General features: G+C 53.9%; 33 protein-coding genes and 5 long non-coding RNA genes across 104 annotated transcripts; 19 read left to right on the top strand and 19 right to left on the bottom strand.

The window, feature by feature from the left end:
- Positions 1-7,378: 7,378 nt before the first annotated feature.
- Positions 7,379-13,015, bottom strand: LOC138062583 (keratin, type II cytoskeletal 8-like). 2 transcript variants are annotated; one of them, XM_068921380.1, is made up of 9 exons: positions 11,524-13,015; positions 10,202-10,410; positions 9,809-9,869; positions 9,635-9,730; positions 9,239-9,403; positions 8,730-8,855; positions 8,132-8,352; positions 7,802-7,857; positions 7,379-7,690 (listed from the first exon to the last, which is right to left on the bottom strand). In XM_068921380.1, the coding sequence occupies exons 1-9, from the start codon at positions 11,854-11,856 to the stop codon at positions 7,515-7,517; spliced, it is 1,443 nt and encodes a 480-aa protein (XP_068777481.1). In that variant the 5' UTR covers positions 11,857-13,015; the 3' UTR covers positions 7,379-7,514. The 2 variants fall into 2 exon arrangements, with proteins under 2 accessions (XP_068777481.1, XP_068777480.1); XM_068921379.1 differs by having other exon boundaries at positions 7,379-7,857; positions 11,524-12,060.
- Positions 12,079-13,828, bottom strand: LOC104152331 (uncharacterized). Its single transcript, XM_068921121.1, has 3 exons — positions 13,741-13,828; positions 12,140-13,219; positions 12,079-12,092 (listed from the first exon to the last, which is right to left on the bottom strand). The coding sequence occupies exons 2-3, from the start codon at positions 13,185-13,187 to the stop codon at positions 12,079-12,081; spliced, it is 1,062 nt and encodes a 353-aa protein (XP_068777222.1). The 5' UTR covers positions 13,188-13,219; positions 13,741-13,828.
- A 1,381-nt stretch (positions 13,829-15,209) lies between these two features.
- Positions 15,210-19,739, bottom strand: LOC138062584 (uncharacterized). The gene is made up of 4 exons (XR_011136528.1): positions 19,557-19,739; positions 18,906-18,979; positions 18,269-18,394; positions 15,210-16,282 (listed from the first exon to the last, which is right to left on the bottom strand). It is a non-coding gene; the product is annotated as an uncharacterized lncRNA (long non-coding RNA).
- A 1,521-nt stretch (positions 19,740-21,260) lies between these two features.
- KRT18 (keratin 18) lies at positions 21,261-25,496 on the top strand. Its single transcript, XM_009687626.2, has 7 exons — positions 21,261-22,194; positions 23,127-23,209; positions 23,625-23,781; positions 23,871-24,035; positions 24,417-24,542; positions 24,780-25,003; positions 25,254-25,496. The coding sequence occupies exons 1-7, from the start codon at positions 21,754-21,756 to the stop codon at positions 25,366-25,368; spliced, it is 1,311 nt and encodes a 436-aa protein (XP_009685921.2). The 5' UTR covers positions 21,261-21,753; the 3' UTR covers positions 25,369-25,496.
- A 2,182-nt stretch (positions 25,497-27,678) lies between these two features.
- Positions 27,679-48,522, top strand: EIF4B (eukaryotic translation initiation factor 4B). 2 transcript variants are annotated; one of them, XM_068921378.1, is made up of 15 exons: positions 27,679-27,889; positions 36,654-36,791; positions 37,862-38,070; positions 40,637-40,753; positions 41,089-41,143; positions 41,740-41,883; positions 42,603-42,713; positions 43,083-43,262; positions 43,383-43,617; positions 44,019-44,137; positions 44,404-44,617; positions 44,846-44,913; positions 45,445-45,532; positions 45,938-46,010; positions 46,513-48,522. In XM_068921378.1, the coding sequence occupies exons 1-15, from the start codon at positions 27,877-27,879 to the stop codon at positions 46,588-46,590; spliced, it is 1,842 nt and encodes a 613-aa protein (XP_068777479.1). In that variant the 5' UTR covers positions 27,679-27,876; the 3' UTR covers positions 46,591-48,522. The 2 variants fall into 2 exon arrangements, with proteins under 2 accessions (XP_068777479.1, XP_068777478.1); XM_068921377.1 differs by having other exon boundaries at positions 27,781-27,889; positions 46,510-48,522.
- Positions 48,523-51,994: 3,472 nt separating this feature from the next.
- TNS2 (tensin 2) lies at positions 51,995-69,579 on the top strand. Of its 4 annotated transcripts, none has more exons than XM_068921048.1 (27): positions 51,995-52,111; positions 56,313-56,424; positions 56,549-56,586; positions 58,687-58,725; positions 58,850-58,888; positions 59,004-59,053; positions 59,959-60,130; positions 60,233-60,283; positions 60,361-60,483; positions 60,702-60,766; positions 61,643-61,726; positions 61,934-62,046; positions 62,854-62,914; positions 63,026-63,101; positions 63,219-63,348; positions 63,447-63,512; positions 63,613-63,729; positions 63,851-64,720; positions 65,802-66,356; positions 66,437-66,565; positions 67,155-67,247; positions 67,343-67,420; positions 67,654-67,731; positions 68,214-68,382; positions 69,039-69,107; positions 69,199-69,228; positions 69,352-69,579. In XM_068921048.1, exons 1-27 carry the CDS (start codon positions 52,019-52,021, stop codon positions 69,491-69,493), a joined length of 3,642 nt encoding a protein of 1,213 aa, XP_068777149.1. In that variant the 5' UTR covers positions 51,995-52,018; the 3' UTR covers positions 69,494-69,579. The 4 variants fall into 4 exon arrangements, with proteins under 4 accessions (XP_068777149.1, XP_068777151.1, XP_068777150.1 ...); XM_068921050.1 differs by lacking the exon at positions 51,995-52,111 and adding an exon at positions 54,468-54,573; XM_068921049.1 differs by lacking the exon at positions 51,995-52,111 and adding an exon at positions 55,208-55,380.
- Positions 69,580-69,590: 11 nt separating this feature from the next.
- SPRYD3 (SPRY domain containing 3) lies at positions 69,591-82,289 on the bottom strand. Of its 3 annotated transcripts, none has more exons than XM_068921090.1 (11): positions 82,233-82,289; positions 80,300-80,446; positions 79,320-79,395; positions 79,001-79,125; positions 78,597-78,732; positions 78,005-78,193; positions 72,154-72,303; positions 72,000-72,057; positions 71,261-71,380; positions 71,004-71,155; positions 69,591-70,667 (listed from the first exon to the last, which is right to left on the bottom strand). In XM_068921090.1, coding segments are annotated over exons 1-11 (1,290 nt in total). In that variant the 5' UTR covers positions 82,235-82,289; the 3' UTR covers positions 69,591-70,532. The 3 variants fall into 3 exon arrangements, with proteins under 3 accessions (XP_068777191.1, XP_068777190.1, XP_068777192.1); XM_068921089.1 differs by having other exon boundaries at positions 69,592-70,667; positions 70,998-71,155; XM_068921091.1 differs by lacking the exon at positions 82,233-82,289 and adding an exon at positions 82,159-82,196 and having other exon boundaries at positions 69,592-70,667; positions 70,998-71,155.
- Positions 82,290-83,506: 1,217 nt separating this feature from the next.
- On the top strand, positions 83,507-86,716 carry IGFBP6 (insulin like growth factor binding protein 6). The gene is made up of 4 exons (XM_068921097.1): positions 83,507-83,972; positions 85,019-85,146; positions 85,245-85,364; positions 86,003-86,716. Exons 1-4 carry the CDS (start codon positions 83,684-83,686, stop codon positions 86,123-86,125), a joined length of 660 nt encoding a protein of 219 aa, XP_068777198.1. The 5' UTR covers positions 83,507-83,683; the 3' UTR covers positions 86,126-86,716.
- Positions 86,717-87,440: 724 nt separating this feature from the next.
- LOC104152286 (death domain-containing protein CRADD-like) lies at positions 87,441-89,768 on the top strand. Of its 8 annotated transcripts, none has more exons than XM_068921102.1 (3): positions 87,441-87,607; positions 88,887-89,222; positions 89,314-89,768. In XM_068921102.1, exons 1-3 carry the CDS (start codon positions 87,601-87,603, stop codon positions 89,598-89,600), a joined length of 630 nt encoding a protein of 209 aa, XP_068777203.1. In that variant the 5' UTR covers positions 87,441-87,600; the 3' UTR covers positions 89,601-89,768. The 8 variants fall into 8 exon arrangements, with proteins under 8 accessions (XP_068777203.1, XP_068777205.1, XP_068777201.1 ...); XM_068921104.1 differs by having other exon boundaries at positions 87,460-87,544; XM_068921100.1 differs by having other exon boundaries at positions 87,460-87,544; positions 89,293-89,768.
- A 247-nt stretch (positions 89,769-90,015) lies between these two features.
- CSAD (cysteine sulfinic acid decarboxylase) lies at positions 90,016-98,622 on the bottom strand. 8 transcript variants are annotated; one of them, XM_068921071.1, is made up of 17 exons: positions 98,555-98,622; positions 95,939-96,181; positions 95,140-95,318; positions 94,789-94,940; positions 94,165-94,291; positions 93,621-93,711; positions 93,226-93,332; positions 92,916-93,031; positions 92,639-92,718; positions 92,486-92,540; positions 92,262-92,378; positions 92,058-92,122; positions 91,680-91,761; positions 91,332-91,531; positions 91,137-91,188; positions 90,678-90,767; positions 90,016-90,572 (listed from the first exon to the last, which is right to left on the bottom strand). In XM_068921071.1, the coding sequence occupies exons 4-17, from the start codon at positions 94,912-94,914 to the stop codon at positions 90,399-90,401; spliced, it is 1,482 nt and encodes a 493-aa protein (XP_068777172.1). In that variant the 5' UTR covers positions 94,915-94,940; positions 95,140-95,318; positions 95,939-96,181; positions 98,555-98,622; the 3' UTR covers positions 90,016-90,398. The 8 variants fall into 8 exon arrangements, with proteins under 8 accessions (XP_068777172.1, XP_068777176.1, XP_068777168.1 ...); XM_068921075.1 differs by lacking the exon at positions 98,555-98,622 and adding an exon at positions 96,932-97,236 and having other exon boundaries at positions 95,140-95,349; XM_068921067.1 differs by lacking the exon at positions 98,555-98,622 and adding an exon at positions 97,037-97,230.
- On the top strand, positions 97,313-105,540 carry ZNF740 (zinc finger protein 740). 4 transcript variants are annotated; one of them, XM_068921107.1, is made up of 8 exons: positions 97,313-97,441; positions 98,735-98,958; positions 99,683-99,814; positions 99,931-100,017; positions 100,124-100,195; positions 100,374-100,497; positions 100,818-100,936; positions 101,193-105,540. In XM_068921107.1, the coding sequence occupies exons 2-8, from the start codon at positions 98,941-98,943 to the stop codon at positions 101,280-101,282; spliced, it is 642 nt and encodes a 213-aa protein (XP_068777208.1). In that variant the 5' UTR covers positions 97,313-97,441; positions 98,735-98,940; the 3' UTR covers positions 101,283-105,540. The 4 variants fall into 4 exon arrangements, with proteins under 4 accessions (XP_068777208.1, XP_068777209.1, XP_068777210.1 ...); XM_068921108.1 differs by having other exon boundaries at positions 98,735-99,095; XM_068921109.1 differs by lacking the exon at positions 100,124-100,195.
- Positions 105,541-106,799: 1,259 nt separating this feature from the next.
- On the bottom strand, positions 106,800-119,748 carry ITGB7 (integrin subunit beta 7). 2 transcript variants are annotated; one of them, XM_068921056.1, is made up of 15 exons: positions 119,634-119,748; positions 119,465-119,538; positions 116,274-116,466; positions 114,482-114,652; positions 114,128-114,369; positions 113,003-113,161; positions 112,825-112,938; positions 112,656-112,745; positions 112,380-112,520; positions 110,946-111,133; positions 110,143-110,354; positions 109,266-109,488; positions 108,175-108,404; positions 107,194-107,357; positions 106,800-107,077 (listed from the first exon to the last, which is right to left on the bottom strand). In XM_068921056.1, exons 1-15 carry the CDS (start codon positions 119,683-119,685, stop codon positions 107,015-107,017), a joined length of 2,316 nt encoding a protein of 771 aa, XP_068777157.1. In that variant the 5' UTR covers positions 119,686-119,748; the 3' UTR covers positions 106,800-107,014. The 2 variants fall into 2 exon arrangements, with proteins under 2 accessions (XP_068777157.1, XP_068777158.1); XM_068921057.1 differs by having other exon boundaries at positions 112,825-112,920; positions 119,634-119,746.
- A 3,513-nt stretch (positions 119,749-123,261) lies between these two features.
- RARG (retinoic acid receptor gamma) lies at positions 123,262-131,606 on the bottom strand. Of its 2 annotated transcripts, XM_068921078.1 has the most exons (8): positions 131,447-131,606; positions 127,304-127,452; positions 127,084-127,225; positions 126,475-126,632; positions 125,776-125,952; positions 125,495-125,699; positions 125,003-125,161; positions 123,262-124,774 (listed from the first exon to the last, which is right to left on the bottom strand). In XM_068921078.1, the coding sequence occupies exons 1-8, from the start codon at positions 131,589-131,591 to the stop codon at positions 124,599-124,601; spliced, it is 1,311 nt and encodes a 436-aa protein (XP_068777179.1). In that variant the 5' UTR covers positions 131,592-131,606; the 3' UTR covers positions 123,262-124,598. The 2 variants fall into 2 exon arrangements, with proteins under 2 accessions (XP_068777179.1, XP_068777178.1); XM_068921077.1 differs by lacking the exon at positions 131,447-131,606 and having other exon boundaries at positions 127,304-127,880.
- Positions 131,607-142,839: 11,233 nt separating this feature from the next.
- On the top strand, positions 142,840-154,562 carry LOC138062516 (nuclear receptor subfamily 1 group D member 1-like). Its single transcript, XM_068921076.1, has 8 exons — positions 142,840-142,897; positions 147,615-147,893; positions 148,609-148,697; positions 148,819-148,963; positions 149,935-150,251; positions 151,301-151,486; positions 152,431-152,641; positions 152,724-154,562. Exons 1-8 carry the CDS (start codon positions 142,882-142,884, stop codon positions 152,918-152,920), a joined length of 1,440 nt encoding a protein of 479 aa, XP_068777177.1. The 5' UTR covers positions 142,840-142,881; the 3' UTR covers positions 152,921-154,562.
- A 1,086-nt stretch (positions 154,563-155,648) lies between these two features.
- On the top strand, positions 155,649-160,179 carry MFSD5 (major facilitator superfamily domain containing 5). Of its 9 annotated transcripts, none has more exons than XM_068921080.1 (3): positions 155,649-155,791; positions 156,784-156,948; positions 158,272-160,179. In XM_068921080.1, exon 3 carries the CDS (start codon positions 158,325-158,327, stop codon positions 159,681-159,683), a length of 1,359 nt encoding a protein of 452 aa, XP_068777181.1. In that variant the 5' UTR covers positions 155,649-155,791; positions 156,784-156,948; positions 158,272-158,324; the 3' UTR covers positions 159,684-160,179. The 9 variants fall into 9 exon arrangements, with proteins under 9 accessions (XP_068777181.1, XP_068777182.1, XP_068777183.1 ...); XM_068921081.1 differs by having other exon boundaries at positions 155,651-155,778; positions 156,827-156,948; XM_068921082.1 differs by having other exon boundaries at positions 155,668-155,778.
- Positions 160,180-161,398: 1,219 nt separating this feature from the next.
- ESPL1 (extra spindle pole bodies like 1, separase) lies at positions 161,399-174,488 on the top strand. Its single transcript, XM_068921047.1, has 31 exons — positions 161,399-161,486; positions 161,915-162,007; positions 162,174-163,289; positions 163,533-163,637; positions 163,829-163,949; positions 164,258-164,394; positions 164,511-164,704; positions 164,787-165,029; positions 165,264-165,408; positions 165,831-165,975; positions 166,283-166,422; positions 166,551-166,685; positions 166,779-166,898; positions 167,133-167,304; positions 167,566-167,694; positions 167,790-167,946; positions 168,206-168,315; positions 168,756-169,909; positions 170,394-170,799; positions 170,935-171,093; positions 171,371-171,584; positions 171,759-171,943; positions 172,074-172,201; positions 172,284-172,406; positions 172,511-172,666; positions 172,802-172,972; positions 173,047-173,151; positions 173,285-173,397; positions 173,493-173,576; positions 173,692-173,856; positions 174,036-174,488. Exons 2-31 carry the CDS (start codon positions 161,927-161,929, stop codon positions 174,235-174,237), a joined length of 6,615 nt encoding a protein of 2,204 aa, XP_068777148.1. The 5' UTR covers positions 161,399-161,486; positions 161,915-161,926; the 3' UTR covers positions 174,238-174,488.
- Positions 174,489-175,179: 691 nt separating this feature from the next.
- On the top strand, positions 175,180-177,905 carry PFDN5 (prefoldin subunit 5). The gene is made up of 6 exons (XM_068921111.1): positions 175,180-175,353; positions 176,132-176,234; positions 176,674-176,705; positions 177,172-177,246; positions 177,375-177,480; positions 177,577-177,905. The coding sequence occupies exons 1-6, from the start codon at positions 175,282-175,284 to the stop codon at positions 177,654-177,656; spliced, it is 468 nt and encodes a 155-aa protein (XP_068777212.1). The 5' UTR covers positions 175,180-175,281; the 3' UTR covers positions 177,657-177,905.
- A 130-nt stretch (positions 177,906-178,035) lies between these two features.
- LOC138062523 (zinc finger protein 135-like) lies at positions 178,036-200,353 on the bottom strand. Its single transcript, XM_068921120.1, has 10 exons — positions 200,323-200,353; positions 200,098-200,217; positions 199,737-200,009; positions 199,036-199,131; positions 195,849-196,268; positions 186,449-187,054; positions 184,291-184,446; positions 180,732-180,797; positions 179,966-180,067; positions 178,036-179,753 (listed from the first exon to the last, which is right to left on the bottom strand). The coding sequence occupies exons 1-10, from the start codon at positions 200,351-200,353 to the stop codon at positions 178,903-178,905; spliced, it is 2,721 nt and encodes a 906-aa protein (XP_068777221.1). The 3' UTR covers positions 178,036-178,902.
- On the top strand, positions 191,686-198,058 carry LOC104152242 (ankyrin repeat and SOCS box protein 8). Of its 2 annotated transcripts, XM_068921095.1 has the most exons (5): positions 191,686-191,831; positions 193,191-193,350; positions 195,126-195,230; positions 195,853-196,492; positions 197,760-198,058. In XM_068921095.1, exons 1-4 carry the CDS (start codon positions 191,716-191,718, stop codon positions 196,483-196,485), a joined length of 1,014 nt encoding a protein of 337 aa, XP_068777196.1. In that variant the 5' UTR covers positions 191,686-191,715; the 3' UTR covers positions 196,486-196,492; positions 197,760-198,058. The 2 variants fall into 2 exon arrangements, with proteins under 2 accessions (XP_068777196.1, XP_068777197.1); XM_068921096.1 differs by having other exon boundaries at positions 191,748-191,831; positions 195,853-198,058.
- A 2,494-nt stretch (positions 200,354-202,847) lies between the features above and the next one.
- Positions 202,848-211,915, bottom strand: RACGAP1 (Rac GTPase activating protein 1). Of its 6 annotated transcripts, none has more exons than XM_068921062.1 (18): positions 211,775-211,851; positions 210,732-210,820; positions 210,350-210,457; positions 210,048-210,250; positions 209,517-209,653; positions 209,232-209,301; positions 208,964-209,017; positions 208,175-208,252; positions 207,915-208,032; positions 207,586-207,716; positions 206,876-207,040; positions 206,371-206,466; positions 205,933-206,131; positions 205,157-205,262; positions 204,824-204,956; positions 204,550-204,685; positions 204,187-204,295; positions 202,857-203,880 (listed from the first exon to the last, which is right to left on the bottom strand). In XM_068921062.1, the coding sequence occupies exons 4-18, from the start codon at positions 210,159-210,161 to the stop codon at positions 203,805-203,807; spliced, it is 1,722 nt and encodes a 573-aa protein (XP_068777163.1). In that variant the 5' UTR covers positions 210,162-210,250; positions 210,350-210,457; positions 210,732-210,820; positions 211,775-211,851; the 3' UTR covers positions 202,857-203,804. The 6 variants fall into 6 exon arrangements, with proteins under 6 accessions (XP_068777160.1, XP_068777159.1, XP_068777161.1 ...); XM_068921063.1 differs by having other exon boundaries at positions 210,732-210,816; positions 211,775-211,831; XM_068921059.1 differs by lacking the exon at positions 210,350-210,457 and having other exon boundaries at positions 202,848-203,880; positions 211,775-211,868.
- A 6,240-nt stretch (positions 211,916-218,155) lies between these two features.
- Positions 218,156-235,607, top strand: ASIC1 (acid sensing ion channel subunit 1). 3 transcript variants are annotated; one of them, XM_068921053.1, is made up of 12 exons: positions 218,156-218,514; positions 219,172-219,566; positions 220,618-220,813; positions 231,102-231,252; positions 231,621-231,748; positions 231,852-232,002; positions 232,089-232,145; positions 232,545-232,698; positions 232,781-232,872; positions 233,019-233,098; positions 233,221-233,325; positions 233,524-235,607. In XM_068921053.1, exons 2-12 carry the CDS (start codon positions 219,202-219,204, stop codon positions 233,626-233,628), a joined length of 1,584 nt encoding a protein of 527 aa, XP_068777154.1. In that variant the 5' UTR covers positions 218,156-218,514; positions 219,172-219,201; the 3' UTR covers positions 233,629-235,607. The 3 variants fall into 3 exon arrangements, with proteins under 3 accessions (XP_068777154.1, XP_068777156.1, XP_068777153.1); XM_068921055.1 differs by lacking the exon at positions 218,156-218,514 and adding an exon at positions 218,708-218,727; XM_068921052.1 differs by lacking the exons at positions 218,156-218,514; positions 219,172-219,566; positions 220,618-220,813 and adding an exon at positions 228,022-230,410.
- A 102-nt stretch (positions 235,608-235,709) lies between these two features.
- LOC104144035 (uncharacterized) lies at positions 235,710-240,253 on the bottom strand. 2 transcript variants are annotated; one of them, XR_011136512.1, is made up of 3 exons: positions 240,135-240,253; positions 238,708-238,856; positions 235,710-237,193 (listed from the first exon to the last, which is right to left on the bottom strand). It is a non-coding gene; the product is annotated as an uncharacterized lncRNA (long non-coding RNA). The 2 variants fall into 2 exon arrangements; XR_694033.2 differs by lacking the exon at positions 240,135-240,253 and adding an exon at positions 239,223-239,270.
- On the top strand, positions 240,233-246,833 carry SMARCD1 (SWI/SNF related BAF chromatin remodeling complex subunit D1). Of its 2 annotated transcripts, XM_068921065.1 has the most exons (13): positions 240,236-240,418; positions 240,578-240,765; positions 241,623-241,665; positions 241,773-241,895; positions 242,205-242,327; positions 242,471-242,587; positions 242,917-243,018; positions 243,116-243,277; positions 243,392-243,489; positions 243,922-244,057; positions 244,409-244,531; positions 244,772-244,873; positions 245,113-246,833. In XM_068921065.1, the coding sequence occupies exons 1-13, from the start codon at positions 240,251-240,253 to the stop codon at positions 245,164-245,166; spliced, it is 1,539 nt and encodes a 512-aa protein (XP_068777166.1). In that variant the 5' UTR covers positions 240,236-240,250; the 3' UTR covers positions 245,167-246,833. The 2 variants fall into 2 exon arrangements, with proteins under 2 accessions (XP_068777167.1, XP_068777166.1); XM_068921066.1 differs by lacking the exon at positions 242,471-242,587 and having other exon boundaries at positions 240,233-240,418.
- On the bottom strand, positions 244,064-250,607 carry LOC104144033 (uncharacterized). The gene is made up of 3 exons (XR_694030.2): positions 250,037-250,607; positions 247,370-247,525; positions 244,064-244,212 (listed from the first exon to the last, which is right to left on the bottom strand). It is a non-coding gene; the product is annotated as an uncharacterized lncRNA (long non-coding RNA).
- Positions 247,834-253,373, top strand: GPD1 (glycerol-3-phosphate dehydrogenase 1). Of its 2 annotated transcripts, XR_694031.2 has the most exons (9): positions 247,834-247,898; positions 248,072-248,249; positions 248,876-249,016; positions 249,414-249,552; positions 250,614-250,726; positions 251,057-251,290; positions 251,482-251,588; positions 251,794-252,080; positions 252,345-253,373. XR_694031.2 is itself a non-coding variant. In XM_009674821.2 (8 exons), exons 1-8 carry the CDS (start codon positions 247,858-247,860, stop codon positions 251,888-251,890), a joined length of 1,050 nt encoding a protein of 349 aa, XP_009673116.1. In that variant the 5' UTR covers positions 247,834-247,857; the 3' UTR covers positions 251,891-253,373. The 2 variants fall into 2 exon arrangements, 1 of the variants encoding a protein (XP_009673116.1); XM_009674821.2 differs by having other exon boundaries at positions 251,794-253,373.
- A 2,360-nt stretch (positions 253,374-255,733) lies between these two features.
- CERS5 (ceramide synthase 5) lies at positions 255,734-274,462 on the bottom strand. Of its 2 annotated transcripts, none has more exons than XM_068921092.1 (10): positions 274,201-274,462; positions 268,753-268,858; positions 266,447-266,577; positions 265,372-265,429; positions 264,729-264,779; positions 263,935-264,027; positions 262,437-262,565; positions 262,035-262,141; positions 259,983-260,139; positions 255,734-257,079 (listed from the first exon to the last, which is right to left on the bottom strand). In XM_068921092.1, exons 1-10 carry the CDS (start codon positions 274,398-274,400, stop codon positions 256,927-256,929), a joined length of 1,185 nt encoding a protein of 394 aa, XP_068777193.1. In that variant the 5' UTR covers positions 274,401-274,462; the 3' UTR covers positions 255,734-256,926. The 2 variants fall into 2 exon arrangements, with proteins under 2 accessions (XP_068777193.1, XP_068777194.1); XM_068921093.1 differs by lacking the exon at positions 255,734-257,079 and adding an exon at positions 258,851-258,943.
- Positions 274,463-274,636: 174 nt separating this feature from the next.
- Positions 274,637-313,096, top strand: LOC104144031 (uncharacterized). Its single transcript, XR_011136520.1, has 4 exons — positions 274,637-274,884; positions 282,421-282,524; positions 298,771-298,929; positions 312,099-313,096. It is a non-coding gene; the product is annotated as an uncharacterized lncRNA (long non-coding RNA).
- LIMA1 (LIM domain and actin binding 1) lies at positions 276,549-303,536 on the bottom strand. Of its 2 annotated transcripts, XM_068921320.1 has the most exons (11): positions 303,435-303,536; positions 300,225-300,359; positions 297,613-297,658; positions 295,094-295,546; positions 289,574-289,685; positions 287,989-288,131; positions 285,538-285,645; positions 283,195-283,252; positions 282,344-282,459; positions 279,168-279,301; positions 276,549-278,747 (listed from the first exon to the last, which is right to left on the bottom strand). In XM_068921320.1, exons 2-11 carry the CDS (start codon positions 300,341-300,343, stop codon positions 277,745-277,747), a joined length of 2,292 nt encoding a protein of 763 aa, XP_068777421.1. In that variant the 5' UTR covers positions 300,344-300,359; positions 303,435-303,536; the 3' UTR covers positions 276,549-277,744. The 2 variants fall into 2 exon arrangements, with proteins under 2 accessions (XP_068777421.1, XP_068777422.1); XM_068921321.1 differs by lacking the exon at positions 285,538-285,645.
- A 1,859-nt stretch (positions 313,097-314,955) lies between the features above and the next one.
- LARP4 (La ribonucleoprotein 4) lies at positions 314,956-337,682 on the top strand. 4 transcript variants are annotated; one of them, XM_068921275.1, is made up of 16 exons: positions 314,956-315,104; positions 319,853-320,000; positions 321,611-321,769; positions 322,810-322,885; positions 323,446-323,582; positions 324,008-324,111; positions 325,093-325,203; positions 325,620-325,673; positions 326,385-326,594; positions 327,179-327,282; positions 330,900-331,133; positions 331,910-331,958; positions 332,872-333,030; positions 333,626-333,747; positions 334,332-334,500; positions 334,751-337,682. In XM_068921275.1, exons 1-16 carry the CDS (start codon positions 315,087-315,089, stop codon positions 335,084-335,086), a joined length of 2,190 nt encoding a protein of 729 aa, XP_068777376.1. In that variant the 5' UTR covers positions 314,956-315,086; the 3' UTR covers positions 335,087-337,682. The 4 variants fall into 4 exon arrangements, with proteins under 4 accessions (XP_068777376.1, XP_068777377.1, XP_068777378.1 ...); XM_068921276.1 differs by having other exon boundaries at positions 315,007-315,104; positions 319,856-320,000; XM_068921277.1 differs by lacking the exon at positions 314,956-315,104 and adding an exon at positions 315,462-315,601.
- Positions 337,683-339,172: 1,490 nt separating this feature from the next.
- On the bottom strand, positions 339,173-340,191 carry LOC138062552 (uncharacterized). 2 transcript variants are annotated; one of them, XR_011136518.1, is made up of 2 exons: positions 340,036-340,191; positions 339,173-339,478 (listed from the first exon to the last, which is right to left on the bottom strand). It is a non-coding gene; the product is annotated as an uncharacterized lncRNA (long non-coding RNA). The 2 variants fall into 2 exon arrangements; XR_011136517.1 differs by having other exon boundaries at positions 340,040-340,191.
- A 95-nt stretch (positions 340,192-340,286) lies between these two features.
- Positions 340,287-413,262, top strand: DIP2B (disco interacting protein 2 homolog B). Of its 4 annotated transcripts, XM_068921537.1 has the most exons (39): positions 340,311-340,512; positions 368,844-368,932; positions 371,749-371,820; positions 379,629-379,769; positions 381,156-381,281; positions 383,062-383,274; positions 385,648-385,791; positions 386,597-386,716; positions 387,333-387,530; positions 387,780-387,871; positions 388,382-388,492; positions 390,032-390,155; positions 390,683-390,792; positions 391,254-391,356; positions 392,514-392,578; positions 392,921-393,014; positions 393,580-393,699; positions 394,481-394,595; positions 395,248-395,387; positions 395,884-396,020; positions 396,342-396,422; positions 396,897-397,024; positions 397,793-397,907; positions 398,892-399,093; positions 399,673-399,782; positions 399,923-400,003; positions 400,549-400,672; positions 401,646-401,767; positions 402,412-402,523; positions 403,210-403,319; positions 403,988-404,118; positions 404,684-404,852; positions 405,939-406,109; positions 406,652-406,713; positions 406,850-406,907; positions 407,550-407,624; positions 408,224-408,401; positions 408,585-408,708; positions 409,224-413,262. In XM_068921537.1, exons 4-39 carry the CDS (start codon positions 379,667-379,669, stop codon positions 409,474-409,476), a joined length of 4,521 nt encoding a protein of 1,506 aa, XP_068777638.1. In that variant the 5' UTR covers positions 340,311-340,512; positions 368,844-368,932; positions 371,749-371,820; positions 379,629-379,666; the 3' UTR covers positions 409,477-413,262. The 4 variants fall into 4 exon arrangements, with proteins under 4 accessions (XP_068777636.1, XP_068777637.1, XP_068777639.1 ...); XM_068921535.1 differs by lacking the exon at positions 368,844-368,932 and having other exon boundaries at positions 340,287-340,512; XM_068921536.1 differs by lacking the exon at positions 368,844-368,932 and having other exon boundaries at positions 340,290-340,512; positions 388,382-388,474.
- Positions 413,263-415,026: 1,764 nt separating this feature from the next.
- ATF1 (activating transcription factor 1) lies at positions 415,027-430,685 on the top strand. 4 transcript variants are annotated; one of them, XM_068921539.1, is made up of 8 exons: positions 415,027-415,262; positions 420,145-420,261; positions 422,187-422,315; positions 424,397-424,497; positions 426,083-426,213; positions 427,016-427,195; positions 427,301-427,460; positions 427,846-430,685. In XM_068921539.1, the coding sequence occupies exons 1-8, from the start codon at positions 415,059-415,061 to the stop codon at positions 427,988-427,990; spliced, it is 1,167 nt and encodes a 388-aa protein (XP_068777640.1). In that variant the 5' UTR covers positions 415,027-415,058; the 3' UTR covers positions 427,991-430,685. The 4 variants fall into 4 exon arrangements, with proteins under 4 accessions (XP_068777640.1, XP_068777641.1, XP_068777642.1 ...); XM_068921540.1 differs by having other exon boundaries at positions 427,664-428,957; XM_009674814.2 differs by lacking the exon at positions 415,027-415,262 and adding an exon at positions 415,543-415,793.
- Positions 430,686-431,720: 1,035 nt separating this feature from the next.
- Positions 431,721-437,095, bottom strand: TMPRSS12 (transmembrane serine protease 12). Its single transcript, XM_068921542.1, has 5 exons — positions 436,867-437,095; positions 436,178-436,262; positions 434,184-434,455; positions 433,240-433,382; positions 431,721-432,173 (listed from the first exon to the last, which is right to left on the bottom strand). The coding sequence occupies exons 1-5, from the start codon at positions 436,967-436,969 to the stop codon at positions 431,937-431,939; spliced, it is 840 nt and encodes a 279-aa protein (XP_068777643.1). The 5' UTR covers positions 436,970-437,095; the 3' UTR covers positions 431,721-431,936.
- Positions 437,096-438,045: 950 nt separating this feature from the next.
- On the bottom strand, positions 438,046-442,415 carry TMT1A (thiol methyltransferase 1A). The gene is made up of 2 exons (XM_009674812.2): positions 439,422-442,415; positions 438,046-438,500 (listed from the first exon to the last, which is right to left on the bottom strand). Exons 1-2 carry the CDS (start codon positions 439,923-439,925, stop codon positions 438,264-438,266), a joined length of 741 nt encoding a protein of 246 aa, XP_009673107.1. The 5' UTR covers positions 439,926-442,415; the 3' UTR covers positions 438,046-438,263.
- On the bottom strand, positions 441,049-444,943 carry LOC104144026 (thiol S-methyltransferase TMT1A). The gene is made up of 2 exons (XM_009674811.2): positions 444,306-444,943; positions 441,049-442,511 (listed from the first exon to the last, which is right to left on the bottom strand). Exons 1-2 carry the CDS (start codon positions 444,798-444,800, stop codon positions 442,275-442,277), a joined length of 732 nt encoding a protein of 243 aa, XP_009673106.1. The 5' UTR covers positions 444,801-444,943; the 3' UTR covers positions 441,049-442,274.
- A 42-nt stretch (positions 444,944-444,985) lies between these two features.
- On the top strand, positions 444,986-511,526 carry SCN8A (sodium voltage-gated channel alpha subunit 8). 9 transcript variants are annotated; one of them, XM_068921524.1, is made up of 28 exons: positions 444,986-445,064; positions 449,125-449,233; positions 459,995-460,321; positions 467,749-467,868; positions 469,924-470,012; positions 470,229-470,357; positions 472,604-472,695; positions 477,192-477,413; positions 478,199-478,262; positions 478,939-479,080; positions 479,777-479,983; positions 480,519-480,806; positions 481,674-482,033; positions 484,712-484,847; positions 486,864-487,102; positions 487,446-487,619; positions 488,634-488,990; positions 490,129-490,599; positions 491,003-491,120; positions 491,801-491,955; positions 492,909-493,082; positions 498,054-498,176; positions 501,869-502,153; positions 502,562-502,615; positions 503,885-504,022; positions 504,766-504,870; positions 505,694-505,964; positions 506,940-511,526. In XM_068921524.1, exons 3-28 carry the CDS (start codon positions 460,049-460,051, stop codon positions 508,085-508,087), a joined length of 5,934 nt encoding a protein of 1,977 aa, XP_068777625.1. In that variant the 5' UTR covers positions 444,986-445,064; positions 449,125-449,233; positions 459,995-460,048; the 3' UTR covers positions 508,088-511,526. The 9 variants fall into 9 exon arrangements, with proteins under 9 accessions (XP_068777625.1, XP_068777626.1, XP_068777633.1 ...); XM_068921525.1 differs by lacking the exons at positions 444,986-445,064; positions 449,125-449,233; positions 498,054-498,176 and adding an exon at positions 449,516-449,757; XM_068921528.1 differs by lacking the exons at positions 444,986-445,064; positions 449,125-449,233; positions 467,749-467,868; positions 469,924-470,012 and adding an exon at positions 449,602-449,757.
- A 1,795-nt stretch (positions 511,527-513,321) lies between these two features.
- TMDD1 (transmembrane and death domain 1) lies at positions 513,322-514,008 on the bottom strand. Its single transcript, XM_068921118.1, has one exon. It carries the CDS (start codon positions 514,006-514,008, stop codon positions 513,322-513,324), a length of 687 nt encoding a protein of 228 aa, XP_068777219.1.
- Positions 514,009-516,080: 2,072 nt separating this feature from the next.
- Positions 516,081-532,608, bottom strand: FIGNL2 (fidgetin like 2). 2 transcript variants are annotated; one of them, XR_011136559.1, is made up of 3 exons: positions 532,512-532,608; positions 517,628-520,540; positions 517,367-517,573 (listed from the first exon to the last, which is right to left on the bottom strand). XR_011136559.1 is itself a non-coding variant. In XM_068921475.1 (2 exons), exon 2 carries the CDS (start codon positions 520,527-520,529, stop codon positions 518,418-518,420), a length of 2,112 nt encoding a protein of 703 aa, XP_068777576.1. In that variant the 5' UTR covers positions 520,530-520,540; positions 532,512-532,608; the 3' UTR covers positions 516,081-518,417. The 2 variants fall into 2 exon arrangements, 1 of the variants encoding a protein (XP_068777576.1); XM_068921475.1 differs by having other exon boundaries at positions 516,081-520,540.
- Positions 532,609-542,816: the final 10,208 nt, after the last annotated feature.

Here is a 542,816-nt window from a genome sequence, read left to right as displayed (position 1 = left end):
GGGAGGTTCCTCCGAGCAGCGGACACGGGAGCTTTTGCTGCAGCAGCACCGAAACCAAACTCCCTTTGCGCAGCGCCTTCTCCAGCTGCGCAAGCAGGGACGCTAGTATATATGCGGCAATTTTAAAGCTGGAGGGGACACGCTAAATGCCCTTGAGCAGTGAATTGCACATTTAAGTGGCTTTGGGGCAGGCAGGAGAGCTGGGGAGGAGCTGCACAGACACGTGCCGGAGCTGGAAGCAGTCGCCGCGCCGAGCGTCTCCCTCCAGCACTTGCCGCCGTCCCCTGCACTGCTGCAGCAGCTTTGCTCAGGTCCGAGACACTCGTTTTCAGCAAAAATGGTTGGGGGGGGGGGAAGGTTTTAAAGCCTCAAAGAGCCTCACGGAAGTGTAAAAGTGCCTGCAAACATCTGCCTTGCCCAGCATCCCCCCGGGATGCTCCTTGCGGTTCCCAGCCCCGTTTCACTCCCTTTGGCCGAGAAGGGAGGCAGGGAACGGGGCTGCTGCAGGGAAAGGGGCAGCGCAGCCGGTGCTGAGAGTCCGGCCGCATCCCGCGGCTCCAAAAAAAATCAGGATTAAAACACCCGAGCAGCCTCAGTAGCGCTCGTCTGCGCCGTGCGCGGCGCAACATTAACGTAGGGCAGGAGAGGTTGCAAAGCAAGGAGAAACCACCCGAAACGCTGCAGGAAGAGTCGGGCACCAGGGCCGTCACCGTCACGCGCCGGCTCGGAAACCGGCCGGCCCGTTGCCTTCCTGCAGGGCTGCACCAGCCAGCGCACCAAAACTGGTCGATAGGCATCTGGGAAAAGGCATTTTTTAGGTGCCTGGCCGTGAAAATCTGACAGCCACGGAGGAAGAGAAGGGTTTTTTCCCCCTTATATAGCACTCCGCAGCTCAGCAGCTGCAGGGGGGCTAACAGTTTTGGGTTTGCTTTGTTGGAGAAGCAGATTTTCAACAGTCTCTTCCTATCTCATAAGCCCCTGCTGCCCTCCAAACCGGGGCGTGAAAGTTAAAGGTGCTTAAATTGAGGCTTTGGCACGATGCACCCAGAGGGAAAGGAGCGTTTCGGGAAAACAGGGCAAACCGGAAAGCACATCCCCCTCGAGCAAGACGAGAGTCGAGGCCCCACAAAACCCCGAGGGCTCAGTTTGCATTTGGGAGCTTCCGCCGGCTCGACGGAGTTCAAGCAATCGGGCTTTTGGACGGGATAACCCGACGGCGTCAGTCGGTATAGGTCCGGGCTTGAACGCCGCCACGCTGATTTACAGCCTTGCGCGGAGACAAATTGCTTCTCCCTATCCCGGCGCGAGACCTAAAGCAACGCCATCGCGGCCTCCCGGGGCGGAGATGCAACGCGGCCGCCGGTGAATCAGCGGGCAACTCTGGCAAATTTGCCCCATGCCCTGAGCCAGGCCCAGCAGCCGGGGCTGCTTTTGGGAGGGATGAACCCAGAGCCATGCCCGGCCTGCCCAGGGATGGGATGCGGGGGAGGATGAACCCCTGTGCATGGCAATAGGTGCCCCTGCGCTGTCGTGTCCGCGCGTCCCTCGAAAGCACCCTGGGGACACGACTGACGTTGCAAAGACGTCATCGACGGCTGCTGGAGGTGGCAACGCATCTCGCACCCGCGCTCCCTGCGTCCCGAAGGAAGGTGCTGCCTTTTTCTTGCAAAAGTGTGGGGGGATAAAAATCAATTGCCCCCCTTGCTGCTGGCACCCCAGGAATAGCACCCGCGGGGGCAGCTCCCACGCCAGGGACGGGGTTATGCAGCGCACGAGCCCCCTTCCCACCCGCCTTCACCCCAAAACAGGAGGGAGAGACCGCAGTCTGGGTCTGCCCTCCGCCACGCTGCCCAAAATGGGACTAAACGGGCTAAAATAAGCACCGACCGCCCTGGCTGCCGAGTCCCCTTGCTTTGCACCCTCTCTCCCAGATAAATCCGCTCCTGAGCGGCCCCATAAAACAACAACGGCCCCGATGGGACCCAAAAGGGTCCTGGGAAGCCCCAGTTTCGTCCCTGGGGTGGTGCAAACGCTGCGAGGAGGAAGGCACCCGCAGTCATCCACGCGCGCCGTTCCCAGCGTCCCCGGGCAATGCGTAAATCCAGAGCACCCTCTCAGGGCAGAGGTGGGCACGGGACCCTGCCGGGGAGCCCGGACACCCAGTGCAGCCCCCTGCAGCGGGTCACATCCCCGCCCAGGATTTCGTCCCCCCCAGCTCCTTCCCCAGCCTGCGCCGGCCCCGTGCCCCCTCGGATGCTCCCAGCATGGGGGATGCTGTGCACAAAATGCAGCTCCCCCTCCAAAATCTGCTGTGCCCGGGGCCGGCCTCAGCGCTGCAAGGGGTCAGCAGAGGCTGGCAGGAGAGGGGGACGGTTTTCGGTCGGCGCCGCGGGGGCGAGAGGGGCCCCGAGAGGCGGCGAGGGGTGTGCGTGTGAAAATACGAAGAGCCAAGCTTGGGGCGGCTCCTGCCTCGCCGCTAATTACAGGTGAAAACTCCCCGGCAAGCCGGGTCTTGCCGCTGGGCTCGCGCGCCGAAACCGCAGCTCGGCACGCACCGGCACTGGCGCGGGGAGCCCAGCGCGCCGGCCGAGGGCCCCCCCGGTGCAACGCCCCTGCCCCGTGCACGGTGCTGCACACACGCGTGTGCATGGCCCGGCACATGCGTGTGCATGGCCCAGGAGGAGGTAACCCCTCCGGACATGGGATCCAGCCCAAACCCGGGGCGAGCTGCCTCTTGCTGACCCCAGACTGGGGCTAGACAGGGTCAGGGAGGGAGAGAAAAATGGCTCAAATGCAGCAAAAAACCCCAAGGCAGCAAGGTTGCAGCCCACGGGAGCACCCAGATTTTGGGATGCCCAAGGGGATTAAGAAAACCCCCCCGATCCCCCCCCAGGCACTGAACGCCCACTGCAGTTTGCGAGTGGGACCCCGGATGCACTCGGGTGTTGGGCAAGGCTGGTTGGACGACAGGCAACCCCCGGCGCGGCAGTTTTGGGGTGCAAAAAGGGGGGCGTCCAGTCCTGTTGCTGGTGGGGGACCCCAGGGAGGCACCAAGCGCCGCCACTTGCACCCAGCCCCAGCCCACGGCTCAGCCCCAGGCACCCGAGACACCCCAGGACGCCTGGGTCCTTGACCCTGTGCTAGGCTGCTGGGGGGGGGGGGGTTGCAAAGAGGGTCCCCAAATCCCAAGGCCCTGCTCCCACTGTTGCACCCCAGCACCGAGGGACCCAGGCGTCCTGGTTCACACTGCACAGCCACTCCACCCCCCCCAAGTCCAGGATGGGGACACCCCAAAAAGAGCAGGACCCCTCCCCATCACACAGCCTGGGGGAGACCCCCCCACCACCACCGAAAAGCCCAGGCTGCCAGGGCCCCTCCTGCCCACGGAGCCCCAGCACATCCACCCAGTGAGTCACGGGCTCCTCCTGTGAGACGAGCTGGGTCAGGCCTCAGCCTGCCCCGGCACAGCCCAGGAGCGGGCACACCGCCGTCCCCAGGGTCCCGGTGGGAACGGCAGGTCCCGGAACAGAGGGGCGGCAGCAAAAGGGGGTCTCAGCAGCAGGCCGAAGCCACCAGGTTCCCCCCCCCAACCCACCCCGGTCCCAGGGTGGGGTGACACCGAAATCTCTTATCGCAGCCAGGTCCCGGGGTGCCCCCCGGGCGCCACCGCACCCTAGCGCTGCCTCCTGCCCAAAGCCACCCGTGCTCGCCCCGGCGGGCGCCCGCTCTGCCGGGACCGGTCCGGGTGCCGCCCAGCTGTGCCCACGGGAACCGGCTGCGCAGGAGGCAGAGGTGGCTTTTTGGGGTGTCCCTCCCCGGGGGTTATTTTGGGGTGCGGGTGTCAGGGCTGAGCTGGGGCCATGGTTTAAGTTTTCATAGCGACTCTCCAACCACCCAGCGCAGCTTGCAAAGAGCGTCACCCACCCCTCGGTGCTGGTCCGGCAGCGGGGCCAGCATTCAGCCTTCGGCCCCTGCCTCAGTTTCCCCACCATGGGGCAGGAAGGCACTGATTTGTGCCTGTTGCTGAGTTTTACGGCCCAAATCTAGGAGTCCAGCCCCCTATCCCCCTAAATCACCCCCACAGGTGACTCCAGGGACAAATCCCTGCCAGATGCTGCCCCCAGCTCCCCGCAGGGCGGCCGGGGTGTCCCGAGCACTGCAGCCCCGTGCACATGCTCCTCCTTGCGGCAGCTGCCATTAAATCACATCATTAATTAAAAGTGATTGCACATCGCAGATCCCGGTCTGCCCGGGCAGCGCAGGTCCCAGCTGGGATCGGAGCAGGAGGCGAAAGCACCGCCCAGGAGCCAGCCCCGTGCCTCAGTTTCCCCTGCACCGCCACCTTGACTCCATAGATCTCGCTAGCTCCAGCCTCTCTGCCCCGTGCAAACACCAGCCCTCGGCCCCAAAAAGAGATTTCAGAGGTTTCACCTTGCTGCTGCCCCACTGCTCTGTGCAAGCACCGTTTCACCCCATGCCTCCGGCTGGGGGGCACCCAGGGGTCCTGGCTCATTCCCTGTCCCCCACCCCAGCCAGATCCCCCCAGGGCCAAAAAGGGGACGCAGGCAACCAGGGCCCCTAGGAGCCTCCCGATGAGGATAACCCGCACTGCTCCCGCTCCTCTGCTGCCCTCCAGCGTCACCGGGCCCCGAGCAGGCGCAGGAGGCTGGGGGGGGGGAAGGGGGGGAGTTGGGAGCAGGGGAGCCCTGGGAACCGGCCCCGGGGACCAGCACAAGCCCCTGGGCACCAGCCTCACCAGGGCATCTGCTGCCCTGCAGCATCCACAATCCCTTCCCCAAAGCAGCACCAAACCCCAGCAGCACCCCAAAAATAGAGCAAGAGCTGGGTGGCTCCATCCCTCCAGCAGCATCCCTGCATCACCAGGCAGGGGGGGCAAGCGACACATCCCGGGGGTGAAGCCAAGCCCTGAGCTGCTCCATGCACCCAAAAATCCCACACCAGAGAGGGGGGATTGGGGCTATGCTATGGGCTTCCCCCCTCCCCAATGTCTCAGCTGCACCCCCAGCATTTCCCACCCAACGCAAAGCAGGTAAAACCCCCAGCCCGCCACCCGGACCCCGTGTCGGACAGCCCTGACCCGAGCGAGGCCGGTACGGTGAGCTCCACGGAGATGCAGCAGGAGCCGGGATGGGGATCCCGGAGCAGGACCCACAAGCCGGAGATGGGAAGGGGCTGGGAGAAGCCGGGACGGGTTAACACCCACCGGGGGCTCCCGGCAGCTGCTCCCACTCAGCCCCCGGGTGATTGCGACGGGGCTCAGCTGCACCGCGGTACCCGGAGATGCTCAGGCCCCCCCAAGCCGGCCTGTGAGGCGTCCTCGGGCCACCGCAGCTCTCGGGGAACCTCTGGTGGCCACCGAGGCTCCCAAATCCCTCATTAATTTTGCCATGAAAACCCAGGGTCCCGGTGGCCAGGCCGGCGGGGTCGAGGCCTCAAACGGTGGCGGTGGCCCGGCTGGGAGCATCTTCCCTCCTGCACCGGCGACACCGGGCAGCAGGGTCCCGGCGGCTGCTGGGAGCCCCTCAATTAGCTGGGAGCGCTAATTGCAGCCGAGGTTTATGGTGCAAACACCAGGTGTCACCTCCGTACCGGGAATAGGAGCTCGGAGCTGGCTTCATGCCCCAGTCCTGGCCACCCTGCTCCCCGAGTGGCCCCAGCCCCAAATTTGCAGCCGTGCAATTAAAAGCAGCCAGGAAAGGGCCCAGGAGTGCCGGAGGAGCCAAAGGGGCCAGCCGGGCAGCTAATCATTAACCCAAGGGCAAAGTCCCCAGCCGGCCAGGCGCCCGCAGTCCCCGTGCCATCTCCTCCCCGCAGGGCCGGCGGCGGGGGGAACAACCCGCCGCCCCGGTGGGTCTCCGAGCCCGGCTGTGCCCACGTAGGTCCAGCCTGCTTGCACACGCGTGTCTCCGCCACGGACATCTCCGACGTCCCCGGTCAAATCCCCTGACGCCTCGAGCTGCAGCTCTCCGATGGGGCTCCGGGTTGGCAAATCCCGTGAAATTGCGGCTGCTGCAGAGGGATTTTGGGACGCCGCTGGGGAAAGGGAGGTGGCGGTGGCATCCGGGGACGCCTTGGGGGACGTAGGGGCTGGCACGGGGCCGGCGGCCGGCTCACCCCTCGCTTCCGGCCGGGGGGATCGTCGGTCCGGTTTGCTGCTCGGGGTGCAAACGTCCCCCCTTCCCCATCCCCGCTGTGGCACGCCGGTCCGCGGGATGGTCCCCGGTGTCCCCCGGTCCCGCTCCGCCGCCAGCACCTCCCTGCAGGCTTCGGCGTCTCCAGCCTTGGCCGATGCTCCTGCTGCCTGGGGACCCCAAAAGCGCTCCGGCGGGGAAGGGGAAGGAAAGGGGGGGGAAGATGCACCCCCAACCTCACCAGGGGCTCAGCATCTTTATGCAAAATGATGTTTTACGGGGGAGGTCGGACCGCAAAGGGACACCGGCGGGGGATGAAGAGGTTGGGAAGGGAGGACGGGGCAGGAATGGGGTCTCGGGGGGCAGCCTTGGCCAGCGGGGAGACGCAGGACCAGGCTTGGGGGTGGATATCAGGGTTCCTCCCCAGCCTGCCGCTTTTTGGGGCAGGGGGTCTCGTTGCCAGGCTGTCCCCGAGGACACGCGTTTCGTCTGTCCGTCCGTCGCTCCGCCAGTCGTCCCCTCTCCTCCCCAGGCCAACCGGGACCTTTCCGACTGAGCCCTCCCCGTCTGGCAGGGCAGCAAGCGCAGATGCGGTGGTCCCACAGCTTTTTGGCAGCCCCGGGAAAGGCTCCGATTATTTTCCTCCCTCTAAAGGCTCAGGTGGTGCCCCAGGCTCAACCCTCCTAGTAGACACTAGAGAATCCCCAGGAGGCGGCGAGGGGACACGGGTGCCCGAGCTGGCAGTCCCAGGCTTGGTTCACAGAGGGGACAGAGCCCTGGATTTTAGGGAAATACGACAGAATGGGCCCAGCTGCATTTAAAAAACGGTGCTGAACCGAACCGGCCCTTTCGCAGCCCTTTTTGCCCGCGAGGCTTCGGCTGGAAGCTCTGCCCCGGATTCCTTCAGCCCGGTTTTCATTAGAGACTTGTTATCCGTCCCCGCGGCTCGAGCACCCGGCGACGGACCCGACCCGCGTCCCGCCGGCCGCTTTGCCGCCGGTTGGTCCTTTGGCCCCGCGGGGTCCCAGCGAGCGCCGTGGCCCGCAGGACATTTTGGGTGGGGGTGGAGAACACATATATATATGTATTTTTAAAGACTGCATTGGGTGGAAAAGGCAGCCGCGGCGGGACCCATCGGCCACCCGCTTCCGCCGGGTGCTGCGCTCCGCTCCGGATTCGCATCCCGGCCCTTTCGCTCGGCGCAGAGGAGAGGACCGCGGCGGGCAGCCAGGGGACGGAGCGGTTTATTGAGCTGCAGAGACGGAGGGCGAGGAAGGGGCAGCCGGCGGCCCGCGGCGCCCAGGCGAAGGGGCCCAGCGCCGGGCCGGCTGCGGCCGCGCGGGATGGAGCCCGGCCGGGAGCTCAGTTGGGCAGGATGTCCGAGGATTCGGACACCAGCTTGCCGTCCCGAGTCTCGATCTTCTTGATGACGATGGCTCGCGACTTGGAGACGGCGGCGCTCTCCAGGGGCGACGGAGGCACCGAGTAGCCGGTGCTGGAGAAAGAGCTGCTGTAGCCGCCGCCGTAGCTGTAGCCGCCTGCGAGAGGAGGAGAAGAGCCGGCGCTGAGCACCCGCCTCTGCCCCATCCCGAGCCCGGAGGTGTCGGCAGCACCGGGGGCCCAGGCGTCCCCGCCGCCGCCAGCCTTACCCGAATAGCCCGTCGTCTTGGTCTGGATGCTGAGGCTCTGCATGCCGGACTCCAGCCTGCGAGGGACAAGGGACAGGCAGGTTAAAGGACAGGACCGAGGCCATGGTGGAGGGCTGTGAGGTGGCCAGGGCTCCTTGCTGCACGGGTTACACCCTCGGCTTTACGCCCCAGATACCCCCCGATCCCAGTTTTAGGGTCTCCGGGGTGCTGCGTGCCCCATGCAAGTGGACATCCCACCCCCAGGCCAGTGACCCCCCCCCTCCCCAGTCCCTGCTGCCGGCAGCACCCATGAGGGTCCCCCCAACTCGGATGCCACCCTCGGGGTCCCACCTGCTCTCCTCTCCCTCCAGCAGCTTCCTGTAGGTCGCGATCTCGATGTCCAGTGCCAGCTTGACGTTCATGAGCTCCTGGTACTCGCGGAGCTGCCGCGCCATGTCCTGCTTCGCCTTCTGCAGAGCCGCCTCCAGCTCGGCCAGCTTCCCCTTGGCGTCCTTGAGGGCCATCTCGCCCCGCTCCTCCGCCTCCGCGATGGCTGTCTCCAGGCTGGCCCGCTGCAACGCGCCGCCAGGTACGCGGGTCAATCCCCCCGGGAAAGGGGCTGGGGGTCCCCTGCCCCGGGGAGCTGCCAAACCCTCCCTGCGCCCGGGGATGCAGGGACCCCGAGGATGCTGTGCCGGCGGCACGGCGTGGACCTCCCCCCAGCACCCATCCCCTGCTCAGACTGGGGCTTGTTTTGGGGAGATAGGGATGCATCTCCAGGGAGGAGAGCAGGGACCCGTCTTTGCTGCCCTATAGGGGCTGCAAAGGGGCTCGGACACGATCCAAGGTGGTCCGAGCCCGAGGATGCTCCTGGGATGGAGGGGACAGGGGACCGGCGGCAGGAGGGAGGATCAGGCAGCCTGCTGCCCCCGCCGAGAACCTCGCCGACCTGGTTCTTCAGCGCCTCGATCTCCGCCTGGATCCTCTGGATCATCCTGTTGAGCTCGTTGATCTCGGTGCGGGTGTTGCGCAGCTCGTCGCCGTGCTTCCCCGCCGTCGTCTTCAGCTCCTCGTACTGCGCGGACGAAGAAGGCAGCATGGAGACGCGCCGCCCCAGGGGGGCTGTGAAACCCCTTTCTCCATCGGAGCCGGCCCGGTGGCCCCCCGGGGGGACACCAGCGGCTGGACACTCGCACCCCGCTGCTCCGGCCGGGTCGGTTTTAAGCCGGGGTTTAATCACGTGGGGCTGGATTCTCCCAGCCTGGGAGCGGAGCAACCCGCCAGCCCAGGGGCAGGGAGGGTTTTGCAAGGTCGGGCTCAAGGATGCAGACTGCCGGCGAAGGAGGAAGGAGCCGGAGCTCTCATCGCCCGCCTTTTGGCTTGATTTGCGACGAGCTCGTCGAGGCCGGGTCGTTTCCCGGCACGCGGCAGCCCGGCGCGGTTATCGGCCTTATTTACCTTGATCTGGTACATGCTCTCGGCTTCCGCCCGGCTCCGGTTGGCGATCTCCTCGTACTGCGCCTTCACCTCCGCGATGATGCTGTCCAGGTCCAGGCTGCGGTTGTTGTCCATGGAGAGGACGACGGAGGTGTCGGAGATCTGGGACTGCAGCTCGCGGAGCTCCTGCGTGGTGGAGGGAGAAGGGGGGAGCACGGCTGAGCACGGACAGCTCGCCACACGTGTGGGCCCAGCACAGCTTGATGCTGCAGCTCTTAGGGCTTTTTCCTTCTCTGCAAGCACCCGGGAGCCTCCGAACGCCCCAGCCGGGCCCGGGGAGATGCTGCTCGGGCCGCGGCAGGAGGAACGGGGGGGACGGAGGGTCTCCGCGCAGCCCCCCTCTTGGAGGGTCCGTACCTCCTCGTAAAGCTGCCTCAGGAAATTTATTTCGTCCGTCAAACCCTCCAGCCTGGACTCCAGCTCCACCTTGTTCATGTAGGCTTCGTCCACGTCCTGGGGGCGAGAGCGCGGTGGAGCCCGTCAGCCCGCGGCCGCCGCCTCCGGGCCGGTGTCCCCATCCCACCTCCTCACCTTCTTGAGCAGGACGAACTCGTTCTCCTTCTCGGTGCGGTGGTTGATCTCTTCCTCGTACCTGCGGGAGCGGAGCGGGCCGGTGGGTGACGCCGGCTCGCGGGGACCCCGCCGGCCGGGTGTCCTCCCTCCCCTCCCCTCCCCGCCGCGAGAAACCCAAAGCCGCGCTCGGCGGGAGGGAGGCGAGGACAGACGGACGGACGTGTCCAACGCGTCTCCAGCATCCTGGGCCACCTGCCAAGCCCTTGGGGACGAGGAGCACCCGATGCTGCACCCCAAGGTGCGGATGGAGACCCCGAGCGGGTTCAGGCCAGCCGGGAGGTGGCGGGATGGGTGCAAACAGCGGGGTGGGGAGGGACGGGAGATGGACGGGGGCGAGCAAGAGGCCCTCACTTGGCCTTGAACTCCTCCACCAAGCCCTGCATGTTGCCCAGCTCGGCCTCGAGCCGCAGCTTCTCCTGGCCCAGGCCATCGAGCTGCCGCCGCAGCGCGCCGATGTACGCCTCGAAGAGGCCGCCCAGGTTGCCCCGCGTGGTTTTCTGGTTCTGCAGGAGGCTCCACTTGGTCTCCAGCATCTTGTTCTGCTGCTCCAGGAAGCGGACCTGGCGGCGAGCGACGGCTCAGCCTCCGCGGCCACCCCACCACCACCACCACCACCACCACCGAGGGTCCAGGCGCACGGTTCAGCGTCCACCCCGTGGTGCGGACCCCCGGCCCCCAGGGCGGGATGGGGCCAGGAGCCTGGCAAGGTCCTCGGCCGGCCGGCCAGCCCACCCTTCCCCGGGGGTCATGCCCGGAAACGCGCTGCCGAGGGAGGGAAAGCCCAGCTTGGATGGGGGGGGGGGTATCTGCTAATTGAGGTCCTCATTAATTATTTCCTTCGGGGGGGGGTAGGAGGTGGGAGATGGGGGGTCCCCATTTTCCCGTGCCGCGAGGACCGCGCTCCCCACCCACCGTGGGCTCTGCCACCACCTCCCCCATGCACCAGGGGGCCAGCATGTCCCCAAGGCCATCTGGATGTCACCGAGAGGGGGCAGGACATCCCCAAGGGAGCCAAACTGTGCCCAAGAGGGTCAGGATGTCCCCAAGGGGTGCATGATGTCCCCAAAGGGGAGGGGGGAGTGCAGGATGTCCCTGATGGGGCCAGGATGTGTCCAAAGGGCCCAGAAGGTCCTCCAGGGGGTCAGAATGTCCCCAAAGGGGGTCAGGATGTGTACAAAGGGGCCACAATGTCCCCAAGGGGGCCAGGATGTCCCTGATCGGGCCAGGATGTGCCCGAAGGGGCCAAGAGGTCCCCAAAGGGATCAGGATGTCCCCAAGGTGGCCAGAACATCCCTGAATGGGTCAGGAGGTCCCCAAGGGGGTCAGGAGGTCCCTGATGGGGTCAGGAGGTCCCCAAGGGGGTCAAGGATGTCCCCAAGGGGGCCCAGACACCCCCCTTTCCCAGGACAGTATCCAGTAAATCCGTGCACCCCTCCACGTTCACCTTCCCCACCAGGCTTCACCCACCTCCCACCCCGCTGCAGGAGCAGATTTGGGCCGAGCAGGGGCAGAAAAGGGACCAAACTCCAGGCCGGAGGGATTTCTCCCACCGGGGCCGGTCCCCTCGGGCTTGGCCCGGGGCCGGCAGCGCGGAGGAGGTGGCCGGGTGCCACCCCGCGGCACGGCGCCGGGACGAGGCGGCTCTCGCCGCCCCCGGCCGTGCCCGGCCTCACCTTGTCGATGAAGGAAGCGAACTTGTTGTTGAGCGTCTTGATCTGCTCCTTCTCCTCCTTGCGCACCCGCTGGATGTTGGGGTCGATCTCCAGGTTGAGGGGCGTCAGCAGGCTCTGGTTGACGCTCACGGCTGTGATGGAGCCCCCTGCGCCGGGCACCGCTCCCGGACCCCGGTACAAGCTCCCTCCGTAGCGGCTGCCACCATAGGCGCTGAAGGCTGAGGCCGTGCTCATCTTCATGCCGGGGCCGGCGGTGTAGGAGTGGGAGCTGAAGGAGCGCCCGGGCATGGCCGAGGTGCTTCTCACGGTCTTCCTGGTGACGGTGATGGACATGGTGGAGGCAAGAGACGGGGAGGACGGACAGGAGGGTTGCAAGAAGGTTGCAAGACGTGCAAGAAGGTTGCAAGAAGGTTGCAAGAAGGTCGCAGAAGAGGCTGGAGGGTCGCAAGAGGGGCAAGAGGACGGACAGGACAGGCCAGAGGACGGACAGGACGGGCCGGACAAGCAAGCAGGAGCCCCAGGAGGACAGATCCAGGGTGGGGTGTGGCTCCGGGTTTATATGCCGGGAGCTGGGGGAGGAGAGCAGGAAGGGAGGGCCGAGGCCGAGGCCAGGAACGCAGCACCTGCGTCTCCTTAACCCCTTCGGAGCAGCCCGGATCCGCCGGGACGAGCAACGCTCGGCCCTGGGCCCCTCTCGCCTGGCCTTTCGGGGGGTTGTGGGTTTTCCAGCACCGGGGAGAGCAGACGGGCGGGTGGGTTTGGGACACCGAGACCCTCACCCGGGGGATGGTGGGCCGTGCGCTCAGCCGGAAATTCGGCTGCCGATGCCCTTCTCTTCCCACCGCCGCCAGCGCCCCGCGGGCTGGCAGAGCCGGCCAAAAATGCGGCGTGTTTATACAAGGAAGGGGGAAAAGCCGGGACGTAACCTGAGCGGTCGGACCGGGGAGGCTCCGTTGCCCTTCGCTTTTCCCCCTCTGGGCGCTGTGGATTCTCCGGTGTCTAATAAGGGCTGCGCTCGCCCAGGGCTTTCCCACCGGCCGGGCGTTAGCGGCGGCTCCCCGTCTCCGCCGGCCACCGAAAACGCAGGTGACCCGCTGGCCCAGCGGCCGTTTCCCTCCGCTGTGTTTGTTCGAGGGTTGGCGAGAGCTTCGAAAGCGGCCGGGGGCCAAAAGCGCCCGGAGGGTCAATCTCCCAAGGAAACGGGGCTGCGGCGGTCCCGGCCGCGTAGGGACCACGCTCTCGGCCGCTCCCGACGCGCCCGAGCGTCCTGCGAGGACCCTCGGCCCGTGCTGGCGTTGGCGGGGCCGCGGGATGAGGCCGCGCCGCGGCGAGCCCGACTCTTCCCCGCAGGTGCCCGCGGCCTCGGCGGCGGCGAGGGCCACGAGCGCAAGGTGCGGATGGGAGCCGTAAGGAAGGAGGCTCGTCAGGACCGGACTTGCCCTGCGCGAGGAGTGGCGGGCGCCGGGCCGAGACAGCACGCGAGGCGCTCGGCACCTCCAGGCAGGGATTTGTAGGTTTTGTGCTTTTTTTTTTTTTTTTTTCTCCTCCCCGTTTCCTCGAAGCGGCAGCAGCGATAGCTCTGGGTCACCGCCGGGGACTGGGCAGGGAAAGGGCAGAGCTGGGAAGTCCAGTTGGGTCTCTCGCTGACACTGGATGAAATTCATCCCTCCATCTGCTCATCCACCTCCTCACCTCCCTGCATGGGTCCATCCAGCCCTTCACCCATCCATCCGTCTCTGGCCAGACCCATCTCTCCACATCCCTCCTGGACCCTCCTAGATAGGCATCCATCTGTCCATCCATCCCACCATCCCTTTCCAGACCCAGCCATCCACCCATCCTTCTAGATATCCATCCATCCATCCATCCATCCTTGGCCATATCCAGCCATCATCCATCGTGCTAGATATCCATCCATCCATCTGTCCATCCATCCATCCATCCATCTCTGGCCAGACCCATCCATCCATGTACTGTCCTAGATAGATATCCATCTGTCCATCCATCCCTCCATCCATCCCTGGTAGACCCATCCATCCAGCCATCCTTCTGAATATCTGTCCATCCATCCATCTGTCCTTCCCCAGCCAAACCCAGCCATTCACCCATCCTTCTAGACATCTGTCCACCCATTCATCCATCCATCCATCCATCCATCCCTGCACAGATCCACCCACCCATCCCTTCACCCACCTACTCACCCCCGGACAGACCCACCTTTACGGATTTATCCATCCTGCCCTTCTCCACAGCTCCGTCCCTCTGTCCATCCCTCGGTCCCTGTACAGCCACATCCACCTGTCATCCCTCCATCCTCCCCTCATCCCTCCATCCCTCCATCATCCCTCCATCCACCCAGCTCAGCTTGCTGCTGATCCCTGCCTGTCGTCCCGGGGTCGGGGGGCAGAAGGGGGCCACTCCGGCCAGCATGGGGCAAAAAAACAGGGATGGAGGGGAGGAAAGACACATATTTTGCCACCCCCTTCTCCTCCTCCTCCTCCTCCTCCTCCTCCTCCTCCTCCTCGGGGGCTGAAAGCGGCCCGGAGCCAGCACGGGGAGCTGCCTCCCGCGGGAGAACCTCTCCCAGCCTCTCTTATCGCAAAGGAATTTGCAGCCCAGGCAAATACTTTGCTCCCCACCGAGATACCGCTGGCAGGGAGGGAGCGGGGCCCTGGGCGCGTGCCAGCGCCCGGCACGGTGCGGGGCGCGCGGGACCCCCACCCGGCTCGGCCACCGAGGGGTCAGGATTAGAGGCGAGAGCGCCGGACGGGCAGCTCCGGGCAGCCGCTTTGGGTGCCCCCCCCCCCTGCTCCGTTAGTCGCCCTCCTGCTGCTGGGGAAACTGAGGCACGGCGGGACGGCGAGGGAGGATGGACCCAGGCGTCCGGGGGGGGGGGGGGCACCTGCGGGCATGCAAAGCGGGAGCAAAGCTACAGCTCCAGGCTCTCAGCCGGGTGTGAACCCCCCCCTCCGGCCTTCCTCCCCGGCCTCCGGAGGCTGCCGGACGCCTGGGTCCCCCGGCGGCATCGCGGCTCCCCGCCAGGAGCCGCCCGGCCGTAAATCCCCAACCCGCCTCTCGCCTTTATGCGCCGGGCTCCGCTCCACCCCGGGTTGCCCGAGCGACAACGACCGATTGTCCCCGTCACCCGAGCCTCGGCCGAGGGACGGTGCCGGCCGAGGAGCCGCCGGGGTCCCGCCGACCCGTCCCGGCGCCCACCCCAAAACCAACCCCCCCCCGCCACCGCCACCCCGAACCCGGCGTCGCCCCCCTCGGGCGGCTGGGACGAGGACGCGTCTTGGGCCGGATCCAGCCGTTTTCTCCCCGGGGGCCCTTTGTTTGCCCTGGGTTGGGCCCGGCGGTTTCGGAGGCGGGCGACGGCGCGGCAGGGCCACGGGGAAGGCGTTCACGGGCTGGCGCCCGGGCCGCCTTGGCTCCGCGCCGCCGGCTCTCCCGGCCCGGCTGCGGGGGGTCCAGGCGGGTGCCCCGGCGGGCGTGGGTGACACCCTGGGGTGCCAGCCGGTGCTACCGGGCCAGCCCCGGGGCTGGGGCCACGCGGAGACACTCCGAAACCCACCTGCAGCAGCCAAATCCCACCCGGAGCTGGAAAAGTTGGGTTTCCTCAGTTTTCCCCCGGTGCAGGGGGATTGGGGCCGGCATGAAGGGATCGGGGATGGCACCAAGGGGTCGGGGATGGCACCAAGGGGTCAAGGATGGCACCAAGGGGTCGGGGATGGCACCAAGGGATCGGGGAGGCACCAAGGGAGCGAGGATGGCACCAAGGGGTCAGGGATGGCACCAAGGGGTCGGGGACGGCACCAAGGGGTCAAGGATGGCACCAAGGGGTCGGGGATGGCACCAAGGGATCAGGGAGGCACCAAGGGAGCGAGGATGGCACCAAGGGGTCAGGGATGGCACCAAGGGAGCAGGGAGGCACCAAGGGATCAGGGAGGCACCAAGGGATCGGGGAGGCACCAAGGGATCAGGGGTGGCACCAAGGGATCAGGGGTGGCACCAAGGGATCAAGGATGGCACCAAGGGATCAGGGAGGCACCAAGGGTTCAGGGGTGGCACCAAGGGATCGGGGAGGCACCAAGGGATCAGGGAGGCACCAAGGGATCAGGGGTGGCACCAAGGGATCAGGGGTGGCACCAAGGGATCAGGGAGGCACCAGGGGAGCGAGGATGGCACCAAGGGATCAAGGATGGCACCAAGGGATCAGGGAGGCACCAAGGGAGCGAGGATGGCACCAAGGGATCAAGGATGGCACCAAGGGATCAGGGAGGCACCAAGGGATCGGGGAGGCACCAAGGGAGCGAGGAGAGCACAAGAGGATCGGGCAGACACCGAGGCATCAGGAGCTTTTCAGGCAGAGGCAAAAGGCCGAGGTGGCTCCTTGCGCAGGGGGACCAAGCCCCAAAAAGTGACTCTGGCGAGGGGACGGGGCGGGAAAGCTCAGCTCGGTGGAGCTCTGCCGGCCGGATCGCGCCGGGCGGCCGGGCTGCGCTGGCTCCCGCCGCGCTGCCTTTCCCCTCTCCCCACCGCGACGTTGTTTGCAATCTAAACGGCGAGCTGTTTTCGGAAGCGATCTTCTTGCGTTTCATCCCGACGGGAGGGAGGGGAAAGGCAGAGATGGCACCAGCTGCAGGCTTCACCGCTCAGGAATGCAGCTGGACCTCGGGGCCGCCGCGCTTTAACCCTCGGGGAGCCGGTCGGCCGGCAGAGCCCGGGGCCGCGGGAACCGCCGCGCGGCCGCGATGCTCTGCAATAAAAGGAGGAGGGGGATTTCGGTTCCACATTGCTTTTGCAGGGCTTTCCCTTGGGGGGCTGAATGGGGCAGCCGGGTGCATTGAAATAAGGTGTTTCAGGGCTTGGCTGGGGTCTCCTGGGACAGGGGGCCCCAGGCATCTGCTCCGGCCCCTGCAAAGATGGGGGCTGGGGCAGGGGGGAGGCCACCGCAGGGCCTTATCAGTGACAGGTCTTTAATCTCCGGCTTATGGCCCCGCTGGGAGCCCCGGTGGCCTTCGGGAGCCGGGGGCCGGGACGTGCCGGGGGTCAGGGCTGTGTCTGTTTGCAGATCTTCAATCGCCCTACGTCGGGCACGGGGAGGAATGTGCCCGATAAGGGGGCCGGGGTGGTGCAACTTGTGGGGCTGGCAACCCCCGGGGCCGGGATGGCTCCCCCACCGACGTGGTGACGGTGTCGCTCCCGGCCAGGCTCCCCCCGGAGAGGAGCCGAGAGGCTGAAAGGCTCAGGGAGCCCCCGGCACCGTTGGTGCAGCCCCCCACCAAGCCCTGCCACTGGGTATCGCCCCAACGTGGTGCCAACCGGGCGCTAAGGCCAGCGAGGGGGTGTCGGGGCAGCCCTGGGGCCAGACCCTGCTGGGACCCCACGGTTGGCCAGCACCAGGATCCCGGGGTCAGACCCTGCTGGCACCCCACGGTTGGCCAGCACCAGGATCCCGGGGTCAGACCCTGCTGGCACCCCACGGTTGGCCAGCACCAGGATCCCGGGGTCAGACCCTGCTGGCACCCCACGGTTGGCCAGCACCAGGATCCCGGGATCGGACCCTGCTGGCACCCCACGGTTGGCCAGCACCAGGATCCCAGGGGCCGGACCCTGCTGGCACCCCACGGTTGGCCAGCACCAGGATCCCGGGATCGGACCCTGCTGGCACCCCACGGTTGGCCAGCACCAGGATCCCGGGATCGGACCCTGCTGGCACCCCACGGTTGGCCAGCACCAGGATCCCAGGGGCCGGACCCTGCTGGGACCCCACGGTTGGCCAGCACCAGGATCCCAGGGGCCGGACCCTGCTGGCACCCCACGGTTGGCCAGCACCAGGATCCCGGGATCGGACCCTGCTGGCACCCCACGGTTGGCCAGCACCAGGATCCCAGGGGCCGGACCCTGCTGGCACCCCACGGTTGGCCAGCACCAGGATCCCGGGATCGGACCCTGCTGGCACCCCACGGTTGGCCAGCACCAGGATCCCGGGATCGGACCCTGCTGGCACCCCACGGTTGGCCAGCACCAGGATCCCGGGGTCAGACCCTGCTAGCACCCCACGGTTGGCCAGCACCAGGATCCCAGGGGCCGGACCCTGCTGGGACCCCACGGTTGGCCAGCACCAGGATCCCGGGATCGGACCCTGCTGGCACCCCACGGTTGGCCAGCACCAGGATCCCAGGGGCCGGACCCTGCTGGGACCCCACGGTTGGCCAGCACCAGGATCTTGGGATCAGACCCTGCTGGCACCCCACGGTTGGCCAGCACCAGGATCCCGGGATCAGACACTGCTGGCACCCCACGGTTGGCCAGCACCAGGATCCCGGGATCAGACACTGCTGGCACCCCACGGTTGGCCAGCACCAGGATCCCAGGGGCCGGACCCTGCTGGGACCCCACGGTTGGCCAGCACCAGGATCCCGGGATCAGACACTGCTGGCACCCCACGGTTGGCCAGCACCAGGATCCCAGGGTCGGACCCTGCTGGCACCCCACGGTTGGACACTGCTGGGACCCTTGGGTCAAACACCTCCTGGACCTGCGGTTGGCCAACAGCAGGATCCCGGGGTTGGGTGCTGCTGGGACGTCGGGGTCAGACGCTGCTGGGACCCTGGGACCCCAGGGTCAGACCCCCCCGTGCAACTGCAGGGTCAACCACCACCGAGACCGTGGGGCCGGACCCCACCGGACCCCAGGGTCAGACCCCGCCGGGAGCAGGGCCGCAGTTTGCCCTCCGCACCTCCGTTTCATCCGACCTCCCTCTCCTGCCGCCCGGAGCGGAGGCACCGCCGGCGCATTCAAACGACAATCAAACGGCGCAGGTTTGGCAGAGAAACAAACCCGTCAGCCCGGTGGCAGCGTAATCCTGTTTGCGGGGAGGAACGGGGATGGAAAGGCAGCTCCGGCAAGGCAGGTGTGAGGCAGGGCGGGGACGGAGCATAAAGGCAGAAAGGAAAATACAGAAAGGAAAATAAAGAAAAGATGAGGTTGGAGGGGGCTGGCCGGGAGCTACCGTCCCCATGGAGGAAGAGGCCTCGTGCACCAACCTCGTGCAGCCTCTGCACCAACGAGCACGTCGGCCCGTGCACCCTGGGAGAGATTTGTAGGGAAAAAGTTTCTAGGGATAAAATTTCCAGGGATAAAATGATGGATTTTGCTGCAGGGAGGATGCCTGGGGCTCGCACCCCGCGCCGTCCGTCGCCCCCCGTGGTCAGCGTCGCGGTCCCACCTTGCCTTTTGCAGCCGGTCCCCACCGCCGACGGCCTCGGCGCAGGGCGCAGCACGGCCTTGGCGCATGGGAAGGGCCAAGGACACTGCGGCAGGGGACCGCGGGCAGGGCTGGGAACAGCCCTGCACCCAAGTGGGCCATGACTCACCTGTTTATAGCCCGGCCAGAGCAAACACAGCGTGTGCACCCCGGAAATGCATCATCTAAAGACGTTTCGCAGCCCTTCGGTGGAAATTGAGCAGTGAGTTCCCAAGAAACCCGCTTCACCCTCGCACGTCCCCCCGGCCAGGCTCCATCGCTCCCGACCCCATGCATCCACTCGATACCTGTGCGTGCGCCGCCATGTGTGCTGAAGTGCGTGTTCGCGCAAAGGTGCCTGTTGGTGCAAAGGTGCCTGTTCATGCAAATTGTGTTCGTGCAAAGGTGCCTGTTCATGCAAATATGTGTTCATGCAAAGGTGCCTGTTCGTGCAAAGGTGTTCATGCAAATATGTGTTCGTGCAAAGGTGCATGTTCATGCAAAGGTGCCTGTTTGTGCAAATACGTGTTCGTGCAAAGGTGCCCGTTCGTGCAAAGGTGCATGTTCATGCAAATATATGTTCATGCAAAGGTGCATGTTCATGCAACAGTGAGTGTTTCTACAGAGGCACGTATCGATGCAAAAGGTGTACACTTATACAAAGGTGCATGTACAAAGGCGCGTGTTCCCGCAAAGGCGTGTTGGCCTGCATGGAGCGGAGGGATACCCGTTCCCATCTGCGGGGCCCCCAGGATGCCCCAGAGCCTGGAAAAATCTTTACCTCCCTCTCTGACCCCAAGGAGCAGGACGCAGAGACGTGTCCTGCTACGTGATCTGCAATCGGCGGGGGCTGAAGCGCCGGGGGCTGCCCCTGCCAGGACACACAAGCATCTCAGTGCACGCCGGCCGGTCCCTCCAGAGCAAACAAGCCTGATGCTCCCGCAGATAAAAGCTGGAATGTGCCGCGCTTTCGTGCCGCCCGGCGATGCTGCGGCCACCGGAGCTGCCATAAATCACCCCAAAGGGAGATAAGAGCCAGGCCAGGCGTCTCTGGGGGTCTGGGGCCGGCGGCGGCGGGGGGAGCCAGGCACGGAGAGCGGGGGGCCGCCGCCGACCAGGCATGCCTCCCCCAGCCCCCTGCCGCCGTGCCCTCCGCTCCTGCGGGTCGGGAGCCGGGGACGGTCGTGCCTGTCCACGGCGGGGAGGGGACCCCCGGGGTGTCCCCGGGGTGCAGGGTACCAGGCGAGCGGGGCTGGGTCCCGCGCTGAGATTGCGGCTCTCGGGACGGGAGGGTGGATGCCACCGCCCGGCCGCTCCGGTGCTCCCGCCACCTGCGAGCCGGGGTGGGGGGGGAGAAAGGCGACAGGCAGGATTCCTGGGAGCCGGTTCGGCAGGGTGATCCCCCTCCCAGCGCACCTTCCCCCGTGCCGAAAGCGCCCGAGGATCGTCCCGGCGTGGGGACCCGCGTGGCCCCAGGATCTCTGCAGCCCGCCCAGCCCCGGCGGTGAAGCCCCCACCCCAGTTCCTGGGGGTGAATCGTGGGGGCTCCCTGCCACCCCCAAGGTGGAGGGGGTCTCCCATGGGTGGGGGCTGGCTGCGTCAGAAGGGAAATGCGGGGCTGGTGCACGCTGGTGGGGACACCCCGAGCCCCAGGGTCCCCAAAATGGGGCTGAGCCATGCCACTCCCCTGCCCTGGGCCCCCATGGGTGCATGGGGCTGAGCCACCCCATCCCTCTACCCCAGCGCCCCTTGCGCATATGGGGCTGGGCCACCGCAGATCCCCATGTGCGTATGGACATATGGGGCTGAGGTGCCCCGGACCCCCACAGGCATAAGGGGCTGAGCTGCTCTTGGCCCCCATAGGTGCATGGGGCTGAGCCACCTGAGGACCCCAGTGGACGTATGGGGCTGAGCCGCAGCAGACCCCCATGGACGCATGGGGCAGAGCTGCAGCAGACCCCCATGGATGTATGGGGCTGAGCTGCAGCAGACCCCCCATGGACGTATGGGGCAGAGCTGCAGCAGACCCCCATGGACGCATGAGGCAGAGCTGCAGCAGACCCCCATGGACGTATGGGGCAGAGCTGCAGCAGACCCCCATGGACGCATGAGGCAGAGCTGCAGCAGACCCCCATGGACGTATGGGGCAGAGCTGCAGCAGACCCCCATGGACGTATGGGGCTGAGCTGCAGCAGACCCCCATGGACGTATGGGGCTGAGCCGCAGCAGACCCCCATGGATGTATGGGGCTGAGCTGCAGCAGACCCCCATGGACGTATGGGGCAGAGCTGCAGCAGACCCCCATGGACGTATGGGGCTGAGCTGCAGCAGACCCCCCATGGACGTATGGGGCAGAGCTGCAGCAGACCCCCATGGATGTATGGGGCTGAGCTGCAGCAGACCCCCCATGGACGTATGGGGCAGAGCTGCAGCAGACCCCCATGGACGCATGAGGCAGAGCTGCAGCAGACCCCCATGGACGCATGGGGCAGAGCTGCAGCAGACCCCCATGGACGCATGGGGCAGAGCTGCAGCAGACCCCCATGGACGTATGGGGCAGAGCTGCAGCAGACCCCCATGGACGCATGAGGCAGAGCTGCAGCAGACCCCCATGGACGTATGGGGCTGAGCCGCAGCAGACCCCCATGGACGTATGGGGCTGAGCTGCAGCAGACCCCCATGGACATATGGGGCAGAGCCACCCTGGACCCCCCTTGGGTGCAGGGGGCAGAGCCGCCCCGTCCCTCTGCCCAGGGGGCGAGCCGGGGGCCCCTCGAAGCGAACAAAAGCCGCAGGCTGGATCCGGCCCCACCTTCCCAGGCGCGGAGAGGGCCCTGGGCCAGAGGTGGGGCCGCCCGGGCGCCCTCCCCGCCTCTCCCCGCTCCTCCACTATATAGCGCGCCCGCAGCCCGCCCGGGTGTCCGTCCCCCGCGGCTCCGTCTCGTCGTTCCCGCGCTCCTCCGCTCCCGCCCGGCACCATGAGCTACTCCCGCAGCACCGTCTACTCCAGCAGCTACCGGCCCGTCAGCAGCCAGAGCGTGGTCAGCACCCGGCGGTTCGCGCCCGCGAGCAGCGCGGCCAGCGTCTACGCCGGGGCTGGCGGCTCGGGCTCCAGGATCTCCATCTCCAGGACCAGCAGCCTGTCGAGCTCTGGAGGTGGCTACGGAGCCGGGCTGGGTGGCTATGGAGCTAGGATGGGTGGTAGCCTGCTGCTCTCGGGCTCCGGCATGGTGCAGAACGAGAAGGAGACCATGCAGGACCTCAACGACCGCCTGGCCACCTACCTGGACAAGGTGCGGAGCCTGGAGCAGGAGAACCACAAGCTGGAGATCCAGATCCGTGACTTTATGCAGAAGAAGGGCCCCAGCTCCCGCGACTGGAGCCACTATTGGGAGGTCATCGAGGACCTGCGCAACAAGGTGAGGTCCCGCTCGGCGCCCGCCGGCTCTCCGGGCCGCGGGTGATGAGTTGGCGGTAGGTCTCAGCCTTCCCTGCCCCGTTCCCACGCGTGGCCCCGACGCGGGGTGTTTGTACCCCAAAACCGCAGGGGCACGTGGGCACGGCCACCACCAGCCCTGCCTGCCAGGGGTTAAGCATTAACCCAAGCGGCAGCGGGGCAGAGCGATCTTTGAGCCGCGCGGGTGCGCAAGGCCCGGCCAAGGCCCAGCTGCGCAAGGGAGCGGTTCCCCACCAAGGACACCCCGGGAGCTTGTGCCGAGGGGGGTCCGGGCCACGCTCGGAGCTGCACGCGTCCGCGGCGCTTTGCACCGGGAGCAGGCAAAGGGACATGCCCAAGGCCGCGGGGCAAGTCGGCGTCAGAGCTCACCGTAACCTGGGTTTTAGCCCCCCCAAGGGACACTGGTGCACGGGGTGGGTTTAAGACACCCTTCGTTAGCTAAACGAGCCCCTCCGATCCTCCTCCGGTGCCAGGCTCAGGTGTCCCCCCATACCTTCCCCTATGTCCCTTGGCAGCCCCATGTTTTAGACTACGTTTGACCTATCCCACTGGCTCAAGGTCACTCGGGAAGAGCTGAGCCCATCCGGACACCTGGCTGTCCCCGCACACGGCTGTCCCCCCCCGTCCCCCTCCCACCGAGGGAGCCCAGGTGTCCTGGCTGCCCCTCCCACCCGGTGGGGCCCCGGGGTTTTATCACCGCTTTTCCGGGGCGAGGTCCAGCGAATCCGGCGGGCGCCGCGTGCCGTCCCGCCCCGCGCCGTTGCTGTGGGAATTGCACCTGCTCAGGGTGACGTGGCTGGCGGGCGCCCAGCGGCGCCAGGGTGGCCCGGCCGCGCCGCGCCGGGACGGGCCACCGGCGCCCCGTAACCCCCCACCCTGCCCCGTCCTCGGCAGATCTTCGACGCTACGGTGGATAACGCCCGCACCGTGCTGCAGATCGACAACGCTCGCCTGGCCGCCGATGACTTCAGGGTCAAGTGAGAGCAGGACGGGGACGGGGACGGGGTGGGGGACAGGACAGGGATGGGCAATGGGACAGGGATGGGGACAGGGACGGGAACCGGAACAAGGATGGGGCTTGGCAGAAGAATGGAGATGAGGATGGGAGGGGGATGAAGATCAGAATGGGGTGGGGACAAGGACAGGGACAGGGATGGGAATTAGAACAGAGATGGGGATGGTGACGGTGATGGGGACAGGATGGAGATATGGATGGGGACTGATATGGGGATGGTGATGGCAACGGGGACAGGATGGGGACATGGATAAGAAAAGTCATGGAGATGGTGATGGAGATGGGATGGGCTGAGGACGGGGACGGAGACAGCAGCAGGGCAACGTAGGCTGGACAGGGAGGCCACATGAGCGCCCACTCACCACCGTGCCCCCCAGGTACGAGGCCGAGCTGGCCATCCGCCTCTCGGTGGAGAATGACATCGCGGGGCTCCGCAAGGTCATCGACGACACCAACATGGCCCGGCTGCACCTGGAGGGTGAGATCGAGTCCCTCAAGGAGGAGCTCATCTTCATGAAGAAGAACCACGAGGACGTATGTGGGGGGCCAGGGCGGGCGCTAGGGCGGGGGGCTGTGGTTCGGCAGGGACCTGGCCCTCATGCTGGCTGCTCTCTGTCCCCCAGGAGGTGAAGAGCCTGCAGGCGCAGATCTCCGACTCAGCACTCACGGTGGAGGTGGATGCGCCCAAGTCCCAGGACCTGGGCAAGATCATGGCAGAGATCCGGGCGCAGTACGACGCATTGGCCCAGAAGAACCTGGAGGACCTGGAAAAGCAATGGGGCCAGCAGGTGCGTCCAATGCCCCACCATTTCCCCCCAAATTTGCCCCCGGGGATGTTCCTTGGGGGTCTTGGCCTGGTAGAGGGGACATCAGCCCAAGGTGGGGGACAGTCCCCAGTTCAGCGGGGGGATGTTCGCCTAGGGCGTCCCATCCTGACGGTGGGACCGCAATCTGAGGGGGGCGTTTGCCTAGGAGACCCCAAACTGACGTAGGGATGTTCCCCATTGGGACCCCGATGCCACAAGGGGATCTTCCACAAGAGGGTCCTGGTACCACATCGGGGATGATCCCGGGGGGATGCCTCTCCTGCGGGGGATCCCAATCCTCTAGGGATGGCTCTGCTTCGGGTGGTGTCCATGACCCCCCAAGCCTTGTTCCCCCCTGCCCAGATCACCGAGAGCACCATCGAGATCACGCAGAGCAGCAAGGACGTGGACACGGCCCGCAGCACTGTGGTTGACCTCCGCCGCACCGTCCAGACCCTGGAGATCGACCTGGAGTCCCTCCGCAACCAGGTAGGTGGCAGCAGCCCCCCGAAACCACCCCTCTAGGCCCTACAGGGCCTCTGGACCAGCCACCATCTACAGCTGGGGAGGTAAACTCCAGCCGCCACGTGGTGGCAAGAAAAACCTCATCCTGCCCTTTGCCATCCCCAAAAGAGGGACAGAAACTGCAAAAATGAGGTCCCCGTTGCACTGAGAAATGGCACCCGTGGGGGTTCTCCGGCACTCACCCCGGGGGTCTCCTTGCAGAAAGCTGGCTTGGAGGCCAACCTGCTGGAGGTGGAGAACCGCTACGCCATGCAGATGGAGCAGCTCAACGGGCTCATCCTGCGGGTCGAGGCGGAGCTGGCGCAGGTGCGGGGCGAGCTGCAACGCCAGGCCGAGGAGTACCAGGCGCTGCTCAACATCAAGGACAAGCTGGAGGCGGAAATCGCGACCTACCGGCAGCTGCTCGAGGGCGGAGAGGAGTTCAGGTACCAGCGAGCAGGATCCAGCAGGATTTAGCCCCGGGTGCTGGGATGGGGCTGGGCAGCTCTCGGCATGCCCAGGATGCTCCGGCTCCATCACCGCTTGGATCTGGAGTTCCCTGGGGTGGTGGAGAGGAAAGGAGGGACCTTGGGAGGGAGGTTGGGATGTCCAGTGGGTGCAAGCTCACAGAAGCACCCATCTTGGGTGCAGGGAAGGAGGCACCCCGGGGTGACTCGGCCTCTCCTCGCCCTGCAGCCTGCGGGACGCCCTGGAGAAGGAGACCACGTCCACCGTGCAGACGTCCACGCAGAAGATAGTGGATGGCAAGGTGGTGTCGGAGACCAAGGAGGTGAAGGTGCGAACGTACTGAGCAGGCCGGAGCGCGGAGGAGACACACCAGACACCCCGTCCCGCGTGCGGCCGGCGGGGACCCTCCCCGCGACTCCACCGTAACGCCCCCCGGGCTTCACCGTCACGGCAATAAAATGTCATGTTATCCTCGTGTCTCTTTGGACTCGGGATGGGGAGACACAACGTGGGGTTGGGATGGCGTGGAAGAGTCTGCAAAAAAGGGAAACTGAGGCACGGGAGGTTGGCAAGAGACCGGAGTGCCTCTGCGGGCTCACGTGGGTGCGCACGTATGTGTCGGCGTGTGGGCGTGTGCACACGTGTGCACGCACGTTTGGGCATGGGGGAATGGCTGGGACGGGAACACGTCCGTGTCCGTGTTCATGCCCGCGTCCGTGCTCAGGCCGTGCCCGTGCCCCAGCAGGGTGCCGGGACTCTCCAAGGGGGATCCATCCTGCAAAGCGATGCTCTGCGACACCAAACCACCCCGCTCCCGAACGGGCCCCTGGAGCAGAGGGCAGCCAGGCCAGCACCCTCGCGCAGACCCCAGGGCTGTCCCAAAGAGCCCTGGGTGCCCCATAGAGCCCCAAGGTGTCCCAAAGAGCCTTCGGGTGTCCTGCAGAGCCCTGGGGTGCCCCAGAGAGCCCTAGGGTCTCCTGCAGAGCCTCAGGGTGTCCCAGGATGCCCCACAGAGCCCTGGGGTGGCCCTGGGGTGCCCCTGCAGAGCCCCAGGGTGTCCCACAGAGCCCTGGGGTGCACCTGAGAGATCTGGGGTGTCTTGCATAGCCTTGGAGTGTCCCAGAGAGCCCTAGGGTGCCCCATAAAGCCCCAGAGCATCCTGCAGAACCCCAAGATGTCCCAGGAAGCCCCAGGGTGCCCCACAGTGCCTGGGGAGGGGGACATCCCAGAGAGCCCCAGGGTGCCCTGCAGAACCTTGAAAGGTCCCAGAAAGCCCCAGGACGTCCCAAAGAGCCCCAGAGTGTCCTGCAGAGTCCTGGGGTGCTCCAGAGAGCTCTGGGGTGTCCTGCAGAGCCTCAGGGTGTCTCAGCAAGCCCCAGGGTGCCCCGCAGAGCCCTGGGGTGCTCCTGAGAGATCTGGGGTGTCTTGCATAGCCTCAGGGTGTCCCAGAGAGCCCTGACAGGTCCCAGAGAGCCCCAGGGTGCCCCACAGAGCCCCAGGGTGCTCCGTGCCCACCAAGCAGGGAGGCAGCGGGCCGGGGCCAGGGCCCCACAGCAGGGCTGGGGCGAAGCGGGGTGGCCCCATGCCCCAGGCCAACAGGTCGGGGCAGATCTGCAGGCAAAGGCGAAACATCCGAGCCATTTATCCCGTCACCCCCGGGGACCAGCACCAACCCAGGCCGTGCCAGCCCCAGCACACGGCCCCTGGGCACGCGGGGTGCCAAAGAACGGAGTCGGCGTCTCCCACCCTGGGCCAAAGGCGCCTGGGTGCGGAGCAACTTCGCCATCTCGGCTCTGCTGCTGCGCCACGCTACGACAGCGCCGGGGATTCATTCCCAAGCTCCGGTCGCCATCCCGTGGCTGAGCCGTGCTTCCCGTTCCCCTTCCAGCCTATGGATGGCTGGATGGATGCATGGAGAAGGTTGCATTGCTCGCCTACAAGGGTGGAGAGGCATAAAGTGCGGGGGTGCGAGTGGAGGGGTGGGGGAAGATGCATTGCATATGCGCAGGGGATGGGTGTCGGATCTCGCCTCCGAGCGCTGGCGCGGCACGGGAGAAGGCTTGCACGTTGCCCTAGTGCTGGTGGTGCACGGCGGGGGGGGGATTGTGCATTGCACGAGGGACAGCCGTACATAAGGGGGGTTCGTGCACTGTGCAAGGGCTGGCAGTGCATTGGGGAGGTCGTTCATTTCACGAGGGCCAGCAGCGCACGGGAGGGGGATTGCACGTTGCATGAGGGATGGCAGTGCATGGTGGGATGATCGGGTATCATACGAGGCCCAGCAATGCATGGGAAGGGGTTTGATCGTGCATTGCACGAGGGCCAATGGTGCATGGGAAGGGGTGAACGTGCATTGCATGAGGGTCAGGGCTGCCTAGGAGGGATGATGGTGCATTGCACGAGGGTTGGCAGTGCACAGGGAGGGGTGATGGTGCATTGCACGAATGCCAGTGGGTGGACGGCGACGGGGGGAACGGCGCATTGCACGAGGGCTGGCCGTGCCTGGGGGAAGGGCCATGGTACATTGCACGAGGGCCGGCAGTGCACAGGGTGGCGCGATCGTGCACTGCACGAGGGCCCGCGGTGCACGGGGGATGATGGTGCACTGCACGAGGGCCGGCGGGAGCTGCGCCGGGGCGCTGCGGCCAATCGCGGCGCGGGCGGCGACGCCAACCGCAGAATCAGCCGCTCGGCGCCGCCGCCGCCGCCGTTCGCTTGCCCGCCCGCGCGCCTCGCCGAACCCACCCCGCGCCGCGCCGCGCCCCGCCCCCGCCGGGGGGAGGGGGCGGAGTCGCTCGTAATCACGTGACGGCTCCATCCGGGTCCTTTGCCTTCTCTGCCTCTTCCCAACATGGCGGCTTCAGGTGAGCAGTGCGCGGCGGTCGCGGCCGCCCGCCGGGCCTCGCGGCGGAGCGCCGGCGCCGATGGGTTTGTCGCCGCCGCGCCGGGCGCCGCCGCTTCGCGGGAGGCGGGTAGCGGCGGCGGGAGGGGCGGCGGCCAGAGGCGCGGGGAGGGAGGGGGGAAAGGCGGCGGCGGCGGCGGCGGCGGACCGGGCGCTCCCCCTCCCCTCTCCCCCTCCCCCCTCCCCTCTCCCCCCTCCTCTCAGGGACGGCGCGCGCGCGCGGCCCCCCCCCCCACTCCTTTCCCGCGCCCGCGTGCTATTGGTGGGGGGGGGGGCGCGCGCACCCGCCTTGGGGTTGGGGGGGAGGGAGGGTGGTGGCTCGCGCCGCCGCCGGTGATTGACGGCTCGCGGGGCGGGGGGGGGGGAGGGAGGGTGGGGAGGGGAGGAAGGGAGCGAGCGAGCCAGATGGAACCTTCGGCCGCGTCACTGCGCAGGCGCGAGGTTGGCCGGCGGCCGGGGGGGGGGGCAGGGCGGCACCCACGTGGGTGCGCGGCTCGCACGCGGTCGGGCAGGGCCCGGGGCTGCGGGGAGAGGGGCCGGTACCGGGCCCGGCCTCGCCGCCGCTGCCTCCCGCAGGCCTGAGCTGCCCCGAGCCTGCTCTCTTTAGGCTCTGAACCGCGGCCATGCAGCGGGCGGCAGCAAATGGTGGCGGGCGTCGCTCCGCCGGAGCGGCGTACCCTTGAGTCTCCTTGCAGCCTGCCGCCTCTTCGCCGCCCGGTGCTCCCTTGCCCGACGCCGTCCGCAGGGACCGATAGTTGTTTTTCCCTCCATGAGTTAACAGCTGGCGGGAGGCACCGGCCAGAGGGCCGTTGTCTCACCATCCCTGAGGGGCGACAGAATGTGAGCGGACGGGCTGAGGGTGCAGTCTTGGCCCTGGATGGGTCTCTTAACAGCAGTTAAGGTCCTTTAATCTGCCTGATGCTTTCTAGCATGCAGTCAGTACTGAAACATGAGGTGTGGAGCTGAAGTCATTTCATTTGGGGGTTATATGGAGGCTTCATAACCGACCAGCCTAGGTCACCCTATTTAAAAAAAAAAAAAAAAGGGGGAGGGAGGGAAATAGCTTTTCCCCTATTTCTCTGCTTATATCTCTAATCAGTAATAGCAAGAGCCCCAGCTGGGTAGGGACCCCCTTGGTACTAGTTCAGTTGGCTTTGTTCCACATGGCTCCCAGGAGAAGAGGCAGCAGAGCATGCATGCTTTTTGTTGCATTTATTTTTCATAAGATGGTGGTAGTGTAGTGTTTGATGTATATAAGATCAAGGCACCAGTCTAAAGAGGCAGGTTTTCTTTTCCCTTTCCCAAACAGTAATGCTCTCCAAAGTGAGCAATATTTCATCCCTTTCCTTTTTTTGAATAAAATACACACTGCTAAATTCACCCCGTGTTTACTGCAAGAACATTGCTTTCAGTGTAGACTTAAAATATCAGGGGCATGGATTGGAACTGCAGTCCTCCGAAACTGAGACACTCTGTTCAATTTGCAGACGCCATTTGGAGTCCCACCAGCAAAACTGTAAGGTCCTGTATTTCGTAGCAAAGCAGCAGGAGAAGGAAATGCCGAAATTGCTTGCTTTTTTCCCCCCTCTCTGTGGCTTCCCCAACCAGTGTGTTTGTGGCTGACTGAAACCTGGCACCAGAACGTGCATGTGCCTGGCGAGACTCTTACAAGTAAAATAAGGAAAACCTAAACCAGAATAGTGCATTTAAATGTAATAGGAAATGTTGGTTGTAGCTGATCGATCTTCTTTAAATTGCTTATTTGTAACTGCATTAAGTACAGTTCCCTTACAGCCTACTCATTATTTTTGGCTTTGCTTGGGGAATTACTCCTAATGAGCAAGTGTGATGCAGCCTGTTCACTGCTGAAAGGTTTTGGCTTGCAAAGCCGCAGCGATAATAAAATGACCCTTTATGTTTTGAAAGAGAAGTGTTAATCACAAATGCCTTTGCATTCCCCCTTAACTGAGGGTGGACTTGTAGGGAATTGCTCCAATTCCTTATCTGACACCAAACAGACAAGTTTCTAGCCCCACAAGCCTGTCTTCAAATCCAAAACAGAAGCAGCCCTGCATTATCTCAGGGGCTCTGAGCTAGAGCAGAAGTATGGGATTATTTGTCGCAGAAAGCAGCCGGAGAACTCTTTGCAGGATTTCATATGACCCAGTTCCTTAACCAGTAGGTGTCATAAACCTCCTCGCAGCTCTCAGCAGTTGACGGGAAGACCAGTGCCTTGCAGAGGGCTGGTTGCCCTTTGACAGGGTTAAAAGCTAACGAGAAGGGCAGCTTTTGTCCAGGTGGATTTTCCCTGCATTGTTTCCCAGAGCCGTGTGAGGCTTTGACAGATTTAGTGATGCAGAAGCAGCACTGTTATTCTGCAACAGAAGTTGCTTCATACTGTCAGCTCCTGCCTGGGACTTGTCAGCCATTTGATGCAAATTGAGCAAACAGCCAGCTTGCAGGTTTTTGGAAACCAGTGGCTGTTAGTTAGTGGGTCTGTTGCTGTTTAGAAGGCATCACTGACACCGCGGGGGCAGCGGTGGGGAGGGCTGCCTGGCTGTAAAACATACTGTTAGCCTCCTTTCTTTGTGAATGACACTTGTCTCTGGCAGGAGGGCATTTCTGCTTCGTTTTTCCAGGCAGTCACTGCAGTAGGTCGCTGCTGCCGATCTCCCAGCATTTTTATCCACGGCTGACGTCATATTTCCATGAGTTTACCCTTGGCGAATGGAACTTTAACCGTTCAGAGGGCTAACAGGATTGAAATTTGCAGTTCGTATAGCTCCTGGCACATGCATATAGATTAGACCTTAAAGACAAGGTAAAAATCTGCACCAAAACATGGGGGTTCAGCCAACTATGCTGGCAGCTGGCGGTGAAAAGGCAGTGCCCTGGCGCTGTGAAGCTCCCGGGGCTGGATGTTGGGGAAGGACCCTGAAGAGCGCCTGTAGCGCTGCAGCGCTCATGAGCAATCGCCATCGAAATACAGCTGCTAATGCAGCGCTGGGGAGCTTGAAGGTGTCACCCTCTGAGGTCAGACACCTCTCAGCTAGATCTGAACTCTCTTACCACCCTGTGCTATGTTTTACGTAGTCCCCGGGGTACTGGTGTGTCAGGAACTGGTGCTTCCGGGCAAGAGGCATCAATATGGGAAGGGAGCTTTCCATCGAAACAAAGGGATCCAAGGGGCCAAGGTGGGAAGTGGCTGCAAGGCTTGCTTTTGGGGTTTTTTTTTTTTTTTCCCCTCTCTCCTTGGAAATGCAGATTCTAAGGGCTGCACACTAAATATGTGTCTGATAAGTTTTGCCTGTAGCGTCTGCTCTGCGACCCACGTGGAACAGCTCCTGGAAGAGTTTTAGTGCCTCGGGAACCCAGCAAAGCACCTGGTTTCTTCAGGGCCTGGGTCTAGTCGCTCTGTGACTTGCCTTGGTGACCTGCGCGCCGTGGGAGGTTTCCAAGGGGAGTTCAGCTCAGTCTCTCCTCACACAGACACTGCAAAGGGGGTTTTGTTGGGGGTACAGGGTAAATAAGGAGGTGTGAAGGCATTGAGGGATACATCAGCCGTCCTGGAGGCGTGGGCAGCCGATGCTCTGTGGGGTGGCGTGCCTCCCAAATGGCAACCTGCACCTGTCTGAAGCGCAGCTGGCAGGGCTGGAGTTGCATTAAGATTGTGCTTTCTGCACCTGTGTTGTGACTGCACAAAAACTGCTTGTGTTTCCAGGCATTTTTCTCCCTTTAACATAGCCATGAAGTCACAGTGCTGAGTCTGTGATTTCACTACTGTTTCCATGGTAACTGAATGAGGCAGTAAAAAAAAGGAAAACCCCTAGGACTGTGCGACTTAACTACAGGATTTGGGCAGGGGGAGGGATGGGGGGGAGAGGGTAGGACGAGCAGTTAGAGCAAATTCCCCCTTCCTGTGCTCTGGCACTGCCTGTTTCCCATGCAGGCAGCAGAGGAAGGTATGTACGTTTGGAGGAGTTGCTACGTTGAAGCCCCATGCACCGAACGCATCCAGCCCCTTTGCTGCGCTGCCTGTTCACAAGTGCCAGAGCTGGAACAGGGAGGGTTTCTGGGTCACCTCACTACAGTGCTCATTTAGCTGCTTTATTGAGCTCTGCTGCAAATCGTTTCAGTGGAAACAGCCAGGCTTAGGTGTGTTCACACTATGCTTGATGGTGGACGTTGCAGAGGTGCCCCGTGCTTGGATTTGCTTTGCAGAGGTGCTGCTAGCAGTGAGCAAGGCAGCTTTGTGATGCTACTGCTGCTTCTCAGCAAAGGCTCATTCGAGGCGGTGAGAAGTACAGGTGGCACTGGGCTCGCCCTCTGAAGCCGGTCTCCCTCCAGAGCATCTGGGTGGATGTTGAGCTCTGAGATGGAAGTTTCTGCAGTCACATTGAATCCTAAAAGCTGGTTTGTGATGTCTGTGAGAGCAGGAAGTGAAAAGGAAGTGGCCCGAGATGTGGGAAGCAAACCAAGCACTGGAAAAGTATTCTCCAGAGCGTTATCAAGATCTTGCCACCCCAGAGCAAGAGGCTGAATTAAAGAGGGAAAGACGGAAGCCAAGAGCCAGTTCCTTTAACGGTGGCCTGGGTGCATCAAGTGGGTCTGTCCTGGAGCTCTGGTGGGAGCTGGGGACTCAGGGGGGCTCAGGTTTGGCTCTTGCTCTTACCAGACCCTCGCTGAATCAGTGTTCAAATTTCCTTCAGTGGTGAGCTCAGTGGAGACCCGTATCCCAGGGGCGCGACCACCTCTGAATGAGTTTGCCTCGGAAGAAGAGCGCAGTGCAATTCTTGCAGCTCTGAAGGGGTGTAGGGCTACTGTCCCAACACGTGGTCAAAGCCACAAAGGTGACAGCCAGAGGTACTGGTAGGACCCAGGGAGAGCAGATATGCTTTTTTAAATTGCTGTTTGTCATTCCATATTGCTCCATATTCACAACCTTAACATAACCACCACCTGGAACAGAGCTGTAGTCTAGCAATGGGGCCAAGCACAGTTCAAAGACCCAAGCAAATATAAGCTTGTACGATCCTTCCTGGCCCTGTAGGAGCCCCTGGGGCGACGAGTCAAGCTCTGCAGGACTTCTCAGCCTGCGTACCAGGAGTGTGAAGGATGCATCCGAAGACGTGGCCGCTCTTCTGAGAGTTGACCCGTGCTTAGCAGGGTGCTGCGGGAGCTGAGTTGGGACACAGGGTGCCTGAGCTAGGGTGATTTGCATCCTGTTGCCCAGCCTTATCTTTTGTATGCTGTTATCTGTAGGGCCTGGCTACCTGGGGAGGCTGCAGTCTTGTTAACTATGTGATGGATGGAAACACAGGCGTTCGTCTGTTGGGTGATTGATGGGTAGTGGTTAAAAACTGGTATCAGTTCAGTACAACCTGCCACTGGATTTCCCTTCAGCCAGAAGGGAGTGCTAATAGTTTCTCCTTTGACTTGCGTAGTTACAGCGCAGGCAGCTCTGAACAAAAAACCTTCCAGTTTGCTGTTATTTAAGATGAAAGGGAGGTTCATAGTGGGACTAGGTAACAGACCTGGGGCAAAAAAGACCAAACTGCAGGGTAAAAATAAACTTTTAGGCTTAACTGTTCTCTGCCTCTCCTGGGATCTTGATAGCAGATGTTTGAAATGAAGATCTGGGGAGAGCATGTTGGAGAACGTGAGCTCTGCTAGTGTTTCCAGGCAGTGATTTTTCTTGTAAGGTATTTGAGTTGCTCAGGAGGGTGGAATGGCTGCTTCTCTGCAATACCTGGTTGAAATAGCAGGGTAAGGTTTCTTGCTGTGCTAAAACCTGAACTTGAGGACAAAAGGAAATAGAAAAACACAAAATTAGGAAGTCTAAGGGCTAGGAGTCGGGACTGGTGTTGCAAATAGGCAGTCACTGTATACCTGCAGCTTTTCACTGTTTTATTTCCATGCCAAGTTTGTGCAGAAGATACCTGCAGTTATTACACTGATGCTCATGGATAAACTTTTGTGGAAGGACCATTTTAACTGCTGTTCAGAGACCAATCCCTCGCTCTTCCTGCTCTGAGCAAAGCAAATGGCAGGCAAGTGTTGGCTAATTGGAGATGGCAAATGAGTAAAGCCTGTAAAACTCCAAGTCTGTCATTTGTATGTTAAAGGTGCTGTGACATCTTTACCAGTTAATTTTCACGCTCCCCTGCCAGGAGGCTGGTAAGAGATATCTGTGTGACGTCCAAGACTGCCAAAGTTTATTATTTGCTCTTACCAAAGATAAGAGCGTATGTTTTCCAAAGCAATTAGTGGTTTGGGTTGCTTGCATTGTAGTGTCTTTTAAAGTGGCCTGGCGTTTCCTTCTTCCAGAATATGACTGCTGAAATACCCAGTCTGCAGGGTTTTTAAGTAGTATCCAAAGTCACAGCATGCTCCTGAGAAACCTAGGCTAAGGTTACTCTGAGAGCTTCCTTAATTGCCTGAAATCCTCTCCTGGTCTTCCACGCTGAGCCCTAAGGCAATGCTCCAAAATGAAGGCTGCTGCCTGCTTTTCTGAACTGTGTGAAAGTGCAAATGATGCAGTTTTAAAAAAAAAAAAAAAAAAGGGGGGGGGAGGAATTGGCCATGCACAAGGCTCTAGCTTACATGCTGCAGCTAAAAAGCACGATTGTACTGATGGGCCTGTCTTGAGCATGGAGGGGCTGGGGAAGAAAAGGTGACTTTGCTCCTCTCTTGCCCAGGTGATTTCAGGAGATGTCACTGCTGGATACGCAGGGGCGCGACCGGATCTTAGTGGCATGAGGACGTGATTTTGTATCGTTCCTTGTGGCTGTGGCATGCTGCGGTGCAGTCTATCCACAGCCAAAAGCATCTGGTTAGGTAGTGCTTTGCTTTCCTTTTTACGTTGTATTAAATACGCAGACATTGCTGAGGTGTAACATCAGGCTACAATCGTAAAATAGCCTAGACAAACGCAGACTTGAGTTGCTGGGTAATCCTGGACCCTCTGGTAGTTTCTGGAACGTGAGCGTTTGCATGTTCCTTGCAGAAACGTGTTGCTGATGCACTTAATTACCTCTTGTGCGTCTGGGTTTTTGGGTGGCTAAAATGACCCTAGTGCTACATTCCAGTGAGATCCGCTTTGCTTGCGCCTCTGAGGAGGTTTTTTGGTTTTCAGCAGTACCCTCTGCGCTCTGCATGTAAATACCTTTCACAGGTAAATGTGCTTTTGGCCTGTGCTCCAGCTGCATGGGGCCGCAGGGGGGCAGTACTGTTTCCTGTAAGGAAAAACGCTGAATTTTGTAACTGCATCACACCCATCTTCCTAAAAATAGTCTGGATTCTCTAGAGCTGTTCAAAGTTGTTGGAATCCATCGCGACACGTGTCTTCTGTCAGATGGTCGCGAAGCCTTGACAAATAAACACCTACAGAGCCGCAGTCGCTTGCAGTTGCTCCTTGCAGAGCCAAAATATCCCGAATCCCCAGCCTGCAGGAATTGGGAAAGCAGTTCAGCAAAGCAGCTTGCTTTTGATCCATAATGGCTTTCTGCCGTGGAAACAGGGTTTGCTTTTTGGCCTCGGAGAGTTCGTTAAGATGTCGGCTAGGACAGCCAGCCAGCTTTTGGCTCCGGAGCCAGCTCAGTTGGCACTGGCCGTGGGATCGCTGTGCTGTGCTTTGCCGCATCTCTGGTTCTTGCTGCTTGCAGCCTGAGAAGCATTGGTTGAAGCTATCCCTGCAAAGACTGCTCTTCTCTCTTTATCACCTCCTCCCAGAAAATAAGCAGCTGATCGCCATGGGGAGACTTGTGCGTACAGCTGACCGGCAAAGCGTCAGCGTGCTTCGAGTGTCAGGAGCCCCGAGTCTGAGCTTGTCTTGTGCTCAATTGGAAGCTATCGTCCTTTCAAAAACAGGAAACATGCAGGATCAGGTGGCGTTTTCCTGCTGCGCTCACCCATTCACCGAGCGTGGATCGGGTCACCTGTACGTTTATGTCAATGAGTGTGTCGGCCACATGGTGATGGTTCAGGTCCGGTTTGGAGTCCGGAAACTTCTGTGGTGGCAGTGGCTGGTGCTTGGGGCTTTTCTACAGAAGCAGCATTGTATTTAATTTAGCACAGAAAGATTGGGTGGGTAGATGCGTTTGAGCCTAATGCCCTTGTAAGGCCAAGGACTGAGTTCCTGTGAGCATTGTTTTGGGCTGAGGAAAGGAATAAAGGTGAGAGGGCCAGGGAGGAGAGCTGGGGAAGGTCACGGTGTTTGGCAAGGAGCATTCGCCTCCGCTGGAGGATCCTGCTCCGTTTCGGGGTTTTGCAGAACGCGGTGAAGTGAATCTTGTCACGTCCTTGCTGAACGCAGCCAGGCTGAGGCAAAAGCCGGGACTTCCTAATTAATGGTGTGGGAGTGTCAGAAGGTGGGAGGTGAACATCCGACAGGAATTACAGGGGAGGTTCACAGAAACAGCTTTCTAGTCTCAGGGGGCAGGTGGAGTTAGGCTAGTGCTGCTTGACCAAGGGGCAGATTTCGTGGCGCTCTGGGTGTGGCATTGTGCATCCGGCTTTGCGATAAGCTTCCCAGTCTCTTCCCGTCCCTTCTGCTTTTGGGATGTTCTCAGTTCAAGATGACAGGTCGCACCAGAGCAGCTCAAAGCTGTGTCCCCCACCAGCACCCGTAAGCCATTCAGACTAATCCTTGTTCCTTCACCCAAACAGAACTAGGCTGTGCCAGGACATTACTTACTCTGGTCCTTCTCTCTCTCTCTCTCTGACAGCTAAGAAGAAGAACAAGAAGGGCAAGACCCTCACTCTGACGGACTTTCTGGCAGAGGATGGTGGTGGTGGCGGTGGACCTACCTATATTCCCAAACCAGTCAGCTGGGCCGACGAGACAGATGACCTGGAAGGAGATGGTACTGTCATTTCCCAGCTCTCAGGAGTACGCGGCTCCCAAACAGCTCTTTAACTGTAAAACACTGATGAAAAGTCTCTTGGCTTGCAGCATAAAAGGAAGAAGTTCTCCACTTCTGGCTTCCTTGCTGTGTTTGGCAGTGCTATGCGGAGTCAGTTTGCCCACAGATAGATTCTCCCCCTGTCTCTTGTACAGCTGTGGGGGAAGACTGGGTGTGAAGTGTTGGTAACTACACCACTAATGACTTCTGATTTGTCAGTTTGGCATTGATTCAGTTGACCATATCCTTTAACGGTTGATGATCCAAAATAAAACATTGACGCATTATGAAATTTTGCTAGTTGTTTCTTTTCTGGGTAATAATTAAGCTCAGAGAATGAACCAAGTTCTTGCTGTGACTGGGGCTCGCAGTCTAGAGAAGGTGAAGGGGAGGGAGATTTGACCGTGGCCTACAGCACCACACGAGGAACAGAAATTGGATAAAGAGCTTTTTATTAGCGTAACAGCCAAAGATGTAGCACAAACTGGTAGCTGGAAGTGGAGGCTGGGCAAATTCACCCAAGAAGCAAAGCGGAGAAGTTTAATAGTGAGGGTGAAGACCCACTGGAACAGGTCAGCACTTACAGTAGATTTTCCTTCTGAAAACATTAATATCAAGCCATGGTATTTTTCCACAAGACATGCTGTAATTTAAACAAGAATTAATCCTGGGAAGACGCAATGCTTTGCTAAACAGGTCATCAGTCTAAATGAACGTTCTCCCTTGCAGTTTTACTCTGTCTCGGTTTCTCCTTGGTGGCTAGCTCTTGGCTGCGCCTTCCTGTGCCTTTTGTGCAGTTTTCCTCTTGCATGCATTGAGGAAGAGTCACGTTAGCGCATCAAGAACTGTTGCGTTCTCGTTACTGGACTGTCAAACAGTTCAGCCATATCAGATTAACTTCAGGGCTTTAACTCCTTAGTTGTAAAGTAGGTGAGTTGCCGCCGCTTGCGGGGCGATGCGGATGTTGGCATTTACAGTAAGGGGCCTCTGTTTGTGTTTTGTTTGGGTGACTTGCAAAATTTCTCTCTTAGTTTCCACCACTTGGCATAGTAACGATGATGATGTGTACCGGGCCCCTCCGATCGACCGCTCCATCCTGCCCACCGCCCCACGGGCTGCTCGGGAACCCAATATAGACAGAAGCCGCCTCCCAAAGTCACCCCCCTATACCGCCTTTCTGGGAAACCTGCCCTATGACGTGACGGAAGAATCCATCAAGGACTTCTTCAGAGGACTCAATGTGAGTAACAGCTTAGAGCGTGCCTTGAAGAGCTCTCTGCTGGTCTGGGCTGTGTGGCAGGGCGGGGCTGTGGGTGTAACAGTGAGCCGTGGACCATTAATCCCATAATTTGGATGCTGCAATCCCTGTTCCTATCCTGCTGGGTAGGGTAGTGAGGACATACAGGTTTGCAAACTGAATTGTCTTGCCCAACCCAGCTTTAAAGCAAATGTGATGGAGCAGATGTTCCAGAAACGTTCTTGCAGAAGTTTTTGGCTCTCAGCTCCTGTCTGTGCCATGGCTCCTCAGGCTCATTGTGTAATATATGTGTACTGCTCTGCGACGTATTGCTGCGGATCAGCTGAGACTGATCCCAACTCCCGAAAGGCATGTTTGTGTCTGGAGTTGGTTGTGAAGGGTGTTTTCTAGGCCTGCTTTCAGGAGGAATGTTTCCCTGTCGTGGCTCTCAGATTGCTTGGAGCTCCTCTCTCCTCTTCTGGAGGAAGCTCCTTTGCTGGGACATCTCTCTTGCTTCTTTCTTACCTGAAGCAGAAGGGTGAGTTGGCAGCGGAGCTTTTAGTCAGCTTCCTTAAAGGCTGGACTGCAGGGATTGAATCGGTGTAGTCTGGCACCTTCTGTGAGCATGTGCTGGATGTGAGTGAATCTGAAGGAGTTTCCCAGTTGGGGTTCACTCAAGATGCTTCCTGCCCCATGGCTGAGAATAGAAGATGCTCCCAGGGAGACTGGAACTGCCATGAAAATAATTTTTTTTCCCAGCTTTAACAATGTTTGAGCGCTTGGATGATTCAGGAAGGAGATAGGGAGGGTGAAGGAGGGACAGCAAGTAGCAATGAGAAATGGTCACTTCCCTTCCTCTGAAGGTCAGTGTGTGAAATACAGCTCATCACGTCATTGGGTCTCAAACCCAGTGTTACCCGCACGACAGTGTGCTGTGCTGATTGCAGCAGATTGTTCCTCACAGGCCGAGTGACACTGTTTACCTTTATCTTCTATTTTCAGCTTGTTTTTCTAACCTTTTGTGCCTGCTGAGGCAGCATCCACTCCTCCTTAGGAAGTAATAGCATGGGTGAAACTCCTGTATGGGAGCAGGGAGTAGGAGGGAACTGGGAAGCCACAGTCCCAGCCAACTCTAGGCAAATGTTTTCCTCATGCTACATAATTGGGTCAGTGCTACGGAAGAAAGTAAGAGGCGATGTGCAATGGAGCTGGGATGTTGAGGCTGTTCTGCATCTTGCTCGCAGCTGAGCAGTGCCCGGAACAGGGCAGGTGGGTGCCCAGCTGCTGGGGAGGAAGAAGGCATCTTCCTTGTGGAGTCATCTCTGATGACAGCACGCAGCCGTGTTGCCTGCTGGTGTCTGAGGCATCGCTGCTCTGGAGACGGCCACGTGCTGTCCTGCTGAACAGTGACCGACTGGCCTGGTGCTGAGAGTGTCTGGAAGCAGCTAGAGACCTGTTATAATGGTCTGAGCAGTGCAGCCAGACTTCTCTGGCTGCTCGGGTGTTCACCGCAGCGGGAAACGGACTGCCTTACTGCCCTCTCGCAGTCTGAGCCGTCTTGCTGCAGAGACATTATGTGCAGTGGCAGGGGGTTGCAGTGAAAAGATAAGTACAGATTTTTCTCCTGGGCTTTGCTTTCACACTTGCTGAACAGTCATTTGCTCCACATGAGTCACTTTAAGCTGACTACCCAGCCCCTCCTGTCGCTTGTTTGAGCGATGGCTCCTCACTTGTGGCTCATCCGAATGCAATTTGTGCTTCTCCTTTACCACAACAAAATGAGCTCCACAGTCTGCTGCTTCCCAGGCCTCTGAGCAGGAAGTGACCTGGGAGCAACTGCACTTTGGAAACTTAACTCAGATGAGGAAAGACTGTAGAAGGCATTAGTGCAAGAGACATCTGATAGAGCCTGGAAGTGATGCTGAGAGCTTAAAGCACCCAGTACAGTGTGACCAGAGAGGTACATATCCCCCTGCAACATACAACCTCGCCTAGCCTTCTCTTTCCGCCCAGCAAGTTCTCCTTGCAGCTGGGAATAAAAGGGCCGAGGACCTGTATTGTGTGGCATGAAAGGTCTTTGCTGCGCAGCTCAGAAGCTGACTTTAAACAAGAACTTTCTCAGGAGCCTGAAACGAGCTGTGAAAGTGGGCAGGGTGCAAGGGCTTGAGGAGCCCACGTCTGATCAGGTTGAAACACTGTACTGGGGGCGCAGACTAGCTAGATGTACAGTGTGTTAATACTGGCCCTTGAAAATTTGGCTCTCGCGCAGATTTCCAGCAGCTCCAAGCTTGTTGAGGCTGACAGCTAGAAACTTCTTGCCAGTACAGAATTCCTCTCTCCAAACAAATATCAGACAGTAGCCCTTCTAGAGGGACCCTCTTGTGTGTTTGAAGGATGAGTTAATCCTCCCTTTCCCTGCTCATTGTTGAGAGGATTTATTTAATCTATTGATTGTAATGGTATGTGTTATGAGTGGTGTCCAATAACTGTTTCAGTGGACTCAAGAGCATCATATTAACACCAAGGAGGCAGAGTCTAACGAAAACGTTCCTCTTCTATTTGACTGCAGATAAGTGCTGTACGTTTGCCACGGGAGCCTACCAATCCGGAGAGGTTGAAAGGTTTTGGATATGCTGAATTTGAAGACATAGACTCCTTGCTCCAGGCTCTGAGCCTCAATGAAGAGGTGAGTTGAAACCTGATGGAGTAGGACCAGTGTGTGCAAGGCCTGAAATGTCATCCTTTCAGATCAGGCGTGTGGCCCCCAGTGTTGTGTAACCCCGTGTGCTAAAAACGCATTATGAAGTATCCTCTTGTAGAGAGGGTGCTCTCACTGCTTGAGAAAGACTTGACTGGGGAAGAAAGCTTTCTTTAGGGCCATCAAGTCTCCAGGAGAGCCCCCTGTGTTGTAAAAGCTGTCTGCTGTGCGTGCTGTCTGTGTTCAGGCATCATCCCGGTATCATCTGTTCTCACCCCTTGCGTCTTCAGGCTGCAAGGCTGATTTCTCGGTGTTGTTTTCAGTCTCTAGGGAACAGAAGAATACGAGTGGATGTTGCTGATCAAGCTCAGGATAAAGGTGAGTATCATACTAGGTCACGATCTCCTCTTCATATCAGCGGACTCAGTAACCACGTCTTACACTGAATTTTTGAGCAGCCTGACTAAAGGAAGACGAATCACTGTCGTCATGATCAATCTGCCATATGCCCGAGATACGGAGCGCAGGTGGCTAGCTGGCAGCTTTACCTTTCTGACCCAGCAAACGTGCCTATGATTTGCAGTCCTTCAGGCTGATCACTGGGCCTGAACCTTGCTTCAGGCCAGTGCCTGGGCTCAGCTCCTGCCTGCTTTGCTGAAGGGCCCAGCTGGAATGTTTTGCCTGCTGGCACTTATCTCATAATGTTGTTTTGGTCCCTCCCACACCCATGTACTGTCCCTATCTCACTAATTGAATCAGCCAAGGGCTGTTGTCTTTTCAAAGCGTTGGCAGTTCCTACTGATACATCAATAGGAAAGCAAAGTGGTGAATTCCGAGAGCCTGGGTTGTCTTCAGTGTGTTTTAAATTACTGTTTCTTGCCCACGCTGAACTTGAACCGTACTCTCACTCAGTTCATCGGTTACAGCTGCTCTCAACTGCCTGCAAGCTTAAATTTCTTTCCCTTTCCTTGCAGATCGGGACGATCGCTGCTTTGGCAGGGATCGTGATCGTTTCCGTGACTCAGAGAGATTCGAGAGTGACTGGAGGGCCCGTCCTGCCACTACCGATAGTTTTGATGATTACCCACCACGCAGGGGTGACGACAGCTTTGGAGACAGTAAGTTGGCAGAAAGCTGTGCGTTTGTTCTGCTGCTGTCCTAAGACAGTGGTTTTTAACCTGAAGTTCTTTGGCCCATCTTGAGGGGATCTGAAGGATAATGAAGTCAGCTTGTTGCCAGAGAGGAGAGTGGTGTAGGAATGTATATCCCCTTCAGAAAACTCTTAAGGTTTCTGCATCAAAAAGGGGGTTTTGGTCTCTCCTGTCTGGCATCTGATCAGGTCATCCATAATCACAGGCCCTTCCCTCCGCTTCTTCCCTGGCAAGCAGATTTCCTGTGGGATTTGGTGGTTGCTTCCCCTGCATCTGCAGACCAGAGCTTTCTCAGGAGCCGAATCTGCTCTCTCTCTCTCTCTGTATGGCTAGTTCTTCCTCCTTTCCATTGTTTCCCCCTGAAAATCAGCATTATCTTGATGTCCAGGTGTGCTTTATCATGCTCTGTGTGTGATTGGACACTGGCAGAGCCAGCCACTCATAGCTAATTCTCGGGAGAGGGCAGACGGGTCAGTTCTGCTGTCGCCCTTCAGGAGAGGAGTAGTGAGACTTTCTTGCTTTGCCAGGGGTTTGTGACTATTACAGTAGGGAGCACGGGAAAATCCTTGCCAGTATCTGCCACCTGAGCTCTTAGATGGCAGACAACGTTTTTGGACGGTGTGTTAGAAGTGCCAGGTTCTCCAGAGCTGCCTTGCTCATACTGTGCCATCTTCTCCTGCCTCTAGGGTATCGGGATCGCTATGACGATCGGTATCGTGATGGCCCACGGAGGGATATGGACCGTGGCTTCGGGGGCAGGGATCGTTATGATGACCGCAGTAGAGATTATGACCGAGGTAAGGTATTTCAGAAAGACTGCGGAGGAGGAGAGGGTAAGGATGAGCTTCTGCCCACGCAGTTTGAATTCCACTGGTGACACACCAGCTATGCTGACAAGCTGTCCGACATGGCACAGTTCCCTCTCATAACTGGGGGAAGAGGTGTGGAAGATGAACGGTTGCTTTTCCCCTTCAGGCAACTTTAATCTCTGGTGTGCCTAGCCCTGCCCTAGTCCTTATCAGAGCCCAGGTGTGGTCCAGACTTCAAGGCCTTTTTGTGTAGAAGACACTAGCCTGCAGGGAAGGCCTCCTTCTCTGCACCCTAGCCAGCCTCAGGGATAGCACAGCATCAGGAGTAACCGGGCAGGTTTTCCTCTCCTCCTGCAGGCTATGATTCCAGGATAGGCAGTGGCAGGAGGGCCTTTGGCAGTGGATATCGCCGGGATGATGACTACCGAGGTGGCGGCGACCGCTACGAAGACCGCTATGACCGGCGGGATGACCGGATGGACAGGTGGAATTCACGGGATGATTACGGCCGGGATGATTTCCGGCGTGAGGACAGAGGTAACAGCTTTGGGAGGGCAGAGGGAAGGTGAGATCCGGCAGCCCACAGCTCTGCTGAGAGCTGTTTGGGGTGGATTTCGTGCTTGCTCACCCTGATTTCCCTCTCTCCCTCCCTCCCAGGTCCCACTCAGAGACCGAAACTGAACCTGAAGCCTAGGAGTGCACCCAAGGAGGAGGAGACCTCCGTGGCCCCTGCGCCCCAGTCCAGCCGGGCTGCCTCCATCTTCGGGGGAGCCAAGCCTGTGGACACAGCTGCCAGGGAGCGCGAGGTGGAAGAGCGGCTACAGAAGGAGCAAGAGAAGCTGCAACGCCAGCTGGAGGATGATAAGAGGATAGAAAGACGGCCCCGAGAGAGGTGAGCAGGGTTGTGGCAGAGGGAGGCTTTGCCAGGAACGTGCTGACCTGGGGGATGTGGCTGCCCTAAGGTGGGCTGCTGGGCTTAAAAATCTGTCCTGTAGGTAAAAGGAGCCAGCCAGGTACTTCAGATGATGTCCATGGAGTTGGGTGGCCCCTTGGACAGTCTGGGAAGTGAACGGTTGATTCTGCTGTGGGCTTATTTCTGCCTTTCCCCCTTGTGGGGTTTTTTTTTTTCTTTCCTCTCTCTCTTGGGGACGGTGCTGGTAACGTCTCCAAGGGTGCTCTAAACCCACTTGCGAATCCTTTTCCCTGCCTGGGTCCTGTCCACGCGTGTGCTCCTCCCCATGTTGCCCCACAGCTCCCTAGCACACAGTCAGACCTCCTCTCCCTCCGGCGCAGGCATCCCAGCTGGCGAAGCGAAGAGAACCAGGAGCGATCACGGACAGGGAGTGAGTCCTCGCAGACTGGCAACTCTGGTCCCCCCGGCACCTCTGTGGGAACTGGCCCAACGGGCAGAAGTAAGTTGGGAGCACGGTGGCCCCAAGCCCAGCCCTGCCTGTCACATAGCGGCAGCTTATGGCTGAAAGCAGTGTCCGTGGTATTCTAGCTCACAGCACATACTGTAGGTACATAGGTGCTCTTTCCAGCTAATCCTACATTCATACATGTCTCTTGTGGCTAAGTGGGGGACCAGGGATGACTGGGAGCGTTCGTGCATCTATCACAAAGCCTACGCACTGTTCCGGTCCTGCTGCTCTGCTCACTGCCTCCATCTCCCCTGCAGCCACGCGAAGGAGGGAGAGCGAGAAATCTTTGGAGAATGAAACCTTCACTAAAGAGGACGATGCCCCATCTCCCACCTCCAAACCTCGAGAGGAGAAGCAGCCTCTGAAGGTGATGCCTGCACCACCACCGAAGGAGAACGCCTGGGTGAAGCGAAGCAGTAACCCCCCTGGCCGCTCGCAGAGCTCTGATTCGGAGCAGCACTCTCCTACAAGGTGAGCACTAGCTCGGATTGAAGAGACTCTGGAGTGTGTGTCCTAGGCCTTAGCCCTCTAGATCCCCTGTGCCAGGAGGCTGTTAAAGCCACTGCAGTCTCGTCTGTCTTGACGGTGGTTAGTGTTCCTGTTGCCCAGAGATCAAGCCTCCCTTGGCAGCAAATGGCACTCCCTGATATGGGCCATCTCATTCGCTAGGTCTTGATATTTGTGTTCTTTATTTCCCAGTGGCAGCCAAACAGCACCAAGCCTGCACTTGGAGGATGGGGCACCCCCAAAGAATGCTCACAGGAAAGGTAAGACAGGGAGACGGGGTTGATGGCAGTGCTCAGCTGCAGGATGTCACAGCTATAGCAATGCGAGATGCTCCTGGCTCTAGGAGTAGCTGGTACATGACTTGAAGCTCTGTAAGCAAAAGGAGTCTTAAAACTTCATCCAGGGACCAGCTCAGGATTGGTTTCTATCCGTTGAAGTGTGTGGGTAGGATAAGGAAGGCAATTCTAGGGAACTGCGAAATAGGTAGGAACTGCAGAGCTGGCAAAACTGTCCCCTGTGTGGGAAAGGGCACAGACAGCAGACGTTCACCTGGGGGCTTAGGGATGCCAATGCTATCAGGAGCAGAAGTCCAGACCAGGATGCTAGGCCGGAGGCAGGGTGGTGTGCGGGAGGATCAGGTGACGGTGAGGCGGGATGGAGCCGGGTTCCTCTCCCGGCCTCCAGCAGCCCTCAGTTCTCGCGGCTTATGGTGGCACATTTGAGGGCTCTGGGCAGTCAGCGTGGTGGCTTGAGGGGATGATGTGAGACCTCCTGGCTTTTCTCCCTTTCAGGAGACGAGAACAAACCGGACGGTGGGAAGGAAGGTGGTTCGAAAGTCCGAAGCGGGAGCTCCAGCCGTGGCCCAGGAGATTCAGATAGGTAGGTGGCCCTGGGATCTCACTGCAGCATCCACGCAGCCTGACTCCTGAGAGGTCGGCAGGTTAGCCCCGAGTTGGGAAAGCAGGATATCACCAAGCCCAACCCAGCTGAGCTCATCTAGTCATTCAGACAGGTCTGCAGTTAGACTTGCCCTCCCTTCCTTCCCAGGACCACAAACTGCGAGACTCCTCTCCTTTGTGTGCCATGTTTGGGTGCAAATCAGTATTTGATTAAGATCTGGGCTACATAAAAACCCTGTTGATCTACCTGCTGGGAAATGCAAGCTATTTCCTTTTGCCCTCAGCACGGACGCCTTGCACAGGACTGATCCAAGTGCAGCTGTAGCCTGGTAGCAAGCTGACCACCTCCAACAGCACCTCAAACTAACTGGACTCTTTCTTACAGGAAAGAAAGCAGAAAGGATCATGACTCAAGACCTGCATCTGAGCCAAAGAAACTTGATGAGAACCCAGCCTCCGTAAGCATCCCGCCTGCTAGTTGTGGCTTTAAAATGGTGTCAGCAGAGGAGCACTGGGCTTGCCCCTCGGGGCTTAGAATACCTATGTTCAGTTCCCAGCTGTTCCAGAAAGCCCCTCTGTGCAAATTATTGTCCTGCTTGTATCTGGGATCTTTAAATCTGGGGTGGCAGGAGGCATGAAGGGAAACAGGCGGGTGGGAGAGCTGTGGAAATAAGAAGTCTGACCAGACAACAGCACCTCCGATCCCTGTTTCAGTCGTGTGCTGAATTTGCCTGGTGTTCACACAGTACCTGTGCTTGGGCTGAGTCCTGCTCTTGGATCGCCACTGGGGCAAGACGGGTTAGATGGAGACCTGATTCTTTTTTTTTTTTTTCTTCCCACTTGATAGTGAGGCAGGGGTCTGACTGCCCTTTCAGAAAGACTCCACAGAGTAACTGGCTGAATGCTTTGCCTGGTGTCTAACATAATACATGTCTCTCTTGGACCCCTCTCTTTCAGCAGTTCAGCCATGCTAGCAAGTATGCTGCTCTGTCAGTAGATGGCGAAGATGATGGCGAAGATGAAGAATGCGCTGAATAAAATCTCCAGGTCCTGCGCTGTCTCCTAACCAGTTGCCACCCGGGATCATTCAGAGAGTAAAACCAAACCTCTATCCAGACAAGACAGAAATAAAACCTAAAACTCAACATCTCCTGGAGACCTTTCTTAAACTTTTTTTAAAAGAAAAAAACAAAAAACAAACACAAAGTACAAAAAAGGAAACAATCTCTTGCATGCTGCTGCAGCCTTTAAAGTATTGAACTAACTGGAGAAACCTCTGCAAAGAGTAGCGAGAGAAATGCAGGTTTTTCAAAGGAAAAAGAGCCCTGGCTTGTCCCAAAGCCGAGGACTCGGAGCAGCTTCCGGTGTGGCTAGAGCCTAGGTCCTGTCAGATAGTGCGGACGTAGAACGCGGTAGCCAGGGACTCTGGAGAGGTGTGAGCGCTTTGAGCTGTAGGGCAGCTAAGGAAGAACTGGCTTTTCTCCGTCATCTTTTTGCTAGCCTAAAATGGATGAATTCTGCAATGCTACCTTAAATAAAAGATCACCTTGAAGGTAGGGATATGTAGTCTGAGGTTCTTCTAGCTTTCTTTGAGGGGCTGTCACCTCTCCAGTGCAACACTGAGCATTGCCCCGTGCAGCAAGGGAGGTGAGGTCTGTGCGTGGGGAGGGGGGAGTGTTGGACTGTGCACTGGGAAGCCCTCGGGTGCCTCAGCTGGGACTGAGCTCTCACAGTTGTTGGATGCCTCAGCTGGGGCAACCCATCCTGAAAGGAACAGGCCGCTTTTCCCTGGGGTGCGGGAGTGTCCCATACCTTGTTCAGGAATGACCGGAGCACCGCGAGTCCTGTGCAGGCAACCAAGCTGACGGAGGCTCTGCTGGTATTTTGGAGCGTGGACTCGATACCCTTCCTCCGGCTTGGCGAGGAGCAGCGTGGCAGCAGGTGGAAGTGTCAGTTCCTGAAAGGTATCGGCATCCCCGTGGGCACCTTCTCTTCTCCCTCTTTCTTCCTCCTTGCTTATCCTGGGTATGAGGAGGTAGCACAGTGCTCTGGCATTTCACCTCCCCTCACCCAACATCTGCTTTTCCAGTGTCCCTTTCTTTGGACAAGCAGATGCTGGCAGCCCCTTGGCATAAGCAGTGCTCCCCAAGCCCCGAAATGCTTGTAGCGAAGTAGCCTGGAATTGGCATGATCTCAAAACTTGAAATGTTTTAGCAGAATTTGTCACCTTCACCAGATGTCCGAGCTGACAGCCAGGTCAGTGTCTACACGTGACACAGGGCTTGTGCGGGCCACAGGGGGACGTGGGGTCTAAAACGTAGTTGGCAATGTAGATACCTGCATTGTGATGTGGCCAACGCTCACCTGGCTTCCAGAGCATGTGCTCACGAGGCAACTGTCACCCTTTTTTTGGGGAGAGGGGAGGAGGAGAGACCTGCGTGCTTCCTTGCCTCTCTCCCACCAGAGCCACTGGCAGATCTCTTCCTGGTGTCACCTTCGTGCTGCTGAGAGGCTGCAGTGGCTGCTGATTAGTTATTTCAGTGACTTGGAGTTTTTTAGCTAGTTCAAGAAAACGTGACATCAAGGGGACGGCACGTACTGTAGGCAGGATATAGAGACTGTGCTTCAAATTCTGCCCCAAGAGCAGAGCTGGACTCCCACCGCAGTGTTGCTGTAGGTCTCGGTGCCGCAGGGGCTCTACTCAGAGATACTTAGTGCTAAATCACACCGGGGAGGGAGACAGCAGCCTGCTCCCACCCCTCCGCTGTCAGGACAAGTTCACTCATTGCATTTTACACGTTCTGAAGATAACATGTAAAATTTGTACAAAATATCTTCTATGAAAATGATTTGTAATCTGTAGTGGACTTCCTGGGAGATGTCTTTTATTATGTAAACCCCCCCACCTTGATTTGTTTTTGGGTTTTTTTTGTTTGTTTGTTTCCTCCAATAAAACTAATCTTTAAAATACCCTTTAATGCCCAAATCATTTGCAAGTCTCTTGCTCTGGTGCCGCTTGGCAGCGGGCTGGGCCCAAGCTCTCGACTCGCTCCTCTCCCAGAAGCAGAACCTCAGAGCTTCCTTTTAAGTCCCTTTACCCTGTCCTAAAGGAAGGTTCACTGGGCCCTGCAGGTGGCAGGTCCCTTGTCTCTGCCTGTGTCAGCACTGATTTCTTGCTGCCACCAGAGGGTGGCCTTAATCCAGCCTGGCCTGTCCCTAACCCTCCCTCTGCTCCTTGCAGATCCTGCCAGGATCCGGCCGCAGGCCTCTGCCGGTAGCAGCTCCCGGGCTCTGGTTAAGGAAGGCGACTCCGGCAAACCCACCTGGGCCAGAGAAGGGTCTTGGCAGCCAGGTCTGGCATCACGAGCAGCTTTGGTGCAAGCTAAGTAACATCCTTTTCTCCTCCAGGGCTGGTGGTGCCACCTCAGTCCTGGAAGTAATCCTCAACCGAAGGCCTGGATGCGGGACAGGCTCTGCCCTCCTGCCTCCCAAAAGGGATGTTGATCCAAAACATCCCCAAAGCCTTCTGGCAGCAGGCAGGAGAGAAGCGGAGGAGGAACCCAGCAGCCACTGTGTAAGATGCTCTGTGCAGAGAGCCCCAAATGCCAGCTCTGATCTCCTCTCCGTGGCACCGAGCCCGTCATCCTTCAGCAAGCAGCTCCCTGCAGACCGGTGAGATTCGTTAGCAGCTCCTCTGGGCGCGTTTCTGGTCTGTGCTTGCTCCTGCCAGAAATACCCCTGTAGACCGTGGTGTTTCTTCTGCTCCTCCTGGGCTGGGCGAAGATCACAGGCGTCACTGGTCCTCTCCCCTCCCGGGCGCCTGCATCTGCTCCTCTCCGCCAGCCCTGAGCGGGTTGACTTGTCTCCCAGTCAGCTGCTGCCTCTCGCTGCTGTCTCCTCCTCTCTCCGCTGATACGTTCCCACGCTGAGCCCAAACCGCCCCGTCTCCTTGTGAGCTCCACAACGTCCCTATGACCGGTTGGGACTTTGAGCTCTGGAGTGGCCGTGCTAAGCCAGCGCTTGGGTGCAGAGCACCCAGGGGCTCTAGTGCGCGGGGAGACTTGTCTCGCCTGGTTAACGGGCCTGCTTTTAAGCGAATGCTTAATTAACCCTGCTAGTGTGGTCGGCGCTCGCAGGGAGCAGAGGGAAATGAGCTATTTGATGCGATCCTATTTACGAAGGGTGCTCCGTTTAAACCTGCGGTTTAGCTGGTTCCTGACTGTGCTGGCTGCAACTATATAAAGCCGCTCAGTGTCTAGCGCGGGAGGGAGTCGCTCGCGGCAGTTCCTGCGGCGCGACCGCGGAGCCTCCCCCGTGCAGGCTCCCGCCGCTTGTTTGCGTTTCCGTGCGCTAATCGTGCTCTGAAAGGTCCTTCTGGGTGCTGCCGGGACAGGCCCAGGCTTGGGGGCCTCTGCCGGGCTCCTGTCTGCGCCTTCGCCCTGCGGCTGTTTATCTCGAGGCTGCTTGCGCCGGGCCCCGCATCAGCTCCTACCCCCTTGTGCAAACCTCTCCGCCTCCGCTTGGCTGAGCCGCGATCCCAGCAGCTGATCTCATTCCTGGCTCCCTGCTCAAAAACTTGATGGGATTAAGTACCTGTATCCGGCCTCTGTCTGGGCTTCCTATCTATAAGCTGGAGATGATAAGCCTGGGAAGATGGAGGTGGCTCCAGCTACTCCAGCAGTCGCGCTTTCTTGCTCTTTCTTGCTCAGAGCGCAAAACTGCAGCCGGAGCTGGTGTCGGTGCAGGACCTACCCCAGCCGGGCTCTCTGTGTGCTCCCCGGGCTGGAAACCGTCCCTGGGGCCGCTGCCTCCCTCCTTGCGCTGCTGCCCTTGCAGGAGAACACGGCCCGCCTTGTGGGCTCTGTTTCTTTAAAAAAAAAAAAAAAAAAAACCAAAAAAACACACACACCTTGGGCCCGATTTCAGATCGTGTTTTTGCAGAAGAAACCAACACTATCTGGGCCTTCGCGGCGTGTACAATCGAGGCTCTGTGTTCGCTCCTGGGGCTTGGACGGCTGCTGTGATGTTGGGGCCAAGTCTCATTCCAGCCTGCCCCGTTTGCCGTCGGGCTGGCCGGGGGCGGGAGGGCCCCGAACAGGGCTCTCTCTTCATGGGGTAACTCGTCCCGGCTAGCAAGGTAGCGGAGGTGGGGGGAGCGCCGGCGCGGGCTTTTGGGGCCGGGACGGGGTGCACCCGCTGCCTCTCCCGGCCCTGAGCTTTCCGGCCACGGGGGAAGTTTTGCCCGGTGGCCGTAGCGGAGCAGAGCTCCGGGCTCCGCTCCAAGGAGGCTTTGAGGAGCAGGAGAGGTGAACAGCCTTTGGGTTGAGGGTTTGATGAGTGCAAGAGCCACCGAGGAGGAGGAGGAGGGTGCCGAAGCAGGCAGGGAGCTGCCTGCTTCCCCCCCTCCCCATCTCCCTGGCTTTCCAGCTAGGCTGGAAAGACAGACCCGGAGGGCCAAGTCTAACCGAGGCCGGGGTGCAAAGAGGCGCAGGGACGAGAGGGCGAACGGGCTGGCGGTGGCAGAGCTGCAGAGAAGCAGCTTTTCCCAGGCGCGGGGCGAGAGAGGTGTGTGCATCTCTAAAGGCCTTTTTGGTTGGCGTCGGGTGCCCCTGAGAGGTTTGGGGTCACGCGAGTGCCCAGGCACCGGCTCCTCGGCCGAAGCAGCTCGCGGTTGGAAACCTGGAGCAGGTTCTCTCCAGGTAGGAAACTCGGGCCGCGGCACGCCGGGAGGCGACGACGCTGCTCCGAGCCGCCCAGGAGAGGGGTTTGCTGGCAAACCGTCCGCCCCGCGTCTCCGTCCCGCTGGCCACCTCCTTGGGCTTTGCCAGCTGCTCGGAGATGCTCGAGGACGTCAGGGTGCCGGGGAGCATCCCTGCATCTCAGGCTGTCGCTAGCCCCCCGACGAAGGGGAAACCCCCATCCTGCCTGGTGCATCCTCCAGCATCCTCGTTTTGGGGATGTCTTCGGTCAAGGTGCCCATCGCAGCGGGGTGGGGGGGGGACACCCAGGAGCCACCTGAGCCAGGGGACGGGGACCGGGATGCCCTTACTCGGCCACCCGCAAGCAAGCAGCCCCCCGCGGCGCCGGCAGGGCATCTCCCGCCGCGGAAGCACGGCCGAGCCGAAAAGTGTTTCCGATTATCCCCGCTCGGGCTTCCTCCCTCTCCGAAATCCCGGGCTCCGTTGGCCCGGGCTCTGCCCCCCTCCGCGGTGCGGCCCCTGCCGGCCCCAACACCTGCGCCCCGGGGACCGCGGGGCTGGCACCGCTCCGGGTGCCCTGGCAGAGGAAGAAGAGGAGGAGGAGGCCGCCGGAGGAGGTGGAGTTTTTACCGCGGTTTCCAAGATCCTCGAGAAGAAGGAGGCAAAAAAAAAAAAAAAAAAGCGCTCGGAAGGAGGGAAAAGAAGGGGAAAAAATAATAAACTGCAGGAGGCGGCGGCGGCGGTGGCGGCGGCGGCGGGAGGAACCCATGGGCCGGGGAGGAGGCGCCCGGTGCTGGGCACGGCCCTGCTGCGCTCTGCCCGCCGGGCGCCAGGGCGCGGGGACGCGACGGCCGCCCAAGGTGTGTTACCCCGCGGGGCGAGGAGGACCCGAGGGTGCCGGGGCGGGGGGGGGTGCCCCAGCCGCAGCCCCGGGTGGCAGACGAGGCCCGGAGAGCCGGGCCACCCTGGTTCGGCTGGCTGCAGCCCTGAGGCCAGGGGGATGGTCGCCCTCCTGCCGCCAGCCGGAGGAGGGATGTCAGTGGAGGTGAGGGGAGGGGGAAGAGCCGAGCTCTTCCCCCCCCCCTCCACCTCCCAGCTGTGATTTCGGCAAGGCCGATCTCACGGCGAGAGCCGGAACCAGGAAGAGCCGGCCGGGAGCGAGGCTGGCTGCTGCGCAGCTGGGCCGAGGCCCGGACGCCTGGGTCCTCCCGCTTCCTCCCTCCTCGCTTCCCTGCTCCGTGCCTCGGTTTCCCCGGCTCTGTCTGCTCGCGCTGCCTGGCGAGGGGGTGCCGGGCAGCTCCGCAGCCCCCGGCCCCATGCCCAGGGCCACCTCCTCCCCAGGACATGGTGGGGAAAGGGGAAATTCCCCCAGGAAAGCTGAGAGCGGGTGCAGCTATCGCAGCCCTGCGTCCCAAACCCAGGGCCTCCGTCCCACACCCTGTCCCTGCATCCTAAACCCCATCCCTCCACCCCAGCCCTCCGTCCCATATCCTGTTCCTCCATCCCATACCCCAACTGTCCATCCCAAACCCATCCTTCCACCCCCAACCCCATCCCTCCCTCATACCCTGTCCCTGCATCCCAAACCCCATCCCTCCACCCTATCCCTCCATCCCATGTCCTCTTCCTCCATCCCTAACCATCTCCCTTCATCCCATTCCCCATCCTTCCATCCCAAACCTTCCATCCATCCCATCCTTCTATCCCTAACCCCACCCCTCCATCTCATACCCTCTCCCTACATCCTAAACCTCATGCCTCTACTCCATCCCTCCATCCCATACCCTCTCCCCGCATCCCAAACCCCATCCCTCCATCCCATTCCCTCTCCCCACATCCCAAACCCCATCCCTCCATCCCATTCCCTCTCCCCGCATCCCAAACCCCATCCCTCCATCCCATACCCTCTCCCCGCATCCCAAACCCCATCCCTCCATCCCATTCCCTCTCCCCGCATCCTAAACCCCATCCCTCCACTCCATCCCTCCGTCCTGTACCCCATCCCTCGACCCCGTACCCCATCCCGCACCCCATCCCTCCATCCCTCCCTGGGGCGAGGACTCTGCAGGGCAGCCCCAGGGTCCCAGCTGCCCCCACCAGGAGTCTCAGCCCACCCATCACCCCCTGCCACCCCGAGGCGGGACGCCAGGGGGATGGGCTCCGCACCTGGCCCTCCTCTCCCCCAGGGCCGCCCCGCAGGGCACCTAGCCGCGGCTGCGCCTGGCTCCGGGCCCTTCCCCTGCGGCCACCGGAACCCAGCAGTCACCGTCCCCTTCACGCCGCCTGCCCGCCCGCCGGCCCTTACGGGAAGCCCTTCCCCAGCCGCCTCCTTCCTAGAGTCCAGGCGTCCCCGCACATGCGGCTCGTCCCCCCGCAGAGCCTCTTCCCGCCGGGACACCCCGGCGCGGGGCCCGTCCTCCCGCCACCCGCGCGCCGGGCTGAGCCCCAGCAAACTCAGCCCGCTGGTTCCACGGGGTCCGCTGCCAGCTTTGACGGGCACTTGGCGGGGGAACAGGAGGGTCACAGCTCCGGGCGGCACTGCCCGGCCCCGGCCCGGGCGCAGGCTGCCAGGGACGGCGGAGCTATAGGGCCGGCGCCGTACGGCCAGCCGGGAGCGGGTGCTTACTGGGCCAAGTGGGTGAGAAACAGGGCTGTACAGGCCAATGTGGGTCTGTCACTGTGCTATATGGCCCAGGGCCCTAGGGAGCTATATGGTGCCTATAGAGCCCAGGCTGGATGGTGCAGGGCTGTAGGGAGCCCTATGGCACCTATAGAGCCCAAGCTGGATGACTCAGGGCCGTAGGGAGCCCTATGGCACCTATAGAGCCCAGGCTGGATGACTCAGGGCTGTAGGGTGCCATATGGCACCTATAGAGCCCAGGTTGGATGGCGCAGGGCCGTAGGGTGCCATATGGCACCTATAGAGCCCAGGCTGGATGGCGCAGGGCCGTAGGGTGCCATATGGCACCTATAGAGCCCAGGTTGGATGGCGCAGGGCCGTAGGGTGCCGTATGGCACTTATAGAGCCCAGGCTGGATGGCGCAGGCTGGGGGACCCCGTCCCCCTCGCTGGCGGCAGCCCCTCGCCCCCGTCCGTGCCCCCCCTCCGTTAACCCCGTCCTGCCTGGGGCCGCAGGGGTTAACGGGCCGCCGGTGACCCCCGGGGCGGCGGCAGGAGGGGCCGGGAGCGGGAGGGAGGGAAGGAGGGAGGGAGGGAAGGAGGGAGAAGGGGGGAAGGAGGAGGAGGAGGAGGAAGCAGCGGCAGCCTCGCCGCTCGGCGCCCGGCCCGCCGGGCCGCACCGGGGGGTCCCGCTGCCATGAAGGTATGAGCGGGGGCTCCAGGCCAGACGCCTGGGTCCCTCAGCCCCACCGCTGCCCCCGGCTCCCACGGGTGTTTTTGGTGGGGGGGGGGATTCCGAGCCTGGGGAGTGATGGGGATGGGTGGGGAAACTGAGGCACGGGCGGAGGTGGGGGCGGGGGAGGGGGGGAGCGAAGGCTCCCTGGGCGGCCGGCGGCGAAACGGAGGCAGCGGCGCCATCAGTGTCACGACAGCGCGCGGCCTCAGCCGGCCGCCGAGCGGAGCGGGGCGGCGCGGCCTCACCCCCCCCCCCCCCCCCGCCGTGGCGGCCCCCACCGCGGCCTCGGCGCACGGGAAGCGGCTATTGTGTGTGCGGAAACCGGGGCTGGCCCGGCCGCCCGCCCCCGGGGTCGGCCCGCCCGCCCGGGTGCCGCCGCGCTCCGCTCCCGCTCCCGCTCCCGCTCCCGCTCCCGATCCCGCTCCCGATCCCGATCCCGCTCCCGCTCCCGCTCCCGCTCCCGATCCCGCTCCCGATCCCGATCCCGCTCCCGCTCCCGATCCCGATCCCGATCCCGCTCCCGCTCCCGCTCCCGCTCCCGATCCCGATCCCGCTCCCGCTCCCGGTCCCGCTCCCGATCCCGCTCCCGATCCCGCTCCCGCTCCCGATCCCGCTCCCGCTCCCGCTCCCGATCCCGATCCCGATCCCGCTCCCGCTCCCGATCCCGCTCCCGATCCCGGTCCCGGCCCCGGTCCGGTGGCCATGAAGCCCCGGGGCGCGGTGGGGACGCTGCTGCGGGCGCTCGGCCGCCCCGACGGCACCGGCAGCGGCACGGTACGGCACCGGGGGGGATCCCCCCCGGGGGGGGCGGCGGCGGGGGGGGGGGGCCCGCGCGCGCGCTCGCGCCCCGTGACGTAGGGCCCCGTGGGGCGGGGGATCCCCGCGGGGCGGTGACGTAGGGCCGCCTGGGGCGGCGGGGCGGGGGGGGGGGTTCCCCCGGGGTTCCCCTCCCCTCCGGTGTTGCCCGCCTGGGGTGGGGAGCTCCCACCGGCCTCTTTGCGGGGGGGGGGGGAGGAATCTGGGGGGGCCAGCCAGGGGGCGCCCTCTCCCAGCTGCCGCCACAAGCGACACGAGTTGGCTGGGTCTCAACCCGCTCCGTTCTATGCCGGGGGATCCCCCAGCTGCTGGGGGGGGGGTTAAGAGTGTGTGGGGAAGGGGTTGCTTGGGGGGGGGGGTTCATCGTATTGTGTGTGGGTGTGAGTCCCCCCTCTCTTTCCCCAGCCATTTTCCCACGCTCCCCCTTTTCCCATAGGCCCCTTTCCCAGGCCGGGCCGGGCCGTGGGAACCCAGCGGGGCCAAGGCCGGGGGCGGTGGCGGGGAGGGTGGGGGGGCAGCTCATGCCCCTGGGGCCCCGTTTCCTGGGCTGGACCCAGCCCCCCCCCCAGGCCTGCCCCGGCCTCGCTTCCTGCAGCGGGACACGGTGTCCTGGACAGGGGACAGGGCCGGGCCGGGCCAGGCCCCGGGACCCAGGGGACAACACGCATGTCGCGGCGACGACTATTTATAACACCCCCCCCCCCCGCCGCCCCGTCTGCCCCAGGCATGGCCGACCCATCGCCTGCCTCAGTTTCCCTCCGCCGCGTGCAACGCCCGGGCGGAGGCGGGTGGGCTCCGCCGTGGGGGCCCGTGCCCTGGTGGCTCCGGGTGCCCGCGGATGCCACGCACGCCCGCGGGTGCCCCGTGCCCATGGCCGCCCGTCTCCGCAGCCCGGGAAGGCGCCGGAGCCGCACAGCTTCAAGGAGAAGGTGTTCAAGAAGAAGAAGGCGCCGTGCGCCGCTTGCAAGGAGGCCATCGAGGCCCAGGGCTTGGTCTGCAGAGGTGACGCCGTCCCCGCGCGGCCCCGGGCGGGGGTCCCTGGGGAGGGGGTGACTGGCAGCGGCGGGACTGCTTTGCACTGGGAGGGGACGCCGTGACACCCCTTTTGTCCCCCCCTCCCTTGCAGTGTGCAAGATCGCCAGCCACAAGAGATGCGAGGCCAAGGTAGGGGGGCTTGCGGCCGGCTTTGGGGGGGGGCGGTCTTGGTTGCCCCAGGAGGGAGTTTGGTAGCCCAGGGGGTGACCGTGTCCCCTCGCTGTCCCCTCCGGGTCCCACACTGGTTGGGGAGGGGGTGAGCGAGAGGCACCGTCCCGGGGAAGCTCGCAACAGCAGGGTTGTGCATGGGGAGGGGGCACTCGACTCCCCCCCACTTGTGTGTCTCCCCCCCCACCAAGCTGGTCGCGAGCCCCCCGGCGTGGGGGGACACACGCGGCTCCCCCTCTCCCCGGTCCCGCGGCGCTTGTGCAACGTTTGCCTTGGCCGCCGGCCAGCGGCTGCAGCTGGACAAACCGCCGGGGGGGGGACGACGGATGGACGGACATTGGGGGGGGGGGGGGACGACACGGGGGTCAGTGTCCGCCCAGGCAGGGCAGGAGCGAGGGAGTGCGAAGGTCCTGGGATGGAGGAGTGTCCCCTGCCCCCCCCCCTGCTTTTGGTGGGGGGGGGGTGACACTTCTGTCCCCTCCAGCAGGCAAGGGCAGGGGGGGCATTGCCGGACGCCTGGGCTCCCCCAAAGAGCTGCCCCACCTCCGTGCCTCAGTTTCCCCACTGCCTGGCTGCCGGGGGGGGGGGGTTGCCAGCAGGGGAAACTGAGGCAGGCGCGGGTGAAAGGCGCCCTGTGCCACCCGCCCGGCCCCCCGCTATATTTAGCCCTGTCCCCCCCCCCCCCCCCGGCCTCGTCCCGGCTCCCGTCAATCGGTGCCTCTGTCCGGGCCCGGCCCCGGCGCCCGCGCCAACAACAACACCCCCGGGGCGGCCCGCGGGGACAGAGCCCGTCTGTGCGCCCGGCCGGGCGGCAGCGGCGGCGGCGGGGTCCTGCCGGGGGGTCCTGCTCCGCGCCAGGGGGCTGGGCTCTGCCGTGGGGCCGGGGTCCCGCTCCTGCCTCTTGCTCTGGGTATGGGGCTGGGGGGGCTCTCTTTGGGGCTGGGGGACTGCTGTGGGGCTGGGGGGGGGCCTGCTCTGGGGGCCCTCTCTGGGGCTGGGGTCTCGCTATGGGGCTGGGGGCCTGCACTGGGGTCCTGCTCTGGGGCTGGGGTCTCGCTATGGGGTTGGGGGCCTGCTCTGGGGTCCTGCTGTGGGGCTGGGGTCTCGCTATGGGGTTGGGGGCCTGCTCTGGGGTCCTGTTGTGGGGATGGGGGCCAGCTCTGGGGTCCCTCTCTGGGGCTGGGGTCCCTCTTTGGGGCTGGGGGCCTGCACTGGGGTCCCTCTCTGGGGCTAGAGTCTTGCTATGGGGCTGGGGTCATGCTCTGGGGTCCTGTTGTGGGGCTGGGGGTCCCTCTCTGGGGCTGGGGTCCCACTGTGAGGCTACGGTCCCTCTCTGGGGCTGGGGTCTCGCTATGGGGCTGGGGGCCTGCTGTGGGGTCCTGCTGTGGAGCTGGGGTCTCACTATGGGGCTGAGGGCCTGCTGTGGGGTCCCGCTGTGGGGCTGGGGTCTCGCTATGGGGCTGGGGACCTGCTGTGGGGTCCCGCTGTGGGGCTGAGGCCTTGCTATGGGGCTGGGGACCTGCTCTGGGGTCCTGCTGTGGAGCTGGGGTCTTGCTATGGGGCTGGGGACCTGCTGTGGGATCCCACTGTGGAGCTGGGGTCTCGCTATGGGGCTGGGGACCTGCTCTGGTCTCCCACCGTGGGGCTGGGGTCCCACCATAGGATCCCACCATGGGGCTAGTGTCCTGCTGTGGTGCTGGGGTCTCACTATGGGGCTGGGGTCCTACTATGGGGTCCTACTTTGGGGTCCCACTATGGGGCTGAGGTCCTGCTATAGGGCTGGGGGCCTGCTTTGGGGTCCCACTGTGGGGCTGGGGTCTCACTGTGGGGCTGGGGTCCCACTGTAGGGTCCCACCATGGGGCTGGGGTCCTGCTATAGGGCTGGGGTCTTGCTATGGGGCTGGGGTCCCTCTAATGGGTCCCGCTATGGGGCTGGGGTCCCACTATAGGGCTGGGGTCCCACTATGGGGTCCTGCTTCGGGGTCCCACTGTGGTGCTGGGGGGTCCCGCTATGGGGCTGGGGTCCCGCTATGGGGTGACCCCCCCCCCCACTCCGTGCAGGTGGCGTTGCCGTGCCAAGCGCTGCCCCCCCCTGAGCTGGTAAGTGCTGGGGGGGGGGGGTCGGGTGCCCCTCGCGGGGGTCCCCTCGGGGTGGGGACGTCCCCCCCCACGGCGGGGGCCGGGGCCGCCCGCTCCCCCCCCCCACAGCCCTTTCTCCCCCCAGAGGAGGAACACGGCCCCCGTGCGACGCAGCGAGAACCTGGTGGGTGCCCCCCAAGCCACCCGTCCCGTGTCCCCCCCACCCTTAGGGACGGGGACACGGGCCCCCCCCCCTGGGGCTGGGATCCCTGCCGATAACCCCCCCGTCTGCCCCCCAGGGCTCCACCAAGTCCCTCAACTCCACCAGGCAGCGCAGCACCCTGCCCAGGTAGGGTGGCACCGGGGTGGGGGGACCCTGGGGGTTATGGGGTCCTGGGGGGGGGAACAGGCCATACTGGGTGCGAGGGATGCTCCAGTGGGTGCTGCGGCCCCTGGGGTGGGTGCTCTGGTCCCAGGGTGGGTGCAATGCCCCTTGGGGTGGTTGTAATGTGCCCAGGGTGGGTGCTACAGCCCCAGGGTGGGTGCTCTGGTCTCAGGGTGGGTGCTCAGGCCCCAGGGTGGGTGCAAAGCCCCTTGGGGTGGTTACAATGTGCTTGGGCTGGGTGCTACAGCCCCAGGGTGGGTGCTGAGGTCCCAGAGTGGGTGCTCAGGTCCCGGAGTGGGTGCAAAGCCCCTTGGGGTGGGTGCTCTGGTCCCAGGGTGGGTGCTCAGGCCCCAGAGTGGGTGCAATGCCCCTTTGGGTGATTGCAATGTGCTTGGGCTGGGTGCTACAGCCCCAGGGTGGGTGCTGTGGTCCCAGATTGGATGTCATGCCCTGGGGTGGATGCTGCGGTCCCAGAGTGGGTGCTACAGCCCCAGAGTGGGTGCAATGCCCTGGGGTGGGTGCTACGGTCCCAGATTGGATGCCATGCCCTGGGGCGGGTGCTGTGGTCCCAGGGTGGGTGCTGTGGTCCCAGAGTGGGTGCAATGCCCTGGGATGGGTGCTGTGGTCCCAGATTGGATGTCATGCCCTGGGGTGGGTGCTGTGGTCCCAGAGTGGGTGCTCAGGTCCCAGAGTGGGTGCAATGCCCTGGGCTGGGTGCTGCGGTCCCAGATTGGGTGCTCAGGCCCCAGAATGGCTGCAAAGCCCCTCGGGGCGGTTGCAACGCACCCAGACTGGGTGCCATGCCCCTGGGCTGGGTGCTGTGACCCCTGGGGTGGGCGCCGTGACCCAAGGTGCCCCCCCCCCCCCAGGAGCTTCAGCCTGGACCAGGTGATGGAGCGCAAGTTCGACTTCGACCTCACCTACATCACGGAGCGCATCATCTCCGTCTTCTTCCCCGGCGCCCTGGACGAGGGCCGCTACCGCGCGCACCTCCGCGAGGTGGCCCACATGCTCACCTCCAAGCACCAGGACAAGTACACGGTGCGCCGGGTTTTGGGGGGGGGGGGGCCAGGACGCCTGGGCCCCCCAACGCCGGGTGCTCCCAGCCGGGCTGCGGCTCCTACCTGACCGCCTGCCCTGCAGCTCTTCAACCTGTCCGAGAAGCGCCGCGACATCACCCGCCTGAACCCCAAGGTGAGGAGTGGGCAGGGGGGTTTCGGGGAGGGGGGGGGTGCGGGGGGGGGTGCTGACCCCCCACCCCCCCCACCCAGGTCCAGGATTTCGGCTGGCCGGACCTGCACGCGCCGCCGCTGGACAAGCTCTGCTCCATCTGCAAGGCGGTGGAGGGCTGGCTGCGGGCGCACCCCCAGCACGTCGCCGTGCTGCACTGCAAGGTGGGCGCCGGCGGGGGGGGGGGGCGCCGGGGGGGGCGCTGAGCAGCTTGGGGGGGGCTGAGCAGTTTGGGGGGGCACTGAGGGTGCTGGGAGTACTGGGAGGGGTGCTGGGAGACGCTGGGAGGGGGGATGCTGGGGGCACTAGAGGGCATCTAGAGGGGGTAGGAGAGGGATGGGGGGGGCTGATACCCCCCCGTCCCCCCCCCACCCCACCCCAGGGCGGCAAGGGCAAGACGGGTGTCATCGTGGCAGCCTACATGCACTACAGCAAGATTTCGGCCAGGTACGGGGGGCTGGAGGGGGGTACGGGGGGGGGCTTGGAGGGGGTTCAGGGGCAGAGGGGGTATGGGGGGGCTAGGGGGGTACTGGGGGTTTAGGTGGGTATGGGTGGCTGGGGAGTACTGGGGGCTATGGGGTGGCTATAGGGGCAGAGAGGAGTGTGGGATGAGTGGGGGGCTCAGAGGGGGCTATGGGGTGGGTACAGGGGGTGTGGGATGGGTGCGGGGCTCAGAGGGGGCTATGGGGTGGGTACGGGGGGATGAGATGGGTGGGGGGCTCAGAGAGGGCTATGGGGTGGGTACAGGGGGTGTGGGATGGGTGGGGGTTCAGAGGGGGCTATGGGGTGGGTATGGGGGGGTGTGGGATGGGTGGGGGGCTATGGGGTGGGTACAGGGGGTATGGGATGGGTGGGGGTTCAGAGGGGGCTATGGGGTGGGTATGGGGGGTGTGGGATGGGTGGGGGGCTATGGGGTGGGTACAGGGGGTGTGGGATGGGTGGGGGTTCAGAGGGGGCTATGGGGTGGGTACGGGGGTGTGAGATGAGTGGGAGGCTCAGAGGGGGCTATGGGGTGGGTACGGGGGGGATGAGATGGGTGGGGGGCTCAGAGAGGGCTATGGGGTGGGTATGGGGGGTGTGGGATGGGTGGGGGGCTATGGGGTGGGTACAGGGGGTGTGGGATGGGTGGGGGGCTATGGGGTGGGTATGGGGGGTGTGGGATGGGTGGGGGTTCAGAGGGGGCTATGGGGTGGGTATGGGGGATGGCTGGGGGGCTATGGGGTGGGTATAGGAGGCATGGGGGGGTGGGGGACCGGTTTGGGGGCGCAGGGGGGTGGCGGGGGTCCGGTGCCAGGTGCTGGGCCCCCTGACGCCCCCCCCCAGCGCCGACCAGGCCCTGGGCACCCTGACCATGAGGAAGTTCTGCGAGGAGAAGGTGGCCTCGGCCCTGCAGCCCTCGCAGAGGAGGTGGGTGACGGGGGCACCCGCGGGGGGCACCGCCGGGGGGACCCCCCCCATAGGGGATGCAAACAGAGGGTGGGCTGGCGGGGAGCCAGAGGGGTCGGTCCCCGTGTCCCTGCCTGGGCCAGGGTGCTGGGGTCGGGGGTAGGGTGCTATGGGTGCTGAGGTGGTGCTGGGTGCAGGGTGCTCAGCACCCCCCCCGTTGCCCCCCAGGTACATCGACTACTTCAGCGGGCTGCTCTCGGGGAGCATCAAGATGAACAGCAACACCCTGTTCCTGCACCACGTCCTGGTGCCCGCCCTGCCCGGCTTCGAGCCCGGCGCCGGTGAGTGCCCGGCACGGCCTCGCACGGCCTCGCACGGCCTCGCACGGCCGCCCCCGCGCCGGGCCCGGCGGCTCGCCCGCCTCCGCGGCCGGGACGCTGGCGCCAGGCCGCCCGCTTGTGCAAAGATGCTCGTGCGAGGCTGTGCTCAGGGATGCTCGTGCAGCACCACGCTCATGCGAGGCCACCTGCTTGTGCAAGGATGCTCGTGCACTTGTGCAAGGATGTTTGTGCGAGGCTGCGCGCAAGGATGCTCATGCAGCACCATGCTTGTGCGAGGGCATATGGTCTTGCAAGGATGCTTGTGCACTTGTGCAAGGATGCTCACGCAGCACCACACTTGTGCAAGGCCACATGCTCATGCATGGGAGCTCGTGCACATGTGCAAGGATGGTTGTGCAGCACCACGCTCGTGCAAGGCCACACACTCATGCAGGGAGGCTTGTGCACTTGTGCAAGGATGCTCATGCAGCACCACGCTTGTGCGAGGCCACGCACTTGTGCAAGGATGCTCATGCAGCACCATGCTCATACAAGGCTGCCCACTTGTGCAAGGATGCTCGTGCAGCACCACGCTTGTGCAAGGCCATATGCTCGTGCAAGGATGCTCATGCACTTGTGCAAGGATGCTCGTGCGAGGCTGTGCACAAGGATACTGATGCAGCACCACGCTCGTGCGAGGGTGCTCGGCCACACGGCCCTGGCTCTGCGGGAGGGGTCTTGCCTGCGTGCACACCGGGGGTGGAGAGGGCAGATTCGGCCCCCTCCCCTTGTGCAACGCCAACACCGGACCCCCCCCCCCCCCCCCAGGCTACCAGCCCTTCCTGAAGATCTACCAGTCCATGCAGCTCGTCTACACGTCAGGCGTCTAGTGAGTGCAGCCCCACGCACCCAGCCGGGGTTTTTTTTGGGGGGGGGGTGAACCAGTCACTGCGACCCCCCCCCCCAACTTACCCCCCCTCCCAAAACCTTGCACCTGCAGCAGCACCTCCGGCACCAGCACCCAGAGCCTCTGCATCACCCTGGAGCCCGCCCTGCTGCTGAAGGGCGACGTGATGGTGAGCGGCCGGGGGGGCGGCGGGGAGTGGGTGGGTTTTTTTTTTTTGTTGGGGGGGGGGTTGCACACGATGGTGCACCCAGGTGGGTGCTCACCCCCCCCAACCCCCCCCCCCCAGGTGAAATGCTACCACAAGCAGCGCCGCGGCCCCGAACGCGCCGTGGTTTTCCGCGTCCAGTTTCACACCTGCACCGTCCACGGCTCCCGGCTGCGGTTCGGCAAGGACGAGCTCGACGAGGCTTGGCGAGGTTTGGGGGGGGGGATGCAGGGGGTGCATAGGGCCGTGGGTGCCCCCCCCTCCTCGCTGCCCCCCCCCCACCTCCCTGTCCCCCCCGTCCCAATGCAGACGAGCGCTTCCCCTTCGAGGCCAGCGTGGAGTTCGTCTTCTCCTCCGGCCCCGAGAAAATCAAAGGTGAGGGGGGGGGTTGGGGTGGGGGGGGAAGGGGGGAGACCCCCCCCACCCAAAACCGACCACCCAAGGGGGTTCCCCCCCCCCCCGCACCCATCCGCAGGCTGGGACACCCTGCGCAACAGCCCGGCCGTCACCGTCGACTACAGCATCTCGGACCCGGCTGTGCGCTGGGACTCCTACGAGGGCTTCAACGCGCGTCACCAGGACAGCCTGGAAGGTACCGGGGTTTGGGGGGGGGGGGGCGCCCGGACGCCTGGGCCCCTAGGGGTCGGGTTGGGGATGGGGGGGGGGATATGCATTGCAAGCCGGCCGAGGTTTGCAACGCGCCCGCCCCGCAGAGCTGCCGGCGCACACGCGGGGGCCGCTGGACGGCAGCCCCTACGCCCGGGTGCAGAAGAAGCGGGCGCCCAACCCTTGGGGGGCACCCGGCGATGACGTCACCGCCGGCGACGTCACCGGCGACGTCACCGCCGCCGGCCCCCCGACGCCCCCCACCGCCGCCGAACGCCGCGAGCTCGACCGCTTGCTGGGCGGTTTCGGTCTGCGGTTACCCGAAGACGTAAACGAGTCGGAGCCGGAGGGCCGGGATCCGTCGTCCTGCCCGTGTCACCCTGCGGCTCGCCGCTGCCCTTGCCGCTCGGGCTACCGGCCGGCCGGCTCCGCTAGCCCCGAGGAGGGCTCGCGCCGGCGGCGCCGACCCGGCGGCGAAGGCTGCCCCGGCGGCGAGGCCGGAGCCGGGGAGAAGCGGCGGGCGCAGCGCTCGCTCTCCGAAGGTTTCCGCCTGTGCGGCTACGGTCGGCAAGCGGCGGGCTACCAGCCGCCGGGCTACCGGGAGGTGATGGTGCTGGAGGAGCTGGCGCCGCTCTGCCCGTGCCAGGACTGCCGGGGACGCGGGCAGGAGCTGGCCGCCGCCGCCGCCGCCGCCGCTTTCTACGGGCTGCGCTTGGAGCGGCCGGCCGAAGCTTGGGCCGCCGGTAGCCACCCGCCGCCGGCCGCCGGCCCCGGCGAGCCTTTCGAGGCCTTCGCTTGCCCCCGCTGCGGCCGGTCGGGCCCGCCGGCCTCGGGCTGCGCGAGGTTGCCGCCGGCCGCCCGGCCCGGCCCCGCCGACTGCTGGCCCGCCGGCGGCAAGCTGGGCTACGAGGCTCTCGCTTTGGAAGCCCGCGACGGCTACCGCATCCCCGGGCAGCCGGACCCCCACGCGCCCGGCGGTGAGGGGCCCCCCCCCGGCGGCTGCTGGCCGCAAGGCTGCTGGGGGGGGGCTCATGGAGGGGGCTAACAGGGGGCTAGGGGGTGGCTAGTGGCCGTGAAGGGGTTAATGGGGTCTTGGGAGGGGGGTTTAGTGGCCACGGGGGGGCTAATAGGGGGCTAGGGGGTGGCTAGTGGCCGTGAAGGGGTTAATGGGCTCTTGGGAGGGGGGGGTTAGTGGCCACGGAGGGGCTAATAGGGGGCTAGGGGGTGGCTAGTGGCCGTGAAGGGGTTAATGGGGTCTTGGGGGGGGGGGTTTAGTGGCCACGGAGGGGCTAACAGGGGGCTAGGGGGTGGCTAGTGGCCGTGAAGGGGTTAATGGGGTCTTGGGGGGGGGGTTTAGTGGCCACGGAGGGGCTAACAGGGGGCTAGGGGGTGGCTAGTGGCCGTGAAGGGGTTAATGGGGTCTTGGGGGGGGGGTTTAGTGGCCACGGAGGGGCTAACAGGGGGCTAGGGGGTGGCTAGTGGCCGTGAAGGGGTTAATGGGGTCTTGGGGGGGGTTTAGTGGCCACGGAGGGGCTAATGAGGGTCTGGGGTGGGCCACAAAGGGGCTAATGGGGGGTCTTGGGAGGGGGGGAGTAGTGGCCACAAAGGGCTATTGGGAGGGTTTGGGGGAGGGGGGGCTAGTGCCCACAGAGGGGCGAATGGGGGGCCTGGGGGGGGGGGGCTAGTGGCCACAGAGGGCTAGTGGGAGGGTCGGGGGGGGGCTAGTGCCCATGGAGGGACTAATGGGGGGGGGGGCTAGTGGCCACAGAGAGGTTAATGGGGGTCTGAGGGGGGGGCTAGTGGCCATAAAGGGGCTAATGGGGGCCTGGGGGGGAGGGGGTCTAGCAGCCACAGAGGGGCTAATGGGGAGGGGGTCTAATGGCCACAGCAGGGCAGTGGGGAGTCCAGGAGGGGCTAGTGGCCAAAAAGGGCTTCATTGGGGGGGGGAGTCTGGGGGTGGCTAACGAACGGGGTGGGGGGGATGCAGCTAGCGGGGGGGGGCGGCGGGGGGCTAGCGGGGGGCCGGCTGGCACCCTGACCCTCGCTGTGTGCCCGCAGAGCGCAGGAGCCCGGGCGAGGGGGGACCGTGGCGCGGGACCCCCGAAGGCCCCAGCTCGCCGCGCCGGCACCCATGGGACCTGGGGGCTGGCGGGTGCCCCGAGACGCCGGACCCCCCGACCACCCCGCGCCGGGCCGGCCCGGCCCGAGGCCCCATCGAGCCCCCCGTGCCCACCGGCACCAGGAGCCCGGGTCGAGCCACCGGGGGTCCCGGCTCTCCGCTCGGCAGCTCGAGCACCCAAGGGTGCCCCGACGGTGGGGCCTCCCCGGGCTCCCCGACACCCGCTTTCCCGCTGGCCACGGCGTACTACGAGCCGCCCGTAGCCCAGCCGCCCCTGCCCGAGAAGCGGCACCCGCCGGCCCCCGGCGGGCTCTGGGATCCCCCCGCCACCCCCCAGCACGTCTCCTTCGCCCCCGAGCCGAGTCCCACCGGCGGCAGCACCCAAGGGTGCCGGGAGCTGGCGGAGCAACCGCAGCCGGAGGCGCCCGGGACCGTCACGTTTGTGCAGGACACGTCCAAGTTCTGGTACAAACCCGGCCTCTCGCGGGACCAAGGTACGGGGACGGGGACGGGGTGGGTGCTGCTGCCCGGAGGGGCCCAGGCGTCCGGGCTCACGCCGTCCGGCTCCCCGCAGCCATCGCCCTGCTCAAGGCCAAGGAGCCGGGCTCCTTCCTCATCCGCGACAGCAACTCCTTCCAGGGCGCCTACGGGCTGGCGCTCAAGGTGGCCACGCCGCCCCCCAACTGCGTCACCCACAGCAAGGGTACGGGACCCCCCCAGCACCCCTGGGTGCCCCTGGTCCCCCCTCCCCAGCCTTGCACTGCTGCAAGCCCCAGGTACCCCGGTGCCCCGGACCCTCCCCGGGTGCCCCATGTCCCCCAGCATCTCCTTGACCCCCCCCATAACCCAAGTCCTTGGTCACCCCCATGGGTCCCAACACCTTCCTCACCCAGGTGTCCCCAAGCCCCCCCATGTCCCCAGACCCACCCCCCAAGCCAAGGGCATCCTAGTGCCCCCCCGGGCACCCCGTATCCCCCAGCATCTCCCTGAGCCCCCTGGCACCCTCCCCCCAAGCCCTTGGTCACCCCTATAGGTCCTGACACCTCCCACACCCGGGTGTCCCCAAGCCCCCCCACAATGCCCCCAGACCCCCCCCCAGTCTAGGGCATCCCAGTGCCCCCCTGGACACCCCGTGTCCCCCAGCATCTCCCCAAGCCCCCCCAACCCCCCCTCAAGTCCTTGGTCACCCCCCCCCATGGGTCCTGACACCTCCCGCACCCAGGTGTCCGGGGTTTTTTTTTTGGGGGGGGGGGGTCGCTGCTGAGCTCTGTCCCCTTCGTCCCCCCCCCCAGGGGACCCCCAGGAGCAGCTGGTTCGACACTTCCTCATCGAGACGGGGCCACGGGGCGTGAAGATCAAGGGGTGCCAGGACGAGCCCCACTTCGGTGAGGGGGGGGCATGGGGGGCTGGGGGGGGCACCTAGGCTTTGGGGTGCCCCCTGACGGCTCTCCCCCCCAAAAAATATAAACCTCCTCGGCAGGGAGCCTGCCCGCCCTGGTGCTGCAGCACTCCATCACCCCCATCTCGCTGCCCTGCGCCCTCCGCATCCCCAGCAAAGGTAGGTGCTGGGGGGGGGGGTCCACCCCCCCGGCATGGGTGCCCCCCGGCCCCCCAGCACCCTTCGCTCAGGGCACAGGAACCCCCATGCATCCCATCACCCCCCCCAAATCTCCCTCCTTTTGGGGGATTCGCTGCCCCCCCCCACCATGCCCTCCCCAAACCTGGGGGGGGCCCAGGCATCCTGGCGGGGGGGGGGGGCCCAGCCTGTCTCGTTGTCCCCCCCCCTCGCAGACCCGCTGGAGGAGAGCCTGGAGGTGCCGGTGCCCCCCAACATGAGCACGGCCGCTGACCTGCTGCGCCAGGGAGCCGGTGGGTGCTGGGGGGGGGGTACTGGGAGTGGAGGGGGAGAACTGGGATGGGATTACTGGGATGAGGGTATTGGAATGAGGGGTACTGGGATGGGAACACTGGGGGGGATCAGGACTGGGGGTACTGGGATGAGGGGTACTGGGATGGGATTAGTCGGATGAGGGTATTGGGATGGGGGCACTGGGGGGGTATCAGGACAGGGGGTACTGGGATGAGGGGTACTGGGAGGGGGGTACCAGGTGGGGGTACGGGGAGGGGGAATAGCTGGACAGGGGTACCGGGAGGGGGGTATCAGGAGGGCGGTAGTGTCGGGGGTATCAGGACAGGGGGTACTGAGGGATGGGTGTCAGGATGGTGGCACTGGGGTGGGGGTGACGGGCTGAGCCCTGGTGTCACGGGGTGAAGGGGGCCTGTGCCACGGGTTGGGGGCAGCCGGAGGGGGGGACACGCACCCCCCGGTGCCAGCCTGCGCCCGGTGCCAGCCTGCAGCGTGCTGTACCTGAGCTCGGTGGAGACGGAGTCGCTGACGGGGCCCCAGGCTGTAGCCAAGGCCACCGGCACCGTCCTGGCCTCCAGCCCGCGCCCGCCCGCCTGTACCGTCCACTTCAAGGTGTCCGCGCAGGGCATCACCCTCACCGACAGCCAGCGGAAGTGAGTGACATCCCCCCCCCCGTCCCCAAAACCCTGCCCGGCTCCTCCCGCCACCCCCCAGGCATCACCCCGCCGCGGGCACCGGCTCCCTGGGGACCGTCCTTCGGGTACCAACCCCTCAGCCCAGGCATCACCCCTGCTGGGTACCACCCTCCCGCAGTCACCAGCATCACCCCGCCACACACACACACGGGTACCATCGTCCCTGCCTACCATCGTCCTCTAGGCCCCATTCCCCCTACTTCCAGCATCGCCCCCTGGGTACCATCATCCCTGGCTACCATCATCCCTGGGGTACCACCATCCCTTGGGCACTGAACCCCCTCCAATCCACCCCCAGGTACAATCATGCCTACCATCATCCTTTGGGCTCCAACACCCCCCCCCCAACAGCATCACAACCTGGCCCCACCCCCAGTACCATCATCCTCTGGGCCCCGAACGCCCCCCTCCCCACCCAATCCCTGCATCAACCCCTACCCCCAGGTACAGTCATCCCTGGATACCATAATCCTCCAGGTACCCCTCCCCCAGGTACCATCATCCCTGGGTACCACCATGCCCCCCCCCAAACCCCAGCACCACCCCCCAGGTCCTATCACCCCGGGGGGCACCGTCTGCCCCCCGCTCACCCTGTGCCCCCCCCCCCGCCCCAGGCTCTTTTTCCGGCGTCACTACCCCGTCAGCACCGTCACCTACTGCAGCACGGACCCCCAGGACCGCAGGTACCATGGTGGGGGGGGGGCACAGCGCGAGCAGGGGGCATGCGGCTAATCAGCGCCCCGCTAACGACGCTCCGCATCTCTCCGCCGGCAGGTGGGCCAACGCCGACGGCACCACCTCCAAGTAAGTACAGGCGGGGGGGGGAACAGCGGTGGTGCTGGTGGTGGTGGGTGGGGGGGTGTCCCGGTGCCGGGTCCCCGCTGCCATCTGTGTGTCCCCCCTCCCCACCACCACCACCACCGCCAGGATCTTCGGCTTCGTGGCCAAGAAGCCGGGCGGCCCCTGCGAGAACGCCTGCCACCTCTTCGCCGAGCTCGACCCCGAGCAGCCGGCCTCCGCCATCGTCAACTTCATCACCAAGGTCATGCTGGGCACCCACCGCAAGTGAGCGGCCTGGGGGGCGCCCCCCACCCCGGGTGCCGAGCCCCGACACCCCACCGCAGCGCCGAGGGGGCTCCCACCTCGGGGGCGGGGGGGGGGGGGAACGTAGGGCAGCGCGCGGAGGGGGCCAGGATAACGCCGGGGTGGGGGACGCACAAGGCTGCCTGAGCCCCCTGGAGAAGGAGGTGCCCCCCCCCGGCACCCCAATTTGCCCCTTAAGGGGGAGGGCAGCGCCCAGGGCCCGGCCCCCCCCGCCCCAGGCTGGGCATCGCCTCCCAGCCGGGCGCTAATAAAGCAGAGAGTCTCTATTTTTGTCTAAGAAAGGATTTATATGAGCTTTAGTCAGACATCTCTAATATATATATATTATATAGGGGGGGTGGGGGGGCACGGAGCTATATCGCGATGCGAGGGGGGGGACGCGGGACCCCTTGTCTCCTCCTTGTCCGACCATGTGCAAATGCCAACAGAGAAAACAACCGTCTCGGAGCCTCCTTCTTTCAGCGCCTGCCCGGGGGGGGGCCCTGCCGCTCGCTGCCCCCAGCGTGGCCGGGGGGGCCCCCATGCGGGGTCCCCCCCACCCCACGGGGGCAGCAGCTGCTGCCGGGGAGGGGGACGGGGGGCACTGCCCCTTGGGATGGGGTGGGGGGGGCCCAGAGGGGCATTTTACATTCACAAGATGGGGGGGGGGGTAACAGTGACACCATGAATGGGGCCGGGGGGGGGGAATTGGGGCCCTTAACTCTGCTCGTTTGCCCCGAGGTGGGACAGAGTTACGTCCCCCCATACACACGGGGGGACACCGTGGCCTGGGGGGGACCTATACCCTTTCAAGGGGGCACCAGCGGGCAGTGAGGGCCCCCGGGGGGGGAGAGTGGGGCACACACTCCCCCCCCCCCCGCAATAACAGGGGAAAAGGGGGTGCCCCAACACCGGGGGACGCAGGGCAGAGGCATTAAAGTGCAAGGGGTTGGCAGGGGGCACCGGGGGGGGGGCAGGCAGGGCCAAGAGGCGCCCACTTCCCCCCAACCCCGCGGCCCCCTGGCCTAGCCGCTGAGCGGGTGCAAGTCCACCTTGACCTTCTCGCCGCTGCTCAGCATGCCCACGGTGGGGAAGTACCCGCCAGCGGGCACCACCGCGTCCTTCTTGCCGATGATCTTCCCGTTGCGGGTGAAGAACACCTGGGGGAGGGGGGGGAACAGAGTTGGGGCATTTGGGGGTGAATCGGGGCTTCCTGGGCTGCCGCCAGCGCTTGGGAGGTGCCCCCCAAAAGCTTGGGGGTGGGAAAGGGGCAGGGAGCGGTGTCATTAGCCCCCCCAGCCCCGGGCTGCCACGTGCCCCACGGCTGGGGGCGGACGGGAGGAGCCGTGTCCCAGTACCATGCAGGGGACCCCCAAGGCAGGTCATGCGTGGGTGGGGGGAGATGGGGGGGGCCCAATCCTGCCCCCCCCCTCCTCAGGATGAGAATTAGCCCCGCGGTGCTCCCCCCCGGGGCGCAATCAAGCTCTTACCACCACCTTCTTGCCTTCGTGCTCCTGCTCCATGTCCTCGCCGTCGTCTTCCTCCTCCTCTTCCTCCTCCTCCTCCTCCTGGTGCAGGTACATGACGTTCCTGATGCCGCGCGGCTTGGGTTTCACGTCGGCCGTGTCGCAGGTGTCGTCACTGTCACCTGGAGAGGCGGGGGGGACGACGGAGGACGGCTCAGCCGGGAGACCCTCCCGGGGGCAGAGCCGGGGCATCGCCCCTTTCCCGCGGACCCCCCCCCTCCCCGTACCTTCGCTGTCGAGGATGTAGTCGCGGGGGAACATGATGCCGCAGCCCATGATGTCGCCCTTGTAGCAGCGGGGCCCGAAGGGGTCCCCCACGCCGCTGCCGTGGAAGATCTTCCCGTCATCTGGGAGGGGGGAAAAGATGTCATCACGGGGCCGGGATTTGGGGGGTGGGGGGACTCGACACCCACCCAACACCCCCTGCCCAACAAAGCGGGGAGGGCTTTGGCTCCCGGGGACGCGATGCCAAGATGGGCGCAGGGATGAGGCTGGGAGAAGGTTTCCAGGAAGAGGAGGAGGAGGAGGAGGAGGCCGAGGAGGCCGAAGGGCCGAGCTAGGGGAAAGGAAACGTCCCCGGAGGCAGAGCCGGGCGAGCTGGCGGGGAAGGGCAGCGCTGCCCTGGCCCCAAGCGCGGGGCGGGCGCCAGCATCCGGCAGGCTCTGACATTTCGGCCTGGGCGGTGGCGGGTTGGGGGGGGGGGGGGGGGCTACGTTTTGGGAGAGCAAAACCAGAACAACAGAAACAAAACGCCTCCGTGGGCCGCGGCGAGGGCGGCTCCGGGTTGGGAAGGGCCAGCAGCCCGGGCAGGGAGCGAGGGAGGGCCGCCGGGGCTCACAGCAAGGGGGATGGTGGCGAGCGGCCCCCCGGGGACCGGCCGGGGTGACGGGGGGCGATGGGGGGCACTGGGGACGTCCCCCCGCCCCGCAGCACTTGGCCGTCTTCGGGGTTCGTGCCCCTGCTCACCTGCGTGGTAGGCCACCGAGCCCCTGCTCCAGCCGGGGTGCCGGTTTTTTGGGTAGTCCTGGAGCAAAAAGAGAGGAGGAACAGGGTCACGGGCTGGCCGGCCGGCACCCCGGACGCCCGGGTCCCCTCGTGCCCCCTCCCCGCGGCTCCTCACCTTGCGGGCCAGGCCCAGGGCGATGTAGCACTTCTCACCGGGGTCGATGATCTCCACCTCGAAGTAGTGGCTGCGGGTGCTGAGCGGGTGCCGGGCCTGGGCCAGCCCCACGTCGATGATGCTCTTGCCCTTGCCCACGTACTCCAGGAGCTGGCGGAGGCAGCGGAGGGGTGTCAGGGAGGGTACCTGATGGGCGCAACCCCGCTCCGAAACACACGCCCGCAGCCCTGGGGACGTCCTGCACCGGGGGGGAGACGTCAGGCTGCCGGTCCCCAGGGACGGGAGAAGGGAGCCGATCCCAACACGGGGCGCATCCCAGCCGCACCGAGCGGCCGGCCAGGATGGGGACAAGGTGACCAAGGAGCAGCGGGGCACCCGACCGGGGCGAGGGTACCGCGGCCTCCCGTGTCGACGGGGTCGGGAACCTGGTGGGAATTTCCGAGCGGGGTTTTTTGGGAGGCCGGGATGTTTACGAGGTTCGGGGCCGGGCGAATTCACGCGGCGAACCCTGCGTCACGAGGTTTGCTTTGGCCAGCACCCGCATTCCAGCCGGGCCTCGCCGGCAGCAGCTTTTGTTTCCTGCCTCCGCCGGGCCGGGGTTTTCGTCTGGCCCAGCGCAGCTGCGTGGAAAAAACACAGCGAGTCCCCCAAGAGCTGCAAAACGCCCTTCGGATACCCCCCGTCCTCTTCCTCGCCTCCGCTCGTGCCCGTCCTTGCCGATCCCCCCCCCCCCTCCCGAATCAAACAGCCGAGGACTCGGGGCCCGAACGGCGTGAACCCGGCCGGGAGCCTCCGCGCTGATTCAGATTCACACGCACGCCCTCGGCCCGCTCCCACATGTTGAACCAATCCGCCTTGGCTCCGGCGCCGCCACTGCCGCCGCGAGGGTCAGCGGTTTAGCATTTTTCCGTTCGCTCGCCCGCTTCGCCGCGGGCTTCTCAGAACCGGTCGTCCATCCCAAACACCCAAATAAAACCCCGCGCGGCTCCGGAGGAGGCGCCGTGTTTAGACGAGGCCGAGCAATGACCCGATCCGACAAGGGACCGAAAAAAGAAAACGTTCCAAAAAAAACGTTCCCCCGCTGGAGGAAAATGAAAATAATAAGAAAAAAAGTTTTCTTTAAATAAAAATTAAAAAAACAAAAAGAGAGAACTGGACCTTACGTAAAGCTCCGGCGTTAAGAACAGGCGATAACACGAGCGGCCGCGCATCACGCAGGCGCCCGCGGCTCGTTTCCCAAACGGGTACCGACCCCGCAAACGTTCGCAGCCCGCGCGAGGGCCGCTGCCTTTTAACGAGCTGCTGGGCTAACGAGGCGCCGAACGGCAGCCAGGCTGGGGTGCCCCCCACCCCGGGGCCCCTGCGGGCAGCATCGCCCCGGGGAAGGCGGGGGGAGAGGACGGGTGGCCGGGAGCTGATCCGCCGGGTCCTGGGCAGCCCAGAGGCCGCAGCGAGGGGCACGCCGGAGCTGCCCCTCTCCCTGAACCCCAACGGGCCGTTTCCGAGAGGGAGTTTAAGCACATTAACGCGCATAACTCACATTCTTACCCAGACGCTCTCATTTCCTGCCGGTCTGGAGCCGGACGGGTAGCGGGAAGGGAAGGCTTTAGCAAGGCCCAAGAGTTATTGGATGCCGATGCAAAGGGACCCCCAGCAACACGGCCTTCGCCTCCAGGGCGAGGGACGCCGAGCCCGGGGCGTTCAAAGAGGCCGCGGAGCCCCTCGCGTCCCTCCCGCCGTGCCGGGAGGATTAGGGCGGCGCGTCCGGCCCTCCAGGCCTGCGAGGCCGGAGCGGCACGGCACGGGAGAGCCGTACACCTTCCCGGCGCGGGGAGCACAAAGCCCCCGGCGGGTGACGGAGGCCCCGCGCGCGGGAAGGGGGACAGCAGGGCCGCTTGGGTCAACTCCAGCATCACCCCTGTCGCAGCTGGGCGCGACGCCTGTGAAATACGGAGCGAATCCAGCCCCGGAGCAGCCCGGACGGGTCCAAGGGCCGGCCCTGGGCTCCCCCCTGCCCCCAGCTCCTCGCAGAGAGCTGCGCTCCCCCGGGACCCGGCGCTCACCGCGATTCACGAGGGTGACGGCTTCAAGCGGCCGAGGCAGGACACGCTGTCCGAGCCAAGGAAGCCGGGCGCTTTCCTCCCTCGGAGAGGAGCCAGGGACAGAGCGTTCGAGCGGCGCGGGCTCGTTTCCGCGGAGGGGGAGCGAGCTCGAGGGCGCGCGGCCCCCAGGCGGCACGGGCCACGGGGCCCCCAAGAGAGAGCAGAGCCACGACGGAAACGGCGCAGGCGACGCTCAGGCCCTGCCGCACGCCAGGGCTCACGGCCCTGGGAGAAGAGCGAGGAGGAAAGGAGGGAGCATCGGAGCCGGCGGGTTGGGCAAGGGTCCTGCTTTGTCCTGCCTCGGCAGCAATCGGGGACCCCCAGACCGAAGCTGCCTCCTGGCAGCAGGACGTTTGTGCCCTGTGCTATAAAAGGGGGACCCTCAAGATGGTGGGGGGGGAACCGGGGACTCTCGGCTCGGACGAGCTCAGCCTCCCCGGCAGCAGGGCAGGTCTCCGATATCGCCGCTCGACGCCGGGACGCGGCTCCGGCCCGTGGCGGATAACCCCAGCAAAGCCCCGCGGCCGCGCGCTCGGAAAGGCCGGGCTCTGCCGCTTGCCCTCCGCACCGCCCTCGGGAAAGCCGTTCCCACGAGGTGCCCCCGTGCCGGACAGCGGAAGGGAACGGTCCTCACCCCTTCCCCAGCACTCCTTGCTTTAAAAGTGGGGAAACCGAGGCACAGAGCAGGGACACTCAGCACCCAGAGCAGCCTGGGGCGGTGGGGACGCGGACCCAGGCGTCCCCAACGCCGCAAAGCCGGGGGAGAAGGGGAGCAGGGGTGGGGGGACAGGACAAACCGAGGGGTGCCAGCTCCCCGGAAGGCGCGAGCCTCTATTTATAACCCCGTAATGTCAACCCGCGACGCTCCCTCGGTTAGGGCCGGCATCGCTCGACAGCCGCGGGCGGCACGGGAGCCGGGGGGATCGGCGCGGGGAGCCAGAGGAGACGCGAGAGGCTGGGGCCGGGCTCAGCGACGGCCCGGCCCTCCCGCGGCACCCCCGAGCGCTCCTCGCTGCCTTGCCAAGGGCAGCCAGGCCCTCGCCCATCTCTCTCCGGCCCTTCCTCCGCAGCCAGATGTTGTCCGCAGCGAGTGGGGGAGGATGGAAAAGGGCCCTGGGCCCAGGATTGCAGATTCGTCCCAGGCGCGGCGCCGGGATCAAAGAGTTCAGGCCAGGCCGCGGCTCGGCTCGCTGCACACCCTCGCACGGAGCCGGCCCTCGCCGCGAGGCCCCGGCCGCGCTCACAGCTGCAAACTCTTAAGACTTGGAGGGGTTTCGAGGTCGGGGTTTGTTTTTGCAAAAGGCTCAGCAGGCTCGAAGGGGGCTTGTGAAAGGCAGAGCGGGCTTCCCGGAGAGGGGAAGGGGGGCCGCCGAGCCGTCAGCAGCCCTCGGGCAAAGCCTGTGCCTCCTCCGCGCGTCAGGCGCCCGCTGCCCTCCTGCCAAAGCACTCGGGGCTCCCGAGGGACACCGCAACCCGTGGCACGTCTCTGCGCCGCTCTGCCACTAAGCCATGGGGAGGAAGACGAGCGTCTCGGACCGGCGGAGACGAACGGCTCCCACCCCCCTCGGCACCCGCCTCGCGGGCAGCGCCAGGCCCTCATCGGGCAGGGAAAAGAGGAAGCAAGAGGGATGCGATTAGACCCTGACCCATTTTATCCGTAGCTCCCTGGTCCCTCAGGACCCAGGAGCGCTGCTGGGAAAAGGATCCGAGCCCCAGATGACACCGGCCACGGGGCGAGCGAGCAACTCGCCGCTCAGCGGACGCTAGCCCACCTTAAGATCAACCTGCCGCGGCCCCGCAGGGCCGAGCCCACGCCAGGAACGCGCCACAGGTGCCAGGAGGCTCCCAGCACACGTCTGGAGCCTGGCGGGGCGGCCCTGATCCCACAAAGCGCCTACGGACGTTAGCGTGAGCGCAGCCCCAGGGGAGCGGGCCCCCCTCGGGGGTCACGCTGGCCGGAAGGAGCCGTCCCCGGCCACCGCTCGGGGCTCGGTTTCCATCAGGCGCTACGAACACGTCAGCCTTCCCCGCGCGCACGTGCGCGGCCGGATGCCGGGCTCGGCCGAGAGGTGGGAACCAGCTGCTTTCTGTCGTGGGTCCGCACCCTCCCTACGTAACGCGGACGTCATCGCGGCCTCCGGCCCTGCCGAGCTCCGGGGAGGTGACGGGGGCCGCTTCCCCCTTCCTCTGCCCCCACCAGCTCCGCCGGCACGGGGCCGCGACATCGCGGTACCCTGGCCCCCCCCAGCCCCGGGGAAGGGGATCCGAGCTCCCAGCCCAGCGGGGCCAGCTTGTTCGAGGAGTCGCAGCTGGGCTGGCGCTGGGTGGAGCGGGAGAGCGATGCAATTCCTGGAGCCCTTCCGAGCTCTCTTCCTGCTCGGCCCCAGGGACAGGCGGCCCCGGGAAGGCGGCCGAGATGAGCCAGCAGGCTCACGCGCTCCCGGAGCTCCAGTTCAGCCCCGGAGGCAAGAGCAGACAGAAGTTTTGTTGGTCCAAGGGAGGGGCGGGCGGCAGCCGAGGAGTCAGGACTCCTGGGTTCGGCTCCCAGCTCCGGGAGGGGGCAGGAAGCTTTCTAGCTAGCGAGGGAAAACACACCAAGATCTGCAGCAGATAAACAAGCAGCAGGCCCGATCGCTCAGGGCTGCAGACGCTCCGTCCACGGGAAATGACCCATTTTCACAGCTCGGGAGCTCTTCCAAGCAGAGCTGAGCCCAGCAAGGGAAGGCAGAGGAGACGCGTTGCTGCGGGAGGCACGTTTTAGCCCTCTTCCCGGCAGAGTCAGGGGCCACGCGAGGTCTCCGATCCGGCCCCACCGGCCCTCCTCTCCATCCATTTGCCTCGCTTGCTCTTAGGCCCCTGGAAAACACCTTGGCATGCCAGGGAAGGGGAGAGCTGGGTTTTCTGGGCAGCTGGAGCCATCCCAGGGCTTTGATGGGTCTGGGTGAAGGCCAGCACCACCCTGCCCCAAGCAAGGCTGAAAATAAATACACGTGCAAACGTTCGCAGGACCCGAGAGGTCTGGGAGAAACATCACACAAGGCCCTAGATCCTGACCAACCTCAAGTCTGCTGCACACCAAAGCAAGAGCTTTTGACCTGCAGATCCAAGAGGACCTCAAGCAGCAACGGAGCAGCAGCGTCTGCCTTAGCTCAGGCCAGGAAGAGCCGAGGCCCCAGGACTCGGCTCCAACCCAGCGCCTCGCTGAGGATGCTCAAGGCCTGTTCTGTCGCAGGCGTTTCCCCACGCCTCCCCCCGCGGCGCTCTCACCATTTGTTCTTTGCTCCGCTCAATAGCGCGGCGGGACGCTGGGTTTGTGCAGCGACTGGCGCTAGGGGCACTGGGTACCAACAGGGACTTTGGCACGACGGCAATAGGGACAGCAGCAAAACAAGTTACCGCAGCTCGGGGGGAGAGATGACTAGAGACAGATGTGCTCCCCACAGAGCCCAAACGCATTCCAATTTGGGCTCCGACAGCACCACGTAACCCGGCTGCCTCCCAGCCACAGACTCCAGTAAGATTTCTCACCCTCTAGCACCCGAGTGAGTAGGGCCGATCCCTCCTGCTGCCCCCGAGTCCTTCCCAGGGCAGGGGAAGATGTGAACCCCAAGCACACATGGGGGTCAGCGAGCTCCCCGCAAGCTCCTGGCCTTGCACCATCTCCCTCGGCGGTGGCGGGGAAGGCAGAGGGAAAACCATCTCACGCTACCCAAAGGGAAGGCTCCAGCGCCAGAGCCCAGCTCACTCACCGTGCCGCACACCTTCACGTCGTGCAGCCGCCCCCACTCATCCTCGTAGCTGTCCACCATCATGATGCTGTCGTCCTCCTCGGTGCCCAGCTCCGCGTGCAGGTGGAGCCGGACCTCCTCGCCCAGCGAGTGCATGCCCACGGCCGGGAAGAGCCCGTCAGGGGACAGAGGCATTATGGTAGAGCCCACCTGCAGAGGGAAGGCAGGGAGGGAGGGTCTGCACCGCGCAGCCAGCCCGGGCTGCAGGGTATCAGGTCCCGCAGTGCGGAGGCCATTTCAACTTGTTGTTCGCTCCTGGGAGCTCAAAACGTCAACCCTAGACAGCAGGATGGGGTGGAAACCGGGCTGTCTACCCCCTAGTTACTGCAAACAGCTGCCATTCACAAGCCTAGGAACAACAGTGACTGGGGACGGCATAAGGACACCTCCCACTACCTCCGCAGCGCTAACTCGGGTGGCACCGCCACAGCTTCGTCGCCTGCCCCAGTTCAAAACAAACTCCAACCCCAGCAAACTAAAAATGCAGACTATTTTTAGCAGACTAAAAATAAACAGAAGGAAAGGGCCCAGCAAGGAGCCCCGTGGCTCTCACCCTCTTCCCGTTCTTCGTGAAGAAGATCTGGGCCGTCTGCACTTCGAAGGAGACCAGCTCGATGCCACAGCCGATGCGGTCCCCAGAGCTGCACTTGGTGCCGAACTGCCGGCCCTTGGCTCGGCCACTGTAAAGCCTGCGAGGGTCAGAGGAGCAGTATCGCATCGGACTCAGCCCGGCCCAGGGATCGGCAGAGCCCCTCCAGGCACGTGGGGAGATGCTGGGGCACGTTTTCCCTCCCTGTTATTCCCTGATAACGGCAGCAAGAGCAAGGGGCAGACTCAGCCCCCCCCAAATCTTGTTTGTGCCAGCAAGGGGGCTGGCTAGATCTGTTCTCTGTCCCCAGGCCGCCCCAGAGGCCATGGAAAGCCCCAACCTACTCCCCAGCAGCAGCCCCCACTCACTTCCCGTCATCGGCATGGTACGCCACGGAGTCAGGCAGCCAGCCCGGCTGGTGGTCCAGGCTGTAGTACTGAGGCACGAGGCCCACAGCAATGGTCCCACGCACACCACTGTCCACGATGGACACCTGCAAGGCGACACCGAGAAAGCCCTTCGGTCTAGCCGCAACGCGGCAGGCGCTCGGGACCGATCAGTCCCCCATCAGCACCTTCAAGCCTTCAATCACGCAGGAAGTCTAGCAGAGAAACTCCCAGGCAAACACAAGATGTCTCAACACAGGCCAGGTGTTGCAAGGTCACTCCCCAGCGCGAGGTGACTCACCTCGAAGTAGTTGTTGTCTCTAGTCAGGGGCCGCGGAGCAACATAGCAGCCGACTTCGCCCGAGTTCCCATGATAACTGCAGAGGACAAACCGAGGGCGCTGGTCACCCGCTCCGGCTTGGGGACGAGCACTCGCTGCTTTGTGCGGGACGCGAGGGGCCCGCAGGCAGCAGACAAAAGACGCCCACAATCCTCCCATCAGCTCCCGCTTTGCCCCAGCGCCTCCCCAGCCAGCACAGGCAGCTCCTGGGGCTCAGGCTGCCGAAGCGCCTTGCGCCCGCGCGGCTGAGCAGAGACGTGGCAACGGGACAAGCACCTGCTCTGCGAACAGAGCTAGGGAGAGGAGGAAGGAGAAGCCAGGCCCTTCAGCACGCGTTTCGGAGCAGACACCCACATCGCTCTTGCTCCCAGGAGACCCTGTCAACCCTCCCCAGCGTGTTCCCCCAGCATCCACTGCAGAGGAAAGCGTCCCCCCTCCACCGGGTGCTGCAGCTCGACCCGTTCGATCGCCAACCAGGTGCTGGCAGGCCCCAGTCAAGCTAACGAGCTGAGGACTCCACGCTCCGCAGGCACCCATCATCTCTATTTTGCACCCAGGCAGACCACCACCCTCCCCCCTGGAGCCCCAAACCAGGGTACCTGCGAAGCACCCGGCCACAGCCCCCAGGAATAGAAACCCTCTGTCCCACCCTGGGGAGCCTTGACGCCCAGCACTCCGCGCCCGCAGGAAGAGGGGACCCTGCAGGACACACGGGGCCACCTTGGGAGCTCTGCTGACGCAACACCCAGGGGAGATGCCGTTCAGAGGCCAGGAAAGGACAGATCCACCGCAGCAACGGCCAGCAGGAGCTTAGAAACTTCGCTCCATCCCTCTGCGGCAAAGGCAAGGGGAGCCGACAGCCCCAGCGGTCCCACCGCCCTCCACCCAGTTCAGCCGGTCGCGGCTCCAGGCCTGTTGCCAGCACGCCAGCTCCAGGTTACCTGAGCGTGTCGCCATCCACGAGGATGTGTTTGAACCTCTCCTGGTAGCGGACAGCTCGCACCTCTCGGATCTCCCGGATCCGCCGCCTCCAGTTCAGGAACCTGTAGTGCAGGTTTAAGTCATCCATCCCGGTCGTGACAGTAAACCTGCCAGAGAGGGGAAGAGAGGGAGTGAAACCCTCTCGTTTCCAGGCCTTTCCCCTCCACGCCAGGGCATCGTCCTCTCTCCCACCAGCGGTCTCCTCCCTGGGCAGCTCCTCCTGCTCCAGCACCCCTGGGACGGCCCTACCTCCACCCCCCAGCTCGGCCTGCGCCAGCCCGGCCCGTCCCAACCCTCCCTGGGCATCTCCACCCAGCCTGCGCCAACCCCCAGCCCCCCGGCACGGCTCTGCCGGCCGCGTCCAGCACCCCCAGCTCAGCCCTCCCCTGGGGTCTGCATCCCAAGATCAGTGACTGCGCCCCAAAACCAGCGCAGCTCGGCCCCCCGCAGCTCCACACACCTCCCCGGGCGCCCTGCTAACGCTGCCCGGACCCATCGCTCCATCCTTGCGCTCTCCCTTCAGGCGTCACCCGCAACCCCCCTTTCTCCCCGGGTCTGGCCTAGGTGCCCCCCACCCCCGTCTCCCCTTCCACAGGCACCCCGGGGCACCCTCCCACTGCTGCTCAAAGCAGCCCCCATCACCTCCATCCCCCACCCTCCCCAAGCAACCCCCCACAGGCACCCACAGGGGACCCCACATCCCCCCCACCCCCCTGCTGCCCCCCCCCAAGCCCAGGCCTAGGGAGCCCTCGGCCAGACCCCCATAACTGTGCCACTAGCCCCCCCCATAAGCTCCCCTTGCCCAACACCTGGGCTCCCCCATAACCAAGCCCCCCCAGCCCCCTACACTTTGGGGTGACCCTACACCCCCCTACACACGGGATCCCCCATGTCCTCCATACACTTCTTCCCCATAGCCTGCCCCCCAACTCCCCCATACCCAGCTCCCCCATAACCTGCCCTCCTCCAAAACCACTACCCCCATAACCAGGCCCCCAGCTCCCCCATAACTGCCCTCATCCCATAATTGCCCCCCCCATACCCAGGCCCCCAGCCTCCCCATAACTGCCCCCAACCCATAACCAGGCCTAGGGACCCCCTATAACCATCTCTACCCCATAACCACACCCCATAACCAGGCCCCCAGCCCCCCACAACCACCCCCACCCCATAACCGCCCCCCATAACCAGGCCCCCAGCCCCCCACAACCACCCCCACCCCATAACCGCCCCCCATAACCAGGCTCCAGCCCCCCACAACCACCCCCACCCCATAACAGCCCCCCATAACCAGGCCCCCAGCCCCCCACAACCACCCCCACCCCATAACCGCCCCCCATAACCAGGCCCCCAGCCCCCCACAACCACCCCCACCCCATAACCGCCCCCCATAACCAGGCCCCCAGCCCCCCACAACCACCCCCACCCCATAACCGCCCCCCATAACCAGGCCCCCAGCCCCCCACAACCACCCCCACCCCATAACCGCCCCCCATAACCAGGCCCCCAGCCCCCCACAACCACCCCCACCCCATAACCGCCCCCCATAACCAGGCCCCCAGCCCCCCACAACCACCCCCACCCCATAACCGCCCCCCATAACCAGGCTCCAGCCCCCCACAACCACCCCCACCCCATAACCGCCCCCCATAACCAGGCCCCCAGCCCCCCACAACCACCCCCACCCCATAACCACCCCCCATAACCAGGCCCCAGCCCCCCACAACCGCCCCCTCCCCATAACTAGCCCCCGGCCCCCCCATAACCGTCTCCCCGCCGCAGCCACCCCTCACAACCGGGCCCCCGGCCCGGCCCTCACCGGCGCGGCCCCGCCCGCCCCCTCCATGGACGCCCGCGCTCCCGGCCGGCTCCCGGCCCCGCCGCCCCACTCACATCCGGGACCTCGCGCCGCGCTTCCTCCTCCTCCTCCTCCCCTCGCCCCCGCCGCCAGGCTCGACCAATCGCGGCCCGCAGCTCTCCGACTGACGGCCCCCCGCGCCAATCGCGAGCGGGGAGGCGGGGCAAGCCGGGGTGGCTGTGCGGGTGTGGCGGCGGGGAGGGGGCGGGGCCGGGGCGCGGCGGGGCGGGGCGAGGGCGCCCCCTAGGGCGGGGGCGGGGCTGTGCAGGGGCCTGGCGGGGGGGCCGGGGGGCACCGGCGGCACTGGGGCGGTTCCCGGGGAACACTGGGGTGCTGCACTGGGGGAACTGGGAGCATTGCACTGGGGGGAACTGGGGTGCTGCACTGGGGTGTGCACTGGGGTGTGCACTGGGGTGTGCACTGGGGGAACTGGGGTGCTGCACCGGGGTGTGCACTGGGGGATCTGGGAGCATTGCACTGGGGGGAACTGGGGTGTTGCACTGGGGTGTGCACTGGGGGATCTGGGAGCATTGCACTGGGGGGAACTGGGGCGCTGCACTGGGGTGTGCACTGGGGGATCTGGGAGCATTGCACTGGGGGGAACTGGGGCGCTGCACTGGGGTGTGCACTGGGGGATCTGGGAGCATTGCACTGGGGGGAACTGGGGTGCTGCACTGGGGTGTGCACTGGGGGATCTGGGAGCATTGCACTGGGGGGAACTGGGGCGCTGCACTGGGGTGTGCACTGGGGGAACTGGGAGCATTGCACTGGGAGGAACTGGGGTGTGCCCTGGCATGTGCACTGGGGTAACTGGGAGCATTGCACTGGGGGAACTGGGGTGCTGCACTGGGGTGTGCACTGGGGTAACTGGGAGCGTTGCACTGGGGGGAACTGGGGTGCTGCACTGGGGAAACTGGGAGTATTGCACTGGGGACACTGTGCACTGGGAGGAACAGGGAGCATTGCACTGGAGGGAACTGGGAGCATTGCACTGGAGAGACACTGTGCACTGGGAGGAACTGGGAGCATTGCACTGGGAGGAACTGGGGCGTGCACTGGGTCTGGGCTGCATCCGGTGGCAGGGGGATGAGGGTGCGGGGGGTGCGGAGCAGGGGGCTCCGGGGACACCGCGGCCGGGGGGGGGCAGGGAGGCACCGGCCTGGGGGGGGGGGTATGTGGAGCAGGAAGGGGCGCAGCGCTGAGCCCCAGCGCGGGCGGCTCCCCCGGTGTACCGGCGCCCCCCTCCCCCGGTGTACCGGCGCCCCCCCCCCGGACCCCCCCCCGGGCCGGGCGCACCTGGCGGGGCGGCCCGGGGCAGGTCGGGGGCCGGGCGCGGTACTTAAGGCGGCGGCGGGGCCGGGCGCGGGCAGAGCGGGCGGCGGCGGGACCCGGTGCGCTCCTTCCCGGTCCCGGTCCCGGTCCCGGTCCCGGTCCCGGTCCCGGTCCCGGTCCCGGTCCCGGTCCCGGTCCCGGTCCCGGTCCCGCCATGCACGCGGGCTGCTGGCTCGTGTCGGCGCTGCTGCTGGCGCCGGCGCCCTGGGCGGCTGCTGCTGCTGCAGCGGCGGCGGCCGCCGGTGCCGGTACCGGCGGCGGCGAGGCGGCCCGCGGCCCCGGGGAACCGTGCGGCGTTTACACGCCGGGCTGCGCCCGCGGGCTCCGCTGCATCCCCCGCGCCGGCGAGCGCGCCCCGCTGCGCGCCCTGCTCCGCGGCACCGGCGTCTGCCGCGCCCTGGCCGCCCGCGCCCGCCCCGCCGCCGCCACCGACCCCCCCGCAGGTGAGCGCCCCCGGCCCGGGGTACCGGGGAGCTCCGGACCCCCGGGGGAAGGACCGGGTGGGACCCCTCGGAGAGGGACGGGGGAGCCCCGGAGCCCCAGGGACGCACCGGGGGGATCCGTCGGGGGGGGGGCCTCTGACCCCCGGGGAGGCATCGGGGGGAGCCGGGGAGCTCCGGACCCCCGGGGGATGGACCGGGTGGGACCCCTCGGAGAGGGACGGGGGAGCCCCGGACCCCCAGGGACGCACCGGGGGGACCCGTCGGGGGGGGGACGGGGGAGCCTCTGACCCCCGGGGAGACACCGGGGGGAGCCGGGGAGCTCCGGACCCCCGGGGGATGGACCGGGTGGGACCCCTCGGAGAGGGACGGGGGAGCCCCGGACCCCCGGGGAGGCAGCGGGGGGACCCGTCGGGGAGGGATGGGGGCGCCGGGGAGCCCCGGACCCCCAGGGACGCACCGGGGGGATCCGTCGGGGGGGGGACGGGGGAGCCCCGGACCCCCGGGGAGGCAGCGGGGGGACCCGTCGGGGAGGGTTGGGGGCGCCGGGGAGCCCCGGACCCCCGGGGAGGCACCGGGGGGACCCGCCGTCCCCGCGGGGGGGAAGGGACGGCGCGACCCGGGACCCCCGGGCACCGCCACACCCGGGGACCGGGGAGGGGGTCCTGGCTGCGCATTCCGGGGGGGGGGGTGCCCTTATCCCCCCCCCGGGAAGGGACGGGGGGGGGTGGTCCCTGGAGGGAAGTGAGGGGGACTCGGGGGGGGGGCTTTGGGGACCCCCAAATCATTGGGGTCCGGAGAGCGCGGCGGAAGGGGCTGCGCAGTGGGCAGAGGGGGCGGCGTGGCCGTTATCCCCCCCCCCCCCAACGCGCGGCTGCTTTTTGGGGGGGGGGGGCGCGGTGGTGCTCGGCGCTGCGCACGGCGGCTGGCGCTCCCTCGGGTGGCAGCGGGAGGGACTGCAGCTGGGGGGGCACCCCCAAGTCTGGGCCCCCCCCACCCCAAATTAAAGGAGATCAGGGCTGATTTCCTTCTTCCCCCCCCCCCACCAGGGGACAATCCCAAAGAAGGGCGCAAGCTGGCCCCCGCCACGTCGGAGCCGCGGCCACCACCGCCGGTGGCCCCCGGGACGGGCGAGCGGCCCGCGCGCGCTGAGCACGGCCGGCAGGACCTGGAGACGGTGGGTGGCCCGGCTGGGACGGGGACGGGTTGGGGACGGCGGGCGGCCGGTGCCGGACGGCGTGTCCGTGTGGGTGTCCGTGTCCCGCCGCCCCGCAGGCGCCGTGCCGCATGCACCTGGCCGCCGTCACGCGGGAGCTGAAGGCCTCGCTGTACCGGAGCGCCGAGGACATCTTCATCCCCAACTGTGACACCAGGGGCTTCTACCGCCCCAAGCAGGTGGGGGGGGGTCAGGGGGTGCGGCGCTCCGGGACCCCCCCGCCGACAAAGCCTTGGGGTCCCTGTGCTGGGTGTCCCAGCGGGTGGCATCTCCAGTGTCCCCCGTGCCTCAGTTTCCCCTGTGCTGGGTGTCCCAGCGGGTGGCATCTCCAGTGTCCCCCGTGCCTCAGTTTCCCCTGTGGCAGGTGTCCCAGGGGGTGGCATCCCCAGTGCCCCCCCCACCTCGGTGTCCCCCGTGCCTCAGTTTCCCCTGCACCGGGTGTCCCAGGGGGTGGTGTCCCCAATGTCTCCCACCTCAGGGTCCCTGCGCTGGGTGTCGTTCCCCCCCCCCCCCCAACACACACCTGCCTCGAGGTCCCTGCACTGGGTGTCCCAGTGGGTGGCATCCCCAGTGTCCCCCCCCCACCTCGGTGTCCCCTGTGCCTCAGTTTCCCCTGTGCTGCATGTCCCAGCGGGTGGTGTCCCCCATGCCTCAGTTTCCCCTGCACTGGGTGTCCCAGCGGGTGGTGTCCCCAGTGCCCCCCCACCTCGGTGTCCCCCGTGCCTCAGTTTCCCCTGCACTGGGTGTCCCAGCGCCCCCCCCCCGGGGTCTGTGCCCCCGCTCCCCCCGCTGACGGCAGCCCCCCCCCCCCCCGCAGTGCCGGGCCTCCAAGGGGCCGAAGCGCGGGCAGTGCTGGTGCGTGGACAGGACGGGGCACCCGCTGGCGGGCACCGAGGGCCAGGAGGGGGGCACCCGCTGCCCCCCCGGCGGCCCGGCCTGAGGGGCACCCGGGCCGCCGGGCCGCACCGAAATTGGGGACGGTGGAGGGAGGCCACCGCCTGGCCCCCCCCCACACACCAGGGCAGGCCACCGCACGCTGCCCCCATCGAGCCGGACCCGGGGGGGGGTGGCACCCCGAGCCCCCCCTTTCCCTCAACGGGGCTGCCGTGGCCCTCCCCCCCCCGACCCCCATCCGAAATCACGGGGGACACCCCAAAATGAGGGGACGCGGTGGGGCCCGGCCCCCAAAGGAGGTGGGAGCAGGGGTGCCCGGGGGGGTGGCCTGCTGGGGGCCGGGACCCCGAAATACAGCTCGACTTTGGCAACTCGGGGCCGGAAGCATGTGGGGTCGTTCTTAGCCGGGGGCCGCCGGTTCGAGGCTGCTGCCCGCCGGTTTGGGCTGCCCCCCCCCCCCGGCAACTGCCCCCCCTAACTGCCCCCACAGCCTCAAACTGCCCCCCAGAACTGCCCCTGAGCCCCCTAACTGCCCCCCACAGCCCCCCAGAACTGCCCCTGTGCCCTCTAACTGCCCCCACAGCCTCAAAGTGCCCCCCAGAACTGCCCCTGAGCCCCCTAACTGCCCCCCACAGCCCCCCAGAACTGCCCCTGAGCCCCCTAACTGCCCCCACAGCCTCAAACTGACCCCTAGGACTGCCCCTGAGCCCCCTAACTGCCCCCCACAGCCCCCCAGAACTGCCCCTGAGCCCCCTAACTGCCCCCACAGCCTCAAACTGACCCCTAGGACTGCCCCTGAGCCCCCTAACTGCCCCCCACAGCCCCCCAGAACTGCCCCTATGCCCCCTAACTGCCCCCACAGCCTCAAACTGACCCCTAGGACTGCCCCTGAGCCCCCTAACTGCCCCCCACAGCCCCCCAGAACTGCCCCTGTGCCCCCTAACTGCCCCCCACAGGCCCCCAGAACTGCCCCTGAGCCCCCTAACTGCCCCCCACAGCCCCCCAGAACTGCCCCTACACCCCCTGTCCCCACAGCCCCCCAGAACTGCCCCTGCACCCCCTGTCCCCACAGCCCCCCTGAAATGCCCCCACAGCCCCCTAACTGCCCCCACAGCCCCTCAGAACTGCCCCCGAGCCCCCTTGAATCCCCCCCACAGCCCCTGTGCCCCCTAACTGCCCCCCCACAGCTCCTCCCGAAATGCCCCCCCACACACACCCCCCGCAACTGCCCCAGGCGCCTCCCCAAGACCTGTCCCGTACGCCCAGCATCCTGTTCGGCAGACCACGCCCCCTCTCCCCGGCCACACCCCGTAGGCCACGCCCCCACCCCATGCAGGCCACGCCCCCACCCCATGCAGGCCACGCCCCTCCTGTCCCCACCCCGCCCCCCGCCTTTAGAGCAGCGCCCCCGCCCCCCCCCCCACCGGCGCCGTTTCGCGCGCGCGGGAGCGGTAGCGGCGCCGCGGTGAGAGGCCCCCGCGGGCTGGGGACGCGGGGGGGACACCAAGGCGTCTGCGCCCCATGGCAGGTGGGGGGGGGCCGGGGGGATCAGGCCCCATGGTGGGTTGGGGGGCACCAGGAGGGAGCTGGGGGTCCGGGCCCCATAGCGGGGGTCCGGGCCCCATAGCGGGCTGGGGACATGGAGGGGGACACTAAGAGGTCCACGGCCTATGGCAGGTGGGGGGGGGTCCGGGGGGATCAGGCCCCATGGTGGGTTGGGGGGCACCAGGAGGGACCTGGGGGTCCGGGCCCCATAGCGGGCTGGGGACGCGGGGGGGACACCAAGGCGTCTGCGCCCTATGGCAGGTGGGGGGGGACCGGGGGGGATCAGGCCCCATGGTGGGTTGGGGGGCACCAGGAGGGACCTGGGGGTCCGGGCCCCATAGCGGGCTGGGGACGCGGGGGGGACACCAAGGCGTCTGCGCCCTATGGCAGGTGGGGGGGGACCGAGGGGATCAGGCCCCATGGTGGGTTGGGGGGCACCAGGAGGGAGCTGGGGGTCCGGGCCCCATAGCGGGCTGGGGACGCGGGGGGGACACCAAGGCGTCTGCGCCCTATGGCAGGTGGGGGGGGACCGAGGGGATCAGGCCCCATGGTGGGTTGGGGGGCACCAGGAGGGAGCTGGGGGTCCGGGCCCCATAGCGGGCTGGGGACGCGGGGGGGACACCAAGGCGTCTGCGCCCTATGGCAGGTGGGGGGGGGGACCGGGGGGATCAGGCCCCATGGTGGGTTGGGGGGCACCAGGAGGGACCAGGGGGTCCGGGCCCCATAGTGGGCTGGGGACGCGGGGGGGACACCAAGGCGTCTGCGCCCTATGGCAGGTGGGGGGGGGGGGACTGGGGGGAACAGGCCCCATGGTGGGTTGGGGGGCACCAGGAGGGACCTGGGGATCCAGGCCCCATAGCGGGGGTCCGGGCCCCATAGCGGGCTGGGGACATGGAGGGGGACACTAAGAGGTCCACAGCCTATGGCAGGTGGGGGGGGGACCGGGGGGATCAGGCCCCATGGTGGGTTGGGGGGCACCAGGAGGGACCTGGGGGTCCGGGCCCCATAGCGGGCTGGGGACACGGAGGGGGACACTAAGAGGTCCATGCCCCATGGCAGGCGGGGGGGGGGGGACCGGGGGGGATCAGGCCCCATGGCGAGGAGGGCAGGCACCAGAGGGTCCAGGCTGCACAGCTGGCTGGGGTGGGGGGTGGGGGGGAGGACCAGGGGGGTCTGGGCCCCATAGCGAGCTGGGGGGGACCAGGGGCGAGGCCGGGCATGGGGACAGCCACCGAGCCAGGCCACCGCGGACGCCGCTGCAGGGATGGCGGAGGAGGAGCGCGAGACCCTGCTGGCCCTCCAGCTCGCCCTCTCCGAGGAGCAGTTCCAGGCCTTCAAGTACCTCCTGGAGGGGCAGATCCCGCTGAGCAAGCTGCGTCCTGCCACCCGCCCCGACCTCTGCAGCCTCCTGCTCCAGCACTTCCCCGGCCAGGCCCTGCACAAGACCAGTGCCCTCTTCCGCCAGCTCTCCTACCTTGACCTCATCCAACGTTTCCAGCTCCCCGGCTGGGAGGACGTCTCCAGCCCCTCCACATCACCCGGCAGGCTGGAGGACAAGCTGCCGGCGGCCATCATGGCCTCCTCCATCAGGAGCGCTGGTGAGGACGCGGCCGGAGCCGGCGAGGACGCGGGGTGGGCTCTGCCCGCCGAGGCCACGTGTCCTCCCAGCCCCGTGTTTCTGCCCGGCAGGTAAGCAGCGCGTGCTGCTGGAGAGGGAACTCATGCAGGTGGCCCAAAAAATGGGCAGGGAGTGGCAGGAGGTGGGGATCCAGTGCCTGGGCCTGGAGAGGAGCCGCCTGGACCAGATCCGAGAGGACAACCCCAACAGCGCCGTGATGCAGATCTTCGAGATGCTCCGGGAGTGGCGCAGGAGGGAGAAGCAGCACGCCACGGCCCAGCACCTCTACGCCTGCCTGGCCAGGGCCAACATGGACCCCGAGGTGCTCAGCTACCTCCAGAGCATTGGGGGGTTCTAAGGGGCACCGGAGCAGAGCTTGGGGGGAGCTGACCTGCAGTCGGAGGGTCTCGGGGCAAGGCCAAGATCTCACCGAGGCAGTGAGACTTCTGGCCCTGCCCGCCCTCGCCTGGCCTTTCTCATGGCCTTTTTATACTGAAAACAGAGCAGTAAAAGTATATTTGTCCTACCCTTGTAGCCCAGCAAGACATCCTTGGGGTCGGGCCGCAGAGGGGGCTGGGGGACAAGAGGGTACCCAGAGCCAGGTCCCACCCCGACACCTCTCATCAAGGAAGGGAGCTGGAGAACAAAAGGCATTGGGGTAATTTCTGCTCGCTTTTCCCGGGAAACCTCATCAATGCCTGTGGATGCCTCGACGCCTCTGGAAGACCTCTTCCCCCGGAGAAGAAGAGCCTGGCGGGTGGGAGAGCCGTTGCTGCATTTGCTCCACGTTTATTAGGCGATGGCCCCAGTGCTCTGCCCGGACGGGGTGACGTGGGGATGCAGAGGAGCCGGGGTGGGGGCAGAGCGCAGGGAGCTTCGAGAGAGAATTAGCCCTGCACACCCTCGCTTGCGGCTCTCGGGTTGGGACGATCTCCGAGGAAGAGGGTGGAGAGGGGGATGAAGCAGGGAAAAGCTGAGGGAACAGGATCGCGGCCCAGGTTAATGTTGAGGTGGGGTGAAGCACGTTACGCAGCGGCTGGCAGAGGATGGGGCAGGGAACGCAGGTCCGCTCAACGAGCAAGCATCCACCGCGGCCTTCTAGCGTGGAGAGGAGCCGACGGAGCAGAGCAGGGGCCACGCGAGCTCCCCGGGCTCCCTACAGATCCCTGCCGAGCCTCTCGATCTCATCCAGAAAGAAGTCCAAGTCCGCCCTGGTGACCGCAGGGTTGGTAACGACTTGGCGGAAGAAGTTGACCTTGGCACCGTGCGGCTGATAACCCACCATCATGGAGCCCGTTTTCATCATCCGCTCCTTGATCGCGGGAGCCACCTGCACGGAGACATGACGCGCTCGGATCCGTGGTGTGACGGGGCCAGGCCGCGGGCCTCAGGGCTTCGACGGGGCTGGCCGCAGCGGGCTAACGCGGGCGCTCACCTTGCCCAGCCTGGGCCAGTAATCGGCAGAGCCCTCCTTGCCCCGCAGGCTGGGCGGCACGAACCAGAAGCAGAGATTGACGAACTCCGGCTGCAGGAGGAAGACACGGCATCACAGCGGGGGCCCCTAAAGCCGCACCACCCGTAGCCTCTGAAAAAGGGGGTCTGGAGGGCACGTGTTCTCCCCCATCCCCATTTTGGGAGCACCCTGGGCTTTAAATCTCAGCTCACAGACCCCCCCGAAGCAGCTGGGAAGTGGCAGGTCCCCTTCCAATGCCTCCCTGGTGCTTGCCCATGGCCCGGTATCACCTTAGGCAGTTGCCAAGTGGGGGAACGAGGCATAAAGAGCCGCTGAGCCATGCTTAGAGCAGGGAGCAGAGCCCAGGGGTCCGTGCTCGTCCTAGTACCACCGCTCAGTCTCTCCCAGGCACCCTCAGCTCCTCGGCTAGGCAGGCCGTACCTCTAGCACCAGCTGGAAGCCTTCCCTCCTCTTCGCCTCCTCCGCCAGGTATCTGGGGACAAACAAGAGGGCGACCAGACAGGGTCGGACAGGACCAACCGTGCTTCAAAAGCATGAGGCACGAGGGAAGCCAGCGACCTGGCCCAAAGCGGTCACGCGAGGGCACAGCCGCCCCGGCGCCTTCCCGGCGCTTACCTGGTGAAGGCGAAGGCCCGGTCCACGCGTCTCTCCAGCCCCTCCGTCCCCACGGCTTTCCAGAGCAGCCAAAGCTTGAGGCAGTCCACCCTGCGGCCGCACTGGATGGTCTTGTCGCCCGTGTCGTAGGACACGTCGTAGAACTTGTCGGGCTGGAAGAGGTACGTGGCGCTGGCGCCGTAGCACCGCTGGAGCAGACCCTGCGAGAGATGGCCGTGAGCCCGTGGGCGGTGAGCGCCAACAGCGCGGGACAGGCGGGCAGGGACGTCCCAGCGCCCCCGGGGTCACCCCCCGGGCCGGCCCGGCCTCCCGCTAACGCCTGGAGGAGACGAGGGTGACGGGACCTACGGAGCCATCTCGGAGCAGGAAGGCCGAGCACTGCAAACCCACCATCAGCATCTTGTGGGGGTTCCAGACCACCGAGTCTGCCCTGCGGGAGAGGGACAAAGCAGGTCAGGGGGGCTGCGAGCCCCGAGCCCGGCTGGAAGTCCGGCGGGCGCTGCCTGGAGCAGCAATCGCAGCTGGGAACAGAGCATAGTCCTTCCCACGGCTATCGCCTTCATCCCAGCAACAACTTGCTCAGTGCTGCGGCCCAGGCTGAAGCCCAGCAGGACACAGGGAGAGATCACATCTCTGCCCTGGATCTGTGAGTCTTTAAAAGGCAAGTTTTGAGCCCGTTTTGTGGCCCAGCTCTGAGCTAGAGCCCCAGCCTCAGAAGGTACTCGCCTCTCGATGCCGGTCAGGAGGTGCCGGTGTTTCCTGGAGAGCAGGGCGCTCCCACCCCAAGCCGCCTGCGAGGCAGGAGGAGATGTGTCAGAGCAGCCGCCTTTCTTAGAGACACCCCGGGGAAGACGGGGCTCGTGCGGAGGCCCGGGGGGGACCCAACGGGACACCCACGCGGCCCCATTTCCCCCTCCCAAAGTCACTCACATCCACGTGGAACCAGATGCCATGGCGCTGGCACACGTCTGCTATGCTCCCCAGCGGGTCAAAGGCGCCCAGGACCGTGGTGCCGCTGGTGGCACTGACAAAGAAAGGCACAGCACCCTGAACGGGCAGGGGACAGCGGTGAGGGAAGCCCGTCGTGCATGGCTCTGCCCCAGCGCCCCAACCCGCACGGGTGCTCCCTTCTCCCCCCCCACCCCCAGCCTCACCTCGGCTTTCGCCCTCTCAATCTCCTTCTCCAGCTCCTCGGGGATCATCTTTCCCCTGATGGACATTGAGCAAAAAATCACAGGGCGGATTTGGTCAATCAGCAGAACTGGGATCTACCGGGCTCCGGCTCGGATCAGCCCGGACGCTCTCACCTCTCATCAACGCCGACCAGGTAGACGTTGTCGGTGCCGATGCCCAGGAACGCGGCTCCTTTCTGGATGGAGTAGTGGCTCTGAGAGGGGAGCAGACAGGGATCAGATCAGGGTCGCTCCCAAACCCATCCAGCCTCTCCCAACCTGCCCTCTCCCCTCCTGTCCCCATACACGTCCCGGCTCCAAGCAGGCAACGTGCAGGACGTCCTGAGATCTGCCGGAGAGGAGCCGCCTTCTCCGAGGGCAGGGAGGAAGGAGGGAGAGCCCCGCTGCGTACCTCCCGCGAGGTGAACAGCGCCAGGCGCGGCAGGGCCCAGCTGCCCTTCTGCTTGCTCTCCGGGAAGCGGCAGTACCGGGCCACGTTCATGGCGTACATGTTGGAGATGGAGCCTCCTGCGAGGGGACGAAACCACGGAGGTCACGGCTGGCTGGGAGCAGAGGGACAGTCTGGAGACAGAGCCAAGTCACCGCTGGGGCTGGGACGAAGCCTACAGCGATTCCTGCCGTGCTGGGTGGGGGCCGGTCCAGGCCTGGCACCCAGGAATGGAAAGGGCTCAACCCAACTCGCGCCCGCCGGCCTCACGCACCCGGGGAGAAGATCCCGTCCCCGCTGCTCCAGCCGACCAGCTCCCGCAGCTTCGCCAGCACCACCTCCTCCATGAGCACGAACACCGGGGCAATCTCGTAGGTGTACCTGGAAGACCCACAGCGTGGTGACAGCTGGCACATGAGCAGGACAGCGCTACCCGCTGAGCTCAGCGCAGGGCACGGATTAGGAAAAGCCACCGTCCGCCTGCACCAGTGCTGCTGGCTTTCCAAAAAAAGCCGTCTCACGTGGAGCTGGATGCTCCACTGGTCTCCCCCATCCCTCCTTCCAGCTCCCCAAAACCTCGGGGTGGAAATGAGACCCCCCAAAACTCCCCCCTGCCTATGGCAGATCCCCACGCGCAGTTACGCTGCCGTCCCAGGCACAAGCACGCACTGGCTGGTGTTGAGGGCCTCTGTGATCATGCGTCCCACCAGGGCGTGATGGTCCAGGCCGGAAAACAGCTGGTTAAAGAAGCGCGGGTGACCTGGGGGAGGGCGAGACGGGGAGAGGCCTCAGCAGCAGGCAGGCGAGGGCAGCTCACCTCCGAGACGTCCCCGGGTTCTCGCAGGACACCCGTCACCGCACGCCTGTCACCACCGCCCTGCAAGGGACTCGGGTCCTTGGGCCACAGCCACGAGGGGGCAACCGTGACATATGTGAGCTGGGCCGTGTCCGGACCCGTGTGCACGGCAGGGTGCGCGGCGGAGCTGCGAGCAGGCACCTGTGCGGGTGGCAGGGCCGTGAGCTGGGCCGCATCCAGACCCGCGCGCGTGGCAGGGTGCGCAGCCAAGCCGTGAGCAGGGCGTGCTGCACCCGTGACCCGGAGGACGTTGAACCGCCAGGTACGGAGCCGGTCTCACACGCGGCAAGCCGGATGGCATCGGCCGAGAGCGAGCCGTGCTTGCCCCCGGGGCGGCCGGCGTCCCTCCGCACTCACAGGTTTTCACGCTGTATCGGATGACGTCTCGGCAGCGCTCCAGCACTCTCTGCCGCGGCTCGCCGTGGCTCCTCAGCTCCAGGTCCAACAGCTCCTGCAGCTCCCGGGGCTCCCTCCAGTCGCAGACCTGCGGGGACGGGGTTCAGGCCCCAAAGGCTCTGCTCCGGGCCGGGGCCACGCATCCCGCTCTGCCGGGCAGGGTGCCGCTAGCCAGGCAGCAGTCACCCGCTCGAGGGGCAGTCGAAGGAGGCCACATCCGAGCGCCCAGGCTGGCTCGCAGCCCGTCCCTCGGGCAGGAGCTGCTTTTGGTCGGCGAAGGGGGACACCGGGGTCCCCAGGGGTTGTCCCCAGCTGCTGGCTGGCCCATGCGGGAGGAGGCGACCCAGGCCCCAGCGAGGCTGGCTGCCTCCCGTCACCCACAGCCATCCCCACGCTGCTGCCTGACCCCCCGCTCCAGATTGGGGCTGCCCGTAGCAGGAGCGCGGGGCAGGGACAGGCACAACGTCGCTGTGAGATCTGGCTCAGAAGAGCCCAGGACAGGGCTCCCTGCCGATCTGGCCAGAGCCCCGGCACCGTCCCCTACCCTGGCCCCCACCTCGCTCGGCTGCTCCGGGGCTCGCTCACCTTCTCTGTCACATCCATGCCCTTCCTGACGACTTCTTCCAGGAGGATCTGGAAGGCTTCTTGCAGGAACTCCTCGCCGGCTGCCTTATCCAGGGCGGGATGCTCCAAGCTGCTGCTCTCCGCCATCACGGGTTGTGTCTCCTGCTCATCCCCTGGGCAGCGGAGACGCACAGGACAGATGTCACTCTGTGCCACACTCCCCACTGGGAGACGCACCAAGGCCCGGCTGCGCCACACGTGCACGGCTTGGGAAGGCATCCCCCAGGGAAGGGGATCCCGAGCCAGAAGCAATGCCAGCCCCAAAACCCCTCGTTCCCCAAGTTTGGGGACCAGATGCAGAGACCTACGAACCCAGGGTTGATCTGCCGGCAGGGAAGTTCCCGTTCCCCTTGCCACCGCCGCTCTGCGCTCTGCTGCAGGCCGTGGAAAGATGCTCCCTTACTTATCTCGCTTTGCACAAACAGGGGATTGTCACAAAGGGCGAAGCCTTTCCAGGGTCCTGCTGCAGCCTCGGGGCAGAGAACTCCTCACTTGAACGAGGCGCCGCATTAAAGAGAAAAGCTGAACTGTAAATGAGTTAGCTGAAATCTTGGACCTTCGCACTTCCTATCTGCATCGGGCAGGTCATCTTTATCTCCTCTCTGTGCTTCAAATCCCTCAGCCAGGTCTCAGTTTTGCCTCCGGGGCTCAGTTTGACCAGAACCACCCCCCTGCCAGCCTGCATTCCTGCAACCTTTCGTCCCATTGCCCGGGCACCAAGAGCAGCCGCTGCTTTTACAGCGGCTCCCTGCGCTGTGCAAACACAGAGGAGTCCAAGTGCACCCCCTTAATCACTCCCTGCCCCCAAATCCCAGCTTATCCAGACAGAGAAGGTGACAGGCTGACAGCGAACAAGACGCTGCCCATCGCCCCAGCTCCATCCCAGCTGTGAACCCCCTTCCCCCCAAAAACCCCCCACTGCTATGCTGGATGTTTCCCAGGAACGGCAAAGCCACTGGGCCAACACCAGGGCAGCCGGAGCCAGGCCGGGAGGTCTCCATCCCTCTGCACGGGCCAGTTTCAGCTCCGAGCTCTCCCTGAGGTCCCCTGCAGGGCCTCCCCTCCCCGGGGCCCCTCGCGGCCCCCGGCAAGACCTCAGCGTCCCTGTTACCTGCTCCCGTTTCGGCGCCGTGTCGCAAAGGGGCAAAGTACAAGGGAGCTGTCGGAGAGCGGCTCTCCGCGAAGAGGCTCTTAAAGGTGCACCCGGCGGCTGTGAAGGGGGCTCGCTGCCAGCCGGGCGCCGCGCCAAAGCCTCGGCCGCGCAGCTGGGAATCTCTCCGGAGGCAGCTGGTTCGCTCGGGCCGACGGGGACTTTGCAAAGTACCGGCTCGTATCTCCTATCTCAAGGGAGGAGCTGCAGAAAAGCGGTGGGGGGGAAGGGAGACAAGGTTAGCGCAAAGGAACGACTCCCCAGCGTCCCCCCCCCACCTCTCCCCGGGTGTCTCCCTGGCAGGGCTGGAGCAGGGCAGAGCCGCCGGCCGGCGGGTGGTGGGACACGACTGCCATGAGAGAGGGCACGTCCGGGCGGCAGGCTGGGCAATCCTTGCGGCTTCCTCAGCCGCGTCCCCAGCCCCTCGGGCGGGGGAAGAGGAGGGCAGGGAGGCAGGTGGGGTTGGGGGGCAGCCGAAGCACGGGGCTCGGCCAGGGAAAGGGGCCAGAGAGCCCCGCGGGAGGCGATGTTATCATCCCACGAGGGAAAAAAAAAGAAAAACCAAGGCGGGATGGGGACAGGGATTTCCTAAGCGCGAGGGAGAGCAAACGGCTGCCCGGCTCCCTCGGGGCCACCAGCCGCGTCCCACCGCCCCGGGGCCAGGCCCGCGCTGGCCATGCCGGGCCACCGGCAGCCCCGGCCCCCGCTCTGGTCCCCGAGAGGGCCAAGAAGACTCCCCCCCCCTTCCTCTAATGGAGATGGGGGGGGCAGGAGGACCATGTTTGGCCCCCCCCTCGCCCAGGGGTACGCTGGGGTAGAAGCCACCCCCGGGGTAATAAGGGGGCAGGGGGGAAGGATGCCCCCAGCGGGGTATTCAGAGGAGGGAACAACCCCCCAAGGGGATGGGGGGGGCAGGACCCCCCCCGGGGGGCTTGGGGGGGGGCTAAAACCCACCCTCAGGCACAATAGTGTGGGGAGAGGAGCCCCCAGGGGCAACAATGGGGGGGGCCAGGCTGCCCCCAGGGGCAACAACGGGGTGTAAGGGGGTCAGTCCCTTACTGAGGGGGCAATTATGGTGGGGCAGCCCCCCACCGAGGGGCAATACGGGCCGGGGGGGGGGCAAGACCCCCCCCCCCACCGAGGGGCAATTGGGAAGTGGGGGGGGGGGGGCAGCGCGGGAGGCCGCAGACGCTTCCGCCCTCCCTTCCCCGGTCGCCCGGGTAACCGCCGCCCGGCTCCAAGATGGCGCCGGCAGCCGCGGCGTCGGCGCGGGGGTTGTGCGCGTGCGCGGCGCCGCCGCTTCCCGCCCCGCCCGGCCGGAAGTGCTCGCGGGGGCGGGTGTTTCCGGTTCCGGGTTGGCGGCGGCGGCCGAGGGAGGGGGGGGGGGACGCTGGGGCCGCGGCGGTTTGTAAACTTGTCGGTGCGGCGGGCGGCGCGGAGCGGAGCGCGGAGGGGCCGCGGCAGGTACGGAGCCCCCGCCCCTTCCTCGCCCGCACGCAGCCTCGGGGGTGGGGAGGGGGAAAAGCGGAGGGGGGGGGCCGGGCCGGGCCGGGCCCGGTGGCCTGCCGCACTCCGCACCGGGCCCGGCTGCGCACGCCGCCGCCTCAGCCCCGGCCCCCCCCCCCCAACCGGGGAGGCATCGGCGGGGGAGGGGGGCGATAACCGGGGTTGGGGGGGGGGGAGAGGCCAGCGCGCACGCGCGGTTTCCCCCTCCCCCCTTTTACCGGCCGGGAGGGGGAGGGGCGGGCCGCGAGCTCCGCCCCTTTCCAGGGGCTGCCCCCCCCCCCGCCGCACCGGGCAGAGCCACCCCCCCCCAGAGGTGCCACCCCCGAGGGGTGTCACCCCCCCCTCATCTCCCGACACCCCCCTGCTCGGTGTCACCCCCATCCCGAGTCACTTCCCCCCCCAACAATGTCCCCCCCCGCTCGGTGTCACCCCCATCCCGAATCACTTCCCCCCCCAACAATGTCCCCCCCGCTCGGTGTCACCCCCATCCCGAGTCACTTCCCCCCCCAACAATGTCCTCCCCTGCTCGGTGTCACCCCCATCCCGAGTCACTTCCCCCCCCAACAATGTCCCCCCCGCTCGGTGTCACCCCCATCCCGAATCACTTCCCCCCCCAACAATGTCCCCCCCCCCGCTCGGTGTCACCCCCATCCCGAGTCACTTCCCCCCCCAACAATGTCCCCCCCGCTCGGTGTCACCCCCATCCCGAGTCACTTCCCCACCCAACAATGTCCCCCCCCGCTCGGTGTCACCCCCATCCCGAATCACTTCCCCCCCCAACAATGTCCCCCCCGCTCGGTGTCACCCCCATCCCGAGTCACTTCCCCCCCCAACAATGTCCCCTTCTGCTCGGTGTCGCCCCATCCCGGACTCCCCTTTCCCCGTGTTGCTCCCCCCCAGTCCTGTGTCACCTCCCCCCCCCCCACCAGATGTTCTGCTGCCTGGTGTCACCCCCCCCCCCCCGCAGACTCCCCTTACCCAATTTCACCCCACCATCATTCCCCTAGCAGGTGACTTCCCCCCCCCACCCCATGTCACTCCCCCCCAATCAAAGCCACCCCTGTCTGGTGCCTGGGATTGTCCTCGTCGGGGGAGGCCGGGTCCCCTCCCCATCCTGCGGAGGTGTCCTAGGGGCTGGGGCTTTCCCGTCCTGTCCCCGCTGCCATCACGGGGACCGCGTCGTCCCCTTCCCCGCCAGCACGGCCGCAGCGGCGTCCCCATCCCGTGTAACCGTTGGCCTCTTCCCCGCAGGCTCCAGCCGGGCAGGCGAAGACCCGCAGCAGCGTTGTCCCCGCGCGGAGCCGGCGCCCGTCCCCGAGGGGAGCGGGCCAGGGGATGTCTCCTCTGTAAGAGCGGTGCGGGCAGTCCCCGTCCTGCCTAGCCCTGCCGGCCCTCCCGGGGCTGAGGAGGAACCGCCTCGACGCACCCGCGGCACCGGGCTCCCCGATCCCAGAAAGATGTCGGCAAAGTGGAGGGTACTGGACAAGACCAGCAAAAAAATGATTAACTGAAACAGTCTTTCTAACCGTAAAATTCTTTCCTGGGAGAGAATTAAGGCTAAAGAATTGTTACAATCCGTTTGTTGAGGACAGACAGACACAAGATGGCTCAGGTAATGAGCCCCAATTTTCCCATCTGTACCCCAAGATCCGCCGCCACAGGGAGCTGCAGAGCCCTGTGAGCGAGGGGAGAGGTTGTACTCGCTGCGCGCGCCGTAGCTGCCGCCCAGCAGAGCAGCGGTGACGTCGAGGGGCGCCGCAGCCCCGCCGCGGTCCCTCGCACCCGGGCTGGGGAACGCCTGGTTTCGTCCTTTCCCTCCCCGCCTTGCTGCTGGACCGCACGGAGGCGCGGTACCGCCCGCCGGCGCCCGGAGCAAGGAGAGATTCCCCAGCCCGGCGGCGCACGGACGCGTCCGTACGTCACGGACTCGGGAACCTGCTCCCTAAACGCTGCTCGAGCTCCAGGGAACCAACCATCCAAACTCTCCCATTAGCTCCTGGTAGCGATTAGGTCCTCTGCCTTCTCTCTAGCCCCCCACCGGGCGCGACGGGGTCTCGGCCTCGCTTGCATGGGGTTGAGCACGGCCGGTTTCCATCACTCGCAGGGCTTCGGCGTGTTTTGCTTACCGGCCGGTCGGCGACGGCCTGGTCGCTGCACAACTCACGCCTGCAGCTCGCCTGCTTGTTTGTCTTTCCGCAGGCGAGTCTTCTGGCCTGCGAAGGCCTCTCTGGAGTGTGCCTCGTGCCAACGGTGGCCAGCAAGAAGATGATGCCAAAACAGAGCTCTAAACAGGCAGAGAACGGGGAGAGAGGAAGCAGCCCAGACGTGCTGGTATGGCAGAGCTCCCCGCTGCCCCGAGCTTTATAGCCGCGCTCGCGCTTTGCTCTGGGGAGAGGGGAGAGGGGCCGGGGACGCAGGAGGAGGCCTGAACTTGGTTTTCTCCAAAGGGTCTCCGTCCGGATGGCGAGAAGTCTCGCAGCCGCAAAGAGGAGGAGACGGCCGAAGCTTCGCAGCCAAAAAAATCCATTAAAAAGGCAGGTAATGGGACGTAACGCGGTGGGGGCAGAGCAGGGCTGAGGGAGTCCTGCTGAGGAGCCAGCGCCCCTCGGGACCAACCTTCCCTACCTATGCTGTCATCAGCGTCGCGAGCGGGTGGCCAGCGCCGAAGGACAGAGCCGTTCCTCGCTGAGAGGATCTCGACTCGACAGCCAGGTTTGCCGGGACGGAGGAGGAGGTTTCTTGGGCTCCGGCAGGTTTTGGGGAAGGAGCGTCTCTGCCCACACAGGGCAGGCAGGCCCGTGGCTAAAGTAGGGCTTTGGGGTGAGGATTTCTGAGTGAGGAGGGTGAAGGGCTGAAATCTGGCAGCTGACAGGCTGCATCTGCTCTGCAGGTGGTGGTGATCGAACAGAATGGCTCTTTTCAGCTGAGGATCCCCAAGAACTTCATTTGCGAGCACTGCTATGGGGCCTTTCGCAGCAGCTACCACCTCAAGAGGCACATCCTCATCCACACGGGTAAAGGGCTGGGCCGCGAAGGCTGCTGGGCTCTGGCTGCTCTGGTCCTTGGGCTAGAGAAGAGAGCTTGATCCCCTGAGCAGACCTGTGGCTGCTCCTACCTCATTAGCTCCATCCTGACGAGCACAGGTGCTCTATTAATAGCCTGGCTTGTTATGGGTAGGAAATTGCCTAATTCAAGAGCTTTTGTGATCCTGCAGTCAGGTGTGCCAGAATTAGCAGCGCAGAGATATATGCCATGGCCATCGAGCAGGGGACAAGGTGACAGGCTCTCATCCGGTCCCTTCTGCCCCTCACCGCCTGCCCTTGGTGTCCCCCAGGTGAGAAGCCCTTCGAGTGTGACGTGTGCGACATGCGCTTCATCCAGAAGTACCACCTGGAGCGCCACAAGCGCGTGCACAGCGGGGAGAAACCCTATCAGTGTGAGCGCTGCATGCAGGTAACGCTCGCCTCTGCCCACTGGGTGGGATCCGGGGGGATCGTGGTGCTGGTACGCGCGCTTCCGGACAGGTCAGGGACGGGGGAGTTGTCACCTGGCACACGGTGCGTTTGGGAGCAGCTGCTCGTGCTGTCGGCTCCTGCATTGCAGCTGAGAGGAGGGAACCCGCTGCCCTGCGCTACCGCGGTGGCCTGCGTCTTGCCAGCCAAGGGCTCGTAACCCCCTCTCCTCTCGTCTTCTCTTCCGTCTCCTGCAGAGCTTCTCCAGGACAGACAGGTTGCTTAGACACAAACGAATGTGCCAAGGTTGCCAAACCAAAACCCCTGACTCGCAGCTGCTGCTCTAGGAGCCGAGATGACCCCTTGCAAGAGCCAGGACGCGGACGGGATCTCTGGGTTTTTCTCCGTCTGGTTTTGCCTGCTCCAGCTCCCCGCCGCGGAGCGGGGAGGGGAGAGCAGGCCACTCTCCTAGACTTTCAGATGAGGTCCTGACACTGTACATAAGCTGAAGATGATCTGGAATCTTTTCCCAACCAGCAGAAGCCACAGGCAGCTGTGTATAAACCTTCCTTTTGTTTTCCCCCTTTGTTTTGAAGTACCACCGTTTGCCTCTCAGGAAAGGCTTTGAGCAACAAGCAGGCCTAAACAGAACAAAGTAGCGACACTTGCCTCAAACCCTTACCGCTTCCTTTCGGCCGATGGACGGGTTCACGCAGACACTAGGCTCTCAGGTAGGAAGTCTAGCGGGGAGGAACCTCTTTTTAACCCCTTTTTCCAAGAAAAGAGAGAGAGTGAAAGTTTGAAAGGGCTGTGGAGGCTTTTGATTCAGGTATGAAAGGCAGGGGCCCATCTCAGCTGCGAGGTGTCGCTCTGAGGTCTGCAGCGCTTTCCTTTTCACTTCTAGTCTCTTTTTTTTCCCTTTTTTTTTTTTTTTTTTTTTTCCTCTGGGCGTGTTCATGGCTGCTCGCTTCTCTTGCCTCTACCCTCCGCTCCACCTTCAAAGAGCGAGCAGAGGTAGCGGGGCTGGGGAAGAGGTGGCAGGGCTGGGGGAGAGCTGTGTGGTACGTGGGCGAGCGGCGAGATGGGAGTCTCGGCAAAAAAAGGGGGGCTGGGTCAGGCCACGTGCTGGCAGCCTGCCGCCTTGGGCCCCTGCTGCCCCGAGGCATCGCCCCACGGCATGCCCGCAGGGCTGCCGCCAGGCCCGTGGCTGCGGGGAGAGCCTCCGCTGCTCTCCGCACCCTGGCTGGGAAACCCTGAGGGAGGCCGCCGGCCTTCAGGCCGTCAGCTGAGCGCCGGCACAGGGTGCGACGGCCCCTGCGCTGCGTGGCGGGGAGGCCGGGCTGGCTTAGGGTTGGCAGCGAAGGGCCACGATTCGGCCTTTTACAAGTTAAAACCGAGCCCCGGGGTCTGGGATCAGCCGGTTGGGCAGGAGCGGAGAGCCGGGGGCGTCCTGCGTGCGGCTTGTCCAGGAGGAGGTGCGACTCTCCCAAGTTTTGCTGATGCTAATCCAGCACCCGCTGTCTTGGCGAGGGAAGGAGCCTCGACTGAAACAGCTCGGGCAGATTTGGAGGCTTATAGCTTGCGAGGGGGTGAGTAGAAGCGGGCAAGGGGAGCTGCTGGACTCCCTCTGCCGAAGGAAACCGAGCCGCGAGGAGAGCAGCGTTGGTGCCACGCAGCCACGTTCACTAGCCCCAGGTGCCACCAAGCAGGAGAAACTCTCAGCCCTGCCCCCGGAGGGGTCCAGCTCCCTGTCCCACGCTCGCCGGTGGCTCCTTCGAGGGAGAGCTCTGCCCTCGTGGGCTGCTGCGCGAGGAGACGCGGCTCCTCGCCTCCGGCTCCGCCGGGATCCCCTCCTCCCTGCCGGCGGGTCCCCGCTTCCCGGCACCCTTTGCTCCGAGCGGCCACTGGCACCGCCACGATGGGGATCACCTGTGATCGGACCCAGAACGCCACCCGCATCCCGGCCTGGCAAGAGCACGGCCTGTAGCCGTTGAGCATCGACACTGGAGAAGAGCGGGAATCGCCTCTGCTTGTAGAGACTGTCTTCGGGAAGCCGCCTGTGCCTGGCGGCGAACTCCAGCCTCCGTCGAAAACAGGCTATTCGGCAGCTGCAAGTTGGTGAATTGCTGATTCTTCACAAGCCAAGAGCGAAGCTTCATCGCGGCCGCTCCTGCCTTGCCCTCTGCCTCCTGGCCGCCAAGGACGGTTCTGCGAGCGAGTTTTCAAAGATGATGAAGGTTTGCCTCCCCCTGTACCCACCCCCAGCCCGCGGCTCGCTCTGCCGGAGCGCGCCAAGGGCACGCGCTTGGCTCGGGGCGCACCGAGGCTGCCCGAAAGCTGCCACGCCGGCGACACCGGCCAGTGCCGCGCCACCGACCGTATCGGCCTCGAAACAAACCCCCCCGCCCCAGAGCCGGCGCTCGAACTCGCACTTCCCTGGGAGGAAGCACATCCGTTACCGCTTCAGGTCAGCGCTCCTGGCAGGGGGAGGGAGAAAAGGGGGCGAATTGGGCCGCCGGCACCTGCGCGGAGGCCCGGCGGGCGCACGGGAAAGGGGAGCCGGGCTGCCGACCCGGCTTGGCGCAGCGCAGCCGTTTCGGAGCAGGCCGCAGGCGCCTGCGGTCCCAATTACCTCCCCGCAGCCCCCGTCACCTTCTTCCTCTTTTTCTGTCGCGCCGGGGCCTTGGCTGGCCATAAAGCCGCCCGCGGCCGACCCGTCCCGCTCCCCGCGGCGCCGCTCGACCCTGCTCCCCGAATATCCCCGTCGTCTAGGATGGGCGCAGGGCAGAGCACCCAGCCCTGGTGGGGCGGGACCCACCGAGCTCGGGGCGAAGCGGGTCCGGCTGCCGCCGGGGAAGGGGAAGTTTTGCACCGTTGGCCTCTTGCTGCTGATGGAAGGAGGCTCTGTTAACGCCCTGGCACCGCAGCAGCCGCGCGTTTGGCCGCGCCGCTTCCCTCCTCTCTGCCCCGCTGGAAAGCGGCCGGGCTCCGCGCGGCGCCTCGTGCTGCCGGCCGCTCCCTGGCGTCGCGGCGGTTCGCGGAGCCGTTTCGGGGGCTCCGGGCGCCGAGAGGAGGGTGCTCGGCCCAGTTTCCTGCGCGGGGCCCGGCGCCGCAGCGGCGTTGCCTAACCGGAAACCTCCTTGGCCCAGATGATGCTGCAAGAAGAGCTTTGACTTAATCGGCTTTGGCCCCCCACCCTGCCCCGGCTCGGCCCTCGGCAGGGCCAGCCCCACTTGAGATTTGAGGCCGCGCTTCGGCTCGTCGGGCGGCAGCCGGGAACCGTCGTCGGCTGCAGGAGCCGCGGTCCCTGCCCGGCCTTTCTCGGTACCTCGTGTCTCTGCAGGTCTCGGTCCCCGCGAGGCTCGCGCAGGACTCGGGGACGGGGAAAGCTGCGGGTCACCCCGGGGCGGTTGCGCCGTCCCCGTAGCGCCTCTTCCCCCACCCGCGAGGACCGCCGGGCGACACGGTTCGTTCCCGAGACGGTTAAAGCAGGCGTCAGCCGGGCCCCGGCTTCGCGTCGGGAGCAGGTGAAGCGGTTGCGGTCGATGGGCCGGACCCCCCCACCCTCCTCCCCTGCGGCTGGGTGGGGACTTCCTCGCCGGAGGCAGCCGTGCCGGGAGGGGAGTCGAGTTTCTCGGGTCTCTGGCCCCTTTACGGAGTCGCTCCCCGCGTGGGGTCACCGCGGGACGGGGTTGCGGTACAGCCGTCTTCTGCCTCCGTCACACCCGGAGAGGAACAACGGCTCTCCCGAGGTGGAAAGTTAAAACGCTTGCAACACGGCTTTGTCGCTTCTCCTCCTCCTAAACGCCGAAGCTGTCCCTTCCCCGCCGGACCCGGCGCGGCCCCGTCCGGCCCGCAGCAGCAGGCGCCGCCGCCGGGAAACGGCCCTTTCCTCCGCCGCTCGGCGGGAACTTTTTATTTTTTTCCCCTCTTTTTGGAGCATTTCTGCACGTTTCCCCCCCCCCCCCAAAAAAAAAAAAAACAACCCCCCATGCAAAGAAGCGTTGGCCGCAGCGGCTGGCGCCCGGCGTGGGAAAGGTGGGGGCCGAGGGTTGACTAGGAAGAAGAGCGGAAACCGGCAGCGACCACCGAAAGTTTCGCTGTCTGCGCCTTCGGCGAGGGCAAAAGTGCAGCGGGAGTCACCTTGCACGCGAGCCTTCGGCGGCGGGGGGGGCCGAACCCCGTTTTGCTCCGGGACCTTCGCCCGCCCCGGCGCCCGGCGGAAACCCAGCGGCGCTGCGAGGTGGAGGGGAGAGGCGGCGGCGGGGGGAACCGCGAGGAAGAGGAAGGACCCGAGCCCGGCGCAGCTGCGCCAGCGCCCGTTCCCGCAGCCGGACCAACCCGCCTCCCGCGCCGCCCTGGAAAGTCCCATGGCTTTTTTTTTTTGTTTGTCTTTTTTTTTTTAAATATACTTATTTTGCTATGGGGGAAGGGGAGGCGGGAGGGGGCCAGGGCGCGCGTTCCTGAGCGGGTAACCCAGCATCACTTTTAAACTGTAGTTTTTATAAGCTGTTATAAACTTGTATCTTTTTACCAGTAGCGTGGTGTCTGTTCCTTCGTGGCGTTTAGGGTATTTAAATAAAAGTCATTGTTTTTCTTTTCTAACCTCTTTTCTGCTTCTTCTCTTGGGGCCCCGGCGCGGAAGGGGACAGGTTTTGGTCTTGGAAAATTGGGTTGAGGTGGGGGGTGATGGGTTTAACCTCAAGTCTGGTGGGGCCGGGGCACGAGGGGCGGCAGCCAGCTGTCCCCCGAAAGCCGGGCACCTACCTGCCTCCGTGTCCCCGCGCCTGGCACCCGCCGGCATGGGTCCTGGGGGCTGGCGCCTACCCGCACGCGTCCCCAAGGAGCTGGCACCCAGCTGCATCCGTGCCCTGGGGGTTGGCACCCACCGACGTGCGTCCCCGAGGAGCTGGCACCCAGCTGCATCTGTGCCCTGGGGGTTGGCACCCACCGGCATGCGTCCCCGAGGAGCTGGCACCCAGCTGCATCCATCCCCTGGGGGTTGGCACCCACCGGCGTGCGTCCCCGAGGAGCTGGCGCCCAGCTGCATCTGTGCCCTGGGGGTTGGCACCCACCGACGTGCATCCCCGAGGAGCTGGCACCCAGCTGCATCCGTGCCCTGGGGGTTGGCACCCACCAGCGTGCGTCCCCAAGGAGCTGGCGCCCAGCTGCATCCATCCCCTGGGGGTTGGCACCCACCGACGTGCATCCCCGAGGAGCTGGCACCCAGCTGCATCCGTGCCCTGGGGGTTGGCACCCACCGACGTGCATCCCCGAGGAGCTGGCACCCAGCTGCATCCGTGCCCTGGGGGTTGGCACCCACCGACGTGCATCCCCGAGGAGCTGGCACCCAGCTGCATCCGTGCCCTGGGGGTTGGCACCCACCGACGTGCATCCCCGAGGAGCTGGCACCCAGCTGCATCCGTGCCCTGGGGGTTGGCACCCACCGACGTGCATCCCCGAGGAGCTGGCACCCAGCTGCATCCGTGCCCTGGGGGTTGGCACCCACCGGCGTGCGTCCCTGAGGAGCTGGCGCCCAGCTGCATCTGTGCCCCGGGGGTTGGCACCCACCGACGTGCATCCCCGAGGAGCTGGCGCCCAGCTGCATCTGTGCCCTGGGGGTTGGCACCCACTGACGTGCGTGCCTGTGGCTGGCACCCAGCTGCATCCGTGCCCACAGCTGGCACCTACCCACATCCGTCCCCAAGCGGCTGGCACCCGCTGGCATCTGTCCCCGAGGGGCTGGCACCCACTAGCAGGTGTCCCCGAGGGGCTGGCACTCGCTGCCATCCATCCCCATGGCCCTGCAGGGCCAGCCCTTCCCCTCCCCACCGGCGACCCACAAGTGAGGCGACACGAAAGCGCCCGGTCTCTGCTACCGCGGCCGGGGACGAGGCGGCTCGGCCGTGGCGCCCTTTATTGCGACGTCTTCCAGCAAAGCAAGCGCCGGGGACGAGGAAGGGGCGACGGGGTGGGGAGACGCTTCGCAGGGTGCTGCAGGACTGGGGTGGGGGGGCCGCTCCGGCTCCACCGGCCGCGGCTCAGCCTCATCCTGCCCATTTTCGGGGCGCCCGGCCCCTCACTCCTGGACGAAGTTGGGGTTGACGGTGGTGGTGGTGGCGCTCTTGAACAGCGGGTTGTTCTGCGGGGTGGAGGAGAGGGGCACCCATGGGTGCTGCGGCCCCGGGTGCTGGGGGTTGGGGTGTGGGGGGGGTGGTCCCCGTTTTGGGGTCTGGGGCGGGGGGGGGGACGGCTCACCTCGTTCCACTTGGCGCGGCGGCGCTCCTCCTCGAAGCGCCGGTACTCCCGGCGGTCGTAGACCTCCAGCGAGACGCGGTAGAGGACGGCGAGCAGGAGCCCCGCGGCCACGATGCCGGCCACCAGCCCCGCCACCAGCTTCACGGGCTCGGCGGCGGCGGCGGCTGCGGGGACCACGGCGTCAGCCCCGCGCACCGGCTCCCGCGCCGGGACGGCACCCCGGGGTCCCGCGGCGGGGCGGGGGGGCGAGGTGTCCTGGCCATGGGTCTTTTGGGACACTGGGGCTCTTGGGGTGTGAGGTCCCTCAGGGTCCTTGGGGCATGGGGGTTCCCCCCCCCACAGGCATGAGGTCCCCAGGTGCAGGGACCCTGGGCATGGGGGGGTCCTTTGGGGGCAGCAGCCCTTGGGGTGTGGGGACACCCAAGCTTGGGGTCCTTCAGGGTGCAGGGACACCCAAGCTTGGGGTCCCACAGGGCATGAGGTACCTTGGGGTGCAGGGACCCCCCAAGCATGGGGTCCTTTGGGTCGCAGGGTCCCTTCAGGTGTGGGGACACCCAAGCATGGCATCCTTCAGGGTGCGGGGACTCCCATGCATGGGGTCCCTCAGGGCATGGGGTCCTTTGGGTCACAGGGTCCCTTCAGGTGTGGGGATATCCCAGCACGGGGTCCCTCAGGGTGCAGGGACACCCAAGCATGGGGTCCTTCAGGGTGCAGGGACACCCAAAGCAGGGAGTACTTTGGGTGCAGGGACCCCCAAGCATGGGGTACCTTGGGGTGCAGGGATCCCCAAGCACGGGGTCCTTCAGGGTGCAGGGACCCCCAAGCACAGGCTCCCGCGGGGCATGGGACCCTTTGGGGTGCAGCCCCCCACCCCAGCATGAAGTCCCTTGGGTGCAGGACACCCAGGCACATGGGGGGGGTCCCTCGGGGCATAGGGCACCCCCCGAGCCCCCCACCCACCACCCCCCGGTTCGCACTCACCCTCCTCAACCCAGACGGCCAGCGTGACGTCGCCGTCCTCGTCCTCGTCGGCCTGGCCCTCGATGTCGAAGACGAGGATGCGCCCGTCGGCGGCCTGCTCGGTGCACCAGCCGGCGGCCTCGGCGCGGGGCGGCCGGGCGCGCAGCACCCGCACGGCCGTGCGGTTGCAGGCCAGGCTGCAGTTGGCGCGCAGGGGACCCAGCCCGAAGGCTCGGCAGTCGGCGCAGTCCCTGCCGCGGGCCGCCGGCACTGTCACCGTCAGCGCAGCAGCAGCTCCCTCCGCCCCCCCCCAACCGCCCTCCTGCCACCCCATCGCTGTCCCCATGTACCCTTCCAGCCCTGTCCCTGTGTCCCATCATCCCTATGTCCCTGGCCAGCCCCATCCCTGTCCCTGTCCCTATCCCATGTCCCCTGCCAGCCCTATCCCAGTTCCCATGTCCCCTTGAGCCCTGTCCCCATGTCCCATCATCCCTATGTCCCTGGCCAGCCCCATCCCTGTCCCTGTCCCTATCCCATGTCCCCTGACAGCCCTGTCCCAGTTCCCATGTCCCCTTCCAGCCCTGTCCCCATGTCCCATCATCCCTATGTCCCTGGCCAGCCCCATCCCTGTCCCTGTCCCTATCCCATGTCCCCTGACAGCCCTGTCCCAGTTCCCATGTCCCCTTCCAGCCCTGTCCCCATGTCCCATCATCCCTATGTCCCTGGCCAGCCCCATCCCTGTCCCTGTCCCTATCCCATGTCCCCTGACAGCCCTGTCCCAGTTCCCATGTCCCCTTCCAGCCCTGTCCCCATGTCCCATCATCCCTATGTCCCTGGCCAGCCCCATCCCTGTCCCCATGTCCTGTCCCCATCCCATGTCCCCTTCTGCCCCATCCCTGTCCCTATGTCCCCTTCCAGCCCAGTCCCCATGCCCTGTCCCTGTCTCCCATCCCATGTCCCCTGCCAGCCCTATCCCAGTCCCCATGTCCCATCATCCCTATGTCCCTGGCCAGCCCCATCCCTGTCCCCATGCCCTGTCCCCGTCCCCCATCCCATGTCCCCTGCCAGCCCCATCCTTGTCCCCTATCCACCCCCGTGTCGCCCGGGCTCACCGGTGCCGCTGGCAGCGGGTCTGGCAGGAGGGGCAGCGGGTGCAGAGGGGTCCCAGGTAGCCGGGCTGGCAGTGGCAGCGGCCGCAGACGCAGCGCCCGTGCCCGCCGCACTCGCGCTCGCCGTGCAGGCAGCCGGCCCGCTCCAGGCTGCAGCCGCAGGCGCTGCCCGTGAAGCCGTCCCGGCACCGGCACGTCCCGCACACGCACTCGCCCCGCTCCGGCCCTGCAACGGGGCCGGGACCCCCAAGGGGACGTGCAATGGGACCGGGACCCCCAAGGGGATGTGCAATGGGGATGGGACCCCCAAGGGGATGTGCAATGGGACCGGGACCCCCAAGGGGACGTGCAATGGGGATGGGACCCCCAAGGGGATGTGCAGTGGGACCGGGACCCCCAAGGGGACGTGCAATGGGGATGGGACGCCCAGGATAACGTGCAATGGGGATGGGACCCCCAAGGGGATGTGCAATGGGACCGGGACCCCCAGGGGGAAGAGAACCTCCACGGGGACGTGCAATGGGAACGAGACCCCCATGGGAACATGCAATGGGACCAAGACCCCATGAGGAAGGGACACCAGGGGACATGCAGTGGGGAAGGGACTCCAAGGGGATGTGCAGTGGGGATGGGACCCCCAGGGAGAAGGGACCTCCGTGAGGACATGCAATGGGACGAGGACCCCCAGGATGACACGCAATGGGGATGGGACCTCCATGGGGACGTGCAATGGGACCGGGAACCCATGGGGAAGGGACACCAGGGGACATGCAGCAGGGAAGGGACTCCAAGGGGATGTGCAGTGGGGATGGGACCCCCAGGGAGAAGGGACCTCCGTAGGGACATGCAATGGGGATGGGGACCCCCCCCCCGTGCCCACCTCCGCAGGGCAGGCCATCATGGCGCTCGCAGGCGCTGCTGTCGCACTGGCACTGGGGGCCGCTGAGGCCGGGGGGGCACTCGCAGACCCCGCACACGCACCGGCCCCGGCCGCCGCAGGGGGGGCCCGTGCTGTTGGGGGGCCGGCAGTCCCCCGGCGCCTCGGCGGCCCCCTCGCACTCGCACCGGCGGCCCCGGCGCCCCGCCGGGCACCTGGGGGCACGGGGCAGGCTCGGCCCCTGCGCTGCCCCGTCTGCCCCCCGCCGTCGCCCCCCCCCCCCAAACCTGCCCCACGGACGCCCATCCACCCCGCTGCCCCCCGCCCCCATCCAGCCCCATTGTCTCTCATCTTGCCCTGCGGACCCCCCCCATCCTGCCCCTTCACCCCCCATTGCCCCCCATCCTGCCCCACCGCCCTCCATCCTGCCCCATTGCCCCCTATCAGCCCCCCATCCTCCATCACCCTCCGTCCTGCCCCATGGACCTCCCCATTGCCCCCCCATCCTGCCCCATCGCCCCTCATCCTGCCCCATGGACCTCCCCATTGCCCCCCCCATCCTGCCCCATCGCCCCCCCCATCCTGCCCCATCGCCCCTCATCCTGCCCCACTGCCCCCCATTGCCCCCCATCCTGCCCCATCACCCTCCATCCTGCCCCATGGACCTCCCCATTGCCCCCCCCATCCTGCCCCATCACCCCCCCCCATCCTGCCCCATCACCCCTCATCCTGCCCCACTGCCCCCCCATTGCTCTTCATCCTGCCCCATCGCCCCCCACGGCCCCCATCCCGCCCTGCGCCGGCACCTGCAGACGCCGCACTCGAGGCTGCCGCCGTGGCAGAGGGGGGTGGGCGCCTGGCGGGGGGCGCAGGGGCAGGCGCAGAGGCCGCGCAGCTCCAGCCGCAGCTCCTCGGCGAAGCCCAGCACCCGCAGCGCCACCGCCTGCGGTGCCGCCAGGCACCCGTCCGCCCGCACCCGCACCGTGAAGTTCACCTGCGCGCCGCCCCGACGGGCACGGCACGGACGGGACGGCACCAACGCAGATGGATGTGCACGGCATGGATGGCACGGATGGGCACGGCATGGACGGGGATGGTATGGCACCGATGGGCATGGATGAACATGGCATGGATGAACACGGATGAGCGCAGCAGGGTTGACCACAGCATATACAGGCATGGCAAGGTTGAGCGTAGCATGGGCAGCGCAGCATGGATGGGCACGGCACGGATGAGCATGAGTATGGCACAGCATGGATGGGCACAGCAGGGTTGACCACAGCATGGATGAGCATGGCATGGATGAGCATGGATGGGCACAGCACGGCATGGATGAGCACAGCAGGGTTGACCGCAGCATGGATGAGCACAGCGTGGATGAACATGGATGGGCACAGCAGGGTTGACCACGGCATGGATGGGCACAGCAGGGTTGACCGCAGCATGGATGAGCACAGCGTGGATGAACATGGATGGGCACAGCAGGGTTGACCACGGCACGGATGGGCACAGCAGGGTTGACCGCAGCATGGATGAGCACAGCGTGGATGAACATGGATGGGCACAGCAGGGTTGACCACAGCATGGATGAGCATGGCATGGATGAGCATGGATGGGCACAGCATGGATGGGCACGGCACAGCTGAGCATGGATGGGCACAGCAGGGTTGACCATGGCATGGATGAGCACAGCGTGGATGAGCATGAATGGGCACGGCATGGATGAGCACGGCACGGCTGAGCATGGATGAGCACAGCAGGGTTGACCATGGCATGGATGAGCACAGCATGGATGAGCATGGATGGGCACAGCATGGATGAGCACGGCACGGCTGAGCATGGATGGGCACAGCAGGGTTGACCACGGCATGGATGACCACGGCAAGGTTGAGCGTAGCATGGGCAGCGCGGCATGGATGGGCACGGCAGGGCAGGGATGAACGCGGCATGGACAGGCGCAGCAAGGACGGGCACGGCAGGGCAGGGATGAACGCGGTATGGACAGGCGCAGCAAGGACGGGCACGGCACGGCAGGGATGAACGCGGCATGGACAGGCGCAGCAAGGACGGGCACGGCAGGGCAGGGATGAGCAGGGCTCAGGCGGCCGCAGCGCGGCATCAGCAGCCCCCAGCCCGGCATCGCGCGCAGGCTGCAGCCGCCCCCGGGCACCTCGCACGGGAGCAGGCCGGGGGCGGGGGGGGGGACCCCGGCCACCCCGGCCCCGCCGTCGCCCGCTCACCTGCTGCTTGACGCGGACGCCGGAGCAGAGGCCGCCGTGGGGCCGGGGGGGGCCGGGGGGGCCGCCGCAGTGCGACTCGTAGCTGAGGCTGACGCCGGGCGGCAGCGGCGAGTGCTGCAGCTCCACCGTGGACGAGAGGCTCTGGGGGCACCCAGGGGTGTAGGTGGCCACCCTCGAACCGCTTGTCCCCCCCCCTTCCCCACCTCCATCCCCCCCCTCCTCCCAGCAAGGGCCCAGGCGTCCTGGGGAGGTGACCGGCCTGCCGGCGCCGCTCACGTTGTAGGCGTCGGAGATGAGCTGCACCACGTTGCTGGAGTCCTCCCGCAGCTCCCCCACCACCGATTTGGGGATGAGGCGGCTCAGCTCCTGCGGGGCGGCCGGGTGAGGGGGGACGGCAGCACCCATGGGTGCTCCCCCCCCCACCGCCACCCGCCACCCGCCTCACCTGGTACACGGGCACCGTGGGACCCGTCACGGCGAAGATGGGCTGGATGTTGGCGGCCGAGAGCACCTGCGCCAGGTGCCCCACCGAGGGGTAGTCCTGCAAGGGGGGGGGTGGCTGCTGGGGGCCCAGGCGTCCGGCTGGCACCCCCCCATCCCCCCCCCCAGACCCGGGTTCTTACGTAGAGGTGGCTCTTGCTGTAGACGCCGCTGGCGTCGAGGTGGCAGCGGCTGTCGCTGGGGATGAAGATGCCTCCCAGCTTCCCGTCACCGGCCGTGTGGAAGGTGTCGTCGGAGGCGAACACCAGCAGCCGGGTCACCGGGCGCCAGCCGATGCGCTCCTGCGGGGGGGGGGGGCACAGGACACGTGTGCGCACGGGCTGCCACGGCCCCCAGCATCGCCCCCCGCAACACACATGCAGCCTGCAACATCTCCTGCATGCAATGCGTGTTAAACCTGCGGCACAGCCTGCATGCACCGTGCATGCAGCCTGCAACATCTCCTGCATGCAACGCACACGGGACCTGCAGCACGGTCCACATGCACCATGCACACAGCTTGCAACATCTACATGCAATGTGCATGGGACCTGCAGTGCAGCCTGCATGCAACACGCATGCAGCCTGCAACACCTCCTGCATGCACCGCGCATTGAACCTGCGGCACAGCCTGCATGCCACATGCATGGGACCTGCAGCACAGTCCACATGCACCATGCACACAGCCTGCAACATCTACATGCAATGCGCTCAGGACCTGCAGTGCAGCCAACATGCAACACGCACGCAGCCTGCAACACCTCCTGCATGCACCGCGCATCGAACCTACAGCACAGCCTGTATGCATGCAACACACATGCAGCCTGCAACATCTCCTGCATGCAATGCACATGGGACCTGCAGTGCGGCCTGCATGCAACACACATGCAGCCTGCAACATCTCCTGCATGCAAAGCACATGGGACCTGCAGTGCAGCCTGCATGCAACACACACGCAGCCTGCAACATTGCCTGTGCGCAACGCGTGGGACCTGCAGTGCAGCCTGCGTGCAATGCGCACGCAACCTGGAACACCTCCTGCCTGCAACGTGCATGAGACCTGCAGTGCAGCCTGCAAGCAATGGGCATGCAACCCGCAATGTCACCTGCATGCAACATGCATGGAACCTGCAACACAGCCCGCCCACAACGTGCACGCAACCTGCGACACCTCCTGCATGCAACGCGCACGGGACCTGCCGCGCAGCCTGCACGCGGTGCGCACGCCACCCGCCACGCCGCCTGCGTGCAACGCGCCCGCGGCTCACCTCGCACACGGCCACCTGCATGATGGCGTCGAAGCCGCCCTCGGGCGAGTCGAGGTTGCCCGAGATGCGCTGCTGGCTCACGCGGCTGGCGAACTCGCTGGCGTTGGCGGTGAGCGAGAGCACGTGGCGGAAGGCGGCCGGCGGGTCGCAGGGCTCGTGCCGCTCGGGGCAGGGGTTGCGCAGCTTCGAGGGCACCGTGCTCACGTAGGGCAGCACCGTCTTGTCCACGAAGGAGCCGAAGCCTGGCCGGGCGCAGAGCCGCCGTGCCGGGTGCAAAGGGGGCCCGGGCGTCCGGGCTCTTCTCCCACCCCCACCACTCCCAGGGGCAGGAAGGGCCCAGGCGTCCGGGCGTACCGATGCGGACGGAGGAGGTGACGTTGCGCAGGGCGGCCAGCAGGTCGCTGCCCAGCTTGCGCACGTTCTCCAGGTCGTCCTTCATGGAGTAGGAGAGGTCCATGAGGTAGTAGAGGTCCACGGGGTGGCCCTCGGCCCGCTGGAAGCGCACCTGGAAGCTCTGCTCCTCACCTGGCGGCGCGTCGTCAGCCGGCTCTCCTCCATCCTCCGCTCCCACCCGTCCTCCTCCATCCTCCTCTCCCACCCGACCTCCTCCATCCTCCTCTCCACCCAACCCTCCTCCATCCTCCGCTCCCACCCATCCTCCTCCATCCTCCGCTCCCACCCAACCTCCTCCATCCTCCGCTCCCACTCGTCCTCCTCCATCCTCCGCTCCCACCCGTCCTCCTCCATCCTCCGCTCCCACCCGACCTCCTCCATCCTCCGCTCCCACCCGTCCTCCTCCATCCTCCGCTCCCACCCGTCCTCCTCCATCCTCCTCTCCACCCAACCCTCCTCCATCCTCCGCTCCCACCCAACCTCCTCCATCCTCCGCTCCCACCCGTCCTCCTCCATCCTCCGCTCCCACCCGACCTCCTCCATCCTCCTCTCCCACCCGACCTCCTCCATCCTCCGCTCCCACCCGTCCTCCTCCATCCTCCGCTCCCACCCGACCTCCTCCATCCTCCTCTCCCACCCGTCCTCCTCCATCCTCCTCTCCACCCAACCCTCCTCCATCCTCCGCTCCCACCCGACCTCCTCCATCCTCCGCTCCCACCCGACCTCCTCCATCCTCCGCTCCCACCCGTCCTCCTCCATCCTCCGCTCCCACCCGTCCTCCTCCATCCTCCTCTCCACCCAACCCTCCTCCATCCTCCGCTCCCACCCGTCCTCCTCCATCCTCCTCTCCCACCCGACCTCCTCCATCCTCCGCTCCCACCCGTCCTCCTCTCCACCCAACCTCCTCCATCCTCCTCTCCCACCCGTCCTCCTCTCCACCCAACCTCCTCCATCCTCCTCTCCCACCCGTCCTCCTCTCCACCCAACCTCCTCCATCCTCCTCTCCCACCCGTCCTCCTCCATCCTCCTCTCCCACCCGTCCTCCTCCATCCTCCTCTCCACCCAACCTCCTCCATCCTCCTCTCCCACCCAACCTCCTCCATCCTCCTCTCCCACCCAACCCTCCTCTCCACCCAACCCTCCTCCATCCTCCTCTCCCACCCGTCCTCCTCTCCACCCAACCCTCCTCCATCCTCCTCTCCCACCCGTCCTCCTCCAGCCTCCTCTCCCACCCGTCCTCCTCTCCACCCAACCCTCCTCCATTCTCCTCTCCCACCCGTCCTCCTCCAGCCTCCTCTCCCACCCAACCCTCCTCCATCCTCCTCTCCCACCCGACCTCCTCTCCACCCAACCTTCCTCCATCCTCCTCTCCCACCCATCCTCCTCTCCACCCAACCCTCCTCCATCCTCCTCTCCCACCCGTCCTCTTCCATCCTCCTCTCCCACTCAACCCTCCTCCATCCTCCTCTCCCACCCGACCTCCTCCATCCTCCTCTCCCACCCGTCCTCCTCCATCCTCCTCTCCTCTCTGTGCCCCGTCTCCACACATCCCCTCTTCACCCCTCTTCTCTGCCCTTCTTCATCCTCCTCTTCCATCCATCCATCTCCCCTCTGTGCATCCATCTCCCCTCCCTCCATTCTTTCTTCCCTCCATCCCCCCATCCTCCCCTCCATCCCCCATCCTCCTCTCCATCCTTCCATCTCCCAACCGTCTGTCCCTCCCTCCCTCCCTCCTTCCCCCGTCCACACTCACCGGGCCGCAGGAAGATTCGCAGCGAGCGGGGGCCGAGCTGGGCGCCCCCCCCGCCGGGGCCCAGCACCACGTCCTCCAGCACCCGCACGTGGCCCCGCGGCTCCACCACGGCATCGTGGGGGCACCCGGCCTGCTCCAGGGCCACCCGCGAGCCGCAGCGGGCCTCCTCCGCCTTCCCCCCTGCCGTGAACTCCTGCCGGCGACCGGGGGGGGGTGGTGGTCAGCACCTGCACCCCCGCCCGTGCAACCCCCTTTTTACCCCTGCACCCAGCCTCTGCACCCAGCATTTCCCTGCACCCTGCATGCACCCTGCAGCCAGCCCCTGCATCCTATATCCCCCTGCACCCAGCCCCTGCAAGCACCCTGCACCCAGCCTCTACACCCTGAATTTCCCTGCACCCAGCCCCTGCACCCTGCAAGCACCCTGCACCCAGCCCCTGCACCCCAACGCTGCAGCCTCTAACCCCCCCACCCAGTCCCTGCACCCTGCATGCACCCTACACCCAGCCCCTGCATCCTGCACCCAGTCCCTGCACCCCACATCCCCTGCACCCTGCATACACCCTTCACCCCTCCTGCACCCAGCCTCTGCACCCCACATCCCCTGCACGCACCCTTCACCCCTCCTGCACCCTGCACGCACCCTTCACCCCTCCTGCACCCTGTCCCTGCACCCAACATCCCCTGCACCCTGCACGCACCCTTCACCCCTCCTGCACCCTGTCCCTGCACCCAACATCCCCTGCACCCTGCACGCACCCTTCACCCCTCCTGCACCCTGTACGCACCCTTCACCCCTCCTGCACCCTGTCCCTGCACCCCACATCCCCTGCACCCTGCATGCACCCTTCACCCCTCCTGCACCCCGTCCCTGCACCCCACACCCCCCTGCACCCATCACCCCATGTCTGCCTGCAACCCACATCCCCTTGCACCCATCGCTCTGTGCCTGCTGCCCCACGTCGCCCCAGCACCCCCATCCCCCTGCAGCTCCACATCCCCTTGCACCCATCGCCCTGCCCCCTACGTCCCCCTGGGCCCCACCACGTCCCTGGGCAGGGTGCCCCCCGGGGGGGGGATGTGCGAGACAAGGCGGGTGCTGCGGGGGGGGGGCGTCCCCCCGCGGGCTGTTTGTCACCGGGGTTTTGTCACTTCCTTGTAAACCGCAGGGCCCGGCCCAGGGGAGTCACGCAAGGGCCGGACGCGGGGGGCCGCGGCGGGACCCCAGGGACGTCAGCACCCTCCCGGCTCACCTGGGGACCATCCCCGCAGCGTGGGGGGGTCACATCCCCCCGGCACCCAGCATCCCCCCCCCCACAGCCTTCCCTCCTGCACCCATCGCTCCCGCCGTGCCCCACATGCGCCATCCCACACTGGGGACCCCAGGGACACGGGAGACCTCCCCCAGGGCAAAGTAGGGGCCTCGCAGCCCCCCGGGGACCCTAGGGACACCAGGACCCCAGGACCCCTGGGGACACCACACCCCATGGCACACTGGGGACCCCGGGACCCTCAGGGACACCGAGAGCCCCCCCAGCACATGGGGACCCTGGGACCCCACGATCCCAGGGACACCACGACCCCACAACCTCCAGGGACACCAAGACCCCCCCCCCGCACCCCAGGACCCCACGACCATGAGGGGACACGGTGCCCCACGGCACAGCAGGACCCCACGACCCCCTGGGACACCAGGGCCCCCAGGGACATCGCACCCCACGACCCCCAGGGACAACTCATCCCGTGGCACACCGGGACCCCAGGACCCCCAGGGAGACCGAGACCCCCCCCAGCACCCCAGGACCCCGCAACCCCAAGACACTGCACCCCATGGCACACCGGGGACCCCAGGACCCTCAGGGACACCGAGACCCCCCTGGCACCCCAGGACCCCACAACCCCCAGAGACACTGCACCCCACGGCACACCGGGACCCCAGGACCCCCAGGGAGACCGAGACCCCCCCCAGCACCCCAGGACCCCGCAACCCCAAGACACTGCACCCCATGGCACACCGGGGACCGCAGGACCCTCAGGGACACCGAGACCCCCCCCGGTACCCCAAGACCCCACAACCACGAGGGGACACGATGCCCCACAGCACACAGGGGCCCCACAACCCATGGGGACACCGAGACCCCCCCCCATGGCACCACAGGACCCCACGACCCCCGGGGACACCATGCCCCACGGCACACTACCACCCCCAGGAACCCAGGACCTGCCCAGCACCCTGGGGACCTGCAGGTCTCCCCCACCCCCCGCACACTAGGGACCCTCCTGGGCACCGGCAGCACTGTGGGGGCAGCGGCACTGGGGGGGAAGGGGTGTCCCGAGGGGGGGCTAGGACGGTCTTGAGGAGGTCCCGGAGGGAGGGGTTTAGGGGTTCCCCAGAGGGGTTCCGTGGGGGGGGGCCGGGGGGTGTCCGAGGGGGGGTTCCAGAAGGGGTTCTGGGGGGAGAGCCCGGGAGGGGAGCCCGGAAAGGGGGTTCCAGGGGGGTCCCGGGGAGGGGTCCCAGAGGATGTCCGGGGGGGGTCCCAGAAGGCGTTCTGGGGAGAGGGCCTGGGAGGGGTGTCTGAGAAGGAGGTCCGGAGGGGGATCCCGGGGGGGGTCCGGAGGGTGATCCCGGGGGGGGGGTCCAGAGGGGGATCCCGGGGGGGGGTCCAGAGGGGGATCCCGGGGAGGGGTACGGAGGGGGTCTGGGGGGGGGGTCCGGAGGGGGATCCCGAGGAGGGGTACGGAGGGGGTCCAAGGGGGGGGGGTCCAGATGGGGTCCTGGGGAGAGGGCCTGGGAGTGGTGTCCGGGAAGGGGGTCCGGAGGGGGATCCCGGGGGGGGTCCGGAGGGGGATCCCGGGGGGGGGTACGGAGGGTGATCCCGGGGGGGGGTACGGAGGGTGATCCCGGGGGGGGGGGGTCCCAGAGGGGATGCCGGGGAGAGGGCCCGGGAGGGGTGTCCGGGAAGGGGGTCCGGAGGGGGATCCCGGGGGGGGTCCGGAGGGTGATCCCGGGGGGGGGGGTCCCAGAGGGGATGCCGGGGAGAGGGCCTGGGAGGGGTGTCCGGGAAGGGGGTCCGAAGGGGGATCCCGGGGGGGGGGGTCCCAGAGGGGATGCCGGGGAGAGGGCCTGGGAGGGGTGTCCGGGAAGGGGGTCCGGAGGGGGGGGGTCCCGGGGGGGGGGTCCCCGCACTCACCGGATCCTCGCACCAGGCGCACTCGGGGTGCGAGCGGATGCACGCGTCGCACGGGGCGCGGGGCAGGCAGCGCTCTGCGGGGGCGGCGGCGGTCAGCGGCGGGGCGGGGGCACCGGGACCCGACCCCCCCCCCCGGGACCCGACCCCCCCCCCCGGACCCGCTCCTCACCCGCCGCCGCCGCCGCCAGCAGCAGCAGCAGGAGCCCCCCCGGCCGCGCCATGGCCCGAGCAGCGCCCCGAGCCGCCGCCGCCGCCGCTCCGCACCGGGGACCCCGGCTCAGCCCTGCCCCCCGGCGGGGGTCACATCCTGACCCGGCCCCTCCCGGGCGGCGGGGCGCCAGCACGGGATCTGCCCTCGCCCCCACCCCCAGGTGCGGACCCAGGCGTCCGGCTGCGCCCCGCCCTGCCCCAGCTCTTGTTGCCCCCCCCCCCCAACCGGGTAGAAAGGACCCAGGCGTCCTGGGGGGGGGGGGGGAAGAGGGAGAAGGGGGCAGCACCCCCCCTCCCCATGGAGGAGCATCTGGCTCCTCTGCAAAGCTCTACCCCCCCCCCAGGGAGGAGGGTCCCGGACGCCTGGGTCTCTTTTCTAGCTTGGGGGAGGAGGACCCTCTCCCCGACCCCCCCAGTGAAAGCCCCGTTCCCGGTGGGGAGATACCGGGAGCCGCCCCGACCCGACGGCCCCGGGCTGCCGGGGGTTGGGGGGGGGTCCCGGGTGCGGCGGTACCGGGCGCACCGGGAGTGCGGCGGTATATGGGGCTGCGGGGGTGCTGCCGGTACCGGGGGGGGGGCGTCGGGGTGCAGCGGTACATTGGGGTGCAGACGCTGTACGGGGGGGGGGCTGCAGCGGTATATGGGGGTGCAGGCGGGTGCACGGGGGCTGCAGGCAGCGCACGGGGGGGGTAGAGGGGCTGCAGGTGGTATATGAGGGGGCTGCAGCGGTATATAGGGATGGGGGGGTCGCGGGGGGCTGGCGGTAGGGGAGGGGGCGGTATATGGGGGGCGGCGCTGCCCCCTCCCTTCTTGTTCGGTGACTTCACGGCGGGCTCGGCCCCGCCGCCGGGAGGGCTCGGGGCGGGGGGGGGGGGGCGACCCCCTGCCCCGCTATACCGGGGGGGGGGCCGCTACCCCCAGCGGCCCCCGGAGCCCCGAGGGGCCGGAGCGCGGAGCAGGGGCGCCCCCTGGCGGCCTCCGCGGGGACCGCCCTACGCGGGGAGGGGGCGCACGGGGCCGCGTGGGCACGCGCGTGGGCGTGCACGGGGGGCACAGCTGCACACCCGTGTGCAGGCCCAGGAGCACGTGTGCACACGGGAGACGTCAGCACACGCGTGGGCGTGCACGGGGGGGGGACAGCTGCACACGCGTGTGCAGGCCCAGGAGCACGTGTGCACACGGGAGACGTCAGCACATGCGTGGGCGTGCACGGGGGGGGCACAGCTGCACACGCGTGTGCAGGCCCAGGAGCACACGTGCACATGGGAGACGTCAGCACACGCGTGGGCGTGCACGGGGGGGCACAGCTGCACACGCGTGTGCAGGCCCAGGAGCACACGTGCACATGGGAGACGTCAGCACATGCGTGAGCGTGCACAGGGGGGCACAGCTGCACACGCGTGTGCAGGCCCAGGAGCACGTGTGCACACGGGAGACGTCAGCACACGCGTGCGCGTGCACGGGGGGGCACAGCTGCACACGCGTGTGCAGGCCCAGGAGCACGTGTGCACACGGGAGACGTCAGCACACGCGTGGGCGTGCACGGGGGGGGCACAGCTGCACACCCGTGTGCAGGCCCAGGAGCACGTGTGCACACGGGAGACGTCAGCACACGCGTGGGCGTGCACGGGGGGGCACAGCTGCACACGCGTGTGCAGGCCCAGGAGCACGTGTGCACACGGGAGACGTCAGCACATGCGTGGGCGTGCACGGGGGGGCACAGCTGCACACCTGCGTGCAGGCCCAGGAGCACGTGTGCACACGGGAGACGTCAGCACACGCGTGGGCGTGCATGGGGCGGCACAGCTGCACACGCGTGTGCAGGCCCAGGAGCACGTGTGCACACGGGAGACGTCAGCACATGCGTGGGCATGCACGGAGGGGCACAGCTGCACACGCGTGTGCAGGCCCAGGAGCACACGTGCACATGGGAGACGTCAGCACATGCGTGAGCGTGCACGGGGGGGCACAGCTGCACACGCGTGTGCAGACCCAGGAGCACGTGTGCACACGGGAGACGTCAGCACACGCGTGCGCGTGCGCGGGGCGGCACAACTGCACACCCGTGTGCAGGCCCAGGAGCACGTGTGCACACGGGAGACGTCAGCACACGCGTGGGCATGCACGAGGGGGCACAGCTGCACACGCGTGTGCAGGCCCAGGAGCACACGTGCACATGGGAGACGTCAGCACACGCGTGGGCATGCACGGGGGGGGCACAGCTGCACACGCATGTGCAGGCCCAGGAGCACGTGTGCACACGGGAGATGTCAGCACACATGTGCGCGTGCACGGGGCGGCACAGCTGCACACGCGTGTGCAGGCCCAGGAGCACGTGTGCACACGGGAGACGTCAGCACATGCGTGGGCGTGCACGGAGGGGCACAGCTGCACACGCGTATGCAGGCCCAGGAGCACGTGTGCACACGGGAGACGTCAGCCCCCGCGTGGGCGTGCACGGGGGGGGCACAGCTGCACACACGTGTGCAGGCCCAGGAGCACGTGTGCACACGGGAGACGTCAGCACATGCGTGGGCGTGCACGGGGGGGCACAGCTGCACACGCGTGTGCAGGCCCAGGAGCACGTGTGCACACGGGAGACGTCAGCACACGCGTGCGCGTGCATGGGGCGGCACAGCTGCACACGCGTGTGCAGGCCCAGGAGCACACGTGCACACAGGAGACATCGGCACACATGTGCGCGTGAACGATGGACACATCTGCTTGCGGGGGGACATCTGCACACCCGTGTGCATGCACAAGGACACCTTTGCGTGTACGGTGGGTGTGCACATCAGCGCACGTGTGTGTGTATCCACAAGGGTGTACGTGCGTGTGGGGGCCGCGTGTGCCTGCTCACACGCGCTGGGGGGGGCTGTGCACACGCGCGTGCGTGCACAAGGGCACGTGCGCACACTGCTGCACGCACAGGCCGGCCTGCTTTGGTCCATGCACCCCGCTTTGCACACGCGTGTGCGTGCATGCCAGCACATGTACCCACGCGTGTCCATGCAGGGGTGCTGTGCACACATCTGTGCACACGTGTGTGCGCCCACACCCTTCCCACAGTCCCTTGTGTCCCCGAGGGTCCCCAGTTTTCCCAGGGGCTCCGGAAGGGGGGGGTCCCCATTGTCCCAGGTGTCCCCTATTGTCCCACGGTGTCCCCCGTTGTCCCGGTGGCAGTGACTCCAGGTGGTCCCCCCTTGTCCCAGACTGGTGTCCCCAGTGGTGTCACCTTGTCCCTTGGTGTCCTGGGGGAAGGGCCTTCTTCAGGGGTGTCCCTTGTCCCAGGGTGGCCCCTTGTCCTAGGAGTTGTCCCTGGAGGTGTCCCCCTTGTCCCGGTGAGGGGGGTGTCCCTGGGGTGTCTCCCCTTGTCCCAGAGTGTCCCTAAGGGTGTCCCCCTTGTCCCAGGGGGTGTCCCCCCTTGTCCTAGGAGTTGTCCCTGGAGGTGTCCCCTCTTGTCCCAGACTGGTGTCCCCAGGGGTGTCTCCCCTTGTCCCAGGCTGTCACCCTTTGTCCCGGGGGGGCTGTCCCCAGGGGTGTCCCCAGGCATGTCCCCATTGCCCCGCACAGCCCACGCCACCTGCTGACTTTCCATCACTTTATTTTGCAAAAATAGAAAAGTCCCGTGTCCCCCCCCACCGGGGCAGGAGGGGGGCCGGGGCCAGCGGGGACCCCGGGGCGGGCGGGCTGTAAACATGGGTGCGGGCCCCCCCGGGCAGCGGGGACAGCGGCGGGGGTCCCCCCCCCGGGGCCGGGACCCCGGTGTAAACGCAAAGGAATAAATAACGGGGGGAAAGTGCTGCCCCGGGGGGGCCCCCCATGGTGTGTAGTGTAACAGGGTCCCCCCCTTAAGGCCCTGCACCCCCAAGATGGGGGTGGAAATGGGGGGGGGCAGCTCCAGCCCTGTGGGGGGGGGCAAAGAGCCTCCCCATCCCCACCAGGCTGGGGGTAACAGACATGGGGGGGGCAGTTTGGTCCCGGGGGCAGTTGGGGTACGGCGAGGCTGCCCCCCCCCCTTATAAAGCTGCCGCGCAAGGGAGGTGGGGGGGGGACATGGGATAGGGCCCCCCTCCCCGGCATGGGGGTCCTGGTGGCTATGGCTTGGGACACCCCCCCCCGGTGGCAGCTCGGGGGGGAGTGTTTTTTTGCGGGGGGGGGTCACCTTGTGCCCCCCCCTCTTTGGTCACTATAGTGTTCTGTGCCCGAGAGACGGGGAGGGGGACGCAGGGGGGGATTCTGGGGACCCCCCACCCCACCAGCATAAAAAGCAAAACCCACAAGCGGCCCCTCCCTCCTCCCCTCCCCCCTTTGAACCCCACTTTTACAAAGAAACCAGCAAATAAAATGTGTCCCCTCTGCCCCCATATGGCTGGGGGGGGCAGTTTCGTCTGCAGCCCTCCCTCCCCAAAAACAGTGCCCCCCGGGAGGGGGGAATGGGGGTGCCCCCCCTCCCCAAATCCACCCTGTCTCCTTTCGTCTTGCGACGCGAATAAATAAAGTCCCGGACGCCTGGGTTCCTCCCGGCTTGGCACTGGTGGGGGGGGGCATGGCGGGGGGGGGACACCTGGGGCGTCAGTCATTCGGGGAGGGGGGCAATGTCTGTCCGTCGTTGCCCCCCTGAGCTGCACCTCCCCCAGGGCTGGGGAGGGGGGCAGTGGGGTGGGGGGGGGTCCCGGGACTTTGGCATGAAGCTGAGGTTGGGGTAGGGGGGCCCCCCCGGCCCCCCCGGCTTAAGGCAATAGCTGGTGCCACGGGGTCCCCCCCGGGCCTGGCTCCGTCAGTCTCTGGAGCCCCCCCCCACCGGCGGTGAGGGGAGCCCCCCCGGCGGTGCGGGGGGGGCCTGGAAGGCAGTCGTGAGCGTCCCCCCACCCCAGCGTGGGGGGGGAGGGACAGTGGCCGGCTCCCCGGCCATCCCCGGGGGCTACGGCGAGTCGGGGGGGCCGGCGGCAGGGCTGTCCTCGGCGCTGGGGGGCTCCGGGGGTGGGGGGGGCCGCGCCGCCTCGTCCTCGAACATCTCGGGGTTCTCCAGCATCTCCCGGATGAGGGGGGGCATGGGGCCCGGGATCTCCATCTTCAGCGTGATGGCCCGCTCCGCGCCTGCGGGCCCGCACCCGTCAGCCCCCGGCCACGGGGACGGTCCCACCGCGAGCCGCCGGCCACGGGGACGGCCCCGCCGGCCTTGCTGCGAGCTTCCCCGCCGCGGTGCCGCCAACCACGCCGTGAGCTTTCCCCGCGACGGCGCCCAGCTGCGCTGCAGCCCTCCCCGAACGGGGGGGCCCACGCGCGCCGCATCCCGGCCCGGCGCCGCCGGCCCCCTCCCCTCACCTTTGGTGCTGATGCCGCGGAGGTCGGTGATTTTCATGAGCATGCGGGGGAACATGTGGGGCTTGCTGGGCCGGCGCCGGCGCGCGTACACCTTCAGCGCCTCCAGCAGCGGCTCCTGCAGCTTGTCCACCTTCTCGGGCTCCTCCAGGTCCATGCGGTCTGGGGGGACACGGCCGTGCGTGGGTGCTCAGCACCAAAGCTGGGAGTTGGCAGCCCCCCTTGTGCCCACTCCTTGTCCCCTATTCCTCTATCTCTGTCCCCATCCCCTGGCCCCACGTCCATCTCCGGCATCCATCCTCTGCCTCCTGCCCCCAGGGGTCCACCCTGTGCCCCGTTTTCCTCTATCCCCCGTCTCCATCAGCGACCCCAGCCCCCCGCGGCCACCTCTTGTCCCCTGCTGTCCCTCCTCTGCCCCCCAGTGTGCCTATCCCAACCCCGCAGCCTCTCCTGCCCCCCAGCCCTCGCGGTGCGCCCCGGCCCCCAGCCTCCCACCTCCGCAGATGAGGCAGATGGCGCTGAGCAGCCCCGTCTCCGTGTCGTCCATCTCGAGGGGCAGGAGCTGGCCGGCGAAGGCGAAGACGAGGTCGGTGAGGGGCCCGAAGCCGGCGTTGTGCATCTGCGTGCGGTTCAGCGTCAGCCCGTCCGAGAAGGTCATGGTGTCCTGCTCGGGGGTGTAGCGGGTGCAGATCCGCAGCATCTGCGGGGAGCCGGGAGGGCGTCAGGGGGCTGCTCGGCCCGCCGGCCCCGCGCTGCCCGCGCCCCCTGCCCCTCACCAGGATGTCGAGGCAGGCCGCCTTGAGCAGGGTGATCTGGTCGGCGATGCTGAGCGAGGTGAAGCCGGGCAGGCGCTTGGCGAACTCCACGATCTTGATGATGCACTTGGTGGCCAACTCGCTGAATTTGTCCCACAACCCCAGGTCCAGCTGGACCCGGTGGTCAGCGCTCGAGTTCTGGGGGAGGGGACGATAGGGACAAGGTCAGCGAGGGGGACCCGTGCCACCATGCCGCAGAGGGACCAGCTTCCCTGCTGGCAGACTGGCGGCTCCGGGACCCAGGCATAACCCAGTCCCAGTCTTCTCCGCAATCCCAAACGGGCTGGGACAGGGATCCAGGCACCCTGGTCCCAGTCCTCTGCCCCATCCCAACCAGCCTGAGACAGGGACCCAGGCGTCCTGGTCCCAGGGCTCTCTCCAGTCCCCACCAGGCTGGGAAAGGGACCCAGGCATCCAGGTCGCGACACCCGCCCCCCGCCTCCAAATCCAGGGAGGGCCTGGCTCCACCTTGTGACCAACATGCTAGCCGCAGCCTGGCCTTTTGGGGGGGGCCCCCCTACCCCCTGCCCCGTAGCCCCCATCCCCTCCGACCCTGGTACCTCCTGCCCAGCCCACTGGCACCCCCCGTCCCCAGCCGCTTTGCCCGGGCTGAGGCCGACCCAGCTCGTGACAGCGGTGGGGCGCAGGCCCGGCTCTCACCGTGGTGTACTTGCCCAGCTGGCAGAGCGAGGGGAAGGTCTCCTGGTGGGCCTTGCTGACCTTCTGGATGAGCTCCTCCAGCTCCGGGGTTATCTCGTAGCTGTCGGCCGGCTCCTCCTTCACGTCCTTCTTCTTCTTGTTCCTATCGTTGCGCACGGCTGCGACGGGGAGCAGAGACGGGGTGAACGGGGGGGGGACCCAGGGCAGGTGACACGGGGGGCACGGAGCGGACCGGAGGGGCCGGCAAGCGGTGGCGGGATGCCCTGTGCCCCAGGGGCTGTGTCAATGGCGGGGGGGGGAGGTGAGGGGCACCCCCTGTGCCCGATCCCCTCCCCATTTCCTGCCCCCCCCCGGCCAGCAGCGCCTCGGGGCGCCGGGACAGGATACGCGAGCAGCAGGATATCCACATATAGCACAATGCGGCCAGAGGGGCTGCCCGGGCCCCCCACCCCGCCGGAGCGGTGGGGGGAACAGCCCTTCTCACTCCCCAGCCCCCCAAAAGGTCCCCAAATCTGCACCAGCACCCATCCCCAAAGGCCTGGGGGGACCCGCGGGGTGCCCAGCACCCGCAGCTCCCTCCCCGACGCCTCGTGCCCGGCCCCGGCGCACCTTCCTTGGACATGCCGACCTCGAAGCACTTCTGCAGGCGGCAGTACTGGCACCGGTTGCGCGTCACCTTGTTGATCTGGCAGTTCTTGTCGCGGTGGCACGTGTACACCATGTTCTTCTGGATGCTCCGGCGGAAAAAACCCTGCCGGAGGGGCAACGCGGAGTGACGGAGGGGGCCAGGCGCTCGGAGGGCCCGCTCCCGCCGCGGCCCCCCTCTCACCTTGCAGCCCTCGCAGGAGCTGACGCCGTAGTGGTAGCCCGAGGACTTGTCGTTGCAGACGAAGCAGGGCTTGTAGACGCGGGGCGGCGGCGGCGGCGAGGGCGAGCTGGGCACCATCTCCTCCGAGCTCGTGCTCTGGGTCTCCGCGGCTGTTGGAAGAGGAGGTGGGGGGCAAAAGGGACCGTCAAGGACCTGCCGCCGGACCGAGGTGGCGGGGACGAGGGGCTGCATGAGCTCCTCGCCCAAAAGCTGCGAACTGCCCCCTGCGCCCAGCTCCCTGGCATCGCCCACGCGCCACCCAGGAGGGAAACCGAGGCACGGAAGGAGCCGGGTGTCCTGGGACCCGGCTGCCCCATCCCTTCGGTGCTGCCCCATGGGCGGCCCCTCTTCCCCCAACAGCCAGCCGAGGACGGAGGGAGGGAGGGAGGGACGGGGACGGAGATGGAGGAAAAGGGGACGGAGGGCAGGGCAGAGAAAAGGCTGCCAGGCTCCTGCGAGGACCACGGCGTGCCCAGGCGCCCCGTGCCGCCCGCCCCGGGGAGCCCCGGAGCCGCGGGCAGAGGCCTGGCCGGGTGTTGCTGGGACACGTCGTTCCCCCCCCCCTTCCAAACACCACCCCCCTGCTCCTCGCGCGGGCGGTGGGGCGGCGCCGGCTTTGCGGGCTCCCGTGATTCACCCTCCTTCCCGGGTGCCCGCGGGCGGCCCGGCCCGGCCCGGCCCGGCCAAGCCCGCCATCGGCCTCCCCCCTCCACCCCGAAAGCCGCAGGGGCATCCGGCCCCCCTCCCGACAGCCGCTTTCCCATAACGCCGGGTCATTTCCTCCCCGGGGTGCCAACCAGGCTTGGGGGGGGGGGGGGAAACGTCACCGTCACCGCGAGCGAGGAGGACACCCACCGAAAGCACCGGCGGGCGCTGGCGCGAGGAAGCGAAGCCAGGCCCGGTTTCCTGCCGCTTCGGTGCCCGGGGACCCCCTCGTTCCCCCCCCCCCCCAAAAAGGGGGCAGCGGGGGCCGCCCGGCGCGGGCACAGCGGCGCGCGGCTGCCTGGCGTGCGTGCGTGCGCGCGAGCCAGGCGGGGTGTTTTTTTTGGGGGTTGGTGGTTTTTTTTTTTTTTTTTTTTTTTTAAGCCTAAATTGCTGAAATTGAGGAAATTCCTGCCCTCGCCGAGCTTCAAACAGGCCATTTATAACCAGCCATAAAATGTTTGCAGCTGGGCCCGAGGAGCCGTTTGTCTCCCGGCCCGCATTCCTGACACTTCGCGAGAGGAGGGTCGCCCACGGGAACACCCCCGCCTCGCACACGCGTGTGCGCACGCTCACACCCCCCCCATACACCCACACCCCGCAACGGGGGAACACCGGGCCCACGCGACACCCCTGTCGCAGAGACACGGGACACCCCCCACACACCCCGCCCCGGCCACGCACACCCTTGCACACCCGCCTCGCGCGCACACCCGCACTCCCCCCCATGCACACACCATGGTCACCCAACAACAAACAGCGCGGCGGCGGTGCCCCCCCCCCCCCGGGCTCCTCCTCCACCCTAGAAACACTCACCACAACTCCACAACCACAAATACGCACCACACCCAGCAACACCCACACGCCGAGCACCGCGGGACACGCACACACGCACAAGCGCACGGGGGACTCGCAGCAGCCCTCGCACGAGAGGTCACTAGCGCCACCCCTGGCCCGGGGCGGGCGGGGGGGGGGAGCCCAGTGGGGGCACCCCGGGGTGCGACCTGGACATGCTGCCCCGGAGAAAGAGCAGGGGGTGCTGGGGGGGGGGCAGCAGTTTGGGGAGGGGGTCACCAGGCCCGGACACCTGGGCTCGCTTGCGCCGTGCCTCAGTTTCCCCTATCTCAGGCGGTGCTGGGGTTAAACTTTGCCTTTTCGGGGAGGGAGGGGGGGTTCTGAGCCTAATCTGGGCACCCGTCCAAAAAACCAAACACAACACCCCAAAATCATGGGGGGGGGGACATACCCCATTGCAGGGGGGGCAAAGGGGGTGCCAAACCCCCCCCAAACCCCCCACCAGGAGCTGGGGGACACCTGGGCCCCCCAGGAGGATTGGGAGGTGGGGAGGGACGAAGGAAGTAGGATCCCCCCCCCAAAAAAAAAAATCAGTGGGGGTCCCTAGATTTTAGGTGGTGGGGGGGTTGCTATTTGTGTCAGCAGGCCCCCAGCCTCGGGGCGAGGCACTGGGGCGGGGGGGGCAGGCGATTTTAGGGCAGCCCCGCAGGGGTTAAGTGCCACATTGGTGCGCGCGGCGAGCCGGGCTGGCAGGCAGCGCGCGCCTGGGCGGGGTGCGCCAGTCCAGAACTGGAACCAGTCGGGCCGGCAGCGGGGGGGGGCACTGGGAGGGACCGGTGGTGGGGGGGGGGAACGGGGACGGCGGTGGCTGCCCTGGCACGGCGTGGGTGTTGGGGGGGTCCCCAGCGGCTCCCGATTTGCAACCGACCCCCGCGGCCGCCCCAGGCCGCTCCCCCCCCCCCATCCTGTTTGCTCCCGAAACGCTGCCAAGTTTCCAGATTGAACAACGCCGGGATGAAAGCGGCAGCGGGAAAGAGCCGGCGGCCGAAATTCCCCCCCCTGCCTGGGGCTAAGGATTGGGGGGGGGGTACCCCTTGCCCCCCCCCCAGCACCCTGCCAGGACCCCCCCCGGGGCCCCCACTGCGGGTGTCCTGCTCCCCCCCCCGAAACGGGTCCAGCCCTCCCCCCCCCAAGCCAGGTCCCTCCCCAAATTTTTGTTGCCGGGACAGAGACAAAGAGGGAGTTGAAAGGTACACACACACACACACACACACCGCGCACACACACGCACACCGGGTGACACACACGTACTCACACACAGCCTCGGCCTCAGACACACACACACACAGGGTGACACATCCACACACGGTCTCTCACGCACAGTCTCAGCCTCAGGCATGCACACACACACCCTGTCACACACACACACACACACACACACCCCGTCTCTGACACTCTCAGACACACTCGGCGTCTCTCACACTGTCCCTCACAGTGTCACACATGCTCACACACAGTGTCTCTCACACACACACTCACACAGTGTCACACACACACTCATAGACAGTGTTGCACACACGGTGTCTCTCACACACACACTCACACAGATGGCGTTACACACTCACAGTGTCACACACAGAGCATCACACACACTCAGACACACACAGCGTCTCACACACACACAGATGGTGTTACACACTCAGTGTCACACACACTCAGGTTCACACACACACTCACACATGCTGTCACACACTCACACAGCATCACACAGACTCAGACTCACACACACGGTGTCACACACACCTGGTGTCACACACACTCACAGTGTCTCACACACACACACGGGGGCATCTCACACACACCTGGTGTCACACACACACACAGTGTCTCACACACACAGTGTCACACACACGGTGTCTCACACACACACACACACACGGTGTCTCTCACGCGGTGTCACACACACTCAGACCCACACACACAGTGTCTCACCCTCACACAGTGTCTCACACACACACACACACACGGTGTCACACACACACACACACACGGTGTCTCACACACGGTGTCACACACACAGTGTCTCACCCTCACACAGTGTCTCTCACACACACCTGGTGTCTCACACACACACAGTGTCACACACACACACACGGTGTCACACACACACACACACACGGTGTCACACACACAGTGTCTCACCCTCACACAGTGTCTCTCACACACACCTGGTGTCTCACACACACACACGGTGTCTCTCACCCAGTGTCACACACACTCAGACCCACACACACGGTGTCTCACCCTCACACAGTGTCTCTCACACACACACGGTGTCTCTCACACAGTGTCTCACGCTCACACAGTGTCTCTCACACACACCTGGCGTCACACACACCCCCAGTGTCACACAGACACTCACCCCCCCGGTGTCACACCCCCCCCCGGTGTCTCTCACACCCCCCCCGGTGTCACACACACCCTCACCCCCGGTCTCTCAGAGCCCGTCACCGGCGGCGCCGCACCCGCTGCCCGAGGGAGCCGAGCGCCGCCCCGCCCGGTGCCGGTGCCGGTGCCCCCCCGCGGCCGGCCGGCCCCGGTACGTACCGCGGCGGGCGGGCGGCGGCCAGGCGAAGGGCGGCAGGGCCCCGCAGCGCGGCCCGTAGCCCGCCTTGCGCAGCGCGCAGGCCCCGCGGTTCGTCACGTCGTAGAGCTGCCGCGACACCGCCAGCGCCTCCAGGCAGTCGTACATGATGGCGGCGGCGCCGGCCCGGCCCGCTCCGGCCCCGGCCCGCTCCGGCCCCGGCCCCGGCCCCGGCGCCGCCGCAGCGCTCGGGCGCTCACGCGGCGCCGCGCAGCATCCGCCGGGGGCGGGGCCGGGCGGGCGGGGCGGGGCGGGGCCGGGCGGGGTGGTGGTGGGGGGGGGGGGCGCGGCGGGGGCACGCGCGCGGTGGCGCGCGCGCACGCGCAGTGGCACCCGCAGCCACGCGCGCACCCGCAGCCGCTGCCACTCGCGCGCGGCGAGCGCCGTGGCACCCACCCGCGCGCGGCGGCAGCCGCACCCACGCGGGCACTCGCACCCACGCGGGCAGCCGCACCCCCTGCGGTGGCACGCACGCGCGCACACACATGCACACGCACAGCGACACACGCACACAAGCGACACGCACGCACAGCGACACACAGTCACACGCGCAAGCGACACGCACACACAGTCACACACACAGGGACACACACGCACACGGGCACTCTCACACACTGCAACACACACACACACGTATGCGCTGTGACACACGTGCACGGTGACACACGGCAACACCCACACACATGCACTCACACACACTGCGACACGCACACACACACACCGTGACGCATGCATGCACACTCACACAGCGACACACACACTGCAACATGCGCGCGCGCACACACACACACACTGCACCACCGGAGGGAGCGGGTGCCCAGGCCTCTCCTCCCCAGTGTCCCCCAGTCCCCTTGTCACCCCCTCCCAGTGTCCCCAGTGCCCCCCAGTCCCCTTGTCACCTCCCTGTCCCCTTGTCACCCCCTCCCAGTGTCCCCAGTGCCCCCCAGTGCCCCCTGCCACCTTCTCCCGGTCCCCCCAGGCCCCTGCTATCCCCTCCCGGTCCCTGTGTCACCTCCTCGGTCCCCATGTCACCTCCCCTCCAGGCCTCCCAGCACCCTGTCACCTGTCCCAGTTGCTCCCAGTGCCCCCAGTCCCTTGTCACCCCCCTTCCAGTCCCTCCCAGTGCCCCGGCCCCCCACACCCTCTCACCACCCTCCTGTCACCCGTGTCACCCATGTGTGTCCCTGTGCCACCCCATGTCCCCATGTCCCTCTGTGCCACCCCCGTGCCACCTCCATGTCAGCCCTGTGTCACCTCATGCCACCCCACGTCCCCTGCGTGTGTCCCCATGCCCCCCCGTGTCACCCCGTGTCACCCCCGTGCCTCCCTGTGCCTGTCCCCACGCCACCCCCGGCTCAGCCCCATGTCCCCGGTGCCACCCTCCGTGTCACCCCTGTGTCCCCCAGCGTGTGAGCCCCGGTGCCACCCCGCGTCCCTCACCCGCCGCGCGCCCACGGTGGCACCGGGCACGTTTCCGGCCGACGGTTGGCACAGGGGGGTTCCAGCCGACGGTTGCACGCGGGAGGTTTCCGGGTGACAGGCGGCCCAGGGGATTTCCGCGCGAGGGGCAGCGCGGCGGGGTGTCGTGCGAGGGTTGCCCGGGGGGGGGTTGTGCAAGGGCTGGCACGGAGGGGGTTGTGTGCGGGTTGCCGTGGGGAAGGTTTCAGTACGAGGGTGGCACAGGGGTTTTCCGGGTGTTTCAGTGCGAGGGTGGCACGGGGGGGTTTCCGTGCAAGGGTTGGCACGGGGGGGGGGTATCCATGCGAGGGCTGCACAGCGGGTGTTCAGTGCGAGGGTTGCATGGGGGTTTCCGTGCAAGGGTTGCATGAGGGGGTCCCTGTGTGAGGGTTGCACGGGGGTTGTTCAGTGTGAGGGTTGCACGGGGGAGGTCCCCGTGCGAGGGTTGCACAGGGGTGTTTCCATGCAACATTTGCACAGGGGTGCTTCAGTGGGAGGGTCGCATGGGGGGGGTCCCTGTGTGAGGGTTGCACAAGGGTGTTTCCATGCAAGGGTTGCACAGGAGGTGTTGCAGTACAAGGGTTGCACAGGAGTGTTTCAGTGCAAGGGTTGCACGGAGGGTGTTCCCGTGCAAGGGTTGCACAGGGGTGTTTCAGTGCAAGGGTTGCACGGAGGGTGTTCCCGTGCAAGGGTTGCACAGGGGTGTTTCAGTGCAAGGGTTGCACGGGGGGGGGGTCCCTGTGTGAGGGTTGCATGAGGGAGGTCCCCGTGCGAGGGTTGCACGGAGGGTGTTCCCGTGCAAGGGTTGCGCAGGGGTGTTTCAGTGCGAGGGTTGCACGGGAGGTGTTGCAGTGCGAGGGTTGCATGGAGGGTGTCCCCATGCAGGGGTTTCACGGGGGTGTTGCAGTACGAGGGTTGCACAGGGGGTGTCCCCGTGCAAGGGTTGCACAGGGGTGTTGCTACGCGAGGGTTGCATGGGGGGTGTTGCAGTGTGAGGGTTGCACAGGGGGTGTCCCCATGCCAGGGTTGCACAGGGGTGTTGCTATGCGAGGGTTGCACAGGGGGTGTTGCAGTGCGAGGGTTGCACAGGGGGTGTCCCCGTGCAAGGGTTGCACGGGGGGTGTTGCAGTGCGAGGGTTGCACAGGGGGTGTCCCCGTGCAAGGGTTGCACGGGGGGTGTTGCAGTGCGAGGGTTGCACAGGGGGTGTCCCCATGCCAGGGTTGCACAGGGGTGTTGCTATGCGAGGGTTGCACGGGGGGGTGTTGCAGTGTGAGGGTTGCACAGGGGGTGTCCCCATGCCAGGGTTGCACAGGGGTGTTGCTATGCGAGGGTTGCACGGGGGGGTGTTGCAGTGCGAGGGTTGCACAGGGGGTGTCCCCGTGCAAGGGTTGCACGGGGGGTGTTGCAGTGCGAGGGTTGCACAGGGGGTGTCCCCGTGCAAGGGTTGCACGGGGGGTGTTGCAGTGAGAGGGTGGCCGGCCGGGGGGGGGGTCGGCCCCCAGGGGCCCCTCGCACAGGCGCGTGCGAGGCCGCCGGGCCGCCGGGGCGGGTCACGCCAACCCTCCTCCCGGAGCAGGGCGGTCGCGCGGGACTCGCGCCAATGGCCCCGGGCGCTCCCGGAGCATCCTGGGAAACCGGGAGTCACGCCAAGCCCCGGAGCATCCTGGGAAGGTGGGAGTCGCGCCAAGCCCCGGAGGATCATGGGAAACCGGGAGTCGCGCCAACCCCGGGGCATCATGGGGAAGAGGGGGGCAGCGTGGGAGCCCTGTGCCCCCCCGTGTCCTCGGTACTCACCAAGGGTGGCCATCTCCAGGGGGCTCGCACAGGCCTTGCACGGGGGCTCATACGGGCCTTGCACGGGGACTTGCACGGGGACTTGTACGGGCCTTGCACAGACCTTGCACGGGGACTTGTATGGACCTTGCACAGGGGCTCATATGGGCCTTGTACGGGGGCTTGTACGGGGCTTGCATGGACCTTGCACGGACCTTGCACGGGGCTCATACGGGCCTTGCACGGACCTTGCACGGGGGGGCTCACACGGGCCTTGCACGGGGCTGGCGGGGGCCTTGCGCGGGGACAGGGCCCGAGGGGACGCATCGGGGCCCGGCAGCAGCCCGGCGCCTCCCCCTGCCCGCGGCTCCGGCACCTTTTCCGTCTGGCCGGGCCTCTCCCGGCCTCCCAAAATAACCAGCCCGGCAGGAAACCGCGGGGCACCGCCGGCCGTGGGTGTCACGAGCCGCCCGGGCTCAGCCCAGGCCGTGGGCTGGGGAGCGGGCGGGGATGGCCCTGTGCCCCCCTCACCCTCCTTGTGTCCCCCCGTGTCCCCTACGGGCTGTTCGGGGTGGGGGGGGCCCTGCTCACCCGGGGGGGCACTTTGGAGGGGGGCTGCAGGGTAGTGAGTGTGTGTGTGTGTGCGCGCACACGAGGGCACAAGTATGCACGAGTGTGCAAGCGTGCATCAGTGTGAGCATGCACAAGTGCGCATGTGAGTGTGCAAGAGCGTGTGTGATCATGCATGAGTGTGAGCATGCACAAGTGTGCACGAACACATGTGAGCGTGCAAGACCGTGCGCGATCATGCATGAGTGTGAGCACGTACAAGTGCGCATGTGAGCGTGCGAGAGCGTGTGTGATCATGCATGAGTGTGAGCACGCACAAGTGTGCACGCACACATGGGAGTGTGCGCGATCATGCATGAGTGTGAGCACGCACAAGTGCGCACATGGGAGCGCGCACGACCACGTGCCAGCATGCACATGCGGGTGAGCGCGCACACGTGTGCACGTGCACGAGTGAGCACGCACCGGCGCGGGCGAGCGCGCCCGGGCTCCAGGGACGGGCGGCTGCGCGTGCACGCCGCCGGGCCGGCGGCGCCGGGTGTGCGAGGCCTGCGCGGGCGCGACCCGCCGGGCCGCATTCCTGCCCGCCCGCCCGCGCCCGGCCCCCACCCTGCCCGCCGGGCCGGCAGCACCCTCCTCGCGCGGGGCCGGGCGCCGGGGGGGGCACCCAGGGGAGGAAGCTACTGGGGGGGGGGGGGGGAGAAACCGCGGCGGGTTCCTGGCAGCCGCCTTCCCCCCTCGTGCTAATCAGTGACAGTAATTAAATCTGAGCTCGTTACTCCGCGCCCCGGGAGCGGGCGGCGGGGGGTTCCCCGCTCGGGGAGACGCGCCGGTTGCATCGCACGGCATGACACGGCTCTTCCTGCAATGACACAGCGGCGCCTGGCAGGGCACGGCACGGCGCAGCCCTGCCCAGCGTGCCGGCGCATCGCACGGTTTGCACGGCCCTGCACGGCTTTGCACGGCTTTGCATGGCATCACCTGGCAGTGCACAGCACGGTGCAGCCCTGCCCAGCGTGCCGGGGCACTGCACGGTTCGCACAGCCTTGCACGGCGTCACTTGGCAGTACACAGCACAGCACTGCCCAGCGTGCTGGTGCACTGCATGGTTTGCACGGCCTTGCACGGCTTTGCACAGCTTTGCATGGCATCACCTGGCAGTGCACGGCACAGTGCAGCCCTGCCCAGCGTGCTGGGGCATCGCACGGTTCGCACGGCCTTGCACGGCTTTGCACGGCGTTGCATGGCATCGCCCGGCAGTGCATAGCACAGTGCAGCCCTGCCCAGTGTGCTGCGGCACTGCACGCTTTGCACGGCCTTGCGCGGCTTTGCACAGCATCGTGCAGCACGGTGTGGCACAGCGCAGCCTGGCTTGGCGCGCCCTGGCATTGCAGGCCATTGCGCAGCAGTGCACCGCTTTGCACACCATTGCACGGCATCGCACGACAGCGCACAGCTTTGCACCACTTTGCACGACAGCGCACGCCGTTGCACGCCATTGCACGCCAGTGCGCAGCTCTGCACCGCCTTGCCCGGCACTGCCCAGCGCGGTGCCGCGTTACCCGCCGTGCCAAGCCATCACCGGGCCTCGCACGGCTGCGCCGCGGCCCCCTGCCCGCCCCGCACCCCCTGCGGCGGCGGGGGGGGGGAAACTGAGGTGCGGGGCGGGAAGGGGGGGGGCGCGGGCAGGCGGCAGCGGCGCCTCCCGCCCGGGGCCCCTCGGGCTGCAGCGCCGAACAAAGGCTGCATTTACGGCGGGCGCGCGCCGGGCCGAGGTATTTCCACCCAAACCTTTTTCCATGACCGAATCGGCTCCGGGCGCCCCTTCCCGCCTCTCCCTGCCGGCCGCAAGCCGGGGCCTGTCTCCCTCCTCCTCCTCCTCCTCCTCCTCCTCGGCCTCGCCGCCAGCTGGGGCCGGGCGAGGGGCTCCGCCGGGGGGGCTGGCGCTGCAGCAGGGAAACTGAGGCACAGCCCCCTCCGCGGGCCCAGGCGTCCGGGCTGCAGCACCCCCCTGCCCAAGGTGCACGGCCCCCCCGTGCACACGCGTGTGCGCCCGGCACACGCGCAGCAGCCAGGGTGCATCCGGGTCAGCGGGTGCACACGTGGGCGTGCACGCGCGGGTGCACACGCGTGCCCAGGGACGCACGCCGCGCACACGTGCGCATGCAGCACACGCTGCCGCCGCCCAGCTCCGGGGCACCGAGCGCATGTGCACACGCATGCACAGGCGTGCACGCTCCCGGCTGCACACGGGGACACACACACGCACACATGGCGTCTTGCACACATGCACGCCGGCCGCCTTGCACGCGCTGCTGCTCACGCCCGCTCCTGCTCACACTTGCACGTGTGCACTCACACGCGAGCTCACGCTCACGCTGCACTCGCACTTGGCGCACGCTCACACTCAGGCACGCTCATGCTCCCGCTCCAACACACGCTCGCTCTGTGCACTCGTGCTTGCTCAATGCACTTGCACTCATTCCGAGCACTCGCACTCGCTCTGTGCACTCACACTCATTCCAAGCACTTGTGCTCATTCCATGCACTCACACTCATTCTGTGCACTCACACTTGCTCCATGCACTCACACTCGCTCTGTGCACTCACACTCACTCCAAGCACTCGTGCTTGCTCAATGCACTTGCACTCACTGCGTGCACTCGCCCGCACATCAAGCACTCACACTCGCTCCATGCACTCACGCTTGCTCCAAACACTCATGCTCACCCCGTGCACTCGCACTCACTCCCTGCACTCGCGCTCGCTCCGCGCACCCACGCTCGCGCCACGGGCTCCCGCGCGCCCGCCCCTCTCCCCGCGGCGGCGGCGGCGCCTCACCTGGGGGCCGGGGGGCCGGGGCGGGCGCGGGCGCGGGTGCGCGGCGGCGCCGGGGCCGGGGCCCCTCCACGCGCCGTCATGTGACGCCGCCCTGAAACCCGCCGCATTTTTTCCCAAACCGCAGGCGGCGGCGGCAGCGGCGGCAGGGGGCCGGGAGCGCGCGGGGCCGCGGGGGGCACCCGCGGGGGCTGCGGGCGCTGCCTCGCTGGTGCGACCCCCTTGCACGTGCACGCGTGCCCTGGCGTGACAGCGCCCCGTGGGACAGCCGCCCGCTGGCATGACACACTTGCACATATGGGCACACGGCCACGCGCGGTGCACCCACGTGGCGCCCCCACGGCACACGCGTGCTGCACGCTGCACGCGGGTGCGTTGCGCCCCCACGGCCCCCGCGCGCGTTGCCCCCGCGCTGCACCCGCTCCGTGCGTGCACGCATTGCCCCCCCATGCTGCACACGTGTACATTGCACCCATACGGCACCCACCCTGTGCGCATGTGCATTGCACCCACCCTGCACACATGTGCATCGCCCCCATGCTGCACACATGTGCATTGCGCCCATGCAGCACCTACCCTGCGCACGTGTGCGTTGCACCCACACTGCACACAAGTGCATTGCACCCACACTGCACCCACCCTGTGCACCCATGCATTGCACCCACCCTGCGCACATGTGCATTGCACCCACCTTGCACACGCGTGCATTGCACCCATGCTGCACTCACCCTGCGCACGTGCGTTGCAGCCACCCTGCGCACGCATGCACTGCACACTCATGCATTGCACCCATGCTGCACCCCTCTGCACACACATGCGTTGCACCCACACTGCACACGCGTGCATGGCCCCCACGCTGTGCCCACGTCACACATGCGTTCATTGCACCCACACCCAGTGGCCTCGATGGTGACCCCCCAGCCCCATAGCTCCCACGTCCCCCATAGGCCCCTCTGTCCGTCCCCAGCCCCACAGGTCCCCATAGCCCCCTATAGCCCCCAAAGGGATCCTGCAGCTCCACAGGTCCCCATAGCTCCCTGTGGTCCCCATAGGTACCTACAGCCCCCTATAGCCCCCATAGGTCCCTATAGCAGCCCCTCAGCCCCATAGGTCCCCATAGCTCCCTGTGGTCCCCACAGGTCCCTATAGCAGCCCCCAGCCCCATAGGTCCCCATAGCTTTCTGTGGTCCCCATAGGGACCCCCCAGCCCCTCAGGCCCCCTAGCCCCCCGAGCCCCCGCAGGTCCCTGTGGCAGCCCCCAGCCCCACAGGTCTCCATAGCTCTCTGTGGTCCCTATAGGTCCCTATAGCAGCCCCCAGCCCCACAGGTCCCCATAGGGACCCCAGCCCGCCAGGCGCCCGAGCCCCCCGGGTGCCCCGAGCGCCCCGGCCCCTGCGGGCAGGGGAGGCCGGCGGCCGCCCAGCCGTCAACTCATCTCGCCTCATCGGGAAAAAATGTCCCGGGCCGGGGCCGGCCCCCCAGGGCGCCCGCACACGTGTGCACACGCGTGTGCACGCCCACGGCCCCCGCGCCCCCCCTCCTCTCCCCTCCCCTCCCCTGCCCGCCACCGCAGCATGGGATGTCACGAGCGGGCCGGCCTCAGCCCTGGGGGGGACACAGGGCCCCCGGGGTGGGGGGGACAGGCAGGAGGGGGGCACGTGGCCTGGCAGGGGGTGTCGCGGGGGCGCCCGGCTGTGCCGCGGGCGCTGCCTGTCCCCAGCGCCCCCCCCCGCCGCCCTGGGGCAGCTCAGCGGCTTTAGGGGCTATAAATACCCCGAGGCGGCGGGGCCGGGCCGGGGGGGCTGCGCCATGGGGTTGGCCTGCCCCGGCTGGCGGCCCCCCGGCCCCATGGTCTGCCCTGCCACCCGCTGTCCCCCGTCCTGCCACCCCCCCTGGGACCCCCCACCCTGCTGCCCCCCACCCCATCACCCATCCTGCCACCCCCCCTGCTGCCCCCCACCCTGCAACCCCCCCTGGGACCGCCCACCCTGCTGCCCCCCATCCCATCACCCATCCTGCCACCCCCCCTGCTGCCCCCCACCCTGCTGCCCCCCACCCCATCACCCATCCTGCCACCTCCCCTGCTGCCCCCCACCCTGTAACCCCCCCTGGGACCCTCCACCCTGCTGCCCCCCATCCTGCCACCCCCCCTGCTGCCCCCCACCCTGCAACCCCCACGGGGATCCCCCATCCTGCTGCCCCCCGCCCTGTCACCCTCCTTGGGACCCCCCACCCTGCTGTCCCTCACCCTGCTGCCCCCCACCCTGCTGCCCCCCAGCCTGCTATCCCCCCTGTTGCTCCCCACCCTGCTGCCCCCCACCCTGCTGCCCCCCAGCCCGGTGCTGGCCCCCGGCAGACCGCCCCGGCTGCCCCCCCCGCTGCCCCTCTGGGTGCCCCCCCCAACGCTGCGCCGCCTGTCACCCGGAGCTGTGCACCAAGTGAGGGGGGGAGCAGGGCCCCGGGCGGCCCCGGTGAGTACGGGGGAGCTGGCGGGGGGGTGGGCACCCCCAGCGCAGGGCAGGACCCCCTCCCAACTGCCCAGCGGGGAAACTGAGGCCCGGGCAGGGCTGTCCCTGTCACCCAGCCTGGGGCACCCGGCCTTGCATGAGGGGGGTCGGGCAAGCGCGAGCGGGGATGGGTACAGGGCTGGGGGGGTGCTCAGGGGCTCAGGGGGGTGTGCAGGGCTGGGGTATTTGCACAGGGGCTGGGGTATTTGCACAGGGATGGGGGGTTGCTTAAGGCTGGGGTATTTGCACAGGGTTGGGGTATTTGCACAGGGATGGGGGGGTGCTCGGGGCTGGGGTATTTGCACAGGGGTTGGGGTATTTGCACAGGCTTGGGGGTTGCTCAGGGCTGGGGTATTTGCACAGGGATGGGGTATTTGCACAGGGGTTGGGGTATTTGCACAGGGATGGGGGGTTGCTTAGGGCTGGGGTATTTGCACAGGGGCTGGGGTATTTGCACAGGGATGGGGGGGTGCTCAGGGCTGGGGTATTTGCACAGGGGCTGGGGTATTTGCACAGGGATGGGGGGGTGCTCAGGGCTGGGGTATTTGCACAGGGGCTGGGGTATTTGCACAGGGATGGGGGGGTGCTCAGGGCTGGGGTATTTGCACAGGGGCTGGGGTATTTGCACAGGGTTGGGGGGGTGCTCAGGGCTGGGGTATTTGCACAGGGGCTGGGGTATTTGCACAGGGTTGGGGGGGTGCTCAGGGCTGGGGTATTTGCACAGGGATTGGGGTATTTGCACAGGGGCTGGGGCATTTGCATGGGGAAGGAGGGGGAAGACCCAGGGTTGCTCCGGGGACAGCAGGGGGCCGGGGTGTCCCGGCCCGCGATGCCCTGTCCGCGTGGGTTTCCAGCACGTGGCAGCGTGCAAGCATGCATGGGGGGGGGGGGGATCGTGTGGCCAGGGCCCCCCCGCTCTTGCGCCGCACGGGGCCACGTGCTGCCGGGAAGTCACGCCGAGCCCTCCCCGCTGCACATGCCTGCCTGGTGCTAATCCCCGTGCAAGCGTGCCGGCTTAGCGCCCGCCGCGGGGGAGCCTGGCTCCCACGTGCCTGCGGAGGGATGCCTGCGCCCTGCCCACGTGCCAAGCGCAGCCTTGCAGCTGGAGGATGCAGGCGTTGACGCTGTGCAAAACGGATTGGGGGGAGGCGGGGGTTGCGCACGGGCCACGGTGTGCACTGGGCCATCTGGACCGTGCAGGGGGCACACGCGCTGTGCCAAGGTGTGCAAGGCCCCCTCGGTGCTGTGCCAGGCCGTGCAATGTTGTGCACCGCAGTCATGCATCGCGGCGCTGAGATGGGCAGCGCTGGGCATTGCAGCCGTGCACTGCAGCACCGAGATGGGCAGTGTTGGGCACCGCAGTCATGCATCGCAGCACCGAGATGGGCAGTGCTGGGCATTGCAGCCGTGCACTGCAGCACCGAGACGGGCAGTGTTGGGCACCGCAGCCGTGCACTGCAGCACCGAGACGGGCAGCGCTGGGCATCGCAGCCGTGCACTGCAGCACCGAGACGGGCAGCGCTGGGCATCGCAGCCGTGCACTGCAGCACCGAGACGGGCAGCGCTGGGCATCGCAGCCGTGCAGCGGGGCATTGCTGAGCAGAGCCGAGCGGTGCGGTGCGGAGCCGAATACGGCCGAGCGGTGCCGAGCGGTGCCGAGTAGTTCCGATTATGGCCGAGCGATGCCGAGCGTTGCCGAGCAGTGCCGAGCGGTGCCGAGCGGCGCCGAGCGATGCCGAGCGATGCCGAGAGATGCCGAGCGGTGCCGAGCGGTGCCGAGCGGTGCCGAGCGATGCCGAGAGATGCCGAGCGTTGCCGAGCGTTGCCGAGCGGCGCCGAGCGATGCCGAGAGATGCCGAGCGGTGCCGAGCGATGCCGAGCGATGCCGAGCGGCGCCGAGCGACGCCGAGCGATGCCGAGCGGTGCCGAGCGATGCCGAGCGGTGCCGAGCGATGCCGAGAGATGCCGAGCGTGGCCGAGCGATGCCGAGCGGTGCCGAGCGATGCCGAGCGGCTCCGACCCCGCAGTGCAGGCGGCGCGGCGCCGCCCGGCACGTGCCCGCGCGCGAATGTGTGTCAGTGGGGCAGCGCGGGCGGTCACGTGCGGGCGCCGCATGAGCGGGGCCGCGGCGATGCCAGCGCGAGCCGCCGCCGCCGCCGCCGCCGCCCCCGCGCGCCCCGGCCCCGGCCCCGCCGCGCCGCCCCCGGCCCCGGCCCCGCGCCGCCGCACCGCCCGCCCCGACCCGGCCAGCATGGAGAGCAGCGCGGGTAAGGCACGGCCCCGGCGGCGTCCTGCACCGCGGGCACCGGGCGTCTTTGCACCACCGCGTCCCCTGCGCCGGCGACACCGGGGCATCCCTGCGTCCCGGGACCTCCTGCACCGGCGACACCGGGGCATCCCTGCGTCCCGGGTCCCTTGCACCGGGGCATCGGGCATTCCTGCATCCCGGGCATCCCTGCGTCCCGGGGCTCTCTGCAACCCGGGACCCCCTGCACCGGGGACACCGGGCATCCCTGCGTCCCGGGTCCCTTGCACCGGGGACACCGGGCATCCCTGCCTCCCGGGGCTCTCTGCGTCCCGGGACCTCCTGCACCGGGGACACCGGGCATCCCTGCATCCCGGGGCTCTCTGCAGCCCGGGACCCCCTGCACCGGGGACACCGGGCACCCCAGTGTCCTGGGTCCCCTGCACTAGGAACTCCCTGCATCCCTGCATCCCGGGACCCCTTGCATTCCTAGACCCCGTGCACCTCGGGACCCCTGCACCGGCTCCCCCGGCATCCCTGCATCTGGGGACCCTCTGCACCGGGGACCCCATACACTTCCCGGGACCTCCTGCACCCTGAATCCCCTACACCGAAGACACCAGGCATCCCTGCATCCCGGGACACCTTGCATCCCTAGACCCTGTGCACCTCGGGACCCCTGTGCCAGGGATCCCCGGAACCCTGCACCAGTGACACCGGGCATCCCTGGTGTCCTGGGACTCCCTGCAGCCCGAGACCCTCTGCATCCCTGCACCCTGGGACCCCCTGTACCGTGCACCTTTGTACCCTGGGCATCTTTGCACCCTCATATTCCCTGCACTGGGGACACCAGGCATCCCTGCACCCTGGACTCCCTGCACTGTCTGTCCTTGCACCCCCCGAAATCCCTGCACCCTGGACTCCCTGCACTGGAGACATCGGGCATCCCTGCACCTTGGGGACTTCATGCAGTGGGAGCACCCTTCAACCTTGCACCCCTGGGCTCCCTGCACACCAGGACCCCCCTGCACCATGCATCCTTGCACTCTGGGCATCCCTGCACCCCTGGACACCCTGCACTGGGGACACCAGGCATCTCTGCGTCCCAGGACCCCCTGCACCCTGGGGACCCCCCCGCACTGGAGACACCCGTGCCCCAGAACCCTGCACCCCTGGGGACACCGAATGTCCTGCACCCCTTGCACCCTGGCATTGCCTGCACTGGGAATACCAGGCACCCTGGAACCCCCTGCACCCCAGGACCCCTGTACCACCACCCCCAGGCACCGCAGGACACTGCACCCTGGGGATCCGTGCAGGGTGTGACGGTGTCCGTGCACGGTGTGATGGTGTCCATGCACGGCTGTGTCTCCGGGTTGGTGCACGCGTGTTTTACCCCCGCACTCGCGCTGTACACGCACGTACAGCGCGTGCAGAGCATATGGTGTGCGGGCAGGGCTGCGTTGCGTGTGTGTGTCAGCCGGGGCGAGGGTTTTCCCCGAATCCCCCTGTGCCTGGCTGAGTCACGGGGACGCCTCTCGGTGCAGGCCGGGCACCCTGGCACCCGTCTCGCCCTGGGGCTGGGCTGCGGGCGTTGCAGGGCGCCCGGCGCCGGCAGGGACGGGGGGCTGGCACAGCCCCTCACCCCGATGCTGCCTGATGTCTCTGAGGTTTCCCAGCGCAGCGTGGGGCTGCGTTGCTGGCCGGCTCCGTGCACCGTGCCCAGCTCTGTGCATCGTGCCCGGCTCCGTGCATCGTGCCTGGTGCACTGTGCCCAGCTCCGTGCATCGTGCCCGGCTCCGTGCATCGTGCCTGGTGCATCGTGCCCAGCTCCGTGCACCGTGCCCGGCTCCGTGCGCCATGCCTGGTGCATCGTGCCCGGCTCCGTGCATCGTGCCCAGCTCCGTGCACCGTGCCTGGTGCACCGTGCCCGGCTCAGTGCACCGTGCCTGGGGCCACATGCCCAGCTCCGTGCCAGGGTCCCTGGGGTGATGGCAGCTCTGGGGACGTGGCAGCGCGAGAGCTCGGTGCCCACAGTTGGGCTCGTTCCCGCCACGACTCTCCGTGGTGGCGGCTCTTGTGGGCTGCGCGGTGGCACCATGCTGGGCCCTGCTGGCCACCCCCGTGGGTGGCCTGGTGACATCATGTGGCGTGTATTAGGGTCTTGGTGATGTCATGATGGTGAGCGCCGGGGTCTTGGTGACTTCACAGTGGCGAGTGTTGGGGTCTCGGTGACATCATGATGGCAGGTGTCAGGGTCTTGGTGACATCACAGTGGGGCTTGTTGGTGTCTTGGTGACGTCACAATGGCGTGATGCCATGGTGGTGAGCGCCAATGTCTTGGTGACATCATGTTGGCATGTGTCAGCACGTCGGTGACATCACAGGGGCGCGTGGCGGCGTCTGGGTGAGCTCACGTTGGTGCCTGCGGCTGACGTCACGGTGGCACGCACCAGCGACCCGGCGGTGACACGGCGGCGGTGCCCCGTGGCCCCGGCTGGGGGCCACCAGCCACGGTCCGCTGGCCGCCCGCCACGCGTGGGGCTGCGGGGCGCAGGTTCGGGGCGCGCCGGGAGGGGGCAGCGGGGCGTGCGGGCTGCCGCACATGTGTGTGCGTGCATGCACACGCGTGTGTGGTGAGGTGCGTGCATGCACACGCGTGTGCCGCGGAGTGCGTGCATGTACAGGTGCGTGCGTGTAGGCATGTGCTGCAGATTGCGTGCATGCGCAGGCGTGCGTGGCGGGGTGCGTGCATGCACAGGCGTGTGCCGCGGAGTGTGTGCATGCACACGCGTGTGCGGTGGGGTGTGTGCATGCACAGGCGTGTGCGGCGGGCTGTATGCATGCACACGCGTGTGCACGCGCCGTACCAGGCAGGCGACAGCCCCGCCGCCGCCGTGACCCAGTTCATTAGTGGGCGGTGGCGGCGGCGGCGCGGGGAGGTCAAGCCAGGACACCCTTCGCCCGGCCCCACTGCCCCCCCCAGCTCTGCCCCACTGCACCCTCTCCCCATTGCACCCCCTCCCCACTGCACCCCCCCATTGCACCCCCAAGTCTGCCCCACTGCACCCCTCTTGCACCGGGTGTCCGGCGGGGAGCGGGGGGCACGGAGGGGTGCAAGGGGGGGGCTGTAGGGTGCACTGGGGGCCCATGGGGTGAAGTGGGGACAGCGGGGGGTGCAAAGAGGGGCAATGGCGGGTGCAGGGGGGGCAGTTCGGGGTGCACTGGAGCAGTCTGGGGTGCAACAAGGGCTTTTGGGGCACCGTGGGGCAGTTGGTGTAATGGGAGCATTTTGGGGTGCGACAAGACCCCTTTTGGGGTGCAATGGGGACCATAAGGGTGCAGCAGGAGCATTTTGGTGTGCCACGGCATATTTTGGGGTGCAGCGGGGCAATTTGGGGTGCAGCAGGGGCAGTCTGGGGTACAGCAGGGCTGTTTGGGGTGCAGTGAGACAGTCTGGGGTGCAGCAGGGTATTTTAGGGTGCAATGAGGCAGTCTGGGGTGCAGCAGGGCAGTTCGGGGTGCAACGAGGCTGTTTGGGCTGCAATGAGGCAGTTTAGGGTGCTACAGGGGCAGTTCAGGGTGCAGCAGGGTATTTTAGGGTGCAATGAGGCAGTTTGGGGTGCAACGAAGCAGTTTGGGGTGCAGCAGGGGCAGTTTGGGGTGCAACGAGGCCGTTTGGGGTGCAGTAGGGGCAGTTTAGGGTGCTACAGGGGCAGTTCAGGGTGCAGCAGGGTCATTTTGGGGTGCAGCGGAGCAGTTTGGGGTGCAGTGGGCCACTCCGAGCAAAACGGGGTGCAGGAGGGACCCCCCCACACACCACCCCGGAGCCAGGGGTGCAAACGCACGTGCGCGTGCCCCCGCGTGTGCCGGGCCCCGCGGCGCTGGCGCGGCCCCCCCCGCCGCCCCGGCCGCCGCGGCTCAGCCCCGTGTCCTACTTTCGGCGGCACGTGTGCCGCTGGCCCACATGGCCCGGGGCGGCACGCGTGTGCGCCGGCGCACGTGGGGCCGGGCGCGGGGTGCACCCGCGGCGGGGTCCCCCGCCACCACCTGCGCCCCCGTTTCGGCTCAGCCGGGGTGAGGGGCGCATCAGCCCCGACGCCAGGGTGAGGGGCACCCTCTGACCAGCGGGCAGGGTGAGGGTCGCCCAGGCTCCACGCCGGCAGGAAGGGCGTCACAGCCCCGAGGCCAGGGCGAGGGGCTGCCAGGTTCAAAACAGAGGTGAGGGGTGCTGCAGCCCTGACGCCAGGGTGAGGGGCGCCCTCGGCCCAACGCCGGGGCGAGGGGTGCTGCAGCCCCGAGGCCAGGGTGAGGGGCACCTAGGCTCAAAACCTGGGTGAGGCGTGCCGCAGCCCTGATGCCAGGGTGAGGGGCATCCGGGCCTGAATGCTAGGGTGACAGACCCCCCCCCTCCCGCCCTGACACCAGGGTGAGGGTCACAGACAGCAGGTCCTGCACCCTCAGGCTAATGCCAGGGTGAGAGGCACTCAAGCCTCCATGGCACAGTGAGGGGTGCTGCAGCCCCAACACCACGGTGAGAGGGCCCCCCTCCCCGGCACCAAACCTGGCCTGAGGAGCACCCGCACCCCAACGCCAGGGTGAGGAGCCCCCGGGCGCAACACCGGGTGGCAAGGGGTGCCGCAGCCCTGATGCCACGGTGAGGGCCACCCACGCCCTGACACCAAGACGAGGGCCACCCCGGGCACTGACCTGGCCCGTGTGTCCCCCCACCCCCACAGGCGGCGTGATCCTCTACGTGGGCTCGACGGCGGGCAGCAGCCCCGCGCGGGGCAGCCCCCCCGGCGCCCCCTCGCCGCCACTCTCGCTGCCCCCGGCGCTGGAGGGGCTGACGCTGGTCGAGCTGGGGGTGCCCCCGCCGGCGCCCGCCGCCCCCCCCTCGCCCAAGGTGGCCTTCCAGTTCCCCGAGGGCGGCCGCTGCCCCGGGCCCGGCCAGTCGCCCCCCGCCGCCCCCCGCACCGGCCCCCCCAAACCCAACAGCCTCACCGGCACCTTCGCCAGTAAGGGGGGACCCAGGTGTCTGGGCTGCTCTCTGCCCCTTTGGGTGGGTGGGGGTCCCTTGGAGGGGTCTCTGGGGGGGTCCCTGGAGATGCTGGGGGGCCTGGGGAGATCTCTGGGGGTGTCCCTGGGGGTGTAAAGGGGTCCTTCAGGGTCTGGGGGGGGTCCCTGGGGGTGCAGGGGTATTCCTGGGGGTGCAAGGGGGTCCCTTGGGGGGTGAAGGGGGGTCTCTGGGGGGGTCCCTGGAGATGCTGGGGGGCTTGGGAAGGTCTTTGGGGGGGTCCTGGGGGGTGCAAAGGGGTCCTTGGGGGTGGAAGGGTATTCCGAGGGGTGCAGAGGGGTCTTTGGGGGGTCTGGGGGGGTGCAGAGAGGTCCCTGGGGGGGGTGCAAGGGTATTCCTGGGGGTGCAAGGGGGTCCCTTGGGGGCCTGGGGGGGGACTCTGGGGGTATAAGGGAGCCCCTGGGGGGTGCATGGGCATTCTGGGGGTGCAGAGGGGTCCTGTGGGGTCTGAGGGGGTCCTTGGGGGTGCAGAGGGGTCTTTGGGGGTGCAGAGGGGTCTCTGGGGGTGCGTATGGGGGTCCCTGGGTGTTTGGGGTTGCAGAGGGCTTCAGGGGTCCCTGGGGCAGTCCTGGGGGGGGCAGAGGGGTCCCTCGCAGGTTTGGGGGAGGTCCTGGGGGGGGGGTCCCAGGAGTGCTGAGCCTACCGTGTCCCCCCAGAGACGGGGGGGATGGTGCTGCTGTGCAAGGTGTGCGGGGACATCGCCTCCGGCTTCCACTACGGCGTCCACGCCTGCGAGGGCTGCAAGGTGGGCCGCGGGGGTCCGGGGGGGCCCAGGGGTCTGGGGGGCTTGGGGGGGGCAGGAGGTTCCAGGGGGATCCCTGGAGGGTCCCCAGGGGTCCCCAGGGCTGACGCCGCGGCCCCCCCAGGGCTTCTTCCGCCGCAGCATCCAGCAGAACATCAGCTACAAGATGTGCGTCAAGAACGAGAACTGCCTCGTCGTGCGCATGAACCGCAACCGCTGCCAGCACTGCCGCTTCAAGAAGTGCCTGGCCGTCGGCATGTCCCGCGACGGTGAGCCCCCCGGCTCCCAGTGCCTCCCAGTGCCTCCCAGTGCCTCCCAGCGCTCCTAGAGCGTCGCGGTGCGCCCAGTGTGCCCCGGCTCCCAGTGCATCCCAGTGCATCCCAGTGCATCCCAGCGCTCCTGGAGCATCGCGGTGCGCCCAGTGTGCCCCGGCTCCCAGTGCCTCCCAGTGCATCCCAGCGCTCCTGGAGCATCGCGGTGCGCCCAGTGTGCCCCGGCTCCCAGTGCCTCCCAGTGCATCCCAGTGCATCCCAGCGCTCCTGGAGCATCGTGGTGTGCCCAGTGTGCCCTGGCTCCCAGTGCCTCCCAGTGCCTCCCAGTGTATCCCACTGCTCCTAGAGCGTTGTGGTGCGCCCAGTGTGTCCCAGCTCCCAGTGCCTCCCAGTGTATCCCAGCGCTCCTAGAGCGTCGTGGTGCGCCCAGTGTGTCCTGGCTCCCAGTGCCTCCCAGTGCCTCCCAGCGCTCCTAGAGCGTCGCGGTGCGCCCAGTGTGTCCCAGCTCCCAGTGCATCCCAGTGCATCCCAGCGCTCCTAGAGCGTCGCGGTGCGCCCAGTGTGCCCCAGCTCCCAGTGCATCCTGGTGCTCCCAATGCATCCCGCTGGTCATAGAGCATCCCAGTGCATGCCGATACTCCCAATGTCCCCTCGCTCCCTGGGTGTCCCCCGGCTCCCAGTGCTCCCAGTGCATCCCACTGGTCCTAGAGCATCCCAGTGCTGCCAGTGTCCCCCTGCTTCCAGGGTGTCCCCAGGCTCCCAGCGTCACCCATCTCGCAGGGTGAGAGCATCCCGATGCTCCCAGCGCATCCCAGTGCCCCCACTCCATCCCGCTGCACCCCGGTGCTCCCAGAGCATCCCAGCGCTCCCAGTCCCTCCCAGCGCATCCCAGTGCTCCCAGTCCCTCCCAGTGCATCCCAGCGCGGCCGGGCGGTGGCAGCGCTGACGGGGCGCCGGTGCCCCCGCAGCCGTGCGCTTCGGGCGCATCCCCAAGCGGGAGAAGCAGCGGCTGCTGGACGAGATGCAGAGCTACCTGCAGCGGCTGGGCGAGGGGCCGGGGGGGCCGGGCCCCGAGGCGCCCCCCAGCCCCGACGGCCCCGCCGAGGAGGCCATCGGCGCCGTCGCCCGCGCCTACCGCGCCATTTTCGGCAGCGGGCCCCCGGCGGGCGCCTACGAGCCCCCCGAGGGCGCCCACTGCCCACCCACCGCCCGCTGCCCCCCCTGCGAGTTTGCCGGCGGCCCCCCCCGCGCCTGCCCCTGGCAGCCCCCCGGCCCCCGCGGCATCGTGAGTACTGGGGAAACTGAGGCACGGCGGGGTGCGGGGGGGGGGCGGTTCCTCTTGCTGAACACTTGGGGGGGGAACCCAGGGGCCCGAGACCCCCCCCCATCCCAACCCCTTGGGGAGGGCACCCAGGGGTCCACTGCCCCCAACCTCTCGAGACGGGCACCCAGGGGTCTGAGACCTCCCCAACCCTTTGAGACAGCACCCAGGGGTCCAAGACCCTCCCCCAACCCCTTGGGACGGTCACCCAGGGGTCCGAGACCCCCTGGCCCCTTGGGACAGGCACCCAGGGGTCCAGCCCCCCCCAGCCCCTCGGGACGGGCACCCAGGGGTCCAAGCCCCCCCACACCCTTCGGACGGGCACCCAGGGGTCCAGTCCCCCCCAACCCCTTGGGGAGGGCACCCAGGGGTCCAGCTGCCCCCGACCCCTCTGGACGAGCACCCAGGGATCCAGCCACCCCCCCAGACCCCTCGAGACGGGCACCCAGGGGTCCAGCCACCCCCCGGACCCCTCCGGATGGGCACCCAGGGGTCCAGCCACCCCCCGGACCCCTCGGGATGGGCACCCAGGGATCCAGCCACCCCCCAGACCCCTTGAGACGGGCACCCAGGGGTCCAGCCACCCCCCGGACCCCTCTGGACGAGCACCCAGGGATCCAGCCACCCCCCCAGACCCCTTGAGACGGGCACCCACGGGTCCAGCCACCCCCCGGACCCCTCGGGACGAGCACCCAGGGATCCAGCCACCCCCCCAGACCCCTTGAGACGGGCACCCACGGGTCCAGCCACCCCCCGGACCCCTCGGGATGGGCACCCAGGGATCCAGCCACCCCCCAGACCCCTCAGGACGGGCACCCAGGGGTCCAGCCACCCCCCGGACCCCTCGAGATGGGCACCCAGGGATCCGAGACCCCCCCGGACCCCTCGAGATGGGCACCCAGGGATCCAGCCACCCCCCAGACCCTTCGAGACGGGCACGCAGGGATCCGAGACCCCCCCGGACCCCCTCGGGACGGGCTCCCAGGGGTGGCGGGGGCTGACGCGGGCCCCAGGCCTGCCCGCTGAACCGCAGCCCGTGGTGCGGGGCGGGCGGCAGCCGGCAGCAGGCCTGGCAGGACTTCTCGCGCTGCTTCACGCCCGCCGTCACCGAGGTGGTGGAGTTCGCCAAGAGCATCCCGGGCTTCCAGGCCCTGGGCCAGCACGACCAGGTGCTGCTGCTCAAGGCCGGCACCTTCCAGGTGAGCGCGGGCAGGCCGGCGGGCGCCGCGGGGCGGGCACGGCTCGGGGGGGCTGCACGCGTCTGTCTGTGCGGGCAGCCCGGCGCGGGGGGCACGCGCGTGTATGCGCGTGGCGCTGCCCTGGGGGCGTGCACACGCATGTGTGTGTGTGCATACGTGTGTGTGGGCACACATGCATGCACAGCGCTGCCCTGGGTGCGTGCATGGTGCTGCTGGGGGTGTGCATGTGTGTGTGTGTGCGCACGTGTGTGTGTGTGTGCACATATGCATGCACAGCGCTGCCCTGGGTGCATGCACGGTGCTGCTGGGGGTGTGCGTGTGTGTGTGTGTGTGTGCGCACGTGTGTGTGTGCACATGCATGCACAGCGCTGCCCCGTGTGCATGCACAGCGCTGCCGGGGGTGTGCGTGTGCACACGTGTGTGTGTGTGTGCACATATGCATGCACAGCGCTGCCCTGTGTGCATGCACAGCGCTGCCGGGGGTGTGCGTGTGCACACGTGTGTGTGTGCGTGCACATATGCACGCACAGCCCTGCCCCGTGTGCATGCACAGCGCTGCCGGGGGTGTGCGTGTGCACACGTGTGTGTGTGCGTGCACATATGCATGCACAGCGCTGCCCTGTGTGCATGCACAGCGCTGCCGGGGGTGTGCGTGTGCACACGTGTGTGTGTGTGTGCACATATGCACGCACAGCCCTGCCCCGTGTGCATGCACAGCGCTGCCGGGGGTGTGCGTGTGCACACGTGTGTGTGTGCGTGCACATATGCATGCACAGCGCTGCCCTGTGTGCATGCACAGCGCTGCTGGGGGTGTGCGTGTGCACACGTGTGTGTGTGTGTGCACATATGCATGCCCAGCCCTGCCCTGTGCATGCTCGGGGCGGGCTGGCACGTATCTCCGTGCCTGCGCCCGGCACCCACGCCGCTGCCGGCCCTCTCCCCAGGTGCTGATGGTGCGCTTCGCGGCGCTCTTCCACCCGGCGCAGAAGGCGCTCACCTTCCTCAGCGGCGACACCTACTCGCTGAGCAGCCTGCGCGCCCTGGGCATGGGCGCCCTCCTCGACGCCATGTTCGACTTCAGCGAGAAGCTGGCGGCGCTGGCGCTCGACGCCCAGGAGCTCGCCCTCTTCATGGCCGTGGTGCTGCTGTCGGCGGGTGAGCGGGGCCGGGGCGGCGGGGCTTTCGGGGCCGGGCGGCGGGACGCGGCGGGTGCTGACGCCCGTCGTGCGCCCCGCAGAGCGGGCGGGCATCGCGGCGGCCGAGGCGGTGGAGGCGCTGCAGGAGACGCTGCTGCGGGCGCTGCGGGCGCTGCTGGCCCGCCGGCGCCCCGAGGACGCCGGGCTCTTCGCCCGCCTGCTCCTGCGCCTGCCCGACCTGCGCAGCCTCAACAGCCAGCACGCCGAGAAGCTCCTCGCCTTCCCCATCGAGCCCTGAGTCCCCGGTCACGGCTGCGCCCCCTCGGGGACTTCCACCCCCCCCCCAGTCCTCCCGGGGGGACGGGGACGCCCCCACCGCCTCGGGGATGCTCCGGGGATGGGGACGTCCCATGGCCTCGGGGATGCTCCAGGGATGAGGATGCCCTGGGGACGGTGATGCCCCACGGCCTTGGAGATGCTCCAGGGATGGGGATGTCCTGGGGATGGGGATGTCCTGGAGATGGGGACGCCCCACCACCTTGGGGATGCTCTGGGGATGGGGACACCCCATGGCCTCGGGGATGCTCCGGGGATGAGGATGCCCTGGGGACAGTGATGCCCCACGGCCTTGGAGATGCTCCAGGGATGGGGATGTCCTGAAGATGGGGATGCCCCATGGTCTCGGGGGTGCCCCAGGATGGGGACGGCGGCACACTGTGGCCTTGGAGATGCTCCAGGGATGGGGATGTCCTGGAGATGGGAATGCCCCACAGCCTTGGGGATGCCCCAGGGACAGAGACACCCCAGGGACAGCAGCAGCCTGTGGCCTTGGAGATGTTCCAGGGATGGAGATGCCCCACGGCCTCCAGGATGCCCCAGGGACAGGGCCGCCCTGGGGACAGGGACGCCCCACAGCCTCGGAGATGCTCCAGAGATGGAGACGCCCCATGGCCTCGGGGACACCGCCAGGGACGGGGACACCCTGGGGACAGTGGCACCTCGTGGTGTTGGAGATGCTCCAGGGATGCAGATGCCCCGGGGATGGGGACGCCCCACAGCCTTGGGGACACTCTAGGGATGGGGACGCCCCATGGCCTCGGGGACATCCCCAGGGATGGGGCTGCCTTGGGGATGGGGGCACCCCAGGGACAGAAGCAGCCTGCAGCCTTGGGACATCCCGGGGACGGGAACGCCGCCAAGGATGGGGCACCCTGTGGCCTTGGGGGTGGCCCGGGGATGGGGATGCCCCTGATGACGATGGCACTCCGGGGAGGGTGAGGCCCTGCGGCCTCGGGGGTGACCTGGGGATACCCCAGTGACGATGGCACCCCAATGACAATGGCATCCTGGGGATGATGGTACCCCAACAACGATGGCCCCCCATGCCCTCGGGGACACCGTGGAGATGATGGCACCACCGGATGGCAGTGACACCCTAGGGGACAATGACACCCTGATGGCGATGATGCCCTGTGGCCTCAGGGACACCCCAGGGGCCATGTCACCCCGATGGCAACAGCACCCCGATGGCGGTGGCACCCTGATGAGGATGGCACCCTCACGATGGTGGCACCCCGATGACGATGGTGCCCCAGGGACGATGGCACCCCGGGGATGATGGCACCTCGATGATGATGGCCCCGTCCCCGCGGTGCGTCCCCCTCCCCTCCCGCCTGCCCTGCCTCAGCCCCAAGGCCAATTTGGGCCGTTTTGGGGCTTTTTGGAGCAAGCGGGGCTCCCGCTCCCTCCCTCCCGCCCAGGTTTGGGGCAGGGAGGTCCCCGAGCTGGCTGAGGGACCCAGGCATCCGGGCCCTCTGGACACATATCAGGGCCGGGAAGGGGGTGGGGGTGGGAGGGCGAAACTTTGCACTTTGGGGCTGGGGCACCGCTGCAAAAGGTTTATTTTTTGTCTAATCTTGAAGTGCAATAAAGGAAATAGTAAACGGAAAGTGGCGGAGCGCTGGGCTGCGGCTGCGCGAGAGGGCCCCCGGCCACCACCCCCCGGCCACTGCCCCCCGGCCTCTCACAGCTGCCCCATACCCCCCAGGGCTGCCCATAGCCCTGGCAGATGCCCCACAGCCCTCACAGCTGCCCCACGGCTGCCCACGGCCCTCGCAGCTGCCCCATGGCCACCCCACGGCCCTCGCAGCTGCCCTACAGCCACCCTGCAACCCCCACAGCTGCCCTAGAGCCCTTGCAGCTGCCCCATGGCTGCCCCACGGCCTCCACAGCCCCCCCACGGCCCTCGCAGCTGCCCTACGGCCACCCTGCAACCCCCACAGCTGCCCTAGAGCCCTTGCAGCTGCCCCATGGCTGCCCCACGGCCTCCACAGCCCCCCCACGGCCCTCGCAGCTGCCCTACGGCCACCCTGCAACCCCCACAGCTGCCCTAGAGCCCTTGCAGCTGCCCCATGGCTGCCCCACGGCCTCCACAGCCCCCCCACGGCCCTCGCAGCTGCCCTACGGCCACCCTGCAACCCCCACAGCTGCCCTAGAGCCCTTGCAGCTGCCCCATGGCTGCCCCACGGCCTCCACAGCCCCCCCACGGCCCTCGCAGCTGCCGCACGGCCACCCTGCGGCCCCCATGGCTGCCTCACGGCTGCCCTGTGCCCCCCATGGCTGCCTGGTGGCCCCCCCAGCCCCCCCCAGCCGCCCCACGGCCACCCTGCGGCCCCCACGACCCTTGCGGCTGCCCCACAGCCCCCACAGCCACCCCACAGCCCTGCCACAGCGCCCATCAGCCCCGCAGCTGCCCCATGGCTGCACCGTGACTGCCCTGCGGCCCCCCCGGCGGCCCCCCGGCCCCCCGGCCGCCATGACAGGCTTCGGCCTGGCCCCCTGCAGCCCCCACGGTCGCCATGGCAACGGTGGGGGGGGCGCAGCACCATGGCGATGGCTGGTGTCTCATCCCCGTCTCCCCCCACCAGGGGGTGGGTGGGTGGCCTGTTATTTTGGGGGGAAGGCTCCGTTATTTTGGGGGGGGGGGGCATAGGGGAGAGGTCAGGCCGGGCGGGCGGGGCGAGCGCAGGGCCCGCGTCACGTGACGCCTGCCAAGATGGCGGCGGCCGCGGCGGCTCCGGCCGCGGCGACGCGGAAGCGGAAGCGGGTGCGCGCGGGCGCCGGGAGCGCGCGGCCTCTCCCCCCGCTGAGGGGCAGGTGGGGTCGGGGGGTGAGTGTGGGGCCGGGGGGTCAGTGAGGGGCCGTGTGGGGCCGGGGGGTGAGTGTGGGGCCGGGGGGGGTCAGTGAGGGGCCGTGTGGGGCTGGGGGGTGAGTGTGGGGCCGAGGGGGGGTCAGTGAGGGGCCGTGTGGGGCTGGGGGGTGAGTGTGGGGCCGGGGGGGTCAGTGAGGGGCCGTGTGGGGCTGGGGGGTGAGTGTGGGGCCGAGGGGGTCAGTGAGGGGCCGTGTGGGGCTGGGGGAGTCAATGTGGGGCCGAGGGGGTCAGTGAGGGGCCGTGTGGGGCTGGGGGGCTCAATGAGGTGCCGTGTGGGGCCGGGGGGGGCTCCGTGAGGGGCCGTGTAGGGCCAGAGGGGGTCAGTGAGGGGCCGTGTAGGGCCAGAGGGGGTCAATGAGGGGCTGTATGGGGCCGAGTCAGTGGGGACACTGCAGGGGCCCAAGGGGCTGTGTGGGGCCAGCTGGTGGGGTCACCGAGAGAGGCCCTATGGAGCTGTGTGGGGCTGGAGGCTGTGGGTCCCTGGGAGGGGCTCAAGGGGACTATGGACTGTAGGGTTAGATGGGGCTGAGAGGTCACTGAGAGGGGGGGCTGTGGGGCTGGGGGGTCACTGAGAGGGGGGCTGGGGGCCTCTGTGGGAGGGGCTGCCTGGGAGGGAGCCGTGGGGTCAGTGGAGACATACAGAACAGGGGCTGTGGGGTCTGTGCAGTGGGGACGTATAGATCCGGGGGGCTGTGGGGATGTATAGGGCAGTGGGGGGGGGATGACTTGGGGGGCCTTAGGTAGGGTGTGGGGAGGGGGCTGCCAGGGGCAGAAGAGTGACATGGGGCCAAGTTTGGGGGGGGGGGACAAAAAACCCAGAGGTGCCTTTTGGGCACGAGCTGCCCCAGGGGCTGCAGGGGCTGGAGCTGCCGTGGGCTCGGTGGCTTTGCCTGGGGCCGCCCATGCTCAAAACTTGCGGCCACTCACGGTCTTCACCCGTCTCCCGGCAGCAGGGACAGACCCTCACCCTGTTTTCTCACGCCCCGGGATCAGGGGGACGTCCGCTCTGGCAGGACAGCGGCTCACGGCGGGGGCCTGGCATCTCCGGGAGCTGGTTGCAACCCATAGGACTGTCCGGATGCTGCGGGGCTTCCCCTGGAGCAGAGACCACCCAGGTGAGCTGGGGACAGGTGACAGGGTGAGACGGTGGTGGCCCTGGCTGCCTGCCCAGCCCTGCCCTGCGACTACACAGACCTGTTCGCCTTATTTTATTTTTTTTTTTTTTAAGTCACCTGGAAAGATTCGGCTGCAAGGCAGCAGCGAGGAAGATGTGAGGGGCAGGCTGGAAATGAGGATTAGGGACAGGAGCAGGGGACAGCCTCTGTAGTGCCTGGGGACAGGCAGGCTCTGGACATAATACAACTGGGAAACCAGAGGTTTTAGTTTTTTGGATTTTTTTCTTAGGCTGTTTTAGCACTTCTGTTCAAACACTTGGTTTAGGAGTGAAGCCAAACCCTTGACAGACAGATCCTGGATCTCGTCAGTCCTCCCGGCATATCACGTGCTTTTTCTTACCCTGAGGACTATCCCATCCCCATAGAATGCAAATAAAACAGGATGTGACTTTATTTTTCCTGCTATTAAACAGCTTTTCTGTTTGCAATTTGCCCTGAACCCCTTGGCTTTCTGGGTAGGCACAGGAGAGTCATCAAAGAGTCTGAAACCAACTGTGCTGCCAACGGCCTTGTTCTCACTGCGGACCGCTTCTTCTAGGGCTTGTGCTCACGGCGCAGATGGGAGCAGGATGGGGCTGGCGCCATGGGATGAGCCACAGCCGAGCCCCAAGGGACAGGCTGGGATGGCAGGTCACTGTGGGGAACGCTGCGGATGGGGACTGTAGCTTCACCTCCTGGCAGAGAGGCAGAAATTAGTGTACAATGGGGTGGAGGGTTGAGGCTTGGCTGGAGGTGGAGCTGTCCTTTCCTCCGCCTCTGCGGATCGGCTTGTCACTGGGGAGCAGAGGTAGAGGGACAAGGAGGCTCCTACGAGCGATCGCGGAGGAGCCGCAGGATGGGCTTTGCACTCTCCATTTCTGAGTGATGGCACTTCTGGTGTTGCCTTTATGGAGACCAGTCTGTGACCTGGCAGACCAGTGTCCTGTGGAGTTTTTCCTGCTTCTCAGACCGAGTTTCGTAACTGCTTCGCTCCACCCTGTGGCTCTGCAGTAAATGCAGCCCTTCCCGTCTGCCGCAGCCCTTCCCATCTCCCAGCCGGAGTCAGCTCTGCCTGCGGCTTGTGTCCTCATGGGCATCTGACCCAGGGTCCAAGAGCTTTGAGGGCTGACAGTTCAAAATCAGCTGCTGAGGAAGGACGGCCTTGGGGTGCCCAGGTGTCCCGGCTTGCGTGGGCAGAGCAGCAGAGCGGTTGCTTCGGGGCCACTCCTGCAGAACAGTGCACCTCCCATCCGGATGTCACGGCATTTTCTTCTCCTCTCTCAGGAGCTTCGCGGTAGCCCTCTCTCCCAGAGATGCCCGTGACGCTCTGAGGCACCATGCTCTTCACCGCCTATGCCGCCTTCGCCGTCCTCTTGGCCGTATGCTTGGGCTTGGAGTTCTCCGCCTGCCGCTCCAAGCTCACCGGTAGCGCGTGCACCAACCCGGCTTTCCTCCAGTTCCAGCGGGACTACTACCAGGTGTATTTCCTGGCTCTGGCCGCCGACTGGCTGCAGGGCCCCTACCTCTACAAACTCTACCAGCACTACCGCTTCCTGGAGGGGCAGATTGCCATCATCTACGTGTGTGGCTTTGCCTCCAGTGTCCTCTTTGGGCTGGTCTCTACGTCCCTGGTGGATTGGCTGGGCCGGAAGAAATCCTGCATCCTCTTTTCTTTGACCTACTCGGTCTGCTGCCTCACCAAACTCTCCTGGGATTACTTTGTCCTGGTGGTCGGGAGGATATTAGGCGGCTTGTCCACAGCGCTCCTGTTCTCCGCCTTCGAGGCATGGTACGTTCATGAGCATGTGGAGCGCTACGACTTCCCGGCGGAGTGGATCCCCGCCACCTTCTCGCGAGCTGCTTTCTGGAACAATGTCATTGCCATTGGGGCCGGGGTGGCAGCCAACTTCTTTGCGGAGTGGCTGGGCCTGGGCCCGGTGGCCCCTTTCATGGTCTCCATCCCCCTCCTCATGCTGACGGGCATCTTTGCCATGAAAAACTGGGATGAGAACTATGGGAAGAAGAGGGCACTCTCCAAGACCTGCATGGATGGCTTGAAGTGCCTCCTCTCAGACCGGCGCGTCCTGCTCCTGGGCACCATCCAGGCTTTGTTTGAGAGCGTCATCTACATCTTCATCTTCCTCTGGACACCTGTGCTGGATCCTCACGGCTCACCTTTGGGCATTGTTTTCTCCAGCTTCATGGCAGCTAGCATGGTGGGCTCTTCTCTCTATCGGATTGCCATCTCCAAAAGGTACCACCTCCAGCCCATCCACATCCTCTCGCTCTCTGTCCTCATGGTTTTCTTCTCCCTCTTCATGCTCACTTTCTCCACCAACCCTGGCCAGGAGAGCCCTTCTGAATCCTTCCTGGCTTTCCTGCTCATCGAGCTCTCCTGCGGGCTCTACTTCCCTGCCATGGGCTTCCTCCGGCGGAAGGTGATCCCGGAGAAGGACCAGGTGGGAGTGATGAACTGGTTCCGCGTCCCCCTGAACCTGCTGGCCTGTCTCGGCATGCTCATCCTCCACGACAGTGACTACAAGACGGGCACCAGGAACATGTTCACCATCTGCTCCGTGATGATGGTGATGGCACTGCTCGCCGTCGTCAGCCTCTTCACCATCGTCCGCAACAACGCGGAGCTCTGGGTGCCCGCTCCGCAGGGACAGACGGACCCGTCTTCCCCTGAGCTCTGATGAGCTGTTGGACCGCAAAGTTGGCGCCTTTGCGAGATGGCCTGTGAGCTTGGGGGAGCGAGTATTGCTTGTAGCGTGTCAGACCCCGAGACTCCTGCCCTGCTGGTGGAGGGGGGTCCGTGGAGCCCCCGCGGGGGGAAGCAGCTGTGACCGGTCAATGCTTGCGATAGAAGCACCGTCACAGATGACAACGGCGCAGGTGAGCCTCCGGTTGACTGGTGATTCCCGAAGCATCCCAACCCGAACTGCCTCCATCTCCTCCCTCACATCTTCTCTTGTGCAACTGCCAAATGTCTGAGGTGGCAGGGAAGGCTGTTACGGAAGGTGAAGTATTGGAAGCGCACACTGCTCAGCGCTGGACTCCTTGGGATAGCTGGAGGCGAGCACAGGGACGAGACGCTGTCCGGGCGCTGGATGTGTTACCCCTGGCTGCTCCGCACACCGAGCTCAGCAGCCCTCTCTTTTTTTTTTTTTTTTATTTTAAAGAAAATAAAAACCGACAATGGTTGGTTCGAGACCTGCGTGCTTCTGGTGCTTTGCAAAGCTCAGGAGGTGCTGCTGGGTTTCCCTCTGTGCCTTCCTTGGCGTGTCGCTCTCCTTATTTCCTCCCCAAAGCAGCCCGTTGCACGCTGCTCGGTGTGCAGAGAGGTTGGCCTGGTGGACACCAAACCTCGTCACTTCAAGCAGGAGTGCACGCTGATCCGTGCGTGCGTCAGTGCCCCTGTTGCACCAGAATTCGTGCCAGACAGTGGCAGTCCCTTTGCACAGGGATCTGTGCATGTGCTCGTGGTTCTGTTGCACTGATCCGTGTGCGCTGACAGTCCTGCTGCACGGGGACCTGTGTGCATATCAGTGCCTCACTACACGCTGATCCACGCACGCGCACGTGCCCTGGTGCACACGGATCCCTGCGTACGCTGGCAGCCCTGCTGCGCACGGATTCGTGTGCACAGGGACAGCCTGTTGCATGAGGATCTCTGCGCACACACACAGGGGCACCAGCTGCACGCTTTCCTGCACACCAGCACTGTGTTGCATGCTGATCCCTGTACTCTTGCACTCCGTTGTACAAGGATTGCTATGCACTGGCACCTCGTTGCGCACTGACCCTGCACACTGACTCCTCGTGGCACAGAGGCCTATGCACGCTGACACCCGTTGCACACTGATCTGTGTGCGTTCCAGCTTCCCCCTTGCACAGGGGTCCCTGCACAGCAGCTCACTGTTGCACGCTCGTCAGTGTGCACATGGGCTCACTGTTCTACAAGGCTCTGCGCACCCTGACACCCTTTCCACTCCCGTATGCAGGCCTGTTGCACAAGAGTCTGTGCACACCAGCAGCTTTTGCACACTGCTCGGTGTGCACACTGGCTCCTCACTGCGCAGTGGTCTCTGTGCACTCATCTGTGTGCACAACAGCTCCCTGGTGCAAAGGGGTCTGTGCACCCAGACACCCTGTCACACACCCATATGTGTGCACACGGCTCCATGTTGCCCAGGGGTCCGTGCACACCAGCTCCCTGTTGCACACCTGCACGCGTGCGCACCGGCCCCGTGTTGCCCAGGGGTCCGTGCACACCAGCTCCCTGTTGCACACCCACACGTGTGCACAGGGGTTGCACAGGGGTCCGTGCACGCCGGTGCCTCGCTGGCCGCCACCCTGCGCGCATGCGCCACCCCCGGGCGGGGACTACAACTCCCGGCGTGCAGCGCGCGGGGGGGGCGGTGCCGCGCGCCGATTGGCTGCGGCGGAGATTTGAACGGGGCGCGCGGCCGGGCCCGGGCGGCTGCGGGTGGCGACGCGTGAGTGCGGGGGGGGTCGCAGGCCCCGGGGGGGGGCTGCTGCGAGCAGTGGGGGTCTGCAGGCCGTGGCAGGGGGCTGGGAGCACTCGAGGGGCTGGGAGTGGGGCTGGGGAGGGGTTGCAGGCCCTAGGGGAGCCTGTGAGCGCTTGTGGGGCTGGGGCAGTGCAGGCCCCTGGGGGCTTGTAGGGGGTGTTGCGGTTTGTGGGGGGGCTGGGAGCGAGGTTGGGGGGCTGCAAGCCTGGGGAGGGCTTTGAGGAGTGGGGCTGGGGGAGCTGCAAGCACCTGGGGGGCTGCAGGCCCCGGGGCGGGCTCTCTGCTGCCTCTTTGCCTGGGTGGTGCTGGGCAGCCCCAAGGGACCCCTGTCCCCTGGGGGGAGCACAGCCTGTCCCCACCCTGACTTGTCCCCCCCCCCCCCCACCGTGTGGCAGGCTGGGAGCAAGATGATGCGCCTGAAAGGAGCTGATTTTGTGGCACGGACGTGCAGCCGACAGGAGACGGAGACGCTGCTCTCAGAGCTGACGGTGAGGTTCGGGGTAGACCCTTTGCAGCATTGGGGGGGGGGTCTTGACCACCCCCACCCCCAGCTCTGGGGTGCCCTCTGCTCCCCGCAGCGAGGAAGACCCTACCCAGAAAGACCCTTGGCTGGGTTCGCCACGTATCGGGGCGCTAACGGTCTCTTATCTCCAGGAATGCCTTGCCAGCGCCCCAGAAGATTCGGCCGGGGCGAACCAGCCCTCTCGGCAGAGCATCGTGTGCGACAGAGTCCTGCGGGCTTGCGTGCACCAGCTGGGACAGCCGGGGGCCTGCCCCGCGCACGCCGCCAGCCTCGTGGCGCTGGCTGAGGCCGCGTGCCGGGGTTACGTCGCCGCTACGCCCCAGCCCGCTCCCCTTTACCTGGAGAAGATCATCTACCACCTGCTGAGGAACGTGGTCGCCCAGGGGGCCGACGATGCCTGCTGGAGGGTGGCCGATCTCCTCCGCGCCCGGCTGCTGACCTACCGGCCCCGCCAGGCTCCCTCCGAGGACTTCGGGGCCGTCGCCAGGAGCGGTTTCAGCGTGCTGTGGAACGGCGCGGACGCCCTGGCCAAAGCCAGCCGGGCGCCGGAGGAGAGCAGGGCCGTGCTTTCGGCTCGTTTGCGAGCCCTGCGCTTCCTGGCGCTGCTGGAGGACGACGGGGCTCCCCTGCTGCCGCAGGAGCCTCCCTTCTTCACCTCCCAGACGGCTCGCCAGGCGGCTGCGGCTGCCGTCATGTTCGAAGGCCAGCGGGCGCCCCTCGGCGCGGACGACGCGGTCTTCCTCAGCAGGCAGCTGGCCGGCTGCTTGCTCGCAGCCCTGCGGGAGGGTGGCGGCGCGGCGGAGCGGCCGACCCCGCAGCGGTCCCTGTGCTTCTTCGAGCTCACCTTGGAGCGATGCCGGCGTCTTTGCAAGAGCGGCTGCTACAGGGAGGCCATGGAGGCTGTGAAAGAAGCCCGCAGCTTTCTGGGTGCAGCTGGTAGCTCGGCGAAGACTTTTAATGACCCCCTGGCTCTGCTGGAGGCCGGGGTCCGGCTGAGCCGGGTGCTCGCCGAGAGCGTGGGCCAGGCAGGGCCGCTGTTCTCGCAGGCGGCCACCGCTCTCGGCTCTGCGGCGAAGGTCTCGGAGCGGTTCGTCCGGGTGCTGGCCGAGAGCTGCCAGTTCATCGTCTCGTCCCTCAGCGGGTACGCGAAGAGGAGCGAGCGGAGGCCCTTCGGTCGGGAGGATGTTCTTGGCCTCTGTGCCTTCACGGAGGGGTATTGCTGCGTCCTCCACAGGCTGCTGGAGCGGGTAAGGCTTCAGACAGGAGTGGGGGCGGCCACCCACTGTGGCCTGTCTTGTTCGTTAGAGGTCCTGCGAGCAGCGGGAGGGATGCAACCATGCTCTAGGCTTGCCTGACAGTCTGTTGCTCCCATTAATCCATCAGCAGAGCAGCCCTGCCTGGCATCTCTGTCCTTTTTAGCACGCACCATTGGAGCCTGGTGCTGTCAGGACCACGAAAACACTGTTTATTTTCTTTCCTCCCCTCTGCAGATTCCTCCCGACAGCATAAAACAGCAGCTAACAGTGAAACAGCTGCTCTACCACAGCCTCCAGCTCTTCACCAGCGTGGCGTACGATGCCTTCCAGTGCTCCCAGGTACCAGCAGCGGAGGGGACAGTCCCCAGCGCAGGGCTGGGCGAGACCCTGGCCAAGCTGCGAGCGCGATGCTGGGCAGCAGGCTGGGTTCTCCAGTGCTTTCGGCAACGTGGCTGAGCCCTGAAGCCCCTTGGAGGGGTCTCGTTGGCTGCCGCTGCACTTCTCTCCCGCTAACTGTGGCTGTTGTGCAGGCGGTCGGGTGGTCCGGCCTGGAGCGGCTGCTGGGGGTTTGCCGATGCACCGTGGCGTGGATGCTGGCGGCCCTGGAGGGGCTCCCCGCGAGTGAGCGAGCAGAGTACCTCGATGTCACCGGTCAGTGTCCCCGTGGCAGTAGGGGAGCCCGAAGCTGGCTCTTTTGCACAGGTGTGGGTCAAATGTGGTGCCGCCTCCTAGGACAGCAACTGGGACCCTTCCCCCTGTCTGAAGCCCCTGGTGAAGGGGCACAGCTCAGTATCTGCCTCACCCCAGGCAGCTCGGGGCTTGGAGAGCATTGGGTTCTCAGCTGGAAAGAGCGTAGCTTGTAGGGTTAGTGTGAAGGGCGTTAGTCCTTGCTGGACAAGGGAAGAGGGTAACTCCTCTCTCCAGAGTGCCTTTAATATTTGTTTTTTAATCCATGACAGCATCGTGCACGTTTAAGCTGGCCTACATCTTCTACAGCCAGAATCTTCATGAGGAGGCCAGCTCCCTCTCTGAGCTCTTTTGCAAGAGGCTGGAGATGGCAGAAGCCTATAAATACCCAGAGATACCCCCAGAAAGGGTGAGTAGCCACATGAGGGGCTGCAGCATGCGATTCTGCTCTCCAAGGGAGGCAGAGAAGGAGTTCTGCAGGGTGCTGAAGCCAGTCCTACTGCACTGTTCATGCTCTCCCCACAGCTGCACAGATGCTTCAGGCTGCAGGTGGAGAGCTACCGGAAGCTGGGTCGGTTCGAGAGAGCCCTGGTGTCCATCGTCCAGTGGTTGGCTGCCCTGCGGGGTAAGATCAGGGAGCAGATGACAGAGCCCATCTCCCTCTGGGCCAGAGTCAAGACGGACGCCACGAAGCAGGGGGCTGAGGAGATACGGCTACGGTAAGGCAAGATCTGGGTGCTCTGCGCGTGTGGGGTGGTGTCTGCGCAGAACCCCCCACCCAGATAGCACCCGTTTCCCCAGGACCCTGAAGGATGGCTTGGAGGGGCGCTGCCTGGATGCTGGGACCTTGGTGGCCGTGCTCTTCGAAGAGCTGAAGGCCTACAAGACCGTGCGGGCCAACACGGGGCAGGAGCGCTACAATGTCATCTGCGACCTGCTGGAGATCTGCTCGGAGGAGAGCGGCTGTGTGCACGAGCGGGCCATCGGCTTGGTGGAGCTGGCCCAGGTCTTGTGTTATCATGACTACGCGGCGCACACGGACTGGTGGGTGGATACAGGCGTACCGGGAGAGCTATATCCAAACACGGCTCTGTCCTGTGTCTCTGGGAGCCCTGAAAGAGCCTTTGAGGGTACTTAAGGGATTTACAAGGTTTAGGGGTGCTATTGCTTAAGACAAACCTGTTCTAGGTATGTCTTAAGTATATCTAGTTCTCCTCCTAAAATACTCCAGGAGTTTTGGGTGCAGAAGGCTGTGTTTCTAATCCCTCTTTCTGGCAGCTCCTCCCTGGACTCGATCCGAGAGGCCTTGCGGCTCCTGGAGTCTGTGCCCAGGACCGCCCAGAACCAGGATGAGCTCCTCGATGACCGAGCACAGGCCTTGCTCTGGCAGTACATCTGCACCCTGGAGTCCAAACTAGAGGAGGTAGGCGAGGGCAGCAAAGGGGAGCTGCAGGTTGCTGAACTGGGTTGCAGCACCTGCTTGATGGGTGACCCAGGTCTGGAAAAGCTGCAGTGATCCTAGGGCACCAGAACCACTTTGTGCACATGCCTAATGTGCAGATCTCCTCCAAACTCAGCAGTTAAGAGGAAAAGCAGCTCCCCACCCTCCTGAAACCTTTCAGGCTTCCTGGGTTCCCAGTTACGCTCAACTAGTGCGGGCAAACCTAGTGCCTCCCAGCTGAAGGCACTGCCTATGGAAAATGGCCCCCTTCAGCTCTTCCCTGCTCAGCCCTCTCCCTTTGAGGCCACCAAAAGCCTTTCTGCAGCCCTAGCAGGGCCCAAGGGGCTGGAAGCCCTGCCTGCGTCTCCTAACATGTGTTGCTGCTGCCTCCTAACCTGCCACAGAGCATAGAGAGGGAGCAGAGAGCCAAAGCTCAGGGGCAGAAGCACCTGGATGACTTTGAGCCCAATGACCTCAACTATGAAGACAAGCTGCAGGAGGACAAGTTCCTGTACGACGGCATCGCCTTCAACCTGGCTGCAGAGTCTGGTGAGCATGTGGTGACTGAGCCTCTTGTGGCAAAGGCCCCCTCAGCCAGTGAGGTTCCTCTGCCCGAGGAAGGAATGGCGATGGGGTTGATGTGGGGAGGGAGCGCACACTGGGAGATGTTCCTCTGCAGCTCTGCCCCATGGGACAGCAGGGAAATGCATTCTTGCAAGCTGGAGGCATTGCTGGAGATGCCTTTTCTCCCAGCTGTTTTTGCTGTGCAGCCAGGCTGGGAGGGGGGGGTGGTGGTGGTGTTAGCAGTGGTGTGGTCTGCCTGGAGAAGCTGCTCAGGCCCACGACGTGTGCTTAGCTCAGTCCCAGAGCCTGGACGATGCCTTCGCCTTGTGGAAGCAGCTCCTGGCGAAGAAGGGAGTTCCCGGCGTGCGCAGCCTGGAGCAGACCGTGGCCTCCCTGCACCTCATGGCAGCTCTCTACAGACTGATGGCCAGGGTAATGCTGCTGGGGGCTTGGCTGAACTGTGCGACAGAGACAGCTGGAGGGAAAGCAGCCTCTGCAGGGGCAAAACATCCCTCTGGCGTTGTCTCCAAGCATAACTGTGTGGGTTTTCCTGCCCCCAGCCCCTGCAGGCTCTGGAGAGCTACCTGCTGGTCAGATCCCTGTGCAGCGCGGTTGGAGACAGCCTGGGCATGGCTGGTGCCTTGTGCCAGGTTACCAAGCTGCTCTTCCAGCTGGAGTGTCCCAGCTATGCCAAGGCAAGTGCGGGGCAGCAGGGAGGGCAAGGCTGCTGGGCGAGTTTGGCTGTTCCCCTGAGGCCGCAGCCCTCATGCTGTCTTGTCTCCTTCCAGCTCTTCCTGGAGGAGACGGAGTCCTGCTTGCAGAAGGCCGACAGCAGTGGCGATTCCTACCTGTTGCTGAAGCAAACCTGCCTTCTGCTCCGCAGCCAGCTTTGCTGCACCAGCCACCAGGTATGCCCTGCAAGGGCCCCTCCGCTGGGGAGATCTGGATGCTTGGGCCTGGGCTGAAAACCCTTTTCTGCTTGCAATGTGGGGTCAGAGAGCAAGAGGAGAGCTCAACAGCTCTGGCAGTCTTCAATATCCTCTTGCTAGCCACCTTAGCCCACCTTGGTGGACACGGAAATATTCTGGACCCTGAATGGTGACAGTTTTTCTCCTTCTCTTGATCTCTGCTTCCGCTTCCAGGTTGAAGAAGGCCTTGCCCTGCTGCTGGAAGTGCTCCAGAACCCAGCTCTGCAGAAGATTGCAAAGGTCTGGTACCTGCTCCGAGCCCACGTCCTTCAGTTAACAGCAGTCTACCTGAGCCTTCCTGCTGCCCACCTCTCGCAGGAGCTCAGGCAGCAGATCTTTGCTCAAGGTGGGTTGCCAGGGGGCCTAATGGATGTGTCAGACCCTCCTCTCGGTGAGCCCCACAGCGATGAGAGCTGCAGGGGTTGTTGACAAAGCTCTGTGCAAACACTGACTTCTGGGTTTCTCCAAATTGGCTGGAGCTGGAGTCTGCATGGCTCTTCAAAGTCCCACTGGAGACCTTCCCGCTGTGTGCTGTGTTTGGGCTGAGGAGGGATGATTTGATCTCATGCTGGGCAGAGTGCTGATGTTCATGACGGCTGTCGTGCAGGGTGGAGGACGCCTGAGACTGCTCTCACCGAAGCCCACAAGTTTTTCCGTAGCATCATCCTTCTGCTGATGGGCAGCAATGTGCTGGGCTCTCACAAGACTGCGTCAGACGTTCAGTTTGTGGATTGTGGTGAGTTTTATTTGCTTGTGTGGACTGAAAAGCAGCTGCTCCTCTGGAAGAACTCCAAAGGGCAGCTCTGGTCACCTGCCTGTCTTCCTTTGCAGGGGAAAACCTGCTGCAGAAGTGGCAAGTGCTGGCTGACCTGCTGGCCTGCTCGGAGCGCCTCGTAGCTCTCCTCAGCAGAGTGGAGATGGTATGCGAAGCCAAAGCCTTCTGCTTGGAGGCTGTCAAGCTGGCCATGAAACTGCAAGCGATTCGGTGGTGAGTGGCTGTGGTGGGAAGAGCTTTTGCCTGAGTCTGGGGGACCTGTGGGCAGGGCTGAGCTAGCATTGGAGGGAGGGTTGGCTGCTGCTTGGCTTTGGGAGTAAGCAGCTGCTCTAGACTGTCCTGGGATGCGCTGTCCCGTGGGTTTAGCTTACCAGGTCAGAAACAGGCTTGTTCTTGCTGTCCGCTTCCCTCCCTCCAGCGAGGCACTGGGGATGTGGCTGTCAGGGGGGCTCTGAGCGCTGTGTCCTCCTAGGTGTGCCGCCTTCCTTGTGCTGAAGGCCCAGCTGGAGCTGCAGCGGAGTGAGCTGGAGCTGAGCCGCTCCGACCTCCAGCAGGCCCTGTTCCTCCTGGAGTCTGGCACTGGTGAGTTCCCCCTCCTGGCTTGAAGGAAGGGGATGGAGGAAACATGAGCCCTGAGCCCGGGCAGTGCTGGGGACACTGCTTGTGCCTGCTTTTCGGAGTGTATGCTGTGCAGACACTAATGGAGCAGCCAGTTGCTTGCCCAAGATGTGGAGGCAGGCTGGGCACAAAACTTGGTGAACCATGTTTCAGCCTGCTGGGTGACTTCCCCCCCTTGATAAAAGCCCATCCGGGCTCCTCTGGGGGAGCAGAATTGTTGGGCTGAAAGACTGGGAGCGCTGGAATATCCCAGCCTGGCTTCCCCCATCCCTTCTCCATGTCAGCTCTGTGCAAGAGGGCAGCCCTGCTGGGAGAGGCAACGTGACGGGAGCTGGTGGCGCAGTTCAGGAGAGCGGTGCGGAGAGGATGTCGGACTAACCTGTCTCTCTCCCCTCTGCCTGCAGAGTTTGAAGCTAACGAGAAGCAGAAAGGGCAAATAAAGATCCTGCCCCGGAAGGGCAAGCCTCAGGGCAGGAAGCAGCGAGATCCCAGCTCGGAGCTGCCCAGGGAAGAGGAGGGCTTTCTGAAGGGCCCCGCGCTTGAGTTTGTGGCCACGGTGAGCGGGCCGGAAAAGCCCACTGCTCTCACCACGTCGCCGGAGCTGAAACCCAAGCAGAGGAGATGCCTGGCCTTCCTTGCCCACCCTTCCACGTGTCCCTGCTCCCTGTGCTCCGACCTGACCCTCTCGGCGCTTTGCCTCCGCTGGCTGCTCTCCTGCGCCCAGGGCGAGCTGGCGGCAGGCAACACGGCCGAAGGGCTTGGTCTGCTCCAAGCCACGCTGCAGCGCTGCACCGCCGTGGCCGCCCGCTTCGCCGCTGTGCTGCGGGACAAGCCGTGGGGTGGCTCCGTGACAGTGACCGGCCGGGCCCTGCCTGCGCTGGAGCTGCTGGATGATCTGATGGCCACGGGCTATGCCACGCTGGCTTTTCAAAGCCTGGCCGGCCCCCAGCCTGAGGAGAAGCTGTGGGAGCACCTGGAAGCTGGCTTGACCTTCCTGGCATCCCGGAGACCTCACCTGCCCAGCCTGGAGATGTCCAGGGCCACCCTGCTGCTGGCCAAAGCGGTTGCCACCATTTGCCGCCTGGCCTCCAAGCGTGGGGGCTCTGTGGCCAGTGTCTTCTCCAGCGTTTGGGCCTGGCAGCCACCGCTGGCTCCAACAGATCCCAAAGGATCGGTTGCATCCAAGGCACTCAAGGCAGATGAAGCTCTGCCCCAGAAGAATAAAAGCAAGAAGGTGACAGTGACAGCACCAGGGCCCAAGCCCAGAGTGAAGAAGAGCCAGAGGGCGAAGCCCCTGGCTGCAGCGGACTCCGATGATGTCTTTGCTCTGGGTGACTTGGACACTGAGGTGCCCCCCGTCGTTATCCGACCGGTGACAGTGCCTTGCACCCCACGCCAGAAACCCTGTCCCCCTGCCAAGGCACGTGCCCACGGTGCTGTGGCAGCCCCGGGCCCCAGGGCTCCCTTCACGGTGTTCAGCGAATCCTCCCCTCCGGCCGGCAAGTCCCAGCTCCTGAAAGCCCCCAAAGCTTTGGGGAGAGTCAAGTCTCGACTGAAGGTAAGCAGGGAGTGGTGGGGCTCGAATGTGACCCCCTGGTCTGCTCTGGGCTGTGTTCCTGCTCCTAAGGGAAAGCCCTGTAGAGGAGAAAAGCTGTTCCACTTGATTTCCATCCTGCTCCTTGTAAATCCCTCTAGCTGACTGGTCCAGTATCCCCTCTGCAGGCAGAGGCTCAGCTCTGCCACCAAGCCAGCTGAGGTTGGGAGGGTTTTGAGTGTGTTACAGGCTGTTGGTTATCCTGTTCCCATCTGGTGCACCAGATAAGGAGTCTGTGTGCAGTCTGAGCCTCAGCCGGAGCTTTGGAGCTGTTGTCTCTGGTGCCCTGGCCACGTGAGGAGGCTGGAGGGTGATCCCCCTTAGGATTTTGGGGCTGTCAACTTGCAGAGCTTGATGGGAGCTCAGTCTCTGCTCTGGGGACAGCACTGAAAAGGTGTCGGCAGGCTGGGGAGCAAGGCTGTAGCCCTGACGTCTCCTTCTGGTCTAGGTAACGTTCAGTGATGACAGTGACGTGGAGGATCCCAAACTGGGGGTGACCCCAGCAGCTGGCAAAACCCCAGGCCCCAGCCACAAGACTCCCCAGCCAACAGGCCGCACCCGGAGAGCCCTGCGCCCCAAAGCCACGGCTGCTGACACAGAGGGGTCCCAGACGAGCTCGTCGGAGGACAGCTCCCGGAGCAGCAATGCCCAGCCCCGGAGAGCGCGAGCGGGCTCCCGCAGAGCTGGGGGCACAGAGGAGAAAAGAGAGCGAACAACCCGCAGGGCTCCTGGCAGGAGAGCAGAGGAGGAGCGGGAACTTCTGAGGACCATTGAGGAAGAGGAGAAGGTGGAAGAAGAGCTTGAGATTAGCTTTGAGGTTTTGCGGGCCTCTGAGGAAGAAGAGGGAGTCCCAGGTGAGCAAGGCTGCCTGGGAGTGGGGGGGATAATCAGCAGGGAGCCTTCAAGCTACCCCAGCAGCTGTCTGGAGGTGGAGATATCCAAGGCCCTGGGCTGTCCCTGCCACCAGGCCCCTCTTGCTCTCCCTTAAGGCAGGAGACGGCAGCCCCAGCGTGGGCAGGAGAGCGCAGACGGGGAGCGTGAGGTCCTGCGGCGAGACGCCAGTGAGGACATCCTGGCCATACGGAGGCTTGGCAGCGGGGGCCCCCTGCACCTGGAGGCCCTCTCCTCCTCCCTGTCCACGGCTGGCGGTGAGCGACCGATGCTGAGGGGCTGCTCTGTGGGCTGTTGCTGTGCAGGGCACTGGTTTTGGGCTGGGGGCTCGTGGCTGTGCTGGGGAATCCACGTTTGTCCCCTCTCCTACCAGCTCCTCGGGCAGGCGGCTCTGGAAACCTCTGCTCTAGCCCTTCTCCACCTCCTCTTACAATTTCCCATTGCTTTGAGCTTTGCCAAAGGGTTCAGGTGCTCTGCTCTCTGTCAGGAGCTCACCTCTGCCTTGGGGGGGATTTGCTGCTTTGCCCCTTCCAGATGTCTCTTCCCTGGACAAAGCCTGTGAATTCCTGAAAGGTGCTTTCAACTGCATCAGCCACTGCCCTCCCAGTGCCCTCTACAGCCAAGTCTGCCAGCTCCTGGCCCTGTCCCTGGGCAAGCAGGACCCCATCTCCACTGCCTACCTGGTGTCGGAGTCTGTCTCGGTCACCACCCGCCATCAGCTGCTCAGCACGGTCCACAGGAAACTTCAGTAAGTCCCTCCACCCTCCCTGGCTGGCTTTGTGGAACAAAACCCCCTCGGCCTCCCCTGCTTTTAACCTTAGAGCACTGCTGAGCAGGAGGGGGGTCTCTGCCAAAAACTTTGGAGCCCCAGCAAAGGTAATTTCAAAGTGGATTTATTCCCTGACTGTCTTTCCCTCTCCAGCAAAGCCAAGAAGTCAGCAGCAGACGTAGCCGAGCAGCTCCACGGGCTCTCCTTGCGGGAGGAGAGCGCTGCTGTGCGCAGCCACCACCTCGCTCAGCTCCAAGACCTCTTCGAGTTCAGCTCCACGGGGATGGGGCCTCAGGAGCAGGATGGCTTCAGGGAGCAGCTGGAGAACATCCCCAGTGGTAAGGGCTCATCCAAAAGCAAGGGCTGGGAAGCTCACTGCTCTGTGTCGGTCTGGGGCTGAGTCCTGGAGGGCTGTGTGGCCTTGGGACTGTCCCCTGGCTGTTCCTGAGGTCTGGGTCTGGTTCCCAGGGGTGACCGTGTGCGTGCTGACCCTGGTGAGCCTCCAGCCTGCCTCCGTGGGAGACATGCTGCTGCTCACACGGCTGGAGAAGGGCAGCGCTCCTGTGACCATCCGGATCCCGACTGCGCTCACCAAGGTGAGGGCAGGAAAGGGAGAGGGGACAAGCCCAGCTGCAGGGTGAGTTTGGGGCTGGGATCACTGTTCCCTTCCTCTTCCAGGCCCCGCTGAGCTCGGTGCTGAGCGAGTTCGATGCCATTCAGAAGGAGCAGAAGGAATCCAGCAACTGCACGGACAAGAGGGACTGGTGGCTGTGTCGCTCGGAGCTGGACCAGAGAATGAAGGTTGGGGAGAGACTTCCCTCACCCTGATCTGCCTGGTGGCACCTGGCACAGCTTTTGAAGAGGGCTGCCATGCCCAGACCCCCCGTGACTCTGGCCTCTTGCAGAACCTCATCGAAACCCTGGAGATGCAGGTGTTGGGCTGTTGGAAGGGGGCCCTGCTCCCTGCCAGCCAGGAGCCCAGCCTGGCAGAGGAGGCTTCCAGCTTGTGCAACCAGCTCCAGAAATGTGGTTGGGAGGACGCAGATGCAGCGCTCCTCAAGGTTTGTGTTGGAGATCCTAGTTGGCCTGGGCTGGGGCAGCAGTTTGGGCAGCCAAACAGCCTGGCATCACGTGCCAGCCTACAGCATGGTGCTGTCAATGTTTATGCATTTCTGCTCCCCTCTTCCTTCCTGTAGGTTGTGCTGAACTCCTCTCCCCTCCTCACTGCCCAAGATTTGCAGTCCCTGGCCTTTGGGCTCTGCCCAGCTCAGCCCTACACGGCCCAGCTCCTCTTGCAGGAAGCCCTGGAGAAGCGGAGAGCTTGCGCCAGGCAGGCCAGCGGCTCCCTTGTCCTGGTGCTGGATAAGGTGAGTCTCTGCTCCTGCCTGTACTCTGCGTGGCTGCTTGCTGCCTTTTGTTCACCCCTTCCTCTTCCTCCCAGCACCTGCAGAAGCTACCCTGGGAGAGCATGGCGTGTCTGAAGGCTGTGCCCGTAACCAGGCTCCCTTCCCTGCGATTCCTGCTTGGCTATTCCCTGGCGCAGAAGGTGAGAGGGCCAGGGACTGTGCACCCCGGGCCGGGGCTCTGCGCACACTGGCTCTGCAGCACCGCAGGGTTTGGCACCCTGCGGGTTCTGCTCCGGGCTGGGGCTGACTTGTCTCGTGTCCCCACTCTGGCAGCGGGCAGGATCTGTGCTGAGCCGCGGCGTGAACCCCAGCAGCACTTTCTACATCCTCAACCCGCACAACAACCTGCCGGGCACCGAGGAGCGTTTCCGGGGCTGGTTTGAGAGGTGAGCGTGTCCCCTGCCCCGGGCAGGGATCCTGCAGCCTGGGGTGCCCCAGGGGCTCTCTGCTCTCCGCCGTCCTCACCAGGTCTCTCCCGCAGCGAGCCCGGCTGGAGCGGTGTGACAGGAGCCATCCCGAGCCAGGAGCAGATGCAGACGGCGCTCTCGGAGCGTGATCTCTACATGTGAGCCTTGGGGATGGCGTGGGCTCCTTTGAGACAGCCCAGGGCCCTCTTTAAGCCTGATGGGGGAGGTCGGGGAGGCTTCACCAGATCTCTCACCTGGACCTTCTCCCTGCAGCTACGCCGGGCACGGAGCAGGCGCCCGCTTCCTGGACGGGCAGTCCATCGCCAGGCTGGAGTGCCGCGCCGTGGCCCTGCTCTTCGGCTGCAGCAGCGCCGCCCTGGCCGTGCGCGGCAGCCTGGAGGGATCTGGCATCGTTCTCAAGTACATCATGGCTGGGTGGTGAGTGGCGAGGAGATGCGGAAAGCAGGGGCGAGGCTTGGGGAAGCTCAGCTTGTCCCTTTGCTACAAGGGCCGTCTCGTGCAGCTGGGTGTCTCTGCCCCTGCAGCAGTCCTGTTTTCCCCCCACCCTGCGCATCTGCACCCCAAAGGGGCTGACATGACCCCTTGCTCCTTTCCAGCCCCCTCGTCCTGGGCAACCTGTGGGACGTGACGGACCGCGACATCGACCGCTACGCCGAGGCTCTGCTCCAGGGCTGGCTGAAGGCGGGCTCGGGCGCCCCGCTCCTGCACTCTGTCGCCCAGGCCCGCCAGGCTCCCAAACTCAAGTACCTCATCGGCGCTGCCCCCGTTGCCTACGGCTTGCCTGTGTGCCTGCAGTGAGGGCTCAGCGCTGCCTCTGCCACTGCCTCTTGGCCCCAGCCCTCCTCCCCTCCCCTCTCTCCCTGTGCCCCCCCCCCAATGATGATCAGGTGCTGCTGAGGCTGTTTTAAACTTGCGGTGTTTGCACAGGGGGCCAGCTGGGGTGGGGTGTTACATGTTTAACTGTTCTTGGATCTTAACTTATTTTAAAGTGGTTTTAGATGACACAGTCGCTGTATGTTGAGACAATAAAGCTGGTGCAGTTGGACCTGACCCTTGTGTGCTGGCTAAGGATGGTGCTCAGGCTCAGGGTGCCTGCCACCCTGGGCTGCCCTGTGGGGCTCTGCCCCCTTCCCTCTGCCTCTGTCCCCTCTCCCCGGGCCCCAGCCAGCTCTCCCAGGTAAGCAGGAGCCCGTTGCACTGCAGCTCTGAGCGATCGCCCACCCCATGGGCTGTGTTGTCCCTTGCGGGGCATGCTCTGCCCTCCGAGGGTGACCTCAAAGCACCTTCTTGGGGTCCTGCTGCAGCTGCACCCCTCGTTGTCCTCCTTGGGGCCTCTGCAGTTGGGATTTTCCCTCCTCCCTTGTTTGGGGGGGGGGGGGAACACCCCTCCTAGCTGGGTGAGGGACAGAGGGAACAACCCTGGCTGCTGCAGCCCCTGCCTCTTCCTCGCACCTTGGAAGCCCCAGTGGAGGGTGGGGGGCAGTAAACCCCCTTTTCCCTGGGTGGGAGCAGTGGGTGGGGGTCCTGCAATAGAGCCTATCCTTATTTGGGGGGGGAACACCCCTGGGTCCCCCCTGTCTTGGGGGGGGCAACCTGGCTCCTTCCTTCCCTGCTTTTGGGGGGGGGGAATGACCCCCCCCCGGCTGCCCCCTGTCCTGCTTTGGGGGGGGGGGGGAGGAAATGATCCCCTCCGGCTACCCCCTGCCCTGGGGCTGTTGCCCCCGCCGGCCGCCAGGGGGCGCCGCGGCACCAGCGAGAGGCGGCAGCTGGCGCTAGAGCGTCGCGGCGGGCGGCACCAGCGAGACGGGGCGACGTGCGCTAGAGCGTCGCGGGCGGCCCAAGATGGCGCAGCAGGTGAATGTGGCGGAGCTGTCGCTGCCGCAGCTGGAGATGCTCAAGAGCCAGCTCGACCAGGTGGGCCGCGCCGGGAGCCGGGCTCCGCGGCTGGAGGGGCTGCTGGGGGCGGGGGACAGGGCTGGGGGAGCGCCGGGCCGGTGGAGAGGCCGAAATGGGGGTGAGGCCTGATGTGGCTGTGGGGACTGGAGGGGGCGGCGAGAGGGTGCTGGGCTGTGGGGACTGGGGGGGTCGCATGTGGGACCAGACTGGTCTAGGCTGGAGGTCCTGGGGGGTGACTTATGGGACCAGACTGAGTCAGCCTGGGGGGACAGGGGGACGTTAAGGTGGGGCTAGGGTGTGGGGACTGGGGGGAGATATGTGGGACCAGACTGGGCCAGGCTGTGGGGACTGCAGGGGCGGGGGTGGTGGTGATGGTGGTGGTGTATGGGACCAAATAGGGTCAGGCTGGACTGGGATATGGGGACTGGGTGACTGGAGAGGTGACACGTGGGACCAGACTGGGCCGAGCTGTGGGAACTGGGGGTTATCAAAGTGGGGACTACTGGGCCGGGCTGGACCAGGCTGGGGGGTGACATGGTGGGGCTGGACTGGGTGGTCTGGGGGGGTGACATGTGGGACTGGACTGGGCTAGGCTGTGGGGGTGGCAGGGTAAGGTTAGACTGTGCCACAGGTCTGCTGTGGGGGGGAGCTGGGTGGCCTAGGGGTGATGACCAGACCAGGTGACGTGCCCCAGCCCTGTCCTGCCGTACATGGCACTCGATTAGGGCCTCTTCTGCTCTCTCAGCACCTCTTTGGTGGTAAGGGGACGCTCACAGGCTCACGCTCTCTCGCCTAGGAGGTGGAGTTCCTCTCGTCCTCTATTGCCCAGCTCAAAGTGGTGCAGACCAAGTACGTGGAAGCCAAGGACTGCCTCAATGTACTCAACAAAAGCAACGAAGGTGAGTGAGATACCTTCACCCTCGGCCTGCGTGGCCCTGCCAGGTCCCTGGGGCACTTACTGGGATGCCTGAGCAGCAACTGGAGAGGCTGGTGTTGTCCTGCCTGGCCTTGCCAGTCCTGGCTGCTGCCTAGGTGAGACACATCACTCTGTGCTTTGAGTGACGACTGAGAGCCCAGGCTCTGCGCTTTCTTCTGCCCTGCGTCAGTTTATGCCCTTGGACCAGGTTCTTGTTTCCGTGGTGCCTCCTTCCCTGCTAGGAGGTTGGGCGTTAAGCAGCATCCCAGGCACGCGGGGTGCACGGAGGGGCTAGATGTGGTTGTAACGTCGTACCTAGCTGTTTGGCGCTGTGTAGCTGCTCTGTGTGCCCCTCGCCCTGCTGTGGGCAATCAGCTGGTGCATCCGAGCGCTCAAACACGTTTCTGCTTTGTTTCCTGTAGGAAAGGACCTGCTGGTCCCGCTCACCAGCTCTGTATCCTTTGCCAGCCCTGCAGTCCTCTGAAGTTAACTCTTCTTTGCTAGCGGGGACGCGGGAATGTCAACTGCTAGGGCCGAGGGGCTTGGGGGACGTTTTACCTGGCTGTGCCCACTTCAGGAGGGACATGGCCTCTCCTGGTTGCTCCTTCCCTGCCTCCTGGGAAGGTGCTGGCCAGTCCTCGTTCCTCTCTGAGCAAGGACCCCAGGATGTTTCCTTTCCCTCTGGCCAGCGGCTGAGCTGGGGTGTTTAGGGCTGACAGATTTTTGCCCCTGTTGCTCTTGACACGAGCTCTGCTTCTTCATGCTGGGCCTGTGCTGCTCGGGTCGTGCGTTGGTCCGTGGTGGCCACTGTGCCGAGGACGCCTGGCCTCGGTTCCCAGCTCTGCTGGGCTGAGGTGCTTTGCTCCCAGAGCTGCCTAGTTGTCTTGGTTCCCTGCTTTCCCTTGACCCCCCCCCGCCAGATGTATGTCCCTGGGAAGCTCTCAGATGTCGAGCACGTGCTGATAGATGTAGGAACAGGCTACTACGTGGAGAAGGTAAGGGGTGCGTGGAGTGGCCCAGAAGCAGCTGCGTTTCTGCAGCAGATCATAAACAGAATTGTCCGTGGCCGAAGGGTAGCAGGAACTTTGTGCCTAGAGCTCTCTGTTATCCTTTATTCCCTCAGACAGCAGATGATGCCCGAGACTTTTTCAAGCGGAAGATTGACTTCCTGACCAAACAGATGGAGAAGATCCAGCCTGCGCTGCAGGAGAAACATGCCATGAAGCAGGGTAAGGGCCCATCTCCCACACCCCGCTGCAGCTCCTCGCTCTGGGCAGGCCCCCGAGCAGCTCCCCTCACTGCCTGGGTGCCTTGTCTTCCTGCAGCCGTGGTGGAAATGATGAGCCAGAAGATCCAGCAGCTCACGGCCCTGGGGGCCGCGCAGGGCGTGACAACAAAGGCGTAGCCTTCGGCCTCAGGGGCTGCCTTCATCAGCATCGCTGCTGGGACGAGAGCAGAGCTGCTGAAGAAAGCCGCTGGGGCCCAGACCACCTTGTCCCCCCTTCCCCAACACTCCTCTCCCTGCTCGGCAGGGCTCTGCTGTTGACTCTAAACACGTGCGGTGCCTGGAAGCAAAGCACCAGCCAAACCCTTCCCTTTTTGTAAGCAGTGCGTTGCTGCCAGTGTATGGAATAAATTAGAGATGCAGGGAACAGCTCCGGGCGGCATCTGGTGCTTCTCGAACCGGGAAGGTTTCAAGGGCAGGAATTCAGCCCTCTGCAGCCAGCGGGAGGTAGGATTGGGCAGGGGCGGAGAGGCACGCAAAGAGGGGGAAAAACAACCTGGGACTCCTCCCAAAGTGGAGTCATGCCAGGCGAAACAGGGGGCCTGCTCCAGCCCGAAAGATCACGCGATACAGACCGGCCTTATCTGAGGAAATCATGCTCTTCCCGATCCCGCAGCTCTCGCAGCGGGGATTCCCAAGATCCTCCGGCCCCCCAGCGCAGCTGTGGGCTGGCCCTGGCCCCTCTCGCTGCCCTTTGCACCAAGGTAAGAACTTAGCAAAGCCTCACCTGCCTTAAAACCCAGCACCGCTCTCTCCCCGATGCCCTCGCACAAGTGGCTCTGGGCTCTTCCCTTCGGAGGCGCCCCAGGCACAAAATAATCCACGTTCCCCCAAACAGAAATACTTTATTCTACAGCCGAGGCACTGTCCATCCGCACACCGCGTCCGACCGCCCGGCCAGGCAGCCCTGCCAGCCCCTGGCGCTGGTTCCCCTCGGCAAAGTGGCCGCCTTGCAGTGTAGTATGGCTTCTACCTTACACGTTCCCCCTCTGGCCCCCTCCCGCCCTCTACTATATACATCTATAGGGTCCAACCCCTACGGGTTCGCTGAGGTCGCGCGTTCCAGGGCTCGGCCACAGCGAGAGCCCTGGGGTGGCCGCGCTCAGCCTGTGTCTGGCCGGGGCAGGGCCACAAGAAGCACCGTGGACCTTCATTCCCGCTGCTGATGGACCAGGCAGCGTTTGGTGGCTGCTGGTTACCACAGTTAGGGTTCGTGGCCAGTGCCCGGTACAGCTCAAAAGCCACCCTCGGTGGCACTGTGGCCACAGGACGGTCCGCGGTCCCACCTGCTTGCGACCCAGCCGGCCACAGGCCAGCCCCGCGGTCGGCCAGCCCGCGGCCGCCCCCCCACCCCCGAGCCCCCAACTCAGTGCACGAAAAGGGGCTTGTGGACCCGCTTGTGGCGGTTGAGCGTGGCGCTCTTGGAGAAGCTCTCGCCGCACTCCACGCAGATGAAGGGCTCGTGCCCGTGGGCCTGGGCCCGGTGGCGTTCGAGCTCGGCGCCGTCGCGGCAGCTCTCGCCGCACTCGGGGCAGGGGGGCGGCTGGCTCCGGGCGGCGTGCACCCGCTGGTGCTTGAGCAGGTTGGTGCTCTGGGCGAAGCCGCGGCCGCACTGGCCGCAGCGGTGGGGCCGGGCGCCCGAGTGGGTGCGCTGGTGTTTGATGAGGTTCTTGCTCTGGGTGAAGCTCTTCCCGCACTGCCCGCAGGTGTACGGCTTCTCCCCGGTGTGGATGCGCTGGTGCTGGATGAGGTTCGAACTCCAGCTGAAGCTCTTCCCGCAGTCCCCGCAGCGGTACGGCTTCTCCCCGGTGTGCGTCCGGCGGTGCTGCACCAGGTGCGAGTTCTGGCTGAAGCTCTTCCCGCACTCCCCGCACGTGCTGGGCCGCTCGCCGGTGTGAGTCCGCTGGTGCCGCAGCAGCTTCGACCAGTGGCTGAAGCTCTTCCCGCACTCGTTGCAGATGAAGGGGCGCTGGCGGGCTCCCCGGTGCCGGCCCGGCGGCCCCCCGCCTCCCTCCTGCTCCTCCTCGCCGTAGCCCGGGGTCGGCCCGTCCGCCACGCAGCCCGAGCCGTCGGCCGGCGCCCGGGACCGGGCTCTGACGCCTTGCTGTGGCGCTCTCTTCTTGGCCTTGGGGGCCAGCGGGCTGTGCGGGATGACGGTCTGGATGATTTCGTGCTGCAGGACCTCGTCTTCGCAGTCGCTCACGATGCCGTCATCGGCTGCGGGGCAGAGAGAGGCCAGGGAAGGGGGCTGAAACCCAGAGCTGGGACCTTCCAGCCTTGAGCTAAGCCTGAGTCATCCCCGTGGGCATCTCCCAGCTCCCGTGCAGGCTTTGTCACCCTCCCTTGTCCCCTCCGCCTCTCCAGGGCTCCCCCCTCCCCACATTACCCCTGCGCCGAGGGGTCCCGGCCCAGCTTTGCCCCGTCCTCACCGATGTAGACTCTGCGGACGATCTCCGTGTCATCCGAGTCGTGGAGCTCCACAACGCAGGGCTCTTCCTGCTCCATGGGGAGGGCAGATGGACCCAGGCGTCCTGCGAGGGAGCGTGGAAACACCCCGGCCGTTAGCTTCCCTGGCCGCCTGTCCCTGCTCTGCGTCCCCCAACGGCACCGCGAGCCCCAGACCGGCTGGGCGGCCCCTAACCCTCCTTCGGCCTCGGCCATCTCCCTCCTGCGGTACCTGGCCTGGATGGCTCCAGCAGGCCCGATCCCTTGAGATCGTTAATTCCTCCCACCCGTTAAAAATTTGCATCTTGTTTCCTGCTTGGCCTTGGCCTGCTTCCCGCTGCTCGCGGGCAGGACCTGACAGCCGGGCTCAACGCCATCCCCAGGGAGCTGGAAACAGCCCGGAGCTGCTAACGCCGGGGCTCCAGCCCCACGGCGTGTCCCGCGCGGGGAGAGCGCTGGGGCTCCTCCAGCACCGACCCTCGAGGAGGAGGAGGATTTAGGGAGCCCCCAGGTGCCCTCGTGCCAGCCCGCTCCCAGGAGCCGCGAGGGACCAGCTCCTCCGGTCTCATCCGGCTTTGGGGAACGGCCGGTCCCAGGCATCCGGCTCAGGGCACGGTGGGAAAACGGGCCGTTACGGGCTGCGAGCGGCACCGGGAGGCTCCGCCGGCTCCCGGATCTCGCTCGGGGGCGGGAAGCGGGGGGGTGACACCCCGCTCCGCTGCGGCCTGCGCCCCCCGGCGCTCGGGGTACCTCGGCTCCTGGGGAAGTCGGCGGGTCCCGGCGCTGCTCCGGCCTCTCGCAGCCGCCTCCGGAGACCTGGAGGGGAAACACAGCCGGTTATGGGGCTGGAGCCCCACGGACGGATCTGGAATGGGGTTGGGGGGGGGGTTGGGTGCTGCCAGCCCCCCCCCCCGCCCCCCCCACGATGTCTGCCCCGATCCCGCACCGGGGGACTCAGCTGTGCGGGGCCAGGCGAGCGGCTCCCCCCGCAGCCATAGAGAGGGGGGCGGATTTGGGAAAAAAAAAACCAACCCAGGTGGGTTTCCCCCCTACTGCTGTCCCTGCGAGGACCCCACCCCCCCGCAGCACCCTGACCCCCACCCATTGCACCCGCTCGGGAGGGCTGGGAAATGGGTCCCACTCCTGGAAAGGGAGGAAGATGGGGGGGGGGGGAGATGGATGGGGGGATCCGGCTCCATCCCGGGTTGGGGGGGGGGATTTGCAGAACCGGATGCCCCAAATTTCCCACGCAAGCGGCAATTGCAAAGGTCGGGGGGGGGGACGCCCGGGGGGGGGGGACGGTCGGGGGGGGGGCCGCCGCCGGCTCGGTGGCCGAGGCCATCTTGCTGGAGCGGGATGGTGCAACCGGCCGGGGGGGGGGGGGGAGGGAGCCTGGAACGGGGGGGGGGGGAGGCCGCGGCGCACGGAACCCGCCCCCCCCCCGCCCCCCCCCGCCCGGCCCTCACCGGGCGCGGCCCCGCCGCGGAGCTGCCCGCGCGGCGGCGGCGGCGGCGCCTCTCGCCGCTTCCTGCCCGGAGGAGGCGGCGGCTCCGCGCCGGCGCCGGCCCCGCCGCGGCGCCGGAGGCGGGGGGGGGGGGGGGGGGAGGCGGCCCCGCCGCAGCCCGGTGCGCTCCGAAGGTGCCTGCACCCCCCCCCCCGTGCACCCCCCCCGCCAGGGTGCTCAAAGGTGCTTAATGCACCCCCAAAGGTGCCTGCACCCCCCTGCCAGGGTGCTCAAAGGTGCTTAATGCACCCCCTCCAAAAGGTGCCTGCACCCCTCCCAGGGTGCTCAAAGGTGCTTAATGCACCCCCCCCAAAAGGTGCCTGCACCCCCCCGCCAGGTGCTCAAAGGTGCTTAATGCACCCCCCCCAAAAGGTACCTGCACCCCCCCCAGGGTGCTCAAAGGTGCTTAATGCACCCCCAAAGGTGCCTGCACCCCCCCAGGGTGCTCAAAGGTGCTTAATGCACCCCCCCAAAGGTGCCTGCACCCCCCCCGGGTGCTCAAAGGTGCTTAATGCACCCCCAAAGGTGCCTGCACCCCCCCGCCAGGGTGCTCAAAGGTGCTTAATGCACCCCCAAAGGTGCCTGCACCCCCCCCGGGTGCTCAAGGGTGCTTAATGCACCCCCCCAAAGGTGCCTGCACCCCCCCCAGGGGGCTCAAAGGTGCTTAATGCACCCCCAAAGGTGCCTGCACCCCCCTGCCAGGGTGCTCAAAGGTGCTTAATGCACCCCCCCCAAAAGGTGCCTGCACCCCCCCGCCAGGTGCTCAAAGGTGCTTAATGCACCCCCCCCAAAAGGTACCTGCACCCCCCCCAGGGTGCTCAAAGGTGCTTAATGCACCCCCAAAGGTGCCTGCACCCCCCCAGGGTGCTCAAAGGTGCTTAATGCACCCCCCCCAAAAGGTGCCTGCACCCCCCCGCCAGGTGCTCAAAGGTGCTTAATGCACCCCCCCCAAAAGGTACCTGCACCCCCCCCAGGGTGCTCAAAGGTGCTTAATGCACCCCCAAAGGTGCCTGCACCCCCCCCGGGTGCTCAAAGGTGCTTAATGCACCCCCCCAAAGGTGCCTGCACCCCCCCCGGGTGCTCAAAGGTGCTTAATGCACCCCCAAAGGTGCCTGCACCCCCCCGCCAGGGTGCTCAAAGGTGCTTAATGCACCCCCAAAGGTGCCTGCACCCCCCCCGGGTGCTCAAGGGTGCTTAATGCACCCCCCCAAAGGTGCCTGCACCCCCCCCAGGGGGCTCAAAGGTGCTTAATGCACCCCCCCAAAGGTGCCTGCACCCCCCCGCCAGGGTGCTCAAAGGTGCTTAATGCACCCCCCCCAAAAGGTGCCTGCACCCCCCCCGCCAGGGTGCTCAAAGGTGCTTAATGCACCCCCAAAGGTGCCTGCACCCCCCCCGGGTGCTCAAAGGTGCTTAATGCACCCCAAAAGGTGCCTGCACCCCCCCCGGGTGCTCAAAGGTGCTTAATGCACCCCCAAAGGTGCCTGCACCCCCCTGCCAGAGTGCCCAGAGGTGCTTAATGCACCCCAAAAGGTGCCTGCACCCCCCCCAGGGTGCCCAGAGGTGCCTGGTGCACCCCAAAAGAGGGCTCCCCACCCTTGCCAGGATGCCCAGAGGTGCTTGGGGCACCCAAAAAGCCCAGGGTGCCCAAAGGTGCTTAATGCACCCCAAAAGGTGCCTGCATCCCCCTTTTGGTGCCCAAAAGTGCTTAGTGCACCCCAAAGGTGCCTGGTGCACCCCCAAAGGTGCCTGCACCCCCATGCCAGGGTGCCCAAAGATGATGCTTAATGCACCCTGAAAGGTGCCTGCACTTACCTTTGGGGTGCCCAAAGGTGCCTGGTGCACCCCAAAAGTTGCCTGCACCCCCTCCCCTCCGGGGTGCTCTGTGCTCCCCAAAGGTGCCTGCACGCCCTCCGGGTGCCCGGGGCACCCCGAAAGGCACCTGCACCTCCCTCGCCGGGTGCCCACGGGTGCCTAGCGCACCCCAAAAGTGCCTGCGGTCCCTCCAGGGTGCACAAAGACGCTGGGCCCCTTCCCGGGGAAACCGAGGCACGGAGCCGCCCTTTCCCCGCGTCGCCCCCCCCAGCGCCGCGGGACGAGGCCGAACCGCCTTTCTGAGCCGGCGCTACCAAGGACCCAGGCGTCCGGCGGGCCTCTCCCCGCCGCCATGCATCGTTGTGCTAACGAGAACCGGGGGGGGGAGCGGTTTGTGTCCCCCCCGCCAAAGCCCCGGCGTGGGCATGGGGGGCATCACCGGGCCGGGCATCGCGGCATCGTCCCTCCGGCCCCGGGCAGAGGGCGATGGCGGCGACGGGGAGGGAAGGGGGAAGGTTTTTTTTTTTTTTTTGGGGGGGGGGGGGGGGACGTGGCCCTTTTTCCAGCCTCTTTTGGCCATTTCGAGCGACGCGGCCTGACCCCGGCTCGTTCGTGCCCGCGTCCCCCCCGTCGCCGGCCGCCGGGGGCTCGGCTCCCCTCCCGGCCCCTCTCCGTGCCTCAGTTTCCCCCCCCCCCGGCCGCGTTTGCCAGGCACAAAGGAAACCGGAGGCGCCGGGACGCCCGCTGAAGCCCCGCAGCCCCGGCGAGACCCCCGCTGCCGGCGGCTCCCTCCAGCCCCGAGCCGGAGCTGGGGGCCCCGGCGTCCGGGCGGAGCGGGGTTGGGGTTGGAGGGGGGGGGCGGAGAAGGCTCATCCGGGATGGGGGGGGACGTTCCCGCTGCCCGGCCACCCCCCAAGGGCAGCGGTTTCTCCCGCGATGCCGCTTTCCCCCCCCCACTCCTGCCCCGCTCCATCGCCCTTCCCTGCGACTCACCTCTCCGAAGGATGGGGGTGCGGGTATGGCGGAGGTGGGGGGGGGCACCTGCTTTCGGGGCCGCTTCCTCTGGAATGGGGGGTCCCGAGGGCTGGCGTTGGCCCCCGGCCGCGAGGCAGGGCTTACGGGGGAGGCCGGGAACAGGAAGGTCCCAGCGTCATCCCATTCCCCCGGCCGTGCTGCCTGCTCGCAGGGAGCCGAGGCAGCCGGATGCTTTTCCGCTGGGCTCTTTGCAAGCAAAGAGGTGGGAAAGGCCGGGCAGGGATTGGGGGGGGGGGAGAGCGACCGACCCCCCGTCGCACCCCACTACGCTCCGGGGTCCCCAAATCCCCCTCCGGCCAGGGCGGGGGGGGGTGTCCGGCCCCCTCCGCCGATGGGAATCGCTGCTTTTACAGGCTTGGAAATGTTTCGGAGCTGCTTTAACCCCTGGAAAGGGGATCGGGGTGATTTTGGGAGGGGGGGGGCGGATGGCTTAAAAAATAACGAGCCGAAACCCAGCGCAACCCCCCCGCCGGGCTTTGTTTAACGGCTCCGGCTCCAGCCTCGAGCTTTTTCCATGTGCAAATAGCGGTCGAAAATGATGCAACGAGGCGAGCGCTCGCCTTTGTCGGCGGGGTGACGGCAAGCTTTCGGCTGCCCCCCCCCACCCCGGGGCTCCGGGGTTTTGGGCAACGTTTTAGCAAAACCTCTTTGCAAACCCTCGGGGCCTCGGCAAGCCGCCAAAGCCGAGGCAGCCCCCGGGCGCCCGCCCTGCCCCGGGGAGGCTCCGCACCCTCGGCCTCCTCCAAATTCGGGTTTGGCCGAGCAGGGCGGCGGCGCAGCCCCGGGCGCGGGGTGCTGGGAGCCGAACGGTGGCAGCAGCCGCCCGAGAAGCCGCTGGGCGCCGAGGCACGAGGACACCGGGCTCTGCCGAAGCCACCGCTCGGGGAAACCGCCGTTTATTTGAGTTATTTCGCGGAGCGAGGCGGCGAAACGCCCCCCCCCACCAAACCCCGGTGCTGCCTGCCCTTGTCGCCCGCGGGGATTTCGAGGCCGGTCCCGGGTGTTTCGGGATGTGAGGGCGGTGATGGCCCCAGGGATGCGGCGATGGCCCCAGGGATGCATCGATGGCCCCGGGGATGTGACGATGGCCCCGGGGATGTGACGATGGCTCCAGGGATGCAGCGATGGCCCCGGGGATGTGACGATGGCCCCGGGGATGCATCGATGGCCCCGGGGATGTGACGATGGCCCCGGGGATGCATCCATGGCTCCGGGGATGTGACGATGGCCCCAGGGATGCGGTGATGGCCCCAGGGATGCATCGATGGCCCCAGGGATGCAGCGATGGCCCCGGGGATGCATCGATGGCTCCGGGGATGTGACGATGGCTCCAGGGATGCAGCGATGGCTCCGGGGATGCGGCGATGGCTCCGGGGATGTGACGATGGCCCCAGGGATGCGGTGATGGCTCCGGGGATGCATCGATGGCTCCGGGGATGTGACGATGGCTCCAGGGATGCGGCGATGGCTCCAGGGATGCGGCGATGGCTCTGGGGATGTGACGATGGCCCCGGGGATGTGGCGATGGCCCCACGGATGCAGTGATGACCCCAGGGATGTGGCGATGGCCCCAGGGATGCAGCGATGGCCCCAGGGATGTGGCGATGGCTCCGGGGATGTGACGATGGCTCCAGGGATGCAGCGATGGCCCTGGGGATGCATCGATGGCCCCAGGGATGAGGTGATGGCCCCACGGATGCAGTGATGACCCCAGGGATGCAGCGATGGCTCCGGGGATGTGGCGATGGCCCCAAGGATGCAGTGATGGCCCCAGGGATGCAGCGATGGCTCCGGGGATGTGGCAATAGCCCCACGGATGCGGCGATGGCCCCGGGGATGAGGCGATGGCTCCAGGGATGCAACGATGGCCCCGGGGGTGCAACGATGGCTCCAGGGATGCTCCGAGCCCCGGGGCTCGTGCGGGACCCGCCGACACGACCTCCGCAAACCCACGGCGGCTCCCGTTGCAGCTCCCGCACCGCCCGGCCGCGGCGCCCCGTCCCTGTCGGCGTCCCGCGCCCGGGGTGGGGAGGGAAACCCCCAGCGGTCCCCCCCCCCCGAAACCCTCCCCATCCCGCCCGTCTGCCCGCTTCGGCGGCCCGGCCCGGCGCCCGTCACGCCGCGTGCAGCTTCTGGTGCCGGCGGAGCTGGGACTTGTGGCGAAAGGCCTCGCCGCACTCGACGCAGATGTAGGGCTTCTCGTCGGTGTGGGTGCGCCGGTGGCGGATGAGGTTGGAGCTGACGCTGAAGCGCTTGCCGCACTCGCCGCACGAGTAGGGCTTCTCGCCGGTGTGGGTCCGCTGGTGCTGGATGAGGGCCGAGCTCTCGCTGAAGCGCTTGCCGCAGGCGCCGCAGGCGTAGGGCTTCTCGCCGGTGTGGATGCGCTGGTGGGTGACCAGGTTGGAGTTCTGGCTGAAGGCCTTGCCGCAGGCGCCGCAGGTGTAGGGCTTCTCGCCGGTGTGCGTGATCTGGTGGCGCGCCAGGTCGGAGCTGCGGCTGAAGCCCTTGCCGCACTCGCTGCAGATGGTGGGCCGCAGGCGGGCCCGCCGCAGCCCCAGCAGCTCCTTCAGCGGCCGCAGGCCCCCCCGCTCGCGGCCCGCCGCCTTGCCCAGCCGCCGCGCCGGCCCTTTCCTCCGCGGCCTCGCCGGGCGCCCGGGCGTCTCGTCGCCGGAGGTTGGAGTCGCTGGCCGCAAACCCGCGGCGCTCGCCGGCCCGGCGCCGGCTGCGGGGGAGAGCGCAGCTGGGCGCCGGCACGCGGGGACGGGGCAGGCGCAGGGCTCCGGCCCCAGGGCGCCTTCTCCGTCCCCGCCATCCCTCCTCCGTCTTTGCCATCCCTTCTCCATCCTCTCCATCCCTTCTCCATCCCTTCTCCATCTTCCCCATCCTCTGCATCCCTTCCCCATCCTCTGCATCCCTTCTCCATCCTCTGCATCCCTTCTCCATCTTCTCCATCTCTACTCCATCCCTTCTCCATCTTCTCCATCCCTCCTCCGTCTTCGCCATCCCTTCTCCATCCCTTCTCCATCTTCTCCATCCCTATTCCATCCCTATTCCATCCTCTCCATCCCTTCTCCATCCTCTCCATCCCTATTCCATTCCCTTCTCCATGTTCTCTATCCTCTCCATCCCTACTCCATCCCTTCTCCATCCTCTCCATCCCTACTCCATCCCTTCTCCATCCTCTCCATCCCTTCTCCATCCTCTCCATCCCTACTCCATCTCCTCCATCCTTTATCCATCCTCTCCATCCCTTCTCCATCCCCTCTGTCCCTTCTCTGTCCCCTCTCCAGGATGGGGACAGCCATGAGACATCCACCTCCTCCTCCTAAGCCCAGATTTAATTCCCAGCTCAGCCAACACCACGTGTCCCCTGCCAACCCACCCTGTCCCTGCCCGGGGACAAGCATCCAGCCTGGGGGTGCGGCAGGATGCTGGCGGAGCATCCCCCGGAGCGCAGGGTGAGGGTCAGCGTGTTCGTACAGAGCCTGGCACCCAGCTGGGGACAGGGGTGCGAACAGCTCCGCAGAGGGGGTCTGAGAGCCCAAATTCCCTTTCCACGCTGCAGCTGGCTCCCCACACCCCAGGATCGGGGCATCCTGCACGCCGGGACTGGGGCATCCCCATGCTGTGGGATCGGAGCATCCCTAGCCTGTGGGAACGAGCCATCCCTGCATCCCGGGATCGGGCCATCCCTGCATCTCAGGATCGGGGCATCCCTGCATCCCAGGATCGGGGCATCCCTGCATCCCGGGATCGGGCCATCCCTGCATCCCGGGATCGGGGCATCCCTGCATCCCGGGATCGGGGCATCCCTGCATCCCGGGATCGGGCCATCCCTGCATCCCAGGATCGGGGCATCCCTGCATCTCAGGATCGGGGCATCCCTGCATCCCAGGATCGGGGCATCCCTGCATCTCAGGATCGGGGCATCCCTGCATCTTGGGATCAGGGCATCTCCACGTCCTGGGGTTGGGGCATCCCTGCACCCCAGGATCAGGGCCTCCCCACACTGCAGCAATGGGGCATCCTCGTGCCGTGGGATCAAGGCATCCCTGCATCCCGGGATCGGGGTGACCCGCACCGTGGGATTGCGGGATCCCTGCATCCCCACGCTGCGGGATCAGGGCATCCCTGCGCGCCGGGCTCGAGGCATCCCCATGCCATGGGAGCGGGGCATCCCCACAGCATGGGGTCAGAGCGTCCCTGTGTCCTGGGATCGGGGCACCCCCCGCACCCCGGGATCGGGGCAGCCCAGGCTGCAGCATCAGGGCATCCCCGTGCCATGGGCTCGGGACATCCCCGCACCCCGGGATCGGGGCAGGCCGGTGGGACGGAGCCCATGGGCCACCTGCCAGGGCACCCCGTCGTCCCCCGGAATAGGCTGTTCCCGGGGGCCAGACGCCGCTTTTGGGGGGGGGCTCACCTGAGGAGTTGCCCTCCGGCAGCTCGGCGTCCCGGGGCCCGAGGGCGGGCGGCTGCCCCTCGCCTTCCATCGCCGCCGTCCCGGCACGCTCACACGGGGAAACCCTGCCCCGGCGGGAGGAGAGAGCAGGCAAAACGCGCGGGGTGATGCCGGGGGCACCCAGGGGTGGCCCCAGCACCGGGGACCCTTTGCGGGACTGGGCTGAGGGGCGATCCCAGGGCAAACCGTAGCCCCTCCGTGCCTCAGTTTCCCCTAGTGATGCATAGGAAGGTGCTGAGGCTGCGACCCCCCCCCCGCCCCCGGGCCTGGCTCGTGCCGGATGCGACCCCCCCCCCCAACCCCGTCCCGCCGGCCCCCTCCGCCAGGAGGTGACGCAGAGGCCGCCCGGCCCACGGGGACCCCGGCACGGGGCAGAGCCCCGGGGCTGGGCCAACCCCAGCATCGTGGCAGGATGCGACCCCGGCGGTACCCAGCCACCCTCCCCTGGTCCCCCCCCCCCCACCCCGGCCATCGGCCCCGACTCACCGCTGCGGCCGGCCTGGCTGGGGACCGGCCTGGCGGAGGGTGTTTTTTTTTGGGGGGGGGGGTGAGGGGTGGCCGTGGCGGGGGGCGGCGGCGGCGGGGGGGGGGCGGCAACGGAAGGGCCTGGCCGTATGGCATCCCCCAGCGCCCGCGCGGCCCGTGAGCTCTAGGAGCTGGCGGATCGCGCAGCTCTATGGTTCGGTGCCTGGGCCGCCGCGGCCCCCCGCCGCCACGCGCGCCGGGACCCCCCCGGGGCTGGCAGGGCCAGGAGGGGGGGCGTGGGGAGGGGGCTCAGGGAGGGAGGGGGCTCCAGCATCCTTCCCCTCCTCCCCCCCCCCCAATCACCCCGGCATCCTGCCCCACAGCGCCAGGGCGGCAGCGTGGGGCAGGCGGGGCAAAGAAATGAGGGTGTTTGGGAAAGGTGACCCCCCCCCCGCAGCCTCCGGCCAGATGTTTGCAGCTGGAAGGGGGATTGGAGGCGGCGGGGGGGGTCTTTGTGCCCCCCTCCCAGCATCCTGCCCTGTGCCAGATGTTTGCAACTGGGTGGTGCTGGAGGGGGGTGGGGGGGTCCTTGTACCCCCCTCAAACATCCTGCCCTGTGCCAGATGTTTGCAGCTGGAGGGGGGATTGGAGCCGGCTGAGGGGTCCTTATGCCCCCCAGCATCCTGCCCTGTGCCAGATGTTTGCAGCTGTATTGCACTGGAGGGGGTGGGTGGCCTTGTGCACCCCCCAAGCATCCTGCCCTGTGCCAGATGTTTGCAGCTGGAGGGGGATTGGAGGTGGCCGGGGAGTCCTTATGCCCCCCAGCATCCTGTCCTGTGCCAGATGTTTGCAGCTGGGTGGGGGCATAGGACTAGAGATGGGGTTCCTCTGCCAGTCCCCGAATAGCCTGCCTCCTGCCAGATGTTTGCAGCTGGATGTGGCAGCTGGGAGGGGGCTTTCAGGGGGATACGGGATCTTTCTGCACCCTGCAAAATCCTGCCCTGTGCCAGATGTTCACAGCTGGATGGGCCCGGGGAGGGGCACAGGGCAAGGGACAAAGTCCCCCCCCCCGATATCCTGCTTTCTGCCAGATGTTAGCAGCTGGATGGGGCTTGGGGAGCGGGAAGGGGCGCCCTGCTCCCCAACGCAGCCTGTCTTGTGCCAGATGTTTGCAGCTGGATGTGGTTTCTGGAAGACGCGGGTGGGGATGGCGGTGTTTCTGCACCCCCACCCCCAAATTCCTGCCCTGCCCCAGATGTTTGCAGCTGGGGAGGGCTGGGGGGGACCAGGGCCGGGGCGGTTCCTCCTGGGTTACAACTCCCCACTGGTTCCCCGGCTGGTTACAGCCGCAGCACGGAGCTCTATGGTTTTAACCCTTGTGGGGCTGCGCGGCAGTGTGAAGGAGGGTCAGGCTGGCAGCCGCCTGTTGTTCAGCCGGTGAACTGGCTGCCCAGATTTGGAGCTTGTTTTAACCCGCTGCGGTGTCACCCGATGCCAGGGTTTCCACCGGCGCAGCGGCTCCCGTTGTAACCAGCGTTTCAGGAGCCCAAGGAGGGTTAGGGTGCTGCAAGTCCTGTTGTCGCCTTGTAGGGCTGGGCTGGGCTGTCACCGTGTCAGGGTGCTGGGTCACCCCAACAGACTGGGGTGTCACTGTGTCAGGGTGCTGAGTCACCCGCAGGCTGGGCTGTCACCCAATCCAGGTGCCAGGTCCCCCCAAAGCTGGGCTGTCACCCTGTCAGGGTGTTGGGTCACCCACAATCTGGGCTGACACCCGCCAGGCTGCCGGGTCACCCCCATCCCTCCGAGCCGGCTGTGACGACAGCCCGCTGGGGGTGTGCAAGGCCAGAGGAGCCGTCACGGTGTCTCGGACCCCCCCGGAGGTGGATCCAGCCCCCAGTCAGCCAGCGGTGGGCTGTGCCCAGGGGGACGGCAGCCCCAACCCCAGGTCCTCCCAGGGCGGTGACACCCCGCTGTCACCCGGCACGGTGACGTCCTGTCACCCGGTGTGCTGACATCCTGGTGTCACCCACCACAATGACGTCTTGTCACCCGGGGCAGTGATTCCTGGTGTCACCCAGCACGGTGACAGGACACCCTGGCCCGGTGGGGGGGGGGGGTGCCGCAGGCCCCGTTGCCATGGCGACGCCGGGAGCTGGGCTCCCCGGGACGCGCCGGCGCAGCGGGCAGAGGGCGGATTGGTGGAGAGGCGGGTGGGGGGGCGGGGCTTGTGACGTGTACCAGGATGGCGAGCGGAGGCGAGCCCGTTGAGGAGCCTGAAGCAGCGGAGGTGGGGATTGGAGGAGAGCAGGGCATGGGCGGGTGGGACCTCCGGGGAGAGAAGAAGAGCCGATTGGCGCAGAACCAGAAGGGGGCAGATCTAAGGCCGGGAGCCGGGCGCGGATTGGCGGAGAAGCAGGCGGGGGGGGGTGACGAGGGGGCGCGGCCGCTCCTTGCGCATGCGCCGTACCTGCGGGGCCCCCCCCCCCCCGCTTCCTCCCTCGCCCCTTCCCCTTCCGGGTGGCGGCGGCGGCGGCGCCGGTCGGTCCAGGTGGGCGTCGAGCGGCCGCGCTGGGTGAGTGCGGCCCTGCGGCCCCCCCGGGACCCCCCTTCCCTTCCCCGGCGGCTCGGCGCTGCACGAGCAGCTCGCACCGGGCCCGGGCGCCCCTCGGCCTCGTCGCGCAGCGCCGGTGGCGGGTGCTGAGGCCTAACCCCGGGGGTGGGGGGGTCTTGCAGCACGGGTGGGGGGTGCTGGGGCCTAACCCCGGGGGTGGGGGGGTCGTCCAGCACGGGTGGGGGGTGCTGGGGCCTAACCCCGGGGGTGGGGGGGGTCTTGCAGCACGGGTGGGGGGTGCTGGGCCTAACCCCGGGGGTGGGGGGGGGGTCTTTCAGCACGGGTGGGGGGTACTGAGACCTAGCCCCGGGGGTGGGGGGGTCTTGCAGCACGGGTGGGGGGTGCTGGGGCCTAACCCCGGGGGTGGGGGGGTCTTGCAGCACGGGTGGGGGGTGCTGGGGCCTAACCCCGGGGGTGGGGGGGTCTTGCAGCACGGGTGGGGGGTGCTGGGCCTAACCCCGGGGGTGGGGGGGGGGTCTTTCAGCACGGGTGGGGGGTACTGAGACCTAGCCCCGGGGGTGGGGGGGTCTTGCAGCACGGGTGGGGGGTGCTGGGGCCTAACCCCGGGGGTGGGGGGGTCTTGCAGCACGGGTGGGGGGTGCTGGGGCCTAACCCCGGGGGTGGGGGGGTCTTGCAGCACGGGTGGGGGGTGCTGGGCCTAACCCCGGGGGTGGGGGGGGGGTCTTTCAGCACGGGTGGGGGGTACTGAGACCTAGCCCCGGGGGTGGGGGGGTCTTGCAGCACGGGTGGGGGGTGCTGGGGCCTAACCCCGGGGGTGGGGGGGTCTTGCAGCACGGGTGGGGGGTGCTGGGGCCTAACCGTGGGGGTGGGGGGGTCTTGCAGCACGGGTGGGGGGTGCTGGGGCCTAACCGTGGGGGTGGGGGGGGGTCTTGCAGCACGGGTGGGGGGTGCTGGGCCTAACCCTGGGGGTGGGGGGGGGTCTTTCAGCACAGGTGGGGGGTACTGAGACCTAACCCCGGGGGTGGGGGGATCTTCCAGCATGGGTGGGGTGTGCTGGGGCCTACCCGTGGGGGTGGGGGGGTCTTGTAGCACGGGTGGGGGGTGCTGAGGCCTAACCCAGGGGTGTGGGGGGGTCTTGCAGCACGGGTAGGGTGTGCTGGGGCCTGACTGCAGGGGTGTGGGGGGGTCTTCCAGCACGGGTGGGGGGTGCTGAGGCCTAACCGTGGGGGTGGGGGAGTCATCCAGCACGGGTGGGGGGTGCTGAGGCCTAACCACGGGGGTGGGGGGAGCCCCGGGCCCGGTGAGGGGGGGCTCGGCTCGGTGGCGGTTGCCGGGGCTCAGGGGTCTCCCTCGGCGCAGGCCGCCCGGAGCATGCGGAGGCCGCGGCCGCCCGACCTGCACTATGTGGTACATCATGCAGAGCATCCAGAGCAAGTACTCGCTCTCGGAGCGGCTCATCCGCACCATCGCCGCCATCCGCTCCTTCCCGCACGACAACGTGGAGGACCTCATCGGCAGGGTGAGACGGGCGCTGAGGCCCCCCCCCGGGCTCCCCCCGGGGGCTCGGCCTGCCTCCGCCCTGCTCGCTCGCGCCGTCCCCTCCCCGCTGAGCACCTGCGCACCTGGGGAGCGGTGACGCGAGCGCGGCCCTTGGGGGTGGCTCAGCCCCCAGGTTTGTGTCGGGGCTTCCTGGGTGCGACGGCCCCGGCGGGGGCAAGCAGCCCGTGAAGAGCTCCAGAGATCGCGCGCTGTAAACACAGGACCGGCTGCTGTTTCTATTTTAACCTCTCTTTTTGCGTTCTCCGAACGTGACGCCATCACTGGGTTGGCGTTGATAAATACACTGTGGTTCAGGCCTCCAGGAAGGGAGCGATAGGGAGCAAGAGTCTGTTAAATTTTCTGGCTGTTGCTGCTTACGGGTGCCACAGAAAGCAGTCTCTCTTCTCCAAGTTTACCAGGGGCCAGCGAGCCCTTCGTTGCTGGGGCAGCAGCTGCTGTGTCTTGGCTTCTGGCCCTGCCTCGTTCAGCTGATGTTGTTCAGACCCTGCTGAGCCGCCTGGGCTGCGCAGTGCGTTAAGCACCTGGGGTTTCAGAGCTGTTTTGGGCTGCTCTATTTCTCCTTCAAACGAGTTTCAGGGGAATCTTTATAATTGAAAGGGAAGAGGTGGAACAGCCCCATGAGTTAACAGGCTGCCTCATGGCTCGGTGCTGGCAGGAAAGTTCCTGCCTCCGTCCGATCGAGGACAGGGTCAGGTTTATTTCTCAGCTGCAACCGAGCTCGGAGCGCTGCGTGCTGGACTCCTGTAGGTTGCCTGAGCACGTCTCAGCATCAGGGTTTCGTTCCTGTGGCTGCAGTTCATCCGTTGTTCAGCCCCGTGCGGAGGGAGTCTGGGAGCTTCTTGTCAGTTCAGATTACTGTCTTTTTAATGGCGGAGAGTCCTGTTTAAGCCTGACTGATCCAGGCAGCTGCTGGGCTATTTCAGCTCACAAGATCTCCACAAAGTGTATTAAATCAGCTCGGCGATTCAGAGGTGCCCTCTCAAAGCAGGCAGGTTCCCCGAGCTGAGTGTGCTCTGCAGCAAGGCAGTACGACGCGCTGCCTCGTGCTGCAGAGCCACCGGAAAACGCTTCTGGGTCTGAGGAGCAGCAGCTGAGGCTTTGTCAGAGGCTTGTGGATGGCTTTTAAACAGCTGCTGACTTATTCACGGGCGATATTGGAAAGGAGGCAGAGCTGCCTGCTTGGCCTGTCAGCGGACTGCATGATGTGCCGACCTCGCAGCAGCCTCTTCTCTTGGTGCTGGATCCTTTTAGCGCGGAGAGCCAGAGCAAGGACAGCGAGTGGCTGCACGGGTTATTCTGTACCTCTGGGGCATCCAGGTTTCTTTAAGAATTGCTTGGGGATGAATAATTAAATCGATGTATTTCTTAGCTCTAGATCAGCTGGGAAGGGAGCAGATGCACGTGCTGTCAGGCACTTCCGCTTTGCGAGGATGTCAGCCTGAGTGTGAACTCTTTGTGGCCAGAAGCATCTCTTTGGTATTTGCGCAGCACTGAGCACGAGGAGCCCTGGCTGGCGCCACATCCAGCCTCATAACAAACCTCGTGGGTTGCACAGGAGCGTTATGTATCCAGGATGTCTATTAATAAACATTTTGTAATGGGGCCTCGCTGGCTCATCAGCTGGAAGCAACTGGCCGGAGGATTGCTTCCGCTGCGGCGCAGAGGCCGTGATGGAAACAGGCCAAGAACAGGTGGGTTCGCTAATCCTGGCTGTGGTTTCCTGTGTTTCTGCAGGGAGCAGATGTGAACTGCATGCATGGCACCCTGAAACCGCTGCACTGCGCGTGTATGGTGGCTGACGCGGACTGCGTAGAGCTGCTGCTGCAGAAGGGAGCAGAGGTAAAAGCGTTTAAAAAATGCAAACGGGTCCAGGAAGTCGTGAGCGCACGAGACGCATTGCCGTGTTGCAGATGGGCTGTGATAAACAGCTGAAGTTTGAGCCTCCTTCTTCCCAGTGAGACAGAACTATCAATCAACCACGTTTTTAAGCTATGCCACTTTTGTGCTTTGTTTTATGTCAATAGCAGCTGTGCTGCTCCTTCAAAAGGCAAACGTGCTTTTTCCCAGCCAAAGTTATATCGTACAAGCAGGGAGGTCCTTTCCGTATCATCGAAGCGTTTGTGCCTGAGAGCTCACAGGCACCAGCTCGTCTGGGGAGGGAAAATAATTTTGTGGTGAAAGCCTAAAGGAAGAATTAAAAAGTTTTAGGTTTCCTGTCTGGTTTTTGGCACTTCCTCTAGGCAGATTGTACCCCTTCCCGTGCCTCGTTTTTCCATTCTGTAAATTGGAGATGAGGCATGCAAACGTGCTGCAGGAATAAAGGGTTTTGTGAAGCGCTGGTGAAACTTTCCCTGGCGTCAGGAGGAACAAACGGAGTTGGGTCAGTGCTGGGAGCCTTTGGGAAGCACCTTCACCAGCAAATTTGCTTTTCCCCATCTCCTCCCTTGCCCTTCTCACGCAGGTTAATGCCCTGGACGGCTACAACCGAACCGCCCTTCACTACGCCGCAGAAAAGGACGAGACCTGCGTCGAGATCCTCCTCGAATACGGCGCCAACCCCAACGCGCTGGACGGCAACAAGGACACCCCGCTCCACTGGGCCGCCTTCAAGAACAACGCGGAGTGCGTGCGGTCGCTCCTGGAGAACGGCGCCCTGGTGAACGCCCGCGACTACAACAACGACACGCCGCTGAGCTGGGCTGCCATGAAAGGCAACCTGGAGAGCGTGAGCATCCTGCTCGACTTCGGAGCCGAGGTCCGAGTGGTCAATTTGAAAGGTCAGACCCCCATCTCGCGGCTGGTTGCGCTGCTGGTCAGAGGACTGGGCACGGAGCGTGAAGATGCCTGCTTCGACCTTCTGCACCGGGCTATTGGACACTTTGAGTTACGGAAAAACGGCAACATGCCCCGGGAGGTAACCAGGGATCAGCAACTCTGCGAAAAGCTCACCCTGCTCTGCTCTGCCCCGGGCACCCTAAAGACACTGTCTCGCTACGCCGTGCGCCGCAGCCTGGGCGTACAGTTCCTGCCGGAGGCCGTGAAGGAGCTGCCTTTGCCCGCCTCCCTGAAGGAATACGTGTTGCTCCTTAGCTAAGCGAGAGGTGAGGCTCGGGGTTTTTTTTTGTGCTTGGCTTACAGCCCCGTTCCTCCCTGCTTCATAGGGGCAGCGACAATAACCAAATTAACCACTTGGTTTGTGACTCACGGATGCCGGACACCCCTCTCACCCCGATGGACAGGCGCCGACCGGTCGCCATCCTGGGTTTCCTCCTGCTCTGCTCTTCTGTCTGACCCAGCTCACTCGGGGCAGGACAGCGGGATCTTCCCGGGCCGCTTGCATCCGCGGAGCGGAAAGGCCCTGTGTAGTTTCTTTGCCTACTTGGCTCCTCCCAAGCTCTTCCCCTTCAGTTTCAGCCTTGAGCCACCCGCATCCTCATAAGACAACATATCCCCCTTGAACAAATGGCAAATTGTATCCCAGCTGTGGGATTAACTTTTTTTTTGGAGTTGGGGCAGACCTTGGCAAGAGCAGGGTCTTTTTGGGGAGGAGAGAAGAACGGAGAAAGGATCTTCTTTGTTTGCTAAAGGACTTGTGGCAGGAAATCAGGAGAAGGTGTTGCAGGAAGTCCAGGGAAAAGCACACCGCGAGCTCGTGTACTGAGTCCGTATGTTGCATAGTGGTGTGGGCTGATGCCTTCACTCAGAGCTAGTGTCTGCGCCTGTCCTGGCACAGCCACGGCTGCCTGAGCACAGCACCCTGCGCTCCCAACAGATGGTGAAGAGCTTGTCTGCAGCTCCTGATGCTTTGGGCAGGACCTTGGACTTCCTGTCAACACATGGGAGAGGTCTTTTTCCCCTCTTCGCAATTTTTAAGACCTGTCAGCCTTTTCAAGGGGAAGGGAGTGGGACAGAGGAGCCCCCAGTGCTTGGCAAACCAAGCACAACTCCTGGGGATGCTGAGAGGAGCATCTGGATCAAGGTGCGAGTTAAGTCACGATTTACTGTGGCTGGTGGAGCCAGGTCTGCAGCGCACCGGTCCCTGCTACTCGGTTAGGACTGATTCCTACCAAAACACTTCTCTGGGGCAGAGAAGCCATGGCCGCCCTGCTCTCGTTGCTCTCTGCTCTGCAAGTTTGGCATCCTGAGGTTGTAATTCCTGCAAACAGAAGAAAGATTTCCCTTGCTGTGCAGAGTAGGCAGCAGGATGAGCGCAGGATGCTCCGTACTCCTAACCTGAGGGGTTGGCTCATACCTACCGTGCAGTAACCTGTCTGAGTTCTTCCTTAATTTACCATTTTGATTTTGCACTGCCCACTCACCATTTCATTGTTGATTTTCATTTATGTGTGTGTATATATATTTTTGAAGGTAATGTGTAAACGCATTGGCAGCACGTCCGCGTGGGAAGCTGAGCAGGAATTCCTCAGGTAGTGCCCTCTCTGTGTTTAGCAAGTTTTGCTCTCAAAGGGAGCGTTCCCAGCACGTACTGTAGCCATGGACGGAGAGGCGAAAGGCTCCGAAGGAAGGAAAACAAGGCGATCTCCTCTTGAAATACTGCCAGAGCTTGCCGGGCACGGAGCCGCTGCCTGCCGTCTGGTTGTAGTGTCTCATGTGTCCACGTCTTGTATCCACAGAAATAAATGGCTCCCTGCAAGCCGTGAGCTGCGCGTGGGAAGGTTTGTGTGTTGTGCTGTTGCTGCCAGGGCTGGCTCTGGGTTTTATATAAATTTTAGCTTTGGTCCTGCTCTCCCCTCGCTGCTTTGAGCCACGTCTTCCCCCAGGGCCCTTCTCTCCCAGCCCTAACCACACCTCGGCTGTCTAGACCTCCTCGTCCTGTCCTCGTGCCCCCGCTTCTGCATGGCGTCACTGTGGTCAGCCCCGTCCGAGACCACTCCTGCGCGTGCAGACCCCCTTCTCACGAGACGCCCTCGCCCTGTCCGTCCCGTGCTGGCCTGCGCCGGCTCTGGGGGCAGCGCTGTGTCCGAGGAGCCATCCCATGCGATTTGTCTGTTCTTTTTGACGTCTTAATGACGATGCACCAACACTCTGCAAACCCTTCGTCCTCCAGGCAGAGCTGCCCTGCGCTCATGGCTGAAGGTGATGTGAGATTAGATTTCAATTACTTTATGGGATAAGTTTTGGGAGAAAATACAATTTTTTCTTCCGTTGTGCTGAGAAATGTGCGTGGGAGAAGTGTTGTGCCTTCGCTGGTGGGCGAATGTCAGAGGATTCAAGCACCATTCATGTTGCAACCACCGGTCAGTGGTGCTGGTTTACTGAGGCATCTTTAGGAATTTCAACTAGAGCAATGTCCTAGTACCTCTACCCAGACTGCTTGCTCTTGGGTCACTGCAACATCCTGCCATAATGCGAGCTGCTTGGGAAACCCTTTTCTGTTTAAAACACCACAAAATAACTAACTGCATGGCTTTCGAAAGCCCAAATTGCCCCGAGGAAACCATCAGCTTCAGGAACCTGCCCTTGTGCCACTGCATCAGGTGCCCTTCATGCACCCGGAGGGGCGCGCTACGGGCTTGTACAGGCCCACAAGGAGCTTGTGCTGGACCTGCAGGCTTGTATGGGCCCTTGCTGAGCCCTACGGCCTCGCATGAACGCTGTGCTGGGCTTTCTGGGCTGTACATGCCTGTGCCAGGCTCATACAGGCCTGTGCCAGGCTCATACAGGCCTATACCAGGCTCGTACAGGTCCATGCTGAGCTCATATGGACCTGCACTGGGTCCTAGAGGCCCATAGGGGCCCTGACCAAGCCTTACAGCCGTGCATGGGCCTGCACCGAGCTGGTATGGGCCTGCACGGGGCCCTATGGGCTTGTACAGACCCATGCCAAGCTTGTATTGGGGGGGGGGGGGGGGGGCGCTGCACAGGCTCATACAGCCCCTGAATCAGCTTGCCCCCCCCCCCAAAAAAACCTTCCCAGCCTGCTTTCAGGTTCGTGGGGGGGAAAAGGGGAGGGGGGGCAGCTCTGCTGGAGCATCCCCTTCCCCAGCCGCAGCCGAGCTGCAGGGAGCCCTGCTGTCCAGGCTCTGCTAGGCACCACAGCCCCCGCCCCCCCCCCCCCCCCCAAAAATCCCCCCAGCCCCAGCCCCGTGCACCTTCCAAGTCCAGGCCTCTCCCAGCTCGTTGCTTTAATTTATTTATTTCAGTCATTCATCAAACAGCATCAGGCCTCCCTCTGCCAGGGCTGGGGACTTGCTCGGGGGGGGGGGGGGGGCGTCCCAGGGCTCCTCGGGAGAACCCAGGGGGATGTGGGGGCTGCAGGGACCCTCAGAGCAGCCTGGGGGTCGCAGGGCTGCACCGGGGACCCTCAGGGCAGCCCGGTGGCACCCGGTGGGTCGCTCTGGGGGGTGCCCAGGGACCCTCGGGGCAGGCCGGCCGTGCCCAGCGGGTGGGGGGGCTGCAGCAGGACCCCTCGGGGCCGGCAGCGGTGGTGCACGTGCTGCGAGTAGGAGCCCGAGTGGGAGAAGCGCTTGCCGCAGCGGCCGCAGCAGAAGGGCTTCTCGCCCGTGTGCAGCCGCCGGTGCTCGACCAGGTGGTGCTTGTGCTTGAAGGCCTTGGCGCAGAGCGGGCAGCGGTGCGGCCGCTGGTCTGGGCACGGCTGTCAGGGCGCGCGCCCGATCTCCCCCTCCCCAGCCCCGTCCCTGCACCCCTGGGTGCTGCACCCAGCGCCCAGCCGGCGCCCCCGTACCGGTGTGCTCGAAGCGGTGCCGCAGCAGCGAGCTGCCCTTGCGGAAGCGCTTAGGGCAGAGCTCGCAGAGGAAGCGCCCGTCCGCGCCTTGCGGCAGCCCCTGCCGGCCCTCCGCCGGCCCTGCGGACGCCGGGACCCCCGCCTGCGGCAGGCAGCCGTCAGCTTAGCACCCCCTGCACCTGCCCAGCACCCCCCCACCCCAGCCCCACCGCCCAGTGCTCCCACAGCCTCCCAGTATCCCCTCAGCCTTCCTCATGCTCACCCAGGACTCAGTGCCACCTCCCAGTGCTCTCACACCCTCCCAGTGCCCCCCCCAGCACTCTCCAGCACCCAGCCCCACTACCCAGTGTCCCCCCCTCAGCTTTCCCAGTGCCCCCCAGCACCCAGCCCCACCACCCAGTGTCCCCCCCTCAGCCTTCCCAGTGCCCCCCAGCACCCAGCCCCACCACCCAGTGTCCCCCCCTCAGCCTTCCCAGTGCCCCCCAGCACCCAGCCCCACCGCCCTGGGCTCCCACAGCCCCCCAGTGCCCCCCAGCACCAAGCCCCAGCGCCCTGGGCTCCCACAGCCTCCCAGTGCCCCCCAGCACCCAGCCCCAGCGCCCTGGGCTCCCACAGCCCCCCAGTGCCCCCCAGCACCCAGCCCCAGCGCCCTGGGCTCCCCCAGCCTCCCACTGCCTTCCCAGTGGCCCCCAGCACCCAGCCCTGCCACCCAGGACTCCCTTAGCCTCCCAGTGCCCCCCTAGCCTTCCCACTGCCCCCCAGCACCCAGCCCCACTGCCCAGGGCTCCTTCAGCCTCCCAGTGCCCTCCCAGCTCCCTCCTCACCAGTTGCACCAGCTGCTCCCAGGTCCCAGCTGGCAGCACCCACTGGACCAGCTCTTGGGACAGGGTGGGCAGGAAGCAGGGCAGGGGGACCTCGGGCAGGAGCGGGTGCAGTGGGGGGCACAGGGTGCTGCGCGGCAGCGCCAGCACCCCGGGGTGCTCTTGGCGGGGCTCCCGCCCTGCTTTGGGCAGGGACAGATCCAGAGGCTGGTTGGGGTCTGGCAGGGACCCATGGGTGCCCCAGGGGGGCCCACTGGGAGGGCCTAGCTCAGCATAGGAGACAGCACCTGCACTGAGCACCCCGTGCACTCCCAAAGCACCCCCATGCCGAAGACCCTGGGGCCACGTCCCGGGCTCACCGGGGGTCCCCAGGGTCTTGGGGGGCACAAGGGTTCCTGGGAGCCATCGGTGGGTGCTCAGGTGGGTGCTGCAGGAGGCGGAGAGGAAGTGCTTCTGGCAGCCAGCACAGCAGTTCAGCTTCTCACCTGGGGAGAGCAGCTCAGCGGGGCACCCGAGGGTGCAGGGGACGGGGAGACACCTGGGATGGGTTGGGGACCCCCTGCAGTGCGTGAGCGAGGCCCTCGCCCCCCACTGGGGACACACAAGGACACATGTGCACACACACCCTAGCACCCAGCAGGTGCACACACGTGTGCATGCTGCTCCTGGGGGGAGCGCACAGACCCCACATGCAAGTGCTGCCGTGCTTCTTGGTGCAGACCCTTGCACCCTCGCACACGCGTGCCCTCACACACGCGTGCCCTCGCACACGCGTGCCCTCACACACGCCCTTCCCGCAGCCCCAACAGTGCAATTTCCTTCCAGGCAGGCAGCTGCTCTCTATCGTACCCATGCTGCAGTCAGGCTGCCTCCATGCAGATCCTCCCCGTGCACCGCTGCCCTCGTGCACGCACACGTGCAAACGCACACACCTGCGTCCGTGCACACGCACGTGTGCGCACAGCCCCCCTCCAGCGACCCCCTGCCCCGTGGTGACGTGGGGTCCTAGGGTCTCCCCGCAGCAGCCAGGCACCACGCGAGGCGCAGCACAACCCAACCGCATGGGACCCGCGGGCCCCTGGGAGGCCAGGCAGGAGCCACGCGTGACTCCTGGGGACCCGCAGTCACACTCACCACACACCGCCTCGCTGTGGCACCCGTGCGTCAGCCCCGAGCCCTTGCCAGGGCTGCGCCGGGGTTGGGTTTGCTTCCTGCGCTGGCCTCGGGGCCTCTCGGCCATGCCGGCCACAGGAGCCCACGGTGAAAGTCCCGCTGATGTGCTGGGGGTCAGGTGAGCCCTGCGGGAGAAAGCAAAGAGCACCCAGAGGTGACCCGCCGCAGGAGCTGGGTGCAGGGACTGGCCCCGCTCACACCCAGCTCCTCAGCATTTAACACCCCTAGGCTGCCCCCGAACGCTCCCCACGCCTGCGCCAGCCCCACGGTGACCTCCACCCCGGGGAGGAGCCCCGCTGGACGCCCCCCGCAGCGCAGCAGGCGCGGGTGGGGCGCAGCACCCGTATCCGGCCCTCGCCTGTCCTGGCCGCCCCAGCTGTAGGTGAGAAAACGCCCGAAGGCAGCAGCCCCCGCCTGCCCGGGGGCCCCCACCCTGCTGGGGGGGGGGGGGGGGAAAGGTGGCAACACTGTGTGGCCAGGGCTCCCTACCTCCACGAGGGAAAGTGCTCCAGTTGCCCCCAGGGACCTGCACAGCCTGATGGAGCCCCTGCTGAGCACCCAAGGGTGCCCGACCCTGCACCCCAGCAGCTAAAGGTGACAGGTTCACCCCGGGTCTTTCAGACAAGAGATGAGACACAACTGCTCATCCACAGAGCCACCAAGCCTCCCCCCCCCCCCCCTTACTTTCTGTAAGGCAACACAGGCCCTAGTTCAAACTGCACAAAACAAGAAAAAAAAAAAACACAAGCCAGAGAATAGACCCTTTGGTTACAGTAGCGCCTCACTGTTTACTGGGTATCAGGACAGTTTCCAGGAGCTCAGTAAAAACAATCCATAAGCTTTTGTACACGCTTTGCAAGACTTCAAGCAGCGCTAGCTAAACTAGTGTCTTCCGATCTGGGAAACCAGGGCCTCCCAAAACTAAGGGCACTATTAAACCCGTCCCCCATGCCAGTACAAACAGCGCTAGTAATTTATTTAGAGGGCCCAAGAATCCTTTGGCCTTGCCTCCCAAGACAGTCCTCCACAAGATTTCTTCTGGGAAGCACAACATTGGTGAAAGCTCCTTTCGAACAAGTCACAGTCCCTGTGGCAACTAAAGAGCTCTTGCCCCCAAGACAACAATAACATCACCACCCATAGAATTTGAGGCTACACAAGCACCAGCACAAGTCAAGAAGCAGAGCAAACTTCTGTGCATGGTGGAAGACTGGATGCCAAGAGCAAAGTGTGGTCAAATGACCATTGTCACCGGTTTCACTGAAAAACAGATGAGAGGGGAAGAGCTCAGTGGTCACTGCCTTCCAGAACACAGACATTTTCCCAAATAAGTACAGCTTCTCTTTTGCTGGTGTGAAGAGCAGCCTCGAGCTCTAGGAGACTTAAATCTTTCCATAAATGTTCTACTTCAAACAGGTAGAGGACAAGGTGCTACTAAAAAACATAAGTGATTCTTCTAGCATTTTTTTTATTAAAATGTTGAACAAAGCCTGCTAGTTACTCTCTTCACCAATATTACGTGTAGTATAGCATTTGATAAAATACATTGCACAATAAAAATCCCATTAAAAGCCTCAGTTAAGCTGATAGATAAAAGGAGAAAGTTCTTATTACACAAGGCTGCCAAGGGCTGCACAGAGGAGTTCACTTTTATTGTACTCATGCATATTGGTGTGCAAATACTACGATGACACTGAAGGCCCCAGGTCCACTTCACTTCAGCATCGGAGAGGCAAAGAAATTGCCTTGACGGCCAAGCTGGGTTGCCGACTTGCTTTTGCTCCCAAATCTAGTTCAAGGGAAGCAGAAAGTCTCAGTTTTGGATTGGGGACACAGAAGTCTTCAACCCTTTTCCCCGTGGTTATTCACTCCAGTTGCACCCTCCTCCCACACGGAGCGTTCCCTCTCCCTACCGTGAGGGGGCACTCGTTAGCCACCGCTCACTCCGCACTGCTACTACTGCATTCAGTAAGGGAAAGCTGACTGAGCAATAAACCCAAGCTGCTCCCAAAACTTGGTCCAAAAAGTTTACTTTCACTTCTACTTGCACCCCCAACACCACCTGCAGTCATCCCACCATCACAGCACCACTTACTTAGGGGTAGTTTTGCTGAAGGTTGACTTGACCTTCTGGGACAGGGAGCTGGACGAGGGTGTCTTGGACAGCTGCTGTTCAGGGGTGGTGAGGGGCCCAAGTATGCTCACTGTGAGGAGAGGCAGTGAAGTGAGCAACAGGAGGACAGCTGAGCGTGCATTGCTGTGCGAGGAACACTAAACGCTTTCTAACGTCTGTCAGAGATACTAGACAAATCTGGCGTTTCCTGGCACATTCCTCATTTTAGTTCTTCCTCCATAAAGCATGAAGGAAGGGCTCGTTCTAGTTTCACAAGCATCTTTAACTGAAAGCCATTATTTTTATTACAGTGCCTGCACAGCCAGAGTAACAACCAGCTGTTACCTTTAACATCTGGTGTCTGTGGAGTGGAATAGGCATTGGTGTTCTCAATTATGTGCGTCGGATCAATGTTTTCTTGCTCCACTATCATGAACTGGCTCCAGTACTCCACTGGCAGCAGCAGAAGCCGTTCCACCACCTACGGCAACACCCGCGAGGGGCAAATATCACAGCTTTAACATTGACAGACAGACATGACCTCAGCCCCCTCAGCAATCCATCCCAATTCTCCAAATAAGATATACTTCCCCCAAGTCGGTCCTTCCTGCTAACCTACCTTGGGTTGCCGCTTCGTGTCCTGCAGGAGTGTCATAGGGTCAGGGTCAGGCACCGCATGGGCGACTATTGTAGGGCCAAAGACTTTGGCTAAGTTGGCAATGTCCATTTTAGTCTCTGGGCTCTGAGCCACTCTAGATGGCGAGAAGAGCATAGTTACGCCTCTTCACCTTTACACGCACGCCCCCTGGCCTCCCCACTTCAGCCTCTGAATAAGCAAGTTCTTCCAGAATAAAGACTTCACGATCACAACCAGTAGCAACCACCTATTAGAAGGGGCACCAGTGGCACAGTTATATGCCCTTTTCAGAAATACCAGTCCATCTGAACTTACCTCTGCAGATGAATCATGAGGAAAGCTAGAGTGTCCCTGTTGGCCTGAGGAAGTTCACCAATCGCTTGGTACATAGCAGCAACACTGTTGTCCTCATCCAAGATTTCTGAAAGAGAGCACAAAAGTCAATCTCAAAGTAGTCCCAGAGGCACAAGTGTAATATCCCCCTCACAGTACAAGCTGGCCTGGGGAACAAGGAACCCAGAAGCTTAGCATGCCGCTTTTAACAATTTCATATCCTGCCCAAGCACTAGAACTTGTCTCTTTCCTCTTCCAGAAGATCACCACTAGCCACATCCAATGTGCTCTTATGACTTAACCTCAGCATTTAATGCTTTGAGGTCTAGGGCACAAGGTTATTGCTGCCTCCAGTTAGAGTTCTCTATACAAACATTAAAGGTTGCATCAAGACTGCACCAGACTTTGGCCCGTTAAAAGGGGTACTGCGCAACGGGGCTACTGATCCACTGAAACAATGCAGCTTCTAATGCAGAAATGAATCTAAAGCAAGGACCAATATCACCTAACAGCTGCAGTCCAGGTGATACAGCCATTGCAGATTTCTAGACGGAACAATTCACAATATACTAAAGCTAAGTATTTTCTTGAAACAGTACAGCAGAAGTGAGATCTTTCTAACATACACACTATCATCAACACAACTGCAAGCAAGAGGGCTCTGCAGAGCACTGAGGTCTGTCAGTTTATCTGTCAGACAAACCTGTGACCATCAAGCCTAGCGAAAGAGTTGGAGAGGCCATTTAGCTTCCCTTTACCTGCAGCTTCCATAAAAGTCTTGTTTAACCGGAAAGTGAGAAGGGGTTCTTTTAGGCTGCGTAGAAAGTCCTTCAGAAGGCCACAGATAGCATGGATATCATCCACTTTACTGAGCAAAGGAACATTCTTTGCTCTAAGGAACTTCTCCTTCAGCTCCTTCACTGTCTTGTCACAGCCAGATATCCGGTAAAGGCCCATCTGTTAGCAGAAGGCATTGCTCAGAGGCAGAATATCAATAGCACATATAAAGCCTATGTTCTTCTGCACCCACTTTCTCTCCACACCTGAACACTCAGACATAGACACTGCTGCTCAGTCCTAGTCACCCACTGAGCAGCACTGCACGCACCATAAATAAGAAACCTTTGTGTTAATTTGTTTCTCTAACACCACGACCCATTTCATTAGTACCGTTTCACTCCTCATTCTGTTTTTACCTCACGTAGCCCTCGCTGCTCAATCTCATTAACACAGTGCACTATGATGGAAGGAATCATTGGAGGAGTAGTCGGAACAAAGTCCATCAAGGTCCCCTAAGGGGCAGAGGGGGAGGAAAAAAAAGAAAAGTGATGTTTAGTCTTCAAGACACAGAAAATACTCTCAGGAATCCAGTCCGAGACCTAGGCTTAAGAACCACCCTTTCTTCTTCACAAACCCAGGAGAGGGGGACACTTATACTCATTAACATAGTGCAGGAGAATTGCCTACCCAGAGCTGCCACATACACAACTCACCCTCCTACAGGACGTCCCCACCCCCCAAACCAATCCTTGGTATTTAAGGATACTTTAACAAGGTAATTTGTGTTTTATTACACGGCTCTGAGCAACAAGAGCTCTTCTATAGAGAGCCAGCTCACTGGGAACGTGTTCCAACTCTAACCAAGCACCAGTCTGTTCACTGCTGGCAGCTACGTTGTTTGAGCTCACGCCATGGCCTTACCTCTCCAATTCTGACAGGAGTGCCTGTCAAGGTGGGGATGCAGGGAAGGGGACAGCGCTCCCGACACTCTGGATGAGTGACCACACGGCAGTCTCTGCATTTTAGAGACAGTTTTCCAAACTTTATCCGCTTTCCACAGGGAACACATGATTCCGGCTTGATAACCTAGCAATACAGAGCACAGGGACCAGGAAGACATTAACACAACGTAGCAGCTTAGGAGAAGTTGAGCTGGATCACTATAGCATAATACACTCACTGACCCACGCAAGTAACAGGGACACTTAATACTAAGTTAAGCAGTAATGGCTGGTAACCTCTTGTCAATAGCTTGGGATCCCAATTCATGTTAATCCTACTCATTAAGCTTATTCTCATCCATCACAGGCTCTCACTTACCGGGACCTGAGTTGTGAATTGTGTACTCCAGGTGGGCTGGGTTATTCCACCTGCAGTGGAAAGTCCTCCACAACTGCAGTCCCGCATCTTGGATGGCACAGACATACACACACGCAACCCCACAATGCAGCCAAGGCCCCAGACCAGCAATTACCAGCCTCCCATTAGCTCACAGGAGGACCAGAATAAACCCAGAGAACATAGCAATATATCCAACAAATAGCCTTTACCTTTGATTAAATCAATACGCAAGGTTAATGGAAGGTGATTTTTTTCCCTCCCCCTCAAGTTTTTCCTGCCTGCAGACCTACCGTCTTTGACACAAACTCATGTAACCTCACTCCCGCATTGTTCTGTGGAGTGCTGGAGCCATCGCTCTCCGATTTGGATTCTAGCTGCCTACTGCCCAAGCTTGACTCACTGTTCCAAGGCTGTAAAGTACCTGGAAGACAGAAGAGAAGAAGGATACTTGATTGAATGGAATCACTCTCCTGGGTAACCTTTGCTTCAAAAGAAAAGGCACTGTAAATCAGAGGCAGCTGCCTAGGTACTGGCAGAGATTATTGTAATATCGCAGAATACCTTATGCTCCCCTAACTAACTGCTTTAGGACCGGGATAAATGCCAATGCGACACCTACCAGTTTTCCTCTGGCTTCTGAGGCTGTAAGGCACGGTCTGGATGGTAGAAATGGCTTCAATTGGGCCACCATCACTGGGGACAGTGAGAGTTGTCTTTGCTACTATGGACTCATTTCCCTGTAACGAGAAGTCTGCAGTTAGTGACAGCAATACATACAACTGACATGACAAGGATCTTCCAGTTTGTTGGTCCTGGAAAGAGGCAGACAGTATGATCAAGTGTTTTAGAATCACACGAACCCAGCTGGAACCACCATACCTGGTCCACTGTGGAGCCAATTGATCGGGTTTTCTTCAGAGGACCTGGAGGGCCTTCAATGAACTGCCTGGATGAGCGCTGAAAAGATGTAGCATTTTTGTCAACTAGGCAGGCATGCTACCAATTTCGATAGATACTGCCTTACTAGAAGGACCAAATAATTGTCTGCACACACACGCAACAGAAGCGTTAAGTCCTTCCATGGTACCTGTTGTAACTCAAGTAGAAAGGCTCACGCAACAGGACAACCCCAAGGAGGCTTTCTGATGCTCAATATATTGCCCTTTCAGGTAGTTTTCCTGGTGAGCCAATCCACCAGGACCAGTTTAGAGGGCAGGGGGGGGAGAGGGGAAGCCAAGCAAACTCCAGACTCTTCCCAACCCTAGCAGGGAAGATTACAGGCTGTCTTTCCCCACCTATGCCTATCACATACTGATAGTGGACCATAACAAATCACAAGCCCCTTAACAGAACAAGGAAATATTAATTTTCCCCAAATTGGGTGGCTTTTAATAATCAAAGTGCTTTCCTGCAAACCATAGGCCAAAATCAGAACAAGATACTTGGAACTCCATCCCAGTCATTTTCAGTAGACAAGCAACATCAGAATTAACTTTCAGTCTAAATCCACACAGCAGGTCTGAATTACAGCAGAAGCACATCCATCTGAAGTCTGACTTCTGAGCTACTAATTACAATCAATACAGGGGGCTGAGAGATGACAGATGGTGACATTGTGTCACCTAAGGCTAACAACGGAACCCATCTGAAGGAAAGAATTCAACATACCCGCTTTTCTCTCTTTTTCAGTCTAACAGCTTTCACCACAGAGGAATCCCAGTCCTGTGGGAAACACACCACTGGTTAGCTCAGTGTAAATACCATATAGCCTCCGGCCAGACTTTCATTACCTTTTAGCCAACAGCACACTGAAGAAATGCAGATCAGCTCTACCAATTTAATACCATAGTATTCTAAACAATGCTTCTCTGGAGATTACCCCACACCCTTAAGGTTTTATAGTTGAAGAGAGCTTCAGTACTTGGCATTACATTACCAGTGACTCATCAGTCTTGTCAAAGCTGATATCTGACAGAATTGAGCCAGATTCATCAATTGTAGACAGCCTAAAAAGAAAAAAGTTAGAAGAAACATGTGTCAGTTAGGCTTTCAGTGAGCCACAGTTCCAGAACAATCTTACTGACTCATAAGAGCTTTATTTCCAAGTGGAATACAGAGTGAAACTCTGCTCATATGAATGCAGTGTTAGTAGGATCACAGATGTACACAAAGCTGAATTGACATTACTTATGTTGCTTAGACAAAACGCTCTTTTGCCTACCTTTTGTTACCTGAACCCCCTACAGAAACCTGTGGCCTGTTAAGAAAGGCAAGGGCAGATTTCTGTTCTTCACTTAGCTGAATACTCCCAGAGGCATCACACATGAGCAGCTCTCGAATCAGTTGTATTTGCCGCTCCTGTAAAGGTAGGTAGCATCAGAAGCTGCCACAGCATAGACTACATTTAATTACCGTATGAACCAATCTCGAGTATTTGAGATACTGCACAGATCGTCTTTCTCAGAACTTGTCTCAGGAGAACGTTAACGGCCACAAAGCGACAGCAGCCCATGCTCTGCTAGGTAACAGCAGCTCTCCTGTAAACAGCAGCTGATAGGCTTTGGCCTATAAAAAGGCTATTCAAAGCAGAAGGCTACTACAAGGAGCCAAGCCCCCTCCCCCCCCTTTTTTTTTTTTTTTAAAAAAAAACAATTATCTTGGCTGCCAGTCCTTATTTTCTATAGATCAATGCAGATTAACCACTATCTCTCTGCAGTCTAATGAGCTAACTGGGTAATGAAGAATTACTCACCAACTTCTCACAGTCTGTTTCAGCTTTTTGCCTTCGTTTGATCTCCACGTCCACTTGATTGCGAGCGTGTTTCAGCTTCACATCCAGAGCACTACGTTCAGTTTCCGTTTTCATTAGAAGATCCTTGTACTTGGCAAGCTCATGCTCTGTTTTCTGCCACTTTCTCCGAAACTCTTCAAAGTTCTTTGCTAACTGAATAAATTCTGGGTAGAAAACATTTCAATCTTTAGTTGCTAAAGCGAGCAGAGGAAATGCAGCAGGCCTCTATTTGCTGACAGTAGGCATCTATCAATGTAACCCACCCTTGACAGAAGAGGCAGACAAGCTGGCCTTTCAGCAAAGCCAACTGCACTCTAGATGTTCACTAAGATTTCAGACCAAGTCCTTCACATTCGCATCAACCAGAAGAGCTAGAACATACAAGACTCTGCATGGATGAAGTCAGCTTGCTACAGAAGCAGAGCACAGCCCTGCCCAGTTCAGCCTGTGACTTCATCCTTCTAGACAATGAAAAAACAAACCAATCAACCAACCCCCACACAAGTCTGGCTACCCACATCAGTCTCATCACCCACAGCTCCATCAGATTGTCCAGTAACAGTCACTGATGTTTGTTTGCACGTTTATAGTCCCACAGCAAACACAGAGCAGCCCACTGGAACTACCCACAGAGACAGGACTTACGATATTCGTTTCCCTCACTTAAAACTTCGGCCTGGCGCATAAGCTGATCAAATAGATTCCGCAAATTCAGCATTGCTGTCTCCATCTTCCTGCCAAGAAAATGGACCTAAATAACCAGCCCAATCCTCTCCTTCCACCTTCAAGCAGAGGTTAGCAGCCCAAAGAAGACAAACAAAGACAGCATTTTAATCAAGACATATGCATCTCAACTAATTCCTAGAGCATTAAGAGCAGCCTCATGCCTCCATAGTTCAGGGATAAAAAAAACAGCAATATGAAGAGGCAAGTAATTGCTTCAAGTAATCTGCAGTATACTACAGAGGCTCAAGCCCCCAAGACAAGATGACTTTCTTTCTGGAAGGCTGCAGAACATAACTCGCACCCAGGCTATGAGTAACTTGGCACTATATAGGCCACTAAGATCTGTAAGGTTTCAGCATTTCATAAGATAAAAATAGGAGCAGCATTCTGAAGAGTTTGAATACAGTTTTAAATTTAGCTGCATTTTAAATTACAGCTCCCACAGCAAACAGCTTTTGAAATTCAGGGCAGTCAGCATGTTTTCCTCAAACAGCAGCAACAATAGCAGAAGAGAAGAAACGAAGAGAAAAAGTCTCCAGCTCAGCAACACAGCTATGACTTCTCTATCCAGCAGGGTCGTCAGCGAGCAAACCCGGGTTTATTTTATTGCGTGTGTTGCATTAAAGGCAGCAGGGTCGCTAGCCCGGCGCTGCCCAGCCCGACGGGGGCGGGTGAGGGAAGGAGGCCAGCACGAAGGGTGCCCACAGCCGCCTCCCCCTCTCCCCCGGGGCCCGGCCCGGCCCTCGGCGCCACAACCGCCCCCTCAGGGGAAAATCTCTGAGGAAACCGGCGCCGGGACGGCCCGGGCCGCCGGCCCGCGCCGAGGCCCGGAGGCAGCTCCCCCCACCCCCGGCTCCTCCCGGTCAAGCGAGGGCCTCGCTGGCAGGGCGAGACCCGGTACCGAGGGCCCCGGAGGCCCGGTACCGAGCAGCGGCCCCGCTTTACCTCAGCCGCCCGCTCACCTGAGGCGCCGGCCCGGCGCGAGCTCCCGCCGGCTGCAACCGCCCGGCCCAACCGCCCCGCACTTCGGTTTGAATCCCAGCGGCCAGCCAATGACAGGCCGCTCTCCCGCCCTCCCGGCCGCTCATTGGCTTCGCTCACCGCCAGCCTGAAGCCGAGCCGGCGCCATGTCTGCTGAGGGCGTGGCTTCTCTGCTCCACTCCCTCGTGCGAGGGCGGACGGGACCCCAGAGGCCGCGTGATGAAGCCGGCCCGGCGCCATCTTTACTGCTGGTTCCTGGTCCCAGCCTGCGTTGCTTAGCAACGGAGCAGGCGGCGGATGCTGACAGGCCTCAGATCGCCCCAAAATCGTGTCCGTCCCCCGCCTCGTCCGTGCCGCCACCCTCCGGGCTTGTCACCGAGGCCCGAGCCCAGGAACAGCGGTCAACCACTCCCGTAGATGCGGGGGGTGATGGGCCCCTTGCAGCCCTCCGAGGCTCCCCAGGCGCCTCGAAGATATTTGATGAAACGTTGTCCAAAATCGCCTTCGCTTCCGAGGAAACGCCGATGGCTGCGGCTTTGGAGGCCTCCAGGCACCGACCACAGCAAGACCGATACGCGAATTTCCACCCCCGAGGAGGAGGAGGGAAATCCGCGGACCCGGCTTCCCGGCCCGAGGCCGGTGGGAGGAAAAAAAAAAAACCCCAAAACCTCCATTTTCCACACATTCCCATTCACCAAAACCTAAAACCTCCCAGCAACCTCTTAACACACGAACGAGGCCGTTTATTAAGTGCTCCCGTTTCGGGAAAATGATGCCTCCACCGACATGTTTGCTCCGGTTAAAAACCGTTAATAGGATTTATGCTAATCTGCCGATGCCGGCCATGGCCGAGCATCCCTCCCCGCGCCGGGATCTCGCCGACGCCGAGACGTTTTTGCCGTTTCCTTCGGCAGGTCTCGGCCGCGGATTAAGCCGCCGGGAGTCCGGCTCACCCCCCCCCCCCAATCTTTTTTCCCATGCAAACGGCAAAAATTAATCTTCCGTCTTCCTCTGATATTTGGGCTGAAATACAAGCTGGGAGGGGAGATAAGCTGGGGGGGGGTAACGGCGGTGCTGCCGGCCGCGGGCCGCCCCAAACCGCCCCAGGCGCCCCGCGTCACCCCCCAACCCTTAGGTTTCTCCTAAGGTTCCCGCGGTTTCCCGTCACCGCGGAGGGAAGGGACGGTCCCCTCCTTCCCCGCAGGCGAGCAGACACGACCTCGGTCGCCGCCACCTGCTTAATTATTTTTTGCTTTGCAAAGGGGAAAACGTCGGCCGTGCGTTTAACAACGGCTGCTTGGGAGTAATTGGGGTGATTATTGCATGGCCCAGGGGAAAAACCGCAGCTGGTTATCTCCAGGGAGTAGCGTTAGGATTCGGCAGATAATCAGAGGGTTATTTGTAGCACTTTAGATGTCACTTCTTAACGGATTTAGGAGCGATCGCGCTCAAACCACGCTGTCGGGGCTGCTCCCAAACCGGGGTGCCCAGGGACCTGCAAGCGAAAGAGCTGCCCAGGCCGGTGCTGCTGCTGCAGGGCGACGGGCGGACGTCTCAGCGAGCTCGGGGAAGTCCCCTTAAAGCTCAAACCCTTCCCCATCTGCCTGCATCAAGCCTTTTTCTTTTCTGTTTTCTTTTTTTTTTTTTTAATTTAAATTCGACCTTCTTGCAAGAGAAACGATGCTCAGGCCGGCAGCTCCCCGTCGGCGTCGGCACAGGGTCATCAGCGAGCAACCCGGGGTTTGTTTCACCGCGTCTGTTGTATCCAGGGCAGCAGCTTTCGGAGCGCCGAAGCCGCTCGCAGGGTCTCCGAGCCGGCGGAAAAGTGAGACGGGCTCCTGCAAACCCCGAGCGACGCCGCGTGCGCCGGCGCTAACCCTTCTCCCGGCTGCCTCCATCCAGCCTGGCCTCCGCCGCCAGGGCTGGAAAGAGGCTTTTTAGCAAGGCCAGACGCAGCCACGGCCCTCGGTGCTCCCTCTTGGGCAGGTTTGCAGCACGGCAGCGGAAGCGATTCGAGGCCCGGGAACGACGGCGCCTTTGCTGATGCTCCCAGCCCGGGCTGCCAGCGGGGAGGATGCTCGCTCGGAGGTTTTGCAGTGACCCACGCCGGGCGGCCAGCGGGGAGGATGCTCGCTCGGAGGTTTTGCAGTGACCCACGCCGGGCGGCCAGCGGGGAGGATGCTCGCTCGGAGGTTTTGCAGTGACCCACGCCGGGCAGCCAGCGGGGAGGATGCTCGCTCGGAGGTTTTGCAGTGACCCACGCCCGGGCTGCCAGCGGGGAGGATGCTCGCTCGGAGGTTTTGCAGTGACCCACGCCGGGCAGCCAGCGGGGAGGATGCTCGCTCGGAGGTTTTGCGCTGCTCGCGCCAGGGGTTGTTTAACACATCGGACGCAGGTCGAGAGAGCAGGCGCGGAGGAAGGAGGTCTGGTGGGACCGGACCTTTATCTCCAGCCCATTGGCAGCCAAATCTCTGTGTGGTACGTATGAAGGGTGAGCGGGCAGGAGACCTGGCAGGCGAGGCAGGAACGGGGAATTAAAGCCACCGCCAGCCTTATCTCGCAGACAGGCGGGCAAGCGGAGGGGGGCTCGGAGCTGCGTGCTCCGAGCCACAAGCCCCTCGGAAGCCCTTTGGGGATTTAACGAGCCCAAACTTTATGAGCGGATGGCGAGCAGAGAGGAAGCACCGAGGAGGACGAACGGGCACGTCCGCGTCCTCCGGCCGCCGCGCCGGAGCCGCCCCGGGGCACCCGGCAGGGTCCAGCATCCCTGGTCAAAACCCACCTTTCAACGGGGGCGTTTGGGAGCCGCTACTTCGCGTCTCCCCCTTTTTCCCAGTGGGAAAGCGAAGACGTTCTGCCCTCAGGTACGTTTATATTCTCGCAGAGCCACCACTGTCACTGCTTGGCAGTTCTCAGCTACCCCGCGGACGTGCCTCCCCCCCGGAGCGGAGGGTCGGTGCCTCTCGGCGGTCCCCCGGGCATCCCCGGCTCCGGCGTAACGTGCCGGCGATTGACTCCCGGCTTGGCTCGGCTTTTGCTGAGGCTGCCCGCTGCCGACGGGCTCCGTCTGCGGGGAGGCAGCGAACGCCCCGTCTCACGGCGGCAGGCGAAAGCCGCCCGGCGCCGCCGCAGCCCCACGCCGAGGCTCGGCCAGTCCCGGCTGCCTAAAGGCGCTTTGTGAAGGATCGGTGAAAAACAGGAATCACGCGAATTACCGCTGCGGGAAGCGCACCGGCGTCGCCGAATCGTTCTGTCGGCTTTTGCGTTGCACCTTCTGCTCCGTACGCTGGCTGAATTCCTCTCGCAGGTAAAGAGGAGCCCGGAAAGCCGAGCCGGACGCCGGAGGCTTGCGCATCCTGCGCGGCTCCTGGGAAATGAGTTTGTTGGGTCTCTGCCCCAGGCTTTGCAGGTCTGAGCAGCTCCAGAGCCGGGGAACGCGTCGGACCAGCGCCGGGTCGCATCCGTCCCGCCTAACCGGCCTTTTCCTGGGCACCGGATGAGCCGGGAGCCAGAGGGGCCAGCGGGGATTTTGCTTCCTGGCCCTCGGGACGGGCCGCCCGGTGCCGAAACCCCTTCCCCAGCGCCGGCCGTGCCGGCCGCTCCGCGCGGTGCCCGCTCCTCCAGCGCTTCAGCCTCTGTTATCCTCAGCGCGGCTCTGGAGGTTTAAATAGAAAGATATCAAAATAAAAGATAATTGTTGAGAAAGATGAATAGGGGGGAGGGAAAAAATAAAAAATGAAAAAAAAAACCCCGATCAGCACGGAGGAACTCTTGTCTAATTTCTCACCCACGCAGAGCGCAGCGATATTAGTGCCTTCAACTCCGGTGCGTAACAGCTTTCACGGCTTTATTACCAGCTCCCCGAACAGCTTGTCCTTTTAATAAGCCAAGGCCTCCAGAGAGCACATCTGCCCACGGGCGATCCCGTCAGGACACGGCTAACCCGGGCAGAGACAGCGCGGGCCGGCGGCCCTCGGCCCGGGCAGGAAGGGGTTAAAAAGCCCCCCCCCCAAAATCCGGCCCCGCGGCGCGGGGATGCTGGCGCTGGATTTCCCGCGGAAACGGAGCCGGCTCCCTCCTCGCCCCCCCCCCCCCAAGGCTTTTCCCACGGCGCCATCGCACCCCTCGGCGGCCTTCGGCCTCGCGGCGCCCCGGCTCTCGGCAGCCGCCGGCTTTGGCTGCGGCCGCCTTTAATTATCCAAACTGCTGCCCCTCGCAAAATTAAATGCCACCGAGGATGACTCAGTGTTTAATGGACTGGCGGCTCCGGGCGCCGCGAGAGCCAAGCGGGGCCGAGTGCCGTAAATCCCTGCTGGGGGGGGTGACCCGGCACGCCGGCAGGGGCCAACGGCCGCTTTTAGGGAGGTTTTTGTGTTTTTTTTGTTTTTCTTTTTTGCATGGGCTCGGGGCGAGCCGGGATGACGCCGGCGGCGGCTCACCCAGCCTGGGGCGCGATGGAGAGCGTGGCTGTCGCCCGCGGGGGCTTTTCCCCTCCGGTGCAGCATCCTCACCCGGGGCAGCGGGGGGGGCTCCGAGGGTGGGTTTCGGGGCAAGTTCCCGCTGATTCGGCATGCGAGCACCCGTTTCCGTCGGGAGCGTCTCCGAAACGGCGTAAGCAGCAAGCGCGGCTCGGTGCCGAGCGGCAGCTCTGCGCGGGGCGAGCCCGCGGCTGAGCGCTTGGAAGACCCCTGGAAGAGCAGAGGTTTTATCCGAGCCGACTTCGGGGGCTCGGCCTCGCGGTACCGCTGCTCCGGCCGGTGGGAAGCGGCGCGCGGCCCCGGCAGGACGCAACGGGCCCGGCCGGCGGGAAGGGAGCCGGGGACGTCCCGGCGCGGCCCCTCGGCGCCTCCTTCCAACGCCGTTCGCTCCTGCGAACGACGCTCACCGTTAATTCCCCACTCTAGGAAGCGTTTGGCCCCAAAACGGGCTCCTGGAAGCAGTTTCGACTGAGCAATCTGTAATATCGGAGCTGATGGGAGCAATTTGCAACCCATTAGCAGAGATCTGCGGCGAAGGCGATGTTTTACACGTCGCTCAGTGCAGGCTCGAGGCCGCCTTGGATTTTTCCCCCCTTTTCCCTGGGATTTCTGCCGGGCTGGGACGGGACGGCCGCGAAGGGCCAGGGCGCTCTGCTATCCCTCGGCGCCTCCGTCCCATCCGTTTTCTCCTCGTTTCGGCGTTCTTCCCCTTCACGCCCGGTCTCTCTGCGGCATCTCTCCCTCTCTTTATCCCTCTCGCCTGGAGCGGGGCGAGGGCGACGGGAGCCGGGGGTATCCCGGCTGCCGGATCCACACCAGGGAGGGCAGGAGCCCTGGGCCGCGCTCGGCTGGAGTGGGAACTGCCATCACCGCCATCATCATCGTCGTCGCCTCCATCCCTCCTCCTCGGGGTGCTCCAGCGCCCCGGGACCCGCGGGAGGAGGAAGGATGCAGCTTGGTTCCCAGCCTATAAGGCTTCGCGCCCGGCGCCTTGCTGTTAGCAATTAACGCCTGGCGCTAATTGTTCGCTGCTTGCAGGTAGCACAAGCGCCAGCTGGCCCTGGCGCCTCCCGGGCGGGCGCGAGCGCGGCGCCCCAAAAGCGGCGCGGAGGGGCTCGGGCTCCCCGCGCTCCGCGCAGGCAGCTGCAGCCCCGCTGGCCGCCGACCAGCCGGCCACGACGTCCCCTTCGGCCGCTCTCCCGCGCCGGTGGCAAGGGCACGGCGGCGGTCGGTGGCCCCGCGGCGGCAGTCGGTGGCCCCGCGGTGGGACCCCCCCCCCTCCCGCCCCGCCAGCCCTTCCTATATGTTCTTACGCGCATCCTTGCCCGGGTTCCCGCGGGGAGCCCGACGGAGGGACACGTAACACCGAGCCGGGCGTTTTGGGGACCGGCACCTCCCGCAAAGCGCCGGCTTCCCGTCCCCACGGGCAAAGATGCAATTTGGGAGAGGTGAGCCCGGAAAAGGGCAAAGCCGAGCGCGTCCCAGACGCGTTTTTTTGGGGGGGGGGGGCTGTTGCAGCTGGCCGACCTGCTCGCGCTCGCGGCACCGCATCGGGGGGCACCCGCCGGGGAGCGGGACCCCTGCACCGGCCGGGGCCCTGCGCCGCGAGCCTGGCCTCTGCCTTTCCCTTCCCAACCTCTGAAAGCTGTCGCGACCCCTTTTTTTTTTCCCCCCCTGTCGGACCGAAATCACCCGGTTTGCAACCGCGGCTGGGCCGCCGGCGGCGGGGGGCCGGGGCCGCCCGGGGGTGACGCTCGCGGGGGTGACGCTCGGTGCGGGGCAGGGCGGCGGCGGGGGGGGGACGAAGGAGCCGGAGCGCGGCTGGGGGGGTGGGAGCCGCACACGCACACCCGCGTTGTCCCCACGCGCGCGCGGCGTCGGCACCGGCGGCCCCAGCCTGCAACCGCTGCCGCCCGAGCGCTCCGCTGCTGCTGCTCCTCCGCCTCCTTCCTCCTCCTCCTCCTCCTCCTCTCCGGCGGCGCGCGCCCCCCGGCCCTGCGGCACCCCCTCGGCGCCCTCCCGGCCCCACCGGCGCGCGATGACTTCATGCGGATTATGCAGCTGAAGGAATAAGCAGCTCGCCGAGAGCCACGGCGCAGCGCGAAGGGGCATCCATGTGCCTGGCCGGGAAGCGGCCGCCCGCTCCCGCTCGGCCGCTCCGCTCCCCGGGCGCCTCCGGTCCCCCCGCGCGGCGCTGAGCCAGGGCCGCGGCGCAGCCCCGCTCCCGTCCTCGTTGCACCAAGGTACCGGCCAAGCTATTTTTATTCTCTTTCCCCTCCCATCTCCCCCCTCCTCCTCCTTCCTCGCCGCCGCTTCCCTTCTTTTCCGGTTTCGCTCCGGCTGCCGGGCAGCTCTCGGCGCATCCCTCCGGCCCGGCCCGGCGGCCAGAGCGGGGACGCCCGCGCCGGCAGCCGCCTCCTCGGAGCCGCACGAGCCGGCGCCGGCCCTCGCTCCAGGTTTGCATCCTCGGCTCTTCCTTTTCTTTTTTTTTCCCCCCTCCCCCCTACATGTATGGATGCGCCGGGGCCGTTTTGGGGAGGGGGCGGCCGGCGGGGTGGCGGGGGGGAGCCGGCGTGACAGCAGGGTCGCGCCAGCCGGGATGGGGGAGCTGGGAGCCGCGGGGACATCGGCGAGGAGGAAACGCGAGAGGCTGCACCTGAAAAAAAATATATATATATTTTATATAAAAAAGAAGCATCTTTAAAACATTAAAAAATAGAAGCATCTCTTTTGTATATATATATATGTATATATAAAAAAATATATATAGGGCTGGGGTGGAGGAGCAGGGCAAGACAAAGCGTCTCCGGGGCTGCCTCGAGCATCCCGGCACGCGGGGCCGGCGCCTCCGGCCGGGATGCCGCCGCGGCGCCAGGCACCCACAGGCTCTCCTCCCGCAGGGCGGCCGCCCCGGGGCGCCGGCCCGCGCCATGATGGACCTCAAGGTGGACGAGGAGGAGGTGGGCAGCGGGCAGCCGGTGAGCATCCAGGCCTTCGCCAGCAGCTCCACCCTGCACGGCCTGGCGCACATCTTCTCCTACGAGCGGCTGTCGGTGAAGCGCGGCGTCTGGGCGCTCTGCTTCCTGGGCTCGCTGGCGCTGCTGGCCCTCGTCTGCACCAACCGCATCCAGTACTACTTCCTCTACCCCCACGTCACCAAGCTGGACGAGGTGGCGGCCACCCGGCTCACCTTCCCCGCCGTCACCTTCTGCAACCTCAACGAGTTCCGCTTCAGCCGGGTGACGAAGAACGACCTGTACCACGCCGGCGAGCTGCTCGCCCTGCTCAATAACAGGTGGGTGCGCGGCCCCGGGTGACGGCCGCGGTCCCGGGCGGCGTCCCCAGCCCCGAGCAATGTCCCTGGCCCCATGCAACATCCCCAGCCCCACGCAGAGTCCCCAGCCTCGGGCAATGGCCCTGGTCCCATGCAACATCTCCAGCCTCATGCAACATCCCTGGCCATATGCGGTGTCCCCGGACGTGTGCAATGTCCCCAACTCCATGCAACGTCCCTACCCCCATGCAACACCTCCAGCCCTATGCAGCATCCCTGGCCCTGTGCGATGTCCCTGGCCCCCTGCAACATCCCCAACCCTGTGCAACATCCCTGGCCTTGTGCAATGTCCCTGGCCCCATGCAACGTTCCCAACCCCATGCAACATCCCCAACCCCATGCAATGTCCCTGGCCCCATGCAACGTTCCCAACCCCATGCAACTTCCCCAACCCCATGCAACATCCCCGGCAACAACCCCTGTGCGATGTCCCCGGCCCTGTGCAATGTCCCTGGCCCCATGCAATGCCCCTGGCCCTGTGCAACACCTCCAGCCCTGTGCAACATCCCATCCACATGCAACGCCCCCGGCCCTGGGCACCCCATGCCCCTCTCCAGCACTGCCCTGCTTGCGAGGCTGGTGTGCGGCACTGCGGGCGCTTAAAGCACAAAGACACCCCAGAGCGGCGTCAGCACCCACCCAGCCCGCGCACGGGCCCGCGGCCTGGATCTGCCCCGAGCCCCTGGGGACAGGCTGCTGGTGTGGGCGACGGGAGGGCTGGGACGCGGAGCAGAGACCTGCCAGGTCCGCTGGCGCTCCAGGGGCTCAGGTCCCCGTGCCAGACCTGCCGGCCACCTCCTCGCCCTGGCGCCCGACGCCTCTGCAGGGAGGCACTGGGAAAGGCTTGGATTCACCATTAACCCCCCGGTCCTGGGCATCCCGGCAGCCTCGCACTCGCCTCCGGGCCAGTTTGGGCTGTTTAATGCTCTAAAAACGCCGCGCGCGACCTGCTGCGGCCCCAGGCTGGGCTTTCGCGGCGGGGCCTGAGCCTGCGCCCGCTCCTTGCCCGAAGGTACGAGATCCCGGACACGCAGACGGCTGACGAGAGGCAGCTGGAGATCCTGCAGGACAAGGCCAATTTTCGCAACTTCAAGCCCAAACCTTTCAACATGCTGGAGTTTTACGACCGGGCCGGTCACGACATCCGGGAGATGCTGCTGTCCTGCTTCTTCCGCGGGGAGCAGTGCAGCCCCGAGGACTTCAAAGTGGTGAGTGCCCCGGCGCGGGGGCCATCGGCCGCATCCGCAGGCTCCTCGGAGGGGGCAGACCTCGGCCGTCAGCCGGCGCCCGTTTTATCTGCTAAATGGCAGGGAATTTTCAGGAAACACCTATTTGGAGCAGGGAGCTGGGACAGCATCTGCGGGGAACCGCGAGCATCGCCGCACACCCGGCGCGGCGGCTCGGAGGGTCCCCGCGCGCGTCCGTTCGTCCCTCGGCGACCTGCCGCAGCATATTTATTCCCTGCTTTTCCACCTCCCCTCTCAGCGGTAGCGGCAAGATAGATTAGCAGCTGGTTTGTTATTGCCGCCTGGATTATTCCTTGCGAGCAGGTCGGGATGATTTACTGGATTTGATTAGAAAAAGCTGGCTCTGTGCTGGACCCGTGGTGCCGGCTTCCCCGCGCAGCCTGGCGCAGGCAGCTTCCCGCGTGCCGGGGCCGGAGGAAGGCGCCGCCGGCCCCGGCTGAGCCCTCGGGAAACGTCTCCCGTTTTCCCGTGCCGGGGTGGGGGGGTCCCGGGGCGACGCTTCCCGGGGGCTCCCCCAGCCTCCGCCTCGCTCTCGTGGTCTTATTTTTCCCAGCTCCTTGCTTTTTCCCTCCCGTTTTCCCCCGTCTCAAAGCCAATTGCAGAGGGATTTTGCGCAAGGGTCAGCGGCTCTGCGCCGGGCGATACCCGAAAGGCCCTCGAGGGCTGCCAGCATCGCCGGGAGCTGGTGAGCCCAGGGCGCCGCGCGGCAGAGCATCCCCCGGCTGCTCCGCCGGCCCGCGCTGCCTCTCAGGGTGGGGGGATTTTTTGACCCCCCCCCCCGGAGCTGGGGGGGCTCCGGGGAAGCCACCGGCAGCGGGGATGGAGCTCGGGCTGCCGGGGGAGCAGGGTCCATCGCTGCCCCCAGTCCGTCCCCTGCTTTGCGGCTCTCGGAGCCCGGTGCCGACGCTGGCTGCATGCTGATGCCGGCCGGCGCGGGAGGAGCCGGGCAGCTCCCGCGGCATCCAGCCTCGGCGGCGGGGAGGGACGTGGCGAGCGCAAAGGGCTCGGTGCATGCCCGTGCTCCGGCGCTGCAAGCCGGGGGGAAGGCAGGCAAGGACAAAGCACCGTCCGGGGTTTATTTTGGCTTTTCCCAGCTTCCCCTTTCCTCCTGCGTCGTTGCACGGGGAATTTGGGGGGGGGGGGTCTCTCGTATTGCTCATCCCCTTCCGGCTCCGCCTGCCCCATCCTTGTCCCCTCCGTGGGCCCTGGATCTGCCCCGACCCGACTCCCGGCTCCTCCTTGGTGCCCTTTGCAGCCCAAATTGAGCTTTGCTGCTCCGCTAATGTAAAAGCGAATTGATGCCAAAATCACCCAGCCCGGGAGGAACCGGCCGCTGGACGCCCGCAGGATCCCGGGATGCTCCGGGGTGGGCGCTGGGCCGGGGGGGCCGCAGGGTGGGAAGGGGCGGCCGCTGCCAGCTCCCGTCCGCGGGACACGCCAGCCCCTCCGCTCGGGGGGCCGCGCTCCCCGACGCGCTCATTAGCAGCCGAGATCAATGTTTCTCGCCTGCTGCTTCATTATTTATAAGTTGGAGCCATCGCAGGAACCCGAGCCCCTGCCTGCGCCCAGCTTGCGCTTCCCTTCCCCCGCGCTGGGGAAGGGGCCCAGGAGTCCTGCTCGCTCCTCTCCCGTAGAGCTGCTCCCTGCCCAGCACCGGAGAGGCCAGCAATCCTGCATTTCGGCTCTTCCGCCTCGAAATCCAGCTAATTCTCTTTTGCAGCTCGGGGAAAGAGGAGAAAAGCAGAGAATAAGCATCCCCGTGGCTCCCCTTGCCCATCGCGCCCGTCCTGCCCGGGGACCAAATCCTCTTGTCCCCATTCCCGGGGCTTTGTCCGCCGTCCCCGCGTGGCATCCCTGCGGCAGCGACGCGGGAAAAACCTGCCGCCGCCAAAATCGCCCCAAACTCCGGCGTCGTCCTGTGCGTCGAGGGCACTTGGGGCTGCCAGCGGCCCCCACCGGGACGTGGCGCCCTGTCCCCGTCCGGCACATCCCTCCCCTCAGCTCTCCCATCCGAAACCGGCACGTTTGTTATTTATTCCCGTGCGGGGACCTGGGTTCCCAGCAATCAGGCTGCCGGCACCGGGCCAACGCGCCGTCCGCGGCTCCCTCGCTGCGTTTCACTCCTGCTCCGCGTGCTTGGCGCTGGGCGGGGGGAAACGGCCGGCACCGAGCAGAAAACCCCGCGCGAATCTGGCTGCCCCTTGGCAAAACGCAGTGCGCGGAGGAGCTGGAGCTGCGCGCGGTCCTGGGGCCGTGAGCGCGGGGCAGCCTCGCCGCCGGGACGAACCGCGGGGCGCTGGGGCCTCTGGTCTTGCCCGGATCGGGCCCTGCTGCTAGCCCCGCTCCCAGGGTGTAGATGAAGGGCATAAGGGCTGGCTGAGCCCCGCTGCACCCCGAGAAACCTCCTGACCTCCCCTGCACCCCGCTACACCCTGCTGAACCCCACTGAAGCTTAGTGCACTTCCCTGCACTCCCCTGCACCCCACCGCACCTCACTGCATCCTGCAAAACCTCCCTGAGCCCCCTTGCACCCTGCTGAGCCCCACTGGACCCTAATGCACTTCCTTGTACTCCTCTGCACCCACTGCACCTTGCAAACCCCCCCCAGAACTGCCCTGCACCCCACTGCACCCCTCTGCACCCTGAAAAACCCCACTGGACCCCACTGGACTCTAATGCACTCCACTGCAAACATTGCACCCTGCAAAACCCCCTGAACCCCTCTGCACCCTGCTACATCCTGCTGAGCCCCACTGGACCCTAATGCACTTCCCTGCACTCCTCTGCACCCGTCTGCACCCTGCGAAACCCCCTAAAACTGTCCCGCACCCCACTGCTCCCTGCAAAACCCCTCTGACCCCTCCTGCAGCCTGCTGCACCCTATTGGACCCTAACGCACTTGCCTGCACCCCACTGCACCCTGCTAAACCTTCCTGAACCCCTCTGTACCCTGCTACACCCTGCGAAACCCCGCTGTACCCCACGGGACCTTAATGCACTCCCCTGCACCCCACTGCACTGCACTGCACCCTGCAAAACCTCCCTGGACCCCCTGCACCCTGCTGAACCCCACTGGACCCTAATGCACTTCCCTGTGCTCCCCTGCACCCCTCGGCACCCCTCAGCACCCTGCAAAACCCCCTGAGCCCCCCTGCACCCAGCTGACCCCGCCGCCCCCCCTCGGCCCCCGCTGCACCCACGGGCTCAGCGCCTGCCCGGAGCATCACGACTTCCCCCCACCAAAAACCCTCGCGCGGGTCACATCGGCCTCGGCCCTGTCGGCGGGTGCCGGGGACCCCGTCTCCCTCCGTCCCCCCGGCGGCACCCAAAGGCGCCCGGTGCCCCAGCTGCCGGCGCCCCGCGATGAGCTGCGGCAGTCACAAGCGCGGGATCCCCGCGGCGCGCGGAGCATCCCCGCCGCGAAGCCTTAGCGGATAATCACAGAGGCAGTGCGAGAAGCATCTCCGGCGCAGCTGGAGAGCCCAGGCGCAGGAATCGCTGATACCCAGATATTTCCTGGAGCTTTAGGCAGTTAATAAATAAAGCACACGGGCCCAGCTGGCTCGGCGCAGAAAAACAACTCGGGGGACGGGGTGCAGGGGCGACGCGGCGGCGCGGGAACGGGCTCCCCCCGCGCCCCCGCGGCGCCCGGCCGAGCTGGCGTGTTTTACAAACTCCCTAAATCATTTAAGCGACTCATGTAAATCACTTTCTTAAGCGCTGCACGGGCTCCTAAATAACTTATAAGCGCTCGCAACCTCTGCCGCGTCTCCCTCCGTCGCTCCTGAGAGGCGTCGCACCTCCGGCAGCCCGGCCGCTCTCCCTGGGGCAGCCGGCGCGTTAGCAGCTCCGCGCCGGAGCAGGGAAATCGCTCGGCGCCTGCATCAGCCGAGCAGCATCCCTCCCCGGCGGTAGGAGCAGCCGAGGCCGACGGGGACCTGCCCCGAGTTGTCACTGAATCGGACGCCGGCAGGTGCTGCGCGAGCAGGCGAAGCGCCGGCGACGCCGTGCCGGGACACGGGAGCTGGGCAGGATGAGGAGCAGAGACCTGGCGCATTCGGTGCACGAGGTGCCTCCCCGCATGCGTCGCCCGTGGAAACCCATGGGGGCAACTGCTGCCTCGGCTTGGGCTCCCCGGCAAGGCGATTAGGAAGGGGCAGAGACGGACGTGGGGGCAAGGGCTGAGGCCTGAGCGCACTCGGTGCGTGTCCCGGCCCCGGGGGGCAGCGTGCAGCCCAGCGCACCTGGACCCCGCCGAGGGCTCAGAGCCGACCCGACGCACCCCGGGGCCCCGCCGGGCAACTCTTGCTCCTCTCGCGGCGCCTTTGGGCACAAAGCATCATTCACAAATTAATTATTAATTATTATTAATAAGGTTTAATGGTTGCATCCGCCACTGGCAGGGGCGAGGATGCTTTCAGGCACTGATGGGGATGGGGCCGCCTGCGAACGCCGCCCCGAAATGCCGCTCGGCCAGGAGCGAGCCCGGCGTCCCCCCGGCCCCGGAGCCGCGAGGAAGCCGCCCAGGAAACCCCTTTTTGCCGCTTTTCGCCCTCTCTGCCCTGCTGTTCAGCCGGGAAAAGCGGGAGGCAGCTCTCCCGGGGCCGCGCGAATTAACCGTCTCGCGGCCTCTCGCCTCGCTTTTAATTTATCTGCCTTTTCACAGGCGCCTCTGTTTTATCGCCTGCGGAGAGCTTGGCCCAAGACGGGGCTCTCCGAACAGCCGGCTCCGCTGCAATTCCCAAAACAGCCATGGCTCAAGATGCTCCTCGCCGTCTCAGGCCTTTAGTTATTTATTTATACGGGCCCCGACACTTGGATATTACAACCATATTTTTTGTTTGCAAAAAACTATTTGTTTTGCAAGGGCCGCTCCGGCCTGGCGCTGCCGCGCGGCGCCTTGCGGGCTCTTGCCGCAAGGATCGATGCCGTAAAAGCGGGAGCCGGGCGCGGAGGGGGCCGAGCGCTCCCCGCGCTCGCCCCGGGCTTATTTGGGATTTGCGGAGCAGCTTTATCGCTCCTGCTTTTCTTTCTCCTTTCGCAAATCCCCGTCTCGGGGCGCTCTCCGGTTCCCTGGGACCCGCCGGTCGGGGTTCCCGGCGCCGTGCCCGCGTCCAGATTAGCTCGGATGAGATGAGATTTGAAAACCGCGAAGCACGCGGAGCCCAAGCGAGCGAACGCAGTGAGAAAACCAGATAGGAATATGTTGTGTGTGTGTGTGTGTGTGTGTGTGCACGCGTATTTTTTTTTTTTTCCTGCCAATAAAACCGTCAGCTCGAATTTGTTTGCGCAAACCGGCCAAGCGATTGTGAAGGATGTCGGAAAAAATTGCAACCTGCTCACGGGTAATTCGCCATGGGCGGAAAATAGGAGGAGGCAAGCGGATGAGGGTCGGTGCGGGGAATAATCCCGGCGGCGCTGGAATTAGCTGCGCCGCGGCGGCGGCGGGCCCCGGCGGGCCGGGCCGGGGACGAAGGGACGCCGCGGCCGGGCGAACCACGTTACAAGCCGCTGCGATTCCCCGAGCGGAAACAGGTTCGCGGCGAGGAGGAGGAGGGTGGAGGAAGGCTGCATCCCGGCGATGCTGGGATGCCGTCGGCGGGAACCCCCCCCCGCCAGCGCGGCGCGGCCCCGGCACGCAGGCAGCGCCGGCTGGGAAGCGCTCGGCTGCGGAGGCTTTGAAAGATTAATGGGGTTTAAATGGAAGCGCTTGGAGAAGGAGATAAGGCTCGTCTGATAGGAAGCAGCACGGAGCGACGGGAGCCAGCGCGGCCCTCGGTCCCTAATGAAGTCCGCTTAGCGCGTTACTCGCCGTAATGGGCTTTTTATTAAAGTCCGGTGCGGCGGGACCGCGGCCCCAAAAACAGCTCTTTGGTTTCCCATCCCCAGCGCCCGCCGGGAACGGCCCTCGGCGCCCGTCCGGGGGCTGCCGCGGCATCGCCGGCCAGCGACGGGGTGGAGGGGAGGCGGGGGGATAACGCAGAGGGAAAAACTCCGCTTTAATCATCAGTTTTTCTGCATTCGGATGCGACACGCTAATCCACTGCGAAGCACCTAATCTGGGGGATGAAGGGCCGGATAACACCGGCGGCGCGCGGCTCGGCCGGCGGAGCGAGTGCCGGCAAGGTGGCCGGAGCCGATAAGGGGCGCCGGGATTAGCCCCGGCAGCGATCCCAGCCGAGCCCACCCGGCTCTGCCCGCCAGCGCCGGCACGCGGGAACCGTCCCGAAACGGCCGCCGAGGGGCTGGGCGGCCCGAGGCGACGCCGACGCTCGCGCGAGGGAGGCGAACGCCTGCCGTCGCCCCGAGCGAGCCGCTTCCCGGCCCGTCGGCTCCAGACCGCCGGCACGTCGGGATGCGAAGCCGGACGGCGCGTGCCGGCTCCGGCCGCGGCCGGCTGCAGCAGCGAGGCGCCTCCTGCCACGGCCTCCCCGGGGCTCGCTTGCAGCTTGCAGGGATAACAGAGCTTGCAATGTTGTTTTCTCCTCGCCTCCTCGGGGACTGGTTTATCTCTATGAATAACTCCATCCCGGCTTTGATCTCCTCTGCCATTAAAGCGTGACAGGCTGCGAAACGCACTGCTGCAGCCGTCAAACCCCCCTCCCGCCACCTCCGCGCTGCCCGGCTCCGGGGAACCTCCGGCGGGCAGAGCCGCAGCGGAGCGAGCCGGCCCGGACCGGCCCGGGACGCCGGTGCCTTTTGCGGCGGCGACGGCGGGAGCAACGCGTCCGGCAGCCCCCGTTTCGCACCCGTTTTCGCCCGGGGCGCCGCAGTCCCGCGCGGGGCGGCGTGTTGCGGCACGGCCCCGGCACGCCGTCGCGGCGGCTGATGTCATGGCTAATTATAGCATCCTTCTCCCCCGCAAAAAGCTTTACCTGGAAAAGGGTAAAAATAACTCCTAATGAAGGAGGAGCTGGAACGAGCCCGAGGGCTCCTCCGGCATCGCCGAGGCTCCCGCAGCCCCTTGCCCGCATCCTGACCCGCTGCCGGCGCTGGTTTCTCCTGGACACCGCGGTCGTCCCAGGTCACCTCCGCTCTCCGGCGGGCTGCGGGAGCGGGACGAGGGCGCGCGCGCCTCCGCCGCCCCGCGGGAACCGCCACCGCGCCGGGAGCCGTAATTCTCCGCCGGCTGTTTCAGCCGAGCGGCCGGCCGGGTTGAAGGCTCCTGCCCGCGATGGAGTGTTTGCGTTACGGCATTCCTCTTTTTCTCTGCCTCCCCCAGGTCTTTGGGGTGGCTCCTGCAGCAGCTCGCTGTCCCAGGGCCTGGCATCCCCAGAAATCCCACCCCGACCTCAGTCGAACCAGCTCGTACCTGCGCCAAAAGCATCCTTCAGCGTCAGTGCTGGGTCCTCTCCCCTCCCAGCCCCGTCCTGCACAGCCGAGTGCCCCAAGCCCTCTCCCGGGGGAGGCCCCAACCCCTTTCCAGCCCTCCCTGCCCACGGCGCGGCTGCAGCTCGTCTCCATCGGAGGCGAAGGGCCGGGACGGCGAACCGGCCTCGGAGCAGGCACCTTCCAGCTCAGCCTCGGCCTCTCCGGCTTGCTCCCGCGACGCCTGACCTTGCTTGCGGCTTTGTGAAATTTCATCCCCGGGCGCCGGCGCTCATCCCCAAGGTCACCCACCCTCGCTCCTGGGCGCCGGCGGCGTCCCCGACTCTGGAGCAACAGCCTCCGCCAGCCTCCCTCTTGCACAAGGGCCCAGACTGGGAATATTGGACTCGGGGAGCCCCGATGCGGCGCGGCCCGCTGGCAGCACGCCAGCCGGCATCGCTTTTGCTCAGGAAGAGCAGATAACTTTGCATCGGTATCAGATCGCATCTGTCACATCTCCCCGGTTGCATTTCTTTGCCTGCTCTGGTGGCGCCCGGGTCCGTGAACCAGGACGCGCTCAGGCTCGGGGGGACCCCATGAGCCGAAAAACCTCTGGTGCCCCCCCCCACGCCTCGAAGCTGCCTCATTTAGACACTCGTCTTCCCCCCGGGCGGCTGCGGCGCAGGGCTGGGGCTGCAGATTGCTCTGCGGTCGCATCGGATGCTTTTACGCAGCGCTGAGTGCAGGAAGGAGGCAAAACCACAAGCAGGAGCCGCGGCGCAGCGGTGAAGGGCGAGAGACGCTTCTCCTCCGGCCGGGCCAGCCCAGCTCCCCGGGGCCGGCGGCGATTCGGGGCTGCCTCTCCGGGAAATCCCTGGCACCGTGGGGCCTGTCCGGCTCCATAGCATGAGGAGGGACCATCCGGCTCAGGACGCGCCTCCAGGGATTTGCTCCGTGGGATTCGTCACCCAAATCACAACATCATCCCAATCCTGCAAAAAGCAGCTGGGCTTTGAGGACGGAGCCAACGCGCCGCTGGTGGCATCGCCTTCGACAGGGCTGGCGGAGCCCGGGGGAACCGGAGCATCGATCGTGCAAGTGGTACCCAGGCACCGCGGGGAGACGGTGCCGCTGCCGTTCTGGGCAGCTCTTTCTGGCTCCGGCCGCCCCGGCGAAGAGCCTGAAGAGCATATGGTGGCCCTGCAAACAGCCTGGCCCCCGGCGGGGAGGACCTGGCCAGAGCAGCCGGCCGGGCTGCCGGGGCCGCGCTCGGGCACCAGAGCTGGCAGCCCCCCGGGAGCGCCCGCCTCGCCGGCGAGCCGAGCGGTGCTGCCGGAGCCGCCGCCGTCTCCGCTCCGTCCTGCCAGCGCGGCGTCCCCGGGGAGCGGGGCAGCCCGCAGAACCGCCCCTCGCTCCTCCTCTCGGCCGGCTCCTGAAATACCCTCCGCTCACCTTCCCCTCCGAGCATCCCTCCGCTCCGCTCCCCCGTTCTCCCTGCAGCGCCGCCGTCCTCTCCCGCTCCCTTCCCCTTCGCCGTTTCCCCTCTCCGAACTTTCCCCGCTTCCCCCCGACCCCTCTGGCCCAGCGCCGCCGGCGGGGGATCTCCGGGGCTGGACGATGCCCCTCCAGATATTCTGCACCATCTCCTTCTCCCGCGAGGATGGGCAGGGAGCCGCAGCGGCTGCCGGCAGCAGCGAGGACAGAGCAGACGAGTTCCTGTACGGGCAGGAGGAGGATGAAGAAGAGGAGGAGGAGGAGGAAGAGGCGGACGCGGCCACCAACTTGGTGGCCTTCGCCGGCAGCTGCACCCTGCACGGGCTGAGCCACATCTTCGTGGAGGGCAACCTGGGCGCCCGGCAGGCGCTCTGGGCGCTGGCCTTCCTCCTCTCCCTCTCCGTCTTCCTCTACCAGGTGGCCGACCGCATCGCCTACTACCTGGAGTACCACCACGTCACGCTGCTGCGCGAGGAGGACAGCCCCGCCATGACCTTCCCCGCCGTCACCTTCTGCAACGTCAACCGCGCGCGGCTCTCGCAGCTCAGCCCCGACGACCTGCTCTACCTGGCGCCCCTGGTCGCCTATGAGCCGGGCACGGAGCCGGGCTTCACCCCGGCCTGGCCCGACCCCGGCGACGAGGACGAGCCCCTCAATTTGCACGCTTTCTTTAACCGCACTTGCCACCGGCTGGAGGACATGCTGCTCAGCTGCAGCTACCGGGGCGAGCGCTGCGGCCCCAGCGACTTCGTGGCGGTGAGTAGCCGAATCCCGGCGCTGTCGGCTCCGCCGGGCGGCCGGCTGGCATCCCCGGCTCCCGTCGCCCCCGACCGGCTCGTCCTTCCCACCGCTCGGGGCTGCCTGGTGTGATGAGTGCCACGTTCTCAGAAGCGGCGGGGTACAAGCAACCCTCCCCGCGCCCGCAGCCGAGGGGCTCCCGCTGCCTGTCCCCTCTCATCCCCATACGGAGAAGAAACGGGATGTGCCCGGACGGCGCCGGGGAGCAGCTCGCACTGCTGTTGCTCCCAGGACGCGGCGGGTGACGCCGTCCTTGCCAGCTCACGCAGGGACAGGCTGATGTTTCACCCCGGCGCCCGGGAGTCGCGCCAAGCTCGGCGACGGCTGCCGGGACCTGCCGTGCCCGGGCATGGGGCTGCCGGGCAGGAGCCGGCACCGCACCGCTGTCTCTGCCCTGCGGGACCCGCAGCCGAGTGCTGCCCTGCGGGGTCCGCGAGCCCCTCCGCTCGGAGCGGCGGCGGCGGAGCTGCGCCAGCGGGCGGACGTCTCCTCTGCGGCAGCCGAGACGGGCCGGAGCCCAGCTCGGATTGTACCCCGCGCCGGGACGGCTGCGGTTTGGGAGGGGGGAGGCTGCGGTTTGCAGCGGGACGGCCTCCCAGCTCCACGCCTGGCGCCGAGCCCGGCCTCAGCCCCGCGTCCTCTCCCGCAGGTCTTCACGCGCTACGGCAAGTGCTACACCTTCAACTCGGGCCAGGACGGCAAGCCGCGGCTCATCACCATGAAGGGCGGCACGGGCAACGGGCTGGAGATCATGCTCGACATCCAGCAGGACGAGTACCTGCCCGTGTGGGGCGAGACGGGTGAGCGGATGCTGCCCAAAGCGGGTGCCGCTCGGGCCGTCCTTGCAATCGCGTCCCCCCCTCCCCGCCCAACCTCACCCCGCGGCTCCCTCCTCTTCCCTTCCTCACTTTGGGGCCTTTTCTTCCCTTTCTCCTCCTCGGCTCCATCATTCACCATGGCAACTCCCCAGCGCTTGTGCATAAATAGAGCCGAGCGGCTTTCCCTGCTGCTCTCCCTGGGGTCTGGAGCAGGAGGGTCGGGGAAACGGCGCGGCAAACGGACGGACGGACGGACAGATGCACGACTGAATGCATTAGCCTGGGGAGGCGCGGGAAGCTCGGCTCCCGCCACGGCTCAGCCGCTCTCACCCCCTTTCCCTCTGCCGCAGACGAGACCTCGTTCGAAGCCGGGATCAAGGTGCAGATCCACAGCCAGGACGAGCCCCCGCTGATCGACCAGCTGGGCTTCGGGGTGGCACCCGGCTTCCAGACCTTCGTGTCCTGCCAGGAGCAGCGGGTAGGAGCCGGGGCCGGGGGGGTCGGGATGCTCCCGCCGCGCGGAGCCGGCTCCCGCGCCCAGGGGGGCTCCTGTCCTCACGCCTCCCTCTGCCCCGTCGCAGCTCATCTACCTGCCGCCCCCCTGGGGCGACTGCAAGGCGGCGGCGGGCGACTCCGAGTTTTATGACACCTACAGCATCACGGCCTGCCGCATCGACTGCGAGACCCGCTACCTGGTGGAGAACTGCAACTGCCGCATGGTGCACATGCCAGGTGAGCCGGCTCGGCCCCGGCGCCCGCCGCGGCCCCCGGGCTCGGCCCCCGGCCCCGCGCCCAAACCCGCTGTCTCTCTCCTCCAGGCGATGCCCCTTATTGCACGCCGGAGCAGTACAAGGAGTGCGCGGACCCGGCCTTAGGTGAGGCTGCCCCGACCCGACGCTCCCTCGCCCCGGGAGCCGGCGGCGTTCGGCATCTCCATCCCCTCTTACGGCCCCGCGGGCATGCCGGGAGCGCGGCCAGGGCAGCGCCCGCCTGTGCCAGCCGCCGGCCTCCCCTTGGGAAAGCGCTGCCACCCCATCACATCTGCGGTGCTGCCAACCCCGTGCCCCGTGTTCGCCTTCGCATCGTTTGCCAGCGGCGGTTCGGTTTCGTTTGCTGCCCCGGTAGGGTCCCTGCTGGCGCGGCGGGAGCCCTGGGCGGGCGCGGGAACGAGCCCCGGGGAGGGGAAAGAAGGAAAAGCGGGGGGAAAAGGCGGCGCTCGGCTTTGCGGCGGCTTCGTCACCCCTGCGCTGCCCTCTCTCCCCGCCCGCTGCCAGATTTCCTGGTGGAGAAGGACAACGAGTACTGCGTCTGCGAGATGCCCTGCAACGTCACCCGCTACGGCAAGGAGCTCTCCATGGTGAAAATCCCCAGCAAGGCCTCCGCCAAGTACCTGGCCAAGAAGTACAACAAGTCGGAGCAGTACATCGGGTAACACGCTGCGGGGACGGGGGAGGCGTCGCATCCGCCCCCGGCCCGAACCTCGGCCTGACGCCGCCTTCCTCTCGCGCAGGGAGAACATCCTGGTGCTGGATATCTTCTTCGAGGCCCTCAACTACGAGACGATCGAGCAGAAGAAGGCGTACGAGGTGGCCGGCTTGCTGGGTGAGCGCTGGGGGCCGGCGGCCCCCCTCCTACAGGCCGCGGGGAGGCCTGAGGCATGGGTCACAGCTGTGACGAGTTCTGCCCTTTCTCTGCTCCCTCTGCTGCCAGCCTCTTGCCCCTCCTGACTGCTTCCCTCTCCTCTCCAGGTGACATTGGAGGGCAGATGGGGCTGTTCATCGGTGCCAGTATCCTCACGATACTGGAGCTGTTTGACTACGCCTACGAGGTGAGACCCTGCCGTCCCCCCCATCCACGTGGGTGCTGGGTGCTGCCAGGGCACGTGCAGGACGCGGGGCTCAGCCCGCCCCGAGCCCTGCACCCCCCGGAGCTGAAACGGGGCTCCCGCAGGTGATCAAGCACCGGCTGTGCCGGCGGGGAAAGTGCCGCAAGAACCACAAGAGGAGCAACACGGACAAAGGCGTCGCGCTGAGCATGGACGACGTGAAACGCCACGTAAGTGCCGGTGCCGCGCCGGGAGGCTGCCCCGGCCGTGTCGGGGAGGGTCACGATTTTGGGGACTACTTAGGAAAGGAGCATAGGCACTGGGCAGAGGTGCTGGAAGGAGCCAGGGCTGCTCTCAGCGGGGCGTGGGTGAAACCGCCGACGCGCGGCGACGGTGGCGTCCCATCCTTCCTCCTCTCCGCTCTGCAGAATCCCTGCGAGAGCATCCGGGGCCACCCGGCAGGGATGACGTACGCGGCCAACATCCTACCTCACCACCCGGCCCGGGGCACCTTCGAGGACTTCACCTGCTAACCGACGTCTGGATGTACAACCTGAGCTACCAAAGCCCTGCGGAGAGCTGCCCGTCCCCCTGCGAGCGCCCGCGGAGGGACGCATCGAGGGGACCTCGCTCCTCGCCACGGCGGGACGCGCACACAAGCGACGGCCTCGGATTTTGGGGCAGGCGGGTGGGTCGGCTCGGCCTCGAACCTGGCGCGCAGCCCCCGCGGCGGCCGCTCCGGCCCTGCTTGGGCAGAGACTCGAGGACGCTCCAGCCCAGCCACCCCGGCGGCGCCGGGAGCGACACGCACAGCGGGCTGGGGCACGGACCTGCCCTGTCTCCTGCCCTTTGGCCTTTTTAACTAGAAACCCAGAAGCCAAGAAGAAGCAGCCGTCCGGCCGCAGAGCCTCCATCCGCAGCCTCGTCCGTCTATCCATCCATTCTCTCCATGTCCATCTTGCTTCCACACCTCAGCCCGGCGCTTGCGGGGTGCAAAGGAGGGGATCCCTCCCTCCCCACGCCGGGCGGGAGGGACGGCGAGGAGCCGGTGGGCACGGCCGTGGGGTCTGCAGCCCCAGGAGAGCCATGCCCACCCGTGGCACGGCGTCCTCGTGCCAGCCCACAGCCTCCCCTCGCCAGGATGCTGGCGGCTGCTCCGCACGCGCGAAGACAGGGCACCTCTCCTGCCCTCCACCCCTCCAAAATGTCTTCCTCGGCACCCTGGCCCAGGGACCATGGTGCCCAGCCGTGGGGCGAGTAGATCCCTTCTGCTGGCCAGGGCTTCCTCGGCACCAGGAAAGACCTCGCCGCCTACCCCGGTGCAGCGGGAACCCATGGGTCAGCTGCAAGCGCTGGGGAGGCCCCGGCCTGCAGTCCCCTCCTGTTCCCAGGGACCGTGCAGCCCCGAAACCAGACATCCTCGGGGAGAAAGGCACAAGGAAAGCTCCCAGCCCTGTGTTCAGCGGAGGCCACCGGCGCCACGAGGGTCCCTGCACATCCCTGCCCCAGCCTTGGCACCAGGGAGCAAAGGAGCCCCAACACCAAAAGGATTCACGGGTTGAGGGACACCCTACGGCACAGGGCGCTCCGGTCCACGGACCGCAGGCTGCCACCCTGCTGAACACCCCCCCCGGCAGCAGCTTCCCCCAGGCACCGCGAGCCCCCGGCGCCCTCAGGGTGCCCATGGGCTTGCTGCCCCGGGGTCGCCGCTGCTTGGCCCCTCGCCGCCCTTTCCCTTCGCCGCCAAGACCCGTCCCGGCAGCCGGGGTGTGGGTGTCTGCTCCCTAGGCCTGCAAGAGGGGGGATATCAGCCTCCCCCGACCCCGGCCAGCCCCCAGGCCCCACACATCAAGCAAGAGCCCTCCTGGGGCTGAAGTGCTACTTATCTTTAAGAGCTTTTTGCAATAAGTCTTTTTAGTAATTATGATTTTAAAACCTCGGTTTTGTTTCTATTATTATTATTATTTGCTTCCTGACCAAAATTAGGAACTGGGGGTCAGTCCTTTGTATCCAGCAATCGCCCAAAGATGACGGGTCGGCCACATCCATAAATTTTCTTATGGATTTTTCCTAATGTTTCATTGCATTTCATTTATTTATTTTGTTTCTTTCTTACTCCCGTTAAAGCTTTTAAAGATGGGGCTGGGATTTGACCTTGATGCTCACTCGATGAAGCATAGACTTTTTTGTTTGTTTCTATTATATCATCCTCATTTTATATTTCTTATATATAATATATATGACTATATATATATGTGTACATATATATATATCTCTATATGCATCATATCAGTGTAGATACCCATCTAGTAGCTTTTAGGCCTTGTTCTTGTGCCATTTTTTTTCTGTTACTGATCTCTGAATGCCTTCAAGTGTATAAAGTGTTGAATTCTCTCTGGTATCTGTACTATGTACACACATTTTCATAGGAAGCACAATAAGATGACAGATGCATTGTACATCAATACCTGCTACTCTTAACAATGATATAAAGAATGATATAACTCATGAACACTGAGCCTTTCTCTCTCACCGAGCTGCAGGAAACGTTCCCCAAGGAGGCAGGTGGGGACAGCACCATCCCAGGATGCTCCTGAAGGTCTCGCTGAACTCCTGGAGCTGAGGCCAGAAGGAAGGGCTGGGGGAAAGGATAAAGCTGTAGTCTGGACTTGCATGAAGTCTTCAAACGCGTGCTTTGCTGTGCTAATGTGGCAATTGTTCTTGGTACCTAAGCGAGCTCCAGTGTCGCTGCCTGGTCCTGCTCTGCCACGTGAGGACACGTCAGGGCTGGAGGATGGGAACTGATTTTTGCTCCCAAGGGGGGACGAGAATTAACATACGCACAGCTGCTAATCCTTGACAACTCTAACACTTTTGTGGTTTGGGACAGACACCTGAGTTTCAGCAGAAATGAGTCACTGGCTTGGATCTCACCTGCTTTTAATTTAACAGAGTTAGTAGCAGTTGTAGCACAAGCCATATGTAAACACAGTTTCTGTCCTAAAGATTTCCAGCTGCAGAGAGCAAAAGTAACATGCCAGATCCAACACTGTGCATCAGAAAAAGCCCTCAGGACCCCACACAGACTGAATAACAGTGAGTGGGCAGGGAATACTGAAATGCCAAACTCCCTCTGGTCACTTGGCTCTGGTCATGCCCCTGTTGCTCCTGGAAATGGCAGCCGGGTGTTTTGCATTTAAACTAGAACTGACTTACTGCTACTCTGGTCCTTCTCTGCCAGAGCCGGTGCTGCATAGGCTACAGGGTGGGCTTTGAATAGGAACAAGATAATATAGCTAACTGCCAGAAGGGAGTTAATGAACCTAAATTAATTGCAACCAGCCACTGAGTAGCCAGGGCAGCTGACCACGCGTGCTCCCTCCGCAGTGGCATTCACAGCAGCTCCTGTTGCAGGGGGCAGGCAGCAGCCCTGGTGCTGAGGGCTGTAATCTCTTTCGCAGCTCCCCATTAACCCTGCTGGGAGCAGGTCACCCCCTCCATCTGTCACAGCCTCACATTGCGCAGGAACATCCCCAGCCTCAGCACGGCTGGCAGAGCCGTTTCTGCCGCTGCGCTCGAAATGGTGTCTGTGCTGCAAGGCACAGCCTGGACCCAAAGGTGGCACAGCCAAGACAGTTCCCATCCCAGAAGCTGGGCGCGGGAGCACGTTGGGAGTACCGCAGGTAGCCAGACAGCACACAAATGTGAGCAGCCCTGTTACGAAGTGCACAGGTTGTATGTTTCCATATTCAAGGCTCCATTGCGCAAGCGAGCTGTGCACCTTCAGAGCATGCCGGGGCAGTGTCCGCTGGCCAGGGAGCCTTGAGGGGGGCTGTGGTGCACGGATGGGTGCACTGCGTGAGGCTGGCAGCCTGCAAGGTGCGTAGCAAAGGCAGCATGCGTGTTCATCCACGTCTGTCACTCAATATTATTGCACGAGATTCATGCTGCGCGCAAGACAGTTAATTACACGTCGCAGGAAGCATCTCTGATGATCTACGTGAGGATGAGATGTGACACACCTAGGCCTGAGACGCTGGGAAGCACCTGCTTGCACACTGCTGTGTTTACCTCGCAGATCGTGTGGCTGCTGAAACCCTACAGAGCAAGGATTAATCATGCAGGATGCATAAAACCATGGCAGAGATAGCATCACCTCCTTTCCTCCCTGGCAGTAATTCCCGCTTACCACTTGCTCAGTGCTAAAGCTGCCAGCAGAAACAGGCGCTGAGATATAATTACACAGTCCTGGATGCTGCTTGGCTGCCTGGAGCCAGAGCCATACGGGTTGGGGAGGAAGGTTTCAGAGTAGCTGCCTTGCGCCAGCAGGTGCAGTAAAACCAAGGTGCACGGGGTAGCATCACACAAACCATCTCCACTGGGAGGAGTGAACCAACCAAACCCTCAGGGCACAGGCAAGGGGGAAGGTGTTTCTTAGGGGATACAGCTAATAACAGGGGACAGAGAGCTGGGGTTGCTCCCAGCTCAGCTCAAGCAACACCGGGGCTCTCAAGACCCTGCAGCTCCCTGTGCCAAACTGAGCAGCTATCTGACTCCCATTTCCCTCTCTCCACTTCTCAGGTTAGCCCTTGCTTTCTGCTGCTTTCACAGCTCCTCACTCTGTCTCTCCCAGGAGAGCCAGGCAGTTCCAGCCTGCCCAAAAGGCTCCTGCCATCCTGCCAGGCTTTAAGTCTCAGTCAAAGTTGCATCCAAACAATACGGAGCAGATAAGTTCCGCTGCTTTTCCTCCCCATGAATATTTCATAAGGCAGCTGGGCGCCAAGCCTGTCAGAGGTGGCATTAAATTAACTGCATGGACACACGGATGCTGAGACAACAGTTAATAGGCTGTGCTCAAAGCACTGAGGGTAGGAAATACCGTATCTGGCAGAGAAGGTACCAACACATCCCCACTTCTTTGCTCAGTTGACAATGCCATGCACTGTACAGGACATCCTCCTAAATGATCCATGATCATTAATTGTTTAATTAGTGCTTGTGATGTGACTGTTCACCTAGGTTTTTTTCCCCCACAAATTAACGTTGGCTGCATTTATGTCCCTTTTCTCTCTGAGCAACCACAAGGGGAAGCGCTCTAGGGAATAGGGAGCTTAATGCTAATACTTGCAGAAAGTGGCCTTTAAATCTAACATTGTGCTGCCTGTAGCAGCCCAAGCCGCTGCTGAGGGAGATCGGAGCCCTTTACCTGGCTGTTCAGCCTAAACCTGAACAAACAAGGCCCCGGCTACCTGATCAGTGGCAGAACCCACAGTGAAACCTGGTGGTCTATACTCACGAGTCCCCCTCTTTATCCAGTCACCACCGAGGTTCAAACCCTACGTACTGGGAGGAGGTTTCTGCCTCCAGCCTTTGAAAAATCACTTTCAGAAATCCCATTCTGAACATCCTCCAAGTCCCTCCATTAACTCACACTTATCCATATGCAAAGAGTAATTTGGCATGACCTTGTGAGGAGCTATTTCGGATAACTTTGTACCTCTGTGGAGTATTATCACCATCTAGACGAAGTCTTTCAGCTACAACATACTGACGCAGACATATATATTCACACCGATATAAAAGCACATCCATTTATGCCCCCACATGCTTACTTCTTAAGATGTTAAGGACAGCAGCTCCAGTGAGAGGCGTTACCGCCACTTTGGCATCTCAGAGTCCTCCTTTCCGGGGCGCAGGCAAGGCAACCTTCCTCGGGGCACACCCCAGGGCAAGAGAGGCTGCAGGACCAGACCAGCATCTCCTGCAACAGGTAGATATTGTAAGAGCCAACGCTACCGTCAAAAGCCAGCCAAGCACAAGACTCATACCCCAACCCCCTTCAGCCCCAGAGCAGCTCCGGCTCTAGCAGCTCCTGCACAGTAGCCCTGAGGGCTGCAGGGGAAACCAGCCCAGCTGGAAGAGGGCAGAGGAGATCAGAGCAAGGTGTGCTGCCAGCTGAGGCAGGTAGACGAGCTCAGGGGCTGCCAGCCTAAGGGCTTAGGGAGCTGGAAAGTGTCTTACAGGTGGTTTTCTATGGATATCAGAGCCCCTGGCACACAGAGCTGCCTCTCCCACCCCAGACACCCCTCCGTGACAGTACAGATGGTGACAAAGGGGGATGACATACAGCAAACTGTGAGCTGGAGGGACGTAAAGGGAATAAAGAAAATAAAAGAAACATAGATCTCTAGGCCCCCTCCAAGGACACTGCTCCCCATGGCCCCTGCACCCCCTCCACAACGCCCCATGGACACCCCTAGGCCTCTGCACCCCCCATAGCCTCCCAATGGACCCTGCACCCTTCCCCCCACAGCACCCCATGGACCCTGCACCCTGATGGACCCGTCATAGTCCCTGCTCCCTCCTACAGCCCCCTAGACCCTGCACCTCCCACAGCCCCACATGGACACCCCATGGCACCTGCACCTCCCTATGGCCTTCCATGGACCCCCCCATCCCCCACCAACCCTTCCCAGATGCTGCACCCCTCCCCAAAGACCCACACAGCCCTCCCCAATAGCCCCCTCATGGACTCTGCACCCCCAACAGCCCCTCCACTGCCCTCCCATGGCCCCAGCACCCTTCTTCCCAGCCCCTGCATCCCCCCATGGACCCCCCCATGGACTCTGCACCCCTCACAGCCCCCCACTGCCCCCCATGGCCCCAGTACCCTCCTCCCCTGCCCTGCATCCCCCCATGGATTCTGCACCCCCTCACAGCCCCCCACCGCCCCCTCCATGGCCCAAGAACCCTTCTCCCCAGCCCCTGCATCCCCCCATGGACTCTGCACCCCTGAGAGCCCCCCCATGGCCCCAGCACCCTTCTCCCCAGCCCCTGCATCCCCCCATGGTCCCCCCCCATGGCCCCAGCACCCTCCTCCCCAGCCCCTGCATCCCCCCATGGACCCCCCATGGAGTCTGCACCCCTCACAGCCCCCCAACGCCCCCCCGTGGCCCCAGCACCCTTCCCCCCAGCCCCTGCATCCCCCCATGGAGCCCCTATAGACTCCCCCTCCTCCGCCCGGCCCGGCAGCGCGGACCTCCAGGCGGCAGGGGGCGGGCGGCAGCGGGCGGCGACGCTCTAGCTCGACGCCCCGCGCGGGCTCTCTATGGCCGGCGTCCGGTTCCGGCCCGCTCCCCTTTGTGCTGGGAGAAGATGGCGGCGCGGGCGGGCTTCCAGGCGGTGACTCCCAGCGGCGGAGGCGGCGGGGCCGCCGCCGGGGCCGCCGCCCTGGGGCCGGGCACGCCGGGTGGGCCGGTGCGCATGGGCCCGGCTCCGGGACAAGGCCTGTACCGTTCGCCGCTGCCGGGAGCCGCCTACCCGGTGAGGCGGGGGAGGGGCCGGCGGCGGCGGCCGCCGTTATCCGGGGCGGCCCGGGCGGGGCGGGGCGGGGATGGGCCGGGCCGGGCCGGGCCGGGCCGGGCACTGCCCCCACCCCGAGCCGCCCGGCGGGCACTGGAACCGGTCTCTTTCTCTCCGCAGCGCCCCGGGATGCTCCCGGGTAGCCGGTTGACGCCGCAAGGTCCCTCCATGGGGCCGCCGGGCTACGGCGGGAGCCCGGCGGTGCGGCCCGGTATGGCGCAGGCCGGCCTGGACCAGGCCCGCAAGAGGCCGGCGCCGCAGCAGCTCCAGCAGGTGCAGCCGCAAGCCGTGCCCAACCGCAACCACAAGTAAGGAGCGGCACCCCCGGCCACCGGGGCACCCCCGGCCACCGGGACGCCTTCCCTCCCTTAAAGCCCCCCCGCTCCCCCCCGGGGTGCAGGCTTTTGCCGGTGACGCCCCCCTCTTCTGCCGTGCCCCGGGATCTGGGGACATCCCGGTCACGGCTCTGCGGGGGCTGCTCCCGGCAGCACAATGCGTTTCTGTTCTGCGGCGGGTCTGGGGCGCGCTGCCTTCGTGCCGTGCCTGGGCTTTTCACTGCCGCTTTTTGTTGGGCGGCTCAAAGGGACTTGAGCTTCCTTGGGCAGCTACTTGTTGGGGAGAGGGGAGCTTCCAGCCGATAAAAGCGTTAATGTGCAGCTGCTAGACAAGGGCAAGCTTGTTACGTTTCTGGCAGTATAATGGCAGCCTTAGCATCATTGTTAACTCATTTCTTGGTTTAAAGCATGTCAAACTGAAGCTAAATTAGGCTTGAGAGTCACTTTGGCCCGATATTATGTCAGCATGCCCCTTTCAACATGATGTAACCCCACTTCCCGAGCTCTCGGAGGGGACGCGAAGCATTCAGGTAACTGGTTAGTCACGGTGCTGCAGCGTTTGTCAGCTCTGCAGCACTGGCTGCCTCGTGGGGCAGGGGCTGTGGGGAGTAAAGAGCCTGCCTGCGTGTGGGGACTGGAAGCAGTAAGTGCCTCTGAAAATGAGAGGCTGGACTGACGGCTGGCACCCAGGCTAAGAGCACTGCTAATGCTGCAGCACTAAACCAGAGAATAACCCGTCATCCTCACGCCCTTCACGAATGCCTGCAGTTACATAGGACAGAGTGGTTGCCATTTTAATGCATGTGTGTGTGCATCTCCTTCCTTAACAGCGCTAAAAAGAAGAAGATGGCTGACAAAATTCTACCTCAGAGGGTGAGTGGCATGTGCCTTCGCAGCTTCTGTTGAGATGCAGTAGATCGGAGAAGTGTGGGGGAGTTAACGGTGACTTGCATTCTTGATTGGCTTGTGCTCTGCTGTAGATTCGTGAACTTGTACCTGAGTCTCAGGCCTATATGGACTTACTGGCCTTCGAAAGGAAATTGGACCAGACGATCATGCGGAAACGCTTGGATATCCAAGAGGCCTTGAAGCGACCCATTAAGGTAGAGAGGATTATGTTCAATGTTACTGTAAGCAAGGACTGGAGACTCTTACCTTAGTTAAGAGAGCAGGAGTGCACTGAAACTTGGGTCCTGTCGCTGTAAGCACAGTGTATCAGGAACCTTAGTACTCCAGATGCCAACGGAGGAGCAGAGCCAGGAAGGCCTGATGTTCCTCTTTCCTTGCTGCCCGTCCTGGGAGAGGTAGAATATGAAATAGATAAGGATACTGAACCTCTTAGTTTTAGCAAAACATAATATAGTTGATCCTTTATTTCAAAATTAACATTTAGCTGATGCTTTTTCTCTTAGCAAAAGCGAAAGCTACGTATTTTTATCTCCAATACCTTCAACCCAGCCAAGTCAGATGCAGAGGATGGTGAAGGCACAGTTGCCTCCTGGGAGCTTCGGGTAGAAGGAAGGCTGCTGGAAGACGTGAGTGTGAGACACCCAACCCCTTTGGGGAGGGAAAGAGACAAGCATTGATGTCTCCGGTTAAAAGAAGCTAACTGGGGCTCTAGGTCCACCACCGAGTACTGAGATTAGCTCTCCTAACACCCTTCCTGTGTTGCTTGCAGTCTGCTTTGTCCAAATATGATGCCACCAAACAGAAAAGAAAATTCTCATCCTTCTTTAAATCTCTGGTCATTGAACTTGATAAAGACCTGTATGGCCCAGACAATCACCTGGTAGAGGTGAGCTGCTTTTTGCTGCACTATCTCTAAAAGTGGGTTGTTGTTCAGCAGACAGAATTTGCATGTCATTCATGTCTCGAGAGGTAGTGGTGGCTTGAACAAGTGGCTGGGAGCTAGGAGCTGTTGAAGTCTTATCTTAGCTTTTCCATTGACTTGCTGGGGCTCTGAGCAAGTGCATTAACTCTTGCTTCAAACTATATATGGGAATGAGACTAACTCTCTGTAGGTGGGTGGGGGTTACCAGCAAGCATGTTGGGTACCCAGCAGGAGCAAAGGGAACAAAGACTAGGGGTGCCACTGAACGCACTCTCCTGTTCTGTGTCCCCCAGTGGCACAGGACTGCTACAACTCAGGAGACAGATGGTTTCCAGGTGAAGAGGCCGGGAGATGTAAATGTGCGCTGTACTGTCCTCCTGATGCTCGATTACCAGGTAGGCTGTTTGGAACAACATTGCTGGGCCGGTAGTGTTTGCTGAGCCCTGTCTGTCACCGCGTTCCTATCTCGTCTTTCTGTGCTTTTTGTTTCAGCCTCCTCAGTTCAAACTGGATCCCCGCTTGGCTCGTCTCTTGGGGATCCACACTCAGACCCGTCCAGTGATCATCCAGGCATTGTGGCAATATATTAAGACCCACAAGCTCCAGGACCCCCATGAGCGGGAGTATGTCATCTGTGACAAATACCTCCAGCAGGTAACAGTGTCTGTGGCTGGAACACGTGACTGTTTCAGCTTTTCTCTGTTAGCAGCCAGTGATCCCTGGCACTGAGCTCCCATTCCTTCCCTTAGCCCTGTGTTTCTGTCACAGATATTTGAATCTCAGCGGATGAAGTTCTCTGAAATCCCACAAAGACTTCACGCATTGCTTATGCCCCCAGAACCAATCATCATTAACCATGTGATCAGGTGAGACAGGTCCACTTGAGTTCATATTTCCAGGAAAAAGGGTGAAAAGAATGGATGAGCCTGGTACAGAAAGATGTTATAACACGTTGTTTTTTCAGTAGCAGTTCCCCTGCATTGCCTGCTATCACTTCTCTGCAAGAACAGCCACCTCTTCCATTAACCAAATCCCCCTTTCCCACAAGGCACTCCCGCGTTCATGCTTTCCTTAGCATTACACTCGTGTAGATAAAAATTTTCTTGGAACAATCACTTGGTCCCTGTGCTGCAAGGCCACCAGTGGGGCTCTGCTGGCTGGTGTTAGAGGCGACGCTAACGCTAGCTTGCCTTGTCCCTGCCTGCAGTCCATATGCTGCAGCGTCCTAGAGCAGCTACAGTTCAGTGCTGTCTTGAGCTACTTGACTGTTTCGGTTTCTTTCTTCTGGTTGCCCTTAGTGTTGACCCAAACGACCAGAAGAAAACAGCCTGCTATGACATTGATGTGGAGGTGGATGATACTTTGAAGACTCAGATGAATTCCTTCCTGCTATCTACAGCCAGTCAACAGGAAATTGCTGCTCTGGATAACAAGGTAGGAAGAGCTCCTTTGTTTCTGCATTCCTCGTTGCTGGATATGAATGTGTCCTTGGAGCAGGTGAGCTCTGAGTTCTGCACAGGAGTTCAGCACGTGCTCTGCGTTTGGAATCTGGCGTGGAGTCAGTCACGTTTAGAAATGGGTGGCTTTACCTGGAAAGAAAGTTGTAAAGCAAATGGTCAGTAGGAAAATTCGTAGTACAGGAAACTGGGAGTTGAGAATCCTATCTGATAAGTATAGGTTAACCAGGGAGTATCGAAATTCTCCCTCGTGATTGGATCTCCTGATGTTTCCCCTCTAACTTTTTCGCCTGTTCAGCAGTCTTGTTGCTGTTCGTCTGTCTTTCAGATCCATGAAACAATAGAAACAATTAACCAGCTGAAGACTCAGCGTGAGTTCATGCTGAGCTTTGCCCGAGACCCTCAGGGCTTCATCAATGACTGGCTACAGTCCCAGTGCCGGGATTTGAAGGTAAAAGCTTTGTCTTGTGTGGAAGGTGGATCCAGTCACAGACTTCCCTCATTAGAACCAGCTCCCACAGAGAGAGACAGACAATTTGCTACTCAGAAACCAAGACTAGAACTGGAGCCAGGCATAACCTGACCTGACTGTACTGAAGTTTCTTTGCAGAAATGGGAGGGCGCGTGGGTTTGCTCAGCACAGTCTGAGCGTTGGCGCTCCCTGAACTGTTCTGTCCTTGGTGCTCTCCAGACGATGACTGATGTTGTTGGGAATCCTGAAGAGGAGCGTAGAGCCGAGTTCTACTTCCAGCCGTGGGCTCAGGAAGCTGTGTGCAGATACTTCTACTCCAAGGTGAGCATCTCTGGGCTGGGGTCCCTCTCCACACCTGGTAGGTAAGAGTACCTGTCGCTCTTTGGGGGCAGATACTGCCAGTGAAAAGTGGCAGTGCTAAGCTTCGCTTGTAGACTCTGCTGATGAATCTTGGTCCCGGTTTGTGTTCACCCTTTTCCAGCTGGGGCCTTTGTTACTTGGACACTGCCCTGCTGTGCCGTCTGAGAACATTAACGCTGTGACTCTGGCTTTTCCTGCAGGTGCAGCAAAGGCGGCAGGAATTGGAGCAGGCGCTGGGAATCCGTAACACATAGGCTGCTCCACTCCTCCCCAACCAGAAGGCATCACAGCTACTTGTGGAGACAGAGAGCTGCAGAGTACGCTGTTAAGGCTCACACAATCCCACTCCGGCACTGAGGCCTGCACCATTGTCCATCCTGGCCTTGTCCCTCTTGGGGCAACTCCAGGACACCTTGGGTCTTCTGGGGTGTGGCAAGCAGACAGGCTCCAATGAGCACATACTTCTACCTGGTTTTCTTCCTGACTGTTGCCTTGTCAGTCCCAAGGCTTCTGAGAGCCTCCCTTTGACTCTGCACTACCTGTAGTGTCCCCAGTAGCCAGTATGACTGCTGACTTGGAGCCTCTCTCAAGTTCAGAAACCACAGCCCTTTCCTCAACTAGCATCTAGTTGTGGCACACATGAGACCTGGGTCTGGGAAGCCTGGATCTGCTGTAGGGATGGAGTTCTGTGACTAGTCTCTTCCCTGCTTGATTTTATAGCAAGGTGCCAGGAGATGTAGTGGGCAGTATGCCATGAGCTGACATACCTCCCTGCCCTACCCTCCCTTGCTCGGAGGGTGCTGCTGCACTGGGCTGCCTCATAGGTCACTCTTCTCCTTGAGGAAGAGTTACTGGACTGTGTAGAGAATTGCTTCTCCCCTTGTCCCTTTTTTTTCTTGTTCCCTTCATGTTCTTTGGCAGGCTGTCCTAGGCTGGGATCACAAGGGAGATGAGGCATTGGCTCAAGGCAGGGACGTAGAAGCATTGGAGCGGTGAGACTTCACTGCACTTCAGAAGACCTACGCTTGCAGTTCCAGCAAGCCATCTGGCTGCTTGTTCTCCCTGAAGCAGGGAGAGGGGATGCAGCAACTGCCCGGTGGAATTGTGCAGGAACGCAATGATGTAGGCTCATTCCTTTGGGACAGTTATCCTGGGTCACTTGCCCTGGGGACCAGAGGCTCCTTCATGTGGATCTGAGGGTGTAACGGGACAGTCTTTGGGGATGGACGTAGCTCCAAGCATATGCGAGTTAGCAGAGGTTTCCATGCTGAAGCTCCTATTTAAGCAGTTTTAGGTTCTGGAGCTGCTGTAAGGCCCAGCATGGATCAGGAATGTACAAGTAGATTTTCTCTACCTTGGGGAGTAGCAGCCCAGATGCCTCTTCATGGAATGAATTAATAGTGAATTAATTAGTGGTCAGGCATAAGAGAATAGCTTCTCTTAACCTTCAGTATTTCTGCTCGGGACTGAAATGCAAATGAACTCGAAAGTTGGTCATACTTTCTTGGAGATAGCTGCAAAATCATGTTACTGACAAGCCCCCCTCATACCCACACCTGTCTTGGTGTGGTTGGGAAGCTTACTATGAATTTGGGAGCCTGGGTGGCCCTACTCCTTGTGTCTGTGTTACTACATGTCTGTGAGTAATAGACTCTCGACTTCCCTTCTCCTCCCCCCCCCCTTATGAAATGGCTCCTCTGTGGTACTGGGGTGAAGGTCTTGGTGCTGACGAAGCAGCCCACTGACTCCTCAGGGTAATCACACGTGAAGGATGCTGAATACTGCGTAGGCAAACATAGCTGTTGCAGAGTAACTGCTTTTCTTAACTGATTATTATGGTTTTTTCCATGGACCAAAATTTTTTTTGTACTGTATCCTTGTAGACGTCACCCAGTTTTAATAAAAGCCTCCTGTGAAGGAAGCTGTTCTCCCTCCTTCTGTGCTGACAGCATGCTTTCTCTCAGCAGCTGCTTTGGTAGATGCCACTTCGTGTACTTGCTTAGGCAGGGACAGATTATTTCTTTTTAAAAATTATTATTTTTAAACAAAGCCAACTGGGATAAGGAACTCTGGAGATAAAATGTTCTTCACACTTCAGGCTTTTATACAGTGCCTTCCTTTCATGTAAGGAACTCCTCTGACTTGCACAGTCTGCTAAGCCTTTGCCAAGTCCTTTTGTGGTAAACAGGCAAAGTAACTTGAGTAAAACTGGAAATCCAGTGGCCAAGCTGCTGATAAAATCTGGACAGCCTAGTTTCCACACTCTTCTTGCTGCCTTATAGAGTGGTGACAGCCTTTTTAAGTCTCATGGGCATTGCGCACAATTTTGGAGAAACTATTAAAATTTGTTTGTTTTAAAGCTATGTGAAAAAGGCATTATTCTCTTAATAGCTTTTGATCCTGCTCCACAGAACCATTTGAGTAATTGTTTATAAAAGTAGGAATGTAATGCCTTACCAATCCTGGATAACCTTGCTCTGAGGGAAGAGATCCTCTGCGTACGCAAGAAAGGGCAGTCTGCCTAAGGTCAAGTAGTTAGCGCTGCTGCTTATGCTGTGAGATTGGCACTGGAGTTGTGTTGTGGATCTGCAATCAGATGGCTCGTGTTTCTCACTTGAGGAAAAAAAAAAAAGGCACCCTCATTTCTTGGGAAGAGGGGATCTGTTTCTTTGCAGAAAAAGGGAGAGGGAGGCCGGGCAGTCAAGACTGCTGGCTCTGCTGAGGTTTGGGATCTGAGCTATTTCACCTTTGCTTCAGGGGATGTAATCCATGCCTCCAGTGCTGCCTGCCACATTGCCTCCCACTGAGCAGAGCAAGGGGGGGGACCTGGTATGGGATCTCGCCCCAGGCGGAGCCAGAGGCGGGCTGGGGCCGCCCCCACTGCCGGCTGCCCTGAAATAGCAGCAGCAGGCTCAGCGCCATGCAGTGCCCCGGCTCCCTGCACCATGGGCGGCAGGAAGGTCTGCATCGTGGGCTCTGGCAACTGGTGAGCACCCACTGCTCGGGCACCCTGATCCCCCTCTCGGAGTACCGCGCAGCCCCCTTCTTCCCTGGTGCACCAGTGACCTGTAGTGCACTGATGTCCCCACTGCTGGTGGTCCCTGGTGCGTGCTGGTGGCCTCCACACCTGTCACCTACAGCTCTGCTCTGCCCGCGCAGGGGCTCGGCCATCGCCAAGATCGTGGGCACCAATGCGGCCCGGCTGGGCACTTTCGAGAACCGGGTGAGCATGTGGGTGCTAGAGGAGGAGGTGGGTGGCCGGCGGCTCACCGACATCATCAACACGGAGCACGAAAACGTCAAGTACCTGCCAGGGCACAAGCTGCCCCCCAACGTGGTGAGTGCAGCCTGCCGGAGGCCTCCTTGCTGAGTGCAAGGTCCGGTGTTCACAGCTGGGCACCCTGATGGCAGGTAATAAATAACCATGCTGGGAGGTGCTGGAGCCTCCGGTGCCCTGGGAGCCAGGTATGTAGCGGCAGGAATGCACTGGGCTGCCCAGGGCTCCGTTACGCGCTCCCGGTGACCTTGCACTGCACTAGGACAAGCTGCAGCCCTGGCTGCTCTTGCTGCCTACCTTTGCCCCTGCTCTGGTGTCCCACGGGCTGGGCTTGAAGCCATGTGGCTGCCTCCGGGTTGACATTGACGGTGCACCCAGCCTGTGGGTCCTGCTGCCCCAGAGCTGCACCCTCAGCCCCCAGGAGGCCACCGAGATCCCCAGAGAGGCCACAGCTCTTTGCTCTGTCCCTGCTGCCTTCTCAAAATCGGCTTTCTCTGGCTGAGCCTTTGGCCTTGCTGTGCTCCAGCCCCTCTGCCCTGCTAGACCTGCAGCTCTCTGGGCCTCAGGAAGGGGAACTTGTGTGGCGCTGACCTTGTGCCTCTGCTCCTCCTGTCCTGGCCTGGGGCTGGCCTCTCTCACTGCAAAATTGAAGGCAAGAGTTCTTGAAGAGTCCATGTTCTCTGCAGGTGGCAGAGCCAGACCTGCTGAAAGCCTGTGCTGGGGCTGACATCCTCCTGTTTGTGGTGCCCCACCAGTTTATCGGCAAAGTCTGCGATCAGCTCAAGGGCCATGTGAAGAAAGACGCTATCGGGCTGTCGCTCATCAAGGTGTGAGCAGGAGGAGCGCTGCCCTGGGAGCTCGCTAGGGCACTGCGCCGAGGGGGCCTCGCCGGGAGCAACCCGGCTCCGAGAGACTGCAAAGGGTATCCGGTGGTTTTACAGTGCAAAGCCGGCTCCAGGGTTACGGGGTGGTACGAGGAGGCGCGGGCAGAGGGGGACGCGGGGCTGGGGGTAGAGTCTTTGTGGGGATTTGGAGGAGTACTGGGAGGGGGAGAAGGGGCAGGGCATGGGGTGGATGGTGAGTGCTGTGAGGTGAGGGGTACAGCAGAGCACTGCGGGGACCGTTGGGATAGGATTCAGTAGAGGGAATGAGGGGATCAGGGCAGGTAGGGCCAGGTCCCTGGGTGGGGACAGACGATCATCTCTGTCCCTGGTTGCGTCCTAGGGAGTAGATGAAGGACCAGATGGGCTAAAGCTGATCTCGGACATTATCCGTGAGAAACTGGGCATAGAGATGAGTGTCCTCATGGGGGCCAACATTGCTAATGAAGTGGCAGACGAGAAGTTCTGTGAAACAACCATCGGTAAGCAGCCAACAGCCCTCCTCACTAGCAGACCTCATTTCTGATGAGCGGGAAGAGGCAAAGGGGAGAACGCGGCGCAGCTTAAACTACTCCTGTCTAGGGTGAGCCAGCCCTTTTCCCTTGTGGAGGCAGCAAGACTCCATAGGAGCTGGATGTTGAACTCATTTTCAGGGTTTGCAACGCAATTGCTCCCCTCGTTAAAAGCAGAGGTGTGCGTCTAAAAGCTGCTGCCAGCAAGGACTCCGAGCATCAGCCGGTCTCCTGACACAACTGAAAGGGACAGAGCCAGTAAGAGAAAGCCCCGCTGGGGGTCAAGTTCTGGACAAAAGCAGAAATCTGCTGGGTTTCCAGCTTTCTGCCTCTCTCAGAATCACAGAATGGTGACTTATCAGCAGGCGAGAAAGTCCATCTGACCTAAGAGACCCTTTAGGAAATAAATTGAGCTCACCTAGCTACGTTTCCCTGGGCTTCTGGGGACACTCACCTGGATCTCACGTTATTGCCAGCAGGGCTGCTTGAAAGTTCAGCCAGTGACTGTTCCTCACGTCCTCCATCCTATCTGTGACTCATGCAAAGCAGCCAAAACCAACAGAACTGTTTGCTAGGTTAGATGTTACAGGACTCAAAGTGTCCGTGTTTCAAACAACAGCAAATATGCCATGCAGGAGGCTGCAGGGACTGAAGAGGTGTAAGCAGAGTGCACCGTTATTGCTAGCACACAGAAACGCTCTTGTGCAGGGCACTGCAGGAACAAAGATAACGGCAGCCTCCAACCCAAAGGTGTCTGAAGACACCTTTAACCTACTGGGCTCATGTCATTTCTGTCCTGCTCTTCTGGGAATTCCAGGGTTGCAACCTTGCTTATCGGCCAGGTGATGTGTGCATGGCACTTTGTGTACCTGCAAACGTTTAGCAACATCCATCAGTTGGGTAATGGGTTCTTCTTGCTGCAGTGTTCCTGCAGCGTGGCGCTTGGAGTTACACCGGTGGGCAGGAGAACAGCACAATCCTGCTTTAGGATCGCCTCCATCGCCTTCCTCCCACTCCCTTTGTCTTGTCAGGCTGCAAGAACACGCAGCACGGGCAGATGCTGAAGGAGCTAATGCAGACACCAAACTTCCGGGTCAGTGTGGTGCAGGAAGCGGACACCGTAGAGATCTGTGGGGCTCTCAAGGTGGGTGAGCCGCTTGGCAGGGTTTGCAGGGCTCGGTTAGCGAAGCTGACAGTTCTCGCAGGCTCTGCAGGGAGCTTTGGGGAGGAGACTGCCGGTTGAATGAACCCTCTGGATATTGCGCTGCGGCATACTGAGATAGTTGGGCCAAAGGCCAGACTTGGGAGACAGCTGCACGCATGTCCTGTTCGGCTGCTCAGAGAGACAACGGTCACTAGCAAAGGCAAGGGCAGGCAGGAGCCGGTGCTTGGGATCACGCAGACAACTCGTGGACATGGCAAAGCTCTGGGCTCTGCTGGGAACCGATCCCTCTGTGCCTTTGTCCTCTTCCAGAACGTAGTGGCTGTCGGGGCTGGTTTCTGTGATGGGCTCGGCTTTGGGGACAACACGAAGGCTGCCGTGATCCGTCTGGGACTCATGGAGATGATTGACTTCGCCAAACTCTTCTGCAAGGGCCCTGTCACCCCCTCCACGTTCCTGGAGAGCTGCGGAGTCGCTGACCTCATCACCACTTGCTATGGCGGCCGCAACCGCAAGGTGGCTGAGGCTTTTGCCAAGACAGGAAAGGTGAGCAGAGGAGGGAGCAGGCAACAAGTGAACATCGGGACCTGTGGGCTCAGTTGGCAGCGAGGTGGAGTTGACTAGCACTGTGGTACCCTGCTTCTGCTGGTCCAGTGCCACAGCCTGGCTCCGGGAAGAAACACGGGGCAGAGGATGGGGTTGCAGGCTCCAGCTCCCTCACTGTTTGATTGTTTCAGTCTATTGAGCAGCTGGAGAAGGAGATGTTGAACGGGCAGAAGCTGCAAGGTCCCCAGACATCTGCTGAGCTGCATCACATCCTCAAAAGCAAGAAGGTGGTGGAGAAGTGAGTGCTCCTTGGCCACCTCTCACCTCCCACATCCGCTTTTTGGGGGGCTGGGCTGGGATCTTTCCTGCAGATGTGGGAGGGGAACCCCCTCCTCTCCCCTCCCCAACAGCAGTCCTGCATGTCACAAGAGAAGTGGAGGTGCTTTCGCTCTGCTTGCTCTGGTCACAGGGCGGGGGGGGTGACTTTGTTCATCTGCCCGTAGGTTCCCCCTCTTCACAGCTGTGTATCAGATCTGCTACGAGGGCAAACCTGTTGCTGACATCATCAAGTGTCTCCAAGACCACCCTGTACACATGTAAGGGAGCTCTGCCTGCAAAACCATTAATCCAGCTGAGAGGAGCAGAGAGCCCCTGCCTGCACCACCTTGCTGCTGCTACAGCTTTGTAAGGAGTCTGGATTTCTTGGGAGCCTTTGCAGAGCGCTGGAAGGGCAGAGGTTCCCTTCCTCAGCCCTGGAGACTGCCAGCCTGAGTCTGGCATCTGCACGGAGGTACCTGCTGATCTCCCCCTCTCTCTGAAGGGCTCATTTAGCTTTTGCTGCTGCCTAGGGTCTGTCCTGAGGAAGGCTGGGCATCCTCCTCCTTTCACTTCCTCTTGCCGTGATGGATTCAGTTCTCAGTGGGACTCTGCCAGGCCATCTTGGTCAATACGGGCTGCGCAGGAGGCACTGTCTGTGGGGATAAGCTTTGCTTTTAGCCCCATGGGGCCACTTTGCGTGATGCAGGTCCTTTCCTGCTTTCTGCTGTTCCTTTAGGCTTAACCACCTCATGGAGAGGGCACAGGTCCCTGCCACGCTCCCCCAATATGAGTGAAGTTCCTGAGGACTTTCGAAGGGGGCGAGAATCACTCCTCTTTCGAAGGCACGCCAGCACAGAAAATAGCGTTCTTTGCCACCCTGCCACATGCTGCTTCCCCAGCCGCCACCAGCTACTCCTGGCAAACAGCACGGTCAATGCTCCACACACGTGAGGGCAGCTCCAGGGACTCCGAACCCTCGGAGACTTCAGAGCTGCTTTCTTCAGCTTTTTGCTCTCACCGTCAAACCTGGCCTCCGCACCAGGGAACTCCTCTTTTGTCACAGATTTGCCCGTGCTAGTTCCATGCCAACTGACTGTCCCTGGATGGCCTTCCTCCCTTGTATCTGTTTGTCCTCTGTCTGCTTTGGCAATGCAGGGACCAACTGCCCGAAATTCTTTCCGAGCAGCTGGCAGGCTGTGAATCCCTCAGTGGTGTACCTGCCAAAGCAGTTGGGCCATGTTGCTTTTAAATAAGTGATCCTCAGCAGCTTGTCACCTTCTCTCTGGCTTGCTCCAGTCTGTGGCTTAGTCCAGTCTTTGCTTCTACACGTGGCTTTATAGGAGCCGAGACAACAGGTTCCTCGCTTTCCTTGCTGTCCCTCCTGTGAGAGGTCTGGAAACCGCCTGCCAGCTCAAGGGGCAGCGATGGACATGCGATCCGCAAGAGGTACAGGGAGACTTCCAACATCGCAAGAGAGGACGGGGTCTCTGTGCCTTGTGCTGTGCATTGCGCCTTTTAAACTTGCCCCTTGTCCAGCCGCTCGCCACATGCCTCTCTGATCCTCTAAAGCTGGCTCACTCTGTGCTCGTGTTTGCTCAGGCTGGCGTCCAGCGGTTCACTGATCCCTGTCTGGGCTGGCAAGCGGGAGCTGCTGCTGGTCTCGCTGTCCACCACAGCTCCGGGTCCTAGTGCCACTGGGTCTCTGACTAGCAGTGTACTTTGTGAATGTTTAAAATAAATTTAGAGAGGGGAGACCCACCCTTTGTTCTGTGGTTCCAGTGCATCATTGTCTCTGGGCTTGTGCCTGCTGCGCTTGCTCAGAGTGCAAAATAGGGCACTGTCTGCTCCCTCCTGGCTCTGCAACCTTGTATGGTGTCCCGGAAACAGGTGAGAAAGCCCCTGCGGGACAACATCCAGTCACAGCGTAACTCTCCCACTTGCCTTTTCTCAGCAGTGGTTCTGGTGTCAAAATTTGGCTGTAGGACTGAAGAGGGTTGAGATTGCAATGCTTAACTGGGTACAAAATCCTCACTCTTCTATGTGGGACCTGCTGGAGCAGGGCCAGGACCCCACGGGACCATCTGTGCCCCAGGCTCCCTTTCTCCGACGTCTCAGCTTCTTGGGAAATGCCATATTGTTTTAAGGATCTCTCCCCAACTTCTTTTCCCTGCTGGACTTGCTTCGTCCTTGCCTTTCTTTGATATACACTTCACCCTGAGCAACCTTTCCAGGACTGTTAGCCCTCCGCTCAGCCTTTTGCTAGGGCAATTTAATCTGCTAGCACTGCAGTTGTTTCTGTGCCTTTTATTAGACATGCATTCTCGCTAGGCATGCTACGACCTTTAAATTCAACTGACCTATCGTACAGCAAGTAGCCAGCATTGGCTTCCTCTCATGAGGAACTTTAACTGGAGGATAAAGAAAGTTCAGTATCTTCCTACTGGCTTTGCACAATTTCTAGTTCCTTTTGTCCTAAGTGCTTTAGGAACCCCGGCTCAAGTGTTTGGACATGAGATGCTACTCATCCAGGAGAGCGGTGCTCTGAGCTTGCTTTCTTAGCATGACCCAGTCTCTCACCTAGGCTTGCAAAGATCTTGCCAGCACCTGCCCGGAGTTGCCGCAGGATCTGTAATTTGGCTTCAGCCTTGCATTTAGCTGTTAGCTCATCTAATGTAGAAGTGCTTTGTGCATCCTTCCTCCCGAGGGTTTTCTCCGATACAGAATCACAGATACTAAGCTGTGCTGGCAGTAACTGAGTTTCTGTAGCCACTATCAGCAGTTTAACAGCACCCCGGTCTCACCTGGGGGTGTCTAGAGCATACGCATCTCTTGCTTTTGAAGGCAGTCCATGCCTTGCACTGCTGCGGGGGCTCATTAGCTATAAAAAGTCCTCCCTTTGCCATTTGGAGTTATGTTCTGCGGACTCAGCACATCCAGGCGCTGCAGGGCTTGGAAGCCGCCGCTGCGCAGCAGCCCGGGGCAGGGCAGGGGAGAGGAGGAGGCCTTTCTCGGTGCTTGAAGGAGCCCTCGGCCTGCAGCAGGGCTGCGCCAGCGGTACGACTTTCGGAGGAGCGCGGCCTCGTCGCATCGCCTTGAAGGATCCTCTCTGGCTGCGGCACGAGGCGGGAGGCCTCCGCCTTCCTCGGCGCTGGGCCGAGCCCCTGCCCGGCCTTCGCTCTGTCCGGGCGCAGCCGAAACCGGGCTCCTCCGGCGGGCGAGGGCCAGAGGCGCCTCACCGAGCTGGCCAAGGCCTGGCCCGGGCCGTGAGGGGAGCAGGCCCGGGGGGGAGGGGGTGAGGGGGGACATATTGAGGGGAGCAGGCCGGGCTGCCACGGCCTGGGAGGCTGCTCCGGGCAGAAGCATCAGGGCCTGGTCCCGGTCCCCGGTCCCGGTCCCGGCCCCGGCGAGCGCCTGAGGTGACCGCGCGGCGCGAGGCGGCGCTGCGGCCCGCGCGCCACCCCCCCGGACTACAAGTCCCAGCAGGCAACGCGGCGGCGCCCACGTGACAGGAAGAGACGGTGGGCGGCGAGCCGGAAGCGCACTGCAGCGGGAGCCCGGCGCCCCGGTGGCCGCGGAGCGCGACGGCTGGCGCAGGTACCGGGATTTGGGGGGGGGGGGCGGCGGCGGCGGGAGGAGCCCGGCCCCGCTGAGCGCGGCGTTGTGTTGCAGGCGCAGCCATGGTGTCCGCCAAGCAGCTGGCCGACTTCGGCTACAAGGCCTTCTCCGGCTCCATGATGCTCCTGACGCTCTACGGCGGGTACCTGTGCGGCGTCCGCGCCTACCGGCTGCTCGAGCGCCGCCGCGCCCGCCTGGCCGCGCCCGCCGCCGCCGCCGCTGACGACTGAGGGCGGCCCCGGGCCCCAGCCTCCACCGGGACTGAACCGCCGGGGCCGGGCAGACTTGGGGAAGAGCCCGCAGCGCCCGGCGCTCCCGGGACGGGGTGGGGAAAACGGAGCACAATAAATAGATGGGCACAAAGGCCTCAGTAACGCGCTGCGTGGTGGTTCCTGGGAGAGAGGAGCGGGCAGAGGAGCAGCGAATGATGTTTTTGCGTGTAGTTTTACGGCAGCGAAACACACCTCAGCTGCAGAGCGCGACGGCTCAGAAACACAAAAAAGGGGCACATGGTTTCAATGATTTTATTTTCCCCAGATGAAACAAGTCAAAACAGTTTCTGAAGCGTCTTTTTAATCAGAGATAAGAGTAAACAATGGTATAAAATGGTAACAACTCAAGAAAATTTCCAAAATTCTGCTCATGATTGACACACAAGTCTTCCATTGCCCCCAAGTACCATTAAGTAAAAAAAAAAAAAAAAAAAAAAAAGAGCCAAGCCTATGGTGTGGCTGCCTTTCCAGCCCAGTGATTCCTCCATACAGTTGCAAAATCAGAGCAGCAATATTCACTTCTCTCTTGAAGTACAGACAAGCAGGACTGAAACACGTATTTTGTGGAAAGTTAAAAACAGCCCACCAGCACTGGTCTGCCCTCAACTCAAGTCCTAGCTTAGCCAACTGTATCCAGTAGGCCTAGAAAAAAAAAAAAGTCTTCAAAACCGAGACTTATAACAGAAAAAAAAAAATTAAAAGGCGTGTATTATGGTAGTTGTCTTAGGGGCAATAAGCAAAGCCCCTCCCCACCATTTCAGAAGGTTATAGCTAAGACTTCAGAGGGGCTTGCAGCACCAAAATAGGCAGCAAACGCTAGCCTGGTCCCTCATGACAGCAGAGATAACAAGCTATAACCTCCTTAGCAGGTAGCACCCCAATGTTTTTGTTGTAGCACAATCCAATTCAATGCTTGTAGTCCAGATCACTCACAGCAGGACTGAGGAAAGTTTCTCTGCTACAGCCACGGTGGCTTGGGCTTGAAAACACGAGACCCTGCATTCTCCGTACTCGTAAGTGGCTTCTGGAATGCATCGAGGAAACATGCTGAACCTGCACTGGAGCAAACTGTCTTTGAAATGGCACCTTAACCTTCCTGCAGTCCACAGCCAGCCTAGTCCATCTTGAGTTGATCCTAGTAAAAACCAGTTTATCACAAACAAAAATAACCTCTGCAAATACCGATGGGACAACGATTTAAGTACAAAATGGCTTAAAATGAAATCTGCAGCTTTTGTTTTTGCCTTAGTAATTGGCTTTATCCCTTCTGTTACGTAAAGCCTTTGACAGGTCTGGATTGTGCTCATTTCAGATTCGCTGGAGGTTTCTGGGGAAGGGGTATCTCGATTAAAGATCACTTGGGAATGTGGAGCTCAACACATCTAGACATTTAAAGACAAGTTCGTGTTTGCTCAAGGCCAACCCATAGCCTTACTGCTCTTCTGTCCACTGGCCACTAGCCACATGGCCATTAACGCGGTTGGAGCCATTGCTCGAAGTGCTGAAAACTCCTTTTGTGCTGTTGGAAGTCACATCCTCCTCTTCAGAGCTGCTCTCTACATCACTGCGATCATCTTTTGATACCTAAACATTTCGGATGAAATTTGGAAGTGGGAAAGGGAGGCGGGAAGATGATAAATTCACAGGAAACAGCAGTTAGAAGGTGGTGTCCATGGGATTAACCAGCCTCAGTCAGCTACAGTTACCTTCTACGTTTGATTTTGAATCACTTCAAACTCATGAATAGGAGCTTGTAATCACATACCGAATGCAAGACACAAGTTGAAATACAGAGTCTGGAAATATGGGTTCCATTTTTCAAATAATCTGTACATCTTAGGGGAAAGTATTACAGGTCTTTTGCTCTCACCAGATTCACGGAGGACACTAGATCTTTCGTTGTTCTTTTCTTCCAAGAGCTACATTTGTTAGGTAAAGGACGCTTTTCCAAACAACAAATTCATTTTAAATTAACAGACTCTTCAGACACATCTGAATAGTTAGTGGGTATGACAACAAAAAAGTCTGTCCTATAGAGAGTTGCTTTGATATTTCAAAATTAGCCAGCTATATTTATCATACTACCGTGCCCAAAAAGTGCCTCCCATTTTCACAGCTTGTATTTTATACATGAGAACTCTTCATTTGAGCCAAACATGTTTGGACAGTGGGCTGCAGAACAAAGGCAGTGCCTAACGCCAGATCAGGAACAGAACACGTTTCTCAGCCAACAGAGACCTAGATCTACTCTACAGATTCATGTTTTTAGTTAAAAGACTGACTGAACATCCAGCTGATTTTGATTTGTATGTGGGATGTGAACCTCTGAAAATACATCCAGGCATAGCTCTGGCCAGGAGTCTGCACACTTTGCTGTCGGCTGCTCTCAGAGTGCCACGGGAGGGCAGTGTACCAACACTGCAGAGCCAAGCGCACAACAAGGTGAAGGGAAGAAGTTGTAAACCCAACTGCAAATAAGTACCTTGGTTGCTGGCTAAGTGCCAGAACCATAAACTCACTATTGCTGAGAAGTGACTGCCTGAATGGCATATGCTTTACATACCCCAAGGCAGGCTTCTCCACACTTGTGTGTCTGCAACTAATAGTCCTCATTTACTTAATATGCAAGCACTTATTCTGTGGCTAGTGGGTTTCCACTGTGTTCAAGCTGTGTTCAAGATTTAATTCTATTCTGCTTGCTTGAAGTTGGGATTATGGGTTTTGAACAGCACCAGGCAGGAAGTTTTCAAACAGAGGACGATCTGGCAGAAAGCCAGGTGAAGTTAATGATTTCCAGGATGGGTTTTGACAGGCCTGTTGGATATACTGGCTTCTGTCTGTTGCCAAAATTTTGATATCTTTCTCCACTCCCCGCCCCTCCCACATTGGAGGTTCAAAGGGTCACTGCAAGGAAGCAGAAATCCCTTGACATGTTTCCCATGTCTCAGAATTATTTGGGGAACAAGTGACTGTGCTATTCTTGTACTTCTCACAAGAATGATTGGATTTCTGCTGTCCTCTTTCATTCAGTAGAGTGTTAATGAGCACTAAAAAGACCCAGGTATCAGAACTTTTAGCTGTGGGCCTGTAGAAGTAGAAAGATAAAAGGTCACACAGCCAGCTGACAGCAGATGAGAACAAACTGCAGGATCCTGCTTTAACCTTTGGGAAAACCTGTGTTTTAGCATACTGTCAGGACCAGCACTCTATCAATCAGGGAGACAAACATTTTAAGAGAAGGCACAACCCATCTGAAGCCCCAAGACCATAGCTTTGCACTTGTCTTAGTCTAGAAACAGACACAGATATATTTCAGTGTACAAACAGGAGCACAGATTACACTTACATGCAAAGGATGAAATTGTCCAGCTCCAATCTGGCACAGAGAAAAGGAGTGAGAAAAGAATGAAGTATACAGAGCTTAGAGTCCTGTCTCTGGCTAGGTCACCTGGTCAAGAGAGAAGCAAGGAAAGGAAAAAGATGTAGACCTCAAGATAAAGAAACAGCTACACAGACAGAAACTAAGACACTTGCAGTAGCAGCTGTGGGGAGCAGATGATAAGATCATGTGCATACTCTGAAACATGCCTTCCCCTGACAATCACACACAACTATAGTATTTTTCAAGGTTACATTCCAAGGGTAGGGGCAGCATAGAAGTCAAAAGAAAAATAAAGCAGCGCCACAAGAAAAACTCAGATCTGAATACCAAGCATCTGACAAAAATGGCATTTGTGCTAGCAAATCAGCTGCCCTCTTTTGGTAGCTCTGAAGGAAGCAGCTTCTCCTGCTGGGTTAGCTCCTAGTCAGATTAGTTCCTAGACTGGCCTGCTCTGTCTCATGCTACTTCAGTTAAACTACGCCTTTTTGCTTGGTAAATCAGGCTGCAGCAGCAGGTTAACATTGTTCGCTCTTATGGCGGCATCCATTAGTCCAGTGACAACCAGCGGGCTCTACTGTGTTTCTGATAACTCTTCCTCCTCCTCTGCATGCTGTAACTCACTGCCTGGGTGTGCACAGACAGTCAGAAGCTCATGTTTTTGCCTCATCACAACCCAAGAACCAGTTGAAGTTGAAAAGATGGAAGTTGAAAAACATCCTATATGATAGTTCAAAGAAGAGCCTCCTACCAGCTTAAACTTCGAACACAGCACGTAACAGATCTATCACCATCACTATTACAACATCTGAATGCATCAGAAAATGGTGGTGTTTACCTGCATGACCAGAACACGGAGGGAAGCATCCCTGCCTTTGTATGCTCCTGGCAACTGAGCCTGCGGAGCAACCAGGGTAAAAAAAAAAAAAAAAAAAACAAAACAACCCACCAACAACCACCTACGCTCCTACGAAGCGCTCCTGATTCGAGTATCTCAGAGCCAGTACCATCCCTCATGGATCACAGAAGGGCCCACTTTCTTGGCTGCTATGATTCTTTCACAGGGCTTGTAGAAAAGTAGGCACAAAACGGTCACCAACAATCTTACCTTTCCCCGCACGAGGGCCTTGTAGGCAATGCGAATGATGAGATAAGACCAAATGATATGCAAGATCTGCAAGGTTATCAAGAGGCCATTGAATAGCCACCATGAAGGATAAGGGCCAATCAACTCCCAGCTTTCAAATAAGGTTGTATTCAAAATCCTAAAAGAGATCCAGAAATACATTAGAGATTGGCTGCTCTGGTAACATGGCTTCCATGTTCAGATGACTGGCCAGACGCACAACAGTTTTGTGTCTCTTTAAGCATCTGTTGCTTTTCTCCTGTCAGAGTGGTGATGCCTCTAGTCTCTTGCCAGAGTTAGGAGACAGGCCAAAGCTAATCAGAAATATTTGAACTGAGCAACAAACGGGAGAAGATGTTCTACAGTTTGGTTACATATACAGATCTGTTGCCAGTTTCCTTCTCAACAGCATGAGCTTTTATAATAACTTTACAGGAAGTGATGTCAAACTGCACTGGTCATCAAAACAGCTGTCAACGCATTCATACTCGGGCAAACTTCACCCATATTTAAAGATCAGGAAGGAATTTTGTTCCCAGTAGGCCTCCCTCCCTATGTGCTATTCCCTTCTCTCAGATTTTTATAGATTCCTCCTGCCAAGCTGGAAGATTGGAAACTGCTCTGTGGACAAAGCATTGTGCATTCTTTCATTAACGTTTTGCTGCTGTTCTTGCCACTGATTTATTGCCAGTACTTCACTAATTTGATAAACACTTCAGACTTTATGAAGTAGAGAGGTGTGGAGAGACCTTTAAAGATGCTATTAATTTCACATAGCTTTTAATAATTTCATAAGAAAACAAAAATGAGCTTTCAAAGAAGAATCCACACCCCCTCACAAAATACAGCTACAGAAACACATATTTCAACCATAAACTGGCTGTGAATTAGGTGCAAATTCCAGAGGTCTGTTGATGTTTCATACTACAATTAGGAAAGGGAATATGCATGAAGTGAAATAGCAGTAGGGTCTGTGATACCACAGAAAATTTGCTGGATTCCTCTATGAAGTTGAGGAATTACATTACAGCCAGCGGAAAACACATTAAAGATTTACAGGACTGCCGAACAATAGCACGATGTAAGAGCATCACCTCATGACAGACAACAGCAAGAAAAACAGCAGCAACTATCTCATCTGTCAGTGGGAGGCAGCCTATGGAGACACAGGTACCAAAGTTATTCCTTATCCAGATTCCTTTGATGCATTTATTGGAAAACAAGTGAGAGCTTTAATTGCAATCCTGATACCAAAACATAAATTAAGTTCCGTTTCCCCCATCTTCAAGGCACTCAGGACAAACGGGAACGCAGGCTGTCCGTTGCCCATGAACTAAATATACAGAGCAAAACCAGAACAAACTGAATAATAATCAGCTATAATCAAATTTTCAATATACCCTTTCAACAGAAACAACTAGACAACATGTCGTCACCAGAAAAACCTCACCAAGCCTGACCTGTTGGGGTAAGAGGGAATCTCATTCTAGGATGATGAACTATAAGCCATTTAGCCAGGCTTCTACCTCCAAGAAACCCAAGACCTATTTCAGGCTCCAAACAATCAAGGCATAAGGATAGGACAAGAGCTTCATAAGAAATCAGAAGAGGCAATAATGACTAAGCCAGATACTCAGAAATCAAATTTACCTCAGGAGACCGTGCCTCATTTTGTATCTCTATTTCCAAAACTCCTTAAAAATCAAGAGAAGCAAACAACTCTGAGTCTTTCCGAACAGACACCAGCTGACTCAGCTCCAGCTAATAAGCACTGTCATCACTTTGCAGTAAGAGGAGAGGGGGCAGCTGCACTTTTAGGATTCTAATCACTCTTCACATTCCCTCAACTGACTGTTGAGAGGTTTCTTCACATGTCTAGTTCCAAACTAGGATTGCTCCAAACAATATTAACGTCGTCTGCAGCTTCAGGCTGCCTTGAGGGACAGGCTGTAATGCTTGCAAGACATCTTAATACAAAGGCTTTGCTTAAAGGATTGGAGGAACACACAAGACTTTACAGCTCAAGGTGCTTACCAGAAAGGATAAATGCCCAACCGTGTAACAATGAATACAACACCAAAGAGCATGAAGAAGGCATCGCACAGACGTTGGTACTTGGCATAATTGGCTAGCTTTGCAGCCTAAAGAAGACAAGAAACATTAAAACATTATTCCCTTTGCGCATTCATGTAATTACCAGGCTGTAGAGCTCTGATACCCTCAAACCATCACATTTCTAAGGCGTTTGGAATATTTAAGGATTATTCTTAGCACTAAAGCAGTTATGAGGAAAAGCTGACAAGGCAGGATCAGCAGCACAAGTTTTATGGCATGTTTAATGCTGTTTATCCGGAATGGGAAAGTCAGCTTGCTCCCCTGAGACCACACTAGCATTAGGTACACAAAGATTAGAAAGGAAACATCAAGCAAACTCACCTCTAAAAGGAAATCTGATGCATCGTGCAGGCACAGCACCAGAGTTCCAACCCGCACCATATTATTCATATAAGAGAATGTGATGAGTCCAATTGTAGCCAAATGATGGACAAACATGATCAGGAAGTCCTGGAAGCAGAAAAATGAATGAAGACCCTTTGGCTGTCAGACAAATACGAAGGTTTGAAACACAGCCACAAAACTGACTAACGGGGGTCACAGGATTACTTCAGTTCAGACTCTGACTCCACTTTTATATAAAACGTAGCTCATCAGACAGCAACACCCATCATCACTAGAGGTTCCAGAAAGGTCTCAGTCCCAACATTTGTGCTTCTGTAAAGTCAGAGCTTCACATACACAGGCTCAGTGCAAGTGTCTCTGGCATATACATGCACACTAGAGGTAAGTATGGCTGCAAACCCCACTGAAAAGACTGACAGGACAACATATGCTCCTTATTTTTGGCTCCTTTTGGTTTTACAGTCATATTGCTAGTCTTTTTGGGTCTTGGCACAAACTTTAAGTACGCTGCTGTTACTACTGTCAGTTTGCAAAAGCCTGCCAGAGCATAGCAGGCAAAGAGCACGAGATAATCCATCAGCAAGACGTAGGCCACTACATTAAAAAAGAAAATGGTACTATGCACGTACATTCAGGGCTCTTTTTTCAGTTGCACCTCTGGGTACAACACTTGCACTCCATTTGGTGTCTTGCCGTGTTTGCAGTGGGGAACGCAGTCCACTTTGTTAACGTCAGAATACAAAATTAAATGTTATAAGTGGTATCATAGATGCTGTTAGCCACTTCCTTTCTGTAGCTCAAAGATCTCCTGCAGTGCCTGCCTCACCTGCTAATATTTCAATACAGAAGAAACCCCAAACAAACTTTTCTTTTTGAACAGTTAATGCAAAAACTGGGATAATTTACTACTTTGCAGTTTGTATAACTGAAGCAATAAACCCTGATTTACTATGAATTGTTTTCAACAGTAATAATTTGCCAGATCCTAGAATGCAACACAATGGAATTAGATTCCAGCAATCATGAACAGTCATCATTCTGCTACACACATGGATGAAGAATTGCTTTCCAAAAAAACATTTATTATTGCTTTAATGTTTGCCATTTGCTCATCCTGCTCAGCAAGGTAATGCTTAGAGTATCTTATTTTCATGTGTTCTTGCAAGCCTTCAATCTCTTTTTATGCAATGATTTGATCAACTGTTTATTGGGAGGTATTGAGTGATTCCTTCTTTCCTGGGAAGGTGAAAAGGACTCTCAAGGAGATACCAGGTTACATACCAGGCCTGCCCCTCCCTTTCCCCTAAGGGCTGTGAAGTGACCACAAAAGGAGGCAGGCTACAAAAAGATGCGAGTGAAGAGGAAGGTATAGTTGTTATTACTCTGCTTCAGCTTTACTGGCCAGGCACATCAACATTTTCTGTTAGTCCTCTCTATTTAGCAAAGTGGTTAGTGCAATTCTGGTTAATCTCACCTTCCGTTTAATGTCTGTAAACTGAGAAAACATGAGAGACCAATAGAAGGCCAACTCCAAGATATAGTAATAATAAAGCCTGGATGTTAGAGGCTGGAAAACAAACAGAGATAGCACAATTAAAAGACAAAGTACTTCAAAATTTACATTAAAATCCACTTTTTCCTTCCCATCCCACTCTGTTTCTCCAGAATGCTGAGGCATAAGTTAAAAGATCCAGAATTAAGGTTTAGTGAAAACAAGCTTAAGCAACAGAAGTCTTACTATGCGCTTAGTCACACAAACTTGTGTGTCTGAACTTTATTCTAAAGGAGTAAGATTCACTTGTCCATGTTTACAACTCATACTGCAGCCTCTTGGATTAGGAAAACTAGACGCTAAAACAAACTGGTTGACTTCTACACAACTATACTTGTTGCATAAAGGGGAAAAAAAGAATATTATAAATAAGTTACTAGTATAATTTTGTGTGTTAACATTCGCTTTTAATAATCTCAGCAACAATTAAACGTAGAATAAATGTGAATGGAGTCAGTCCTGTCTGAGGAAACAATGCTGTTGACAGCCCTAAACAAGATCTGAAGACGTAAAGAGCAAAAGGCCATCTTTGTGCTTTCCAAAAAGGATGGCCGTTTACTAACTAGTAAGCTTACCATGTTGGAGCCTGTGCAGCATCCACTCCACAGAAAATGAGAAGCATTCAAGTCTATTGAGTTTCAATCTGCTACCATTAACAAAAAATAAAAACTGGAGTTGTGCAAAAGATTTGAATCTAATAAGCGTTTATCTCTTACCTGAAAAGGGTAGTTGTACCAGCACTGTCGTGTGTCCCAAAACCAGGGTGCCTAAAGGGGGAGGGAGAACAAAAAGTTATTATTCTGCTAGGTTTTTTTCTGCCCTATCACCTACAGTACTGTTCCACAGAAATTTCCTCCTGATTCTACCATCTATGCTAAATTTATTCTAAGATATTATAGGGCTTTAAAATATTCTTTCTGCAGCCAAAAGCAAGCTGTAATGCACATGGAAATTCCAAGAATAAACATACAGATCTAATACTAATGACTCAGAGATGAATATGTACCCCAGCAATGGGGAAAGAGAGAAGAAAAAAGCAGCAGGTTTCTTCTATTCTGGGGTAACTGGACAAAGAAAGTTTATAATATTTTCTTAAGATCAGGTTTTATAGAAGCTTAGAAGCTTTCCTATACTGTCAAGAAGGTCTTTAAAAGGAAACCCAAGGATCTCAAGTAAGGAAGCATAAAGATGACCATCACCACTAAACCCCTGTTGTTTTAAATTAGGTGCAAGTGCGGAAGAGGAGACGGGGGTAGTAAGACCACCTAAATTTTGGCAAGACAGACACAGTCCAGTACCATGCCACACAGAACAATGGTAAGGGAGGGCGGCAGGGGACAGGATGGGACGACAACTCACCGACCAGAGAAACCTGATTCCATATGAAAATATACTTAAATAAAATGTAAATCTCCACCTAGAAATAGAAGTAAAAATGAGATTAGAATAAAACATATGAAACAGAAATAGCTTCTGGTTAACACTGGTAACAAAAACAGGAACAACTGTGAAAACAACCAAATGCGACACCAGAAAAGCGTTCACCCACCAATTTGTAATCCTCCATTTGCAACCTTTTTCTGCATGAATAAACCTATTTAAGAATTTTCACACCATACTAGTTCACATCAACAGCCAAATTTGAAATAAAGCTCAGAGTGAACATGCGTCGTTCATATGCTTTAATATATAGTATCAAGTTAACAAGAAAAGCCATTGTTATCCAGAAGGTATCCTAATGTATGTATTGTCCCTCTTACCTTGTGGCTTTAAGTAGACAAAGCCATACTGGGGGGGAAGAATTAATATGAAGAAAATTACTGGAAAGGAAGAAATCAGCACAGAAGAAATAACAAGTCAGGGAAAAATATTCAGATGCTACTACACTAACAGAGGCAACTGTGAGTATTGAGAAAGAAACAAAGAACAAAAGAATGAACTGAAACGAAAAGAACCAGAATCCAAGAAGCGCCTATACAAAAGTACATACATCATTACATAAGTCCTGAGGACAGTCTGCCTGGGAAAACCACTGATCTACAACATAATTGTGCAGACAGCAGACTTAAGTATAACAACTCAAGTTGTGCACACGCATCTACATGCATGCACACACACACACACACTGAAGCGTTAGTGTCTGCATCAGGGATGTGGTACACTATCTAGAGCTGCTCATCTTTGACAGTTAGACAGGAATAAGTCCTGTACACATGGTCTGGGCTCTCATGCATACACACAAAGTACTTTAAAATACTGAGTTCTAAAAAGCCCTCCTAATTTCCTCCATTCTCCTATATGGGAGCTTATCTTCCACCAGCCAACCCCAAGACACTAGTTTAGGCTAACAGCTGACCACAATTTCAGTTAGAAAAGAAAATATACAACTGGAGCTTTAGGATGAAGCCAAATCTTGACTTCTGCACAAACATACATGCTCTCACAAAATTTAGTGAGGGTGGTGGGTTTGTCCTGGTTCCTCCGATGACGAAACCAGCGCTGGATCTTTCGAACATCCCAGTCTAGCTGCTTTGACAAGCCTTCTAATCTTTTTCCATCCGGAGACTAAAGGAAAATAAAACAAGTGTCATTTCTCCTACTTCTCAACCTGCCTTCACTCTGCGATTCTTCTCATCTGTACTACAATAGAAACGATGCACAATTAATGAAAAAAAAATTGTACAAGGAAGGTATTATGTACACAATATTACATTTTATAAGCAGGAACCTGTTACCACAGATGCTCATTCAAGTTTAATCTTCACATACGACTAATTACCTCATTATTCAGAATGCTTTTGTTTTAACATTTCCTCATCTATTTTGTCATTTGACGGTACATTATTACACAGAATGCAATTGTTCTGTCTCTTAACATGGGGGGGAGGAGTTTTTAAAATGTCCTGTCCTACCTGTTAAAACTTGCATACCAACTCAAACGGTCCAGAATTCAAGAAGATCAAAGCTGAATTGTGTTTAAGGGTTGCTACTCACTGTGAAGTTTCCTTAAACTTTAAGGTAAGATTTTGGGTTTAACATACAAAATACTTGCATATTCTAAAAGGGCATTATACAGATGGTAATATTTCTGTTATCAATTTTAAACTTTACAAATAGAATTAAATCCCAAAACTGAAATAATTGTATGACATAGAATATATCTTTGTTCTCTGACGGGGAACTGTACTGACAGTTTATCTGTTTGAATAATGACATATAAGTGCAGACAGAGTGAACAAAACCTGATAACTACCTCTAAAATGGCCCAGTGCTGAGGTAAGCCACATTAGTTTCAGACAAACTCTGCCAGGGAGCTCTTACAACTGAAAGATGATAAACATACTGATGATAAACTCACTACTTGAGTTACATACAGACCCAAAAAGCTATGCAGAATGCTGATTTAATAAAGAGTCACCAGACCTTTCAACTGAAAAGTAAAATAATCTGCCATTTGATTTGGAGTACTGAAACCACCACAACTTTCCTGTAATTCCATCACAACCAGACTTCTCTCCTCTTAACTAAACTTTAAAGATTCAGACTACTTGATACTTCTGCATTGAAAGTGGACCTGCCTCAAAAACAAAACAAAACAAAAAACACCCACCAGCTTATTTACAGAGTTCCAATTTGAGAACAGCAATGTAATCTTTCCTCTGCATCAGTGCCACCCTACCTTCTGATCCTCCAAATCCAAGCCAACAGCAGACACAAGCATAGCGGTAGAGTTAAATGCAGCCCTGTTCTTATGAGCTAGCTAAATTTTACACAGCATGCTTCCTCATGGGTTTCCTAAACATTAATTTCAAGGACATCCCCTACATAAAAGTCCTCCCCAGGAACGTCATCAAATCATAGGGGACTTTCAGTTCCAAATACCTTAAAACGTTATGCTCCCACGAGGAAAGTTTTACTATGGTTTTCATAGAATTTCTCTTGCATTCACTGAGCACTTTATCTGCTCCACTCAGAATGGAGTTCAGCATCACCAGATCAAAACATAAAACCTTCCATTTCATTATCTTTAATGAAAATCTATCATACTGTTAGTGTTGATTTAACTGCCAACATTCAATAGAGCGCAGACAGTGTAGCACTGTCATTCCAGAGTGAAGGAGCACTGTCAGCTTATGCTAAGCGAGAGAATGGCCATGAGAAACAATCAAAAGAAACACCGACCGTCATCATTAAACGTCCTATCCTTTATCAGGCGCACTTCCATTGACTGAATAGCTTTCCTTCTATAACTGGCTTCCACTGTGACAGCTGTTATCCAATTCCACAGTAGATAACAAAAATACGAGGAAGGCATTCACACAACTGGCCAATAAGACCAGCAAAGTAACAGCCCTCAAGAGAGTAGCACCTTTCCAATAGACAGCAAAAGACATTGGGAAATTTTTTACTAAAGCAAGAACTACTGCCTGTTACAGAAGTTACAACCTGGACAGAAAGACAGAGAACTCAAGGAAAAAAAAACTCACATCTTTCTAAAAAAAGAGAACTTTTTTGGTTCAGAAAATTCTTCTGTTTGCAAAAGCGCAGGTCAGGCATGAAGAGAATTTACTTTGCTACAAGAAAGAAGACATGTCAGAGGCAAAGTACAAACAGAAGGAGCGTGTTCCCCGTGCATGCACACTGTGAAATGTGTTTCTCTAGAACTAGAGAAGTGGAAAACAAAAGAAACCCAAGCTCTTACCAGCCTGCGCTTCTAGCAGAATTTCAAGTGTGACTCACCTTAGTGATGGATGTAAACACTTTCTCTAAAATTGCATTGGGCTGAGCTCTATGAGGTCCACTGTCTTGAATGCCAAGGTTTATGGCACATGGCTTGGCAATAAACCTGAAAGAATTCCAAAGAAAGAGCTAGATTAAAGTAAGATATCTATTTCCCTCCTCTTTGCCTAAACAACAATGACCCTGACTTGTCACAAACTGCCAAACCTATGCAAGAAGCTTTTGAAGGCCTCCACTCATTTTACTCAAAAAAACTTCTACAAGGCCACAAAATGGGCAAGGCTTCTTAGGTGAGGTTATATCCTTTATTAGTCCAACTGGTAATTGTAAACAGCACACGCAGTGCGCGCATCTCCTAAACAGAAGAATTAAAGCTTAAGGCCCTCGGCTTGTAGGACCAGGATGCGTTCCCTCAAGGGATTTACAATACTCAGAAAGGAAATAACAGATCACTGAAGAGAGCCCTCTGTGAACATAATTACTCGAGCTCTTGTAGAGCTACAAACAACGTGCCTCATTTCCAGAAGGCTTCTTGATGTCACATAGTGGTGAAAAAGGGGAAGTTCAAGTGACAGTTTCTAAAGGATAGAGACATCCTTTTTTTTTCCCCCTCTGGAAAATGAAATTAAGTGGCTTGTTTACTTAGAGAGAGTGGGAAAGATGTAAGAAGTCACTCAGTCTAAAAGCCCCAAGGTCCCACTATCTCCTTCAACCCCATATGCAACATGGATTCCAAACGCTGATTTAACGCTTTGTGAATTTTAAGAGCATAGACGCTTTCTCCTCTAAGAGGCATTGAAAACAAGACCATTTTTGCAACTAAAATGAAGATATACATATTCAAAAATAATTAGGTTTTGTTGAACCTTTGTGCCAAAATGGCCACAGGATTAAAAAAAAAAAAAAAAACCATAAAAGCGTTACTGGAACATGTAAATAATTTTCCCTCCTACTGGAGGGCAAGGATTACAAAGAGCAGCAAAATTAAAAAGAAAAAAAATTAATTTGAGAGTGAGCAAAGAACTTGTTAGACAAGTAACAGACACACTGTGACTCTATGACCCTAAGTTTCACTGTCCTGCCCTTCAGTTTCTTCACACGCTCTATTCATTTCAACAGCCATAAGAGGAAGAAAAAAAAAAAAAAAAAAAAGGAAAGAGTGATTTCCTTTTCATTCAACTCTTCCTAGCTCAAAAGGCTCGCTGCTTCCTCTGCAATTTAGACCACCAGCCAAGAACTGTGCTATGATATTATAAAACACTTGGCCAGACCCCCATAAAATTCTGCCTCTTTATAATCTTCTTTCCTACAGGATATACCACGATAACAATAACTAAGAAGTACACACATGTAATCGCAGGATGTCAAACGTTTTTCTTTCACTTTGTGGGTCACACTGCTTACAGTCCTATCAGAAAAATAATCCAGAACTGGCCTGAAGTTTGGATCATTTTCTTCACATAAAAGAGAACACCTGAAAATCTACAAATCCACACATTCAATTCATTTCTTAATTAGGAGATCCTTTTTTTAAAAGTAGGTAAAAAGGAGACTCCATTGTTAAGAAGCTCATATTGATCTATAGACAGTTTTGGCATTATCTTAGAATTTGAAGCTTGAAGCATCAAAAGAAGAAACAGTCTCTCCTCAGAAAAAGATACAGAAATAAGTAGAAAAAGCTAACTTTGCGACATAAATATTAACTAAAGAAAAAAAAAAAGATGTCAAAACTTTGCACAAGGCTACTCCTGATTAGTAGGCTTCCTTCACTAGAAAGCTTAGGGAAAAAAACTTAACTGTTTAGAGAAACCAGAAGTGACCAAAAAAACCCAAAACAACCCCAAATAAAAAAAAAAAAACAAGAGTAAGTCACAGGCTACAGATACACAACAGGTCTCAAGTTACTCAATCAAGCATGCAGGTGACCAAAGAGCAAAACAATAAAGCCCCACAAACATTTCTAGGTGCACAGCAGCAGACAAACATCAACACAAGGAAACAGATGAAGTCACAGCAATGGAGGTAGTCCTAGTAATAGAAACGGGAAGGAAAAAGAGGATGGCAACGACGGATTTCATTAAAGAATTTTAACTGAATGCTGTAACGTAGCTTCTCTAACTCTAGCAATGGCATCATGCAATGGGACTGCAAGTCACAAGTGTCTTTCAACAGGGCTTCCTGACTAGCTATGAATAGGTGTTTTACCCAGGCCGGGCTTGTCTGGCTCACGCTCCCAAGTCCACTGGGCAGAGCACATCGCATGCTCCCCAGACAACTGTTGGGCCAGTTGCCACCTTCGAGGTGGACAGGCATCCCATAGAGAAAAAAATCCGCATAGCAGTAGGAGTTAAGCCCTGAAAAAGGCTGCCCAGAGGTTGAAGAATTTCTGTCCTTGGAGATATTCAAAACAACAGAACAAGACCATGAACAACCCAATTTAACAAAAGAGTTGGCCCTGCTTTGAGAAGGCAGTTGGACGTGACCTCCAGAGGTCCCCTCCAACCTAAATTATTTTACGACTCCATAAAAATCTTTTAACTGTAGCAATTATTCCCAAGGTCAAATTACTGCCGCACCCTTCCAGCAAGGAATTACCTTCACTTACGCACTTATATTGTTATTTTCTGAACAAGTATCTGCTCATTAGATGAACTTATACCTTTTAAACTATTTTACATGTGCTGGTTATTGAAATAGACCGATTTTGTGACTGACACCAATTTTCAAGTATACAGGTATCGTATAACAAGTAGCTACACTTCACAAACCTAACTTCAAAATCCTTCTTCGTGGAACATTCAAGTTTGTCTGGTAACTTCCTATTACAGCTCTGAAAAGGAAGAACAATCCCCTAAACAGTAAGATTTATAATGTCTGCACATCCTGGAGTTTGTTGCACTCAAAGCCAGAGCCCATCTCTTTATAACCTCTCACTTTCACTGTATGAAGAGCAGCCCAGCTCATTCCACAACGGGCACCGATTTCCCAGAAAGACCTGATGAAGTAACATCCAGAACCACATTTTTGCCAGAGTGAACACAAGCTGCAGATCCTCTCTCTGACCCGAGGAGTAACAAGAGCGTCTGTCAGTGAAGAGGCATTCCAATGTAATCACAAGCACATCATATGAGTAACAGGCTCCAGGTTTTCCCCAGATACCTGGGGATTTTTTGGTGCCTGCAGTGGGACAAGTTGTGTAGGGGGAAATAACAGCTAGTATAGCTGAGAACAAATGAAAACAGATACAGCTTTAGGGAGAAGCCCTTCTTCATCTTGTCTGCACAAAAATCCCCCCCGGCACATAGTTATGAGCCAGGACCTTATCTTTCCCTCTATGTCTTGCCTCATCTCTATAGTTCTCACACACTATTCCCCACATACAGTCAATCCGAAGAAGATTTTACCAACATCTTGATGCAAAGGCTAATTTACAGTAGCATTCATAGAACAGAAGCACGCATCAGTGTAACGAGTCATTCAATAAGGGGGAAAAAGCATTTCCTCACGCTGAAGACCTAACTGCAAAAGGAGAGGAAGAAAGAGAGAAATTAAGAAAGAAAAGCTAAAACAAAAGAGCTGCAAAAGTATATAATTCAAGTTCTGAGTCAGTAAGTCCTACTGCCAACTGTGTGTCAAGGAAGCAATTTGATTTAATCATCCCCAAGGCCTGTATCTGGGTATGAGCACAATGGGATTTTATTAGACAAATCTGAATTTTTATGACATGTTCAAAAGGGCAGAAGGAAAGAGGAAAGCGTTTCTTAAAAAAAAAAAAAATACAGCCTTTAAAACACACACACACTATAAGTTGCCCTAGGTATTATTCTTACAATCTGCTTTTACTTCAGGATACAATCATGGAGACACTTTATATCAAAGACATAACTGAAGAAAAGGAAACAACCCTCTCAGCAACCAGGCCACGGTCTCGAGGTTTCACTGTGTAGGAGGAGAACTTAATTTCTCATTTGACTCCTCCCCAAATTTAACACCACAAGAGAAATTTCACAAGCCAGGGAACGTAGCATAGACATTTTGAGGACAAAAAAAGTGTTACCAGGAGGACGGTCTAGTTAAGTTCAGTAAGATGCATTGTACCTCTACCAATATCTCACACTCCAGAGAAAAGAGAATCTTTTGCACTTCTTCCCAAAGCTAACATCCCTGGACAAATCAGGTCTAAGGGAAGTCAGGGCACCTTCCATCCCTGCAACATCCCTGTAAGGGGGAATATTCTGTCTCACAACTTCCTTTCCTTGTCTGCTAGCAAGCGCGGACACTTGGCCAAGACCAGCACCAGGACTCCAGGCTAAGATGACATTTTGGCATTGCCACGTATTTCTGTGTTCCTTGATCCTCTGCATTGGTTTGAGCTGAGAACAGTTTTCTGGAGGGTGTTTTTTTTTTTTTTTGGTGAGGGCAGGAATATAAAACAGAGAGGTTAAAAAAAAAAAAAGCCTTTCAAGTTTCTGTCCTACTCTGCTTACCTGCTTCACGTTTTTCTCCACAAGTCTCCTGTCTTTTTACTTTGCCCTAGTCCCCTCTCCTTGTGTAATCTCTGAAAGCTTGGGAAAAAATTGTGCTTCTGGCAGAAAAGCTGCAGAATAAAAATGACTGGATTCCTCATTAGTTAATTTCTATAGCCCTTTTCATGCTTAGAAATATTCAGCCCTTTCTATGTAGGCATTTAAGATCAGATACATCTTAAATGAACTCGGTAAATGGGAATGCAAGGTGTTTTTAGTCTGCTTCATCTAACGGTCTTTCTAAATAAGCAGCTTTATTCATTAGGATCTATGTCACCCACACAGCCTGCCTTGCAAGTAGCTGCACAAGATATCCATCACGGAGAGAATAAACCTCTGCCCCGGGCGAGAGTTCATATCATACGTTTATGATACCCGAGTAAACCAGGAGTGCAATTATCATGACTGTTCACAGGCGGATACGATCATCCGCGCGCACTTCCCTTATGCCCAAGACGCCGGGCACCCAGAAATCGTTTAATAATGTACTAGGCCATGTGAGCGAGTCCGGTTTCCTGGGCCAGGAGGTGAGGAGGAAACGGCGATAGAGGCAGCAGCAGCGCTGGAGGTACCGCCAGCACCGAGGCAGCCTCGGAGGATCCCGTCAGGAGGTGGAAGGCACCTACGGGCTCGCGCGACAGGTTTTCTGAGGTTACACAATCCGCCGTTTCCACGCATGTACACACACATTTAAAAAAAAAAACCCAACAACGACAACCAACAACCAACCCGACCGGGGGAAGCAGCGGGCAGCGAGCCCGGCTCGGCCTCCGCGGCGAGGCCTCGGCAGCGGGCAGAGCGCGGGCCGCGGCGCCCGGCGGCCCCTTCCCGCCGCGCCCGTTGCTAAGAGACACCGGCGGCCTCGCGCCGCGCTCGCCGCCGCCGCCGCCGCCCCTGAGGCGGGGGCGGGCCCCGCGCTCACCTCTCGAAGAGCAGCCGCACGGCGAAGATGCCGAGCGCCAGCGGGAAAGCCGAGAGGACGTGACCGGCCCGCGGGTACTGCAGACCGCTGCCCGGCGGACCCGGCTCCCCGGCCAGGTCCGCCCACGTCACGTTGTGAGGCAGCCAGAACCGCTCGTTCCAGAACCAGGCCCGCAGCACCGCCGCCGCGGCCGCCGCCATCTTCCGCCGCCGCCTCCCTCCCTCCCCCCGCCCGGCGGCCGCTGCTGCTGAGGCGGCCACCGCAACCCACAGCGGGGCGGCGCTGCCGCCCCCCCGGCCAGCGCGCATGCGCCGCACCGCTGGGCGGGGCTCCCGCTGCGCCACGCCCCCTCCCCGCTGCGGACCGTTAGCTCGGAGCAGGCGCAGTGCTGGGCGGCGGGGCCATGCGCGCCCCCGCGAGGCGGCGCCGGCGGCGCGCGCCAAGCGCCTCAGCGCTCGCTGAGGGGGGGGCGGCGCCGCCTCGGTCCCTCAGGCGCTTCCCCGCCCTGCGGGGCTGCTCGCGAACGGGGAAAAGCTGTTTCCCCCCCACACACACACTCAAAAAAAAAAAAAAAAACCAAAACTCTTTCCGTAAGGTCGTTAAACGAGCCTGAAGCGCACACTTCCGCGGGGAGTCCGGCCTCTCGCCCGGGAAGGCCCTGGCTGAGGCAGGCGCCGAGCCAGAGTGAGTACGGGGAAGGCAGTTGCTCGCAGGAGGAGGTTGTGGGAAGAGGCTAACGGTTCGTTTTACTGACATCTGTTTGACTTAACATTCAAGCACAAAACAGCCAGAAACAGAGCGTTTTGGCAAAGCTTAGACTAGTCTTCATAGTGGGTTTTTTTTTTTTTTAAATTCAGGAAACTTATTTCTTCTGTTCTGGCCTAACCATCCAGAGATAAGGGTTACCAAGAAACAAAACCTAGCCTTATGTAAACATTTTAATTGGATTCTCAAACAGTGTAAAGGTGGTCAGCATCAACTTCCTTGTACACTGCAGCAAATGATCCATCTTTTATAAAATAGCCCTTTTGGCATCTGTCCAGCAGAGAGCAAATTAAATGGCCCATTAAGCACTCAAATACTATAATAACTAATAGATTCAAGGACAGACTGGTTCGTGATCTGTGTGTGCGTGTGTGTGCACGCGTTTTTTCTTTTTTTAATTAATTGAATGACTTCAATAAAAAGTACCCAACAGTGGAAATTTCTTCTTGGAGAAGTTCAGCGAGGGTCCATCTGAGTGAGCAGTAAGGATTCTTGTATCTCAAGGACTCACAGATGTCTCAGATTTAACCAGAATTAATGACATATAGCATTAAAGTTTCCAGTAACTGCAGCCAATGTTGCTTTAGTATCATGTAACTGGGTATGCATTGTAAAATTCAACTGCAGCTTCTAAGAAGCAAGGAGTAGGCACATAAAATGAATCCAACTTAACGCAGAGTATCTGAACCATTATTCAGGATATCTTATGTTAAATTAGTCTCATACAAAGCCTGTTCTTCCCTTCCTTTTCAACTGTGCTTAGCACAAAGTTTCCTGTCAGAAAGAGCTCTGATTGCTTAGTAATTTGAAATTTGATCCCAAATTTTAACTCCTATTTTAATAAGGAGGAGATAAGGATTTAAGGGTTAAAGAAAGCGGTATGTATTCACACATCAGCTTTCTTAGTTCTGCAGTGCCTCTAAGCCTCTAACCTTTCCCAATCAAGTCTTACTTCTCCCTTAAAGAAAAAGGAAAATTAGCCAGTATGCCTTATGCCTCATGATGCACAACTGCTAATACTGCTTTTTGTCTGTCACGACCTCGCTCTCCAGCTAGATAACAGGCTTCCTTTCTCTTCTCTTTCCTTCCTTCCCTATGCCAATGTCGAACCCAATAGCATCTTCTCGTTCTGCTGCAGGTCACTAACTGCATTTCCTCCAGGTCTTAGCCCACCTCTCAGCCATCCAACCCCACCCCCCAGCTTGAGTGAAGACAACTGCAATAGTGAGCAGCTTTTAAGAAGGGGGGGGGAGGGAAAAAACAAAAAACCACCACTCAGTTGCCCCAGCTACCATGCCTGACAACCAGCTGAAGCCAGCAAAGAAAGTGTGAAATATCTGCATGTCCTTATTTCTTTTGCCCGTTATATTCCAACACCTCTTCCAGGAAGTGTATGAGAGCATGGTCTAGCCATTGGACAGTCAACCAAAAAAGCAGACACACAGTGTCACCTAGTGGCATCAAAAAATTACTGTTCTAGCCTCCAGGTTCAAGAACACCAGTATTTAACTGATCTTTTCCCAAGGTCTTTTTAAAATGCTGTTTCACTAGGAAACGAGTATGAACCAGTCTTCAGACTTAAAACAATGTAAATGACAGAACTTTATTGAAGATTTCGTACTTAGCAGGATTGTTAAGAAAGCAGAATATTTTACACCTCAAATATAGTTAGAGCTATTCTCATGAGAATACAGTACAAATAAAAGCTAATATAAAAGTACATCCTCCTTCCACCATTCATATTCCATTATTCATAAAATAAATGCAGTCAAGTTTAAAAATGTAATAAGCTTCAATGCTAGGAATCAGAAAGTCTCACTGTTCATATGGTTTTATCCCAAATACTTTGCAATACAGCATAGTTTCACAGCCATAATGAAAAGATTTCTGGCAGCTTGGTACAAGTAGGATTTCATAATTGTCAAAAGGCCTTAAAAAATGTTATTTGGAGTTCTTAATGAATCAAGGACGAAATCTATGTGAAAAAGAAAAAAGCACACTTAAATGCATATGAAATGCAAAAGTAATGCCCTGCAGGCTCCTGCAAAAGTGTTGATTTGTCTTCAAAGAGTCCTGTCAGTCAGCACAGCTTCTGGATAAGCACTAAAATACATATATTCCAGCAATGGGCGCACCATTCCAGTTGCACAGAAAAAAGTAAGGAGTAGGAAGTCTTCTACTGATCATAGGCAGTTTTGAGATTAAAAAGAGAAAATCATGTTGCACTTCAATTTAAGACGCTTCAGTTGTTGGATTCTAAGCACAAACATAATTAGGGTTTTCATTATAAAAAAAAATATCCCAGCTGTGCCCTTTACATGTATTAAAGTGCATTCAGTTACCATTTTTAAAGCAGGCCAGAAAGTCCCTTTGAAATTGGTCCCTAAGCACTGCAGTAGCATTTGTAGTGGTAGAAATGGTGTATTATAGAAAGCCTGTTTCACACCACCTTTGTGAGCACAGTAAAATTCTGTAAATTGTTAGTGGAATAGGTACTGAGCTCAAAAAGGGTAAGACAATCCTGTTCTCGTGCTGTGGACAGAGGTTACCTGTTGAAGCTATCCCACAGCAAGAGATACTCATTTCCATGCACCTAAATATACTCTTCTCAGGCTTCCACAGTACTTCTCTATTCATGATAATGTGCATATATGATTCCCTTACATGTCAATGTGCAGTACAGCATCACTTTCACAGAGGACAGCTGCTTGTTAAAGCTAAAAATACCAATTTAAAGAGGCCCAGCACCTTGCAGCAAGTTTTCTAGTAAAAGGCCAATTTATTCTTCATCTTCTTCCTCATAGTAACGATTCCTTTTGATCTGTTCTTCCACAGATAGATCTTCCATATCTTCGCCCTCCCAGAAACCAACATCTTGGGATTTACGATTCTGGTTAGGAGAGGATTCCTTAGCAGTCTTGATGTTGGCTAAGCTGGAATGTTTAGGAGAATTTGGCTCAAGAAATTCTTCACTTAGAGATTGCTGCTCTTCCACAGCATGTTCTTCCTCATCCGTCTCTACGCTCACCTGGCCATTTTCTACCAAGTTATGCTCTACTGCTTTGCTGTCAGACAATTCCCACTCTTCCTCTACGTTTTTCTGTTCAGCATTCTGGATGTTCTTATTCTCAACCTTCTTTTCTTTCTGCTTTTTGTCTGTCACGACCTCGCTCTCCAGCTCCTCACTTCTTTTCACGATGTCTCGCTCTGCTTTAGAAGGAGAAGACAAATTCTCCGTTTTATGTCCTTTGACAGACATTGTTCTAAATGAGGCCGCTACTGTGAAGGGACGACTCCTCTCCTTCAGTGAGGAAGATCTTCTTAACTTTTTGAGATCCAGATCCACATCCTCCTGCACATCTGGCTTAGAAAGCTCTTCTTCTGGGGGCCATTTGGGTTTGAACACTTTGATGCCTTCATCTAAGGCACTTCCTTGAATACTTTGGTCAGATGGAGGTGGCCAGGCAATCCTGAGCTTTTTCGTTTCCGCCGGTCTCTCTTCTCTTTCAGGCAAAGCTGAAGCTTTTGCCTCCATGCTTGCTGCCAGAACTCCCACTTTTGCAATTGGGGCATCCTCTACTCCAGGACTTTGAGGACTTTCTGCTGCATGTGCCACATGGACAGTTTTCTCCAGGGATTCTTCACATTCAGTTTTGCTTGCCCATAATTCCTTATGCTGTTTGTGTCCAAAGCCTTCATCATAGTTACCTTTAGCTTTGAAGAGCTGATTGAAGTGGGGCTTGCAGTAAATGTTCCCACGCAGAGATGCATATGTCCCAAGACTGTTCAGAAAGATATTAAGTCAAATGTTAACATTCCATATCTCAGCCGCTAAGCAAGGTGTACAATTTAGTTCTGTTACTGAAGAGATTCAATTTCAGTCTTGCAACATGTTTAGAAAAGACAAACTTTACAGCGGTCCCAGCTTCCATGGGCTTGGACGGTCATCTTTTCAAACTTCAGGAGTTCTCTACAATTATATTTTTCCCCACATAAAATGACCTTAAGCGTTTAAAATAGATTGCAGCAGTTGCAAAGGCTACTGGCAGAATAGGATTATAATACCATTCCTATGCGCCTGTTCAATCCACAGGATTAAAGTTGCCTTCACCTTTGCTAAGTCTAAACAGCATCTTATTCAACATCTGAGAATAGGAAAGCTGAACTTCCTAGAAGGCAGCCAAATGTAGCAGTATGTTTACCTGAGTTTACTGTTGCAGTAGGAACAGCGGAAACAGCTGATGTGAAACACCTGCTGGTTGGCAAAGAGCCTCTCCATTGGGTACACTGTCTTCTGACACCCAACGCAGATTTCCTTCACTGGCAACTGAAACTTCTAAGGGAAGAAGAGAAAGCTGGTTAACTGGAAAACACATCAACTGCTATGAGATTTGGCTTGAGTTCATACACAGCTTGCCGAGTTCTCAGGAAGTTTGCAACATTTCACTTGCCCACCAGAACCCCCTGTACCATAACTAGCAATGGATTACTGCAACAAGTGAAGAAAAGGATACAGCAGGCCCTAGGATTGCCTTGGCTTGGCAGTTACCCACGATTTTTCCCCAGGCTGAAGCATCACTAGTTAAGTAGCGTTTGAAAAGCAGCAATGGAAATGCTAGAGTTCTCAGTCATAACTTGGACAGAGCCAGTTCTCAGAAAGCTGTCTTATTTCTGCAACCTGAAGTTCTCTTTGTTGGAAATACTGGAAATATTAAGGTACATTACAATCAGCGTGAGATTTATCAAAATCAAAGAATTTAGCATAGGAAAAGAGCCAAAGCAACCTCAGAAGAAAAGGCAGAGGATGGGGAAAGAATAGGAGTGGAACAGGCTGCTCAGCAGTTTGAAACAATCCAATTTTGCTAAATGCTCTCCTCTTTTAAAGGAGGAAAAGTAGTCTCAGCAAAGATGCAGGCAGCAGGAAACATTTCTGACTTCGTTTGTAAGCAATTCCAATTCTGTAGCAAAGAAACTATACTCAGGTTTCAAGACACACAGCCCTCAAATTTACTCGAGACTTAATGTTAGCGGGGTTTTGACATTAGGCAACTAGAATTGTTTATGTACTCATGAAGAGAATTTCCTGAGAGTTTAGTGCAAGGGTAAACTGAAACGCTAAGGAGTCAAGTGTCACTACTAAGCTGTATGGGAATAGTTTCAGATTTTGTTTTCTGACAGCAACAAGGAAGCAAGTACATTGTCCATGAAAAAAGGTCACTTGATGCTGTTCACTTCTTGGAATCTATTAAGGTTGACCAGTAGGAAACACATTTTAATATAAGAAAAAAAATAACAGGAAGATGAAAAAATTGGTGGTTTTGGACTGCATGTTGATTGCAGCAGGGTAAAAGAGTGCCTAGGCTCCGTTATCCATGGATATGCAGAGACATACTGATATTGTAGGGTTTTTGTTTGTTTGCTTTGTTTTCGGTGTGTTTGTGTTTTTAGACAAAGAATGACCTGCTAACAAACTTACTAAAAAGCTTTGAGGAAAAATATGATGGTTAAAGAAAAAACAGGAAGGTCACAGGAAGACAAATAATTACAGCAATTTATTTATAACAGACTAGAAACAATGGTTAGGCAATGAAAGTTACAATATGTGAGGGACAGATTGCTGAAGACAGAGCCAGCTGAAGTCAGTTTGTCACAACCATAAAGTTTGCTGCAAATTTAATTCCAGTTTAATAGGTGTTTGTTTTTGTCTTTTAATTTAAGTTTAAGGCATTGTTTGAAGTTATACTGAAGTTCAAATTATGATGACAGCTTGACCAACAAAAGCTTGTAATCTCAGCATTCAGAGCTCCTTTTGGAAAAAAATAAAAATAAAAGTGAGTGTTGCCAAAACTGCATATGAATTCTCGATGCTGAGTTCCAAAATGCAATCTCAAACATGAGATAATTTACTGACCTAAACAAAAATCTAATCATTCACACTTGCCACAGGGAGCAAGGCAGTAACAATTTGCTTGCCCATCAAAAAAGACTCTTCCCAGGAGCTGAGTTTTGCAAGAACACCTTACAGTGCTGGCATGTGCTTCTGCAATGCACATCCCCATCTATAGGAGGAACTTACTTGTATAACAATGAGCCCTGTGTCTGATGGAGAGGTGTTTTGGGGTGTGAAGAGAAAGAAATTTCTTTCCAGGCATACTACAGATAGGAGCTACAGGAGGCAGATGAGGCCCAATTAATATAAAAAATTGAGAGAAAGCTGAGAGTTGAGCTCACATTAGGAGGGAAGCAGAAGGCAGGAGTAGAGATTGGGAACCAAGAACAGGAAACAGAAGCTGGAAGAGACAAATAGGAACCTTACATGAATAAACAGCATCTAGGTTTCTATCTGAGCAGTGCAGCATCAAAAGTAGTAACAAGGTAGAGGACTAAAATAGTTCTAATACTATATAACCAGATTGTACAGGGGACCAAAACACATAGCTTGCATGCATCTTGTATGCTTTAACAGACTGGAATTATAGAAAAGCTATAGGTAGCTCTAATGTCACATACTGGCATTTATACTCCAGAACACTAGGAAGCCACATCTCGCTCGTCTTGGTGAGGTCAGTGCTGTTCCTTTCAAAGATGGGGAAAACAACAAAAGCACAGTTGTTTCCTCAAGAGTGAGCCAGGAAGTCTGTGGCAGCACAGGGAACAGGCATCCTAACTCCAGGCAGCACACGTGACAAGCAAGTACAGCGTGATCAAAACGTTTGGCACTGCAGTTTGTGTGTTTAATAAGATTAGCAAATACATTCCTATCCAAGACGTTCTCCACCTGCTTTATGCTTTAGAGCTCCTGCTAAAGAAAATTTAACATTAAAGCCTTGTTATTCAGCATGCCAAACTCTAGCTTTGTTGAGTCACACGCTAAATTGCCCTTACTGTAAAGTTTCTACCAATTGCGGTTGCTTTGGGAACAGCTGGAAGAGGAAGGCGGAGAGCCAGATCCCAGCCTGCTGAAGGCTCTGAAGATCAGTATCAGGACCCTCAGTGCCAATCTCTAGAAACCCTGACTTTACCAGAGGCACAGACAAGCCCCGATAGGATCTGCATCTTGACTTCCCTGCTCAAACCTCTTTTCCCGTACTTAAGAGAAGCAGACTGCCACTATCACAGGGACACACTGTTCTAACAGCAGCAGGGCAACTCCCAGCAAGCAATTCAAACTTCATCTTTGAAGAAAAACCTACCGCTTTGAGATATTTTTCCATTCTGAATTTAAGTTCCCTCGTGAACACAGTCTGATGAAGATTATCACATATCAATATAGTCATTGCCAGATTCTTTGTGATTGGTTGTATAAAGGCTTTTCAGCAATAGCGAAGAAAGTTGATTTTAACCATTGCTAATATTTAAGCACAAGTAGCTGCTTTACCTTCACTGCTTTTGGCAGAGATGCATCTGTCTGGCCAAGTGGTTTGGAACCAAAGTTTTGCTGTTTTGTGTTGACAGGTTTCTGAACTTCTGTCTCGCTCTCTAAGTTGAGTCCAACTAAGGAAGAAGAGCAGGAAGAAAAAATAACTCAGTGATCTGAAAACCATGGAAAGCTTATTCTGGTAAGGCTGAACGGCAATCCTACCAGCTCAGGGCCCCGACATTTGTTCTTGAACATCTGTTATTAAATCTTTAGATCTAGATCAAGCAAATATACTCTTCTCGCTTACCAGTGTTCGTACAGATAAAAGTTGCATTGATATATAGAGGAAACTAATATACAGTGATCCAACGTCTAACTCCCAGGAACTATTTTTCATTTCTGCAGAGTGCTCAAGTGAGAACTTAAACAGGTATAAAGCTAAAGCAACATGAGAACACGTTTAAGCCCTTTACTCAATAGGGACTTCTGTACCCGGGCACAACACTAAAGATATTTAGTAATTGTCCTGCATTAATAATTACATTCAGACTATTGATTGATGTAGTATTTACTAGAGCCACTAGTTTAAGTCCAAATGGTGAGGAAGCTACACTTAAATAGGTTAAGTCAGAGCAAATGAGTTACACATGTCTTAGAATTACAATTACAAACCAATTTCTAAACCTGAAGAATTTCTTTATAGAGTTAGGCACAGGACAGATTTTTAGTAAAAGGCAGATTTTTACTGGGTCAAATTCATCACTTGGCAAGAGCGACCTTAAACTCTGCCCTTTGCGTGTATGATGCTTAACACTTTTCCTCAGCCATGCACTCTACTCTTATTGAGGCAGGAGAACGGGGGTGCTTACTGTTGCCATCCTCTGAAAAACCTGAATGGAAACGCGAGCTGTTCTCACCTACAGGAGCCTGCAAGAGAACGTTATACAATGAGCACCTTTGACCTTCACAAGTCTGAATAATCATGGCCCGAGTAACACAACAGGCAATTTGACAGAACAAGGCACTTAAAGAGGAAGACACTGGCCACATTGAAGTACACATGAAGCTACTTGCTGTTCTGTAAGGCACAAGACTGCCAAGAATGTTTAGTCCTTGCCACAAGGCAGACATCCTCACAACTTCACACCTCTTGCAGTATTCAGAGCATCTGTTGTAGTGTTCACACAAACATCATACTTTTTGTGTTCCCAAACACCTGCAGCTTGTACACCTCTATGTATTAGTCTTCAGAAAGCCCTGTTGATTTTGCTGGTGTACTTCCTAGGTTTTCTTACTAAGAAATGCCTTGCCACCAAGGAACACACACTTACTGGAATTGTTTTGACTTCCTCTGAGATTTGTCAAATCCGAGATTGAAACATTAAACACACACAGTACTTCGGGAGGGGAGGGAGAAGAAGGAGAAAAAAAAAAAAAAAAGAGCTGAATTTTCAAAAAAGTTTTCTAGAACTAAATGTTTGGTGTTCCCAGGTTGGAACATGCCTGGACCTATCCCATTCAGCCTACTTTAGAAATATTCACTTTTTTTAAACTAACTATATAAGTCAAGTAGAAACCAGTTTCAGATACTAAGTGTGTTACAGATCAAGCTCTTGATGTAGATTTCTTAGTTAAGCGTGGCCGTATTGCTGTTAAGTCAAATACGGCTGGACGTAGTGACACTGAGAAACTAAAGTACTGTACCAAGATTAGCTGCAGAACATCACAAATTCACTTTAAAGGTTGAAAGGTTCATTGTAAACAATTGAAGTTTGCAAATTAATGCAGTAATGAGGAAACAAGTTATATAAAATAACATATTTTGTTCTATTGAAAAGAACAGCTTTAACACTAGCATACTGGGAAGTGCAGCAGCATGCTGTGTCTGTAAGAGTCCAAGTGGCTGCTTTCTAACTCTTTCATGAATTTTGTGTTGAAGTGACAGAAAAGGCTAGCAAGTTTGTTTCCTCTTTTTGCCAGAGGATTCCTATTTCTTTCATTTACCACTAAGAGTTTTAATTAGACCTAATAGCAAAGTTTATTCTGTAATTTCAAAACAACAACCATCACTCAAAAAAAACTGTTCTGTTCAGGTTCTTTACCATGCTTAGACCCCTCAACAGGATGCAACACAATAAGAATGTCAATAAAGTAAACTGAATAAGATTTCTTGTATTCAGCAGTAATTGTCAAATCTTCCATTCAACAGCAGGGACATATTCTGATTTAACAGGTGTTCTTTTAATTAACTCACCTTTTAGCAAAAAGCAGCCTCCACCAATTAAACATGAAGCTGCTCAGCTGTCAGTGAGGAACAGCTGAAAGCAACAATTTGGCCCTCTGCCCAAGGAAGGCTGGAAAGCTCTAAAAGCCCTCCTGGCATTAGGCTGCCACGTGTTCAGAATGGCTGGAATACACAATACCCCAATTATTATTCAGCTACTTTTATCCCTTCTGCTCTCCCCAATTTAGAATACAAATGTCTGAGCATGCTTTAATATCCCTGTATTCAAAGAGTAGTTTAGTCTCAATTTACCGCTGAAGCTCAAAAAAGAGGAACAAACCCAAACTGGCATTCTAAGTTACATTAATCAAAATGTAGCCACTAAATGCAGGAGAAGCAATGACCCACTCCCTTTGCTTGTGTCACACAAAGCTTTACATATGTATATTAAAAAAAAAAAAAAAACACACACGAAACTCCCACACAAATACCTACCTCTGAGTCATCATTTTTACAAGTAGGGAACATGACACAACAAAAGTTTAGGTAGCTTTCCCAAAGTCATCAAGTATTAATGGCAGAGACAAAAAAACCTTCAAGGGTTTTGGTTCTAGTAAGCTGCTGGAGCCATTAAACACCACATAAGCATGATATTCAAGGATTCGGCCACACTAAAGGTTGGTTGGTTATTCCAGAGAAAACAGGGGAACCCTCTAAAAACCTATTAATAATTTATGTCTAGATATTCTCTACAAAGGAACTGTTTACAAGTCTTCCACTGAGACCTGCAGAGCTTATAGTTCAGACACAGTCTAACATAAATAAATAAATAAATAAATATCGGAAATTCTGCAGTAGGTAGATAATTTATATCAGCTGGTAACGTTCAATTTCCAGATGGTATGTGGAACAAGCATCTCAGCTCTGCCTCTTCAGCTAGTTCCACTTAAAGTGAAGTCCTTGATCTTCACCAGTATGAGCATCTTACCTTCTCCTCATCCTGACAGGAAATGGAGTCCTCAAGATTTGGTGGCATATTCTCCTTCTGCTCAGATTTGTAATTCTTGAGTTCACTTTCACTGGCTTGAATCTCATTCTATAGAATAAAGCACTTGAAAGTTGACAGGTTCTTTTCTCCTAGGAAAGCACTTTTTTTCCATTTCTCTTAAAATCTTTTTAAAACTGTCTTCCTAGCAAATAGAGTCATAACTACAGGGAAGGGCATAAAAACCTACACATACTTTATAAGTGATTCTAATGAGGAGGAAAGATAGGGCTGTAGAATTTTACTCTGCTCCATGGGTATAATGCCAATGTTTTTCTAAAAAAACCCCTTCTCTACTTCCAGATTTCTGCTTAAAACCTCTTTCATTTCCCCCTGCTCACTCCCTATCTCCCCCTTCCAGAACAGTTAACCTTTCACTTGAAATTACAAGTATTTCAGGACAACCACTGTGTAAAGCGCTGTGTAACTGATGAATACAGTTCAACATAAAAACAAGTTCTACCCTTGCTCCAACACCCGTCAAAACCCTAATTCTGTTATCTGCTAAGACTTTGTTCTTGAGAAACTGACTTAAGGTTTTCTCAAAAGAGCCTTTCAGACATTTAAAAAATATCCAGTGAAACCTCGTGCTTCCTTTTCCAATTATCTCGAATCCTGTGGCAGTGACTCGTGCCTTTCACAAGGCATCTTCTCTGTAACATGGAAGAGAAACAGCCAAATGCCAGCATCAGCAGCTTACTGGATTTTATAAACAGGTCTACACACACACACAAATCGTATCCAATAGGTATGTAATTGAATTTTAGTATTGGAACGTATGGGTCTGTAAATATATATCCCATCCATCATCTCTCCCTCCCCTTCTTGTATCACTTGCAATGCTATTAAAGGATTGCTTCTCACCCATACCCTAACCAGCTATAAAAAACGTCTATCAGTTTTAATCTGGCCCTAAATACATCACAATGCCCTCAAAATAGTTGTTCCCAAAAGAGATTATGGCTTTCTTTTGTAGCACGGATGTGACACATACTAGGAGAAGAGAAGTACAAATACCAAACTACCATATCAAAAGACCCGTAGTTCCTTCTGGCAGCAGGGAAGGAGGAAAAAAGTTATGGCTTCTTTTGGAACACAGAAGTACTGCAAACACTGGCCTCAGCTGCAGTTGTTTGCTTCCATTTTACCTACTGTCCTTGTCAATGTGCCAGGCCAAAATCAAAAGAGATTCTGTCAAATAGAACATCCTAAGAGCACGGACTGATACTCAAACTGATAGTGTCTGAGCGTCATAAACAAGAGTCTCAAGAGATGCCTATGGTAAACGTCTTGCTATTAGGATGTAATTTAGTGGATCAGCTACAGCTCTGAGCCACAAACTGAAAAAGGTGATCTAGCCAACCAAACACAGGCGAGAAACAGGATGTAGAAGTCAGCCATTAGCAGTTAATCAGATTTGTTGCACTGGCTGCAGTTACTTTCCACTCATGACATGAAGTTTACTCAACTCTCTTCCCAAGGGCTGCAGAATTAGGCCCACACGGTATACGAAATGCAGGAATTGTTTCAGTTGGATAGACATTTTTGCATCTGTATATAGATACCCAAGAAGCTTGCGCTTTTCTAAAGCTTAGGACCAACATCTTTGGCTTCTATTGCCAGTGTAAGTTTTCTAACTTAAAAAGACCCAACCCCTTGGAATATATCGTTTTTGACCAGATTGATAAATGTAAACAATAAAAGTTCCCATCACTAAACAAAATATTTGGACAGTTCCAGCAGATGCACTTAAGCACTTTTTAACAAAAGCTTAGATTCTTGCAGTCTCTTCAGCTGTAATAGCTTACCATGATTCATTAATTGCTCATTTCCTGTTTAAATAGCTGCAAAATTGGCACAGGTTAGTTCACTGCAACAGAATAGTTGAGTTCATGCAATGGATGAGAAGACTCGAAGGGAGGTGCTAACAGAAGGGAGAAAAACTGACTTGAGAACCCAAGGCTACAGGCCAAGAGATCCAGGTTCCATGCGCTGTATGACACTGAAAGTCACTCCATCTTACTGTGTTTCACTTTCCCCTAGTTTACAGCTAATTTACAAATACTGAGTTGAGATTTTTAAAGTATGCAGAGAGCTACAGACACACAGGAAAAGAATGTCAGCTATGTTTCAGAGGACCTCAGTCAGGGTGCCAGCAATTAATTTCTTGGAAAGCTTTCAAGATTATTTCAGGAAGATCCAAATACTTATTTCTTCCTGCAGTCTGTAGAGAAAACTCTTCATTAGAAGTTACTATCATGAGCAAAAAAACCACCTCTTTTCAAAACAAGATGACATTATCTTCAAAAAGCCTCGTTTCCATAAGACTTTCTTTCCAGTTGCAGTTTGAGGCAAAAATTCACTTCTACACAAGCCAAAGAACAATAGACTTACCAGAAGGTTGGTGGAACTGCCCTGCTTGGACACAGCTGCCTGATACTTGGCCAGCCTGTCCTTTATTGAAGTTTCTGTTAAGCGAGGCATATCCAGGCTTTTCTTGCTCTCTGCCTTATCTGGACTACTATCTACTAGATGCCCTGGAAAAAGAATTACATAAAGGTAACTTTCATGAAACACCAGTAGACTTCTCCGCAAAGAGATTTACAAATCCCATCCCTTCAACGCTTCCAAGACCACAGAAATTCCAGATCTGAAAGCACAGGCATGCTTGAGTCAATGGCTTATGCTTCAAGTCTTGCAATTAATCCAGCTAGTTTCAGAAGTAGCATATTCACCAGACGCAAGAGTCCAGCCAGCAGTCTCAGAAGCAGCAAGTGCAAACGCTTTGAACCTTGCAGATTGTCTTGCTGTTATTGTTAAATGAGAGCAGCTACTACAGCGGCTAAATGGAAATATACTTCACTTCTGTAGTGGAATAGTTGTCAGAGTCTTTCTGGAAAGTCATGGGAAGTGAGGGAGAAAGTCTCACCTGCCACTTCTAACCTCTCCCTAAAAATAAGTCTCTCACATGACATATTACAGCTGAGGATCTCAAAAGCAAACACATCATGAAATAACTCAGTGTAGCCCTGCTCATCCTGACATCATAGTTTTGAAGCATCTGCTTTTATCTCAAGAGCAGAGAAATATTTGGCAGCTTACCTACGGGCTTAACTCTTTACGTAGGTCCAGATCTCCCAACTCTCAGAACTATTCCCTAGTGCTTGCCATCCATCCTACATTTTTGCTGCAAAATGCTAGCCAATTAGATTTAAAAAGCCAGCTCCCTTGACTGTTCTGCTGTCTAACTTCCTTGCGTAGGTGTCAGCACTTTAGTAATAGCTTTATCGTTCAATAAAGAATGATAAAAAGAGACCTTTCACTAGCTAGTGGCCTTGAATGACTAAAACATTATATGAATCGTTAAGGTCCCTCTTGGGGACAATAAACGAGCATAAGTAGTTGCAATTCTTTCCAGTATTGCTCAGATAAAGATACAATCTGTACCACTAAGTAGCAAGATATAATAATAGCGATAGGCTGAAAACACAAAAGTCTGTAAATGGTTTGTTAGAAAAGTGCCTTTAAACATATGAAAAATACATAATTTTGCTCAAGTTATAAGGCTAGCTGTAGTTATCCGTTTCTGGAAAAGGTCGGAGGAGGGAAAGGAGTTAAAGCAACAGAAAGAAGGCACATGTCTTGTCCGTTTGTGTAAAAGAGAAATGTGTACTACTAAATTTCTAAATTAATTTGACTATTAAGGAAGAAAACACTGTCCTAGGACAAAGGCACAAGAGAAAAAACAGGTTCCGTTCTTTAATTTGCTAGTTATCTCCTGTGCCTTGGTGTCCTACACTTAAGGGGATAATGGTTTAACGTTCACAGCATGATTTAGTTCATTAATTGTGATGCTCTCAAGGACCTTACAGATGGAAGATGGCTCCATTTCCTTCTGTTTCTGACAGGCATAAGGCTATTTCCATTGTATTGTATAAAGTAGTTGTATAAACTGAAAGAAAACATGAGGATTACTGACCTGATGTACTGTGACTCTTCTCTCCTTGGCCAACATCAAAGTCCTCTGAAGAGTAGCTGTTTTCAGAAATCCTCCTACCACTTGCTGCTGTCTTCTTCTGGTCCCTGAGGACCTGTTAGAGACAAAATCCACCTATCAGCTGCCTGGACAAACAAAGATTGTTGCGTATAATCCTTTAAGATGCACAGGTGTCACTAGCAAATCTGCTTTATTGGACTAAACAAGTCTAGCAGGTGACATCCTATTTAACCAGCATAAAGTTTGATCACAGAATACCTAACCCTCTGTCACCTGGAAAACACTTTCTTGAAAGTGGGTGCCCTTTGACTAGTTGTCTTTGTTGAAAAGTCACAGAACCACAAAGATCATACTTGTAGGCATTTACCACTGCAAGTACAAAACTTCAGTCTAGGCGTTCGCATCTCATACAATTTATTTGTAAGTTAATATGCAAGGTCAGTTTATGAAGATTTAAAATCAGAGGATGAGGAGAGTGATCTGTCAATACGTATGCATTAATTTTCAACAAGAGGAAAGAGAACAAATACTATGGTAATGAAAGTTATCTAGAGTTACTTGTTTTGACTTGGATAGCTCATGCATTCAGTACCAAATAATTCCCTAATTAGGTCTGATAAGGCTGAAGCTTAAGCAGGGCAGTGCTAGAGATAAATATTCTCAGATATCCAGGATAATCACCATCTCCAAGGCTGAAGTGCTGGACAGGGTGTTTTGTGGCACTACCAGACAGATGCTCTGGCTGACTCAATCAGATTTGATAGTCTTTTCTTGAGACCGACTCCCCAAAAATCTAATGCTCAATAAAAGAGATAGTGAAGCTGTTGACATTTCTTTCCCAAAATACTCATGAAGTGCAGAGCTTGACTTCATCAAGATAGGATGTTTTCACAGCTGAAAGTCAACCTATAAAATACTAGAAGGTGATAGATATTTCTCCCCTCCCTAGGAAGAGTTAAATCACAGAGCCAATTGGAAATTAAGATTGAGGCTAAAGTAAGGAAAAAGGCAGGTTTGGCAAGATGTTTCAACCACACATTTTTTTTCTCCCACTGCTTCCAACAAGTTTCTTATTTGCTGGTCACCAAACTGAAGGAAATTCCAAAGTTTTATTTTAACAGAGCTGCAGTGTAAGATAATCACTGTGAAAAATCAGGCTGCTTTGGCATACAAAACAGCAACTTTACCAGGAAAGGAAAATGCAGCTGAAAAACCTTTTTTTCCGTTAGCATGGGAAATATTTTTTATTTCTGTGGTTTAAGGCTTTGGTAACGTTTCTTACTGGAAAAGAGCTTAGCTATGACAAGTCTTTTCCTTCCATTGAACGTGTTGATAGGTTCAGTTTGGGAGTGTCTGCACGCTTGTAAGAACTTGCGGATTCCTCATTCTGTGCAAACTATCCCTAGATGATTCTTATTCAGCCTATGTCCACTTTAATGTCACCTTGAGCCCACAAATGTAAATTTTTTACAGCTCAGCAGTTTGTTGTTCGAAGGGTCTAACTTTTAACCAGCATATGTAAAAGAGCATTATAGGTAGAATGCATTTGAAGACAAGATCCGTTGAGGACACAGAAGAGAGAAAACGTTTATTAACCCACTTGAAAACCCTGACTGCTTCATCACAGCCCTGCTGACTTCAGAGAAGTTGGGTTTCTTTTTCTTAGATATAGCACCACGTACATTTTCTTGCACACAGTGAGAGCGACAAAGCTACAAATGGAACAAGTAAGTTTGCAATACAGATGCGGTAAGTTTAACTAATCAGCAGCGTACATAAGGAAGATTTCACTACTAGGGAATGAAGGTCTTAATTCAAGAACTCTAGATGAAGTGTCTGGGATTCCAATCTTGCTGAAAGAAACTACTAACACTTTTCAGGAAAAAAAAAGTTAGAAGTCAAGACTGGAAACACGTTCAGGTTGCCTCTCCTCGTTCTCCTTTGTCTCAGAATCTCACTTCAACATATTTTCACTGAAGTCTTCCCCCAGTAACATCATGCTGAATGCGCTTATTTTGAAAAGACAATGAATTCTCTATTATTGCTAAAATAAAGAAATTAAGTCTCTAAATAAGGCTTAGCAGAGTGCCAGTATGTTGTCAAACAATTACAAAAGCTGTTTATCAGTCACCAAACAACAACAGAAGTTCTGGATCGGGCTCCAGAACCTCAGACATATGCACAAAATCAAGTTTTTCTCCCAAGCAACCAAAAACCTCAGATTTTTGCCAGTAGTTTAGCATTCAGTTTCATCAGACAGTTTTTTCTGTTTGATTCTGTATTATCTTCATCTGACTTGAAGGTCACACAACTTCTGACTTAAGAGCAAAAAAGCTTCCCCCCCCTCCCACCTTATACCACCATGCTGAGGAATCCACTGCAGCAGGAGAAAAGTCAATTATCAGAGGCAGCTATCTCACGACTCGCTATACAGACTGAGTTCATGAGCACTTCAGCTCTCCGCTGAATCACCTCCACAGCCCTGCCTCTCCCCTCCTCCTGTCCCCTGTGCCTCGTCGGGCCTCTGTGCATGATACAATCAGGATAATTTCCCCTGAAGAGCTTTTCTGGGGACAAGTTGTATGACTCAATTAGCCTCTGCCTTGATAGAGTAAAATCCAAAACAGGTTCAAAACACCAAAACACAAAAGCCTTACACAGAATTCAGAGACGTTTCTGCACGTCTTAATACTAAAAGCTGCAACTGCAAAGCCACCGTTAATATAAAAGGTGCACAACTTACTCACATTGTGAGGGAAAAAAAGCAGAGTAATAGGGGAAAAAACCAAAGAGAAGATGAGGGACTTACTTTCTCCACTACAATCAATAGACCGACCGCAAGTAATCAGGGTGACTACAGTTCATGGAAGACAACACTTCAGCATAAAGGAATCCATGACTCCCAGCCTTACACTCATGCCACCCAGTTCCCTGTGCAGTCCTGAGTAGGTCACTATTCCAGTAGCACAACTTCTGCTACCTGCAAAATGGGATAAAATATTCCTCGTGTCTGGAAAGCCCCAAGGTTCTAAGACAAAAGAGGCGAGCGCAGAAATACCACAAACAGAGTTAACAGCATTTTGCCTAGGGCACCAGGAGCTGCTAGGCAAAACACCAAGTAAAAGTTACACCAATTTCATTATATACTAACTGTGTCAAATGTGACCCAGCACATTAGGTTAACTGAACAAGACAGAGTAAGTTTTTTCCTTAAAGGAAAAAAAAAAAAAAAAACACCACACAAACCAACTTGGACGCTTTCTCTTTTAAAGTGTTGCAGATATGCTTGCCCTTTCTTTTCTTCTAAGCTTCCTTGTGTAAGTTTTTGCTATCATTTAACAGGAAATATTCTTTGAAATCAATAAAGACCTACGTTTCAGCCTTTGCACGGTCAATTGACGTGCCTGCTTTGATTCCAACTAACATGTTTAGAGGCATTTTCTTCCATGAAGGTGCAATTAAAAAAAAAAAAAAATCAATCTGCCTTACATCTAAATTGCAGATGATGGAGCTGAATGAATACATGAATAAATTAGGTAGGTTTTGCTTATGTCCCTGAAAATCTGAAAAGGTTTGTTTCTGTTGAGCGTGATTGAGAGTACGTGACTGGGTCAGGAAATCCAGACTCTAATCTGGATTCTGGCACATGCTTGCCCAGCAACCAGGCAAATCATTTTACCTTTACTGCCTTGATGTTATAGCCATGTTGCTACCTACCTTATATAGATGTTTTGTCAGCAAAGCTTAGACAGCACTTATACCATAACACTGAAATAAATAACCGTCTCTGAGCTAAAGCCTTCCTCGCACTTAAGGCAGTGTTTCATCAATGGACAGAGTTCAGGAAAAGCACAAACGGAAGAGCCAAGAGCCAACTGCACAGCTTGCAGTTAGCCAAATTTACACTACTGCTCCAGTTGCTTCCTACCTTCGTGAAAAAGAATTGTATCCCCATACTATCATTATACGTGACTGCATGACATCATCCTTCCAACCCTCAGATAAACTCCCAGAGCCAGAAATCTTACAATAGTGCTTTTTAATACAAAGCCCTCCTCCCCCCCCACATAGTTAAACTTTAGAACACTTTATGCTTTTTCTCGTCCTAAATTAAAAAGTAACCAGATGAACTTGGGATAAGAACAAACAGAGTTTAAGGGAAACCTAGCCTGAATAGTTTCATGTCTCCTGTGTGATGGGTACTGTATTAAATTGGTTTTCAACAACATTCAAATGCCTAAGCTTGACCGAAACATCAATTCCAGATTTAGTCAGCCCAGAAACAATCCATTCCCCAGGCTAAGATAAAGTTACTTGACGTCCATCTGCAAAACGGTACTTTCCTGGGGAATCTTGACTGATTAATCCTACAGCGAGATCCCTGAGAACTGCTATCAGGAGATCACCCTCTGCAGCCAGCCCTTTGAATGGGGCTGACAGTAGGAGAAACTCCTACGTAATGACAGAGACTAAAAAAAATGCAAGCTGTTAAAGACTGCTTTGATTGCGATGTTCAGACCCAAAACTCATTTTAACACAGAGCTTCTCCTCTGAAGCCTTAACTGTTACACGTTTAAACAATTTTCGTATGAAATTTGTTTGCTTTACTCAACGCTGCAAGAAAACCACCCGCAGTAAAACAAAGCCAGAAGTATAGGAAACTATGAGAAAACTGGAAAATCCACCAGCATCTAGGCCTCGGGACTATGTTGCAAGTCACTGGCATATGCAACTCATTTTCTAGTTAAGCAATTCTCCCCGGGGACACACAGTCTGCCGTCCACATGCAGGATCAGATTTCATGAGCAGTTGTAGGAAAATGCAAGCCCTGTGCATTTGCAAGTCAAAACTAGTGAAGGCAGGAGCTTGCCTGGCTATCTTTGCTAGTTTTTCCCTGTGAGTTTTTGTTGATAAGAAACATTTGTTAAGATAAGAAGAGGAGAGGACAGCAAAGAAAAGATGGAGTATTTGGTTAGTACTTTTATATATACGTCTGGATAGATATGTCAAATATATCTATTTTATATATAAATATGCATAGTTAGCCCTGGAGCTTTGGCAGTACTTCCATCTCAACTGCAACCACCTGAGACTGCTGCGCTTACTGCAAACTGTTATATGTTTTTACACAATTCATGTTTACATAACTCGTCTCAGTCTTCAGAGAAGAAGCAAACAATCCCAACTTACTTTAAAAAAAAATCTTCTATATTCCGTACTTATTTTTCTTATCTGTAATCGATCCACTCTATCAAAAACAAATTCATTTAAAATCTGCAGCGAGCAATCACAAACATGCACAAACCCAAGCGCTCTGCATGTATTTGTGCAGCTCAAATAGTTATTAACACCGGCTACGTTAAGCTTCAGCTAGAGCAATGAATAAAACTGCTATTTGCAGAGTCAGTAGTCCCGAGCCACTCCCTCCAGGGACTTTTCCTGATGTCCAAGAGGCAGCTGAGTTTTAGTTTCCCTTAAGATTTGAAGGGGCCAGATCCTTACCTTGCTCTGAGTTGCTTCACCCTTTTCAAACATCATCTTTAGTTTGCTCAGCGGAACGCTGCATTTCTCTATCTTCCCCGAAGAGTCTGCGTTTTCACTGGCTTCAGGCTTTTCCACGTCTTGTCCGGATTCTCTCCGGCAGTTTTCCATGTCGCCACTCTCCAGCGAGCGGCTTTTAACCTCGTCGCCCTCGGCAGCGGGACACCGCAGCCGGCCGGGGGGGGCCTGGCGCTCGGAGGCAGCGGCAGCCGCCGGGCTTCGCTCCGCGCCTGGCGAAGGTGCAGGGCTGCCGCCGCCCGCCGCGCCGCGGCTTGCGACCCTCGGCCTGGCCTCCGCACCGCCGCTCCGCCGCGCTTCCTTCCCGGCCTCCGCGCCCAGCCCTGGGCTCTCCCACTTCTTCTTTAGCACGCTCAGAGTCCCCCTTCTAAAGTGAGGGGGGAGATTTTCTGCGCTCTGAAAAAGGACAAGAAGTTAATTCCAGTTATATGCCTGGTGAAGCATTAACGCGCCTCCTTTCTATGCAAAGGGACGATAAAGGCTCAGTACCGATCTCAGCTCTCTGCTTTTTCAGACAGCTGTGAACAGTTACAACTGTGCCACATGGAGCAAGCATCCAGGATAGGGGAGGAAGGAGGGGGGAGAAGAGAAAAGTCGGGAGCTAAAGCAGGAAGTGATCAAACAGGATGGCCTTATAAGGAAAAAGGGAGTCAAGGTCTAATGAGTTAAATGACACACAAAAGGCTTGAATCTACACATGAAGGAGAGGGACCAAAATCCACATAACAAGGGTCTCTAGTCCTAAACGAGGCAAACACCAGAAAAAGCAGCCATATGAGAGATGGATGGTGTGCCATATGTTGCAACCTCTTCCAGCTGTTTCTGAAGACAACAATTAGTAGGCCCTTCCAAAAAGCTATAGATCATCTTTCTGAAACCACTACTTTTTTGGAGTTGTGTATTTCTACTATGAGTTAACTGCAGCGTTTTAGTTGCAAGAATTCTCCATCATCCATATTTTATACCATACAATGTAAGGCGCAAGCTAAACAGTAATTTCTTTGTGCTCGTGTTTACAAATACCAGATAATTTGGTGGAATTTTTCTTCTATTTCGCACAACACATTGCAAGCTCTAGACGGGATACAAACACACAAACCACAAGCTCTGCCTTACCATTGTGAGTTTGATGGCAATACACGGAGCAGTACTCCTCAAATTCAAGTGCTTTCCAGACTAGTTTTGCTTGCAAGTGGTTACCTCTCCCCAGAGTAACAGACCACCCCACGTTCGATTCATTCAGATCTAATACCTGCCAGCATGGCATTTTTTGCTGTCTGTCTCTTATGGAAACCACTATGAATCAAACTCACTGCAAGTGGAACAGGTCTGCAAGGCTTACAGGAATTAACCAGGATTAGCAGCTATATTAGGATTTAAGTCTCTCACCCTATTACTCTTCTGGTCACATTTTGAACGCTGCTTTGCAAGTTAACTTGAATCCACCCAGACTTCAAAAAGATCAGTGTGTTTGCTGACTGTATTTAAAAGAAAGCACTAAAGTTATAGGGCAAATGTTGCAACATAGCAGAAGTAGTCAAAACTGCACGTCAGGTTGCTACAGGAACATCTCTGGACACCAGGCACATTGCTGCCTATGAAGTCCTGGTATACCTCATAACACAAGTCATTCTTGCTTGGGATTTACCTGTCCAGATCATACAAGCAATGAAGAAAATTTAAGACTGGATAGTAATCTTCACTAATGTATCACACCTTTATCCTGAACAGGAGGATGACTCCTCAAGCATTAAAGAAATCAAGGATGCACATACTGAAAAAGACTTACCTATATATCCCGTAAATATCCCTCATCTTTTTAAATGAATATTAAGCTGAGGATCTGCTTATAGACACAGACCTGCAGCGTTAGTGCTTGATCTTCTACCAGGGTCCCCTGGTCCCAGAACAGTGAGTGCGTGTAGTTCACAGGAGGGAATGCGAGGCTGTAACAGAGCCAAAAGGAGGGCTCTCCCCTCATCCAGGGGCATTTTGAACCCCCTAAACCACTTCAGAGATGATTCCCCTGCATGGATTCTACAGTTATCAGATACACACATTAGATTTCAGAGAGGCTCACAGATTCTTTTAAGCAGACCTCTAAATTTAGTTAGGAAGAGGTACCACATAATTGCCTACAGCTAAGAACAAAGAGGTGGATATTCATGTGTTGTGGTTAGAACTAAAGACACAGCCAACTGGTTTTGCCTTTTGCTGAAGACTGAATTGGTGCTTCAACATATAGCTTTGGGCAAGTCACTTGATTTTCTTGTGTTTCATTCACTCTGGAAAAGGGCAAGGGGAATGGGCCAAAGGCAGAAACTGTGTCTAAGCCAAGTTTTCTGTAGGATACACAGCAACACCTTTGATATTCCCCAAAGCAACTGTCACAGGAACAAGGCGTGTAGGTGATTTGTTCTGATTGCAGGCTGTTGCTTATTGCCTAAGAAACAAATACTTACATTTCTTTTTTTCTCAGCAGTGGCTTCCTCAGCTGCTTTCTGATACCTTTGTGAAAGAGGAAGGAGGGGAAAAAAGCAGTTTTAGTCAGAATACTGAATGCTCTTGAAGACAGCTGAGATTCTTTCTCCAGCAAAGATTTCATGCACTTCCCAGACCTATCAGATAAAACCAGATGCTGGAAAAATAGTAGTAAATAGTATCTGAACAATGCAAAGTGGTAGAGCCATTTTAAGCCGTTCAGCTTACAGTAATAGCATGCATTAATAATTTTCATTATCTAAACACTCTGAGTCTCAAATACAGACAGTTTACCTTGGAATGGCTCTATTGTTTCCCCCACGCAGCTGTCTACTCTGCCCCCTTGCAAGAATAACTCAGCTATTTATACAGCAGCTGCTGAACCGTAACAAATTACAGCTTGGCATATGAGGAAAATCTACATAAGTGCCAGTTTATCTTACTATGCTGGCTTGTAAACTGCAGCAATTGAGCAGTTGCTTCACGAGCAGCTGAACCATCCCAGCAGTGGAAACAGTAATCGCAGCCCTCTGAAGATAAGCCACCCTGGATCATTAATCAAAGTCCTTTCAGAAGCTATAGAAAACTCCCAGCAATCTGCACTCCACTCCGCTGGGCATAAGTACATCCACAGCTAGGAGCACATACAGCATGCCAGTCAGGATACTGCACAGGTTGACTGCACTTTTTCTTTTGAAAAGCACAGATTAAGCAGATATAATGAATTTTCCCATATTTCCTGTAACTAGATATTTACTGTAACTAAACAACTGTCAAGAGGTTACAGGCAGTAAATGAGACACTAACAATAGTCATCAACTTCAGCCTTTAAATAACAGGTGGTGTTAAACCAATAACTAATGTATATCACGGGGCTCAGTAACTTCTAAGAAAAAAATCTCTTATGTGCAGATACCTGCTCTGTTACTCAGTTCTTCCTTGCAGCAAGAGATTTTTTTCCCCCACTGTGAACAGTATTCTCCCATACGGACTTCTGTAGAGATCAGAAAGACTGCACCCTTACCTATTTCTGTTCTATGAGCTGCATTTACTGTGCAGCTTGAAAGCTGCTGAAGGAGTATGGCTGGCCCTTTGTAATAAATGCAGAAGCGCTAATCCATGTCTTCTATACTACACAGTTTCCAAACGTTGAACGAATCATGCTGCTGAAAAAGTAAGTTTGTGGAGGAAGATACTGAAGTCAATACTGAAAGAAGCAACAAAGAGACACCTGGGAATCAAAGTCCAGCACCATAGTGGAAATCACAGACAAGGTTTGAAGAGTCCCAGACAGCACTGTAAGTTAGCCCACCTCAGTGCATTGCTTAAGTCTCTGCTGTTAGCGGCAAATTTGCATGTCTCTGACCTGTCAAAACTGATAATCTAAACACTATATGGGATGGAAAAAGTGTTTTCACATACAAATATGAAATAAGAGAAATTCAAAAAAACTATACTCCTTGCTGCAAGTGTCAGAATTGGCAAAGCCAATAGCACTGCGGTTTTTTCAAGGCATTGACGCTGCTGATGTAGAGGGACCCTACTTGATTAAGGAATAGCAGTTTGGATTACTTCCAGTAAGCCCTTTTCAAAGGATTATCAACATGTAGCAAGATGACCAGGTTCTGTAATCAAATTTCAGTGAGTGAATAAATTACTTAACAGAGTGGTCAAAGCAAGCAGCCTCTCCCTAGGACTCAGTACTTAAAGAGTAACAGCTATGTCTCTGTAAAGTCCAGATAGCAATTATCCTCTCTATATAGTCTCCATAAAGTTTTCCCCACACTCAGGATTTAAATACTCCAAAACCTTGCTACATTATTAATACAATAGCCATGGGGACTTGGTCGCGCAACTCCCATTGAAAATCCAAGCCATAGTCCAGAAACACAAGCTTTTCCAGAACACACACATAGGCTACTGCCACTCAGCAACACAGTCTTTCCCAATTTATAAACTATTACTTCATTATTTGACTGTCATTTATCATCCACCTCTCAGACAAAAGGGAGAGATGGTATTCCTTTTCTACACAGTATTGCGAGACATGTGGAAGGGGACGTTTGTAAAGAACAAGACTACCATGAAATTCTCTGAAAGAATTCTTCCTAGGGGGTTACATCCATAACTAGCAGTTATCAGAAGTACAGTTTCTAACTGGTACTCCAGTTAACCAATAAAGCATTACTGCTAGTTTTTATAGTGCCAGGCAGGAAATGCCATGTTAGAGAGGAACGTACGTACCTCACGCTCAGCCTGTAGAAGCCCATTTCTGATTAAGTAAAAGCCTGATGGCAATAGCTGCTACACTCCAATACTCTACCTTCAAAAGCATATCGTATTTTGACAAAGAATGTTGTACTTTCTTTTCTGCCAGCAGAAAGAAGAGATTATAATTCTAATTGCTGTAACAATATCATTTGCCAGCAACTAAAAAAAAACTTTTGCACAACCCATATTCAACCAGAAACTTAAATGCCTGCAGAGCTCTGTTATTTTTAAGAAGCAAAGCAACTGTCTGTGAAGCAGTCATTGTTGAAGGTACCAGCTGCCAACACATACTGCTTGTGTTCAAAAGCCTCTTTGCACTTACTTGGAGAACCTCTCCACAAGAGCCGATGACTTATTCTTGTTGACTAGAGAAAGCTCTTTGGCAGTGATTCTCAGAGACTGTGAAATCCATTGTCTTCTGTTAAACGGGGAGGGCTCCATCTTACACCACGAATACCTACTCAGGAAAAAAGTAAAGCATTAATCAATATGAATTATTTGAGCTGAAAAGCGGTTTCACAAAATGATTCAACACTAAGTCATCATTCAGGTGTCCTAACACCTGAATGTTGCCACCATGTCTAGTCATTCAGGCTCTTGTGTATCAACTGGCTAAGAAAATGAAATCAGATTAAAGTTGCAATTTCCTCTGAAGATGCCTTTGAGATGGTCTCCTTGATAAAACACTAGCCACAACGTAAGGGGTAAGAGAGAAACTGTAAGCCAGCGCAGCAGTGAGAAGCAAGCTGTGATTGAAAATGATGCTGATGTGAAACTCTATTTCTTTAACCCACACAAACACGCACACGCTCCAGGAAGCCCTAATATGCCCTCTCTTGTTCTGGCTTCTCAACCAAATATGCTGGCATTTATGTAAGAAGGCTAGAGTTATGAAACCTAAGAGGATGTAATTCCTATGCAAACATTTTTCATTTACCCTTGTGGTGTTCATTCTTAACGCAGCAGCCGTTTCCTTTGTGAGCTGAAACAAGTCTTCTGTTCAGGGAGGCAGCTGTAAACCTCATGTTGCAATAGCTATCAGTTACCTAAAGGAATAGTTTTAACTAGCCTGTACTGCTGTAAACTGGAACAGATTTCGTACAGCTTTTCACCACAGAAGCCAACAAGACTATATCAGTTTTTTTTCTTTACACACTTGGGTTTTTTTTCGTGGAGGAGGAAAGGAGGAGAGAGTAATTTAGAGTTCTTTGATAAGACCAAAATATAGCTAGCGGGGCAACGCCTTTCCTTTTTTCCTCTTTTCTTTTATCCCTAGTCTCATGTCACACAATGCCTGTGGCAAGTGCATTAACTGATCCTACAATGCTCAGATCAGTGAGGCTGATCTCTTTCTCATTTTTTCCATCAATTTCTTTGACTAATTTGCACCAGTAGGTCACAGAACTCTAGAAGTCTGAGCACAGGTACGCACATCGAGACCATTAGTCACACTTTAAATAGGAGCACATGAGGAAAACTTGGTAAGAACAGTCAATCGAATATAGGGAAGACCCTGTTTCTGAAATCCTCATACGCATATAGCATAATTGCTCATGAACGACAAGGACTCGGGCTTCTATAGTGCCTGAATTCAAAAGAATTCAGGTAGCAGCAAGCAGAGCCTCACTGATTCTGTGAGCAATGGGATCAGAAGTACCAGGGAAGTGGGTCCGCCAGGTGCCCGCTTGTTGCTGGAACCAGAGGACTCTCTAGTGCTGCACCCTGCTGCTGTGTATACATAAAACAAGGAGCAGATTAACATTTTGCTGTCCTGGTGGACATAATCAGGAAGAAGGTGACTTTCTCTAACGTTCCTTCATTCACCTGATGTAAATGAGGGAATGAGGCACTGTGCCAGTACGTGTTTTTCAAGACAATGATTTAGATGGTACATTTAGATGTACGGATTGAATTATCCTGGCAAATAATAAAAGTTACACTATTTCTGTTGTAGCGTTGAAGCACACTAAAACCACTGTTCAATTTTATGTTTCCAGTTGCAGCTTATGGCAGCTTCAGATTCGCATCTTCTACTTCAGGCAGTCTCTAAAATACTTCCGTTGCCCCTTCCAACTGGCAATAGTAACTTATGTAGAAGAGTTACTTTTTGAAATTCAGTTTCCAGCAAACATTTTGTGTCCTTCAGTTGCCCTCATTCTATTAAGCTGACTACTTTTGCCCAGATCTACTAGACTAGAAAAAGGATGCTCTCCATCTTGCAGTCTCAGAATAGTTACCAATCTTTGCCAATTGCACAAATGATCGTCCAAGAGGAAAAAGGGCTCTTCTAATTAGACTATAAAAGGTGCACTCATTTTTTCCTCACTTTTTAAAGCATATTATACATGCAAGTAAATAATTTCCGTGATTATAAAATGTAGTCCCTTTTATCAATGTTCAGTAGCCAACACTTAGCATATAGATTTAATAAAGCCACACAATACATACACAGAGATTATAGATTATATTTACGTCTAAAAAAATATTTCCATGTTAAAAAGAAAATCTGAAACAGCTGTGTAAAGCTACAGATTAGACTTTTGTTTTAAGATTAATCTTGAGTCAAGAGATTATCTGAGGCACCACTTTGCACTTCAAATTGTCCTTTTCAAAACAGAGTCAATTTTGTACGGGAAGCAGTAGAAGGCACTTACAGGAAGAGCCCCTTGGCAGAGAGACCAGGTTGCCAATTGACACGCACCTGACACAGAAGGACAGGTTGAACAACAAGACAAACAGAAAGCAAAAGAGAAAGAGAAAACAAAATAGAGCTTAAATGCCCAGAAAATACACCTATTCCTGCTGCACAGGCGTTCCATCGCAGCCGATAGCGACTGCTGTTTTGTGGATGCATTTTTTTCCCCTGTGGTATTTCTGCATTCCTGTTCAGTTTACCTACCGTTTTTTCCTTTTAAAGCCACAGGTACGTTAAGACAATCAGGACTGTCCTGGCAAAGATCTCTTTATAGAGGCACTAGAACTTTCAAGTGGAAAGTTAAGTGGCTTATTTGGATTCTCAGTCGCTAGAAAAGACACAAAACAGAACTCTGAAGATGCCCAGAAACTTGCACTTCTACTTTTTTAAGGCCATCCCACATTCTCAGCACTTTCCCAAATGTTTACAGTTTCATCACGTTCAAGCACCTCTGTCCTTTTTTTGCTGCCCCTTCTGAATAATTTATTCCAAGTCATTTCAGGAAATAGTCCTTTATTGCAAGCATTAAAATTTAAACAAGAGCACGGACGTTCTGCATGTTGCAATAGAGACAGATGATGTTCAGAGCAGGCGGGGGGGGGGGGATGCAGAGTTTTGCAACACGTCAGAGAGAGAAAGAACTGTGATTTAGCCACTGCACCGCACCGAACCCTGCTCCAGCAACTCGGACTAAGAGTTTAACCAAAAAACAGGATTCGCGCGCCCGGAGCCCGCCCCGCCGCTGCCCCCCCGGCCGGGCGCAGCGCGGCGGGTGGCCGGTGCGGGTCGGGTCTCGCCCCCCCGCGGCCGCCGCCGCCGCCCCCCCTCCCCACGCACCTGCGGCGCCGGCTGGAGGCGGGTCCCGCGCGCACCTGTCGCGGCTGCGGCGGCGGCTGCGGCGGCGACTGCGCCCCGCGCCCGGCGGCCCCGCCGGGCAGCCGCGCCGGCCCCGCCCCGAGGCCTGGCCCCGCCCCCGAGGCCTGGCCCCGCCCCCGAGGCCTGGCCCCGCCCCCGCCGCATCCCGCCTGGGGGGGGCTGTTCGCCGCGCGCATGCGCAAGCTCGCGCCGTTTCCCGCCTTAGCCCGGCGGCGCTGGGGGGCGGTGGGCGCCTCTCGCCTCGGCCCCTGGGCCGAGCTCCCCGGGCGGCCCCGGGCCCGAAAGGCCGCGAGCAGGGGCCGTCGCGCCCCGCGAGGCCTCGGGAGCCCCCGCGGCCCGGGCCGAAAGGCGGGAAGGTTTCCGGCCGCCGCCGCGCTCGAGGCCCGCGTTCCCGAGGCGCTGGCGCTTGGCCTGCTTTCGCGAGCGCGCCGCGAGCGTCCCCCCGCCAGCCGGCCGTGGCTCCTCGAGGTGTTTGTCTGAGCCGCGTACTTTGGGGAATAGCTTTAGGTGCCTTTTTCCTTTCCTCTCCTTGTTATTGTTCATAACGCGTGAAGTACCAAATTCCTAAGTGGAAAAAACCAATTGTGTGGAACCAGTGCTGTCGCGCCGCTTCCCAAGGCTGCCGCTGCGCGGGCCGAGAGCGGCGCGGCCTTTGTCACGCCGCCGGCTTGGATCTGCTTTGAGTTGCCCTGGCTCTCGGCCTCCCCGTGCTGCGCTTGCAGACCTGCTCGGGAGCCTTCAGCAGGTGCCCTCGTCATTAAGACAGGAAGTGACTAGTTAATATGCTGCTATTAGTTTTATAGTAATCTCAGCATTGACACGTGACGCTTACTCATTCCAATAAAAAGCCTGAATTATGGCCCAGAAAATACATTCAGCTCACAAATTATAGACTTTGTAGCTTAAAACAAACAAACAGCACAGTGATCTCCATGCTGAAAGTTTGGAGGTATGTCCAGGCTGAGCAGATGTGCCACTGTTATTAGAGCATGTCAGATAACCTCATATGTGCTGTTATTAAATGACTTGTAGAGGAAATTGCATGTTTATCTAGGTTGCTTGAGCAGGACGTTTCCAGCCTGATTCAGTTGCCTAAATGTAGGTGTCTGCTGCCGTTTCAGGCCCCCTTGACTGTCTGGGACACCAGCACGGGGCTGGCCGATGCAACGCAGGGCAGGACAGCTAGGGGCTTGCACGCTTCTGCGCTGGCTTCCCCCCTTTCTGGTGGGGGAGGATCGCAAATGACAGTGGGTGCCAATGTTCAGGCAACCCTAACAAGCCATTTCTCTTTAGCGATGCGTAGCCTCATCCATGGAAATTAGTGACTTATTTTGACTAAGGGCCATATAGAAAATAGTGTTATTTCAATAGACTTAAAGATTTTCTAAGGGAGCAATCAGTATCTTTCTCTATGAATATATACTGACAAAAATTATGATTTTAAGAGTTACAGATGTACGATGGAGAAATTGTTAGGAGTCCAAAATGTACTGCAGTAGCGCCTACGATTTTAATTATTTAAGTGTCAAGGATAAAATGATCTATCTCACTCCTTACCTACATTACAGCAGCTCCCAGACTGCTAATCAAAATCAGTGACAATTAATAGCATTAAAAAAAAGTCAAACTGTGTACGATAGACTAAAGTGTAAAGTCCCAGTCTTGGTAACTGCACCACCTGTGCAGCTTCCTCTCCCCGGCCGTATCCAGCTCTACTGAAATCAGCAGAGCTCCATGTGGCAACGGGATCTGCCTGTGCCGAGCTGCTCGTAGGATTAGTGTCTAAATGAGGCCATGGTGTAATGTGGGGCATTGCACACAACAGCAAGGATGGCCTGAAAGGCAGATGAGAGTAGCAGTTAGGAGATGCCACCCTGCCTCAATTAATTGGGTATAAAGCTTTCAGGATTTAATTTAGAACATCAAAAAAATCCTACTGGGTCGGACGAATGACACCTCTAGCCCACTAGTCTGTCTCCAGTGGTGACAAAAGGAGATGCTGTTTGGGAAGACGCCTGAGACTGAGTACTGTCTGTGGTCCATTCCCTCATGCTCCCCAGCAGCCCAAAAAGTCATATTAGAGATGTTAAAGGTATTTCCTTATTTCCTTGCCCAAGCCGTTTAGCAGCCATGTATGGACCTGTTGCTCATGAATTTCTGTAATTCTTTTTGAACTTGTTTATACTATCTGTCTCCACAATATTTGGTGACCACGGGTTCCAGACTTGTGTTGAAAAGTACTTTCTTCTGTCTGTTTTAAATTGATCTCGTCATAGTTTCAGTGTACCTCCTTGTTCTTCAGCAGTGGGATCAGGTCTGCATTTACTTTTTTAACCCCCTTCACGACCTCATAAACCTCAATCATATCCCCCTTCTTCTCTCTAAACTGAAGAGTGCCAGTCTTTGTGGTTACTCCTTATTAAGGCAGCTGGTCCATCCCCTTCTCTGGACCTTCTCTAACTTCATCACGTTCTTCTTGAGATGTTCAGTCCAGAACTGCACTCTGTACTCCATTGCAAGTGCTGCAAGGATTTATATAACAGCAAAACGAGGCTCTGTGTCCTCGCCTCGATATCATTCTGGAAAACAGCCAACATTCAGAAAGCTTTATAGCTGCTGTCACACACTGAGCCAGTGGCTTTGGAGAACTGTCGATGATGATCCAAGATCTCTTCCCTGAGTTGTAACTGACAGCTCTGAACTCAACATCAATTTAAACTGATTGTAATGTTTTCTGGTATTTAGTTGTTCTGGTAGGAGATTGTTGGGAATTGCAGGTAAAAAGGGTGACGGCTCACAAAGATATGAACGTGTTCTGGGAAAATAGTCTCAGGTGTAATTATTAACACATTTACGGTGTTTGCTTCTTTCAAGGGCCAGCATCTTTTCTAGTATTACTCCTAGAGCAGTATGATGCAACTCATCTCAGTGGAATTACTCCTGATTTCTACCAGAGAGCATAATCTGAAGAAACATTTTCCGTCTTCTCAAGTTCTCCCTTTGGATATTTCATCCAAAAGGTCTATCTTTTGGCATAGCAGCACTTCCTGAGAGAGGCTGCATTCTCTGATTGATTTCTCTGATTGTTGCAGCTGCCCAGCTTCATACAGAAGGGGCGCAGTGCTGGCAGGCCAGAGCGAGGCAGCTACCGAAGGAACGCTCGGCGGCACGGACAGTGCTAACACACCCTCGTGGCATTTCTTTTTTTCAGACCTCCACCCAACCAGTGAACTTCGTATGACCCCTCCCAACAGTTCTGGTTTGTTTAATCAGTGATTAAACTGGAATTTTACTTCATTTCCAAACATACTCATCAGTCCTTAAATTCCCTTTTTTACAGAGCCAAGGCAACAGAAAAATACAACCATCATTAAAATAGCATGGCACACTTTGACTAAGGAGACCTCGCACAGCTTCTTCATTAGATGTGATGACTTTGCAGCTGAAGAGCAGAAACTTTAAGTCCTATGGAAAATTGTTACTCCAGAAAGCCAGGAGATATGACATAATATTTCTGAAGTAGAAGTTAAAAGGCAAGAGCCATTGTCAGGTCCAAGGGCCATTTTTAGCTCTCATTCAGGCAGGCGGTTTATGATTCCAGTATTCCTCCTTCCAATAGCAAGTATGTCATCTCAACCAACAAACCGAACCTTAACTTTACAAGTGAAGTATACTTCACTTAGAGAACAAGTGTGGTCGTGTCCTACAACAAGATCAGCGCAAGGAGTTTTTTTGCATGTTTTGTTCTATATTCCTTTTAAAAAATATTTCTTGTTTTCTAACCATCAGCGAGCGCAGAGTTCACTACCCCGTAGTGATTCCACAAGCTTTTTCCTGAGTGGAAATAGTTGACTTAGACCCCATTATTATGTAATTACACTTAGTGTTGCTTCACCCCAGCATCTTTCTTTGTATTCATTAGCATTTAGTTTTGCCCGCAGTGTTATGGCCCAGGTAACTCTGTGTCTTGAGATCCTTCTCTAACACATTCCAGTCAGTTTGGATATCCTGAATAATTCTGTACCATCAGCAAACTTTGTTACTTCATTGTTTACCTGTTTTCTAGATCGTTTATGACTATTTTGTACCGTTCCGATCTCAGCACAGATGCTGCCTTCTTATAGCTTTACACATTGGAGGCTTATAAAGCAAAAGGTGCTATTACTTCATGATGAAAGAATCCCAACCTCTCTCCAGTACAGCAACAACGTTTCACAGCAGTACTGATGGGATAGCCTGACACATCTCCCAGTGTGTTCCAGCCCCCTTTTGTCTGCAGGTAACTTTAACCATGCAGTTACTTACTGTGAGTTCTTTCATTTTGGGACACTCACAGTTGCTTCTTTATCTTGAATTACAGAATTCATTCTCACTCAGCCCTCTCAGGGACTGAGAAAGATATTGGATCTATCTGATGAGCACAGTTATGGATTTCTTCCCTTTTGTATGCATTTCAGTTTATTGGAAAGGCAACAAATAGAAAGGATGAATAGACTCCCTGCAGGGTGTGTATTCTCTGCGGCACAAAGCCAGAGCTGCTGAATAGTTCTTGTAGACCCCTTTCCTGGCAGGTCATGGCTATTCCTGGCATTAGTGGTTGCGGAGCCACCACTTGCTTTTGGAGCTTGCAAATCTATGTTCCCACTCCAGAGGCTCCACTAAGCAGTCTTGTAACAACTGAGTATTTCATAGCAACTGATATTTGCTTTTGGAGCTTCCTAATTAGCAATCATTAGGTAGCTGTTGCAATTACTAGAAGTTCAGGAAGCAACGTCCCCATTTTACAATGGGCAAAGGAAGGAATAGGAATCTGAAATGGCTATTGAGTCACCACTGTCAGAGCTGGGATTAAAGTCCAGTGTCCCAGCTCTATATTTTAAGCATTTATATTCTCTTTCTTAGTGAGGCAGTCAAGTAAAGACATAGGTGCTCTTGGGAAGAAGAATTCAAGACAGAGAAAGAGAGACAATAAAGGGAAGGTGAGATCAGATTGTGCATCAGCCCAGCTCTACAGATCCACTTTCTTCCAAAGAGTACATCCTTGCCTTCCCCTTGACCTCTTCCCCCTTGCACAGGAATGAGAATCAGCACTTTCTGGCTACCAGTAACAGCTGCTGCACTAGGGGGATTAATCTGCAGGAGGACACATTATCACGCAGGACAGGCCACGAGCCTGCTCCGCAGCCCCAAATACTGCTGGAGAGAGAACAGGCAGGGTGGAAGGAGGCTCTGGAACATCCCTTTGGAGAAGATCATTGATAACAGCTTTTCTCTGACAACTGACAAGCTCCTCCTTTTTTATGGTGTCAGTCTACCTTCCTGGATTTGTGGGCCCAGCACAGGGCAGGACTGGAGATTAACTAGTTAATGCCCTTGGTTTTATCCATCTCCTTTCTGGAGCTTATCAGTTGCTGTGGGGCCCTTTGGACTTAATTGCCTGTTGAAAGCGCAGTCCCTGGGCAGGCTGCTGAGGTCCTGTCACCAGAGCGGCTCCTGGGAAAGCAGTATGTCTTCTGCGAGAAGCCGATGAGTCTCAGTTGCCTGTTGCTAAATAAGAGACTTGTGGTGGAGTTAAACATTAACATCCTTCCCAGCTCCCATCTGTTCAAGGTTCAAGAGGGAAGCCATGCTGAGTCAGCCTGGCAGCTGTATTTCCTGCTCCAGCTCTCTCCTCCCTCGGCGTGATTCACTCACTCCCCCTTTCCATCAGGAAGTCTTAGTCCTGGATGAAACAATAAGTAAGAGGCAGAGGAATGCTTCAGCTCTCTTGTGCCAGGTCACTGGAGATCAGCTCCTGGTAACTTGATACCCTGATGTCTTCCCTGGCTGTCCTGAAAGTAATCTTGGTGCAACAAGGAGAAACGAAGCTCATGGGTACCAAAAGCTGAGCCTGAGCTTTCCGTCAGCTGTAAGCAACCCAGGGCTCGTGCCACGCAGCCAGGCTGTTCTGTTTCCAGGCAGCGCTGGACATAGCCTATGAACACATAGGCCAGTGTATTGTTGTCTCACCTTTTGCTGTGTGTATTGCTGTGTGTATTGCTTTTATACGTGCACCTTAATTAGAAAGGTCCTTGTACATCCTTGTAACTGTGGCAGTTTCAAGAGAGTGGCTCATTAGCAGGGAAGGAGGGTAGGCAGAAGATGAGAAGAGCTGTTCGATTTAATATTATTGCCATGGTATATACACTCCAGCACTGCCAAGTCTCTGGGTGTAGCCAGAGCCTGACATGGGAAATTGATTGTTCAGTGCTGTTGCCGGGCTGCCTCTTAGAGCCAGAGCTGCGTGCAGTTTGCCTTGTGCCGGTGTGCGTTGGAATAAGAGCCAGCAATTGCTGTTCATTAGCTCAAAGGCTGCCTGAGGCACCTATCCCACACTGGTGGAACGTGGTTTTGCCTGGAAAGCAAATCGTTTACTTCAGCATCGATGGAAGTTTGTGAAAACGCAACTGCACAATCTCTGCTGAGCTCAGACCTAGAAACAGAGCCAAGAGTCTCACTGGCTTTGGATAAAACTTCGCTGTGGTTACAGGCATCATGGGATCATGTGATGGTGCTGCTGATCTCTCCAACGCTGTGTTCTTGCCTTGGGCCTCTTCTACTGTATAATAGCACATTTTAGAGTTCAAAACATAGTCTCCTTGCTAGGCTTGGTATTTATTGATATCAGAATTGTCATTCAAGGGTTGCTGATGAAACTTTTTACTCCTCTGCCTCTACTTCTATTCCTGATTCCCCCAGCCTCCTTCCTACCATGCCAGCCCATACAAAAGGCTTCAGCCTCCTCAGCTAAGGGGTTTCTAAACAGACATAGCTTCTCCCTTCAGCATAGAGGCACTCTCCTGTCTTCTTAGGACAGTGTCACCTATATCTAGTCCTCAAATGCTGTTAGTTGCCAGAGTCGAGTGAATTAATAAGGAACACAGCTCTAAGCTGGACTCTGAGCCCCTTTGAGACGTGCTGACAGAGGAATATATTATGCCTTGAAATGACTTGAAAAAAATGAACTCTAGAGAGGGAGAAGAGCAGGAAAAAGCGTCAGTTGTGAGCTGCCGCCCTCTCCTGAGATCTCTCCTCCTGCAATGAGGGCAGCCCTGGCTCTCCCATGACCTCTTTCTTCCTGCAGGATAATGAAAGTCAGCACCCTGTAAAGGCAGTCAGAAAGTCAGCTGCTCTGCCACAGGGTTAGTCCTCCAGATAGATGAAAGGAAAGTGGTTTAGTGTCCAAATGAATGTCATGGCTTTAAAGAAGAATTAAAGCCAGATGTTTCCAACAGGCCTGTTGAGGCCAGCCTTTTCTGGCATATTTACCAAGCCACCAAGGAGACCCAGCTAGTGTCTGCAGCCCTCCATTTTGGGAACACTCTGTAATCCCAGCGGCTCCTCTGCGATTGCTGGAGGCACGCTGGCTGTCCAGAAGGACTGCACACACGGAGCTGGGGCAGAGATAATGCTGCCAGCTCAATATTTATTCAGTGTTTGTCAATATTTATTCCTCACCGATAATGGTGATGACAGCAGGGGTGTAATAACCAGACAAAATTTAGCACCTTCTGCCTTTGAACAAAACACTGGGGCCAAAAGGTGGCTTAGCTGTGCTGGCATCAGCTCTAATTTCACTCAGAGGCTTGCAGGCACAAGGCAGCACACTATGGTTCAGGGAATCCAGAACATAGTCCCTGTCCCAAGGTCTAACTTCATACTCCTCAGATAGGCCTGGTGTTTATTTTAACAGGCGGGTAAAGCTTTTGCGGTGCAGGGACTTCATCAGAGCCAGGGAGAGCGCGTTATATTCTTGTCTTGCACAGGGCTTGATGTTTGTACTCAGCTACCTGGTTGAAGCTAAGGACCATTCAGGTGCAGGTAGAACAGATGTAAAATATTAGGAAAAAGGAAACTGAATCCTTGCCTTAGCGCAAGTCTGGGAAAGATCAACATTTCCTACTTTGCTAGGGAGTAACCTAAACCTCAGGACTACTGGGTGTGTGGTTCCAGCTCACACCCAGCAGTAATTAATCTTGTTGCCAGTGTAGCTGCTCCAGGCCCTCAGACTACAATAGCTAGTCAGAATAGGTTTTGTATTTTTGGGTCTGCCTGGTGGTTATAGCATTCAACTTTTGGCCTCTGAAGGACAAATTCCTGATGCTGTGCCCTCAGCATTGCTTTGAGGTGGAGTTTCCTCTTGCGAAATCAGCCGGTGCTGAAAATGTCCTGTTGGCTTTGAAGACGGGGAAAGGCTTTGCTTAGCGTTGCAGACATATGTGTCACACTCCTCATCTTCCTCCTGCCCCGTCCTGACCACTGGGATGTTCCTGCTCTAGAGTAGCAGACAGGATATGCTTGAGATCCAGGGTGCTGTTGGATCGCCGTCTTCTACTGGGGAATAAATGGCAAATTCAAAAGGCGCACCCTAAAGCAAGCGAAAGTAAATATAGCAGAATAAAGTTAGGGGGCAGGAAATCTAAATTTCAACTTTTTTTTTTCTGTTGGTGCCCACTCTAATAATCAGATACTTTGACATATAATAAAACTCTATAGCCTGACTCCACAAAGCTGAGCAAACGATTGCTGTAAAAAAGGAGCTTTGTACCATGCCATTTGTTCTCACAACGCTGCTTCATATTTCAGTATATACATCACGTTCATTCTGCTCTGGGACATTATGGACAGAAGTTGCAATTGTTTCTGCTGCAGTTCCAAAAGCAACTGTCAAGAGAAGGCCTTTGGGAGAAGAAAGGTGAGCCAGACAGCAGACTCCATGACAGTGCTGGATGGACTTCAAGAAAAACTTTGCCTCACCACCCTCCTGTAAGGGAACAGTAGATGGTGACTAACAGGAAAGAAACTTGACCATGGTGTTAGCACAAAACTGTTTGTATTTGCCTTCTAGATATGTATAGAACCTTATCTGATCATAGCATGTACTATACCCTGAATTGTATTGCTTCTGCACCCTTAGAAGACAGACAAAATTATTGTTATAAAAAATGAATTATTTAGTAGCTGTACAGATTGGCTGTTTTTCCACCCCATCTGCACTTTAAAGCCAGTGTGGTTACAGTCTGTAAGAACTCTGCCAAAATTGGAAATATCCTGACTGATGTCCACAGCACACCGACCACTTTATTGGCCAGGCATTTCAACTAAATGAGGTGATCTCGCAGGAGCAGCGCAGCACCAGCTTCAGGAAAATGATCTAATCTGAGCATTAACAATGATTTGCATCACATCAGGGCCCGATTTCAAAGGTCCTGAGCTCCTGTAGGATATCCAGGTATTCAGCATGTCTGAAAATAAGGCTCATAACTGCTTTGTGCGACAATTTCTCCATTGGTTTGATATCTCAGTATAAGGCAATGGGTGCACTAAAAATTAATGAGCAGATTCTGGAGGTAAAGAGCTCTGTAAAACAGGATAATACTTAACTGCTTCACAGGGGGCATAAGGATTAATGAGTTAATGTTTGCAAAGTGCTTTGAAGATGAAAAGTGCTAAGTCTTATTACATCTGGTGGATGAAGTAAATGAGCATGAGGAACAGGTTCCCAATTCCATCCTGTAACTACCAGAAACAAGGTCTCTCTCTAAATGTCATAATAAATAAGGCTCTGAAGGTGGTTTGCTCTCATACTGTCCCTCGCAGTTTATATTCAGAGCGCCCCTGGCATCGACAGGACAGAAAGAAGGGTTTCACGCTGATCCCACAGACTGCAATGGGTCACTTCCCGTTTACTTTGCTCCAAGTTATTTATTCTTTTACTCTAACTTGCTTTCTTTCATTCTTATGTGTATGTCTTGGAGATGCTGTTCAGGGAAACTCCTGCAGAATCTGCCAGCTGGACCATCAATTTATAGTACAGCTTGTGCTACAGTTTCTAATCTCTTTGATGGACCTTGATTACTTCACTGGCTGTAACTTAAACACTGCCATTGGCTAGACCATAATTGCAGGTAATACTGTTAAGCAGGGTCTGGGTTCCCTTGCTGGGCAAGTGGCAGTGTAGGAGCATTGTCTGTGAAGGCTCCAAAACGGTATCCTTCACCCGAACATCCATTACAAAATGTATTACTTCCTTAACAGAGTATTTCTTGATCATCTAAAATCCCCAGACAACCCAAAACCTCTTAAATTTGCTGTATAATTTCCGTGGAATCTTTCCATGTCCTTTCTCTGTTGTGCTAAAGCAAAATGGTTTCAAGGTGTTTTTTCCCCTGCGGAAATCCCCTTCACGGCACCATTCTCCAATGCAACCCCACGTGGCCCTGCGTAACGCCACGTGTGAGCTGTCTGCGATTCCCAGTGTGTTTGATGCTTTCAGTAGGTGAGATCTGGTCCTTTGTCTCTCAGTCCGATGCTTTAATTTGATGGCTCTGCAACGTTAATATTAAACGTGCAATGCCTAGCATTGGAGGTTCAAGTTCCAGTGGGCTCTACTGAGTCCCTCCTGTGTAGATGAACTGATTTTACGCTCTTTGGCCTAGATTTACAAAGCTACTGAAAGACATCAGTGGATTTATGCCCTTTCTATATTGGAACTGTCTGGAGGAAATCCTGTGTCCTGTGACATGTCTGGCTGGAGCCGAGGTTTCCCTCCTGTCCCCAGTGTTCCCCCACCCCGTCCCTGGTGGTGGGAGCCCTGGCAGCTGTCGCAGACCCTTCCCCGTCCGTGGGGGTCTGGTACACATGGTCTCTGCACTTGGCAAGGAAAGGCATGCCGCAAATGCGGGGCGCAGCCCATCCCATCCCGAACGTGCTTGCGCGGGTCTTCTCCTCAGATAACGTCTGTATCCTGGAATCACCCCATCGGTTTAACCACGCAAATGCCGCAGAGGGTGCCTGCGTGCGGCGCGGAAAGGGGGGTGGGAGGGGCAGGACGGGTGCAGGTCCCGTTATATTGTATTTCAGGGAACAGCCACTTCACCTTTGCGCTATTCAACAATGACACCTAGAGGCCGCGGAGGGACAGAAGCCAACAGAGATCGGCGAAAAGAGGCGGCCGGCGCGGTGGGCGCGAAGCCAAGGCTGCACCTCCGGCTTCTGCGAGAAATCCGGGGACTCCTCCCTCGCCTTAGGCTGGTGCCTTCAACGGGCAGTAGAGTGTTGGGGAAAAAAAAAAAACCCAGAAATATATCTTAATCTTGCCCGCTTCGCTGACACTCGCGTCCCCGCTGCGGGGCCGCCCGCAGCCGTTAACGGCCGCCCGCAGCCGTTAACGGCCGTTCCTGTCAGAGCGGCCGCGGGCGCGCGGCGGCCGGCGCAGCCCATTCCGAGCCGCGGGGGTGGGGGGCGGCTCCTCCCCCTCCTCTCTCTGGCGATGGTTCGCTCGCCCCCTCCCCCCCGGGCCGGCCTCCCGCCCCGCCCCCGCCGGAAGCGGCCGGCCGGCGCGGCCCCGGAAGCGCTCGGCGTGCCCCGGAAGAGGCGGCGGCGGCGGCGGCGGCGGCGGCGGCGGGCGGGGGGCCGGGCCCTGGCGGCACAGCCGGAGGCGGAGCCCGAGCGTCCTTATCACTGCTGGCGCTGGCGCGGCCGCCGCCGCCGGGCAGCAGCAGCAGCAGCAGCAGCGGCGGCGGGGAGCGCGGCGCGGGTCCCGGGCCCGCCGGCCTCGGCGCGGGCGGCGGGATGTTGCTGTTCGTGGAGGTGAGGGCGCGGCGGGGCCGGGCCCGGCGGGGCCATGTGGTGACAGGCCGCGCACGCCGCGCGGGCGGGCGGGCGGGAGGGGACGGGCTGACACAGCAAATCCGGGGGCGGCGGGGGGGGGCTCGGCGCTCTGGAAGGTTCCGCCGGCGGCGGCGGGTGAAAGGCACCGCCGTGACCTTCCGGGGGAGCCGCCGCGCCGCGGCCTGGCCTGAAGGTTACGGCGGCGCGGCCCGAGGGCGGCGCCGGGCGGCCTTCCCCCTCCCCCCGGTGCTGGCCCCGGTGCTGCCGGCGGGCTGAGCCTGTCCGCGGCCTCGGCGGCGATGATTTAGCGGCGGGAGGCGGGCGGCCCCGCGGGGCGGCGGCGGGGAGCCTCGGCTCGGCCTCGCCGCCGCCGCCGCTCCCCGGCCGGGCCGGCGCCTCGCGGGTTTTTTCTGCGCGATCCGGTGAAAGGCAGTTTCGGTATTCGCTGGGTAAACGCGGCGCCTTGAAACTTCGCAGTAAGTTTGGCCCGGAAAGCGCGCAAGGGCGGACTGCCCCGCTCTTAATTGTGATTAGGAAATTACCGATGAGAGTTAAATCGGCTTCCACTGCAGCGTTTAGCTGAGGCGCCGTTCACGAATACCAAAACATATAGCGCCGTTAAGAACTTGTAAATGAAACAGGTTGAGAAACACCTTTGCTTTTTTTGAGCTGATCACCTTAGTTTTGAAATATACATTATTTGACTCACGTGGAGAGGAGGGGAAAAAAAAGAAAAACCACGTTGTGACCCCAGCGTGGCAAGTCTGAAGGTTTTGGTTTCACAGTATTTAGCTGCAATAGTTCCTCTTCAAAGTTAATCAGAGCTGCTGCGGCCTCCCTCGCCTGAGCCCCGGCGAGGAGCCCGGCCTGCGAGACGCGTGCCCTGGCGCAAGGGGTGCGCGAGCGGCTCCCGGGATTTGCACGGCTGAACCCCAGCAGTTGGTTGGCGAATAGGGCTCCAGCCGCTCGCAGGAGGTTGCGGCGAACCGGGAGCGCGTGAAGCCAGGCAGCGCACATCTGAATATTTAGCAAATCCTTTTAAAGCCCCGACTTGATTTATTTTAGTTGCTTTGTTTGATCGCCTTCCTTCTCTTCTGCGGATAGTGTTATAAGTTAGTTTTTGTGATCTTCCTTCAGGAAGCGTTGGTGTTTAATTTTGAGGGCGATCCTGACTTGCTTTTTCAAGGTGCCTTTTCGCTGCCAGGACAAGGAACGCAAGCTCTTAACTAGGTGTTCTGAAATGCTGTAGTCAGACGCTGTAAAGTAATGGTGCCTTTTATCCTAGGATCTTTGGGGTCGTCTGAAAAATACGGTACAGAACAGGATTTTATTTGAAGCCCTGAAATGCTTTTGGATTAGCTGAGTTATTTTATCTGTCAGTGATGTATTTTATGTTCAACTGACATAAGCATGTGCTAATTGTGAATAGATTCCTTCATAGCATGCACAGTGGAATTCTGTTTTCCTTAAATATTTTTTTTAGCTAAAATATTCAGTATAGTGAGGGATTTGTGTAAGAGTCAGGTTATTTTTCATTCCTTAATCTTTAGTGTAGATCTTATCTTTTGCTTTCAGCCAGGGCCAGCATATTGTTAGCATTTAATGATAATTAAGGTGCATTGGAAGTATTATTAAATGTGTTCTGAGAAGTGTAATTGCTAATGGCTTACTATGCCTGCTCTGAGGTTTGGTTAGCTGAATGTGGGTTTCTGAATCAGAAATGTAATTATATTAGTGCCTTACAGGGACAGTTGAAATCCATGCATTTCAGATGGATGAGATTCTGCGCTAATTGTTGTCAGTGGTGTTTCCCAGTGAGAAAAGCAGGACTGTATGAAGCACTAGATGTTGCTGGCCCCTTTTCAGCATGTGAAGCTTCCTGTTTCACTCTTGGTGGCAAAAAAAACCCCAAGTACACAGTTTGTATGGGACTGTGGCATTGAACACTTAAAGCCAGACAAGTCCTGGTGGACCATTTTCTGCTTTTGTTGCTTCAGATGTGTTCTCTCTCATCAATCTCTTCCAGGAAATCCTGGGATAGCAAAGAGGAATTCATAAAACTTCAGTGCAGCGCAGTTGTGTGAAGTCTTTCAGCTCCTACAGTGGTGTCTCCTTCCACTGCAGCAGTGTGGGGGCAGAGCTGCCGGCTACCCGTGGGTCCTGGCCTTTGCAGACCCTCCGGGGGAGGGGAGGAAGCAGCCTTAGCAGAGGGGAATTTTAGGGAGAGCTCCTCTGACCCCTCCTGCATCCAGGAGCTGCAAATAGCAAGCAATGTGGGGCAGTGACACAGTTGAGGGTGGTGCCATCTTCATCTGGCACAACTCGCACAAATGAGCATGCGCTTTACCTAGCGATAAAGGAGCCGCATTCTAGTTCTGGGGTGCTCGTGTTGGCTAATGAAAAAGCATTCTGTATTCGATTAAAGTAGTTCTCTTGTAACCATTAATGTTCATGCACGTTTTGAGAATTACCTGGGATGCTCAGAGTACTGAATAGTTTTTACATGATGTGCTGCAGTCAGGTCAAAAGGAGGTCCGATTGCTGCATTTGGTTTGAAACCAGAATACCTTAAAACAAACTCAGAATGTTTTCATTTTTGTTGGCTTAATTGGTTCTGTTAAATGTAATTTAGGCTTTTAGGAAAAATGTTTCTTTGCTGTCCTTTCAAGATGAGACTGATGCTTCAATAGTCGGTCTGGAGGAATTTTTGGAGGAGCAGCTTTGATGCACGTTTGTCGAAAGTAATGTAATCTAAACGGAAGCCCTGCTGAAGAGGACAGCTTTGTCAGCGCATGGATACCCATGAGTGTTCCTAACCTTTGTATCTCTGTAAAGCTTTAACCTCATCATGAAAGTTCCCGATAGCAGCTGGGAGGATTGTTCTGCAGCCAATCAAATAGGCTCAGTATTTGTCTGTTAGCCTCAGTTAAATAAGCAAGAATTGATATTTTGGCCTTCTCTTCTGAAGGGCCAATTGCTAGGACTGAACGGCACTGCTCCCGCAGCATAGCACATACTGTATTTTCAGAAGACTTACGAGAACTAGGGGCTTTTTTATCCTCTCGGAGACTACCATGTCTTGCTGTTAAGCTGAATGACATCAGGGCTGGGTCTTGTGGAGCTGCGTTACAGCTCTTGTAGTGCTTCTGCTACAAAGAGGAAGTAGCCGCACTGTATTTCAGGCGTAGCCATTGTATTAATAGATCCATTCATCCCTTTATCAGCCTGAATCTGTTGGTTTCTTAGCACTTTTTACAGGAACCTGTAATTTTTGGACTTTTGCGTTACCGCATTTGATATTTAGTATGTTCTGAAGTGAGTAGCGTCATCTTCCATCCTCAAGATTGCTCCTGTGCTCCAGGGGTGCAGTAACCTCCGCAGAGTGTGCCAGTTGCAGTATATCATCCTTATTCCTTAGTTACTTTCAGCTTGAGCCAAACACTGACTTCTAAGACAAAAGATAGTGAGGCACTGTTTATTTTCATAGAACAATGAATCATCTCCTGGCAGTGTGGCATGTCTCTCTTTTATTTGATGGAAGGGATGTTTAAGGGAAAGGTATCCGTTTGCTTTAACTTCTTGAGCAGGTGTCCCTGTTGACGGGTATGTTGTGTCACAGGAGTGATGAGCCACTGAGTTTTCGATTCGCTAAACTGCTTTAACGGGAGACCTGAACTATGTTGGCTGTGATCGTTATGTGGGTGCAACACACTACTGGGGTTTTCTTCTGAGGTGTTTTGTCAGAGAGCAACTGCTCTGAAAACTAAGAGGAAGAACGTACTTATGTCCCTTCACGTTAGGTTACTGATGGTTCTTTCTCTTTCCAGCTATATTTTTCTTTTAATATTCGTGAAAGGGGAAAAACTGCATTGCTATTTCAGTGAGCCTAGGAGTTTTCACATCCTAAAGAGGGCCATGCAAAAACTGTGGTCTCTGTTTTGCCCTCTCTCATGATTGTCTTGAACTTGTGCAGTATTTGGAGGCTTTTTGTTACTGGATTTGGGCTTGTCCTTGTAGCGAATAGCTTTGGAACTAGGTGTGACCTTGGCAAAGGAATTATCTCTAAAGCTATTCCAACTGCTTCCTTATCCTTTTGCTTTATGCATGTGGCCTGGTAGTAAGCCACTCCTTAATTTCAGACTCTAGGAGGCTAGCCTCTGAAATACTGAACTTCCTTATCCTTGAGTTAGGCTTCTGTGTGAGCTTTGAGCTAGAATTAGTGGTTTTGCCTTGTAAATTCAAGCAAGTGTTGTGAACGAAGTGGGCTATTATATATAGGTATGATATAGGTGGCACTTTCTTCAGACAAGATGTAATGACTAATTAAATTCAGTAAAAACCTTCCTTTCTAAGAAGGGGTCTGCGGTAGGGAAAAGTTCCCTTTTTGGTGAAAGGGGACTGCAGGATTATGAGTGTCAAGCCCTTAAAAGCTTATGAGATATCAGAGTTCTTCACAGCTAGTTGTTTCATCTGCTGATGTTATTGGAAGTCAATAACAGAGAGGCTGAAGGCAACACTTCTAATGGAGGTAGAAACTATATACTTGGAAAACATCGAGGACTTTCCTGTTTTGATTAATGAAAAATGACCTTGATGCTTAATAGTTGGTTAGAAACTTGAGATGTGAAAGTGTATAGGAAATTGCTAAATTCAACTGTATTGCCTGGCTTGACTTCTAAATCATCTTTGGAGTTCCTTTTCTAATAAGAGTGTTCTGGTCTCTTCAGCAGGTAACATCGAAAGGTGCTGGCTTAAACCCTAATGCAAAAGTGTGGCAAGAAGTACCCCAAGGGAGCGGCGAGGCTGTGCCAGCCACAAATGGCACTGAGCACTCGTGGCAAGAAACAGCGGCTGCACAAGGGACTCATACCGAGGGTGAGATGTCACAGGCCTGTGTTTAAATGCGAACCATGATGTGTCCCTTGCAGATTAGCACTGAGTATTCTCTATGAGATTTAGTCTAATAGTGAGATGCAATCTCATGCTCTTGTCCTGGAGGTTATTAGTGCTAGTGTAGAAACGAGTACAAATGAGTATGACAAATCAGTAGATGGAAAGATGATTGTTTATAGAGATCAGATGTCTGAGTAGTGAGCTCTGGTTTAGGAATTCAAGAACGTATCCAAAGCTTTGCTTGAGCTAGGGTAGCAGTATTCAAGGGGCCCGATGATGACCAAGTATCGCGCTAAGAGGGAAACAGGTTGCTAAATGTGTAGAATGGATTCAGGATTGTCTTTCACCATTGCTGCACTTTAGTATACGCTTGACCCTGTGAACAGGAAAATTAGAGATCTGAGGGCCACCTATAAGCCTGGTAGATTACTGAGCTACTGCTGAGAACTGTTGCACAATGGCATTTGTACTGCCGTAGAAACTGTAAAGCATTTGTAGTTAGCTGCTTTAAGTCTGTATTCAGTTTCAATCCCTGTTTTCCATCCTTACTGCATGGTTAATCCTGTCATCCAGAATTAAATAGATTCCAATGATTTAACTCTTGTTTCAGCTCAGGATTGATATGGAGCGAATCGTATAGCTGAGGTTACTTGAAACATAGCAGTGGCCTATTAAAATAGGAAGCAGAAGACTCCCTGGAAGAAGGTTTAGGAAAAGTTAGGGATCGAGAAGGGAGGGTTCAGTTTGTGTGACTGTGTCAAAAGTTTCTGATAAGTCAGGCGAAATTAAGAGAGCGCTGAATTTGTTCACTGGCTGAGACACTCATGTGTCTCTTCATAACAATATAAAATAATCATGGCAATGCTGCACTGCTTGGAAAGTTAAGGGAGATTTCTCCAAATTCATTTTTCTGTCTTTCAAGCAATATCTACTGTAATGGTAAGTGCTTGAATAGTATCTCTTCTAAAAGTACTTTTTTAGCGGATTAGTCATTAGTGTGGCAAAGATCTGCTAGAGCATAGTTGATTCTGAATAATCTATTTTGCCTGACTCTGTCGGATTAAACTGAAATTACGCTTGTTTCTATTTCAAGCAGCTGTGGTGAAGACTAAGTCTGAAGTGTCTTGGACAAGAGATTGGCCAATTTCAACGTCATTCCAGTGTGGTTTTATAACAATCACTTGATGCTCCTGAGTCCTTTATATAAACAAGGATCATGTAATGTGTTGAATAAGTCTTTCAGTGATGTAAGCTATTTAAGTGCTTTGTTTTTAGGAACCTAATTTAAATATTTTAAACATCAGGTGGTAAGCCTGTTTTTAGATCCTCTGCTGCTTTTTGCGATCTTACAATTTCATGATCCTGTTATTTATTTATTTATCCCTCTTGCTGAGACCCTAGTGCAAACCAGAAGATCTTTCTGAAAATGGAGAGGTAGAAAGTGCTACCCAATACAAAGTAGACACTGAAAGTGTAAGCTTTTCAATTATAGCATTTATTCTTTTAAAGTTGATAGCCAAAACTTTTCAAATAAAAAAAAATTCTGAAGCTTTTATAGTAGGCTTTCTGTTGATAATGTGTTCTTTTGCCAGGTAACATAGAGATTTCAGAGGATAGCTGCAAGCAGTATGAAGTGATGTATTCTCCATCTTGTGAAGCTACAAGAAATGGCACAGTAGTTGATGAGGCATCTGCAAATGGAATGGTCCTGGCAACTGAAGATCTTGGATACCAAATCTATGAAGTTTCTGGTGAGTATTCATGTTACAGTAACACTATCAACACCTGTAATTCTGAAGTCTTGTACAGTTAATATTTGTCCTTTCTGGTTGCCGTCTGCCTTTCTCCACATCTTTTCTGGCTCAGGGAAGATTGCTTATAAAGCACAGGTGTTTGGAGAACAATAGCACAGCTGTGTGAGGTGATCAGCAGAGCAGCAGGCTCCTTTTTTGTAGTGTTTAAGTGAAGTATTTCCTATTGGCAGACCTATGAGAAGTGAATCTATCCTGTGTGAGAGAAATGGGGACTGCATAAGTGCAAAACCTTGGATTGTAATATTGATACTTACTGTTTTTGTCTCTTTCAGTATGGTGAGCCTTTATAGACAAGGTGGCCCTTTTAGAAAGAATTTGGTTTGACTTGTTTTTACTTTTCTGCCTGAATTCTGGTAGTGTTGGGGATGTACATAGCTGTGAGAAAAGGCTTATTTTTCCAACTGCAGTAGCACCAAGTCCACGCTTTCCTCAAGTGGAGGTTTTAAAACAGTTGATTTTTCTGGGAGAGGGATAGGAAAGGCTTGCTGGTTATACCCCAAATTAATTCTGTGTTCTTGTTGTATTAGCAAAACTGGAGGGATGTGTCACCTGTTAGGTATCTCTCTGGTTACCTGGGAAAACAAAAGAATAAGCTATGTATGTGCATCTCATAGCTCATTGCAGAAAACAAGCCCTTGGCTCTCAGCTTTGTAAATATTTTCTGGGTTAAGGTATCACTTGTAAATTCCTAGTAGAAACTTTGACGTTTTCCATTCAATGCATACTTAAGAGGATCTAAACGAGCCATAGCACTTGGGCAAGTACATGAAAACCATGGGATCTAAATTGTTTCAACAGGATTGACGCGACCTGGAATGCACAGTATGGTGCCGTTTAAGAACGTTTCAGTTACCTTTTTCTCTCGTTCTTATCCAGAAGGATTCATGCTTGTATTATACAATGAAACTCATTCTTGCATTGTATTCTTAGCATGGAACTGAGACCTGACGATGTTTTGTAAATGTGATAACTTTTAGGTGAAGGCAGCTCTGCTGTGTCCGCAGAAGATATTAGAGAATGTTTGAAAAAACAACTTGAATTCTGCTTCTCACGGTATAGTACAGTTAATTCAATTGTATATGAAACCTTTATGAAATTGTTGACAAGTATTTCCTTTTTGGCTCTTTAAATGAAGATGCAAGCACAGTGCGTATAGAGTTAAGGAAAGGAGTTGGTTGGGATAAAAAACAACATTTACTGAACTGTTGCAGAAATTTTGTGGTATCAGCTGTCTCAGTCTTGTCCTTCAATGAGAATCCAGTTTAACTTCTGTGTTTCACAGTTGTAGGAGGCTGAGATAATTTAGCCGCGCATTACCAGAAAATATCTTTTGCAAGATACTTTCTCTGCAGAGAAGAATCATGCAGAGCACTATAACTTTGGGTGTCTTTCAAAATGTGGTTGTCTTTTTAAATATTTCTAATTTTAATTGTCTTCATTCTGCTTTGTCTGCTAGGGTTTTTTCCCCCAGAGTGAAAATCTGGGTACATTTTGGCTAGAGTAGCTGTGAATGGTATCAGTGAAAGCTTAAGCCTGTAGTTATCTTTTTGTGGTAAGACTTCTGTTAATAAAGTCCAGGATTTTTCTAAAGGGCTACATTTATGTATTTCTAGTGAGAATCTCTCAAAGGATCTCTATTTGATGTCTCAAATGGATAGTGATCAGTTTGTTCCGATATGGACAATCGCCAACATGGAAGGTATTAAGAAGCTGACAACTGATATGGATCTTATTCTTGAAGTTTTGAGATGTAAGTCTGGGTGTCTGATGCCAATATTAGTAGAACAAAGAACCCTTGCTTCCTTTAAAGAAATGTGTTAGTCTCTTAGCTGGTTATGGTGCATTGTTCTAAGAAAATGGTGAAAGGAGCCTTTTTCTCCAAATGATGCTTGTACATAAGTGGCTGTTCCAGACTGAATTGAATTTTGGACTGAGCTTTTTAGATACCTGACTTGTGGATGAGGCAACCTCAGACAAGTAATTAGAATGTGCTGAAGGTCTAACAGAATGCAGCTGATAAAACAGTCCTTTTACCCTGAATTCCCGAAGTCTGGTTTGTTTAGCGTTTTGTGCAAGTACTTTGTTACGAGTTGGATATGAGGAGTCAAGTACTGCTGAGAGCTTTTACAGTAGACAATGTCCAATATTAAGCCAAATTTTGTATTTTAATTTTAGCCTCTCCTATGGTACAAGTGGATGAGAGAGGGGAGAAAGTAAGACCAAACCACAAACGATGTATTATTATTCTCCGTGAGATCCCTGAAACGACACCTATAGAGGTAAAAAGAAAAAGGCGCTGAAACGGCAACAAGCGTTGCTTTAAAGATCGACTGGTGTTTAATTTAACTCATCTCTGATAGTTTTTGTAAACCACTGAAGTGATTTTTGCTGCCTGGATGTAACATCAAAAAAGCCAAGCCAAAAACTTGTTGTTGCCCCTTTCCATTATTTTACTAACATTGTAAGATGCTCTTACATAAGTTTTTCTCCATAGCAATTTGAGCTACTGAGGCTTTTCTGGAAGGGAGTTTGAACTGATTTCTTTTCAGATCCAAAAATAAAATCAGTCCAGGGCATAGCTTGGAATTCAGGCTGAATTTTTGTTACAGCAGTAACTTTTCTTGAAGTCAGACGGTTGTTTTGGCAGCTACAAACATGATTAAACACTTCTCATTCATTGTGACCCAGTGTGAGCTGAGCTCATTATGCTCAGAGAAGAGGGGATAATAAAATTCCTACTGACATTTGGCTAACAGAATGGTTTAGTTCTTTGTTTTTTAAAGTTGTAACACAGGGTGTTTTGTCTAAAAGCATTTTTAATTAGTACTTTTAATGCAAATGCTGAACAGCTGATTTATCCCCTCTTTAACATCTGCTTGATTATTGCAAATCTATCTGGTTGTCTTGGTTTGGTAGTATTCCTTAGTTATTCCTGTCCAGATGACTCTCCTGATCTGAAAGCATGTTTTTGCTACCTCTTTAATATTTAGTGTTACCAATTCTACTCCGTAGTCTTACTTTTCTTACTGAGTATGCCTGCTACATTTAATTTTGGGGACTCGGTATGCTGGGCTAATATCCTTTACCGGTTCGTGTATTTAAGAATAATTGGGTGTTTGGTAACCTTGTGAAGAGGCAAGTGCATACCCAGTCAAGAGAAACTTATAGCTGAGAACCTGGAGTGGAAACTTTGGCTTAGTATTCAACTTGCAGCTTAGAGCTTGGACTAGGTCCTTTAACTGAATTTTTTTCTCCCTTAGGAGGTTAAGGCTCTGTTTAAAAATGAAAACTGCCCCAAAGTGATAAGCTGTGAGTTTGCTCACAATAACAACTGGTACGTTACATTCCAGTCAGATACAGATGCGCAACAGGTAAGGCTGCTTTCAGCTCTTAATGGCATCTCAGTCCTGTTATTAATGCTTCCCCTGCTCAGGGGAATTGCATGCATGCTGCCTGTAGCTGAGAGATGTTTCTTTATTTACTGATCCTCCTTTTGTTATTTTAAGAGGTTATTGGCAAATTGTAGTTGATACAGAAGAAAAGCTGGGAGATTGTAGGGTTCTAATTCTTTGTCTGACTCTTGCCTCAGTACTCAACAATGAAATTACAGTACCTAGCCAATGAGTACACGAGGAACTGACATCTAATATCCTGAATTTGAAGGATTAGTGAATTTAGCTGGACTTAACAGGGGGAAGCACGTGGCTAGGATTTCATGTTGCATCATGCAATATCCTTTAAGCATTATTTTATCAACATATTCTAATTTTTTTTTTTGTATATGCAGGCATTTAAATACTTAAGAGAAGAAGTGAAAACCTTTCAGGGCAAGCCAGTAATGGTAAGACTGTTTTATATGGCGAGAGATTTCGGAACAAAACATTGTTATTTGAATAATATTGTGAAGTTATGGGGGGGGGAAAAAAGGAAGGAATTAGCAATGGGATAGGTCATAATGCTTGTCTTATAGGTTAACTTGAATGAGGTCCTGTATGCTGTGGAAAAATTACAGTTCAGTGGCTGCTTGTTATTCACAGTGCTGTTTCTTGTGAGGTGTGAAATGCATTGATGTTTCATCTTCCCTTCTCCATTTTCACCCAAATCTGGGTCTTTGTATGCAGAACTCGGGAGAGGGATTCTTGCCATTGTGAGTGTCTAGCTTGAGTTAGCTGCTCCATAAATAAGGCAAGCAGGCTAGTTGTATTGAGAGAGGAAGACTAGTCAAATGAATAGCATCTATTGGAGATGGAAATTTGGCTTTTTCCTTGTAAAATTGTCAAAGCTGGAGTCTGGACAGTTGCTGCTATAGAAAGCAGCATTTATTTTGAAAACTTGAGAGATTCTCTGGCTAAAGCAGCATGTGCATCCTTCTCTTTCGCATGTTTTAACAATGTGATCTGGACTGACTTTTGTAACAGTTCCTATTTGTAAGCAGTAATTAACTGTCTGCCTTGCCCCTTCTGTTATAATTTCAGTAGGCAAGAAAAATTGCAAGTTCTGCTTCTCCTCTTCTCCCAACTAATGTGATATGATATGATTTACTCTCTCGCAGGCAAGGATAAAAGCCATCAACACATTTTTTGCTAAGAATGGTTACCGGGTAGTGGATTCTAGTGTGTATGCTCAACCAGTTCAAACACAAGCACAGTTTGCCTCACCACTGTTTATGCAGCCTGTATATAGTCCTCAGCAGTACTCTATTTACAGCATTGTGCCTCAGACATGGTCTCCGAACCCTGCACCTTACTTCGAAACACCACTGGTAAGTAACAACTGCTACTCAGTGAAAATGAGGGGGGTGGGTGTGTGTTGGGGGGGGAGGGGGATGTTTAAGAATCTGCTGGCCTGAGATCACAGATCGACAGCTAGTCCAAAACACCAATAATAATTTGGATAAGAAAACAATGTGGTGGCGGGTTTTTTGGCTGCAGGATGCACAGATTTTTTCTAGTCAGATCCCTCTGCTTCTGTTTTACCATACTTCCCTTCAGTTGATGTCATGGACCTAATGTAAGACTGTCAAAGGAGCCATGTGGCTCACCATTGGCTGCAGCTTATTTCAAGGAATTTTGGTGTGAAACTCCATTTCTCCGTTATCTAGTAATTCATGTTACTGGAAGAGCTTTGTAGCTTTTTCTGGAACCAGAGGGCTCTGAGACTAAAGTAGATTTGCAGACTGTTAACCTAGTGGGGCTTTTTTTAAACTAGTGAGATTACAATGTACTGGATGTGGTAGCCCAGCATAAGTATAAACAGACTGGATGAATAACTGCTGAAGCTGATCTCATATAATTGCAAACATTTCTCTTTTTAGTTCAGCCATTGAGACTCTTCTGTCTGTTGCAGGCCCCCTTTCCTAACGGTGGATTTATGAATGGCTTTAATACACCAGGATCATATAAAACAAATGCTGCTTCTTTGAGTATAGGTCGCCCATTCCATAGAAATCGGTAAGATAGTTCTGTCAGTTGCTTTGCTCTCTGAGAATTTACAGTATTCAGATCCTTAAGTGTTCCTTGCACTTGTAAAGTGCAGTGCCTTGTAATGGGACTAGGTTACTTGCTCTGTTCATCAAATGCACGTGACTCTTTTCAACTCTACTTTTTTAAAAACAAAAAAAGCTGGTAGTTTGAGATCCCCCAGAAAATGAATGTATGTGCTGGAGAGAGCAAAGGTATCTCCTTTAAAGACCTCAGAGGAATTTCTGCAGACATATAAATAACTTCCTCTTAAGGTAGTACTTCTATTGTTTGTTATATGTGGATTGTGAACTGCTGCAAAACAAACCTAAGCTTTTCCTGTTGTGTGAGTAGTTTTGTAGAGAGCCATTCAGTTTATACAGCTGAGAGTTGCATGCCCTGGCTTCTGTATGCTAAAACTGCTTGATGCTGAGTCTGTGATTTATTTGCTATATTGCCATCTTTCCAGATAACTGTAAGGACTCGGCTCAGATATAAACATTGGAGAGGAGGAAACAGCTTTGTATTTGTTGGAACAGTGCTCTGTGACTACAATGGAGTAGTAATCTGTTTGTGTGGGTGGAAATTGTCTTATTTGCAAGTTCTTTTACTGTATTCAGCGTGTGGGCTGATAGTGTAGGAATTGCTTTTTATACTGTTTGAGAAGACAGTTGACAACTGCCAGTACTGTTAATGTTTTTGTGATGCCGTTAAGGTTTGTGGCTGTTGGCAAAAGGTGAACTTGAAGTTAGGTCTGCAGTGACTCAGTGGAGTCTTAATACAGGGCTCTGAGACTGGTAGTACAACTGTTCAGAAGACAGGGTAATCAATTCAGTTGCAGCTGCGCAGCACCCAACTAAGGTCTCTTTAGTTTTTTGCCTTAAATTGTGCTTAAGCTTAAATGAGTTTTACGGGCTTTAATGGATCGTCTTAGCAAAGTATAGATACTGAAGCTGTACAGGAATTGTATGTACCCAAAGACTAACATCTTCAAATGCCTACACATTCACTCCCTGCTTGTAGATCACATTCTGTCTAATAATCTTAAGCTCCTAAAACTCTTCCTGGTTATTTTAAGGCTTTAATTTGCAAAACTTCAGTCATTCTGAAGTTATAGCTTCAGGACCAAGTGTGTACGGGTTCTGCTGCTCTGGGTTGTGTTATCTTTCCTGACAATCTTGCTCAGCCTTTGTGCTAGTACAAAGCTCTGCTTTTGCAGCAGATGATCTTCAGATTCTGGAAGCCAGCATTAATTATGCTTCATCAAGAGTTCTTCCCAAATGGGAGACTGGTAAGGTAATAGTGAGGTACAGACTTGAAGGCTTGGCCCAGTGATGATCAAGTATCGCGCTTAGAGAGAACAGGTCCAACAGTCAATTGTCTGGGCAGCCTGCACTTTATGCTTTTCCTTCTTTTTACTCTCTCACATCATGTCTTGTTCTCTCTGCTTTTTTTCTTCCTTATCTTTCCTTCTCTTTTCTGCTTTGCTCCTCTGCCCAGGCTGAGATTGTGGCCTTCTCAATGATGGGTAAGATTATGAGATCTGAGGGCTGAATAATGACTTGCGCATCTTTTCCATTTTAAGAGTGAACTGAACAAAATGGGAGAACTCAGTTGTCCTGTCTCCTCTTCCCTGTGCTCGTTGCTGAGGGAAAACTTTATTGGGCCTGAAAACTGATTCCTGGTGCTTTTTGAAGCTGTAAAGTATGAACTAGTCTTCTCTTGAGCTGCAGAAGAGTTCCACCACAGAGGTGATGCTGCTGCTTGTAGCTTTGTGGCCTGGCCCATTAAACTCGATTTATTTTGTCATACAAGCAGTCACTAGTTAAATATTGGTTTTTTTGTCTGTAAAACCAAACATTTGTTTAAGCTGGTCATGTTTATTTTGTCCTCATTTGTTGCAACATGCCTGTGGGAATAGGAGGTTGGGTCTTGTGATGGAGATCCTTAGTGCTAATATTGGTTAAGTTGTTATTTTTCTGCCCGGCCATTTAAAAGATAACTGAAAACGTATTCAACAGAGCAGATGAATTTGAACCCTTAGAATTGGGCTATTAAGTCAGGTGACATTTTTTCCACTTTCTTGTTATGTATGAAAAAGTCTGGCTGTTAACTGCAAGGCTATGGAGAAGCCTGTCAGAGTCATGGAGCTGACTTAAAATACTATGGGAGAACTGCAGAGCAAAGGGAAGAATCTTGTACCTTTAAGACCGGATCGCTTATTGCTTTTCTGGCTCAGTAGGCCAGTGCTGGCAAATGATAACTTGCTGTCATTCACTAAATTCTCCTGTGTTGCTTTCTCTTCCTCCCAACTTTAAGTTCCCTGGCCAAGTGGGAGGGAATAAGTTAACTGGTGGAAGCTGGAAGGAAACTACCTTTTTGTTAGTCTAGAATCCATGGCATCCACAACATGTCCTTCAGTATTCCCTCGGCCCAAAGAAACCAGAAGTGTTGCATGATTTGTAGTCTGCAGAATTCAAGGGCCCTCTTTCAGGCTACAGTCCTTGATTGGTCTGTAGGAGATCATATAGCAATGTTAACGTTTCCTCCCAGACAGGCATCACAGTTTGGTTTGGCAATGGGAGAACTTACTCCTTGGTTGCATTGTTTTTAAACATTCCTACAATAACATTGTAAACATGCAAAGTCTTCTCCCTCTGTCCTTAAGTCATGAGATATGCAGAGCTGATCACATGAGAAGGATATAGTTTAAGATCCCTGCCTCAGAAACTAGTTGGTGCCAAGTGGAAAAAAGATGGTGAGTTGCAGAAGTGGAAAATAGTCTAATGAGTAAGGCATCTGAATGCTGTTCTGGAAAACTGGATTTCTTCCTTGCCGCTATTCCATGCCGTGGTAGGTCAGAGTTTTTCTGGGTAATTCTCTGTTTGAGACTGGAGCCTTATCTTGCAGAGTCACTGAACATGTGCAGCTGCATCTCGGTTCAAAGCAAATTGTGCTTTGAATGCTTTGATGCTGGATAATCAATAACTGGGTAAAATGTCTGGGGTATCACAGGCTGCAAAGTCAATGTTGCAGGTGTTTGATAATGGGAACAGTGAGATGAAGATCCTGGCTTTTCAAGCTCTTGGGGAAATGGGCTCTACCTGCCCTGCTCTCTCCAGCTGGTTCAGTCCTTGTCTACTCCTGACTTCTTGTTCCAGTTCAACTCTGTGTTGATGGCCAGGTCAGCCTGTTCCTCAGGCATTGCTCGGCTCTCCAGAACACTTTGAGACACCTCGTGCCTGTGCCCCAGGCCTAGACAGCTGAAGAACCCCTCTAGGGGTTTCTTCTGAGACTATTTCTGCCCCTATGTTTTTGTTTGGTATCTGTCTGGCCATGGTCTGAGTGTTTTCTTTTAATGGCCACATTGAGGGTGGGGGATTGCAAGATAGCTAGAATGAAAGGAGTAGATGTCAAGAACAAAAAAAATTGTCTTCCTTACGTTCAACTGACAAACGTATGTAGGAAATAACACTTCTCTTGATGAGTACCAGTGCTTACTGATCTCCTCTTTTCTCATCAGCTACTAACTAACAGTAGTTGGTGGGAATTTTGCAACTGGCTCTTTAAACTCGAGTTACCACAGCCTCTTGCTGTACCTCATGCAGTGTGAAGCCTCACTTCCGATCATCTAACAGCTCGGAACATGCTGTGGAGGGTCCAGCTGCAGTCAGTACCATGTCGATGGGGGAAGGACCACTGAACAGAACCAACTCAAGGAATTTTGTTATGGAGCGACATAACAGTACGTTAACAGGGCACCAAGATCAAGGTTATTCCCAGAAGGATTCTCCTACCACACAGATGGAGCAGAATGGAGATTACAGCATTGGCAGGGGCAGGTAAAGAATTGCGTGTACTGCTTTCTACTGTAAAATAGCAAATGCAGTTGTGACATGGTGTTGGAGGCTTAAATGACTTGCATGAGCCAAGGAACATTAACCATTGGCACAATGTGTATTTCTATAAACAAGTGAGCAAGGGAAAATTGACATTTAAATAAATTGAGCATGATAAATATTTAACTCTACTAGGAGCATGGATGCTTGCTGCTCGACTAGGCATTTATTAATTTTAATGCCAAATACCTTACAGTAAGATAGCAAAGAATTTTTATTTTAAAATGACTGACTTGTCCCCAGAATTAAAACAGCCAATGAAGTAAAATCGGTGAAGCCAGTCCTCAGTTTGGGATTTTGATGCTCCCAAATGTTGTAAGGTTAACTGGTTTTATCTTTTGTCTGTTAATTCAGGTTTCTGTTGCTTAAAAATAAGTTGCTGACCAAGACAGAGACATGAGAAGTGATATCAATAAGCTTGTTACCATAGAATACTAGTCGATAATACTAAATCGTCAGCATGCTTGTTTAGATACAGTGCTTTAGAGTGCCTCCTACAAAGGGAGAGAAGAGCGATTCAGTTTCCCATACTGGCTGTTTTTCAGGAATATAAGAGGTTTGATCCCCTTGAAGATGGAGAACGTCCCAGAATTGTAGCTTGAGAAATATCAGTAGGCTGCTGAGAATCCCCTGCCACAGGCTTCCCTTTGTGCAGATGAGTGCATACTTGAGAGCTAGATGAATGCACTTACTGACTTTTTTTTTCCTTGCCTTTAAAGGAGGAATGTTTTCAGAGGTCGGAGGAGACGGGAAGATGACCGTCTTTCAGTAAGTTCTCCTTCCCATACTGGAAGGAGTTATGTGAAATGCCTGGGCTTGCTTCATGTGCCAGAGGATGGAAACTTGTGTCTGTTTGTAAAACAGATTGTGTACGATTGTTCAGTCTTGCATCTTGGGATGCAAGAAAACTTCTGAGAGAAGTTACTACTCTGTCTCCTTGCTGAAATATGCTTCTGCATACACGCTTAGGTTTTTAGGGTAACTGTAAATGTTGAATTATCTCAACAATACCTATCTTGTTCTGGATTGGATGCTGTGAAATAAGTCAAGTAGCAGGCATAGCTCTTGTATTATTAAGAGAGCACGTAAACAGAGAAAGTATAGGATTCAGGCAGATAAGAATGAGTAGATCTTGTGATAATTCACTTTTTTTCCTTCAAGAGAAGACAAGTTCCCCTGTATGTTTTCTAGAGAAGCTTTCCAGGGCTGTGTGTGTTAAAGCATTATAGCTTATGTACCAGCAAGTGAAACATGCCTGCCACTTAAATTTCTCGGTGCCAAAATTATCACTGTACTTTGTTATCCTGAATGCACGTTGCCAAGTATTGCATTGATTACAATATGCAGCCCTTAATAGCGCCCAGTGATGCTATATGTGTTTTGGATGGCCAGTAACACGCATGTGGCTAGGAGAGCTTTGCCAGCTTTTCAGATATCATTAGTGCTTGGATTTGTGATCCCAAGCAGTTTTAGACTGATCTCTTCTGGAAAAAAATGTCACTGTAGTTGACACCAAGTGCGGTGTGTTGGCTTTGCATTTACTGAAGGAATGGCATAGTCCTTAAATCCTCTGGTCAAATTGTGGGGATTTGGTGTTTCTAGGGAATCTCCTGACACTTACTCAATGCTTTCAATGCTAGATGATACAGTTCTATTAACAGGCCTTGTCTTTTTTTTCTAGAGGCCTCAGCCTTTAGTAGAAACAAAGACTCAGACACCAAAGTTTGACTTGCTAGCCTCAAATTTCCCGCCTCTGCCTGGCAGCACAGCAAAAACACCGGGAGAGCCTGTTCTGGAGAGCAGGATGTCTGATATTGTTAAAGGAATCTGCAAAGAAAAGGTACTTACTCTTGTTTAGCGCATGTAAATATGTGCGTGCTGTCTGTCTGTGTCTCCTCCTGTGCTTAAAGCATCAACGTTTGTTAAAGCTGTGCATTAGAATGCCTTAAGTCCAAACCCTATAATGTGTCTGTTAATAGCATATTTTCTGTGTTTCTGTTCTTGGATTTCCTTGTTGTCTTGGAGGTATTTAGCTGAAGCTTCTGCAGTTACACTACTGTGAATTTGGTGCTATTTTGGAATAAAGCAGGCAAATGGGAAGTGTTGGCTGCTGAAGTAGGAATGCTTTGAAGGTAGCATAGGTGAGGGATGTTTTTTTGGATCAGTCTGATCACTTGAGGTGATGTCACTAGGCACTGATAGCCTGGGGGATGTAGCCTAACCTTTTTGGTTTTATTCCGTTTTTATATTACCCATATAAAGGGTAACTCTGCTTTAATGGTCAGGCTCTGTGAAAGAAGTGGAATTTCTGCAGTCAGGACTCTAGCAGCCTTTGGAAATATTTGCTTCTCAGATGTCTTGAACTGGCATGTGCTTAAATTGCTGCACAACATCTGCTATCTTTCCATGTTTTGCAACTTATGCTTTCTGTACAGGAAAGCAAAGATGTGCTGTCCAGCTGTCCAGCTTCTGCTCAGGAAGAACAGATGCACAGCACTGTCCAACAGCCTGTCACAAGTGTGAGTTCGCCAAGTCGGACTGAAGCTGTGGTGTTAAGGTATGCAGTTTGCTTGAACTAAGAATATTAAAACTTGCTTCTGCATGTTCTTGTGAAGATTCTAGCTGGTATTATGCAAAATAGTCATAATACTTATCCTTCCTTCCTTCATTTGTGGTAGGCAGCTTCTCTAGAGGCCACTAGATGGAAGTCATGAACCATAACAGCCTTTCTGTTCTATTTTGTAAAAAACTGTGGTTGGACATCACAGAATCACAGAATGGCCGAGGTTGGAAGAGACCTCTGGAGATCATCTAGTCTAACCCCCCTGCTCAAGCAGAGTCATCTAGAGCACATTGCCCAGGATCGTGTCCAGGCAGGTTTTGAATATCTCCAGGGAAGGAGATCCCACAACCTCTCTGGGCGACCTGTTCCTGTGCTCAGTCACTCTCGCAGTAAAGAATTTTTTCCTCTGATTCAGACACAACTTCCTGTGTTTCAGTTTGCGCCTGTTGCTTCTTGTCCTGTCACTGGGTACCACTGAAAATAGTTTTTGAAACCTGATAGAAAGAAAATGCCTTCTCAAACATAATTTCTGTATTAGCAGATTTTAATGTTAAATTGTTCTTGATTTTTTTTAACAGCACAGTTCAGCCAGACAGCAAACCAGAAGAAGTGTCTGCTCAGAAAGCTGTTACAAGCCACGCTTCCCCTCCAGTGTCTGTCTGTCCTGTCAGCGCTGCAAAGCCACCAAGGACAAATACCATTTCGTCTTCTACTAATGAAAGTGCAGCCCCTGCTGCGCTGATGCAGGTAAGGTTCAGAGCAGGGGATGGGTGGGGAACATGGGCAGACTTCCCTTGAACATGCTGATGTGGCACCTTGAGACCTCTTGTTCAGTTCAAGAACTGGTATTCTTGTGCAGTTTGCCATGGCTGTGGTGTACTATTTCACTGTACTTGTTCTTGCCGTGTACCTTAACGCTGTGCCTAGGATAGTCTGGAAGGACACAGAGTGGTCATTCTGCTGTGTAAACCTTGCTCTTTTACCCTTGATCCCAAAGGAGCCACGTAAGCTAAGTTATGCTGAAGTTTGCCAGAAGCCCCCAAAGGAGCCTCCTCCAGTTCCTGTTCAGCCTCTTAGGGAGCTTCGCACCAACATAGTTCCCCCTGCCAAAAATGAAGAAAATGGTACACCTGAGAAGGCTTCAGAAAAGGCTCATGACAAGGTTGAAGGTCGAATGAAGGATTATCCTGGGTTTCGAGGCAACGGGCCTCCCAGGGGAGCTGCTGGGAAAATCAGGGAACAGAGGCGCCAATTTGGACGCAGATCATCGCCTCAGGGAGCACCTCGACGTATCGGCAAGGAGCAGTATGTGCCACCCCGGTCACCAAAGTAACGCTTGTCCAGCCAATTATTCTCTATTTAATTTGAGCTGTGGACTAATGAGCAGCAAAGGAGACTCTGATAAGAAGTATTCATGAAGGGGAATACCGAACTGGAGTGTGGCTTGTATGGAGAAGCTGTGGAGGGTCCCAAAATTCATCTCTAAAAGTGATTTCACAAATGCTGGAGGATTCCAATCAATATAAATATAGAGATTATAATTTTTGTATTTTTGTTTTTAATTTGCAGAAGGTTTCCTGCTTGAAATCAGTTTTGGGGTTGTGAAACTAGCATTTTGACAAAGTGGAAGAAATATGAATTGACAAATTAACATGGCCCTCAGTGTAGGAGGAAGAGGGTAAGAGAATATTATTTTTGAAAAATAAGCATTTCTGTAAAATTAGAACTTTTTTTAACCTATTTAACACTTGGCTTGTAGGATGATGTGTCTGCCATTAATGGCCTTGCATTGCAGAGCACGTCTGCAGCTGAGGTGCTTGGTCGGTGTGTGAGTTGAATGAGTGCAGCCAGATACTGTTGTCATGACTTAGTCACTGATGATAAAAACTGAATGTACTACTGTAGTAAACTTTGTGTTTCCAGCTTGGAGTATAGTCTCTTGACCTTACTAATAATTCATTCAGCAAGCTTTTTAAACTATAGTTTTTACAGGAGACTGGATTGTAGATCAGAGCACATGGACAGCAAAAATTGTCTTCTAGACACAATTGGAAGGAGACAGAAGGGAGCATGTCAATTTTTAAGTTGTCCTTTTTCCCCGCCTCCTTTGGAGGGCAACTTCTTAAGAGTTTTTTTATTATTGCTTGTTACTTTCTCTAATCTCTTTATTACAGACTTTTGTGCGTTTAGCTTGGTATGTTTTCCCAAGGCAGGCCCAGTGTAGGATTGATGGACGGCTACACAGTACATGTTAGCCTCACATGTAAAGAGCCTGAGCTTTCAGTTCCAGACATGGAATTCTGCCTTGCAGATGGGCCCTCTGAGCACAGAGTTCTGGCCCGCTCTCCCCCAAATGTTAAACTGATGTCTCTCTGAACAGCTAGCAATTTGGAGACATGGCCAGGTTTCCCATATATTGACCCAACTTTGTGTTCTGGAGTAGGGTATTGGATGCTGTATATTAGAAATCAGGGTTTATACGTACTGGGAACTCATTGTTTACAGCTGAGGTAGTAGCAACTGACTTTTTCTTTCAACTGTTTAAAGTGAAACTAAAGGTGAAGAGTTAAACAAAAAACCCTCATGTTCAGAGAAGCTACTTGAAAGGTAGCGTCTTGCCTAGCTTTCTGCTGACTAAATTTGCAACACTATGGTGAAGTAAGTGGTTTACAAGGTGATTACCGTAATGACTGAAATAGGAAAATACAATGCATTAATCTGCCAAAATCAGCATGCCAGGGTTTGAAGTTCTGTATAAAGTGTTAGGGAAAAGTAGCTTCCAGCAGTAAGAATTGCACCTACCTTTTTCTTTTTTTTAGTGAATAGTAAGTGTACAAATTTAAAGTCGTAAGTTGTGAACACTGGAAAACTCAATTGTGATATATACCGTAAACATCTTAGTAATATATGCTAGTGTTGCCATTAGAATGAATGTAAGTGGCAGTTAAAATAACTGTGAAAATTTTCATCTTCTGATTTCTTAGCCAGATAACCCTTGGCGACTTCTTACTCAGTAGGCATTCTCTATCAACTGCTTTGAGAACACTCATATCTATTTTTATAAATATATATATAAAGCCAGAGTTGTCATTTCTCTAACTTATTATTCAGCTTGGCAATTGCTTTGATTTGATTCATAACACAATATAATGTATTTATGCAGTTAACTGTTCATTTCTACGCATGTTATATATATATACATATATATATATTAAAAAAACCAACAAAAATCATTACTCACTCTTAAACTACCTGTACTGGGTTTGGATTTTTTTTAATTTAGAAAAAATCATTGATCCCATCTATGGTTTAGGGATGCTTACAAACCCCTTCTCCATTTATTTGGATAATGCTACATTTGATGGAATAATAGAGAAGTTTAAATATTTAAAGTGTTAAAGCTCTGAAATGCAATGATTTCAAAGTTAATTTTTAATCATTTTAAAGGCTATAAACAATTACTGCAGTCAAACTGGAAAATCTGTTCTGTACAATAGTCACAGATATTTTAGGATAGATGTGCACTGTCATTGCAAAGCTGAATAAGTATTGGAATGCTAATAGCTGCCTTAAGCTGGCTGCTGTTCAAAAGGAAGAGTTATTTGGGAAGAGGCTTGTACAGATGTTGATCTTTGGCCTCCACGGTGAAGTTGGCATGCTAATTCATGCAGGCATCTGCTTTCAGTGCAGTGCATAGAATAACCTTGTAGTGCTGAAAGATAGAATTTGAATTTCTTCTAACAATTGTGAAATGTAACTTTTTACATTTATTAGATGTGAAAAAAAATTACTACAGTTCCATCTTTCTTGTAAGGTGATTGGAAAAGCTTGACCGTGAGAAGGATGCTTTGTTTGTCCTGGGTGTGCAGCAGCAGATTATGGCTCTTGTACAGTGTATGCAAATAAATCTGTAAACCTCTTGGCTTTTTCCAGCATATTCAAACTTTTATCAGGTTAGGGCACTCATAATTATTTATTTAATACTTGCGTGCAAGGATTTAATAGCATTCCCCTTCTCCCCGCTGCCATTTATACTGTGTTTCTTTTCTCCTCTCTAATCTTTTGTGTGTTGGGGGGAACAACTAAGTAAATATAAAGGCTGTGAAAACCATAGTTTTGTGTGCAAGTTCTCCTGCAGTACTTGTATTGCATGGCAAACATATTACTTAGACTGACTAGCTGCTACATTCTCATCCCCGTAATAGACTCAGGCAAGCTGTTGTGTCTCTATCCACCAAGTTCGCCTGTTTGACAGACTGGGGGAAAACAGGGACAAAATGGTCACTTGGGAGCCAGACTGACTGTTGGTACAGCTCACTGATTTCAGTCGAGTTGTATCACTTTATCAGCAGAGGTGAAACTGTCCCGTGTTCAACCAAGATGTTCAGTGCGCAGTTGAAGTGAGAAATAACAGTTCTCAGTTCCTTTTTGGTAGCTCACCACATGACGTAAACAAATTTTCTTACTCTGCTCATATTTAATATCATAAAGTTCAGTTTCGGTTTCATGAACTGTGACTTTTGTTAGCTACAGAAGTATACTTCCCCAGTTAAGTTCTTTTCCGAATTGTTGTGCATGGAAAAGATTGGGCCACTCTCTTGCACTTCTGCTGGGGAGTGAAAAGAGTAATTATTTGCATGTGATAGTAAAATTGAAGTGCAAAAAGCTTTCTTTTGTTTTCTAAAATTACGTTAGTTTTTATAGTATCTTACATTCCTGCTTTTTTATTTAAAGTTAGCCTGGCACAGTATGTTGGTGCAGTTTTAGCAGTAGGTTTAAAAAAAAAAAAAAAGTAACCCACCCTATTAACCAAGAGAGAAAGATGATACTGTGGCAGATCAGTAGCAAATAAGTGACTTAATCAATGCTTTACTGTAGTTAAATAGCTATGGCCTTACTACTTTGTCAATATCTGCTTAATTGTCTTGAAAATGTCTGCTATTTTTACTGTTACCCAAGTGAATGTTCACCTGGGGTAAAATATCTGGTATGTACAGATGATATTTTAAATTTGTAAAACGCGCCATTGTATTACAGATGATGCAACAGAAATGCACTTCGGGGGGAAATTGCTTCTGATAAGTTTTTTTGTAAATCCTTGATTACTACAGATATGCAATAGAATTTTTGTTTCTAATGTTGATATTTCCTTCTGAAACATAAGATTGTTGCCATTAATCTGAATGATTTATCATGCTCTTTGTGTGTATATATTACATATAGTCTGAGCTTCCTTTAGGATGGTACATGATTTTGATTTGTTGTAGTATTTTTAGTTGGCTCTTCTCTTAAGTGCCTTTAGCATAGGCACTTCAAGAGGTTAATTGAGTCTGTTTTTAATGTACAGTTGGGAGGACTTGAAATGGAGTTAAATCGACCTATTTCTGAAAAATCCATCTGCAAACTAACCTGTAACAACTTTAAAATTTTATATTTAAGAACCAGAGGTTTATTTTTATGGAGCTTCAGTTATGGATACAGTTTCCAAAAATGCAACTTCAAAATGTAAACAGACTGTGCATAAATGGTTTTTGTTCTAATTTTTATAGAATACAAAATATTCAGATAATATATTGAGCTCACGTTACTACAGACATCTTGATCCTCCCAGATGAATCCAGCTTCCCCTTGGCATTTATGATCTCTCTTCAAAGCGGTAGGGTTTCAGGGAAAGGAGAAAAAGCAACCTCTCTGGCTTCTAGACTCTGTCTGTTCTGGTATATTCCTGTTGTCAAAATTGTCCAAAAGAAGACTTGTGTAAAGTAGGTTCATGCTTTAAATGTTAAAATGATAATACATGTATTTGTATTTGTTTTTGACATTGCCAAGGTGCTATGGGAAATTGAAATAACAGTTAGAAAAATAAAGCTGATTTAAAAGAAAAGGAGAAAGAGGAAAAAAGAAAAAAAAAAGTCCTGTTTGAAGTGAAGGGCACGTTCTGTGGGGGGCGGGGGGGGCCCTTTCCCCTGAGGTGACGGTTGGGGGCCGCACGCGCTTCCCCCCCCCCGCCCTTCCCCTCTGTGAGGGGCCGCGCGCGCTCCGCTTCCCCCCCCCCCGTGAGGGGCCGCGCGCGCTCCGCTTCCCCCCCCCCCGCGCCTTTCCCCTCTGTGAGGGGCCGCGCGCGCTCCGCTTCCCCCCCCCCCCCGTGAGGGGCCGCGCGCGCTCCGCTTCCCTTCTCTTCCCCCCCCCCCCGCGCCCTTCCCCTCTGTGAGGGGCCGCGCGCGCTCCGCTTCCCTTCCTGCCCCTTCCCTCCTGTGAGGGGCCGCGCTGAGGCGTCTCTACCTACACCGCGGTCGCCGCGGCGCCCGGTCTCCTGAGCGCTGCTCCTGCGGCGGAGGAGGCAGCCCCGGCGCGGACACGGGAGGAACCGGCCCCGCCTTGAGGCCCTGCGGGCCGGAGCCGTGCGGCTGCGACGCAGGGCCGGCGGGGGGCGCAAGGCCCCAGGTGGGGGGGGGGGAGGCGGAGGTGCGAGTGCGGGGCCGGGCCGCCGGGGGGCGCGCGGATGGGGGCGGGGCGCGGCCGGCCCCCGCCCCGTCACGTGACGGCGGCGCTGAGGCGCAGCATGGCGGAGGTGGCGGCCGCTCCCGCGATCCGGAGCCTCCGGCGTTGAGCCGGAGCCGCGCCGAGCCGGCGGTCGGGCCTGTCCCTTCCCCTCACCCCCGCCCGCCATGGCCGAGCCGGCGGCGGCGGCGGGCGTCTCCTCCCTGCCTCGCGAGGTCCGCGAGCAGCTGGCCGAGCTGGAGCTGGAGCTCTCCGAAGGTGAGGGGCGCCGCCTGCCCTGCCCTGGGGGCGGCGGAGGGGCCGGGGGCAGCGGGAGGCGGCCGCGAGCGAGGCTCCGAGGAGCGGCGGGTGGCGGAGGCCCCGTGAGAGCGGGGGGGCTGCGTGGGGAGGGGGGAGTGGGTGTCGCGTGCTTTGTTTCTGCGTGGGGAAAGTCCCCTTCCTGGCGCCGTCCCCCTCCTTGTGCTCTTCCGAGGGGATCCTGCTTAGGGGGTGGGGAGGGGGATCCCTTCTCGTGTCCCGTTTTCCACAGTTTCTAAGCTCTTCCCCTGAGGATACAGGGCGGGGAGGAGGCTCTTGGGACAGTCGGTGGTTCCGGGGAGGGGGAGGGGAGCGACGGAATTTCAGCAAAATAGTGAAGATTTCGCCCAGCGTTCTCCTCGTTTTGTGAATAAGTTGTTTTGCGTAGCTATCGTCAGCACAGAGTTTATGTTTTTTGCAGAGAACAACACCGAGTAAACTTGTTTCCGTTTCCGCACGGGTATATCTTCCCTGGTGTCTAAGATGCCTCTTTGTGGTAAAAATCTCTCACGAAGTTGTAGGGTGAGAGATGAATTTGGGGGTAGAGGGTGAAGGTTGCAGAGCAGGTAGCTCTGTTTTGCGTATCTTGAAATGCCCTAGTTCCATCGAGGTACTGAACTCGATGCCGTATCGATGGCTTGCCAGGAGGTTTCACTGCGTAGCTGCAATAATCTCCTTTAGCCCTAAAATTTATGAAAAATCAAGTTACAGTAGCATCTTTCTTTGGTCTGTCACTTTGTCCCAGACCGTTCAATGTATAAAGGAGATCTTTTTGCAGTTTTGAAGATTAGGAATGGATTCACTGAGCTTCTGGGTGCTGTCAGCTCCCACTGCCTGCATTGGTATGTTGTACTTAATGTTTTGCAGGATGCAAACACTGCAGTAATGCTTTTTTAGCATAAGTCGTTTGTAATTAAAATTTTATTGCTAGCTGTTTTTTATTAAATGTTTTTCAGATATATTTATTGTAGACGCTTAAGGAAAGTGATAATCCTCTCTGGGGTTTGCTTTTGGGTGCCCCATGATAACAAAGAACTACAGAACATTCTTTTACGTTGCTCAGAAATATAAGATGAAATAACTTTTTGTGAAGAATTTACTGAATCTTTTAGTGCTGTTTAAGCATTTGCTTTGTAGTTTCTAAAACTCATTTCTTGTGGTACTAAAGGCCCATTACAATTTGACCTCTTACTGTATAGTACTGTGTTTTTTTTTTTTTAATCCTTTTGCTAGAATGGCTGGTTGAGACATCATGCTAATTAGTAACAAGCTTCTTTAATAACTCCCGAGTTACAGAGTAAAGTTTCCTGTGTTTTATATGTAATTCTGTAAATCTTAAATTCACTATTAGTGTACAAATTTAATAGATAATACACTTATTAAAAAAATTAGGTGTTTGTTGTGCAAATCACTTTCTCTCTCCAAAAGCCATCAGTACAAGGACTCTTACGTGACTGTGGCCTCAAGCTCCTTGGAAACATCTTTCACAATGTCGCTGAGATAACTGAGGATCTGACCTGTAGAGTGGAGGAGCTGAGTGAGCAGTGAAGGACTGTCAGCACACGTTTCTTGAAAAAATAGACCCTAGTTTGTGAGATTTAAGCTTAAAGATGTTAAGGTGTATGTATGCATTGTTCCAGTGAGTATAACCGTGGATCTATTGACAGTAAACAATATTGAATAGTAGTGTTTTATTAAAAAGGCAGTAGTGGTTCATATTAAACTAATTAACGTTGCTCAGATAAGAACACTTAAGCACCCCCTTTGTGGTAGCTTCATTTGATAGTCTAGTATGTGAATGTTTCTGTCAGGGTTTCTGAATAAGAACAGCTTATTCAGGGGAGGAATTGCGCCTTTTCTGAATGTGAATGCCTTACGCAGGAGAGGAACTGCACCTGCAATGAGTTCATGCAAGTAGGCCAGGATCCCTGATGGTGGGGATTGCGAGACTGCTCTGTTCTTGATGTAGGATGTTATGTTGGGCAGCATCTGAGCTGACTATTTGAAAGATAGCTTCAGATGCAGTCAGACTGCAGGCTAGTAGTGTAAACAAATTGTGTGCTAAGCCTCAGAGCTAGCTTTATGCAGGGCTAGGTTACCATTAATTAACACAGTTTAGAGAACTTGTAACAATATGGGGGAAAATACAGCATTAATATCTTATCTGGCATTGTGCTTGTGAAGGATGCTGTGTCAGCATGTAGAATGCAAAGTGTAACAGAAGGATTAGTTTAATACATGCTTGAAATAGAAATCATAGTTTGCTGTGATGTGAACCATGAGGCTTTCTACAGGAACAATCTGTGCGGACAGAGGAGCAGGGCTAATTATACCTCTGCCATCTCTGGATGAGCTCCTGACTGAGCCTTGTGGTCAGAATGGAAGTAACAGTAGTCCCATTCCTGAATACATTTAAAACTTCTAAGTAAAAATAGTGGAATGTGTTTCAGGAAACAAACTCCTCATTAGTAGAGATGGCACTTTTTTTTTTCTTAGTCTTTCACTGTGCATCTTTATTGGCCTCAGCGATTTGTTTGAGTCAAACTCATTTATTTCTAAATGAGTTTGGATAAGAATTCAGTTGTCTTCTATCGGCTTGAAATACATTATACCCAACTCTTAAACAGCATACTTCACGGGAGATGTCTAATTTCCTCACAGAAGAAATCAATGTTGTTGCCTCCAATTAAAAATTTTGAATAACAATAATTGTATATAAACAATGAATTAAGAGCTGGAACTGTGTGAGTGACCTACTGATTACTCATGTTTTCCTTCTTTTCTCACTTTCAGATTTTTTTCTTTTTTTCTAGTGCTTTTCTTCATCTGTCAGTAACACCCACATTATGCATCCCTAATGATGGGTAGGGCTATCTTTGTATTTGCATCTGCTTCTTCTTAATGAGTTAAAGTGCCAAGGATATTAACTTTGAAGGAGACTTACCCCCACCAGTGGCTGAGGCTCAAAAGAATGAACAGGTTTCATGTTTCTGTAAGTAACAGGAACTCGGTTTTGCACCTTTGGGGGTTGAACTGCAGCTGTGTGTGAAGGTGCCTTTGTATCCACTGTATGATGCTGTTTCTTAAAATGTTTGCAGTTTGTGCTAATAAAGGCCCAGAGCATGGTAAATGTTTGAATTCTGCCTATGCTTGGTTTAAAATGTTAGCATTAAAGCACTTTAGTGCTCATGTTGGGGATGTCTAGTTATTTCTGTGCTTTTGGGCTGAAATTCTCAAGCTGCTTCTCTCGTATTAACATCATCACAGCAACGTTAATAAAGCTAAGAAATTTTGAAATAATCACATTCAAAGGTTCTAATTATGCATGTTAAGTAGATTTGTGTTATGCAGTACGTGTTTTGAAGCTGTTGTACCATTTGTGTGGTTAAATTTCTTCTCCTAGTACAGCATAGATGGTGGTATTACATGAGCTTTTGCTTTGAAAGTAGGACAGCTGTCTCCCAGACTGTGCTGTATGGGCTAACTTGCCTCTGAGAGGGTTAAGTGTTCTCATAAAGAGCTTATTTGGCTGCCAGTTTTTGTCTGACTATGGTTTGTCTTGTCTGATATTTTTCAGTAGTAAATGGATGTCAGTGGAGTGAACTTCACTTTGTGACATCTATGAAAGTATGAGGTAAAGGAGGCGGGGGGGAATTCCACTGAGTAATAAGGAAGAATTTCCCCTGTTGGCGGTTCAGGCCCTGGAACATAATTTGAGTCTCTTCTGGCTTATGTGACAGGGTTATCATATCATTGCTCTTGCTTCATGGATTGAAGGAGCTAGTTTCTGTTTACTTCTCTGGTTAAACATACATTTGGCTGTCTGGTTTGTGATTTTGTGTGGGTGTTTCTGGGAATGGCTTCATGCACCTGTGTGTGTTACTTTCAGAGCTGATTGTCTCTTACTGAAGAATTGAGGCTCTATATGCAGAGGAAGGCTTTGCATTAGGATTTCCAGAAGCAGAAGAAATAGCAAGGATGGTGGCATGTTTGGAAAAAGTAGTATCAGCAAAATGGTTGAAACCCAGGTCTGAAGGCCTGCCAGATAGGATTGAATCTTACTGGAAGAAAACATGTTGACTCAGGCAAGTGGGTAGAGTCTTTATTTTGTTTGGCTTGAAAAATTCCCATGGAATCATGGTGTTTTTCTGTTCTTTTGAAAATTGTGCGTTTTGGTTTTCATTCTTTGATTACCAGGCACCTTTCAAAGGGGGTGAGTGGGTTTTATTTTTCTGTTTTATTTTTCTTTCTTTTTTCTTCAGATTAACTGAAGAACAGAATTTAAGTAGACTGGAGAAGAGTCAAGTGAAGGAATTGTCCGAGTAAGGACTGCTTATGTAGATTTTGCTGAGTGGGCAGAAAGGTTTCCCTTCAGTTCCTTCCCTAGCGTTCAGAGGGGAACTATGGCTGTAGCAGGGTTGAATTTGAAGGTTGAAGAAGAGCTTATGAACATAAGCAAGTCGAATCTGATTGTCTTGTAGCTAGCAGGACTTACAGGTGGGTTTTGTGCGTTTATGCAGCATCTCACCCACAAGTCTTGCATTAGGCAAAACTAGTAATGGGAAAGCTTTTGTGTTGCTTCCTTAATTTACCTGCAGGACTGACAGCTGATGGGTACCAGATCTGCTGAGACATCTGTGTATGGCTTTGACATAGTCGTTCTGTATGCAGCCAACAAAGGTACAGTTTTGAGGCAGCGCTTTGAAATGCATAAAATTCCTTTTGGAGCATGTTATAAGGGAGTGTTTACGCAGATCCAGAGATCATCATTCCTGCCTTGTTTAGCCTTATAAAGATTCCGATAAGAGCCTTCACTTCTGAAGATATTGTATTTTCTTAAGCCTTACTACCCAGGAAAAAGTGACGCAAGTGTGGTAGTACATGGGTTCCTTGCAATGTCTGTGGCTCGGAGGAAAAGGAAATACTGCTCAAGTCATGCTTGACAAGAGGAGCAAAGTAACAAATCTTTCCTATCGCCAGTGCATCACACAGAAGGCCCGTAAGATGGTCGCAAATTTATACTATGCAGATGGTCAAAGCAGAATGATGAAAACGCTTAAGGGTTGGATAGAGTGAGTTAAGAGAAGAGAGTATTGCAAGAAATGTTTTGGCTAGACTTGTGACTGGGAGGTAGGTGTTGCTGGTGGTATGTGATTGAAGCATGCAAATATGATGAAGTAAAAGAAGTTTTTTTTGGAGAATCCAGATTGGAATAATAAAGAATAACAAGAGCTAAAGAATGTGCATATTTTTGTATTCTCCCTTTTATACTTAGGAAATGAGGAGTGAGGTTTTGGGGGGGAGAGTTTTTGTTTTAAGCTGTAGCTCTGACCCTTTGCCTTGGGGAGAGGAGGAAATTAGAGGCTTTGGAAAGAGTCTTCCACCTCCTCCCTGATAGCTTCTCTGAAGCCTTGCTGTAGTTGGAACCAATTTTCCTCTGCTGGATGGAGGGGACATCTGGTAGCAATGATTCCTGGTTTGTCTTTCTGAGCGTTACTATTTCTAGTGTGGATGATACTTGCAGTTTCATCTGGATTCTTAGGCTAGAAGTGTTAATCAGGCCTTTTAGCCTAACACATCTGTGTTAAGTCTCCTCTGTGTTCTTTTTTATCATGCCCTAGCTAACTGATTTTCAGTTTTCCATTTTAAATTCTGTAGCGTGAAACGTTGAATGGTGAATGTGATAGATGGTGGCATAACTGCATGGAGGCAAATTGCTGATCTTTCAAACACACATGGACAGTACTTGAATCTCCGTAGAAAAGAATGCATGCAGAGGACCCCTCATGTTTCCAGTTCGGTTGTAATGTTGTGGAAAGGGTAGTGGGTTCCTTCCTGATTCCCTCCATCTGATTAGTTTTTGTCATGAAGCATTTTATTCATTGGATTTATCATGTTTGTTCAGGGACAAGTTTCAGAAGCCAAAGAGTGAACTAATGGTGAGGAGTCCCAGAGGTGCAAGCAGAAGCTGAATAGTTTCCTGTTTTGATTTGCTTCAAATATAATGTTCAGATAATTTCTTAAAATGGTTTTCTCTAAACTGCATGCCTCAAAGTTATAAAAAGCATTTCCTGAATCTCACAGTGAGTTACTCAGCTTCTGTAGCCCAGGCTCTTTGGACTTGGCTGGATAGACAGGAATTGAAACATTTTCTGTTAAGTTTGAGTCAATCCAAAATTTTTCTTAGGGCTCATGAAATCAGGGAAGAGTCATCAGGCTGGGAGATCTCATTGTATTAATTAGAATGGAAGAGTCTTAAATTTGCACCATGTGTGAGGGGAAACCGTGATTTATAGCTAACGGATGCTCTGCAGGCAGTAGCATTCCATCTGTTACACAAATTTTGCCATTACATTTTGATGAAAAGTCTTAGGAAAAGCCTCACACCTGTATTTCTCATTCTGAATGATGTTTGGCAGTAGTAGGTTATTACTGTCTCCTGCTTTTTTTTTTTTTTTTTGAGTAAAATACCTTTTTTAAATCAAGTTTGCATAACTTTTTTCCAAACTTAAAAGCTAAGAGTATCTGAAATAGTGCCTAATCTCTGCTGCTTGTATTCTATGGTTATACCAAAGACAGTCAGAATAATAGTAACTTAACTTGTCCTTTTTACTGTAGCAAGCACCTCATTTTATTTAGCGTAACTTAAGCTGCTTAAAAAGGAAAACAACTTGCTTAAAGTTTTAATGCTTCTCTGCCAAAACAACCTTTTAAAATTCTTGTTTTGAAAATTGCTGATACGAAGTAGGTCTTTCTGGGCTTTGAATTCTGTGGGGATGGGAGCCTACAGAGCATGCATTAATATATTTTGGGGGCCCAGGATGTGAGTTACTGCCTCAGTGATCAGCAACTGAGCCTTTCAGAATTGTTCCCCAGCAGTCAGGCAACCTGCTTTCACCAGCCCATGTCCCTGGGGAGCAAAAACAACCAAAAGAATTGTATCTCTGCCTGATAAAATTAGGTCTTCTGTAATCTCTCTCAGAACAGCCGGATGGCTAGCTGCCTTGAAAAACATATGTTTTAATGCAGGAATAATGCATTCCATTTAGGATGGCTATAGCCGTGGGAGCTGGTTGACTTAGTGGATAAAGCACTCCCATTTTGCCTCTGGGATCAGGACTAATGTCAAACATCAGGTCTAAAGTGCAGCATGAAAAAGGCTTGTCTAGGATGTTTTTCCTGTCTTTGACTCCTAACAGGGATGCTGTTCCTGTACGTTAATCCTAAAGGAGTTTGAGAACTAAACTGTCCTATTACTGGAAATAAAGCATAAATTGCAAGGAAGAGGATTTAGTGCTTATGCTTCTAGACTGTAGCTCACTCTGCATGAAGAAAACTTATTTAAGAATAGCAGTGTTGGTATTCCGCCAATACAAGTTTCTAATAAATTCCTTTAAGAGAAGCACGAGTAATTGGCTGCAAGAAACAACAAACAGGTTAGCAGCCTGGGTGTTAGTTCTGCTCTGTCCCTGACTCTCCTAACAGAGCTGCTCTGCACAGAGGAAAGACGCCAGTATCATTACAGCTGCCCACATCTCTCTAGTGCAGACAAAGCCTACTGTTCTGCTGGGAACTGACTGATCATGTGATACTTAAAGCTCCTCCTTTCTAGCTGCTGAGTTTCATTAAAGGAAGCTAAGAATAAGTATTTTCCCAGTAATGTTTTTCCATGTGAGCAATTGCTGTCGCTGCCACAAGCATGTTCTGTGGCTGAACGTGTGGTTGAACTGTGCTGTTGTCAATAGGAAGGCGGGTGACCAGGAAGGCAAGCTGTTCACGTGAGACAAGCCATGGAAGATTACGGAAGCGCTAAGTTTGGAGCATACACTCAAGTTGTGACAGGTCATTTGGTCACAGAATTGAAGGGTATGATCTAAAGTGGGAATGAGACAGCAGATAAAGTGCCAGGTTGAGAGCTGGAAGACGCGATGGCAGTTCCTATCTGCGTGGCTTCAATTATGTAGCTTTGCAGCCACCGTTCCAGAAAGGGTAGAGTCAGATGAGGACGTGTTAAGGAAAGTTTTATGTTGCCTGCTGGTCCATCTGTGCCTTTACTGCAGCAACTCTTCATTTAGAATGGTGATTAATCTTTGAAATGAAGAGCTGTTTCAAGATGAAGCACCTTTTTTGGAAAAACTGTAATTTGCTCCCTGGGAACAGAAGAAAATGCATGTATGTCAATATGGATGTTCTGATAAGATGGTTTTCTTTGCCTAGTCATTGTGTCTTCATCATCACCTTTCACTGTAATTACCCGGGAGAAACTGTGTGCCTGTTTGGAAACAATGATCCCATAGATACCTTAAGGAGACTGTGAGGGGAGAAAGGGGTTTTTAAGCCTTCTGGTTACTTTCTAGAAAGAGGTATGAGCAAGGTTAACAAACAGTTGCAAAAGGTCACTATTTGCCTTTCTGTCAAAACAGCAAGATCTGTAGCTAGCGCAGTTTTGCGTTGAATAGCAGCAGCTGACGTTCTTGTTCGCAATGTGCATTGTCACTGTGGTAAGGAGAATGAGTTACTCCTGAGAGCTGGGAAGTGACATGGCAAATTCCAGGCTATGATTATTCACCGTGCGGTGGAGAGCCGAGTCAGGCGATCAGCATGAGAGATAAAACATCCTTGATCCTCAGCATTCTGGTGGAAGAATAAACAGAGCTACAGCTTATTAAACTGTGATGTCATTCTTTATTTTTCTTAATTGGATATGAAAGGTAAATGCCTATTAAAGGTGTTCCATTTCTGGTGTTAAAAAAAGATTGTTACATGCCCCATGGGGATGATTCTAGCAAAGTAACAATTAGGTTGGTTAAATGCAGGACTTCTAACTCTGTCTTCTGTTTGTGTATGTGACAGAAGGGTATTGCTGAAAAGTTTGCTTCAGATGATCCCTTATTGCATCTCCAAGCTAGAGAAGAGCATATATGTTCCTGTGGTGCATCCTCGAGTATTATAGCCTTGGTTTCATAACAAAGCTTTGGGCAGTAATACTGGCTCAAGGTATTCTCACTTCTTAACACTTTATTCTTTGCTGTTGTGGAGAGCATAGTCACCCCAGCTGTGCAATCTGTGGAGCTGTATGATGAACTGGAGAGGGGAGCTGATTGAATTTTTAAGAATGCAAGTTTCTCTGTCTCTTCCTCCCCCCCCCCCTTTTTTTTTAAAAGTATGGAACTATTTACTTTGCTTTGTGTGCAGTGAAACACTTGTAGTTAATCAAATTTAGAAATGATCTTTGTAGAGATTTTTTTTTTTTAATTTTTGTGGCAGTCCTGGGAAAAAATACTGAAGTCTGACCTGTGTTAAAAGAAAGTAGAACAACAGTAAAGTGCACATGTAAATGTTTTTCAGGACTGAGACCTTTGTTTATTCTTAGGGCAGAAACTTAAAAGTGATCCCTTGTGGATTTAAAAAAAAAAAAGTGAACAATTCTTATTGTAATTGGAATGAAAAACTTCATACTTCTGCAAATTTGGATTGGAAGTCACTTCAGTGAAAAGCGGGAAGTATTGTTATTTTCAGTTCACAGACAGGAAATTGAGATGCACAGAGGTGAGGTGACTTGGTCAGTCCCACAAATCAGCAGCAGAGCTGGGAACAGAACTGAGATCTTTTGACATTCAGCCCTCTGCTCTGTGGAAGAGAGGGTGTATTACCCGACTTGAAACATGCAGTCTGATCAACTGGTAAATGGATGTCTGTATAGTGTGCTGAGAGTTTGCATGTCCTTTAAAAGATGTAGTTAATCTGAGAATTAATTATGCCAGTGATGCTACGTTTCAGTTGAACACAGATTGATTTAAATTGACTGTATTGTTGGAATTTCTGAAAGATACGTTTTCCAAGTGGAAGAGTTTTTCAGCATAACTTATGTTTTCTTGTCATCTTTAAATTCTTGAGTGCCTCTTTAAAATGTCCTGAAGTTTAAAAGTTCTATGTTGCAGAAGATTTGGTTATTGAGCCCTAAGCAGGGAGAATCATGGATGAAGACGAAGCAAATGAGTCAGATATAAATAATCCTATTATGTCTTGGCTGCAGCCACACCTAGAAACCTTGAACAAACATCGCTGTTCTGTTTAGTTATTCCTGTGTTTGATACACTTTACTTGTTAAATCCTGTTTTTAAAATTGCAGCATGTAAAAATTGTGTAGGACTAGTCACTTATTGTTAAATACTTGTGAATGTTTTAGTAAGTTTGATTAGAGACACAGATGCCTGTGACAGCACATAAGTTCATTCACTGTCATGTTTCCCCCAAAGAAAAAAAAAATCTTAGAGTTGGTGTTGATTTAAAAGGCTTTTTTGCATTCGACCTTTAAAAAATGTCTAGCTAGAATAGCAAACAGGAAGATGTAATTACCCTTTGGCTTTTCTGTATCAAAAGATTGATCACTGTATCGAGCTGTGGTAAAACATTTTTAGTAGCATGGAAGGTATAAAGAAAAGGTTTGGGATCTTGTAAAATTTGAGGGAGCCCTGAAGTCTTGTCTGTTAAGCATGGCTGTCGTTAATTCCAAGGGTTATTTTTTAATAGAGGTTAGGGTTTATTTGTTGGTCCTTCTCCAAACACGTACCATTTGCTTTACATTGTTCTTTTGTACTGACTGCTCTCCTTTGGGCTTTGTATGTGACCTATGGAATGTGATACTCTGGCTGAAAAGAGTTGTAGAGATTTATCTTATGCATGCTTACCTGCAGTAATCCTTCTCAGTTTATCAGTGCTGCGGTGTGACAGCTCATGATATTCAACCCATGTGTTTCCCTGGAGTGAGAAGATAATTCCTTGTTTTAAACCTGATCAAGAAAGCCAAGTAGACTAAAGGTTCACGTACAGGCAGCTCTTCAGGGGCTTATCTGTGAAGGCTCCCTCTCATCTGCATTTAATGTGTAGCAAAGGCAACACTTTCTTTTCTCACCTTCTAGAGATGGAAGTGGGTACAGCAAAGCAACAAAACGAAAGAGGGCACACAGATATAGTAAGGTGGATGGTGGTGATGAAGTTATCCGTGCTGTGCCGGATGCCATAACTTGGCCTTTTCTCCCAGGAAAGTAATTAATTCTTGTGTTCTGTTGCTTAAAATTACAGAATACCTTCCTGTGAACAATAGAATGGTGTGAAAGAGACACAGACGTGTTGTACAGCACTGCAGGCACACTTCTTTTCCAGCGGAGACAGAACTATTTGGGCAGAAGGATAAAAGGAAAGACTTGGCATGGAAAACTGGGGAAGGAGTAAATAGTCTTCTATTAGAATTGAGTTTGGCTTCAGGTTATGAAAGATCTGGCAACAGTACAGCTTAGAATGTGTTTGCTACTTTCTTTTGCCCTTGCCCTGCGAGGGGCCAACCTCTCAGTTACACTGGTACAGCTGTCCATGGGTCTGTGTTGTGAACTGGATCGTGGGGCTGACGGGCTTAAAAAAATTAACAGTATTGAACAGTATTGCTGTTGAATATTTGACATGACGAGAGGATAGCCTGCAGAGTATTTCAGGAAAGGAAGAATGAAAGGAACTGATGAAGTGGAGAGATTTGGGAGATGTAAGATTTTGGGAGGAGGGGAGTGTGTGTCTGTTTTCTGTCATTCTACTGTTAATTTTGTGTTTGGTCTTGGCCTTGCTCTTTCTCTTTTCTGTAAGCTAGCTTTTCATTTTCAACTCTGCTATTGCATCTGGAAGGCAGGTTGAGGAAATATCTAGGTACCTTACAGAAGGCAAAATACTGTCAGTTGAAAGGATAGAAGGGAAAGAGTGATGTTTACTTGTTGAGCAGAACCAGCAGCATCTAATTCTGAGATATCAGCTGCAGTTCAGAAGTCGTCAGAACTACTGTGGCAGACTTGACCTGAAATAGTAATCTTTGTTTCAGATAGCATTTTCCCAAAGGCTCTTAAATGATTGTTAGCTAAATGCAAGAATAGCTTATGTTTTCTGTGGCTGAAATGTGGCGAAAAGTCTCCAAGAGTTATTGTCGCATGCAAGCAAGCTAGCAGTTGGATTGCTTCCAGATTTTAAAGGGATTGTTTGAAGCTATGTCATAGATTCCTAATTGAAAGGTAAATTTCTGCTCCTTCACCACGTTCTGCCTCAAGCAATTGCAGACAGCATCTCTCTTCCTAACTCACTAAACCAGTTAATGTTTGAGCTTTGAGCATGTCTGCTATTTTAAGTGTTATGTACTGTTAGGTACAGAAATGAGGAGGACTGTGTTGGTTGTTCCAGGGAGTTACCTCGTGAAGGGGAAAAGCTGACTTGGGTTTCCTGTGATATCCTTTACTTCTGATTGTGCAGGGTGCAAATTCAAAGCCACCCTGTGTTATCTATGGATGGAGGCGCATATGAAAAGGAAGAAGGCAGCTAGGCTAGGGCAGCTTGCCAATTGCTTAAAGCCTTTGTTAGAGACTAAAGGAAACCTGCGCCCATTTAGGCACTAGTACAGCCTCAGGGGCTTTCTTGGCCTCATATGTAAAGGAGATGAAGGCAGCCGCATGGAAACGATTGCATACTTTTGCATGTCAGTCTACATTAGCTCTTTAGGCTTTGGTGGTTGTGTTTCGATACTAAGATCTTGTGTGTAATTCTCAGGATTTTCATCCTGTGCGTCTGTCAGTATAGCACTTAATCCATTTGGTGCCCCTAAATCATTAGGAAAGTATCTTCTGCACAAGGATGCCTGCAAAACTGGTCTCTTGTCATTGAACTGTTCAGAGCCTGCATGTGACTCTTCATCCTGATCACAAGGAAAGGGATGTCTCCAATGGTCGGGCTTTTGCTGTCCTGTCTCTGGGAAGGGTATCTGCCTCTGTGGTGACTGGTTTCTTCTTGTGATAAATTCCTTGTTCTCAGTTTGTTGTGTGCTGAAATAAAATGGAGACACCCAAACTCAAGTCTCAAACTTCAATTATAAGCCAATGCAATTAAAAAATGGGCATACTTTTATTCTCTGATCTGCACTGTTCTGCCATTTCCTTTCCCTCTGCATGGAAAGAAGGTTTTGGAGTAACTTATAGCTGTTACAACAGTGCCTTAAGAATCCCTAGGTAAAGTACTGTCTGCTGTAGTTGAAGAGTTGACTTCTGCAGACTGTGTTTATGGGCTAGTTTGTTTTTTTTCCTTTAAAGCTTATAACATAGACTATTCAATCATTATCTGGGCAGAGCACAACTAATATAGGTATCACTTCAGAAAACTGTAATGCAGGTGTCAAGTTGTGAGCACGTTCTATGTTTGTGGCTTTTGTGTGTTTGTATATTTGTCATGAAGATGATAGCTACCTGAGGATCACTCTTGGATTTCAGGAGAAGTTTTGTTGTCTCTTCCTCTGGCAGACTTGGCTGGGGTTAGGTGGGACATCTGTCCAGAGTTTCTTGAAAAGACTCTGAGGTACTACCTTCTACAAGGGAGGTATTACAAATACTCCAAATTGGCTGTCACTGACAAAGCAGGTTACCCTGAGAAATTTATTTTGTCTGGTTGTTTTTTTGTGTGTAATAGTGTCTTGTGCTTCTAGAACACCAAACACTTGAGAAGAAATGATCCTGTTGTGCAAGAGATATTGAAGAGAAGTAGTTGCTTTATTTCCCAAACGTCATTATTTCTCTTAGGAGTCTGTTAAGTAGCATGGCACAAATTTAACTTATATGAAACATATGGAGTCAGCAGACAAGTTTTACTGAACAAATTGGAGGGCAGCATTCCAAACCAATGCCTGTTGTCTGCATTTCTCCTTTTTCAGGGTTTTTGCTTTATTGCAAGCTTTCTATTTGGACTTTAGTTCTCTAGTTTTTCTTTCTTGGCAGAATGTCTTGTCTTAAATTACTGCTGTCAACACTTCCTTAGCCCTTCCTGCTTCTCTCTCCCTGCCCAAATGTGTAGTGCTGTCTGTGGTGCTTCAGATTGCTACAGAAAGACCACTTCGTTTGTAGTCAAAAGCGAATCCTGCTGCATATAATATTTTATAAAAGAAGCTACAAGCCTCACCCTGTTAACATTACATTGACACACTCATTTTGTAAACATTGTAGTGCTCTTTGAAATTGCTAGTATCTAGTGATTATGGCTTAGTTAGGAATAACAACAGATGGTTAATATGCAAGTACTTTTTAATGTTGTCATCTATAGCAGAAATACTGAAACCACTGATGACCACAGAGAGCATGGATGCTAACATGAATAATAAGCCAGTGTCTTCAGACGCTAGGCTTCAGATGGCTAGACCACAGTATACTGTTTCCAGGTTTTAGAAGAGGTAGAACTCCTGCAGTTACTACGTTTGAGGTAAAGGCCTGGAAAGTCCCTGCCTTCTTTACTACCCCAAATAAGGATGGAATAAAACCGTGGCCATCAGATAACTTTGCCAGTGTCACGTTGTGGAGCTGAAAAAGCAGCTTTACCGAACACCTGCAGTTACCCTTTGTACCCTGCATTCAGTTGTCGCTTCCCTCATGTTTTCTCAGCAGGCATAACGTGAGTTGGAATCGGAGACTTCCGTGTCCCCACTGGTAGTTTTAAGAGAAGTCTGTCTTTATTCCCTCTGCAATTCTTAGCTTGCTTTTTCTGATGATGCTTTTGTTAAGTGGTGTTCCCCTCCCTTTCTGGACACTTTGCAGTTGTGTATTCTTAAATTTTACTCTATCCCTACCTAAAGAGAATTTGGCTAGCACTTCAGCTTTTTTCCAGTAAAAACCATAGGGTTCACATTCTTGGGATTCTGTTTTGCGTGGGAATCCAGGAAGGCTAGATATTTTTTGCTTAGAAATACAAACAGGCTAATACTGTTAGAGCTAATGCTAATAGGAAATACACGAGTAAAGATTAGTACCTTATTTAAAGTCATGCTGCTTATACCTTTGAGGGAGATTGGCTATTGTTAAGAAAAACTGCACGGTCACCTTTGCATTAAATTTATTATAGAATGAGAAATAAAAATATGATCTCATTCTCATTAAAATTAAGTAACTGATGTCACCGCTCAATTAAAAGATTTTCTTGGGAGTTTTTGTCAAGGCATTCCAGATTGTTATTAAGACCTGACGAACTAGGCATTCTTAAAGTGGAGGGAATAGGGATATAATTCGCTGTTAACAAACTGAAAGGTAAGGGAGCGTCTTAAAGAAACACGTAACTAGCAAAAACAAACAAACAAACAAAACCCCTCAAACTATGGTACAGTACTGCTATCGATGTCCTTTTCCTTTATGGAAAGTTTTCCTCTTGAAGTTAGATTAAGTCAAAGCAAAATTCTGAAATAGAGTTGAATATATTCTTCTAAATGTGCTCGTCTTTCCAGGTACCTAGCTTGAAGAGTGTTCTGAATATGAATGGACATCAAAAGTGGGACTTTGAAGGGAGGGATTCTAATTTTATCTTCAACACAATTTGGTTGGTTTGTTTGTGTTTTTTTCTCATCATGCTAAACATAACTGTAAGGCCAGTCCAGTACTGAGAGTCTTTTGGCTGTGCTTTTCGTTATCTGGCATTATAACAATTAACTGTTGCTACTAGTTTACTGTGAATATATTTTGTTGCTTATTGCTTTTTCAACAGCCTGCAGTTCCCGACCTGTACAGCTATAGCCTGCTTTTTTCCTGTTCTATTCATAATACCATCTAGTATGTTTTAACTAAAGAAGTATGCCTGTTTGCAAGAAATCTTTCATCTCTAGCTCTGGGCTGTACAGAACTGGAGTGGCAAAGGAGTTGTGTTTTTGTGCTGGCTTCATCATTTTTAGAATATTAATATTTAATTTTAGGCCTTTTAAAGCTTTTAGCAGATTTGTCAGGCTTTCTTCCCTGTGGTGGTATACGTGAGGTCAACTTGAGAGGGCGTTCTGATTAACTTACAATCTGGTATGTGGCTTTATTTATTTTGATTTACGATTGATACAACTTTTAAGAAGCTCATCCTGTTCTGTAAGTAAATTTGCTAGATACTTAACCCTAAAATAAATCCAGCAGTTTTTCTGTCTCTTCAGCTAGGGTCTCACCAAGCAGATATGATATCAAATCCAAACAAGACTTTTCTTGCCTGTAAATACCAGTCTGTGCATTTTCCAGTGAAAAACAAATAGAAGACCAGCAGTCAGCTGAGCTGTGTGGGGAGCAGCAGGTTTCAAAGAAACCCTTAGTGACATGAACTCTACCAGCAGTTGTTTTCTCATTCTGCTTCACGCTTACAGTGAGGAAGTGATTTTGGGCTTCTGAATCTGGAAGTGATTTTGCCATGACAGAAATCAGTTCATGCTCAGTTCCAGCCCTGTCTTGCTCTCATGCAAGCAAATAAGCAATGCCAACATGAGTGTTTTGGTGTCAGGGAAGTGTTCCGCTTTCACTTTGTTAGGAGTGAAAAGCACTTATTTATTTACACTGCTGTTTTGCTTTTTAGAAGTTTATATAAATGATATTACATTTTTCCTGGAGAGATTGCAGCTTGCACACAAATATACCATAAAACTTTTACTTATCAGAAGTAAGTGTTTTCCTCTTCCCAATTATAGATATTTGTTCAAGTGAAGCATGCAGAATATGAGGGCAGATCTGATCTAAATCAGTTGCCTTCCAGTACATAAGAGAATTTGGTCTGAAAAACACTTGGAACTTGCTTAGAAATTGTGTTTTTTACTCTAACTGTGCAGCTGCCTTCACTACACAAGCTCATAGTTGTTTTGCGTTGTACTCGGTAAGTTCCTGATTAGGCCTGTACAGGGGTTTATGCTGTTCAGCTGACAACCCTCTGAGCTGTGACTGAATCCCACTTTGAGCTTTCTGAAATCTGGTGTTCATGATTCAAGATGGAAACAATAAAAGGGAAATGCAGTCAGCATTCTGGCCTCTGGCAGAGGCCGTTTTTGTTTACCAGTTAATGTTACTTTCCAAATGGCTAGTGTTTGCTGGGTCAGTTGATCTGTTGTTAAAAAGCATTTGTTTATAGTTAATTTTGTCTTTTGATTCTTTAATGCTGAGTTTACTAACAGGAATTTTTCATTTACCTGGTGAAAGCTGTTTCATTATATGTTTGTTTTTTCTTCCCTTTTTATTATAAATAAACCAAAGTGCATTTATTTCCACTGTATCAAATGTCTCTGGCCTTCATAGCAACAGTGTGTAGAAACATCAGAATCAAATAAAACAATTTGGAGAGTAATTGCATTTAGGTGTTTGCTTATCCAGCAAAGCAGTATTTGCTTGCTGTCCTGATATGCCAGGTGCCAGCTGTAAAATATGCTTGCTTTTTCATTGATATTCAGCTGTTGTATGTAGTTGGAGGGCTGACTCATTAATATTACAAGTGTCGCATGTATCGTTAGGGCCAGTCCCTATTCTGCAGTCCGCTAAAGTGATGGCCGTTTTGTTGGGAGTTGTCCAATTTATGCTTCAGGAGGCTTCTGTCAGCGAGATTATTAGGCCCTAATCTGTCTCGTGGTGATAGCTTTGCTTTTCCAGAAGGGAGGTTACTTTTGCATGTAGAATAGCCAGTACCAGAACTGGGCATTGGACTGTTGAGAGGATACCTGCTCTAATGAGAAGAATCTAATGTTTCAAAGAGGAGTGAAGTGCTGTCAGATTTTTCTGAGTAATTTGGAATATTAAAGCAGCTTTACAGAAACACCGGTCTAGATAGACCCAGGGCTAGGAAGGATTGTCAGGAACTTGGATGAGATGTTTTCTTAGCCTTTCTATGTAGACTTTTGCAGATATTTTATTTATTTGTTGTGTAAACAAAGCAGTGATTGTCCAAAGCTTTGTGTCATCTTCTGTTTTTTGTTTTATTCAGCGTCTATTCCCCACTGCTAAGATGCTCAGGCAAGGTATTTTGGAGTTGTTTGTTGTGATTACTCCATTGTTATCTTCTGCTTTGTTTTTCACCAAGAAAAAATCAACAAGATAACTTACTCTTGTGGATTTTGCTTATGTGAATGCTTGACTGGAAAATGTGATCTCGGAAACATTTTTTAACAAGTTTACAGTGGCAGATTTTATAATAAGCATATACAATATCTTGGAAGGCTCTCTTACTGTAGAAGACTGAACAAACTAAATCACATCTGTATCTGCAATTTCTTTTGTAAGCTCTTTTGTTCGTTTTGTTTGCCTTCTTTTTCTTTCTGGCAAATTGCTGACTGTGTACCCTTAAATAATTTTACTGATTTCTCCACACTTCCTTCCTTCTACAAGTAAGACATTTGAGAATTCAGCTCATTTAAACTGAAAAAGGAGATGTTGCACCCCTAAGGAGGCCATAGCAGGAAAACTCACTGCAAGTAGTAATTGTTTTTTTGGAGATAACTGGTTGAATAAGATCTTCCTTTCTTTAAGCCTGTTGGTGTAGGTTCAAGGACCACTGTGTCAATCAAGAAGGGATATTTACTCCCAGTTTTGTGACAGTATATTATGACAGTGGTGATGTACTGATACAAGGCAAGAAAAATGCATCTGCTAGGCTCCTTCCACTGTGGAAGGACTGCAATATCTATTATAATTGGTCTGAATATTGCAGTATCCTGCATAACCCATCTGGTAAATTGAGATCGACCATTCCTTCTCTTTATGCTAATAACATGCCTTTTCAACCTAAAGACAGGAAGGGCTACTTTGAACTAACAATTGTAAACCATTTTCTTTAAAGAAGTATTGGTGTGCAGAATTAGTAAGGGGGAATTGGTGTGCTGGTAGAGATCTGTATGAAGTAGTCAAGCTTAGTAGCTATGTGGTAGATTTGCTAAATGCAGCTGAATTGTTAAGCTGTGGTATGAGGATTCTGATGTTTTGCACATTATTTTGATCTTCCACACAGCTTAAAGGCTTTCATATAACAAGGATCTCACCACATCCTGCTGTGTCCAATGTCCTAAGAAAGTGCTTTGGAAGCAGACATTGACTCTTCTTTCGCATATCGAAAGATCTCCAAACAGAAGTCGTTCCTTGCACGATCTTTCTTGTAAAGAACATTGCAACTGACAGAATAATGGCTTTTCTTAGGCTTGTTGGTGACGTGCCAGCATGGTTTCCTTAGCAGTGAAATTCCTCAAGAAGCCATGGTTGCTGATGTAAACATAACTGAAAGCTTAACACAGCCTGTACTGAGTGCAGGGCCTGAAATCTGCTTCCTGTGCCATGCTGTACAGTTCATTTTTCTTCTGCTCTTTCTATTTAAATCAGGTTTCCAAAGCTTGTAAACAACTTGAATGGAGAGTACTCTTGAATCCAGAAAAGATGGTCTGGTCCCTGCATAAAGGAGCCTGGAAAGGCTCCTGGGCTTTTACACAGCAAGGATCACTCCATTGTGCTGTGTTCCAGTAACTTAAATATAGGTCTGTTTTTGTAGAACTGTATTTGGGGTGGGGTTGGTGATGTTTTAAATTACCAGGTGCAGAGCGGGTCTAAGGATATTTGACAAAGTGCAACTGACTCTTAGATATCTATCAGTGCTTCTGTTTCCACTAGTCAGGCTTAGAAGAAATAAAACAGCAAAATCCAGTAAAAGTTTAGTAGCTGCTCACCAACTGTCTCCTGTCTTTTTGTCAGGTATGCTTCTGGAATTTGGGAGTTTCTGCAAGTCAAATCATTAGTCTTACAGATCAAATTGAGGCTAGGTAAAAGATTAGTAATTGTATTATTTTAAGTAGTGGAATCCTACTGTGGTGACTAATACTGTTTAATGGTAAGTATTCTAGAGTAAGCACTTACTAATGCTGTAAAATAACTGTGGTTTGTGTTTCAGAATTGTGATTTTGCTGGGGGAAAGCAATGTATTTTGCTCTCTAAAGCAGCCATCATTTTCTCTGCTGCTCTTTTCCGTGAGACGGGAGTGACATCCTTATGAACATACACTTGGTTCAGGGCGGGAGGCAGGAGGGAAAACATGTAGCAATAGATGTCTTACCTCTTTACTTTAGAAAAATTTGTTCTTTGAATTGAGTTTTGGCTCTGTTTTAAGCACTAATGCTTTTATCAAGATAGCTTTCTTTGTTTCATCATGCATAACCATCGGGCTCATCCAGTTATGATTTCAGATAGCATTTTCCCATCTGGAAGCATGTAATTATTGTACTACAAGGCAGTGTGATGTGCCAACTGGGTTAGTGCTCTACTAGCATTGTGTTTAAAGGAAGATCGGGGTTGCATTTCCATATCTGAATACTTTATGATGAAAAACCCTTGCAGTATTTGATCAATAGATAGGGGAATAATTATTTTAACATCTTCTTTCTCCCATTCTCGCATCTTATTCAAGAATCTAGAGTTTAATTACAAAAACTAACTTCAGCTACAGTATGGTTGTGACCTAGAAGGACTGAAATAGGTTATATATCCAAACCGTTTTTCTGAACGGTGTGACTATGTGTTGCTGTCATTTCCTTTACATGAGGAAAATAGAAATAAATTCCCTTAACCAATAACTTTTCTAAATGCTGATCAGATGGGGAGAAAGTCTTATTTATAACGATAGGATGGAAACAGAACACATTACATTCCCTTTCCAAACGTAATTCAACCTTCCTTTTCTGCCATTGTCATAATGCTGATAGTGTCATTTACATGGCCATACCAGCAGGCATATCCCTTCTCATTGCCAAAACAGCTTTAGGAAAAAATAAGATATGCAGCACTAGACAGTGCCATAGCTTTCCGAGTTTAGGCAATGGAGTTTCCTTGTCCCAGAAACGGCCACCAGATGCAGCTAAGCACAGGCTGTTTTAAAAAATTCACTCTGAGCTGTTAGTTACCCAGTTTTTAATCAAATTTACTGGTGAGTTTACCATGAAATTCACCTCTTAGCCCACTTCGGTCCAATTACTCCGGAGTCCCTGGGTACCTGAGTTTTCTTTTGGAGTTGCATTAAACTTAATTCTAATGTTCCAAGTTTTGCTCTCAGGGGACTTTGCAAGAGTTTATTTTCAGGACACCAGTTAATTTCATAGCCTCTCTTCTTAGGTTAGGGTTAACTTGCTCTTAGTTGTAACCTGCATTCTTTCAGTAACTGAGTTCTTTGCTTTATTTTTGTAACTCATAGAGTTAAAGAACATTGCTGTAAGGGAAAAATAGTTTACATTCTGAATGTCAAGGATCAAATACTTATAAAGGATTTTTTTAATCACAGGCTTCTTTTCTACATTCTGGGTTAGCTGCAATCGGCTTGTAAATTTGCAAGTGTGTCACAATTTGGAATACAGACACAAAAGGAGTTTGGAGCAGGCCACGTTGTGACTTTTGTCTTGTGAGTGTGCCTCTGAAACCACCTTCAGTTTTGGAGAACCATTGAGAGGTCTTTTGGAAACTGACAATATACTTGGAGTCAGGTTTGGAGGAGGAAAATTACCTGCAAAGAACACCTGTGGCAGCTGGCTTATGTTTTAAAAAAAAAAAATTCTTCAGAGAATTATTAAATATTGCAGTTCATAAGCCTTGAAAGGTTAAATGATAGGAGTTACACACAAGATAAAATCATAATAATTTCTGTTTTAATCTCATCCCAGGCAGACCTACTATGGTAATATCCTAATGTTTTTGTGGCCGTGTTAGCTGCTGAACAGAAGGCTGCAAAAATATGATCACATTTCTTTGGGGGAGAGTTGAGAGGATGGATCCCTGGATGATTTAGTCCAAACTAAATACCAGAGACTACTTGGTTTCACTGAATACCTTGGACTGGAAACTGGTGTTGCAGATTGCTGTGGGTGGGGTAGAAGCTCCATACATCTGACTCTTAATCAATCACCGTGTTTTTCAGAGCCCCAGATCTTCACTGAATGTTGTTTACTGCAGGCTATGGTAAACCTAAGTGAAGGAATCATTTGACTTTCTAATTGTCGGAGGCTTTCTACATGCTTCTCAAATATTTTGAAGCAAGACAGTTCCCTTTGGATGCCTCTTTTTTTTTTTTTTGTTTTTCTTTCTGTGTTAAGAATAGGCTTGACTTGGGAAATCATCTGTCCATGCTAGACTATTCTATAGACTAAGTATATGCTGTTTAGAATAGGCAAAGAGTTTACTTATGAGCAATCTTTTGTAGTTGAGCTGGAAGGACAGCTCATGGGAGAAGGTTATCAACCCTAACTGTTCTAGTAATTCAGTTTCTACCTTGAGGAGGACAATGATGTAGGTACTGAACAAGTGCTGAATCACAGGGTTGTTACTCTTGCACTCTGTTTAGTCATTTCCTGGGAAACATCTGTTTGATTCTAGTGGTGGAGGGCTTAGGTCCGTGCCTTTGTGTGAAGGATTAAATAACTGTGAAATCCTGCTAGTGCCTATGATCAGGAGACTGGTCAGAAAAAAAGATTCTGCCTTCTCAGGACAGAACTGCTTCATCTGTGTGCTTTTTTGGGTTTTTTTTTTTTTTAATACTTTGTGGCTTGCTTGATGCTTTATTCATACTGAGAGTATAGTTGTTGTTAGTTCTTGCGTATATGTATGTGGTACTTGCTGTTTCTCCTCATTTAAATGTGTTGTTTTGGTGTAGCGTTAGTATTATAAACTATTAAGGGCTCCTACAGGGCTCCAAAGCCACATACTTCTTATTGACTATTTTTTAAAAATAGGTGAAAACACATCTCTTGAATAGATTCAGTAAAATCCTATTTTGTAACAAAGCTTTGGTTTTGTGCCCTTCATAATATTCAGAGGGGAAATGCATTTTTCCCCTTTTTTCCCCCATGACAAATTGCAGCTATTTAAAAGTTGTAGTTTTTTTCCAGTGCGGTGTTAGATGCAAGAGTTATTATTTGTATATGGAATTAAGCTATTTATGCTTATATGCTGATTTTATGGGTAACACATCATCTGGCTGCACTTTGCAATGTAATAGCTTATAAAATTGACTTTAATGATCATATTTTGCAGATGTTGGTTAGAGGTTGTAAGCAGAACGTTTATTTAGTGAGTTTATTAGTTAACTTAGAATTTAGTGATCGGTTTAAAGGTTTTCTTAGTTTTTGGAACCTTTTGGTAAACATACGTAAAGGTAGGTGTTACCCTTCCATTGACTGGTTTGAGTTGTTGGTATACAAGTGCACTGTCTCCTTTTGCCTCTGTGTAGGGATCTGAAGGGCGAAGTATCTCTGCCTTTTTAGTTGTTACGTATGAACGAGCCAGAAGTATGGCTTAAAGCTTGACTCTGTACTCATTTGAGCAACTTTACCTGGGGAAGTCCTTTAGAGAAACTGTTAACCGCTGAGAATACCAGGGTCATGCTAATGCTACAGAAGCCGTGCACGCGTTTATGTATGTTAGAGTTTTACTGTCTGCTCCAAAGAAACAACAAAAGTGTAGTACGTCTATAGGAGACAGTTTTATTTATGGTGGTAAGCTGCCAAGTATTTTTCAGCATTCCAGTCTTGTGAAGCCTTTGAGAGCTCATTTTGCTAACCCAGACTAATGTCATTTTCAGCAGAAATGGTAATAGGGTACCTTTTTTTTTTTTTTTTTTTTTTTTTTTTCCTATTTTGAAGGGAAGGGAAGGTTTTCAGTTGAAATTCATCTGGTGGCACCTCCTTTTCATTGGTCACTCCCTGGCCATACATACACACAAAGAAAACTGGGCTCTGTCCTTAGCTCACCCAGTTTGGTGATGCATCACATATGGCATCTAAGATTACTACCCGTAATACGTAGGCCCAGACGGGTGAATCAAGGACAGTGGATCATTTGGAGCTCTGAAATGCTGTTGTAAGATAAAGAGATTCTTCAGGATAGTTCTAGTAGTTGCATTTATTGTTTAAATATAAAACAACAGCAGCAAAATTAAAAAAGCTAACGGCACAGTAAGTGACTTGTAATAAAGTGCAAGTTGTGACCTTAAATGACACAGACCCCTGCAGTATGGCAGTCTGTCATTTAACGTTTGTATAGGGTAGACTATGCCACAAAAATCTAATCTTGAATTGCATTCTTTTGAAATAATAACTGTTGGAATTAAGAGTTTAATTTGGTAAAGCAACATCCATAAGCCTTTAGAATAGATTTTTGAAAGTGTGGAACAGAGTCCCCACAGTGCTGGAGCCAAGTAGACTTGTAGTGTGTATAAATTAATCTGGAGCTGATCTGTCTGCGAAACTTTTAGTACTGAAACTGTAGCAGTATAATGCTTGTGCTTAACAAATACAGCTTTGTAAGGCTTGCTGTTTTTTCAGTACCCTATTCATGTTCTTAATGGGAAAAGAACAGTGCTGTTAAAGGGAAACTGCAAAGCACAAATCTATTCTGTTTGTTTTTCTTTGCTATTTTTTGTGATATATAGAGTGAGTAAGGCTTTTTTTTTCCAAGAAATCGGTGACTTTTTTTCTAGAAGACAGTATAGTTGGAAGACCTTGGTATTGTCTTCAAACCTGATATGCAGCTTCACCAGACAGAAGGAGGAGGGAATCTTTGAAGCTGCGTCATCATTTGGCCTTAAACAGAAAGAGGGAATTGTCTAAACTTGTTTCCAACATAGTTCTAGCGCTATAGCTAGAGCCAGAGCGTTAGGACTGCAAGGCCATTTAACAGGTCCGCTCTGTTTGGACGTGTGGCTTCAGAACAAAGATTTAAATGTTGTCCTTTGGGTTGTCGAAGCCTGTGATTGAAGACATCCTAACTAATTTAAAAAAAAAAAAAAAAAGTGTAGTGACATTTGTTACTGAATTGCTGAACTGGTTGTTTTGATACCTAATTTCTGCATAGGCCATAGCTGAGACGGTCTGAGTGCCAAAGGAAGCATGCCCTCCTTACTTCGTGTTTCTCAAACATGCCACCTAACGCTTCCAAACAGACTTGAAAAGTCTTTGTAAATGTGGCATATAACAGAAGAACATTTTAGACTTTCAGCTACGCTTTTGACTTTCAATATCTCTGATTTGGTATCTAATTCTAGCCAAGGACAGAAAACACAAAATCTAGCTGTGCAAAACTAGGCTTTATTTTGTATTTTTTGAGTGCATTAGAGGTAATAGAACTATAGGGAGACCTTGCAGGTAATATGCACCTAGAGATCAGGCAGGAGAAAAGGGAGGGGGGGAACAAAGGCAAAACCATCAAGATAATTTATAAGCGAGAGCTCTGAAATGCAAATGCAGCGGTGATAATAGAATTTATTCTCCTGTTTTTATTGTAAGCTTATTACATTATTTTCTGTTAGAATAGCTATCCATGTTTTGGGGCTAGTGGATGCAGCAGAAGTATTTCTAGGATTCTCTGTTAGGTTAAAGTGCAAGAAAAATCAGAATTGTGTGTTGCTGGTTTTTTGTTTTTTTTTTTTTAATGTATACAAACATTTTTTTAAAACGCATACAAACTCGTTTCAAATTTGAATCTTTTACTTGATACAGTCAAGTATTTAGAGGCTTTGTTGGGGAGATGCTGTGCACTACGTGATCATTTTCCTTAATTTCTCCACTGTAGTAATTATGGTTTTGTTAGACAGTAAATGATTCAGTGTTCTCATTCCATGGGGGGAAGGGGAGCAAGGATGTTGAAAGAGGAGCATTGTCTGAGCGTAGCAGGATTAGCTGGTGTTACCACCTTGCACTGGTTGAGCACCACTGTTAGAAAAGATCATCAACTCTTAATTGCTAAAAAGCAGCCTGGCGTCACAGGGCGGTGAGACTCCTGACGTTTCAGGCTTCTATGTTGTATGATTTGAATATAGGTGTAACATCTAGGCTGATCAGTTGTGATTTGCTGGACTTCCTTCTGCCCCATGTAAGCCCACACCACCCTGTTTTGTTTTTTATCATTGCTGAGTTTGTCCTTTCTCTTACCCTCTCAGTAGTTGGAAAATGCAAATTGGATTTATATTATGAGAATCAATTCTAACTTTCTCTTAAGAAAGGCGAATCATATAAAAGGATATTCTGGTAAGCCTTTTTTGCATTTTTCTAGGCAATCCTGTTTCTCAAATATACACTTGTTTAATCATGAACAGGTAGGGCCTCTTGGATTTTATGATGGAGGTGTCTGCAGTGAGGATTGTAGTCCAAGCACTCTAAGTGAGGAAAGAAATCTTGGTCCTTGATTGAACTTGACCGTTTCTGCAAGCCACGTGTCTAGATTTATTTACCATTCTGACTCCACAGAAGAGCATCTCTTATGTATTTGCAGGATCTGCTGTGTCGTGTGAAGCAGAGTGTTTTTTTTTTAATTGTCTTTTGAAGAAACTGGTACAAGAGAGAAGAGATTAAATGTATCTGTAAGTGGAGGCTGAAAGAGGGGAACAGTATTGTGATATATAGTGAGAGGAGGGACTAATGAAGCAGTGCATCAAACAACATGTAATGGGAAAGGTGTTCTTTCCAGCATAGGTAAAGCGCTACCTACCACGGCCATTTTACTGCTGGAGGACCTGTTCTGTGAGGCTGCCTGGAGCTAGTCCGTCGAGTGCTGGGCAAATGAGCAGAAAAGTTCTGAGCTGCGGCTGAAGAGCCTGTGCAGGAGGAAGTTTCTCTTGCGTTGGGATGAGAATGATGCAGTTAACCTTTGTAATGGTGAAGGTGGTAGCAGAATTTTGCGTTGGTTGGGATGGAAAAAAACTAAGTGGAAGTGTAGCCCAGTAAGGAAAATGGAAGTATATGGGGCTGATGAACACACTTATGGTGGTTGAAGGGGGCTGTATTTACACTTTGACCTGTTTTTAACGTACCAGTTATCTCTGGAAGTTGAAGACATCCCTGCTCCTGAGCTGGTTGTTGCCATCACTGTAACAGGGATGTCAGCAAAGAATGAGTGCGTGTACCTGAGCTGCATCGGCCTTCAGCTTAGTTCAAAAGCATGCTTGTCTTTTTTAAGAAGAGATGCCGGACTTCACATGAAAGCAGGGCTGGTAATGTTATAAACTTGTTGTAGCAAGTTTTGCTAGAACTCTTCTGTCAAATACCTTAGCAGATGGTCTGTGGTTGTAATTATAAAGGGCCTGGAACCACTGCTCTTTAGAGTGAGCAGGTAAACAGGCCTTGGTGAATTGGGGAAAGTCAGTGTTGGGGGGGAGAGGATGACTTCTGAGAAACTGGGAAAGATCACAGTATACAGGAGTCTTAGGACTGGTTGTGGTGAGAGGATCTTGTCTGAAAAGAAGCTAGAGCTTTGCTTTCTTCTAGACAAGAATGCCCTTTCCTTTTCAGGGCCTCAGCATGTGGAGGCATAACCATGGCTAGCTCAGGATATAGATAAATGTAGAATGCAACTGAACAGTAACAGTTGTAGCTGGGAGAGGGCCAAAAGAATGCCTCAGCGTTAAGTGTTGTTGTTTGTAACTTCTTTCCCAGGAATGAGCAAACACTAGCACCATTTTGAAGCTAAACTGTTGGCTCTCGTTTGCTTTGCAAATGCTTTCTTTGTAGTGCTGTGTCTCCCATCTGTGCAGAGATGGGATGTGGTTATTAGGGTGCTGGGTTTTTTAGCGATCTGGAAGAATTTTGCACAACATATGTCACAAAGCATTGAATTTATGGAAGCAGGGTTGATAATTTACCAGGTTTATGTAGTAGGAGGGAATGGTTCTTGAGATTGCAGACCTATTGTCTTGGTTCTCTTCCTGTTGCTGTAATTTATGATATTCTGTGAGGAAATCCGCATTTACATTCAGATCTAGCCATTTCCATTTCCTGTCGATTGGTAGAAAAGAGATAGGGAGAAAGAAAAGTTTCTCTGTCTGTGTATCTTTTGGTTTCTGTCTCAGTAAACGGATACCAAATCTGGACTATGTAGGACTAGAGGGAAGAGGTTTTACACAATAAATTCATTCCTATTGTGCAGCATATTAAAAGGACATTTGCTTCCAAGACTTGTGATGTCAATTTAGGCATAACTCTTATGGTTGTAGTAATTGGATCATAATTTTATTGAGATGACTTTACACCTGTCACCCATGCCTTACGCACATGCTTTTTGCTAACGGTCTTAGTCCTCATGTCTGGCTGGAGTTCCCATTTCAGCTAACTGTATTCTACCTTCTAACTTGTGCTGGTGGCTATGCTTGAGTAAATAACTTTATTGTTTTTCTTTTTTTTCCCCCCTAAACTTTTTGTATGCTATCAAATGTTACATGCCCCTTCATGCTGAAATGAGGCCAAAATGCTACTGGGACTCTTTGAGCAGTGTTTCAGAAAGCTGTAAAATTGCTCCAGTGCCTTCCTCTTCTCTCTCCAGCCGAAAGCATCTGTTTCCAACAGCGGAAGATAGCTTTATGCGTTTGTTGATAGGGTAACATTAAGAATGAGTTGAATTTTAAAAGAACAATGAAAGTATTACAGGAGCTTATTTTGGACAGGCAGACACTTGTGTTCTACAGAAGTGAGCAAAATGTCTCAGACTTCTTTGTTCCAGCTGTGTTTTAGGTATGGAAGTGCGTTCTGCAGAGATGGTCTTGATAGGTGAATGAGTTTTTCCTCTGGTTGTTCCTGGTATTCTGAAGAGTAAGTAACTTTTTCATTCTCTACTGGCTAGCTTCACTTCATTAGGGCTAGTCTAAAAGTAAATGTTACAGTTTCTGATCTTGTAAGGCAGGTGGTCCAGACTGACAACCTATTTGTCAAAATAGTGATTGATTTTTACAGAGTCTATTTGGAAATTCAGCAATGGGAAGACGCAGGCTGCAGGGAAGCTCCAGAATTTTTCACCCTTATTTCTTTCTGTTGCTTGGCTTTTACTAAGTTGGAATTTTCCTGCTGTTGTCAAATAGCATTAGAATTTATTTTTTTTACTGGTTCGTTAGTTCATTTCGGTTTGCTCTGAAAATCCAGTTTTTGAGCAATAATATAAGTGATCTGGACCACGTCGGAACTAAGGCTGCAAATGGTGTTTTGGCCTGAGTTACCTTATTTTTCAGTGATGTTTTCCCATAACTTCAGATTTCCAACTATGAATCCAAACTGCAGGGCTTGCATTCCTGTGAGGAAGGTTATGTTCTGTTTTTTGGGGTATTAGTATGGAACAAGTGATTAGAAGGAATACTTTGCTTCCCAGTTCATAATGTGGAGTGTGGTGCTACTAGTACTTAAGTTGAAAATGCTAGTATTCACAGAATCACAGAATCGTTTAGGTTGGATGGGACCTCTGGAGATCATCTAGTCCAACCTCCCTGTTCAAGCAGGGTTACCTAGAGCATATTGCCCAGGATCACATCCAGGAATTCACATCCTAGTATTCCTTAGTAAAGTACTGGTATTCCTTAATAATTCCAACAATTTTCTGTGGTGGATGTTTCATTATATATAGTTTGCAACCACCAATGTCAAGAGTCCAATTAAATCTTGCAGAGAAATTAATCACAAAATAACAAGCTACAAACAAATCTGTGGGTTGGCTTATAAGGAGAAAACCCTTCCCTTTTCTGTGCAGGTTGGTTTTTCCTGAAGTGGCAGTCACCCTGGTCTATTTGCTACCCAAATGAAAGTGTGGGGAACAAAAATTGCCTTTGCAGTTATTTTATTCTGAGAGAAATCTCAGAAAAGCTTGTGGCTATAGTAGCTTACCCAGTTGGTTTGAACAAAACGCTATCCTTCTAGTGTATGCTTTGTGTAGCTCTTTTTTGAAGGGGTAGTTTTCTTACACTGGCAGCATACCTTTCTTATGAGCCGGATTAACTTAACCGAGCTATATATTGCAATCAAGCATTGAAATTAGTGCTTTGGCTGGCATTTCAGTGCTTCATGGACATTCTAGTTTTCTGTTGCTGGATTTGTTTAGACTTGCAGGGGCCTGACTCAAACAGTAAAAGAGGAGTGAGGTAAAATTTTGTGCGCAAATGCATGCTCTCTCCTAAGCAGCATAAGTATCCCTTTCAGCTTTGAGACTTTTAGTCAAGGAGTTCTAAATGATTCAGAGACTTGATTATCCAGTGTAAAGGAAGTGATTCCTTCCTTTTCCAAACATTTGATACTGCAAAACCACCTTTATAACCAAAATGGCCAGTGAGTTGGAATGTTAGCAGGGATGCTGGGCTATGTTGGGAGGCTGAGAGCCTAAACTCTTCATCACCTTTCTGATGTGACCCTCTAGATCAGGCTGAAAGCTTCTGGTAAAGAGATGCCGTACAGTAACGAACAGAACGATGAGCTGGGCTGTTCAATATCTAATATGCTGTTGCCTCATAATAATCAGGCTCCTGACAAAGAAAGCATGCCATATATGATCACTAGTTTCTTCTATAATACAAATATGGTCTCAATTTTAGCAGGTGTCAGTACTACTGAATAATTCTGTTTTCTTATTGCTACATATTTGATCACTTCCAGTCTTTTGACCCCAAGAGGGATGGTGTTACAAGTGCAGGTCACGCTATGAAAAGGTTTGAAATGCTGCAGGGCTTTTTGTTTTAATCCCTTCAAGGTTTCAGTCTTTCTTGTGGTTCAGATGTAATGTGAGAAATTAAAACAAGACAGCAGGCAGATGGTACATCTCTGAGGTCAGACAGACTAGTTTAAAAAAAAAAAGTGTTTATTTTTTACTTTATTCTAAAAAAGTTTATTCATTAGTTTATTCTAAACTAATGTTTATTCTCCTCTAGAGTTTTTGCATCTGTGGAACTCAAACATCTATCTTCTGAGTGATTCTCTTAGTTGGCAATCAGTGGAATTACATCTATTAACAAGTTTTAAAAAACACCCCACCTTGCCCCCGTACGCTTACTTTCACTGAATATCAAGGCAGGCATGATTAAAAGTCTGATTTTTCTGGATCACAGGGTGTGCTTGCTGGGCGATAGTCTAGAAGTTGTCTCTGTCTGTCCTTGTCTGGTCAGCTCAGTTTTCTGCAGTGCTCTAAACAGTGTTTCCCTCCTGCAGTGGGCCTACTTTATTTGCCAAATGCTGTTATCAGTTTGATTAGTTTAAGACTCTGAATTTGCTCCTTCCTGTGCCTTGTTCTTTGGGAATTATTCTATTTTGCTAGCATAGTTGGCTTTGAGGTTATGGAATATTTTCATGCGCTCTGAGTTTCCCTTTTTAGGTTTTCATTGCTCTGATATTCCATTTAGATAGCTATGCTGATTCAAATTACTGCGTTTAAATGGTGTAGAGTGCATATCTATAATCCCAAGGGACGTTACAGAAATTCTGTGATTTGGAGACTTTGAACTCATAAGGTACTTGCATATATTTGGTCTCATGTTTTCTTCTCCATGTGTGTTGATATGTTCAGGTTAAACTTTCTTGCCACTGAAAAGAAAACCAAACAAACCCCCAACTAAAAAGTGAGGGCAGTAATCTGACTTTTCTTTTGTTGGTTTTAGGGGACATCACACAGAAGGGGTATGAGAAGAAGAGAGCAAAGCTGCTGGCTCCGTATGTCCCACAAACCCAAGGTAGGAACTGGTTTCAATTAGAATAATAATTTTGCATAACTTTGACATTAAAGGGAACCTGTGAAATGTCTGTGGAGTGGTGGAGCATTGATATTTCATTTGCTAACTTTAAGGCATTCTGTTTTGATACGTATTTTCTTAGCTATCTTAATAGTTGTATTGTGGTGGTTGCATGGATGCCATGAAGTCATGGGCAGTAGAGCATTTTGCGTCTGGTTTGCTGGATCATGCTGAATTCCAGGGATTGCTGAAAATTCCAGAACTGGTTGGTGGGTCTCAACGGAGCCTATGTATTTCAACGCTACTTATGCTGTCTTTATCTCTCGCATACCCAAATCACTTCCTACTTCCTTGTCAGCTGACATGTCAAAGGCTTTGAATCGATCATGAAGTGTGAGGCCCTCGAGAATTATGCTTAAACTTCGTCAAAATGGCTTAACTACAAAGTTGGTCTGTACTCTTAATATCTTCTTTGAGAAACGTTAGCATTTGCATAATTTGTTAGCTTATTTTACCTGACTGTGAATTCATTTGCTTTGCTTACATCTGCTTCTTTTGGTTCAAAGATCCTTAGCAGTAGGGCTTGACTCCATGTAGGTTAATTATATAAAACTGTAAACTGTAGGATGAGAGTGAAAGCATGTCCAATAATTAATATGCGGATGCTTACCCCAAATAATCGCAGTACTGATGCGCTGAGATGTTTAACCATTAAAAGCTAATGGGCCTGGCTTTTGCAATTTGAGAGGTGAATGATTATGACAGGCAGTCATGACAACTTACTGTAATTTACTGCGACTGAACAACCACAAAAAAAAAAGGCTAAAGTTTATTGATTGACCATCAGCACTTTCTCTTGGGGGAAAAGATCATGTACTTCTTTCTGCCGAAATTGCAGCAGTTCACTTCAGGCAATTGCTTGAGGAACATAAAAGAATTCTGCCACTGTCATGTGGTAGCTTCTGGGCTCTGCCACTCCGAAACACTCAATGTTTGCATTTTTGGTCTTCTCCATCCCAGCTGTTTCTCAACTTTGTTTTGTTTGTATATTCAACAAATGCTGAGCCTTTTTGTCTGCTGAAGCCTTCTGCAAGATTCTTATTGCCACAGTAGGTGCTTTATGCACGAAAGAAGAGTGTATTCTGCCTAGGCTAACGTACTGAAGGTAGCAGTGCAAGCAGAAATTGTATTTTAGCCTTCAGCTTTGAGATTTTCTTAAACAGCATTGACGACTGGAAACCGCCTCCCTGAACCAGTGATGCGATAGGAATCTCTGAAGACTGGGTTGTTTCCTTTGTATCAAATCTGTTGTTTAAAGAAACCAAAGCTAACACCTATGGCTAATCTCTCATAGTCTTTATAGGTAGATATTCGTTAAGCAGGTCTTACAGTCTCTCAGTTCAATGTGCATATCAGTGGTGAACTTGAGCCTTAGGAGGAAACGTGGACCAAGCCTTTCATATGTGCAGCTGCCTGCTTGGCAGCTTTGCTTTTGTTGTGGAGTCCAGTGGAGGCTAAAGCTCTGCAAGTTGCTTTTCATTTGTCAACATGATCTTGTGCCCCTCATGCCTGTCACTTTGCACGCATGTTTGGTTTGTTTCAGAAAATGTTGTTTAATTAGGAGGAAAAAATGTTTGGCAAGACCATCTGTGGCCCTGCTACTTTAATTGTCATGCTTTTCAAGGCTGCAGAATGAGCTGAAGTTTAGGAGGAAACTAGAGGCCAGTAGCAGGTCACCAATTAAGATGGCATTTTGACTGCCGTTCTGACTCGGCCCTCCAGCTTTTTATGTATCCTGTATTCAGCTGTCCCCATACTGGGGAATCTCCAATTGTAAAAATCCTGTTGAAGTCATGCATGAGGGATTAAGAATTAGGTCACCTTTTTAATGAGCAGAAAACCAACAGGAAAATATTTACTCTTGGCATTTAGTGCATTATATTTCTCAGAGTGCCATCCTAATGTTAGCTAATGTATTGTCTCCATTTCATAGATGTGAAATGAGACAAAGGAAGGTATGATGACATGTCAGAGCAAGTCAGGATTATAATTCAGGAGATTCTTATTGCGAAATCTGTACTCCATTCACATTGCCTCTGGGAGCTTGCCTCGTTATTTTAGAGGTAAAGCAACAATGTTAATTACCTAAAGATACATCTTTTCCTGGTGCAACATCCATTTTTGTAAATGGAACTTACTGAAGTGATGGCGCTACGATACCAGAGTTGTTGTTCCTCTGTTATGTGCTGGCTGCTGCACAAAAAGATTTTGAAGAAAGTATTTTGAGAAGCTTCCCAGGTTGTGCATATTAACTAATGCTGCTTGCTTCACTGTTGCCTGGACCAAAGCATGCTTGTCTCATGTTGTGCTACTGACTAACCACTTACAAAAGGAGGAGAGGGGGGCACCCTACTGTCATGTCATCATTAGTATCTTTCTGAATGTGTAACTCTAGCTGAATCGTGAGCTTCAGAAACGAACAGAGGGTCTAGATGCTTTGAAATGCTGCTTTTGTTAGAGTAAATCTGACATTATCGAGTTGTCCTCAGTCAGTTGTTAGTGGGGACCAAATACTTTTTATGCCTGTCTTAAAAGGTGTAGTGCAGTGGTATTAAAACTGAGAGAGTTGAGTGGCCATGTTTTTGCTGTGTGAGCTCTGAGGAGAAACGTTCACTGAAATGTCCTGAGCCACTGGTGGGCCTGGTTCGGTCTGATTCATACTTTCTCTTTGTAGAAACTTGCTGTATGCTTGAATTCTTTCCATTTTATTAGCATAATGGTAAGCCATCAGGTAAAAGATGGACTATGGAAGTGTATTTGAAACGAAATTTACAAAGCAATCTTTGCATATAGCAAGGTTAAAACAGAGGTATTTTAGGCTAGGTATGGTGAAAATTTTCCTGAGTGCGAGAAAGCATGTAATGATTTGAATATAGGAGGAGCTCAGCTTACGTTCGTATTGATGTAATATTGAACTTAGGACTTGGTAAATATCTTGATACTTTTGTTTTGAATAGGTTCAAGGCTGATGCGCTTTGAGATGTGTACAGAGCATGAGAAAATCTAGCTATATAGATAAAAATATGCCTCATTGAGAAGCCAATTGTTTGAAGAGCTGGGAAACTGGAAACTTTCAAACCAGTGTTGAAATTATTACATTACACTCTTAAATATATCATTTCAAGTCAAATTGGTTACATGATATAATGGATTTTTTTGAAAAGTAATTTCATCAGCTACAGTGTTTTGGATAGATAGATGCACTGTTTTGGAACTAAGAGGTGATATAGTAACTAGCCACTTCTTGAAACTGGTTTTTGCTGCAGATTACAGGTAAACAGAGTCTGCCTGAAGAAATAACTGCTGTCCATGTTATGTTGCTGCAAATCTGGAAAAGCATTTACAGCTTTTTAGCTCAAACAATGCAGATGTAGGAACACCTTGTGCCAAAATTAACAGCCTTTGCACACAGACTCTTGGCAGAGTACATCTTCTTGCTATTTACAATAGTGCATGGGGTTTCTCCGCTGATGCGTAAAGGAAATCATTCACCAAGCCCTGATTCATCAGAACCTCCTTTTGTTGCTGCTAGAGTTCTGTGCTTTTGCTCTTGTCTTTTATTCTCATGGTGATTTAAAATAAATATTTAGAGTAAGCACATTTGGAAAGAGAACAGTAGAGTACGTACTTTATTGAAAAGGTAAGATGAATGTCATCTAGGGTTTTTTGTATTCCTGTTCATCAGGGAAAGATGTTGGAATGAAAGAGTACTGCAATTGTAATCTGATGGAAATTGATGGTAACATTTCAAGCTAATTTAGTTCGGAGAACTTATCTGAGTGCTGATTTGATAATGCATGTTTTATGGTTTTTCTGCTTCATGTTGTTCATGGATATTGCAAGATGGGAATATTACAAATTCTGTTATTTTACTGCATAATTCCTTTGAAATCATGACACTTTGGAAATGAAGTATTTCTTCTTCACTTCCTGAGTGGGCTGTCATTTATTTCCTGTCTCAAAAAAATATAGTCCTTCTGCCATCCTGGGCTACCAGTAAATTCAATTGGCAAAACTTCTCTAAAGTTTTACTAGTTTGTTTTATTTGTCTGTCAGGATTTAATTATTTCAAATGGGAGCTAAGGAGGAACAGTAACTAGTGATAAAATGGCCTTGTCTAAACCTGTAAATCATGTACACGCGCTCCAGCTTACAGTGTTGTTTAGAGTATTTCACTCATTTACAAGCTCTGACTTGCAGCTACCACAAATGGGGAATTATTTTCTTCCTTATTAAGTCTAAGGGGTATCACCCTTGCAAATGAAGCTTAGCACTTGACTCTAGGAAATCATTTTCTCCATCTTTGAAATCCTTTCCAGGACTAAATCAGTGGAACCACCTGAATTCTCCCTAAATGTCTTCCATAGGGCAGAACTGAGATCCATCCAGCTAATAGCGCCTGCAAAAGTCTTTGAAATCTTGCATGTCTAGTGAGTTCTCGGCCTTCTCAACACTGGAAGATGGCAATAAGCACGCTAAACCTTACCCAGACACGCCTGCTACTGAGAGAGGCTGGCCCCTACGTTCTAGAAGAGCCGTTCAGACTAACTTGCAAAACTTAGTTACTTGCATTTTATTTTTAATGATTTTTACAGACACGTACCTTGAAAAACCATGTCATTGTAAGGAGTAGCCAGTGCAACATGAACACTTCTATTCAATTCTGTATGCAAAGCAGCAGAAAAACAGGTTTGCCTGCTGCTTTTCTTCTGCAAGATGAATCTAACATTTTGTCCTTGTAATTAATGTAAGCATTTGTTTGTTGATCATGCATGATGCTTGTATAGATTCTTTTGATCTAAAAAATCTTTATATTAAAAAAAAAATCAAATCTCTCCCTTCATCAAACTGCAGGGATCACAAAGCAATAAATTCTGTTTAAAAAACTAATGGCAATTAAAAATCCATAGCTTCCTATAGCAGCAATTGTAAAAATTATTTATTTTTCTAGTCTCTGTAGATTCAGATCCTGTCAGCAGAAACCGCAGCTACAGCAGGATTATTCCAAGGAGAATGCTAAATAAAGTCACCTAGCACCTGCCAGGCTTAGCTCACTTGAGTTGCTTTGTTGTATAACCATTTATGATTTACTGTCGTTATATGCTTTTCCCGATCTGTGCTTGTATGCTTTGTTAGGCTACTGTAACATATTATTATGTCATAACAAAATATTTAAACAAAGAGCTTACTCTTAGCATGTCATGTCACGTACAGATATGTTCGATTCCTTTGTAAACAAAATGTCATGCTTACCTTGTGATGCTCTGTAGAACAGAGGTGCTTTTGCTTTTGCAAGACTTATGAGAAAGAACTGAATATGAATTTAATAATTCATTTAAAATTGTTAAAACTGCTGCTGACATCTAGTGGGTACTTGGAGTCATAAATAGCTGAATGTTCAGAAATCATTAAGCTTTTCTTATCAGTCTGTGAAGTTGTCTTGCCTTTGGATCGAAATAGAACTCTCTAGTTTATGACAAAGACAGATGTAGTCTGGTCTGGAGTGAAAAATGCAGTTCTCCACTCTTTTTGTGTCCTAGATGAGTTTACTTTGGCATCCAAGGAAGATACTTGATTGCATTTGGGTAGCGTAGTCTGGTCTTAAGTAAATTTAGTATGCTTGATGCTATGCAAAGCATAGGGAGTCTGTTCCTAACAAATTATGGTTTAGGATCAGGATATATAAAATAATGGGGATACTGCCAGTTTTAGAACTCTTTTTTTTTTTTTTAAATCATTCTACTTGTATCAAATCTTCACGTGTGATGTTATAAAGATACTAAACTACACAGCTGTTATAGTTATCAATCAAATTTGCTCCAGAATCTCAGAAGGGGATTACACACTTATTCTTTTGGATGTGGGTAAATAGAGATTTGGAATTAAAAAAATCTTACTCCTCAGTCCAGGTTCTCTGATTACCGGGTCACGTGCCTAAACCACACAAGCCTCCCTTCTACTTTCTTAGCTTATTTGTTGTGCCGCTGGCATTTTTGTGCAGATGATGGTTATGTTTGGACAATGGAAAACAAAACTCTGCCTTATGATATTTTGCTCCCCCTGCCTCCAAAATGGCAGTGGAAACAGGAAACAGTTGCTGGTCTGTTCTCTTCTCTTGATTTGAGAATTTCTGACTAGCAGATATGCTCTTTTTTATTAGAAATAAAAGTTTTAATTTTTTTGCTTGGTAGTTTAAAGAGCTGTTAATATATAAGCCCAGTAGCTTGCCTCCATTGAATGTTGCTATGGTAAACTGGCCTAGTCAAAGTTTGAGTAAGTTGTTAAAAGTTTTGAAAAGGTTCACAGACCAAATAGTAACGTTAGGGGTTAGAAAAGAACTTCCAGGAGCAGGCTGTCCCCATATTGTTGAAATTTTCTCTGAAAGATATAATGCTGGTAACAAAATGTTGGGCTAAATATATAGCTAATTTGCTATGACATTCAATTAATACTCTGTTCTTTAGGATGTTGGAAGTCATAAGGGATGTTTGAAGATTTCTACAGCTAGTTAGATGTGATTTGCTGGTACTGTAGGCTCTCTGAGCTTGAGGCACTTGCCCTAAGTTGTTTACCTAAAACCACACACTAAGAAAGTAGTATGACTGGAATTGAAATCCAGAATTTGTGGTTTCCTCTTAATTTCTCTAATCCTTTGGTAGTTCGTGAGAATTTAAGAGGTGCATTTTTAGATGACACAATTGCCCTTTTTGCATGATTTCAGGTGACAGCCCGAAGGTAATTACAGCTATGTGACCTTTGGTTTTAGTTTTTAAAAAGTTTCCACTGAAGCACAGATTCGCTTTAGAATTGCAATTCCAGGAGCAGCCATCCCTAATGATATATGCCTTGGTGAATTATGTAAGATGATAATTTCTTATCAGATTATCTATGTAGCTCCCTGTATTCATGGGAAGAGCAAACCTTTTCAGGATGGTAATGCCTTGACACATGCTGGAAGTAGCCAGAACCTGGAGAACTAGAGCGCACCCCCCTTCCCCCCTCCCCCCCCCCCACCGATTTGCTCTTTCCCACAACTCAAACTAACCTTGGCTAATGATTTATTGCATCAGTTAAACGCCTTCACTTCACTGTTTGCAGCAGCAGTAACTAAGAGGAGGCTGGTATAAATGAGTAGGATCTCTAAGTGTAATATGCGTATGTCATTTGACCACACGTTAAACTCCTAATTCGGATCTGTCTTAATGCAATGGCGAGTGTATTCCCATTGGAAACTGGCAAAATAGGGAGCCAACCATACAGATACTGAATCACAACACGTAGATGTTCATTGTGGATGGCTCAAAGTGTTTGGAATGGCAGGCTTTGTCTGCTTTGTCTACTGATTTCATCTGTTAAGATTTATCTGAATCTTACCACCATTTGTATTTTGAAATGAGTTCTTTAAAAAATAATTTAATCTCCCTTCTCACTGATGGGTTACTTAAATTATATGAAAATGTGTATTGTCACCTGTTCCAGGTTTGCTGTAAATTCTCTTTTATGTGAATTGCTTAACCCATTAAAGCAGGAGAAAAAGGGGGAAGGGAACACTTAAGAATAATGTTGAGGAAGGGACGTGTATGTCCAAAGTGATTAGAGTATTATTGGACAGATGTATTAATATACTAGTTAATTTGCTTCACTACAGAAAATGTGAAATCCTGTAACTATATAGTAAAACAGAGAAGTATGCTCAGAAAAGACTATTTTTCTTTTCTGCCCTCAAAGAGTTGTGGACTGTTTTCCAGGGGTTGATCCAGCGTTACAGAAGGAATCCAGAACTCAGATGCCTGTTCCATCTGCAACTCCAGCCTCAGCATCGTCGTCATCCTCATCCAAATTTCACCGAGCTCGCTCAGGGGGAGCCAGAGATGAACGCTATCGATCTGGTAAGGGCAGGGCAAGAGTTCACCTGGGACTCTTGTTAAAGAGGAAGAGTGTGCAATGTCCTTTCAAGGAGTCAAGTTGATGATTAATCCAGTTGATGGAAAGTCCTGCCTTTATAGTTCTGTATAAAGAAACATCAGACTTGCAGGGCTGCAGCTCCAGGGGCAAAAAGTGCTAAGTAGAAAAAAGCAAATAACTCTTTGCCTTTTTGATTTTTCTAGCTTGAATGCAGCTATTCAGTGCAAGTTCTTCACACAGTCGAAAGTCTGTTTTAACCACCTCTGTAGGTAACCAGATTCAGGGAAGCGATAGGTAACAATTTTTTCCTGGAACTGATGATTTCTGTGCACATCTACTGTAGGAGCCAGAGAATGATCTGGCTTTTTAAATCTGTTTTAAGCACTTTTGAAGAGCAGCAGAAATGGCTGACTAGTGCCCTGCTGATTTCCTCCTCCACTTAAGGGAAGGAGAGGAAGAAGGCACCAGTTTATTGTTTCATTTTGGTTTTGTTCTTCATTTTGCATTAACAAGTTTAAATATTTCTCTCCGTGGGAGCAAGTAAAATATATCAAATATACCTGCTCCAATGACACTGCTATCATATGAACATTTTTCATAAAGCATTAGATGAGCTTAGTTTTCTGGAAGGACCTCAGAAAAACATGTGAATCTGATTTCATCATGTAATTAGCTTTCCCACTTATCCATAGTGGTTGATTAATATGTTGTCTTGTTATCAGCTGTGATGTGTCTCCTCCATTAAAGAGTTCTTCATATTTGCTGGGGGAAGGAAGCCTCCCCTCCTAGCCTGTTTCACTTACTGATCAGTATGTATTTACAACTGCAGTTAGTAACCTTCAAGATTGATGTAAAATCTGTATCTATTCAGGATTTTGAACATCAGTTTTTTCCGAAGTCAGACCTCACTGGCTCAGAATTTGTCAGTCTGTAGACTAGACTTGTACCAGGGCTTATGTGCTCTGTTTATGTGCATATGCACATAAACAGAATTAAAACGCACAAGCTTTTTTTTTTTAAAAAGATAATCCTTCATGAAGACAGACAGTCTGGGGCTGAGACCACTTATAAAAATTGTGAGAGCGACAAGAATATAATGACTAATTGAGAAGATTTCAGGTTAAAAACCTGGGCTCTGCTATCAGTTTGCTAACTTTAGAAACCTCAGTTAGTTTCCCTATTAGAAAAAATGGAAATATTACTCATGAGGTAGCAAAACATAGTTTTTTGGGTAAGTACTGTAAAATGAGGGGTGTTTCATAAATGTAGAATGCTAGCAATTGTTGCAGTAATCTTGCATCTTTAAGTCTTATGTGTGTTGGTTTTTTTCTACTGTTGCAAAGTGAGGTATACTGACTTCCGTTTTGCAGATATCCACACAGAAGCAGTTCAAGCAGCACTGGCAAAACACAAAGAACAGAAGATGGCTCTGCCCATGCCAACAAAAAGACGGTCTACATTTGTTCAGTCTCCAGCTGATGCCTGCACTCCCCCAGGTTAGGTTCCTACAGTGTGCTTGTCTGTGTGGATGTTAAGGTACGCGTTACTAAGTTTCCTAATCAAGGGGCTGCAATTGTCAAAATATTCAGAATCTTCTGCACATATGTAGGTAGTCTGTAATTCCTGTAGCTGTCTTGCTACGTTTGAGCAGCTGCTTGTTTTCATGGAGCTGCTGTTACGGCTGTGGAAATGAATCCTCTTCTGGGAGCTCTTAAAAAATGCATTGGCAAGAACTGAGCAGGCCTTCTGGACTGATACTTCTTCTTTTGCTTCCCTCACACCTATTTCAGTTACGTAATTCATGTTTCCTTTCTGGTAAGGTTGGTGTGCAGCATACAGGAAAAGGTATCAGTTCTCCAGAGTTCAAGGATTTGCAGTGACGTATGTTTCTGGGCAAGGACCATGGAGGGGGTCCTGTGGGAGTCCATGACTCTTGTAAGACTTCTAATTCCTAACACCTCTCGTGTCATAGCTGTTTTGCCTCAGTGGCAAAGCAGCTGAGATAATGTGGTGTCTGTTATGATGCATATTCATCAGATATTAATAAAAATTTCCATTTTCAATCAGCTGTGCACAAAGGTTGAAGATGAATATTATAATTTTCAACAGTGACTTTTACGTTGGCTCTCATTGTTTGGGAGCATCATGGTCATTTGGATTGAGGAAGTTATCAGAAGAGATTAAAAACCCTCCTCCTCATCATGAATTCATCATACGTCTGTATGAAACCTCTCTGTTAGGCTGCTGCATGTGTGACTCTCCTTTTATTCTGTTTTTTATTCATTCTTCCTGCTATCTTTTCCTTCCTGCTGGGGTCTCGTGCCTGTTCCCAGTGTCCGCTTGGGCCTTGGTTTTGTACTAACGTGTCCAGGACTAAGCACGTTCTGAGCTGTGGGTGCTACACAAATAAAGGTTAGCATTAAAACTTCCAGTTCAACTTGCGGTATGACTGGAATTAGTCCCTTCTTCCAAGTGATGACTGTACTCTGCTTTGGCAAGTAGGTAGAACATGATTTAATAGTTTGATTTTTATGATTTAAGGGACGCTATTGAAGAACAGAATATAGGCAGCCAGTCACTTTTAAGAATACTTAAATTTTAGGCCAAAGTCTAATTGAATGTTTTAAGTTGTACAGTGCTACATATAGATATCAAATAATGAGTACTTTCTTCATGATAAAGAAATAATTAGTTCACAGCTTTAGGACAGAGAAGATATCTGTTCTCTTGCAAATGCAAGATGCAGTTCCTTGTTGTGTTTTTTTCTTTTTTTTCCTTTTTGTTTTCTGGAATGAAAGGGACCCATTTAGAAAAGCATACAAAAGCATTTTCTACATGTGACCTTGGCATATTTATTTCCCAGTGCCTGCATTCTACTTTGTTTCTGTAAATTTTCAGTTTTGAGAATGCTACTGACTCCTCACTTTCCATTTCAGAAATATCAGTATTAGGCAATATAGTGTCTGATTTTTATAGAATATGAGTGAAACAGTAATGAGTGAAAAGTCAATAAACTAAGGCAGGATATTTGTCTAATGTGTTGAATCTTTTGTGGGCTTTAAACAGAGGAAAAACCTAGGAGTAAATATATTCCTATTGGAGGTGTTTGCTGCTTTAACTTGTGTTTTGGCCTACGTAACCATATTTTTTCACGGTCTGAAAAGAGATTTTCATATTACAAGCCCTTGCCGTTGATATGTGAATTGCGAAGAGAGCATGTTCAGTGCAATGTGCTTTTCCATAAGGAGCTAGACTTTCTTTTCTGCTTCCACACAGACACGTCTTCTGCATCCGAGGATGAGGGGTCACTAAGGCGCCAAGCTGCTCTTTCTGCTGCATTGCATCAGAGCTTACAGAATGCTGAGTCTTGGATCAACCGATCTATTCAGGGGTCATCCACATCTTCATCAGCATCTTCTACTCTATCCCATGGAGAAGGCAAAGGGACCAGTGGGTCACTAGCTGATGTATTTGCCAATACTCGAATAGGTAGGAGCTGGGTATGAACAGAAAAACTGCCTCAAGTTCAGATTGTATCAATAAAGCTGGAGTTGTCCATTGTGTAAGGGAAATTTGGAATGAGAGTTTAGTTAGTGATGGTGGAACTTGCTTGGATTCGTTGGAGTTACACCACCACTGGTGTGGGATTTTTGATTTTGTTTTTTCCTCCCTTAAGAATTTACGAATATTGAGTTGGTTTGAAAAAGGGGACATGGGGAGCAGGAGTTTGCTGGAATAGAAAAGGCTCATTGGGGTGATTACAGTATTGACAGATTCGGTAGGCAGAACTTTTTCTGTATACAGTATTGCTTATGTCTACAGCTACTTGAAGCTACTGTGTGCACAAAGCTACCATATGCAAGTAGCATTTGGCATCTGTGCCCTGATAAATATCACAGGGGTGTCTTTGCCCATTCAATGGGGGAAAAGCTGTGTTCCAACATTATCTTTTAGCTATAAGCCCTAATGGTTTATTGTTTTAGTGTTTTTTTTAAAAAAAAAAAAAAACAAAAAACAAAAACAAACCCAGTCAAATATATGAATAACTGAGCATATCATTTAGGAAGTGAACATTGCAGAGACTAAAGATTTAACACTGATCTTTCATGACTAGTCTGGGAAATAATCAGGGCATCCAGGTATTGAGAAGAGGGAGCAAAAAACTACAGATCTGGATACTCCAGGCTCAGTTTTTTGATGCTCTGAGGTGCTCCTTGCTGCTGATGCTTCTGTATGAAATTGCAAATTTTGTTTTGCTCTGTGTATGTTTGTCTTTTTTATCCACTGTTAAGGGTATTACTGCATCTTAGGAGATGTCTGTATTTGTGTGCTCTCTGCTTTTGCTTAACTGGTTTGGGGCAAGCAGTACATAGAAGCACTGGTGTTTTTAATTGCTTCACTTAATTTTTTTGTTTGTTTGTTTCTTTGCTGAGATGCAAGTTGTTTTCTGAAATGGAAAACGGGAAATTGTCCATAAAACATAGTCAGTATAATTAATGTATCTCTTAATTGGAGAATACAGAAAGCCGCAGTACTTGTTGTAATGAATTAAGGTAATCTAGCTGCTTACCTACAGAATAACTGCTATCTGATTAGTATCTTATGCAAAATAGAACTGTTAAAGTTTTATCACAATTATATTTTGCATGTAGATATTTATCCTACATTAACACCTAATTTACATGATAGGAACTAACTCTAACATATGCAATTTTATGCATCTCTTTGGAGAGAGCAATAGAAAGTCCTGCAAATATTGTATAAAATCTATGTCCTTCCTAGTGTGCTTAGAAGTTCTATACATGAGAAATATTCCTTGTCACTGTATCTCCAGAAGGTATTCAGAAATGGAATTTTTCCCTCTAGACAGAAGGAATCAAAGAACAAACCACACAAACCTTTCTTTGGGAGTTGTTCAGTATTTGACTTTGTTCGAGACTTTCTCTATGCAAGCCAACATGTAGTTTCAAAGTTTTGGGGCTTTTTTTCTTCAGAAGAAACAGTTGCTGCCTCTGTTAAGCTGGCATAGAATATCTTGCCCTGTCAGATGATTGAACCTACTACCTTGTATAAAGAAATCCTGTGCAAGCAGAAATTGCTTACTTAAGATGAGGCTAATGAGAGAATTACTGAAGTATGCAGCGTTACTTACAGTTTTGAAGCATTACAAACTCATCTGAAAAGCAGGACTTCTTGCAGGACAGTGTCTTGCAACTTGAGGCTGTCAGAGCTGACAGGTTTAAGAACTGTCTCATTTTTATAGGTTAGATTTTATTTAACTGCTGGACAGGCTCTTACTGTTTAGCCACTGAACTGAACGAAATTTCAACCCGATGTGAATCTTTTCTTGTCTGTTTAAGCAATAGCCTCCTGTTTGTTTAATTTTAGAAAGCTCTTTCTGAGGAAAAGGTTAAATACTGTAATTTCAGCAAGAGAGATTACTGCATAGGTGATGTAGGTTTTTTGTTCTGAGATTTTTGAATATTCCAGAGCTTATTTTGATCCCAACTGGCATTTTTTTTTAAGAGAACTGAATGCCAAGAGATTTAGCTTTATTTGAAGGTCAAAGACCAAAAATAGGAATTCTGTGAGTATTTTGCTGAATTACTTTCCTGAATTACTTTCCTGACATGGACAAAGCCACTCATCTGTGCCCTCATTTTCTGTTTTCCAAAATGGATAATGTGCACCTCCTAAGGTCACTTAATATTTAGTAAGTGGTTTGTGTGGCATTGATAAGAGCCCCCATAAGAATTCAACCCATTAAATTGTTAAGACTGTTGGTAATGGGTAACAAACACTTCACTTGTGCTAATGAAAGGTATATGTTAATCACCATCTCAATTTTCTCCCTTTTTTTAGAAAATTTCTCAGTTCCCCCAGATGTCACAGCAACTACCTCCTCTTCCTCAGCACGCCCAGCAGCGATTGATCTTCCTCCTTCAGGGATCGTGAAAGGCATGCACAAGGGATCTAATCGGTCTAGTCTCATGGATACTGCTGATGGTATGGAATTTTTCAGAGTACCCAGAAATTAGAGTGGTGTCTAAGGAAGGACTTGACTTGGAGGTTCAAATCCTGTGACTTAAATCTAGCCTATTTAAGCACTTCACAAATTGGAAATGGTTATGGCATTAGCATTAACACTTTCCCGTGCTACAGAAATTACCTGCTATGAACTGAATTGGAGAAAATCATGGAGAGGTAATAGGCTTTTCTCTGAGTACTGCCTTTTTTTTTTTTTTTTTAAAGGAAAAATTAAAAATGCATAGGTAGGCTAATTGTTTTTAAAAGCTTTTGTCCTGGAATTCCCAAAAGGAAAGGTAAGATGAATGAAAATGTGTGATTCTTAACTATAGTAAGCTCCCGTGAAGCTGATAATACTGACTCTATGCTGTTTGGCATAAACCTTTGTGCAGAAGGGTAGCATTAATACTTCTAGTTCTACTGCGTCCTCCCTGTGCTGGCAGTCTTGCACTACAGTGGATCAGTATTTCAAGCAGACGCAGATCTGTAGGCCATGTTTTACATCAAGTGCAGTTTGTCAAAGACAGATGGAAGTTAGGCTTTGGAATGGAGGAAATACTTTAAAAATGACTTTACGTTACTAGCTTTTTCTGACCACTGAGTTAATACAGAACTGATACAATACCTACTAATGTCAGCCTGCATTGGCACAACCTTTAGCGATGGAAACCATTAGTTGAATGAGTGGGCGCACCAGGAGAAGTGTCCTCTAGCGGAAGGAGGTAAGACATAAATGTCAATAGAGATGGTGAGCTCTTTTATTGGCCAAACTCTTTCCCTCCAGGTGTTCCTGTGAGTAGTAGAGTCTCCACGAAAATTCAGCAGTTGCTTAACACCTTGAAAAGACCTAAAAGGCCACCCCTGAAAGAATTTTTTGTGGATGATTTTGAAGAAATTGTGGAAGGTAATAGCACTAAGTATTATTTTATTAATTATTTGCTATAAGCACACAGACTTGCACAGTGCTGTACTTAGTTATGCCATTGTTTCTGAAGTTGACTCAGATGGATTCCCTATTTGCAGCTAGTGATAGCATTCATGAATAGTCTGTGGCCAGCAACCACTGGTACAAAAACAGCGTTTGAAGCAATTCACTGTACTGCAGAGCTTTGTGTGGCCTCTTCAACACTAAACTACTTAAAATAACTAAAACTTAATAACAGAAATATTTAAATAGGTTTTTTAAAAAATGTTCATTTTCTTAGGCAACTTCAATTAAATTCCCAAGGGGGATTGTGTTTACCAGTAGTTTCAATACAATCTTATTTAATAAGATTCTTTTCTCCAATTCTGTGTTACCCTCCTTGATACTATATTGAAATCGGTAGCACATTAGGTGAAGACGATGTTCAGGGTAATGTTTTGTTTTCTGCAGAGCTCCGCAGAGAACAAAGTGCGATAGAGATTGTTAAACATACAGGCTATTTGGAAAAGCACTTTTTTCAGTGTATTTTTTCAGCCTAACTGTCTGGGAATAAATGAGCTAAGATGAACTGGGAACATTATCAAATTTTCTTCAGTTCCACAGCCTGACCCAAATCAACCTAAGCCAGAAGGACGCCAGATGACACCTGTGAAAGGAGAGCCACTGGGAGTTGTTTGTAACTGGCCTCCTGCCTTAGAAGCAGCACTGCAGCGCTGGGGAACCACGCAGGCTAAATGCCCCTGTCTGACAGCACTGGATGTTACAGGAAAACCAGTTTATACCCTCACATATGGTGAGCTGAGCACAGGCTTCTGTTAAACTATTCTGAAAGGGCAGTAGAGGATAGAACTTAGTTGTTGTACAGGACTTTTCTGAATGTGGTGGCAAATACGTTCCTGGTTTGAGAGAGGTTAGTAGATGAAGCGGTGTAACTGAAACAGGAGGTGACAGTAGAAGGATAAAGCAGTCAGGAATTGAAATGTTAATCTCTTGTATGTTGGGTGATTTAGAGTTGTGCAAGTCTCTCCTCTTTGTGTTCTAGGCAAACTGTGGAGCAGAAGTCTCAAGCTGGCCTACACACTGCTTAATAAACTGGGGACCAAAAATGAACCCGTGTTAAAACCTGGAGATAGGGTAATGAGTTTTAGACTATCTGTTTCTCCCTCTGAAGTTTAAAAAAGGGGGAGGGGGAGGGGCTATAACTTACCAAAGACACTAAAATCTTCTTCTCTTGATAGTGAGACTCCTATCCCAGAGACAGGCTACTTGGGAAAGATATCTTTGTGATTTTTTTCAATCTGCTGATTCCTCTGTAAGCAACTTCTTGGCTCTGGACTTTGAGATACATCTAAGGAAGAGCATAGCAGCTCTGAGAAATACAGAGTTTTTAGATCTCTGTGTTGGGGGAGGAGGGGTGCGTGTGTGTGTGTATACATGTATGCACAGAATACTGACATAGTAGCACATGAAGAATGTGTGCATATACCAGATCTGTGTGAGGAGGAGTGCTTGAAGATGCCCTGTGAAAAACGCTCAGGCAGCGTTGTAAAATTATGTGAGGTTTTCTGACTTGTAGTCGCTACAATCTGAACTTCGCAATTTCTCCTTGTATTTCGCCTAACAAAACTTTTTTGTGAATTGTAGGTAGCCCTTGTTTATCCCAACAATGATCCAGTCATGTTTATGGTGGCGTTTTACGGCTGTCTTCTAGCAGAAGTCATACCAGTGCCTATAGAGGTACCTCTTACCAGAAAGGTAACGTTGATGGAACTTAGAGGAGTGATAGGCTGATGTGGGATGAAACCCAGGTCAGACCATCAACCTCTGATAGTGTTTAGCAGCATCCAGCTGCTGCCTCAGTGATTCTGCATCAACGCAATGTGCAAGACCTATATGAACGTGGAATAGGAGTTCAAAAATGGAAAAAAAAAAATATTGACTAGATAGCCCTGCTGAGCAGCTGGAAATGATTGATTCACCTGAATGCTATAGTCTTGTCTCTGTTATTGCAAATGGTTTATAAGAGTACAGATAACACTGTGAATCTGCCCTCTGATCCATGTGAAGGGGATCTCATTTCCAACAGTGCTAAGCATCTGCTGGTCATTTGACTTTGCTGGAGACTGAAGGTACAAAGCGCTTTTGAAAACTGCCAGGCACCACCTCTTGTAAATCCTCTGCTCAAAGAAGTATTTTCTTTACCCTTACCATAATTTTTATGATTTTGCCATATTATTGCCCTTTCAAGAGCTGACTATAGCCCTAAAATTTCTTAAGAGGAAACAAAGTAACAGTAGAAAGGCAAATATATGGCAAGAGAGGTGGTAATGAAATGGTAAAATAAGTCTGGTAATGTTATGGGAGTCACAGAGCTTTCCCCCCCCCCCCCCCCATTTGTCCTCAATGTGACAACTGCTATAGCAACCAAATATAAAATTTAAAGCTTCTCCCATTTTTTGTCTGATCAGTTTTCTTAGTAAGCTACCTCATTTCAGTGTTTTTAGCATTGTGCAATAGAAATTAGTTACTGAGGAAAAATGGGCCTTGTTATTTCAGTGTAATTATACGTTTTCTCTTTTTATGCCTCATAATTCCTCTCTGAAGCATCTGTGCTTCCATTAATGAAAATAAATGGTATATACTCAATGCCTGAATGCTGGGCACGCATCTAAGCGAGCACTTGCTTTCTGTGAATTTCACATCCAGTTCCTTTTAGTCTTGTCAGTGTAATATTTTTGGGGGGTATGAAGGGATCCCTTTGAGAATCACCAGATTTCTCTGCAATCTGTTCTCAGTCATATAATCTTTTCATTTTTGAACTTCAAAATGAATTGAAAAGAGCAGACATGGTATGCAGAAGATTAAGTAGCCATTTTGTTTTTTTGTAACGGCGAATCATTTTCTTGTGAACTTTTATTGGCTCATAGTATGTCTCCATTTTCACCCAGCATGCCTTTGTATTGGCTATGACATCTTCCAAAATGTATTACTCTCTAAGCTTAGAAATTGTTGTATTCATCCCTGCCAGACAGTGGTTGTCATTTGAGTTTCAAACCAATGCCTGGCACTGAGGGTGGGAGGAAAAGGGCAAACCAAAGGAAACAGTGTTTGGGGGGAAGAGGAGGTGTTTTTGTGTTTTTGTTTTCCCTGCTGTGATCCATAATGTTACCATACAGTTACCAGACCATTACCAAACCTTAGAATATGGTAAGGGGAAAGTTGGCTGTCATCTTGAAACAGAAATGATTTTTTTTCCACCCCCTCCCCCCCCCCCCCCCCCCCGCCTTCCCTCAGGATGCTGGCGGTCAGCAGATTGGTTTCCTACTGGGCAGCTGTGGCATTGCTTTGGCCCTCACCACTGAAGTTTGTCTGAAAGGGCTTCCAAAAACCCAAAACGGAGAAATTGTGCAGTTTAAAGGTTAGATCAGTTGCGTTCTCACTTTTGATTGTACTTTTGCTATAGCTAAACTGTCTGAAAGCACTTGTTAGAAGTCTGAGTGCATTTTTGGGGCCGCCTTTGGCAAAATGAACAAGTTTTCTGGTAGCCTCGCTTGCGGTTGTGGGTTTTATGCACATGGTAGAGATTGATCCATATCTCTGACAGAACTACTTTGTTGCTTTGGTAGCGACGATGAATCTATCTTACGAGTCAGGGTTGTCCTCGGATCCCTTCAGTGGCATTTGGCAGGTTCAGAAGCGGTTTTATTAATGATACAACAAGCTATATTTAGAAATACTGCAGGGATCTTTCCTGAGTAGAGGAAGTGCCATGTTGCCCACTGAACTCCCTGATGAGAAATGAGATGAGCCTTTTGGCTAGTAGCTTGACTTGGGTTGGTATGTGTGCTTGCATAACTGAACTTGGACAAATGATAGCTTTTTTTTTGTACTTTTGCAGAATACAAATTCCTCACTAAATAAACTCCACTTTAATTTTGGCTCTAGGTTGGCCCAGACTCAAATGGGTTGTGACAGATTCAAAATATCTCTCCAAATCCCCTAAGGACTGGCAGCCCAACATCTCAGCTGCAGGAACTGAGCCAGCATATATTGAGGTAAATAGTGAATGGGGAATAGAAAGTAGCTTCCGTGAGTTGAATTTAATGTTCTAATCATCAGAGAGATACTACTTTCACCTCAACACCTTAAACTTCCCAGTTTCTACTGAAACATCAGCCTTTCACTGTATACAACTTGCCATGTTTATTTTAGTTTTATGTATCTTTGTGGCCCTGTAGTAGTAATAAAATAAACACAAATACATTAAATTGGTATATTTATCTCATATCTCTTTGGAGTTATCTGAATATGTTTGTTACTGGAAAAACTATCTATAGTGAACCTTGTTTCTATAGTGAACCTTGCTGATACCTTGCTACAAGCAAGTACATCTTTTTGAGTACATCTCAGCAGCTTAAGTGGAAAAAAATTGATTTTAGTGTGGATCCAGTGCTTTAATTTCCTTCATATGTGTGATCCAGAGTCGCACCTTGACATTTTTTTTTCCTTTTTGCAGTACAAGACTAGCAAAGAGGGCAGCGTGATGGGTGTTACGGTGTCTCGAATTGCCATGCTCTCTCACTGTCAAGCCTTGTCGCAGGCCTGCAACTATTCTGAAGGTAGGTGATGTGACAGAAGCAGCGAAGGAATGAAGGTTCAGTGATATCATTTTTGCTGTTTGCCTGTCATATTTTTAACAGCTGTCTCTGGGTAACCGATACACAATGGTATCTACTTTAAACACAACAACAACACATCAAGTAAAAGTAAAGATTAAAACTCCCCCAAACTAAAGACTACCCATGATCTTTTCCACCCAAAACTCCGTTGCCTTCATTGCCATAGTGAAGGGGAACTAAAAGTGAGATCTGCATGATGTCTAGGAAGTTAACAAGTCTGTGTTCTGATCAATCAAAATGGGAGCCCTTTTCAAGGGGCTGAGTCTTCCTCTAGCAGTACTGAGGGATTACCCCCAAAAACACTTTTCCAAGCCTATGTTTTTGGTACAGTGTGTGTAAATATCAAAACACCTCTTGGATAACCAGGTTCTGTATTAGTCACATAAGGCTTTTTGACTAAACCAGTAATGAAGACAGTCAAGCTAGTTTTCATGTCCAGTGGCTGAAAGTTCCTTTTTAAAGAGCAGGATGTCATAGTAGTTTAAAAGGCAGTGTGTGTCTTTTGGAAGCCCTTGCTTTAATTCGCATTGCTTCTGGGAGTCAGTGCTTCTCTGCTCTCTTCCCCTGCTACTGCTTATGCATAACGAGGTTAAGGCACTTTCTATTACAGTGATGTTCATTACAGGGTAGAATGTAATTTTCTTGCAACTTTGTGATATGTCTCTTCTCTTAAGCTCGTATTCAGTTGTGTTATTTTGCATAATGAGGAGCTCTGACTAGTAAAACCTGTAATCAGATAAACAAGGCTCTGTACTTCTACTGTCTATGTGTACCTCTCGGAGCAGATTTGCCAATTTCTTACTGGAATGATTTGTCACAGATAATTGTATAATGTTTTAGGTGGTATACGAAGCATTTAAAAGCTTCTGAATATTTGAGTTTGAACACAGTGGAAACAGGAGAGCTTCAGTAAATACAAGGAAATTGTGCAATTTTCTTCCCAGACTTTCTTGTAGCAGTCTTGAAGAAAAAACAAGTATTTTAAGTTGTTAGATCAGAGTCCACTTGGGAGAACAAGAAAAGGAGCAGATTCTAGCATAAATAATGGTCAAAGCTGTCTCAGCTCATTTTACTCTACTATCACAACTTTCTTCTAGGTGAAACGATAGTGAATGTGTTGGATTTTAAGAAGGATGCAGGGCTGTGGCATGGTATACTAACGGTGAGTTGAGCCTGTGAAGACTTTCTGAGGCATTTCATGATTCTTTCTAATGGCAAAGTTTGAGGAGATGGTTTTGGACTGTTACCTCTTAAGTCAATCATACCTCCCTCTGCAGAGAATTGCAGATCTGGCAGAAGCAATAACATTTCCTGCTCAATTGCTAAGCTTTTCTGTAAATTCAAATGATGCTTTGAAATTTCAGCTGTTTTACAGGAAGCATGGAAGCAACCCAAGTAAATGTATGTGAATTCATGTGGGAGGGAGGGAGTGGGAGTGGCTCCTGTTTCTGCTTCATCATAGTTTTGTGCACACTCTCTTAAAAATCTAACTTCTACTTTTCAGAATGTAATGAACAAATTGCATACTATCAGTGTGCCCTATTCTGTGATGAAAACCTGCCCACTCTCATGGGTGCAGAGAGTTCATGCGCACAAAGGTAATTGCTTGTCTTCAACTTAAGCTTCAAGTTTTTAGAATGAATGAATGAGGGGCATTAAAATATCGAATGCATTAGGTCTGCCTTATTGCTCTTCGGTAGCAAACCATGTGGGCCAAAACTCTGATTTCTTTCTTTCTAAGAATACACAAAGTCCTAATGCTCTGTGGATGATGGCAAACCCCACAGAACTTGATGGCGACTTCAGAACCTGTGTATTTGGAGTCAGGGCCTTTTATGAGACCCAGAGAATAACTGAGCACAAAAAGATTCATTTGATCCCAATTCTTTAGCCAGAGTATTCAGATAGTGATAGCGATTTGTACATTTTGGAGGGAGGACTGCAGTAGTGACACACCTTGGTCAGGGGTTGGGAAATGGCCTGCATACCACAGCAGTTGCTATTGTATGTTGGAGTTTGCCATTACTGCAAGCTCAGTGAATTAAGGTTTGCTTTCCTTGGAGTTCTCCGATTTTGGAGAGTTGGATAGTGCCTTCATATGAAAATGATTCACGGAAAGCTTTTCTTTGTACTGATACCTGTTTTTATTGCCTTCGTTTGCAGCAAAAGTTGCTTTAGTGAAGTGTCGAGACTTGCACTGGGCCATGATGGCCCATCGAGACCAAAGAGATGTCAGTTTGAGTTCTCTACGGATGCTGATTGTAACTGATGGTGCAAATCCCTGTGAGTAGGCACATTCTGTTGTTTTAAGGAGAGAGGTTTCTCAGCTGGTTGTCCCTATAGGCTCAAGTTCTGCTCCTTTTGTAGCCACTTCCAAGATGACTAAGTTAGGACAGCTGTCTAGTAACACAGAGCTGTGGATTGTGGCGCTTCAGCACAAGGGCAAGGGGTTTCCTGTGCTTTATTCCTTTGGGTACGAGTTGGGGAGCTTTTGTGCATAAAATAGAATTCTGGTAGACTAGAGGGAGACTGATTTTTAAATTGCTCACAGACTTTTAAGAACAATGTTGAAGGGGAGGAGAAAAAAACCCCAAAAGGTCTGCAATGAATGCTGCTACTGAAGAGGCTTAAAGAATGTCTGTCTAAATGGCACCAACAGAAGGGAGATTTGGAATACTGTTAGCTCCATTTTGGTTGTGCACACTGCATGGAAACAGACCCTACATGTGTGCACTAATCTGTTGGAGGTTGGGGCAGTCTTTTATTCCTGTCGTCGTCGTTCCACGAGCACCTCCTAAATGTAACAACTCTGGCGCAAACTAGGGAAGAAGAGCAGACTTGTTCAAGACAACATGATTTTTTTTCCCAAGTTGCGTTCACTTTCAGTAGGCGCTTGAGCTTCTTCGTGGCTGATATCTTTGAGGATGTTGTCTGGAGTTTTTAGAAGTGATACAGTATTTAGGCATGGAGCGAATTGCAAATATACTGTGCTTATTTCTAGGTTATTTTACAGACAGTTTTTAAATCATATAAAATCATACTTACCCATTTTCTTACTTTCCAGGGTCTGTTTCCTCATGTGATGCCTTCCTGAGTTTGTTTCAGAGCCATGGACTTAAACCAGAGGCAATTTGTCCTTGTGCCACATCTCCTGAAGCAATGACTATTGCAATACGGAGGTAATGTGCATATAGCATTGCAGTCTGTTTGCTCGATTAAGTGATCCTGGCTACAGTTTGTTCGCACATCTGCTGGTCATAGTTGACTTAAGCATGTAATAAGCTCCACTGACATCTGCTGTTTGTGCTTAGGTATTCAAGTGGCTATGTTGTTAAACATTTCTCCTAAGTTAGGAGTGCTTGTGTTCCTGTAAGATATATGGTGGCACAACAGTGCCTGTAAGAAAGGTGTAATGTTTTATCCTGCTCTTGATGTTCACAGCTAGTGTGGTATTTCTGAATCTGAGATAAAATGTGTTATTGTTTTGGAGAGTCATTTTCTTAGCCTTTTGGTTCATTGCTGCCTTCTATAGTAAACAGTACTGTAATCCTCTAGCCTAGGAGCTGGTGCTTATCACAGATTAAACTTAAAACCTGGAGGAAGAGTTATGATTCACACAGTGTATTGCACTTGCCTAAGAATAAGGTTTCTTAGTCATTGATCAGTGTGGCTCTTCTGGAAAGTAATCTCTACTACCATCTCATGACTTTAAATTCTTTTTGAAAAGAGGAGACACTGCAGTATGCATTTCTCTGTTGCTGTGATGTCTTCATCAGGGTCTAAGAATACCCTGTATGTCTGCTTCAGTGTATTGATTTTTGTCCTTCAAAGGCCTGGGGTCCCTGGAGCACCTTTGCCTGGAAGAGCCATCCTGTCCATGAACGGGCTGAGTTTTGGTGTGATTCGCGTCAACACTGAAGATAAAAACTCTGCTCTCACTGTCCAGGATGTTGGCCATGTGATGCCAGGAGGTAAGAACGCGCAGGAGTGCCCTGTAGCACCTTTTTGTGAATGGTCTGTAACGTTTCAGAGCAGATAGTGAAGGATTTTGAGCTGAGACCTTCAAAGTAGTTCTACAGGCCGTGTAAATAAATAGCTCCGAAAGTCTTGCGCTCATGCAGTAATGTGAAGTCCTCACAGGAAGCGTGGCATCCCAGCAGCAGCTCTGTTCTTAAGCCCGAAGTAGTTAGGACGCATTCTCACAGTGCTGCGCGTTGTTCTACAGCAGCGTGACATCTATGAGAATTGTCAGAGGTGTATGCTTAGTCTGTTCGGACAATGCATTGATTGTGAAACCCATAATGTAAGGAAAAAGAGCTAGACTAGATACTCTCCCGTATTCAGCCCCATTATTGGGGGAGGTTAAGCAGTTCCCATGGCATGTCCTGTTTGTCATGGTTAAAAAGTGTCAGCTCTTCTACAAGCCAAATCTTGGGAATATTCTTAACAGTATGTAATTTGTCCTAGGAATGATGTGTATAGTGAAACCTGATGGACCCCCTCAGCTCTGTAAAACGGATGAGATTGGTGAAATCTGCGTTAGCTCCAGAGCAGGAGGAATGATGTATTATGGGCTGGCAGGGGTGACAAAGAACACGTTTGAGGTATGTATGGTAGAGTGCATCTTTTTCTCTGTTTCCTATGTAGAACTGATGATCATGTATAATATCTTGATTTCCTTTAAACTTAAAGTGTTAATGTTGGTTTTTAAAGAGAGAAATGAAAGACTTGTTAGATATTTTCAGCTTTTGCCTTTTGTAAAGATCTCCCATAGTGCTAAAATGATGAATAAATGAAGGATTCTCCCCCGCCCCTTCCTCAGCATTTGCATGTAGTGCAATTTCCGGTGCAGAATTGGGTGGGGGCTATCTTTCTATCCTTGGGCAAATCCACTCTACCTCCAGCAGTCCTCCTTTCTGTTGCAGGTTATCCCTGTGAACTCAGCTGGCTCTCCAGTAGGTGATGTGCCATTCGTCCGTTCAGGCTTGCTGGGGTTTGTTGGACCTGTACGTAGCATGGTTTTTGAGCTTGCATTGTTGTTTTCCTCTGTTAAAACTAATAGTCTTAAATATTTAAGAGAAAAGCATCTAGATGCAGAAGCACATGTACTGACAGTAGAGAGAGAACGGGTTGGCGTGAGTTGGTAGGAACTCTTACTTCTCCAGTACGTTACCATTACAGTGCCCTACTTTGCTGCTTGTTGCGTTTTTAGATTGCTAGTTCTTTTAAAACCAAATGTAAAAAGTTTTTGTATGGCAGTTTTGCTAAACGTGCTGAAGTATCTTGGCTCAGTGAGTTGCTAGCGTGATTCACCTGAGTTAGTCACGTATGGTGTAATTCAAAGTGAAAGAGAATATATTTTATACAAATTCCATTGATCTAGCAATTGAAATTATAGACAAGTAATAGTTAAAAATATGCCATCAAAGACACTTGAATATCTGCTTTGTATAACTTCATCACATCTTTTTATCTTTCAGGGTAGTTTGGTGTTTGTGGTTGGAAAAATGGATGGATTGCTGACAGTTAGTGGACGTAGACACAATGCTGACGACATTGTAGCGACTGGATTGGCAGTAGAGTCAATAAAAACAGTTTACAGAGGAAGGTTAGCAAAGTAAACCTAGCCCCTTCCCATAAATTTCTGCATGTGGTATAATGAAACGTGATCTGCAGTGTGAGCTCTGTTTTCTCATCAAACTGGCTTGTTTGGGTAGCTCGGTTTAAAGCAAGTATGCTTTTGGTTTAGGCAGGAATTGGCTTGAACCTTTCTAACACAGGTCAGTCTTCCTCAATATCCTGTCTGACTTTTCATCAAGTCTGTGTACTTTAGGGGAAAGAATCGGGTTACAAGATAAGCCAGCCACATGGAAAACTTACTTCTGTCTCTATAGAACTTACTTCTAAGTCTCTGTAGTAGCTAGCCATTGGCTGATGCTCTGCAGTAAGGAAGAGTTCTTTTAATTTCCAAAGTTACTTAATTTTATTTGGCAGTTGTAGATATAATTTTCTAGATCCCCAGAACAGTGTAGGAGCTCACGTCTCTAAGAGTAACAGTAGGTTTTAAGCCCCCTACATCATGTAGATGCTTTTAAAGTTTTTATTTCCTTGATGACTTACCACAGGTTGGAGCAGGATGTGATAGCAGGATGAGAGGACGGGGGCTATGCTGTGTAGAAACTTCATCACAAGATGGAATTAATCCCTTATGTAGTTCACAGAGCCTTTCCCTTTTGACTGTTTTAATTGCTTGATGATTTTCCTCTCTTTGCCCCATGCCTTGTAGGAGCTTTGCCTTTGGTCTGTTTCCTTTGCTCCTTATTCCCAAGGAGTAAAATTGGAATTCCTGCCAATATGGCTCTCCCCTTTTCCTTAGAATTGCTGTGTTCTCAGTATCTGTGTTCTATGATGAGAGGATTGTGGTGGTTGCAGAGCAGAGGCCAGATGCATCTGAAGAGGACAGTTTTCAGTGGATGAGTCGAGTGCTGCAGGTAAGCCAAGCTACACAGGTGGCCGAGGTGAGATAGTGCATATTTTTCAGTGTGTGGGCAGATCAGAGGCCATTAGCATGCCCCAGATGGAAAGAGCATAGGCTCATGATCCCTTTGGCAGCAAGATATTTTTACAAGGTCACAAGCTGGTACATCTACTGTGCACAAGCTGTTCTTTTATGTGTCCTGACGGTCCTGGGAAAATGGCTGCAATGCTGAATAGCATAGGCGCTGATGAAGTGGTCAGCGTTATGCTAGCAAGGTGACTGTGTAGGGAGAAACACAATTGCCTCTCAGCACTACGAAGCGGACCCAGTGCTCAAGCTTAGGAATTCTGCTTTTACTCTTGAATTGTGCTGGTGGTCAAAGTAATGCTTAAAAGCTTCCCTTATCTTCGGGGATGCAATTGCAGCAGGGAGACAGTGAACAGAGAACAGTTAAAACAGCTGAAGTGTGGTCCTAAGAAACCAGAATGAGTGGTGAATGCTTACTTTGAGAGCTGTATGCAGGTATGCAACTCTTGGGAATAATGTTTCAGGTTGTGGAGTAGGCACGCTGGGGAGAGAAGTCAGGGAAGTACTTGGTGATCTGAATAATGTATTAGATGCCTTGAATGCTGAGGAGGACAAAAAAGGAACAGAGGGTGCTGGTTCAAAGGAGACAGATGGATAAAATCGTAAGATCAAAATCAGATGATTCATCAGGCAACCATCTATATTTTGAGATTTTAGTCATGAACAATTTAAAAATGGATTTCTTGTCTATGGAAGGGATTACAAGGGAAGGGATGCTAACAAGCACTTAACCCTTACCATAGGGCTTGCTAATGCTACACAGGTGAAATGGAATGATAGTGTCTGTCTTGCTCCTCTGGCACCTTACAGATGTGTAGGGATTTGTCTTGGAATAGGTCAGCGCAGCCAGTGACACTCAACTATCTCCAGTAGTACTGAGCAGTCAAGTGATTGTCTTTCCTTTCTCTAGGCAATCGACAGCATTCACCAAGTGGGCGTATATTGCCTTGCTCTTGTGCCAGCCAATACATTGCCAAAAACTCCATTGGGAGGGATCCATATCTCTCAAACTAAGCAGCACTTTCTGGAGGGCTCTCTGCATCCATGCAACATCCTCATGTGCCCACACACGTGTGTGACGAACTTGCCAAAACCCAGGCAGAAGCAACCAGGTAACTTGAGCTGCTTTTGTTTGGATTTAGTAAACTGAAGTTCAGTACCTCAGGCATACAAAGCTGTGCAATGCCTCTGACAGAAAGACACAAACTCTGCTGAGTGTTCTGCTTGCTGAGGACCCCACAGCTAGTCTTGTGGCCTGTGGCTGGGGCTTGCTTCAGGCCTCTTTGCATATGTCAGTCAGGGATTTTGATTCTCTCTACTGCTGACCAGGAAACTTCTGAATAAAAATGAGGAGCCTAGCAATACCTTATGTATCATATCAGTGAGGTCATTACCTCTGTTCTTGTCGTCCATGCCAGTGTGATCCTGTAGAGAATCTTTGTACCCTTGCTCTCCTGCAGTTTGCAGTTCTAGGCCAGCCCCTTGCCACTTGCATTAAAAGTTCCAGCTCCAGCAGCACAGCGCAGACCCAGAGCTTCCTCTGCAAAGCAGCTCCCATTATTCTTCTTTGTTAGCTCTGGTTCTCAGGTAGAAGAAACTGAATCTGCCCCGTAATGAAGTGACTTTCTGTTGGTCATATACGAGCCGCCGTGCGGCCTGAAGTCCTGGCAGCTTTTGCTCTTTATCAACAGGTGTTGGCCCTGCCTCTGTGATGGTAGGGAACCTGGTCGCTGGGAAGCGTATTGCTCAAGCTTCTGGAAGAGATCTTGGTCAAATAGAAGACAATGACTTAGTTAAAAAGGTAAATCAATATTTGCTATAGCTAAGGAATGGGAAAAGAATTTACCCTACAGCTGAATGTGAGGCAGCAATGTGAAACAGACTTAAGTATTGCCTCTGAAGTAGAAGTACTAGTATTTATTTACTGCCTCTTTATTTCAGCACCAATTCCTGACGGAGGTGCTACAGTGGAGAGCTCAAGCAACTCCTGACCACCCACTCTTCCTGTTATTAAATGCCAAGGTACAGTCGGTGTTGAGTTTTTGTAAAGGTCCACAGCATATCATTCAGCACAAATTTGAGACTGTTTAAAATCTTTTGCCCGCTCCAGTGTCCTCTATTCAGTCGCTGTATCAGATTTTGCCCAAGGGTTTGGTATTTAAACCTTGGATCTTTGAACCTGCGTGTCATTTTCATCCGAATAGCTAGAATGGTTCCATGCCTCACTTTAAAACTGTGCAAGTTTGTAGGTCCCATTAGTTCCTGCAGCGTTTAGTGATGTGTCCATGTTGAGTATATTGTGGCAAGGTTCTGGTGCAAGAAGAGCTGAACTGACTCCCTAGTAGGTAGAATTTTATAGAGCGGATCTAACTGTTTCTATCTCCGATGTGTGTAGTGGATAAAGAGCTCATTGAATGCTAGCAGCCTATGGGTATAGACAGCTAGTAGGTTTAGACTAACACTAGTTAGTAAGTTTTTTGTTGTTGGATTTTTTTTTAGCAGCAGCCATTTCACTGCCACATGTGATATGCCAGGTCTTGTTTAGAACTCTTCTGTTTCCTTTCAAGGGAACCACTGTGTGTACAGCCACCTGCCTTCAGCTGCACAAAAAAGCTGAGCGAATTGCATCAATTCTGTACGACAAAGGACATCTCAATGCAGGAGACAATGTGGTGCTTCTTTATCCTCCTGGTAAGCAAGTTTCACTGAAGTGGTGACCTTAGGGACTACATAACTCACTGATCAAGTTTTGACTGCAAGGAGGGCAGTCCTGATGTCTTACAGTCACAGTATCAGGACTTGCACTTTGACTGTAGAGTTTTTGGGAGAGCTGATTTGTTCCTTCTCGCTCCTGGGTAGATGCTCCGAGCTCTAGAGGTGTTGCTGTGTCCTTATGTTTAGAATAAAACCTTTAAAGACTTTTGTGATTATCAAAGATCCTCTGGTATGGTATGTTCACTGCAAGGTTATTAGAAACTTGTGACCACACTGGTTCTACTGGAGAAATGCATTAGTCACTCCACCAGAGACTCCCTGGCTCCTGGTCGCTATTCAAGTCTTGTTTGGCTGGAGTCACGCTGCCAGTTGGCAGCCCTTCATCCAGGGAAAACGTGTAGTTTGCTGTAGGAAGTGGCAGGGTGGCTTGCGGTAGAGACGGGTGCCATCACCTTCAGCTGTGCAGAAAATGGGCACTTCCTTTGAGACTGTTAGTTGCCTGTTCTGCAGCAGTAGGTTGGGAACAGTGGGAGCTGCAGCCTGCCTGCTGTGGCTTGTAGCACACAGCTTTTATCACTTGGTGTGTGTAGAACACTCACTGCTAGTGAGATGTGCTCTCTGGTGTGTGTTTCTCCTTCCACTGCCAGACAATCATGTTTTGTCCTGACTGACTATTGAGTCATCTGACACTTGGGACATTCTTTCCCTGCGAGATGGAGACCGTTCTCTGTGTGGTCAGTCTGCTTTCTTAGGCTTTCTTAGCTGCCTTGTTGTGCTGCCCTCAGTGTCTGGACTGCTTATGTTGCACATCTGTGCTGTGGGAGTGCCTAATCTGTGTCCCTTCTTCTAATGAAAGTTGTAACCGATGCTTGGAGTGAAAGTACTGAGGGTGTCACCAGGGTGTCCATCCCACTAGTGTTTTACACTACAGCCTATCGTGTCCTTGCAGGCATTGAGCTAATCACCGCGTTCTATGGCTGTTTGTATGCTGGCTGCATCCCTGTGACCGTGAGACCACCTCATGCTCAGAGCCTCACTGCTACTCTGCCCACTGTGCGAATGATCGTGGAAGTGAGTAATGGGGCCGTAGCTGAGAGCATGGCTGGAGCACTATCACTTCAGCCTCTCAGACTTGAGCAATTAACACAGTAGTTCAAATTCCCATGCTGTTTACATGACAGTGGTGACTGAAGCATATCTTATAACTGAAGGACAGCATTTTCATTCATAGAAATGCTAGGGAGAACTGCTTTTCCTTCTTATGTGACAAGCTGAATTGTTATGAATCAGGTGGTTTCTAGGGTAAATTAACATTGTGACATTACCACCTAAAACCTCACATTGCTACTCCTTTAAAGGAGTAGTTACTGGGCAAGTGCAAATCCTGCTGTTAGTTACTCTCCAAGTCCAGGAACCACTAAAAGCTGCCTCCCCATTGTGACCACAGGGGAGAAAGCTGCATATAGACTATGTAACGTTCATATCTACTCTGAAGATCCTGCCGTGGTTATTTAGTCTGCATTTGGGGTTTTAGTGAAGGAAAAGCAGAGAGCTAGAGTGCTGCAAAAGCCAAAGAAATTAATACAAGTCTGCTGAGGAAAGTTGGCTACAGGTGGTAAAATTTACTCTCTGGATATCACATCTTGCAATTACAGCGCTCATGGGACATGCTTTGCTTTTCTTTTTTTCTTTTTTCCTTTTTTTTTTCTTTTTAGGTCAGCAAAGCTGCCTGTATTCTCACAACCCAGACCTTAATGAAACTACTGAAATCCAGAGAGGCAGCTGCTGCTGTAGATGTGAAAACTTGGCCAACCATCATTGACACAGGTACAGTCCATGGACTAAAAGACTTTTTGAAGTCCTGTGTTGGGATTACCCTTGACTTCCAAAGGGAGAGAACAGTGTCCCCCATTTCAGATACTCACTGGATGGCTCTTAAGAAAGGCATGTTTAGAAAAAAACATCCAAGATATAAGCCAGGCCTGACCTTGTTTGTTCTCATCTCTTCTGTGTTTGTTGAGTCTTCCATGGAATGTAATTCTACTGAAAAGCCATGTTCCAGGCAACTATAATCTCCTTATGATAAGTTTTCATGTAACGGTTAACATGCCTGGACTCCCAGTGTGGCAACAGGGAGGGACTGAATAACTCTGTTTGTATAAAAAAAAGGTTATGTTTTTGTGTTGATTGTGCCTCAGAATACCTGGTTGTGCCCATCCTGTGTCCCTGGAGACTGAAAAAATGAAAGTAAAATAACGTATTTCTAAAAAGTTCAGTTTACACACACAAGAAGTAGTAGTCTTTTCTCTGTTTTTTCTGAGAATAAATTATTTTCTGCGTGAGAACTTTGGCAAAGGCCTCCTCATGTGCTAGTCTCTCTTCTGGAAAGAGAATTGCTAGAAATTGCTAGAATTGCTTTATGGTCCATCTCAGCCTTTTTGAAAGTTTTGTTCTCCTTTCAAGTACCAGTTCAATAGCCATTAACTAACCATGCTTACTCTTTTCGTGCACAGATGACTTGCCCAGGAAGCGACTGTCTCAAATCTATAAACCACCTACGCCTGAAATGTTAGCATATCTAGATTTCAGTGTTTCCACAACAGGCATGCTTACAGGAGTAAAGGTACAGTAAAATGGTATTTAGAAAATGGGGGTTTTGGTGTCTTGTCTCTGGCTTATATTTTGACCTACCTCTTGCTTCTACCGCCATCAAAGCCGACTTGTAGTTTGAATAAAGAACATGGTTTTCTTCCAATAAAGCTATGGATTAGCTACAGAAAACACAGTCTGACTTTGGGTTGAAGAACTAGTTCTGCCATGTAGGAAGACAGGGCTCTACAGTGGCATTAGGACTTTTTCTGCTGCATCCCACCGGAGAGTTGTCTATTAGGGGAACAGTAAGTGACGTGAGCGTCATAACAGTGAGCTTTTCCTTTTCCCTCCACAGAAGGCTGGATAGGAATGCCAGTTGACACAGGAAAAGAAATAAAACTGAAAAATGAAAGCCTCAGTCTGCCCTTAATGGTTGGCTGTGTTTGGAGTCTGAGATGCCTAACAAGTGGATCTAAAGTTTTTTAGCAATAGCTATTGATAAGACTGTTTCTCCTTTACAGTGGCTCAGGGGTTCTGCACTGCTCTGTATCTGCTCTGAGGATAAGAGAAGAAAAAACTTAGTTTATGGAGCAGTGCTATCAAGGCAAACCCGTATTTATTCTTATCTACCTGTCCTGGTGAATTCCTATTTTGATGTCTTTGAATTTCAACACTGTTTCTCTGTCTCTTCTGTTTTAGATGTCCCATGCTGCAGTGAGTGGTCTTTGCAGAGCAATTAAGCTTCAGTGTGAGCTGTACTCCTCTCGGCAGATTGCAATTTGTCTCGACCCCTATTGTGGACTTGGTTTTGTGCTCTGGTGCCTTTGCAGGTATGGCTTTCTAGGGAAAAAGGTAAAGATTAGTTTTTGGCTGGTTTTAAATAGGAAATAGCAATCCGTGTCCTTATCTGCTGTAATTACAGACAGATATGTTGACGCTACCAAAACGACTAATTTACCATTAAGTGGAGGATTTATGTTTGAACTGACGAGAATACGTTCCCTTTTCCTGTAGATTAGCAAGATATTATCCTGTCTTGATCAAGCGTATTTGTGCTGCCAAATATTACTGACCCAAGAATGTTTCTCTTGCCTTCCTTGCTTTTATGTTGCAGTAAGGGAATTTTCTTTCTGTAAACTGCACGGTTGAGCCAGTTTTCTTCCTTCACTCTGACTGCATGCGTGTAGAGATTATTATTCTGATACACTAAATTGTGTTTGTAGTACGATGATGTTACAAAATATGGGTATTGAAGCTATTGCCAGTTTGCTTCAGGCAGAGTCCCACAGCCTGCTTTTGATCTAGCTGGAACCTAACATGAAAATACAGTAAATGTTAATTTAAAGATAACTATATGCAACACAAAAATGTTCTGTTCTTGGATGTTTTCCACAGTGTGTATTCTGGTCACCAGTCGATCTTAATTCCTCCTATGGAGCTGGAATCCAATCTTTTCCTCTGGTTATCTACTGTGAGCCAGTATAAAATAAGGGACACTTTCTGTTCCTATTCAGTTATGGAACTGTGCACAAAGGGACTTGGAAACCAGGTTGAAATGTTAAAGGTAAGAAAAGCTTCCTGAATCTTATGTTACATAAATGAATGAAACTGTTCTACTGAAGCAAAGTGATATGATTCTTAAATAGAAAAGTTTTGATGGTGCACAAGTCCCTGACCCACAGTTTGCTAAAAAAGCAAAAGCAACAAAAAATGGTGCAGCTACAGGAAATTAAAGGGATTAAAACAAAGTATATTGCAGTGTAGGCAGCGCTTCCTCAGTGGTGGTGCCAGTTAGTGTCAGAGATTGCTGGGCAAACGCTAAAGAGATGATGCCAGCAGCAGAATGCTATGCAGAAAATTGCTTATATAACAGTCTGCAGTGAAGGCTCAGACCAGCCCGTGATATAAAGCACACGTTAGGCAATCGGCTAAATAAAGACGTCTCCTCCTAGGAGAAGAGAGGAGAGAGAAATTAGCTACATAAAGGCCTGAGGTGGCTTTTTGCATGGATTTTATTGAAATAAGTTGTGTATTTCATCTACAAAGTTAAGGATCGGTCTTGTTCTATTGGTGAGCATAGAGTTCTGTGTCAGCTTTGACACAGAAGTGTCTGCTTTGTGGTGTGCCTCCAGTCTAATGGAGTAATGATGAGATATGAACAGCTGGCTAGCGCTGTTCAGTGCCTTCCTGATCGTGTCTAGAAGTAAGAGGAGATAATAATGGTTTCTCGTCCCAGGTTTGTTGAAGATTCAGTGTGATCCTTGCAAATGGCTCTGTTCTCACTTGATTTGGTTTCCATGTATATAAATAGGTAATAAGAGATGTAATCTTAGCTGAAAAGTGCTGCAGAAGCACATGGTGCTGCATCCTTTGGCACAGAGGAAAAAGCAGTATTGACGATTCCATTGATCTAACTATATTTCTAGGCTCTGGTCAGGCACGTTTTATAGTTACAAAGAGCAGCTCAAAAGAAGAAATGCAACATGAACACAAAGACAGGGTGTCTCGCATTTTTAGAGTAATTTCTTTCAGATTCAAAGGATGGCAAGCAAATGTCATTTGAAAGGGGGTAGATCTCAGTACAGTGTGAAAGAGGTAATCAACAGATTCAGTCCTTTGTGCTCATTTGTGTCTGCACGCTCTTCTCCAGGCGCGTGGAATTAATCTGTCCTGTGTCCGGACTTGTGTGGTAGTTGCAGAGGAACGGCCACGAGTTTCTCTGACTCATTCCTTCTCAAAACTCTTCAAAGACATTGGCTTGTCATCTCGTGCTGTAAGCACCACCTTCGGATCAAGAGTCAATGTTGCTATCTGTTTACAGGTAATGTGAGTGCTTACTGGTGCATGTGTTGTCAGGGGCATTAGGTTTCCAGGTTCCATTGTGTTTTGAATCGTCAAACTTCCTAATCTGCGCGTGCTTCTGTGTTATTAACTTAGCCACATGTCTGCTCTGTGGAGAACAGCTGGCGCAAGATGTAAGTAGCTTCTCTTGTTGTCAGCTGCCAGATTACATCACAGACGCTCAAAACAACTGAAACATGACATTAAGGAACTGTTTATTTCCCTATAAACAATGATTCTGGTTGCCCCAGGGCTGGATAGCTGTGACTGCTTGGGCTGTAATATATATAAACAGCCCCCTCTCAGGATGCATCTCACACTGGTGTTGCACTGAGTATAGAGAGTAATAGCCTGTGTCTGCTGAAGTGTTTCCCTCGGTGCAACTGCAAAGGTGGGGAAATGTGAATATGAATTCTGCTGCCAGCATGAAGCCCCTGGAAATGTTTGAGCTCAGGCAGAGGTTACCCTGACTCGTGTAAATCAATAAAATACATAAAGTATTTTTTAATGTTAACTCCTTAGGGAACATCTGGGCCTGATCCCACCACGGTGTATGTAGATCTGAAATCCTTGAGACATGACAGGTACCGTAAATTTGTTTAAACTTTGTTAATGACTGATTTGCATAAAACATTGTAATGCTATTGAGCTATCATCCCTCCTCAGTAGATTTCAGCTCATTGCTTTTCCTGACAATTTTTTTTTTTTTTTAACCTTCAGAGTACGCTTAGTGGAAAGGGGAGCGCCACAAAGCCTGCTACTTTCAGAATCCGGGAAGGTAATTTCATGCTCTTCCCTAGCAGCATGGCACACTGAGCATCTGACCATGCATCTTGTCTTATGTCCTTCATAATGTAGATTTGTAGTTAGGAAAGGCAGCTGTGTTAAATCAGTGCTGTGGCATGGCATGGGAGAAGGTGATTGTTGGTTACACTGCTCTGGAAATTTAGTTTGATTTATGATAAAGTATCTGTGGGTTTTTTTTTTTGAGCATGCTTTACTAAAACAATTTGGAGGATTGATCCTGTCTTTATATTAAATGAACCATATCAAAATAATCAAATTAGCGTCTACTGTATCTTGGAAATATGTAAGCGTTTGGAGTTTACTGCAGCCCTCACTCCCATCTTTAAATAGACTAACAAAAAGGTGGCTCCCTGTAGTTCTGGCAGATTTTAATGTGGAATTCTTCAATATCATGATGTACCAATATTTATGAGCCTAGAATGCCTTGCTTATGCGGATCTTGAGTCATTAAATAGTTTCTTACTGTTACAGTACTTCAGTGTACATGCTCTGGTTTGTTTTAAACATGAAAATTGTGCCATAAAAATCTAGAGGTAAATGAACAACTTTGGAATTTTAGTTACTTGTGAAGATAACTCATAAATTAATTAATATTCCTTCTTGTCCTCTTTAGATTTTACCTGGAGTCAAAGTAGTCATTGTTAATCCTGAGACAAAGGGGCCTCTTGGTGATTCTCATCTTGGGGAGGCAAGTACAGCTTTTGCTATTTGGGTAGCTTTTCTTTTTGTCTGCTTCTTGAGCTATATTCTCTCTTTTTGGTTACATAAGTTGCTGGGTGACAGTTTGTGAGTGGTAATGGCTTGTATACCGTTATAGGTTGAATTATTGCTGGAATGTTCAGAATTTGGGGATGTTATTTTAGTGCCAAGTTTAAAGGAAGAGAAAGCCTGCTAAAAAGGAAGGCTTGTTCCATTCTAAGTCTTGCATAACTGGCTTCCAAAGAATCTAATTTGTATTTTGCTCTCCTTATTGTGATTACACACCAGTATATTTGCTCTGTGTTGATAGACTATTATAAATTGTTGGAAATCGCATGTAATAAAAATGCATAGTTCGTTTGCTCAGTTCATCCTCAGCCTACAGCTATTAAAAACACATCTTGCAGATTTAAGATTCTGCGGGATGTTTGGAGGTTTGAGCTAAATGCAAATTTGGGGGCAGAGGGGCAGGAAAATCTTAAACTGTAACAGGAGGTTGTCTTTTTATTCTCTGCTTCCTTTTAATACTCACAAGACGCTCCATTTTCATAGTGCATGGATCTGACTATTTTTTCACTTCCTGTACAGATTTGGGTAAATAGTCCACACACAGCCAGTGGCTACTATACTATCTATGATAATGAAACCCTTCAAGCTGATCATTTCAACACTCGTCTAAGCTTTGGTGATGCTGCTCAAACACTTTGGGCTCGGACTGGATACCTTGGTTTTGTTCGTCGAACAGAGCTTACAGCTGCCAGTGGAGGTATGGCAGGTCTTTATCTTTTAAGTGAAGAGGAAGAGCTTTTTCGCATACTGTCCAATGAACAAATCCCAATCTGTGTGTCTGGATACAAGAGAGACTTTGTTTTCCCTACCATATGTTTATTTTTTGCCATTTTCTGTTTTATAGCATGCATACATTTTATTTTCCATTTCTCCTTTCCAGAGCGTCATGATGCACTGTATGTTGTTGGGGCACTGGATGAAACTTTGGAACTGCGAGGGCTGCGTTACCATCCGATTGACATAGAGACTTCTGTGTCTCGAACGCACAGAAGCATTGCTGAATGGTAAAACAGCAGAGAAAAATGAATTCATCCCAGCCTAACTGGAATGTAGGAATGTTTATGCAAAGATGCAGGATTTAATAGAAAAAGATGAGGCAAGGCAGAATTTTCTTTTTTTTTTTTTGTGGTCATCAGCAAGACGTGAGACTGTGCAGTGCATCTCTTTCTACCCATTTGTAGATGGGGATGACATTGGGCTGACTGACTCTTACTTACGCATGTTTTATCAAGAACATTAACGCAAAATAGAAGTTACAATTTCCTGCTTTGTTGTGTAAAGAACCACTTGAGTGAGTGAAAGCAGCACTTAGTTTGTATGCCAAACTAAGTAGTGCTGAGATATGTTTGAATTGATCTTTGACATGTTGGGACTGGGACTTTCTTAGAGTTGGGTTGCTTGGAAATGCAGCCCAAAAGCAGGTGGTAAACTCCATCTAAGGCTTAAGAAAAGATAAACTTTGGATCTTTATCTGTGAAAATAACTCTTTTTGTTTTTTTTTTTTCTTTTAAACTTTTAGTGCTGTATTCACCTGGACCAACTTGCTTGTGGTTGTTGTGGAGTTGTGTGGCTGTGAACAAGAAGCTCTGGATTTAGTTCCTCTAGTTACAAACGTGGTGCTGGAAGAACATTATCTAATTGTGGGAGTGGTGGTAGTAGTGGATCCAGGAGTCATTCCTATCAATTCCAGAGGAGAGAAACAACGAATGCATCTCCGTGACAGTTTTCTAGCTGATCAGTTAGACCCCATATATGTAGCCTATAACATGTAACATGTATGGGGGGGGGAAAGATGTTTAGAAACTTTGCGGGACCACCAAGTGACAAAGGGTGTCTATAGAATGAAGCTGGTGAAAATTACTAATACTTGATATAAAGTTTGAGATTGCTGCCATATTCCCTTCATCTCATCCTGTGGTATTAAGATCACATTAATTACCAAGGGACAAAAGGAAATGTGGTAGACAATGGAAAACATTTGTAACAGTTTACTGAAATATTAGCTTTATAGAAAATGCAAAGTTGACAAATGTGTGAGCTACAAAATTCCTAAGGCCTTTACAGTAGTGTTACTTTTTTCATCTGTTGTACATATTTGTATTTTTATCTAATACTGTTCTAGGATTCTATAAGGGGAGGGCTTATTTAGTTAAGAAAAACTATTAAGAGGAGGGTCATCAGAATTCTGCAGTTCCCTACTATATAATGTACTTTGCATCTGTAATGTAGCTATTTGTTCCATGGGATCACACAGCTTATTTAAAATTGTGCCATGACCAAATCAATAACTTACGGAATCTAAGAGTTACTTATTCATATAGATATTTCTTGAATTTAAAAAGAATTTTGCCTATATTTTAAATATGTAAATATTATTATACATAATTCACTTAGAAAATTGACTTGGATAATGATGACAGCTGAAGGTAGAAATTTTTAAGGACAGTAACTTTTGTGGTCCTTAGCATAATTACATTTGGTTAGACAACTAATGTGAGATACACAAATCTTGCACAAGTTTTCTTAATTCAGTATGTAGTCTTTCGTTGCTGGCCAGAAGTGTGTCATAGCACGTAGAAACCTATTTTTTTAAGGCACATCTTTCTAAAAGAGGCTGAAATGTTTAAATGGTAACGTGAAATCTGGCAGAAATTGCAGTGCAAGTCCAAAATGCTTAACAGAAATTGATGCATCTGGGTGACAGCCTCTGCCTCCACCCTCTATAATGCCTTGTATTTAAAGGGGGGGAGAAAAATCCTGTAGATTGTTACACAGTTAAATTTGCTGTTTGTGTGCAATTCAGTCATTGTTTGATTCTGTGCCCCGTAGGCACAAGAAGAAATAATGTAGATGGGCTTTAATGTTAGCTGGGAGACACCCAGATTTCCTTGAAACATTGCCTAGAAAAAAATATATGTCTTGGTTTTGGGTTGAATGCAATTTTTCCTTACAGTAGGAGGCACAAAAATGAGATAGAGCAGTTCTAGCAAATACATGGCCAAATAACTTCAGGTAAACTAAGATCCCAGCATTCAAAATACTGTGTCAGTTCTCACATTAATAAGTGTAAAAAAAACAAACAAACAAACAAAAAAAACCCTTAGAGTCTAAGTACAAGCTCTTGCTGTTAGGAAGCTGTTGCACACTGGGCTGAGGGAGAGAAAATGTTTCAGCTTTGACTGAGAATTACTTTTCTTTGCTGTAATCCTTAATAATCTTTTAAGAACAATTAAATTCGTAAAGGTGTTGAGAAAATATGATTTTGGAAGCAATGAAAGCTGATACCAGATACTGCAACAGGTTTTTTTGAGTCAAATATGGTATATAGTGTAAATAAACTTGTTATTAAAATGTTCTACATTACCTCATTCAAAGTTTGTAGGCAGTTTTTAAAAGGTTTATAGTATAAACTCTGAAGATCCTGTTGCAGTTATCAGAGCAGCACCCAATATATCTGTAGGCAAATCAGAGTTTTGTACTTGAAAAACTCCTGATGCAATCTGTTAGCTCTTCACTGAGGGCAGGAGTATCAAAATTTTGATAGAAAGTTCTGAATGGTATTTTAAGAAATGTTTTAGGGGTGGGGGGAATAGGTTTAGAAACTGCCAGTTATTATGGCAAGTCTAAAGTTGTTGCAAACACTTCTGTTTACAAGTGCATATTTATGAACAATTTCTTTTTCTGTATCAACCCCTGTAACAAGACAACATTGTAGGTGCTATTTGCATGGTATCCTGCTGCTGCATAGGCGTAAACAGTTGTCCTGTTAGCAGTAGGACAATACTTGATTTTGTATCTGTGCCCTAAAATACCTGGGTATGAAGCTTTTAATATATTAAGCTTTAACAGATTGGCCACAAAATGAGGAAAGTGACAGGTTGTAACTCTGACTAATACAGTTGGTACTGTAACTTAAGGTGTAGAGAGCACAAAAAACGATCTCCCTTTTCAGCCAGCAAAGTGAGAGACTCTCCTTTTTGTTATACACCACTTTCTTTTGAATTTTTTTTCTTGCACAGTAAAACAACTTGCAGTTCAGCTTCACTTCATTGTTGCACATTTCAGAAAAACGTCTTAACTTCTCTCTTATTCAAATTAATGCTTTTAGCTAAATTGTTTCAACAATTTAAAGCATTTGTCCATTTAAATGGATTTTAAGTACAATTCTAGGATTGTCTTTTTTACTTGCCATTTTTCAGAAATAAAATAAATGCATATATTAAATCAAAGATTCCCAATATGTGGCAGATTGACTTTCTAAAATGGCATTTTTGAATGGTATACTCCTCCTTTTTCCTTGTTTTTTTTTGTATGGCTAGAAATCAATAGTTTGTTATGGTTTGTGGTTTTTTTATCTTGCAACCTTAGTTTGTGATCTTAATCAATCTTTTTCTGGTACGTTACATTTCTCTGTTAGAGAATTGTAATTTACAGTCCTCCCTTTATAATGACATAACATTCCACTCTTGGTTGCCAGTAAGTGGCCTATTAGAGGCTGGCCAGTTTTGATTTCATTGAATGCTTTTGTCCATGTCTTGTTTTTTGTCCATGTCCAGGAAGTATGGAGCTGAGAATCTGGAAATCCTGATTTTTAACTCCAGCTCTGCTAATGACTTGCCACAAGGCCTTCAACAGGTCATTTCACTCCTTCAGTTCCCTCATCTGTAGATGAGGATATTATCTAATCCTTACAACATCCCTGTGAGGTAACTAACTGTACAGCACTAAGTGCTAAGTATTATTCATTGCTAGCCTCTTTGAGGCTGGGGACAGTTTGTTCTTCCAAACCGATAAATGATTATTTGGTTGTCTTGGGAGGGCTGTCAAGATATGTGACCAATTCACTTTAAGGCAGTTGCTTGGTGTGACAGGGAAAGCATTCCATGTGTGAACGAATGGCGACATTCAACTTCAGAAATTTGGCAGGACCACTGAAAGTTCTGAGGTTGTATGTTCCTGTTCAGAGTTGAATTCTTTTTTCGTAACTGCTGAATCCAGTGTTGAGTCCAACGAAGCAGACTCTTTCAGACTGATGTTCAGCTCTCCATGCCAGTTTAACTTTGCAATTTATCCAATTGCAGAAGACAAATTATTTCCTACTGTCGTCCATCTGATTCCAAGCTAACAGCTGCAATGAAACTTAACAACTAGGAATTTTTACCACTTTGAACTAAAAGATTTTTGTATGTCTTATCGTTTCTGAATATTCCCTAAGCAAAATTTGTGGGTACAGGTAATTTGAAGTCCTGTTTTGTTAACATTTGCACTGCATTTCTCATTCAAATAAATGTAATTAAGATGTGTCATATTAACTGTCCTGAAAATAAGGTTGTTAAATTTAAGCCCTGAATGCATTTTTCTTTAATTCCTGTCAACCTATTTACCATGGTCAAATTCAGACTACAGCATTATGTAATTATGTATAAAGTTTTTATTTATTTGAAATTAGATTAGATATACGTTTTTAAATTTAACATCTGGCTGGACAGTGTTCCATTAACGCATTGATTGTGTTTCCTTTGTCTTGTGTTAATAAATATTGATGCCTGATTGCTTGCTTTAGTTCTTTGTCTGCTGTTTCCCTGGAGGATTCTCTTTTTAACAAAGCAAACATTGGTTCGCGTTTACTCTAGCGAAAGGTAGAACTTGTATTTTTGCAGATATGTTATATCACTTGTGTATAAAAATGTGCGAGACCTGAATCAGTGAAGAGCCTCCACTTCCATGGCTGGATATAAAATTGTCTTGTACCTACAGCAGTAGGCCATTAAGCTTTCAAAATCAGAGTTATAATTGAGTTCGTTCATTGAGGATGAACTAGATGCAGTTTGGAGCACGACCTACCTCCATCTAAGATTTTACTGTAGTATTAAATATTCCTAATTTCTGGTTACGATTCAGGACTGGTATGTTTCATTTTGAACTGGAATTCCATGGAAGATTTTATTTCAAAATCCCATCTGTGCAAAACCTGACAAGGTTTGAGTTCTTTGTCTTCTGGAGCGCTTAAACTTTCTAGTTAGGCAGTCTAGCGAGGTGATGAGATAGAAACTTGTGTAGCGTTTGAGATTTAACACTGGATAATCTCTGCTGTAAAAAGCTAACCATGGAGGTTTTTATGAAAATTTTAAGTATTCATACATGTTAAGATATATTTAGTACCAGTGAGGATGTAATTAGACAATAGCTGGGCTTAGGTTATAATACTATGTGTACCTGTTAATGGTTATGTTTCTCAGTAAATATACCTAAACACATTATTTTCCACAAACCGTAAGTGGCAATTTTACTATGACTTTCCTTTGAACGCACTTCATTTTCAGTAAATAACCGGAGCCCTCAATTGTTATATTAATCATATTAATTGAAATAGCCAATGGACCGTGCCTTTCCATAAATGTGTTTAGATTTGAGTGATCACACTTCTCAGCTGTCTGAAGATTCTTGTTTTAGTTGTTACAACTCTGGCCCAGGCTCATCACGTTATATATTGTGAACTTAATAGTATTGAACAGCTGGAAACGAGGAAGTCCCCCCGACGTCTTCGCGGCCTCCGATGATCCGACTCCTGGCCTCAAGGGATAGCGCAAGAAGGCCGAAGGCTGCAGCCCTGGAGCTCCTTACACCTGCCTTCCTGTTACAGGAGGAGCGTCGCTCACAACCCTCTTTAACAACTGAGGGTAAGACACGAGCCCCAAAGGCAGGGGAAAGGCTCTCCTTGACCACCGTGATCAGATAGTCGAGTTTACGTGTTTCTTTTTTTTTTTCTTTAAATAAAGACTAAATCTCCTCCCTGTAAGTGGGGCTGTGGAAGGGGGTCGTTACCCCCCTGTACTGCTCTACTGCTTCTGCTCTTTATTAGCTTCTATATCGGACAAAAACGACGTTTTCCCCACCCCGAAAAGGGTGAAGAGCTGTAGCCCGAATCCTTGCCGCTGCGCTTCCCTGCTTGATCGCGGTTTAGCCTGAAGCCGTTACCGCGCAATGCCCGCACTACCTCTGCACTAAAAGGAGGAGGAAAAATATAAAAACGAAAATTACGGAGCCATGTTCATTAAAGCAGGATTTCCGCCTTGCTCGGCTGTCTCAACGGGGATGGTTAAGGGCAGCACGCTGCGCCGCTCGGCGCTTGCTTTCACGCGTGGCCCGGTACGCCCGCTCCCTTTTCCCGGCTCCCCCCCCCGCCTCCGCCCGGGCCCCGTTTCTGGCGGCGGGGCCGCGCCCGGGCCTGCCCCGGGGCCGCCTCCCGCCGCCGCGCCGCTCTGCCCCCGCAGCTCTATGGTGCGCGGCCCGCCCCCGGCGGCTGGAAGGCGGCGCCAAGAGCGGGCGCTCTAGCCTGGGCCTCCGCAGCTCTATGCTGCAGGAACTCTACGGTGGGGGATTTCTAGGCGAGGCCTCGGCGGAGACTCTATGGTCGCAGCCCGCCCACCCCGCGCGTCCCGAGCGGCCCTGCCGTGTTTACGATGCCGGCGGCGCCGGTTTTCTGAGGCGGCGGCGGGCGCGGCGGCGGCGGCTCTCCCCGCGCGAGGCCAGCGGCGGGGCCCGGGGGGCCTCTGAGGTAAGAGCGGGCGCCGCTGAGGTAACGGGCGGGCGGGCCGGGCGTGGGGGAGGGGGGCGCCCTCCCCCGCTCCCCTCAGGGCCGCCGCCGGCCGGGCCGGGCCGGTGCCGCTGCCGGTTCCCTCCCGCCGCTGACGGGGACCGAGCTGCGGCTCGGCCGTTGCCCTCGGCCGGGGGAGGCGCCCGGGCTGCGGCCTCGGGGCTCGCCCCGCTCCCGCCTCGCTCCGCCGCCGCCCTTTGTCCGCCTCTGCCGGCCCCTCCCGGCGCGGCCCGGCGGCGGCGGCGCCTCAGGCCCGGGGCCGGGGCCGGGGCCGGGTCGCCCCGCGGGCCCGGCCCTGCTGCCCGCCGTCGTCCAGCCGCACGGCGGTAACCGCTGCCGATCTGTCGCTGAAAAACAAGGCCGGTTATGCGTTTATAGCGGCGATTCCTTCTTTACTTATTTATTGTTCCTTTTTTTTGTTTGTTTTTTTAACGTTAATTTTGAGTCCGCCCAGTTTTTTCCTGAATTGCACCCCCATCACACAGGAGGGCGGTGAGCTCCCAGTTTGATCGAGGTGGCTGGGTGCAAACCGCTTGGTGAATGATCTCGCTCTGCTTTCCCCTCGCAAGCGCCAAGCTCCCTTATGTCAAGGCGATATAGCCTTTTTTTTTTTTTTTTTTTTTTTTAAGTCAGATTGTAGGCTTTTATTTCTGAAGCTGCTTGTCATGGGAACGCAAACCGAGCTTCATGTCGCGGCAGAAGCCCCGGGGCAGGCTTGTGTGTGTGTGAGAAAACACAGATGGAAAGTACTGCTGGAGTTTTGAGGTGTGTTCTTTGGTGCGTTTGGTAGAACGGGATCCAAAACTGTCACTTGCTACGTTGGCTCGAGCCCTCTCGCTTGCTTTCTGGCACGAACGTGTAGGATGCGCTCTCATTTGCTTCTGACTTTCACCGATTTCTGGAAAAAAAAATGGAGCTCTGTCACTGTCTTCTGGATGAGAAAAACTTTCTGAAAGTGTCTTAATTGCAAATAAAGTAGGTGATGTTTTAACTGTCCTGGCGGGAGAGGACAGCTTATTCTGGGACCTTAAAGAATCCAGAGTTTCACTGAATTCTTGAATATAGTTCCACAAAACGTTTTGAATTACTTTTTGTACCAAATTTAAGTACTTCAGTATTTTAAATGTTGCTCAGTATTTGAGACTAAAGTTCCATGTCTAGTATTCTTTGATTTCTGACTTTATAAAGTCTTTAAAAAATCAGTTGCTCTTAAAATATTTCAATACTGAAGCGTCATTTCGGCCTTTCTCCTGATAGATTTAAAAGGGCCAAACCAAACTTAGTTTCTTCCTTTGGCGGTCTTGCTGTCTCGCTCACATCTCTTTGCCTTCACATACTGCTTTTATATTTCATTATCTTATTTTTTTGTCTCCTGATTATGTTTTGAAGCTTCATCTGAGGCTGGGAATCCATGATTTTAGCCATTTTACGAACTAGAAGCAGTCACCAATTTCAGAGAACTTGCATTGTAAATCGACACAAGCAAAGCAGTGAGGACTGGAAAGTAGCGTGCCTTTTACAGATGGGACGCTGAAATAAAGAGCGATTCAGGGTAAAATCTTGTGAAAATAGGTACTGTACAAGCGCAGTATATCTGTAAGTGGAGCATCTTTAAAATTTTAGAATATTTTTCATCACACTTAGTCAAAGTTGTGGGAATGGTTTTTTGTTTGTTTGTTAGTCCCTCACAGTCATTTATGATTTTTCTTACCGTTTCTTGAGTGCTAGTTCGATGTGGGTAACATGATATAAGGGGAGGGTTACCTGAACTGCAGAATGATAAATTAGTCTTGCTCACAATGAAATGCAGAGTTCTCTTTCTGTTTAAAATGAGATAGGTTTGAGACTTGGACTCGCTTTTAAAGTGATTTGGTTGTCTGGAGAGAGTCAGTTCTCAGAATTTTAGAAGTCCTTTAAAACAAATATGTTCTGCATCGTGCTTGGATCACAGAATCCCTTCATTTAGATTACGATGTTATTGAGAGGTAGCTGCATGGAGGCATTGCTTTTCTTCTGTAAAGCATCGTTCTTACCTGTCGTGTTATGAAGAACGGCTTTCTTACAGAGTGGAACAATTATTTTTTCCAGTTAATAAAACATCAGGTGTTACTTTTCTGAATTCCCTACTTTCTGTACTCCGTGTGACAGGCAAAACTTTCCCTCCACCTCAAACTACTGGTTTCAGCTAAACAGGTACTCTGCTGTTGGAGGTAGCTGTAACTGCTCCTCCTAAAAAGCTACAACAGCGGTATGTTTTCCGTCTTTGGTACTTCTTCTTTAAGCTGAGACCTTGCAGATTGAGGTTTTTAGTTGGAACTGTCTTTCTGAAAGCTGCGTAAATAGAAATCTCCATTTCAGCTGTTCGCAGAAGAGCATCCCAATGGAAAGTTCATATTTCCTCAGCTAAATTGGCTGTTTTAACAAGACAGAGACGTGTACAAAATCTTCTTGTGTGACAGTTGCGCAGGGCTGAATAGCGCGTTGTACCTTCTTTATCCAGTGGCGGTTATAGATGCAATACTAGTTTTCATCTTGTTAAAATGGCTTTCTAAATCTGTTTTTTTACTAAAACTGATAGATGTTGGATGAATATTTACTATACTTTAAATACTATAGAGCAAGTAGAGATGAAGTGAAGTTAAAAAGCTTATTTATCATTGAAAATATTTGATCTATTATTCGTATAAGTAGGGCTTCACGCCAGTTAGAGGAAGATCAGCTAAAATCTTTCTGCTTTCTTCCCAGTTTGTTTATTTTGAGTGGTTGGGTTTATATCTATCAGTTTCATTGTTTATTGCAGTCAATTTTGCTGTTGTTGAGAGTCTTTCATGGGACAAAAAGGCAGAGAAAAACAGTAGAAGAGGGAGGGAGAAACAGAGAATGTGGTTTAGCACTACAGAGATGAACTGGGTATTTCTGTAGCACTGGAAATTTCTTTTAATTTTTGCTGTTGACTGGATTTCAGTTTGACAATACCCCGTTTACTTTTGACACTTAATATAGCTCCATTTGTGCAGCTACAAAATGTACATTTTCCTTTTTTTTAAAAAAAAAAGTAAAATTGAATTAGAAGCTCTACAAATTGACTCCCTTATACATACTTATCATCAATTCTGCTTTTCATTTTTTTATATTTATTGTTTTTATGCTTAAATTATCACAGTTGTCAGTTTTCTCTCTTTAAAAAAAAAAAAAAAGGCCGAAGCACTCTTCAGACTTTCAAGTGAGCTCTAGAGCAGTAGGGACTCAAAAAAGAAAATGTCTTAGCGTAGCTTTGCTCTGCTCCTGCTCGGTGGCTGGTTTCTCGCAAGCATCAGTAGTATGCAGCTGAGTAATGCGTCTCTCCGGCTCCTCGTCCCTCTGATTCGCGCTTGGTTGCCGCTGCGGGGAGAGCGCTCTTGCCTTAGGAGCAGCACCGATGCGACGGTGGGATAGCGACGATTAGCTGGAGGTTTCCAGCGGCGGGGAACGGCGGAGGCGCTGCTCTGCTGTGATAGACCTTTTATTCCAAAATAAAGCCTTCCTTTTCCTGCTTCACCTTAACCTCTGGATGAATTGTTTTATGTTTACAGAAACACGTATTTTGGGAAGCTGTGTCGTGCGTTAGGGAACGTTTGTTCCAGGCGCTAAAGAAGGCAGTTTCGTGTGCCATAAAACCATTGGCGTCTTACCGCTTTTCTCAAATAAGCTGCTAAAACAGGGCTTTATAGTGAGGAGTTGTGAGAGTGCAGTGGGACTCCTCAGATGAGTAAGGATTGCAAGAACAAGATGCTGGTCTTCATGTACATTGACTTTTTACCCTCTAAGTATACGTCAAGCTGCAAGAGCTGTGGTTTATCTCAGTAGGGAAAAATCAATGACTCACATTTCCACAGAAAGAAATGTAATTTCCAGTCTCATAGCAACTGTCCTTTCAACAGTTTTAAACCTTCTGTGACAAAATGTTTAACACTCACCGATCATCTTTTAATGCTCTAGGCTGGTCCACCCACTCACCCCCGCCTAAAAGCATGCGTTTTTACATCACTCTAAATCCCCTCTTTTTGAGGAGGGGAGGGCTGTCAAGCAGTGTTGAACAGTTAAATATAAAACGTTAGCAATGAGAGAAATGACTTTATTATATGAAGATGCTGTTACTTTTGCAGGGTTTAAAGGGATGTTACTTCTCTTTCAAACCTGTGTTCTTTATACTCCGATTCTGAATTCCTGTTTTGTTTTTAAACATCTTCAGATGTTTCAAAATAGGTTTGACTGGTAGCTTGGATAAAATATTTTGGAAAATTATTCTACTTAGAGCAGGATATTCTTTAGTATAAATGTTTAGTGTAAGGTGTTTTTTTTTTCCCCCCCTAGCTCTCATGACTTGCCTTTGTTTGCTTTTATTAAAGGACGGGAAATTCAATAAACATTGACAATAAACTTCGGCAACGTGTAGGTTTGACCCGCTGCTGACAACCAGCTGAGCTGCAGGTGTTGCTAGAGCTAAACTAGACTCGGCTCCAGCTCAGAAGCTGTGCTGAGCTCTAAGGCCTTGAGAGGCAGCGTGCGTGACCTGTCCAGACCAACCATGCAAGTCAGTGGAAAAGCTCCTACCTTGCCTTTCCTTTTGTTTTCCCCGTCTATGAGATGGCATAACAATGCTCAGCGTATCCAAAGGGGATTGACAAAAAATGCTGTGCTCTTCCCTAATAGTAAGCGACACAGAAGGACAAAGCACAAATTAAAGATTTCCAAATAAGGCTAAAAGAATTAGGCACGTCTATTAAATATCAGTGGAAGTTGGGCAGTTACCTCCCGTTCAAATTTATCATTAACTGAATTTAACTTGTTACTTTTCTTCTAGTTGATTATGGAAGAGGTGCACAAGAGCAGCAGTAACAGTTCAGTGACGGCTTCACAAACATCAGCTGTACAAGGTACAACACTACAGGCAGCTCAGCTCTCTCATATTGCTCAACAGGTAAAGCCTGGGCCAAATCTCAGCAAACATTTGAGGGTAGTTAAGAGACATTTTTTATGTACAAACTGTATTAATTGTTGAGTTTTAGAAACACACAGAGAAGGACCAGCAAAGAAAGTTGAGAAAAATAAGCTGTTTGATGGGCAGCACAAAAATAATAGCATGGCTTGGATTCAAAAGACCAAAATGAATGTAGTGCTGGTACAATGCAAAAATGCAGCCCATCGTTTCTGTTAGAATGTACTACGTCCTTTTTAACGGTCATCAACCTGACTTATGGGAGCTGCTCGGTAATGAATTGAGAACCTCATCTTTATTTTTTTTCAGAAAAACTATTTACAGCTCCTTTTGATAGCTATGGCAATCCTGGGTGCTCAGCACCATGGAAACATTGGATTTTAGCCCAACATGAATGTTTTTAATGTGGTAAATCACATGAAGTTGGAAATTTGACATACTTTTCACGAGGTAACATCACTTTCAAAGCTTTAACCTGATTTCCTCCTGATTAAAATTTCTGCTTCTGAAAGAGCAATATTTTTCTAGAGAAGCCTGTTCCCACAGCTGCATCTCGGTGCTGTGAAGCAGTGATGTTTAACAGCTCGTCCACTGTTTACTGTATGGAGGTGACTTAGATTTTGATGCGAAATCCGGATAACTACATGAAACAAAGACAGGATAGAATAGCAGCGAGCATCCTGTTGTTTGTTTACAAGATGCTTTTCTGATCTGTTTTTATATAAGGTTGCCAATGCGACTTAATATTATGATGTGTGATAACCAGAGTAATATTAAATGAAAAGTTAGCTGTATGAGCTTTAATGATCCCTTCATCTTTTCATATATTTGAGATCAATAAAAATAATGAAGAAATTTGGTGAGGAAGCTGGTTATTTAATATTACATATGCAGATGCATAAGTAAAGCGCAGAGCTCACATGAGTTCACTGTCAAATAAAACCTGCTAGAATGTAAAAAGTATTTTGTACAGGGTTAACAGTAGTAATTAACTTTTTGCTATTGAGGCCTAAATTGCAGCTGCAATGTTAATTGAAATTGATAGTTTTATAGCATTAAGTAGCAGATGCCTTAATTTGTATTGGGAAAAATCTGCTCTGAGTTCTTCTTCCTTGTCCAGAGCTTGCTAACTTGTCTCCTTTAGTTTCCTTTGAGGTCTGATATCTTTCATACAGCCCCTGTGCCGTGAAGTAGATTGGTCATCTTTTGCTATACATAACTCTTCTGAATTCTTCCCTGTGAAGTCTTTGAACCATAGTCTTACACTGGTTGCTTGAAAAAAAAAATCCAATAACATCAAATATGTATATTAATTGCATTAATTTAGTGGTGTTAGTCTGGTCTATCCTTAGTCCTGTTGGTGATTTCGTCTTTGTGAAGATGTTTTTAGTGCCATAAAACTTTACAGGGAAATGAGGCAGCTTAGCTCTTTATGTACTTATATTTCTTCTTATCTAAGTCTAAGGCACTCTATTTTTTAAGTTTTGGTTCCATTTTAAACTATCACAAATGTGGGGCTTGATCTGTGCATATTTATGGAGTTATATGGAAGCAATTGTTCTCAGTTAAGGTTTCAGTGATGTGATTCTGCAGAAGTCTGCTTTATTATGGATCGTTGAGAAAAAGATGCATTTAAGTTGAAGCATTTTAATCTTGTTAATTTTAAACCGCTACATATTTGATTTTCTCCCTAACCTGAGGCAAGTAGCTAGCTGTTTCAGCCTTCTCTGTATGCAGATAGGTATCTGAAAAAATGTGTCTCTTTAAAGGATACCTTCTGTGACTTGATTAGACTTCAGAGACCCTTCTGCTAATGCGTGTTCTCCCTTAGTTTTCATACACATAGGTACGTTTTCTGAATGCTGTAGAACACCTACTTTTGTTCATGATCCTTTGGTTTGTTGTAGATGTCTCTCAGAGGTCCTGCTCCACTGACAGTTGTCCAGCTTCCTGGAGAACAAGTCCAGGTCCAGGGAGTCATTCAGACAGCTCAGTCCTCTTCTGTAATCCACTCACCCCAGGTGCAAACAGTGCAGGTAACTACAGAACTTCTGTTAAATAACCAAATGCCTTGTTTTATGTACCTGAGAAGACTTGCAAAGGCCTTTCTGAGCTATTTCTGCCACAGTGCGGCCTTTCTGGCCCTACTCTAAGAGGCAGTGACCAGTCCAGTATTGTGGGGGAACATCATTCTTCTTTAACGATTACTTATGCTTGAAATTATTTGTAGTGTTAAAGTTGCCTTTAGAGTTGAAATGAAGCTATTGGACATAAGCCTCCCTTTACAATGCAAAACCCCAACCCTCTGGTCGGTGCTCTTAACAGACCCCCAATCTGTGCGTTCTAATACCCAAATAAGGAGAGTATTAGAATAATCCAGTGAAGAAAATTGTGTGTTTGGAAAGGGTAGACCTGAATGATGGTGAATAAACTGTTGATTACGCACCTAGTGTATGCTGTAATTCCATTTCTGCGGTACCTAAGCATGCTTGTGTGTCTCTTACTCACTTGCCGTGTGATTTTTGTACAAGCCACTTCAGAGAGGTGCCTTGGGGGGAGTTTACACTTAAGCCTGTTCCTACTCCAGTTCAGTTTTTGGCTGCAGAGAGCCCTCTGGGCAGCATGGCATTGACGTTACACTGTGAACTAACTGCAAGAGTCAGCTGAATCACTGGGAGAACTATGCTAAAATATATTAATTTGTCACTATTCCTTTTACTGTTGGTTATCCATTCATATGACATTAAATTGAGAAATCAAGAAAAAAGAAACTATAATGCATTTTCAACTATCATTGTTCCTGTAACATCAGATCATAGAAAAGAAAATGCATTTCGCTTTGCTGAAAACAGTTTTGCATCTGTTTTAGCAGGTTGTCTTAACTTGGATCTCTACTGATCCCTTTCCTATCATCACGTTCTAATTGCAGGGTCCCCACTGACTATATTCCTGCATTTTTTTTGGTGATTTATGGGCGTTGTGGCCCTGTAGCTCACAGGAAAAAAGTATATGTGAGCTTTTTTTAAAATATTGATAGCAGGTTGCTGCTTTTATCTCTGTGGCAGAAGTTAGCTGAGAAATGCTTTTCCCATAGCCATATGCATTCCTGATGACTTTTTGTTGCTGGCACACAGATAAGTACAAATAAACGCTTTGTTAGCTTGCATTTAATAAGGAGCATCAGAGGAAAAATTGACACTGGACAAGGACAGAATGGAATAAAAAGAAAATTATAGTTAATACTTTGCATATTTGTTCCCTGATATGCTGCTGCCTTTAAATATTTATATTGTTTTCATTTGGCTCTTGTGTTCTTACCAACAAAACATAGTGCAAGTCTGTCTACATGATACGTTTTGAGTATTTTATGTGTGTGTTTCTGTACGTAAATGATCCTCCTGTTTCCACTCCTGTCACCTCCTTAGACAAATTTATATGTGGGAGTGGGTCACCTTTTCAGACCAGATGAGCTATTAAGATTCACTGTCTTCTAGCAGCATTTTGCTTTGTTTTGCAGACAGATAGGTGTAGCTTTCCTCAAACCCTTGTGAGTGTTTGTCTAGCTGGAGCTCTTTGAGTTCTTGTTTACAGATTTCTCCTTGGTTCCCCCCCCACCTCTTCTGTTAGATAATCTTCTTATTACTTCAGAACTTGGATTCCAGAATTCAGAGTTAAGCTTATGAGGTTTTTATGAACATGCTTAACCTTTTATTTCTTCACACTGTTATTTTTAAATTTCTGGACTGATTAATCCTGCAGTCATAGAACAGTTGGCTTCAAATGGTGGAGGTTTTTTCAGCTTTTGATATAGTAAATATTTTGGGGATCTCTTGAGCTTTCTCTTTATAGGGAGTTAATAGGTTTGCATCCTTTGGGCTTTCCAGTGAATACGTTCTGGTTTTATTATGACCTTTCTAGCTGTAACAGTCTTTGAGAATTGCTAGAAATATTAAATAGCACTGAATCTAGAAATCCACTGCGTTTCCATTCTCTTTGTAATTAGCCGCATTTGTGTAGTTTTTGTGCAGCTTTAGCTCATAAAAAATTAAAATATGTAATTTGTTCTGGGCGTTTCTTCTGTAGTGAACAGGATAGCCACGTGGAATGTGTTTTTTAGGTATCTTCTTTGTCTGAGAGTGAAGATTCTCAGGACTCATCAGATAGCATAGGCTCTTCACAGAAAGCTCGAGGTATCTTAGCTCGTCGCCCGTCTTATCGGTGAGTACTTTATAGGAAATATTTTGTCATTTTGGTTTCAAATAAACATACAGCTTCTTTAGACAGCTTCTGTCAACCTCTAATTTATTTTCTTTGTCTGGAAGCATACATTGGATCTGATTATGCAGTAAGCATTTTGAGTGTGCCATGTTAGTTACCGTTTGCTACAAGGAGACTGGCTTAAATAAGAACCGCAGATCAGCTCCAAGGAGAGGTGGTATAGGGAAAATTGTTTATCAGCTGCAGTCTTATTTGATCTCATTTTACTGAAGGGAGGATTCTAATCAAATACTGTGTGCTAGCCTTTCAAATAAAATGTTTGTTAGAAATTAAAAAGGCACAAAATTTGATACTTTTTTACAACAATATCCTGAAAATTTAAAGAGACAGTTTCTGAACTTACCTGACGTTCCTGTCAGTGACTACTGTTCCCACTTCTGCCACTGCTTTTCGTTTTTTGAATATTTTATCCCCATTCACTCTTCTGTTGGGTTTATCTCATGTTGAATTATGCATCAAAGCAAATCATTTAGGAGGGATTTTAATATTTTGCATGCACTCAGCAAATGGTGGTGGAAAAGAGCAGTTAAGCATCCTCCATAAAAGTAGCCAGGATGGGAAACCAGTAGCTGCAGGCAGAGCGTCTACAGGAGAACGGTTTTAGCAGTGTGGGTTTGGGACTGGGAGTTGTCAGCTCTGCTTTTCTCTTCGTATAACTACCACTAACTCATCGTTTGGCCTGGGGTAAGATGCATAAAATTCATGCCTCCATTGGTTCTGCTTTTAAACAGGGCTGTGTCTGTTTTCATAGGGTATTGTTACGTAGTACATGGCTTGTTTGAGAAGCTGTGCAAATTAAATGCAGAACACAAAAAGTCTTACTTTGTAGTAATCTTTTGCGCTTTCAGTACAAAAAAGTTTTAAAATTAATCTGCTTTCTAGTTGATTGTGGCAGCAGAGAGAGCAAATTGGTTTTAATTGGATATACAAAGCATATTCTTGAGAGAATTGGAGGATCAAGTTTTAAATGAGAAAAATTTCTTAACAGGCCAGTTATAAATCCCTGGAAAAAAGTTTATGATGGAAACTCTGGTGCAGCTTTTACTGAAATGAAATGATGCAGCTGCAGTGTTAGAACAACTTCAGTACAAAGTGTTTTCGGTACATTGTTTTTCTGGAGGTTACTGAAATCTACTGCAAATGGCACAGATTATTGTAGGCTTACCAGTGCAAACATCTAAGGCTTTTAGAGGATAATGATTGAAAATCTGGAATTTGCACTGAACTGTGCATACAAATATTTTATAAATCAGTAGCTGACTTGAATTGCTCTTAGCTCTGTCAATGTAAAATGATTAAAATATGTAACAAAAACCAAGAATTCATAAACTACAGAAATATAATTGCAGAAAGACTTTGGAGACAGTCACCTTATACAAGATTTTGTTCATTTCCAAAACGGTTTTATATCAAAACTTTAGCGTTTCTTTCTGTAATACAAAATAGCGACAGTATTTTGCAACTTTTGTTGCAGTTAATTTATAGCTGTTGCCTATTATTAGAGCTGATACACTTTTTTTTATAGAAAAATCTTGAAAGATCTTTCTTCTGAAGATACACGGGATAGAAAAGGAGATGAGGAAAGTCCTGGTGTCTCTACTGTTACATCTATGTCTGTTCCCACACCTATCTACCAGACAAGCACTGGACAGTACAGTATGTTTTACAAAATACATACCTACCTGCATGTACTTTTATTAAACTTTTCCCAAAATACATGTTTTTGTTATATATTTCACTAAGGTGAAACAAAAAAGATTTTTATTCATTTAACAGCCAGCGAAGCTACTACTGTTGTGTAGATATAAACTGGTGTCTGAAGACTACAGAGATCCCCTCAAAACTGCGTTGTCTTAATTTTTGTGTATTAAGACGAGACATTCAAAGTATGGGGAAATGGAAATGTTGTTATACTTGTTTTACAGCAGGAAAAGATAAAATAATTTAAATAGCAGTCCTCTAGCGTTGGATTTAGTCCAAAATGTAAGATTGAGAAAGATACAGTTACATAAACCTTAGGGCCAAAAGGCATTTCCCTGTGCTATCAGGGAAAATATAAAGGATTTATCATCTAGTAATCATCGTGTTTGCAGACCAAACAGCTGTGTGTTTGTATGCGAGTCTGAAAGTGAACGCAATTAAAACCAAGTTTTTAAATCTTCAAAATATGGCAATCGCAAAAGACTCAACCTAAATTACATTGTTTCTCTACGCTCAGTTCCTGTAGAGGAAACCTCAGTAAGATGAAGTATGTAGACGTTGAGTAAGAAGCCAGCAACAAGATCTGATTATTAAAGGTCACAAAGAGTAAAGCCTTTCCAGATAGGTAATATTTTTAGTGGCGAGTTAAGATACGGATTTGCCAATGGGAAAGGATGTACAGCGTGCAGATTCAGCTTTATCTATATTTAATAATGTACAGCTACAAATATTTTTGCTTTTGTCCTTTTTCTTTAAGTTGCCATTGCTGCAAATGGATTACAGCTGGCCAGTCCAGGTACAGATGGCGTGCAGGGTCTGCAGACATTAACAATGACAAATGCTGGTGGTACTCAGCCTGGGACAACAATACTGCAATATGCACAAACATCCGATGGTCAACAGATACTCGTACCCAGCAACCAGGTGGTAGTGCAGAGTGAGTATGCCTTCTGGAAATGTTTAGAAATACTGATTCCTCCTAATGAGAGCGTAACTTCCTAACACTACCACGTTTTGATATCTTGCGCTATTACTGTAACAGCCGCATCAGGAGACATGCAGACTTACCAGATCCGCACCACACCAACTACCACATCCCTTCCTCAGACTGTGGTTATGACATCTCCTGTCACTCTGACATCGCAGACAAGTAAGACAGATGATCCACAGTTGAAACGAGAAATAAGGCTGATGAAGAACAGGTATGTAAATGCACACGGGCTGCTTTTGTTAGTTTAATGTGCTAAAATAGGTCTTTGAAGGACAAATTCTGAGTTGCGCAAGCTAATTTAAATGAGTGTGCCATCAGTACGGTATGCTGCCTCTAGTCAGTAAAAACATGAGAGATTTTGACCAAAACATGCTATGTGGTATTTGGAGGAAACAAGCTGTTTTTTCCCTGCAGATTGACTGCCATGTGTGTTAGCAGATACTGCTAAATTTCATGCTCTCCACCTACTGTTGCAGTTTGTTCTGCTAATGATGCCAGTGCCAACTCCCTCATCTCACATTGGTCAGTGTTATAACACTCATAAAATACTCAAATCTCAGATAAAATAAACAGTGACTTCTGTCTGTCTGTTCCAGAGAAGCTGCTCGAGAATGCCGCAGAAAGAAGAAAGAGTATGTTAAATGTCTGGAAAATCGAGTTGCGGTCCTGGAAAATCAAAACAAAACTCTAATTGAAGAGTTAAAAACTTTGAAAGATCTTTACTGTCATAAAAGTGTGTAAGAAAAGAAGGTAAAACTTTTGTGGACTGTTTAAATTTCAGAGGAGAATTTTTTTTTATACTGAATTTTTTAAACTAGATGAAAGGTCAAAAATGAAACTTTTCTACCTAGATTTCGCAACTTAAAGACTATATATAGATTTTATTTACATGTTGGTGACAAAGTACAAAAAAGGAACGAGAAAACCTCACCAAAATTCCTGCTGGCACAACTGGAAACTTCATTAAAGTCAAGATTGCATCTACAATAAAAGGACAGTCACGTTTTACCAGACAGGTGATGAGAATTTCTTTGAGCTACAAATACCTTTTGTAATGGAGGCAATATTTGGTTACAATTAAAATACAGATACAATGGAATCCTTGCCATAGCTGAAATTATTAGTAACGTTTATAACCAGTATATGATTTCTTACTGTTTTTTTCAATCCTTCCTTTTTCTTTCAGTTATTTGTATGTAAATATTTTTATTTTAACCTGTAAGTTGTTATTTACAGGTAAAGTTGATTTAAAAAAAAAAAAAAGCTAATACTTTGCTAGAGGTATAAATTATGTTTATTCTTTCTCAGCTGACAGTTTAAAAGTTTTTTTTTTTTTAAATGTTTGCTGTGTTTATCAGATTTGGAATGGTTTTGCAGAAAGCAGTGAGAGGCCTAGTCCTGAAAATGTCCGAGGCACGTGAAATAAGGTGTTGACTTTTCTTCAGAGAATTCAACACATCCAATTATTTTAAACCACAGCTTGGTAAAACGAGTAGTGGTGAACAAATGTTTCTGGAGAATGATTTTAAAATAGTTTGTTCTTAGTTGCTGGGCATGATAAATATCTATAATTGAAAAATAAATTGTGTGCTGATTATATCTACAATTAAACACGCATTGCTTATTCTGTTTGGAGATTCTACTGTGCTTTGGAACATTTAGACCAAATAAGGGAAGAACAGTTTAAAAAAAAAAAAAAAAATTTGAAGACATATACCAAAGGGTTTAATGAGGTTCTAATGTAGGGTTTATATGCTGAAAGTAGTGCAAAATTTCCAGACTAATTTTGTAAGGTAGGCAATATTTTGCAAAGTAATGGTATCTTTGTAAGAAAATATTCTATTAAAAACAGGTAGATGGTTGGTATATTTTGTAGCTAAATTGTGATCTTTGCAAATTCTGAAATTGAGTTTATATACGTATTTTGACAGTTTATATATTTCCTTTTAGTAAACAAATGGAATATTTTGTGAACCAGATTTTCAATCATATATTTTTATGGGTAGTACAAAGTCAAATGAGATCCTCTTTGGTGTAGGAGATATTTGAATTAATTTTGTATGTCTATAGGCAACTTGCAACAAAATGGATCCTAAAGAGTATTGGAGAAAAAAAGAAGAGATCAGGGCTTTTTTCCCCCGCAGTTGATAATATCTGCACGTTTGATCTTATTGCCATCAGAGATTCTAGTTTCTATCATTTTGATTTGTTTTAGGTGAAATTTAAATTATGTTCGACATGATCAGGACTCTTGGGTGTAAATAGAAAAATGTGTATACAGTGCTTATTGCATGAATAATAAACACACTATTTTCCATAGTTAGGATTGAATCCTGCTTCCAGTTATGTCAGCGGGAATTGCACTATGGACTACGCTATTAAAAGGTGTTAGAGCTATGTGTGTGTGTTGTGCTAGCTCAGATCTGAATGAAATTAAAAGATGTACTCACTCCCTAGATGTGTATTCTTTATCATATGGTCAGTCAGTATTTTTTATTTTACTCATTTTTGAATTAATGGGCTTCTTAGCAAGCAGAGCTCTTTGCAGATGATATGAGACTGCATTCCACAATCACACTGTTAGTAGGCTATACAAATATTTTTGTTTCTGAAGTTTAATATATGATTGTTATGGACACGATCCGCTATACATTTCCTTTAGGCCAAACTGAAGTAGACATTTGTGTTCTCAATCATGTCAAAAAAAGTGCTCTGGTTGCACATCAAAAGTAATGAGCAAGATTGAGAAAGCCATTACGTTACGACACTGTGCTCCAAAAGAGGTGCGTGGTGCCTCCAGCTTCTGTTAGAGGAGGATTTCAGGAAAAAGGAACACCTCTTGGGATGTGCTCAGCACGTCAGAGAATTGGACCTTTTTGCTGTCTACCATCAGGTGTGTGCGCGCGCTATTCGGCATCTGTATAAGAGGGCAGGGTTTGACCTACAGTACTGAAACTAATTTGGTAACTCCTGTGTATGGTATTTTGATCCTCATTGTGTGCTGTTGTTCCTTTACCTTCTTTTGTCATATGGAATAATAATTAAAAAAGCTATCAAGTGCTAAGGCTGTATGAAAAATGGTGGCCAATTCTTTCTGTATTCAGCAAGTGAAACAAATGTAATGCTGCCAGACATAATGCTAGTAAATTTTTATCCTCTTAAAATAAGTGTTTTGGGAAAGAGCATATGAAACAGTAACATGGGATTGCTCTTCAAGTAGTCACTTATCATGCAGTACTTATTTTGGATTTACTTCAAAATCTACATGGTAAGAGAGTAAAATGTACGTCCTGACAGTAAGAGAGAGAATACCAAATACTGTTCTGCTGGTTATTTCCAAACAAAAATACATGCTTTATATGAATTGTAAATATTTGTTGAAACAATTAGATGGTTGAAAATTTTGACCTTGGTAAATAAAGTCGCCAAAATATAATTCTGATGTTCCTTATTTATTGATCAGTTTATTTTTAGTTAACATACTGCTGCAGTTTTTCAGACCAAATGTCTATGTTGTTTAGTATCAGGTCTTTTGTACTGGCTAAGAATAAATACTTGAAACAGTCTAAGAAACAGCATCCAGAGATCCTTTCCTTGGTGTGTTCTTTCAGCAGCCAAGCAGAATGCTGAGTTATTTATGTGTAGAATTTAGTCAGCGCGAAAACTAATTAGTGGAAAATACCTTTTGTCTTTTACAGATTTTTTTTTTCCTTTCTATTTTTGTTTAACTAAGCTGAACCACTGTTAACTTAAAAACATTCTGTGCTCTGTTAGTATTCATCCAGCAGAGGGAGTATCCTTTCCATCACCTCGCACGTGGTATTATTAAGTACTACCTAAGCTTCTGATAGCTGGAAAAGTATACAAAGAGGGAAGGAAAAAATATTTTCAGTTGGTAACATTTCTATATTAAATTTCATTATTCGATTCAGGGCTGTTATCATTTCCTCTACTGTTGGTATGGATCTCAAAGGCAGAAGACAGAAAACTATGATAATAAAATTCCAAACTTCTAGGAGATGCACTTGGAAGGACTGGTTCATCAACCTAAGATTATTATGGTTACCGTGCGCCCAGACATGCCCATCAGAGTGGCTTTTTGCAAGAAAATAAATTCTGTATTTATCTTGATGAAAACACATTTTGTTGTAAGAATGCTAAGATGTTACCGTTTAGAGCAACAATATACATTGCAGTGTTCCTTTAAGCTAGAGTACTATGTACACCTATGACCAGGTTAAATTATAAATCATCGGCTTTCTTCCAACAAGTAGAGAATTGATAATTTGTTAGAGAATATTATTGTGATATATACTTCAATTTTTTTTTAAAACATAACAAATTCATGTTTTATACTTCCCAAAAGATGGGACTAGTTCATAGTTTGAAACCTTACATTCATAGAAAATGGTTGTATGTATTTTCTATTGTGCGCACCTTGCTTCAGTTCATATATTTACAAGAAATAATATAACTCCAAAAATAATACTGCTTTATTAAAAGTTTTATATACATACACACAGAGGTTGGATAAAACCATGCTTTCTTAAAAAAAAAAAAAAAGGCATTTTTTTTCCTTTTGCACTGAGATTTAGTCTTACAAAACATGAGTTAGCTCTCTTCAAAGTTTTAACAAACGGCCCAAACCTCTACAGTGATGATGCAATGGCTTGCCACTTTAGAAAGCCTAGGCAAACGCTATACACCTCACAGTCAGAAAGATCACAAGTGTAACGCTCATGGGATTCACAGCCTTATTATTCAACAGAAGTTCAGATGTTATCCATCTTCTGTATTGAGATAAACGGACATAGATCCCAGGAAATTTTGGTCGGCCACAGCCAATTCCAAAACTGGTAATTCCTATTATATAGTACTTGCTGGTACTAGGGTGATAGCACATTAAAGGTCCACCACTGTCTCCCTGTAAATAAACAATATTTTTAAAAAAGTAACATTTTCCCTTCTAGGAATCAGTGCAGCATTAGGTCAGTAACGTATCCCCCTTTTCTTCATCAACTAGAAGTCTCCGATATTCAAAATCCATGGGCAAATCAAAATAAATTTCCCTGAGTGATACTACCTTGACTAGAATACCATACCAATGGTATCAGTGCCTTTAACTGAAGTTGACTTTTTTCCTCTTTTTTTTTTTTTTAACAGCTTTTTATTCTATGATTTGTCTCCCTAAACTTTCAGGGTCATCAGTTAATATGACAATTCAAATTACACTGTCCACACAATGTATGACTAAGTACCAAGAAACATGGTAATCAATACACAACTATAAATCTTTGCCAAATCACTTAGAGAAGTGTGCGGAGGAAAGCAGGAAATCTATCAGACTAAGTCCTTACGAATACACTGTTTTTTTAATTATAAGTATCTTCTGCACTAAATCACCGCTGGTGCCCCAACTTTGTATACTAGTGCTTTTGACTTGAGAATTCTCTTTTCGAAGAGATACTCATTGCTCAGCATTTAATTTACAGTCTTGCCACTGAACCAAACCACTTCCCAATGCTGCTGTTCAAAAGCATAAAAACATGTAAGGTGCGTGCGTGCGCGCGTGTGTGCTTCATGCACACTGCATATGTACAATGATGTGTGTGTGTGTGTATATATATATATATATATATATATGTGTGTGTGTTTGTATAATGTGCATTTTATTGAAATGTTTGTGAGAAGTGTTGCATAAATATGGTAATATCTATGTGCTCTGTTTGGGTTCCTTTCACTCCTGTTAACTTTTTCTTGCCTCCTGTCAAGTATCACTGAGTTTTTTTGTGTGTTTTTGAGATCTTCCTTTGGAATCACCATCTTACCTCTCTGTGATACTTTTTTCTTTCCAGTTTGACATCTGTCTTCTGTTTATTGCTTGTACTGTTTTAATTAGTTATGCTACAAATGCTGGTCATCAGGATGCCCGTGGGCATTTGGCTTGGTGGTTTCCATGGTGGCAGGTTGGGCACGATGTTCATTCTTACCTGACAGCTATCAGTGCCTCCAGATTCAAAGCCAGCACAAATCATGTTGCTATTAACCAGTCCTCCATATGAATCAAAAGCATTGCAGACATTAGAAGGAATGATTTCCACTTGTGCTTCTTTTAATACAGCTGAGATTTTACCTGTAATGGAAAACAGCATGTATAAAAGATAAAATATTTGTGCTGTTGGGTGTAGCAACTCTTCCTGTGTTTTCTTTTTCGTGTTTTGGTAGTTTAAGCGCAATTCTATACCTGCTGAGACACGTACTTAATACAGAGACTGTGCCTGCTTCTAGTGGATTTAAACGTTAACTTGCTGAAGTATTTGCAGATTTGGCACTACTGTAGTTTCTGCCCTTCTTGCTCTGAAGAAACATTAATGATAACAACATTGGTCACTAGCTGTGTTCCAGACTCAGAGGTGACTTCTCAAACAAGCTTATAGGGCCCCTGGTTGCCCTCTAAATCTCCACTCAGGAAGGATGCACACCACTAAGTTACATCCTATCGAGTCTGTAATCATTAAAGACGGGATTTGAGGGGGGACAGCTATTCCCAAAACACACTGGGAGCCCTATGTTCACAATGCACTGCATCAGAATTTTTGTTTTTCAATAAAAAAGCTATTTCTGGCAGCCAACATGGAGATTCTTGGTACAGTTACTCAAAGTTGGGCTGCTTTATTTTCCTTTTTTCATGTTATCCCTAGAAGAAAGGCTAAAAATCAAATTATGCCTTTGGGTTACATCTTTGTAGGACTAATCTGCTTTCAATGGAAAAACCGCAGTGAGCAGATTTTCAATTGCAGAAGGATTTAATGATGGTGATGTGTGAGGAGACTATAACCCAGTTGATTCAGTTACGTCAGTGAGCCTGAGGGACTGAGCCCTGCAATCAGTTATTTAGCTTATAACTTGGTCAGACAGGCAAGTAAACTTTTACCTTTTTCAGCTGTACGTCCCCAACCACTTATAAAGCAATCTGTTTGGTTGTCAATATATAGGTAAAGGTGTGCAGAAGGTAAGCAGATAGGCTGAATATAGTCATTGTAGCGTACAGAGGAATCAAGTTTAAATAATGCAATATCATTTTCAAATGTTTCTTTCTTGAATTCTGGGTGGACAGTGATGTTTCTAATATTTCTTTTTGTTGTATATTTATTATGTTTCCAAAGGTTATGCACACCCATCACAGCTCTCCAGAAATATGGGTCCCTAAAAGAGAATTCATGTATTTCTTAGTTATCTTAAAGTAAATACATTTCTTGATGGCATTCTTTAAACTTATGGTTTTACTGTTGGCTTAAGCACCGTTGAGAATTTACCTCGAAAATTCTGTAGTATAGTTTTTGGAACAAATTTGGCTAATGAAAATTTTGGCTGTATTGAATGCTCAGTTTGTCTAATGTTTGTTACATCTTTTAAGGCAAATTCAGGTTAATGATTTAAGCTGGTATTCGGATTTTGCTTCCCACCGCTGTCCCAGCAGAGGCCACCCAGGAGGTATTCTGTTGAAGAAGATAACAATATGGATTTCTTTTACAGAAAGGAGAAAGGCTTGTACCCATGGCACGTGTAAAGACAGTGCTCGTACCTAGGTTCAGAATATCCAATAACTAGAAGTTACAAATATTAATATCAACTTAACATTAGAAATAGGACCAGAGTCGTTCAGACCTAGTTTCTGTTCAAGTTCGTAGGAGAAAAAAAAAAAAAAAACTTAACTGATATTAAGTGGGAATTGAATTTGGCCTGTAATGGAGAAAGGGGCAAGCTATAAAATTCAGACTAATATCCAAAATTCTTCAGAGTATAAGATAAAAACTAAATTGATTATTTGTAATAAAATGCCACTATAAATCAATGTTTGTAAAAGTGCACTAAAGAAACAAGGAGCTGATCTAACAAACTCCTGACAGAGGGTTAAAGTTAAAACGGGTTAAGATGGTTAAGATTAAAATTCCAAAGTTCAAAGATTTTGGCAGTTCAATTTCTCTCCTGTCATGGTTATGTCAATAAGGACAATGCAGTCAATATCAATTTGCATTAACTAAAGTGCAAATTTTGCAACTATTTTAAAGGCTACAGTAAAGACAACAGTGAGCAAATAGTTGAAATACAGCAGAATTGCTCTGAGTACAATGAACAAGCCTCATTCTGAGGCATGTTATTGTTATTACCACATTGTCAAATAAAAGGTACTTGAGTGCCAAACTGTTGGTTCTGTTAAGCAAGAAAAAATTGAAGTAGTGTTAAAACTGAAAAAAAAAAAGTTGCAATTTTTCTTATCTAAATATTGCAACATTTTCATTTGGCAGTGAACTTTACTAGTTTAGAAAAATCTATTGAGGAAAAAAATTAGAAATTCATGTAAAAAACAAAAACAGAACACCCCCCTCCCCCCCCACCCAACCTAACAAAAATGTTGGCTAGGTATGAGAACAACCCAACCTTCAGGAAAAATAACAGAGGCTGTTCTGGGCCAAACCAGAGCGTACTTCCAAAATTTCTTGCTGCTGACTTTTTAAGGTGTGACGTTGCATCCCATCCCGAGCATGCTGGGATGACAGCAGTCACCAAGCATGGCTGTTATAGCAAAGGGGGCGGGGGTGAAGGGAATAGGTTTGGGGCCTCGGATACCACCCACGGGGAGTATGGGCAAACAGGAGTTGGATAGCTTGGTTCTGCGTTATTAGAGCTCAGCCCTATTGATTTATGGTTTTTTTTTCAAAGATACAATTAATAATTAAACTGTGTGACTCAAAGGTGATGCTCTATGCCCTTCTCATACTCAATAAAAAGAAGTTTTACATGAATACATACTTCCTCTGTGTAACGCAGTGGGCAGCTGAAAGTACTGAATTCTCATTAACTAAAGCTCCACCACATACATGCTTAAATTTTACACCGGCACGGTGAATTTGGAGGCTAACTAACCACGGCCACGCTCCCGCTTGAGCATCGTGTCCACCTACAATCCGAAGGCCCGAGAACGCGTCTGCGAGCGGCCGTTCTCCACACTCTGCAAAAGAGAGCAGAGGCGCTTAGGTCATTCAAACCCTGAAACGCAGCTTTAGCGGGCTGGCAGCGGGTTCTGGCTTTTTTTTTTTTTTTGGGGGGGGGGCATCTATTGTGGTATTTGGCTTTTTTTTTTTTATGTTCGCAGCTGGAGCTCTGATTCTGGAGGTCCCTTGGATTGTTTCTTATGCCATAAGATATTTATTTTTTCTGTCTGGTGGGGTGTGCGCTGTTACGTAGCTGCACGCGTGTTTATTGTACACGGCCGTGTAGGCGTTCGGGTCAGCAGCTTCCAGCCACGGTACGTGGACTCCACTGGGTTCCCGCCCCTGCTGCTTTTTTGGTATTGATCTCATTTATGCATAGGCAGAAACGTTTCCCCGCCTGTTTGTGGGTAGCCGCGGCGCGAAGCTGTGCGGCCAACGGGCCCAGCCGCCCGGCTCCCTCCACCCTCCCGCCGCCGCCATGTCGCTCGGCCGGGCGGGACCCGCCGCCGCCGCGCGGGGGCTCACGGGAATTGTAGTTCTCCCGAGCGCTTGACCCTGCCCGCTCCAGCTGTTTCGACGCCCGCTGCTTTGCCGCGCAGCGCCCAGGGACAGCGGCGGTACCTTGAGCGGACATCCACGGGGCCGGGGCCGGGGCGCGGGGCGCGGAGCCCACGAGGAGCGGCGGCAGCAGCAGCAGCGAGGCGACGGCGAGCCTCGGCCGCATCCTCCGTCGACGGCACAAAATGGCGGCCGCGCCCGTGTGGCGGGGCGCGTGACGCGCCTCGGCCGCATCCTGCGTCGACGAGCACAAAATGGCGGCCGCGCCCGTGTGGCGGGGCGCGTGACGCGCCTCGGCCGCATCCTCCGTCGACGAGCACAAAATGGCGGCCGCGTCCGTGTGGCGGGGCGCGTGACGCGCCTCGGCCGCATCCTGCGTCGACGAGCACAAAATGGCGGCCGCGCCCGTGTGGCGGGGCGTGTCACGCGCCTTGGCCACCAACAGCCGGTAGTTGGGGGGGGGCAGCACGATGGTGGCCCTGCTGCTGGCCCTGCGACCCTCCCACCTCCGCTCCAGTGCTCCGTGGCAGTGCTTTACTAACTGAGCATCTCATATCGAGCACCGGCTTGGCACGCGGGTGACGTCGGTCCTCCAACACCCCAGCGATTAACAGCACTACAGCCTGTTAACAGCAGCCAAACAGCCGCTGGCCTTGGGATGGGCGTCCTGGGAGGAGGCCAAATACCTGTTCCCCAAAAACCGTTCTCAAATACCTGCGGCTAAGCAGAGGTTGTACCTGCCCGTTCCGTAACGCTTTTTCCCCTCAGGAAAAGGGGAACAGGCTGAGCCAGCAGGACAGAGAGCGTGCTGCCGAGTCAAACAGCGCTATGGCTGCGCCGTGCCCTGCTCTGCCCGCTCTCCGGCAGCGAAAATCGGCCTGGGAGCACCTGGAGGAATCGCCTGCCGGTCAAGCAGACGCTCCCCTGCATAAGGAGTTAACGCCTTTTTTTTTTTTTCCCTGCCTCTCTACCAAAATGTTTGTGCGCTCTCCTTGCCGCTCCAGCAGGTCAGCTTTGTTTTGAAACTTAAGTTGAGCTTAGATAAGGCGAGGAGGTGTTTGAGTGTGTGTGTATGCTTCTGGCGGCTTCTCAAACAGCCCCGTACCTGGGACGGTTTTCTAGTGTTTGCGAGGCGCGGCTTGCACACTGGAGTCAATGGAAGGGTTTTATACGTGCCCAAGCAGATCTGCTTTATTTTTATGCTAACTGGAACTTCAGGATACCAGTTTCTGATGCTTTACCTCTAGAGCATGTCATCAACATATTTATTTCCATTGCAAGATTTATAGAAAGCTGAACCTCTTCCTCATTTGCCATTTACAGCCGAAACTTAGGATAACTGAAGCTTAATCGTGTTAACCTGGGTTCGGTTATTTGGATTAGCATATGCCATTTTGCTGCTTTGACTATGTCAAGGAATTTCTCTGAGGACAGGGGAGAAAGTTACAGCGCGATATGAATTACTTCACGGCATATCCAATGATATGAGACTTATTAGGCATCCAGGGTAGAGGAACGCTGATGTGTTGTAACTTCAGTTCGGAGAAGTTGGCCTGTTCTAGGTTTTTCCATATCTCTCTTGTTAGGCAACACCCAGCAAACACGAGCTTCCAAGTGGGATATAAGATCTGCTGCCAAAAATAGTTCCAGCTGGAATGATCAGCAGCCACGTGTTCTAAGAAATAGAAAGCGCCGCCCTGGGGAAGCAAAGTCATCTTAGAATACCATAGAAGGAGCGAGCACCCGGCAGACCCTTCCCTCTCTGACCCTCCTTTTCTCAAACACGATTCCATGCACGGGAAACTCGGTTTGCTCACTCTGACAGGCTCTTTCTACCCCTTTCCTGCCTGCTTTTTACTTCAGTAATGTCGATTAGAATTAATACGAGCAGGAAACTTGCAGAGATTCAGAATGCATATTCTGAAAGGATGAAAGGTGTACTTATTTGATCCCGTTGTTCTTAGAGCAATGGTTTGTTCTTTGTCTTTTTGTTTAAATTACAGTTGCTAGCGTGTCATATTTCAAAGGAAACTAGGTGAAGTGCATAAACCCTACTAGAACTCACTGGGTTTTTAACAACCCAAAGGACTGTATTGAAAATACCATTGTAAAGGCTGAAATTCTATTGCAAAAAATAGCTTTTTTTAATCCTTAGTTTGAATAGGACACTACAGGGAATGAAGGCATTTAATTAGATTGCTTTAGTCATACAGGTAGATCAGACCCTCTTCTAAGAGACTAAAGCAGTTTATTTAAAACATCGACTTTCAGCCTTGATCAGAACTTCCCCTCTTCTCCCCAAAACAAAATCTGGCGTGTGAGGGGGCAGAGACAACAACAAAGGAGCCGGTTCTGTACAGCGATGTGCTGTAATTACTTACAGAATTAGTGGCGGTTCTGTTTACTTAACACGTTACTCTTAAGGCTGAGCTAAGACAGGCTGAACAGTGTGCTGCTACTGCTTTGCACCATTTAGCATTGCAGAGTGGTTGTAAATCTGATTTCTACTATGAAAATCAATGGGGTCTGACTTGTAAGCTCAAAGGCAACTTGTTGCTCTGGTGCAGTGCCTCTGGAATGGATGATCAAAGTAATAACACAAAACTTCAAATACTCACCGGTCTGAGCACTCGCAGTACTTCTTTCAAGGTGCTGTTTATGTCCCGCACAGAGCATAGGACTAAAGTGCAAACGACTGCGTCCACAGAACCGCTGGGCACCTGGCTCAGGTCTTCTCCTGCAGCTACTAAGAAGCGCTCGTAGTGCAGGTGCTGGTTCTGGCTCATGCTTTGAGAAAGGCCTTTCTGGAAGTGAAGGTCTATATCGGTGCACGTCACTTTGCAGCCTGGTGGGTAGAACTGGAAGTTACTACCACAGCCGGTCCCGATCTCCAGCAGCTTCAGCTCTCCTGAGGGGCTTGTAAATTCGGGCAGATTACGAAATAGTTCCTGTTTTTGCCTCTTTGTTTTCCTGTTGTAAACTGCAGCAATCTTCTCGAGGATGAAAGGAAAAAATATCTTCTTACAGAAAGGCTCCCATATACCCAGGAACGATAGCAGATAGATGGGCATGGCGAGCAGCATGAAGCAGGCACGGAAGAGGAGAATGCTGGCCTCCGTCATTTCCAGCGTGGGGGCAAAGAATCTGTGCTGCGCAGACTGAGTCTGTACTGTGCTTCGTTCCTCTACGTATTAGAGCACTTGAAACTTAGAGCTGGATTTGTGTGCTTGCTGTGTTCCTCTTGAAGTGCAACTCTTTGGCCTGATAGGGTGGACTTTTCTCTAAAGCTGATTTTAAAGTCCAGTCACAGGCAAGGAAGGGAAAAACAGCACTGCTTACCAAGCAGTTACCGTAATGTCCCAGCTCAGGCAAAAAAGTTGCTGCCAGAAAAGGAGCTGCCAGGCAGTTAAGTAACCTAGATAAACTGAAAAGTACATCTTTGTATTTGACTATTGGCAACATGTCATCAGTCACCCTAACCTGGAGTTCAGCGGTTTCAGATTACAGTTTACATCTCTTAAAGAAGCCATAGCTTGTCTTCCGTGAGTGCCTGTAGGAAGTTAATCTAAACTCTGGATTTGCTGTAGATAATGAATTTTGTTTGATTAACATTTTGGTTAAAACACACACGTTTAAGGGTTATTTATGCCCTTGTTTTAGGTATCTAAAGTAGCTAGATGAGCTAGTCAGCTGCTCGCTGTGTGCTTTCTCTGCAGCAGCAGCTTTCAGTCTTTGCACTTCATGGACACCTAACATATTTTGATTTGTGGATGTGGACTCCTTTGCGGTGAATGAACTCGCTTTTCTTGGCTACCTTTCAGATCTTTGGTGGGACTCGTGGCCCAGAGATAAAACCATTTATTAATTCAGTAATCACTGTCTATGGTAGCTTGGTTTTCACTTTATAAGCTTGAGTTGACAATGTACAGTCCATTTTATGCTAAATGCTTTCTTTTAAACTTTTTTAACTTTGCTATCACCAGTGTTTTTTTTCCACAGGCTTTAGTAATAGCAGTGTAGATTAGCCACTGGCAATTAATTGCTCTGCCTAGAGGGAGCCTGGTAAAGGGACAAGGGGACCGTTTGCACCGCTCAACTTCAGATCCCGAACTCAAGCAGTTGTATTGCGAATTGCCCTGGAGGAGTTTATTTTTCTGTTGAGCGATAGGTAGCCTTGTTGTCTGCGGAGTTACCTCCTCCCTCTAGTGGTAATAAAGCAAATAAAATACCCAGCATATGGCAGCATCATTATTAGACTGCTTTATTACTAAACTCTCTTGTCATACCTTCATACCGCCACCACGTGCTGACTACATCAGAGAAACAAATCTAAACAGTGGGAATTACTTCAGATGTACTTTCTGTGTAGACCAGTTGTCTGTTTGTGGAGCACAAAACAGAGGCATTAAGTGCATTCTTTTATTAAATATCATTTGCACCAGATTTTAATTCTTAGATGCTTTACTGTGAGAAATCAAAAGGAAGGTTAAACAGTGGTCAAGATAGCAGCACCTTCTCCTGGTGTCCTGGGGAAGTTTAACTGGAAAATATTCCTAATGAAACGTGTGGCTTTAAAAAACAACAACAACAACAACAACAAAAACTTGACATCTTAAAGGTGTAATCTGGACTGAAGGGAGAGTAGAACATTAAGTTTAAGCATAGGTTTAGCTTCTTAGCAGAGCACGACAAAAGGGCTGTAAGAGCATGGCTTAGTAGAGACCATGTTACAGCTGAGATGAGGTTTCTGTCGCCTGATTTAACCAATGCCAGCTTTCTCCCAGCGTAAGGAGAAGTTCAGTTTTTTGCTTTGTAGGTTGTAAGTTAAATCTAGGCTGACAGCGTTAGCCTCTAATGGCCAGTGGAAGCTATGTATAGTGAACTGGTGCTCTAATGGGCACTTTCCTGAAATAAACAGTCCAGTAAGGGAGGACTCGACTGGCATGGGAGAATGAACGCCGGCTCCTAGTGGTGTTTTGTAATGGGAAGACTGAAAGAAAAATGCTTGTACTGATGCTATATCTATTATGTATGTGTCCTGAATCTGAAATCTTAAAGGCTGAGTAATAGTCTCTGCTATTAGAAAGATGTAAGCTCTCTCTACTTGTTTGCATAGATCTTCTGTTCCCTGTCTTCCCTCTCCTCTTTCTCAGCTCTAAGATGGTGACTCTTCCTTTATTTTGTATCGCACTGAAATGCGTTCTCTGTTTTTGTTTCCAATTTGCTTGGTCCGTGTGCCACGGCTCTGCTTGAGAGCTCCATCCAGAAAACCTGTCTAACAGATGGAAGAATGTGATTCTCAGTTTGAACGAGCTATGGATGCTCAGGAAGATTTCCATGTTTTTATTCTGATTACTTAGTTGCTGCGTATGGGTTGACTGTAAGGCTACTATTCAGTGAAAAATACTCTATAGAAAGTGTGAAAGGAGCTACTGAAGGGATGTTGTGTGCCCTGCAGCGCTCACGGTCATTCATTTTACTGCATATCCAATGATATGAGGACTAGTAGGATTCCAGTGTGGTGAGACACGTATGCGCCTCAAGTTCAGTTCTGAGAAGTTAGTTTTCTCCAGGTCCTTCTGTGTCTCCCTGCTCAAGGAACACCCATCTCCAAGACACTTCCAGACTGGGTCACAGACCTTTTGCCAAAAGTAGGTCCAACTGGAACGATCCGCAGCCACGTGCTCCACAAAGTAAAAGGCTCCACCCTATAAAACAATACCATAAAAAAAATAGAAAAAGGACTTAGGAGGTTTCACCTCTGTATGTAGAATTTTATTATTTACTTCTTAGCCAACAAGCTGCCTTTTTCCACCTCTCTGGATAGTGGCCTCCTTTCCTAGAGATTACGCGCGATGGATTCATGTTTGTTTTGAGTAGCGGAGCCTCTGTAACGACCTCCCATTCAATCTGGGTAGAAGCTAGTGGGTTTTACCTATTTGCTGATAGGTGCAGCTTATAATTCTGCAAGAGGCAGTATAGTCTGGTGGTTGGGAATTGCTGTCACAGGGTATTGAGCTCTGCCCCATCTGCCTTGGGTGACCTTGGACAAGCCACTTAACTTCCCTGTGTTTCAGTTCTTCTCATCTGTAAAATGTGAATAAACAAGTTGCTTGCCCTACATACCAGCAATTAAAAGAGTTTATTTCTTAATGTTTATAAAGCATATGAGATAGCTGTTAGCAAGCAGAAATCAAATGCCGCGGAGGGGAGAGAGAGGCTACAACTAGTATATACAGCATGTGATAGTTTGTTCTTTGTCAGCCTTACAGCCGCCCTCAGTGTTCTACCGCATCTGATTCAATGCCTTTCAGTGTTGAGATTTGCCTTTTATCTGTTGTTTATAGTATTGTGAGCAAGCCTTCTCCTAACAGTAGAGGCTGTTTAATGGATCCACGTACAGAAGGCAAAGAGTCTGAGCTGGTGTTTCCCTTCCCTTCTTAGTGGAGCGTATTGGGTGTGATCTTATTCCCTCTTCCCTAGTATCGCTTTGTAAGCGTGTGCAAGGTTACCTTGAAGAAGGAAGTAGGCTTTTAGCCCCATCCAGGGATGAAGTCTTATTGACACAGGAAGGTTCTGACCGGTTACATAGATTTAACCCAACCTATGTGGATATGAGATGCCTTAAGTTTAGTTTAAACCCTTCCCCAGTTATTCTGAGATACCTGGTGGGGGGGAAAAAAAAGTATTTTGTAGTAGGAGAGAGGTATGTAAATGTGTACGAATGTGGCGTTTTACAAGTGTCACCTTAGATTATAATGAAAATACCTGGTCAGGAGAACAAGGTCTAAAGGTGAGAGCACTTGCTAGTGAATGCGTAGGACAACTATAAACTGAAATTCTTGTTTATCTTTTATCTGAGTTAGAATTCACATCCCTTCCTGCTTCTCTCCTTTCGTGCCCTTTACTTCCACCATTTTATTGCAGCAATCGTTATTCTGTGCTGCTCTACTCCTGCTCCTCCCAGCCCCTGGGACCTCCTGGGTTTTTTGGGGTTTTTTTTTTCTTTTTTTCTCTTGAAACAGAGTTTTGGTCTTGGAGTTTTTGCAGGCTGCCCAGCTGCAAGCGCAGGAGCCAGGGTGCTCTGAGTAGCTGTCTCCCGATTGCCCCAGCAATCAGCACGGCCTTGCGGGTACTCCAGGCTTTCTGCGTGCTTGGCAGTGCGCTAGTCAGGTGCTAAGGAGAGAGCGGTAAAGCAGCATGAACTAGTTCTTCCATCCGCAGGTGAAATTACTTGCGAGTGGTACGCTGTGCAGACCAGAAGTACCACTTTGATTCTGTTGCATCTGAATGTTACAGGATACAGGATGGATGGATGCTCTCCCTTGTGATCGCAGAAGGGTCTACAGGTATTTACAGCACAGGAGAGTGTGAAGAAATTGGCAGGCCTTCTCCAAAATGCAAGATTGCAAGAGAGAAAGAAAGAGAATTTGGCAGGGGAAAGGAAACCAGAAGTGAGAGCAGGATCACTTCCCCCCCCTCCTCGCGCTGCCCCAGCTTACCAGCCTGAGCACTCGCAAAACTTCTTTCAGGACTTTGTTGACGTTGGTTACAGAGCACAACACTAAGGTGCACACCACCACATCCATGGTGCCATCCGGTATTTGATGCAGATTCTCCCCAGAAGCAACCACCGAATGTTCAAGCTGGAGGTGTGGGTTCTCCGAGAGGTTCTTGAGGAGGAACTGTCTGAAATTGGGATTAGGATCAGTGCACGTAAGCCGGCAGCCTGGTGGATAGAACTGGAAATTGGTGCCAGTGCCTGTGCCAATTTCCAACAACCTGAGCTGGCCTGAAGGGCCGGCAAATTTTCTTAAGTTGCTGAAAAGCTCTTGTTTCTGCTTGTAGACCTTATGGTTGTAGATTGGTGCAAGCTTGGCCATGATATGTGGAAAAACTTTCTTATAGAAGGAGTCCCATAAACCCATGTAGGCAAGTATGTATACAGGCAAGATGATGAGCTGAATGCATCTCTGGAGACAGGAGATGAGGACCATTGGTGCGGAGCCCCCGAGCACGGCGCGGTGTGAAAGCAGCGCCCAGCAGCCTGCACCGACAGCTCCTTCCAGCCGGTGCAGTCTCGCCAGCCCAGCGTTAACCTCTGAACCGGATGTGTCCGTCTTTCCTGGCTGGCCACGCTCCAAAATCCATCTTAAAGTGACAGTGCGTCACCGCTTCAGTTGCACAAAAGTGCTGGAAACATCTGAAAAGGGAAGGGAAATCCAGGCGTGCAGAGCATTCTTGCTTCACGTAACAGATGTGTAAGGCTATAGTTGCTGCAGACGTCAAGTTGTTTTCAATTTATTGCCTGTGAGTTGAGGATATACTTAAAGGTTGAACTGGGTGGAATCTGGATGCTCAGCTCCTGTCTGGTTTGAGCCTGGTGTCTGGGAGAAGCAACTGTTTTAACCCTCACGTGGATTTGGCCTATGGGTTTTGTTGCCTGCTGTATCATCATACCTCTGACCATCTCCTGAGCCATTGGGGTAGGGTTTGCGGCGCACTTCAGTAGTAGTCGCCTCTCCCAGTAACTTGGGAGTTTTAGACGTTAGCTCGTCTTGTAGTTGATACCGAGTTTGGTTAAGAACGCAGTACGCTTGTGTTACGGAAGAATTGCACTCAGGAGACAGTCAAAGTCTAAAAGACTGTAGCGATCTCTTTAGCTATCCACATGTAGCTACCTGCTTAAACGACATAGTCCTTCCGGCTACTGAGCTTTGTTTAGCTTTGGTTTGCTTGCATGGTGTTTGTTAAAAGCAAAGCTATACAGTTGCACGGTTGTTATTACAGAGGCAGAGGCGCCCTGCGCGCGTTGCAGACACGTATGACACGTCGCTGCCCGCAAAGCTTATGAACTGACCAGGCAATTCGGAGGTCGCTACATAAACGGGGAAGGGGAGAGGAGTGAGGGCTATAATGATGGAATAAGGAAAAGGGAGTATCCTTGTCAAGCATGAAACTGTTAGAACTGAGCAGCTGTGTGCTCCTTAAAGAGACAGCACGGTGTCAGCTCGTTATTGTTCAGATCAATAATTGCAGAGTTATCTTTTGTTCTGTCACCCAAGTCCTCTGTGTGTGTGGTGTTTTTTTTAACCCAAGGAAGGGTTTAATGGTTTTTATTTGCTTTACCATTCAGATTACAAGCCAAATTATTACCTGGCGTTATGTTATCTGCTTATATATTTATTATATTATAGCTGCTATTACATTTAGCTGCTTTTCAAGGCCATATTATTTTGGAAATATTCGTAAACTCTTGAGTGCACTCATTTTCTGAGGGCTCCCTTTCAACATGGCTTGGGACAGTGAACTAGATATTTAATAGCACAGCTGCTGTTGTGAAGATACCGAGGTTCTGAGAACTCCGTGTGCCCCAACCCTGCCTTCTCTTATGTCAAATTAGTCTGAAAGTGCTTCTATCTCAAGTACCGTATCTCCTGACTGGATGATAGTTTTTCCTGTCAAAGAAACAGAGAAAACCAGCCAGAGGAAAGGTAGGATTTATGCCGCAGCAAACATTCAGTGCAGGGATGATATTGTTACCCCAGTGAAACCAGCAGGTATTCTTTATACCTCCAGCAGGGCAGCCTGGAGTCGGAAGGAGAGCAACGATGGGGTTGGGAGGCCTGATAGCTGAACAGAGCACTGCACTGTTGTCGGCAAAGGCCAGCCATAACGGCAGCAAGAGGGTGGATGGGTGCAGTCTGCAGAAAGTATAATTCCGCTCGGGCGTTATGCTGAACTTCACGCCTCTCGTCTGCAGTAGTCTCTAGTGGGCTGTGGGGGGATCATTTAGGTCAATAAGAACCTTCTTTTTTTTTTTTTTTTTTTTTGTTATGACTGCTCAACATATGAGCATTGACCTACTTATTTCTTTAAGCAACTTGCTCAGAGATGTCTTATACAGACTGCAGTAACGTCCCTGGGGCCCTGGAACGTCCTTGAAGGATGTATTTTCGGTGTGCTGCTGGCACCCATTGGGAATGATGTGCCCACCGTATCCACTAGACCCGCGGGTGCCCTCGCTGGAAGCCAGGGTGTGCTCCTGCACGGCCGTCTGCGTGTTGATGGTCTTATCCCAGTACTGGCAGCTTTGCCCTACAGTGGGATGGGTGCAGCAGTGTACCGTCCCAAGTGTTGGCACCGTTATCTATGTAGAGAAGATATTTTTTGTTTCTTAAGTTGTATGACTTAATCTTGTTTTTTGAACACTTTAAAACTCTATATTTGGGAGATGCTATGTAAAGTCCAGTTTGGACCAAAACTTTCTCCAAATCTTTGGATTTCGGTAGCAGCTTATTTAATGTGTATATAACTGCTGTTGCTTAGTTCTGGTTTGAAATATCTTAATTTTTTCAGGTTGCATCTGCCCTTGTGTTACATTAGAGCAGTCCCATAAAAGTCAGTGCTGTACAGTGAGGGCAGATTTAGTTCCTGTGTCGTATCCAAAGCAAGATAAATGAGTTCTCAAGCGCAGTGCTGTGCCCTGCGAGGTTGTTTGCTCAGCACACGGCATGCGATGCCTGAAGCTCTGCTCAGAGGACAAGATTTAAAATCCCGTGAAGAGGGCATTCCTGCAAGGTGGATTTAAAAAAGAAAAAACAGCAACCTAATAAGAGCATTTCAGGTTGTTGTCTCAGCAGCACAGACACAGTCCTATTGAAAACAGGAATTACGTAATGATAAAAATTCATCCTAAAATTCTAATGCCAACAGTGTAAGCTATAGGTATAAAGGGGGGAGGGGAGGCGTTCCCTGTCTTCAATGAAGAAGGGTAACTTTGATCAATTATCAGGATTCTGTTATTCACTATTTCACTGGAAAAAACAGTAATCTGCTTGTATGATGGGAGTGTAGCTGAGAAGAGTAGACTTTAATCTCGTTGGTGCACTGCTGGGCATTTAGCAGCTCCGCAGGTCCCTGAGCAAACTGGCAGGCGTGGAGGAAGGATCTTTGAGGAGAAACCCAAAAAGACTTCTTTAAAATACGTCATTGCTTGGTCACTTCTCATAGGACTCCTCCCTTCTGCTCAGGATTCAGGACAAAATACAAGCGTCCATGGCCAAGAAGGCGTCCTTCTCTTGATACAGTTTCTTATCTGGGGCCACCACAGAGTACTCTGTCTTGATGCTATCCTAAAAGGCCGAGGGCTAGAAACCAAGAGCTGCAGAGCTGAAGAAACAGAACGTACTAATTATGCAGTTTATGCTAGATCTGTGCTGGCAACATGTGGGAGCTTCAGGTTCTCCCATGGAAGCAGAGTCAAGTGCAGGTTTTCACCCAAGACTGCCAGAGTTTGTGACCCGTGTGCAGTTGGAATAAGGCAAGACAGCGCCGGGATTTACTTAGCAAAAAACATTAGCATGCGTGATATCAGTGTCTTATTGATGTTTTTATTTCCTTTGTAGAATCTCATTGTTATCTGATGATCTTTGTGATTCCATAGCCAGCTGCTTTCTAACAGCAGTCTTTGAGACAAACGTAGGGGTTAAATCGATTACAGGGGTTTCATGAGCATCGAAGCCAACGATGCCTGATTTTCTGTGGATTTATGTTGCGTAGTAAACTCTAACTGGAGTTTTTTCAGGAGCATTTATAAAATGCTCCTGTATTTGCTATGCATTAATTTTCTGGTCTCTGATAATGTAGATACGGAGGCTGCAGCCTTTCCCTTGTTCACTACAATCTTAGGTGGTACTTGAAAGATTTCCCTTCTCAATGCAATTTTGTGTTTTCACAAAACTTTCTGGAACTTAGTTATCTTTGAAACTACTAATCCTCTGTTAAAACTAGTCAAAAGGTCAAAAATGCTGAGCTAGGAATATAGTTACATGCAGACGGTGTGATCTCAGAACTCAAGCGTTTTCAAACCTGTTAATCACCAAAACACTTACTAATTTGATCATAGGTTAGCGGTATGGTTGTTGGCTGTGAATTATTGAGGATGCCCTCCTTGTACAAACTCACCCATAGACATCCAAAATCACACTGATGAACGTTTTTCATAGAAAACAAAAGGGAAAACAAAGAGCTGATATTTTGCTTCATGCAATGGAAATCTTGAAGCTTGACTCATGATGGAAAGTTGCACCAGCGCGTGATGCTGATCAGAGAGGTCGCTTTTAATATCGATAAAGCGAGAACATGGAGGGTCTTTCCTGAGGAACCTGATGTCAGCTTACCAGGTGAAAGTAAAAAGGAAGATTATCTTAAAAAATAATAATAATAACGGAACCAGGTAGTAACGCGGTCGTAGCCACAATCTAATGATGTAAGCCAGTGGCGTGTGGCTGGTACAAAGACTATTCCTTTTATGCACAGTTGTTGAAACCTTTCACGTAGGACGGACCCACTCCTCGTGTGTCAGTTACGGGGCTTTTTTGCACTTCTTGCTGAAGCCTGGTCTACACGGACAGAAAGCGAGACTGAGGTGAGGCCCGGCCTAAACGAAGTTCGGGTCCGGCAGCGGCTGTTTCTGTTGGGGTCTCGCCGGCGCCCGTCGGTCGGCGGGGACCCCGGCGCCCAGCTCGGCTCCCTGCGGGGGGTCGGGGGGGGGGTCGGGGTTATTTGGCGCCCCCCCCCTCCCCTCGCCGGGGGGGACCGCGGCTGCCGCTGCGCTCGGGAGGGAAGCGGCGCCGGGGGGTTCGCTGGGTGCCGGCGCAGCGCTGCGCGCCCCGCGGGGGGGCCGGGCCGGGGCGGGGCGCTGCGCGGCGGCGGAGCCGGGGCCGGAGCCCGGGGGGGTGTGTGTGTGTGAGGGGGGGGGGGGGGTTCCGCCACGCTCCCTCTGCCGGCGCGGCCCGGAGTCATCAATGATGCAGGGGCAGGACGCGCTGCGCCGGGGGAGGCGGCGGAGGCAGCGCAGCAAGATGGCGACAACCGCAGTTCCTCCTGCAGCTCCCGCCGCGCCGCAGTCCGGCAGCGCCCCGCGGGAGACGCGCTAGCGCGGCCGCCGCAGTAAGTCCAGCCCGGCCGGGGGCCCCGACGGCTGCGCGGGGCCGCGCCGTCCTTCGCCCCCTCGGCTTTTTGGGTTTTGTTTTTTTTTTTTTTCCCTCCCTCCCCCCTCCTCCCCCATAAATCGCTCCCCCCCCCCCATCCCCGGCTCCCCTCCCCCGCGGGCGGGGGCTTTGCCGCAGAGCGGTTTCCCAGCGCCGGCGGCTCCCGAGCCGCGGAGGTCGGGCTCTTCCCCCCCACCCCCCCCAAAACCCCTCTTCCCCTAGGGGCCGCTTGCCCCCCTCTCCCGGGGGGCCCCCCCGCTTCCCCCTCCTCGCCGGGCCGCTGTCCGCATCGTGCGGCGGGAGAGGCCGGGAGCCCTCGGCATCCCTCCCACCCCGGTCCCTGCCGCGGAGCGGCCCGGCCGCCGCCCCCGAGGCTCCCCCGCCGGCCGCGGGGGGAGAAGTTGGCGGAGAGAGTTCCGCGGGGGAGCTCGGTGGGGCGGCCTCGATGCTTTAACTGACCTAGACGTGGGCGTCGAGGCTGGTGCCCTCGCTTCCTCCCGCTGCACGGATTTGGGGGAATGGGGAAGGTAGAATTTTTTTTTTTTTCCCCCCTCCCCCAGGGAAAAGGAATTGCCTGTTCACAAGTTTTTTCTATTAAAAATCTGGGTGTCTTCTTCCCCCCTTCCCCCCCCCCCTCCTTTCTGGTGCAAATTGTGCCCAGCTGACGTGGGGGTGGGGAAGCCGGAGGAGACTCCACGGCCGGAGCTGCGGCTGAGCCGAGGGGAAGTCCGAAAGTCTGCCGGGGAGGGGAGCGTGTGCGGCAGGGGCGGCTCTAAGGGGCTTGAGCTCAGCTTCTGGAGCGGGGCTGCAGGGGTGGTAGGTTTAGACGCCGCTTCCTTTCCGTGTGCGCCGCGTTGGAGGCGATTGGCTATGGGACCGCTCAGGAGTCTTACAGGTGGGGTCGTCTTTCGGGGTGCCGGTCGCGTGTCGACATGTCACCTGGCCCTTGTAACACTGCAGCAATCCGCCCCGACGGGAAGCCGTGACCCGTATGTCCTCATTTCACACCGGCAACGACTCAAACGTGAGCAGCGAGGCTGTTCCGGGAGCCTGATTGCCCCCTGCTAGAGTCCAGTGGTACCCTCGGGGGGGGGGGGGGAAGGGAAAAGCAGTACCGTTTTCTCGTTACTGATGTCCGGCCATCCGCTTCAGAGCCGCGGGTGGACGTCGGGGCCGGGCGCGGCGGGCGAGAGGCGGCGCGTCCCGGCGGTGCTGAAACGGACAGCGGCGGCCGGCGGGGCCGGGCCGGGCCGGGCCGGCGGCGCCTGGCCCCGTTGCGATCCCCCTGCCCGGTTAGGTAACCGGCTCTGGGCAGGGAAATACCCAGCTCGAGGTCCGGTTCGTAATTCTGGATCGCTCAGCGGAAGGAGCGTCCTGTGAACATTGGCTGAGCCGAGGTGGGAGAGCTAGGTTTGCGACGAGGAGACAGAGAGAGAGCGCGATTGCGTGGCGCAAGAAATGCGGCATGGGTGTTTTGTTTTAGTTTTCGGTTAGAGGGGGAGAACTAGGGACTAAATCAGCACTGAGTGAAAAGAGCAGAGCTCGAAATTCTAAAACACGTTGTCATCTTCTTCCCCCTTCTAGTTGCTGTGTCTGCGTTCTTTTGTGGGTTTGTTTAGCTTGCTTTTTGATTAAAATGAACCGATAGGGCTTTTCTTTACCTATCAGTTGATGCTCACTATTTTTCAATGGCTCGAGAAGCGGTCGGCACCAGAGGCCGTATGTGACTCCCCGGGGCACACAGTGTTCATGTGGTCACATGGTTTCCATTCACTATTGATTGCCTTCCTCCTGGAGCGCTCACAACTGTCATTGAAATAAACAATACACTAGAATCAATAATGTGTCGTTAATGTTCAACGAAATAGTCTGGATTACAGAAGATGTGGTAAAATAATGTAACAGAGGCATCAGAGATGAGAGCAAGTTTCTCTGCAAGAAGGCACTCGTGCAGATGGAAAAAGCAATAAAAAAAAAAACCCCACACACAAGAGATTACATGCGATGGCTCATGTTACTGCTACTACAGTGGAGAGCCTGTCGTCATTTGGCCATTGGTTTGAATCCAGCGTGGTTCAGAGGTACCTAAATGCTCTTTCAGTCCATTGGAATGTGTTGGTGATCTCAGCCCGGTCCCCGGTTAACAGGCGTCCACCCCACAACCTTCAGAAAAACGGGCTTTAGTTGTCCTCCTTGTTGGTGTTTTCAGCAGAGAGAGACCATAAAGTCTGTTCCTTGCAGTCTCAGGTTCTCCTTTATGCCATGTTATTTCAGTTTTTGTGTGAACAGAGTGGACAGTCACCAAGCAGAAGACAGGTACAGAATAGGTAGCTCACCACTGCGGGATGCGTGTGGTGAAATTACTCCTTGACCATATCTCAGATTCAAGAGCAGCTTCTAACTTTTTGCCTGATCTTCTATCCTATGAAGGAAGTGTCTTTGAATACTGCTCTGAAGTTGGAATAACTTCCGCCTTTCCTTCCCTCAGTCTTCTCCTATAGCAAAGTATTATCCCTGCCTCATGGAGCACGTCAGCATGCAGGATCTCTTAGGTAGAAAGAGAAGCCATCAGGGCCTGGACTGCAGCAAATCAGTGAAGTGCTCTTTTCTAAGAGTAGCCGTTTTAAAAACCAAAATTTTGCCACCTACAACCTGAAAGTCCTATTCTGTGTTGCTCACACTGTTCCTGTGCTAACAGAAAGGTATAAGGATTTTATATTTGAAAATAAAATATTCTCAGCAGTTAATTCCAAGGGGAAACATTTCCAAATAACAAACAAACAAAAAAAGCAGTAGTGTTTTTCATTGTTAAATAGCATATAATGCATCATTGACTTTACGAGTAGTGGTCTTAAAGGCATACAAATAAAACCTGTTGTTGATTCATTGCTATAGACGTAGAGAGCAGAAGATCTCGAAGAAGACTGAAAGCCATTGTCTTACTCTCTATCTCTGTCAATATATGTGCCCTGTTATTTATGTTTACTAGAGCTCCACATATGAATTGTAAAAACAAATAAAATACACACGCGTGCTGCCGCTTAGGGATGTCTGGGAGGGCTCAGGAACCGTTCGGCTAGGCCCCTGGGGGAGGACGTGGTGCGTTACTGATCAAAGCTCGTTGAGGCAAACTGAGCACTATCTGGTTCTCTTTGGCCATTGAGGTGATGTTTCTGGCATTGGGTTTTGAGGAAGGATAGTTTAAAAACAAAGCAGCGAAGCTCATCACAAATAACTTGCATATGTTTTCCCAGTGCTTCCCTAATTTTCTTTTCCTGGCTAAGTGCCTGCTCAGGTATTAACTAAATTTAGTTAACTTAGGCTAAACAGGAATATTGCCATTCTGCAGACAATAATGATAAAGTCTGTTTGGATTTCCAGGCATGTCAAATTCCCTCTTGGTCTGTGGAAATCTGGTAGGAGTCAGCACTCAACATCTCGAAAAATTAGACCACTTTCAAGGAGCCTAACTTTATTGTTACAAAGTTGCAAAGGTAAATATCCAGTCCTGAGCCCATTCACGGATTTTATCTTCCTGAGTGATTTAAGGGAATCTAAGCGATACATAAGCCCTTCAGCGTGGGTTAAACTTCACCTGAGAGGGAAAGCGCTCTAGAAACATGAGATTGATCAACAAATGCCACTACTTTAATGGCATTTGAAACAGGAGCAGAAGATGATTTTTTGTATTGAGTGGCCAATGAGCTCAGTAGCAGGGTGGTAATGTTAAGAGACCTAGGGACAGCTGGGTGGCTATAACTACATCTTTTGCAGGGCATCGCTGGGGGGAGTGATTTTTGTCTAATTAGACGATACCTGCACGTGAAGGAAAGAAAAGATGAAGACAGCGTGACTTAGGCAGGGTAGGAAAATACTAGGCCTGCATGGGTTGTATTCCAGAACACGGCAGAAATTTTGAGAATCTGTGTTGTGTAACAGCAGAGAAGGAGAAGCTGGCTTATTCTCCTTCCTTTCATTTTGTTAATGTATTTGTATATTTATACTGTTTATTATTGTACCGTTTGAGTGCTTCACAACCTTAAATGAATTCCTCCAAGCTTACTGTAAAGAATAACCTTGCTCCTATTTTATGGGTCACTAATAGGCTAAATGACTTGAACAAGAAATTAAATTTAGGTCTTTCCAGCCCTACACTGGTATCTTTTAATTTTGAACAGATCTTTGTTCAGAACTTAGCTTTTAAAAAGGGAAAGTTGAAGTGCCATACTTCAGGGTGCTTAATCAGGATGAATCTCCAGGTTCCTTTGTGCAGTTGATGATAAATGCAAGTCAGCTTTGAGTGCTGTCAAAGACGGAACTGGAGATCTGGGTTTAGCTCTTCTGACTGGGTGACGTTAGACAAGTCGCACTGCTGCTGATGGGGGTTTAAAAAAACCCACATTACTAGCTCTTAAGTTTTTCAGTTCTTTATTAAAGCCTCTTTAAATATTACAGTTAATATATATTTTTTGAATACTCTTCTGTTGCCTTTGATTGCTACTGTGCTCCTGTCTCCTCCTCCCAGTTCTGTGCGTTTTTGTCACGTGGCAGCTTTTCTGAGAGACAGGGCTCCTCCTGCATCTCAGCCAGTTACAGCGTCCTGCATTTTTATCCATGGAGTTGGCCTGGTCTAGACTTGCAGAATTTACTGCAGGTGGAAAAGATTTGCTAGTTCTTTTGAATGCCATTTCCAGCCACAGATTGTCTCATACATAGATTTTTGTTTTGTTTTGTTTTGGTTCCAGGTTTTTGGGGGTCTCATCCAGTAGTATTTCAGGGGGCTGTTCATCTGTACTGATGTCTTCCTTTCTACTCCAAACCTGCATGTTCCAGTCAAAACCCGTGCGTCTCTGTATGGGTTATATAAAAATTCTTGTAGAAGGGCTCTTTTTGGAAGGAACTGGAAGATACTGTGAATGACTGAATCTTGTAAATTAATACACGAAGCAATGTATTAAAGCAAAGATATTGCTTCAAAAATGTGTTTCAATTTATTTTGACAATCAGCATTAATAATTTATTCGAATATTTCATGATGCACCAGTAAGTGGACTGCTGGGAACATTTGTAAAAAGTAATTAATTCTTAGTAACTGGACACCTCAGTACAGCATTTTTGGGGGTGTAAAATCTTTGTTCTTTGAAGAAGGTGTGTGTAAATAGGCAGTCGGACCCCAGGTGTTTCAGTGCATTAAGCTCTGGGTGCCTGGGACAAATCCCTGACTCCCCTGAAGTCAATGGGAGTTGCACGGCTGATCCCCAACCAGAGCGTTTCATTCCTGACGTAGTTGAGAAGAGCATGCGTGCTTTTCTCTGATTCCACCCGGACGGTGAGTCTTTGTCACAGTTTTTCAAAAGTTTCTGTTGCTGGAGGTTCAAGAATTGCACGTGGAAAGCGTTGCCTTTGCCAGAACGAATTCTAGCACTTATTCTCACCAATTTCTATGTATCCCAGCAAAGCTATGCTCATTTGTAAAACAGACAGTTGCAAGCTTTCTAAAGTCTAAAGAAACCTGCAACGCCGAACGGACGAGGCCGCCGTGCTCCGGGCGTGCCGTGGCGGAGGCGCTCGGTTTGCAAGGGGACGAGCGCGACCCGCTCGGCTCCCCGGAGCACAGCGCTCCGAGCACCGCCCGCGAGATAGAGGCCCAGCGCTTGTGGTCTGTGTCTCGTTCTGCCGCTGGGTGATCTTGGACACGTTATTGTCCCTTTCTATGTCTGTGTCTGCAGAGAAACTTTGTGGGGGTTTTTTTTTTTTTTTGGACTTAAATTGAGAGCTGTTCAGGATGGAGATAGTTTAATGTTTGTTCAATTGGTGAACATGTGGATATGGCCAGATCTTAATAAAGATCTTTAAATGTTGCCGTTATATTAAAAAAGAACAAAGAATTAGGTAATACTTGGTGCTTTTTAAATACCCTCTAATAATTAATACGTGGGATGTGCAAAAAGGAAAAGGAATGAAGTCAGCTCATCCTTTTGGTTGTGCTTCCTCTACAAGGCTCTTCCGCAGAAAGGGAGTTTCCTGAAATAAGCAGATTGGAATCTGAATTCACCCAAGAAGCAGATGCACCGAGATGCTCTCTCTATGCGGCTGTTTTTGGGGGGGGGGGGGGATTTTCTGTTTGTTTGTTTTTAGCAGATGCTTTTGCACTTTAAACTCCGTTCCTCGTTTTCCCTTCTTCCGAATGGATACCAAAGCCCTCCCTTGGTGATGCTGAGGGAGGCTTAAGAAATACTCTTGGATCCTCATGTGAAAAATTGTTGTTATTACTGACGTTTTCTTTCCTTCCTACCAAATGAGAAATCTTGAAAGCGGGAACCTGTGATGCTCTTGTCGTTTCTGCTTCAATGACAACTGGATTGCTCCAAAAATGCAGTTTTAAGCACTGCTCCTTCCTGGCAAAGGAGATAGATAGATAGTGGTGTCTTGGTTGCAAGACTGCGTACAGCCCGCTTTGCGCGTATCGCAGTGAGCCTGGGAGACTTGGCGCGGCCGTGTTACTAGAGACGTTCCACCTTACTTGTCCGTACGGTTGCTGTAACAAAACTGGCTCTCTGACATGTCCTGAGGACGTCATGGCTGTTTATGCTGCGTACGAGGCAAAGGAGCTGCGAAGCATGGCTAGTCATCGTGAGACTATGTAATGGTATGGAAAGTAGAGAAGCTGCTATATGGGTCTGATTTAAGGAATTAAGTAAATAGTCCATTCCTATCCTTTCAATTTATATCCTAATTTTGTCCGTTATCTTAACATGGGATGATTTACTGGGAAAACAAATTAAGTCAGGGCACTCAGGAAATTCCCAAGAAATGAGAACACCAGACCAGTATTATGTATTGAGCAAGTCACAGGTCCACGAGTAAACGGCAGCTACTGAAACAACAGCAGTCGCGGCTTCTCCTTTCAGCAGGAGAGCAGGCTGGTGCCTGTGTGTAAATAGGAAGAGAGCAAGTAGCACGAGGCAAACTTCTTCCAGATAGTACCAGAGCGCCTCGTGATTTATTAACGGGCAGAGTATTTGCGAATGCTTTTGAGGTAGAGAAATATTTACGCTGGAGAGTTGAAATGTCCCGGCCAGCACCGTGCCACACGCAGACAAAGAGCTCGTGAGACTTGCCCCAAAGGGAGAGAATTGGCCTCAGAGGCTCTCGAGCCTCGGAGGGAGTAAAAGGCCGCGGTGTCCGGCGCCTGGGGTACGGGCAGTCCCGCGTTGCGTGCAGTTGTGCGCCGGATTGGGAGGTGGTTGTTTTTTTTAAAGAGTCACTTAGCAGATTAGCTGGTTGCTTCCAGTTCCCGGTTGTGTAATTGTGCATACAAATAAGGCTTTCATTTGTGCCGCCTTCTTTTTTTTTTTCCTTCCTTTTTTATGCTCCTGTGTCCCTGAGCTACTTTGGTTTCTAAATTCAGGCCTTACATATTTATCTGTGCCATTCAATTAGACCACATCCCCAATGCTGCTATATAGTTTCACAGTATGTGGGAAATTTGGTACTTAAATGCATGCAAATGCCGCAAGAATAGAATAATGTTTTTTCCTTAAGATCAGCAGGCTATTCTGTGACGTTTCTGGAGATAATGTGACCAAGATACTGGCTTTTCTTTTCCCTTCTTCCCATCTTTTTTGCATCTTCATTATTATTACTCTAGAAATATTTGTAAAAGTTTACACGAAAAGAATTCCAGCTTGGGCTACGCTGTGTTGTTACGTAAGGAAGAAAATCTATACTTAAGGTGTTTTTGGATATGCAAATAAAACCCAAAATGGCATCGAAGATCTACAGGTGTGGTGCCGTCTGGGATTTCCATGCAAACCGGAACCCCCCCAAAAGTTTGTAAATGGCAATATCGCAGCTAGAGTGGAGCAATAAGCTGAAATCACTTGAAGGGATACTTTGCACCTGGTGTTTTCTCTTTTGGAAATTCCCTGGGTGCCATATTAAAGGCTGGGATCCGCAGGTATTTGAAAAAAAGAGAACTCAGTTTATTTCTGTGATGCGTTTATTCCTGAAATCCACTGAAATCCATACAAAGTTGTGCTTCGACGTGAAGTTTGCAAAGTCATGTTACTTCTAGATAAAACAGCTCCTCCAGGATCAGGAATCCCAGCAGGAATGGGGTGGCCCCAGGAGCCGCGCGTGCGTGTGTCCTGCCCCGGATGCCCTTCCCTTAAAGAGGAGAGGGCAGGTAGGGGGTCACGGCGTGGGGAGGGGGATGAGGGGAGAAGGCCTCCCGCTGCCTTCCCGGATACCTGCTGCGGGCCGTTCAGGGAGCGCGTGGCACGGCGGGCATGTCGGGCGGGCGGCAGGCAGGGAGGAGCTTTGACCATGTCCACCAGCAAGGATTTGGGCGCACCCCGAAGGAGCCTGTTGCTTTTTGCCTTGCCCTTCTCCCCCAAAACTCTGGCCCAACTCCTGAGACGTTGGGTGCGAGCTTTGGAGGGTGTCCGTCGCTAAAGCTGGGCAAACGTGTCCCAGCTCGTCGGTGTGGATAGGAGCGTCTCTCCCTCACCTCCATTTTGGTGAAGTCTCTGGATCTGGTGAACTCTTTCCAGGCTGATACATACAGTCCTCAAGGCCAAGGACTGTACAGGCGGTTGGTGGCTAACTTCATGCTAGGATAGCTGAATCTTAATGATTCTGTCCTATACTGATCATAGGTTTCAAGGAATTCGAAAGTCGCTTTTCATTCAGAGAGCCAAAATCTTTAATATGTGTTGTGAGGCTGTGTGTGCCCGTTAGATGAAAGGAATCTGACATTACTGATGATCTTTTTCCTTTAAATATGGGACCTTAGCCTGCATAGCTTTCAGATTCTTTGTGCCATCTCCTCCATGGTTATTTTGTCTTTCCTCTTCAGTTCCTTGCCAGCTCCTTGTTTGGGTTGCTCCCCGAAGTGCCAGGCAATGTCAGGGCTCGGTTGTATTCCAGCCTGCAGTACTGCAGTGCTGTTGCATCAGTGCAGGATTTCTGTAATTCCTCTCCTCCCGTGGCCTCTTCCTGTAGTGCGAAAAGCTCGAAGAGCTAACAGCGTCTCGGCATTGCAATATATTCTGGTTGCTGCTTCTCAAGCAAGAGCTTGGCAAAAGGTGCAAAGCTGCAGAGGGTTTGTAGGCGTGCTGGATTCAGATGCACTCATTCCCTAGCAGCTTTTCTCCTTTGCAGGAGCCGGGGGAAGTGCTAGGTGCTCTTTGTAGGGACAGTGTAAAACGCTGTGAAAGGTCTGCGCTCCTTTGCGGGTTGGAGTCTCTGCGAGGCCTTCCTAGGGCTTTTGCACCTGGTCCGCTTCCCTTTTCTTCTCTGTGTTCTGGTATCGTTTGCATTTCATATGATGCAAAGAAGACTCTATGTCTAACCCACATATTATACAAGTTTAACTTTTAAAAATGACTGTTGTACTTCATGAAAAGATTTTAAAGATTATTTAATTCCTAGGGCCTAAAATTAATAGAAACTCTGCTAATTAGGTATATGTAAAATGAAAGAGTGAGATTTGACTTGCTGTAATAAAGATGTGGCATGTTCCAAAGTAGGAAGTCCTGACGCGTGTCTTGTCAGCAGGGCAAGAAATGTGCTAATACCCATCCTTTTCAGACGTGGCCAAACACCTCATCCTGACCCTGGGAGTGGAACTGACTTGGAATTTTTATCTAATAAATAGCTTGTGAGAGAGCAGTGACTGGTAAAGTCATTTTTGCAGGAATGTTCTGTTCTTGATGAAGCTGCTTCGCAGAAAGGGCTGTTGCGATAGAGCAGAGTTTCCGGTCGGAAGATACCCAGGTCAGGACGTTGGAGATGCAGGTTTGCGTGCCTGCTTTTCCTTTGTTGTAATGCTTAGGTGAACATGCCTCAGCCGTGAGGTCGCGATTCCATGCCGGCGCAGGGTGGGAAGGTTTTCGAAATTCCAGATCCCGGGATATGGGAAAACAGTTCTCAGCTCGCTACCTGGGACGGGACTGAGTAGTCTGGCATGCAGGAGCTGGGAGGTCCACTCGGTTGGGCAGTGTCCAGCACCTAACTTTATTGGCATCTGCCGGTAACTTTTATTGGGAGTGAAATGCAGCAGGCCTGCTTGCCTCGCTCTGTGAGGACTGGAAGATCTCAGTTGCCTTTGGATCTTGAGTGATCTGTGCTTGTCTGCCTGTTTTTGCAGTGACTGACCCTTTGTTCTGCCTGTGCTGTTTGCTCCCATGCAGAGCTGACCTGTCCGGGGTGCAACATAACTAAAGAAGCTGCTGCAGGATGAAAAGATGGCAGCACGGCTGCTCGCACCACCAGGCCCTGATAGTTTTAAACCTTTCACTCCGGAGTCTCTGGCTAACATTGAGAAACGCATTGCAGAAGAAAAAAAGAAGCGTCCAAAGCCAGACAGCAGCCACCGGGATGATGATGAAGACAGCAAACCAAAACCAAACAGTGACCTTGAGGCGGGGAAGAATTTGCCTTTCATCTACGGGGACATCCCAAAAGGCCTGGTTGCTGTACCACTGGAGGACTTTGACCCTTATTATATGACCCAGAAAGTGAGTCTGCACTGCACTAGGAAAGAAGTCACTAAACCATCTTTTTCTTAGGAAGTTGCAGGTTTGAGTATGGTTTAAATAGAAGACAAAAAATTAAGTCTTTGAATGGGGCTTATTTTTTTTATATTTTTTTCTTGATGTTTAGCAGTATTACTCTTGTGCTTCGTGTACCTTCCGAACAATTATCCAGTTTAACTAAGTTAGGCGTTATATGATTAGTCCTTTAAGCACCTGCTTGAGTAGAGATGGCAGAACAAGATCTGGAAACTCAAAATAGATTAACTTGTACAAATGTGACAATTTTTAATCCTGAGGGCAATAAGAAGGATTTAACTGAGGGGTAACGGGTTTGTTGTGTATTTCATTGCTTGCACTGGATTCGGTCTGAATTTGATCATAATGAAACCATGGGATAGAATTGTGACAAAATCGAAGTGAGACTCAGTACTTAACTCACTTTCACCTTCGTAATTTTTAATTTTAAAAACGTTGTGTGGGGAATTAAGGTGATACGTCAGGAGGCATTTATTGAGGTACAGGTACCAACTCTGAAATTTAATAAGAAATGAAGTAGTAGCTGGAGGGAAGTGGTGAGTAAGCAAGCGGTATGTTGGAAATGGAGAGCAGGGGGATCTTGTACTGGTGAAATAGGAAGGAGTGTGATCACCGACTTTTTTCCTAGAAGGCTAGATGACTTAAAACTGAGCTGCTTTTCTACTCATTCATTTAATCACTTTCTTTCATAGAAACTGAATTCAAGTAAGCTATTTACTAGAAAGATACAACTCAGGCTTAGCTGCACTTGAGAAGCTGGAGGTTTGACTGTATATGTGACCACAGTTGTGATTTTACCCAAGTTTTGAATGGTTACATGGCTGTCATGTGAAATATCAGTAAGTCATCGTGGGTAACAAAATATGTTATGACTTTTGGGCAGGCATTTCTTGCCATGCTCAGAAATGATTCTGTGAGTTGCAAGGCGTTATTCGCCTGAAGTCAACTGAGATTGGCTGCTAAAGTTTAGTGTAGCTCATAATTCTTTGCTGCACTTACACTAGCAAACTTAGTGCTTGTTTATTGTGTCAGCGTTACTAGGAGTGCAGGTAGCAACTCAGAGCGGGGCTTCAAAATACGGCGCTTTGTGGATATGTTGAATACCAGGCAGATAGATGTTTAGGTGAGTATTATGCTTAAGTAAGTGCATTGATGACTGCTGTTGCTGGTAAGAAGGAAGCTTACGTTATCCCTCAGAAATATTTTATCTGTGTTAGACAAAACTATTGTTGCCTAGTTTTGGTGTGGGCAGGCTGAGGTAGAGATATGCAGCTTAATAGCAGTTCCCAGTATATCTTTGGCTTCGTGTGGCCACTTGCACCCAACCAAAGGAGGTATGAAATGTCGCCACCAATCCAAACAAGAATGTTTTATGCCCTCTCTGCACGCACGAGGTTGGATGGACAGTGTACATTGGAGAATTGGGCCACGTGCTTTCAAGCTAAAACAGGAAAGCAGTGTCGAAACGGTAATGGGTGCTGCCGCATCCCGGAGCGTAGAGAACAGACTTCTTTGTTGTCTCAATATTCCCCCTCCCCAGAAATAGGAGACAGACGTGAACACCCTTAACCCTCATGTTTTATCAGTCTTCTGAGTTGGGAACGTTACTTTTTTTTTTTTCCCCTAAAACCGAGAGTTTTAAAACAGCATTTTGTTTGGAGGCAAATCTGAAGACATCTGTCACGTCCCCCGAAAAGAGCTGTCATTTCCTCGGCGTGCCGGCCCTGCGGAGAGCCCGAGCGCTCCTTCGGGCCGGCGGAGGCAGGCCGAGGTTCGGAGGCTGGAGACAAGCCTGGACGGCCCTGCCAGCCTCGTACCACCGTTCTGCAAAACTGTTCCCTCCCCTTAGACACAGAATTAACATTTTACTGCCTTTACTGCTTTTGCACCCACTTGAGTATGGCGAGAGTTTAGATGTCTGTTACTTTTTTGCTTCTTCAAATACTCAGTGACTTCCCACAAAGAATTTTTTTTAAGGCCATTAAAAAAGGCCCTTCTCTGAATCATCAGGAATTGCGAATCTGCTTGAATCATGGGAAGTTTTCCAAGACTTTTTTTTTTTCTCTAGCATTTGCCAGAAAGCTTTGCATCATAGGTCTTTTCTTTTAAAGCTAGACGTACAGCACGCATAGGAACAAATCAGCTGGTTGCTTTTCCTTGCGGTAGGACACCGTGATCTTGATTTATCTAAGGAAACTGAAACTGCATTTTAACTGAGAAGCTGAACTTTCCAGTGGCCTGTTAACTGATATTTAAAGGAGACACAGTGCGACCTAGAAGCAGAACTACAATACGAGGAGTCAAAACCCCTGGGTTTGGAGCCTGCCCCTGCAAGTGATACTGTTTTGTCCGAGCTACTTTGCTGTTCTCTGCTTATTTTTTCATTTTGCAAAATGGGAGTAATGACTCTTAATGGAATCAGGAAAGTCCATTTACTCACAAGTAACAGATTATGGAGCTAATTTAGCACTTTTTTGTCTTCATTTAAATACCAGGGAGATTTTTTCTTTCTTTTTTTCTTTCTTCTCCCCCCCCCTTTTTTTTTTTTTTTTTTTGCAAATAATTTGATCACCTTCCACTTCCTGGTCTGGAGTATATGATGGAATCATTACTGGCCCATGAAATCTGGTGTGGACACCTGAAACATTTTAAATTAAAAAAAAAAAAAGCAAATACTCACACATGAACTTCCTTGTTGACATGTGCAAATGAAATTCGTGAAAGATAACTATGTGAACACCCCTAGCAATGAATGCAAACCAGCTGATTGCCTTATGGGAAAATGAGCTACAGTGCAGGCATATATAGTCTAAGCCAGTGGTGAATCAGAATTTGTAAGGGTGCTTTCCTATTGCCTGGTCAGTTCAAACACTTTCTACCCTAGAACGTCTCAGAGGGTTTTGTGAAGATCTTGGAGATCTTTGGACAAAAGATTTGCGTAGGAACAGATGTTATCACCTACTGCAGAAAGCAGTGCCAATCACTTAATGGCGTTGTCTCTTTCTTGTGCTCCTGAGAGCCGGTGCTCTGTTTGTCTGGCAACTCGTGTCAGCAGCTGAGCAGAATGGGGAGAAACGGAAGGATTCTCCCCATGAAAGTGTGCTGTGGAGCTGAACATCCTTCACTGTTTGCTTATGCAAGAGGTAAATACCATCATCCTCTTTTGTTTCTACCCATCTGCTGTCTCTTCTGTTGAACAACTCTTCTCCCTGTTCTTTTCCACTGAACATGACCATGAACAGAGCCAGGCTCTGTTCATTTTCCTTAAGTAACTCCCGTCCATCTCACTCGATTACATGAAGCTGTTTTATACTTGCTACAGAACAAGACAGAGGTGCTAATGCTCCTGCAGTTTCTCCATTTAGGAGAAGCAGAAGTTCCCTGGATACTCTGAGAGGTGAGACCATGTATAAGCTTGGGTGGGTACTGGGGTACTCTGCCGTTGTGGAAAGCAGCCTCCACGTCTCTGAACGTCAGAAGCTGGAGTGGGATTGTCTGAGGTCACCTATAGCTCACAGATGGGCACCTGAGGATCCTTCTAGTGTGTATGTGCCAAGAGTGACTTGCAACTTCGTCAAGTCACATGCTCCATTTGGAAACGGGCCCTCCAGCCCAGAATGTCACCTTGAGCATACAGAACTGGGAAAATTACAGGGATATGAAAGAGCACCTCAGGGAAGCATGTCTGACTCTAGCATGTGCTTCAAGGAGCCTTCTCTTATGACTTCTTTGCATGGCAAGGTTATGGCCACACAATGGTACTACGGCTAGGCTTGATGTTCCTTTCCGTGAAACAGGGGAGAAGCAAAAGATCCAGACCATCTCAAAACCAGCCTTTTATTCACATTTCCAAAAGCAAATTGCCTTTTCCAGGCCTTGCATGTACGGTGTTATTTCTTCTTGCCCTCCATCCCTCCCAGAGGTTTACAAGGAGTAGGGAAAGGAAGTAAACACTTGCTAGTTATCCTCCCTACTGTCCTGGGGGAGCAAAGGAAGGAGAGGGAAACCTCACGGGCAGTTGTCTTCCCCAGGTCCTGCTGGGAGCTGCATGGAGGGCAAGCTGGAGCAGTCGTTCACTGTTGTATGCCTGTTCATGAGAAGACAGATAGCGGCACTGCCTACATCCAGTTTTTAGTGTTGCAGTAGAAAGTAGAACTTTCTTACTGTGATCAGGATCATGTTATGCTGGGTATGGCACAGGCCAGGAGGCAAGAGAGGCTCTACCGCAATAGTCAAAACAGATGAAACCTGTTGGTGATGACTGAAAGGAAGTAAGCTCATTCCCACTTCTAAGATGGAATGAAACTCCCTGTATGGACAGTTTCTGATGTTGGGAAACCAGATCAGTTCCTCGGTACTGCGTGTTGAACAACCATTTATTTTTTGAAAATGTATCTTTAGGGGATTAAATATTTACATGAGCGCGTGCATATACACACACGCGCACACACACATATATACATATGTATTCATATGTATATATGAAAACCTTTCCAAGAATCTTCAAGGGTTTTTGCTGTGTTGGTCTCCAAACAAGAGTTTGAAAGAAGCACAAGATGTCGCAGAGATTTTTTTCCCCTCATAAGCTTTTCAGTGTAAAGAATAAGATACTGATAACCAATATATTTATCCCCTTTTTGAACAGGATGGAAAAATAAATATTAAGTAATGTGTTTTCTGGGTAAAAAAGTACATCTTTATGAGCCAAAACAGACTTGAAAAATGTTTTGAAGTGACTTTTAATTCTGTATCTACTTCTTCCGCTTACAGAGGTCCCTGTAAATCCATTTTGCATATAGCTATGTTAAGGTCCTATTCTGGGGGTGCCATCAGAGCGTCGTTGCTCTCTTGCATTGAGAGTAAGGCAGTCGTCATGTTACCCCTGCAGGAATGTGGTCCCATATGTTCCCTGTGCTGTGCATGAAACTGTTTTCTTCTTAAATCTTCAGCCCACTCCTCCTCACTTTTCAGCCATCACAGACGTGCTTAATGTAAAACCTGCAGGAAGCAAGACTAGTTTAAATCTTCATATAACTGGAATTCTTTTTGCCATCATTTGATCGATTCTGCCCTACTCTCCAATATAGCTTCTTTTATGCATTATTTTGCAAATTGATTTAGAGAAGACTGGAATACGGTTGTTTTAATGAGGCTTGTTCCTTAAGAGTGTTTCTTTTCTGATAATATTTCTTTTTATATGGGAAATATTCTTAACGTTCCTATAAAAGGTAGAATCCCAGCCAACCCTAAGCAAACTAAAGTGGACAGAGCCTTTTCTGCAGCTGCTTAACAACAGACTGAGGCTTTTTGAGACTTCTCACAGACTTCATCTCTTACAAGAGGACTGCAAAATGCCTTTCTGCAGGTATCGCCTTTCTCCGAGTTTTGCACTTTGCCTCAGCAGATCTTAAAAGAGCTTAAGGATGTTCTTGGACCTGAACCAGCAAACATTTTAAGTGCATGCAGCCATTTTGAAATTGAGTTTTAATATGTCAGCTGCATAAAGAAAAAATAAGGTAAGTTTTTAAATTGCCAGATGCTTTTTTGGCTTTTGTATTCTTCCTTCTATTTACAACGCCAAGTGGAGATTTACCCAGGATTTTCTGAGGTAACGCTAGGGAACTGGAGTGGCGGACCTTGGAACCATCATGATAAATGAGCGGAGCAGGCTCTTATTTGTGTTACAGTCGTACTGAGCGGCCCAGTTATGACTGGCATTGTGCAAAGGAATGAGTTCAACAAGCAGTACAGTCTGAAAAGAGGAAGCCTTTGCTGGGGATGGTGAGAGGAGGCTGTAAAATGGAAGGTATGTGTATTTTGAAAAGTTGGTCGTATCAAGGAAGGAGAGGTAGCTGCTGTTTCAAATGGGATGGCCCTCGAGCACTCTGTAACGTGCAGCTTAGAGAAAATCATGGCCTTTTATAAGATCCCTACATGCCGAGGTAATCCATTCATTAATTCTTGATGCTGCAACCTAGGGGCTGTCCAAGGCTCTCTAAATTTAAAGTGTTCTTTATCGGGAGGTGCATTAGTGGTTGTGCTAACTAATATTTCGGACTTAGTGCTAAACCACAGCCTGATTTTGATTTCCTTCTCAAATACTTTACTGCTCCATGGTCTAATTTAGCCAAATGAGCTAAAATACCGTTGTTTCACTTGCTAGGAGGGAAATGACAAATTTCATAAGAGTGAGTCTCCTGGGGAAGCGCAGGCAGTGCTTTGGCAGAGGGCCCTTGTGGATTCCCTCGCGCTGGACTCTTGGAGGCTCGGGGCTGTGCCAAGCGGCGGGCTGACGCTGGGGAGCGAGCCTGCAGGGAGGTAGGCTCCGCTCTATCCCCCTGCAGGCGTCCGAGTTTCATCCTATCGCACCGATTCTGCAGCATGCAGAGAGATTGTACAACGGGAAACTGGTGCCAGGGAAAGGTTACTGGCTTTTCAGTACGCACAAATTACTTTTTTTTCCCTTTGATTTGAATGGTAGATGCATTGGGTGTGCTGGTATTAGGAGACCGGGGTTCTAGGTTTGCCTCTTGAGATGATTCTCCTGGCGTTGTGTGCTATGCATATTCATTACTGAGGAGATAAAATAGGGGGTCTCTATTTTAAGGAAGGTGATAGATGAGATCAGTTCTGCCTTATGTTTGCATACTTCATTTTGCAGGTTCTGTAAACATTAGTGAATCTTAACAACTCTCTAATTAAAGGCAATGAGAGCACCTGATTGTGTCTAGAGTTTGTGCACCATTTGCGTGATATGTTCAACATTGCCAGCGAGCGGGGAGCAATGGGTATCTGGCTTGTTGACCGTGCTGGGGTTGGGCTCCACTGGTAAGGTTTTTTTTCCTGCTTACATGTCAAACTTTTTCTGCGAGTGAGGTGCTGTCTGGTACCAACACGGTCCATCGTGGTAGCTGTCAGCAAGGTTTGGGCAGGAGGCACAGGTCGCATAAGCACAATGCCGTAGAAATGGTCTTGTGCGTTGGGCAATGACTTGAAGTCTGGCTTTGGCTGCTGACTCGGCTCCGATCACAGGGCAGCTACTTAGCTGCTTTGGGCCTTGGTTCTCGTCGATAAGAAAGGGATAATAGGGCTTGTACCCCTGGGTAATGAGAATGTGAGCTCTTGGATGGGAGATTTTGCTTCTGCTCTGTGTAACGTCTAGTAAAATGGGGTGGCTTGAAGAAGAATTTATTAATGATGTACTGGTAGGTATATTCACCCTAATGGGAACTTCTACTAGGAGAATATGCTTTAGAAAAGCAGAAAATAGTATTTTACTATTAAAGTTGTTAGTCTTTCTTGTACAATTCATACTTTGGTTTTCATGCATTAACTCTCTCTTTCTCTTTCTTTCTTTCTCTCTTTCTCTACAGACCTTTGTAGTACTAAACAGAGGGAAAACACTCTTCCGATTTAGTGCCACACCTGCCTTGTACATTTTAAGTCCTTTTAATCTGTTTAGAAGAATAGCTATTAAAATTTTGATACATTCATATCCTTTTTAATATTGAGTTATTTTGCCTTTGTTTATTGCTTGAAAAATCTCTGACCTGTTGTCTCACTGCTCAGTTCAAACATTATTTATGGCGTACAGTTCTGTGCCTGGTGAAGTTGGACTGGCCTCACAGCATACACAGAAATGTGCTTTTCATTTTGAATGAAAAACATGACCCTTAGATATATCCTATCAAATAATAATTCATTTATATTCCCTGCTGAATTATGTCTATCTGTATCCATTCTTCCACCAATATACAGACATTGATAATGATTGGAACAGACATGATTTAAAGTTATGCTTCACATGAAGAGGAGCTGAGCTTTAACTAGCTGCTAAAATGCTTAAGCAGAATTGTTATCTGGAGAAGCAGCCAAAGATACTGTATATATAATTAGATGCTGACTAATTTCTTGCTCTTTTGGCATCTCTCAAACTTCCTTTTAATGGCAAAGCTATTCCAAAACGTTCCACTGCTGGGCTTCAGACAGCTCTGACGGCTCCCGAAACATCACCTGTGTGTGTTGTTTTAAAAAAAAAAAAAAGAAGAAGAAAAAAAGTGGTAGTGTATTAGATGAGCTGGTTTGTCCTATTTATTTTTAGAAAGTGACTCTAAAACAGATCTTATGGAAACACATTCATTTGTTGTTTTAGAAGCTTCTGTATAATTACTTCCTGCATCTCACATGAAAAAAAATCTTTTCCATTTTTTAATGCTTCAAACTCAACCTGGGATCTAAGGCAGGGAAGAGGTTCTTTTGGGGCTACTGTGTTATTTCTCGTAGACTTTCCTCCCCTCCTTATGTGTTAGGATGCAGCCGAGAGATGCAAATGAGCCAGATTGAGACAGAGGTTTTGGCACTGGGTCTTGAGCCCTATTCTAAAATCCATTCGAGGCTGCTTAAATAATTTTTTGATTTCAAACGGCTTTGGATCTGACCCTGGATTTCACCATTCTGCTAATAATTCAGTAGTCAAAATCAACTCGAACTTCCAAGTCTGAAGTTGTGCTGTCCCCGCAATGCTCCTCAAATTAAGCAGTAAGGAACCTTTCATCTGCAAATAAGATGTACGAGATCCTTGACACTCAGAGGGAGCGGAGGTGGGTAGTAAAAAGGTGCCTTTGCGAACTCTCCCCGTTTGATAAACGTGCTGACTACAGGGGAAAAAAATCTCATTTTGGACATACAAGCAAACATTTAAAAGATTGGTCAGCGGCATGGCTAACCAATTTATCCAAGCCGGATGTTGATTTAAAGGGACGAGGAGGTCCAACTCTATTTATATTTGAGGAGATGAAGGGATTTAATTCCCAAACAACCCTCCTTCCTCTTTGTCTTAGCAGAATGGTATGAAAACACATGTTGCCTTTTTTTAAAAGCACCTTGTTTTTTGAGTGACGTGTTTGAAATTTGTCCTCTTTTTGCTCATGCAAATGACTATACATGCGACAGTAGGAGTACATTGGGAGACTCACATCTGTAAATTTGGTGACAAGGCCACAGCCATAGTGCGTAGGGTAAGGAACGTGGACCTGCCTCTTTCCGCATGGAATCGGAGACGAGATGAAATGTCTGAGATGCTGAATTTATCTGTCCAGTGTGCTCCGCTTTGGAGGGCCGTGTTTCCTTTAAAATACGTCTTGTGCAGATTTGTAAGATTTTCTCCAAGCTAAATCCTGGCTGTCAGTAGGAGGCAATGCTGCTTCCTTGTTGGATGTATTAGCAGACCATGTACTTTGATGTTACTGACTGGATGGAATTATTTGGGAAGATATTTTCATTACGGCATGTGATTTTTGAATTGCTAAGAGATAACATAAAATAGAAAATTAAGGGAATGGTGACATAAAAATATTTTTTACGTATAGTTTCCCCCGTTCTTGTCTCCCATGACCGCTGGAAGCGTCTCGGCTCTTGCGGGCAGCCCAGAAGGACTAGACTGGACGTGGTGGTTCTAGAACTGTTTTGTGGTGCAGTGATCTAGCGGAAGATGTAGGCTGATGTAAAGAGCCAAGTTAGTTCCCTTTGATCCTTGACTTTGTTCCACAGTATTTAGCATGATCATTATGTGCACTATTTTGACCAACTGTGTATTCATGACTTTTAGTAACCCACCTGAATGGTCGAAGAATGTGGAGTAAGTAATACTTTTTGTATCTTTAAGAATCTTACAAAACGTTGTTTTCTGACTATTTGGAAATCTTTTCCTACTCGTGTTGATGTTAGCGTGAATACAAGTAGTCTTTTGTATCCACTTTGCTTAGACAAGAAAGTCTGTAGTTTGTCTTTTTTCATGACTAAAATTACATTTCTACAGACTTCTCAGTACAGCTCTCTCTTCTCCTTTTAACAGGTATACGTTCACTGGCATTTATACATTTGAATCACTTGTGAAAATTATTGCAAGAGGTTTCTGTATAGATGGCTTTACTTTCCTACGCGATCCATGGAACTGGCTAGATTTCAGTGTGATCATGATGGCGTAAGTTGCATTTTTAGATTATTTCAGGTATTTGTTATATGTGGGAGGGCATCAGATCTTAGGAAGAGGGTGGGTGTATAAGGCAAAAATAAACCAAGGAGAACTTAAGTGAATCCCCAAAAGATTTTTCTCTTAATTTTCAAAAGAAAGCTGTAGCTTGACATAGAGTCACAGATCTAAAATGCAGCTCAATGGAATTAGCAGAGCTGCTGCTGGCAAAAAAAACTTTTCTTAGTAGCTGCGTTTGTTAATGTGTGGCTTTATGATAGCGTCAGGCATTTTAGGTTGCCTCGTGTGCCAGAGCGGCAGCTTGTTCGGTTGAACATAGGATTAGGACCCAAACATCGCGAAGCTCCAGCCTCTGCCGCTCCGTCCCTCTTCAGCCATGGTTTGCATGTTAACGTTTCCTGGGCTGCAGCTTGCGGTTACCGAACAGTTACTAACCCGTTTCGGATGAAGATGCAGTGTCAGAAAAGGAAAGACTTTATTTTGCTTCCTCATTCTTTTCTCTTGTGCTAGATGAGCTTACCTTGGTCTAAGAATGAGGAGTTCATGGGGATGTTTGAATTCACTCCTGAAGCTGGAGGTGCAGTCTAGCTTTCCGGGGGCCAGGCTTTTTCCTGGCTGCCCTACACTGATCGTTGCTTAGTTTTACTACCGCTGATGAAAACCAGCTGCACGTCACTGGCAACCTGAGCGCCTGGCCGAAGAGATTTCTTTTTCTCTTTTGCGTTTTCTTTCGGGATGTTACAGTTGCGAATGTTTGGGCTCCCACAGTCAACCCTGGCCACTGAAAACTGGGGGATAACCTAGGGAGGCTCAGGGGCCTAATTTTCAAGGGTTCAGAGCACTTGAATTTGTTTGCAGTAAAACGCCTAAACCTTCTAAAAAGCCACAGCCTCGCGTTGGCTGGATTCTGCAGCTCAGGGTGTTGGTTTTCCTGAGTGGCCGCTCTTTTTCTCCCTGCCTTTTAGTTGTATTTAATTATATGCAAAGGGTTGGGCATTGTCCAAAAAAAGGCAAATAACCCGTAACTCGCTGACATTTGAATTTTACTTTAGAATAGACAGGGATCTGCTGTGTACCGTGTAAACATGCCTATATGGGGGAGGCTCCCAGTGCTGGGCACGTAGGTCGAATTCACTGAGGATTGGTTGCTTTCTTTTACGTTTCTTAAATTAACAAATATCGGCATACTGGCTTTGAAAGGCCCCATGCACTGACACTAAATAAATGTGCTAAACCTTCAGCTGAGGTAGCAATATAACCTCCTTACTTCCAGGGAGGTTGCATTGTTGTAGGAGAGTTTGGCCCAGTAAACATAGAATGAAATCCTTTTTGTGCCGAGGGCCAGGGCAAACCTCTGTCATTTACATCTCCCTAATAGGATCCAGGTTTTATGAAGCACTTGCGATGGCCTTTCTGCACCAGGAAGAATCCTGAATATAGTGCATTTCTTTGCCTTTTTTTAATACCGTATTTCTCCCCAAACAGCACAGAGGAAATATTCTATTCTCAGTTGTGATGAAAAATGACTCTGTAACCTGGTACTAAGACTCCTATCCTCTGTGTATCTCATGTTTGTCCCTCTGTAAAATGGGGATAATAGTACCTACCTGTAGCTCACAGAGAGGTAGTAAAGCACCAAGGATTAGAATAAGGAACAATCATGAAAGCAAAAGGTGATGATACTTTATTAAAAACATGAAGGACAATGAAACAAATATACCTGAAACTATTGAACTGAGGTGGCGTCACCAAGCATCCTGGCATATATGACAGCTTTACAATTACCTCCTTCTGTAGAGATAGCATTAAATTTTTGGGTCCTGTATAGGAGAGCTGGCTTGCAGCGCTGAGAGAGCGAAACTGTTTTCACCTTGAACCTTTCTGTCTCTCTCCCTTTTAAATGCCAGTTCTAAAACATGTTAAATTAACAAGCTGTTTCCTGCAAACAAGCAACTATATTCAAAGGAAGGTGACCCCAATGGTGCCATTAACTCTGGTTTAATTCTGCAGGTATATAACAGAGTTTGTAAACCTAGGCAATGTTTCAGCTCTGCGCACTTTCAGGGTTCTGAGAGCTTTGAAAACTATTTCTGTAATTCCAGGTAAGGCGGCCTCCGGTTGGTGTTAGCTGTTGGGTACAGGCCCCTGTGAGTGATGTATTGCTTTGTCTGTAGTTGTTGTTTTTTTGGTGTGTGTATTGTCATTGTGTTTTTTGTGTGTGACCTCCCTCATTGCAGATATGTCACAGAGTTTGTGGACCTTGGGAATGTCTCAGCATTGAGAACTTTCAGAGTTCTCCGAGCTTTGAAAACTATCTCTGTTATTCCAGGTGAGAAACCGTTAAGCATTAAAGGCTAGTCTTGCCTGAATCTCTTTTCCATATCTTCTCCCTCGTCCTGCATTGCTTATTTCTCAGAAATGGCGCTGGGATGTTTTTGATGGGCTTTGCAGTCTGTGTAAATAGAGTGGTTTGAAATTAATATAAGGCTTCTGAGCCATCAAATTTGATTTATTACTGGATGAACAGTCTGCTGTTCTGTTCTTCTTTATCTCTGTGTATGCATATGGCTAGCCAATCTCTTAAATGAAAGGCAGCCTTAAAGTTTAGTTCAAAATGAGTAAAGGATCAGGTACTACCTTCCTACTCAAGCTGAATAGTTTCGTGGTCTGTGAGTCATCCCATCAGCATCAGTGTTTCTAGAGTTGTTTTAGGGAGAAGTTTGTAAAGCAGCAAAACAGATCCCAACCGGAGTTAAACCTTTCTGCTTGAGGCTGCTCCGGTGACCGGGAGTCAGGTGGGATCTGGGACAGGTTCTCTCTTAAGTAACAACGATAAGCTTGCCTCACTGCCTTCAAAAAGGGTGGATGCTTGCGTTTTGAGATAGACGAAGCTAAACAGAGCATTGGCATTACCGGTCTTGTCATTTATATTTTTTAATGGACCTGACCATCAGATGTTAATATAATAGTATGTGGCCCAAATCAAGCCAGCAGTCCTAATTCATAGACTTGCCCATTTCACGGGCCACCCCTGGAGCTGGACTTTGCAGGACGGCTGCTTACAAAGCTGCTTCTAGACTTTTACCCAGTCTGCGTGTCAAAGGGGGAGCAATGATTCTTCCTTTAGTATAAGAGACCACAGAGGCATCATGATGTGGTGGACTGAGAATATGGTTAGAAGTGAGACGCTCCTAATTCTCGTATACAGAGTGCACATAGCTTGTTTAGAAAAGTCTCATGTAGATGATTTCTCAAAAGCCCCCCCTAATTTTAAGGCCAAGCTTAAGAAATTTTAAGACTCGGTTCTCACAGGTGCTAAAGCATCTGTAGCTTTAGCCTCTAGGTGCTTGACGTATTTCAAGGTAGGCACCCAAAATAAGCAGCCGGTTGGTGAGTTTTGGTCTTCTATTTCTGTGTGTTTTGTTTTCTACTGCGTTAACTGATAACGGTTCTGTGGCTGTCTCAGGCTACACTTGCTTGTATGTTTGCCAAAAAAAGAATCTGGAATTCTAGAAGCCCATCACTTTAATCTCCTCTCCAGACTGCTAAACCCATCAGATTTACATGGCTGACGTGCATGATGCTCTTAAGTGGAACCTGCTTTTCTTGCACTGAATGAGGGAATGCTAGAACAATGTTCTTACTTAGCCTTTCCTAATATTTGGCAATGCACATACAAGGAGCAAAAGGTATTTGGTAATTGCTGATAGCAGCGCCCCAAATGGATCTGGAATGCAGTTGTGCTTTTATCAGCCTGCTGCAGGTACTAACTGGCTCACTAAAAGAAGCATCAGTGTTAATATAAATTTTCTGTATTTTGTTTTCCTATTCATAGCAAAGTGAAGATGATGCAGTTTTAATGAGCTGGTTCCTAAACGTGTGACAGCATGCCTTGTCTTCCTGCGGAAAGGAGTAGAGAGTTCAGCTTTGTCTCGTTCTCTCCATACTGCTCAAAACTAGTGGAATTTTATTTCAAATGACAGCACAAGTGGAGGCTCTGAGACCCTTTTTCTAGTTTAGTGCAGCCACGCTTTTTTACTCCATGATGATTTGCTGCACACAGCTGAGATTGCTTGTTCTGAATATTAAATGCACTGAACTCATCCATGGCTCGAGTTGTAGGTGGCAAAACTTCAATTATTTTTATCGGTTAGACTTTGGGGTAGGATTGCCCCAATTGTGGTTCTGCCACATGTATGGAAGGTACAAACCTTGCTCCCCCTTTGGTTTTGCCGCTAACAACACATAGACCATAAAGCTTTTATGTAATTAACCTTTGGGGTTATTTAACGGGAAGTTAGGCTTAGAGTGCTTTTTATGGGTTTCAGTGTTACCATGCCTCATGGCAAAAGTGATTTTTGGAATGCACTTGATATATTAAAATATAACCGCGTTCTGCAGTGTACCGCTTCAGTGCATGTAACGGAATGGGAATTTTAACATTGTGCTGAGCTAATGAGAAAATCATCTTACTGTTATGACAAGTGCTAACTACATTGTCTATAAATAATTAGGATTGTCCTCAGTGTGTTTTTTTTAGACAAGATAAAAGTAAGAAATATTGCCAGGAGAAGACATGCCACTGGATAAAATTCTGTGCAGGCAGAGGACTGTGCAGGACTGGTGTGACACGAATAGGCTGTGGCACCTGAGGTCTATAGGAGCTGAAATACCAAAATGTTGCCTTCATCTTATGGCTTTATAGACCATGTTAAACTCTCATGGTCCAAAGAAAGTTTTTCATTGGCACTTAAGTCGTTGGTAAGTTACTTAAATTAAGTTAATGCCATCGGCCTCCTTGCGCTGTCAGCCTCAGTGACACTTTCTGCTTTAAATAGGACCCAGGGTAACCCAGACCCGCAGTGCAGAGGGCAGCTCCTTCAGCTGAGAGTTGTTGAAGGTGTATTTGTCTTGTGACCACACTGGGAACTCTCTTGCTGCCAGTTTATCGTTCTTGTTCGAGACCACGTTCTCCATATGTGCCTATGAGAGAGCGACACACACACCAGAAACGCGAATGCTAGTGCCGATGGCTGCATGTACGGAGCGGTGCCTATTCAAGCAACGGAGACTAGCATGCGAATGAGTGTCCTAACGGCTGTTTGTCTACCAGAACCTAACAGCTTTGTGTTTGAGTAGGTCTTTGGCATTGAGCTAAAAGTTTCGAAGGAAATAAAAGACGCTTCTGAAATTTTTCCTCCATAAAAATTCATTTTTATGTGTGTATTTTTGAATCTTTACATGCCTGATATGGATCAAACCTGTGTTGGTAACAACAAATGGTCAAAAGTTTACATTTTGTTGCAGAATGCTCATGTGGCCTCAGCCAGAGACTTGGTTCTGGTCTAGCCCTACCAAAAATGTATTCAGCTGGATCTGATTTTGGTTTTTTTTTGTTTTAGTTTGTTTGTTTTAAACTTCTAAGTTGATTCCTTTAAGCAGCTTCTTGTTCATCGGGATATTATAGATGCTTGATGCAATCCAAAGAAGCACTTCAAGACTGGAATGATTGCTTGAATTTCAAAATACCCATACTGGTTGAATCTTTTACTATGTCAAAAACAGGACTTCTCCCTCAGTGCTATTTTAGTTAATATCCGTTATATTGGCATGGAAGCACGGAGAGATGGGGGTATGGTGTATATGCCAGGGCATGGAAATCATGCACGATGTGGGAATAATAAAATACATTGCAAAACGTTGGAGCTAGCAGTAGGTTTGAGTAAGAAACTTGAAAAGCACAACACTCAACAACTCATTAAATGCCATTTTCATATCATGAATTAAAGGATGGGAGGACTGAACTATGGAACTAGATTATTGGCATGGATGAAGAAAAAGGATTTGGGCTTGAATTCATGCATCCGGGAGAGTCTGTAGGTTTTAGTAAACTACTCCATCAATTCTAGGAATAGTCTATTTGTCTCACATAAATGAGACTTCCAGCATTCTTTGAATGAGAATATGAATTTGTGCAGTGAGGCAGTTTGATTTGCAAAATCTCTCAACTTTGTGAGCGGGAAGAGTGATTTGGGAATTGTCAAGGGAGAGGAAGGTAAGAGCATTGTTTCCCAAGCTTTTCATACAAATTTGGAAAAAGCCAGTCATTTAACTCCTTACTCTCTTCAGCCTCCTTCACCACCCATTTATGCAAGACAGTCCTGGACATCTGAAAGGCTCATTTACAAAGTCCTAATACTGTATCATTCCTGCATCCCAAATTCTTACTTATTTACGTCAATAACCCTCGATCTAAGTGAAGGCTTCTGCTTCTGCTCCTGCAGGGAGATGTTGAAACAATTCAGTTAAGCGATGCAAACTTATGATGCAGACAGTATGACAGATATTTGATCTTTGTAAGTTGTTGTAGTTTGTGCCAATAAGTCAGGTTTAAGCACAGCTAAATGTATCCATGGAGAGGTTTATAGCAGTGCATCTTCATTTAACACCTTTCCCTAGACAAACCCTGCCGTTCGTTACAATGATTCTCAAGTATGCTTTGCATACTCTTCTGCAAAACTCCGATATTTTCAGGGATGAACTTCTGTATTTTATTTTGATCTAACTGTTGCTAGTTCACCACTGAAACTGTTGGGCTTAACGTCTGGCATGAGAACGGTGCGTTCATCGTATTCGTTACACTTTGTGGAAAAAAGTGAATGCAAGTGGTGCTCCGGTACAGCTTTGAGTTCCCAGGAATCCAGCCATTTTAGAGCAGTAATCTTTTGCTACGATGTAGCAGTGGTAACATACCACATGCATTTGAATTTTCCCTGACTTTCTATTCTGCAGGAGTGATTTCTAGTCTTGTTTTTTTTCCTGCAGGCCTGAAGACCATTGTGGGTGCCCTAATTCAGTCTGTGAAGAAGCTGTCAGATGTAATGATCCTGACAGTGTTTTGTCTCAGTGTCTTTGCTCTGATCGGGTTGCAGCTGTTTATGGGCAATTTGAGGAACAAGTGTGTGATATGGCCAATTAACGTGAACGAGACGTTCCTGGACAACGGCTCTAGGGGCTTTGACTGGGAGGAATACACCAACAATATCTGTAGGTATTTCTGCAATGATACTCCCTAAAACCTTCTTATTTGACTTAATACTGCTGACCAGGATTTCTGACGTGACTTACATGGTGTCCCCAGCTTTGCACGTCAAAAGCTCCTTGCTCAGATATCTTTCAGTTTCTAGAAACCTGGCCTTGTAAAGGTGTTTCTAGTTGGGCCCATGTCTGTAGAAAGTCTTGGCTGCGTTCTTTCTAGCTAAATAAAGACTCAGTCCAAAATCCTTTTTTTTTTTTTTTCCTGATTTATTTCCAATTGAAAACAGGGTGTAAATATGGTAAAAGGGAGATAGCTCTGCCCATTTAAATCCTTGGACTGAGGGCCAAATCCTTCATTTAGTTTTGCTGAGTCCTTGTTCAGTGAGTGCACGTGAAGTCGCTAGTACCTGTTTCTGCTTGCTAACTGGAGGTAACTTGCTTCCCTGCTGGCAGGATTTCAAAGCTGTAATGGTGCTGCAGGTGATCAAGGAACCAGGCTCCAAGTTTTCGTAACTTAATTTCTTCCTCCCTTCTCGCTTTGAACTAAGCTTCTCTGCTGTGCAGTCGACTGGTTTTAAATTTTTATTCAGAATGCTCCACTGGCTTTCCGAAAGGTGTTTAAACACAGGCACAGTTAGCGGGGCTAATGTTGTTTAAAGCTGAGTTAGTTTACTGATAAATTCATCAGTAGGGCCCCTAGAGGACTATTCAGTTAAGGTTTTTATAGTGTTTTAGTATGTTAAATCCTCTAACTCCGTATGCATGTAATTCTTTATCTTTTTCATCTTCTTCAGCAAATTTTTACATAATTCCTGGGGCCCCTGATCCCTTGCTCTGTGGTAACAGCTCAGATGCAGGGTGAGTGTTGGGTTTTGTTAAAAGTAAAGACTGTAATTGCTAGTGATGTTTGCTATTGATGACAACACTTTTAGAATATTTCCTGTCACTTCCTGTGTTGGTTCCTATGTTAATTTGCATGTAAAAGACTTCCCGTTTCTGGATCTAGTTATTAATCCATTGCTACTGTCTGTTTGGCTCGTGTGATGTAAGCTGGCATTTTTCGTGGCATCTCAGGAGGCAGGGGCGTCTGATGATGCCTGCTAGTGGCCTTACTTCCTTCTCAATCCAACCATAAAGATCATTGGAGAAGTAGGGGATGGAGGTTCAGACGTGGCAACTTCCCATGGAGCGTTGCCTCCAATTGGTTTTTCACCTAGTCCTTCAACTGCAGAGAGAGTTACGAGAGAGGCTGGTCCTTTCTGCTTAGGTTGAGCCCGCCTGCCTGGCCCAGAGAGGGTGACAAGCCTCGCGTTGCCACATCTTGTTTCCATAGGACAAGGATGACAGGGTTTTTCTCACGTATTGTCCATCAGCCTCCTTGGTCTGCTATCCTTAACAAGGAAGGGAAAGTGCATGCAGTTTGTTATGAGCGTTGGGAAAGTCTGCGTAAGCATGGATAACATGCATGTTGTGAATTTGCCCTGTCCCTTTTTATTGTATTGATACCCCGATACTGCTTTCGTGTTCTTTGCAGCCAGTGTCCGGAGGGCTACACGTGCATGAAGGCGGGACGGAACCCCAACTACGGCTACACAAGCTTTGACACTTTCAGCTGGGCTTTTCTGGCTTTATTTCGCCTTATGACTCAGGACTTTTGGGAAAACTTGTATCAGTTAGTAAGTAAACGTTTTGCATTGCACACAAGATGAGAAGTGGGGGGCAAATCGGAAAGGAAACGATGACTAGCTTGCTTTCTTCCTGGTATCCGAAGAAGTAACTGCAGGTGCAGCTGCTGAATGAGATATTGCGTATTGAGGGGAAAGGGACGGTGCCTGAAAGTGGATGTTGTACTTACAAGCTTAGAAGAGATTCGGGGTCCTTAGTGAGTATAAAGCTAAACTCTGAATTAATTCTGGAAAAACTTCCCTGCGTATTACAGAAGACTGTGTGCAGTTTGGCTTGGGTCACAGAGGATGTTCAGGCGCTTTAGAGGGCAGGGTGTTTCCTTGTAACCTAAGGACAGTTTGGGGACCTTGCTGAAATGGCTTTTTTTCTTTTTGAAGGAGTCTAACCATTGAGGTTTCATACTGTACTTCTGAGTCCTTTTTTAACTTGCGTTCCTTTGGTTGCTTCCTTAAGAGAAGAAGTGCGATGTCACCTTTTGCGTGTATGGCTACTGAATGTGCAACGTCTTAATGCTTTGCAGTGGAAGTGTTGAGATGTTAAATATTCAGCACCACTATGTTTCCTTAGAAGCATTTGGGTCAAGAAACTTGGGATCAGCTGCTCAAGGTTTTGTATCAGATGATCACTCTAGAAATTGCTTTCCCTTTTCCTTTTCTCTTCTCTCTTTCATTCTCTTCTACTTCCAGACCTTAAGAGCAGCAGGAAAAACCTACATGATCTTCTTTGTCTTGGTGATCTTTGTGGGATCATTCTATCTGGTTAATCTAATTTTGGCTGTGGTAGCTATGGCTTACGAAGAGCAGAACCAGGCCACATTAGAGGAGGCAGAGCAGAAAGAGGCAGAATTTAAGGCCATGTTAGAACAGTTGAAAAAGCAGCAGGAGGAAGCGCAGGTGAGTGTTTTGATCATGTATTTTTAATGTTTACATATTTTTAGATGGATCTGCCAATTATTACAGAGCAGTAATGCTATGGCTAGCCCTCCCAGCATCGCTTTTCTCTGTTAGCTGAGGTTAATACTGTCTCTATTTGCTGCTGCTATGTTTTTCTGAATATATGCAAGCTTGCCTTGTTTATTTTCTGTTGGAAAACTGCCTTGTATTAAGGAATTTTTAAACATTCTCAGAGTATCTAGTTAAGTCTGGGAATTCCTTTGCAAAACAGACAAATGCTTTGTTAGTCCTTTATCAAATGGTTATAAACAAAGCTGAAGAACTGAGAGAGATTTTACTACTTGCAAAAGTAGACTATAAAAATACTTGAGTCCTGGCTGCAAGTTTCCTCCAAGAGAAAGAATAAGCATCTCAGTCCTGTCCTGAGGTCTTGTGCTTATGTGCACTAAGCCACACCCTTTCTTAAAGCAGAAAATGGAATATTAGTCAAGGTAAGATCTGATTTATTTTGCCGTTCTCTTCCCCTTGCTCTCAGGCGGCCGCTATGGTCACTTCGGCAGGGACAGTCTCTGAAGATGCTGTGGAAGATGACGGTGGGGGGAGGGTGTCTCGAAGCTCTTCGGAGATTTCCAAACTCAGTTCCAAGAGTGCCAAGGAGCGTCGAAATAGGAGGAAAAAAAGAAAGGACAAAGAACTGTCCGAAGGAGAGGAGAAGGGAGACAATGAGAAGGTGTTCAAGTCGGAATCAGAAGATGGCATGAGGAGGAAAGCATTCAGGCTACCAGACAACAGGCTAGGAAGGAAATTTTCCATCATGAACCAGGTAGTGTTGATTTTCTTCTCTAATGTTTCATGCTGATTTATATTCAGGATAATATCCTGGTTTAGACCCTGATTAGCATTTCGGAGGAATCTGCCCTCTGACTTAAGTTTATGATGGCTCAGGGGGGCAGTCAGGGCCCAGATCTACAGTCCTTGCCCTTACTTATCCTAGCATAAATTGTTACTGAGGTTAGTGAATTCAACAAGCTAACTTGGTTTAGGAGGGCAGTTGATTTATGAAAAAGGGATTTATGGCTCTAAAATCATTAAGGTGCCCAGGGCCCATCAGTACGCTCCAGCCAGCAGCACTGCGCGAGCGCTGTCCACTGCAGCCGTCCTGCTGAATCTGTTCCCTTGGACCCTGTCACGGCAAAAGCTCATCTCTCTGTTACAGCAGCACCTTAAAGCCAGAGTGAGGAACTGCATACCACTGTGCCAAACAGCATGCAGGCAGTCCCTGTCCCTTAAGTATTTCAGCACTTAAGGGTTGGTCTGCTCTCAAAAGTGGATTGTTGTATTTCCGTATGTGCATCAACTGTATCTGCAACCCTTTCCGAAGGAAGGGTGACTTGCCTCAGCAGTCTTTTGCCAGTGCTGTTTAATCTAGTTCCCCAGCGTGAGCTCTGCTGACAAAAGTGCTCTCACTGGCATACCTGAATTTACATGGTCGACTTTAGCAGCGTAGCTCAGCCGGTCAAGAGGATTTACATCAACAACTTTTAAGTGTAGTCAGAGTCTAAGTGGTGATGGTTTGTATGGATTTGGAGAGGGAGTGAGCCCACTTCACCAACACATGACGGCGCTGAAGTACTTTGTTTTTTTTCCATGCTATTCACATTATTGTCATTCTTTCTTTTCTTCCTCCTAGTCTCTTCTCAGTATCCCAGGCTCCCCTTTTCTCTCCCGACACAATAGCAAAAGCAGCATCTTCAGCTACAAAGGGCGCTTTCGTGACCCAGGTTCAGAGAACGAGTTTGCTGATGACGAGCACAGCACAGTGGAGGAAAGCGAAGGCAGGAGAGACTCCCTCTTCATCCCTATCCGTGGTCGTGATCGAAGAAGCAGCTACAGCGGCTACAGTGGCTACAGCCAAGGCAGCCGGTCCTCGCGGATCTTCCCCAACCTCCGCCGCAACGTGAAGAGGAACAGCACGGTGGACTGTAACGGCGTGGTGTCCCTCATTGGTGGCCCGCCTTCCAGCATGCCTGGGGGACGCCTTCTGCCTGAGGTGAAAATAGATAAGGCAGCTACCGATGACAGTGTAAGGAAGTCAATGAGTAGATAGCATAGGCATGGCGGTCTGTCCTCTTCCGCTTTCCTGTATGTCGCCCTTCGAGTGAAACAGGCACCCTGATGGAATGAGAATTGGTTTGTCTGACCACAGGCGATGAAGTCTGTACTGGATTTTAAAAACTGCTTTTAACTTCCCCTTTCTATCCTTATCAGTCTTATTGACCCATATCCTTTTTCCCCTGGCTTTCTGGGAAAAAAAGGCTTGGAATTGAGTGCTTAATTAAAAGCATAATAATAGCAGAAATCCTTGGCATTTGTCAGGACAATTCCTAAGTACTGGTTTATCAAAGCATGGGAACGGAGAAATCAATCAAAGCGTGTTGCAAATGTTTCTCCACAATAAGAAATAATATTTGGGAATTTAAAAGGAAGTATAAAGAACAATCACTGAATTTAAAGAGGAGATATCTTTTCTTTAGAGGGAGCGGGAATACCTTTGAGTACAAACAAGGAATTTCTTTTCATGGTTTTTATGAAGTTAAGGCTTACCTTGCCTGTGACATTCCTGGGGACGCACCTGCACTTAGGTGCATCAGCTTGTAGAAGTTCTTTCAAACCAATGAGTTTACAGAATGAGGGCCCTGCAAGGGAAGGAAGGCGAATGAGAAGTCTCCAAAAAGAGCAAAGTTTGGCTCTGGAAGACGGCGCTGGGGGAGAGATTGGACGCAAGGAGAAATTAGAAGTCAGGTGAAAACAAGAGATTTAGAAAGGGGCACTGTCAAGAAATTCAGGTCCAAAATGTAGGTTTTGCTTTGTGTCTGGAAAATGTTTAATGAATAAAAATGTTTTCATAGAATTGAGAGAAGTATACATGAAAACAACTTGATTTTGGATTTAGCGTTTCTGAGGGTGATAAAAATCTGTACGAAAGAGGAATTGAAAGTGACTGTAACGAGGAGAGGCTTTGATTGGCCTAGCTTCAGTCTCTCAACTGAAAAAAAAAAATCCATATGGTGAAAACCATTATTTAAGGTGCTTGTTTTCAAACCTTCTATATTAATCGTTGAACTTTTTGTTTGCAAAGCCTCTGTGAAGTGGTACAGAGCGGCTGGTGGTTGAGCATTTCCATCAGTCTGTGTAGGCCTCATCAGTCTGTGTAAGATTCTAGATCTTCATCAAGATCAAGTCTTGCACCCTAACGGGTATTTAGGGAAATATCTGTGGGACTGTACTGGTTTCATTGCTATTAAATGTTGTGGGCTTATTTTTACAAGGGAAGCTGTTGATGTAATACAAATACGGACTTTTTAAAATTATTTTTCTCTCAATTTCTGAATTTTCCTTGACTGACTTTTTTTGAATGAGTAGACTGAATTGGTATTGGATAACTTTTTAAGTGGATCAGCCTTTCAAAATGCAGGAGAGAAACAAAGCTCAAAAAATAAGCGTATTAGTAGGTATTATAATAATCTGGATAAGATTAAAACAATGACATTTGAGAGCTAACTAAAGCAATAGTTTCTGGAAAAAAGTCTGGTTACCATGTCTACAAATTCCAAGCTATTTTTTTAAAATTATTTCAATTCTTGCAACCTAATTGGCCTTAATTAGTTATGTTCAACATTAGTTGCTACCTTTTTTTTTCCCCCAGTTAGCATGTTAATATGTTTTGCTTCAGTATTTAGTTCTCTTTATAACACAGCATGAACGTAGTAGGAATAGTAATCAGCATGATGCATGCGTAAAAGATAAAGTATTACTTGGCAGTTCTTTTTCATAGCTGTATTGAGAGAGTTAAACGCGCAGCAACAAATTAAGTGTCGTGGTGGGAGAGCTGCAGGGGTTGTGCGGATACCTCCGTTGCTCGCAGAAGTATTTCATTCTCTTGGGAAAGCGTGGTGAAAGGCCTCTCAGTTCGCGAGCAGACAGTGCCAAATTCCTTTAAAGAAAAAAAAGTAGTTATCTGTTAGTACGCGATATTTTGTGTACCTAAACGGAGATTGGCACTTTCAAAGCAATCTTAAGAGGGGAAACTAGGAGGTGCCTCTAAAGGAATCCACTTATAGGCTTGAGTGCAGCAGGATAATTCTTAGCAAGGGTGAAACCCGAGACTTGGTTACGTCCCTGTTGTGTTAGAAAATTAGTTTCTCAGTGGGCTAGAGTACGAGAAATTCCCGTTAGTTCTCAGAGGCGATGCGCTATACTGAGCTCCTTTTATCCCTGTTTTCAGATAAGGATTTTGAAATAAATATGGGTACTATCAAATCCCCTGTTCCCTTCTTAGTTTGGGTGGCTCAAATGAGGCTGGGGGTGGAATTTGCACCCTGGCCAGAGGCATTGTAAAGTGGCCTAGTTAAAGATTCATTGCCTCTCTGTGCCATTAGTCTAATAGTAGCACAGAATATAAACTGCTTAGTACTACAGCAGTATTCATTAGAAACGTTCTTTGAAATATAGTCCTTACTTTCTCCAAGGCTGCAAAGCACCAAGACTAGCAGAGACAAGGGCTTGAGTTTTGCTCTGACCACTTATGTAATATAGGAGAGTGAAAAGGACAGCAGGAGCAAAAGTTTTTTTCCTCCTTTGGGCACATGTGCCATATTTCTAGGGTGATAATATGTAAAATACCGGGCAGACTAAGAGTTTGTGTTAATGAGCATATACATTTTGCAGGGTACTACCGAAATCGAAATTAAGAAGAAGCCTGGTGGCTCTCTCTTGGTCTCGATGGATCAGATGAATGCGTCCTACGGAAGAAAGGATCGAACCAACAGTGTAATGACGGTTTTGACGAATACCCTTGTTGAGGGTAGGTATGCTTTGAAGGCGTCTTTTCTGGTTTCCAGTACACATGTATCGATTGCCCCCTCGTGGTGCATTTTAGGTAGACAGAGGATCCCTTCTCCTGGCAGTCACGGGAGAGGCTCTGGCACCCCTGCGGGGACCCAGACCTGCCCGGGGTCCCTTGTGCAGAGCTGGAGCCCCCCTGCTGGCTGCCCGTCCACAGCCAGAGGGGTTGCAGAGGGCACAGACAGATGTGTCTGCTCCATCTGTCCAAGAGGATGCTGAATGCTGATGTTAAACTTGGTGAGATGGCTTCTTAGTGGCTTTGGTTGGTTTCTGAGGTTATACTGGGGAGCACCTTACTGGGGAGCACCTTACTGGGGACTGGGGTGGGGAGCGTAGGATGGGGGAGCACAGACAGAGGCCAGGCCTGGCCGAGGCCTGCGAGGTGAAGTGTCGCCCAGCAGAGATCTGTTTTGAGCCTTAAGTCTGTGTTCTCATATGCATGCCCTTCAGACGTAAAGAATTTCTCTGTTCCTGCATTTGAGTAGTACGTACTCATGCAGAGTTTCTACATAAACCTGCTTCTTTTCAGATGTTGTTAACACAGAAGCGGTTATTAGGCTTTATTTTACCTGGTTTTGCATTTGAATTATGCAGATCCACAGGTAAAAACAATGGAAGTGTAATATTACAGTAAGGAGTATGCAGTACAGAGATTACAGGAGTAAGACAATGCCTGATGATACAGGTGTACCGTCTTCCCCATGCCCCAAGGACTGGAGAGACCCTCCTCTGTTTACAGTGCATGAGAGAGAGATTTGAATTGCACTGAGACCTCAAATGTAGCAGCTGTCAAAAGAGAAAGGGGCTTCTGTATGATGGCAATTCTGAAATGGACAGCACGCAGAGATGCGATTTCCAAATATGTGATGCAGGAGCCGGCAAGAATTTGTGAACAGCAGCCATACGAGGTTGATGATCTCAAATTCCTGCTGTCTCCTGCAATAAAATTGCATGAAAACTAAATATACTTAGAAACAGAGCAAGGTTCTTCTGCTGCTTCCCTCCTGCGCAAACGCCTACAGGCTACACTGCTACGGTCCTCTTTTTTAACTTTAGAAATTCCAAGGCAACTAAATACCAAGCAACCGAAGAACCAATCAGAAAGAGAGAGCGATGGTCCTTTCCCTACCCATAAGAACCAGAGCATCAGGATGAACCGCTGTCTAGCCTGGGCGGAATCAGTGCAAGACAAAGAGTAGGGGTGAAGGGGGGGAAGCTCTTGATTTACCGCCCCCCCCACCCCAAACCATTTGAAATAAGCCAGTTTAAAAAACAGACACGGTGTTAGGTTTGATTTCTGTAAATGGATGTGGTTTGTCTTAATCAGCTTATTGCTATTTAAATTCCTTTACAGCATTATGTCATTTTTTCCCTCTTTTAGACTATGTCTGTATTCAACATTGAATTCATTTAACTTTTAAGTTATTTAAAAACTGGCACCAAAGATGCTTTAGAATCTGTTAGTTTGATTTAAACCATTTTACCTTGATCAGTTCGAGTTCAATATATTCCTCCATTTAAAATAATTTGAATTGAATCAGACGATCCACAAAGGCTTGTTGCACAAATTTAACAGTGTACTTCCTCGCTACCTAGTGCACGTTTTGCATGTCGATATAGCCTAGATACAAGGAAGAACTCGGTGAAGCTCAGTACAACTCTTGACCTGACTCTGCGTCTGTCATGGTGATCTGCATAATGGTTGGCCATGGTGATGAGGTTCAGTGCTTATTAATTGTTTGCATTAAGCTAATGCTGAGCATCGTGAAATTCCTTGAGTATTGTATGTACATTCAGCAAAAAGTATCTTTCCCCAAGAATGCTGAATTATTGTGTGAGCAAGAAGACTCAAGAGAGGAGTTCAGGACAGGCAAGATGAGTGAGTTAATATCTTAGCCATGCTAAGAGCCAAACAGATTCAGCAGCATTAGAGGCAAGGACTGAAGTCCAATGCTGTTCTTTTTTGTAACTGTAGAGCTGGAAGAGTCCCAGAGGAAGTGTCCCCCTTGCTGGTACAAATTTGCCAACACGTTCTTGATTTGGGAATGCCACCCATACTGGATCAAGCTGAAGGAGATAGTGAATTTAATTGTCATGGATCCTTTTGTTGACCTGGCCATCACCATCTGTATTGTGCTGAACACTTTGTTCATGGCAATGGAGCACCATCCTATGACTCCAGAGTTTGAACATGTGCTCTCCGTAGGAAATCTGGTAAGAGAGTATTGCAGATGTGCCCTACAGATCTGCTCCTGTTGGGATATGCTACTTGTTAATGTAGACTTAGCCCGAAAGAGCTGTTGTTACAGGTTCTTAGGTGACACTGAGACGCATGAGTTGCCCTCGCTGCACTCTGTGGCAACTCAGAGATGTTGGCTACGGGCATGCCTTTCTGGTCAAAATTTGTTGCTACTTCAAATCCATCTGTTAATTTCTGGTATGCTAAAGATGGCCTGTGTAGGCCTATAAGGTTTATGCTAGTGCAGCTGTATCAAGTGAACAAACGGGAATCTTTGTTTGCCTGTTCTTTCCTGTGTCTCTTTCCTCACCACTCCAGGTTTTCACTGGAATTTTCACAGCAGAAATGTTCCTGAAGCTTATAGCCATGGATCCCTACTATTATTTCCAAGAAGGCTGGAACATCTTTGATGGATTTATTGTCTCCCTCAGTTTAATGGAACTGAGTCTAGCAGATGTGGAAGGACTTTCAGTGCTGCGATCTTTCCGATTGGTATTCCATATTCCAATCCTTTTTTGAATGTTCCTATCTTGCAGCTACTAGAAAACTTGTTTCATAAGTTAATTTGGTGAAACTGAAAGGCAAAGCTCGACCTTTTTTCTGTGTTTTTTGGGGAGGATGGAAATGGGTGTTGTCATTTTTATGGTCTCCTCTTGCTTCACAACTGCTGCTTATATTTTTGAGATCTGAGCAGCAGCTTGTTCCGTGTAGGCAGCGAAGGATGACTTGGGAGGTATCTTGGTGTAGAGTACTCAGCAGGGAAGTAGGTGAAATAAAAGGTGCGTTCTGATGTCACCTATGTGGTCTCTCCGCTCTCTCCCATAATTCACTGAGTCAAATTTGGTAGGTCATATATATAACAGTATAATAAAAGTGCTGAATACCTACAGCCTTTGTGTGCTTTATCTTGTGCTGGCCGTGGTTAGAGCTTGTGAAAGTTAAATTATGAAAACCTCAAGGTTAGATTTTCGGGCACTGAGAACCACAGCTGAGGTCACATTTTCCACAGAGCTTGTACTCAAAAGCTCACACTTGCATGCAGTTTCAGAAGGCCCATCTCCCTCCTCTAAGATGAGATTCTCTGGAAATTAAACTTTGATTGTGTGCTCTGGCTTTGCCAGGAAAACCCGATGCTGTTTTCCAGGGGAACATGAGAAGCATTCGGGGGGGGGGAAGGGGGGAGGGAAGTGACACACATCCTTCAAATAAGTCTCTTGACTTCCTTAATGTTGCAGAGTTTGCAAAGCAAGAAAGAGGCTCCATACCTTTCCTTTGTAAAGGGAGATCAGTACGTGGAGGACAACAAAGTACAAAATACAGGGGGACAAATTCAGAGAGAAGTTAAGCATTCCCTACTCCCGCTGACTTCCGTAGCAGAAACACAAGCTTATGTTTTCCTAACATATAGGTTGTTACCATTTAGAAAGTTCTGCCTGACTTTTCTCTTTCTTTTAGGTGAAATTGAATTAAGTGTCATTTTCTTCCTTTGTTTGTTTTGTTTCGTAGCTGAGAGTCTTCAAACTAGCCAAGTCCTGGCCCACTCTGAACATGCTGATAAAAATCATCGGTAACTCAGTGGGTGCTTTGGGGAACTTGACCTTGGTGCTAGCCATCATCGTGTTCATCTTTGCTGTGGTGGGCATGCAGCTCTTCGGCAAAAGCTACAAGGAGTGTGTCTGCAAGATCAATCCGGAGTGTGAGCTACCCCGCTGGCACATGCACGATTTCTTCCACTCCTTCCTTATTGTCTTCCGTGTGTTGTGTGGGGAATGGATTGAGACCATGTGGGATTGTATGGAAGTGGCAGGACAGGCCATGTGCTTGATTGTCTTCATGATGGTCATGGTCATCGGAAATTTAGTGGTCAGTAAATGGTTACTGATGGTCTTTATTGGTTGCCTCTGGGGGGGATAGAACATGGGGAGACCAAAGGACTAGATTTGTGAGTCTTCCAGCTCCGTCGGGTCCTTCGTGGCCTTTGACATATGAACACTCCTGTTGACTTTGGTAGTACAATGTTAAGGCTTTGTTTTGCTTAGTTAGGGCCTTGACAGTTGCCCATCAAAAAAGAATTCTAGTGCTTTGCAATAAAAGCTGGAGGTACAAAACCCTCAGTCAAAGGGGACAGATCCACCACTTTAGCCCTGATGGGCTAAAAGAAGCTGGCAAGAAGCGAAGCCTGGCTTTCAGATTCCAGGAGAGACAATAACTTGGTAAGCAAGGGAAGGTCCTGAAGCGTTAAAAATAAAGTTGGAAGTTTCTTCTAAAATCTGCCCACTAGTTCAATCATGAGGTATGGTTGTGTGCAAGAATTGGCTGGTTGTGTGGGAGGTTAGACTAGATCATGATGTTTCCTTCTGGTCTTAAATTTTTTGGAAAAAAAAATCTATGGAGGAAAAAGTAATCAAGAATGGCATAGTGTGAACAGTTGCATATCTTAAAAGGAGCGTTGTGAGCTTTCTCTCAGAAGACTTGTCTCACCAAGGGATTTTGACAAAATAAGCCTTGGGGACTATGAGTAGATGTGGGCAAGGATATAGAGCAGGGAGCGATTGCTCAAAATGCCTAGGTTTGGCACGTTTCCTTTGAGCCAGAGATGGGACCAAACTAATAACAGTGAATTTAAATCCCTTGGATCGTTGCTACTTAAATTCCTGCCTTTAACATCTGCAGTCTGGATCCTGCAATGAAGTCTATGTCAGGGACCCTTTTACCTGCACTGAACCCCACTGACAGCAGCAGCCTTGTGTGCTGCACAGGGCTCCCCGTTTATGGAATGCATTGCAGGATCATTGCTTTGGTTCTCAAGTCCTGGATACCTCAATAGGTCTGTTGGACACCAGAGCTGGTTCTAAGTGTGGTGTTTGGAGACTTAGCTCTGCAGGCCCTGTTAAGATCAGCAGGACTCAGGTGGCTAAATGCTCATACTCAGCTTTGGAAATATTACCCTTGTGTGTCAGCCCAGTCAGAGCTCTGCCAAGTGTGACCTCTTCTCCTTCAGGTGCTGAACTTGTTCTTGGCCTTGCTACTGAGCTCCTTCAGCGCAGACAACTTAGCAGCAACGGACGATGACGGGGAGATGAACAACCTGCAGATCTCTGTTATTCGCATCAAGAAGGGCATTGCTTGGATCAAGGCGAAAGTGCGTGAGTTCATGCAGGCTCATTTCAAGCAGAGAGAGGCAGACGAGGTCAAACCCTTGGATGAATTGTATGACAAGAAGGTGAACTGCATTGCTAACCATACAGGGGCCGATATCAACAGAGACATTGATTTTCAGAAGAATGGCAATGGCACAACCAGTGGAATTGGGAGCAGTGTGGAGAAGTACATAATAGATGAAGATCACATGTCCTTCATCAATAACCCCAATCTCACTGTCCGGGTACCTATTGCTGTAGGTGAATCAGATTTTGAAAATCTCAACACAGAAGATTTCAGCAGTGACACGGATCCTGATGGGAGCAAAGAGGTAGGAAAAAATGCTAAAAGAGAAAAAAAAAAAATCGTTCAGCCTTGTGCGAGTACCTTGGGAGGGAGAACTGGGTAGGTCTATCACAAGGGTTTGTTTATCTTATGGTATTGTCTTTGCACCCAAGGCAGAAGCCTCTTATGCTAATTGAGCTCTATGGAGAGCCACAAATACTTCTAAATTTACCTAGTCAATTTAGGTATAAGGTGAAAGTCAGCAATTGAATAAAACTCTGTGTGTCCTGTAAATATGAGATGCAAGCAGGGCTAGGGTTTAATGAGATGAGGTGAGGAACAAACTTCCTTTACAGTAAATATGGTGAGCCAATTGCTGAGTCGTCATGAAGTTCCATGTTTGGTGGCATCTAATTATAGGTTGGATTGGGTTTTATTTTGTGTTCAAGAAACTTGATGATACCAGCTCCTCTGAAGGTAGCACCATTGACATAAAGCCCGAAGTGGAAGAGGTCCCCGTGGAGGCACCGGAGGAGTATCTGGACCCAGATGCGTGCTTCACAGAAGGTAAGCTGTGCAAAGTGTAGTACATAAGCGAACAAAGAAGCCTCTGAGCTGCTACTGGGAGATGTCTACTATAAACTTCCTTTAAGGTTAAGTCTGAGTGTGGATCAGGGCTGGATATTGGCTTATTTTGAATTAGTTTGTAAGCATTTGCAAGATGAAGGCCTGGGAGATGCAGGTGCTGTTGCAAGAATCTAGATGATCTACAGCTAAGGCAAGTTGATCTTTTGTACAATTAATACATTGAGTACTCTGAGGCAGAAGAGTCTGGCTTCTGTTGTTTGGATTTTTTTTTTGCCCCTGCTGCTGTAGCTGGCCTCGATGTCTTTCTGTGTCTGATCCATTACAGCTATTCCCATGGCAAAGAGATTTTAAATGGTTCAAGGTTATTTTATCAGCAAGTTCTCCATACCACTCCTGTCAAGTGCATGGATGCCTCACCAAGTATAACTAGTTTAATTCTGTTCACAAATTGGCATTAATTCAGGTGCCCAGATACAGAAATGGTAAAAGTAATCATGAAAGCCTCTAGAAGGCAAAGGTTTAACAGAAATTCAACATCTTTAATGCTGTTTGCATCAAAATCACTTTTAGGCAAAGAAGTTTTACCTTCTTAAATTTTCTCATCTGTTACCTGACAAAAGGTGGGGCTCATTCTCCTCTCTGCACTATCTCCGTTCCAGGTTGCATGCAGCGCTTTAAGTGCTGTCAGGTCAATATTGAGGAAGGGCTGGGAAAGTCTTGGTGGACCTTGAGGAAGACTTGCTTCCTGATTGTGGAACATAACTGGTTTGAGACTTTCATCATCTTTATGATCCTACTGAGCAGCGGTGCTCTGGTGAGTGAAGTGTAGAAATATGTGTAGCCTAGTAGCAGTAAGTTAGGAGACATCTACATGGGAAAGCTGTATATAGGAAATTTGGTGAAAAGAAAGCTGTATTGGTGATTCTTAGCTTGGAAAACAACACAGCTCCATTGTGGTAGATACTGTACAAAAACCTTTCTTAATGATTTTGCTTAGTTTAAATTAAGGATGAAAACTTAAAGGCCTAGAAATCTGGGTTCTAATCATAGCTTGACTAGAAATGTGATGATTTTGGACAAAGTCAGCCTGTATCTATGTCTCATTTCCTCATTACCAAACATATACTTCCCTTTCTTCAGTTTCACATCTTCATAGAGGTTTTTGAGTTTATGGTGTTACATAGCTCCAAGTAATCGCTATGTATGTTTCTCATCTTGCACAGCATCAGCACATTGAGTATGTAGTAGGTAGGGTTATGCAACAAACAACCGCAGTGCATTTTACTCACAAATTTTAGAACAAAAGTCCACAACACCTAGTAGTATCCCACAGTTTTTGCATTTTACATTTACATTTTATGCATTTTTACATGCCTAACTCTCCTAAAAATTAAGAGTCCTGTTTTCAGTGAACTCAGCCCACTTGAATGTGCTGAGCGCTCAGCTGCAGGGAATACCTGTCTGTACATGTTATGGGGGAGATAATAGCTGCTGAGCATTTAGAAAGAAAGGATCTTATTTGGATGCCTAACAGGTAGAGAAGTTCTTCTGTAAACCTTGCTTTTCAGGGTTATTTTTGCAGGACTTTTTTTTTTTTTGGGGGGCTTGGTGTTGAATTGTTGCAACTGCTAGGGCAGAAATGTTGCACTTATAAGAAATGTAATTCCATTCTTCATCTCAATATAGTTTGAGTAAACTTCCGAATTGCCATGTAGAATAGTGGAATGAATCTGATATAATTGACAAGAGTACCTGGTTATTTCTCAGGCTTTTGAGGATATTTACATAGAACAGAGAAAAACCATCCGGACCATCCTGGAGTATGCAGACAAGGTCTTCACTTACATTTTTATCCTGGAGATGTTGCTGAAATGGTGTGCTTATGGATTCGTCAAGTTCTTCACTAACGCCTGGTGCTGGCTGGATTTCCTCATTGTGGCTGTATGTATCCTCTTCTCCTTATTTCTGATTGGAAAAAAATATTAGTTAGAAAAGTGCTGGGGTCATATTTTCTCCTGAGAAGTGGCCTAACTGTGTCATATGTTTAATGAGGAAGTGGATTCAATCCCGGATAGCTGTAAGTTTCCAAAACCTGATGAAAGATAAAACCTTTGAGCCCAGTGAGTATTGCTCGCATTCCCTATGCAGCTGCGAACTTGCTGCCCTGCAGTTCCTAGTGACCCTATACAGGCAGCGAAAGGTTTTCCAGCCCTTCCTTTTGCTCTGCTGAAATTATTGTTTCTAAGAGGCTTTCCTGCAGGTTGAGCTATTGGCAGGTGTCAGCAGTGGGAGAACTTGGTGCTGTGTGCAAACATGGCTTTCCCAAAGGTCAGACACTGACACCTGCTTTTCTCCAAGTGATTTGTTGGCGTTCATAACCATGGGAAGGATGATAAGGCAGTTACTACTGCCTAACGTGGTCTGTTATTCTGAGCGCTGGGTGCTCAGACAACAGGTTCTTTCCTACGTTTTTTGAAATCAGAGTGCTTGTAAAGCTTATCATGCAAAATGAAGTTCAACATCATCCTTCTGTTTAAAAAAAAAAAGGGGGGGGGGAAGAAAAAAGATCTAATGCCGAGGGGGATTAAAAAAGAAAGGACCCCCATCAAACAACAGAGAGCGGCTTGTTGGTAAGAGATCATGGTATGAACAAAGTAAGTGGTGGTCAGTCTGGACGGATCAGCACATAAGCGCCCTGGAATTCCCCTGCAGAACATCTTGGTTGGGAGAATGAATTTGAGGATTAAAACAAGGACAGTAGAGAGAAATATTAGTAACAAATCTGACTCTGAAAAAAACAGCAAGGGCACTTAAAATAAATGGAATCTATGCTGTCAAAAATGGTAGGGACTTGCAGGAAATTCGTAGGACTTGGAGCCCTAAGAATTGCAGAAAGTGGAACTTTAGGATCCCAAATGCTTGGATTCTCTCAAAAAATTTTGTCGCATCCAGTTGTGAAACAGTGTCCTAGTGAGTGCCCCAAGAACAAGTATTAAAAACAAACAAACAAACAAAAGACGTTTTTCCAAGCCTTATGTTGGGAGAAGGAATATTTTGAATATGATTCACTTGTGCCAAGTTGCTGTTCAGTGACATTATCACTTTGGAAATATTTCTGAGTAGGTGGAGGAACTATCCTTGGAATTCAGGGGCAGAAGTGACTCAAGCTGTCTACATTTCCTGTGGAAAACTGAATATAAAAAAAAAGAAAGAAAGAAAGAAAGAAAGAAAAAGTCTTCTCTGATCCCTTAACACCTTTCCTTTTTAACACACATTTTCAGAAGAGTTCCTTCAAGACACCTCTATCTCTTTCACTGCATTAAACTGAAGTGCAAGTTATTAACATGGAAACTAATACAAGATACCGCCTGTTCTTCTGTACTGCTTTGAGGAGGGTGTTTCAGAAAATGAAATTCACTGGGGTATTGTATTTAAAGAGAAGACCAGCACTTGAGCATGCTGCAACAAAAATAGCAGTCACTCGCAGTCCTCATGCTTCATGTTGTGAGTTGAATTCCAGCTGTTGGGAACAAGTGAATGGTTTAATTGGCAGATGTGTTACAAGTTTTATCTTCTTCCAGAGCACCTGCCTACTGGCAGGGTAAATATACGGGACTTCCCAGACAGGTAGTAGATTTACATGCAGTGAACAAGTGCAGTGCAAGTGCTACGTATGAGGGACATGAGCTCTCTGCATTCACAGTGCTTCAGTAGGCATTTCTAATTTTCCTTTGGTACCATAGGTGGGAAAGTTGCACGTTTTTGCCTGCAAAAAAATCTGAAGTGTGAATTTGAGATGCCAAAAGCTATAGAATAAGTTGATGTTAAAAGTAATGAACCAAGGCTGAATACTACTCAGCAAAATCTCAGCTATGCTTCTTCTCCTGTATCTGTTAAACAAATTTTGTTCAACGTTTCTAATGTGGCATAAATGGGGTTTGAGTGAAGTCACATGATGGCAGCCATAACTAATGGAGAATAAGCCTTTGCATCATAACAACGCTCTTGAATGTTATTTTTCAGGTTTGATAGCATTGTCAAATAACCCTCCTCCTCTGATTCCCAAAGCTTGCTGGGGTATTTGTGAAGATTGCTGGGTAATAATGAAGGCTTCTGCTTTTCAGTCAATTTGCAATTCCTTTTGTCTTGCTGTGGTGCCCACTGGCTATTCTGTTGGAGTGTCCTGAGAGAATAACACCGGAAAAAGCCAATGGAAGCTAAAATAGCCGTTGGAAATTTCACTGCCATTTTGTCAGTGATACTCAGGAGCAAGGTGTTACCCGAAGGGGAAGAAGCCCTGAAATTGAGAATTCAATTAAGCCTTTGTCCCATATTATATTTATGGAGAGAAACGCCATACTTTGTGTGCATGGACTGTACAGCTCATACCTCTAAATCCCACCTATACTTTGAAATTTGGGATTTGAATCCTGATCAGTTTTCCAGCAAAATCCTATGGATGTTCTATCTGAATTTAACTATGGACTCCCCTCCTCAGAGTTTCACGGGAACTGGTTTTGCTTGGTGGGCTAGGTTGCTTTGAGCTTACGCCCGTGCTGACACTGCTTGTGCAGCCCTGCCTGACATGGAGATCACACAGTTAGTTTGTCCTTCAGATGATTTCTTATAGCGTTTTCCATTCTGCTTGTTTCTGGCATACTATGCATGTTCTCAAATAGCTGTGCAGTCCCAGTGTCCCAAACAGAGACTATTCAATCTGTTGTAGAAAAGGAGTAGCTCAGCCTGGGATCTGAATCTCAGCTTTGAAAGAGCTAAACTGCAGGGAACCAGGGCTTTAAATGTGCCCGCTCCTCGATTCCTCCCCGAGTAGGTTGATTTTGTTTCACAAAGGCTCTGTTGTAAATCTTTGGGGTGCCCCTGGCCTTTTTTTTTTTTTTTTAATCAGTGTAATTTCAAAATCAAAACCACATGGAAAACCCTTAAAAGAGCCATATCTGTTGTGGCCGTTTGTTTCGGGGCAGCTATGAAGACAGCAAAAGCACGAAGCACTGGCACAAACAGTAAAATAAGGTGGAATCTGCATCCTGCAAGCGCAAGGAAGTTCTGTAATTCTTCCAAACATCCCTCTACCAGATAGACTGAAAACATGTTCGCTTGCTGCTGTCTGAGCAGTGTTGCCGTTCTTGGAAAGCTGTGATGGGTAGAGCTCACGTACTGGTGTTGGATGAGGAAATATATGCCTTCATGTGCTTGGCCCACAGAGGGTAAGAGTCTTTTACAACCTATAATAACAAAAGGTGATTCTTCAGGCCAGACTGTACAAATCGAGCTTTTCATCTCTGACGATCCTTGGTTCAGTCTCTCATACGCTAGGTGAGAAGACAGTTGTCAGGTATGATGAAGGAAGTCCAGAAACTGGCACAGAAATTCTCCTGCATGTTTATGTATTTGAAATGTGGTCCTGAAATTTTCCTGGAGTGTGTGGGCTTTTCTTAAGGATCATCCTTGTGATTAATTTCACCTTAGTATCTTAATGTCCCTGTTTTTTAAAAAGAAGGATAAATAAAGTGTCCTGTTCTGAGAATTAACTGAAGGTCAAAAGAAAAACCTACTATGGGAGGAGGTCTCAGGGTTTTCCATTATTTGTCACCGTATATTGATGTCTTTTCTTTTTCTTTTCTTTTTCTTTTTTTTTTTTTGAAGGTTGGCATATGTGTTCTTATCTGTGTCTGTAATGTGATACTAGCCAAAAATGGAAGAGAGTGGGATGCAGACGAAATGGGGTCTGCAGATGTTATTTATATATGGCCAAGTCAAGCCTGACTTAATCCAAAGAGCGTTCCCTTGGCTAGCATGGGACTTGGACTGCTGCCCTAAATGCACCTGGCAGTTTAAAACTAGATGGTCCCATGCTTTCACGTTTTTGGTGATACAAGTCTTGATCCTGCGAGACCCTGAGCTGCCCTCGTACCCATTGGCTAAGGACATCCAGTAGTTGCAGAGCCTAAATTTGATTCCCAGCTGCTAAAGAAAATGGACTGTCGTTGTGGTTATGGTGTTGAAAAATGGATATAAGAAACCTATCTCCGGCCTTGTCATAGTTTCAGGGTATGCGCTTGAGCAACCACGTAACGAGTGTATACTCACTTTCGCCATCTGTAAGATGCTTGCCTGTCCTTGTCTTCCCTCAAAGACAGTCACAGATGTCATTGCAGCTTCAAGGAGGCAGAAAAGTGCTTGACAGTTGATCTGTTATAAGCAAAAAAAAAAAAAAAACCCTGTTCCTGGGTTTTTAAGGCAATAAAAGTTGGACTTAGCTGCTTTAGTACCAAAGATGGGACTGTATCATATGGAGCTAGCGTTCACATTTTTCAAAATTATTTTGACAGAAGCAAAGTCTGTCACAGCTCCTGTCCCTGAAGGCCATTGCCGTGGACGAGACGCTGCCGCTCTGCGTGAGCGCGGTGGCTTGCTGTACAAGTTGAGCGCAGTTTGTGCAGTGTGTGTATTTATCTGTATTCTTTCTCATAGGTACCTTTAAAATTTGTCTGGCTTAATTTAATGGGAGCCGCTGGGATCCTGCAGACAGTAAAGGGCGAGGGTAAGGTTTTTGTCATCCGTTTGGGCTCTTCCTTCCGACAGACCCCTTCTCCGTCTGTGTGTCTCTGCCTCTCTCTCACTTATCTTTCCCCTATGTTTTTTTCTTATGCCTTTCTCAACCGCATTATTTCCTTCCAGGTCGTTTCAGTCAAGTGAAGTAGGCAGCTGGTGTCATGTCTTCGGTATTTATCTATGGGGGCCCAGGCCGGCAGCCTGGGCTGGGCAATCAGTGCTAGGGGATTCATTCTAACAGTCTGGAACCTTTTTTTTCTTTTTTTCTTTTTCTTTTCTTTTCTTTTTTTTTTCTTTTTTCTTTTTCTTTCTTTTTTTTTTTTTCTATTTTCTGTGTAGGTCTCTTTAGTCAGCCTTATAGCTAATGCCCTGGGCTACTCGGAACTAGGTGCCATAAAGTCCCTTAGGACACTAAGAGCTTTGAGGCCTTTAAGAGCGTTGTCCCGATTTGAGGGGATGAGGGTAAGATGCCATTAGCAGCTGATCCTTCTGCATGCCTGTGGAGCGGTTTTTTTTAAGCATGCTAGAACTGATCAAACTGGTGGAAAGAAACTTCCAAACAGAATCATGATGCAGCTGCTGACTTGATCACCTCTATCGTTTCTGTCCCCTCACCCTGCCCACCGCTGCACACTCCCCTCCTAAGAAAGGGAGATGCATTAAGCTGCCTCATTACATTAATTACTGGCCCAAACCACATGCCATTTGTAGAATATGTTAACACTTGGCTGTTCTCATTTAGCCTGGCTTTGACCTCTAGCATCTGAGGGGGCTTCTCAGCTGTAACTTTTTTTTTTTTTTTATCTAGGGAGAATCACCAGGTGCAAAGAAGCAGAATTTGAACCACCTCAGTGTCTCCACCCCCTCTAGGTGTTGGCCACTGGTGGGATGTGATTGAAAGAATATCGGAGGGGGTTTTAAAAATGCAATCTGCGTGCAAGTGGGTAAAAAGCTGCTTCCTTCCTTGAATAACTCGAGCCTTCAGGAAGGGAATGGTGGGGAGCTCAGCTGTTTGGAGGGGGAAAACAAAAAAAAGGTTTTGGTTTAATTCCTCTTGTTGCACCTTGTTGTTCTCAGTCCAGTCTGGTGGCGACTGGAAGCCTTGTCTGATAGTGAAGCTTTTCCTTTCCACTCCCTCCCTTCTGCCATGCTTTTATGGTCCCCTGTCCTGTCACTGTGAAACTAGCAGTAAAGCACAAGCAAAGCATTGAACTTAACAAGCTTTCCTCAAATTGTTAGACAGCACCACTCTCTTGAGGATCTGAAATTATTGCAGTGCCTTGCTACTTTACCACTAATATTCTGTATTTTGGTGCTTTTTTTCTTTTTTGGCTTGAAATAATCTCATAAGAACATGCCAAAAAAACCTGTGTGTTTCTGTAAGTAAAGGGTATGTTGTATTAATGGGTTTCCCACTTGCTATTATAACAATAATTTAGGTCTTTTGTGCTAGACCTCAGTTAGCTCACAATTAGAGATATATTAAAAATATATGTATAGGGGAACCCGCCCCCCCCAAACCCTGAAGAACATAACAGTCACTTAGATGACTTCAGCGTCTGGCTGGAGTGATTCCACTTCGATTGCCTTTAATTTGCTCTAGTGTAATTTAGTGCAAAATACAGTGTGAAAGATGCAATGAACTAATCAGGAATTTTCCAAGAAATTCTCAAATTTTGTGGAAAGTGACAATATTACAGTAAATCCAAAGAGGGTTGTTCCTTCCCTGATAAGCCACCCTACCATTATTTCTGTGTATTGTTTAGGCTCTGTTAGCTTAATACTAAGCTTTATTTTAGAATACAGTCACAGAGGATGACGTTTTTTCCATCGGCACAAAGCTAGAGCTTTTGCCAGGCCATGTTTGGGCCCTGCCTGGGGGTTCAGCACCTTGTCTCCTCCTCAGACCTGACTTTGTCACCCCCTTGGGCGCTTGGGTCCCTTTTCCTCCCCAACTTTGTGCAAACTCCTCCCCAAAGTGATGAACCTTCGAGCGATGTGCTGCTGTGGTTGACTCTGCACATGGACAAATTTTATCCAGATGGAAGTGTTTTACCCCTAGGACGTTATCAGTTCAGTCCTAATTAATTTTATTGCCACTAAAGCGCAGGGTCGTTTTTGCTGAAGTATATTGCTAATCAGTAGTTTAGCTAAGTGTCATGAGAGACTTGTAATCGCAAAGGAAAAGACCTAGCACTAAATCTCTAGATAGTAAATGCTATTTTAAAACCATGCGGGAGAAAAGGCTGTGATTTGCAATACACAAACCAGAAATTATGTTTAAAGTGGGGAATTTTCCGTAGAGCAAAACTGATACAGAATTATAACTACTACTCAGTAACTCTGTTAGTTACATAAAACCAATTCATTTTTCCTTTGTTTTGACTTTTAAGACAAGTGTTGCTGCCCTGTACAGCCAGAACAATTCTGCTGAGCCAGAGAATAGAGATCTGAAATGCCTTTGCAAAGGAAACATAAAATGTAGTTCTTTGCTTTTCTCTACTCCATAGTAATTTGCATCGTAAAGAGCTTGCTGTGCTCTTAAATGACTCAGGAAGTATGACAGTAATGCTATGGAACATGCATGCATCTTTGTCAACTGCCAATGTTCAGTCTGCACACAAAAGCCATGTTCCTTCTCTCGGATCGTTTTGAAAGCTGTATAAATTTAACATGCTCGAAGTGACCATGTTTGTTTTGGTAAACGATTGCAGGAGGATGTAAAACTTTTTCTCGTTCCTGTGGTGAACTGGAATAAGCCAGCATGCCAATATCCGAAGAGCCTTAAAATAACAAGGCATGGTTGCTGTCGTATTGGTGTTTGGCAGCGGAGCATCCTAGTTGGGTGAAATTGGGAGAAATGAAAGCAAAGGCGTTATGTGTAAAGCCCCTGTGGAGGGCCTGATCCTAATCTTTACAAGTCACTGGGTTTACAGTGATGAATTTGTGCTGTTACGTGATAATATTGTAATGCCACTTATTATCTAGACCACGGTTGGCTCCAGCTTTTCATGCCTACTGTGACGGGGGAGAGATGCCTGCTGCAGAGCTTATCGCGTGCGTGGCGATTGCGTCTAGCAAACGGATCGTGGAGAAGGAGAGGGGACGCTGCATCACGGCCAGGAGCCGTGGCAGGGCCGGTTGTGGCCCGTGTGTTGGCATTTGAGGACTACTGAATCACAGTGTTTTAGAGAAGTCTTTGAGAACTGTGGCAGAGGGCTAAAACAGTTTAGATTCTGTTCATCTATTAAAGGGATCTAAATTAGGAGATCATAATAAAAGATTTAATATCCTGCTGACCTAGCTCTATTAAAAGCCTGATAGCTGAAATTTTGTCATGTGTTGGTCAGGGATGCTTAGGGACGTGCTGCTCCCAAACCGTGAAGGACTAAAATTAGGCGCGAGGTGGAAGATACGAGCTCTGACAAACCCCCCAGCGCTGGGCGCTGTGTTTGCTGCAGTTTGGAGGAAGGAACATGGCTTTTCTGTCTTCTTGAGCCTGCCTAGCTGCATGCTCAGCTGTCTGCCTGAGACAACATGATTGGCCTTGCTTAGTCACAAATATGATCTTGATGTTTACACCAACTCACTGCTGAGTCTTAACAGAGCAATTCCAGGGCTTGGTCCTGTTCCCATCGAAGTCGGTGCCGCGCAGTTTGCTGCGGAGCTCAGTGGGAGCAGGAAGCAGGCTTTGAAGTGAAAACAGCCTTGTTTGAAAGTGGGGAATGGCCGTAAGGGCCCCGGCTGACAAGCAAAAGTCTCGTCAAACCTGGCTCTGAGAAAATTGTAGTTAGGAGCCTAACTAAGAAGAGAGTTTGAGCCTCACTCACTAATATCCCTTCTCCCTTTTGGCAACTAAAATTATTTAACATAATTGTTCTTTAACTTAAAAAAAAAAAAAATCCAAAATCAATACCAGTAAAACTACCAACCTGGCCTGTTTTATTTTAAAAAACAGTGCTTCTCAGGTGGCTTTTAAGCAGATTTTTTTCACCGCTTGGAATAAGTTCACTGCCAACTGTGCATGGAGTGAATGCCGCCCATCTGTCAGTGGCCTTACCTCCAATTCCCCCCCCAAAAACAGCTGTATTGATGCTTGCTGTCTCCTGCCTTGTGTTTTATACTGAAACTTTTTCCCACCCCTTCCAACACAGGTGGTTGTCAACGCCTTGGTTGGCGCTATCCCTTCCATTATGAATGTGTTGTTGGTCTGCCTTATCTTCTGGCTGATTTTCAGCATTATGGGGGTTAACCTGTTTGCCGGGAAATATCATTACTGCTTTAATGAAACAGCTGAGGAGCGCTTTGACATAGATGTTGTTAACAACAAGACAGACTGCGAAGCACTGATGCCACCCAACTCCACTGAGATTCGATGGAAGAATGTGAAAATTAATTTTGACAACGTTGGGGCAGGATATCTGGCTCTTCTGCAAGTTGTAAGTTTTGCCTTTGCCGCCTCCCTCCTATTGGTAAACATGAGCTTTTCTGAAGTATTTTCTGTTTTTGACCTGTTCCCTCTCCATGTAATACAGCAGTCCCATTAATTCCACTCAGGTTTAGGTCTGGAATACAATCCCTGTTTCATCTCTCATCCCTTTGCCTAGTTTGGGTCTCCCAGTGCACAAAGCGGCCCCAAAAGAGTCTCCACCAAATCTTGCATGAGATGACAATGAACCCGTGCATTTAGACGAAATGAAAAGAGACATATTTAAATAATGTTGAAGTTCATTTTAAAGGGGGGTGAAGAGTGCCAGGGAATCCTTGATAGAGCTGACACAAATCAGACTTGTTCATTTTTACTCCCCGTGAATTCTGTCTAAGAGAACGTGTGTTTTCTTTGCTAGGCGACTTTCAAGGGCTGGATGGACATCATGTACGCAGCAGTAGATTCCAGAAAGGTAAAGTACACCACCACATGCAGTCTCACCTCCCCATATTTCACCCTGCTATTTTGTTTTCTTTAAATTCAAGAGTAAAAATGGTAGAACTGTGCTTATGTTATGCGTTTATGTTGTGATTATGTTTAATTTGCTGCTGTCAGTGTGGTAAGTTAAAAGACACTCAACCAAACCCAAAAGAGCAAGAGTCTTCTGGTTGCTTAGGGCCAGGGACGCTCCTCCTGAACCTTGCACCTACATGACCTACAAGTCACTGTCTGAATCCAGTTTCAGAAATCCTGGAACGGTTGGAATTCTTTCTTCGGGCACTTTTCTTGTTCTTGCATGCTGGAATCATGCAAATACCACTATGTTCCGTTTTCCCCTCTTTTTCTCTTCTCTTGGCTTTATGTGAAAAGATTTTAAAATGTTTCTTCTTGTCGCATGCTGAACGGGACTGAAAAAAAAAAGGCAGGAAAAAACCCCAGTATGAATACATGGGGACAATGTAAAAATGTTTTCCCTTTTTGATCAAATAATATACTTTTATGCCCCTCTCCAAAAGAAAGGACTAATGTTTTTCACTCCGACAGTGCTTGTCATTGCAGGGATGGTTTCTTTATGATTTGCAAATGGCTGTATATTTTATGGGCCTAATACAGCAGCACTGACCTCAATTACAGTGAAAGTCAGTTTAAACTATAGCATATTGTATTTCTGAAAATGAGGTCTGATGGCTACATTAAGTTAAAAACTCTTGCTGATTGGTTTTTGGAAGCTTGTGTGTTAACAGCTTTCTGTGATTTTTGGGGAGGCTCTCCCCATCTAGCCTCCCTGCATATACCTAGAGGACACACACGTGTACTTTTGCGTTACTTTAAACAGTGTGAGGACCATATATAACCACAGCTTACAGAGCATGACTGCCTTCCATGTGAATACTTGGAAACATGACTAATGCTTCTCTCGCAGTCCTGTCTTGGCAAGCGCTGGATTTATTGAGGAATTAAGGCCATAGTGTCTGGTTGCCTTTTCTTTCATTGCCCCCATTATCTTTGTGGAAACGTGGAGGAAACAGCGATCCAAGGTATAACATACATGAGGGGAAAAAGGAAGATTCAGTTGCAGTTACTTTCTCCTTTAGGTAAACTGACTCAAATCTGGTCTAGGTATGTTTTTGTTTTGTATCAGTTAAGTGAGCACCCCTTTGAAAAGCTCACAGAACTGTCTTCATTTTAACTTATCTTGTGATGTCTTTGAAATGTCACTTATTTCTCTTCTCCCATTCAGCAAGAAGAGCAGCCCAAGTATGAGGACAACATTTACATGTACATATATTTTGTAATCTTCATCATCTTTGGCTCCTTTTTCACCCTGAACTTGTTCATTGGTGTCATCATTGACAACTTCAATCAACAAAAGAAAAAGATAAGTGATCGATATTTGCTGATTAGTAGAGGAGATGAGGCCTGTCTGTGTGAGGGGCAGGACTGCCGCTTCTTCGGGCCAGAGGGGCTTTTCTGCATCACAAAAGCTGAAGAACTTCACTCGGTGGCACTAGGCTCCTCTCTTCGCGCTATGGGCTGTAGAACCACTGTGACATTTAGTGTGCCATTCCCTACCCAGTCCCTCTGAGAGCAGCTAAACAGGCTCACGGAGTGCAAGAGGCAATGCAAAACTTTAGCTAGAACTCTACCCAAGTTTGGAAATTTTCCCTCAACTTAATTTTCATGCATTTCTGTTTTCTGGTCTTGGCTACAATATGCAGACTGGACGTAGTGGGTCTCCTCTCTTGCCACTGTCATTTCCTCTCTCTTTAATGCTGCTTTTCTTCTCTGGAACTTTAGTTGAGGATTTGCATGTATGAAGTGCCTGTTTACGCGGCCTCCATTTTAGAACAAATGTGAAACCTCTGCTGTGGGTTTATTGCAGATGAGAGAGGGGATTGGAAGGATGTAATGAAGTAAAAACAAGTTATTCATAGGAAGAATACTCAGTTTTCTTTAAAGGAAAATCAGCATGTCTTGGGTATTAGTACAAGTTATTTCTGTCTAAAATAGCTGCCACCAACTTCCCATATGGTAGGTATCCTCATGACTTAGCTAGTGTATGATTCCTTTCCTCTCTGGTGTATGAGCTGATTGTAACCAGTTTTCCTTTTGCCCCTTTACTTCGGAGGTCAAGATATTTTCATGACAGAAGAACAAAAGAAGTACTACAATGCCATGAAAAAACTGGGCTCAAAGAAGCCTCAAAAACCTATTCCCCGACCTCTGGTGAGTATGATATAATGGGAACTGAAGGAAGAAAATGCAGAGCAGACTTTCAAAGGAGCTTCAGCTCCAAAAGCTTCCTTAGGTCTCACTCGTGCTTGATTCCACATCACCATGTTCTTGTCATTATAATGCTGGTATGAGCTGAGAAAGGGTAAAGTGCTACAGCCGTGGTTGATACTAGTCAATTGCCTCACTTGATTCAACAAAACAGTCTGAACATCCGGTCTGGCTGAAAGGCCAGCCACAGAGTAGGAGGCTTCCTGGCACTAGCGAGGGGGGATCTCGGACAGTCAGCCAGCCCTGGGGGTTATACTGATTGAGTCCAAAGTACTTTCCCTGCTTTGTGCAAGGCTTTATGTGTGACATAGGGTGAGGCCCTTAGGTAATGTCTGCATTGCTGTAGATAAGTCATCCTGCTGATCTGCCTGCTGCTGTGACTAGACTGCTGCCAGGACCCGAAGGAGATAGCTGAAATGTAGTTCAAGTATTCTGCAGCCGGTCACTACGGCAATATCGACCGGGCTGCTTTCTCCATCTGTGAACGGAAATGCATCAACCTGCCTTTGGTCTCAACAGTGAACAAGATATGCTGATAATAGGTCTTTGGTAGCATGTTTGGGGTTTAAAGGCTAACATTTTCATACGTTTCCCACAAACAGATTGGACTGTGGGTAGAGCCTGCCTTGAAATCTTCATAACAAAGATCATGGAAATGGCTGTGTCCTTAACTGTTTTTACCCTAACAGTGCAATAAATTTCTTGGCTAATAGTAGCTTTTTGTTCAAACCTGTTTGGTTCGTTGTCTCTCTCTCCTGTTGCGCAGAACCGCATTCAGGGAGCTGTCTTTGACTTTGTTACTCAGCAAGCATTTGATATAGTCATCATGATGCTCATCTGCCTCAACATGGTGACCATGATGGTGGAGACAGACACACAAAGCAAGCAGATGGAGAACATCCTCTACTGGATCAACCTGGTGTTTGTCATCTTCTTCACCTGCGAGTGCGTGCTGAAGATGTTCGCCTTGCGGCACTATTATTTCACCATTGGGTGGAACATTTTTGACTTTGTAGTCGTGATTCTGTCCATCGTGGGTAAGTGCGATGCCAATTAGAGATCTGTGCATTGTACAACTTTCTTTGATGCCGTGCAGAGCTAGGCTCTCTTCCTTGGTGTTTGCAGAGTGGAGCATATTCTTATCATTGAAGAGGATGTATTTTATGCTGGATGCATAAAATACCATATAGCATATTGTGAAGCGATTGTGGCATAGTTTTGCAGTTGGAAGTCCTGACTAATGTCCCCTTCTCCCTCAGTTCTGGAATTCATTTCCAGTTATATTGAGTAAAACACAATTACTCTTTCCCTATCTTTAAAGGAAAAATTTTACTCGCCTCATAGGCGTTCATAAGCATTGTGACGTTCCTGAATACAGCATTGTCGTGCTTCCAACCTACATCAGCATGTGATTTGCACTCTCTTGTTTTCAGTTTAGGTGGAAGGTGATTAGACTAGTTTCTTCCACCAAGTTACTGTTTTTAGGGGCTAATCTGTAATTTATGCATAATCTCACAAGTACAACAGTATCACTCAGAAAATTTGCATGGACACAACTCTGCCTGGGCATATCGACAAGACACCAGCCAAAATGTAGAGACTGTCCTGCAGGCTAAAGCTCTGATCCGGATTTGTCTGCTGCTTAAAATAAGATGACTTACATATTTTTTAAGCACCTCCAAAATAGAGTCCATAACCAAAATGTATTGTCTAGGCTCCCGTGGCAGAGTTAGGCATGGAGAACTGGACACCTCCAGGAAACAACTCATCCATCCTTATGCAGGTGGAATGAATCATGCTGCAGCTGTACCCTCTCCCTCTCCATTTAGAAGAACTATTTAGGGAGCAGCTAGCTAAGACTTAGCTGCCTGAAAGTGAGGCATCTCAAATGCTGGCCTCTTGTGAAAAATCTGACCAAGCGGTTCTGTGGCCCCAGACTCTTACCTAGCTTCAGAACCAGAGGCAGACTTTACGTCTCTGTTGTCACACTTCTTCCTTCTCTTCTACTTTAGGTATGTTCCTGGCCGAAATCATTGAGAAGTATTTTGTGTCGCCCACTCTCTTCCGAGTCATCCGACTGGCTCGCATTGGACGTATCCTGCGTTTGATCAAAGGAGCCAAAGGAATCCGCACCTTGCTTTTTGCCTTAATGATGTCTTTGCCTGCCTTGTTCAACATTGGCCTCTTGCTGTTCTTGGTCATGTTCATCTTCTCCATCTTTGGCATGTCAAACTTTGCCTACGTCAAGCATGAGGCTGGCATAGATGATATGTTCAATTTTGAGACCTTTGGAAACAGCATGATCTGCTTGTTCCAGATCACCACATCGGCTGGTTGGGATGGCCTGCTGCTGCCGATCCTAAACAGGCCGCCAGACTGCGACCTAGATAAGGAGCACCCTGGGAGTGGTTTTAAGGGTGATTGTGGGAACCCTTCCGTGGGGATATTTTTCTTCGTGAGTTACATCATCATCTCTTTCCTGATCGTGGTGAACATGTACATTGCCATCATCCTGGAGAACTTCAGCGTGGCCACCGAGGAGAGTGCCGATCCACTAAGCGAGGATGACTTTGAAACCTTCTATGAGATCTGGGAGAAGTTTGACCCCGATGCCACGCAGTTCATCGAATACTGCAAGCTAGCAGACTTTGCTGATGCTTTGGAGCATCCTCTCCGTGTCCCCAAACCCAACACCATTGAACTCATTGCCATGGACTTGCCTATGGTAAGCGGAGACAGGATTCACTGTTTAGACATCCTGTTTGCCTTCACCAAACGTGTCCTGGGGGACAGTGGAGAGCTGGACATCCTGAGACAACAGATGGAGGAAAGATTTGTGGCATCCAACCCTTCCAAAGTGTCTTACGAGCCCATCACAACTACGCTGCGGCGTAAGCAGGAGGAGGTTTCAGCAGTGGTTATCCAGAGGGCTTACAGGGCTCGTTTAGCAAGGCGGGGTTTTATTAGTCGAAAGCCTGTCTCCACAAAATTGGAAAACGGAGGAGCAAACAGGGAGAAAAAAGAAGGCACCCCCTCCACTGCATCTCTGCCATCATATGACAGTGTTACTAAACCAGAAAAGGAAAAACAGCAACGGGCAGAGGAAGGAAGACGAGAAAGAGCGAAAAGACCAAAAGATGTCAGGGAATCCAAGTGTTGAGACAAAATAATAAAATTGTACAAATTAAAAAAAAATTTGCAAGTGAAAAGATTGTTTACAAACTTCATGAAATATATCAATACAGAACAGCTGTGGAGACACTTACCTGAAGATCTTATACCAAACATAGTCTGCTTACTGTGTGACAGCGTTGCATCTAAAGCAGTGACCCTACCACCTGTTTAAAGGACCCTTGTAAACAAACATTTAAAAACTAAAAAGGAAAAAAAAAGGATTTTCTATTGTTTGGGCAGGTGGATACTGCATGTTCCACATCAGTCAATGCAACTTAGGACAAACAAGCAAAATAAAACACACACACAGAAACAAAACCTGCTGCTGGGATTCATGTATTTTTCCAAAGCAGCCAGAAATGGATTTTATTTTCCCGTTTTGTTGATTATTGAAAGAAAACCCAAAAGTCGCAGTGTTAAAGGGTTTGTTCATGCAAAACTAGATTTGCAATTAGTTAAGCAGCAAAAAAAGAAAAAAAAAAGGAAAAAAAAAAGAAAAATGTGAAAATAAGTAAAGCAAACAAAAAAAAAGAAACAAACCCCCCATTTAGCCCATGTCATTTAATTGTCATAGTTTATTTGGTATTTATTATCTGCATTCTACTTTCTACATGGGCTTTACTTGGTTTGGGAGATGGGGTCATCGGGTACCTTCAGCCTGGAGCCAGCTCAGGCTGATTTCCCCCCCCCCAAAAAAAGTGCTCGTTCAATGCATAGAACCGATTTGCATGATGGCATGCCGTGACCAGGAACCATGCATGAGGAACCATTAAACCACAAGACACTCGGTAATCCGTCCACAGCAGTGTGTTAAGCCATAAATTCGAGGCACTCCACTGACTACCGTCCACTGTATTCGGAGATAAACCGTAACGATAAACATGCCCTTCACCGGTACTTACCCGTTCTTAGCAATCTTGCGTAGACCTGCCAGTAGGACAAGCAAACAAACGAAAAAAAAAAAAATGAAACAAGCAGATGAACTAATTGTGTGTGTGTATGTTTAACAACGTGTCTTTCTTTCCTTACTTCCCCCCCATACAGCCATCTTTTGCACACTGAACTATAACAAAACTAAATGCTGCTCTGGACCTCGTCCAAGGGGAGATGATAAAGATTGAGACTGGCTTGTTACGCGACGTCACTGTAAAACCAAACTCTAGGGCTTAACTGCCGGTCAGTAAATCCATTTGTATCCTGTCAAATTCAATCATTCATTATTCTTCAGCCTCCGTCCTGCAGCGTAGACACTTTGTTTGCTTATTTTAAAGCGATAAGTGCTGAGGAAAGTAGCAGGTTATCGCTGCAGGTGCAATTCTGGGGGCTTCCCTACCACCCCAAGCGCAGGCCGGGGGAAAGGGCCGCTACTCCGTCGCGCCCGACCCTTCTTCCAGGCCGCCCGTGAGACCGGGCGCTGCTGCTTGCACTTGGAGGCTGCTTTTCTTTTTTGGTGGTGGTTGTTCCTTTTCTTTGCTTCTGCAGCCAAAAGGTGGTGGGGGGTGTTTTTGTTGTTTTCTTGGTTTTTTTTTTTCCTAATTTTCCTTTTTTCTTTCCCGTGCAGCACCTTGCAGTCGCCAGCCCAGCGGCGTAACGCGAGCTGCAGCGCGGAGCCGGGCGCCTTCGCTTTCTCGCGGCAAAGGCCCTGCAGGGCGGGTAGGACTCGGCGCTGCCTCTCGCCCAGGCGTCCGGCTGCAGCGGTAAATACCGCGCCGGGACACATCACACCTTTCAACGCTCGGGGTTTTCTTCCCCCCCCCCTTAACGACCTGGCCGCCGTCCCCGGGTCGCGTTTCTCGGCCCAACGGCGGGCGGCTGGTTGCCCTCGGGGCCGGCGGGCAGCGCAGCAGCGCCGCGGCTTCGCTGCCCGCTTGCCGACCTTAAACAGGAGCAACGCGGACTGCGCCGACTTCGTTAAACGCGGGCGTTTGTGGCCCAAATTAAGGGTACCCGGAACAGAAGGGAGAAAAAAAAAATTTTTTTTTTTTTAAGCAAAAAAAAAATAAAACCAAAAAAATAACCCAGAGAACCAGGTCTTTTAGGAGGCAGCTTGGTTTGCGTAATCTCCCCCCCCCCCGGCCCAAGACGATTCGGAGAGGCCTCGAGCAGCCCGTCCCCGCCGCGGGAACGCGGCGCCGAGCCGTTTCTAGCCCCTCCGCTCTTGCCCCCCCCCCCCCCCCCCCCCCCCGTTGCTCCGAGGATGCGATGTATAATACAGAAGAAAAAACTGCATACGTATGTACAGGCTACCTTGTAAACAGCACAAAGAAAAAAAAAATAGCTGAAAAGTGTGGTTGAACTTTTTAAGAGAATATTATAAATACTGTAATATATCATTTTATTTTATCGGCATGCCTTTTTGTAAATACAAAGAACTACAAAAAATAATAGAATGGCTTCTGGCTTATGCCATTGTCCATGTTTATTTTTATTTTTTTAATATTTTTCCTTTTTCCTTAGACTTTAGATAGCCAATAAACATTCCCCAAGGAAAAAAAAAAAACAAAAACCCTATCCCTGAACTAGATCAAAAAGAAAAAAAAAAGGAAAAAAAATAAAAAGCTTTATTGCAAGTTCTCTTTGCAACAGCAAAAGTAATATATTTTTGGGTTCCAATGTGCAATAAGTTGACCACTTCTATGCAAGATTTGGCTAAACTTCATAATTGTTCTTAAGCTGGGCTATTGACTCATACGTGCCGCTTGGTACCTTTAGCGCTCGCGCTGGCAAGTTCATTAAGCTACTCGCTCACTTAAAAAAAAAAGAGAGTCCCTTCAAACTATGTATATATATTTATTTTTTTAACATTAGGTCTGTATCAAATGCAAGGGGCCAGTGGTATCGGCAGTCAGGATTGCTGAAAAGCAACAGGAACGGCTACTTTCTCCGGCTGTTCGTCGACCGAGTCAGTCCGGCTCCGCGCCAAGCGTCACCGTTTCTTTTTCTGTTTCTTTTTTAAATCGCTTAGTTTCCGTCCTACAGCGGATGTTTCCGTCAGCCACAGTTCACAGGTGCTGCAAATAACGGAGCTGCGTTTTTTGTACCTCTTCACTAGGTGAAGCCAAGGACGGAAGGGAAGCTTGGGACGCCGCGCTCGAAGGACGTTGGTGTCGTGCACCGAGATGCACGCGCAGCCTTTATGGTCCAGATTTAGGGTAGCGGGAATAAAGCGTGGGGTTGTCACTTAAAAACACGTAGCCAAGAAATTAAGACTACAGCAAGTAGCTCTCCTCCCTCGCCCCACTTATCAAAGCCTCCCTTTTTTTAGTGGTTTGTTACCGTGTTCTTAGCAGAGGGGAAAGGGAAAAAAAGAAATACCAATCCAAGCTGCTTTATTCACTTTTCCTGTTCACCTTTTTTTAAAATATAGAAGCCAATGCTGAACAAGAGAAAAAAAAAACAAAAACAAATAAAACCATGATATTACATAGAGGCCACACCCGAGTTCGAATTATTTAATTTTCCGCCGCAAAAAAAAGTTAAAGCTGTAAAAGATCAATAGTGAAGATTAGTGTATTAGAAATTGCATGGTGGCTCATAATGACCTTACCCAACATGATTAAAGAATTACGTTGCTATAAGCCAAAAGAAAATAAAAATAAAAATAAACGTTACCCTTTTCACTGTACAAGGTAAGGTTGTCTTGGTGTCCCAATTATTTGCCCGGTTGCATCCTACCTCCCCTCCACCTCCTCCATACGCTCAAGGGCCTTTTTGGGTTGGTTTCTGCGACAGCGAGCGCGGCGAGGAGAGCAGCGTAAGCGGCAGGAAGCGAGTTGGGGGCAGCGGCTGCTCCCGCGGGGCCGGTCCCCTTCCCGGGCCAGGTAGGTGCCGCTCGGCGGGCTCGTCCCGGAGCACACGGGCTGCAGGCTGAGCACTTCCACGGAAAACCACTTAAAAAAAAATGTAAAAAAGCCGCCGCGGCCGGGCCTGCAAGCCCCCGTGCCCTCCGCTGGCGGCCGCCGGCTCCGAGCGGGCAGCAGCGGCGACGCCTTGCGCCGCGGGGATGCTTTTGCGCCGCAGCTCCCCGTTTTCTGCTTTTTCGCTCCAAAACCAGCTCGGGGCCCAAGTCCGGCACCCGAGGCTCGGCCGGCAGGACGGGCCCGGGCGCTCCCGGAGCGACGGTGCCCAAGGGCTGCGGTTTCGGCCGGGCTCGGGGCGAGCGGGCGCCTCCCGGCCTCGGCCTCCGAGGGCCGGGCAGCGCATCGGCTCCGGGCGAAGCCACCCGAAGCCAGATGGCCGAGGCGGTCCGTCTTGCAAAACGGCGAGACACAAAACCACCCCCCTCCTCGGCCGGCGAGGTTGCAGCGAGGGCCGGGCGCCGGGGCGAGATCGTCCCCGCCGCGGCGATCGCTGCGCCGGGCCCAGGACGGGAGCAGCCGGAGGGGCGCGAGGGCGGAAAAGCGGCGGGCTGGGAGTTTGATGCCCGCGTTTCCATTTCCTTCGTACCGTACATCCTTTTATTTTGCAATAAAAACCTTTCGTCCGTCTCATTTTTAACGACCTCGAAAGCAGCCCGGCGGCTCCCAGAAATCAGGAGACGCAACCTTTCTTTCTTTCTTTTTTGCAGGCGACGAAGCCACCGGTGCGGCCGGCGAGCGCACGAAGGATGGACGGATTCGGGAGGAAGCCGGGAACACGCGCGGGGCCGAGCGGTTTGGGGCCGTTTGCAGACGGGGCATCGGGCGATCGCAGCCCCCCCCGGCCCGGGCAGGTTCCCCGCCAGCGGCCGCCCCGCAGCCCGTATCAAAAATCGCCTTTTGCCCGATGGCCGCGATTCCCGCGCCGAGGCCGCTGGGCTCCGACCGGGAACCGGGAACGCGCCGATCCTTCGGCAAACAGCACGCCCTAAAGGCGGTAGCTAAATATTTCTGTAACATTCACTTTTTTTTAAATGCAACTCGAACCGCTCCACCTGTCAAGGCTGTAGTCGGCGCTACTCGCCCTTCAGTTTTTCCCTAACCCTTGCATCCCAATACGCCTTTTTTTTTTTTTCCCCTTTCTCGGCCGTTTCTGGACGCGGAGCGCGCCGGGAAACGCCACGTGCGAAGAGCCGCGGGCTGCTCCGTTCCCAGGCGGGACGGGGAGCGACCACGGAGCCCGGGCGGCCTCCTCACCCGCCTCCGGGCGGCCCGGCTCCCTCCGGCCCCGTCCCTTGGGACGCACGGACGGAGGACACCCGGGCTCGGCCTCCCCGGCGCTCAGCTCCTCCACGGGGCTTTATTAAATCTCGCTTTCCCTCCGGAAACCCGACGGCCGGTCAACGTCTCCGTCCGGAGGCCTCGGGCGCATCCGCCATCCCGCGGCGGCGAGGAAGAAGAGGAAGACGGAGGCGAGGAAGCCCGCCAGGAGGCCCGAAGCCACGGGGCCGACCCAACCCAGCGGGCTGCGGGCGTAGGGGGACGGCGGCCCGCCGCGGACGGTGCCGCCGGCTCTGCGGGCCCTGCCGCCGGCGGCGCGCCGGTCGGGCTGCAGCAGGAGGGAGGAGGCGAGACGGGCCGCGGCGCGGCCGTAGCCCTGCACGTGCCTGCGCAGCTCCAGGCTCCGGTCCTGGTTCAGGTTCTTGCCCAGCTCTCGGGCCACGTCGGGGCGGCCGACGCGGCGCAGGCCCCGCCACAGCCGGTCCCAGGTGGTGACGGCCCCGGCGGCGCGCAGGGCGGCCGCGCAAGCGCCGGGCGCCCGCCGGCCCCGGGGCACCGGGTTCCTCGCCTCCGAGAGCTGCTCCAGCTCCCGCTGCAGGTCGCCGTCCGGCGCCGCCAACCAGGCTCGGAGCTGCCGGCATTCGGCCAGCGAGAGCAGCCGGGTCAGGCGGCCCACGGCGTGCCGACCCACCGCCGCCGCCGCCGCCGCGTCCTCGCCGCCCCCCGCCGCCGCCAGCAAGAGGAGGCCGAGTGCCGCGGGGACCAGCATCGCCCCGGGCGCCGGAGGGGACCCGGAGCCTCCGCGACCTCACAACCCGGCGGATTCCCCAGCACGGAAACCTCACCCCTTTCCCTGCCCCTTTTCTCCATCGGCCCCAGGCCGCTCGCGCTGCGGGGAACGCCGCCCTGCCCCAACACCATAACTTGATGCAAAAACCAAAAAAAAAAAAAAAAAAAAAGAGCAGGATGAGGATTGTGCAGGTTTCTAGAGTCATAAATACCACGTAACGTCTAATGAGTTATAGGGGACTGAGAAATAAGGAGCTGGTGGGGAGCAGTAAGGCAAATATATTGGCTTAAAAACAAGGTGGGGGGGGAAAAAGGTAAAAATTCAACCCAAGGCTGCCAGAGAGGAACCGCAGCCAAGCGTCAGCGGTAAATAACCGAGCGCAGGCACTAACCCACCCCAACGGAGCAGCCCCTGCTGCGGCCCCTCGCCCGCAGCACGGCTGAGCCCCATCACCGAGGCGGGACGACCCCCGGGCAACCCGGGACCCACCGCCAGGACCTCCATCCTTGCTGGGGCTCCCTGCCCTCCCCGGGCTCCTCGGGGCTGGAGGAGCCTCCTAACCAGGGGATGGGACCCGCCTGGCCCCAAACAGCCCCACTGGCCCCCAATGAGGGGATGGGACCCACCTGGCCCCAAACAGCCCCACAGCCCGGCTGGCCCCCATTGAGGGGATGGGACCCACCTGGCCCCAAACGGCCCCACTGGCCCCCATTGAGGGGATGGGACCCACCTGGCCCCAAACGGCCCCACTGGCCCCCAATGAGGGGATGGGACCCACCTGGCCCCAAACAGCCCCACAGCCCGGCTGGCCCCCATTGAGGGGATGGGACCCACCTGGCCCCAAACGGCCCCACGGCCCGGCTGGCCCCCATTGAGGGGACGGGACCCACCTGGCCCCAAACAGCCCCACTGGCCCCCAATGAGGGGACAGGACCCACCTGGCCCCAAACAGCCCCACGGCCCGGCTGGCCCCCATTGAGGGGACGGGACCCACCTGGCCCCAAACAGCCCCACTGGCCCCCATTGAGGAGATGGGACCCACCTGGCCCCAAACGGCCCCACGGCCCGGCTGGCCCCCATTGAGGGGACAGGACCCACCTGGCCCCAAACGGCCCCACGGCCCAGCTGGCCCCCAATGAGGGGATGGGACCCACCTGGCCCCAAACAGCCCAGCTGGCCCCCAATGAGGGGATGGGACCCACCTGGCCCCAAACGGCCCCAAACAGCCCGGCTGGCCCCCAATGAGGGGACGGGACCCACGTGGCCCCAAATGGCCCTACTGGCCCCCAATGAGGGGATGGGACCCACCTGGCCCCAAACGGCCCCACGGCCCAGCTGGCCCCCATTGAGGGGATGGGACCCACCTGGCCCCAAACAGCCCGGCTGGCCCCCAATGAGGGGATGGGACCCACCTGGCCCCAAACGGCCCCACGGCCCCACTGGCCCCAATGAGGGGATGGGACCCACCTGGCCCCAAACGGCCCCACGGCCCGGCTGGCCCCCAATGAGGGGACAGGACCCACCTGGCCCCAAACGGCCCCACGGCCCGGCTGGCCCCCAATGAGGGGACGGGACTCACCTGGCCCCAAACGGCCCCACGGCCCGGCTGGCCCCCATTGAGGGGACGGGACCCACCTGGCCCCAAACGGCCCCACGGCCCAGCTGGCCCCCAATGAGGGGATGGGACCCACCTGGTCCCAAACGGCCCCATGGCCCGGCTGCCCCCAGCCAGGGGACAGGGCCAGCCCCAGCTGCAGTAACCCCCATGGTACCCCTGGTCCCTGCAATGCCCCCCCCAACCCTGCTGTGCCCCCCTGCAAGATCCCCCCAAACCCCATGATATCCCTTGCTATACCCCCCCACGTGATCCCCCCAAGCCCCCAGCCCCAGCTTGAGCCCCCACTGCCCCCTGCTCCTGTTTAACCCCCCCAATATCCCCCCGTTTCGGCCCCCACTTGCGCCGTGGGGAAGGAGTCTCGCTTGCAGGAGCGACTCGGGGACGGGGGCCGACGCGACGACCCGAAAGCTCGCGGCCGGGTTTTTCAGGTAATCTCTTTAATACTGTGTAATACTTTTCTTTTTAAAATACAGTATTTCTTGAGGTAGACCATTACAGTTCAAAAGCATTTCTTTTTCAGACATTAATAAGACATGAATTAAATACTTTCATGTACAATACGTTGCAAAATGAGGTAGAAATGGTTACAGAGAGTGTACAAAGTCAAATATGATAATAATAATAATAAAAAGTCTTCAGGAACCCAGTACCACTTTTTGGAGGAAGGGGGAAGAGGCGAAGGGGAAATCCCAGAGTTAGGTTTCGGCAGGACGCCAGAGCGCCGGCGCGTGCTCGCCGATGCCCTTCGCGCGCGCGCTTAATACCAACCTGCAAAAAAACTGCAAAAGTACCCAAAAGCTGGCAGGCGCAGCTTGCTCCTTTGGTGTGGTACGCGGCGGGGCCAGGCCACCGCGAGGCTTTTAAAAACAAAGACGGGGTGTCGCGAGCGAGGACCCTGAGGTTATCGGCACCCCGGCGCCGGGGGCAGCCCGCCCCGGGCCTGGCAGAGCCCGCGCAGAGCTCGTGCCGTGCAACCCTGAGACAGCGCGCTCCCTCCGCGTTCGTGCCGGGCAGGCAGGCAGAGAAGCTTGCCTTCAAAATAAAATAGGTATATTAAAGCAATTTTTTTTTTTTTTTAAATTGGGGAGGGGGGGGGAAAAAATACTGCGTACGGGCAGCTGGCCAGGCCACCGGGTCCCTCCGGCGCTCCCCCGACCCGCTGCTCGGCGTCGCCAAGGTCCTGGTAGCAAACCCGGCGGGTTTTACGCCCCGCGCGGGGCAGCTTTGCATCGCGCTTTGGTTCTTTTTTTGTTTGTTTTTTTTTGGTTTTTTCGTCCCCCTCCCTCCCCCCCGGGTCAGGACACGCAGGATTTGCTCTTTCAGCTGCCGGCAGCACGCGGGCAGCTCTGGCAGGAGGTCGCTCCCCCACCGCCCCGGCTGTTTCTGGGCCCCGTTTTCCAGTGACCGGGGGAACAAAAACTAACAAAACCAAAAAAAAAAAAAAAAACCCCAACGGAGGGGGGGGAAAAAAAAGGGAGGTGGTAGCGCTGGCTGGGGCAAAAGGCAGCGCTCTGCCACGAGCCCTCGGCAGGCGACGGACGGCAAAATCCGCGCAAGGGAGCGGTGAGACGGGACTGGCGGCTGGGGCCGTAGCCGGCGGCTCGGTCCAAAAAGTGGTGCTGGCGACAGCTTTCACACTACGGCACTAATACTCTTTCCGTTGAAGACACGTTACTCCACCAAACGCTACAATAACAATGGTTTGTTTTTTTTTTTTTTAAAAAAATTAAAATAAAATTATGGCATAATATATGTGAAAAGCACCCGAAATACATTCAACTTTCATCTTTGTAACGATTTCAAGTTTTTTTTTTTTTCCCCCCCCCACCTCCTTCCTTTCTTTTCTTTCTTTCTGTCACCCTTTTTGGAAGCAAATGCACGACACAGCTTTGTCCTAAGTCTGAAAACCCTTAAAAAAAAAAAAATCTCTTTTTCCTTTTCTGAGAAGATGAAAAGAGGTTTTTTTTTTTTTTTAAAAACACATTCTCTTTTTTTTCTTTTTCTGAGGTAATTCTTTTCCTGAGTAGTTAAAAAGAAAAAAACAAAAACAAAAAATACTACAAACCTTACAAAAATAAAAACGAAGTCTAGTATATTAAACAATCTACATCGTCTTACTCCCAAACCCTCAGTTTTTGCGTTCTTCCCCTCCCCTCTGCCCCCCGTCGCCGCCGCCCCTTGTCCCCGCGTGGCCGCGAAAGCGCCCTTGGTGCCGCATCCAGAACCGGGGCTGGTTCGGTTAAGAGGCGGCTGCGACGTTTCCATTAGAAACAACAGCACCAACGAGGAACGCGGGGCTCGGGGAAGAGCCGCGGGAGCCCCCGCAGCGAGCGGCCGAGAGCCGAGTCTCTCCGGCTCCTTCCTTTGCGTTGCTGGTCTAGAAACGGATGAACAGGAAAGTAGGCAAAAAAATAAAAATAAAAATAAATAGATTATCCTGAGTTCAGTGAGCGGCTACGTCCGAAAAAAACAAAGAACCAAAAAGCCAAGTCAGAAATAATAATAACCCCCCCCCCCAAAAAAAAAAAAGCAGTACGTTATTTTTTTTTGGCTCGGGTCTTCCCAGGGAGTCTCTCGCGTCTCGGCTCGGCGTCGCGGAGACCCCGCGGCCACGGACCTGGGCAAAAAAACAAACTAAGCCTCTCCCGGTGGTCGGTCGAGTCACAGGTCAACAAGAGCCAAACCTGCCCCGGAGCTCGCGGCCGGGGCGGAGGTTTGGTCCGTCCGGACCCCCCCTCCCCGCTCCCAGCTGTCCCTCTCCGAGGCGCCGTCAGTGTCTGGACCCGTACATTTTATCCCACTCCGCGAACAAGTCCAGCTCCTTCTGGGAGGCGCCGGGGCGGACCTTGCAGAAGGCGCTCTCGAAGTCCTTGTAGGAGGTGGGCTGGAGCGGGCCGGGCAAGGCGTGCAGCGTGGCGGCGCCGGCCTGCTGGCAGAGCTGGATCAGCTCGCTGCCCGAGTAGCTCTCCGTGCGCTGCACGAGGGAGGCCATCTCCCGCTCGCTGAGGCAGTAGTTCTGCTGAGCCAAGGTGTGGTGGAGGATCTGCCGCCGGGCGATGCTGTCGGGCGGCGAGACGTAGAAGCGCTTGGCGAAGCGCCGGTGCGAAGCTTCGTCCATGTTGCCGGGCCGGGAGGTCGTCCCTACGACGACCACGTTCTGCTCGGTTGAGGTAGCGACGTTGTCCAGGTAGGAGAGCAGCTGGGACTTGAGGTTGCTCGCCTGGCCGCCGTCTTCGCCGGCCCGGGCCAAGAGGAGAGCCTCCACCTCCGTGATGAGCACCACCGACGGCTGCCGGCAGCTGGCCACGAAGAAGACGGTCTGCAGGATCTTCTCGGCTTCGGCTTTCCACTTGGAGAGCAGGGCTGCCCCGCTGAGCTTCAGCAAGGTGGAGCCCAGCTGGGTGGAGATGCACCTGCTCAGCAGGGTCTTCCCGGTGCCGCGGGGCCCGAACAAGAGGATGGTTCGGGGCGGCCGGCTGGCCGCGGTGTAAGCCCCGGGCCTGAGGACGGGCCACACCAGCTCTTCCTCGATGGCGGCTTTCACCGAGACCTGGCCGGCGATATCTGTCCACTGCACGGGCGGGCCGCCGTCCACCATTTTGCTGTTGACCAGCTCCAGGACGAGGGGGTCGACGCTCTTGGGCGGCTCGTTGGGCGGTTTGGGCCGCCGGCGGGGGGCGAAGGGGTGATGAGCCGGCTCGCCCGCCCGCTCGCCGTTGGCCAGCGGAGGGCTGAACCTCTCGAAGGGCTCGGCCGGCCGCGCCGCGGCCTCGCCGGCCCCGTAGCGGGGCGACGCCAAGCCCTTGGCCGGCTGGCTGCCGTACTCGCCGCCCCGCTCCTCCGCCGCCGCCGGCCTCTTCCCGGCCTTGAAGGGCACCGGCGGCTCGGCGCTGCCGCCGAAGCCGTTGCCTCGGCACTCGCCGCCGTCGGCCAGCGGGTAGGGCGAGGCCGGCGTGGACTTGGCCGGCTCGTAGCCGCCGTACTTGCCGTACCTACCGTCCCCGCCGCCCTCCTCCGGGCCGGCGGCCATCTCGAACGCCTTGCGTTTCAAGGCGCCGCCGGCCTCGCCGCTGAGAGATGGCGGCGGCGGCGCCAAGCCGGGGCTCTGGTAGCCGTAAGCGGCGGCGGCGGGGGGCGGCCGGGGGGCCGGCGGCGGGGCGGCGGCGATGGGGGTGGGAGCGGCGATGGCCGAAGGCAGGTAGGAGGCGGAGGGGTGGGGAGGGTGGAGGCCGCCGTAGGCCGGCTGCGGCGGGTAGGGGCCGGCGGCGTAGCCGTAGGCCGGGCCGGCCGAGCCGTAGGCCGGCGGCACCAAGGCGGAGGGCGGATGCGCCGGCGGCAGCAAACCCGGCGGCGGGTGAGCGGCGGGCAGCGCCGCCGCCGCCTGGCCGCAGTAACCCGAGGGCAAGTAGGCGCCGCCGTAACCCGAGGCGTACTCCTGCGGCGACCCCAGCCCGGCGGCCGCCCCGCACGAGCTGCCGGCGTAGACGGGCTCGGAGGAGAGGTTGGCGGCAGCGGCGTTGGGGACGACCCCCTTGGCCAGGCCATCGTGCAGCGGGGTCAGGGCGTAGGCGCCGTCGGCCCACGGCTCCGCCTCGCCCTTCTGCCCGTTAACGGGCCCGAAGGCGCCATCGCCGTAGCCGCTCAGCCCCGGCCGCTCGTAGGGCGAGTCCAGCACCCCGGCGTACTTCTCCGCGTACCTCTTGAGCAGGTTGGAGGCCGTCAGCGCCGAGATGTCGTCGTTGGCCCAGGCGTAGTTGAAGCGCTGCCGGCCGCTGGGGTAGAGGTCGGGTTTGTGAGCGGGCGACGAGGTGGTGGAGGACACGTCCAGGTGCTGCTCCGGCCACTGGTTCAGGGACTGGGCATGCTCTGGTGACCAGTGCATCTTCGGGGGACCTGCGGGCACAGGGGCAGGGTGAGGTGACCCCCCCTCCACCTCCCCGGCTCCTCTCCTTGCCTTCCCACCCTCGGGCCCGGACATCGCCAAGAAGCTCGGCGCGGCTTCGTCCTCCTCCCGAGCATCGCCGAAACACGCTACCCCCCCCCCCCGCCGGTTCCCCCGCCGCCGTCCCTCCACCCATTGTTATCGCCGCCGTGCCCCCTCCTTCCCGCATCCCTCCCTCCTTCTTCCCCGGCGCACAAAGGGCCCCCGGCGGCGGCGGGACGGACGGACGGACGGACGGACCCGGCGCACCCCCCCCCCGCCGCCTTCGCTCGCCTCGCTCAGCCCTTGCAGCCCCTCGGTGACCGCAGGCGCAAGCAGGTGACTGAGCGCGTTTAGATGCCGAACTTCCCCGAGCCGGTTTAAACGGCGGCTTGGCCCGGCGGTCCCTCGCCCTTAGGGACCGCGCGGCCGCCGGCGGCGGGGCGAAGGAGAGGGCTCGCCACCGAACCGCCGCGCTCGCCGCGCGGGGTTTCTTTTTTTTTCCCCCCAAGGCACCTCCAGCTAGCAAAAGTGGGGGGGAAAAAAAGGAGAAAAAAGGAGGTTTTTTTGCGTTTTTTTTTTTTTTTCTTGGAGGACTCCAGCAGCTCTGAGGAACAAGACGTCGTTCGTGCCCGCGCCAGCAGCCCGGAGACCCCGCGGCGCGGGGAAGAGGCGCGCCGAGACCCTCGCGGGCGCTCCTGCCGGCCGCTCCGGAACGTGCTAAACGCTAAAAAAAAAAAACCCGGTGCCTAAAAACCAGCGGGGTGACACAGGCTGGGTTTTTTTTTTTCTTTTTTCCGACCCAAACAGCCGGGCCAGGGCGGAGGCCGGAAACCCAATATCGGGCGATGCCCGCGGCGCTGCAACATGCCCGAGGAGCAAAACCGCTCGCTTTAAACGCGCCGTGCATTTGGGGAGGGGGGTGAAAAGGGGCTAAAGAAAAGCAAAAAAAAAAAAAAAAAACACCCAACACCCCCCCCACTGCTTCCCGCTCCGTATCCTTAAAAATAAGCCGGCGGGGAGAAGGGGGAGGGCCGGCCGGCCGGCCGGGGAGAAGTTGTCAAGGGTTTGAGATGCAACGTGAATGAGCTCGCCGAGCGGGACAGATGTTTCAATGCTTCTCCTTGGCAGTGTGAGAAAATTACTGTCCAGTGACCAAATGGGCCGGCAGTTTCCCACCCTCGCGCTTGCGCCTCATCCAAAGCCCAAGACAAAAGGAGGGCGGGGGGGGCCGGGCAGCGGAGAATCCTATTGTTCCCTCCCGCTCTAATTATGGAAATCTTGTTAATCTATTCAGCCGCAATGCTGAACGGCGCTTTTGTTAGGGGGGCTCTTGTTAGCGGCCCCGCAACCGGGGCGCGTCCGACCCTTCGTGCGTTCGGACGGGGTAGCGGTTTTTTTTTTTTTTTGGGGGGGGGGAAGCTCGGGGCAAGTGTTTTCGGGGGGCAGCCACCCGGCTCCGGCAGCGCCAAGCAGCGTCCACAGAAGCGGCCCGGGGTCTTTGGAGGGGGACGAGCCCTCGAGCCCTCGGCCAGAGTCACGCCGGCTTCCCGCTGCGGCTTCCTTCCTCCTCCCGTTTCTTCTGCCCCTGCAGCGCCAACGGACCAACCCCTCGAGACGCGCTCCTCCCGCAGCGCTGACAAATCCCAGCCCCACCGGTCCCTCGCGGCCGCTACGTCGCGCACGGGTCCGATTTCGGCGCTCATCACCCTGAGCCGAGAACCTGGACCGCGCACCCACGGCGCGCACCGTGAACGCGGCCGTAGGGCTTTTGCTCCGGGCCAGAAGGCGCGTGGCTTTGCCCCGGCGGCCCTCCAAAGTTAGGGCAGCGCTAAGAACCTCAAGCCCAAAAAAGCGGATGATAAATAACGGACAAGCAGGGAAGAGCAGCCTTGCTGCGGTTTGCACGGCCAAGGGGAGGCGGCAGGAACTCTTAACGACGGCTTTTGCTTTGCTTTGCTTTGCGCGCGAGGCGTTTCCTGACGCTCCCGTTCGGCTTCTGCTGCAGGCAGCTCGGTCTGGGCTTGGGTCCCTCCCTTCTCGTGACAGCGGCGTAAGCAAAGCGCAGCGGCACCACTGTCAGCCAAATTACATCTATGCATGAGAACCGAAATCAATGCAGATCCTCCGATTTCCGCCCGCTGTGGACCTGAGGGTTGCGGCAACGATTTGGCACTAACGCCGTGGAAGGCAGCGGCGTTTTGCAGGTTGACGCGGGCGTTTAATCCAGCCGCCAGTCATCGCCAGCGAAACCCTACAGCGACGGGTCCAGGAGGGGGCAAAACGGGAGCGCAGCGATTCGCACCAGCAGAGAGCCGATCCTGAAGGCAAAGCAAGGCTAAGGAGAGCCGGCAGCCACCCCTGGACGTTGTATCGCCAAAGCGCAACTTCTGCCCGTCAACGCCTGCGAAGGGCGAGATGCTTAAATCGCCCCGCCGAAGCCTTCGCGCCGCTCGCCGCGCTGCCTTTACATAAACTCCCGAGTTTTACAAGCTTGGCCGGCGAGATACAAATTTGGGTCGTTTGGCAAATCCATCGGGGAGCTGCATTTCTTTGTCTGGCACGTTTCCCATCCCCTCCTCGCCGCGCTGACAAAGGGAAGGCTGGTATTGCAATCAAAGCAGGGTCAACGTACATATGTTAAAAGGATTTAGGCTAACTGCGCTCATGCCCTCTCCCCACCCCCACGAGAACCGGCCGCCTCCCAGCCCAGGCCGGAGCGAGCCGGGGGCTCTAACGTCCCCTCCGTCCACTCGTATATCAAGTGCAGAGCAGCTGGACCTCAGGGCGAAATGGAGACCGGCCGACGGGCCATTTCCCATCTGTGCCGCTTCGGGATCCATCCAGCAAATAAAAAATTCATACGCATCCGCTCGGACCGGCAGCAGCTGAGCATCACCCATCTGTCAAGCCGAGACGAGAAACTCTCCGCTAAATGTCACCGGGAGGAAACCGCACCGAACGCAGGCACGGCGGAGCCTGCCCGGCAATCCCCAGACTTGGGGCACTCTGGCAATAAAATTGGGATATTATTAATAACTAACTTAGGTAACTACTGAATTTGAGGAATTTTGCTCCACCTTTCAACATCTTAAAAGGGACAGGAGGAAAAAGAAGCAACAGAAGAAACCTAAAAAAAGAAGAAAAAAAATCCCAAAGAGAAAAACAATCAGCCTCTCTCATACTATTTACCTTTTTCTTCAAGTTGCATGTCCTCAGGTCGCGTGGACCACTCACGCTTGCTGCGATCTGGCTTCGGGTTTCCCCCCCATCCACCAGAACACAGGACAAACGCGGTCTCACAACCCGCAAAGTCTGGGTCTCTAAACAGCTGAAAAGTCAAACGTACACAACCCTACCTGCTACCGCCACGCCACGGGCACGTTTCCTTTCAGCGCTTAAGAGGGTAACGTTAATCTAGAAAGGTCACGAGATGCTTCCATCAGCACGTTCCCGTCCCCATTCGCGATGCCGCAGCTGCCTCCGGGAGCACTTCCATTCCCGGACACGCGTCGCCTCTTCACTAGCTGGCGCTCTCCTGATCCGAAACCTTGCATTTTCCGTAGGAGGTCTGTTGGGGCGACGCTTCAGCTGGCATCTCCCCCAATGAGTCTTCACCCCAAGGACTGCTCTCGGGTAGCGAGGAGCTTTTTAACAAAAGCTTCCCCGAGTGTTCGGGTGGAAACGTTTGCTAGAAGAGCAACAGCCCTTGGCTCTTGGAGGTTCCCGGTTCCTCTGGATGCGCCGCGCAAACATCCTGCCCTTGCTGCTGCTTATCGAAGCCCGTCACCCTCAAGGTCAGCTCAGGATGCTCTTCCCTGTGCCCTGAAGCGCGAGAGGAGCCTCAGCTTTCCTGGGAGTCCGGAGCCGCAGCCCCCCGAGGCCGCGGGCGCAGCTCCAATCCCTTCCGGGACCGAATCCCGCTGCTGAAATTTCATTCCTTGACGTAAGCTGAGCTCCCCAGGGTCTGGCTTTGACGTGCTGCGTTGGGCCCAGCCCATTTTCAGAGGATTACATCGGAGAGGAAAATCCATTTCTAATCAGCAAAACAATTTCCCCAAACAGACGTGGCCCCATAAAAAGGTCGGGAGGGCGAATGGACCCAATTTGCATGCGATCTGCATAACAATGGTCAAGCCAGTGGCGGAGCGGGGACACGGCAGCACCCCGGAGGCCGCTACGCCACGGCCAGCAAAGCTGACAGGACAGGGGCGTCCCCGTGCTGCGGGGCGGCTGCAGAGCCCGGGGACAGTTAGGAGAACCGAGAGGCAGCTGACTCTCCTTGCGGCTCACTCCGAACGCGCTCGGTGCCCTCTCGACACCTCCTGCTCTGCACCCCGAAGTCGGCCCCCGTTGGGCCGGGCTGACGGAAGATGTCCATAGGCCTTGCCAGCCCCGCTGAGAACCGGATCAACCCTGGCGTGTCCGGGCTTAAGCTGGCAACGGGCCATCTCCTCTTAGCTTTGCCAGCAAAACGGCACGGACGCAATCACGGCAAGCTCCTCCTGAACTGCCCCTAGGAACGTTACGTATGAGATGACCCCCAGCTGCCAGGAGAGAACAGCTCCTTACGCAGCGTCGGAGATTTTGGCATGTTCAGGGCGACTATAGGAAGATGAAGAGAAACAGTTCGAAAGCATCTTTATACCACGTTTATACCACGTTCATCCCTGGTGCTATATAAACCACTCAGCCAACGAAGAGCTATCAACAAACGGACGGAAGCTGCTTTGGTTCTCTTGGCCTGACCCTGCTCCGTTCAAAACCACTTGTTGAAACCCATCGGGACTCAGCACCTCCCTCCGTTCCCCGTAACGGACAGGGCCGTAAAAGGCACCGTGGGCAAAAACCTGCCCCGCACGACTCTTCCGCTCAACAACTTCATAGCTGCTTGGGGAAAACACGGCGATCGCCTCCCTTCCTCCCGGCACGGCACGGCGGCGAACAACCACTCAACCAGCCGAGCAACACAGGCCTCCCGGCGCCCGGGGCTGCAGCGTCGTTCAGACACGCGTCGACGCGCCACTACTTGAGGTGGCACCGCACCGGCGGGTTTTGAAATAAAATTTGACACCCACCGGGATATTTAAAAATATCTGAAGGTGCCGTTTTTCAATCCTCTCTCTGCAGAGCGGCGCTGTTTAACTAAGCAACAATGTCCCCCTGGAAGGTGACAGTGTCAACACGGCGGAAGGAGGCACCTTCTGGGATAGCGAGGCAGAAAAGCCCTCGCCAAAACAGCGCGGGAAAAGCCGCAGCGGCGGCGTTACTGAGCCCAGCTGGGTGGGCCAACGCAGAGTAACATCACCGGGCAGGGAGCGTGTCCGTCCCGGGCAAACGGCCTAGTTCTGAGGGAAGGTTTCTGCTGAAAAACGAAGCCATTTCCCATGAAACTCTCGTCCCTCTTTTTTAACTTTCAGGTGCAAAAGATAGGTAGTTTTCTTAGTCCTTTTTCCGCCTAGTCCTCTCTCCTTTCTGCTCCAAAACCGTGCAGAAAGGCACCAGCGAATTTCATCAGAGGACGTTTCACATGAAGATGCTGAACGCCCTCCGCTCCCGCGCGTGCGCGCACTGCGTTAACGACAGCGACGGCGGGACGCCGGGACAAACCCCCCGGCGGGCGAAAGGCTGCCGCTCAGCTCCGGCGGACGCACGAGAAGGGAAAACCGCTTTTGCGTTGCACGCCGCCAGGCGCCTCCATCCACCCCCCCGGCGCCGGCCGGCGCTCCCGTGCCGCCAGGGATGCGCGGGAAGCCAGCGCGGGATATTCCCACGCCGCGCAAAGGGGCGTGCAGCGAGCCGAGCCCGGCCGGGGCGGTGGGGGGCGACGCGCCGGCAGGGTGCCCGCGCCGGGGCAGCGGGCGCTGGCGGCGTTGCGCCGCGCGGGGCCGACGGCCGAAGCGCTCCGGGAATTTCCCAACCCTGCCCGGAGCCCCAGGGGAGGGAATTAACACATTCGAGGCGCTCAACCTGCAACTAACAAAGCCCAAAGGCTTAATACAGCGAAAGAATGAGCCCGGCTGGCGGGAGGCGGGGAGGAGGGAGGCAACGCCGCCCGCGGGGGTCCCCGGCCCCGCCGGCAACCTGCACCGATTCGCTCCGTCGCGTGCACGCTCGCACCCAACGGCTTGCCACCCCGTCCGAGGCAGGTTCGAGGCTGAGATCTTTTTCTACGTCCAGAAGGCCGAGGAAAGGTGATTTAAAAGCCAAGGAGGATTGGCGTGCAACCCCAGGGGACGGCTGCAAGCGCTCAGCGCCGCGGTTACACCTCCGTGTTTCGCACGAGGGAACTGGGGGCTTTATTTGCACGCTGGGCGCTGGGCGCACCACGGACCAGACCCACCGTGCCGGCAGCCCGTCTAACGCGGGCGTCTCGGCGGCGCGAAGGAAAACGGACCCTGGCGCACGCCTGATAACCAAAAGGTTAAAAGCAATTTTCAATGCTTCTCTTGCCGAGAAGAAAGCATTACTCACATGTTTTGTTTTCCCGCAAACGCTCAATGGCTCTGGATGCCGACCGTTCAACGCAGCAGGACCTGTGCAGCCTGGGAAGGGTTCGGGAAGGGGCCTGGACGCGGGGCAGCTCCGGCTCCCCTCGCCTCGGCCTCGGCCCGCTCCAAAACCTCCGCTCCCAGGGCGTTTTTCACCACCAGGCTCCAATGACGAGCTCCCCCAGGGCAAACACAAGCGTAGGAGGCGCCAGCCCGGGTCACGCTGGCGGTCTGGCTTGTCCAACAGCTCGTCCTCAGCCGCGGTGCCCCGTGCGTTCGAGACCGCCCGCAGCGCCAGCCGCAACGCTGCAAAACCCCAGCTCGCACCCTCCACGGCGTGAATCGATCTTAATTAACTCCTAATTCAGGAGAGCCGGGTGCACGCCGCGCGCCCGTCCCGCTCAGCTCGGCGCCGGGCCGGGGGGAGACCCCGCTCGGCGGCTTTCGTTTGCACCAGCCTTTCGACGCGTTTCGATCCCCTTTTTTTTTTTTTTTTTTTTTTTTTAAGCGCGGCGGCCCGAAAAGCCGCGGTCCCTCGCGCGCTCCATCGCTCCTGGGCTCGGCACAAGTCCCCTTCGCGGTCCTTTCCTCGCCGGCGCCCGAAGCCGCGCGACGGGCGCGAGGACGGCGAGACGGGCTCCGGCGATGCCTCCCACGGCCTCCGCCTGCCCGGAGGCGACCCAGGACGCTTCCTCCTCCGGCACGGCGCTCCGGCACCCGCTGCCGTCGGCGCCGGGGCGAAGGCAGCGGGGCGCTGCCAAGCGCCGGGGAGGTTTGCGCCCGGCCGGCCCCGGACCGCCTGCCAGAGCGGGAAACGCAACTTGGGTTGTCACCGTGGTTGGGAGCTGCAAAGCGGCAGCGCGAAGCAGGCGCTCGGGCCAAGCGGCAGCGACGGCACCCGCCGCGCGTCCTCCCCGCCGGGGCTACCAGGCTTTAGCAAAGCTCGACCTCTTTCTTCGCCACGCTGCCGACCCCACGCTCGCACCGCGCGGCCGGATCCGGCGCTTGCCGGCGGGAGGAGAGAGGAGGCGACGCTCCGGCGAAGCCGCAGCCAGGCGGACGGCGGTAGGAAAATCGGGGTGGGCCGAGCGGCCGGCCCCGCGCGGGCCTCGCTGCCCTCCGCCGCCGGGATAAAGCGCAGTTTGTCCCGACATCAGTTTTCACTTTCTGGCGGCGAGGGGAAGAAGCGGCTCTTTTCTCTCTCGCGCTCGCTTGGGTACCGCACGGCCGGCCGCCCGCCCGCCGGGCCCGGGGACCCGCCGGCGTCCCCCCCTGCGCCGGCCAGCCCGGAAACGCGGGCATCTCTTCCCCGCTCTCTTCGCCTCTCCTTTGCATCCTCCCCTGACCTCCAGCGCAGCCCCGCGCTGTTTGCCAGGCCTTGGCGGGGTTTATTAGGGCCCCAATAAAGATCCGGGGTTGCAGATAAGGGCCCCGAGGCAGGCCCCGCTGGAGGGAAAATTGTGCCAGCGATCTGTACAATTTAACTACCATTAACTTCAGCTGATGACAGGCCACAAGGCCAGCAGAAAGGTTTTACAACGCCCTCGTTACACAGCAAAATAAACTTTGCGGCGGAGGGCTGGCGGTAACCGGGAACGCCGGCTCCCACCGGCCGGCAGACCCCATCCCCGGGGCGGCTGAACAGCGCCGATGCCCCGCGTGCCAAAACCCGAAACGGCTCGAAAACGGGGCCCTTCGCGCCGCCGCGCCAGCGAACGGGCCGGGTTCAGAGCCCGAAGCAACGGCAGAGGAGGCAAAAAGGAATTTCGGCACAGCTCTTGGGGCGGCAGGACCTCGCTCGGCTCCAAAGCGACGCGCCAAAACCCGGGTCCGAAGCGACGCCCCCAAATCCCACGGCGGGTACCGCGGCAGCCAGGCTCGCCGGCTGCAAGACCTAGGGCTAGGGACCAAACGCTGTGCCGGGCACGGGAAGGAGAAGAACCGCGCTGCTCCCTGCTCCGCTGCGGCTGGACGGCGGGGATTTCCCTGCTGAACGCTCGCCAACACGGATTTAGCGCCGTGGCCGCACGTCCCGCGGCAGAACCACCCCGACCCTCGACTCGGGGGACCCGAGAGCCGCCGCCGGAGGGTTTTTTTGGGAGCCAGCACATCACAGAGTTGCTAAAAACGTGCGTTAGTCGCAGCGGCGGCGTGGTCCTACTCCCGGCCGGCACGAACCCAACCTGGGCTGACGGCAGCGGCGAGCAGAGCGCAGCATCACGCGCAGCCGGCAGTGGCCCGGCTGCAACACAGGCCTGCTGGACCGCCGGCCCTGCACGCCCGAAAGCAAGAAAAACGTCTTTATTCCGCCAAAACCTGGAAGAGAAGGATCTGCCGCCGTCGCAGCTGCAACGGGGCTCAGCGGCGCCAAATCGCAGCCGACGTTTGGGCGGCGGAAGGGACCGTCCCCGGGGGCGACCGCGGACCCCGGCCAAGCCGAGTCCTGCTGCAAGGCACGCCATCACCGGAGCTCAAAAAAAAAAAAAACAAACCACGCCTGAAAGGTGTTTGCAGCGGCCGAAACGCGAGGGTCAGCGCCGCGCTGGGGTCAGCGCCGCTTCTCTAGGCGCATTAGCGTCATCGGCAGGGAAATGCCCTTTAGGGAACCGAGCTCAAATCGAGCGTTCCCGCGGCCCGCCGACGCGGACCGCGGCCTGAGGTCTTACCTTTGGCATAACCGTATTTCCTTCCAAGGAGAAATAACCAAAGTGTGGGAAAAAATCCAAGAGGCTGGAAAAGCGGGAGCACCCAAGGAAGAAGGAAGCCTTTTCCACCGACAAAAATCTGGGGCTGATCGTTTCTGTGCTCAGGATTATCTACCGGGCTAAGGGGGCTGCAAAAATAATGACTATGAACAAAGTGCACAGTAGCTGCAGATCCCAGAGCCGGAGGACGTGCTTCCGGAGTCATTCCGGGTTTTTTGGTTTTTTTTAAATGCTACGGGTCACATCATTAAGAATTTAAAAACGAGCCTTGTCAAATTGTTTTATTCCTTCTAATCCGCCTTGGCTACGGCAGGATTCGATGCTGGCTTCGGGGGAGAGGCAAACGCCTCGGCGAGACTTTTCCGTTCTCCTTTTCCGCGGAGGGAAGAGGAGGCGAACCGAGCGACCCGCCGGCCGTCCCGCGGCCTCGGCTTGGCCGCCCCGACCTGCGGCCGGGGACCCAAAACGACGGGCTCGCGTGCCGACGTCCTCTGCGGCGCGGGGCAGAGGACGGGGACGGCGCCGAGCCCGGACTCACACCGGCCAGTCGACTTATTCAGAAGCCTAAATACAGAGCCGGGAGCCGTTTGGGGCGCTCCCGGGCTCTGCGCGCTCGTCCCGGCCTGCATCGACACGAGAACATCGCCGGGACGGTCCCCCGGCCAGGGGCCGGCCGGGCACGCGAAGGCCGGGAGCTCCGAAACCGCGCGCGGGCCAGAGGCCGAACGCGGACCGCAGCAACGAATCGAGGGCGCGGACCACGACTCCCGCCGCTTTCGCCCCCAAACCCTCCCAGGTGAATCTGCCTCATTTCAGAACATGCAGGCAAAACCGCCCGGGAGCTTTCCAGCGTTGATTACGTGTCCTAGCTCGGGGAATGAACCCCGACAGGCTGCAAGAGGCGGGGAGGAGGGCTCGTTTTCGCCCCCCAGGCCCTTGCCGAGCTGGCACCCCCGCGAAGCCCGGCTGCGCGGACCTGAGGATGCTATTAAAAACCCAAGCGGGATGGCAGAAGGAAGAAAAAAGCTGGGGGGGGAAAAGGGAGGGAGGAGAAAAACACCAGCGGCAGATAAGCAATTGTTAACATGATCCATATGGTACACAACTTGCCTTTCTGTTTAACCAAAATGATAATGGCAAAAGGAAAGAATGCGGAGGGGGCTCGGCGCGAGAACAAAGGCTGCGGCTAGACCCTGCCCCGCAGCCCCGTGAAAAGAAAACTAATTGCGGGGGGGGGGGGAGCTCGCGGCTCCCAACGCCCACCCCGAGGTCCCCCCTTCTCCCCCGGCCAAAACCCGTCTCCCACCTCTCTAAAGCAAAACAACGCGGGGCGTTTCAGAGACCGGGGGGGGGGTTTCTGTTTCGCAAGTGGAACTACAGCTGTCAGCAATAAAAACAGAAAGAAGAAGAAAAAAAAAAATAAATCTGACAAGTATTAACGCGGACGTTTTCATACTCAATAATAAACTTTAAATGCGAGCTGCGGCTCAGGACCATCAGGGATGTAAACAGCAAGTCCATTCCTCTCAGATCTGTGATGAATTCAGGCCCGTGTGTTTATGTTATTCCAGGATCCCGAGGCTTTTCGAGGAACACAATACAGTATATGCCATTCATTATCCCCAGCAGTCCCCGAAGAGAAAATGTCAACACACTTCTGCGAACGAGAGCTAAAACAAACGTTTAATTTGATAAACAACTCCTGGGCCTGCGCTCTGCAGAAACGTCTAATTCGGAGCCGCCGCTAAGAGCGAGCACGCACATGGGGCGCATATGGGCGTCCGCAAAGCACAAAACCCAGCGAGCGCCCTGTCACGGCCCAAGCCGCGGGCCAGCGCGGTGCGGGCGCCCAGGCGGCTACCGGCGATGGCGGGGACCGCTTCGGGAGAAAACCAGGGCAAAGCCTCGGCAACGCTCAGGATCGGTAATTCCTTTAGGAACCGGCGTGACTTATTGTACTCCTGCGCGCTCCCCGCACCGAACGCTAAAGTTCTCCTCTTCTGCACGCAGCCCGGCACGTTGCAAGTCGCCCTTGCAACGTTTCCTGCGAAACCTGGGTCTCTCCAGAAACAGAAAACGGAGCCCGTACATTGAAGCAGAAAGTACACGGCGATTTAATCACCTTCCTGGGGTTGGTTTTTTTTTTTTGGGGGGGGGGGGAGACATCCCCCCAACCCCCCCCCAAGGGACATCCCTGTTGTTGTTCTTGGGTTTTTTTTCCTCCTTTTTTTTAAATACCTTTCCTCCTCCCCACCCCGAGCCGGAAAGGCCACGCCAGCGGGGGAAAAGCCCCGCACGCCACGAGCGTGGGCAGCGCGGAGCGGCGCCGGGCGCATTGTTCCGCGCAGGGGCCGCGGCGCGGCGGACACGCGCGGGGCCGGCGCGCTCCCACGCCGCGCTCCCACGCCGCGCTCCCACGCCGCGCGCGCCGGCCTCCCGCCACATCGTCCTTTTTTTATTTTTTTTAAATCATTATTTTTAAGAAGGAAGGGGGAGAGGGGGAAAAAGCCCCGCAAGCAGCGGGAGTGCGTGGGCTCGGCGGGCGGGGCGGGCTCGCGGGGGCCCACGCGCGGGCGGGTGGGGGGCGCTTCCGTGGGCCATGCCGCCCGCTCCCCCGAAAAACCGCGGCTGCGGCGGGTCGGCTGCAGCCCTCCGCCCCGGGCCCCCCCCGCCGCCGCCTATTCCCGGGAAGGTGGGGGGGGGAGGCCGAGGCCGGCAGCCCGCCGCCCCCCCCCGGCTCCACTCACCTCCTCATGCCGGCGGGGGCCCTAGCGGGGCCCGGCGGCGGGCGGCCGTGCGGGGCGCAGCATCCTGCCGCTGCCGCCGGGACAATGCGGGGCGGCGGCGGCGGCGCGGGGGCTGGACGGGGCGGCCCCCTCCGCCCCCCGGCCCGGCCCGGCCCGGCCCGGCCCTCCCCGCCCTCCTTCTCCTCTCCCCTCCCATCCCCTCCTCTCGGCGGCGGCTTTGTGCTGAGCCCGGCGCAGGGATTTCCCCCCCCCCCGCCGCCCCCGTTCCCTGGCTTGGGGCTGCCATAGCTGCAGCCCGGCCCCCCCCCCCCCGCCCCGCCCGCCTTGCAGCCCTGTGCACCAGCCTCTTGCATCTCTGCACCCCGGCACCCCGCATCCCTGCAGCCCTGTGCACCAGCCTCTTGCATCTCTGCACCCCGGCACCCCTGCACCCCGGCAGCCCTGTGCACCAGCCTCTTGCATCTCTGCACCCCGCACCCCTGCACCCCGGCAGCCCTGTGCACCAGCCTCTTGCATCTCTGCACCCCGGCACCCCGCATCCCTGCAGCCCTGTGCACCAGCCTCTTGCATCTCTGCACCCCGGCACCCTGCATCCTAGCACCCTGCGTCCCTGCACTCCTAGCACCCTGCAGCCCTGCATCCCAGCATCCTACAGCCCTGTGCCCTAGCACCCTGCATCCCTGCACTCCCAGCACCCTGCAGCCCTGTGCCCCAGCCCCCTACATCTCTGTCCCCCTGCATCTCTGCACCCCAGCATCCCTGCACCCTGCACCCCGGCACCCTGCAGCCCTGTGCCCCAGCCCCCTGCATCTCTGCACCCCGGCACCCTGCATCCCTGCGCTCCCAGCACCCTGCAGCCCTGAGCCCCAGCCCCCTGCATCTCTGCATCCCTGTACCCTGCAGCCCTGTGCCCCAGCACCCTGCACCTCTGCACCTCTGCACCCCTGAACCCCAGCACCCTGCATCTCTGCACCCCTGAACCCCAGCACCCTGCATCTCTTCACCCCTGCAGCCTTGCACCTCTGCACCTCAGCCTCCAGCATGCTGGCCCTCCTGTGTCGCTCCACCCCTGCATCTCTGTGCCCTGCACCCTGGCCCCCCTGCACCTCTGCAGCCCTGTGCCCCAGTCCCCTGCATCTCTGCACCCTGCATCCTGGCCCCACCATGTACCTCTACCCCTGTGCCCTGCATCTCTGCACCCCAGCCCACATGCACCTCTGCACCCCCTGCACCCCAGTTCCCTGCGTCCCTGTGTCTCTGCATGCTGGCCTGCTGCACAGCACCTCCCTCCATCCCTGTACCCCAGCCCCCTGCATCCTTGCACCCCTCCTGCACCCGGCTCTCCACAGCCCAGCTCTGCTGCACCCCAGGCCCTTTCATCCCTGCACCCCAGCTCCTTGCATCTCTGCACCCTGCAGCCCTGCACTGCTGCACCTCCGTGCTCTGGCCCCCAGGCCCCCAGCACCCTGCAGCCCTGTATCCCAGCCCACTGCATCCCTGCACCCTGGCACCCCTACACCTCACCCCCATGTGCTCCAGCCCCGCCACATCCCGTCCCCTGGCCCCTCTGCACCCCGGCACTCCCGGCTCTGGCCCCCCCAGCGCCCGGCCCTGGTGCTGCCCGTGCCCCTGGGGACCCGGCCGCAGCCCGCGGGGAGTTGTGGGGCCGGGTCCTCAGCTGCTGAGCTGCGCTCAAAGGAATCCCAAATACCTCGAATACTTTCCTACTATTAGCTTACCGTGCAAAAATAAAACAGTTGCCCCAAGGATAGTGTGTCAATGGGAGGTGTTTGCAGGACAACCTGTTTATTAAGGCGTTATCCAGCCCAGGGAAAAGCCCGAGGACCGGCGTGTTCCTCCCGCAGCCTGAGCTCGGCAGTGCTGGGCTGCGCACCCTTCTCCGGGGGCCATAATTCACCGTGCTGGGGTCCTCGCAGCTGCCTTGCCTTCGCCGTCGGGGCCTTTCTGGGCCTCCTCTCCAGCAGCCCAGCACCCGCAAGCCCCCGTTGCATTTTATTTAACCAGATCAGGTTCTTTCCTGATGTAATCACATTACGGCGCTATTCTCCTCGCACAAACGTTGTGTCATATCCCTCGGGGAAATGACACATCTTTCCCTTTCAGAAGCAGCAGAGCGCTGCCTGCCCTGCGGGCTGCATCTCCCCGGAGCCGCCAGCACCCGCGACCGCTCGCCGGTGCAAAGCCGAACGCGAACGCGGAGCGGCCGAGCTGTTTGCTCTACCCGGTCCGCAATCTGCAACGCACACACATGCATCCTGTTCCTGCAGCTTAACCAATAAAAGCCTGGAAAGAGCAAATTAATCAGGTTTTTATGCCATCTCGGTGCCTGGCAGCTCTGCTTGGGCAGATCCCGGAGCAGAGATGGAGCCGGGGCAGGGACGGGAGCAGGGAGGGAGGAAGGCCGAATCTGTACGTTTCGATCATCATGGTCGCGGCTACGTGACGGGAACGCTCGGAGACACTTCTGCTTCGGGAACGAGCAAGATTGCGGAAAGCCGCTCTGAACGCCGCTGATAAGAAGGAGCCCGAGCGGCGCGGGGCTCGCCGGCCGGCCGAGCAAGGGGCGCCCCTCGCCCCCGAGAGCGTCAGGGTTTGCTTCGGCGGCCGACGATGCAAGCTGAAGGCTGGGAAATTTGCAGGGACGATTCCAAAGAGAAAACGTTGCCTCGGGCCGACACAATTTTCGCTAGCGGTTTTGGGTTTGGCCGGAGCGTTTCGTTCTCCAGCGGAGGCGAACGTGGCCGCACGGGTCCAAGCCCGGAGGCTCAGTCCTTCCCTGACGGCAGTTTGCGAAAGGGGTGGCGTGTCCCGGCTCCCTGCAGAGGCAGGACACCCGACGTGGCGACTCGGGGGGGTTTTCCCAGGCGTCGGCGTACGGATGTCGGCGCAAAGCAGCAGCCCCCGCGGGAACGGAGCTGCGGTTCGGGGCAGGCGGCTGCCGCTCCAACCCCGCTCCGGGATGAGCTGCGGCTGGGAAGCCTTTCCGCTCCCCCAGTTTGTTTCCCTGGCTAAATTTTTTTATTGGGGAAAATGCCGAGAAAACGGACCACCACGAGCATCACGCGCGACCCCCTCCTTCCTCCGGCCGCAGCCGGCGTTATCTGCTGCCTGCAGCCCTCGCCTGGCCTCAACGGGGACTTCCAGGCTGAGGATATGTTACGTTCGGTAGCAATAAATCAGCACCCCGGCGAGGGCACGAAGGGAGCGAGCCCCGCTGCTGGCGGGCTGCCGGAGGGTGCCCGCATTGGGCTGTAAGAAGACACCAAGAAGGGTTGGACGTTCGCCGGACTCGCCTGAACATCTTCGGCATCAAGGAGCATCCGGGTGCTGCTGCCGCCAAAGCAGCACGCAGTAATCCCAAGCAGAGCGAGCCGGACGCTCGCCGCCGCTAGTGTCCTTCTGCGAAATGGGGGAGCCGCGTTTCTGGACCTGCTCGCGGAGTTCAAACGCACCTCATTAGCCGAGGAAGTGCTGGATGGGAACCGCGGGGTCACGCAATTTATTTTCACTAATCACTCCCCATGATCCCTTTAAAAAATAAACTCCCAGCCGAAAGTCTGAATTCGTTAATTATTTCTCCGTTTGAGCAGCAATAGAAACCATCAGCAAAAATCTGTGCTGACATCTTCTTCTTGAAAACACTGGGGTTTCTCTTATCCCACAGGGAAGCTGACATTCCTCAAATCACATTAGGGTTTAACAGCAAAATATGATAATCCGCGGCCCACGGATTTTTGACATGTGATGCCTAATATTTGCTCGCGGCCGCTGGTTCACGGAGGGGTGACACCTCACTAGCTCGGCTTACATTTCCGTCGGCAGGAGCAGCTGTGCGAAAGCCAAGGTTTGCACGCGCCGCACAAAGAGCTCAGCGCCGAGCAGGAGCCGTTAATTGAAGAGGCCTCTAATTATTTAATGTCCTCGTCCCCTAGGGGCGAGGGATTGGGAAGAGCTATGCGTTCCCGGTGCAAAGCGTGCAAAATTTGCCCGCGAACGCCCGCCTGCTCCTCGGCCCCGGCCCCGCGAGCGGACAGCGGCCGGAGGCGCTTTGCCGACGGGGAAGGACGGGACGGCTCCGGAGCAGCTCGTTGCAGCTCTCTGCCGCTCCGGGGGGCAGTTAGGTGCCCTCCGAATAACCGCCGGCCGGCCGAGGGCCCCCTCCGGCCCCGTCCGTCTGCAGAGGTCGCACCTCTTGCCCCGCTCCCGGGCAAGTCGAAGCCGAGCAATGCCCAGCAAAGCCGGATACCTCCCCGCGGATCAACGTGCTCGTGCGCGCGGTGCACCGAGGAGAAGAACACAAGTGGCACCAGTATAACCAGTTACAAAGCCTGGACACAGGCCAGGTGAGTTGCGGACAGCAGGTAAGGGAGTCAGGGCCCTTAGGAAGGAGGGAGCACTATATTCAGCGGGCAGGTGGGGAGAGCGAGGCCGGGACCGGCTCAGCGATCGCCCAGCAGCAAGCGGCGAAGCCGGGAGAAGAGGCCAGGAGGCCTGAGCCGCGGCGCTTGGCAGCATCCGGGGAGGAAAAGCGAAGGCAACGCTTGGCCCCTTGCTTCAGCCTCCGGAGATGCCACCCTGTCACCCAGGCCTGCACCTAGCGCTATTATGGCTTCTCCCTTTTGCTGCAAGCCCTTAACAGTCGCCAGCCCGCGAATCCCACTGCGACAGCCGCTGCCCAAGGGGAAATATCGGCGGGTCTGAGTCAAGGGCTGCTTCCCTGCTGGGTTTGGCTGTAGCCCCAAGGCGAACCCGGTTCCTCCGGGTTCATCTCCAGGGCTTGGAGCATCTCCGCTTCCAACGCAGCGTGCGGAAGGGGGGCCAGCCCCGGGGAAAGGCTGCGACCGCGCCGCCCGGCTGCGTGTCGGGCCCTGGCTCCGGCTTTTTCCTCCGTTGGCCCCAGTTCTCCAAGCCAGAAGCATCCCGCTGGTTCCCTCCAGGCTGCTGGGGCGAGCGGGGCCGGGGGGAGGAGCTGGGGCTCCGTCCTGGGAGACGTTACGGCACGGCGGTCATTAAAAATCTTCCCAGGCCCCCAACTCACTCGTTCAGCCAGACAACCATCAATCTGCAAATTATTTTAAAGCACCATGCCAGAGCGGAAGGTTGATTTATGCCTTACAAGGCTCGAGCTATTTTCATTTGTCTGATTTATTAACGTTACATAAAATTACAGAGAGCTGCTGATTTACGGCCAGCTGGGCTGCCGGATGCTCCCTGCTCCTCTCCCCGGGCCTCGGAGATACCTGCTCCCTGCAACGAGGGCCAAAGCAGACGAACTGCCGACGAGCTCCGCTCCTCTGCTGAGCTTTCCGTGCCCTGCTGCGCTTGGGGAAGCGCGGGCCGTGAGCTCCGCCGCTCCCTCTTTGCAAACCGGCCGCCCGTATATGAATAGCTTGCGCCCAATTTCTGCGGGAGACGGGGCTGCGCGCGCGCGCGGCAGTCGGGGAAGGGGCTGGTGGTGCAATCCTGAGCCCGAGCCTCAGCAACGCCCGTCGGATGGGAAACGCCGAAGCTGCTCCTCCGTCCACCCGGTCCCTTCCCTGGACCGAAGGAAAACTCGGATTTGGGGGGCGCGGGGAGACGCGGAGCCCCCGGATGCCCCCAGGTGGCCGCCACCGAGGGCGCGACGGCAGCTTAACGGCTTCGTCTGCCGCATCTGGTTGCACTTAAAATTTGCGTGGGCTTCAACAGGGCGGTTTGAAGCCCAGCACACGGGGCAAACGGCAGGCTGGAGCCTGCGGCCCCGCTGACGGAGGCGGCAGCGCATCGGCCGGGCGGGATGCTCGGCCGGCGCGGGATGGTGGGCAACGCAGCTGGCTGCTGGCGAGAGGCCGCGCTGCCCCGCTTCCCTTCGCGGGGGAGAGGAAGCAACCGCTGTGGCCGGGGCTCAAGACAGAGGCAGGGCGGCAATTGCTCTTCCAGCCCGGCCTCGCTCCGCTGCATCCCTCCAGCTGCATCCCTCCAGCTGCATCCCTCTGGCTGCATCCCTCGACCTGCATCCCTCTGGCTGCATCCCTCGACCTGCATCCCTCCAGCTGCATCCCTCCGCCTGCATCCCTCTGGCTGCATCCCTCTGGCTTCATCCCTCCAGCTGCATCCCTCCGCCTGCATCCCTCCGGTGTCTCCCTCCAGCTGCATCCCTCCAGCTGCATCCCTCTGCCTGCATCCCTCCGATGTCTCCCTCCAGCTGCATCCCTCCAGCTGCATCCCTCTGCCTGCATCCCTCCGATGTCTCCCTCTGGCTGCATCCCTCCGCCTGCATCCCTCTGCCTGCATCCCTCCGATGTCTCCCTCTGGCTGCATCCCTCCAGCTGCATCCCTCTGCCTGCATCCCTCCGATGTCTCCCTCTGGCTGCATCCCTCCGCCTGCATCCCTCTGCCTGCATCCCTCCGATGTCTCCCTCTGGCTGCATCCCTCCAGCTGCATCCCTCTGCCTGCATCCCTCTGGCTTCATCCCTCCAGCTGCATCCCTCCGCCTGCATCCCTCCAATGTCTCCCTCCAGCTGCATCCCTCCAGCTGCATCCCTCTGGCTGCATCCCTCTGCCTGCATCCCTCCAGCTGCATCCCTCCGCCTGCATCCCTCCAATGTCTCCCTCCAGCTGCATCCCTCCGGCTGCATCCCTCTGCCTGCATCCCTCCGATGTCTCCCTCCAGCTGCATCCCTCCGGCTGCATCCCTCTGGCTGCATCCCTCCGATGTCTCCCTCCAGCTGCATCCCTCCGGCTGCATCCCTCGACCTGCATCCCTCTGGCTTCATCCCTCTGCCTGCATCCCTCTGGCTGCATCCCTCTGGCTTCATCCCTCCAGCTGCATCCCTCCGCCTGCATCCCTCCGGCTGCATCCCTCGACCTGCATCCCTCTGGCTTCATCCCTCTGGCTTCATCCCTCCAGCTGCATCCCTCCAGCTGCATCCCTCCGCCTGCATCCCTCCGATGTCTCCCTCCAGCTGCATCCCTCCAGCTGCATCCCTCCGGCTGCATCCCTCCGGCTCCTCCCTCCGCCATGAGCCGCGGCGCTGTGTGTTCGCCCAAAGGATGCCGTGCAAAGACAGAGGAAGCGGTGGCTCCATTCACATTTTTATTAATTTCCTCAAAGCAGCTGCCGGGAACAAAGGCGGCAGCCCAAGGGCTCCTGCCTGGCTCGCGGGACGTCCCCGGCTCGCCTCCGCTACCGGCACAGGGGAAGGATGGGGAGACCTTACCGCCGGCTTCGCGCGGATCGAGGGCGCCGCCGGAGGGGCCGCAGCTCCCGGCGCCGGCAGAGCTGCTCCACGCGCCCGGAGGGGGGGCGAAGATTTATCTGGAGAGGCGAAACCCACTTAGAAGAGCTTTAGGGGGCCATAAATTGATGGCTGGAGGGACGCCGCGACGGGAACAGGAAACAGCTCCGCGTTTAGTGAGGTTTCTGTGTTTTTTCTGTGTCACGGAGCCAGCGCTGGCGGAGCAGGCTTACGCGTCTGGGAGCCCGAGAAAACCGCGCGGTCACGGAGGGGAAGCCGAGGCAGGCGACCGGATCCTGGCCGAAGGGCGATCTTATTCTGCAGGGGGGGCTCCCTCTGCCCCGGTCCACGCCGCGAGCCGCGCTCCCATCGCCGCGCCGGCGCAGAGGGCGATGCTCGGGGGGGAGCCGTTAGCTGCATCCTCACCGGGGAGACCGGGGGGGGGGGGGAACCAGCAAAGAATTGGGGCAAAACGGAATTTTCTGCTGCGAGTTCGATGTCGTGTCCTGCTTCTAATGCTGCTCATCGTTTTCAGCCAGAAAATGATTTTCAGCTGCGTCCGGCGGCGGATTTATTCCTGCTGCAGCAGTTTCAGCAGAGGGCAGAAGCCGCGGGGCCGGAGCGGCCTCGGGGGCGGCGAGCCGCGGGCGCCTGGAGCGCAAGGGGCAGGCGAAAGGGGCCGCGCACGTGGCTGTGGGTCAATCAGCTACGCGAGCAGCTCCCAGCATAAATTTTATTTGGGGGTTAGGGGGGGAAGGACGCCTTTGCCCGTGATTCGCTCGACGTCGGTTCGCTGGGTCCTCGCAGCCCGGTTCCCGCAGGCAGGTCCTGGGTTAAGCCGGCTCGGAGGGTTAAGTTAAAAAACAAAAAAAAAAACCCAAAAATCAGGGGTTTGAAGCCTCAGAGAAGGGCGGCGGGAGACCAAGAGGCTGCGGGGCGGGATGCAGAAAGGTGCTGGGCGCTGGCGGCACGACCCCGGGGCCCTGGGCATCCCGCGCGCCGGAGCTGCGGCCCGGGAAAGGAGCGGGGCGGGGGGGGGACGGTTTCGATTCACGACACGCATCCAAATTTTGTCATTCAAGGCTAGTTTGCCCCTCGCGTTTAACCCGGGCGGTTTCTAAACGCTAACAGCCCCCTTTTCCCGGACGGAGCCGAAGCCCCGATGGGAGCACAATGGAGTCTTGTTTCTGGTAACCCGAGATGCCTTATTCCCAGCTCTTTAATTTTAGACCCAACGCGCTCGCATTCCTCAGCGCTACAATGGCAGATATTTATACTCTGGAATGCAGGGCCCAGCGCTAATTTAACAGGGCCGGGTAAGCAAGGGCCGCTCTGCGGACGGGACCCTAGCCGAGAGAAGAATTGGATGGGGCAGAGTTTGATGGGTTTGCAAATCTTTGCATTTGTTCACCGATCTGCTCCCCCCCCGTCCCCGTCCCCGTCCCCGTCCCCGTCCCCATCCCCAGCCCCATCCCCGGCCCCGGCCCCGGCCACTTTGGACGCCCTGATGAAGAAGCTGAACTGATGCTGCCTGTAAAGGCGCTGGCCACCTTATGGGGCAGGAGGCTGTTTGGGTGGGAAAAGAGGGTTTCAGGACCCCTCAGCGGTTCCCCCGGCTGGACCTTCGCCCTCTTCTGCCCTGGGATCTCCAGCAAACGCCGAGATAGGGAAACTCGTGGGTTTGCTGCGTCGCTCCCGCCGGTGCCGGGAGGCGTCCCGACCGCGGCGGCCGGCGCGGCTCTCCCGGCGGGCGAGCTTCTGCTCCAGCTGCTGTTGCCGCATCCTCTTGGTGCCCCGTAACCCCCCGACCCGCCGGGGAACGAGGAGAGCCCCCCCGAAGGTGGGTGACGAGGCCGGAGCTGCTGCAGGCTCCAGCCGCGCTTCCCCCTCTGCCGCCCCTCTCTTCCCCCCCTGCTGAAAGAGGGTCGGAGGCAGCGCGGGCACCGGCGGGCACCTCCGCCTGCAGCCCTGCCCGCTGTCCCCGGGGTGGGGGGGTCCGCGCCCCGCGACCCTCGTCCCCAGCCACCTCTCCACGCGCTGACGCCGTGCCGTGCTCAACCCTGCCCCTCCTGCCGCCAGAGCCCCGAGGCCGCGTCGATGGTCTCCGTTTCGGAGGCGGGCGGGGGTGGGTGCCGCGGCGCGTTGGCCGGGCAGCGGCCGGCAAAGCGCTCCCGACGTGGCCGAGTCGGGGGGACGGCAGCTAATTGAGAGAGGAGCAGTATTAGCAGATAAGGGAAGGGGTCAGCGCTGCAAAGCTAAATCCTTGACCTGTTATTTAAAAGGTCGGGCCGAGTTCAATAGACTACTCCAGGTCAACTCACTCAATTAAAATATTAAAAGTTGGAGGCAGGCGCGCGGAGATGGAGGTTATTCCCCTCTCCCCCCGGCAGAGCGGCGGGTTAGGGTTGCGTCAGGGCTTCCTGGTGGGCCGGGGAGACGGGCGGCGAGAGGCAAGGGAGGCGTTTGTTCCTGCGTCCCGTGGCGGTAGGACAGAAGGAAAAACCGTCTCGGACCGTACGCGCTTGATGCGACAGCATCCTTCGCCGCGACCTCTCGGCAGCGTCACCGCCTGACTTGGCGGATGCCGGTGCGGACACGGCCGGGGAGTCCACGCGTGGTGTCCCCCCGGCTTCTGCCCACGCTCAGGGACCGCAAAGCACAGGGACGTTGCCGCAGGGTGGCCTAGCAGATGGCTACCGCTTGGAGACCTGCGGCAGGACCCAAGGCCGGTGGCTTCACCCCGAGCAGCATCTGCACTCCCTGAGGAAGAGGAAGCTACAAGGGCAAAACGCTGCCCAGGAGCGTCCCGAGCCGCTGCCAGGGGGCATCGCTGGCGGTCCCCGCGCAGCAGCTACCTCCCCGGCGGCCCGTGGAGCCTCAGGACCCCCCTCGCCCGCCCCCTCGCCTCCTCCAGCACCTCCAATCCATCTCCGTCCCCGGCTAAGCAGAAGCAGAGGGGACCCAGGAGCGCGGCCGTGTCGCCAATTCGTCTGATGCTCTCGAACGGAAAGCGGGCACCGGGCGGGCGCGGGGGGCAGAGGCATCGCCCAAGGCGGGCGCGAGAAC

This window comes from Struthio camelus, chromosome 28, assembly GCF_040807025.1.
Source record: "Struthio camelus isolate bStrCam1 chromosome 28, bStrCam1.hap1, whole genome shotgun sequence".
Lineage (NCBI taxonomy): Eukaryota > Metazoa > Chordata > Aves > Struthioniformes > Struthionidae > Struthio > Struthio camelus.
Note: the sequence above shows the minus strand (reverse complement) of the source record. Positions and strands in the feature narration are given on the sequence as shown.

Excerpts from the sequence above, each read along its gene's own strand:
- LOC138062583 (XM_068921379.1), bottom strand. The coding sequence starts at position 11,856 with ATGTCCATCACCGTCACCAGGAAGACCGTGAGAAGCACCTCGGCCATG. Across the intron at positions 10,411-11,523 it reads TCGCTTCCTTCATCGACAAG|GTCCGCTTCCTGGAGCAGCA; the intron begins GTGAGGCCGGGC and ends GCTCGCCGCCAG. Across the intron at positions 7,858-8,131 it reads CTGGAGGGAGAGGAGAGCAG|GCTGGAGTCCGGCATGCAGA; the intron begins GTGGGACCCCGA and ends TGTCCCTCGCAG.
- LOC104152331 (XM_068921121.1), bottom strand. The coding sequence starts at position 13,187 with ATGAATTTCATCCAGTGTCAGCGAGAGACCCAACTGGACTTCCCAGCT.
- KRT18 (XM_009687626.2), top strand. The coding sequence starts at position 21,754 with ATGAGCTACTCCCGCAGCACCGTCTACTCCAGCAGCTACCGGCCCGTC. Across the intron at positions 22,195-23,126 it reads TCGAGGACCTGCGCAACAAG|ATCTTCGACGCTACGGTGGA; the intron begins GTGAGGTCCCGC and ends CGTCCTCGGCAG. Across the intron at positions 25,004-25,253 it reads GAGGGCGGAGAGGAGTTCAG|CCTGCGGGACGCCCTGGAGA; the intron begins GTACCAGCGAGC and ends CTCGCCCTGCAG.
- EIF4B (XM_068921377.1), top strand. Across the intron at positions 41,144-41,739 it reads TGATCAAGCTCAGGATAAAG|ATCGGGACGATCGCTGCTTT; the intron begins GTGAGTATCATA and ends CTTTCCTTGCAG. Across the intron at positions 46,011-46,509 it reads TTGATGAGAACCCAGCCTCC|CAGTTCAGCCATGCTAGCAA; the intron begins GTAAGCATCCCG and ends CCTCTCTTTCAG.
- TNS2 (XM_068921048.1), top strand. The coding sequence starts at position 52,019 with ATGGGCCGGGGAGGAGGCGCCCGGTGCTGGGCACGGCCCTGCTGCGCT. Across the intron at positions 58,889-59,003 it reads TGCGACGCAGCGAGAACCTG|GGCTCCACCAAGTCCCTCAA; the intron begins GTGGGTGCCCCC and ends TCTGCCCCCCAG. Across the intron at positions 67,421-67,653 it reads CCTCCGCATCCCCAGCAAAG|ACCCGCTGGAGGAGAGCCTG; the intron begins GTAGGTGCTGGG and ends CCCCCCTCGCAG.
- SPRYD3 (XM_068921089.1), bottom strand. Across the intron at positions 79,396-80,299 it reads GTGGATGGCGACACGCTCAG|TTATCATGGGAACTCGGGCG; the intron begins GTAACCTGGAGC and ends TGTCCTCTGCAG. Across the intron at positions 71,381-71,999 it reads CTCGGTGGCCTACCACGCAG|ATGACGGGAAGATCTTCCAC; the intron begins GTGAGCAGGGGC and ends CCCCCCTCCCAG.
- IGFBP6 (XM_068921097.1), top strand. The coding sequence starts at position 83,684 with ATGCACGCGGGCTGCTGGCTCGTGTCGGCGCTGCTGCTGGCGCCGGCG. Across the intron at positions 85,147-85,244 it reads GCCGGCAGGACCTGGAGACG|GCGCCGTGCCGCATGCACCT; the intron begins GTGGGTGGCCCG and ends GCCGCCCCGCAG. Across the intron at positions 85,365-86,002 it reads GCTTCTACCGCCCCAAGCAG|TGCCGGGCCTCCAAGGGGCC; the intron begins GTGGGGGGGGGT and ends CCCCCCCCGCAG.
- LOC104152286 (XM_068921098.1), top strand. Across the intron at positions 89,223-89,292 it reads CTCCTCCATCAGGAGCGCTG|CCCCGTGTTTCTGCCCGGCA; the intron begins GTGAGGACGCGG and ends GTGTCCTCCCAG.
- CSAD (XM_068921071.1), bottom strand. The coding sequence starts at position 94,914 with ATGGCGGAGAGCAGCAGCTTGGAGCATCCCGCCCTGGATAAGGCAGCC. Across the intron at positions 92,541-92,638 it reads CTGGTCGGCGTTGATGAGAG|GGGAAAGATGATCCCCGAGG; the intron begins GTGAGAGCGTCC and ends AATGTCCATCAG. Across the intron at positions 92,379-92,485 it reads TTGAGAGGGCGAAAGCCGAG|GGTGCTGTGCCTTTCTTTGT; the intron begins GTGAGGCTGGGG and ends CTGCCCGTTCAG.
- ZNF740 (XM_068921107.1), top strand. Across the intron at positions 100,018-100,123 it reads CAAAAAAATCCATTAAAAAG|CGTCGCGAGCGGGTGGCCAG; the intron begins GCAGGTAATGGG and ends TGCTGTCATCAG. Across the intron at positions 100,937-101,192 it reads AGTGTGAGCGCTGCATGCAG|AGCTTCTCCAGGACAGACAG; the intron begins GTAACGCTCGCC and ends CGTCTCCTGCAG.
- ITGB7 (XM_068921056.1), bottom strand. The coding sequence starts at position 119,685 with ATGGCGCGGCCGGGGGGGCTCCTGCTGCTGCTGCTGGCGGCGGCGGCG. Across the intron at positions 116,467-119,464 it reads GCGCCTGGTGCGAGGATCCG|GAGTTCACGGCAGGGGGGAA; the intron begins GTGAGTGCGGGG and ends GGTCGCCGGCAG. Across the intron at positions 113,162-114,127 it reads TGCAGGTGGCCGTGTGCGAG|GAGCGCATCGGCTGGCGCCC; the intron begins GTGAGCCGCGGG and ends CCCCCCCCGCAG.
- RARG (XM_068921077.1), bottom strand. The coding sequence starts at position 127,678 with ATGGGGCAGCACCGAAGGGATGGGGCAGCCGGGTCCCAGGACACCCGG. Across the intron at positions 127,226-127,303 it reads GCTCCTGCGAGGGCTGCAAG|GGTTTTTTCCGCCGGAGCAT; the intron begins GTGAGAGGGGGG and ends CCCCTCCGGCAG. Across the intron at positions 125,162-125,494 it reads CATCTGCCTCATCTGCGGAG|ACCGCATGGACCTGGAGGAG; the intron begins GTGGGAGGCTGG and ends GTGTCCCCCCAG.
- LOC138062516 (XM_068921076.1), top strand. Across the intron at positions 148,698-148,818 it reads ACGCCTGCGAGGGCTGCAAG|GGCTTCTTCCGCCGCAGCAT; the intron begins GTGGGCCGCGGG and ends CGGCCCCCCCAG. Across the intron at positions 152,642-152,723 it reads CGTGGTGCTGCTGTCGGCGG|AGCGGGCGGGCATCGCGGCG; the intron begins GTGAGCGGGGCC and ends TGCGCCCCGCAG.
- MFSD5 (XM_068921080.1), top strand. The coding sequence starts at position 158,325 with ATGCTCTTCACCGCCTATGCCGCCTTCGCCGTCCTCTTGGCCGTATGC.
- ESPL1 (XM_068921047.1), top strand. The coding sequence starts at position 161,927 with ATGATGCGCCTGAAAGGAGCTGATTTTGTGGCACGGACGTGCAGCCGA. Across the intron at positions 162,008-162,173 it reads CGCTGCTCTCAGAGCTGACG|GAATGCCTTGCCAGCGCCCC; the intron begins GTGAGGTTCGGG and ends TCTTATCTCCAG. Across the intron at positions 172,973-173,046 it reads TTGTCCTGGTGCTGGATAAG|CACCTGCAGAAGCTACCCTG; the intron begins GTGAGTCTCTGC and ends TCTTCCTCCCAG.
- PFDN5 (XM_068921111.1), top strand. The coding sequence starts at position 175,282 with ATGGCGCAGCAGGTGAATGTGGCGGAGCTGTCGCTGCCGCAGCTGGAG. Across the intron at positions 175,354-176,131 it reads TCAAGAGCCAGCTCGACCAG|GAGGTGGAGTTCCTCTCGTC; the intron begins GTGGGCCGCGCC and ends TCTCTCGCCTAG. Across the intron at positions 177,481-177,576 it reads GAAACATGCCATGAAGCAGG|CCGTGGTGGAAATGATGAGC; the intron begins GTAAGGGCCCAT and ends GTCTTCCTGCAG.
- LOC104152242 (XM_068921095.1), top strand. The coding sequence starts at position 191,716 with ATGCGCCGTACCTGCGGGGCCCCCCCCCCCCCGCTTCCTCCCTCGCCC. Across the intron at positions 191,832-193,190 it reads GCGTCGAGCGGCCGCGCTGG|GCCGCCCGGAGCATGCGGAG; the intron begins GTGAGTGCGGCC and ends CCCTCGGCGCAG. Across the intron at positions 195,231-195,852 it reads TGCTGCAGAAGGGAGCAGAG|GTTAATGCCCTGGACGGCTA; the intron begins GTAAAAGCGTTT and ends CTTCTCACGCAG.
- LOC138062523 (XM_068921120.1), bottom strand. The coding sequence starts at position 200,353 with ATGAGGAAGGCTGAGGGGATACTGGGAGGCT. Across the intron at positions 184,447-186,448 it reads CCAGAAGCTGCACGCGGCGT|GCTGGGACCTTCCTGTTCCC; the intron begins GACGGGCGCCGG and ends GAATGGGATGAC. Across the intron at positions 179,754-179,965 it reads CGTCCGCAGAGTCTACATCG|CCGATGACGGCATCGTGAGC; the intron begins GTGAGGACGGGG and ends TCTGCCCCGCAG.
- RACGAP1 (XM_068921058.1), bottom strand. The coding sequence starts at position 211,900 with ATGAGCGGCCGGGAGGGCGGGAGAGCGGCCTGTCATTGGCTGGCCGCT. Across the intron at positions 206,467-206,875 it reads CTCCTGTCAGAATTGGAGAG|GGGACCTTGATGGACTTTGT; the intron begins GTAAGGCCATGG and ends TCTGCCCCTTAG. Across the intron at positions 204,957-205,156 it reads CTCATGATTCATCTGCAGAG|AGTGGCTCAGAGCCCAGAGA; the intron begins GTAAGTTCAGAT and ends CTCGCCATCTAG.
- ASIC1 (XM_068921052.1), top strand. The coding sequence starts at position 229,067 with ATGAGGAGGGACCATCCGGCTCAGGACGCGCCTCCAGGGATTTGCTCC. Across the intron at positions 230,411-231,101 it reads GCCCCAGCGACTTCGTGGCG|GTCTTCACGCGCTACGGCAA; the intron begins GTGAGTAGCCGA and ends CCTCTCCCGCAG. Across the intron at positions 232,699-232,780 it reads AAGTCGGAGCAGTACATCGG|GGAGAACATCCTGGTGCTGG; the intron begins GTAACACGCTGC and ends CCTCTCGCGCAG.
- SMARCD1 (XM_068921065.1), top strand. The coding sequence starts at position 240,251 with ATGGCGGCGCGGGCGGGCTTCCAGGCGGTGACTCCCAGCGGCGGAGGC. Across the intron at positions 242,328-242,470 it reads AAGGAAGGCTGCTGGAAGAC|TCTGCTTTGTCCAAATATGA; the intron begins GTGAGTGTGAGA and ends TGTTGCTTGCAG. Across the intron at positions 244,874-245,112 it reads GCAGATACTTCTACTCCAAG|GTGCAGCAAAGGCGGCAGGA; the intron begins GTGAGCATCTCT and ends CTTTTCCTGCAG.
- GPD1 (XM_009674821.2), top strand. The coding sequence starts at position 247,858 with ATGGGCGGCAGGAAGGTCTGCATCGTGGGCTCTGGCAACTG. Across the intron at positions 249,553-250,613 it reads GTTCTGTGAAACAACCATCG|GCTGCAAGAACACGCAGCAC; the intron begins GTAAGCAGCCAA and ends TTGTCTTGTCAG. Across the intron at positions 251,291-251,481 it reads CTTTTGCCAAGACAGGAAAG|TCTATTGAGCAGCTGGAGAA; the intron begins GTGAGCAGAGGA and ends TGATTGTTTCAG.
- CERS5 (XM_068921092.1), bottom strand. The coding sequence starts at position 274,400 with ATGGCGGCGGCCGCGGCGGCGGTGCTGCGGGCCTGGTTCTGGAACGAG. Across the intron at positions 262,142-262,436 it reads CATCAGATTTCCTTTTAGAG|GCTGCAAAGCTAGCCAATTA; the intron begins GTGAGTTTGCTT and ends TGTCTTCTTTAG. Across the intron at positions 257,080-259,982 it reads AGGCCCTCGTGCGGGGAAAG|GTATCAAAAGATGATCGCAG; the intron begins GTAAGATTGTTG and ends CGAAATGTTTAG.
- LIMA1 (XM_068921320.1), bottom strand. The coding sequence starts at position 300,343 with ATGGAGCCCTCCCCGTTTAACAGAAGACAATGGATTTCACAGTCTCTG. Across the intron at positions 282,460-283,194 it reads TTTTTCAGAGGATGGCAACA|TTGGACTCAACTTAGAGAGC; the intron begins GTAAGCACCCCC and ends CTTCTTCCTTAG. Across the intron at positions 279,302-282,343 it reads CTCTGCCAAAAGCAGTGAAG|AAGTTTCAGTTGCCAGTGAA; the intron begins GTAAAGCAGCTA and ends TTCTTCCCTTAG.
- LARP4 (XM_068921275.1), top strand. Across the intron at positions 326,595-327,178 it reads CTTACTTCGAAACACCACTG|GCCCCCTTTCCTAACGGTGG; the intron begins GTAAGTAACAAC and ends TGTCTGTTGCAG. Across the intron at positions 327,283-330,899 it reads CGCCCATTCCATAGAAATCG|TGTGAAGCCTCACTTCCGAT; the intron begins GTAAGATAGTTC and ends TACCTCATGCAG.
- DIP2B (XM_068921535.1), top strand. The coding sequence starts at position 340,422 with ATGGCCGAGCCGGCGGCGGCGGCGGGCGTCTCCTCCCTGCCTCGCGAG. Across the intron at positions 386,717-387,332 it reads TTTTGAAGAAATTGTGGAAG|TTCCACAGCCTGACCCAAAT; the intron begins GTAATAGCACTA and ends AATTTTCTTCAG. Across the intron at positions 394,596-395,247 it reads ATGACTATTGCAATACGGAG|GCCTGGGGTCCCTGGAGCAC; the intron begins GTAATGTGCATA and ends TGTCCTTCAAAG.
- ATF1 (XM_068921539.1), top strand. The coding sequence starts at position 415,059 with ATGCTGCAGGAACTCTACGGTGGGGGATTTCTAGGCGAGGCCTCGGCG. Across the intron at positions 427,196-427,300 it reads CAACCAGGTGGTAGTGCAGA|CCGCATCAGGAGACATGCAG; the intron begins GTGAGTATGCCT and ends TTACTGTAACAG. Across the intron at positions 427,461-427,845 it reads ATAAGGCTGATGAAGAACAG|AGAAGCTGCTCGAGAATGCC; the intron begins GTATGTAAATGC and ends TGTCTGTTCCAG.
- TMPRSS12 (XM_068921542.1), bottom strand. The coding sequence starts at position 436,969 with ATGCGGCCGAGGCTCGCCGTCGCCTCGCTGCTGCTGCTGCCGCCGCTC. Across the intron at positions 436,263-436,866 it reads CCCGTGGATGTCCGCTCAAG|AGTGTGGAGAACGGCCGCTC; the intron begins GTACCGCCGCTG and ends TCTCTTTTGCAG. Across the intron at positions 434,456-436,177 it reads CAAGCGGGAGCGTGGCCGTG|GGACCCATATTTCTGGAGAG; the intron begins GTTAGTTAGCCT and ends ATTCTCTTTTAG.
- TMT1A (XM_009674812.2), bottom strand. The coding sequence starts at position 439,925 with ATGACGGAGGCCAGCATTCTCCTCTTCCGTGCCTGCTTCATGCTGCTC. Across the intron at positions 438,501-439,421 it reads TACTGCGAGTGCTCAGACCG|GGCGGCGCTTTCTATTTCTT; the intron begins GTGAGTATTTGA and ends TTGCTTCCCCAG.
- LOC104144026 (XM_009674811.2), bottom strand. The coding sequence starts at position 444,800 with ATGGTCCTCATCTCCTGTCTCCAGAGATGCATTCAGCTCATCATCTTG. Across the intron at positions 442,512-444,305 it reads TTTTGCGAGTGCTCAGGCTG|GGTGGAGCCTTTTACTTTGT; the intron begins GTAAGCTGGGGC and ends ATTGTTTTATAG.
- SCN8A (XM_068921524.1), top strand. The coding sequence starts at position 460,049 with ATGGCAGCACGGCTGCTCGCACCACCAGGCCCTGATAGTTTTAAACCT. Across the intron at positions 482,034-484,711 it reads GGGGACGCCTTCTGCCTGAG|GGTACTACCGAAATCGAAAT; the intron begins GTGAAAATAGAT and ends TACATTTTGCAG. Across the intron at positions 490,600-491,002 it reads ATCCTGATGGGAGCAAAGAG|AAACTTGATGATACCAGCTC; the intron begins GTAGGAAAAAAT and ends TTTGTGTTCAAG.
- TMDD1 (XM_068921118.1), bottom strand. The coding sequence starts at position 514,008 with ATGCTGGTCCCCGCGGCACTCGGCCTCCTCTTGCTGGCGGCGGCGGGG.
- FIGNL2 (XM_068921475.1), bottom strand. The coding sequence starts at position 520,529 with ATGCACTGGTCACCAGAGCATGCCCAGTCCCTGAACCAGTGGCCGGAG.